Here is a 576,716-nt window from a genome sequence, read left to right as displayed (position 1 = left end):
GTTCCATTTACCACAACAACTTGCGTTACGACATGCAAGACATTTATAGAGGAGATGGTGTGCACTTCAATGATGAAGGGAACAGAGTCTTCCTCTTGAACCTTAGACTCTGCATCGGTACTTACTTGTAGGTACCAATAAAAAATCACTTCATAAACACAACGGCTCTTTTTAGAGCCCCCTAATATCTAAACTCTTAAATCTGAATTTTATTTCTCTTTTTATTTTTTTTTTCTACCGTACGCGTACGGTAAGCTTACCGTAAGCTTACCGTACGCGTACCCCGCGATTTTTTTTTAAAATCAATAAATGTTTTCTTTGAACTTTTCTGTCCTTCTTTGTCCCCCTTACAAATGTTAGGGGGTCTGTAACTCTCCTCCTTGCCCCCTTTTCAAGATATCACTCTTTTTTTTCAGAGTGAAACACACGAAATGGCGGCCGCCGCTTCCTGGTTTTGACCGATTCGAATGTTTACTAAGATCTAACAGCCAATCAGAATCGTGCTCGCGCACGCCACCGTACGCGTACGGTAAGCGCACCGTCAGCGCACGGTAAGCTGCCACAGATATATATATTGATTTAAAGGCTATTTTCTCAGATTCTACTGAACAGATTTACACCAAACCTACAAAAGGCACTTCCTTGACCTGAGGACTACCTCTCTGCCAAATTTCATTAAATTCTGTTCAGCCGTTCGGGCTGTAGCCCTGTCTAAAGGTCCTATGGAAAAATGCATGGGAAAAATGCGTTTTGGGACCCCCCTTTTATCTCAGCCCCCGCTTGACGAATCCCCCCGAGACTTTCAGGGTAGGAGCGGAGCGTAGCGCCCCACCTATTTTGAAAAATTCGCGAGGATTCGTCGACCGGCGCCAAAGTTATTCAAAATAGAATGTTGCGGATTTCCTATGGAAACGTGGTCCTAACTATAACTACCTACTGGCGACCGCCAGTAGGTAATATATATATATATATATATATATATATTCACTGAAAAAACCATAGGTTTCACACACGTTATAGTTAGGAATTAGCATTTAAAAAACCTTGCAAATTCACTGAAAAAACCATAGGTTTCACACATGTTATAGTTAGCGGAAATTTTACTGATAAAAAACCAATGAAATTCCCCCATTATAGTTAGTGCAGGCAACTATAACTCATGCGACCGCAATCTTCTGCTGATGCTAATACTGTATTTAGACACTTATTTGCCCATGTCTTCTTCCATACATTTTTAGCTATACATATATTACAAATATTTTTTTTTCATAAAGACACATATGTCATCAGCAGAAGATTGCGGTTGCGTGAGTTATAGTTGCCTGCACTAACTATAACGGGGGAGTTTCATTGGTTTTTTATCAGTAAAATTTCCGCTAACTATAACATGTGTGAAACCTATGGTTTTTTCAGTGAATTTGCAAGGTTTTTTAAATGCTAATTCCTAACTATAACGTGTGTGAAACCTATGGTTTTTTCAGTGAATTTGTACGGTTTTTTAAATGCTAAGTTACTTTACGCCATTCGTGGCGTGCGCGCCCACTTAACGCAGTTCGTTCCGTGCGCGCACCATGCGCGCACAGTGAGCACGCGGTGCGCTTTGCGCACCGCGCGCCCACTTTACGCAGTTAGTGCCGTGCACACCGCGCGCCCACGTTACGCTAGATGGGCCATGTACGCACGATGCGCTTCGCGCACCGTGCGCACATGGAGGACATATGATGCACTTCGTTTTGAAAGGTAATATTTTAATTTTTCGTATATTTTATAAGCCATGCACAAATGTTCGGGCACCATTTGCACACGGGGTGGAGAGAGTGTGGATAATTTTTTTTTTTCTTATTTTTTTTAAAATTTTTTTAGTTTATCTCTTGTATAATAAGCCATGCACAATTGGTGCCCTGCGGGCACCAATTGCACACGGGGTGGAGAGAGTGTGGATAATTTTTTTTTTTTTTTTACATTTTTTACCGTACGCGTACGGTAAGCGTAATCGGCGAAATTAACGAAAAAATAAAAATTCCGTTTTTGGCCTTGGGGGATCTTTGGGGACTCCCTCAACATGGCTATGTGTGTGGGAGCTGTCTAAACAGCCCCTTTACATGTTTTGGGGCTTTATATTTTAGAAATCACTCTCAGTGCGAGAGAGAAAATGGCGGCCGGCGCTTCCTGGTTTCGGCCGATTCGAATGTTTACTAAGATCTAAGAGCCAATCAGAATCGCGCTCACGCACGCCACCGTACGCGTACGGTAAGCGTACCGTAAGCGCACCGTAAGCTGGCTCAGATATATATATTGATTTAAAGGCTATTTTCTCAGAATCTACTGAACAGATTTACACCAAACCTACAAAAGGCACTTCCTTGACCTGAGGACTACCTCTCTGCCAAATTTCTAGTAATTCTGTTCAGCCGTTCGGGCTGTAGCCCTGTCTAAAGGTCCTATGGAAAAATGCATGGGAAAAACGCGTTTTGGGACCCCCCTTTTATCTCATCCCCCGCTTGACGAATCCCCCCGAGACATTCAGGGTAGGAGCGGAGCGTAGCGCCCCACCTATTTTGAAAAATTCGCGAGGATTCGTCGACCGGCGCCAAAGTTATTCAAAATAGAATGTTGCAGATTTCCTATGGAAACGTGGTCCTAACTATAACTACCTACTGGCGACCGCCAGTAGGTAATACACACATATATATATATATTTTTTTTTTACAGGGACGTTATAGATAGGTTTTGATTTCACTCATACGAAACCATATAAATTCACCAGTTATAGTTAGCTGAGCTAACTATAACTTGTGCCCCTGAAATGCACTGCTTCTGACCTCACATTTTACATCACTCATGACATGGTCAGTGACATCATTGATGACATCATCTGTGACTGAGTGTTTCATAAACATTTCTGAGACTTAAAGATATAGACACTCAGCTGGGGCATGTTACATTACTATACTTTCTGTGGTAGTAATTAGTCATACTATTTCTAACATATCTCATCTGAGTGGCTGTCTGACTGTATCAGTGTGAGTGGATGTCTGAGTGGATGTATGGGTGTGTGATAGGATGTGTGGGTAAATTGTATGGGTGAGTTAGTGGCTGCATAGATGTGTGAGTGGCTGTATGGGTGACTGAGTGGCTGTGTGAGTGGCTGTATGGGTGAGTGGATGTATAAGTTGCTGCATGGCTGAGTGGCTGTTTGAGTGAGAGTTTGGTTATTTTAGTGTCTGTGTGAGTGGCTGTATGGGTGACTGAGTCATCATCTATGTGCTTGCAGGGATGAGTGAATGGGTATGTAAGTAGTTGTGAGAGTGTGTGACTGTGTGCTTGAGTAGTTGTATGAGTGTATCAATAGGTCTGCCGAGATGGTGTATGGGTGAGTCACTTGCTGTTTGAGTGCTGGTATAATTGATTAAGTGGCACGTGAGAATCTGTATGGGTGATTGTACGGCTGTGTAAGTTGTTGTATGGGTGATTAAGTGGTTGTATGAGTGGCTGTATGAGTGAGTAAGCAGGCAGTTCTGTGAGTGGCTGTATTGGTGAGTAAGTGGGTATGTGAGTGTTTGCATGGATGAATTAGGGGTGTGTGACAAGTGGTATAGGTATGTGAAAGATGTGTGTGTGAGTGAGTGCATGTGAAAGAGACTGCATTGGGGTGTGACTGGGCGTGCGAGTGGTTCTGTGGATGATGTCATCAGTGATGTCTTTAAGGATCGGCAAGTACACATTATTATACAAAAAAGAAAGAGAGCAGAACAAACCAGGGTGGTGGGTTTCTTTTCTTGCACTAGATGCAAGGCGTGTAGAAACAGCAAAAAGATGAAGGAGTTTGAAGTCCCGGAAACTAAAGGGCGGAATCAAATTGCCAAGCTCTTAAATTGCAATAGGAACTTTGAGGTATGCTGGCTCATATGCCTGTGCGTCAAAAAATATGTGAGAAAATAAAGTCTACCTAGTGAAGAAAAGAGTATTGGAGCATGTCTGGGCCATCACTAAGAAGGATGAGTCATACCCAGTGGTGAGACACTTCGCAGTGGCGCATAAAAGTGATAGTAGACTCCTGCATTTCTTCTGTATAGACTAGGTACCACACAAATAAAGAGGAGGAGAAAGAGTTAAATCCCTGAGGCAACTTGAGTCACGATACTTTATTGAAAAGAGAACCCAAACCCCTTGGAGCCTAAACAGCGATGAAGAGTGGTGGACACACATAGGCTGAAACTATTGTAGGGGCATTTACGACAACCTTTTATTAGATTTTAACATTTTATACATCATGATTTAGATAGGGTTTATATAGTAGGGTTTTTGATTAGTACAGTTTTGCACAGAGCCAATAGTCACTTTATTGGATGGAGGCTTGGTCTGGAATATAAGCATATACACGGCTTGATATAAGGACCAGGCTTAGCTCATCTCCATACGACCACACAGCCCATTCAGGGCAATATAGTCAAATGAATATACATATTGGAGGCTGTCCTGTACAATTTGAACTTTAGACATTTGGTTTTTGTGATAAAATCAATTATGAAATGTATAATCTCCCCTTTTTAATTCGGTATGTGCAATAAGACAACCGGTTTCAAATTAATTTAGTGAGATAATTATCTCCCAGCCGGTCTAATTAATTGGCTTTTATATAGTCTGTGGTTTTATTGAATTATTTATGTGAATTTTTGTAAAGTTTCAAAGATATGAACATTTATATATATGTTATTAACCATATAAAAACAAGTGTATGGATTCAACGACAGATTGGCCGAAGCGGGCACCGGGTATTTTCCCGGTGAGCCACCAGGGTGGGAGCCGGTTTTCGGCCTCTAGGGGGCCGTTTTTGTTACCTGGGGGCCAGCAACATTTGCCCCCTGTGACAAAATCAGCCGAAACTGGCCCTAGCTAACAATTTGGCCGCACCCCCCCTGCCCCACAGGGGGGCCGGCCCAGCAGTTTGCCAGGGCCGGTTTCAATTCTCTGTCTGGCCCTGTATGGATTGTATCATTTGAGTAACTTAAAATATAATGCAGATATATGTGTTTTAAGATGGCTGCCCCAATAACACATGTTTTGTCTGGAGATGTTAGAAGCCCATCAACTAGGTCCATGCCACTTCAGCCGTCCAATAGTGATACACAAGATATAATACAGGAAAGAAATAATGGTCACTAACATTGGAACAGGCCAGGGGGCCGAAAAGCATCTGTCGGTTGGTTTTTTTGTCATGGTCCTATGCAAAAATAAAAAATACATGAAGAAATCACTCCTGAGTGTGCTGACTTCCTGTGGGGAGTGAAACGACTGAAGGGCGAGACAGTCCCCGCATGCCGCAGCTGCCACCATGCCGGACATCGCCTGCCTTGAAGCGAAGAAGCATATATATATATATATATATAAAGTTCCTCACATGCCCAGCAAAGGAATGGGGACGAACTCGACTACAAGCTTCAATCATGCTTTTAATTCTCCCAGTGCAAAAACAACAGTTGATGGACAGAATGCAGAACAATGTCATACATTCACCCCAGTACAGAGATCTGGCCCTAAATCCATCGTTTTTTTGCTCACCATGCCATTCCAGTTTGAACCCAGCCATATGCCAATCAGGCTTGACCCCGTGTCTCATGGGAACGGTCCAGCCCGAACTGCCAAGCCAGGTCCTCCCTGGACTGGAAACAAGCATCCTAGGACTGGTTTCGGGGTTTCACCCCTCTTCAGCCAGGATAGCTTGATTCCAGTGGCATGGAGAGCACGGGACCCACGTCTGAGCATACCCGTCCCACTCTGGGTGACTAATTCAAAAACAACAGTTGATGGACAGAATGCAGAACAATGTCATATATTCACCCCAGTACAGAGATCTGGCCCTAAATCCATTGTTTTTTTGCTCACCATGCCATTCCAGTTTGAACACAGCCATATGTCCATCAATTGTAAGTCTTTTGCTTTCTCGCCCTAAGTGCGCCAGGTATACCCAGACGTGGGTCCTGGGCTCACTGTACCACTGGAATCAAGCTATCCTGGCTGAAGAGGGGTGAAACCCCGAAATCGGTCCTAGGATGCTTGTTTCCGGTCCAGGGAGGACCTGGCTTGGCAGTTCGGGCTGGACTGTTCCCATGAGGCACAGGGTCAAGACTGATTTGCATATGGCCAGGTCTAAACTGGGGTGGCATGGTGAGCAAAAGAATGATGGATTTCACCCAGATCTCTTGACTGGGGGTGAATGTTTTGATTTGTTCTGCATTCCATCCATCAATTGTGTTTCTTTTGCTTTCTCGCCCTAAGTGCGCCAGGTATGCCCAGACGTGGGTCCTGGGCTCGCTGTGCCACTGGAATCAATCTATCCTGCTGCAGAGGGGTGAAACCCCAAAACCGGTCCTAGGAGGCTTGTTTCCAGTCCAGGGAGGACCTGGCTTGGCAGTTCGGGCTGGACTGTTCCCATGAGGCACAGGGTCAAGACTGATTTGCATATGGCTAGGTCTACACTGGGGTGGCATGGTGATCAAAAGAATGATGGATTTAACCCAGATCTCTTGACTGGGGGTGAATGTTTTGATTTGTTCTGCATTCCGTCCATCAATTGTGTGTCTTTTTCTTTCTCACCCTATGTGCGGCAGGTATGCCCAGACATGGGTCCTGTGCTCACTGTGCCACTGGAATCAAGCTAACCTGGATGAAAGGGGTGAAACTCCGAAACCGGTCCTAGGATGCTTGTTTCCGGTCCAGGGAGGACCTGGCTTGGTAGTTCGGGCTGGACTGTTCCCATGAGGCACAGGGTCAAGACTGATTTGCATATGGCCAGGTCTAAACTGGGGTGGCATGGTGATCAAAAGAATGATGGATTTACCCCAGATCTATTGACTGGGGGTGAATGTTTTGATTTGTTCTGCATTCCGTCCATCAATTGTGTGTCTTTTGCTTAAATTCTCCCAGAGCACTCGAACAACACGTGCCGCCCAACGCGTTTCGGTCCTTTTTCATGGGTTCAAACGGCAATCCCTCGCATCCTTCATCTGGGATCAACCAATTGGAATAATGCAGGTGCATTCTGGTCATAATAGTCCACCCCAACGGGTCTGCATTGCTTGTGTTCTGTTTAAATGTTTATTTATATTATTAACTTGTAGTCCCAGGAAAAGCCCATCATCCACGGTAGACCCGGGCCCTCTTACCATTTACGAGGTGGTGCAGTCCTTGTTACTGTATAATTAGTTTGGGTAACATGAAAACCAACCTGGCACTTGGGCACTTGACTCACAGATCACCTGTAACCTAAACAGTATTATGTCCATAGGGAAATGTATAACTACAGAACCTAGTGGGATGCAGACCGTCTCAGGGGGAGGGGAGAGAGAAATTTGCAAAGGAACAGTCTTCCTATCACTAAATCCAAAATCACTTCAAGCAATCCCACTCCACCATATAGTCACATAGGTTTAGAATTCTACTATTGTCACCCTATGCAAGGACAAACCAAGTATTTTTTTTAGACCCTAACCTACTCTGGAAGTGACTTGCTTCATCATCAGGTCTCATCCTGGTCCCCAAAAATGAGGGTGTGCACGACCATATTCCAGGGATCACTTATGATAGAAATTGCAACCGGGTTCTTGTAAGAATAAAAATACCTAGAACAACCAAGGTATCCCTTTTATTGGTGGTTGTTCAGCTATGATTGAAAGCCTATACATGAGGGTAAAAAATGGGATGTAATGATCCTATTACTCTAATATGCTGTTGACATGTTACAGCCAGTAGAAACTGGCCCCTATGAGTCCAGGGCTTTCATCAGGACAAAAGGGACCCAGAACCCATTAATCTGTAAAATAAACTACTTTAGAGGCACAGATAATAGTGAGACAACATCAATGTGGTGACAATGTGATTATGTCTCCTATAGGGTGAAAGAGAGGCTTCTATGTTTTGGGCATGGTTCAAAACACCAACAGCAAAACTATTACATTTTTAGAACATACACCCAACACATTTTATTTAATCAATGCAAAAGGAAGTTTCTAAAAGTAGTTACTAAGCATAAACTATTTTTTTAATGTTATCACTAATTAATTTCCAATCTTGATTGCTCTCGTACATATGAAACACATGCATCTCATAAACAAAAAGTAAAACATAAAATGGAAAACTTTCCTCTTTTCTATGCATACATTTTATCTCTTGAATAACTCTCAAGCAGTCAGAAGCCCAATTAAAAGAGCTAATGAACGGGGGCGTGGCTTGCGCCCAAGGGAGATGGCGGCGTTTCCCTGACTCGGCAGAGAACGGCGGAATGACGACGGGAATTTTCTGAGGCAACACGAGGCGTGCGCTCCTTAGTTTCAACGAGCGGACGTCGGAACTGTTGCTCTTTATGCAGAAATACTTTTCAGAGGTTTTTCAAGCTGCGTTCTGCTGATATATTAACCTCTCCTTCACGACCAAACGGGACCGCCGGCTACCATTTTGAGGCTACCCGCGACCTAAGGTATGCTCGATTATACTGCACAGCTTTTTTTGAAGACGGCTACATGCCTCTACACAGAAAGCAACATAGCTTAACAGCCATGAGGTGAAGAAATTTACTCAAGTGCCTCTGTTAAAAATTATTCTCTGTGTATCTTAGCCCAGCACTGTCTTTTGCTTGCAAATCTCCCGCCTCCCTCCTCACGTGACGTCACAGGTAATATTCATCATACAAGAGAGGCTTTGGAACTCACATTAACCTTCAGTAAATGAGTTCAAGCAACCTCACCTCATATCCATACACCTCCTGAAGATACTCAATTTACTATTTCAATGCCCTTTTTGGACATGGTTTAGCGAATGTTCCCTACGTTCTTTCTAATAGTTGCAAGCGCCATGTTGAAAATGATCTTCACCTTATAACCTATTTCACAGAATGGTTTCATTTTTTACTGTTTTCATGATACAAATTGTCGCGCATATCTGAGGTGGCTCATTTCATTTTTCTTCTATGCTGAATTCATTTTTTTATTATTATTATTGCAAACCTCACACAAGCCTTACTTATTTTCGCTCAATAATGTTTCACGTTACCTCACACACTCCCCAATTACATCCTATTTTTTGGCATTTCGCTACTTTTGTTTGCCTTAATCGTTTGAAGAGTTTCATACAATGTTCTGCCTCTTTGTTGATATACACTCATTCAGCTGCATAGTAAGAGAGTAACACGCTTCACATTACTATTTAACCACTTGTGTGCCTCTCAAATACATGCATTTCACTGTTATGTGTATTCCATGAACTCTTTAATATTTAGCTTATGTCTTTTCTGTCAAATGGAATCAGTATATAATTAACAGTTGTGTTATTGATCTCCAACATTTGTGGGAGTTTTGAATAAAATTAATCTTCTGCCAGTACCGTTCAAATCTCTGGTCCAATTCAGTCTCACGCTCAATTCTTCTAAATGGAAGTGCCTCTGATTTCATCACCCAAAATGGCGTCCTCACCCTCGGCTACTGTCTCTTCGGCAGCTACTAAAGTAACATCTAAAAGACTAAAAAAGGATCTCCCCTCATCGCCAAAGCAGACCTCATCGGTTTCCATGGATCTTGTTTTGGAAGAAATCTGAGCTTTGCGGCCATTTGTTGAAGAGACAAATACCAAAATACAATTTCTGACAGATAGCTAGGAGAAACTAGAAGAAAGAGTTATCAAAGTTGAACATAGAGTTGAGACGCTGAACTCATCATATGCTAAAACCGAGGCTCTTCACTCTCAAGTCATAGCTCTACAAAAACAGGTTGAAAACCTCGAAAATAGAAATAGGAGGAATAACCTTCATATCTATGGCATTTTAGAGGGCTCAGAAGGACCAGACCCCATCTCTTTCTTCCAAAGGATTCTGCCAACAATGCTTAAATTACCAGAGGGTACTACCCTTAACATTCAGCGCGCACATCGCCTTGGTTCGCTGCACTCAACCTCTTCCAGCACAAGAAAACCGAGAGGTTTCATACTGTACATTTTGGAACACACAGATCTCCTCAAAGTCTTAACAGCGGCTAGGCTTATGAAAAGAATCTCCTTCTCAGGGCATCACAAAAGCTGTGCAACAAGATTGCCATTCATTTCAAGGATAAAGTGGCTAAGATAGTCGATCTTTTTAAGGGCAACAAAGTAACCAGTCAGGATTTAGATAAGGAGGCGACCAGGGAGAGGCCAACCCGCCATTGCTCCCTGGCTTCTTTTCCCACTTTCACAGATCTTTCGTTTGATACAACAGCTCACAGTATTTCCTCCGGTTCCCCCTTGACCCCCTGCCTCAGAAGGCGTGGAAGACCTACGGCCGCCTGACCTTCCCCTGGCTGCGCCAGATTTGCAACCAGTCCCTGGAAGTGGGTCTGGTCCAAGAGGGTTGGAAACAGGCGATGGTCTCACCCCTCATCAAAAACCCTACCCTGGATCCTACCAACCCGGCTAACTTCCAACCTATCTCTCTCCTTCCTTTTCCTATTAAAATTCTAGAAAAGGTCGTGAGCAGGTCCCTCTCTGACTACTTAGAGGAATACCATCTGTTGGACAGGGACCAGTTTGGCTTCCGTCCCGGACACGGAACGGAGTCAGCTCTGGTCACCATGCTGGACAACATGCGAATGCGGGCTGACAACGGGAGCACAGCTGTTCTAGTGCTCCTGGATATGTCAGCCGCATTTGATACAGTGAGTCATTCAATCCTGCTGGAGCGCCTGGAGGAGTTTGGGGTGAAGGGCCGGGCACTACAGTGGATCCGCTCCTATCTGGCAGGAAGACACCAAGTGGTGACTCTGGGGCCTTTTTCCTCTGAAAAAACCCCCGTAGCCTTTGGAGTGCCGCAGGGCTCCAGCATCAGCCCCATACTGTTTAATATATATCTACAGCCGCTGTTTGCGATCATCAAGGCGTCAGGGGTGGAGTTAATCAACTACGCAGATGATACGCAGCTGGTTTTCTCACTGGAAGGAAAACAGTCAGTCCCCCTTGAACAATTTCAAAATTGCATGAGGATGACCATTGACTGGCTACAGAATAACTGCCTGCAGTTCAATGCAGATAAAACCGAGCTACTCTATTACTCACCTTTAAGACAGATCCAACATTTACCAGTGGACTTCAGGCTCGTTCCGGACGAGGCTCCACTGGCGCCAGCCAAAACAATATGGAATCTCTGTTTTTTGTTCGACACTAATCTCCAGCTGGACTCGCAGGCAAATAAGACGGCCAGCGTGTGCTTCGGGTTACTACGGCTTCTACGCCGTATCCTTCCACTTCTGCCCAAGGACGGTACTAAGCAGAATGGATTACTCCAACTCCTTGTATTTAGGAGCCCCTCAATACATTCTGCAGGGGCTACAGAGAGTCCAGTCAGCTGCTGCGAAACTGGCGTTAAATCGCAAGCATGACTCTTCTTCTACTCAGGCACTATATGAGCTCCATTGGTTGCCAGTTAGAGAAAGGGTTCTTTTTAAGTCCCTCTGTTTAATCTACAAAGCTACCCACGGGATGGGCCCAGCCCCTCTTCAGGAAAGATTTACCCGCTATTCCCCCACAAGACAGTTGCGTTCTTCTAACGCCAGTCTGTTGGTTCAACCTAGATTTAAACGATCAAGGATGGGCGGAAGGGCCTTCAGTGTGGTGGGTGCTCGGATGTGGAACGAGCTCCCTCAGGGGATTAAACAGATGAACTCGCTAATGGAATTCAGAAAGAGCCTTAAGACCTGGCTCTTTCCAGTAGCCTGATGGCCCCCTGATCGACCCCATTGGTGATTCCATTCTGTCAGAGCGCCTGGATACCCGTAGGGTCACAGCCTGCGCTTTATAAATTTCAATACAACACAATACAATACAATCAACTCTTCTTCTCACAAGATTACGCAAAATCCATAGCAGATCGACGTAGAGAGTTCCTTGCAATGAGACCAGTACTTCGCTCCATTGGAGCGCGATTTGGTTTGTTTCATCCATGCATTTTTAAATTTATTTTCAACAATAATACCACAGTGTATGAGGATCCGACCAAGTTAAGAAGTTTTCTCAATATTCATTCTTTAGACCGAATGGACACCACAAGCACGCACTTCAAATTAACCTTGGTATGTGGCTCAATCATATGTAACCTAACTCACTAATGTTTCTTCCTTATATAGATATACAGCTCATCCTACATAGAATTGCTTCGGTTTGCATGCTTATTTCATATTTTAGCTATCAGGTTATAATTTTGCAACATGTCCCTTGATACTGAGATACCTTGTAGTAAAAGTTGATAATGTTAATAATTTCTTCTTTTTACAGGCTACGCCTCGTTTTGTCCGATTTGTACATCTTGCATGTTGTTCCTTCCTGAAGTCTTACCTGCCTCACCTTGTGGAGTCTGGACGTCTCATTGTTCCATGTGGCCTCACCCCCCCCCCCCCACCCCACTCATTGTCTTGAATTTTGTGTAGGTATGGTCTCTTTGTTGTTATTTCTTCTTACTGCAATCACATCATTTTTACTTCTTTATCTTTATTTCCCCTAGACCTTATTCGACATAGTGTCTTTTTCCTTACTTATATCCTTCCATATTTCACTTCTATATCTGCTACTCTCTCACTCAACTCTCTCATATACATTAATCTTTTCTATACCTTGTTTTCTTTCTCTCTTTCTTTATATACTCTATCCATTCTTGTTTCTTCAATTGGTTTTCACTTTCAATATCTTCGTACTTAACATAAGCGTTCTTCCAATGCTCTATATTCTTATTGTTGCTGAATTTTTGGGAAAAAATATTGTTCACAATGTACAAAGTTTTATTGGTTCACTCATGTCTCTATTACTTCTAATTCACACATGTTCTTAAAAATTATCTCATGGAATGTCAGAGGCTTGAATTCCCCCATTAAAAGACAGAGAGTCTTATCCCACCTATCGAAGTTAGATGCTAATATTGCATTATTACAAGAAACTCATCTAACTGAAAGCGAAACACTAAAACTCAAAAGAAACTGGGTTGGTGACGTTTTTTTCTCGCCAGGAGACAGTAAAATGAATGGGGTTATAACCCTTTGCCATAAAGCACTGAAAGCCCAGCTCGTATCTCAAGAATCCGACACAGAAGGTAGATGGGTTTTCACAAATCTCTTGTTAGGGAAAACCTCCTTATCCTTGCTTAATATTTATGGCCCTACCAATGGCTACACTAGTTTCTGGTCACGCATCTCTCAATTGTTTCTCAAATATCCATCAGATAACTTCATCCTTGCAGGTGATTGCATCAAGTTATGGATCTGTTCATCGACAGAAACTCTAATTCCCACTTTAACTCAAATGCAGCGCACAAAGCTTTCATACACACCATTAAACAAAGAAATGTATTAGACTCATGGCGTCTTTGCAACCCATCCACAAGAGAATACTCTTTTTTCTCACATCTGTGGTAAATATTTTATTACCGGGACTGAATTTAATACGGAATCTAAATAAAACAGCTCAGTGAAATAAGAGGCAGAATCCGTGGTATAAGAGGTTTCTGAATGGGCTTTATTCAAAATGGCCGACTCGAGTCGCGGCCTTCATGTTCCGTCACCACGGGGGTTCAGGAAGTGAAGTACAATATTTTATTGATAGTCAATCGTTTTTATAGAATGTACATTACAATGAGACAAATGCAGAAGGCGTAACAATTGATAAGAAAAGTGACAATTTGCATGCGTAACCAAAAATGGGCGTAATGAGGAGTAAAAAGAAACATAATTGGTTATGAGGTTATATGATGTCATATATAGGTGGATCTATAAGATAATACTTGGCATAGATGCGCACGCAGCAGCATGACGTGTGATTGACGTGCAGCTAGGGGGTGACGGGGACTTGACATTTAGCTCTACATGCGGAGACAAGAAGTCTGGGGGGTCACGTCAACCTAATCCCAAATCATATCTAACATCCTATGTTTAAAGAACTATGTTATCCACAAAGGAAGGACTCTCGGACAGAATCTATTCTATACTGACTGTGTGTGCGTGTACAAGCGTCTAAGTGTCTATATGAGATGCAAGAGGCAGAAACTTTCCATGGTAACGGGGCTATGAATTACTTGCATGAGGACAGAGAGGCCGGGCCCTTTGCTCGGTAGCTGAAGGAAATGTTTACCTAAACTACTAGACAGGAATGCATCGGCTGAGGAGCGAAGTAGATAATTCGAAGGTAAAATACGGGTTCTTGGCAGGCAGGCGAAACCGGCCGAGGCAGGCACCGTTAGCCGCACAGGGAGTAGGACAAAGTTCATGGATACAGATGCGAGCTCAAGCTGAAGTTGTCAGAGGCAGAGAACAAGGAAAGGCTTGATGGCAGAATCAGGGCCTATTCGCCTGAACTGCAAAATGGAGTAACTGAGCCATATAAAGTCGGTGGCCTTTCATACTTAGGAATCGAATATCCAGCCCATTCATGGCGGATCTGACAGAGGACATGTTGGCGGTGGACGCACATGTGTTTGCGTCTTCATAACTGGAACTGGAGGGAACATACATGTACTTGTAACATGCACATAGAACCGTTGGGGTCCAAGATAGGGGACATAACTGATCATGAAAATCCATATTTCCACATTCCCTCCTTGTCCCCTACTTGCCCATCAAGAGACATCAATCTTCATTAATCCATCGATTAGTTCATGGAGCATCATTTCTTCTTCTTTCTTCTTCCGGGATCTTGAGTGAAAACCTTGATGTGGAATACACGATGTGGCACACAGGCCACAAATCGCTGGTCCACATTGCAGACATAAGCAGCAACTGAATAGTATAAGAAGGCCAATACCTAGGAATGATAGAACTCTCCATCCCCAGGCTGATATCACACTCCAAAACCACCCGGACCAAGTCCAAGTGCCTGGACTCTCGTGTATCTGGCTCACAATCTTATGAAGGCGGGTTATAGCTTTATATACAGATGGCGAATTTTCTGGTATGAATACGCAGCAGCTTGATCCGATGACCCTACAAGCTCCGCCCCTATCGGCCAGGATGACGTCAAGGACAAGACGATTTTGAAGAACAACAATCCTCATCGCATATTGCTCCTCTGTCAAGTTGCCTAGGGCGGCAATAGTTTCATTCACTACAGCTTCAAGGGTTCTAGTTAATCTACGTATCAGCTTACTATTAGTAACAGTACCTATATAGGGAAAGATGCCTTTATTAAAATCTACATACTTGTCCCATGCTGTCTCAGTGTAATCGACAATTGGGAGATCTCTCCGCTCTCTATTGTGTACTAAATGAATATTTCTGTAATAATCAGGAGGAGCTAGGAAAACAGGTGGCAAAAGGAATGCAATGTAGCAGGTACCATCCCAATCTAGAGGTAAACGCATATATGCAGTCTGACCACATACAAAGTAGGAATGGCGAGAAGCTCTAAATGAAGATTTGCCTTGATCACTGAATTCTACTATAGTAGTGCATTTACTATGGCCCATATGTATGGAACCACTTTTTCTTACACATAATTCACCCTTTACTGGGAATACTGACATGGTGGGCAAAATTAGTTCAACTTCGGATTCAACATTCAGAATCATGAGATTAGGTGTAAAATTACCTAATCCATATACTTCATTTTCTAGATCAGTTCCTGTTCTTTTGGGGCGACCCTCCTTGTCAGGGTAGCAGACCTTGAGTAAAACTAGGTTCAGGTTTCCCCATACCCAATGATCTTGGTAAACTGCTGTGTCTGAGTCTATGGAATTTATTAAACTAAACCATGCTCCACAGGAGCCATTATGTGTAAATGGATGTGGAAAGAAAGGCAAAACTCCCTTAAAATTCTGATAGGGAGGGAGTCGGCCACACACCCAACAATTAGTGGCATTACTAGTCTGATGGGAATGATGCAACATACTAATGAAAGTATTATTGCGCAGCGCAAGTCTATAGGACAATTCATGCGGGGGTAGGTCACTAAAAGAATGTTCATCAGTTATATTAAAAGCATGTTTAGAAATTGGATAATATATATGCAACAATATACTTGCAGTGATTATTATAAAACTCAAGAAAAACAAAATTAATAACGTCACTATACAGTGGCTACGCAGTAATTTACAATACGCATGTCGTTTCAACATTTTTCGCAATTTTCCATGATTCAGGTCTAAGGGATACATGTCGGAGACAGATTCAACCGCTTCACCTTGGAGAGGACTTAAACAATCAAATCGTCCGACGGTTTGGGCCTAAGTTTTAATTTGTAGAGTTCTTTACTGGTAGCCTCAGCCAAAGGTAGTTTTGAGTCAATAGGTGAGGACACACGAGGTGGGCTGTTTACATCTGAAGGAAGTCCATGAAATTTCTTGATATGACTTGAATGCACCCATCCTTTCCTGCCCTCGATCTTCACGGCTGTCCTTGTGGTCAGCAAGACCAACTTGGGTGTCTTCCACCTGGGCTCCAGCTGAGTTTTTCGGTCGAAATTTCTCACAAGCACAAGGTCCCCTGGAACTACGTCATGGGGTTTCACCTCAGTATGGTCGGGAAAGGCTGCAGCTACCTGTGAACGACAAGATTGTAGTGCAGACATCAAGGAAGCCAGGTAATCTGTCAGCATATTACAGTCAACGTCAGTTATTTTACGTGGTATAGGCGTCCCCCACATATTAGGTGGTCTTCCAAAGATCACCTCATAAGGGGATAGCCCTGTTCGAGAGTGTGCTACCATTCTCATGTAAAAGAGTGCAACTGGTAAGGCTACTACCCAATCAACCCCTTTTTCCCTACATATTTTGGACAATCTGATTTTCAGAGTTTGATTATGTCGTTCCACGAGACCTGCTGCCTCGGGGTGTCGGACACAATGAAACTTCCACTGATATCCTAGCAAGAGTGAAACATGTTTCATCAGTTCGGATGAGAAGGGCTGGCCGTTATCTGAATAGACAACACGTGGTAACCCGTACCGTGGGAAGAATTCTCGAACTAGCTGTTTGGCAGTAGTCGGGGCAGTGTAATCTGATACTGGGTATGCCTCCGTCCAACGGGACAGAGCGCAGACAACTACGAGAACATATTTGAATCCTCGACATCGTTCCATCTGGATGTAATCCATCTGGAGGACTTCAAAAGGGTGATCAGGAGGCTGAAATCCACCCTGTTCCACGGGAATGCTTTTTCCTGGGTTAAACTGACAACATATCATACAGGTACGGACTTTTTGCTTAGCTGCTGCTCGTAAATGTTTGTTGAACCAAATGTGTTGGATGCTGTCTAGCATAGCTTTCTCCCCTAAATGTGCCGGACTATGAATTGTAGTTATGATAGCCTGGACCATAGAATCAGGAAGGAACCATACAGATTTCTCCTTCGTCATCCATCCCTGGTCCGTTTGGATCCCTCCTAATTCCGTCCATTTCTTTATTTCGTCTGTGGTAGCATGTGTCTGTATGTCAATTATGTCGAGTGCGGGATCCTTAATCGTCATACAATGTGTTGGTGTCGGGACTATTGGCTTTGTCATGTCGGATGTGCGAGTCTGAGCAGTCTGTTTAGCTGTTCTGTCAGCTAAATCATTGCCTTGAGAAATGATATCAGTGACTTTCGTATGTGCTTTGCATTTCATAATCGATATAGCAGTGGGCAGATGGATTGCGTCTAACAGAGCATGAATGAGGGACCCGTGCTGAATGTGGGTGCCATGAGAAGTTAAATAACCTCTCTCTCGCCAAAGCACCCCGAAGTCATGTACAACTCCGAATGCATAACGTGAATCAGTGTATATGTTAACTTTCTTACTTGTGGCTTGAATACAGGCTTGTGTCAGAGCAATAAGTTCTGCTGCTTGAGCGGACAAAGTATCTATACAGTTTGTTTCGATGACTTCAGTATCTGTCGTGACTGCATACGCGGCCACTAAATCTCCTGTACCTGTCCTCATACATGATCCATCTACATACAACGTCAGGTCTGGATCTAACAATGGAACGTCTGTCAAGTCTTGTCTGGGTTTCGTTGTTATTGTAATAACTTCAACACAATCATGAGCCAGTGGGTCTGTTCCTATTACAGGTAAAAGTGTGGCAGGATTCAATGTATTACAACGTCGGATTTCTATATATGGCTGAAACAATGTCAGTTCATACCCTGTAAGTCTTGCTATGGTCAAGTGTTGTGTTTGCGTTCGGTTCACAAGAACCTCTACTGCGTGTGGTACTTGTACTGTCAACGGATGTCCTAACACTATGGCATCGCTTTGTCTGATTGCTAAAGCTGTTGCTGCCACTGATTTCAGGCATGCAGGCAAAGCCCGAGCTACGGGATCTAATGTACTAGAGAAATAAGCACATGGCTTGCGTGATCCTGCTTGTTCCTGAGTGAGCACTGACAAAGCAGTACCTTCGCGTTCTGTAACAAAGAGTGTAAAATGTTTATAGTAACATGGTGTCGCTAAAACAGGTGCTTGACATAGAGCTTTCTTCAAGCTTTCAAAAGCTAGTGTATGTTCCTGAGTCCAAGGGAGGACAGCCGATGTGGCCGCCTCCTGTGTTGTCAACTGAATGAGTGGTTTTGCTAGAAATGCATACTGAGGGATCCACTGCCTGCAATATGAAGTGAGGCCTATAAAAGCCCGCACCTCCTTTTGTGTCTGGGGTATTGGCATGTTAGCAATTAACTGAATGCGGTCGGGTGTGAGCTGCCTTCCCTCCTTGGACAGCGAGTGACCAAGATAAACAACTCGCTGTACACAGAATTGCAGCTTAGAAGGGGATACCTTGTGCCCCTTTTCGGCTAGAAATTGTAAAACCGTCAGTGATGCTTTTTCACATTCAGGTTCACTTCGGGCGGTGATCAGCAGATCATCGACATATTGCAGCAGTGCAGTGCAAGCTGGCATGTGTATACTGTCAAGTTCTCGTTTCAGTGCTTGGCTATAGATGCTGGGGCTTTCTGTGAATCCTTGAGGAGCGCGGGTGAATTTAAAGCTACGCCCATTTAAACTAAATCCGAACAAATATTGGCTTTCCGGATCTATTGGGACGCTAAAAAAGGCATTCTTGAGATCGATTACAGTAAAGAATGTCGCTTCGGAATCAATAGCTGTCAGTAATGACGAGATATCTGGGACCACAGGGAATTGTGGCACAATGCATTTGTTTAGTTCGCGCAGATCAATAACCAGTCGATATACTGGCGGGGCCTTCGGATCAGTTCGTTTAAGAATCGGAATTATCGGGGAATTACATACATTGGAGTCGGTTTCCACAACCACTCCTTGGGCAATGAGCTCATCAATGATTTTCAGTAAAGCCACTACAGCATCTGGTGGTAACTTGTATTGTCGCATTCGTGGTAATACCACTCCTGCCTTCAGTGTGACTCGATATGGTGTAATGTTCATGCAACCAACATCAGTAGGGCCTTGTGCCCATAAATGTGCGGGTAAAGTCTGTAATCGGTGATCCATGTCTCTGGATACATAGTGACCTTTAAAATCACGTAAAAACAATCTTACTCCTTCCGGAGAACAACATATAATAGCCCCTAGGGCTTTCAATGTCTTTATACCTAACAAGTTTTCTGGGCATGATTTGGTAAGCAATAAATCTGTAGTTCGTGTCAAGGGACCAATCGTAAGTGGAAGTGGCTGTGATACGTCATTAACAATAGGTTTTCCTGAAAAACCAAGGGAAACATTTTGAGAGCCTGAGAGGGGTGCCCCTGGAACTTCACTACGTTTTATTGTTGTTCGACTTGCCCCTGTATCAAGTAAGAATTTTCTGTCTTGACCTAATAATTCACTGTGCACATAAGGTCCTTCTTGATCTACTGGGATTTCAATAAGGGGTAAGTCAACTTCCCTCTCTAGGCTTTTTCATGCGTAACGCTGATACTCAGGATATTCATACTGTGCGGTCTGATACATTTGTCGTGTCGTTGTTTGTGTGGCAGCAACAGGCAACGGTGGTGCAGCTGGCACAAACTGTATTGGCTGTTGTGCGGCTGGCATGGCCTGTGCATGCTGCGGAGCTCCTTGTTCATTCTGATCTTGTCTGAGTGGCCGTGGTCTTTCTTTTGCAATACCTACAGCTATATTACGCTTCAGGACTGGACAATCGTGTACATAATGACCTAGTTGTTTGCAGTAATTGCATGTCCCTTTTATAGGAACTGCTGAATCTCCGGAATGTGTCACACCCTTTTTGTGACCATCCGCTGGTACTGTCTGGGAAACTAGCATTTTCATTTTAGTGTCCTTCATACGTCTTTGTTCGTGTTCTTGTTCATCTCTAATTCTATTGTGATGGTACTGTAACATTTGCAACATTTGTGACGGAGTGTTACCCTGCCATGTACTCTCGAATTTCAATACTCTATTCTTCACTTGAGGCAAGGAATTTTCCACTAATTTTGTCACGAATAAATGTGGATATGACTCACTATTTGCTTTTATCCCACTATTTATACCAAAACATTTTTCAAATCGGGCATAGAAATCACTAGTGTCTTCATCTTGTTTCTGTTTACAGGCTGAGATTGCACCCCAATCTTCCTTTTTCGTAGCTAATAAACGTGGCAGTACCTGTACTAGCAAACCTGGTAGTGCTTTAAATTTATCCCCAAGCCCTGAACCTGCAGTTCGGCCTCTTTCTTCGGTTTCTAATGCTGTCCAGTCTATCTTTTGGTCCCCCACTTCCCACTCTTTTTCCTTAAGTCTTTCATAAATGCCAGCAGGCATTAGCACCTTTAATATCGTCATAATGTCAGGATAGGTATACTCTCCCATCAGTAACATGTCTTTAATTTCTCGGTGGAAACCCGCTGGGTCCTTGTCGTGACTGGGTACCACCTTTTTCATTTCCAACAATTCCAATTTAGATATGGGTGTATATACGAATACACGGTGAAACTGATTATCCTCACCTTTTATTGGGTGCACTTCTCGTAAAGGATTCTGTCTATCCATGTAATACGGCGTTCTTTCCTTGTGAGGCAGCGAGAAAGGATCGGGGTTTACAAAAAGAATGTACTGTTTTCTGGATACGAGTATTTCTTTAATTAACTTATTACCTGAACCTTTCCATCTATTCGTGAGTAATTCAGTTAATATGTCAGGTAAAGGACCAGGATCGGAATGTTGGTTCTTATATAATATAAGAAGTTGCTGAATCATGTAAATTCCAGCTAAACGCTGTTCATCTGGACTGAGGTTCAAAAACGTGTGTGCTACTGTGTCATCACCATATTTTCCGGGACTATCAATCCAATGAACGGCTGACCTAGCTAATTCTTGCTCATCCATAGAATCGAGAAGGTGGTAACCCCTTCGTTCTCGCAGTATTTTGTCAGCAGCTTGAAACGAATGTTCGGGAGACTTCAGATTTATGATAGGTGTCGGATAAGTTCTGTCATTATCTGGACATATCGAATGAATCGGATCAGTAAAACATCTAGTATTATTGCAGGACCTTCCTCTACCTACATAGGCTATGGTATCTGACTGTCTTACGGGATCCCCTGATTCGGGCACCTCGTTTTGTTCAAACTCGTCTGTCTCCAATCTCTCTTCATGTATACGTTCTATTTCTTTCCTTATTTTTCGACACATGGCTACTATACTTCCTTGTTTATCATGTCTTCCGTCTGATATATTCTGACTCCATCTCGTAAGAGTCTGCATTATTTCCGGGTCCACCCCCGGTCGGTCTTGATTTCTGATCACACAATTTACGAGAAAACGTAGCAATTCCCCCTGTATCTCCACTTTCTGATATTCCATAGCTCTGTTAATGCATTCAGGATCTCTCCCTGTTTGGACAAAATGATATATGTTATCCAGGTGCATAGCCATTCCTGGTAACTTCCCCAAAAACCCTGCAGCTCTTCTGATACGTAATGATGCCATGACCATTTCATCCTCTTTGCCGGGCACCGGGTCATAGCTACAATCTACCAAAAGGTCCTTAAGCATGCGAGTATTTATAAGTTTGGGCGTACGTGTATGTACTGGTTCTTGAAAAGTATGTTTACTTATTCGGGGTGGCGTAGAATAAATGCTAGTAGCACCCCCGGTAGCCCCATCTGGGGTACTGGGCGCGAAAGGATTCGTTGAACGTGCTACAGCAACTACAGGTGTGGACACAACTGTAGAATCGGCTGCGGAGACAGATGCGGAAACAGATGTGCTTGCCGAAGCTTGTGTCGGAGTTTGTTGTTGCACAGAAACAGATACCTGATCTTGACGTTGAGCCCCCCCAGCAGACGGTCTATGTGGTGCGGGGTTAGCATACTCGGGAGCTGCGTCATCTAAATACGAGGAAAGAAAAACATCTTCTGCGGTTCTGGGATGTCCTTTAGGATGTACTTTTATTGGAAACAATGGGGGTGGCAAGTCTTTTGGTATCTCCGTAGTAGCCTTAGGTAATCCTTCGGCCAGAAGGGGATACATACCTTTCATAAGGGCATTTCTTTGCCTATCGGTTTGCTCTGCTTTTACTCGTGCACCCTCTTCAATCAATAAACTTTCTCGGACTTTATTTGCACTTTCTTTACTTCTCTCTTCCTGTCTTAGCGCTTTCTCGGTACGTCTATGCGATTCTTTACGCCATAACTCAACAGCGTCTTTCTGTGACTGTCTAGCTTTCCTCTTCCACAACTCTTCTTCTACTTTCATAATACATTCTGCATCCCAGGTCCCAGCTACGGGCCATCTCTGACTTTCTGGTAATTCTTTGGTGTAGTCCACCCATAAATCAAGGAATAATATGGCATCTAAGCCATGTTTGTGATACATGAAGTGCCCTGGAGTGTCCCTAGGAGGAATAGGAACTGCTTCTTCAAGTACCCCTTTTCTCGTAGTGATCTGTCTTAGCTTCGAAAAGAGCGGCATATTGACAACTGATCTGATACTTGAACTTGAACACACTTAGTACAAAAAGTACAACAATGAACAATCATTCATACCACAATATGCAAGACGTTTAACACTTTAAACATTAAACATTTAAACATTTTTCTTTAACCTTTAAAATGACCAACAATGATGATCGTCTGCATAACTAATCACCAAGCAGAAATCTTGACAATAACTAGATACTTCGGAATACTTGATATACTGCTAAACAGTACAGATACACTGCTAAAACAGTGCAGACCGGATTTGTGTACCCAAATCCGTCTTGACCGGCACAACCTAAGTGCACGTCAGAACGCCTCCCCAGCAATGGTACTCACCGGGTAGCTCGGAACGGAAGGCCTCGAAATGGGACTGGACTGGACTCGACACTGCGGACATCGAACTCTCCGGACGTCGGGACTTCGAAATCTGGTGGGCCTCTGTATACCTCGGATCTTGCTCTCTCTCTGCTAGGCTCTGGTCGGGATACTTCGCACTTCTCACCGCCTCGTCTGGGTTGATCGCAGCCTCAGTCGCCCCCGCTTGACCGGAGGGAGCTACAGGAAATCCTGCTGGTACGCGTTATGGTCCGTCCAGCTGTGGCAGGAGACCGGGCCTGCAACGCACCACCGGCGCGTGAGATGAGAAAGTGTCCCTATTCGGGCGCCAATCATGTGGTAAATATTTTATTACCGGGACTGAATTTAATACGGAATCTAAATAAAACAGCTCAGTGAAATAAGAGGCAGAATCCGTGGTATAAGAGGTTTCTGAATGGGCTTTATTCAAAATGGCCGACTCGAGTCGCGGCCTTCATGTTCCGTCACCACGGGGGTTCAGGAAGTGAAGTACAATATTTTATTGATAGTCAATCGTTTTTATAGAATGTACATTACAATGAGACAAATGCAGAAGGCGTAACAATTGATAAGAAAAGTGACAATTTGCATGCGTAACCAAAAATGGGCGTAATGAGGAGTAAAAAGAAACATAATTGGTTATGAGGTTATATGATGTCATATATAGGTGGATCTATAAGATAATACTTGGCATAGATGCGCACGCAGCAGCATGACGTGTGATTGACGTGCAGCTAGGGGGTGACGGGGACTTGACATTTAGCTCTACATGCGGAGACAAGAAGTCTGGGGGGTCACGTCAACCTAATCCCAAATCATATCTAACATCCTATGTTTAAAGAACTATGTTATCCACAAAGGAAGGACTCTCGGACAGAATCTATTCTATACTGACTGTGTGTGCGTGTACAAGCGTCTAAGTGTCTATATGAGATGCAAGAGGCAGAAACTTTCCATGGTAACGGGGCTATGAATTACTTGCATGAGGACAGAGAGGCCGGGCCCTTTGCTCGGTAGCTGAAGGAAATGTTTACCTAAACTACTAGACAGGAATGCATCGGCTGAGGAGCGAAGTAGATAATTCGAAGGTAAAATACGGGTTCTTGGCAGGCAGGCGAAACCGGCCGAGGCAGGCACCGTTAGCCGCACAGGGAGTAGGACAAAGTTCATGGATACAGATGCGAGCTCAAGCTGAAGTTGTCAGAGGCAGAGAACAAGGAAAGGCTTGATGGCAGAATCAGGGCCTATTCGCCTGAACTGCAAAATGGAGTAACTGAGCCATATAAAGTCGGTGGCCTTTCATACTTAGGAATCGAATATCCAGCCCATTCATGGCGGATCTGACAGAGGACATGTTGGCGGTGGACGCACATGTGTTTGCGTCTTCATAACTGGAACTGGAGGGAACATACATGTACTTGTAACATGCACATAGAACCGTTGGGGTCCAAGATAGGGGACATAACTGATCATGAAAATCCATATTTCCACACATCCACACCAAACACAACCCCAAATTGACCACATTTTTATTTCACAAAATGTTTCCCAATCCCTACGTTCTGCTGATATAGGCCCTATACTTATTTCAGATCATGCCCCTATTTCGGTTCAATTAGACCTTTTGAGCCATTCCACATCACCTAAAAAATGGCATTTCAATAACTCTTTACTTCTCGACCCTAAATTTAACTTTTGTCTCCTTTTCTCAAGAGTTTTTCTCTATTAACGAAAGATGTCTCCTTTCACTCAGTATGGGATGCCTTCAAAGCAACTACTAGAGACTTCATTATTAGATTTATGTCAAACAAACGTAAAGCTTTCCGCATAACACACAACACACTTCTTGATAAGATTAAAAAGCTTGAACACTCTTTTCATACCTCCAAATCAAAGGAATCTCTCAAAGATCTCATTATTGCAAAGATCGCCTTTAATGAATCGACTACTAACCAAGCCTCCTTATATTTACTCAAATCCTCAGCAAAGTACTATGGAGGCCAAAAGAAATCAGGCAAACTTCTAGCCAATTATTTGAAAATTAAACAACAAAAACTTCATATTGATTCCATTATAGATGATAATCAAATACGAAAACTCAAAAACCCTGAAATTCTCCAAGAATTTGTACACTTCTATAAGTCTCTTTACACACCAGAAAGTACACCTTCAGATACAAACCTTTCCCATTACTTTTCCACAATTCAAAAACACATTAATCCCCAATTAGATTTAACAACACTGGAATCTGATTTTACACAAGCAGAATTAATAAATGCTCTGAAAACCCTCAAAAAGGACAAAGCACCTGGCCCTGACGGCTTTACAGTGGAATTTTATCTACACTTTGCTCATTTATTACTCCTACACCTGCACACCCTTATTTCTTCATTCATCACCTCTAGTACGTCCATGGGCTCTTTTTCTGAAGCCTTGATCTGTCTAATACCAAAAGCCGCCAAGGACTTCCGTTTTTGTAAAAATTATAGACCCATCTCCTTAGTCAACATGGATTATAAAATCTTTTCCAAATCTTTAGCTCTAAGACTAGAACCGCATCTTCCCTTGTTATTTGGCAAGGAACAATCAGGTTTTGTCAAAGGTCGCAATATCACAGAAAACACACGTTTATTTTTTGATATTATATCCAAATCATCACACTGTTTGGATTCTCTAGCAGCAATTGAGTTAGACGCGGAAAAAGCCTTTGATCGGGTTTATTGGCCATTTATCTTCCACGCTCTCAAATGGTTCGGTTTTGGACCAAAAATCACGTCCTTAATTGCCCTACTTTACTCTGAACCCAAAGCTGCAATATCGACTAACAGTCTCATCTCTCCTTACTTCAATCTCAAACGAGGTGTTCGTCAAGGGTGCCCCTTATCACCTTTTCGTTTTGATTTAGCTTTAGAACCCTTCCTATCAAAAATTCGCCAAAATCCTTCCATCACAGGCATTGACTCGGACCCTCAACAAATTAAATCCCACACAGTCTTTTTAGGAGAAGTGGATAATTATGGTCTGGTGTCAGGCTATAAATTAAACGGCGGGAAATGCGAGATATTACCCTTAACCAAATACACCTTCAAGGATGATATTAGGATTTCTAATTTCACCTGGAACTCTAAACATATAAAATATCTTGGCATCTGGTTCTCTTCCTCCATAAAAACATCCATCCCTTTAAACATTGATAAATGTTCTGCCAAACTTAAATCACTAACTGCAAGATGGCATCCCCTTCATCTATCCTGGTGAGGTCGCTTGGACACTATTAAAATGATGCTGACACCTATAGTTCTGTATATCCTTTCTAAGATAACAACATCCATTCCATCTAACTACTTCCAAAAAATGTACTCCATTCTAACTTCCTTTTTATGGAATGCTAAAAAGTCAAGAATGGCATTACAGGAATTAACAAGACCAAAATACGAAGGAGGGGTTAACTTTCCCCACTTCTCCAATTATCATAAAGCCTTCCAACTAAGACAACTATCAAATTTGATCACTACTCAATCTGAAAATAGGCCTCTTTGGGTGGATCTCGAACTCTCTTTTTTAACCCCTTTCTCATTCCAGGAATATCTTTTCTTTACCCGGAAGCCACAAAAAACTCTCTACTCCCATAATTAAACAATCATGTAAACTATCATGTAAACTATCATCCACTGCACCTCATTTAGTTACACATGATTCAGAAACTTTTCTCAAATCCACGATCTGGCATAACAAACTGATCCTTTTTAAAGGAAAACCTATATATTGGAAGGTATGAAGAAACAAAGGTCTGCTTTGGGTTCACCGACTTTTTGACCAAGGCTCACCCATTCAATTTACACAAGTACAAAGTCTTTATCACTTACATCCTTCCTTCAAACTTACATTTTTGACTTTGCAGAACATAATAATTGAGGCATACCCCAAAGTTACAACTTCACCCCCCTCACAATACCAACACCTCTTCCCATGGCACAATCTCTTGCTCATAAATCCCAAAGCCTCCCATATGTATTCTCGTCTAATGGCACCTCTTGAAAACAGACACAAAACCAAAGTAGAACTCTCATGGGAATCTGATTTGGAAACAAACTGGCCCATTAGTCTATGGAATAGACTTTGGATGAAACTCAGGAAATCTTCTAGAGCGGCCAGCACAACACAAACACTTTTCTTTATAATTGGTTATTTTTTACCCCAGCTTACCTACATAAGATACATAACACAAACCCAAACACATGTTGGACATGTTCCCAAGGTGAAGCTGATTTCAAATACATGTAATTTACATGCACACATGTTTTTAAATTTTGGGAACAAGTTTGGCACCAAATTAACTTTATTTTTCATGCCACAACACCCCTATCCCTGACCAATATTTTCCTTGGTAGCTTAGCACCGGAATGGGGGAGAAATCAATCCCAACTAAGACTCATTGATCCGCTACTGGCTGTAGCATTTCAACAGATTAAAAAAATTGGAAAGACTCTTCTAAATTGTCCTATTTAGCATGGTGGTATGCTGTATGTCACAATCATCATTTAGATACAGCTCTCGTTCATCCTATCTCTTTAGCTACGAAAAGATTACACCTCTGGTCCCCCCTTACACACTTTCTAAATACAACAGCAAATAACACTTCTTCCCTCGCTCCTTCAATGCAAGAAGTTACCAAGCCTCCCTGATTTCCTACTGTTGTTTATTTTTATATAATTCTGCTCAACTTGTCATTCCATATTATACACTCTCACCTGTATATTTTTGACATGTATTTCTATTTGCAATATCTGTGAACCTTTGAACGTATTCATATCATTTCCTAAGCTACACTTTTATTACCTTGAAGATTTTTGTACACCAATAGTATTCTTAAGAATTCTTTTCTGTCTCTATGCATTAGTAAATGATTGTCTGTACGAAGTATTGTTTTCATAACCACTTTAATTTTTACAACAAACCTTTACTTGAACTTAAAAAAAGAGCAAATGAACATACATGAACCCAGACCTCAGTCATCAATCATCATGTCATATTTTGTAATGTTTCACAACAATTGCCTCTGTCAATCTCAATATCAACTTGACACTATATAAGTAACAGTTTAAGAATGAGTAAACTCTTAAAGCAATCTCTGCAGCCCTTAAATTATGTTTAATTGCACAGCAGGTATGTACATTTGCTAATGTTTTCATACTATACAAATCATTAAATGGTGACAGATGCATAAATTATTCTTTAAATGGATATTCATGTATAAGCTAAAACACCAACTGCTTTGCATTCACTGGCAAGCATAAACAAATGTGTGTTTGAGATACATCTACCTATATTGCATATATTTATTAACATGCATAATATACGTTGCAGTTTTTTTTTAAATCTCAGTATAACCTCTAAAGTACTACACTTTTCTTTAAAATAAATGCTCTTTTACAGCTGTGCATGAATTCATGTAACATTACTCCAGGTGATGTCATTGCTATGCTGATTTGTGCCCCCCCATTTCCTTGTTTAGGACCAGTGTCCTGAGAGGGAGGGACACAGAGTGTGACAGAGGAGTGGGTGAACAAGTGGAGGTTGAGAACAGAGAGGGAGGCAAGAAGAGAAAAGGGAGGAGAAAATATGTTATCACCATTTATATAGCATTTAATCTGCTCACCCCTTTATGTGGAATTGGGTGTCCCATTGCTCACCAGAGAATGTTGTTTGTTACTATTTTGTTGTATGAGTCTTTCTTATGTGGTAGGTATGCTATAGGACTTTTTCATATTTTATCTGAATAGAGTGGTGGCTTTCCATTGCTCATCCAGATTAGAGTGATTTGTATATGTGCATCACAAACTGGGTAGATAACTATGATACAATGTTGTGCATGTGAGGTAAAGATATGTCAATGGTTTGCAGTATGTTTATGGACTACCTCATAGTGAGGCCCAGCAGCACACAACTGTTGAAGCCTTTACCGCCCGGACCCATTGCAGACAATTGATAGATATATTGCGAGTACTGCATCCAGAGGTGTGCGAATAGCCTTTCTTCTCTCAAGTGCATCAACTTTATACTTGTATTGATATGTTTCTCTTTACACAAGGCTAGAACCTTAGGTGAAATGTGATGTATATTTAGGCCGCACCATAGAGTGTCACAGCATGCTTAAGGTCGTACTTGACTGGGCGAGTGTTGTGCCATCAGTGCTGACTTACAACGGAGACAATGTTAGATGCCTTGTATCGGGAAGTAGTGTGGAAAGGTATTACTTGTTATTTTCAAAAGAAGGAGGGTACGGCATCGGATGCATGTGTGGAATGGGATGCATTTGAAGTGATTTTAGGAGGTACGGAGCTCGATGGGTACTGTAGCATGAGCTCTCCACCACACAGTCTCTTATGCCCTCTTTGAAAAATACAGTGCCGTCTAATTATTCACGTGTTGAATGCTTGGCTAACTTGAGTAAGACGGGGTCTGATATGGCATCACAACTGCCAAATATGGTTTATAAGGAGTATGTAACCAGGAGATATGCAGGTGGTGGTAGGTCTGGCAGGCTGTTGGCTTTTTTGCTTCAGGCTGAGACTACAAGGTCACTGTTGTGTTTGATATGTGATGTGAATGGGGGGAAATATAATACACAGACTGTGATTAATTAGATATTTCTGAAGTACTATTCTCATCTATATCGAGATGTTCCAGTTGCACAGACACATCTGCTGCACATCTATTTGGGGGCATCCTGATTCTGTGGTTCAAGAGGGAGCAGTGTGAGTGATTGAATGACCCTTTGATGATGGCGGAGCTCAATAGATCGATGAATGAGTTGGCGATGGGGGTCTAGATTGTTTTTTGGTTTAATGGTAGGCATCCTTTATGGCACAGTAACCCCCAAAGTATTGCCACTCCTGAACTTGTATTTAAAGATACTGAGCAAGGCCTTGGAGAATTGGTTGCAGCCGCTGATGACAAATGTAGTGCTTTTGGTCCAAAATGGGTTAATTCCTGCTTATATCAGATTTTTCAATTGAGGAGTTTGTTCCACATTATGGATAAGGTCTTTAGTGATGACCCTCTTCATTTGGTAGCCTCTTTAAATATAGAGATGGCTTTTGAGATGTTGAGGTGATCTTTACTGTTAGTGGTGCTGGCAGGTTTGGGGGTGGGTCCTGTGTTTCAGAAGTGGGTCAAGTTGCTATAATCGGAGGCCTGGGTTAAAAAGGGAGTGGTTATTTCAACCCCTTAGAAGGTGGAGCATGGGGCTCGCCAAGATTGTCCCCTGTCTCTGACATTGTTTGCCTGGCCATCTTGCTTCTGGTGTCTGTACTGTTCCACAGTAGACCGGAGTGGGGGATTAGATTGAATAGATACTGGCATGCTGTTTCGCTATACACAATGTAGGAAACCTCAGGAGAATGGTGTGGAGATTCCACCTTTCTTATCTCCTCCTCCGTCATATCGATCCCAAACTGGAAAAGACAGAGCAAAAGACAGGAAACTAAGGAAGGAGAGAGTCATTGTCCCTCGCAGACAGAGAAAGGAGGTGTGACTGAAACGAAAGGCCAATTGGTATGCATGGAGGAAAAAAAAGTGGTCTGCCAATCATGGGTGAGAAGAACCGGAAGACCAGGATTGGGGGCTGGCCAGAACAATCATGAAGACGCGGAGATCGAGGAGCCGGTGTGGCTGGAGAATGCCGAGGAGTGGTTTCTTGTGGATGCTGGACCCGACGAGAGCCCAGAAGATTAGTGCAAGGAGTGGTGGTCACCCTCGGAGGAGATGCTCTAGCTGCAGCAAATCAGCAGAGTTGGGGCAGATGCAGTACGTGCATGGGTGAAGGGGAGATTCAAGGAGCAGTTCAGGAGGATTTTTAGGACTTACAGGGAGGTACGCAGAGGGAGCCTCTTGTATGTCTTTCTGTCGGTTTTACTTTCTTTTCTAAAATAGCAGCCAATGTAAGAGAAGATCCTCTTTAACTTTATTATGCATCTCTCCTGTCCTCTCCTCCGCTGTGACTGTTGAGGTGAAAAACCAGTTGGTTGCGTACCAACAGCCATAATGCTGGTGCTACCAAGACTGATCCATTACTTTGATGCACTGCTGATAATTATTAAAGTCAGATTCTTCAGGAAACTTCTGGGAATCCTATCAAATGTAATATGGGGGTCCGGCAGGAGGCAAGTGGACTTGCCAAGGCCTAGAGACATACATGTGTGGGAAGTCTTCAGGCACCCATATACTCTGTATATCATTTAGCTGGCCAGCTTCAGTGGGTAATGAGGTGGATCGAGGGAAATGCTCTGTGACTGAAAAAGAAGTCATATAAGTAGCACTCACTGAGGGCGATATCTAGTATGGTTCTTCGGGGCAGAATGAACACTTCCCTTGTGTATCTCTATTGTTGCGTGTATCCAGAGCATGCTTGATGAAATATCTGACAAAAATAGGTGACATGAAACCATATTTGCACAGGTTGCCACTGGGTCTCTCCTGCATTTAGTAACCCTGGGCATAGTGGGCGTAGCGGGGCTAAACAGAGGTTCACGGAGTCACAAACAAACTCCGTGGAACTCATGGAGCTCCGCTACGCCACCAGCCTTAACCCCCCGATTAACAAGTAAGTAAACATTAATTAAAAATACATTTAAAACCACTTACCTCTGTACTGCGGCATCCCCGGGCTGCAGTCCTCCTCTCCCTCGCCGTATCGGTAATCCGGATGAAAACTGCACATGCGCACACGCATATCTTGCGAGAAATGTGCATGTGCAGGCGCGCACACATGCGCAGTTTTCACAAGGAGAATTACCGATAAGGCGAGGAAGAGGAGGACTGCAGTCCAGTAATGCCGCTGTACAGAGGTAAGTGGTTTTAAATGTATTTTTATTTAATGTTTACTTACTTGTTAATAGTGGGTGTGTAGGTGGGGGCTGGCCAACTCCGCTCCGCTGCAGAGTGTGTAGAGATTTGCCTTCTCCGTGGAAGGCAAATCTCCGCACACTCCACGGGCAGAGCAGCGGTCTCCGCCCGGCATTAGCATTTAGTAGGGTTGTAGGGTTGTGGCAACATATAGCTGTACTCCCTCACATAGAAGCTGTAATAACAACTGTTTGGGGATTATACATTGATATGATTCTGTGTCCTTTCTCCGAATTACATGGATAGGTCCAAATTGGGGGAGGACAATTCTTAGCATAAAGAGTGCTTTTGGGGATGGTTAGGCTGAAGGTGAGGTTTAACAGGAAGGGACTTCTGCCCTTGCATTGCTACTTTTTCACTGGAACAGCAAGAAAGGCTTTAACCTCCTTCTACACATGCAATCATGCAATCATTGTGATTTAAGAGCAAAATGGGATGCCCAAATTGTGTATCCACTCTAAAATGTCCAATGGGTGCACACTTTGATATAGGTGCAAATTGTCTTAAGCAATCCATGTTTTAAATATGCAAATTTTTTCGTAAGCATCTCAGCAAAGTGTATGCTGAGCATCTTCTAAGTGTCCACCATGTGGCTCGGGGAATGCAGGTTTTTACAATATGCTTTGGACGTGTGTGCATCTGGGGTGCCTTTTTAGGTCTCGCCTGGGCATTGCAGCGCACATACGCAACTCGTCTGCGAGGCTTCTTGTAATTGATTTACTTTGAGAAGCGGAGTTTAGGCTCTGCCCCTTATTTCGATTGGTTTGCGTCATTCTTTTGGGTAAACGGTGTGTTTTCATTGTGACTTAGGCATTTTAGTCCCTCCTGGTTACCACCCAGTCCTCTTTTCGCCCCGCCCATCCGGACTGGATCTTTTACTGGCGGCGTCACACGGTCTGTTTTATAATTACTATGTCAGCACTTTTTTTTAACCATTACTGGCATGTGGGTTGTGCGTTTACTATTGTATTACATTTTACGTTTAACTAATAATTGTTTCGAGTTTATTGCGGCTTGTTTTTACTGGTGTGAACAGTCTTTTGTTCTCTTATCAGGGGTGCTTGGCTGCAGAACGGAGAGAGGCATAGGAAACGCTGCACCGAGCAGAGAAGCAGAAAATCATGTGCTTCAGAAACGCATGTCCCCTGTCACAATTGTTACCCTTCGAGACACCTCCTGTGTCACATTTTACTTTTTGGCTGCTACATCATAACAGAATCTTAGTGTCATAGCGCCTGGCATATGATTTTCTCGATTGTAGCTCTGCCGACCTTGTGAAGGCTCCAGAGGGTCCAGAAGTCTGCTGGTTTCCTAATGTCCTCCCGCATGTGGTTGTTTTCATGATTATTCACATTTTCACAATTGATTTTTTATAAATAGAAGTGTTTAGGGTGTCAGGATTGTTACTAAAATGGTCTTGTAAAATAAAAGCTTCTGTCATAATATCTTTGAAATGGCAGCTGTTGGAGCTATCAATGACGTCTCTCTTTTGGTCCGATGTTGTTGTCATACCTGTGTTCTTGAGAGGTTTGGAGGTTGTGGTGAGGTGATCTGCGCGTTATAAGCTTTTTAGATTTTCTGGCGGTGAACTGCAAGCGTTGGTGACGTCATTAAATGTGAGTATCTAAACTGGTGTCAACCTTGTGAACAACGATTGTTATCAGTGATACTCTAGTGAAATGATGTATTGGTGTTTGATTTTCAGCAACACCTGCTTAATTGGAGCTTTGGCTGTGCCACTAATGAAGCAGATCTCATTATACATGCAAATTTAAAATTTGGGTGATACCGCGCACGAAAACTCAAAATATTTTTGAAAACACATGTGAATTTAAAGCGTTTTGTCCCATGCCTATGAAGTAAAAGCTTTTCAGATGTGAATAGATTAGAAACTCTTGTGTTGTCACTCGATTGAACTCGTATCTTTCATGAAGTCACACGTGCATTCAAAGCTCTCGTGATCTCACACGTAAGTTAGACATTTGAGAGATATCACACATTTGAATTAGTAGATTTCTTGATGTCTTAAGTGATTTTGAAGCTTTTGCAATGTCACACATATTAGATTTGTTTTTCATGCCACATGTGAACTCACAACATTAGTGATGTTATGCTTGTGATTTAGATGAATTAGCTATGTGAGGCTTGCAAGTTAGATAATAAGTAAGGAGACAGCATGCCTGTGGCATGGAAGTTTGCAGACACACTAGTGAGACAGAGGCTCGGGTTAAGTCACAGCAGGTTTTGGAAGCGCCGGTGTGAGTTGCGTGTGAATTGGGATCTTATGTGGTGTTAATGCTGTGAATTCGAAGTCCTGATGGTGTGCCAGTTGTGAAAATGAACCCTTGTGGATAGAGTGCATGTGTGGTTAGAATCTTTAGTGATGCTGGAGTAGCTCTTCCTCGACCACTAAGAAGCGCTGCGTTCCCAAGCATAAAGACAGAAATTGACAGGCAGAGGCTACAACGCAATACACAGTTGTGAATTGGGAGCTTTGATGACTACACCCTTGTGAATAGGAAGCTGCGGTTATTATGTCGCAACTCTGAGTTGAGAGCTCTGTAGTTTGTGAACTAAAAAATACGGTGAAGTCCCACCCTAGAATTGGAAGCTCTGCTGATGTCACCAGTGGTGGTGGAACAATTTCCAGAGTGAAGGCGTCGCCTCAATCTTTATATTGCAGTTTATAGGGATGGTGAAAAATCCAAGGTCACTCAAAAAGCAAGTTTAGCAAAAGAACCATGCCCTTTCAGTAGGTGAGTGGTGAGGATGTGGTATGCTGCTTGTGGTGCATTTTGGAGCACACCGTTGCAAATATAGAACTAAAGCATGGTGTGGTAGCACTGTCATTTACAGAGAGCACAAGGTTATTTTCAAATTAGTTCTTTAAATCATAGATGGGTTTTTTGTGTATAAGGTCTCGGTTATTCCAGCACTTCTAAAGAATTGGTGACTGTTGTGTGGTGGTAAGTCACCATGAAGTCCTCAACAACACCACATGCATATTAGTGCCAATATCCGAGTAAAAGTATCAAACTAATAAACACGTTGCATCCTGATAATTGGTGCGCTGTGAAATGTACCTCCCCTATTAAAGCTAAACTAAGAAAAAAAACGTAGGATTGCCTTCTCCATAGAAGGGTGAACTATTTTGCAAGTCAGTTCACGGATCGTTCTCTGTAAAAAATATAATCATTTTTTCACATTATATAGGGTTATGTGCATATTTTGTAAGATCTTTGTGTTCTGTTTCTGTGCAATCATTTTACACTTGACACCGGCTTTGCTGCTCGCAATTCCAGTAGTATAAAGAACATATTCCATCTTGTCCTTGTGGTAAGAATGTGTTCCAACGTCACGCCTGGACATTCATCTTTCATTGGTTGCCACTCTGTGGTTCTTTGACTGACTGAATCTGTACACTGATGTATGCTAATGCTACTCCTTATTCGTGCTGCCCGTTTTCAGTTTCATCTTAAGTTGGAAAAAGAGGATTACACCATTTTTAGGTCTCACCTAGTGATGCAGCGCTTGTGCTGCTCGCCTTGGAGAGATCTATTATTGTCGATTTCTTTGCCAAAGGGGGACAGGAGATGTGCATGCGCACGGCGTCACGCGTCTCTTCTGCCTTGTTTTTCTTCTTCATTTGCCTTTGCGCGTGCGCGCGTATGTGTGTATGTGGGTGCAGGATGCCCCCCGTGCACGGTGATCTCCTTACCAGGGGGTACCATAATCCTCACAAACACCACCTCACTTAAAAGCAGCATATAGCAAAAGAACACGACTCACAAATGTGAACATCCTGACACGCTCCATTCACGGTGCCTACTCCCCATCACAAATGCAGAGCGCAACTCCTTCATCCATTAGAAAAAGCTTTCAAATCTGAACCTACCCTAATACCCCTTTTCCAATGGACTGGGTCTCCAAAGATGACATTTGCTGCTTCCCATGACTGCACCTCCCCATTCTTCTGTGCGCTGCATTCAGTCGTCAGTCTCCCGATCACTACTGGACTCTGAATGGCGATTACCATATACAACTCCTCCACAACCAACACAACACGCCCCAGCATCACAACCCCATCCTTTACTTCATGACAAGCAGACGGAGCACTGCGGGCGTGGGGGAGATAGCCCTATTCCCCTACACAGTACATTCATTTCTTATCACAGCAGCTTTGCCCTTTCAGTCACACCGACCATTGCAGGCAGGCAAAAACCTGAACAGTGTTTTTCCTATCTAAAACTGAGTGGAACACAACACCTGGGTAAGAATTCATGAAAAACTCATGCTCACTCCCCCAGTCCATCTCCCACAAACATACAGATATAGCAGCCTTCACACAGTAGGATCAACACCCATAAGGACGACATCATCTAAGCCTAAGACTGACCTGACACTATTTAAAAATATCACGGCAGGGGACATAGGATCACCGAAGACCGGGCCCGTTAAAGTGTCACCTCATGCTACAACATATCTCACCTAAGTTCCTTAGAGTGCTAGGGTGCCAGTTGAAGGTGTAGAACATCCTGATGGACATGGCCAGGACAGGTGAAATTGCTCATTGCACACATTATTCCACGTAAAAAAACTCTTTAAAGGTGATCCTGTTCCCAAGAACTTGCGCCTTGCAGCACCCGACACCTTTTTTGCAACACCTCCACCTGTTGCCATTTGAAAGAACAGTGCAAGAAAGGCGATGCAAGACTTAGATCCCCCACTCACTAAACACATTCCATAAGTAGTACATCCATCATAGAGCATGATGCTCCTGTCCTGTGGGCCAGGGAGAGGGCTCGATTTTGAAATTCTGGTGCTGCTCTGTGTCTGAATATTGTCTTTGTTGTGCACAGCGAGAATGGATCCACAGCAAATGCAGGAGAAAAGATAAATTACAAATAAAACTGAAGCAGGGCCTTCAATTTAACACTGTCATGCTAAAGTTCTGACTCTGGTGCTTATCAAGTTTCGATTTGGCTGTGTTCTCTTTTTTTTATAATATTTGCACCTGATTGTTACAATTTTCCCTGCTGGTCTTACGAATGATGTGGCAGGCTGTCCTCAGGTATCTTGTAGGTTGTTCAGCTACAATTTACAGCGAGACTTTGCTTACAAAATGGATTTCCAGGAGTATGTAGTGAAGTAATTGTGTGTGTGTGTAATATAAGGATAGTGCCTCGAAATCTAATTCTTCATACTTAAATTGTTTTTGACATTTAAAAAAGATTTGCTTTTTAGGGAGTTGTGGCCTACACTTGATTAATTTGGCAAGCAATGGGTTTTCAACACATCTAGCAACCAACATTTAGCCTGGCCTATTTTATTGAGTACTGCACTGGTGACGACACTATTAGAAATGTATGGTTACTGTTTTCTGAAATGTGGACGGATTGTGTTTAAGACAGTAATCCTTAATTTACATAAATTAACTTTGGACCTAGTAGAAAAAAAAGTAAATAAAAGAGGCGGTACACCAGGAGGTTCATGAGTCAAAGAAGTGGCTGCGAAAGGAAGGCAGGAGGTGGAGTATGTCAATGAAAAAACATAAAATGAGGGCCACAAACCAAGTATACTGCGTTGGGTTGAGTAATGGGTGAAAAAAAAGTTTTGTCATCAACGTAATTTTATGTTTTTTGAGTGGTATCATGATCTTTAAATGTAGAACAGTTTTTCCTTGCAGCTAGATAAAATAACATTCAATGATGCAGAGCCTACTTAAACTCCAAATACTGGAGACCCATGGCTCCTGATGTCTAGAGAGAAGGAATTTTATGTGCTGCGTGCTTGTCTCTCTTTAAAGGAGTGATCCCAAGATGACACGGTTCGCAGATCAAAACACACTCAGGCTATTCTGAGTGTTTCCATTGGACATACCAGTTGTGTTTTTCTTTCATTCGACCAGTGGTCCACACAAGGCCTCTGAGGGTGCTCTTTAAATTCATTTAGATGCTTGTTTTGAAAACATTTGAGATTACAGAATGTATGTGTGCATTGGGAACCTTTCAAGGAATTGTTGCTGTGCCTAAACAGCTGCATGTATTTCTGTGTCTGAAGTACAGTTATCAGCTCAGAGCTTTAGCTAAAAACTTTTCAGCAATTACATGTTGATATGAGGGCTTAGACCAAAGGGAGCGCTGGTCGTAAAAACCCTTGTGGCATCGGCCGAAACCTGCAACTGAGTGTTTATACCCTAACCAGCATACCTTAATTCTGCTACGCATATCCAAATGGTGTGAACTGGTAGCCAACAGAAGAATAGTCTTTTTAGTCACTGACCAGGCCCAGCATTCATCTCATCATTCTTGGCTAGAATTAGTTTGGAAAGTTTTGCTGTAACTGATAATAAAGCTGTTTGTTGCGGGTCGCTTACCTCTTAATCTACAGGATACTCTCAAACTTGGAATAAGGACTCCAATAGTTTATTTCAAAGTTTACAGGAGGGACAGTATTCATTCGGGTTGATGTATTCATTATTTTGGGAGTCCTTTGTAAAAAAATGGTTCAAGTAGTTATACATGACTTATGGTCTTATCTCTAATTTTGCTTTGACCTCTTATGTCGCAAGGTCAAGACCTTTTAACAGTAAAATCAACACGTATGTACACATTTTTCAACTTACCATTCTGAAATGTCCCAAAAATATATTTTATGCCAAACCTTTGCTAGCTTCTTTTCTTTGTCTACTTAGAGAATGTGTTCTTTAAAATGTCCTGTCTCTTTGTGTTTTTTAGATGCGTTCTGTAGCCCGGTCCTTCCTTCCAAATCTGCCCTGTTTTGGGCTTGTTTGAACTTGGTCGGTCACTACAACGATGGTAGTCCCCTAACTCTGATTGAAAAAATGATCCTAGAAATATAACATACGCATGGAGAGGTCTAAAGTGCAGTCGCTGGAGTGTTTGATTTCTCTTTAGCACAGGGTTTCCTACCTTGGCATCTGCATTCTTTTCTTAGAAAGCGGGTCTGTGACGCGTACTAAACAAAGGTGATCGACTTTTTGCACTTGCAATCCTTGCTTATGAGAAGCAAGGCTGGCAGTAAACGAGGCGCAGTTACTGCCAGCCTTGGTTCTCGTAAGCAACGACTATAAGTAGAAAAGTGCGTGTTTACGACCGCTTGGAAGTTTTTAAAACACATTCATAAAAGGTATTGTCATTTTCAATGCCAATTAGCTCAAACTATTGCAATGCAAATGCTTGTTTAAATTAGCTGGAACAATTTTGTATGACATTGCAAAGCTTCATGCTAATATCGAACATTTTACTAGTCTGAAGCGGTTTTATGAGTCAAAAATCTATGTTGATATTAAATTAGTTGGAGCTGTTTTAGTTGCGTAATATTCTTGTGTTTCCAGTGCATAACAATTGATAACTTACACAGCTACCAGCAACTAATTTGTGGAGCTCATGTGTCCCACTGACACACTGCAGATATCGCGTAGGCAAATGTCCAGTTTAGTTACCAAAAACTTTGTGACTGGCGTTGTTTACTGTATACTTTTCAGTGGGTTCATTTCCCTAAGAAACATACTCCTACATGGAGAGGGAGACTGACTTCAAATAAATCAAGCACACAAGATTGATTATTGTGCTTACCTTAACCATTCTTAATTGTGAGAAAGTACCTCCACGTTTGTCCAGAGCCCAAAATAGGAACTGGGTTATCTTCACTGTGATGGCACAGATGGCCAAGTTTTGCAATGGCTCGATGTGAATAACGTGATACCATGTACGTGAAGTAATGTTTTACAGCATTAGAAAAAAATAAATTTTTACGATTTGGAGGATTGTTCTAAGCACTTGTGTTCCAAGATAGTGATTTTATTTATTTATTTGCATTTTCTTTTCTGCATTAATGTGGTTGAAACACATTTGTGGTGTATCTAGACATGCGCCTTTCTGTATATTTTTTATTTACAAAGAGTTGTGCTTATGGTTGCATAATAAGGAGACCATAGGTTTTCAAATGTTACAAAGTATCTCACAAGCCTTTAGTGTGTAATTTGGTATGCAGAGGGCTGCCATGCAGATGCCGTTTGATTTTCACGTGATGCCATTTTGCTGCAGTCTTTAATTCTGGCTTTTGGTGATTTTGCTTGTGAATATCCCTCCTAGGGAGGAGCCGACACATTAGAGAACGCCCTGGAACAGGCAACCAGGCACCCACACGGCTATACACCGGATCTTGCACAGGTATTACCAATTGCCTGATAATCACCAGCCAATTAGTCACTTGGCGGTAGTATAAAAACCCGCTCCTCACTCACCATTATTCAAAGGCGGGGAGGCGAAGCGGACGACCATAGATGAGACGGCTGGAAGCGCTGATGATGACAGTAAGAGTATGAGTGTCTTGGATGATTGAGAAAGCGTAGTTTTACGCTTTTTGATGCACTTCCACCCCTCCCACGAGCAAGGCATCTTTTAAATGGAAATATGTGGGCATTTTTCTCCCAATCATGGATCTGATTTATCAGTAAAAGGCTATGATTCTATGTACCCCTCTCCTTTCAGAATGTCACAGTAGGCCCTTCCACCCTCGACCTCCCATGGAGCAAGTAGGATAGTGATCCAGGGTAAGCGGCGGACAACATGGTTTTTCGCTCATTGTTAGTGATGACACGTATGAATGTCACGTGTTTCACTTAGATACCAGCATGCATGCTGTAAGTGTGGTGATATATGTAAAGCAACTTTTGCAAGCATTAGTACTACACTATACGGGGAGTTTGATCCTCACAACCCCCGGTCCTTTAGTGGTTGATCTTTTATACACCGCGTGTAAAAAGGCGGAGCCCATTCAAACATTTTTTGGTCCTGACGAATGCTATGTACCCTCCGGGGACCCCAAAACAGAAACATGTTGACCATATCTAACACGGTGAAGGGATAATGAGTTCCCATATCACCGCCCACTTCTTTTAATACCATGCATTTGCTCCTTTAATTAAATTAGTTTGCTGACAAATGTAAAGGTTTTTAGATCACTTTTCACTAATTCACGGGCCACCACTTAGTTTTAGGAGTGCATCCCTGTCTCCAGGTGTATGCCCGCCCTCTATCAAACTGAGTTTTTAGAGGGCGAGGACGGCCTATGATGAAGCATGACACCAGGTGGTGTGTGAGGCCAGTCCTTCACTTTTTGTGAGATGCCCCCACTGGACATGCATCTCTAGAGACCCTGTAGGAATTTGTAGGAATCCCAACTAGGGACAGCCCCATTTGTGTATACATGTCGTATTGGAGGCTGGCTAGTCCCTAGGCCCTGTGCCTCTAGTTCCCATCCCTAGTTAAATACTGGGGCTAGTGTGTGTGACTAGTAAACTGCCCAGCCAATCCTAGCACTCTCCACACGCTTGCCCCGGGGTCAGGTGGTGGCATGCTTGGGTTTGGAGTTATGTTGAGGCATATTAGACCCCCTTTGGCCTCTCGTTGTTTTACAGCCAAAGGAGTTATGAACAATGGCCCCACTCACAAGCCAGCAAGTGAAGTGCTGAAACTACTGGCCCATTCCCACTCTCCACAAACAGCAGCAGCAGTGTGCCACCACTTCACTGTGATCATAAGCACAGCCAGTGATGTGCTGGCACTGCCTCAAGACCCTTGGCATGCATTGCCAGCACTGGACCCTACCTTGCAGAACCAGCATTAGATCATCATCATGGTGTGCCAGAATTTAACCCCTCTGCATGAAAGGTTAGAACAGTGCGGTCACCCTGCATTGGCAGTCCAGTACACTCAGTAGCTATTGTCCAATGCAGATCTTGCAGTAAGTAGTACCAGCACTGGACCTTCACAGTGCAGTACCAGCTATGGCACTCACACTGCACTGGTTCAGCTCTCTCCATACCATATTAGGCAACTAGGGATCAACATCGTGTTCAGACCAGGAGTCCCTGACCCCACAGTACATACACCCTGCAGTACCAGCCCAGGGCCCAGAGCATGCAGTGCCAGTTTTGGGTCTCATCCTCCAGTGCTAACCAGGGCCCTCACACTACACTGGTTTGTTAATTTATTTCAATACTGCATGAGACAGGGATCTACATTCAATGTAAGCCATTGAGTCCCAATGGCACATCGATATCTCAAGCCCCCTTAAAGCTGTGGCTCCACTCCTATTTATCTCATATCAGTGAATCTTACCAGTGCTCTTTCCCTGCAGACTGCCACCTGCAATTGTCTTCAGAAAGATATTATTAAAGAATCCACCCAACCTAACTTCATTGGGTCTTCATGTTCCTTGTTTAGTCTTAAATTGGACTAAGCGGCTTTTGCATTCTGCCTTGGATTTTAAAATTCCACTTCTTTTCTAATTTCCCTTCTTCTGTAGGTCTCTCAGTGGAACAATGAAGTCTTATAGCTGGGAATCCCGTTAGTAAGTAAGACCGTTAAGCAGAGGAAGTTAATACCAGGATGAATAGCTAATAGCTGATGAATAAATGAAAACACTGATATAGCGTGGCTCTATGAATTGCACTGCCTCACTACCTTCCTGTTGTGTTAAGTGTATTTGTAAAGTGCACTATCACCCACAAGATTATCCTGGCACTGAGGAGGTATGTGTGCCTAGTCGCGTGGTATGTTGGTGTATTGAAAGCCAGTGGAGGAGGCTCTGATCTGGAGAGGGAGCTCATTCCACGCTTTAGGAGTGATGTAATAGAATGCTTGTGCTTCTGATCTGGTTCTGTATATATGTGGGATACTAGCAAGTAGGTGTTTTGCGAAGCGGGGGTGTCAGGATGGCTGGTGGAAGGAGATGCAACTTTTCAGGTAGATGGGGCCTGAGTTGTCGAGAGCCTTGAATGTCTGTGAGGAGTTTGAAATGAGTGTTTGTGTATCGGAAGCCAGTGGAGCTCCCTGAGTATTGGTGTGATGTGAGTTCTGTGTAAGAGGTTGAGGATGAGTCTGGCTGCAGAGTTCTAGATGGTTTGTACTTTTCTAGTAAGTTGCTTGGTGATCCTGGAGCAGAAATGAAGATTTCGGCTTTTAGCTGAGGATGTGGATCTTAGCTTTGGTGAAAGCTTGGTGAAAGCTTGTGAACATTATTGCAAGGTAGTCATCTTTGCTTAATGCTAAGTGGCTTTACCGAATGGGGATTACCATTTATGTGTATTGTTTGCATTGTTGTGAGATGACTGTTCTTGCTTCAAGATTATTGGCTTGGCTATGAGGTGGTCAGATTTGTTGTAAAGTTGTTAGCATTGTAGAGACAGTGAAGAATTGCTTGCTTACGTCAGTTGTCTGAATTTAGCACGTTGCTACATGTGCTGTTACCACGAAGTAGGTTACAACGCAGTCATTATAACGACCGCGGTGTTCGCATGTGTGGCTTTACATCGCAAGTCATTTCTACGACTTGCGCTAGGTGGCGCGCTGGAATTAGGAATAGTATAAATTACTATTCCTACTCCAGTTAGCGCAACAGCAGGGAATGTATTGGATTTAAAATCCAACACATTCCCTGGTGTTGCACGCCACCTAGCGCAAGTCGTAGAAACGACTTGCGATGTAAAGCCACGCGTGGTAACAAAGCAATCGTTGTAACAACCACGTTGTTACCTACCTGTGTGGTAATAGCAGCGTTGTAAATGCTGTTTCCCCAGTTTGCTTGGTTACATGATGGTCGACTTTGCTGCATGATGGATGGCTTTGTTGGGAGGTGGACAGCTTTGCAGTGAAGTTGCTGGTGTTGTTAAAGATGTTACTTTAGAGAATATTCCCTATTAAAGGCTAATGAAATGCAAAAATATCAGCCATCTACTGTGGGTTAGTGGAATTTAGAGAAGGCTTTTGTCTGAGGAGGATACAATATACCTATGGTTTGGTGCTAAAATTTGGAGAGTGAGTTAACTTAGTGCCTCGTTATGATGGCGGTCAGACAAGCATCTAACTGCCATCTCAGTGGGCTTGAGACCACTCAACAAGTAGACGGCAGTCCCTTCCACCATATTTTGTTAAGACAGCGGTGTAAGTGTTCAGAAACTGCATTTTTCTACTGCAGCTTATGCTGCGGCCAGGAAATGGGCTGCAGCACAAGCCGCAGTAGAAAAAGTCATGTTTTCGGACATACATGCATTGATGTTTGGGGGGCACCACATGTGCAACCCTGGCCACTTAGCAGTGGCCCAAGGGGATGTGGCTCCTGGTTGGCACCCCAGAGGCCCCTTTCTGACAGCCTTTTTCATGGAGGTGGGACCGCCAAAAAGGCTGTGGGAAATGGACATCCTAATCCCTATGGTGGTGCCTGCGAAGCACAGCCTCCATTGTAGGGATTAGTGTCAGACTGCCACCTCGACAGGCTTCTTGATCCTGTCTGAAGTAGCAGTCTGTCCCCCAGACTGATGAAATGAGGCATTTATAAAGTGCTACATATACCTGGAGGTGTCTAGGCGCTACCTTCAGAGCGATGGAATTGTGTAAGGTTTAGCTTGGACTTACCCTCTAAAGAGCCAAGTCTTCAGACCTTTTCTGAATTTCAAAACATTGGTTTCCTTTTTTGGCATGGAATTCTAGAGTTTAGTCATGGTATGGGTTAAGCCCCCCCAAACACACACACATTTGACTCGATCGGGAGAGACAAGGTTCTGCAGTCCACTGACCTAAGTGGTCTAGCTGGGGGTATATGGCTTCAGATAGCGTGACATCTGTAATGGCCATAGTCCATGCAATGATTTGAATGCTATGCATAAGGCTTTAAATTGAAAACGCTTAGCAACTAGCAGCCAATGCAATTGAGTCAAGGCCTTGGCAATGGAGTGATATCTCAAAATGCCCAGAAGAATTCGAGCTGCTGCGTTTTGTACCATCTGGCGCTTATGGATACTTCGCTTCTTTGCACTGGTGAATAATGCATTACAGTAGTCTAGCCTAGATGCAATTAATGCAGTGACCACTGTTTTTCTCAAATGAAAAGGAATAAGAGGAAGTATTTGCAACAGAACTTTGAGAATAAAGAAGCAAGCATCAGTGGTGTGGCTGATTTGAGCTTCAAATGACAACTTGGTATCAAATAGTACACCAAGATTTTTTGACTTTATTTGACGGGGTTGGCAAAGGGCCCAGTTGGGAAGGCCACTAACTGACTGTCCAGATTGAAGAGCTATTCCTGAAAAGAAGAACTTCGGTCTTTGATGAATTAAGTTTTAGACAGTTGTCTAGCATCCAATTGCCTATATGACACATGCAGCCATGGAATCTGACTGGCTGTGAGGTTGATGGACTATTAACTGAAACAATTATCTGTGTGTCATCTGCATTGGAAATTGAGACCAAAGGCGTAGCTTTTGATTAATTTGGCCAGAGGGATGACATACAGATTAAATAATGTCCGGCTCAGGGAAGATCCCTGAGGTACTCCACAGGGAAATGAGAAGGAAGGGGAGACGTAGTCTCAAAGAGCCTCTGCTTGGGAGTGATCTGATAGGAAGGAGCTCAGCAGGGAGAGCGCTTTGTCTCTGATCCCGAGTGAGAGTAGGCCGTCGATTAGCAAATCATGGTTGACCATGTCAGAAGCCACTGATAGATCTAAGAAGATCAGGGCCGTGCTTCCCCCACCATTTTGTCTGAGTTCTTCATTGGCAGTGGTCATGGCTGGCTCTGTGCAATGATGGGCCCAAAATCCATGTTGAGGTGGATCCAGAATAGCATTATTGGAAATGAAGGTAGTTAAGTCCATTTTGATGGCTTTTTCTATTACCATTGAAGGGAATGGAAGTCTCAAAATTGGCCTATAGTTCAGGGTGTCATTAGTACCCAAATTGGATTTTTTTTAAAGTGGCACTATAGAAGCTTTTTTTGATTTGTGGGAAAACGCCCTGTTGTGAAATGTGATTAAAAATAGGCATGAAAGAAGTGTCTATGATCTCCGGTGACAAATGTTTAATTCTCGGAAGACAAGGGTCAGACGGACATCCTGATTTGACTCATGAGATCAGCTTTAGAATCTGGTCTAACTTTAAGGTGGTAAGCAACGAGAGCGTCGGCATTGCTGGGCCGCCTTGAGCGAGAGATGAAGAAGGTAGTTTGTTCAGATGAGACGGAGTCTGGGCCAAACGATTGTCCTGGAGCATAAAAGTGTTGTAAACAGATTTTCCCTTGTGCTGAAATGTCACGGCTAGCGAGTTGCAAAATTGCTAGCTAGCTCTAAGATTATGTGGATCTAGAAGTTTCGAAAGACTTTTAACCGTGGCGAATAAAACTTTTGAGCAGATGTTCGCTGCTTCAATTTTTTCCTTAAAGTAGGAAGACTTTTCTTTTCAGGATGAAGTTCTTATAGACTTGAATGGGCATTCTATATTCTAATTTTGTGTGAGGATTATCATCTAATCTCTATTTCCTTTCTAATCTTCGGCATTTGTTTTTGACCTCTAAGTGAGTCTTTGAACCAGGGTTCCGAAGGTTAAAGCCGGGGATGCCAACAGCTAACAGGAGGAGCCAGTTTCAAGGCTGCGTGGTCAATCCAGTAGTGATAATTCGCTACTGCGAGGTCTAGCTTGGGGTGTGTCACCTGCAGGGATTTTGTGAGCAGGGTTGTTAGTTGTTCTGCTTCTATCTTGTTCCATGGCCGGCTGATGATTGTCTTTCCCGGGTGTTTAGCAGACAATTTTTGTGGAAGTGAGATTTTAAATAAAATTTCCTTGTGGTCAGACCATGTTAGGGGAAGTGGACTAGTCCGTTCAAGGTTGGGATTGTCCGAAAGATCCCATCCAGACAATGCCCTACAATGTGTGTTGTTCCTTTGCAATTTGATTTAGTCCTGCGATTGCCATTTGATCAAGAAGTGCTTCTATTTCACAGTCAGAGATATTTTCCAATTGGAAGTTAAAATCTCATAGAATGGAGAATTTGGAGGAGTTGGCCTTGCCTTCTAAACGTTGCCCAATATTGTCAATAAAAGAGAATTTGGCTCTGGGTAGGCGGTAGAGAAGTATGCCATTAAAAGAATTTTGACTGTCTAATTTGATCTTGAAGGCCATGGCCCAACAATCTAGATTGTCATGAAGAGGCTTGACCCAAGACTTAAGACCGGTTCTAAAGTTTAGGGTTATTCCACCACCTCTTTTCCCTAATCTATTTACTCTTTGGATCTTAAATCCTCCAGGAAGGGCCTGAAGCAAGTCTGGATCTGAAGAACCATCGGCCCACGTTTCCGTGTGTTGAAGGCCAGTTCTATTTGATGAACTTCCATGAGTTTGCGGAATACAATGGCATTTTTTGCTAGGGATCTTGCGCTCACGAGAACACAGGGAATCTCTGTTCTTATTGCCGCATGAGATGCCGGGCAGGGTATGAGGCCTACAGTTATGCAAAGGGTGAAAGGTAAGTTCCCATAGAGGGCAGCGCAACAAGCCGTTCGCCAGCTGAGGATCATAGTGTTAACTGATCTAAGACTCAGCAACATTTCTCTGAAGTAGTGGAGTTTAGTTGTTTGCAGTGAATCTGGAATGAACCCGGCAGAGTGGCTGGCGCTGAGCTGCGGTCCAACTGTCCACATCGTAATGCAGTGGTTGAACCGATGGCCTGGAAGTCTGTGAGACCGCCACCTACGGCCTGTTGGTGGCAGTCGCTCTGACTTCAAAAGGAGGCCCTTAGTAATGATTTGAAAGTCGACTATTTCTCTTAGATGGCTTCATTGATGGAGGCATCTGAGAAGGCAGAAATAATGGTGGACCACTGAGGACATCTGGGTGTCAATGGTGATTTTGTAGTCAGCAATTACTTTTTTTTTAGGTCTCGCGAGCCAAAGGCTCGAAGAGACATTTTGAATATGGGCTTCAAAAAGTGCTACCAGGCCAGCCTAGAGCTACAGTGCATGTGCGCGGGCGCGCGCTTGCACTGCTTACTTTCACTTTCTCGGCCGCTTTGATCGCGATCACTTTCACTTTCGCGGCTTTGCTGCGCAGACCCAGCCTCCTCTGCCGGCACACCCACTGTTTTCAGTGATTCACCTTCAACGCCACTTGTTGCTTCTTACTTTCCTACCCTTTCTCCTCTACCTTCCTCTCCTTTTAATCTGCCTTCACCGTATATCCTTTGCTCTCCTCCCTTCCTTCTTTACAACCTTCCTTACTTTTTTCATCCTTCCTTCATCCGCTTTCTCGTCTATGCCTTCCATTCTTAAAATGTACGCGGAGTCTGCGCAGTGTCTGCGGGGCTCATGCGCTTCGTCCTCTCCAGCATCAGAGCGGTCTGCTTCAGACGGAGAACGGCTCTCACCCTCTTTGTCCACCTCCATTATTGTGCGTGGTTTTTGACATCCGCGTCACCACCCATTTGGCGATTCCTTCATATTTATCCTTGGATATCCCTTGTTTCCCTTTGTGTGTTTTTTTTTTTGGTCAGTCCCCCCAGGGCACAAGCAGGCATCCACTTCTGTCTTTTTTGCTCCGATCAGCTGTCCTGACAGAAGTGGATGCCTGCTTGTGCCCCGGGGGAACTGACACCAAAAACCGTATTTGGTCAACTTTTTGATGAGGAACGGGGAAGGGGCCTTTCATTGCTGTTATGATGTATGTTACTTTATATTCTCTGAGAAGATTCGACATTTATTTCAGGGAATGCAGAGATTTTTTCGAGGAGAAGTGAGCAATAACAGCGCTCCTTGTCAGTCTGTAACTGGGCGTTCATTATGAAAGAATTTAGATTATCCAGTCGCGATTCTATCTTCTTCACGTTCTTTGCCAGGGACTGTAATATTACAATCTGAGAGTCCATTTAGTCAGCATGCACCATTGCCACCTAGCCCATGGTTGTTAGTGTGGTGTCAATGACCGACCACCAGTTCTGTATCTGTAAGTTCATGACTGGTGTGTCAAAGGTGGACTTTTCGTTGTTAACCACTGAGCCAGGGTTATCCACCCTATCTTTCTGTACCAAAGGGGCTTTGTTGCACCTGAGAGATTCTGAGTCCAAGCGGGATCTAGGCTCCTTCTGAGACCCTCAAGTGGGTGAGTGATGAGATTGTTAATTTTTCCGTTTCCTTGTTTTTAATTTATAACGTTCATGACCACTATTACTTGACTGGAGGCCTAGTGGGTCCGTTACCGATAACAATTCTTCATCTCTTATGTACGGTTCCTCAGGTCTAATGAAACTAAAGTCTGTGCCATTGTGTTTTGATTAGGATTGCACGCGCACACACACACAACCACACACACACAACCACACACACACACAACCACACACACACACCCCACACACACACACACACACACAACCACAACACACAACCACACACACAGAGAACCACACACAAAACCACAAACACACACAAAACCACAAACACAACCACATACAACCACAACCACACACACAACCACACACACACACAATCACACACATACAACCACACACCCCACCACACAACCACACACACACAATAACACAAACACATAACCACACACACAATAACACAAACACAACCACACACAACCACAACACACAACCAACCACACACACAACCACACACACACACAACCACACACACACACACAACCACACACACACACAACCACACAACCACACACAACCACACAACCACACACACACACACACCACTCACACACACAACCACAACCACCCACAACCACAACCACTCACACACACAACCACAACCACCCACAACCACCCACAACCACACATAAACCCCACAACCACACACAACCACACACAAACCCCACAACCACACACACAAACCCCACAACCACACACCCACAAACACACACACAAAACCATACACACACACAAACCCCACCACACAACCACACACACAAAACCATACACACACACAAACCCCACCACACAACCACACACACAATAACACAAACACATAACCACACACACAATAACACAAACACACACACAACCACAACACACACAACCACAACCCCCCCCCACACCCACACACACAACCACAAGCACACACACACACAATAACACAAACACACAACCACACACAACCACAACTACACACACAACCACAACAGCACACAACCACACACACACACAGAACCACACACAAAACCACAAACACAACCACTTACAAACACACACAACCACACACACACACCACCACACACAAACCCCACAGCCACACACACAAAACCACACACACAATAACACACACATAATCACACAAACACACACCCAACCACAACACACACCCAACCACAACACACAACCAACCACAACCACACTCAACCACACACACACAACCACACAAAACCACACACACACACACACACCACCACACACACACACACACAACCACACACACACAACCACACACAACCACAAACACACACAACCACAATAACACAAACACACAACCACACACACACAATAACACAAACACACAACCACACACACAACCACAAAACCACAAACACAACCACAACCACACACAACCACACACGACCACAACCACACACACCCAACCACACCCACACACAACCACACACACAAACACAACCACACACAATAACACAAACACACAACCACAATAACACAGAACCACACACACAACCACACACAAGCACACACAATAACAGAAACACACATCCACACACACAACCACAACTACACACGCAACCACAACACACACACTACTACACACACAATCACAACACCCACACACAGCCACACACACAACCACAAACCGTTTTCTGGCTGTCAGCATAAATACGCTGTCACCAAACACGATGAACACCTTGGGAAAGTTTGTGAAGTCACCCCCAACTTTGAAACCCCTTGTTGTAGCGGAGTGTGTGCTGTACACATGGCAATACCTTGACACAGCGGACTGTTGCAAGGAATGCTTTGAGCCTCGGAGGCTGACAGACCTCAGTCTGTGCATTAGTTCACCCCGTCTTGGCACTGCATAAAAACAGGATGCCCACTGTCCAACATGAAGTGAGACATTGTGATCAGGGCTGGAGATGCTGTTTAGCAATCTGCTTAGAACATTGTGTTTCATTTAGGGCATTAAACATAAAGGAGCACTGGCAATGCTGATAAAATGGATTTCATTTTGAGTAGTGACTAAAACTTTTTTAAAAGCCTGCTGTACTGAAACAAGCATTTGCAATGCAATAGGTCTCGCATTTGCAAAAGTTTCAGCTATTGACATTGTTCATGACAATGCCTTTTTAATCTATTTTATAAAACAAACACATAAATAAATGGCATTATCATTTACAATGCCAATAGCTAGTGTTGCATTATTATTAACAATGCCAACTGCTCACACTTTTATAATGCGAGACCTATTGCATTGCAAATGCTTGTTTTACCTTGGTGTGGGGTGACTGACTGACAAAAGTTGAGTGTAGGAGCTTGAGTTGGTTGAAAAGACACTTTGCGTCCAATAACTTTCATAATAATAATAATTATCCACATTTGTAAAGCGCGAACAATCACCCGTAAGGGTCTCTAGGCGCTGATGGCCGTCGGGAAGATTAAGCAAGCTATTGCCCAGAGTCACATGGTGCTGGGCTAATCTGCCACCGGCGCCGGGGATCGAACTGTGATCCCCAGATTCCGGAATCAGTCGCCCTGGCCGCGGCGCCACACCTCTTCCTCTTCATGAAACTCCCAGCCAATCATAGGCCAGTGACAGTCAGGTACCTTTCCTAGGTATGTGATTTATTTTGCTTATTCATGAATTGGACATCATCAGCACTGAAGTGGGAGAGTGGCTCAGCAGGTAAACAAATAAGCTCCCTGGAAGGGGTGCATCTACAGACAGCAACCTGGGCCTTAACCCTCCTCCCTCAACTGCCACAAAGATGTAAGAGAAGGAAACTGGATGGAACCCTTACTTGAATGAGAGAAGCAGTCAATCTAAGGAGACTTCCATATCTGTCTCTGAACCTCCCTCTTCTCATGAAGTAAATGGTGAAAGACTGATCGTAGGCGCATGATGGGTTATATTTCGATTTGAGCTACCTACACACTGATGTGTTTAGGGGTGAATTGTTTCCACACTGAGCACGAGACCAGCTGGCCATCCTATCACTAGGACACGGGACACTATTGGTTTAATGAAAATATATTGTCTTCCGTTCCAGCGAATCACAGTCCAGGTTGTCCAGGGAAGTATTACCATGACTATTGGCTAGACCCGTGGATGCCGTGACTGCGGCTTTTTATTGTGTTATTTGCCCCATCTCTCTTTCCCGTAAAGAGGAAAAAAGTTCAGTCCTATTAAAAGACGATCCGCATATTCTGCGGCTTGTAGTTTTCAATAAACGGCCCTTAATGCTGTTGGGTACCACGGGATCCCGGGCCTACAGGCACAAGTGGTAGCGGCTAATTCGTATTCAGATGAAACAATAAGGATGGTGAATGTTCAGCGCTTTGTAGGAAGTGGAGCCATTCAAGCATGGCGCGCAGCTTTGATACCAAAATGAGCTGTCTCGAATGAAGAGGTTTGCCTTAACACAGTAAACAATGACCACCTGCTATTCTTCGCGCCGCAGGGCGAGGATAAGCAGCACTTTATTATTTTAACTAGCACAACAGCGTCACTCGCGAGGGCGAAGGGATATCTGTCAGCGCCATTTTACCCAGGTAATGATGCAAACGAGCGCAGAAGAATGCTCCGCTTTAATTCCCTGCAGCTAAAATATGAGGTCAACTTTTAGAGAATTGCAAAAGAACAACACGTTTTACTGTCCTAAGAAAATAATGACCGGCAGTGTGGCGGTGAATTTTAAGGTGGAACCATAAAACGCTAGTTTCGAATAGTGCTTGAGAGACATGACACACTGTGCCTTTTGTTTCTGCGTCTGTTCCACTATATAACCGGTTTGTTTCGTGAATAGTAAATCACCTTGGAGTTACGAGTTACAGATACCACTATCTTAAAACAGTTAGTAAGTACATTGGGCATCAAGTCCACCTATCAATGTTCCAATAACCTATTTATTGGGTGCCATGTCTGTTTTTTTTAAAGCACAGTCTGAAGAAATGCAGTTTCTAATGTCAGCTCTCTGCCAGCAGTAACATATAGGATAGGAATGTAAAGCACAGTGTTCATGCCTGTCTTTAACAGCCCTATGCACTATGGTTACCCTTACAACTGCCACAGCGGGCTATACAGCATTCCCACTCAATGCAAATCCTGCAAAATCTACAGTAGAGAAACAAACACTGACAGGCCTTGTGAACAACCCTTGTGTTCTTACAAAAGAGACGCGTTAGAATAATTAGACACGTTTCACTGAAGTAAAAGGTGTCTTTGAATATATTTATTCTGACAATAGCAAGTTATTTGCGTGAGAAAAGAAGGTGCTACAATGCAAACTGTTCATTAGGTACATTACAATTAAATACGAATAATAAATATACATGTGACTCAGTTAATGGGGGGCCTACTTACAGTGAATGGCTTCAAGCCTGTGTGCTGTTTCTCGTTGCGCTTGTTATAAATCTACGTGGCTCTGTGTGTCTTGGCACCCACACTACTACCGACATAATGTCACAGATAAAAATGCCTCAATACTAAATACTGTCCCAAAAAATATCGAAGACTAAAATATCAATATGACATACATTCTGTGTAAAGTACAAAAATATTGACTTCAAAAATATAGTGAACCCAAATATCACCATTGAATAGTTATGTATCTCAAACTGAAACTCAATAACATTGCTTTACCTTAAAAAATGCATTAAGTTTAAAAAAAAACTTTTTTTATAAAAACATTTTTATTGGCTTTTTAGCAAAAACAAAAAAATACAACCAGTTTGCTGGTCCAAAAGTAATAAATTAAAATATATATATATTTTTGACGAGGTTTGACCTACGATTCTCAGGTTAGCCGCACTGTTAGGACCTGGTTTTATATTTTTCAAACCCTCAGATAGATGATTCCTTATATTCCAGCTGAACTGCACCAGCCCACCATTATTTCACTAGTCACCTCCCGGCTTGACTACTGCCTAATACCTCAACATCAGCATGGCCTCCCTGAACAGGCTTCAGGTCGCCCAGAATGCGGCAGCCTTAACATCCCTAAGCATCAGTCAGCGAGGGAGGGGCTCCGCACTCCACATTGGCTCCCCATTAGGAAGCGCATCTCTTTTAAAGCCCTGAGTACGGTCTATAAGGTCTGGCACAGCAAATGCCCGCAGTAGCTGAAAACCATGTTTCAATGGTACATTCCTGAGAGGACCTTGAGATCCTCTTCCCAGAGGAAACTGTTCTCTCTGAAATTTCGCAAGGTCAGATGGAGCGGACGCTCCTTCTCTGTGGCGGCCCCAAAACTTTGGAATACCCTGCCCCCCTCTATCTCTCATGCGAAATCTTTTACGGTGTTCAGAAAGCTGCTGAAAACATGCCTTTTCTCAACATAGTCGGCAGCTCTGTGTTTTTTTTCTTCTCCTTGACCATCCAGCGCCTTGGCACCTACGGGTATTAGGGCGCTTTATAAATCCTCATCCTATCCTATTCTATATATATATAGAATAAAGATCATATGAAAATACATTTTAAATCATAAACACATAAAATACAAATATATATTTTACAATAAATGTAAAACAAATAATATGGAAATAACTAACATTATTAATCAAACAAGATTATTAAAGTAAACATGATTATACCTATAATAACTAAAATAGGGGATAGTAGACATTATTACAACTATAAGCATATGCAAAACATTTTTTAAAACAAAAAATATTACTTAAAAATAAACATAGGCAATGAAAACAATAAAACATAACCTAAAATAACCTAAAACGAAATTACAAAAAATTAAAGGATTTTTTTAATCAATAATTTGACTTTGAAATGCTCATATTCACCATTCCTACTCCAAATTGAGCAACAGTAGAGCAAATTGTGAACTTTGAAGGGGTCAGACTTACTATTTCCACTGCAAACTAAGCAACAGCAGGATAGTGTTGGAATTTTGAGGGGTCATATTTACTATTCCCACTCCAACCTGTGCAACAGTGACAAAACTGTGTAACTTTTTGAGGGGTCATATTTACTAGCAGCCCGATGATGAAGCATGACACCCGGCAGGGTGTGTGAGGGCACCAAAATCCAATATAATGGATTCCCAACTCTGAACCCCAGTGGTCAGGTTGGTTCATAATTCCTTGTGTTTCGTTCTCTCAAATCCATAGGAACAGCACAATCTTCTTGTTGAAACTACTGTCCTTGAGCCCTTGTGCTGGACCTGTCTAAAAGTCCACTGTCCCTTCATTGGTCATATTTACTATTCCCATGCCAACCTGAGCAACAGTAGAGAGAGTGCCTAACTATGGATAGGTTAGATTTACTGGTCTCAATACAGCATAACCAACAGTAAGGAAACTATTGTAGTTTGGAAGGGTGAGATTTACTATTTCCACACCCAAATACAAAAAAAACTAAATATAAATAAAAAATGAACATAAAATATATTTCACAAAAACATTAAAAACATATATTTTTCAACATTATACACTTTACACTGTACATAAATACTTTCGCCCCACCATCAACAGTTTTGTCATCAATGATGTAATTTCAGTTGTTGCAGTCATGTTATCAATAATGTCATAGAATATTGTCATGAGTGATGTAATATGTGAGGTAATTAGAAGTGCATGGCGAGGGTTGGTAATATAGTTACATTAGGGCAAGAGTCATAGTACTTTGGAAAACTATAACTGGTGAATTTCAGTGGTTTTGTGTGTTTAAACAGTATGTTTAAACTGTGATTTTCAAATAACTATGGTATCACATTAAGCATTGTTTTTTTCCTGAATTTTTAAGTTTTTAAAAAATTCTTAAGTGCGATATAACTAGAGTTTCTAACTGTAACATCGCTTTAACCTTTGTTTTTTTCCGTGAATTTCAATTTGTTTTTTAACGTAAAGTAACATGTACATAACTGTGTGCGGAGTGGGGTTTGGTGCAGGGCCTGGCCTGCTGTCAGGACCTGCATCCTAAACCCTTGCTGGCGCCCACCCTCCCGCAGTGCATGGCATGTTGTTGGGCTCAGGGCCTGGGCTCTCAACACTCCCAGGCTTGCACAGCTGACTGTCCGACTGTGCTATGTAAGACTATAAAGGGTGTTTTTTTCAGTTTGGCTTTGTCAAAGAGCCAGAAGGCCTTTTGGCTTTAAATATAAAAAAAAACAGTACATCTTTGCGTCTTTCATATAGCATTCTTCAGACCACAAACTACAGCCATAGAACTCACCACAAGAGGTCTCAGCACTCCAGCTGAAGAGCCTAGAGCTCAGCTAGGAGTGCTTTAAAAAATATGGTCTGCTGTCCAGCAGTCATGAATTCAATGACCCAGGAGACTTACTGTTTCTTCAATGTTGCTGGGGGAGCCAGTGCACTCCCAGCAGTTCCTCACGAGATTAAAAAAATGTTTGATGGTGCCCCTGCCCCTTCTAGGGACACTGGCAGCAAGAAAATATATAATTTATAAATGCCCTATAGCATTATGAGGTGCTCCTTACTGGAGCAGTGAATAATAAATGAGCGGCTTCTGAAGCTCAATTATTATTAATTATTTACATTTATTGTGGATTTTGTGATTGCCCTGTGCTCACCTGGGGCACCCACACTATTTTGTAAAGGTGGGGGCAATGGGGTAGCCCCAAGGGTCCATGACCGCTGCCAGTTCTCCAGTCTCCAGCTGAAGTGGGTGCAACAGTGGCCACCCCAGGCACCCACAACTCCATTTTTGTAGGGGGCATGGAGGGAGCCTCAGAGGCAGCTCCATTACTTTGTTCCTGCTGTGCGGGAGCCACATTTTTCACTGCTCCTACCTGGGCAGGAGCAAAGTTATGTTCACTGCCTGGGAGACAGTGGTGGCTGGCTTGTCCTGAGGGCAGTGAGCCGGGAGAAGAGGGTGTGGGGGCACAAAAAAACATTACATTCATTTCTCTTCTTGCAGTGCAATGTCCTCCTCCATCGGGTGTCTTCCAGGAAGCTCCTGTTGCAGGAAACTGCACTGCCCAATCCTTGCGCTGCTTTCACACCATAAAAGCAGGACCAGGATTGGATAGAGAGGGCTCGAACTGGAAGCCTGCACTTTCTATAACCCAACTGTCTAAGACAGCTGGGATAGTGAACTGCTGGGGTGAGAGCCGCATTTGTCACTGCTCCTGCCCGGGCAGGAGCAAAGTTATGTTCCCTGCCTGGAAGACAGCGGTGTCTGTCGTGTCCTGAGGGCGATGGGTGGGAGGCAGGGGTTTGGGGGCACAAAAAATAAATAATTTAATTCACTTACCTTCTTGCAGTTCAACGTCCTCATCCATCGGGTGCCTACCAGGAAGCTTCTGATGCAACAACTGCACTGCTCAATCTTTGTGCTGCTTTCACTCCATGAAAGCAGAACCTGGATCGGATAGAGAATGCTCTCCCAGTGCTCCTAAGAGCACAGGAGGCCTATGCTTTCTCTAACCCAGCTGTCTAAGACAGCTAGGTTAGAGAACTTTAAAATGCGCATGTCTGGCTGGCCAGCCCAAGATGGCTGGCCAAAGAGACATGCACATAGCTCCCTACTACTGCTACTCAGCAGCGCTAGCCCTGCCCTGTCCTGACACTTAGTTCAGGACGGGTTTCTGAAAATTAAATAGTAAACTTTATTACTGTTTTATTTTTCAGCTCTTGGGCTTGTGGGGAAACACTGCTCTGCTCAAATGGAGGAGCCGCCCCTGCTGAGAGAGTGCAGGCGGAGAATAGATTTTCCTGCCCCAAACACACTCCATCCCCCAAAAAATACTCTGTCCATGGGAGATGGGGTACCTAGGGCTGCTTTGAGGCTCTGGGAAAGGGGGTGCATGCCCTACTCCCCATATTATAGTGAAACAGCTACAAGGAATGGGGTGCCTAAGGCGTATTTGAAGCTTGGGGAATGGGGCCATGCATGTCTCTCTCCTTATAATGAAATGGCCCTAGGGGATAGGTTCCCCAGACCTCTATGTTTTTTTTGTGCATATTTATATAGAGCGAACTCGACCCAAAGGTATTGGAGCGCTTTACATGAGCACCGTATTTACATTACACATTCAGGCACGGGGAGATTACGTGATTTACCCAGAATCACAGGATGTGGACGCAACCTCGAGGCTCGAACCCTGGTTTCCTGCACCAAAGTCGTCAGTTTAAGCCGACGGACCACATCCTCTCCCCAATTATGTTTGAAGCGTGTTAAAGGGGCTGGGGCCCTCCTCCCACAGTCCTGAAAATGGCTCGAGCGAATGGGGTCCCCAGGGCCTCAAGAAGGCTCGGGAGGGGGTTGTGTGCCCCCTTCTGACATAGTAAGCCAAAATGCATCAGTCCTCCTATGCTTGCCGAATAGTACCACTAATGGATTAAAAATCTGCACATCAAATCAACTGCTCGAGTGCCGGCTTTCCTTTGGCAGGATCAGTTGGGCAGAATGAGCTCATGTTATATAATGTATACATCACAACACTTCTTGATCAAAGCACTGCTACAAACCCAAACAGGGAATTGTGCCCACAGACCTGGTGAGAGAAGACTGGAAATCGCTCAAAATGTGAACAGTACAAACATGGATGCACTCATGAAAGGAGCATATTCAGCAATGTAAACCAAGCGCAGAACACGATAACACCCAACACGTTTCGGCTTCTTGTCTTTGAAAGTGTGAACATAAATGGATGACGGTATAAGTACATTAAACATCCAGTAGGATGGGTTCCATATTTGCATGGTGCGTCTATACATCAAAAATCTTAGTAAAAAGTAGCATGGCTGTCACATTTAACATAAACAGTTGCATTTTCACAGAAAAATGAAAGAAATGCAAAATGAAACTATAACGCAAAGCAATCAATAATGCAAAAGCAATTTAGCAGTAAACATCAGAAATACTTTATTAGTGAATAATGTTCATAATCCTTCATGTCCCAAAGGGCTCACAGTGTCCTTCTAAAAATAAAAGAGAGTTTCCTCCTAAACAGAGGGCACATTCTGTCCAGCCTTGTTAATAGTTATAGCAGGTGTAATCCTTAGAAATCCTCTGAACGTGATATGCAGAGAGACTTTAGCCATATTAAGCTTATGTAAAAACAATCATACATTTAAAATTAAAATTTACAATATGAAACACAGGCAGAAAGGAAAACTGAGATAAAGATTTGGATGGCATTAAAACAAACTAAAATACACAATTCTCACTAATTTTATGATATGAGCAAAACTCTATATTTGCCCAAATGAACGGTTGAATTCTCATCCTGATTCAAATCTAGAGTCACCCTGCTTTCCAATCTGATGATATATCTTGATTTTCAACTCCTGCACCCTATTGCCACCTCCTATTCTTTCTTTGACTCTATCAACTTCAGTAAATTGGCGTTGCTGTTTTGCTTCACCTGAAAATTCTGTACCTCTGGATATGTGGAGTTGATATGTTTAATAGCTTGCATGTGTTCCAAGACCAATCCATCGTCAGGATCTGTTTCATTCTATACTATTCCTATTGTTGCTAGTTTGCGCACAGTCTTGAATCTCACTATTAAGCTGATGAGTCTCCAAATTATTTTCCTTCTCTTCTTGTTGTAACTTTCTTCTGGAACATGTCTCAGCCTGCCTACTTGCACTTGAGGCCTGGATGGCCTCACATTTTCCTAATTTGAATCCTTGCAAAACAGAATTTGTTTTCCTGTACCCTCAGTTTGTCATACTCTGCCTCTTGTTTATTTTCTAAACAGTTCTATTGCTTATTCTTCCTATATTGCTTACATCTTTCCAGCATCTGTAAAACATGTATTCCTTTTTCTTCACTGAAACTTTTCTGCAATTGCTGGTGTTTTCATATTTCATTTGTTGCTCCTATGTATATGTGGACCACCTCAATTTACATTACAATTCCTTTGAAGTCCAGTTGGAATGCTGCGTTCCTCTCTTTTTCTGTTTCCCTCATCCACTTCTACCTATATGCATCAGTTTCAGTGATTATCAATTCCTATCCAGTGTATATTTTGTTTCTTACGCATGGTATGTTATATTTATTTTGCCCCTCCTTACCTGTGCTTGATTTTTCCATATGCCCCTAATCACTAGTTTAGTTCTACCTGTTTATGTTTCTTGTCTATAACCTGACCTTCTTTGTTAGCCCATTTTCTCTTTTTTGAGCTACTGCTTCCTTGGTTACAGAGGAGAACTTCACTATTCTGTCAGATCATCCTTTACTCAAGGTTCTTTAAAAAGAAATTTGGACTATCTGTTATAAGAATAGCCTGACTGATACTGTAGTTCACTTTTCATGAAAATGTGTGTTTGTATGTTTGAAGCTCTCTGGGTAAACATATCCTGAGATATTAAAAGAAGAAATAAATGCTCTTTCTTTTCAACGTAAACCACATATTTCTTGATATTTTGAAGACCCTCATTAGCCTCTAATTTACAGAGTCAATATACTGGTCCGAAAGACATCAACTACAGCAATCATACGTTCATCTTCATCAAATGTACTATCAGAGTCACACATACGTAAATGCAACAAAGAGTTTGCACAGACATTTTTTCTCCAGATAAAAACTCAACATTACACAGGTACTCAAACAATGTTGATGCTGATCTGGACAACCAAGATGCAGAATATCAGAATATCATTCAATCCCACTGTTTAAATTGAACACCAACAGTCTGTAATCAGTTATTATGACAGTTCTCTCTGAACAGGCATAAATATATCAACAGGCCAAAAATATTGACTAACTAGTCAAATGATTTAAATGCTATAGTTGGTACAATTATGCCTTTACTCAGAACATAATTGCATTCTTTAGACCATTTGAAATTCCTATTCTTCTTCAACTGTTCTTTTAAATATTATGTTTTTGGTATAAACCCTTTGAAGAATTCTGAGTAGAATTAACAAAGTCCCAAGAATGAAGGCACATGTTCCTTACTTTTTTAGTGAGGAAGATTCAGTAGTGACCTTGATTTGCATGCAGCATAATTCCACTCCATTCCCTGGAGCCCCTATTCCAGATATTCAATATAAGATTGTCTGAATTCACACTTCTCGTTGCACATAGTGACTACCTTCTCCAGCAGAAAATTCAACAATGTATCTAATATTTTGTCTTTTTCCTCGAAACTCTTTAAAAAATAAATTAGGATGTCATTCTAGAAGGCATGGATTCCAGCAACTCTAAATATTGGAAACATTATACTTTGGAAAACAAAGGGTGCTAAGGCCATACTAAATGACAAGCAAGATCTCACAATGAAAACTACCTTGAAACACCAAACCGTAAAAGTTAATTATTGGTTTTTAACAAAAACTGACATCCTATCCAACCACTCAAGTGAGGCAATGTAGATCTACTCAAACCCTAACTTCCTCATATGTCTTTCATGCTTTGACTTCTGATAAAAGCCATAATGAGATTTCAATAAAGGTTTAATGACCCATCTCTAAATAAACTTTGAACATGATTTTAGCCAAATCTTCTCTCACATTAACCAGAACATCTCTTATTTTGTGAGTAATTGGCAATTAATTTTCATTGCTTTTTATCTTGTGCTTGAAACCCTTTATTCATCCTAACTCAGATCTGAAAACTTTCTTATATATCACAAAAATATCCTTGAGTTGAATTTTTCCACAATTGGTTGCTACCTCTTCTTTCATACCTGGTTTCACCACCATCTTGAATAAACCCTGATGATACCACCCTACGATGTCAGTACCTTTCTTTGTTTGTGACATGTATCTTCCCTTAGACAATATTCTGTTTCAATTCCAATATCCTAACAGGTCAATCTTATGTCCCCCATATGCCACTTTTTCTCTCTCTGATGGATGTATCATCTTGTCTTTCCTGATAGCATAAATCATCTCTTGTGAGGTCAACCTTATCATGGCTCCCAAATACATGGGTACATTTTATTCATGTGCATTGGTAGACACAAATGCAAAAGGATCTTTCAATTCAATCACCTCATCGCTTGCAACTAACACAATGATTTGCAGAGACTTCCCTATTACCCCTTCTTTGTCCTTCACTAAGTAAGCTTTAGTTTGTTGTCTACCACTCATGAAAAGTTCACTTAATTGCCTACATATCCACACCTTCTGCAAAAAGAAGTTTTAACTGGACAGCCTTTGCCAGATGAAATATGTTTAGAATAGCCACCTGTACCATATTTGTTTCATCTAAAAAAACTTTTGTTCACATCCTACTCTCATTGTCATCACCACATTTAGTTATTTTATTCCCAGTTCCTCTTTATCTTTGAATTCACTGTACTTGTTGCTATGTTGATTGTCTCATTCAATGTTGAAAACTAGCCTTTGTTGATTAATACCCCTGCATGTGGTACCTGATGAAGAGAGATTCAAAATTCTAAACCTAATGTGTACAGAGATGCAACAGCTTTCTCCCTTTCTTTTACATTTCTGAAAAAGTATACCACCTTCCGATTAAATTCGGCTGACATCAAATTAGATTTCTGATATCTTATTCACCTCATTCATCTACTTTCTTCCTCTCAGCTGCCTTGACTGCAGGCAAATATTTAAAAATGGCTGTCAAGTACCTCTCATTCAGATGCAGACAGCAGCAGTTGATTTCAGATGATTGATTCCAATGCCACCCACTAACTTGCAGTATTCTTGTAGTTGATGGTGCAGAAGAAAGAGTAATGGGAAGAGATACCTCAAAGGAGCCTCCATGGGGCCTTCTTTATTCTTTTCTTAATCTAATCGCCTACTGGTCTTCATCACCCTAAGGTAGAACCTCTTCTCCTTCTTGCTATAGGAATAAAATACTGTCTGCTAGTACATCAATAGTGTGTTACTTTGAAAAAGACTTGAGCACTTATTTTCTTTAGTCATTTATTACCATATTAATGTAGTGGCCTTAGAAAGAGGTTTTCTCCTCAGAATCTTATATCTTATATGCGGATCCACACCATTTATTTATTTATGTCTATATTTATTAAGACTGCTAAAGTCTTTTTAAATTTATATTTTTGTTTTTTCTTTGGAAATAAATTAGGTGAAAAAGTTTTGTTCTAATAAAAACCTTTTACAAGATCCTGAATAGCCATTGTACAAATAACCCATTTCATTATATTAAATTATGCCTTACTCATAACTAAATTCCTATGTACAAATATTTAATGTGTGCATGCCTTCAAACCTTTTTTACTGATGCCCAGGAGTTTCCTGTAATCTCTTTGTGGATGCTTGGCAAACTCACCCTGAGCCAACGTGCTAGTAGGTCTTCCACAAAGCTACCTCTGACATCCTTTAAAAACTGGCTTGAAGTTTCAGTGAAGCTTCCAAATGACTCTGAAGGCCTCCAATAGCCTGAATCAGACACTGTTGCTTATTCTCGGTCAAAACTCCTTTTATCCTGAAGTAAGCTCTATAAAATTGCTTTTCAAAATTCTACTGTTAGAATTTCCCTAACTCTGCTTTTTACCTCAACATGACCTTTGCCTTTGATTAATGCATTATTTTGCCCTAAAGCCAAAGCATAAGCCTAAAATCCGGAACCTTCTTGAATAGCAGTTGTTTTTGAAGTACAACATTTCAAGGCACTTCTTTCCAATCTGAAACATCTCTGACTCAATCTAGAATCCATCATGTAAATTGCAAACACTATATCACATACCCCGCAAACTATTGTGCCATGTCATTGACCAATTACTCACTGAGAGTGTCCAGGTCACTTTGGCACTATTAACATTAACTCATAACTTGTGTTTCCTGACACGGCACCACTAAATACAGTGGATATCAAAATGGATTTCTGATCTCTTGTTTAACTCATTCATCCACTACTTTTATCTGCTGCCTTTGCAAGTGTTAAAAAATTGCCTGGCCCTAAAAACCCAGTTTATGTATCAGCATAGTTTTATTTATTTCAACTAATTTTTAATTTTCCTCCAGATATGTTTAAAAACAGCTGAATAAGGGTGTCATTATCATGGAGAACAGCAGATAGCAAGCACAATATAGATTAGGAACCGGGTGGAAAGTATGCAGGATCGTGAGTTTGTAAAAATAATCCCAAATACTTAGGGGTCTATTAGGATGGCGGCGGGCCGGCGGCAGACATCCATTCGCTATCGCAACCTGGAAAACCGCCAGTCACATTCGCATTGCGGTGAGAAATTCTGCCCGCCACTTTTCCGCCGTTAGCAGTCCACACGCATGCCTGGCGGGCAGAGCTGGACCGCCAACATGGGGCCGGTGCAGGGCCAGGCTCCGCCGGCATGATTATGATGCCAGAGTTTCCGCTGCGGTGGCACCGCCATGGAAAGGCATGCGGAGAATGACTCTGGGGGCCCATTGCGGGCCCCCAATGGGTTGGGGGGTGTGGGTGCACTGGGCCCCTACATGTCCCTGTACCAGGTGGAAGGCACTGTGCAGTGCCTGCCACGTAGTGCAGGGATATGCAGTGCATGCTCCTTTTGACATTGCGGCGGTGCTGCTGGCAGCAGCAACCGCCGCAATGTTAAAGCCCGCAATCGTACCGCCGTGGTCGGATTTCGACTGCGGAGCATACTAATTGGACCGGCGGTTATGCCACAGTCCTGGCAGGAGGTCTTTTCCCGCTACCATCGGAAAATCACCCCGACCGCCATCCTAATAGACCCCTACGTTTCTGTTTAGCTCCTCAGTTAAGCTGATTATGATGAACACTTCCGGGTTGTGAAAAGTTGTGCCGTATAAAAGACCATTTTTACAAACAGCTGGTGCTGGGCAATGTGTTGCATAGTTGCCAAGGTTCTTTCATTTGAGGTTGCACGTGTTCATTACAGCACCACTGTTGTTTTCCTTTCTTCCATGCTACCCCTGGTTTAGTGCCTGAAGTCCTCCCTGTCCTTGGTTCTTGAGTTTCTTGTACTGTGTAGTACCTCTAACTGTGCTTTCTTCTCACTGGTTATCTTTGTTTGCTCTAGCATACACTGGTTTTTGCCTGATACCCGGCAAGGGATTAACATCACACAATCGCAAGAGAAAAAGATAAGCATTTTTTCATTACTCAAGGCTATATTTAATTTGCCTTTCTATTTAAAATTGATCCTAACTGCTGCTCTCCACTCCCCTTTAGATGGTTCCCCAATTCCTCTTGCCACACAAGGAATCCTGAGAAAAAGGGCTTACTCTCAATACCGAGATGAGTCCAGTCCAGGATTCCTCCTACCGTTTCCCTACTTCGCTTTCCCTGCTGTCATCCATTCTCTCTGTTGGCATTGTTGTATTCCTCATACTACTGTATTATTGAGAGTTGACAGGATAGAGAGTTCTCAGTGGATCTGTATTCTCAGAACCAGACACAGTCCTTCCACTAATGGGGGTATCCGCTGGCAATGCCAGTAATGAAGGTGGGGATTGTACACGTTGCATACTGAAGCCTCTGAAATGTGACACAAAGGTGTTTACCAAAAATATTAACAGCATCTGTTTGTGAAAAATTCTATAAAAAGAGCTGCATGCACTTTTCAAATGAATATCATTGTGATGTAGTTTCCTATCCATAAGTGTTTTGAAATTGTGAAATATTGGAAAAACACTCTTGAGGCACCTGTGTCACTGTTACCATCCAAATCTCTGTCTAAATTGTTTAACCATTAGTAATACCCACTTAAGGTGATTGTTTGATGTTGAACCTGGCAAAGTTGTATGTAAAAAGGTTAAACTATAAGCTTGACTCACAACTAAGGTCTGTGTGTCACCATCTGGCAATAGGGTAAAGATTAGACTGCCCTTAGAATACTTTGACAATTAACTAACAGTCATTTGTTGGGTGTATCACTGGTGAATGATGGCAAACAGTGGCAGTATCAACAAGTTGGTTTCTTGGTACTAAACAAGTAACTATATTGTCACTGCCTGAACTAAACATTGTGGTTCAATAACCTCTTTTGGCAAGATTTAGAAGCTGAAATTTGTAGTATAAAAAGTAGTACCAATTATGTACTACAACATGCTGTTCACAGACCTATAACAGGTGACCTCCACCTCTCTTATCTTTCTGTGTGAAGATTTCTGCACATGTAGGGCTAAGTTTTTTTTTTTAATAGTAAATGTGAAAGGGACAAGAGAGATTGCCTGGAAAATACTCATTTTTAAATGGGAGGTATTTGTGGAAATTTAAGAAGGGGTGTAGGTAGGGACATACTAATACAAACGTACACCCACAAAAGACTAAGATCATTGCCATTCACAAACTTCACTTCTAAAGCCAGTACAGCACTAAAGATGTCTTGGAGTGAGTCAATTACTTCACAGTGCCACTCACAGGTACTCCAACACACTCCCATAGATATCAATGAAGACAGAGAAATAAACTAATAACCTGTGGGAACTAATAAATTATTTTGATGTTTAAATTACATTTATGTATATCTTAGTGTTACAAATTTTATATAATTATTATTTTGAGAATGAAATAATGTAACATTTTAAAAAAAACTTCAATAACAAAATTTAAAGAATGTAAATTAATTAAACACTTAACTTAACAAAATGTACAACATATTAAATATAAAGAAGAATATTGATTTAATTAATATTTGTACAATCATTTAGTTTGATAAGTTAATGTAACATTTATGTATTTTAATTATTTTACATTTATATTATACATTAAAATATTGTATTTTTTAAGAATAAGAAACATTAACCATTTCCCTATAGTTTCCTACAGGGAAATATCTGCCTCTGTGGGGGAGATCTCCACCGATGTGTGCAAAGTTACTTGTAGTATGTGATGTCATTTGAGATGTCATCAGTGATGTCACTGACCGTGTCATGAGTGATGTAATATGTGAGGTCATAAGCAGTGTATTGCGGGGGTGCAATTTATAGTTAATAGGTTTCAAGGAAGGGGGGCCGAGTGCCCCCTCTCCCATGCCATTTTGGCCCTGGGTCCCCATCCCCCGAAGCCAGGCCATTTTGTATTTTTGTATCTTTTTTTCTTTTAAGGGAGGGGGGCTACACGCCCTCCCTCCCGGGCCATTTGCAGCCCCAGGGCATGGCCATCTCCTTGGGCACTGCGGGGGAAGCCTGAAGGCCCCCACGGTCCCAGCTGGCTCCTGCCTCCTGCGGTAGCCAGCATTGCTGTTTACCCCCAGGTAGCTGCTAAGATGCAGCTCCCTGGGTGTAAAAAACAAAGTGCTTCACTTCGAACAAGCAAGAGCAAAATGCTCTCGCTTGTTCAAAGCAGAGCACTTATTTGCTATGGGATGCCATCCCATAGCACACTGCAATCTCTCGGGGTAGCCCCCCACACATTATTTTTAAATATTGCCCTGGAGACGTGGCAGTACCTAGGGCTGTGTGGGGGGGCTTCAGTCCCGCATGCATTATTTCAAGTGTAGCTTCGGGGAAGTGGCAGTCTGCAGGGCTGTGGGGGCCGCATGGCCTCCCATTTTAGAAAATTAGCCACGGGGAGGGGGCGGTCCCTAGGGCTGTGTGGGGGGCTGGGGACCCCACACATTGTCTTCAATATAGACATGGGGAGGTGGCAGTCCCTGGGGCTGCAGGGGCCCACACAGACCCCAACATCTTTTTTTTAAAATTCCCCTTGGGACCAGGCCCACCTGGTTGCCTAAAGTAAACAAAGCATGGAAGTACACGCTTCATTTTTGAAAAATTCCCTAGTGGATTGCCGGATCCACTGCAAATCCGACCGAAAATGACAAAACTAAAATGCTTTTTTTGGGCACTGGGGTCCCTGTGGGACCCTCTGTATAAGCCTAGGGGGTCAGGGTATTTCTACACTTCCCCCTTTTTGTGTTTTTTAATGTTTTGTCTTGTGACTTGGTTGATACAAGACACAAGATGGCTGCCAACACTTACCTGTTTGAAGTGTTGGCAGCCAATCAGATCTCAGGCACACAATGAGGAGGGTTCGCCGATCCACCGCAGACACAGCTGTATATCTGAGAAATCTTTAGATTTCTCAGGAACTACTGAATGGATTTATAACATTTACCAAAAAGAGTGCTTTCTGACCCAAGACCTACCTTTTTACCAAATTTAGTATAATTCAATTAAGCAGTTCGGGCCGTAGCCCCGTCAAAAGTTTCCTATGGAAAATAACATGGAGAAAAAGCATTTTGGGAACCCCCCTTTTCTGTGCCCCAGCTTAACGGATCACTCTGAAATTTTCAGGACAGCAACTGACGTGACCGCCCCATTAGTTTAGAAATTTTAATGAAGATTTGTGAAACTGCGCCAAAGTTATTGGCAAATCAAAAAACGCTTATGGAAACTAGGTCCTAACTATAACTACCTACTGGTGACTGCCAGTAGGTTTTATATATATATATATTCACTTAAAAAACCATAGGTTTCACACATGTTATAGTTAGCTGGACATTTCACTCGTGAAAAACCAATGAAATTACCTCGTTATAGTTAGTGCAGGCAAATATAACTCACGCGACCGCAATCCTCTGCTGATGCTATTACTGTATTTAGACACTTATTTACCCATGTCTTCTTCCATAAATTTTTAGCTATATATATATTACAAATATTTTTTTTTCAGAAAGACACATATGTAATCAGTGATGTAATATCTGACGTCATCAGCAGAGGATTGCGGTCGCGTGAGTTATAGTTGCCTGCACTAACTATAACGGGGTAATTTCATTGGTTTTTCACGAGTGAAATGTCCAGCTAACTATAACATGTGTGAAACCTATGGTTTTTTAAGTGAATATATATCAAAAATATCAATTGTTTTTTTCTCTCTTGGGGGTCCTTAGATTTATATATTAAATGTGATTGTTAATTCTTTTTTTTTTTTTTCTTTTTTTTACCGTACGCGTACGGTAAGCTTACCCTACGCGCACCCCGCGATTTAAAAAAAAAAAAAATTAAATTCATTTTTCATACTTTTTGGTCCTTCGTGAACCCCCTGACGAACGCTAGGGGGTCTGCAACTCTCTTCATGGCCCCCTTTTCGTGTTATCAACCTTTTTTTCTCAGTGCGAGAGACAGAAAATGGCGGCCGCTACTTCCTGGTTTCGACCGATTCGAATGTTTACTTCGATCTAACAACCAATCAGAAACGCGCTCGTGCACGGCACCGTACGCGTACGGTAAGCTTACGGTAAGCGCACGGTAAGCTGCCACAGAGATATATATTGATTTAAATGCTATTTTCTCAAGAACTACTGAACAGATTTACACCAGACCTACAAAAGGCACTTCCTTGACCTTATGGCTACCTCTCTGCCAAATTTCAAGTAATTCTGTTCAGCCGTTCGGGCTGTAGCTGTGTCTAAAGGTCCTATGGAAAAATGCATGGGGAAAACGCGTTTTGGGACCCCCCTTTTTTCTCAGCCCCCGCTTGACGAATCACATCGAGACTTTCAGGGTAGGAGCGGAGCGTAGCGCCCCATTAGTTTTGAAAATTTTGCGAGGATTCGTCAACCGGTGCCAAAGTTATTCCAAATAGAATGTTGCGGATTTCCTATGGAAACAGGGTCCTAACTATAACTATCTACTGGCGACCGCCAGTAGGTAATATATATTCATAAACATATATATATACTTTCCACCGGAAAACAGGTCAGCAAAATAATCTTCTGCTTGGACCATATATTCCATTGGATGAGAAAAAGTCTCTTATGTCTGAATGAAACCAAAACTGAGATCCTGATGCCTGGTGGAACAGAAAATATGACTCAAACTTTCATATGTCTTTCCAGTCTAAGCCTCACCCCATATTTCACTGTCAGTAAGGAGTCTAAGAGCTATCTCAGTGTTGTGGTAAATGGTTTCAATTTGCAACTCTCCCTTCACTGAAGAATCCTCCTTCTCCTTCACCAGTAGCAGAGAGTGAAGTGGAGTTCTGGTGATGGCATGAATAGACTACTGAAACATAATTTACACCACAATTGCGTAGAATGCTTATTGTCAAGATACAAGGTCTCTAGAACCAACCTGCCAGACTCTGCTTGAACCTAAAGAGAATCTACCTTTTTAGGCTTGAAGGTGCTTCATTGAGTACCAGCAGATACCAGAGTCAATTTTTAGTGCTATGCAGACTCTACAAGACCTGCCGGGGTTAAAGATCAAGACAGCTTCAGAATTTCAATTGACAATTGAATGCCTCCACAGCTGTACTCCTAATTACCTAAAGAACACTAAATCAGAACAAACAAGGACCCCAACAATTCAGTGTCCTAAAATGTGGACCTTTTTCAATCTAAGGCTGAGGTCAGTCCCTAACTACATGCCTTTCAGAAAAACTCTCAACTCTTTTGGGTTATGTTTGGCGGACCTACCTGTACCCTGAGATTGCAATGGAGAATATTGAATTGTGACTTTCATCACCGATTGGCTCTAACTCTCCTTTTTACTCTATTCTCTGCCTCTCTGACACTGAGGTAACCAGAAGGCAGTGCACAGCTCTGTATATATTTCTTTACAAACAATATTTAAATAATTAATACAGTTACTGGTATCTATAGACTGAACATGTAAGACGGGCATAGCATAGCTGCTACTTGAACCTGAAAGGTTTATGTAAGTGAGTTGTAGCATTATTATATGAGTCTGCTCAATTATCTATTGCATATGGCTCTGAGGTATGGATAGTATTTCATTATTAACCTTTATTTCCAAGTTGAATCTCTGTCAAAACATATGACTGAGAATCTATTTTGCAGAGACAGGATATAAACATGATATGACAAAAGATATGATATAGCTATTGAAAACATATTAAACACATTATGTTGCAAAAGCAAATGTATTAAACTAGCTTCATATAGCTATTTAGCCAAAAGATCCCCAGAATTCACTTTTTCCACCCACCAATTTTTCAAAGGCGCTTGAGGGGGACAGTCTTCAACAACCACAAGGATTGCAAATTTGAATCAAATATCACAAAAGCATTTGTATAATTTATTGATATTCCCTCAAACTCTCATTTTAACCAATTTATTTGACAACTGTGCTGGCCTTATTTTTTCCAAATCTCCTTCTAATACAAGTCAGGTCAATTCACTCCACTCCCTCACTAAGTCAATGTTCATGCCGATATGTAAGCTCCATCACTTTAAAGGTTCACCAGCCACTACTGTAAATGCCAAGAAGGAATAAAGGGCACTGTTCAAATCCATCCAACTTTGCATTAACTCCCAACCTCTTCTTGCATGCCATATTTACAGCACAAATCTATTGGCATATATTAACACTGCATTCAAAAACACAACATAACTACAGGACAGAGATGCTTCCTTAACAAGCCAAATGATTTCCTCCTAAAGAAACCCAGGTTTGTTTCTGATTATTAAATTACCACTCCGTCAACCACTTCACTTCCTATGAAAAATTTGGTGCCATTTAGTTTGAAGAATAAATGTACTGGCAGCAGTTACTCCAAACCTGCTACCCTGGTTTCTGCCCACGATGAAGCAGTGAGATTGCAACCATGAGGTGGTGAATGATGCTCTTAAAATGACCAACAATAAGACCCCCCAGACTACTTGTTTTCCTTGATGTGTTGGTAGTAATATTCAAAATTACCTGAAATTATTAATTTAGACAGACAATAATATTTCCAAATGGATTTTTAAAGATGTACAGCGCTCCAAGTTTGCATGTATGCAAATGCTATTTCTATAGCTCAAACCTGGTCAAAAGCAATCTTAAAGTCAGCGAGTAATAGGAGAGAAAACTGAGTTGTGGTCAGTTAATGCATTATGATGTAGTGCTCTTTAAAGAAGTATGCTTTCTACTCTTTCTTAAATTAGAGCAGTGTTAGGTCAGTCCTGATGGATACAGGGATGTTATTCCAAATCCTGGATGCAAAAATGGAAACCCCTGCAGGGGTGTTTTTCTTTTTCTACACTTTTTAGTCTGCAGTCTGATGGTGTCCTGGCTGCAGGTGTTTCGGGGACCACCAGAGTAAGCAGGTGGTGCTGGTTGTGATAACTTTGTAAATGATGCATCAGCTTTTGAAGATGGTGCAGGCTGTCAAGAGGAGCCAATGGAATTCCATCATAATGTAGGTGGTGATCATATTTCTTCAGGCCCTGGAATGAGATGTGGTTCAGCATTTAGGGGGTGCCAGCATGGAGTCGGGAGGCCAGGGAGTAGGGCATTACCACCATCCAGATGCAAGAGCACAAAGGTTTAAACAACAGTCATGATGTTACTTTCTTGAAGAAACGGTTTGACTTTCTTTAGAAAATAGAGCTTTTACTAGTCTGTCTTTCTTTTTTTTGCAATGTATTCCTTGAGGGAGATGTTGGTGTCCAGGATAAATCCAAGTAATCTGTCTTCAGGAGAGAGTTGTGGTTCAAAGCAGTCAAGGTCCATGTCAATAAGCCAGGTTTGTACTGTATCTGTTTGTTGTTCTTGGCAGATAATAGCAATTCTGTGGTGGTTGGGTTGAGCTTTGCATAGGCTCTGAATATCCAGGTCTGGATGATGTGCAAGAAATGTTTAAGGCATTGGATGTCTGAAGCAGAAGAGAATTCAAGTGGAGTTGTGTATTAGCAGCATATGTGAGTCTTGATGCTGTTCTCTGTAAGTAGAGCACCAAGCGGTTCTATGTAAAGTTTGAAGATGACAGCAGACAGTATGGAACTCTGGGATACTCCACATATGATAGGGATCTTTTGTGACCTGGTGGTGCCATGCGAACAAACTAAGGTTGTTTAGAAAGGTAGGAGGAGAAACAGCAACTGACTTTGCCAGTGAATCCAATTCACGGCTTGAGAATGCATATGAAGATGGGATGGTCAACTGTGTCGAAGGCAGCTGAGAGATCCAGAAATATCAGTAGGCAGTTGTCCTCTTTATCTTTAGTCAAGAATGGCATCATCTATGACAGGCTTGGCCAACGAGTAGCTTGTGAGCTTCTGATAGCTCTTCAGCTACTTGAAAGTAGCTCTCCAGTGTGCAGCCAGCATAATAAATTTGAAACGTTTGTTGGGTTGAATTAATATATATATCCCAAAACTGACAGATGTGTTTTCATGATGGAAGTGTGTGTGTTTTCAAAACTCATACGCTGACATTTAGAGAAAAACATATTTCCAAAATGTATTTAAAGCATGCATTTGAGTGATAAATCATGTAATATTACTAATATCATCCTGGTGACTGGGGCATTGCAATTATTACTGCCCAGTCCTACCATGTAGAGGATATCCAAATTGAAAATAAACTTTTTATATTAGTGCTGCCAACTCTGCATGATGCACTGAGGTGATCACTGCCAGTAATCTTTCATGGGATGGCTACTATAGCCTTATCTAACGTGGTCCCTATCACAACACTAATAATCTTACTCAGAATCACTTTCATTCAACATAAGTAGCACTAGTTACAGAAAAGTTTGGAGACCGCTGAGCTACAATATGTAGTGTGGCATTCCCCATGCTTCAGTGTGATCTGAAGCCAGAATGTTAGTCATGCAGGACATGATGTGATCTTGGAGTTGAACATAGACAGCTTTTTCAATGATGTTGCCGATGAATGGCAGGTGAGTGATGGGCCAGTAGTTAGCGAGATAATCAGGTCTAGTGTAGGTTTCTTTAGGAATGGGCAGATCTCAACAGTATTGAGAGCTGCTTGAAGATCCCTTGAGTGATGTAAAATCATGACTCAATACATGCCCCTATACTATATACCCGGATCCACGGGATGTACTACTGTGCTCCTAAGAAGACAGATCTGTCCATTAATAAACAGATGGTGCTCTACTGTACCTATAGGTGCTGTCAACAGATACTCATTTGCTCCGAACTTACCTGGACACTGTCCAAACTTGGATGTCTGATATTAATCTTATAATCACCTCAATCCAAAAATATATATCCTTGATCATGACATCACACTTCCATGCCAAATCTAAGCAGGGCTCAAGAAGATGGGACTCAATTGGCTCTCTCCATCTCTTGCATCCAGTACCAGGTCGCCTAGTTTCTTCACTTACACTGATCTATCCTCCAAACACAATGTAAGTAAAAAGCAAACTGTTAGGCTCTTAATTAGTCTTATGTGTATGAATACACCCTTCCTCTCCTCTAGTATTTTATAAGCGTTTGGGACAAGCCTTTCTCTTGTGTCATAAAGACAGGCGAAGTGCACTGCTGACTCACCTTCCAAAGTTTTTTATCTTATTTGTGGTTTGTTAAAACACGCTTGAATTTTTGCATATACATGCTGCCATCGAATTACACCAATAGTGCTTTTAACTAAGGCCTTCCTATGCTTCAGGGTTGCTTTATAGAGAGCTCTACAATGTAGAATAGCCTCCTTGATAAGGGCCCTTCTGGTGATTGTCTCAGAAGATCTAAAGGCTGTTTCTAAAGGCTGCTCCCTACACCTGGTCTTAATGGACGTATCCAGGAGCAGTTTTACAAGAAAGTGACTCAGTGCGTTCCGCAAGCCATTTCGCTGCGCCGCACTGAGTAATTTTCAAAGCACAGGGATGCAACATATTTACAAGAATATGTCACATGCTGTGCTTTCCCCTGCACTGGCACACAAACCGCTGCCATGCGCCGGCGCAGGCTCCATGGCACCATGGTGCAAGGATGCCTGCGTCGTGGGGAGATTGTTTTTGTTCAGGAAGGATTCCCTTCCTGCACAAAAACAATCTCAAATGCCATTCTTCAACTTCTTTGTGTGCTGCATTAGCACACTTAGGGCCCGATTCTGATCTCGCTCGGAAGGGCTATAAACCACAACTGCCAAGAGCGAGTCCAGTTTGTAGCCCCTGTTTCTGAACGACTCATACCGCTGTACGAGCGACCAAGTTCAAAGCGTAGATAGCCTCGCGCTCCAACCGACTCGTACCCGTCAGCGTTGCCGTCTGGATGACTCTAACATGGCCGACTCGTGCTATGCAATGGGGTAGATTTCCGATCGAGCAAGTACAAAGAAGGCGTCTGTCAGCGAGACAGACTCGGTTCTGATGAGACATCGCGGTTGACGGAGAGAGACTTTGGTGGCCGATAGCGGCCCCCCCTTCACCTGTAGGCATACGAAACAGCCAAAGGGTCCCTCCTACACATGCATGTATGGTGCAGAGGGCACTGAGGCGTCCCCGCGACAGGGGTGCCCTTTTTTGCGCAACCTACCTTTTTTCTCTATGGGAGCCTATGTACTAGGGGTGGGCTGAATTTGCGTAATCGCGTTACGCAAAGCTTCGCGAATGCATGCTCGCGCCCATTCACGATAAGTATTTCCTGTTCTGGGACACGCATTACGTGTTTGCGATGCTTTCTGCATGGTCAGGGGAAAATATCGTGTGAACTTGCCCATGCAGTCGGAATGGGTGCGGCCATCTTGTTTTTCACTCTATTGCTATGGTTCTGGGGCCTGCTTTTCAATCCTCCCTCTATCTTTTCAATCCTTTGTTTCTGGAAACTATTTTTTGATCTTTTTTTATTTATCATCTCTTTCTCTATTTTCCTGAGTCTATATTTTATGTTTTTGTCTACTTTTTGTGTGTGTATTTTACCTACTTTTTCACTCTTTTTCTATTACCTGCTTTTTTCATTTCTTTTACTTACCTTTTAAATTTTTTCCTCTTCTTTTCTGCCCCCCGCCTACCCCAGAACCATGGCAAAGGGCCACAGTGCTCATCGCAGCCATAGCCACGACTGCCTTCCTTGCGGAAGGTGGCGCCCACAAGGGGTGCAGGCACGGGCCTTATTTGGGGAGGTGGAGTTGGCCGCACTGTTTTTTTTGTGCAGCGCCACCTCCCCTTAACCCTGGCAGCCGGCGGCAGGCCTGGGTCCGGGTACGGGCTTCTGGAGCGTCAGCAGCAGTGGGGAAAGGTGCGCCGGGCAGTGTTTTGCTGCTCTGGTGCCCGGCGCACCCAGAACCAATTGACGCACCGGTGGTCCGATATCCTGGACCGGGAGCAGGACCTGCTGGACCTGCTAGGAGTGGAGGTCCCGGGTATTGGTGAGTAGTTATCTAATTATTACTACTTTGTGTCTGTTCTTCTGCTCTGTGTTATATATTGCGAATATATTTTTTTCCGACCAGCTACAATGCTGCTGCTTACATTACAGGTAAATTACGTTTAAAAGTCTTCTGTGATTGTTATGACATAGGTGCTCTGCGCTACTAATCATACTTATTTGCAACTTTGCGTTTGCGCTCGTTTTGCGTGATTATATAAGAGTTTATTTTAGAGAACTTACGTTAGGTAATGCTAGAGTGACTCTAGTCCTTCCTTTGTCCTGTCACTAAGAGGTAGGGGTGGATTGATACTTAGGTTTAGTTACTTATCATGAGTTTGTAATTTTTTAGTGGTCTGCGTGACGCCCCCTCTGTTATGTCATGTGCTGCTGAGTGCTGATAGTGCTTACCCCAGTCCTTAGTAGAACCTTTTGTAGTTTGTTCAGTGAGTGGTAATAGGCTTAGCACTAGCAGAACATCAGCATCAACCAACCAACAATTTGGTGTATGCAAAAATGTAGGCAAGTGTCCTCCATTTATGCATTTTTGAGGACTAAAAGAAGTGGAAATGCTTACTTAATGTACAATTGGCACGCCTGGAATAGGTGGGCTAGGTCAGATGGTACGTACTACTTAGGCTTAGTTAGTATTCTGGAATCAGAATGGAACACTGGATTAGTGTTGATAAATAATAACTAGTCGGTCCGCGAATCCCCCGATACTACTTGTCGGCCAGATTAGATAGGTCAATTTTATTGCAATTGTTGTTTGCATACAGGTTTTTAGACCGTCTTTTAAAAATATTTTATTTGTTTCACACCCATCATCAATGTTTGCTCTTTCTTTCTTATATCTTTCATGATCAGCACCCAGGGGCAAGAAAACGGGGTCAGAGTCGGCGGGAGCAGTTGAACACCAGGGACAGGAGGACCAGGACGAGGGCTGCTGGCCCCAGTAAGTCTTCCTGTTTTTAATATTAATAATTCTTATTCACTAACTTTTACTGCACCGTATTTTTTCCGAACTATTGTTTCCGTTTCCTAATGCTATTTTTTACCAACAATTATCCTTCGATCTAGACTATCTGTTTCTGAATTCTTGTTATCCCTGCCTCTAACCGCCTCTGCTATGACTCTCTGTACTACTACTATTAGTCTGTCTGTAGCTAAGCTTGCCCAGTTCGCCACTCTTTATTTAAAAGGTTTTAAATAAAACTCAGATTCACCAGTAGCTCTAGCGATTGAGTCCAGTCCTTTGGGTTGTCCTCTTGTACTCCTTCTAGTCTTCTTAATCTTGAGGCTTTATTAATCTTGAGGCTTTTCAACAATTCCCACCAACAAAATGCCCAACCAGATTTTACTATTTTGATAGGATAGGACATACTACTACTGTTGTAGGGATTTTGCACATCCTGAACTTTGCACAAGAAAATAGGATGTTGGTGATGGACCTTCCTCACACCTCAATCAGAACCCACCACAATCCCCTGCCCGACTAGTTATAGTAGTGTCTCATAACTATTAGCTCTCCGAACCCCCCCCAAGATACCCAATGAGTAGACAACCCAGAACATAACACTCCCGACCTCTCAGTCGTGGAAGCAATGCACATGCACACCCTTCCTTTCGCTCGCTCACTCGTGTAAGTCCATCCACATCAAATACCACCGAGTCTATGTAAGTTCAAAAGTTTTATTTGCAACTGACAAGCTCTGTACATTGTTCTATAATGCAGCACCAACAACAAAATGCATAAGATTAAAACAATAAACATTGTTACACTTAGTTACACTTACAACAACTACAAGTCCATAGACTGAAGAAAATAAAATGCAAAATCATGATAACTGAACAGTGGTGGAAGCACCACCATCCCCTTGGTTGGAATGTAGTTTATATAAAATTATAAATGAAGATCTCTGAGTGAATTCTGGGGGCCCCTCATCTTAGAAGAACCTAGTACTGGTTACATCATAAGCTCTGCCAAGCTCTGGTTCGTAGAAGGGAATCTTCCGTCTGTTATGAGAAAAATGGTGCACGTTAGTATATTGCAAGCATTTCTCAGTCGTGCCAAAAAAGTGTAGCATTTTTATGGATAAGCAATATGGACTAACACCAGAACTCCATAACAAAGTGGCTTGCTTTATTTGACCTTGTACGCAGCGCTTAGACAGTAGCAGTATGAGCTCATTTGGGCTCAAAGGCGTCTTTATACAACAAGCTGAGAGGTAACGTGTGCAAAAATAAAAGACATAAAGGTAAAATGGTTGCATGGCTCGGGCTAACTAAGCAAAGACTAGAATGACCCTAGGGACCATATAACTACTAGTGTCTACTCTACTACTACCTGATTTGTACTAGTGATGTATGTTGTATATATATGTATTACTATTAACTCATTTTTCAATCTTGCTATGGAAAAATAGGGGGAGGTGAATATGACACCTAAAAAATGTGTAATGTTTTTTCAAGACGCACTACCAACCACCAGTGCCAGGGCCAGCGGCGAAGGCGATGCGGCTGGTGACGGAGGAGAGGATGCAGCAGTTGCAGGAGGAGCTGCAGGGGGTGAGCCAGCAGCAGTGGTGGGCGGTGGTAAGTTAGATTCCTAATCCTTACTTATTGACTTTACACTCACTGCAAGGGTGTACTGTATACTGTACTGTTGAGACTTACTAAGTAAGAAGTTGTTGTGAACGGTTGAAGACACCCTTTACTTAGCATTAGTAAAAGCATTAGTAGAATCATTAGTGGCGGGAGTGTTGAGTAACCAATGGCCTCTTCTATCTGATTTCAACTCAGCTGTGAAAGTTTTATGGAGAAGACTAAAAGTCAGATCAGATGACCTTGATGGATGGGTTGAACGAAAAGGGAAAGAAGGGTGGAAGGAAGAAGGATGGGCGAGATTTAATATTTATGACCGGCAGAGAAGGATACGTGGGATGCATGCATGCATAGGTGGCTGATAGGAATCAGATGCATGGTTGGTTAAATGCCTGAAACTCCCACAAATGTTAAAGGCCAAGAAAGTGGGAGGATAGATACATACTACAAATGTTATGTACTGTGCTTGCTAGTGCTACCGTGCCACTATGTGTAGAATTATTTTGTCTTACTGCTTTGCTAAGAGTATATTTTACAATAGTCTTTTTTCTTCTCGATATATCAATAGCTACTCCTTCCAAGGGGAAACCTGACAGGAAGGAGTTGGCAGCCAAGGCCCGGCGCTGGAAGCTGGAGGCGATACAGCGGGAATACCGTCGGCTGGTGGTTCTGGAAGAGGAGGAGGAGGAGGCGGCAGCAGCGGCAGCCTCCTCCAATGCCCCGGGCCCCAGCCACTGCCCTCCAGTGTTACGGCACCACAGTCTGGCAGCCGCCCACCGCCGCCCCTCCTTTAACATCACTGCTGCCCCCTCCCCCATGGATGCAACTGCCGCGCATTGAAGCGTCGTGTTGCCCACCTAGAGGAGCAAGTACTTGTCCTCCAGAGTTGAGCCAGCCAAGCATAGGACTCTGTCCTTTTTTATTTATTCTTTTGGTGGGTGGGAATTGGGCGTTGGGGTTGCTTTGGACAATTGGACATTAGGTTGAACATTTTCTTTACGGACATTGGTTGGGGTTAGGGAGAGTGGTGGGTCAGGGTTGTGGGATTTTTTTACATAGTTTATTTTTGTTAGGGGATTCAATTATGTATTTCTACTTTACATACGATGTTGTTAATGTTTTCTGGGTGGAGTTACTGTTTTACATCACACTGTTTCCTTGCTGGTGCAGGGCCGCCCACAGCCAGTGTTTGATTTAAATAATTGGCTGACTTTGTAAGACACAAACCGATATATGCAGCATCCCTCACTGAGTGACTTGTCCTACTAGTACTGTCAGTCTCTTCTAGTCTATGCATTCTGCAACTGGACTCAAAGGGGTGTGTGGAATTGAATTAATGAAAACATGTCCATTATTAATTATGCCTCCCCCAAACTTCTCTTACCTTTGCTTGATGTTTAACTTAGGCACAGCGATGGCTGCATGGTGATGATGGTTTTCTTTCCTAACATGCCATGGTTGTGGTGGTGGTAGTGGTAGTAGTAGACACTGGCAGCAGCATTTGCAAAAAAAGAAAATGAGACAGTCAGTAGTCTGAGAGAGACTCTTCGAGGAGTAGTAGAATGAAATACAGTACAGCACTTACTGCCAAACAATAATATGCAAAAATACAACAAAACATAATGGTGGTGTGGATAGCCTAGTACACAGAGTTACAAACTCTAGTTGTGTCGAGTCACTTGACTAGGCCTACAGTACACTGGACACAAGCGTAACTGTGCTGTGCAGGAGGATGACAACAAATCCATTAATCCAATCGATGCCAGCAATTAATGCTGATGTATTAGGTTCCTTTGGTAAAAGAATTACCTCACAAATATACTGCTCATGGGTGGGCAAGCAGAAGAAGATCCTCGCCCTGCCTTGAAATTGAAGTACTGTTGCTTTTGCCACATCTGCCCCAGCAAGCGTGTGATAAATTATTAGTGTACATTTAATTTAGTCACACCTCAATAAGTCACACAGCCCGGGGGAAGAGGGTTAGGGTTTGGTGAATGGTTGGGAAGGGGGGTTTGGGGAAAGGTTTGAGAAAGAAAAACAGTACGCATGGACAAACAATAAACAACAGAATCTTTGTAGACTACCATATCCATATCAATATGTTAAGGGAGAAAAAGGAAATGCATGCATGATGATGATAATGAGACCCGGATTACATACAGTTTGTGTTCAGTTGTACCGGGCTTACTTTTACAGATAGCAAAGAAAATGTTAAAATATCTGTAGGGATGAATTATAAACAGAGAGCAAACCTAATGATAATAATAACAACAAGGACACACTGTTGTAATGATTGTAGACAAAAAAATGAATCGAATTATTTAAAAGATGATGAAAGTTGATACTGTTACTGTGTTATCCTGGTCAAATGGGGAGTTGCATCTCGGCATTCCTCTTGGTCTTCACTTCCATGGATGCTCCGTCCATCAATCTTGGGTGACGCCACTGCCTGCCTGGCAGATGTAGATTCATTGGTAAGGTAAGTGTGCATTGTTTTCCCAAGTATAGCACAGGGTAAGGCCGGGCCTGTAATTGTAGATGGAAAAACAAAAGGGATATTGAGAAACCAAGTTGAAAAAAATGCACAAGTTATGGTGTAGTGCAACAAGAACACTTTCTGAGGCAGCATGGACGCATCATCTCTACTCTAGTCTGTTTCCAGCATTAACCTACAACACCAACAGGACAGAGCAGGCTCACGGTGACTGCACCCTTTGCACATCCTCCATTTAGCATACATTTTTTGAAAGAGTTGGACAAAGCACATATCCAGCAACATAGCATTTTACAATTTAAGTGACTAAATCAATGCACCGTAGTCATACCACCGCTACACTCTACTCCACCGCTACACAGACATTTAGGTCTGCTGTGGTTGTTGTTGACTTGTTTACATTTTATGCTACTCATGAAACGCCCTGACTTATTACATCAATCATCTCCGATCCTTGTACTGAGTGACTGTGAAGATACTATGTCACTGTGGTCATCATGATGGTGTTGTTCAACTCAGTCTGCAGTGTACCGAGTGAGTCCAGATTCCATATTCAAAAATGCTTTGGATCAGCCTGCAGTAGAAGTACAATTTTGTTATTAAACAAGAAGAGTGGAAATATTGACTTGAGTCACTGTTAGTGTGTAGAGTAAATACTAGTACACTTTGACTTCACTTCATGCACAACAAACAACAAAAACACAAACACCAATCACTCAGAGTCCGTGTCCAATGCATGCCATTCATTACCTGTTCCTTCTCATCTTAAGTGAAGGGGCTGCCTCTCTCGCCATCATCATCATGGTGTTGTCCTACTCAGTGTGCAGTGTACAGATTGAGTCCCTTTCCTATATTCAAAATGCAATGTATCGGCCTGCAGTAGAAGTACAAATTTGTTATTAAAAATACTAGAAGGGAAAAATTGTCTTGAGTTACTTTTAGTGTGTAGATTATTACATACAGTACACAATGAAGTAACTTCATGCACAACAAACAACAACAAAATCACTCAGTCAGCGTCCAATGCATGGCATCATTCATTACCTGTTCCTTCTCATCTTCTGTTAATGGGCAGTCTCTCTCGGATTAGAAAGGATGATAGCTAAAGTAGTCATCATCATGTTCCACTTCTTTTGGAGGGACTAGGAAAGATTTTCTTTTTTCTTCTATTTTGCATCATCCAATCATCATCTGTCTTGAGGGCAATGGATTTAGGGAGATTCAGGAGGCTGGAGGAGCAGGATTCGGAGGAGTGTAGTGTGAAATGCAGACAGCTGAAACTCGTATATGGCAATAAAAAGAGTAGAAGACGGTGGTGATGGATTTGTTGTGATTCGAAGTTTCTAACCAGAAAGACAGACACACAAATAAAAGAAAATAAGGGAGGAAGACAGTAAGAAGTGCAAGCCTAATTGTCAGGGAAGTATAGCTTGTCCTCAAACTCTGGGAGTTCAAACAGAAGTAGGTAATCATCATCTACCACACCACTTCCGTCACCTGAGCCGCTGTCCTCATCTTCCTCCCTTGATTCATGTATTGTGTAATTCGGTGGTAAAAAGTGCTGATTCATTTTGATCATGGTTAACCTCTCCACGTTTTTGGGCGAGAGACTGGTCCTTCTCACTGTTACAATGGAACCAGCAGCACTGAAAACACGTTCAGAAGAGACACTTGCGACAGGGCAAGCAGATAGTTTATCGCCAGCCTGCTGAGCAGTGGTCATTGGCCCATTTTCCCATACCAATACCGCAATGAGTTTTGATCAATGTACACCTCTGTTGGGTCATCCAGATAGGCCTGGACCATCCGCTTAATGTTCAGGGGTGCTAAACTTTTTTCGGGCTCTTTTCTCGTTGCATCAGCACTGGACTTACCAATGCCTTGCTGTAAATACCAATCATTTAACGATTTTACTGGGCCTAATGATCCAGTTCTTGCTGTTGTCGATAGTGTTGGTGAGTGTTCTGAGCCAAACACACTGCCCTCAGGCTCCGAAGTTGAACTTGACGTCGGATGCCCTGCTGCAGTACTTGTTGTGGGTTTATCTAGCTGGCTTTTAATTAGCAGCCGTTCATTTTCCAACTTACTCGCTGACTCAGCTATCCAAGTTTTGTACCGGGCAACATCCATTTCTGAAAAAGGAATTAATGTCTTCAGTGCCCATTTTGTCCGTGGATCTAGAATTGTGGCACAAATGTACTGTTCTTGTGACAAAATCTTATTTTGCACACTTGTATTGTCAGCTATGCAACGGACTAACTCATATGCTTCTTTTTTTTCCTCTACACCTTTGTATGCTTCAGACACCTCCTTCAGCTGATGCTCTAGCATTTGCAACAATGGGATAGCTTGGCCCATAGTACAGTCCTCCTTGCTGACTTCATGTGTGAAGACCTCAAAAGGAAGAAGCATCTCAGTCAGGCATTTAACTAGGCACCATTGGTCCATCTGAAGGGTCATGCCTTTCACAGTAGCATCCCCTCTTCGCATGACATATTCATTGATGTAATAAGTTGAGTTCCAACGTGTTTCCACCTCCTGGATGAGTGCTTTGACTGGCATTCTATAGTCACGTTGAATGATCCTCAGCTGCTTCCGAGCTTTAAAAGAAAGGCTGAAATGAGTGCATATTCTTCGGCAGGTGGTCAGTAAGTTGCTGACTATGGCTTCTTTTTTCAGAAAGTCTTGAACTATAATGTTAATGCAGTGCGCCAAACACGGAACCCTGAAATAGGAACTAAGCTCCATGGCCTTAAGTACATTACTGCCATTATCTGTGGAAACAAAACCAATCTTAAGCCCTCTTGGGCACAGCCATTCAAAAACCTCGCTGTGAAACTCTTCCAATATGTTTACAGCAGTATGAGATTTTTCCATGGTGAACATTGATACAGTTGCATGTTTCCGAGTAGCTTTAAAGATCTCAGCTGTGTCAACAGCACCTACTTGAGATAGCTTATCTCTAACCCCCACAAAAGAGACCCAGTGTGCAGTGATGCACATGTAATCAGTGGCTTGGCAACTGGTCCACATGTCTGTTGTCAGGTGGATATTGTGAACAGCACTCTGCTGCAAAGCTTGTCCAACCAATTCCAGCACATCATGATATAGTGCTGGTACAGCAACTCTTGCGAAATAAGACCGGCTGGGAACCTTCCATTTAGGGCAGATGGCTGACACAAATTCAAGGAAACCCACCCCTTCCACAAATGAAAAAGGGAGAGGGTCCAACGCTAACATTTTAGCCAGCTTCGCATTGTACAACCGTGCTGTTGGGTGGTTGCGTTGGTACTGCCCCTCCAACCTAAGCATGCTCTCAATGGTAGGCTGGATTATTTTCCTTTGTGGTGCAGTTGTTTACTTGAACCCAGTTAGGCTCAATGACGCACTTTGTTTCATTGCAGTACTACTCGGTCACCTTGGTGTCTCAGCCTGACTCTGACTCTTACTGTAGTGTCACTGAGATGTTACTGAGGATGTGGGCGGTACCACTACACTACTGGGGGCAGGGCTAGAAATGTCTCCCTCTTGTTCACCTTCCACCGTGATAATATCGTCCCCTGATTCTTCATGCCCAACAACAATGGGTTGAGTTTCACTTTGTTCTAAGCAAAGTAGGTGAGCCTCCCACACGATAGTGTGGTGTATTTTGAGATGACTGGTTTGGCCTCTGGTACCATAGTTTGTACCAAGCTTACCCCGCCTAACAGCATGTAGACAAATTGAGCATATAGCAATGTTCTCCTCCTTACTGCTAACCGAAAAGAAGTCCCAAACTGGGGAGGAGAACTTTCTGGTGCTGTTGGATGTGCCACTTTCAATACCAGATGAACTGGAGGGTGTGCTTGGAATGTGACTCTGTGCAGCTACACTGTGACTTCTACCACTACCTACTGAGGTGGTGGCTGAGCTGGATGTAGGTCCCTGCCGGGCCTTTGCAAATGCAAATATGGAAGCCAGAGGTCATGGTGGTGTTACCTGTGTTGGTGGTATCCATGCTACATCCCTTGCAGCCATTTTGGATAGGGTAATAATGTTAGTCTCCATCTCCTTTGGGCTGGGAGTGATGTCCGTGATGACTGGCTCGTCATCATCATCATCCCCCTCTTGTACATCTACCTCCATAACTCTTAGGCTTTCTGGAACCTTCCTTTTCACTAGCCTTGTTGTGTGGCGTGCATCAGACTGAGCTGTTGGCTTCCAAGTGGCATGTCGATCATCAGAAGCGGGTCTTGAAGAAGAAGATAATGGACTAACCCTCCTTTTCCTTGCTGGGTGTCTGGAAGACAATGGATCTTCTGAAACAGTGGTTTGCTCCACTTTGTCTGCAGGAAGCTTGATTTCCTGAAATGCCCCTACTTCAGGAGGAACAACTACTATTGTGGGCTGTTGTTGTGGCTGTTCTTGCAGCTGCTGCTGTTCTTGCGGCTGCACCTGCTGCTGCACACTTATCTGCTGAGTTTCCGCCTGCGTTGATTGTGTACTACTTTGCAATAATGACATTTCAACATCGCTGCTCATTAGTAGACTGGCTAACTCTGCGACACTCATGGGCTTGGGCCTAGGTTGGTGGGGTTTGCCCGCTGGTGCTGAGGTGCTGCTCCCAGCTTGGTTCCTGGACAACGCTGCTGCAGGCATAATTGTTTTGGTCCCAAAAACACATTGGCCGGCACACCAGTCGTGGTTAGTGCCACTTCCTTTTTCTGTTCCTTCTTCTTCTCACCAGCAACTTTCTTGGTACTGGAGGACCTGGTACCTTTCTTTGGGGCCATCTTCTTCAGATGTCAGGCAAGACGCAGGTGCACAAGTTGCAGAGATGTCTGTGGTCACACGTGGACGTGATGTGGTGCGTAGCAGGACTTCTGTCTGGCAGTACAACGGATGATGTTGATACCTCCTCTGTTTTAACTATTGTAAAATTTTCGCCCGGGCAAAATGTGTTTGATAAAGAATTATGTAATTAGATATTGTGTACTCGGATGCAATGGATACATATGAATAGGTTAGCTTAATTGACCCTCTTACTCTTTTTTGAGCTAGCAAATGTTAAATTGTTAGAATAACAAATGTTTTTTATTGTATCTTTTATGATGCTAATGCGTCGAAATAAAGTTTTAAATGAAATGATACCTCCTCTGTCTTTTTGTGCACCTAAAAGCAAATAAGCCAGGAGAAGAACATCAGTGAAATGTTGCATTTGTTACTGTGGTTCAATTACTACTAGTACAAACAAACAAATAAAAGATATAGTGTAGCCATTTGTGAGACTTTGGCAACAAGGGCTATGGTATACTACTTACTGTGTACAGAGTACACACTACACTATCAGGAAGGATAGGAAAGAATAAGAACAACAACCAAAATACAAATGTAATGGAAGATAGCTGCTGCTGGCAAAGGTGATGATGAAAGCAGTAAGCCAATAGTAAAACCATGCAGGCCTATATGGCAAAAGCAGCAGACTAATAACTCCCACCAGAAAAGGCCACCAGCCACATGGACACTCACAAACAAATCACAAGCAAGAGGCCTGGGAAACAATGAACTGACAAAAGGCCTATAAAAGCAAGGCAAAGGATGCATGCTAAACCACACTTCCTTGCCTTTTTAATGCAATAAAATGCAAAAACGAAAGTCCACAGGGCAAAACAAGGTCTGCAGGGTGCACTGCTCACCAACACATCAGGCACACACAACAAAAGCATTTCTTTAATACACACCCAAAAACATAAATACCCCCAAAAAACACATTTTACAACTCAATCCAATGCCATCCATGCCCTAAATGATGTTTAAATTCAACAGAACACATAGAAACACTTGTTTAAGGCACCTGTGGCTACCTGCTCTGAGCCTACTGGATGAAAGCAGGCCCGTGGGCAGACAAGGCCATACAAGTTTGCAGGCCTAGGCTTCAAAAGGGCCACCAGTCAAATGGCCAGGCCCACCCAACTACAAGAAACAGAAGACAGACAATGCAGGCCTATTGCAAAAAGCACACTGCCTGCCTTCAAAATGGCCACCAGCCTCATGGCCAGGCCCACAACAAGAAGGCTAGGCCACAAAGGAATACCATGCAGGCCTATATGGCAAAAGCAGCACACTAATAACTCCCACCAGAAAAGGTCACCAGCCACATGGACACTCACAAATCACAAGCAACAAGCAGGAGGCCTGGGAAACAATGAACTGACAAAAGGCCTATAAAAGAAGCCAGGCAAAGGATGCATGCTAAACCACACTGCTTTGCCTTTTTAATGCAATAAAATGCAAAAAAAGAAAATCCACAGGGCAAAACAAGGTATGCAGGGTGCACACCAACACACCAGACACACACAACAAAGGCATTTCTTTAAAACACACCCAAAAACAGAAATAACCCCCAAAAAACACCTTTTCCAACTCAATCCAATGCCATCCATGCCCTAAATGATGTTTGAAATACATTCAACACACACCAAAGGAACAGTTGCTTCATCATGCACCCACCCATGACTAGCTCTGGGCCTACTGGCTACCCACAACAATTTTTAAAAAAAGAACGATAAGTACCAAAATTGCAGTTGCAGCAACTGCAATGCCCCCAATCAAACAGACACAACACCAACTTAATTGTAAAATATCAAATTCAATAGTCCTCAAATCCAATGATAATGATGCAGCAGACACAAAGAGTGATCCTTCCAGCTCAAAATCCAAAGTCAAAATGAACAGGAGATGGACAAAGCACTGGGAGGAGCCTGCTGGACAGGAACAGGAAGTTGGAGACTCTGTGGCACTCAATCTACCTTACAGATGGAAGAGAATTGATTATGTTATCATTTGCTCTCAATGCTGGCAAAAGCTTCCAATTACTACCGTCAAGAGGAGATAGGTTTTCTTTATCTGGAAAATGTGATCAAAGTAGACACTCTTTCTCCTGGATCTCTATCTGGTCCAACCCCAAAGCTATGTTACACAAGAGGAATATTTAAGACAGCTTAGAGTATGAGAATTGGAAGAAAATTACCTGGTCGTCCTACCTAGAATCCACATTTGAGGACTTGGGAAGACCTTGTTTGTTTACCAATCAATTGTCAAACTAGACAAAATCTAGGCTAAGAAAATATTTTTGGAGTGTAGGTGCTTCGGCAGAGAATTGTGAGAGCTATTGAAATCCACAATAGGGAACTACGGCATAATGCAAATTTGCAGTGGCATAGAGCTGTGTTTGCTGTTTATTTGCAGTTCTGGGACCTTGGACCATCCGTCAACTTCTGTGCTTCCCTTTGGACTGATTTTGTACTGCAACTATCGGCTTGTGCCCATGTGGCGAGGCATCTACGCAATCGCTTTTACACTTTGTGTTTTTATAAACTTTTTACAAACAGTGCACAACAGTTTTTGTTGCCTGTGCTTAGGAAATATAAATGCTCTTAATGTTGACCAGCGATTTTTACGCATGCTGTTGGAGACAAATATTAGCTTCACCATTGGATCCTTTTCAAATCAGCTGTATGTGCATGCACCTCTATAATGTTTTAATATTTGTGTTTTATGTGTTGTATCTTTTCTGATTATATTCTATCTATCTATCTATCTATCTATCTATCTATCTATCTATCTGTCTGTCTGTCTGTCTGTCTGTCTGTCTGTCTATCTATCTATTATCTAACTATCTATCTAGCTATCACTTTTAATTATTTCCCAGCTATCCATGTCTATTGCTTCTGAAACCTTGATCAGTAGTGCTCGGTGCTTATCAGCAATATATGTTACCAACCGCCTTGGAAAATCAACCTGCAATTGGTTTACTTGCTTTGGTTTATTAATTTTCAAATTAAGCAAAGCTCTTAAGAGCAAATGATCGCTGCCTCTTGCTTAAGCCTCTCGAAAGTTAGTAAACAGCTCAAAGTGTCAAAATTGGGTAAAGATAGAATCAATTGGGCATTTTTGATTGCCTTGTATGAATGCTTGCTTGTTCAAGTTGTATGTATATGGTTCAGGGGAGTTTACAGGGGTAGGGCCCTTGGGACGTTGTTGAACACCCACAAGGTGATAACTAAGTAGGTATTCACAAACAAACACGGTTTTCCACACTCAATGTGTACACCTAACTTCATTGTTAAATTGTAGAATACGTTTGCAAATGGGGGTGAAGAGTTTCTCAAATATGCCCATATTTGCAGGTATGTAGACAAAGGCTTTTTTTTCACTTGGAACAATAAGTTTCATGTGGTGAAAAATACAGTCAAATCTGCAAATACATATTTCAGTAACAATTACTACTGCAGATTAGCTGGTCTGAGGACAATCCAGCCAAATTCAGTGTAGGGTAATACAAGTATGAATGGAAGTCTATGATTTGCAAAGATTTCTAGGTGTACCCCCGGAGATTTTTGTGAATCTCCAAAGTAATTTCAATTATGTACTAATCATTGGTAGCAGTCTGTGTTGAGGAGAGCGGGTCATTTTGATGAATCCGTACCTTAAAACTTACTTTCTGAAGTAGAACAGGTAAAGTAATGTACAATATCAAATTGCCCAGGTGCTCATTAAAATGGCATCTCCTAAAAGGTTATGGAAATCCAGTCAGCTAATCCCTTGATTCCCCTCCTCATTTGAAGGTAGAGGAGCCTCTTTGTTTCTGATGGGATGAGAAAAGGGGGGATTGATTCAATGAGGGTAGCAGAGGCCGGAATCAGTTATGTACTTATATAATTGTATGTTTGCCTCTGAACCCATAAATCAACACTATATTTGGTCTATCAGTCCTTTTTATTGACTGAGAGTAACAATCTTATTTTTCTTTTTTACATTTGTTTTAAACAGAGTAAACTCTTCATCAATAAACTACTTTGTATCTTACAATATTCACACATTTATCCTGTACATGATAATTACACTTTTTTACAAAAACATATACATAAAACAAATAATATGACGTTCGTGTAACTTAAATCTCCACTAATAGTTTTTGTACAGTGCTTTATGAAAATGTCCAATACTTTTCAACTTTGGGACCTTAAACGACTTTGTCCTCAAATTTGTTAACCTTTCTTGGTCCTAAGCAGGGTCAGAAACAATCGTTGCAATACTTATACGAGGGAACCTTATATTTGTTAAATTTCTTTTCCTGGGGAAGCAAAAACACTTTTTTAGCTGTCCCTGTTTGTTCTGGTTCTCTGCTTGTCTATTTTCGTAGCCTACGCGTTTCGACCTTTGTGTGTGGACCTACAAGTTCTTGGCAAGGTCTTCTTCAGGGCTTGTTATACTGGGGTGTGGACATCTTTCTCCATAAACTTTACTGTTCTCCATAAACTTTACTGTGCCGATGTGGCTTGGACCGGTAATGTTCTTTGTCCCGGCTGGGTTCCAAATTTTTGGGGAATGCCTGTCTGTTTCTTTACTGGTTTGCACTCCGGTTGTTTCAGTGATTTCCGCTGAAATCTCGAATTGCTTTTGCTTGTTCTTCGTAACCTCCGCGTCTTCGCCACTGTGGAGCTCCCGGGGCTCTTTGTTTCTGATGGCAGAGCCACAGATGTCAGAAAAATCCTTATTGGCTCTGTTTTGTTGCCTGACATGGTGTCAGAAGCCTCAAACTATCAAGAACTTTCAAGACACTACCATTTTTTGTGCATGGTACTGTCTTGGACAGGATGGGTGTCCCAGGAAGGAAAAGCCAATTAATGTCCCATACAAAGCAATCATAGCCAGGGGAGTAGCTTGGTCAGTAAGACCAGGGGGAGAGTGAGCTTCAGATTTTCCAACAATCACTCTAACATATATGGTAATAATTATATAAGAAGCAGCGCATGGGGGGGGTTTAAGGGCCAGTGGAGAGAGAAAGGATTGGGGATTGTGAGAGGTGTTTAAAACAGTATTTTTTATACTAACCATGTGACCTTCAAAACAGAGATGAGAGTGTATGTGTGTATGTTTTTGGCTGAGTATTTTGAAACCCCAGCTGAAATCTAATTTTACCCGACTAAAAGCTCCTGTACCCAACCATTTCTTTAAAAATTCATTTATTAGGGGGGGTGTAACACCCCAAATACCTCCCTGAAGCTATGCCCCTGATCATTCCTTGAATTTAAACTTCACATGACTGGGCAGCAACAATACCAGTGATCTAGAATTTTCTTTGGAAAGTTTTCAATTTGGTGCCTTTGAAAAATCATTTTATCTACTTCCAGCTCTAAAAGTCACACTGATCCTTCAAGACTGCATATGATGCAGTTATATTCTCAGGGTAGCAGATTTACTCTACCTATGTACCCAGGAGCTGCAACATCATCCCCGTATTCATAAGGAACTCCCCAACGGTGCTCCAATTTCGAAAAGAGTTGAAGCCACATCTCTTTAAAGAGTCTTACATCACACTAAAGTAACAATTAAATAACCAGTGACCTCACCTGCCACTCCTTGACTGTAGACAGCTTTTTTGTTTATATTTGCAGTTTAATGTAGCACAAATTCGGCCAAAGGGTATTGGAGCATTTTCATGAGCACCAGTTCTATTACACAAGGACACATGCATTTTTGTAGGCATGGGAAGATTAAGGGCCACATGTGTCAAGCTTTTTTGCAGTCGCAAACAAACGAGGTTGGCAGAATTGCCAAATTTGAGACCACAAAAAAGCATTTTGGTATGTATCAAACCAAACGTGAATCGGTAGCACGTTACCGAATCACATTTTTGGTTTGCAACCAAATACTCATTCTGTATTTAGGAGGAGCATGGCTTCCAAATACCAAATCGGAATTATAATTAACTGACTACAGAAGTGGAGTGGTCATGCATTTACAAATGGGACGGGGGTTCCTTTGGGACCACTTTCCACAAGTGAATGTAAAAAAAAAATTCTTTAAGAAAAGGCAGTGGTCCACGTGATCACTGCATCTTCTCAAACAAACAAAAGAAAAAAAGAAATCTTTTCTTTTTACACGCATCCCTTTTTTTCACGGAAAATGGGTTGCATTAAAAAAAATGTCTGCTTCATTTAAAAGAAATCACAGACATCCCTGTAATGGCATTGTTTCCTAATGGGTCACAAATTGTGACCTACATCATTAATATTCATGAAGTAGGTCGATTTGCATACCACTAGAAATCGGTAATGAGTGTCATACATTAGGAATAGCGATTTCCTAATTGCGATTCGTAGAAAATCGCATATAGATAATCACTATTCCTACTATTGATACATCTGGCCCTAAGTGATTTGCCTAGTTGAGCCAATGCCGAGATTCAGACCTGGTTCCCCAGGTGCAGGGGTCAGCAGCTCAGGGCTTTACACCACATCCATTCTCCTTGCCCTTGACTCTGAAAAGCGCTCCGGTGCCTTTTTGGCTAGGTTCGTGCTAGACATTCTGGATATAAATAGCTGAATGGAAATGGGCTCGATTTTATTGTGTAGCATTAACTACTTGTTAAGCCATTGAGCACCCTGTTGCTATATGGGTGTGGCTCCTAAACACACTGATGGCAAAGTTTCTTTCCAGTTAGTATCTTTTGCTCCCAGCGTGAAGTCTATTGATGGAGCAGGAATCATAACGATTTCTGCTTATTCAAGGGAAGAATGAATAATTTACTTAATGGCTTTGTTGTCAAGTTTTTGAATATGGATTTACATATGCAATTATTATGGCTCTATAATTCGACGTACCAGGTGATACCATTATGCATGGTCTGCAGAGCAGCATAAAAGATTATGTCAGCTAATAGTAATGCCCAACTGGGCACCAGCAGGAAAGATTAGGTTCTCTTGCTACATGCCCGATGCTGCCAGCAGCTTCATTTCAATGCCTAGGCCGGGCTATTGTTCTGAAACAGCATGACTATTGACCATAAATGATAATAACCTAGTAATGGCATCTAGAAACCTGCAATATTAAATTATTCAGCTGTCAGGGAAAGGGGTCAGAAGGAAAATGTAGTTTAATAATTCATACTTAGTTTCTGTTATGTGGATGCTTGACACTGGCAAGACGTTCTTCTGAACAATGTCTTAGTGAATTTGTAAAACAAGTGTGCTTGCTATAGTTATGTGTCCCTTTTGGTGCATGGCATACCTTAGTAATGCTACTCCTTGTCAGGGTTTTAAAAACAGCCACAAGAATTTTCATTAGCAAGGACAAAATATTTTGTGACAGATTTATCATTCTTTCACACAGCGCAACGCAGCAAGCCACCTTGCTGCGCTGCGTGAAAGGGCAGGAATAAGCTGTGTTTACCATCATATGGTGCAATGTGTCTTTTCCTAGCACTGGCACACTTTTGGCTGCCAAGTACCAATGCAGGAACCCTTGTGTCATGATGGCAAGGGTATCTTTTTTGTAGGCAGGATTGCGTTTGTACAGGAAGGGACACCTTCCTGCACAAAAACAATCCTGAGAGGCATTTTCCTCTTTCTATGTGTGATGCAGAATGCACCCCATGTAGAAAGAGGAACAAAAGAGGAGAAATAAAGATATTTGACCTTGTTACACCTCACCTGGGGAGGCATAACATTTTGACACATTCCTTGGTCTACCACAAACGGTAAATCTGGGAATGCGCCACAATCCATGGGTGGACTCGTGGGAACACCCACGCTCCACCCATGGAATGCCTCCCTGCCGCAGAGTAACACAAGACATTGATTTGCGCTGCCTTGCATTACACTGGATTTATCAAGCCATGCAGAATCATGCAAAGTGGCCTTGCTTGGCTTGATAAATCCCACTTGGGTTTTGCATCGCCCTTGTGCCTCTTCATGTCGCACCTGGGTGAAACAAAACCTTGATAAATATGGGCCTAAGTCACTGTATATCATATGAAAGGTATTACAGAAACGTAGAAAGAGAATGTTTCAGATTGAATTATAACAGAGGCACATTTATCAGAAGTGGCATATTTGCAAACTTTTGGACCAGGTCTGTAGCCTGGGCCTAATCGAGGTTAAATGGCCCCTCACACTGGTCCCCTGTGCCACTACATCTGTTGCACTATTGATCGCTATGTCCCTGCGACATTTGTTCAGAAATACACATTGAATCCTCAAAGTCACTGAATAGACATCCATTGGCTTTACAAATGAAAAGACCTAATTCACAGTAATCAAAATGGACACTGCTATTTGCGATTCACATTCTGATTTATTGCCTTGTGATCCCTGGCCAATCACAAGGGTCATGGAATGTTGAGAGGGTGTCCTCTTTTCCTCATGACTCATGTGAGCATTCATCAACATTTTGCAACTTCACATAGAGACAAAACATTGAAAGTTTACCTTCTGTTGGCATGTGGCACGCACTTGCAAAGTACAATCTGCCCTTAGCAAACAGTTTATACAATTTGTGTTAGAGGTTCCTGTGCCAGTGGGAGCAGACAGCACTTGTACTGTTGCCTTCTCCCCTCAATGTCTGTCTCACTTGGCACCACTTGGTGTGCCACTGTCTTTTAGGTACAGGAGTCTTCATGTGGACAAACAGCAAAACCAAGAGCAGACATTTAAGTCTTTTGCCCATTGCGGACCATCAAAATCCTTAATCATGAATATTTATGAGGCAAGCTCTATGCTCCTCAGTGTACACATCTATGAAGGATGAGTACAGGAAATACCCGAAATATGCAAGTAAGATTCATTACACACACCCTAGCCACAGACAACTACACCTACTAGAGCAACTGTCTGCCCTTTCAATACCCACATTTCATTTCTGGAATGGAATGTCCCCATAATATTCTATCAGTTCAAGATACCACACATCTTCCCCTTATGATAAATCATTTTTGAAAAGCAGCAGTTATAGCAAGAAAATTAAAGAATCTAAGATAAGTAAGCAGCAATAGCAAATAAATAATCAAAATTGCCTCAATGGAAAGATTTGATAGAAATTGGGAAAAAACCTAGACTTGTGACACAATTATCAATCATTATGAAGTAATGTGGTCTGGTAAATATGTAGGTCTTTAAGAAATCCTTTTTCTCTAAGCCTGGGACTCATTGATTGCAAAAATTGTTCCACCATCCCTTCTCCGCTTGATCCTAAAGAAACAGAAGAGGAAGAATGTTGATCATTTGCTCTGTTCTAATCCTGACCTTTTTGTCAGACTGAAACTCTTCTCAGATTCCAGATCTTACCATCTTCAGTTTTTACAGCATTCTTTACAGTTTTTGAAGTGGGCACGTAAATTTGGACCGACTTTAATCACCACCCTCTCTGTACTCTCTCACATGTAGTGCGTTGTGCATTTTTGAAATTTTATTGGTGCCAATTCTGTAAGTTAAATTCTATTTCTTTCTGTGCACCACAGGGAGAAACATCCATGCATCCCTTACTCCAGTCCATACATCCAACATGAATAGTTCATATGGTGTTCGTCCAGTAGATTGGTTTGGCGTTAAACTATCAGCACACACTCTACTCTGCTATTTTAATTTTCCAATCCAAACCATTTAATCTGGCCAGCTGTATGCATTCCTTTAGTGTACAATTGAAAGTCTTGACCAAACCATTACATTCTCAATGATAGACAGCAGTTTTCTTGTGAACAAGATCATTCTCTAGAGGAAAGGATTCAAATTGATTTAAAGTGAATGGAGTTCATAATCATGCTTGGAAATCTTTCTTTCTGACAGCCATCCTTTTTACTCACTGTTCCTTTGGCTACTTCAAGCACATGTTCGCCATTACTAATACTATTAATTAGACACCTCCACTGGCAATGGGGCTATTAAATGTAAAGCTACTTCTTCCCAGGGTATTTTTTCCAACTCACAATGAGTAAAGGTTTTCAATACCTTGACACTTTTAGAACACTCCTGATACTCCCTCACAGCTTTTCAACCTCCATATCCAAACCAGGCACCAGGAATCCAATCTTAGTCTCTCTTTTGTTTCCACAATTCCCAAGTGTCCTTGGTGGGCCATATAAATAATCTGTCCCTTAAAGAAATATGGGGTACCTGTGTAGTGCACCTGTACACCAACTCATCAACTATTGCTAAGTCATCTTTTACCTTTCAGTAGGATCTGATTTCAGACAACAATTTTTATATATATTTCCACCCATCTCCTATGTAGTCCATACCCTCCAGGAGGACTTCATCGATCAGAATTTCTGCTTAACCTTCTTACAGAAAAATCTCACCCCCTATAATAACACAGATAATCTCCTGAATGTACTCCTCATCTTCTAACTTCTTAGCAGGCTCATTTTCCTTGGTAACTAACCTAGACAAACAAACAATCTGCAGAGTAATTTCCTACTCCTGAAATATACTGAACCTCTAATGGGAATTCTTGTAACCCTATCACCCATTTCCTTGCTCAAGCTGAAACTTTTTCTAGTACTTTTTTCCACCGTGTTTTTCACAGGTTTGTGACATGTTCTAAACATTCAATGCTCACCCCCAAACAAACCTTTTCAATTTATGTATCGCCGAGTAATTGTACTTTGTACGTTTTAGAGATCGTGAAGCAAATGCTGTAGCCACCTCCATACCTTTATGTAATTGAGTCAAGACAGCGCTCATACTCTGATTCTTCCAACCTGAAAAATTATATATTGGTATATAATTTTCTTATCTGAAAAGATTTCTTAACTAAGCCATTGATGAACACACAACACAACTCAACCACACTCTTATTCTTCCTTATTTTTTGGTGATTCCATCCATATTTAAGTAGTCTCTCTTGAACTTTATTCCCTTTGCACTTACATTGTCTCCCCAAAAAATTGAGGCCAGATGTACAAAACTATTTTACGGCTGCAAAGGTCAAATGTGAGTCTTTTCAATGGCAAAATATTTTTTTAAATGTACAAAACCCAATTTGCAATCCCGTGAACATGATACAGAAATTTAATTTGTATTTCAGACAAAATACATACAGAAACTGTGTTAAAAAAGATTAAATTTTTTAAAAACAATTGAAGACATGATGGTTTGTAGACTCTTGAAGGGCACCATGCTAGTGACTCCATCCAATAGTACTGGGTTTCAATTTGCAACCTACCTCATTCATATTAACGAGGTAGGTCGAATTGCAACCCTCTATGAATCAGTATTTTTTTAACCATATGTTGGTTCACAAAATACCAATGCATTAAGTAGAAGCTGGTGCTCAAATTACACCCATTTCAACTGAATCCATTTTAGTAGATACCCAATATAAAATTGCAAAATGCAAATCATTATTTGATACAATTTATGATTCCTTATTAGGAATCTTTGTGCATCAGGCCATTATTTCTTCTGCCAAAGCAATGCATCCCTACAATAAGAGTGAGGCCAAATTTCTCACATTTTTTCCAAAACTTCAAGTACTCTCACCTTGTGCGCCTTCCAAGTTTAACCTAAAAGAAGACATCATCCTGATATTAAAGTATACCTTGTGTACTGACTAAAATGAATGGAATCACCATTTTGGAACACAGATGCCTCAGACACCAGGCTGAATGGCATCTGTACAAATATGAAATGCCCCTACAGGTGTGATGAAAAAAGTTAAGTCTTGGCCATCTTCCTAATCTGATGATGAGCTGAAGCCAAGTCAAGTGTTTACTAATAGATGGAAGGGGAAACATTTCAACCTCTTCAACTTTGTAAGGGCCCTGTGGCCTACAAATAAACAAATCTCTCATGGGTTTCTTTGTCTTGACAATCGTTGCAAGCTGTTCTGATGCCTCAACAAGTACAATTACCCCAGCCTGAGTTATTCACTATAATTCTTCTTTCACATCATTGAAAACTCCAAGGGCTGACCTATGCTCTTTACAGAAAACTAGACAAAGCATCACTTTTAATTTACATTTTTTGCCTCTCAGAAAACAGCCATAAATGAATTCTATAAGTAAGGACAACCCTCTTCTACCTAACATACAACGTTTCCAATGATTTAATTTTTTCAGGTGGATCAGCATTAGGATCCAAGCAAACACCAAGAACATTCTGATGTGGGAATCATAAAATGAACTCTGAGACAGACGTTTCCCTGGGTGAACCTATGTCATAGGCCCAATGCTGCTTCAAAAAGATAAAACATCTTAATTGCTTGACCCACATAGCTACATGAACGAATGTCCGCGTCAGAAAGTCTAAACAAATAATTTAAGTCACAATTTTAAATATCCTGCGATGATAGCAATGCAAAAGCAGTAATCAAACATCATTTTAACCATGTGTTCATCAATCTCACCTACTTCTAATGGATTACCCTTACACCTGCATATACACTATACAGCATCTTCATCTGTGACCTCTTGTACTAAACTTCTCTGTGTAACTACATCCACACTTCACGAAATGCACAGCACACTGCATTTAAAGTCACACATACATTGTTACTTGGCAAATGGTCAAGTATCCTACTTCTGAAACATCTACCTTTAAATTTCTTCTAGCTCATGCTTACCTCAGTCTTTGTTTCCACCTCCATGCTAGTGTTTTCTTTCATTACCATCAAAAGACTGTCTTTTGTGAAATTGTTAGAGTTGATCATAGCAACACGTTCCTTTGTGTGTCCCATTCTCTTTGGAATATTCACAATTTTACTTAAAGGAGGCTTATCCTTGAGCCATATTTCCCCTCTGTCACACTACCAATTCAAAAGAAACTGACCTCTAATACCTCTTCAATGACACACCTAAATTTCACATCACTGCCAATTTCTTTAGCACAGTTATAAAGTCCTTGACTGTTTCAATCTCACCATGCAAGTATTTACCAAATTAATAGCATTTAAAAATCGTATTTATACTCCAAATTAATTACTTCCTCTGGCCTCCTCTGTTTCTAGTTTTGGCAAATTATTGATGAAATTTCTAACCACCCAGGCCAGAGAGTGTAATAACAATGACCACTGGTGTTCTGCATCTAGTTTTGGGCCACACACTCAGACGTAATTTAGCAAAAAAATCAATTTGCTCCATTTTATTGATGGTTCTCAAGACTGACTTTAGAAAAAAGTGGGTGATGTCACATTTTGCATATTGTGCTCCATGTTTTAAAACTGAAGCCCCCACAAATAATTTAACTATACACACTGTCAGTTAGTTAGTTATAGCTGAAAATCTTTTGGGAATTTAACCTATGAAAATCCCCCAAAAATAATTAGAAATTGAATACATTGGGAAATAAATCAACACAGACATTACACAAATTGAACTTCCATAGAAATCTTGTAACCAATTTGCCCAGCAAAATCCTAAAGAGGTTGTAATTTTGACTATTGTTTAAAACAGAATGAAGTTACAGAATGTTATTATTGAGATCATTAAATGTTCCCAAATTATTGAAAGAATAAATATAAGGTCACAGGTGTTCATGCAACTGTTGATTATAAAGGACACAGTAAACAGGCTTCTCCTCGATACAAAGAACTCAGTTCCGATACTAGTAAGACGATTAGATTCTCCCAAGTTGAAATGATAAATACAAGATCACAAGTGTGCAGTTCATTGCACAATATTAGTACACGCGCAGTAGATAGGCTTCTCCCTGAATTACTGTGCTCAATTCCGATCACCTTCTCCTTACCAGATGATGTGCAATTTACTGCCAAGTTTTGATAATCTCTTAAGGCCACAGCATATATTGTCAATCCCATGTAAAGACAGAATTACAGTGAAGCTTACTAGCCTCTGCACTAAACTGGTGAGTCCCAATCATGCCTTGATTCTATTACATCAAACAGATTCTTTTCTAAGTCAAGCTGGGTAGCTATTTTTTTAAACCTAACTTCTATTATAGAAGACATAATCACATATGCTCATGTTGACTTATCTGTTTTTTCCCTAAAATTATCATAGACACAGAATGGGTAAAGCTGAACAAATTTTATGATGTTTTCTATCATCGACAAAACTCTAAAATAAGTGCAGTACATGAATTTATAAAAGATACAAAACGTTCATGTGGGCAGTATGTTTAATAGATGTAAATTTAATGACTTACTTTAAACTTAGTGAAGTATTCTTAAATTATCTGAGAGATCAAAGGTATAATTGTACAACATGCAAATCACATATTTAAATCTCTATGGTTGTGGTTTTTTAAAAAACTTTTTTTATTGAATTTTAGCACTTTAGATACACTGAATCATGGAAAATGGTTCCGATCTCAAGGTACATGCATTGGTAGATAGATATTTTTGGCATTCAGGTGTACATACGTAAATGTTGACTCTCATAGCTGTCATAATATATAAATACAATCCCAGCATTACACATAGGTTGAAGTTATCAGTGTGAGACTTATGGGTCCTTGGATATGGTTGCTAATCAAAATCTCTATGGTTGTGTTGGTTGATCAGTATAGTTCTGTGTGTGCTCTGCAGTTGATGATATTGTGTTCAAAAACTGTGTCACTGAGAATAAGACATAGGTGGAACTGGGTTCTCTTGTAATAGCCACAAACTGAAACTATTGTCCTATTAGACTGATATAAAGTATTAACGCTTTTGTAAACCATAGCTCCATACTATATCGGTGGCACTTTGGGAATCTGTTCTGCTCGATTTTCCCGGCCTTCTTGTGAGGAAAGGTGATTGAATGTGACTTCAGTCTCTTACCATTCAAGTCTAAGGGTTAGAGTAGTGAATGGAGCCTATTTACTAGGCACTTCGACATGATCCTGTGCTCTTCCCCATAGATCAGGGCTTGCACACATAGCCTAGGGGATAGATTTGTTAGTATTAGGGATAACCTGTCCTGTAGTGAGGGTATTTCATGGAGCCGTGCTGAATTCAGGCCTGGTAGGCCTCAAACGGGAGAGACTCCATCTTTCTTTCTGCTCCGGCAGCTTGGGATGCTTCTAGGTCAAATGTAATGTTTTAGTTATGAGGTGTTATTCGCTTGGAGAGAACCGGTTCAGGCCGGCCCTTATCGAAGGATTGTATTTTTCTTCATGCCGAAGACACTACATAAGGCCGGCCGGCTGGGAACGTGTCCTTGGTACGGGGAGGTACAAGAATTTGGTGGGCGGCAGGTTACGGGCCGGAATTTTCCATGAGGAAACGCACCTCTATATTAGTGAAAGTCTGAGGCAGTTACATGTTCAGTCCGTAGGCGGCATCTAGCCGTTAGCAGTAAAGCTACTACTTATTCCAGGGAAGACAGACGCCATCTTGGAGGCGGAGAAAAACTGAGAGACAGATACTCTCCTAGCAGAATAGCCAGAGAGGAGAGAGTAGCCGATAAGGAAGAGGTCCCAATGACTCGGAGAAGGGTGAAGGGAACAGCGCATAGTGGTGCAGACGTGTATCCGTGACTGCGGAGGTGTGACTTCCAGGCGAGCCGAGGCACAGACGAGAAGGGAACCTAGATGACCACTGAGTGCAGGCTACATACTACTAAGGTGATGTCGACCCTTTCTTATTAGAGTGCACAACTTAATCTTTCACTTTTCTTTGCAGGTTATGTGTTATATTGTAATGTTATGTGATTGCGTATATAATGAGTAATAAAGTACCCAGTTTGTAGTGAACCAACATGTGCTGCGTGTTCTTGTATGAGAGGGTAGCCTATTCTTCTAGTCAGCTGCGGCTACATGAACAGATGTTAACCCTGATCAGGTAAGTGGTAACTGAATAAGGGAGAGAGGAGCCCCTCGAACCGGAGAACAGGCTATGCTCGAACTGGCAGTCCTTGTGTGATCTGATGAATAGTGAGACTGATTCCCTTTTTGTATGTTATGGTGATCATAGGATGAACTGTCGTATGAACTGTCGTCTGGGTAGAGAGGTCTGGATTCGTATGGGATCGCGAGGCCGCCACTTGTGCTGAGACTGCCGTCTGGGTAGAGAGGTCTGGATTCGTATGGGATCGCGAGGCCGCCACTTGTGCTGAGACTGCCGTCTGGGTAGAGAGGTCTGGATTCGTATGGGATCGCGAGGCCGCCACTTGTGCTGAGACTGCCGTCTGGGTAGAGAGGTCTGGATTCGTATGGGATCGCGAGGCCGCCACTTGTGCTGAGACTGCCGTCTGGGTAGAGAGGTCTGGATTCGTATGGGATCGCGAGGCCGCCACTTGTGCTGAGACTGCCGTCTGGGTAGAGAGGTCTGGATTCGTATGGGATCGCGAGGCCGCCACTTGTGCTGAGACTGCCGTCTGGGTAGAGAGGTCTGGATTCGTATGGGATCGCGAGGCCGCCACTTGTGCTGAGACTGCCGTCTGGGTAGAGAGGTCTGGATTCGTATGGGATCGCGAGGCCGCCACTTGTGCTGAGACTGCCGTCTGGGTAGAGAGGTCTGGATCCGTATGGGATCGCGAGGCCGCCGATTATAAGAGGTCTTGGTATGTATAGTAGGAATTCCCTGTCCTTAGGTGATAGATATATGTGGTTACCTATTGTAAATAGGCCCTAGGGAGGGGGAGGGGGTAACGTTCTGGCTGGGTTAGTGAGGCTCTGATGAGCGGGTTCTATCTGATCCGAAAACCCAAGCAGAACATTTGGCGTCACGAACCGTTTACGAAACCTGTGTGCGTTGTGGTTGTATCGTGTTTGCTTTCGGCACGTGCGTGGTTTCGTTTGTATATTATTTGTATATAATTGTGTGTATAGTTTTTTTTTTCTTTCTCTTTCTTTTCCGAGATGTTTTCTAGAAAGTCGAAATCTACTTTTAAGTTGCCCGTTGATATTCCCGGCTGGGATTCAACGCCTTATGAAGCCTTAGCCCGTGAGTGGGCTGATTCTACTGGTTTGAGTGAGAATTGGAATTCTTTTTTGGAGCTGGCGGAGCCGGCTAATGTGATTACTTGTTTACAGAAGGCGCCGGTATCTAAGGGTGATGAGCTTCCCGTTTTGGGGCGCAGAGGTTGGATTGTTCTGTCTGCGTACAGGATTCTGCATGAGAGGTTGTTGAAGTTACAGAAATTGCATAAGGATGTGGAAGCGAACTTTGTTGAGATTCAGAATGCTCATACTTTGTTGCGGTGTCAAAATAAGTTGCTTGCTGACAAACTTGAGACGTACCAAACTATTGCCGAGAGGGCGGCTGTGCGAATTGCTCGTTATAAATACAAGAATCGGCGTGGTCGGGTTTCGACCCGAAAGGTGCGTCTGGTCGTGGCGAAAGCCGGACTGGATTGGAATCCTGATGAATGGGATGGTAATATCTGGAACTCGAGTGATTCTCGTTCCTCGGGTGAGGAGTCTGCCAAGCGCGAGTCCTCTCGCTCCGGCCGTGATTGTAAGTCTGCTTCTTGCGCCTCTGATGGTGCACCCCGTGATTGCGCTCGTTCTTCGAGTGGGGTCGATGCTTCTTACACTGATTGTTCCTCTACGTGTACTGATCGAGCTCCTTGTGATGCTCGTCCCGCGGTCTCGGTGCATCCAGTTTTTCGGCGGAAGTTGCAGCAGGCTCCCGGTGCTCCGAATGGTATTGCTTTAGACTCTTTGGAGGATTTTACTCAACAAGAAATTAGTGATATTTTGCAGCGATTTCGGCAGCGAGCTGGTGAGACCTTACTCACATGGATGGTGCGCCTTTATGAACTGGGCGCTGCTGGCATTATGTTGGATGCTGGCGATTGTTTGAAGTTTTGTTCCTTGAGTTCGGATTCTACTGTACAGGATCATTTTCGTAACTTTAATGGTGGTGGTCAAATTACTTTGCTTCAATTGGCGACTGAGGGTTATAATCAAAAATATCCTACTGAGTCTGACTGGCCTGTGAATGACAAACCGTGGTATACTTTGCGCGATGCTACACAACGTCTCAAAGAGGAGGTGATGAAAACGGCAATTTTTCTGAATACTGCTGACAGGTTGCTTGATGGTTTGTTGACATCTTCTGTGCGGAATCGTATTATTCGTTCTTCCCCTGTTGCTTATAAGCAGGTCATGATGACTTTATTGATTAATCAGACTGGTAACATGTTATCTATGGTGCTGGAATCGGTACGCCAACTCGGTGAGTTGGGTGAGTGGTTTAAACCTGAACGGCAGTCCCGGCCTGACACTCGTACTCCTGGTGACAATAAACTTACTAGACGTGATATGTTTTTTGGTCTTATGGCCGATGGTGTGCGGAAGGAGGACATTGACGGTGAGACTACTCCTCGTTTGTGGGAAATGTTTCGCAAACGTGGCTTGGATCGAAAGGAGGGTGCCCGGCGTGTTCGGACGACTGAGTGTGATCGTGGTTTTTCTGACGGTAGCGGTGATGACGACCGCCGTGGGCGCTCTGATCGTCTTGATGATCGACGTTATGTACGTGATTTGTCCCCCCGTCGTGAGAGAGACAGAGAGAGAGAGGGGGAAAGAGAAAGGGGGAGAGATGATTATGTTAACAGCAGACGTAGAGATGATAGGGATCAATCCACTGAGTTGAGAAGGAGAGAGGATCGACACAGATTGGCCGATCATAACCCGCAGTACAATGCAGAGGACAGGAATCCATTTCGTAATAGAGATGGATATGAACAGGAGGTATCGATACCTGAGAAACGTGAGAGTCTTTATCCTGATTTATCCTGGTACACAGAACGCAGTAAAAATGACTAGGAAATAGGTCAAGCTCCAGTACACAGATGGGCTCACAGAGATAATAGACCCTATGTAGATATTGATATTTATTGGAGACATCGTAATGTCCAAAGGGCCCGAGCATTGGTAGATACAGGAGCGGAGGCCACTCTTATTCATGGAAAATCAAAGAAGTTTAAAGGTCAGCCTTTTACAATTACCGGATTAGGTGGAAAGGAAACTCCCGCAGTTCAAACTTTACTTGAAATGAGAATAGGTAGAATTCCTAGAAAAGAATACTCTGTATTAGTGGTGCCACTCTTAGAATTCATAATTGGAATTGATATTTTGAAAGGAATGACTTTGCACTTAGATGATGGATGTTACCAATTTGGAACTAAACATTATATATCGTCCAGGCCTGTACGGGTTGGTCGTTTAAGAATGCCCCCCATAAAAGTTCCCCAGGCGACAAAAGTGGTTTATCAGAAGCAGTATCGTATTCCAGGTGGTCATGAAGAGATTAGTACCACTATTCAGGAGTTGGTGGATGCAGGAGTTATAACCCCAGTTACTTCTGCTTGGAATAATCCTGTTTGGCCTGTACGTAAGAGTGATAATTCTTGGCGCATGACTGTTGATTATCGAGAATTGAATAGACACACACCCTCTTTGACTGTTGCAGTACCGGATGTTATTACCCTAATTGAAAGAATCCAAAAACATCCAGGTACATGGTATGCGTCCATTGATATTGCTAACTCCATCTATCGGCGTCCCAGACCTGTACTGGTATTCTCCTTTATAGACCCCCTGGACCCATTGGATCCTTTTTTGAGGACCTACAGTCGGCCTTATCTGTACCTTGTATGCGTTCGGCGCACTGCTTGTTACTAGGCGACTTAAACTTGCATATGGACTGCCTTACGGATCCGGAGGCTATTAAACTCCGCGAGATTACAGAGATGTTAGGACTAGCCCCTTTTATCCACAGCCCCACTCACGAGAAAGGCCACACATTAGATGTGATCTTTGCCTCCAAACCTATTGAGGTGTCCCCTCCACTCCCGGTCCTTTGGTCAGATCATTATCTGATAAACTTTGGCTTGGTGCTTGATTCTAGGCTTAGTCAAAGGGCTCGAGAGGAAGGTCCCCGGCATTTCAGAGCCTACCATCTTGTGACAGCAGATATGCTATCCGATGCTCTCTGCCAATACCTGTGTCCGGTGACAGGGGTTCTGGAAACTGATCTCATCCTGGTCCAGAACTGGATGCAGGCAAGATTCGAGGAGTTGGCCCTTTGAGGCTTACTAGAACAGCACCTCATCTCAACTCTGCTCCTTGGTTCTCGTCCACTTTACGTACAATGCGACAAGACTGCAAAAAGTTGGAAAGGCAGTGGCGGCGCAAGTACGATCCTGTGGAGCGAATGAATTACCGAGGTGCGATAAAATCCTACTATAAACAGATTGCCGCAGCCAAAAAGAACTATCTGGAGCAGAGAATTGATAAAGCGGATAATACGAGCCGGGAACTCTTTAGGATTGTGAAGGAGTTTGTCAACCCGGTAGTAGGGACCCCGGTCTATTCTCATTCGGAAGAATGGATCAAACAGCTCACCGACTTTTTTGTGACTAAAATCACAAAGATTCAGGCCACTTTTCCAACGGTGGATTTCCAATCGGTTGACGTTGTGTTAGGGGACAAGATGACCTATTCAGCACCCTTGCAGGCTGAAACTGGGTCCTTATTATATGCTTTTCCCCAGTTGTCCTGTGAGACATCGCTTGAGCTGCTATCCAGGCTGCAATCTGGTTCGCCTTTGGATGTTTGTCCGGCGAAATGCTTGGGCAAGGTGGCTTCGGCGGTGAACAGTCTGCTGAACCCCCTGCTTAATCTCTCATTGAGCTCAGGGGTGGTTCCATGCCAATGGAAACACGCACTCATTCTGCCGCTGATTAAGAAGCCTCTGCTCGACCCCCTGCAATGCGCTAACTATAGACCAATCTCCCTCCTCCCTGCTCTGGCGAAGGTGTTGGAGAAACATGTTCAGCATACTCTGACCACCTTTATTGAGAACAACAAACTGCTGCATGACTCCCAGTCCGGCTTTCGTGCGAATTATAGCACGGAGACGGCTCTGGTTGAGGTCACCGACGCCATCAGGGAGACGCTCGATCATGGGGGTAAGGCTATGTTAGTTATGTTGGACCTATCGGCGGCTTTCGACACCGTCCCACACGCAGGCCTTCTCTCAAGACTTAGGGAGATTGGTCTGCGAGGGACGGTGTTGGATTGGTTTCAATCCTTTCTTGCCGACCGCCGACAGGTGATCTGGGCCCCGCCGTTCTCGGCCGGAATGCTTCCGCTGGAGGTGGGGGTGCCTCAGGGTTCTATCCTGAGCCCCACCATCTTTAACATATACATGGCCCCTCTTGCGGAGGTAGCGGAGGCGTTCGGGGCCCGGGTCATCTCATACGCTGATGACACCCAGCTCTTGTTCACTTGCAGGAAGGGAGAGGCCTTTAGCGGCGGCAGAATCAAGGACTGCCTGAGTGCAGTCTTTGCGTGGTTTCAACGGCACAGCCTGAAATGCAACTCAGATAAATCTGAGCTGCTCTTTTTCGGCTGTGCCCCTGATCCGGGCTGGAAGACATGGTGGCCCCAGGACATGTCCCCCCCAGAGAAGCCATCATCCCAGGTAAAAAATCTCGGAGTGGTGTTTGACGATGATCTATCCTTTCGTCCACACATCCTGGGATTAGCAGGGAAATGTTTCAGCATCCTTAAGATGCTTAGGAAATTTCTTCCCCTACTCTCACTGCAGTATCGTAGGAAGGTAGTCCAGGCGCTTGTGGGCTCCCGCCTGGACTATGCAAATGCTCTTTTTGCAGGCCTACCTAAGTATCTGTTATCTAGACTGCAGATTGTCCAGAATTCGGCGGCCAGAGCTATCTATGGGTTGCCCAGGAGAGCTAGTGCCTCTGCGCTTTTGGCTAGGCTGCACTGGCTCCCAATTTTGGGGAGAATTAGATTTAAGCTCCTCACTTTGGCATTTAAAGCCCTTCATACGATTGGCCCTTACTATCTGAGGAAGCGTATTGTCTTCTATGTGCCGCGGAGGCTGCTGAGGTCGGCGGACCTGGCTAAAACGGTGGTGCCTGTGGTCAAACGTGTTCGGATGGGAGGTCGCTCCTTCCAGTACGTGACAGCCTGCTTGTGGAATGAGCTCCCACTCTCCCTTCGGAAAGCGAATAATCTCCTGGCTTTCAGGAAGGAGTTGAAAACTCTGCTTTTTACTAAGTAACCTAGTGTGACGGTAGTAGGTTTTTGTGCCTTTGGTTTCGTGTTTCTTTGGGTCACTTTGCCAAAGCGCCGGGACACCCTTCTGGGGTAGCCGTGCGCTCAAAAAGTGCGGATTAACATTAACATTAATGCTTTCTTTTCGATTCCGATTGCCCCTGAGTGTCAGGAACAATTCAGTTTTACGTGGAACGGGCGTCAGATGACGTTAAGAAGTCTTCCCCAGGGCTATGTGCATAGTCCTACGATATGTCACCGGCTGGTGGCAGAGCATTTGGCTGAGGTACCGGTTCATCCGCAAATTCAGATATGTCACTATATTGATGATATTTTGATCCAAGGCGAAACACAAGAGGAAGTTCAGACCCAATTGGACAGAGTCATTGAGTGCCTGCGTGAGAAAGGTTGGGAAATCAACCCGGATAAATTACAAGGTCCGTCCCAGGCTGTGAAATTTTTGGGTATTAATTGGCATGAGGGGCACCGAGAAGTGATCCCTCAGGTTAAACAGAAAATTCTTGATTTTGCAGTTCCGAGGAATAGGAAAGAAGCCCAAAGCTTCATTGGTTTGTTTGGTTTTTGGCGCCAGCATATTCCTCATTTGAGTCAAATATTGGCCCCTTTGTACCATGTCACTCGTAAAAAGAATGCATTTGAATGGGATAAACCACAGCAAGATGCGTTCAGTCTGGCAAAAGAAGCAATTCAGCATGCTCTGGATTTATGGCCTGTATGTGATGGAGATGTGGATTTGAATGTGTCTGTACAAGGCCTTTATGCGAATTGGAGTTTGTGGCAGAAACAAGGCAAGAGTAGAGTACCGTTAGGTTTCTGGACCAAAAAGTTACCTGATGCTGGTGAGCGTTATACACCTTTTGAGAAACAGTTACTTGCATGTTATTGGGCTCTGGTGGATACCGAGCAATTGACTTTGGGACATGATATAGTTTTGCGACCTGAAATTCCTATCATGCAGTGGGTTATGAGTTCGCCGAAAACTCACCGAATTGGACACGCTCAAGAGGCGAGTGTGATTAAATGGAAATGGTATATACAAGACAGGGCACGTGTGGGACAAAAAGGAGTTGCATCTTTGCATGAGCAGGTGGCGCGGGCGCCATCGACTGAGACTGAGAGTGAATGTTCCGTACCTTTAGTACAGGAGTCTCCTGTTAAGTGGGGTAGACCTTTTGATGATTTGTCCGCGGAGGACAGAAACCATGTCTGGTTTACGGATGGTTCAGCAAGGTTCATAGGGATGAAACGGCATTGGAAGGCGGTGTCCTATAATCCGATCACACAAAAATTGCTGAGTACAACTGGTGAGGGTAAGAGCAGTCCATTTGCTGAACTCTATGCTGTTTATCAAGTTCTGAAACAAGAGTTACCTGGCACATGTCATATTTTCACCGATTCTTGGTCTACTGCCAATGGACTGGCAGTTTGGTTACCGACTTGGCATTCCCATAGTTGGAAATTGCACTCAAAAGAACTGTGGGGAAAAGAATTATGGCAGGAGATTTGGGAAATGCTCCCACAGAGTACTGTTACAATCTTCCATGTGGATGCTCATACCCCGATAGACTCTCTTGACAAATTCTTTCATAACATTGCAGATGAGAAATCTAAAATTGCTGAGGCAGTGGTGGACAGGCAAGATTCTGATATTGCGGGATTGGCGAAATGGGCCCACCAGAAAGCAGGACACTTTGGAGAGAAAGCCACTAGCAGGTGGGTTGCTGATCGAGGAATTTATATTCCCCTAGATTTAATCAAAAATGTTATTCTACATTGTCCCATTTGTCAGCATATCAGGCAGCGCAAAGTGCCCCAAATTGTTAAAGGTCATTTACATCGCGGGAAATTGCCCGCTCAAATTTGGCAGATTGATTACATCGGTCCACTTCCTATGAGTAGGAATTGTCAATATGTTTGCACTATTGTTGATACATACAGTGGCCTGCTGGTGGCCCTTCCCTGTAAGCAAGCTACCCAATTGAATACTATTAAAACATTGGAATTGATTATGATGTATTATGGTGTGCCATTCCAAATTCAATTTGATAATGCATCCCATTTTCGTGGAAGATTGGTACAGGAATTCTGTGTGGAAAACAATATTGAATGGGTGTTTCATATACCATATTATCCACAGGCCTCGGGTCTTGTGGAGAGGTTGAATGGCCTGCTGAAAGATCAGTTACGTAAATTAACAGATGACAAGTATAAGAATTGGCAAGACTTTTTGCCTCAAGCTCTATTGATTTTGAATAACCGTCCTTTTCTAAATGCTGAATCCCCACTTATGCGTTTGTTTCCTCCGAATGTTGATGCTAAGCCCAATGAAATCAGAGAGACTGTGATGTACTGGGAAATTACTCCCGGAGCTTTGGCTCCATGTAGAGCGACCCCAGGGTCGGCAGGTTTAGACTTGCATGCCATGGATGACACCGTTATAAAAAGTAAGAATCAAGTCATCATTGAAACTGGTGTTGGTGTTCATATACCAACTGGGAATTTTGGATTAATCGCCCCTAGATCGGGGCTGGCTGTAAAAGGCGTTCAGGTGCTTGGAGGAATCATTGACAGTGATTATCAGGGAGAGATTAAGGTGCTCCTGCTGAATAGCAGTGAGGTTGACTTACTGATACATCAAACTGACCGAGTGGCTCAATTGCTAATAATGCCTGTTTTCAGTGGTGAGATCACAAAAGGCACTGCCCCAACGTTGCTAACTGTACGAGGCCAGAAAGGTTTTGGCTCCACAGATAATCCTGGGGCCAGAGTTTGGGTGCAGTCGCCTAAGAATCCCCCTGAACAAGCAGAGGTCATTGCAACCGGTCAAGACAACACCATTTTAGTTATGAGACCAGGGAAAGATAGCTGGGAAGCAGTCCCGGCTGACAAATGTTACTTACGAGAATGAATAATGCCTGTATTTGATTCTCTTTCAGATCATTCTTTGGACTGTTGCTGCAGGATGTGTCGGCGTTGGACTCCTTTTGGGCTGGTACGACGAGAGAGGAGGGATCCCATCAACCCGGGCTGAGTTGAGAACCCGAGTGTCGCGTTCCTTCGCTGCGTGGGATTCGTCGTCGAACTTTTGGACTATGTTAGCCAAACGAGTGACTAAAGCCCCTCATTTCTGCTTGACACCGATGAGATCGGTGACTGACATTCTAGCGACTTGTTTAGTTGCTGTCCCTGCTTCATTGGAGACTTTGACTCATATTTTCAATATATCGAATGCTCGCCCCAATGTTCTTCTGGGCGATTTTGCTACCCATGAGTATTGCCCCTTGTGTACTGTACTGTCAGACCCGATACCCCCCATCCAGTCCCAAATAGTTACCTATAATATCACACAGGGTGATTTGTGTTTTTTCCTTACTTGTGATCCTAGTGCGATTTCTGAATGTATGCGTTTAAGATTGAAAGGTGCCACTTTATTCACCGCTCATGAACGAACTTTGTGCCTTCAAAGGACACCGAAAACATGTACTTCTGTTCAGAATAACATGACTTGCAAGAGTTTGGTGGTTACCCCCAGTCATTATCGCACGATGTTACTACCTGCCGGATGGCTTTTCTCATGTGGTAATACTTCCTGGCCATATATCCCCGCAAATATTTCTGGAGGCCCTTGTGCCATTACTAGACTGAGCTTGTTAATGTTTTCATCACATCCGAATGCCAACTCTCGTGTGATTCGAGATACAGTGAGGTTACAGGAGGATTGTGACTCATCTTTGCATTTATATTCCAAGTCTGAATACCTTAGCCTGGCTATTTCAATTGTTGGTGTTCCTGCTTTGTCAGTTTATAATGCCAAATCTATTGGGAAAATGGCCTGCTGGATGGTAAAATCCATTAATCATACTTCTACAGTCCTGTCTGACATGCTATTAGACGCCCAGGGTGAACGTAGGGCTATCTTGCAAAATCGAGCGGCCATTGATTATCTTTTGCTTAAACATGGACACGATTGTTCTGATTTTGAGGGTCTTTGTTGTTTTAACTTGTCTGATCATACAAAATCCATTCAAGCTCACATTGATAAACTACATGACTTGACAGAAGAAGTTAGAAAACACATTGACCAGGGCTGGTTTGACTGGCTCTTTAATTGGTTACCTGATTTGCATATGTTACGTCAGATATTAGGAGGTATTCTGGTTACTATCGGCATTTTGATTTCTATCTGTTGCTTTATTCAGTGTATTCCTTCACTACTTCAATTCTGCACACCTGGTACTAGACATAGATCAGTTAGTTTTGTTTCATATTATTCTTCCACAGATATTAGTTCTGTTTAATGAATGTATAATAGACTGAAGTCAAGGGTGAAATGTTCTGCTCGATTTTCCCGGCCTTCTTGTGAGGAAAGGTGATTGAATGTGACTTCAGTCTCTTACCATTCAAGTCTAAGGGTTAGAGTAGTGAATGGAGCCTATTTACTAGGCACTTCGACATGATCCTGTGCTCTTCCCCATAGATCAGGGCTTGCACACATAGCCTAGGGGATAGATTCGTTAGTATTAGGGATAACCTGTCCTGTAGTGAGGGTATTTCATGGAGCCGTGCTGAATTCAGGCCTGGTAGGCCTCAAACGGGAGAGACTCCATCTTTCTTTCTGCTCCGGCAGCTTGGGATGCTTCTAGGTCAAATGTAATGTTTTAGTTATGAGGTGTTATTCGCTTGGAGAGAACCGGTTCAGGCCGGCCCTTATCGAAGGATTGTATTTTTCTTCATGCCGAAGACACTACATCAGGCCGGCCGGCTGGGAACGTGTCCTTGGTACGGGGAGGTACAAGAATTTGGTGGGCGGCAGGTTACGGGCCGGAATTTTCCATGAGGAAACGCACCTCTATATTAGTGAAAGTCTGAGGCAGTTACATGTTCAGTCCGTAGGCGGCATCTAGCCGTTAGCAGTAAAGCTACTACTTATTCCAGGGAAGACAGACGCCATCTTGGAGGCGGAGAAAAACCGAGAGACAGATACTCTCCTAGCAGAATAGCCAGAGAGGAGAGAGTAGCCGATAAGGAAGAGGTCCCAATGACTCGGAGAAGGGTGAAGGGAGCAGCGCATAGTGGTGCAGACGTGTATCCGTGACTGCGGAGGTGTGACTTCCAGGCGAGCCGAGGCACAGACGAGAAGGGAACCTAGATGACCACTGAGTGCAGGCTACATACTACTAAGGTGATGTCGACCCTTTCTAATTAGAGTGCACAACTTAATCTTTCACTTTTCTTTGCAGGTTATGTGTTATATTGTAATGTTATGTGATTGCGTATATAATGAGTAATAAAGTACCCAGTTTGTAGTGAACCAACATGTGCTGCGTGTTCTTGTATGAGAGGGTAGCCTATTCTTCTAGTCAGCTGCGGCTACATGAACAGATGTTAACCCTGATCAGGTAAGTGGTAACTGAATAAGGGAGAGAGGAGCCCCTCGAACCGGAGAACAGGCTATGCTCGAACTGGCAGTCCTTGTGTGATCTGATGAATAGTGAGACTGATTCCCTTTTTGTATGTTATGGTGATCATAGGATGAACTGTCGTATGAACTGTCGTCTGGGTAGAGAGGTCTGGATTCGTATGGGATCGCGAGGCCGCCACTTGTGCTGAGACTGCCGTCTGGGTAGAGAGGTCTGGATTCGTATGGGATCGCGAGGCCGCCACTTGTGCTGAGACTGCCGTCTGGGTAGAGAGGTCTGGATTCGTATGGGATCGCGAGGCCGCCACTTGTGCTGAGACTGCCGTCTGGGTAGAGAGGTCTGGATTCGTATGGGATCGCGAGGCCGCCACTTGTGCTGAGACTGCCGTCTGGGTAGAGAGGTCTGGATTCGTATGGGATCGCGAGGCCGCCACTTGTGCTGAGACTGCCGTCTGGGTAGAGAGGTCTGGATTCGTATGGGATCGCGAGGCCGCCACTTGTGCTGAGACTGCCGTCTGGGTAGAGAGGTCTGGATTCGTATGGGATCGCGAGGCCGCCACTTGTGCTGAGACTGCCGTCTGGGTAGAGAGGTCTGGATTCGTATGGGATCGCGAGGCCGCCACTTGTGCTGAGACTGCCGTCTGGGTAGAGAGGTCTGGATTCGTATGGGATCGCGAGGCCACCACTTGTGCTGAGACTGCCGTCTGGGTAGAGAGGTCTGGATCCGTATGGGATCGCGAGGCCGCCGATTATAAGATGTCTTGGTATGTATAGTAGGAATTCCCTGTCCTTAGGTGGTAGATATATGTGGTTACCTATTGTAAATAGGCCCTAGGGAGGGGGAGGGGGTAACTTTCTGGCTGGGTTAGTGAGGCTCTGATGAGCGGGTTCTATCTGATCCGAAAACCCAAGCAGAACAGAATCCTAGTAGGCATGTACCGGGGCATTTTTCATGGTGGAATGTTCATATTCAGTGTATGGTTAGAGCTAAAAAACAAATGCTAGGACCCTAATATGACTGGGCCTAAAAGCTTCAACCTCTGTGCAAAAGCCTATGCGTGCAGCTGTCAGAATTAAGAGTTGTGTGGACGTCATCCTACCTATGTACTGGATGCACGCTTAACATGAGAAAAAGACCACATATTAATCAGAACAAGTAGATTTTGGTGTGGTAAGCACCAAAATATGCATTGTATTCCCCATTACTGGCGGAAAACACAAAATAGGTGCTATTTATTGCACCCATAAATTATGAACCTAGGGTATCCGATTTTTGGGGTGTGAAAGATTTCAAATACCCCTCCAGGGCACTCAAAATCATTGCATAAATAATACATTTTATGTAGCGAATGCCCTGTGACTTACTAAGTGAACCAGTACATAGTTTGTTACTCGTGCCAAGCATAGGTCTTCTTTTCAGTCTTTTTTTAAATAAGGTGATCCACGTCATGATCACAGCAGTGTTTATTCCACTTTCTATTCTTGATTCAGGGCTAGCCTATACTCTGGGGAACCTCCATACAGTTTTGCAACCCAATGCCAAATAAACTGTCTGCTGGATAAATTGAACAACATAACAATCATATTCCTAATACTCATGGTTCTTGATGAAGTTCAATGAAACTGTGGGTCTGATCATTCAAGACACTGTCAACAGCTCCATTTCTGAAACTTGTGAATTCTAAAGTCATTAAAAACAACACTTCTCAGAATCAGAACTGGATTTCACCTTAACAAGCCTCATCTGCTTTACTATCTTCCTTTTTGACAATGATGTCATTATCAAGCAGGACTCCAGATTATAGCTTAAAAGATTTGTTGACATTATCCATTCAAGACTATGTGTATCAATATAACTTAGCTACAGTAACAGCTGCTATGGGCTAGGTAAACGTCCAGCCAATGTAGACAGCTATTGAAAAATATGGGTTTCTAATTGAAGGACATTATCTTTAGCTTTAGTAATATGAGTGATATTTTTTTTCTTCTTTTGGGTTGAAGATTCAGATTTAGGCATTCAATCTAAATGGTCCATTGTGAATAGGGCCTGGGTTTTTTAAAATCCAATCATTTTGCAAACAATGTATCAGAATAGCTTGATATTCCTTTCTTTAGTTGTCCATTATTTTGTCTTCATACTCAACAAATTCTGTTGAAATTTGTTGAGAGAGTTTGACAATGTGACATTCTCAGTTGCTCGTATTGTACACAACAAGTTATCTAAGGCCCAAAGGAAAGTAAATTTGAAAAAACATAAAAGAGATTGTGAAAAAGGACATAGAAATACTAAGCAGAAACATTTGGTATGGCTTGCTTAATGGCCATGTCTCTCATACCATTCATCTCCAGTCTCGATTCACTGTACTCAGATGTGATAAAGACTTTTATCTACTTGCTCTGCTAGACAGTACTTTGTGCCTTCAATTTGCAGTTGGAAGTCGCTCCATGAATTTCTAAATATTTTGAAGAAAGGCTTCTTTCAGCTTCTCTCTCTCCTTTCTTATTATCAGCCACATTGCTAATCTAATCTGCTTTCAAGCTCACACGATCCTCTGGGTGAACGTGGGCATTTATTAACTCTTCTTGTTTCATCCCCCCTCACATCTGGAAGTCTGGGTCTCAATATACATTTTTCTTTGCCTTCTCTATGGGGCAGCACTGGCACTTGGTTCAATTTGGATGGCACTGCTGTGTCAGGTGCAAAGAATCAATATCGCTTTAGCATAATTAATTTAGATTCTACAGCTCACTTTTGTGTTAGACAAATTTTTATAGCTGGTAGTCATCAGATCAACTTCTGCCTGTATCACAAGCTGGTTCACAGTGCCTTTCCAGACACAGATGCACTTATTGTTTTTTCCTCTTCCTATAGTTGGTAGTGAACTGGCTAAGTGACAGGGTAATATATTCACTCTTCTAACTGGTCCTTCAGTTTGGGTCTATCCTGCATTGGTCTATCATCAGTAAGAGAGTCTGTGGGACTGGGTTTGTCTTCTGCTTTTAGTGTTGGTGGGAAACATTACCAAACCTTTGTCTGAAGCTGGCCACGGTTCTCTCTATTGCACAAGTAGATATCTGCGGTTCCAGTGTATAAACTGCAGCATCGTGGGCAAACATCCTGAAAATAACTAATAGATTCTGGCATATGGTAGGTAGTGTTTTGTTATGTTTTTGTAAATATATTGAAAGTAACTCTATATGGACATTAAGTGAGTAGAAGGAGGTAGTTTTATCTAGTAATTTGCTAAATACCCATCAATTCTGAATTCCATAGTCTGATCATGACGGTCACAGCAACATATAGGGCTTTGCCCCACAAAATATATTTTTTCTGCAATATTTACCTGGGTCTTGAAAACCCACATGAACTCTATTATCCAGGGTAAAATGCCATTTTTTCATTTCAGGTGTATCCATTTGTTTCCAAGTACTTTTAGTATATGCTTTGGTTTGAAGGCCAGTGATGAAGTCTTGCTCCCATGGGCTACTGCAGAACCAATCACCTTCTAAACATTTTAGTACAGAGCTTAGTCTTAATATTAACACCAGACTTAAAGAGTAGCATCTGCTTACCACCAGGGGTTGGGTTTTGAAAAAAGAAATTGTAATGCATGCCTACCAGAGAGAGTGTGGACAATCATCCTTCATCACCTCACATAAGTTAGTCATGAATATGCGTAACAGCAAATGAGCCATTCAATTACATGGTGGTGCAGTTCTAAGGAGATGCTTTACAATTGGGAATAGCCTGCCTAACCCTTATAGCCACTAACCATTCTCTCTCTCTCATTGCTATGTTACTGCAGTGTCTTCATCTTCAGTAGAGCCTTATATGTCTGTCTACTGTTTTAAAACCATTATAGGATCTCAAGGGGATCTTGAATTTCGGACCCTAGCTTGCTACATATATTACCAATACATTTCTGGTCTGCTCTATTTCTCCCCATAATCGCTAAGACATTGCCTATGACCCCCCCACATTCCTTGAATATTTGTTACTTATCCTTAAGTAGTTTTTGTCATTTTAGCATTCGAAACACTTTAATTTCAGCTTTAATAGTTATTAGGGTGAACCTGATCTTGTGTTCACTAGAGTTATTAATAAGTTACTTCAACAAGGATAGTGTCCATTTGCCACAAGCTCATCTTATCATGAGCCTCCTCCATTTCATGTGCTTTATAAATACATTGGTTGGGTGCCCAATAGCATCCATCAATGGTTTCCCAAAACACTGTAAAGCATCCTGACTGGGTACTAAAAGAACAGAAACAAAGGTTATATCTCTCAAGTTGGAAAAGGGCTTCCTAAAAATCAAGTTGAACGATGTCAGCTACCACTGTTCTTTAATCATTAAACTGATCAGATGTGCCCAGAAATCATGATAGGTTGAATCTGAGAAGAACAAGTGTGTAATATCAGCCTAACATTGTGCTTGTGGTATCAAAAAAGAAGAGTACCACATCGATCTAGTTTCTGAGCTCATGAGATGCCTACAACAACCACGGTTTCCAGTATTAGGAGGATATTTGTGTGGTCATCCAATTTCCAAACAATGGATTAGCAGTGTCATAGCAAAAATTTAAACACAGTAAAAATATGCAGAAGATTAGCAGCACATCCGTTACCACAACCTCATCTAAGAGTTCAGGGTACATTCTAGTATCATGCAGGTGGTGGACATAAATGGGGCGGCGGGTGCACATATGCAGAACGTACCACCAAATAAAAGTGCATAGACCATATTTGGACGATGGACTATTTCCTCACATGTCTGTTTTACTTTTCCATATGCATTACCAATGTGAGAAGAGAACAACTAGAACTGAGATTGTCTATGTTGTTGCAGTGGAGCCTGGAAAGCATGGACTATGAAATATTTTTTGGTTTATCTTTTACAGACCTTCATGTTGCCATCAGACAAGTCACATTAGGATGACATAGGGATATTCAGGAAAAACTGAATAACCTTCCAGCCTGGCTACACTCTACCAGCAAAACACAGAGAAATACATGTGTCTATTCCACCTACTTAGTAGCCTGACCACAGTCAACAAACACAAATAGACTATAAATACAACATTAATCTAATTGCATCATACTTAAAAGTGGGGTGATCACACTTCATCCATTAATTCATCAACTCTAGTGTATGATTAATATTGGTCCATATGATATCTAAATACTTTACTAGCCCTCATCTTGTCTGTCCTCAAAGCAATAGAACTAGGAGATATAATCACAGTAGATTTGTATTACGCTTAATGAATTCATGTTCATTCAGTGAATAAGATTATTTAGTTGATAACGTCTGGGAGGTACAACAAATATATGTTGGAAAAGCAGGGAAGCAAGCTTCTTTTTTTTGTGACTGTGCCATACTGTGTACATCACCCCTCTACCATGCAGAATATTCTCATAAATGATGTCAATTGACATGTTATGAGTCTTGTTATGAATGCTATAACTTAACATGCTGTAAGTGATGTAATATGAAAGGGTATAAGCAATGCATGGTAAAGGCGAGAGTTTTAGTTAATGTGGAGTGGCTAGAAAGTTGACAACAGTGTGTACGAGGAGTTCAAGTTATAGTAAGTTTTGGATGGGCACAAATTATAACTTTTTAACATGCTATAAGTGAGGTAATATAAAAGGGTATACGCAGTGCATAATGAAGGCGCAAGTTATCGTTAATGTAGTGTTGCTAGTGAGTTGACAACACTGTGTACAGAGGTGCGCAGGTTATAGTATGTTTTGGGTGGGGAATAAATTCTACATTTAAGTTATAACTATAACTTTTGAATTTCAAAGGTTGTGTAGTTTAAGTTGGTTATGTATAGAAATAATTAATTAAGTTTTCCTAACAATAACTTATCCTCAACCATAGGGTATTTTTAGTTGAATTTCAATGTTTATTTCTACAAATGTGTTTGAAATCATATAATGTTGTTTCTAATGATGTCAACTGTTTTAAACTTAGCTTTTAGTACTGTTGTACTTTTGCCAAAGTTCAAAGTTCATTATGATCGTCTGCATCACAGTTTCATCAGATTTACTATGGTACCCCGTAAAATTCTCAAATCATATTTAGACCAAAGATTTTATTTTTATTTCAAGTATGGATTCAAGGTTTCATGGTTTCATGGTTACTTGTGTGTTCTAATAATATATGTTTTAGTATTGTTACTGTAGGTTGTATTTGTGATGTATGTGGTTACTGCGATAGGATTAAGATAATATTGCGGTACTTTCGATTTTGTAAAATAAAGTTTCATTGGCTTAGAACTCTGTCAATTGTAGGAAACAGGGTGTGTATACCCCCGAACCCCATTCAATTTGATTTCTTTCAAGGAAAAGGTTGTCCTGTTTGGAAGATCGAATATCTTTTCTTCAAAACTCTTCCTGCAACTTTCAGAGACCTGCAATTGTTGAAGAAGTAGATCTTGTGATGTTGGAGCAGGAAGAACAAGAGGTGGAGCAGATGTAGAAACAAAATGAATCAATTATGTGGGATTTTTTCTCATTTCCACTTAGGTTAACTCAAAGCTGGTAACCTGCAACCTATGCAACAAAGTAAACTCCAGTTGAATGTGAAACAGTACAAATTTGGTTCCACAGGAATGAGAAAACACCTGCAGGCAATTCATTCTACCAGGTTGGCACGTGCGGAAAGAAGGTATCAGTAGGAGATAGAAGAAACTGAAGCAGAATGATCGGAGGTGACCACTTCTTCGGTGCTGTGGCCACTTCTTTGGCTACTGCAAAAAGTTCAACTTCTTCTACATCATCAGCACCTTCAATACCACCCACTGCAACTGTGCCTCCAGTAGGACCTTCTACTTCTTCTGCTCCATTAGGACCTCCACCACCATCAGATGCGTCTGTCCCTGCATCACTACTTGCTCCTGGTACCGTAATGCCAAAACATCTGTTGAGGCAGAGTAGAGAAATTGTAGAGCAGTATTGTACTACTGTGAAATACTGTCTCCTCTGCCCTTCTGTCATTGTTGTGGGAGAGCACGATATGAACATACATAGTGAGCTTGTCATTGCTCACCAGTGTTCTCCCCAACACCCTTAGTTATTTTTTTCCTTTGTTGTCCTCCTGTTTCGTGCGAAACCTTATTCTGTGGTTGGTCCTGTTGATCTTATAAAAAAATGTTTTTAAAAAAAATTAAAAAAACAAAAACAAAAAAAATATTTTGCATACTAACCAAATATCTCAAAAGATAAAGAGCTTGTACCAATATTAACCATATTTGTTCAGGTATTAGAAATACTAAGGGGTCAATCCCGAACCCGTAAGGAAGGCCTTCCCAGAGCCTTTCCGGAGCCGAAGCCTCCAACCGACTCATACTGGAAGGCAAGTCTTCCAAACATCAAAGTACGATGCGCAAAATCCCTTACTTACCAAACGACTTGGTCACTTCGAATCTGTCTCCATTTTCCCAATGAGAAGCCTCTGTAAACTCTGAATGGAGTCGTATGGAGGCATATTTCTAGCCCGATTACGACCGGCCAAGTGCGATGCATACTTCCCATGCGCCAAATCCTTTGCCAACACCCACACTTCAGAGCATCCGGAATGGGGGTATTTCAGCTCTGATTCGCAGCACAACATTATTCTTGCGAACGAGACGGTGTAGCCATGTATCCTATCACTCACGTCATACCTATACTCTACGCCTACGGCCAATACTACATTCCCAACTGACGCGTTTGTCACAGACGGTAAGTCGGACAGCAACCACACACACAAATGCCATTACCCTGCGAAAGGCAACATTACACACAGCTTGTGAGAAACCCCAGTCACCATTGTGGTGGGGGAATACTTGCAGCATTTTCTACCCTATAGGGGGGAGGATGGATAACTCTACTAGCAATCTAATGCCTATAGGGGGGTGAATGGCTAACACTACCAGTATTATCTACCCTATAGGATGGTGGATGGCTAACACTACCAGCAATCTAATGCCTACAGAGGGTGGATGGCTAACACTACCAGCAATCTAATGCCCATAGGGGGTGGATGGCTAACACTACCAGCATTGTCTACCCTATAGGGGGGTGAATGGCTAACACTACCAGCAATCTAATGCCCATAAGGGGGTGGATGGCTAACACTACCAGCATTGTCTACACCATTGGGGGTGGATGGCTAACACTACCAGCAATCTAATGCCCATGGGGGGATGTCTAACAGTACCAGCATTGTCTACCCTACGGGGGTGGATGGCTAACACTACCAGCAATCTAATGCCCATAGAGGGGTGGATGGCTAACACCACCAGCAATCTAATGCCTGTAGGGGGTGGATGGCTAACACTACCCACATTGTCTTCTCTATAGGGGTGAATAGTTAACACTCCCAGCAATGTGGATACAATATGGTGTTTGGGGGGGCTAACCCCCCAAGCAATGTGGAAACAATATGGTGTTTGGGAAGCTAACCCCCCCCGGCAATCTGGAGACAAAATGGGGTTTAGGGGGCTAACCTCCCCCAGCAATGTGGAGACAATATGGTGTTTGGGGGGCTAACCCCCCCCCGCACAATGTGGAGACACTATAGTGTTTGGGGGCTAACCCCTCAGCAATTGGAGACAAAATGGGGTTTGGGGGGGCCAACCCCCCAGCAATGTGGAGACAATATGGTGTTTGGGGGGGCTAGTCCCCCCCTCAATATGGAGACAAAATGGGGTTTTGAGGGGGTTAACCCCCCTGCAATGTATAGTCAAATGTGTGGGTTGTGGGTGTCAAATACACCCAGAATGGCATAATCATAAGGGCTGTGTGGGCCAAACTCCCATCTGCAAGTGAGATTATTTGTGTCTTGGGGCCAATTACCCACAGCAAGGTACAGGCAAGCATTGTTGTGGGGGGTTACATACACACAGCTATGTGTAGCCCAATCTGGTGTTTGCTGGTTAACACTCCCAGAAATGTGTAATTGGACAATGTATTTTTATACCATAAAAATGCATCAATACACACATTTGGAGTATAAGCTGCTGCAAAAACAAAATATTCTAATCAAATTTTCACTTTCAATGAAACCCAGTTCCACACTGTGGCATTAACGTTGACTGGCAAGCTTAAAGAATGGCCAGAGTGGAAATATCGGAGGCCCAGGGCCAGGAGAAAAAAAGAACAAAGGCCACGATCCACTCAATGCACCTAAAATGCAGGTGAAATACACGGGTGCTGATGCACAAAGACAACAGGGCAGCCACACACATCAGATCAATTTCAACATTTGTGTGTGTGTAAGCTGTGTCAGCCTGGTCTGACCCACACGACGGGGGTGCTGAACTACACTGAGTCATATGTGTGTTGAGTCCAATCAGGAAGTGGTCTGGATAGGCAATTGGATTGGCAATGTGGGCAATCTGGCATTGGTTGATAAGCGAGTGCACCAGGGTCACCTGCAGCCCAAGCTGTGGTCGGCCTCCAACAAGCACAACAAGAGACTGACTCACTTCCCAAGCCCACATCAGGCCACAGCACTGTGGTGCCAGTATCCAGTCAGCTGAGCTGCTGTTCTGCAAATTGAAGATGTGGGCCAGACTTCAGAGCAGACACTCTGTTGCGCCCTGTGTCACATGCCTTCAAAGTAGCAGTGTCTTCTCACACACCCAAACATGACTTTCAGGGCATGACTGGTACAGGTAGGTTGAATTGGAGGTAGGGGCCTTGCAGGGAGCTAAGTCACTATTGGACAGTCAAGTCCCCTACCCCCCACCCCTTGATCAGCAACATTGTGCCTCATTGCAAACAACATTGACAGGTGACATCGCAGAGGCCACCATGACAGTGAAGATCAGGGAATGTATGGCAAGAACTCCATGAGTGCCCTGGCATCATTGTGATTCTAATCTGACCATTGGTCCATAGCATGTTGAGTATGACCAATGAGGGAATGTCAGCATCAGGTACGTACACCCAGCATGCTTCATACTAGGAGAGCACACACATTTGACAGTGGAACAGGAAGTGCCAGACATGCACATATGTATGTGACACATAGTTCAAGCATCCGTCTACCACAACACACACTCAAACATCGCAGGTCAACCGGAGAGCTCAGGGTTGACCAGAGCCTGGGACTGGCTGTCCAGGTTTGTTGCTGAGGTGTTCATAGCTTGCCCTGTGGGTACATGAAAGACAGAATGATTGTTGTGACTGTCCACAGCCCCTCAGATCATTACCATGACATTGTCTACTGAAGCTAAGGATGACTTGATGTCCAGAGTTTGTTCTCTCCCATCAAGGTGGAGGAGTGTAGACAATGGCCACATCCCCCATCATGCCCTGTCCTCAACATACCTTCCTAGCCAGCACAGACAGTACACCTGGGACCAAGCTGTCCCTGAGACTGAATGGATATGCACTAGCAAGATGTCTGACACTGGGACCTGTTGTTTGCTTTTGCCTTCAATTCCCATCAAGGCCTTGTGATCCCAACACCAGTCCACAATGTCAGCCATCTTGACAGTACTTTTCCACTCACTGTGAGGTAAGCACAGTTCAAGGTGGGCTTGTCAGGCCATGTGGGAGGAGGAGTATTTACAGTGAATTCAACTCCCATCAGGCCCTGTCCCACACGCACTCCTCCCAGCCAGCCTAGACAGCACACCTGGGACCAAGCTGTCCCTGAGACTGAATGGACATGTACTTGCAAGATGTCTGACACTGGGCCTGTTGTTTGCTTCGGCCCACAACTCCCATCAAGGTCTTGTGCTCCCCACACCAGTCCCAGTGTCAGCCATCCTGCAAGTACATTTCCATTCAGTCTCAGGCACAGCATAGTGCCAGGTGTGCGGTTTCGGCTGGCTGGGAAGGTGTGTGGAGAACAGGGCATGATGGTAGATGTAGTCAGTGAAGACAGTCCTCCTCCCACCAAGCCCAATCAGGCCATCTGGGAGTTTGATGTCCTGACAATGCGTAAAGTGTACATTCAAGATGTCTGACAGTGTGACCTGTTTGCTTCTGCCCACAACTCCCATCAAGGCCGTGAACTCCCCACACCAGTCCCCAATGTCATCCATCGTGCAAGTACATTTCTATTCAGTCTCAGGGATAGCAGAGTCCCAGGTGTGCTCTTTGGGCTTGGTGGGAAGGTGTGTGGAGGACAGGGCATGATGGTAGATGTAGTCAGTGCAGACGGTCCTCCTTCCACCCAGACCAAATAGTCCACTATGAACCATGCTTCCTTGACAGTGAGTACAACTTTACATTCAAAATGTCTGACAGTGATGCCTAGTGTTAGTTTTGACTACAACTCCCATCAGGGCCTTGTATTCACCACACCAGCACTCAGTGTCAGCCATCTTGCCAGTACTTTCCACTCACTGTGAGTAAAGCATAGTTCCAGGAGGGGTTGTTGGGCTATCTGGGAGGAGGATTGTTTTCTGTGACTCCAACTCCCATGCGGTCTGTGTCCATACCCACCTTTCCAGGCATCCCAACCTTCCTTCCTGTGACTCAGCTTCACTCTGAGTGAGTGAAAGTGTGCTGGGAAGATGGCTGATGCTGGTCCCTGTTGTTTGGAGCACAAAGCCTTGCTGTGAGTTTGTTAGAAGTTTGTACATGTTATGACATATTAAAATTTACTCTGACATTGCAGGTATTTTGTTTGTCAAACTGGCATACACATCACATGCTCATTTGCTCCATATTATTATGGCTTTGCTAACAGTGATTTCTATCACCGTGTCCTTGACAGAGATGTGTGTGGAAGTGGAATTGATAACATCATTGGACAGTTGAGTATGTACTCACCAGGCTCTGATGCTCCTGGTATTCCATAGACACCCTCCGGCGGAAGGATGGCATGCACCTTCTCCTCCTAGGAAGTGAAGTGCACAGGTGGTGCACGAGGGCCACCGCCAGTCCGCTGACATAAGACGTGTTCTCTTCCAATCAGTTGCTTGACCCTCCTTCGCACTTCATAGTACCTGTTCCTGATATCGTCAATTGTGTGCAGGCAAGGTGCTTGAGCATTCACCTTGTCAAATATCCTCTCCCACAACCTATTTCTCAGGGACAGGGGGGTCTGTTGGACTTGGTTCCCAAATAACTGTGTCTCTACTCTGAGTATTTAATCTACAAGTACTTCCAACTCCTTATCTGTGAAACGTGCCTGCTTTGGGCGCATGGTGAGGGTGAATAAGATGAAGATGAGGGTGAGTGTGAATAAGTAAAAGAGTGTGTGTTTGAGAGTGTGTTTTTGCAAATATCAAAACGTGTGCAGGTTGTGTGGTGGTTGAAGTGTGAGTGTATGAGGTAGAAAGCAGTGAATCTGTGGCTATGTCTGTGTCCTCTCAACAGTTCTGTTGTTGCAAAGGATCATTGGTCATCTGTTTTGCCCTTTATATAGGTGGATTGGTGGGTGTGGCTAATGATTTTGAAAAAGGAATTTGGCGTGACCAATGCTTGTTTTCCTAAGATTTGACATTTCCCAGTTGCATTTTCTGTCACAAACTGACACGTTTCAAAGACTGCGTTGTACACATCATCATCTGTTTGCAGGTTGAACCGTGTCTGATTCATGACAGCACTGCTATGTTTCAGCGTTCCCACACCATTCTGTCGGATCGGGCTTATTTCTGGACTAAATGGTTGGACGAATCGAACTCCGAACTTGTCGGTTGGAGTTTGCATCCAATGCATCGTAGTCCGTCGTTCGGACAGCTCATGATCGACGCGTTTGGAAAGCATTCTGGAACAGAGTCGGTAGGAATGCTTTCCGTACAAGATCGGAAACGAGTCCTAAATTGTAATTGGTATATTTATCAATGACAAGTTACAAATCTGTCTTAAGCTGGCTTCATAGTACATGGTAAGTTAATAATAAACTATTCTAGTGATATTTGATAGTGTTTAATACACATAACACAAAGTCAATCCTTAATTGTTTTTCTCAAATGTGAATCTAGTCTTACCAGTTCTGCTGTTTGTCTATGGGCACCCTCCTTCTCTTTGTTTATTTTTTCCCCTCTTTCTGTAGTGCAATTTGCCTTTTTGCTTCTTCGGGTATTGATTTTTATGTTTTGTGTTCAGCGTGGGCTAAAATGTTTTGGAAAATGTCTTTGAAGAATAAAGCTCAAGTGCTTTCCAACAGTCAGGGGAGTCTCTATGGTTGTTTGTGGTATTTAGTAGGTATTGGGTTGTGTTCATAGCCCACTTTTTGTTATTAACCACTCTCTTCATGGCCCGAGTTTTTGCGCCGAGACACCAGAGTCTCTTCCCTTCTCCATGCAGGGACCATCCTCCTTTTTAGATAGAGTCCTAAAGTGGGCGCACCGGACACAGTTTGACTTTTCTGGACTTGTGCCTTGCCCGTTTTTTGTTTTCTGTGTTTTAACGGTATGGCTCATCTTTAACAATGAAGTTATTCTGCCCCTTATGCCACATCTTCTTTTACTGAAATCACATGTCATCAGGAAAATTACGAAAAATGTCATCCGGTACCCTCCTGGCTCTATGTAATAATGCCCGTCAAACATTAACTTCTGTATTACCGAATCTCTTTTTTATAACTTTTTATTATTAAAGTGTTTTCTTATTGTAAAGATTTTAATAAATAGAACAATAAAGTTTCTTATGTGATTATTAACCAATCACATAATGCTTTCATTCTTAATTGTATTTGTTATGTATTTTTCCATTTTTATGTTGTTATGTGACCATACTGTGTGTTTCAAATGACTTTGTAATGCTTGGTAAATGTCATTGCCGTACACTAGTTTATTTTCTTACCTCATTTTCAGTTTTGATACTATTGTTCCACTTTAGTAGCTCACATTGTATTTATACCAATAATTGTCACCCTTTCAAAATCAAGTTGTTGGTATTATGTCATTTTCTAATGGTCAATCATGCAACTCTTTATATATTTATTTGTCTGCCTCCATATTCCTTATTCTTGTATGTTAGTATATGTGCAAGATGGTTAGAGTTTGGTTTGTTGGGCACAGCTTCATGTTCTGAGCCAGATAGCATGCTAAGAAAGTAGTTGTTGATAATGATTAAGGTTTCAAAGGAGTTGAACTAACATGGAATGGTGAAAGAGGTTTGAATTGAATTCAGTTACTCCCTCTACTTTCCTCTGTTAGCACATGTGACCATTCCCATTTAATGGTTATCTACTGTGGTGTCAATGATATAGGACACTTAACTGCAGTTGAATTGGAAATGGAGATAAAGGAGACATTTTTCATCTTAATGTATATGTTTCCTACCTCACATTTTGGGCTTGATTCACAAAGAACCTCCTCAGTCATGACGGAGGCTTCACCCTCGTGGCAGAATCTCCGCGATGAGAAACTACAGTGCAGGAGTTCCGCCTGGGTGAAAAGACTCCACCACGACTGCCAAGGATCTTTGTGAATAGGGCCCTTTGTGGTCTCAAATATTTGTCAGAGACAAAAGTAGAAGTGGTCTACTCAAAATGCTACTAAGTTTGAAAAGACTCTAAGACATGTGAATAAGGCAATGCCAGCATTTCTTTGAGAGCATGACATATCTTCAATTTTTAATTGAAATATAAAAAACAACACTACAGCACTGTATTGTCCTGCTGGTGTACATTTTCCAACATATGGAAACCATATTTTCATTTCAAACCTAAAGACTTGACTTGACAAACATATATAAATATGTTTACTAAACAAAATAAAAGCTCCTTCAAGAATCACTGTATATTATGTCTAATTTTATTTTGTCATATATAATGTTTTTTTGTATATCAAGAAGTACTGCTGTACTTTCTAGATACTTTCAAGATAGTACTGCGGTACTCCATTAACTTAAAAAAATATATCTAAATAAATAAAACTATTTTTCCCTAACTGTACAAAGTTTATTAAAGTGCCTCATTTCTTCTTATACATTAAAAAAGAAAGTAATAAGCTATATTACTATGTTTCCCCCTCATTTATTTAAAATCAATGGAACAAATTCAGATAAAAAACAGCAAACATTGGCAAAGCCAATAGGTCTCAGCACTCCGAGAGCTTTTGGCTCTAATAATGTTATTTTCATTTAGCCATGGGTTATGGAGTGTAGAGGATGTATGTGATGTGGAGTTGAAATATGTGTAATGTAATTATGTGGCATTGTGCTGAGTGATTTTATGTGGAGTGTAATTATGTTCCCGGTGTAGAGAAGGGCAATTGGAGTTCAGAGGAGGAGATGCATTTTAGTCACGAGGCAGTACCTTGATGGTCACATTGTATTTATACCAATAATTGTCACCCTTTCAAAATCAAGTTGTTGGTATTATGTCATTTTCTAATGGTCAATCATGCAACTCTTTATATATTTATTTGTCTGCCTCCGTATTCCTTATTCTTGTATGTTAGTACCTTGATGGTCACAGAGAATAGACTACAAGTCAGAAAGACAGGTATTCTAGGTCAGAACGAGGGTGTTGTGGGTCAGAAAGAGGGTGAAAAAGATTGGTATATGTGGGTGAGAAAGACTGGTATATGTGGGTGAGAAAGAGGGGTGCATGTGGGTGAGACAGAGAGAAAGAGGGGAGCAAGTGGGTGAGAAGAGGAGCCTTTGTGGGTCAGAAAAACAGCACTGAGAGCATTTATGGGTCATAAAGCAGAGGTCATTGTAGCTCACAAAGAAGCCATTGCAGCTAAGAAAGAGGGTAATTTGTTTTTGGAGAGGAACTAGCAACAAGGAAATTCAAACATATTTAATTAGGGGCAAAGACTGGTATAAAAATTAAAATAATGAAACAAGTCTCTGAACCGGTCCTATGAGGACATTTACAGGGGATCTAGCAAAGCACAGCGAGCGTAACTACTCTACCTCTCTGTCAGCAGAGTGAGCGACGGACAGAGCACTCTACCTCTATCCTCTGCAGAGTGAGGGGTGTGCAGCATTCCAGGCATCGACAAGAAAGGAAGCCCAACCACCATTAGAAAGAGTCCAGAGAGAAATTCTGACTACTAATGAACATGGATAGTTCTCGAAGGGGGTTTTCCCAAGAAGTATTTACCGTGGGCATTCATATGCGTAGGGTCTGTATTCAGAGTGGGAGAAAGTGGCGAAAAACAGTAATCTTAAAATATAAAATATAATACTTGTGTGGGTGCGACTAATAGAAGGTTTTGAAGCGCTTTTAATAAATTTTTACAATAACATTTTTAACAATTCTCGGCACAAAGTAATAGCTGAGCTTGACAGTGGCCTCATGAAGCTTGTAGCAGAAGCAAAATGCATTCTTACTCTTATTTGGTTAGGTGATTTTAATTCTACAATATGCAGTCTGTCCTCCTCTAGGGCTTGTGGGGTACAAAACAATAGTGGCGAAAATACACCTCATTTCCCACATAACACCTATGGGGAGGCTATTATTAGTATAATGGCAACCTATGATTTAGAGCTGGGGAGGCCTGATGTAGAGGCTAGTGGTTATTTTATCCCTACATTTACTGGGAGGAACGCCAGTTCTAGTATTGATCATATTCTGGTTTCTTCTAGTCTAATGCCCCATTGTTCGATCATGATTAAGGATGTCTCCAGCATGAGTGATCACAATTGCATTACCATGCAAATTGAGTCATGGAAATGCAGAGACCAGAAAGCGCCAAGAACAATAGCTAATATTGAACCGCATAGAGCTAATGGAACTAGGCTTAGGTGGAAAGGGGAAAAATCTGCAGTAGTAGTGCCTATAATCATATCTAAAAGTCTGGAAGATATTAATACCATTCTAACACCAGGGTGTTCAGCAATCTCCGTTGTGACTAATTTTATTGATATTAATTTGATTATTAATAATATTTTTACGGGAAATAAGCCGGGTATGAGAGGTAAGGGTAAGGGCTGGTTTGATCATGCTTGTACAGCCCTTTCTTCCCAACTTAAAAAAGCTCTAGCCCATACCCCAAGGGACAAGAATCTAGTCACACTTTTACGATATGATTATAAAATGGCGCTTACTAGAAGGAAAAAAGAACTACAGCAGGAAGCCTGGGATAACCTAACTCAGGCGGCAGAAACCCTGGACAGCCGCTTATTCTGGTCTACTATTAATTCTCCCTTCCTACATGATGATACAATCCCCCAACTCTCTTCTCATGTGGGAAGTGAGGCCTGGGTGTTACATTTCTCATCTATTTTTCAAGATAGTGCCTCGATTGGTAATGAGCGAAGGCATTGGCCCATGCTTCCACTACACATCTCCCTCGGTGAGGAGGAATGCAGTATTAAGGCTAGCAAGGGGGGAAAGGCCCAGGGGCCTGATGGAGTCCCTATTGATGTTTATAAGGCCGAACCGCTGATTTGGGGACCAATACTTACTTTGGTCCTCAATGCAGCGGTAACCACTTTGATTCCGCCCACATGGGGAGATTCAATTATTGTCCCTATTTATAAAAAGGGGGATAAGGCTTTAGCGTGTAATTATCGACCGATTAGTCTGTTGGATTCATCGGTGAAGATTATGAGCAGGGTGTTGTTGTTTAGATTGGAAGCGTGGGCAGAGGAGAATGGGATTCTTGCCAACTCCCAATATGGTTTTAGAAAGGGTCGTGGGACCTTGGATCAGTGCCTCAACTTAGAATTATTAATCGGCAAGTATACCAAGGCTATGCGTGGCAATTTGTATCTTTGCTTTGCCGATTTAAGTAGCGCTTTTGACCTAGTTAATCATCCGCTCCTCTGGTCAGTCTTGTTAGAATTAGGTGCCCCCAATGAAATTATTTTCTTCCTTGCTAGATTATATAACAAGATGCAAGCAAGCGTCCGATATGGGGTCAATGGGGAGTGTACCCCCAATTTTAGTGTGAAACGGGGAATTAGACAGGGCTGTGTCCTTGCCCCTCTGTTGTTTATTTTATTTATTAATGGGGTGGAAACCATCCTGAAAACAGTTAAGGCTGATGCACCTCAGGTTACCGGGATAGGTGTGCCTGTTCTGCTTTACGCGGATGATGCTGTGCTCCTATCTCGGACACCTATTGGTTTGCAGCTCCTGATGGATCGGTTTTCCGAATTTATAGCGGAGAGGAAGCTATTAATAAATAAAAGTAAAACTCACATTATGATTTGCGGGCCTAAGCCCCGAAAGAACCACGCTTTTTTTATAGAAGGAGTGAAAGTGAAGCAAGTCAGAAATTTCTGTTATTTGGGTGTCACTTTCTCGGGCGATGGTAGCTGGGCCCAGGATTTAATAAACGTAAGAACTAAAATGGCCAAAAGTTCCTACGGCATATTCAAATTTGCCACAAAAATAGGGGACAGACGAATAAGAGACATGATGGAGATATACAAGGCCAAAAGTGTCTCCATCGCTCTATATGGGGCAGGGCTGTGGGGTTATTCTAACGTTGGTTGTCTTCAGAAGGAAGAAAATACCTTCCTCAAGAAACGTATGTGTCTTCCTGCTTCCGCTTCAACAGAGTTAATTCATAAAGAGGTCGGGGCTGCCTATTTGAGTGACCTTGTTTCCTTTAGACCCTTGTCACTTTACAAAGCAATCTGGCATAAGGAAGAGACTGAGTTCAACCAACTTGTTATTAAGGACTGTTTTAAATTAGATAACTGTATGAAAATCCCATGGCTTAAGTATGTTGTCGAGAGCTATCAGGCTATTTTTGGGTTGAATTTGTTATTAGATTGTTATTCCACACGAGTTCTAGTTAAACATGACATGAAAAAATCCTTTCTGTTGTCTAGAACTCAAAAACGTCTAGCTGAGTCTGGTCCCTCTATTACTGTTCAACTGTATAATAAATACACTGAAAATGAGGGTTTTCAGCAGTACCTGAACATGGTAACCCGCCCAGCCCATAGATTTGTCCTAACTAGATTAAGGCTAGGAATGGTGCATGTCTTGGTGGCCTTCCCCCAACAAAAAAGATACCCTGTTTGCCCTTGCCCGTGCGACGGACACTCCAAACAAAGCAGTATGCACTTTATGCTTATTTGCACTCTGTTCTTGAATGTAAGGATTACGTTTTTAAAACCCATGATTTTAAAATATGGTATTTTTAATACGGAAGATGCAATGAGGTTGCTTTTTAATATGAATTCCCCTGATATATGTTTTTATACTGCAAGTTTTATTTGTAAAGCTATTTATTATAGGAAAAGCATGATTTTTTAAAACGTGTTCCTTTATTAGTATATATCTTTGTATTTTTGTGTTTTGCTGTGCGCTTTTATGGTCATTATTGTTATGAACCGAATAAAGCTTCATGAATTGAATTGAATACTTATGTCATGCTTATTATTTAATGCCATCAATCTGAAAATCAAGTACATATTTGATTTAAAGTCAATGTTTGCGTGTTTGCTGTAGTGCAGAAAAGGTTTTTACAGCAGTTACAAGTGATTTAATTGTATTCTTTACTTGCTGGACGATCAATTAATGTGTAGTTGCTCTATTCTAAGAAGGTCCCCACATGAAAGGGGTGTACAAAGAAACGCGGCCTGTACAGAGAAAGTAGCAACAGGGATGGGGGATGGAAGGAGACAAAGTGTGTGAAACAAAACATCAGCACTCATGTGGATTGCTCAAAGACAAAGGAACAAAGAATACAAGAGTGATGTTGAGTGAACAAATGGTAAGCCTGTGGGCTGGCTGAAGCCCACTGAATTGTAAACAACATGTCTCTTCGAGACAGCACATGTGCTGTCTAGCCGAAACCTAAAAAGGACCCTTTCCACACCATAATCTATATTCCTGCTAAATTTCATGTAAATCTGTGCAACCATTTTGCCATTACATCTGTCTACAAAGTCTATGGAAAATGCATTGGTGGAAAAATTATTTTCACCCCCTTAACTAACCACAACAAAACTCATCATCATCCAATGTAGAAAAAGGAATAGGCCTGCAAAATTTAGTGGAGATTCCTCAAACGATGACAATGATTTTACCAATTCAAAGTCCTAGGGATTCATATCTTTGTACCCCATATGCTTACCCATCCCAAAACCTTAAAACACCTTTAAAAACCCTTCTACCCCATAGCCTTACCCTTCCTTGAATCCAAAGAAACCCCATAAAAGCATTTCTACCCTGTACCCTAAACTCATCCCTGAACTATATATCCCTTTAGAATCCTTACTACTACTAACCATACCCTTACCCAGCACTAAATCATAAAACCCCCTTTAAAACATTTAAACCCTTCACCCTTACTCACCCATGAAACCTAAAAACTGCTTTATAACTCATATCACTTTGAACCCTTACCCATCAGATAACCCTAACTCCCCTGTGATTTCAAAATGACATAATAATTCAGTCATTAATAACAATGGTTACCTGTGTGGTTAAAGTACCCCGTGGCAAAGTATTAAAAAAAGGGCTGCATATTTCTTACCTGCAAAGTAAAGGCAACATATCGCAGGATAAACATGACAGGGTTAAACCTGTATACCACTGTATCACATCAGCCTACTTATTTGTCAAAAGGATAACTATAAACAATATAATAGTCTCTCACATTGCTTCAATTGTTCCGCTGCCAGTTAGCCCAGAACAATTGATTGAGCCTAGCAGCTTCAATTCGCATTAAATGCTTTTCTGATCCCCAACTTTCTGTAACTACCAACAGTACATGTTCAAAGACTTTCCATGATAAATAATGTATTTACTGCTGCTAATACATCGGAATGATAGTTCCCCTTTCAGTTGAAGGGTCAATATTTACGAAGTGTGAACCCTGATGCCAAACATTCAGGACTTTCCTTTAATGGACTATTAGCTATCCCATCATAGTCTGGAGTTCACAAAGCCTTACTGCGCTCACATTTCTCTTTACACTACAGGTTGATATCCCTTATCATTTTCTTAACTACCATTCATGGTCATAAAGTTTATTTAGGAACTGCTCCCAGTGGGTTCCAGACATCAATGTGTCACCTGGAAATTATCCTCCCTTTTGCAACCAAATCACGAAAGCTATTATAAACGTTTTCAGACGTTATAGACATCACTTGTCCCCAATAGTCACTTGCAAAGTGTATTTTGTTTTTTTGCACCACAACATATTTCTGGACTTTATCCAAATACACTGAATATTTTCTGCTCAGGTTTACAGTTATGTCCTTTTTTTTAAAAACTTTTTTTTTCAATTTTTCACATATATAAACAATATGTATGCAATGGTACACCGTCGTATTTCATATCATATCACTAGGCAGCAGAATTTAACAGTTAAGTACAGCAAAGTGAACATATCCGTAGGTATGCAAATATCAACATTTTACATTCTCAAAATTATATTGCCCCCCCATGTGTCCCCACATCTTTTGTCAACCATGGTGCGAAGGTGTTTCCTTTCCTGGATCTGCGTGGCTTCTTATAGATACTAGCCATCAAAGGGTGTCACAGCATCTAGGAATTGATGACCTGTGTGGAACAGCAACATATCCGTGGGATATTTCCTCGTTAACCCACATGCTCCGGGACAATGCCATTTTCAAATTGTGAATTGGACGTCTGTCTCAATGTGGCAACATAAGTCCGATATAGTCCCGATATGTCTTTAGGGCGCGACGAGCTAGGCATGATGCTTGCATAAAGTTCACTATTCACATTGCAGTATGCTAAACTGCGCAACCATCCCTGCAGCGTGGAGGTAATCCTGCGTCCCAACAATAAAGCTATCTCCCTTTTGGCCAGTAATAATCCAAGAGATGCAAATCTCCTCACTTTTTAAGGAAAATTGACCGTGTAGCCCAGTAGGGCCACTTCCGGGATGGGAACCAGTGTTAGATTAATCATGATACCCAGTGTGGTATGTATCTGCTCCCAATGTGATTGTAATTTTGGGCAGGTCCATGTTAGGTGTGCAAAGTCTGCATGTGGTTAGGAGTAGGCCTGGGCGGTAAATTCCGTTCCGCTCGCGGAATTTGCGGAATTTCCGTAATTTCGCGTTCCGCGGAGAACACGAAATTGCCCAAAATTCTGCTTTCCGCGACTTCGCGAAATTTTTTCTTGTTCGCGTTCTCAAAATGCGTGTTCGCGAGATATTTGTCCCCGAGCACGCAAACAGCAACTGTGAACAGGAAAAAAGCATCGCGAACAAGCAATTCCGCGTGTTCGCGGAATTTCTGCATGTTCGCGGAGATTTTTTACCGTTTCGCGGAGATTTGCATAACGCGATTACGCAAATTCCGCCCACCCCTAGTTAGGAGCATTTCTGACAAGTGTTGGGTCTGGAAATATCTATTCTGTGTGCCATGGCGGGGGTGTAGTAAATACGGCGTAGGAATTTGACATGGAGCAGTTTATGCCTGCTATTAAGGGAGACTTCTCTTGTGACTGCGCATCATTTCGCCCATTGTTTCCCTGTGATAGTGTGGCCCAGATCCTGCTCCCATGCGTTGCCAATCTCTTCATCCCCAACCTGTCTGGCATCAGCACACACCTTGTATAGCTTGGAGATGAGGTGTGTACATGTCTCATTTTCAATGATCATTGTGAGTGGGGCGAAGGAATCGGGCTCGATAGGATAAGTAGTCAGTGTGGCGCGTAGAGCAGAGCCGAGTGACCTTAACACAAAGGCGTCCATAAAGGTGTGTGTATGAAAATGGGCATCTTCAGTAAGCGAGAAAATGTGTTCCGCCGGGTAGAGGTCCCCCATTTTCCCAATGCTGAATTTGTCTAATATGCGTTGCACCAATTTTTCCCTTGTGATTGGCAACCAAGTAGGGTTGGGGAGGGGTAGGGCTGAAGAGTATAATGTGGTGGCACCAACTAGCCTCCATAATTTATTCCATGCCCAACTGGTGGTGGAGACGGTCTGAATGTCATGTGGATCTCTCTGAACACCCTTTGGCAGTACGGTGGCCAGTTTGTCGGGCAAGACAAAATCTGCTTACGGCCACAGGAATGGGATTCTTGCGTCAGGGTGGAGCCATGCATGTGTGTAGCAGCATTGGGCTACCAAATAGTATAGTTGAAAATCTGGGACACCATAACTCCCCCTCTCGTAAGGCAGAGTTTGCTCCTGCCAGCGGACACGTGCCCTCTTCCCACCCCATACCAGTTTGATGAGGTGTGTACGTAATTTCAAAAAGAACCCATTTGTTAAGGGTATGGGGATATTATTAAAAAGAGACAAGAATTTGGGAAGCATCACCATTTTAAGTATCGCGACCCTGCCCGCTATTGATAGCGGCAGACGTAGCCAGCATTCCACTTGGGCTTCTGGGGCGCAAATTGCACGCCCATAGTTTAAACTAAGGATTTGCGCAGTGTCTAGGTGGATGTGTATGCCCAGATATTTTACCAAATCCGTGCACCATTCCAGGGGGAAGCCGCAATCCCATTGAACCATGCTAGGTGTTAATGGGAAAATCACTGACTTTTTCCAGTTCATGCCCAATCCAGAAAACCGTCCAAATCTGAATATTTCTCAGATGAGTGGTTCTAAGTTCACCTGAGGGTCCTGAACGTATAGGATCGTATCGTCTGCATATAATGAGACCAGTAAGGGGCCAGTGTTAAATTGCAAGCCTCTGTGTAAATGACGTTATTGAAAATGGCGGATAGGGGACAGCCCTGCGTGGTGCCACGGGACAGTAAGAAGGGTCAGGAAAGAGTGCCATTTAATCGAGTCTAGCCAGTGGTCTGCAGTTTAACATTGCTGTGGTGACTTTGAAGTCTACAATCATGCCCATTTGGCTCATGATAGAAGGAAGAAAGGCCATTCTAAAGAGTCGAAAGCTTTTTCCGCATCCAATAGGATAGCGGCAGCTGGTACTTTTGGGTCAATTCTATGTATCACAGCAAATAATGTTCAAAGATTTAAAGAAGTGGAGCGATGGGGGACAAAGCCCAATTGGGCTGGGGATATGATGAACTCCATTAATTGGGACAAACGACTAGTGATCATTTTAGCCAGTATTTTGTAATCTAAGTTCAGCAGGGAAAGGGGCCTGTATGAGCTACAAAGGGATGCGTCTTTGCCAGGTTTGGGAAGAAGAATAATGACTGCCTCTCTTAGGGTAGGGGGCAATACCTGTCTTTCAAGTGCTTCAGCATAGACCTCAATTAACTGTGGCGCTAGTAAGACTTTATAGGCCCTTATAGAAGTCTTCGGTAAAGCAGTCGAATCCGGGGGCCAAGAAGCCTTTGAGAGCATTAATCGCGGCAAGTACATCGGCCTCAGATATGGGTTCAGCTAAGAAATCTTGCATGCATTTTTCGAAAAATACCATCGCAATTTCTGACAAATAGTCTTCCTGACCTGTATGATCGCTCCCTAGTTTAGATGAGTAGAGGGCTGTGAAATCATCCAAGAACTCATTGCGAAATGTCGGGGTGGAAGATAGCGTCTGGTTCTTGGACGATTGGATTTCAGTAATGTAAGACCTGCTGTACGGGGGGCGGAGCATCTGTGCCGGCACCCGTCTGGGTCGCTCAGCTTCTCCATACCGTCTGGCAGACTGGTATTTACCCAAGTATAAAAGCTCCCTGTCTGCCGCCTCACGAAAATCAACAAGTAGAGACAACCGTTGGCCCTCTGAGTCCGGATCAGTGGCGCACAATGTCGCGGCGTCTAAGACCGCGAGTTCACATTCAATGCGTGCTAGTGTGTTACGCAAGTCTTTAAGTACCCCGGCATGCTTGCCAATGCAAACACCTATTCTGTATGCCTTGAAGCCCTCCCATAAGACCGCCCAAGAGTCTATGGAACCTGTGATAATGGAAAAGTAGTCTTCGAAGGCTTTGCGTATCTCTGCGTTAAAAAGATCGTCATAAAGGGCCCGGCTCGGAAATCGCCACTGTCGCTCGAAGCCTTCAGGCCGAGGAACATTCAAGTGAAGCTGTGCCGGGGCATGGTCCAAATATGTTTGTGGCAGAGCCACTTGTGATCGGAACCAACCGGCAACTCCCAGGGAGACTAGCCAGAAATCGAGCCTGGTCCAAGTGTTATGTTGGCCCAAGTAGTGGGTGTATTCTGTGAATGTAGGGTTGTGTTTGCGCCAGATGTCCAGCAATGAGAGCTGTTCACAGAGATCTAGCAGAGCATGGCGTGCACATGGCTTAGTGTCAGGGGAAGTGAAAGTGCTATCTAGGCTTGTGTTCAGTAGTAGGTTAAAGTCCCCTCCAACCAGAAGAAAGCTAGGTTCCAACTTAGCTAACTGTGTGTGTAGGGAATGAAAGAAGTCAGGGGAATCAGTGTTCGGGCCATATATGCAGATCAAGGCCGTGTAGTGTCCCATGAGCGTGCCTGTGACGATTATGAATCGACCCTCCGTATCTCCTACCACTGAGCTGAGGCTGAAGGGAACTCTCTTATGTAGAAGGATGGCCACGCCCCTGGCATAATTATTGTAATTCGCAAAGTATCTATGTGCTCCAAAACTTGCAGCAAAACGGGCTGTGTCCGATTTAGGCAAATGTGTTTCCTGTAAATGGGCGATGTCTACGTTGTGTCGCATCATATAGTTCACAACCTGTCGTCTTTTCTGTTTATCATTTAGCCCCCTTACATTCCAGTTCATTAAGGACAAGATAGAGGGACCTGCAGTGTTACCTAACTGTACCATAGAAAATACTCAACATGCTCAACATAAGGAAATATTGAAAAAAAACAGAAAAATAGTGACAGTAACCATTGCAGTGCATAACTGGAAATTGTTATACGATGTGGAATTCCCCCCCTTCCTGCCACCTAGCCTCACCCCAACCCAAGCGAGGCAATACCCCAACAGCATGCATTACTTAAATTACCAATCAACTTTACATTGGAATGTAGAACACCTATAAGGGCACGTTCGCAAAGACATGATCAAATCCAAGGTATACACCTTGAGGGGTGGCAACGCCACGTCAGTCAGCCAACAATCTGAAAAAATATAGAAGAATAATGTACATTATCCCAGGACCATTGTGCAATCTGGATGATGAGACAACACCACTATGTTAACCAGATCATTATATCTATTTTCCACAAACGTCATACAATAAAACTGGAATTTTTGTCACCAAGTAAGTTTCAATTTGCCATTGATCAAATGTCCTTTCGATTGAGAATTAGAGAAAAGTCTTGAAACAGGTCCTTCTGTGATCTTTATTTTCACTTCTCAAAACATGGAAAGCAACAGCAGCCGACGCACATTTCGCCTCCCCTGGGCTTCTTCATGGCTCAAATTTGATAAAACAGTGGATATTATTGGGATGGCTTCTCACCCGTGAATTGTTTGGAAATTATCAACAAGGAAGTCATCTTTTCAGAAACAGTGACACAAATATTTGGATAAAAATCAAATTCGAGCCTTGAAAAAGCCCAGGGGGGGGAAAGGTGCGTCGGCTGCTGTTGCTTTCCATGTTTTGAGAAGTGAAAATAAAGTTTACAGAAGGACCTGATTCAAGACTCTTCTCTAATTCTCAATTGAAAGGACATTTGATCAATGGCAAATTGAAATTTACTTGGTGACAAAAATTCCAGTTTTATTGTATGATGTTTGTGGATAATAGATATAATGATTTGGTGTGCTCTGGTGTTTTTTGGTCAAACATTGCTCTAGGCCTTTCAGTCCTAGTGTAAACATACCCTGGTGGGTGGGTAGTGCAACACCATAGGAGCACCCCGAAGAAATACTTCCGAATTAAAAGCTCTAGTCTAATCACTGTTACTGGATGTGCAGATCATTAAGCAAACCCACGATTTCTTGGAATGAATCAATCTTCAACCTGGCAGGGTACAACATACCATATTTTAAACCGAGATTCCTAAGGGTGGCCTTCCCCCCATTAAATTTACGGCAGGCATCTTGCACCATTACAGTGAAATCTGGATAGAAGGAAAGTTTAGGGCCCTGCCATATGGTGTCACCCCGTTCTCTAGCAAGGTGTAATACTAAATCCTGGTCTCGGAAGTTCATGACCCGGGCAATAAAGGGTCGTGGGGGACAGCTAGGGTTAGGCCGGGGCCCAAGGGATCGGTGAGCTCGCTCTATCACAAATCCCTGAGTGAAAGACTTGTTACAAATAAGTCCATCCGGCACGCAGTTGCAGTCTCAGGGAGCCCTAAAATATGAATGTTATTGCGCCTGCTGCGCACCTCAAGGTCCTCATTTTTTATAGCTACCTCCTTAGGGATGCATTTGGTACGCTCCAGGCATTTTAAAGACTGTACTGTGCCATCCTCAATGTCTGAAACTCGGGCTTCGGCAATGTCCAGGCGTCGGTCATGCACTTGGATCTTGGCCCCCATGTCCGCCAAGCTCTTATCTAACGTGTCAAGCAGCCCGTCTAATGCCCTGAAACCCGCCCTCATTTCCTGTAGCATCAACGCCGATACTGCAGGGAGGTCATCCATACGCTCCACTCCTTGTGTACTCTCCGCTATTGTAGAGGCTTCTTCAGCAGTCTTTTCCGTGAGCTTTTCGAAGGGCAGGGTCTTCTGTTTAGGGTCTTTGTGGCCCATGCCCCGGTGCCACGTCGTGGTGAAGTCAAAGTCTGGCCAATAGTAACCCTGGGCAGTAAAATCCGCTCCGCTCGCGGAATTTGCGGATTTTTGGCAATTCTGTGTTCTGCGGAGAACGCAGAATTACAGAAAATACCGCAATCTGCGGCGTAGTGGATTTATTTCCTTGTTTGCGCTTTAAAAATGCATTTTCACGTGCGCAATAGCGACTTACTGGGATCCCTGCATCCGCCAACGAGTTTTCCTATCCGTTCGCGTGCGCCACGAGATTTTGGTAGCCAGCCGCGCGATCCCGCGAGAGTGTGCGATCACGAACACATTATTCGCTGCACCAATGGACACCGCGAGAGTGTGCGATCGCGAATACATCATTAGGACGTACCATCGGACATCTGGCGGCAGTTTGGTGAACCTCGCGATGCCGAGCACGCAAAATTTGCATTCTGGAGAAGAATATTATCTTGAGCAGCATAAAAATTTCTCTAAAATGATGATTTGGATTAAAAAACTCCTCAGATTGACATTTGTCCTTTTTTGGTGTGTGTTAAATAAATGCCTTTGTTGTGTGTGGTGTGTTGTGTTGTGTACTTTGCACACCTCGTTTTTGCATTTTTGCATTAAAGCTATGTTTGTTTATGCATGACTCCTTTGCCTGGCTATTACAGGCCTGTTTCAGATCATTGTTTTTCAGGCCTCCTGCTTGTTGCTTGTGACTGTGAGTGTCCATGTGGCTGGTGGCCATTTTGTGGTGATAATTATAAGTGTGCTGCTTTTGCCATATAGGGCCTAGGCCTGCATGTGTTTCCTTTGTTCCCTTTTGGCCTAGGCTTTCTGTTGTTGTGGGCCTGGCCATGTGTCTGTCGGCCATTTTGAAGCCAGGCAGTCTGCTTTTGCCATAGGCCTGCATTGTCTGTCTTCGCTTTCTTGTATTTGTTGTGGGCCTGTCCATGTGGCTGGTGGCCATTTTGAAGCCAGGCAGTGTGCTTTTGCAATAGGGCTGCAAGCTTGTGGCCTAGTCTGCCAACAGGCCTTTCATCCAGTAGGTTCAGAGGTAGTCATGGGTGCATGAAACAACGGTTTCTGTGTGTTCTGTTGAATTTAAACATCATTTAGGGCATGGATGGCTTTGGATTAAATAGCAAAATGTGTTTTTGGGGTATTTCACTTTTTTGGTGTGTTAAATAAATGCCTTTGTTGTGTGTGGTGTGTTTGTTATGAACCTTGCACACCTTGTTTAGCCCTGTGGATTTTCGCTTTCGCATTTTATTGTATTAAAGCTGTCTTGTTTAGCATGCCTCCTTTGCCTGGCTATTATAGGCCTGTTTCAGTTCATTGTTTTCCAGGCCTCCTGCTTGTTGCTTGTGACTGTATGGCTAGTGGCCATTTTGTGGTGGTAGTTATTATAAGTGTGCTGCTTTCGCCATATAGGCCCTAGGCCTGCATGTGTTTCCTTTGTTCCTTTTTGGCCTCGGCTTCTTGTTGTTGTGGGCCTGGCCATGTGGCTGGTGGCCATTTTGAAACCAGGCAGTGTGCTTATGCCATAGGCCTGCATTGTCTGTCTTCGCTTTCTTGTTGTTGTTGTGGGCCTGGCCATGTGGCTGGTGGCCATTTTGAAGCCAGGCAGTGTGCTTTTGCCATAGGCCTGCAAGCTTGTGGCCTAGTCTGCCAACAGGCCTTTCATCCAGTAGGCTCAGAGGTAGTCATAGGTGCATGAAACAACTGTTTCCGTGTGTTCTGTTGAATTTAAACATCATTTAGGGCATGGATGGCATTGGATTGAATTGCAAAATGTGTTTTTGGGGGTATTTCACTTTTGTGTGTGTGTTAAATAAATGCCTTTGTTGTGTGTGGTGTGTTGTGTTGTGTACCTTGCACACCCTGTTTAGCTCTGTGGATTTTCGTCTGCATTTTTGCATTAAAGCTGTGTTTGTTTAGCATGCCTCCTTTGCATGTTTATTACAGGCCTGTTTCAGTTCATTGTTTTCCAGGCCTCCTGCTTGTTGCTTGTGACTGTGAGTGTCAATGTGGCTGGTGGCCATTTTGTGGTGGTAGTTATAAGTGTGCTGCTTTTGCCATATAGGGCCTAGGCCTGCATGTGTTTCCTTTGTTCCTTTTTGGCCTAGGCTTTCTTGCTGTTGTGGTCCTGTCCATGTGGCTGGTGGCCATTTTGAAGCCAGGCAGTATGCTTTTGCCATAGGCCTGCAAGCTTGTGGCCTAGTCTGCTAACAGGCCTTTCATCCAGTAGGCTCAGAGGTAGTCATGGGTGCATGAAACAACTGTTTCCTTGTGTTCTGTTGAATTATTTTAAACATCATTTAGGGCATGGATGGCTTTGGATTGAATTGCAAAATGTGGTTTTTTGGTGGGTATTTCACTTTTTGGGTGTGTGTTAAATAAATGCCTTTGTTGTGTGTGGTGTGTTTGTTGTGTAACTTGCACACCTTGTTTAGCCCTGAGGATTTTCATTTTTGCATTTTATTGCATTAAAGCTGTCTTGTTTAGCATGCCTCCTTTGCCTGGCTATTATATAGTTATGAAAAATAATGGGGTGACCCTGTGTCCCTCAGAACCTGGGTATTTGTATTATATGGCTACAATGGTTCTGTCGGGGAAATACAATTGCGTTGGGATGTTCACAATATAAATACATTACATGTAACATGTATCCATGATTCAGGAAGAGAAAAGAACAACACCCAAGCGAAAGTTTCAATCAATATTTTAAGAAGTAACAAATACATTGGGCTACAATGGTACAATTGAAAGAATTGTGAAAGAGGGCTGACATGTAGAAGTACATACAGACAATACACTTAGTACACTTAGTATAACAAATAAAGGAATAGTTGGGAAAGTGCGATTTTTGGTAAAGTCCATATGATTGATCGCATACGCCTCCTGTTCATATGTGAATAGGCTTTTGAACTGAGACGTTGCGTAGACTCTTAGTATGCGTCGACGTTTCGACCCTATGTAAGGAGCAAAAAATTTTCATAAGCATCACGGCGGGTCTTCTTCGGGACGGAGGAGTTTATGTAGCCCTGCGCAAGAGTCATTAATCACTGCGCGTGTATTATGCTTCTTTTTCCAAAAAACGGGGTCGATTTATGTTTGACCTCACAAGAGATCGCTTCGCACTGAGAGCTGGAGAGATGTCATTTTCAGCAGATCGTGTAAATCACCCGACTGACTGAAAGAATGAACTACTTGGCCTTTTGCCAAACCTCTTTGACTCGTGTCTCTTGTGAGGTCAAACATAAATCGACCCCGTTTTTTACTTCTACATGTCACCCCTCTTTCACAATTCTTTCAAATGTACCATTGTAGCCCAATTTATTTGTTACTTCTTAAAATATTGATTGAAACTTTCGCTTGGGTGTTGTTCTTTTCTCTTCCTGAATCATGGATACATGTTACATGTAATGTATTTATATTGTGAACATCCCAAAGCAATTGTATTTCCCCGACAGAACCATTGTAGTCATATAATGGCTATTATATAGGCCAGAAGTCCTGCTGTGCACAACGTCACGTGACGTGTGGCCACTGACATCTCTGCAACTTGTGCAACAGCGTCCTGCTGACATCTGAAGACGATGGCCCCATAGAAAGTTACCAGGTCCTCCAGTACCAAGAAAGTTGCCAGTAAGAAGAAGGAACAGAAGTAGGAAGTGGCACTTACCAAGACTGGTGTGCCGCCCATGATGTTGTTTGGGAAACAAAACATTACGCCTGCAGCAGCGGTGTCCGGGGACCAAGCTGGGAGCCGCACCTCTGCATCAGCGGGCCCACCCCACCAACCTAGGCCCGAGCCCATGAGTGTCGCAGAGGTAGCCAGACTACTAACGAGCAGTGATGTTGAAATGTTATTATCGCAAAGTAGTACCCAATCAACGCAGGCGGAAACTCAGCAGATAAGTGGGCACCAACAGCCGCCACAACAGCCGACACAACAGCCACCACAACAGCCGCCACAACAGCCGCAACAACAGCTGCAACAACAGCCCACAATAGTAGTTGTTCCTCCTGAAGTAGGGTCAGTTCAGGAAATTGAACTTCCTGCAGACGAAGAGGAGCAAGCCACTCTTTCGGAAGATCCATTGTCTCCCAGATCCCCAGCAAGGAAAAGGAGGGTTAGTCCATCAGCTTCTTCTTCAAGCCCCGCTTCTGATGATCTAGATGCCACTTGGAATCCACCAGCTCAGTCTGAGAGTGATGCACACCACAAGACAAGGCTAGTGAAAAGGAAGGCTCCAGAAAGCCTTAGAGTTATGGAGGTAGATGTAGAAGAGGGGGATGATGATGATGACGAGCAGTCATCATGAGCATCACTTCCGGCCCAGAGGAGATGGTGACCAACATTATTACCCTATCGAAAATCGCTGTGAGGGATGTAGCACGGATACCACCAAGACAGATAACACCAGCTCCAGCTTCCCATGTTTTCATTAGCTAAGGCCCGGCAGGGACCTACAACAAGCTCAACCACCACCTCAGTAGGTAGTGGCACTGTAAGTGCACAGAGTCAAATTCCATGCCCACCCTCCAGTTCATCTGGCATTGAAAGTGGCACCTCCAGCAGCACCGGAAAGTACACCTCCCAAGTTTGGGACTTCTTTTCGGTTAGCAGTACGGAGGAGAACATTGCTATATGCTCAATTTGTCGACACACTGTTAGGTGGGGTAAGCTTGGTACAAACTATGGTACCGGAGGTCAAACAAGTCATCTCAAAAAACACCACGGCATCAAGTGGGAGGATCACCTACTTCGCTTACAAAAAAGTAAAACTGCACCCATTGCTGTTGGTGGGGATGAAGAAGTAGAAGAAGATATGATCGCAGTGGAAGGTGAACAAGAGGGAGACGTTTCTAGCCCTGTCCCCAGCAGTGTAGTGGTACCGCCCACATCCTCAGCAACATCTTAGTGGCACCGTAGTAAGAGTAAGGCTGAGACACCAAGGAAAATGAAAGACTGCAACAACAAAAAAGTGCATTGTTGAGCCTAACTGGGTTCAAGAAGACAGCTGCACCACAAAGGAAAATATTCCAGTCTACCATTGACAGCATGCTTAGGTCGGAGGGGCAGTACGAACGCAACCACCCAATGGCACGTTTGTACAATGCGAAGCTGGCTAAAATTGTAGCGCTAGACCTTCTCCCTTTGTCTTTTGTGGAAGGGGGGGGGTTTCCTTGAATTTGTGTCAGCCATCTGCCCTAAATGGAAGGTTCCCAGCCGGTCCTATTTCGCCAGAGTTGCTGTTCCAGCACTATATCATGATGTGTTGGAATTGCTTGGACAAGCTTTGCAGCAGAGTGCTATTCACAATATCCACCTGACAACAGACATGTGGACCAGTTGCCAAGCCACTGATTACATGTGCATCACTGCACACTGGATCTCTTTTGTGGGGGTTAGAGAAAAGATATCTGAAGCAGGTCTTGATGACACTGCTGAGATTTTTAATGCTACTCGGAAACATGCAACTGTAGGCATGTTTGCCATGGAGAAATCTCATACTGCTGCAAACATTTTGGAAGAGTTTAACAGCAAGGTCTTTGAATGGCTGTGCCCAAGAGGGCTTAACATTGGTTTTGTTGCCAAGGATAATGGCAGTAATATACTTAAGGCCATGGAGGATGGTGCCTATTTCAGGGTCTTGTGTTTGGCGCATTGCATTAACATTATTGTTCAAGACTTTCTGAAAAAAGAAGCCTTAGTCAACAACCTACTGACCACCTGCCGAAGAATATGCACACATTTCAGCCATTCTTTTAAAGCCCGGAAGCAGCTGAGGATCATTCAATGTGAATATAGAATGCCAGTCAAAGCACTCATGCAGGAGGAGGAAACACGTTGGAACTCAACTTATTACATGCTTGACCGTCTGTTTGAGCAGTACAGACCAAACGATGAATATGTCATGCAAAGAGGGGATGCTACTGTGAAAGGCATGACCCTTCAGATGGACCAATGGTATCTAGTTAAATGCCTGACAAAGATGCTTCTTCCTTTCGCTTGACACGTGAAGTCAGCAAGGAGGACTGTACTATGGGCAAAGCTATCCCATTGTTGCTCATGCTACAGCAACAGCTGAAGGAGGTGTCTGAAGCGTACATAGGTGTGGAGGGAAAAAAGAAACATATGATTTGGTGGAGAGCTTATCCCGTCGCTTACCTCAAAATACAAGGGAGCAAACTAAGATTGTGTCAGTACAACATTACATTTGTGCCACAATTCTGGATCCACGGTACAAATCGGCACTGAACAGTAAGACATTATTTCATTTTTCAGAAGTGGACGTTGCCTGGTACAAAAGTTGGATAGCTGAGGTTGCCAGTCACTTTGAAAATGAACGGCTGGCAATTAAAGGCCCTCTACTCAAACCCACAACAAGTACTGCAACAGGGCATCCGGCGTCAAGTTCCACTTCAGAGCCTGAGGGCAGTGCGTTTGGCTCAGAGCGGTCACTAACACTATCTACAACAACAGCAAGAACCGGATCATCAGCCCCAGTAAAATCTGCACAGGATTGATATTTACAGCAAGGGCTTGCTAGGTCCAGTGCTGATGCAAAGACAAAAGAGGCCAAACAAACTGTAGCACCCCTGAACATTGAGCGGATGGTCCAGACCTATCTGGATGACCCAACAGAGGTCTACATTGATCAAAACCCATTGAGGTATTGGTATGGGAAAAGGAACCAATGGCCAGTGCTGAGCAGGCTGGCGATAAAATATCTGGCTTGCCCTGTCACAAGTGTCTCTTCTGAACGTGTTTTCAGTGCTGCTGGTGCCATGGTAACAGTGAAAAGGACCAGTATCTCGCACAAAAACGTGGAGAGGTTAACCATGATCAAAATGAATCAGCACTTTATACCACCGAATTACACAATACATGAATCAACATGGGAAGATGAGGACAGCAACTTAGGTGACGGAAGTAGTGTGTTAGATGATGATTACCTACTTCTGGTTGAACCCCCAGAGTTTCAGGACGAGCTATACTACACTGACAACTAGGCTTGAACTTCTTACTTTCTTCCTCCCTTATTTACTTTTATTTGTGTGTGTCTGTCTTTATGGTTAGAAACTTCGAATCACAACAAATCCATCTCCACCGTCTTCTAGTCTTTTTATTGCCGTATTGCAGTTGCAGCTTTCTGCATTTCACTGAAGTCAACTCCTCTGAGTCCTGCTCCTCCATCCTCCTGACTCGCCATAAATCCATTTCCCTCAAGACAGATGATGATTGGATGTAGAAAAGAAGAAAAAAAAAATGTTGCCTTGTTGAGTCCCTCCAAAATAACTAAGTGGAACGTGATGACTACGATAGCTATCCTTCTTTCCGAGCCGAGAGAGACTGCCCTTAACTTAAGATGAGAAGGAACAGGTAATGAATGATGGCATGCATTGGACGCTGACTGAGTGATTTGTGTTGTTGTTTGTTGTGCATGAAGTGAATTCATTGTGTACTATTGTTTAATCTACACACTAAAAGTAACTCAAGTCAATGTTTCCCTTCTTGTTTTTTATTAACAAAATTGTACTTCTACTGCAGGCTGATCCATTGCATTTTGAATATGGAATGTGGACTCACTCTGTACACTGCACACTGAGTTGGACAACACCATGATGATGACCACAGTGACATATATCTTTGCAGTCACTCAGTAGGATCGGAGAAGATTGATGGAATAAGTCCGGGCTTTTCATGAGTGGCATAAAAGGTAAACAAGTCAACAACAACCACACCAGACCTACATGTCTGTGTAGTGGTGGAGTCGAGTCGGGTGTAGTGGTATGACTGACAGCGGTGCATTGATTTAGTCACTTAATTTGTAAAATGCTATGTTGCTGTATAAGTGCTTTGTCTGCCTCTGTCAAAAAATGTACACTAAATGGAGGATGGGTCACGGGTGCCGTAGGCCTGCTCTGTCCTGTTGTAGTTGTTGTAGGTTAATGCTGGAAACAGAGTAGACATGATGTATCCAATCCATGCCGTTACTGAAAGTGTTCTTGTTGCACTCCACCGTAATTTATACATTTATTTTCTCCTTGATTTTTCAATATCCCTTTTGTTTTTCCATCTACAATTACAGGCCGGACCGTACCCTGTGCTGTACTGTGAAAAACAACTCCCACTTACCTTACCAATCCACATCCGCCAGGCAGGCAGTGGCGTCTCCCAAGATTGATGGACGGAGCGTCCATGGAAGGGAGGACCAAGAGGAATGCCGAGATGCAACTTCCCAATTCGACCAGGATAACAACATACAGTAACAGTATCAACATTCATCATCTTTTAAATAATTTGATTCATTTTTTATCATCAATCATTACGACTGTGTGTTGCTGTTATTATGTTTGCTCTCTGCTTATAATTCATCCCTACAACTATTTTTTTATTTTCTTTGCTATCTTTAAAAGTAAGCCCGGTACAACAGAACAGAAACTGTATGTAATTTGGGACTCTCTGAGGGAAGACAGGCAAGGCACATTGCATAATATACTACTGCCCTGTACTGTGTAATTGTCCGGTAGTAGTTAATAAGTACTACTTATCATTAACCATCAAGTTATCAATATCATCATCATGCATGCATTTCCTTTTTCTCCCTTAACAGATTTATGGATGTGGTGTGTATGTCCATACGTAGTGGTTTTCTTTGTCAAACCTTTCCCCAAACCAACCCTACCAAACAATTCATCAAACCATAAGCCATCTTCCCCCGGGCTGTGTGATTTATTGAGGTGTGACTAAATTAAATGTACACCAATAATTAAAGGTTACGCTTGTGTCGAGTGACTCGACACAACTACAGTTTGTAACTTGTTGTACTAGGCTATCCCGACCCATCATGTTTTATTTACTTCATTCTACTACTCCTCCCAGAGTCTCTCTCAGGCGACTGACTGTCTCATTTTCTTTTTTTGCAAATGCTACTGCCAGTGTCTACTACTACCACCACAACCATGGCATCTCCATTCTCTTGGGAAACCCTGAAACCATCATCTTCATGCAGCCAAACTTAAACATTAATCACAGGTAAGAAAAGAAGGTTGGGGAGGTAAAATAATGGACTAGGAGTTGAGACTGACAGTACTAGTAGGACAAGTCACTCAGTGAGGGGTACCGCATCTATCTATTTGTGTGTTACAAAATCGGCAGATTATTTAAATCAAACACTGGCTGCGGCCCTGCAGCAGCAAGGAAGGAAACCATGTGACGTAAAACAGTAACCCCCCCACAAAACATTAACAACGTATGCTGTGTTTAAGTATAAATATAATTCAATGCCCTAACAAAAATAAACTATGTAAAACAAAACACAACACCCGACCTACCCCTCTCCCTAACCCCAACCAATGTCCAAAACGAGAAAGTCCAACGGCAACCAATGTCCATAATAAAGTCCAATGCCCAATTCACACCCACCAGAAAAAGGATTAACAATCAAACAGTGTCTTTAAGTTAGCGGCGGGCTCTTCGGTTTTCCCTCTCCAGGACCTTGACCCTCTTCTTCAGCTCCTCTACCTGCTCCTCCAGTCGCGCATTTCGGAGGAGCATGCGACGCTCATATGCCCTGCAGTTGCATCCACGGGGGGGCAGCAGTGATGGATGTTGATGTGCGGCGGGCGGCTGCCTGACCGTGGCGCAGTACCGCTGGAGGGGCCTGGCCAGGGCCCAGGGCATTGGAGGAGGCTGCAGCTGCTGCCGCCTCCTCCTCCGCCCGAACCACCAGCCGCCGGTATTCGTTGCAGATAGCCTCCAGCTTTCTATGCCGCACCATGGCTGCCAACTCCTTCCTGGTTGGTTTTGCTTGGGAAGGAGGAGCTATATCAAGAAAGAAAAAAAGACTATTACCAATACTCTTAGCAAAACAGTAACACAAAATTAATTCAACACATAGTGGCACCGTAGCACTAGCAAGCACAGTACATAACATTTGTGGTATGTATCTGTCCTCCCACTTCCTCGGCCTCTAACATTTGTGGGAGTTTCAGGCATTATGCTAGCACTATGGACTCGAGTACACAGTACACCAGTCTTCCTCTTCTCTCTTGTTTAGCGAAATTACATAACCTTGTTGTAGCCAGCATACCAGCTCAGTCAGCTTGCGCCCAAGACAAACATACTTGAGTCATGACGCAGACTCACGTTAGTTTTATTTACTATTGTCTGCAGGTGGGGAAGCTCGTATTTTTCTATTACGGGTGGCACTGGCCATACTTTCTCTGTTTCATCAAGGGAATTTCCTGAATTTCACTTTCACCCTGACCTGACTACTACAAAAAGACAGATGATATCTGATCCAATGATCATTGCTTATATATGGGATGACATGAGGTACTTTGTTTTGATTGATTGTGTAACCAGCCGATAGGCCACCCATGGCAGGCTGGCTGGCACAGTCGAAAATAAATTAACATAGGTAGGGAGTGGTCCTCGAAGTCGGAGGAAGGCGCTTGATAACTACATGCATACACAATATATATATATATATATGCTGTGCTTGCAAACTATTGTGAGTCAAGGGAGTATTCTGAAAATACAACTTATATTCTCCTCTGCATTGCTACTCTGGCACGGTTTCTTTTACATTCTCTTCAAACTAAGACTCTTCATCCAGTGACAGTCTCCACCTTTGCTATCTATGATGAATACCATCCAGGCATCCAACCATTCAAAGTAAACGTCTATTATTCTTCTTAATCTATCAACAAACCTTAGTTTGTTTCACCAACAACAAACATTTATTCTTTTTTTTCAAACCACCACCCATGCGTCCGTCCTTGCTTGCCTTGGCTTTGAGTTTGACCCAAACACCACTGACGATTCTTGCTATTCACCCATACAGTTTCACCCACCAAGGCAGGCATCTTTTCTTTCACTTTCCACCCATCCTTCAACCACCCATGTATCTGATTCCTATCAGCCACCGATGCATGCTTCCTATGTATCCTTCTCTCCCAGTCATATTACATCTTGCCCGTCCTTCCTCCTTCCACCCTTCTTTCCCTTTTCGTTCAACACATCCATCAAGGTTATCTGATCTGACTTTCACAGCTGAGTTGAAGTCAGATAGAAGAGGCCATTGGTTACTCAACTTCCGCCGCTAATGCTATTGCTAATGCTAAGTAAAGGGTGTCTTCTTCAACCGTTGTTCACTACAACTTCATACTTACTAAGTCTCAACAGTACAGTGAGTGTACACCCTTGCCGCGCATGTAATGTCAATAAGTAAGGAATATAACTTACCACCGCCAGCCCCTGCCGCTGGCTCACCCCCTGTAGCTCCTCCAGGTGCCGCATCTCCTGCTCCCTCCGAAATGGCTTCGTCGCCGTCGCCGCTGGCCCCGGCACTGGTGGTCGGTAGTACGCCTAGAAAAAAATTACACAATTTTTAGATGCCATATACACCTCCCCCTATTTATTCTTTTTCACTAGCAAGATTGAAAAAAAAGTTAATACATACATATACAACATACATCACTCGTACAAATCGGGCACTAGAGTAGAGCAGACACCAGTAGTGTTATATGGTCCCTAGGGTCAATCTAGTCTACTCTTTGCTGAGTTAGATTGAGCCATGCAACCATTTTAGCTTCGTGTCTTTTGTGCACGTTACCTCGCAGCTTGTTGTGTAAGACGCCTTTGAGCCCACATGAGCTCATACTGCTACTGTCTGAGCGCTGCGTACAAGAGGTCAAAAAACAAGCCACTTTGTTATGGAGTTCTGGTCAGTCCGTATTGCTTAGCCATAACATGCAACACTTTTTGGCATGACTGAGAAATGCTTGTATTATACTGTCTGACGCACACCATTTTTCTCATAACAGGCATAATATTCCCTTATACGAACCAGAGCTTTGCAGAGCTTATGATGTAACTAGTACTTCTAGGTTCAAAGGTGAGGGGTCCCCCAGAATTCGCTCCGAGATCTTTTGTCCTCTATGGACTTGTAGTTGTAACAATGTTTATTGTTTTAATCTTATGCATTTTGCTGTTGGTGCTGGCTCATATACTGCATTATAGAACAACGTACAGAGCTTGTTAGTTGAAAATAAACCTTTTGAACTTAGATAGACTCTGTGGTATTTGGTGTGGACTTACGCGAGTGAGTGAGCGAAAGGGTGTGCTTTGCATCCGCGACTTTGAGAGGCCGGGAGTGTTATGTCCTGGGTTGTCTAATCTTTGGGTATCTTCAGGGGAGTTCGGGGAGCTAATGAGACACTATAGCTAGTCGGTCGGGGGATTGTGAGTTCTGACTGAGGTGCGAGGAAGGTCCAACCTCCCATCACCAACATCCTATTTTCTTGTGCCTAGTTCTGTATGTGCAGAATCCCTACAACAGTAGTAGTATGTATACTATGTACTATCCTATCAAAAATAGTAAAATATCTAGATGGGCATTTTGTTGGTGGGAATTGTCGAAAAGCCTCAAGATTAAGAAGACTAGAAGAGGACAACCCAAAGGACTGGGCACAGTGGCTAGAGATATTGGTGAATCTGAGTTTTATGTAAAACCTTTTAAATAAAGAGTGGCCAACTGGGCAAGCTTAGCTACAGACAGACTAATAGTAGTAGTACAGAGAGTCATAGCAGAGGCAGTTAGAGGCAGTTAGAGGCAGGGATAACAAGAATTTAGAAACAGATAGTCTAGATTGAAGAAGATTTTGTAAAAAATAGAATTAGGAAACCGAAATAATAATTCGGAAAAAATAAGGTGCACTAAAAGTTAGGGAAATATAATTATTAATATTAACCACTGGAGGACTTACTGGGGCCAGCAGCAGAGCCCTCGGTAGAGGAGCGGTACTGGCCCTGTGAGGCATCTTGTTCTTGTCCCGCTGACTCTGACCCCGTCTTCTTGCCCCTGGGTGCTGATCATGTAAGATATAATAAAGAAAGAGACAAACATTAATGATTGGTGTGAAACAACCAAATATTTTGAAAAACGCTCAAAAAACATTTTAGGAAACAACAATTGCAATAAAATTGACCTATCTAAGCTGATCGACTAGTAGTATTGCGGGATTCACGGACCGTCTACTTATTATTTATGAACACTAATCCAGTGTTCCATTCTGATTCCAGAATACTAACTAAGCCTAAATACCATCTGACCTAGGCCACCTATTCCAGACGGGTCAATTGTTCACTAAGTCTGCATTTCCATTTATTTTAGCCCTCAAAAATGCATAGATAGAGGACACATGCATACATTTTTGCATACACCAAATTGTTGGTTGGTTGCTGCTGATGTTCTGCTAGTGATAAGCCTATTACCACTCACTAATTAAACTACAAATGATTCTTCTAAGGACTGGGGTAAGCAGCACTCTGCAGCCCGTGACGTGACAGAGGATGCGTCACGCAAACCACTACAAAATTACCAACTAATACTAATAAGTAACTAAACCTATCAATCCACCACTATCACTTCTTAGTGGCAGGAGGACAAAGGAAGGACTAGAGTCTCTCTAGCATTACCTAACTTAAGTTCTCTAAAGTAAACTCTTACATAATCAGGCCAAGCCAGCACAAAGTTGCAAACAAGTAAGATTAGTAGCGCCGAGCACTTGTGTCATAACAAGATTTTTAAACGTAATTTACCTGCAATGTAAGCAGCAGCATTCTTGTTGTTTGGAAAAAAAGTATATTTGCAATATATAACAGAGAGCAGAAGAACACAAAGTAGTAATATTAAATAGCTACTCACCAAGCCCCGGACTTCCACGCCTAGCAGGTCCAGCAGGTCCTGCTCCCGGTCCAGGATATCGGATCACCGGTGCATCAGCTGGGTATCGGTGCGCCGGACACCAGACCAGCGAAACACTGCCCGGTGCACCTTTCCCCACCGCTGGCGACGCTCCCGGAGCCCATACCCGGACCCAGGCCACTGCCTGCTGCTAGGTTTAAGGGGAGGTGGCGGTGCACAAAAAAAACAAGTACGGCCACGTCCGCCTCACCAAATAAGGCCTGTGCCTGCACCCCTTGTGGGCGCCGGCGACTGCGGCTACGGGCAGCCTTTCCCGTGTTGCCCCTGCTCTCTCCCTTGGGCATGGTTCTAGGACTCAGGGGGGTGGAAAAGAAAAGGGAGGAATTAGAAAAGTAAGTAAAAGAAATGAAAAAAGCAAGTTATAGAAAAAGAGTGAAAAAGTAGTAGAAAAAGTCACAAAAAAGTAAAAAAAACTCAAAATATAGATTCAGGAAAATAGAGAGATAGATAATAAATAAAAAAGATTTTTAAAAAGTGTACAGAATCAAAGGATTGCAAAGATAGAGAGAGGATAGAAAACCAGGCCCAGAACCATAGCAATAGAGTGAAACACAAGATGGCCGCAGCCATTACGACCGCATGGGCATGTTAGCACGATATTTCCCCCCCAAGCATGCAAAAAGCGTCGCGAACACGTAATACGCATTCCCAAACAGGAAATACTCATCGCGAACGGGCGGGAGCATGCAATACGCAACCCGTAACAGGAAATAAGCATCGCAAGCGGGCGGGACAAGTGAAAAACAAGATGGCCGCGCCCATTAGCGACCGCATGCAAAAACACATTGCAAATGGGCGGGATATCTGCGTGTTCGCGAAATTTCCACGTGCTTGTGGAGATTTTTTACAATTTCGCGTGAATTTGCGTAACGCGACTACGCAAATTCCGCCCACCCTTAGCCAATAGTACTATGTCGAAGCCGCAACCTGAGGTAGGTCCCTAAAGCTTAGCCGATAGTCTGCAGCATATCTTAGGAAGTGATGACAGCAACGGAGCAAGGCACAGTTGGACCAGGGAATAATACCCTAAGGGAGGTCAGGCTTGATCTAGGCGATGACTGAGGCAGGCTCTGCAGTCGAGTCTGGCCAACCCCACCACGCCTCGAGCCACAGCTCAGTGACTGTGAGGAGCTCACCGTAAAGAAGGCCGCAACCTGATGGACTAGCGCTAGACGAGTAGGAAGATGGACTACATGATACTGCACATGCCAAAGCACCAAATCAGGACAAACACTCCTTGTGCTGTGTGCTTATGCCTGACAAGCAGAGGTAGCCGATGTCGATATGAGGGCCAGGTGTGTCTGTTGTGATGCGTGCCAGGAACAGCGAGGACGTGTCTTTGGCACTACTCGTGGCAAGGAACAGCAGCTGATGGAAGTAGACCTCCCACACCACAGGGATCCAAGCGATGGGGCAGGGCACCAGCGGCGGGGCAGCCCGGGAATGGGAGAGAAGGGACCACGTCACAGGGCAGTGGTCGCGATGCGCCCGGGGCTGGCAAGGAGACGTCCCCACACCATCCTCCACACTCCTACACTCTAAATGGATCGCCAGTAAAGCTCACAAAGGGGCCCTGCCCCCCGCGTAGCCCAGGAATCGGATGGGTATGTGCGCTTTTGAATGAGCGCTGTCCTCCATCACCGAGGCCTATCACAGACCTCCACGCAGCATGGGCGGTGAGTCACCACTGCCACCCCATGTCCTGCACCAGCGCTGCAGCAATGGGCCCCCACTCACCGCCTGCAATACCGGGCACTGTCGTGTCCCTTTACCCATCTGCAGCAACCGGGCCTCGGGCTACGTGTTCCGTCTCTCTGCACCTCGAGCCTTCAGTTGCTCTGTCTTGATGACAGCGGCTCCCTCAGGGATCGGAGTCTGTTTGTCTGAATCAGGATCGGGTCGCGAATGCAGCGCCGTTTAGTGTAGGCTCATAGTCAGAGGGAATATAGAGGATAATGCAGGATATAGTTGGCTGGCCGACGGAGCTTCAACAGCAAGCGGCCATCTTGGACGCTTGCGCGGCCACGCCCCTACAGTTATGTCCTTCAGTTATTTTCTAAATTATTGTCAAATTTCTATTTAATTGTTAACACACTGCTCATAAAACCAACCAAAATTAAAGTAACGTCAACATATTTGCTATTTATTCTTAGAATTATTTATTTCATTTATCCACAAATCAGTAGTAGCAGGACATGCATTTTATTTCCCCTCAGATGCTCAAATAGGTTTGCATTGACTTTTATAGGGTATACCTTAGCCATTTGCTCACAGCTTTAACCAGGCATGATTCCACTCCGTACCTAATCGAAACGGATAAAGTTAGTGCTGTGCGAAATTCATGTAGTTTGCTTTAGTGTAATTATCAGCCCTGGGCGTAGTGGGCGTAGTGAGGCTACGTGAAGCAATATGGAGTGGGGGCAAATCTGCGCCCACCCGCACACTTCGCGTAGCCCCACTACACGCCACCCGCCTCCCTCCCGCCCTCATTTTACAATTACTAGAAACATTAGATAAAGAAAAATTACTTACCTGAGCTGCCGTGTCCCGGGGCTCCATCTTGCTGTTTCCTGGATATCTTCTTCCTCGCGAATGCGCATGCGCGGGCGCCCGCGCATGTGCATTCGTGAGGAAGAAGCTATGCAGGAAGCAGCAAGATGGAGCCCCGGGACGTGGCAGCTCAGGTAAGTAATTTTTCTTTATCTAATGTCTCCAATAATTGTAAAATGAGGGCGGGAGGGAGGCGAGTGGCGGGCAACTCTGCTTCGCGCGGAGTGTGCGTAGTCTGCCCCTGCTACGCCTACTTTGCGCAGCGCGAAGTGGGCAGTACTACGCACACTTCGTGGGCGGAGCGGAGCACTGCGCCCACCCTTAGTAATTATGCAAAATTTTGTAAAGATTTTGTGAAATTACGCAAAAAGCAAATCTGTGACTAGTGCTACATTTTAATGCAAAATGCATCCTCACATCAATTTTTGATGTAAGAACGAATTTCACAGTAAAAATACTGCCTAAACCAAAAATGCAGCAAACTACCACCACTCATGTTCTGGTCCTTAATGTTGTTCCTGCACCCCAGCCTGAAATTATGCAAATTACACTGGATAACTTACATTTGGCTGGGCCTAATAATGAATACTGTCCACTTTCAAATATACCAAGATGCTGCTCAGAGCTACAAATGTCTCTGCATTTTTTACTCACTAATCTATTGTACTGCATTGCAATTTTTGTTGCATGTAAGAAGCACTGGATACAGCTAGAGTTCATTAGTGTAAAGGGATGGTTTACTACAATAATGAGTTTTTATAACAACCTGCAACAATATCAGCTGCAGAACATCAACAACCACTTTATTATCAAAGTAAACCTCCATAAGTATGTATAGATCTACTATTCTTGGATCCACATCTACTTACCTTGAAGTTACATCATCAAGATAAGTAGTTACGGACTTAAGAGTTGTACATCTACCCTCACCAATATACACATAGCTTGACGGTATAGTGGTGGACAATATTCAGCAGTCGATATTGTTGGAGTTTGATTCTAATTACCTTGATATCTAAGCATATTGCAGCAGATGGGTTGCCTGCTACGCTACACAGCAGTGTGAGCTTGCTTGGCAGAATGTTGAATGGGCAGTGCCGCCTCTGTGGGAAGTGATCTGGTGTCATGTGTGATGACCAAAGAGGTGCTTTTATAATGACATTGGTTGCTGAACTTAAACATTTAGAGGAGTGAAGAGAAGTGAGGGTCAGAATACATAAGCTTTATGGTAGTTATTGTTTTTATTTTGTTTGTTAATTTACTGTTGTGTCTGATTGCGTATTCTTTAAAAATGAGCCCTTCCTAGACACATATACATCTTGCAGGATAATCCTTATAGCATACAAAACTAATAATATGAGAATGTCAAACAGATGTCGGGAGTTTCATGGCCTTAGCATGTGGCACTCAAAGATAATAATCTCCTACATTATCATGATAATACAAAATGATAAAATAAACACAAGTCATGTGCTGCTGACAGCGAGCAATCAAGCCATGCTCTTCTACATATGACGTGGGCTTACTTTCCTAAGTTTGAAGAAATGAAACAGGGTCCAGCTGTGTTCACTGAGTATCTGCCATCTTTACTTGATAACATCTGTTGTCATGTATTGGTGTGATGGAAAGCTGAGAGAAATTCCACCTGAAATAACAAAAGTAGATGAACAGGTGACAGATACAGAAAGTGAGGGTGCAATGGTGTACATCTATGATAAAGTGCACCTTTATCTACATGACTAAATTGATTTTAAATCTGTTTTGCAGCATTTTGCGTGGTGAAGGAACTATTAGTAATTAACACTGTCACAACATATTTAACTTGTGTTTATAACCAATTCCATTGATGTACATAGCAACTCATATTTTTAAAAGGTGTATTTTTCAAAGATCATATTCATCATTTCGGCTTAATAGGGCCCTGTCAGTTTGTTTTGGAATGTGTGTCCAATCCTCGCCCTTGCTAGGTAGGCGTCCATGAATTTCTTCCTTCGGGTGAATGCGGCCGTTGCAGACTGAATTAAATATAAAAAGCTGAAGACAAGTTCAACAACTGTTGGGACATGTCTCATTTGGTACAGCTGATAAGAGCCAGCCACTACATAAAACCAGGAAGAAACATGGGAGTTAGTTAAAACAAACTAAATCTCCCAAATACTTAGCAAATAAGACATTGGAGGACAATTAAATACAGTACAGTACCTTTATGGAAATACCGATATACATTTTTTTAAATTATGAATTTACAACAGCAATTACAAGAAATTGTGATCCTGAAATACGTGTGAAATAGGTTGATGTAAAAAATATTCAGATAACAATCGTTAAATAATCTGTAAAGTTCTGATTAAACTAGCAAGTTTATAATGCACCAGCTCGCTGAAGGAAGGTGGACGAATGTTTGTTTTGTTTTCTCTGAGGTTCTCATTGCAGTCATGACCTCCGCACGAGGCCCGTTGCCTCGAGCTCTGCCTCAGGTGCCGGTGATCTATGATAGTTACAGTGCTGCTAACTACAGCCATCTGCAATACCCACAATCCCAGGCGGCAATCCATAGTGACGCACATTGCATTGCAAGGCCCTTTAAGCGAGACAGTTGGCACCTAGAGGCCCATCATTCTTAGGACTCCCTGCAGAAGCCGTCTGTCACTGCAACAACAGCAGCACACGTGAGGCCGGCTTGCCCAGGGCAACTGAGCTGGAATATGTGGTGTTGTATCTGAGAAACTTGCCATTACCTCGGAATTTCACACTACCATCATTTTAAATTTGTGCTGGACAAAGAAAGTCTGAAATGCTGCAAGGACATCAATTTGGGAATGTAAAAGATAGCAAATGCATCTTTGTGCATTGGCACTACTTTTAGAACCCCCTTTACCACGGGTCACAACTGCAGAAGAAGAAATTAAAGAGGATTTCAAAGTCCCCTTTCACTTCTATCGTTGTCCTAGTCAAACAGCAGCAAATTAAGGGCTATTAAGCAGACAAGGATGAGAAGACTCAAACCTGTGATGTAATTAAGGAGCAAAGTGTGTGTGATGTCACTTTGGTACCAGTGACTTATTGGTACATTGACTCCCATGAGAACTTCACAACAGTGGCTTAACAAAACTGAACTTGAAGGGGCCTCCCTGCAAGGGACGTGGAGGGCCACCTCTGGACTCAATCAGGAGCTCTCAGGCCAGGGTACTGTGCTGAGAGGGCCCCCTAAAGCTTGGCCCCCCTCGCACTTGGAGGGCTGCGTGGGGCCTATGTCACACCACCGCTTCACAAAAATCTTTTCTGGGGCACATTTAGAGCAAATAATAATGAGGAATACGTTGATACCTTAACTGTACAAAGTAAATCCTATTGAAGTACTGTTACCAGGTGTTATTAGATGTTCAAAATATTCAGTAGTTAAATTCGGTTTCTTATTTCTAACTTATTTACTAAGACTGATTCTGAAGAAAATCTGGGGATTTCCCCACATTTTAGGGATATAAATATAAACGTAAGGTAAATGAATAGGAAACAAGGGGTTAAAACTATTATTAGCATTGCTAAAGACAATAGGTTTGACATTCACACCCGAGCACTGAAAAAGGCAATAAAATGCCAACTGCATTGCAAAACAAAACAACATTATGACTACTAATAACTATGTAAGGCATGGGTGTGGTAAATATTACGTGTGACAAATGAATATACTTCTCAGATGTACAATATCCTTTCCATACATTCCAAAAAATCTGACAGATACGCTCAACCAGCCAAAAAAAAAGGGAGACTAAATGAATATCCTGTGTACTGTTCCAAGATATGGATGAAAATCTCCCACTCCACTAGCTGAAGGTTGCTGAGCTTAAAAGGCTAATGGCAGAAGGAGACTGAACCAATAACCTCTAGTGTATGTGTAGAATACAATATGTTCACCATGAATGGTGAAGGCGTCATAACAAGTCACAACAAAAAATGTTGTGTCTCTCTCTTGTATAAGCATGTTTGCTGTGTCTATTCAAATATCTATTTCAGGACCATATTGCTATTTCCAAGTTTTTATAACAGGCTGGTAAAATTCAAAATAAGAAACATGGCCAATGATGAGGTGCGATGTGATAGGTATTTTAAGATAGTCACAAATTATTCCTTATTAATGGTACACTAATATTGTATCTATTTAGGCTAAGGAAAGTATTCTCCATAGTATTATTCTGGATGTATATCAAATTTTATGCTTGTTTTATATATATAGAGTGAATTGATATGCTAAACAAATATAAAATTAAGTAGAAAAGAGAACTTAGACTTCATCTTCGGTGCTAATTTGTCTTTGAATGTCTTTTTACCTGAAGCGGGTTCTATTAACTCGGTAATATGGAACCTAGCCTTTTTTTTTCTGCACCTTACTCATTTAGCTACGGTTAAAAGGTGACAGTGACTTCTCACCTACCCTATTCCAATAAATTGTTTGCATGCCAGATGAAATGATTGTAGAGGGTCAGGAATGCAGAAGTCTCTCTGACCTTGCGTATCGAGTGTAGAGCTCAAACCAGAAGGAAACTCTCTTTGTGACAACTTCAAGCAAGGATGTTCTTCAGACTTAATTCTTGATGTTTAAATGTCTTATCAATCTTGCTCCTACTTATAGGGAAAAAGATCACCAGATATCAGCCTGTCAGAAGCCTGATAAGTGCTCGGTCAAAAGAAGACAATAGATGGAAGATCAGTTATGTATAACTGAAGAGTTTATTTCTAGTCATGGAGGCCACGCCCCATACAGGCGGTGTGTCCAGTTTTCTTTCCCAGCCTCAACTGAATCTATTCTGGAATCTGGGCACACACTGGAACACAACAAGAAGCAGGATAAACTGCTGATGTCCATTCCTGTGTCTACAAATAGAGGCGGGAGTGATGTTACAGTCCAAGGACCCTGCCATTTGAGGTAAGACATATAGGGACAAATGTACTGAGATTGGATTCACAAAACGTGTTCGCAAATTGCACGCCGACATTTTGCTTTTCCTGTCTGATTTTGCAAACGGGCCTGGGTACTGATAGGTGGGTTCACATAATAAAGAATCTCAAAGGGTCACAGAATGACCTTCCTAATTATATAATCATTAGACAGTTCGCAATTTATTACCCCAATCATAGAGATGTGTCCTACAGGAGACCACCATCCATGTGATTGCATTTCAAAATTGCTAACTTCTTTTTTAAAGCAACTCAATTTAAAGGAAAATGGACTACCTTTAAAAACGAATGTTTTCAATTTTGAAAACTTCCAGAAGAGTTGTCAGTGGTCCCCTGAACCACTGCTTGCTCTTCCTGAATTTGCCACCCTGATTCCCAAAGGAAAAGAGGTCAAAAGGGAACCACTTCAACTTTGCGAATAAAGTACCTCCCAAGTTGGCAACTGAACAATGGTTTGCAACTGGAATTGTGAGCACAAACCATTGATAAATTCCTTATTGACTCACTGTTTTGAAGGAACCCCTAAATAAGCCTCTCCCAAATTGAGATTCAGTTGAGGTTGGAGACCCCATTTTGCAATATGGAAACACGTTAATTGAGATTCAGTTGAGGTTGGAGACCCCATTTTGCAATATGGAAACACGTTTACAAATCACAAAATATGGTTAGCATATTAGTAAAATGCTATTTTTCAAACATAAAACTCGGCTCTTTGCATACCATGGAGGTTGCTACCTCAAAAGTCCTTAGCACATCTTAGCCCCTAGACTCCTAGATTTATATTTTTAAAAGTCATACATTTCACTTGGTTCAGGTGACTCAGATCACCTTCTGGAACGACTGACAGGTAGTATATGAAAATTAAATGTCAATGATTCACTCATTCACCCCAAATCTGTTAATAAAATTGTAATATTTCACCAAGTCATACATTTTTACATTCTATATTCCTGTTTTATTTCCAAAGGATTACTCGCAACATCTGTCCATGACTTCAACTTTTTTCAGAAATAAAATAAAGTGTTTCATTTTGATGTTATAGATAATAATGTGTTCTCAAGTCATTTTCAATCTTTTCTATGGCTCTCTGGCAGAGTCCTGCATCATAATAAATCAATGAGACTCGTATTAAACTAAATTGTTGCAAATGAAGGAAGTGGGAAGGAGACTTTTTATTCATGTGGTTATTACGGATTGGATCCATATTTTGTCATTATAGAAGCATATGATTTGCGCCTAAGGTTTTGAAATACCTGGCGAAATAAGATGAGATTGCTCTTCAGCTAAACAGCAGCAAGTGCTATTACTAGCAAGCCACTTCTGTTCCCTCCGAGCCAGGTTAGCAGGTGTGTCATGAAACATGAGGGTCCTTTTCTGCGAAGGACATAGACGATTCCTCTCAGACCCAGACAGACTTTCAAGGCGGTGGGGTGGGGTGCTAGAACGTGGCTAAGGGGAGGCCCTCTTGCAACGCAGTAGGTGGTATACCCCTGTAAATTAGCGCGTTCAGCTTGACGCAAAACAAATCAGTGAGCCAAAGCATTCAGGGAATAAATCTGTGACTTGTTTCCTTATCAAAAGGGGTTGGTGATGGACGGAGCATCAGAGCCAATCAAACACTCACACCCAGTCAACAGATCTGGGTTTGATCCATCACCGTTCTTTAGCCCACTCTGCCACCCCAGTTCAGATATGGCCATATGCAAATCAGTCTGACCCTGTGCCTCATGGGAACAGACCAGCCCGAACTGCCAAGCCATGCCTTCCCTGGACCGGAAACAAGCTTCCGAGGACCGGTTTCTGGCATTTCAGCCGTCTTCAGCCAGGCTTGCTTGAATCCAGTGGCAACGTGAGCAAGGGACTCACGTCTGAGCATACCCTGCCAACATATGGCGAAAAAAGTGGTACAAAAGGGGGTGGTGATGGACGGAGCATCAGAACCAATCAAACACTCACACCCAGTCAACAGATCTGGGTTTGATCCATCACCGTTCTTTAGCCCACTCTGCCACCCCAGTTCAGACATGGCCAGATGCAAATCAGTCTGACCCTGTGCCTCATGGGAACAGTCCAGCCCGAACTGCCAAGCCATGCCTTCATTGGACCGGAAACAAGCTTCCGAGGACCGGTTTCTGGCATTTCAGCCGTCTTCAGCCAGGCTTGCTTGAATCCAGTGGCAAAGTGAGCAAGGGACTCACGTCTGAGCAAACCCTGCCAACTTATGGCGAAAAAAGCGGTACAAAAGGGGGTGGTGATGGACGGAGCATCAGAACCAATCAAACACTCACACCCAGTCAACAAATCTGGGTTTGATCCATCACCGTTCTTTAGCCCACTCTGCCACCCCAGTTCAGACTTGGCCCTGTGCCTCATGGGAACAGTCCAGCCGGAACTGCCAAGCCATGCCTTCCCTGGACCGGAAACAAGCTTCCGAGGACCGGTTTCTGGCATTTCAGCCGTCTTCAGCCAGGCTTGCTTGAATCCAGTGGCAAAGTGAGCAAGGGACTCACGTCTGAGCATACCCTGCCAACTTATGGCGAAAAAAGCGGTACAAAAGGGGGTGGTGATGGACGGAGCATCAGAACCAATCAAACACTCACACCCAGTCAACAGATCTGGGTTTGATCCATCACCGTTCTTTAGCCCACTCTGCCACCCCAGTTCAGACATGGCCATATGCAAATCAGTCTGACCCTGTGCCTCATGGGAACAGTCCAGCCCGAACTGCCAAGCCATGCCTTCATTGGACCGGAAACAAGCTTCCGAGGACCGGTTTCTGGCATTTCAGCCGTCTTCAGCCAGGCTTGCTTGAATCCAGTGGCAAAGTGAGCAAGGGACTCACGTCTGAGCATACCCTGCCAACTTATGGCGAAAAAAGCGGTACAAAAGGGGGTGGTGATGGACGGAGCATCAGAACCAATCAAACACTCACACCCAGTCACCAGATCTGGGTTTGATCCATCACCGTTCTTTAGCCCACTCTGCCACCCCAGTTCAGACATATGCCATATGCAAATCAGTCTGACCCTGTGCCTCATGGGAACAGTCCAGCCTGAACTGCCAAGCCATGCCTTCCCTGGATCGGAAACAAGCTTCCGAGGACCGGTTTCTGGCATTTCAGCCGTCTTCAGCCAGGCTTGCTTGAATCCAGTGGCAAAGTGAGCAAGGGACTCACGTCTGAGCAAACCCTGCCAACTTATGGCGAAAAAAGCGGTACAAAAGGGGGTGGTGATGGACGGAGCATCAGAACCAATCAAACACTCACACCCAGTCAACAAATCTGGGTTTGATCCATCACCGTTCTTTAGCCCACTCTGCCACCCCAGTTCAGACGTGGCCCTGTGCCTCATGGGAACAGTCCAGCCCGAACTGCCAAGCCATGCCTTCCCTGGACCGGAAACAAGCTTCCGAGGACCGGTTTCTGGCATTTCAGCCGTCTTCAGCCAGGCTTGCTTGAATCCAGTGGCAAAGTGAGCAAGGGTCTCACGTCTGAGCATACCCTGCCAACTTATGGCGAAAAAAGCGGTACAAAAGGGGGTGGTGATGGACAGAGCATCAGAACCAATCAAACACTCACACCCAGTCAACAGATCTGGGTTTGATCCATCACCGTTCTTTAGCCCACTCTGCCACCCCAGTTCAGACATGGCCATATGCAAATCAGTCTGACCCTGAGCCTTATGGGAACAGTCCAGCCCGAACTGCCAAGCCATGCCTTCCCTGGACCGGAAACAAGCTTCCTAGCACCGGTTTCTGGCATTTCAGCCGTCTTCAGCCAGGCTTGCTTGAATCCAGTGGCAAAGTGAGCAAGGGACTCACGTCTGAGCATACCCTGCCAACTTACGGCGAAAAAAGCGGTAAAAAAGGTGGTGGTGATGGACGGAGCATCAGAACCAATCAAACACTCACACCCAGTCAACAGATCTGGGTTTGATCCATCACCGTTCTTTAGCCCACTCTGCCACCCCAGTATCAGCCAGGTTGTCACTAACAGGGTTCCTTTAGACTCACTGTTGCTACCATTCCTCTTCAACTTCTATGACTAGTGAGCTATCTCTCGATGGACCTGCAATTCAATGTTGCAATCAGAATCCCCGCTACCACAAACTCCTACTACAGAAGTTCTAACAGTTTCGGGTACAAAGCGAAGCAGTGATATCATGATCCCACGTGGGGTACAGGCTAGACAACACCAGCGTTATATCCTAAAAAAAAACCTCCCCCGCTTCACAGGACCCAAAACTTTAAACTGCACCACAGTTCACTGTGAAGCGGGACCCCCTAACTGGTAGCCAGTCACGCCCCAAGGACACTCCATTGACTTCCAGTTAAGCAAAGAGCCTTTCACATTCATCCACAGATCCAACACAAAGGGGCAGATTTACAAATAGTTTGTGCTTTGTTTGCGTCACAAAAATGATGCAAACCTCTACAATATTAATGAATGCATGACTTATTGCATGATTACTTGAAATCATTACAAGTTTGTGCAATTCAAGATAAAAACATATAGTAAAGTGCAAGCAAATATAAAAATCAACTCATACATGATGGCAATAAGCGACAATAATTTTTTCCATTTGAGAATCGGGGTGGTTCAGAGCATAAGCATTTCCACGTGCAGATTTAGTTAATGAGTTCAGTTTGCTTCCCCAATTTATTGGGAACAGAGTGACCAATATTAGGGGCCAAGTATATGGTAAAATGCAGGTGAGAGTGTTAAAATCAAGTATTTCATGCTGACAAAAGACAGTGCAACAAACTGGATGGCAGTGCATAGACGTTTACAGATTCAGGTCAGCAAGTGAGTTCAGAAAGTTCTCCTGGAGTAGCAGATGCTATGGGCTGAGACTAGGTTTATCGAATGGCCGGCTACTCCTTATTATTTGGGTCGAGCAATGGCTAGTAGTGGATCTATTTTCACCTGCAACTTGTCCTTTAGCAGAAAAAACACTGGGCACTGCCCCTGAGAAAATGGTAAAAAGAAAATACTCAAGCAAAAATGCACAACAATGCCACGTTCTGCACTTAGGGTCTCATTGCAAGTGCTGTGTAAATCCCACTATGCAAAAAGAACTATTGGTGGACAGAATGCAGAACAATGTCATACATTCACCCCAGTACAGAGATCTGGACCTAAATCCATCGTTTTTTTGCTCACCATGCCATTCCAGTTTGGACCCAGCCATATGCAAATCAGTCTTGACCCTGTGCCTCATGGGAACAGTCCAGCCCGAACTGCCAAGCCAGGTCCTCCCTGGACTGGAAACAAGCATCCTTGGACCGGTTAAATCCAGGTGGGCAAATAGAGCCAAATTTCGGGGGGGGGGGCTGAAAAAGATTTCGGGGGGGGCTAAGTCTTCCAGCCATAGGCAGAATGGCTGTAAGAAGGGGTGAAAACACAAGAAAAGCCTCATTAATGAGTAAATGGTCTTTTAAAGACCCGTGAAGTACTCTGGTGCGGCTGCAATTAGACGGACGCCAGCCCGCGAGGCTGTCTCAGCCGGGCTGACACACATGACGGGGGGGGGGCTGAAGCCCGGTGAGCCCAATGGGTGTTGTGCGCCTGGTTAAATCCCACTACGGACAGGAACGGGAGTTTGTACCGGAATTAGGAATCTGGCTTTTCTTATTACTAGAGCCCCCTGCATGTGTTTTTTCACCAGGGTAAAGCCTAGCGGAACTCGCGAAGATCAAACAGGTTTATCATATTTTCACTTTTTTTTTACTCGACCCGAAGCTATCAGTTTGCTTTACATCGGCACCAGTTGAGTTACAGACACATTTATTTTGTTAAGCACCAGGAGATTACGTGATTTGCCCAGAATCACAGGATGTTGAGCGCCCCTGCCGAAACTCGTACCCAGTTCCCCAGCTTCGAGGTCGACTGCTCCAGCCTTAGGCCTCATCCTCTCCCCTACATCATGGAACAGGATGAAAACATGTACCATTTGTTATCTGCCTCTCTGAGGCGCAGACCTCAGAAAGACATGGTAATACCACTCTGTTATTATTGCCTGCAGTATCGGGTTTTACCAAGTGCGGTATTACCACTGATAATTAAAGGCACAGATAATAAGCACCTTATATAACCCTGGGGATCCGACTAGCAGGGCGGTGGATACAAAACTCTGAGATTTTGACTTATCTGAGTTCATTTTATCAAAGTGCAATTAGCTGTACGGATCAAATGCAAGAAATTGTTTTTGAAATGAAATTCTCAGCCGCTCAATGTGAGGATGGTTTTCTTAATGACATCCTCCCAATCCAATATTCAGCTGCTTTATGCATTTATTATACTTTTTTATGAAGTTCAAAAACATGTCTGATGTACTGTAAGTGATGGCTGGAAAACAAGCTTTCCTCCCCATAAGAGTTCAAAAACAAAGTTAGCTTTGATGACTTGCTCATTATTTTATAATTAGCCACAGCATAGTTCAGGCGCTATCAATAATTTAAGAAATAATCACGACCATTGAAAATATAATGCATACATTTCTGGGCACCGAAGATAAGGAATCGGATGCACACTTTGGCATTAAGCCTCTCCTTCATGTAATTCAGCTTGTGGATCGCAATTTTCAGCTTTTAAGTATGTAGGGCACACGGCATGGTAAAAAATAAAATAAAAAAACGTTATGAGAATTGTAAACATTGTTTGTCTGACTGCAAAAGTCATGAACTGAAATATCTGATCCCATGCAAGAAATTTAAATTTGTACCTGCCATAAAACATTATTTTATAACAACTACCCACTTTTGCTCTGTAAAACTCCACGTTTTTAATGATATTTTGCTGTGTTGAACTATTATTTCACCTATTTCTTGAGAGTGTGTTCCAAACTCAACATCGGTCGATAGCTTTATTTCTGACTAATCCTTCCTGCGTGTTTGCAAGGTTGTTGACGTCAGCCCCACTAGCCGTACACCACTCCCTCTCCCTTCCCCTACACAGCAGTCTTAATTTCGCAGATTTTTTTATGTCTTCACTTCCTCTAAAGTTATCTTTACTATTGGTGGAAGAAGAGTCGGCTGCGTCTGCTATTTGCATGGACTCTTGACTCTGATACTCTGCTTGATGGACTACTTTTAATATAAATTGTCAGATGACAGTGACAACCCGATACACAGGTAATAAGTCATGTTATGGGAAATGTTCATTATTTTACCATGATATAAAGTAAAGGCACTATCCTGCACACATATGATAGTTGTCGGTAGGACGGAAGTTCATACCAATAAAGCAATCTAGCTCTAACCAGGCTCATTCTTGCTCTCCCTGGCCTCTACTATGCCATTGTTTGTTTGCTTTCTACCCATTCCATCTGTCTTACAGGAAGTGGTGTCCAGTGTACTTCGATCAATACTCCTCCCCAGGGTCCTAATGTCCGGGTTATTTATGCTTCTCAACACTACATCTTCCTCCCCACTTGAACAAGCATTGGCATAGCCAATAGGTCTCGCCTTTGGGACCTTATAAGTGTTTAGTCATGCAACAGTTGATGCTGTTGTACCAATGATATTGTGCTGCATAACTAAATACTTATAAGGTCCCAAAGGCGAGACCTATTGGCTATGCCAATGCTTGTTTATTAGTGTTTCAATTAAGAGCATACAGTACAGAGCGCATGCCAGTGACACAGGGCAGTGCAGAATACAACTTTGTGAAATAAGCAGTCATTTTTCCGAGAAGGAGTAAAGGGGATATGGCTTATCTTTACTATTGGTGGAAGAAGAGTCGGCTGCGTCTGCTATTTGCTTGGACTCTTGACTCTGATACTCTGCTTGATGGACTACTTTTAATATAAATTGTCAGATGACAGTGACAACCCGATACACAGGTAATAAGTCATGTTATGGGAAATGTTCATTATTTTACCATGATATAAAGTAAAGGCACTATCCTGCACACATATGATAGTTGTCGGTAGGATGGAAGTTCACACCAATAAAGCAATCTAGCTCTAACCAGGCTCATTCTTGCTCTCCCTGGCCTCTACTATGCCATTGTTTATTTACTTTCTACCCATTCCATCTGTCTTACAGGAAGTGGTGTCCAGTGTACTTCGATCAATACTCCTCCCCAGGGTCCTAATGTCCGGGTTATTTATGCTTCTCAACACTACATCTTCCTCCCCGCTTGAACAAGCATTGGCATAGCCAATAGGTCTCGCCTTTGGGACCTTATAAGTGTTTAGTCATGCAACAGTTGATGCTGTTGTACCAATGATATTGTGCTGCATAACTAAATACTTAGAAGGTCCCAAAGGCGAGACCTATTGGCTATGCCAAGGCTTGTTTATTAGTGTTTCAATTAAGAGCATACAGTACAGAGCGCATGCCAGTGACACAGGGCAGTGCAGAATACAACTTTGTGAGATAAGCAGTCATTTTTCCGAGAAGGAGTAAAGGGGATATGGCTTATCTTTACTATTGGTGGAAGAAGAGTCGGCTGCGTCTGCTATTTGCATGGACTCTTGACTCTGATACTCTGCTTGATGGACTACTTTTAATATAAATTGTCAGATGACAGTGACAACCCGATACACAGGTAATAAGTCATGTTATGGGAAATGTTCATTATTTTACCATGATATAAAGTAAAGGCACTATCCTGCACACATATGATAGTTGTCGGTAGGACGGAAGTTCACACCAATAAAGCAATCTAGCTCTAACCAGGCTCATTCTTGCTCTCCCTGGCCTCTACTATGCCATTGTTTGTTTGCTTTCTACCCATTCCATCTGTCTTACAGGAAGTGGTGTCCAGTGTACTTCGATCAATACTCCTCCCCAGGGTCCTAATGTCCGGGTTATTTATGCTTCTCAACACTACATCTTCCTCCCCGCTTGAACAAGCATTGGCATAGCCAATAGGTCTCGCCTTTGGGACCTTATAAGTGTTTAGTCATGCAACAGTTGATGCTGTTGTACCAATGATATTGTGCTGCATAACTAAATACTTATAAGGTCCCAAAGGCGAGACCTATTGGCTATGCCAATGCTTGTTTATTAGTGTTTCAATTAAGAGCATACAGTACAGAGCGCATGCCAGTGACACAGGGCAGTGCAGAATACAACTTTGTGAAATAAGCAGTCATTTTTCCGAGAAGGAGTAAAGGGGATATGGCTTATCTTTACTATTGGTGGAAGAAGAGTCGGCTGCGTCTGCTATTTGCTTGGGCTCTTGACTCTGATACTCTGCTTGATGGACTACTTTTAATATAAATTGTCAGATGACAGTGACAACCCGATACACAGGTAATAAGTCATGTTATGGGAAATGTTCATTATTTTACCATGATATAAAGTAAAGGCACTATCCTGCACACATATGATAGTTGTCGGTAGGATGGAAGTTCACACCAATAAAGCAATCTAGCTCTAACCAGGCTCATTCTTGCTCTCCCTGGCCTCTACTATGCCATTGTTTATTTACTTTCTACCCATTCCATCTGTCTTACAGGAAGTGGTGTCCAGTGTACTTCGATCAATACTCCTCCCCAGGGTCCTAATGTCCGGGTTATTTATGCTTCTCAACACTACATCTTCCTCCCCGCTTGAACAAGCATTGGCATAGCCAATAGGTCTCGCCTTTGGGACCTTATAAGTGTTTAGTCATGCAACAGTTGATGCTGTTGTACCAATGATATTGTGCTGCATAACTAAATACTTAGAAGGTCCCAAAGGCGAGACCTATTGGCTATGCCAATGCTTGTTTATTAGTGTTTCAATTAAGAGCATACAGTACAGAGCGCATGCCAGTGACACAGGGCAGTGCAGAATACAACTTTGTGAGATAAGCAGTCATTTTTCCGAGAAGGAGTAAAGGGGATATGGCTCAACAAACAGAAAGCAGATAATGACAATGTGTCTTCTCTTGTACGGCTTTAACCTAACACTGGCATCCAAACATGGGGACCAACTTGGGGAGAAAGAGGAGGGGAGGAGTCAATAGGAGGACGGAAGTTGAGAGGTATTGCAGGCCCAAGGAGTGAGTCACCAGCGGTTGCATATCTGGGAACAGCCCGTTCCAGGGGGATCAAAACAGGGCCTTACTGTACACAAAATATGGGTTCCCTGCCTCTGTGGTAAAAACAGAGGCCAAGCCCTCTTGGTGAGGGGAGGGATGTGTGCACGCCACCTGATGTTATGAGAAGGGGGGCTCTCCCGATCAGTGTCAAGAAATTGGACCGTAGCTGGTCCCACACAGGGGCCTCTGGGTGGCAACAAAGGCCCTGGGCATCTCTGTATGCAGAGCGATAGCATCAGCTTCCACCCAGTCCGTCATTGCGGTCCTCGAGGCTACACTAGTATGAGAAGCTGCGCTCTTTTATTGCAATATCACAGTGTGGGTTGCCTAGTCTTGGTCCAGATCTGTGAATCTACCTGACATTTTGAATTTCTTCTGGCATTTGTAGAATAGATGAAGTTGTCATCATGCATGTGTAGAGCTATGTTTCCCAATATAAGCAGATACAGTCATATAACGAGTTTTGTTTACACCACCTGATCAATGTATATCACAACTGACAATATCACAAATGCTGCTTCTATTCACACATATAGATGCATAAATAGAAGAGTTTGTGCCTGATACTAAAACTTAAAAAAAAATCAAACTTTGCCACAAGATAAATGTGCACATCAGACTATGTAACGTTTACTGTTTCTATGCACATATAGGTATTAATATAGAGGGGAGTTCTCCTGCCAATACAACATTATCAAGTGTCATGTGCATATGTGTATTTAAAAGTTTAATGTAATTTTTTTATATAAAATAAAATAAAACTCCTCCTTTCACCTTCTGTTCCATCCCTTCTCTCGCTAACTCATCCCAAACATTTTGACTACTATGAACCCCCAAACATTCTTCTTAAACACCTCTATTACAAAAACAACATGCTACTTCCGTTTTCAAATCCATTCCCATCATTCTATCCCTACTCTAAACTCAAAAAAAAAAACCACACAGGATCTGAAGAGCTCAAACCAAATGGAACTAATGCACAGATGCAGGAAAAAATACTAATCTACTAACTATTAACCTCTAATCTTGGGTTGCTTGGTAGCATACTACTCGCCGCAATGCCTCGTCAGGAGTTGTAAGCGATATATAAATACAATTTACAATTACAACATACTCCCCCCAGCAGGCTCCCGTAATCCTTTAGGTGATGCAGGAACCTCCAGTGCCCAATGGAAATGCAGTGAAGAAACCGAAAAACAAATGGATGAAACGTTTGAATTAATTTCAGCTGCTGGTAATTTCCCAGGGCTACCTTATTTTTCCCACCATGCTACATCAGACAGAAACCAGTCAAATGCTGGTCAGTTTTGGTCTGGATGGCCTAAGACAGCTGTATGAGACAAAAGGCCAAGTCCCATCGGGCAACTTGGACAAGGTGTGCACTACTATCAAACAGTATATTAGCAATTTGACAGTACTTCCAACAGTGATTATTGTACAATACATCACATTTATTTTAACCTGTGGTTCACAAATATTTTGGTTCACCTCCAATGTCGAACTTCCTCTTTATGGCTGGTCATGATCACTGAATGATTATCTTCAACTTAAATCTTCAAAGCATGACTCCACTACTAACACCATCTAAAGCTACATCTCTAAAAAGGACATGCAAGAACTTTAGACACTCCAGGCAGAACTCTCTGGGATGCTGCCACTTAACACATTGTTTCAGTAAACCAGTTCCACCACTGGCTTGGCAAGACGTTTGGCAAAGTGACTTTCTTGAAAACCTCCTAACACCAGTAACCACACGAACAGGCCGGCTGGCTTTATTGAGACATAAAAGTACAAAATGGAAAATTACAAGCCTTGGAAAACAGTGGAGAAAAATGCATATTCAGAAAGATGCATTGGCAAAAGCAATAGATCCTGGTTTAATGTGCTAAAGAGTCATCTAACAGTTGCTAACTGATGCCATTTCATGACTGTGACTTTAAGCCAGTCTTGGTTTTTGATACAAAGAACTGCACAGACCCATAACTATAATGCAAAAATAAAACCACCAGTTCCAGTATGTTTATTGCTGTTGACTTCAGGAGCATGGCTGGCTGAAAATCACCCTTATAGCATCGGGCCATTTCTTAGTGAAATGCGGGCAGACATTTTAATGGTTTAATTTCCAAACTATAAAATTAGTCCTTTTATGCAATATCGGACTTCTAATTTTAAGGCTGAAAATGTATACCTAAACACTTTTTGCATGTGCTCGATAGAGGCCCAACGTGCCATTTGTGCAGTTCAATTTGTATTTTTGTATTTCTTAGAGAAAATAATGTAAAAGAAAAGAGACCAAAAAGCAAATGGGCTAGAATTGCACTTAGGAAATTAGCTGTGATATGAAGCTAAAGTACTATAAATTCCACTGGCAATGAGCATCTGCATCTCCACTGCTTTACACAACATAAACGGGTAGACCTGCTGCATTGAATAATGCTCAATTGGTACTACTTGTGTAAAATGTGAATAACATTATATACAAGAAAAGACAAGGATATATGATTCCGAAAAAAAAGCCGTTTTCATATATATTCCAACGTAAGATGTGGTCTCAAGGCTATCCCTGCGGTTTCGTGGTCACCAATGAAGGCGGGTGTGAAACGGAAAGTGTGTCAGGTAGGTTAAAGGCTGTTGCCACTGCGCCGTTCATGGAAAATAAAAGGAGGGACTGGAGCAACTAAAGAGACCACAAGGAAAGAGGAAGAGGTGATACTCTGGAGCAATAGACAGTGGAGGAGAGACGAGGATAGAGCAAGAGGGTACAGCAGTGATCGCGATCAAAAATCAAAGTGGCCGCAAAAGTGAAAGTAATTGCGGCATGCGCGCCCGCGCACATGCACTGTAGCTCTAGGCTGGCCTGGTAGAACTTTTTGGAGCCCTCTCAAAAAGTCTCGCCAGACCAGCGCATGTGCTGGGTCAGGCGAGACCTAAAAACGTGTAAGATTTTCTAGTCTCCAGTATATATATTTGATGAAGAATTATATATCTTTTTAAACTTACGTGGAGTGTCTGAGTTGTGGGCTGACCAGTTTTATATGCCTGTCTTCTTGCTGCCCATTATCATTTTCAGCACTTCCTCTGATGGTATCTCCTTGGGTTTTCAGTGAAAGGGTTTGAAGTGAGATGTAGAGTAACTACCTTGTCTGTCACCTGCACAGATAGTGAACATTGTCTTCCCTTTCGGGTAGTCGCTCTTCAAGATTCCACTGCATATCAATGAACTGACTTCTTCTTGTGGGTCTTAAGTTACTTGATTAGTGTCAGAATGGTGTTTTATTTCTGTTATTGACACCATAGTGGAGTACAAACCCTTCTTCCAACCTTCTTCATCTAGAAGAAGTCCAACGAGGTCCAACAAGGAATTCCTGTGTGCATTTTTGAAACCCGACAAAAATATCAGTGGGCACCTGCCCTTGGTGCTGTGAGAAATATTCGTACATGGAGTAATCTTCCTGTGATTGAAATTTAGGTTGTCTACAAAAGTATTGAACACATTGCTGTCAAATGGAGTTCTATTATATGTCTTAATGATTTCAGGATTTCCCCAGCTGGAAACATATCATCAAGAGCAAAAATGACAGTTCCTTCACTTATCAGAACAGCTGATTACCTAGCAGGAATTTATCTTTTGCAACTATGATAAATTTCACAGAGAGTGGACCAAATAAGTCAGCTGCAATGTTGCATTACCTCCTTCAGGCCCTAGGGATATTTGCAATGTAGTGGCTTGTCTCCTTAACTGACTACCTGCATTTATAAATATTCCTGAGAATGTCCTCAATGAGTTGCTCTAGTAAGGGAAACCAGACAGTCTCAGAGGGCTAACTTTTTAGCCATTATTTCCATACAACCCTCGAGCACCATGTCTACCACTCTCTAGGTTAGCTTTTATAGAATGACAATTCCTCTGTCTCCCAACAGATGTCCACACGCGGCAACTGACAGTTCTCGAGGAAGATGTTTTTGGAGGTTGTGCTGCGTTTCATGAGAACGAGAGGGCAGGAGAGCACTATATTTACAGAAATATGAAACACTCTTCCCGTCTCCCTAGCATCGGTGCTCAATTAGGCAGCCGTGCTCCATGTGCATACCTTTGCACCACTGTGGAAGGGTGTCTGTGTGAACTCCTCCATAGGCTTTGTACTGGAAGGATACCATTCCAGTTCTAAATACTCGGCTTAGACTAACCTTAAAACTGTTCCTACTTTGTATGTATGCTGTACAGTGCAGCATGCATGCAAAGTCGAAAAGAAAGGAGAAATAAAAGCATTTATCTGTGATAGCACCTATTTGAAATGGATGCTATTTTTTGAAGCAAAATCCTATCTACTTTTTTTAGTAAATATGGTTTTGCACCAAAAACATTGTGTGGTTGCATAGGAATACCCATGCACCACCCATGGAACGCTCCCTTGGCAGAATGTATGTGTTACTTTCAAGGGGTTTTCCAGCTCCAAACAAGCTTTGCATTAGAAAGTAAATAGGGGAAAAAATTGCATCGATTTCCGTCACTTTTGTGACGCAAGCACAGCACAGAATCTTAGTAAATATACCGTGTAATTTGCTAGACTATGCTCCTTGTCCAGCTTGTGTAGTATATTGCATGTGCACTTTTGAGGATGAAGTCCCCATCTCCCAATCTAGGGGTGGTATATGAACCTGGGAAATTCCAAATATTGTCAACAAGAACTTCTGAAGTGTTGCTATTGTAAGTTGTTTGCCATAGAAGAATAAATAGAAGTGTTTTCACACTGATACAACAGCTATTTTGTCTTTCTATGGCGGTCTATGGACTTGCTAAATGTCTGTTAGACTTCAGCAGGCACATGCTACAATTTAATATAGGCAGTTCTTGAAAATGGAAGAGATGTCCGCTGATAGAACATCTCTAAATATGACACGCGGAGTTCCCTTGCCATGGTGGAAGTAATGTACTCCACTATGGCAACGGTAATTACCCTGTCCACCAATATATATATATCATCCCCTTTATTATCATGACAAAAAGTATGTCAGATCTATCTTCACTTTTTCAATCAATCAATCAATTAATTCTTTATTTCGATGGTTAAAAATCATCATAAAAAGTACATATTTTAAAACACAGAAACATACATGATTTTTTATCACATCAATATCAAAATTAACCATCTATCACCCTGTTAAAATACAAAAAAAAGAATCAATATATTATTCATGATAGGTTAGTCTCTGGTATTTCTTAGTCTTACTGCCGCTTTTAGAAAACCTATTACTGAACATAAGGTATGCATATCATTTGCTCTCTGTAAAAACAGGAGGGCTATTTTAGCATGCCGAAATTTTCCATTTTTTAAGATTTCAACCAGAAACATACGCCTTGGGAACAATAAAATGGACATAGTAATACAAAATGAAGGGTGTCCTGCGGAGACATGTTGTCGCAGCCGCAGGCACCCTTCTGCTCAATAGTTGCAGTAAAACCAGACGGATAAGCTAAAATATTTTGCAACAAATTGAGCCTAAAACGGCACATTAAAAACCTATCCTGGTGATTATACATCAGAAATAGGTACGGTTCCATACCCGGTGCCTCTTTAACTAAGGAGTGTGCTACCACTGACCGTTTTAGTGCAAAAGCTTTAGTTTCCCTAAGCCTCTCCAAATTGTCAAGCAACAGTCTTTTGATTTGTAATTTATTGTTCCTTGTGATTAATGCAGGGGTGCTAAAAAGGGTGTGCTGACCTACGGACTCTAAAGTTAGTTTAACATAATTCAGCCAAGGGATTGACATCCCTTTGTCCATTTGTATACAGTCAGAGAGGATTTCTTGGCTTAATACAGCCTCCGGGTTAGCCCAAATACTAAGCCAAGCCAAGACCGGTCTAATCTTGACCTGATCTACAATATACGGAATTCCGAGTTCGGAATGGGCAATTTCAGCTGGTATTGAGTGTGGGATCTTGAGGATTCTACGGATGAATTTGTCTTCCTCTAATTGTAACTGTTTGGCATCCCTAAAGCCCCAAACCTCGGCTCCATATACTGCTTTGGCTGTGCTTATTGAGCGATACAAGCTCATTATTTGCTCTGGGGACCAACGTCCCAGCCTCTGTGCAAAGTTCATAATTGCACCACATGAGGAAGCCAATTTAGTACAGTGTTCCTCTAGTAATTTGTCAAATTGCATCTTGCCATCAAGTAATAGACCTAAATATGGGAAGGTGGTTACAATGCCCATGGTATGAGTCCCGATTTTAAACACCGGTTTTTTGATGGGTTTTTTGCCTGCAATCAGTGCAAAGGACTTGGTCAAATTCACGGACAGATCTAATTTTTCCATGAAGACCACAAATCCATTGATCAGAGATTGGAGACTTCTCGGTGTCCGGGCGAGCAGGACCGCGTCATCTGCGTACAATAGTACCGGTATTTGACGCTTCCGTACCTTGGGGCAGTCCACCGCCCGGGCTATGAGGCATGACTCCAGGTCATTAATGTATAATGAGAAAAGGAAGGGGGCAAGAATGCATCCCTGCCTTACTCCGCTAGAGCATGGAAAGGAGTCAGTTTGCCCTCCCTCCATACTAAAGCGAACCCTGGCTGTGGTGTTCCAGTGTAATTCTCTTAGGATACTTATAAGTCCCTGGTCAATCCCCAAAGTGCTCATCCTTTCCCAAAGTTTACTTCTATTTACATTGTCAAAGGCCGCCGCCAGATCCATAAAACCCATATATATAGTACCATTGCTCGCTCTGGTGTATTTAGCGACCAAAAGGTATAAATTTAAACATTGGTCACTGGTCGACTTTCCTGCTCTAAAACCATACTGGGTATCCACTATTGTATGGTGCTCTTCTGTCCAGATCATTAAGCGGTTTAGGATCACCCGCCCCAGTATTTTGGCAGAAACGTCGATCAGTGATATGGGTCTGTAACACTGAGGATTGTCCCTATTTCCCTTCTTGAAAATAGGTACAATTAAGGCGGTGGACCACGACCTAGGGAGTCCTGTCTTGATAGCTGCATTTAACACCCTCGTTAAAATTGGGGCCCACAAGTCAATATTACTTCTATACAAATCTGGGGGGGTGCCATCAGGCCCGGGGGCTTTATTTGGAGTCAACCCTTTAATTGCCTGGATAATCTCGGAGAGTGTAAAATCCTGCACCCAGCTCCTATTACCATCCCATTCCCCTTTATGTTTAGGATCTTTAGACTGGTTATAAAGGCTCTCGAAGTGGGTCATCCATTGCTGCGGGAGGATATTTGTGCTAATAACTGGGGCATTTTGGTCGTGAAAACAGGGCCTATTTATGATTTTCCAGAATTCAATAAAATCCCTGTTTTCACCGGCCTCTCTTAAGTCAGCCCATAGTTCTGCTTTTAGGGAAGCCTTCCTTTCTTTGATCTTAATGTTATAAATTTTCCTACACTTTACCACTTCCACTGTGTCCCTTGGAATTACTTTAAGGCTTAATTTTAGATTTCTTAACGCTCGTGCACAACTTGCGTCAAACCATCTTGGGTGGGTCCCAGATTTTCTAGGACCTTTCGCCTCCAATAATTTTTCGGCCAATTTAGTTAGTTCGCTGAAGGCAGATACTAAATCAGCTCCTTCTATTTTAAAATCTAGACATTCTTCAACCCACTTTTTCCCCTTTACTATCAGTGCAATATAAAATTCTGAGGCATTGATTTTTGCCCATTTTAAGCGCCTTCCTTGATCTGAAGGCTGTAAGATAATATCTAGCTGTTTATTCATTTCAACATAACCCCTGCAGAGTATTTCTATAAATAAGGGATTGTGATCACTAAAGGGACTCCATTTAGTGCATACCATCCCCACCCATTGTTTGGCAAAGGCAGTTATCAGGATGTAGTCTATAATAGACGAACATCCTCTGCCTTTAAAAGTTGGTACCAAGGTAGCCTTTGGCCCTGGGATTACTACATCCATGGTATGTACTAATGAGTGACTACCTATTAATTTTGTAAGTGATGTACCCTCCGAGCTGTGCTCGAAGTGTGGCCCTTTACTAACTGGACAAAGATCCCAGTCCGTGGTTACTGAGGTTAAATATGGGCATAAATGGCAATTTAAATCTCCCATTAAGAGGACAAATGGATCTACACCGCCTTTCCTTGAATCGGCTTCCTGTTGTAATCTAGTGTCTAGTTCCTCTAGCACGGTTTTAGTGCCGCTTCCTGAGCCTGAGTTATAAATGTTAAATAGTTGTACCTTCATCCCATAGCCATGAAATATTATTGCTTGCAAATTTTTTGAGGTCCAGGATGGCACTATCCATCTCCCCTTTAAATTAATATCAGCATAAATTATTAGGCCTCCTTTAGCTCTGCCTGCCCTACTCTCTTGTGCAGGGACAAAAAATAGCTTGTAACCCTCCAAATGATAGAGGTCGGGCTCAACCGCCCAAGTCTCCTGTAGAGCTACTATATGGGATTCCCTTAATTGATTTCTAAAATCTGCATTAGCTATTTTTCCTGCCAAACCTGCTATATTCCAGGATGTGATTTTCACCTTTCCCCCCTGTTTCCCTATCAAGTTTGAATCACAAATATGGAGAGCGTCTGCCTCTCTCTCTTCAGGCCGGGTATCTTGTATCTCCCCATTCTGATTTTGCTGGGAGCCTTCCTGGGGGTTCGGTGTATATCTTCCTGTAGGAGTTAAGTCAATGTTATCCCTGGTCATTCTAGTTTCTTTCCCCACAGGTTGTATATCTGGGTTGGTTAGTCAGTCGTTTTCGTCCAGGTATTGAAGGGGACTGAATCTGTTTTTCCACTGCAGGCCATCCAGATCCAGTGATGAGAAGTGACTATATTCAGGTTTTCTTTTCCTATAATCGTCTATTCCTCCTTCCCTCCTTCCCTGATTTTGGGCCAAGGGATATGTGTTTCTATTTCTCAGATAGAAATAACCTAATGGCATAGCCTGTACAGTACTAGTTACATTTTTATTAAAGTTACCCAATATATATTCCACTAGACCCGGATTCCTAAAATTTACAATGACACAGTCCCCCTCAATATCCTTCTCTCTGGTCCCCAGCCATGATACTCTCCTCACGTGAATAATTTCTCCCCTTTCCTGCCCCCGGAGCGGTCTGTGTATATTAAGCCAATTAATAATCTTGTTTTTTAAATCTAAGTATGGCTCTTTTTGACCCATCCTCAGTTCAGGCACCCCAGCAAGTACCACAACATAGGGGCTTGTTTGGGGGGGTAAATTTACACGAGGGGGGGGGAGAGTTTCTCCTTTGCTCTCATAGTCTTTTTGTTGTTTATTTACCTGGCTGTGAGAAACGACCTGCCCTAACAACGTCTGCGCCCTACTTTGCGGAACCTGGGGTCTAGCGCTAGGTTCTTTCACATTTTCAATAAAGCCTCTGTTCTGCGAGTGGGCTATAGTTTTAGGCGGCACATGAACCTGGGCAATAGTACATGGCTCATTGCTTGCGCAGTTATTGTTCATGGGGAATATCCTTGAGGAGGGGGTTTCAATTGAAGTTGGGTTTCCAATAGAGATGGGATTTACATTTTCCTTCAGTCTCCCTAACTTTTGCAATTCATTAGTGATTTTATCAATTTTGCTAATTAAAGGTTTTATTTGTGAGATAATGAAGGTTTCTAAATGTTTTTGAAGGTCACTTATTACCGGTTGGAGCCATCCTGGCGGGATTAGTGGACCTTGCACATCTACTTCTATAATCTCATCTTCTAGTGTCTTCCCACCCATGTTAATTGATTTTAATTTCCTTGCATGCATATTCTTTGTGCGCCTTTTAGGTGGTCTATGTTTTGGTACAAATAGTCTTTTTGCTGACCTAGCAAGGGGGGGGTCAATCTCTGATACCAGTTGGCCGCATGGCACATTTTCAGATGAAATATCATTGGTATTGTCCTGTGAGCTGTCACAAAGATTTATATCTAACACCTGCGAGAGTGTACTCTGTATTTGTGAGTGGGGGTTGTTTGTAGGGGTCATCGAGAGGCGTCTCTCAGCGCGCTCAATCTCCCCATCCACTGCCCCAATGACCTTACGTAGCATGAGATCTATGGCAGTGGGGGGGGCTAAGTGTCCAACTACATTAGTGATATTCGATCCAGTTTGTTTGGCCACCGATGGGGTACTTGGTTTTCTCTTCGATGATCTTGTTTTAGGTTTGGAAGCCATGGTACCCTATCGGTCACAGTCCCCCTTCTCTCAGTGTATCCCACACAAAATGCGCAAATTACAGTCACAATTTAGTACTTCACTGCCCGAGTGGTCGGGGCACATCAAAAGAATAGATTAAGGTCCCCTGCTTATACTTCAAGGAATCAATGACCAGTATATAAGTGTTAAAAACTTTGTCCACCACTCAGCCTCACCAGTGGATCACGATTGTTTGGATAACCAATCGGATTACAGTACCTTGATTTTTATGGCAATAGATGTGGCCCAGCCCGGCCTCCTTGTGCCTCTGAGGGCCACAGAGGGCCCGCCCTTTGCCCGGGCTTAGCCCGCGCGCGGTCCCGCGTCGCGGGGGGCTGGATCGATTAAGTAGCGCCTCCGGGCGCGCAAGGTCCGTGGGGTTTCCTTCCGGTTCACGAAAGGTTGCAAGGGGACCTGAGTAGTGAAGTCCCGCCGGACGCTCTCCCCTCACAGCGGTCGCGGTGACAGGCGACGGCGGGGGAGAGAAGCGTGGGATGATAAGGAGCCGTTCCCCTCACGGCGAGTTTAAAAGATAAAGAGCAGAGCGTCCCGCGCTGCAGGAGGCTCTCGGAGCTTTTACGGGCTTCCAACGCCCTCAGGTGATGTCCGGTGCACTCCAGGCGCAAAGCCCCCTGGGAGTTGTGGTCCGGTATCGGCGAGGTTTCAGTGCCGTTCCCCTCACGGCTCAGAGTATGGCGATAGCAGAGTTCAGGCAAGCGTGGGATGATAAGGAGCCGTTCCCCTCACGGCGAGTTTAAAAGATGAAGAGCAGAGCGTCCCGCGCTGCAGGAGGCTCTCGGAGCTTTTACGGGCTTCCAACGCCCTCAGGTGATGTCCGGTGCACTCCAGGCGCAAAGCCCCCTGGGAGTTGTGGTCCGGTATCGGCGAGGTTTCAGTGCCGTTCCCCTCACGGCTCAGAGTATGGCGATAGCAGAGTTCAGGCAAGCGTGGGATGATAAGGAGCCGTTCCCCTCACGGCGAGTTTAAAAGATGAAGAGCAGAGCTCACTTTTTACTTTAAGTATGGTGCCATGTCATCAATGACCAAAGTGACAAAACATGTCAGTTTGGACAGTAGTCAGTCATGATAAATTCAGTATTCTTTGTGTACAATTAGGAATGTTACCTATTCTATTACTGATAACAGATCGAATGCAGGCCATTATGGTAGAAATAGGCTAAAACTAAAATGGAGACAATCATGGTGTTCACGACACAACCACCATAATATACCACATAACTACTGCAAAAAAAATAAACAACATTTTACTGAAACACACTTTCAATGATTTAGAAACATTGCTCTACTATCATGTGACCATACATCCACAGAAAAACAAAAAGAAAACTTGATTGCAACAATCATGAACAGATCCAACAAAGGTATCTGGTTCTGTGACTAATGTATGATATATAATATATATCTATATCTATTATCCCGTGGCAGTAGGTAGTTATAGTTAGGACCACTTTTCCAAAGGGAAAGCAGTTTTTGGTCTGCTTATAACTTTGGCGCTGTTTGACGAACCTTCACCAAACTTTCTTTAAAAAAGTCTCATTCACCTCAGATCCTTCCTGTAAAGTATTGGGGTGATCTGCGAAGTGGGGGCTGTGAAAAAGTAAGTTCCCATAACTTGTTTTCCCTATAATTTGTCCATGGGAAAACTGAACAGCAATACCGCAAAAACTGCTCAACGGAATTCCATAAAATTTGGCAGAAAGCTGGATCATGGTCCAGAAAGCATGCTTTTGTGAAAATGGTAAAAATAAGTTCAGTAGTTTATTGTGAATTTAAGGTTCAAACACTTTTGTATATTTCATGCCATGGAAAGTCCATGGAGCAGGCTGAGCTCTAGAAATGATCTGATTGGCTGCCACCACAGTAACAGAGATTTTAGGACTCACGGACCCAGTCCTCTGTCAGCTCTCCCTGGTCCGCTGCATCACCCATGCTTTTGCAAGTCCTTTTGCTTGTTCCCCTGTTTTCCATATTTTTTTCTGTTCTTGGCTCTATTTCATTCCTTCAGTTCTTAATTGCTTGTTGCCTTGTTTTACGTTGTTTTTCTGCTCATGCCTTTGTTTCTTTCCTCCATTTCTCAGCTACTTGTTCCCCCGTTTTCAATAATTTATTTAGCTCTTTCCTCTATTTTCCTCTGTTACTGCCACCTGTCGTCCATTTTCACGTCTCCCACCTAGTCAGGCCCACCACCTCCCAGAGCCCATCCCTCCTCCCAGGACCTACTTAATGGAGGCCACAGCACAGCTGTGCAGTGGGCATGATGCTGGCGTGCTGAAGGCAAGCCCGTCTGCACCTGTCTGTTCCTGGACTGCGCCCAGCGCCAGGACGCCTGGTCCTCAACCCACCCACAGATGCAACAAAATAATCCTCCACACCCTGAACACCAGATGGCCCAGAGAAACGTTTACTATGCCGATTCACGCTCTACAGTAGGACAATTCTCCTGCACTAGACGCAACTTCTCCTGCACCAGCGAGATAACTGTCACACCACAAAGCACTACACTGACTCCTCACCACACCACACCAGAAGCGACACACCAACTCCACTGCCTACTCTTCAATACACACTCTATGTGCAAATGCTCCATGGCACTATGGGGCCTCATCGCCACCCACGTACCCAACATCATCTTCCTCATTGAGACCTGGCTCAACCCCACATTGGCCCCAGTCATTGCCACAGCAATCCCCGACAGATCCAAAATCACTCACCAAAACCGCACCAAGTCAGGAGGATTAATAGTCACCATCCCCAAAGAGACCATACAGTGCACCACCACCACACCTATGGAACATCTCAACTTCAAGCCCCGCTCTGACGACAGGACAATCTTCAGAGACACCCTTGCATACTGGCCCCTGGGCCCAGGCACCAGCTTCTACAAAACTATGGTAGTGGCCCACACCTTAGACTCCAAGGATACATCTTCCTGGATGACCTAAATTTCCGCACTGACAACCCCAACGACAACACAACACACCTACTTGACAGTATGAGTGGCCCCAGATTCACCCAGATTGTCCATGACCCCACACACATCACAGGACGCACGCTGGACCCCATCTTCACCTTCAACAACTGCATTAGTTACAGCCACGTCACAGAACCCACATGGACTAATCACTCCATCGTCCACTTCAGCATCTCCAACCCCTGCACTGCCACCCGCAAGACGAACAGTGTCCTCCATCATAGTTGAAACACAATTTCAAAGACCATCTGGATGGACGCCCTAAACATCTCCAACCCACTACCACCACCAACTTTGAACAGGGAAGTAAGAACTTCAATGCCTGGATCGCTAACTGCGCCAATAGCATCTCCCCCATCAAGAGCAATAACCAGACAAACTCCTCCAAAAGGGCCAGTCGGTACTCCCAAGAACTCAGAACAGCAAATCATTTCAGCAAGCAGCTGGAGATGAAATGGCATGTCAGTAAAGATACCTCTGACAGGTCAGCCTTCAAGACCTCCCTCAACCTCTACCACCACCTGCTGAGGGACACAAAGCAGACGGCATTAGCCGCACACATTGAAACTAGCACCAACAACACCAAATAACTTTTCAACATTGAGAAGGAATCCTCCAACCCGGCTGCCAGTAAAAACAACACAAGAGCTGTGTGACAATTTTGCTGACTTCTTCCATGACAACATCGCAATCATATACAGAAACTTCCAACCCCAACCTACACCTATGCATTTCATCAACAGATTCACCACCGCTGCAATCAACACGAACCACAGACTGACCACCTAGAACCTTCTATGCACCCAGGAAACCACCACCATCATGAAATCCATCCGCTCTGGAGCTCTTACAGATCCAAGCCCGCAACCACATCTTCATTCTCAGAAACCAAATAATCAGCCACGAACTCAGTACCCTTATGAACACCTCAATCACCACTGCAGCATTTTTTGAAGCTTGGAAACACGCCAAAGTCAGACCTCCACTCAAAAAACCCTCCACCAACCCCAGAGAACTCAAAACTATCAGCCAATCTCCCTGCTCCCATACCCAGCTACGGTCCTGAAAAAGATCATCAACAAGCACCTCATGACTCACCTGGGACGGAATCAGTTACTCAACGCCTCCCAATCCGGATTCCACAGGAATCACAGAACTGAGACTGCCCTGATCGGAGTCACTGATGACATCCTAATCCTCCTCAACTGAGAAGAAACTGCAGCTCTGATTTTCCTCGACCTCTCAGCAGCCTTTGACACTGTATCCCCCCACAAGCTGATCAAAAGACTCCACTACATTAGCATCCAAGGGGACATTCTCAAATGGATCACCTCCTTTCTCACCAGTAGAACACAGAGGATTCACCTCCAACCCTTTACCTCTGAACCCAAGGAGATCACCTGCGGTGTCCCTCAGGGCTCACCGCTCAGCCCCACACTCTTCAACGCATATATGACCCCGCTGGCCACCATTTTCAGATCCCATGCTCAAAACATAATCTTCTACGCTGACGGCACCCAACTCATCCTCTCACTCACTGGCTACCCAACCCCCACCGGGACCAACTTCCACAGTTGCATGACTAGCATCGCTGACTGGATGAAGAACAACTGCCAGCAGTTGAGCACAGACAAGACAGAAGTACTGATCTTCGGCAACAAAAGAAACCCATGGGATGACTCCTGATGGCAATCAAACCTGGGACCTACACCCACACCCTCCAAACACGGCAGAAACCTCAGAATCATCATTGACAACAAACTCACCCTAAAATTACAGATCAATGCTGTCTCATCGACCTGCTTCCTCACTCTGCGCATGTAACATAAGATTTCCAAATGGCTACCAATGCACACTAGATGCACCGTGACACAGGCCCTCATTACCAGCCAACTCGACTACTGTAATGATCTCTACGTAGGGATCAAAGCACACCTCCAACAGAGACTTCAGACCATTCAGAGCACCACAGCCAGACTCATCCTCAACCTCCCCCAACAAACCTATATCACATCCCACCTAAGGCAACTCCACTGGCTCCTGGTACAGAAATGATGCCATTTCAAGTTGCTGACCCATGCTCACAAAGCTTTTATCCATGCTGCAGGTCCATGGAGGATCAGCCAATCAATGGTTACATGCTCTGCAGACTTGATAAAAAATTGAGGTCTCACACCTTCTTTAATATAAGTGCCTCGGGGGGCCAGGACCCAGGGGGTTACAGTACTTTTATTTTTAGGGGGGGGCATGTGGCCCTCATCACTAAGTCTCTATGAGGCTCAGTACCCCATCCCCAGGCTGCTTTTTAGACTTAGGGTAAGAAGGCCCGTGGCTCCCTCCTCAAGCTTCTAAAAAAGCACCGGGGACCCCTTCCCCCAGGGCTTGTTTTTTTTACAGATGAGAAAGGCATGGGGCCCTCTTCCCCGAGCCGCAGATCTGCCCCAGGAATTTATCCCCCACAACCAGATTCAAGCAGTGTCCTGGGGACCCATCCCCTGAGACACTGCTGTGTCCTGCCCAGCATAAGCACTCTCCCAGGCAAGAAACACAACAACCAGGAAAAATGCTGCTCCTGCCATGGTGGGAGCAAAGTAACAGAGTCCGCTCCTGTCCGCTCCTGCCAGCTCCACAATGGGTGCTAACTTGGGAATCGACAGGGGCCATGGGCCTTGGGCTCCCTCTGTGGCCCTCAAAATGTCGACAGATGTGGGTGCCCCAGATGGTCATCAGGGCACTTGTTTTAAAACATTATTTAAAATTCCCAGTTCCTGCCACAGTTGGATTCTGGGAAGCCAGCTAAGGTTACAGGGCCTTAGGGTTCTCCCCGCGGCTCCCAACTATTAACGTGCACCAGGTTGCCACTGGGGCACCCACAGTACAGGAAGGTGTGGGTGCCCTGGGTGGGCACTGAGCCACCCGAAAAAAGAAAAAGAATAAAAAAATATATCAAATGAATAATACATTGTCAGGAATCGCTCATTTATGATTCATTGCTCTAGACAAGGAGCACCCAATAATGCCCTGCAAGGGCTTTTTGTTTCTTTTTTCTGTCTGGATTCTGCCCCTGGAAGGCAAGGGCAATACCAAGCAAATTGTTACGGTTGTGGGGGTTGTCGCCCAGCAACATTAAAAAACACAGTTAGTCTCCTGGGTCATTAAATCCATGACCCCAGGAAAGCTTACCAATTTTTTTTAAAGCACTCAAAGCTGGAGCTGTATGCTCTCCAGCTGGAGTGTAGAGTCCCCTTGTGCTGGGTTCTATGGCTTTACTTTGTGGCCCTAAAAATGTTAAAAGTAAGACTCAATGACATGTTGATTTTTTTTATTTTTGAAATGTTATCACAATCGCTATTATTAAACATTGTAATGTGTGAGTTTATATAATATAGATAATAGGTCTGCTTTATATACGTTACTATGTTGACCCCCTTAATAAAACCTATAGGACCAGTTTTTAGATTTTGGTGTTCTGACCATTTGACAAATTCAGTAGGTCTGCCTTACTTAAAATTACACCCTTCATACAGTAACAATGACAGCTGTGCGTGCCCGCAGGAGTTTGGGCACAGGGCCTGGCTACCAGTGATGGACATTTTGCTTCACGTTAAAAGCAACTTAGAGATTCGTTGAAAAAAACAATAGTTAAAGGGATGTTATAGTTAGTTGAGAATGTCAGTTAAAACATACCATTTTAAACTAACAAAACCATTGAAATTAACTAGTTAGAGTCATCTCAAGTAACTATAACTCTATAACTTGTGCCCTTAAGTAACTAAAGTAACTATAACTCGTACCCTCGCATGCACTGCTAATGACCTCACATATTACATCACTCATGACATGTTCTCTGGCATCATTGATAACATGGCTGCAGCATCTGAAATTACACCATTGATGACAACACTGCATGGTAGGGAAGTGAGTTATAGTTACTTTAGGGCATGAGGTATAGTTACATGAGATAACTATAACTGGTGAATTTCTGGGGTTTTGTTTGGGTGTATGTGAAGGTTATCAGAGGTAGGAATTCCTCAGATTTTTGTCTCTTAATAACTTTGCACCCGTTTGATGAATCTTCACAAAACTTCACAGACCTATTGCACCTGTTACATTGACAAAGGATTGGAAGTATAGTGCCATTTGGTCAAGGGGGTGAAAAGAACAAGGGAGCAGCCCAACACTGACTTGCACTCCAATGCACTTACATACACGTTTGTATTTCACTTAGCAGCAAAACAGCTGAACGGATTGTAATGAAATTACACAGCAATGTACATTAGACTATGTAGATGGTTCATTTGACTATTGCAAGTGATGTTATGAAGTAGTTATGAAGTTATAAGGGCCTACAACTTGGTGATATCTGTGTAGCACAATACTACTAAAAGTAGCAAGGAAGCCCAAAAAATAAACTAGACTGCATATTTAAACTTCCGATTTACTACATGAACAACTAAAAGACCGTTTATGGTCACATGCTAATGGAAACCTACAAACAAATACATAGCAAATAGTACTAATAGAATACACTTATCTGAAGAAACTACAACTTGTGCCATTAAGTAATTTAAGGCAATGAGTCATAGTTTCTTAACATAAGTATAACTATAAGTATAACTATAACTGCTGAATTTCCATGGTTTTGTATGGGCAAAAAGTCAGGCTAACTATAATGACCCTGTAATCTTTGGTTTTATCAGGGAAAAAAAAATATATATGTATATATATATATATATATATATATATATATATATATATATATATATATATATATATATATGTATATATTATCTACTGGCGGTTGCCAGTAGATAGTTATAGTTAGGACCGTGTTTCCATAGGAAATCTCAAAATTCTATTTTGAATAACTTTGGCGCCGGTTGACGAATCCTTGCGAAATTTTCAAAACTAATAGGGCGCTCCGTTCAGCTCCTACCCTGAAAGTCTCAGGGTGATTCGTCAAGCGGGGGCCGAGAAAAAAGGGGGGGTCCCAAAACGCATTTTCCCCATGCATTTTTCCATAGGACCTTTAGACGCAGCTACAGCCCGAACGGCTGAACAGAATTACTTGAAATTTGGCAGAGAGGTAGCCATAAGGTCAAGGAAGTGCCTTTTGCAGGTCTGGTGTAAATCTGTTCAGTATTTCCTGAGAAAATACCATTTGAAAGCATATCAATATCTATACGCGCGCAGGGTGCACGCACCGTGCGATCACCGTGCGAGCACCCTAATGTGCGCGAGCGTAATTCTGATTGGTGGTTACATGTTAGTCAACGTTCGAATCGGTCGAAATCAGGAAGTGTTGGCCGCCATTTTGTTTGTTTTCAGTGCGAGAGTGAAAAATGAAGGTGGCGAATGTGAAAAGGGGGCAGGGTAGAGAGTTCCTGCCCCCTAGCCTTTGTCAGGGGGTCCCTGAAGGACCCCGAAGGCAGAATGTTTTTTTATTTTTTTTTTTAAATATATTTATATATATATTTTTTTTAAATCGCGGGGTGCGCGCACCGTGCGCGCACGGTGAAAACCCCCCAAAAAAACCGTACAAATTCACTGAAAAAACCATAGGTTTCACACACGTTTTAGTTAGGAATTAGCATTTAAAAAACCTTGCAAATTCACTTAAAAAACCATAGGTTTCACACATGTTATAGTTAGGTGGATATTTCACTCGTAAAAAACCAATGAAATTCCCCCGTTATAGTTAGTTCAGATAACTATAACTTGCGCGACCGCCACTCTATCACAAGGATGATGTCATCAGTGATGTCATGAGTGATGCCACTGACCATGTCATGAGTGATGTAATATGTGACGTCATGAGCAGTGGATTGCGGGCGCGCGAGTTATAGTTATCTGAACTAACTATAACGGGGGAATTTCATTGGTTTTTTACGAGTGAAATATCCACCTAACTATAACATGTGTGAAACCTATGGTTTTTTAAGTGAATATATATATATATATATATATATATATATATATATATAATATGCAAATAGTTTTGCGAGTCTCCTGCCTCTTGACAGCGGCAGGCTCACAGCATGGTCACGTACCTCCTTACATTTGTCCGTGGTGTTTAAATAAATAAAACCAGAGCTGAGCCCAATTCCTCTTGAAGTGAATGCTTATTTAATCGAAAACAGCAAAAAATGCCCGACGCGTTTCAGAGCAGCCGCTCCATGATCAGGGGTCAAAGTACATTTTTTACCACCATCAACATATATTGCATATTAGTAAGCATAAAAGTAGGACTGCAACATAATCCTCATTTCTCAACAGAAATGGCATCCATTTTGTAATGGTTTTTTTCAATATTAGGATTTCACTGCCTTCCATAATTTATCCCATAACTGCCTCTTAGATTGCAGTTCACCCACAGCACCGCCACGTGCCTTGTCACTTTCAAAAGTTTCCTTTGATATTGGTATAAATAGCAGCTCCGCTGCTTGCTGTCTCTTTGCCTCTCTATTCGCTGACATTATGCCCAAATACCGAGTGAAATTGATCAAAGTTCACTCCGCTCGCATCCTAGAGCCTGTTTTCACTCCGTCCTCGGCTGTTGCTTTTTGTCCCCAAATAATGATTTGTAAGGGAACTTGGCGTGACAATAAGCTTGTGGAATTGTCTATAAATGCATATACAGCCATTGTTAACTTTGCTCCACGAAGTATTCTAATATTGATAAAACCATTACAAAATGGATGCTATTTCTGTTGAAAAATGATGATTATGTTGTAGTCCTACTTCTATGTTTACTGTTGTGCACTATATGTTGATGGTGGTAAAAAATGTACTTTGGCCCATGATCAAGGAGTGGCTGCTCCGAAACGCGTCAGGCATGTTTCGCTGTTTTCGATTCAATAAGCATTCACTCAAAAAGGAATTGGGCTCAGCTCTGACTTATTTCTTTAAACACCACGGACGAATATATAGATTCACTGATACCAGTGTAGCAATAGTACAGTTTTGAACAAGATTTGGCTGTCAGTTTAAAAACAACATCTTAGTGTAGGTTTTTAAAACAGTAATTTGCAGGAAATAGAAAAAGGAAAAGAGTAAAAGTTCTGAATATTATTAAGTAAAAAACCCACATGGGATTACAATGTAAAGTGCAAATGCAAAATAGCGCAAAAGTACAATAAAGCAAGTATGGCAATAATTCATTCATAGATTAGCTGCCAATAGACAGCAAATTGCTCCGACTAACTAAAAAACTAAAAGCGATTACAAAATAGGGGATTTAAAAGATAAAAAGTTAATAGATGCAAATTAAAAATGGTCACAAACAGTTCTAGGGAGCATGCTTTATCACTTCTTTAGTGCATGGCGCCTGATGATCCACATTATCCCTAGAAATGTTGCCACTGCGCAGACCATTATTGGCCTGGAGTCTGTTCTTAAACTACGAAATGCTTTTTAATGGCACCGGGTTCGCATCAGCCTACAGACAGGCGCTAACCATTTAGATCTCGGGAAAATTTATAGTGGACACATGAAGAGGATGTGTTTAACCGTCTCAAGTGTCCCGGGGCAACCTGGACAATGCTGTGCAACCTCAGTAGATCGCTGCCATACCACTGTAAAAGATTTCACAGGGAGGAAGCTGAATCTAAATTGTATGTAAAGCTTCCTATCTTATGGTGTAGAAATGACTTCCATGTCCTGTTATTATACACCTACCACTTAAACTCCATGAACTCTAATGATAAGTGGCCAGCAGAAGATTGTGAAACAGTTGTCAGCGCCACCCAATTCCAATAGAGGGTCTTTACAACTTCTCTGCTGGGCAAAATGCTAAGGTCGGAGACATCCCACAAGGTTCCCAGACCTATAGCAGAAAGCAGTGCCTGGGCTTTAGTGAACCAAACTATTTTTTTTAAGAAATCAAGTTTAAAAACATCTTCAAAGGCTACAACATAGTAACTAAGCTCAGGTGTTTGTTTGAGTTGCAACCAGAAAAGAAGGGGTAAAGCCTTGCTTTGTCCACTATAGTTCTTCTACCCATATCCAATCTTAAAGGGATGAGCAAAGTACTCTGTGGAAGAGAGCATAAAGATATTAAGAACTTCTTTTCTGTGTGTAAAAGGCTCTCTTGTTTGTCAAAGCCCCAGATTTCAGCCCCATACAGGGCAGAGGCTACCACCTTCCGATCATATATCTGGCGTGGAGCTGCTATTGGTCTAGATTGGGAGGCCCTGTGCTCTTTAATCAGTGCCCCAGAGGTTTTCTTCTGCAGTAAAGTCCTCTTGGTAATGTGGTGCTTCCATGCCATTGTCTCCGAGAGGGTCACCTCCAGAAAGTCTAAAGTGGCCACTCTCTCCAAGGGAATCCCCCACATGTCAGTTTACCTTTAAACTATTTGTGGGGGTTCATCGTCAGAAACTTAGTTTTCGAAGTATTAACCTCCAGGCCTCTCTAATTACAGAAGGCTACAAAACGATCAAGAAGGAGTTGAAGACCACTGGGGGTCTTGGAAACTACTAATGTGTCGTCCGCAAATAATAAAGTTGTTACTTTTCCATCCCCCAGTGTAGCATCAGCGGTGCTTCCTCCAGATGTTTCACAACCCCGTTGAGGAAAAGTGAAAACAGGGTGGGAGCCAAGACACATCCTTGGCGGTGCAACCTAACAACTTCAGTATCCTCATGCAGCCGAACAACCAACGCAAGAAGCTCCGATGGTAGCCCCAATTTCTGCAATACCTGCCATAATTTTGACCTGGGAATGAGGTCAAAGGCTGACTTTAGATCAATAAAAGCAATATAAAGACTGGCTTGTTCGATATTAACTGTTTTCCAGGCCAATAAAGCAAATCTGAATACTTGGTCAATGGTGCTGACTTTCCTACTAAACCCAGCTTGGAATGGCGATAGGATGTTATTTTCCTCCATCCAATCTGTGATCTTCAACAGAAGAGCATGGGATAAGACCTTCTGAACTCCATCGATTAAGCTAATCAGCCTATAATTGGAGGGCAATGCATGGTCAGCCTTTTTAAAAACCAGGATTACTACTGCTCCCTTCCAAGAATTCGGTATTGGTGCCCCGGCGGCCGTTTGCAAGTGCCCAGATGTAATTGGTCCAATTGGCGCAATCATTGAGGAAGACATCTCTAGGTGCGCCGTCGGGACCAGAGGCTTTGTTTCTAGCTATGGAGATTACACTTTGGTTAATTTCTGTTATGGAAAATAATTCACTGGACCGAGTGCCAATATATTTATAAGCAGGACCTTCAGTGGCCGGCTTAGCTGATCCAGTATATACAGCAGCGAAATGGTCAACCCAGGCAGCTACGGAAATGTTATTGGTAGGTGGCCTAGGTCTTTCGGCCTCTCCCTTCATGACCAACAACCAGAATTGTTGCGAATCTTTAATCTGGCAAGTGTCACGGATTTGTCCCCATCGATTTTCAGTCCATTAGGTTTTTGCTTTCATCTGGGCAGTCTTGTAGGTCTTCCCAACCACTCTTATTTCGGTATAATTTTTAGGTCTCGCGCCTAGCGCTGCAGTGCGTAACACTGCTCATGCAGCACGAGACCTCACGTAGGGGGTTCAGAAAGCTGACCACACGCTCGTGCGTGTGGTCAGCTTTCGCCGGCTGCAGTTGGCTTTTGCGAGCTTTTTTAAAAAAAAGCCAGCACGCAATTGGGCTAAGGTGGGCGCATGTCCTGCCTTTGCTCCGCCCATTCCCACCGGTGTCTGTTACACGCATCAGCGTGGCACAGACAACAGGCTTCCTCGCCCCTGCTCCTCTGTGGTGCGCGCGCCCCACTAGTTTCGATTTCCGCCCTTGTGTACTTTCTTCATGCTTTTTTAGCAAGCTACTTACATAGATCCACTACTGGATTTTTTTTAATTCTTCAAACTCTGATACAATTCAGCAGGAGAGCCAGGAATTTTCCAGCCTACAAGCCCTGAAGTCACAACAAGCACGTTGCACTAGTCGGCTCATGCAAGCCTCCAAGAATGTTTCATAATCTACAGGGCACCGAGTCCAAGTTCGGAGGCGGAGGGTGTGAATTCCTCTCAGAGTCAACTTCCTGAGCTGGTAGCAGTTACTACAGCTTGGTGCACCCTGGGCATGTGCTCGTCCGTACATAATGCACGCGCATGTCTATGGCTCATCGAGAAGATTGCACAACTGCTGACAAAGGTAGAATGCTGGAAATGTAAAGCTGTACAGTACGGGATCATTCTAGTTCTGAGAAGGAGAGAAAGTCTCTGTCATTTCCAGAAAGGTCTGCACTCTCTCTAAATTTGAGCATTTCCAGTTCAGACCCCAGACTTAAGGAGCTCTTGTACTTACCAATCAAGAGACAGGCCAGTATTATTTTTGAGGAGTTTGACGGATAAAAAAGTTATATTTCGACACTGTTTGCAGATATTTCTATTTAAGTATTTAAGTATTGGCTCCTTCTAGCAATATTACCGACTGCAGTCTTTGCTTGTTGACCCATCAGGGGTGGGACTCAGAAGCTCCTAAATGTTTGAGCGTGTGTGCTTTTTCCCCTATACTACCCTCCCCTCACCTTTAGCTGTATTCCACTCTGACTTTCAGCTCACCTGCCTATTGCTTTGCAAATGCTTGTTTGATCTAACCGCGTCAGCCAGGGCTGCCCGTGACTTCTTACAATCTTGGTTAAGCCAAGAGGATTGTGGGCGGGCACTCGGCAACTTGCGTTGGCAATATGAAGAAGGAGGCTATCTGCTCAAAGACAGATGTATGTATGTCTTTAATCTTTAGGAGCTCTTCATGTTGCTCACGCAGATTATGAAGATTTCCAATATTATCAAGTAGTAATCGCTTCATTTCATCACACTTAGAGGTGTCCGTTGCTGCACGTGCCCAGTTCAGTCGCCTATTATCGTTCGTGGGACAGATCATCTTGGTTGATAGTTTGTTGCCGGAGGGGTTATTATATTTGGTCCAGGGTGATGCCATGGCAAGCTCAAGTGGGTTGTGGTCACTATCTGTAGTCGTCCCGACTATCATAGTCTTACATCTATCAACATGTAATTGATGCGGCTCGTGTTCACAGTTTTGTTGAAAGTGTTCACCCCTATCCTGACAGATTTAGTACGTCCATTCGCTGACCTTCACCCATACTCAAGGGTTAGAGCTTCGAGCTGCAGGACTGGTCGTGTCCATTTTTAAATTGGCAGTAGGTCAAGCAAGGGAACAGACCACATCTCATCTATCCGGTCAGTGCTGGTTAAGTCCTCAGAATCAAGTGGTTCAAAGGTGACATTAAAGTCTCCAGCTATTATTAGTGGAGATAGAGACTCTCTTTTCTCGAGACAATCTTCCAAAGCTTGACGTGTTGGGGAACTACAACCCGTCTTTGTGCCACGAGCATAGACGTTAAATAGGGCCACAGACATACCATTTCTGCCCTTAAGATATGCCGCTAAACAGGACTGTTAGTCTTGATCTCTTTCGTGGTACATTGTAGATCAATTCTGATCCATATCCGAAGCCCTCCAGCTGGACGACCTGGTCTGTTGCTGACTGCTGGGCAACAAAAGGTGATATATCCAGGAAAAAAACCAGGTGTGGTGGCCCAGGTTTCCTGTAAAATACAGATATCAAAGTATTTGATATATTGTAGCCAGTAAGGGAGTGCTACCTTAGTTCTTATCCCAGCCACATTCAAAGATAATATACGAAGTTCAGAGGTCGATCCTCCTAAGCCAAAGCTAGCAGGGTGATGTCCATCAATTGCGCCTCTCGTCTGTGAGTTTATGCAAATGGATTGCTGGCTAGAGCTTGCCCAGAGACTTGCGTTCGTATGCTGTGGGCAAACAAGGGCCCGGAGCTAGAAGACCCGACGTGCGGCTAGCAAAGGTTCTTCATGTAACCTATAGTTAGGGGCTGGATGTACAGTTGGCTCTATCTGGTTGAGTGATGTGCAAACTGAAGAAGCTGGGGATGCCAGTCAATCAATGTTAGCTAAACTTGAGTCTGAATCCAAAAAAGTGCCATGCCTTTTGTGGTCTTGGAGCAATGGTGTACCCGTGGGCTTGTATTTCATCTGGATTCCGGTGGGAGAGGGTGGTCATGTCCTTGCCTCAAGAGCTATTAGGTTGTGTGCCAAGTTCTCATCCCACAAGTGCAGTTCGATGGAATCCGTTTGGGAGGAGCAATGGATTATCCTTTTTGCCCATAGAATGTCTTCTCTGATAACAGATCTACACCTCCTAACCTTTGGGATCCAATGGATCGATTTGTTTATTAAGCAGTTTCTATCTTCATATTTAATAAGTGACTGAATTTTGGGCACATTTGTCATACAAATGCTCTTGGTGGGTCAATGGGCCAACTCACATCTGTTACTAGGGTAACGTTCAGTGTCTAGTGCAAATGTTTCATTTCTACCCATTTCTACCCAATTTCATTTCTACCCATATTGCTACCCACTAGTACCTGAGGGAAGCATGTAGGAATGGACATTAGAGGGACTATATTGTTTGTGGGCTTAGAGGAAACAATACTACCCTGATGTATGGTAGGGTTCATTGCAGAATCCACAGACTGATCAGGGATTTGCGTTTTTAATGAACCTCTATTCAGAAGAAGTTTGATCTGGTCTGTGAGTACGAGAATTAGTGGTTTAAGTGTAATGACTTCGGCCCTGAGCTCATTAGCAGTTGTTATCATGTTCAACTATGCTAGTGTGGACTGTGCTAGATTGCCCTCTACCCTTCCCTTAGTTGGATCTTGCTCCTCGCAAATAATAGCTAGATTTGGCAGAGGGGAGACCATCTCTGTTTCTACCACCCTTCCCAGGAGATTGGCTGATAGATCCTGTTATAGTAAGAATCTGTTGATCAGGGGATGTTAATATTGGTGGTATCATTGGTTTTATCGATGTCAACAGTATCCCCAACTATTAGGTTTAACTCTTCCTCTGTAGGAGGGGGATGGGAATTCCCTACCTCGTCAACATCGATAACAGCTACAGATTGCTTAGTGCTACTTATTCTTTGTGCTCCTAGCAGTGCGTTTAGTAAAAATAGAGGGTATTCATTTGCGGGTTATGGGATTTGAGCTAAGAGGGGGAGGAGCGGTCTTGACTGGAGTGAGCAAATTGTCTGAAGTAGGTATGTTAGAATCAGGAGCTAGAATTCCTTGGCATTCTATCAATAGATCATCAATTCGGTCTATGACGCAATTGTTAGTTGCAGATCTACAAGCTAGTTTGGTTTTCCTGGCTTTGGTAGCTTTCAAACGAGGCCCAACTGTCTTCCCACCCCCCTCACTAACAATGTTCTTATATTTTCCCATCCCGTCAACAGTGAAATAAGGTAGATGCTAAAACTCAGTGTAATTAACTTAAAAACAGTTACCAAATCTTGTAGTAAGCACTTGCTAAAAACAAAAGAGGTACACCACGTGCTAACTTCTGAGTGCGCAGTGTTCCTGTGAGGGGAGAAACGAAATATATATAGACTTTTTATCCTATTTAAAACTCAGAATCTTAGGTCGGATATTGTATCAATTACTGTTTGACAGGTCACATCTGTATTATACAGCCAATATGATTGTTATTCCTACGTGCAGGGAAACGCATATGGAAATCTAAAGTATGTCTTCTATGTCTGTCCACCATGTGATATGGATGTTAGCACTTTAAATAGTGTCACTCGCAAAGTCAGCTTCATGTGATCAAGGCCGTTTTCCGGCCGAAGCGCGTCATGGCAGACAGAAGGGAGTCACCAATACTATAAATAAATATGTATTGACCGACGAAGAGGAGTTTGTGCATTCATTTTCCAGTGAAAGTTGACGAATGCTTTAAGCTCATATTCGTATCGAAAGGAAGTGGGTCTGCTTCCTGTTACGAACCCCCTCCTCCAAAGCAGGCAGCCGTCATCAGCCAACGAGTTCGAGAAGCGGTCCGGGAGGACATCGAGCAACGGCAGCACCCTGTGTAACAGTGAAACATTTCCTCATCCAACCGACGAACCGAGCAGCAGACGGGTCGGAGGACGTGCCGGCAGCAGGTTTTGTCGGACATAAGTGGTGAGTAGGATTGAGCGTACACACAGGTGGGGAGGTGTCGGTTTACAATTCCCAGCGCTATTGCATTGTTTCAGCGCGGGACTCCCATAATATCTCAAGTATGTCAATGGACGCTTTGCGAGACCGCGAGGCAGCAGCTGATGCCCTTTTCAGCAATACACTGAGCACGGTGGTGCACAGTTCGACTACGTCATTAAATGAAACAAACTCTGATGTTACATCCTTGCTCAAACGTTTGGAGAAGTCTACTAAAAATGAGATTACAAAATGGTGGGAACACAAATCTCTACAGAAATACGAGGAAGCGGGAAGGGTACCTCGTGGCTTAAGAATTTTCGTAGCACCATCATATGAGAATCCTAACCCAGATATGTTAAAAGAATGGGCAGCAAACAATTTGGCAGCGTCGATGAACATGGTTATAATACTCATCAAATACGCCAAGATTGATCGGGAAAGTTTATTAATGGAAATTGAGAGCATTAATGAGCAACTTAACAAACTCGAGCAAACTGAATACATCATTAAAACTAAAAAAGAGATTGGCGAAAGAATGAAGAAACATGAGGATAGAATCAAAATACGAAAAGCGTTCAAGTATGCAAGAGACAAAACCGATTATGAACTGGGACAGATATTTACGTTCTCTAGTAAATATGATCATGCCAAGAAGAACATATCAGGGCGAACGACTCATAAGAATACAGTACCCAGCACAGAGATCATGGCAACCGGAACCCACAGGGGGGAATTGAGTTCAGAGACGGGCTCACTCACAAGTGAATACGAATCTGATGATGGCATGATTGGAGCACAGAGGATGGGCGAGCAGGCAAATATCCTTAGTCCGGCAGAGGAGCTAAATTTTTTAGCGGAAGACCGGCTGCAAACTCTGCGGCCACGAAACCGGAATGTGCCCCAAGCAGTAACAAACGAAAAAACCAACGGCTCCGAGAAAGGCGCAAATGCAGGAAGAGGCAAGCCAAGAAAGCAGTGGCGCAGAAGATAACAGCTGACAACAAAACTGTCATTAACTTGTCGCAACTCATCCTTACTAAAGCAGAAACTTAGATCTTAGCACTTGGATTATCCTATTGCCCGGAAAGCAGCTTTAATTATGGCAAAACGCGTATTGATATTTATAAATATATCAGGAAGCTGAAACTTCAAAAGTTCTTCACCATTAAAGAGGGCAATACAATCTCAACCCTGCCTGGTAACCCAAGTGCTTCGAATACTATAGATCTTCCTAATCTTCAAGCATCCGATGCATCCATCATGCTTACCATCAGTGAGCTAAATAATGAAAATCGTTTCGAAGAAACGACGGCTAACAGTCAAATTTCTACTCAGGAAAGGCTTTCATTGCACAACTTTACGGAACCAAGTGCTGGCTTAAGTCCTTTTAAAGCAAAATCTAAATTCTACCCTATGATGCCTAAGGATGCCATTGACATTTTCCACGAACGAGTAGTGGATGACATTAAGAAACTATATTACAGAACTAACCACAACAAAACGAGATTCAAATACCAGAACATACAATATGAAAATCTTATACGCAAATTGAGAGACAGAAAAGACATTGTGATAAATATGTCGGACAAAGGAGGTAATGTTGTCATCTGGCCACGGGAACAGTATACACAGGAGGCTCATAATCAATTGTCCAATGAAGACTGCTATGCTAAAGCCACGTTAATTGAATATCACAAAGCCAAAGACACTATTAAAAAAGATCTCATGAGCTGGAAAAGACAGGGTCTTATCTCCAATCAGGAGGTGAATTTCATGCTTAATGACTTTCCTATTATTCCAACCCTGTACCTAATTCCTAAAGTACATAAAGAGATCAATCCCCCACCTGGCAGACATATTATTTCGGCTATTGGCGGTATGAGCGAACATATTACTGAATATGTGGATTACTTTCTACAACCCATTGTGCAAGCATTGCCATCGTACATCAGAGACACAGGGGATTTTTTTAACAAAATTCAAAATGTGACATGGGAAGATGATTTTTTGCTAGTGGTAATGGACATAGAGTCTCTTTACACCAGCATTGACCATCATGCTGGATTGACTGCTGTAAAACATTACTTGGATAACAGACCTCTGGGCCTCTACAATCACATGATGCTCTTAGAAATGGTTAAATGGTGTCTTTTTAATAACTTCTTTATGTTTGACAACACCATGTACTGTCAGATACTGGGTGTGGCTATGGGGGCCTGCTTCTCTCCCAGCTACGCGTGTTTACACGTGGGCTGGTGGGAGGAGCAGACCCTCCATGGCACCCTGGCCAGAACTGTTGAGGAACATGTGCTGCACTGGCACAGATATATAGACGATGTGTTTTTTATTTGGAAGGGTGACCATGAGAGTGCTTTATTATTTATTAATTAACTTAATAATAACACCAGTAATCTTAAGTTCACTGCACAGATCAGTCCATCTAAGGTTCCCTTTCTTGACACCACCATCTATATCATGGAGAATAGTCTTGAATCTACGCTTTTCAGAAAACCAACAGCAGGGAATGCCACTCTCCATGCGACCAGTTCTCACCCCAGTCATCTCATCCGGAGTATCCCTTACGGAGAACTCCTCAGATTGAAACGCATCTGCAGTACCAATGAGGAATATACCAGATGTGCTGAGCAGTCACTGTCTAGATTCAGGGCAAGGGGATATAGTAACAACATTCTTCTGCAAGCCCAGGACAAGGCGGCTCTTAAACCTAGGGAAGACCTACTTATTTCCAACAGGGGCACTAAGATACCTGTATTGACTAACAGCCCTGAGAACACCAATGTACCCCGTCTTATTACTTCGTTCAATAAGCAACATAAACAACTCAGAACGATAGTGAATAACAATTGGCCAATACTTAAAACTGACGCAGTATTGGCACCTAGGTTACCATCTACACCTGCTATCACCTTTAGACGGGCGGTTTCAATGAGAAACCAATTGGTGGTTAAGAATCCAGAAATCACTACCAAAACGTCTTGGCTGCAGCCCATTAAAGGTTTCTTTAAATGTGCATCGTGCAGGACATGCAAATTTGGAGTAAACACCACTCACTACAACACTCCTTTCAGTCCCACACCAGTACGAATTGGGGGACATTACACATGCCGCACAGAATTTGCAGTTTACACCTTAACATGTACCTGCGGTCTCAAATACGTAGGTAGCACCAAACTTCAGGCACATGCTCGGATTTTACAGCACCTTAGGGCCATTGTTAATAACGATTCAACCTACCCCGTGGCACGTCATTTTAGAGCAGTACACAATAATGATTTAAACTGCCTCTCATGGAGGAGCCTAGCGCGCAACCAAGATGGCCGCGTAGGTGCGAGGTTCCCGAGGACCTCCGTGACCTCCTACATAAATCCTGAAAATATCCTGTCCTAGATGAGGGGACTGTGTTGGTGAGCCCGAGCTGAGGTGTCACCCGTTTTCCGTTTCCAAATTGGACCTCGGACACCGGCGGGAGCACCGATTGAGATTTGCGGCCTTCTCCACGCCGGCCCCCCGGATTGGAGTTGCGGGGTGATCCGGAGACAAAGTGATCAACAGCGGCGGGCAGGGCTGGGTGACTCGCGTACCCCGCACTTTCACTTTCGCTTTTGCACCCTCCTTGCTGCGTAGGCGAGGTTGGGTTGCGGGGCGGTGTGCGGTGGTATGGCCTCGTTGGGGTGCCCTGCTGCCCGCCGGCTGTGATCCGTCCTGCGGACCTGTGGTGGCCCCCCCCCGGAGCCCGTGAACTGGTTTGTCGGCCTTTTCCGAGGTGATCGGCACGATTTGGGGACTGAAACCATGTCCACAAAGCAAGATGGCGACCGGGCAAAGGTGAAATCGACCCGCCGTGGCGCAGCCCATCAGTCCAACAGCATGGACCGCTACACCCTCCAGAAGGGATCTCCCGAGGTGCCGCATAGGTCCCCTGAGGGCCCGACTGATGCTCCTGCGCTGCCCGCGGATCTGACCCTGCGAGATGTCATGGGCGCTATCGCCGAGATGAAGGCCTCGGTGGACCAGCGCTTTGACACACTGGCGCAAAAGATTGACTCGGTCCACGTGGATGTTGGCCTGGTGAGGGCCGATTTATCCAAGACCAATGACCGGGTCGATTCTTTGGCCCACACCACCTCGGGCCTTACAGCGGACGTGGCGGCCCTCCAAAAGGAGGTGCGCCGGCTTGGCCAGGCGAGCGCCCTGATGGATCGTCGACTGGAGGATTCCGAGGGTCGGGCCCGGAGGAACAATGTCCGCATTGTCGGGGTGCCGGAGGGACGTGAGGAGGCGGCGGCGGACCTGTTTGTGGAGGACCTGATTCTCACCCATCTCCAGCCCCGGGGGCTGAGTAAATTCTTTGCGGTGGAACGTGCCCACAGGGTTCCCGGAGGAAGACCTAAGGCCGGAGCCCCTCCGAGGCCTCTCATTGCCCGGATTTTCAACTTTCGGGACAGAGACGCTATTCTTCAGACTTCTAGGCAACAAGGACCGGTCAGACTTGACAATATGGATGTAAACTTCTATCCTGATTTCACCCCAGAGGTCCAGAAGCAGAGACTGAGCTTTCTCGGAGTCAAACGTCGTCTACGGGACCTGAACCTCAAGTATGCGATGCTTTTTCCAGCTAAGTTGCGGGTGGAGGTGGATGGCCACACGCACTTTTTTGATCGTCCCGAGGCAGCCGGGGACTGGTTGGACTCCTTGCCCGGGGATCGGGGCCGGGGGGGTGGGGGGGGCGCGGTTGGAGTCAGGACTGAGGGACTAATAGTAGGCCTCGCTCTGGACAACATTGTCGTCATTTTTGACTGTTCGTTAAGTCTCCCTCCTGTGGAGGTGGTACGGGGTCTCTTGGGGGCTCTCCCTCCTCCTCTGGGGGACTAGTTAGTTTAATCATCCATGGGGCGACAGGCACACTGCACTTTGGGGGGGCTGTTTGGGCTCATGCAGGGGTGCAGGGAGGGGGGAGTTCTGTTGGGATGGGTGGGTTGGGGTGGGGTGTTGTTTGTTTTTACCGCAAGGCAAACCCTTTATTGTATTGGTATTTTTAAGGTGCTCTCCGGGGGACGAATGATGGCTTCTGTATGTGATGGGGGGTAGGGACCTGACTTTATTGCCCTGGAACGTTAACGGACTGGGGGATAGGATTAAGCGAGGTGTGGTCCTGCAGTATTTGAAACGACTTTCGCCAGATGTGGTCTTTCTGCAGGAGACACACCTTATTGGTAATTCCTTTTGTGCCATGAATCGGCGTGGCTATCGCTTGGTGGCCCACTCGGGCTTCACGTCGGGCTCACGGGGGGTGGGCATCATGGTGAAGAACTCGCTCCCGTTGGAAATAGACGAGGTGCGCCATGATGAGAGGGGACGCTACACTGTCTTAGTGGGGAGAATGGAGGGTAAAGTAGTTGTCTTTGTCTCAGTGTACGTCCCACCGGGGTTACAGTCTACGACTTTTGCAGACCTAGGGCGCCTCCTCCTTGACCTTCCAGGGGGCTTCTGGTGGTTGGGGGGGACTTCAATGCGGTGGTTTCTGGGACCGTGGATCGTCACCCCCCTAGGGACCTCCCCCGGGCGCAGGCGTGGCTGTCCGGCTTCTTAGATACACTGGGATTGGTGGACTGCTGGCGCTTAAAACATCCCACGCAGCTGCAGTACACTTTCCACTCGGGTGCCCATGGTAGCCTCTCACGGCTTGATTATGTCCTTGTCCCTGCGGCCTATGTTGGGAGGGTAGGAGAGGTGCGCCATTTGGCGCGGGGTATTTCAGATCACTCCCCGCTCCTGTTGCAAATTGATGTCTTCCCGAGCGGGGAGGGCAGAGTAGCTCCAATCAATGCCTGGTACCTGCGCGACCCCACCATCCGCGCTGATTTGATTAAATCCTTGCAGCGGTATTTCGATGAGAATGCGGGGTCCGTCCCTTCGGCTATCTCCCTGTGGGAAGCCTTCAAAACAGTTCTTAGAGGGGAGGCCCTCTCCTTTATTTCCCATGCCCGGAGGTGCGAGCAGGAGGAGGTGACCCGGGTGGAGGCCGAAATCGCTGAATTGGAGGGTGATCTAGAGGGTGGGGTGACGGATGCTGCACTACATGTCCTACAACTTAAGCAGGCGGCCTACAGGGCCCTCGTCACGGAGGCGGCCAGGGGCCTCTATAGAGAGCAACAGGGGCGACTGTATGATGTGGGTGATAAGGCTGGTAAATTGCTTGCATGGTTGGATAAAAAGGAGAGAGCGAGTCGTGTGGTCCCGCTGATTGAGAGGATGGATGGTGTGCGTGTCACCGAGCCAGAAGACATTGTCTCTTGCTTCGCAGATTATTTCCGCGAGGTGTATTCCCCGGTTTCTCCCTGTTCGGAGGAGGATTCCCATGCCCTGCTTAGGGATATCGCGCTGCCTTCCCTTTCGGTGGAGGACAGGGTGTCGTTAGATGCCGCTCCTACCTCCGACGAAATTGCCCTCGCCATACGCTCGGTCGCATCCGGCAAGGCCATGGGCCCGAACGGCATCCCTATCGAGCTGTATAAGCTGCGACCGGATGTACTGGCACCCCACCTCCGTGCGATGTTCCTGGCGGCCCACTCGCTGGGCTCCCTCCCGCCGGACCAACGTCTGGCTACAATTGTGGTGATCCACAAGGAAGGGAGACCTCGAGACCGGGTTACATCCTACCGGCCTATCTCGCTCTTGAATGCGGAGCCCAAAATCCTCGCCAAGGTGCTAGCCAACCGGCTGGTCGGCGTGGTGGGCGATCTGGTCCACCAAGACCAGTCCGGCTTTATTCCCCATAGCAACACGGCCCTTAATCTGCGGCGCTTGCACGGGGTGCTCGCGCGTGTCCCGTTTGTGCGGGAGCCGGCCATATTGGCGTCCTTAGACGCCACCATGGCGTTTGACACGCTCGAGTGGCCATACATCTGGGCTATGCTGGCAAAGTTTGGATTTGGCCCGGGGTTCATTAGCTGGGTCAAATTGTTGTATTCGGGCCCATTGGCGCAGGTGGTGGTGAATGGAAGAGTATCGGTCCCATTCGAGCTGGGACGGGGCACGCGACAGGGCTGTCCCTTGTCGCCGCTCCTGTTCGCGCTGGCCTTGGAACCCCTGGCGGAGTGGCTGCGGTGGCACCCTTCCATCCGTGGTCTCCGTTGGACCCCCGAGTATGAGGACCGCGTGTCCCTATACGCTGACGATATCCTTTTGTACCTAGCCTCCCCGCGTAAATCACTGATTGTCCTGGTTGATGTTTTGCGCTCATTCGGCCGCAACTCAGGCCTTGTCATCAACTGGGCTAAATCATGTGTGTATGTGCTTTCCGGGGAGGCCCCCGTCCTCCCGCGGGGCTGTCCGATCCAGATTGCCTCACAGGGGTTTCGGTACCTGGGGGTTTACATTACTCTGGACCCGGAGGCCCGCTACGAGCGGAATTTGCTTCCCCCCCTCCAGCGCTTGAAGGAGGACGTCGCGCGCTGGCGGCGCCTGCCGCTTTCGCCGCTCGGCCGGGCGGCATTGTTTAAGATGATGTCATTGCCACGCTTCCTGTACGCTCTCCAGAACACTATGGATTTAGTCCCGGCGCGCTACTTCCGTGAGGTGGAGAGTCTACAGCGCCGCCTGTTCTGGGACGGGAGGCCGCGTATTGCCCTGGCGAAGTTGACGCTCCCATGGTACGACGGGGGGATTGCCCTCCCGGATATTAAACGGTATTACTGGGCCTCCCAGCTAGCTGCAATTAATCATGGCCTTTACAGGCCCGCCTTAAACCCGGCATTTGAAATGGACAAGATGCTCCTGCCTGGTGGCGACTATAATCGAGCGCTCTACTCTGGCGCGCCCGGCCCCCGCCTGACGGGACCTACGCGTGTCATGGTACGAGTATGGCACGCGGCTAACGCAGCTATGGGGTGGAAGGACCGTTTGACCCGGGCATCACCGTTGTACGCGTCTGAGAGATTGGGCTCCCTGTGGACCTCGAAGGGCTTCGAGAAGTGGGACACGATCGGCATCAGTAAAGTGGGGGACCTCTGGACGAGAGGAGGATTTAAAACATTCGAGACGCTGCAGACGGAGTTTCAGCTGCAGGGCAGTGAATACTTTCGGTACTTGCAGGTCCGTCACGCGCTGGGCTCAGTCTTCCCAGACGTCGCCTCCATCCCGGAGTCTTCCCCCCTGGAGGATAGAGTGCTGGATGGCCACGTTCCGGACAGCACGATCTCCCTTATTTACAAAAAATTGATTAATGACCGCTCGGGCCTGCTGACCGGCCTCCGCGAGGCTTGGGTTGCCGACGGGCTGGAGTTGGACGACGAAGACTGGATTTCCGCGGTGGCCTCTCCGAAGGAGGTGGCCATACCGGCTCGCCTTCGCTTCGTCCAGCTTAAGATACTCCATCGGGTTTACATGACGGGGCCAAGGCTTCTACGTATGGGCTATGCTGAGGATGGGTTGTGTAAGCGTGGGTGTGGTGCTTTGGCGACTTTTTTGCATATTTTGTGGGAATGCCCGAAGGTGGAGCGATACTGGCGTGGTGTGCATGAGGTCCTGCGAGTGGTTACGCATGTCGAGCTGCTGCCTGAAGCGAGGAGATGCCTGCTGAATGTGTGGGAACCAACTGACTACTCGGTTCCGCAGACGCGATGGGTGACTCTGGGATATATGATAGCTAAGCGTGACATTGCTCAACTGTGGGGATCCCAGAGGCCCCCGGCGGTGTCGGCCTGGAAAGAACACATGGATTGGTGCATGTTCCGAGAAAAGGTGGTGTATGTGGCGAGGGGTAAGCCTGGGGCATGGGTGAAAGTATGGGGCCCTTGGAACGCCTACCGCGGGGGTATCTGCGCGCCACCACTGCTGCCTGCGGCCTCACCAGCCCCGTCCCCTTAGTTGACTCCTTTCCCTAGCCCTGAGCACGGAATTCCCCCAGTCCTCGATCTGTTCCCCTTCCCCTCTTTAGACTCCTGTGGATGGCTGGGGTCCCCCATTCGGGGAGCACGTGCGGTTACTTCGATTGCAGGTTGCCTTGCGGGTGTGGTTTTTGTGTTGTTTGTATAAAATGAAACCGTATTGTGGGGTCAGAGTGATGTGGCCCACGACGCTGGTACCTCCTATTTTGCTCCTTTGCAACGCCAAGTGTTTTTGTACGTATGTCATATGCTCCTGTCATTCTAGCGGCCGGCCGAAAGGTTGTAGGCCCATACTTGTATATTCTTGAGATTGCAATAAACGGTTTCAAAAAAAAAATTAAAAAAAATAAAATAAACTGCCTCTCATATTTTGTGATAGATGCTATCCCTAAATTAAAACATGGTGGAAATAGAGAGCGTATGTTGAGACAACTGGAGACTCGGTTCATCATAGAGCTCGATAGTAAGGCACCACTCGGGCTCAATACTACGGAGGATTTGCACAATTTCTTATGATCTTTTTGAATTGATTCTGTCATAATGCTTTTACCTTGTTTGGTATTCGAATTATTTTATTGTATTGAATGTGCAAACACTGTGCCATATTTTCTTCTTATCTCCGATCTCCGCAGCATCACTCTCTTTGTCTCCATATGTATGTATTTCCATTTGGATGCATTTTTCGTTTTCTGAGTCTTTCTATTTTTACTCTGGCGTTATTTGACCTCGCTATTATTATTTATTATTCACAACACCCATATGACTATTTTAAATAATTCATCTATTTGGATATCGAATTTAATCATGGTGTCTTATTTAAATGTATGTATTTTGCAAACGCTACACATTTTGCACATTTATTGCTCAGTTGCACATTACTTGCACTGTTTGCACTTTACAACTAATTTTGCACTTTTACGCATATACACTTACAACTAAACATAAATATATAAAAGATAAAATAAAAATATCCACATTGATAGGAATCCACCAGGTACATCACTTTTAAATAGATTGACATGTAACTTTATTTACAGACTGATTCCCTGCACTTTGGCTTTTTATTGATGTTACATTGTTTTTCACAGTTCTTTAGATATATTTCTAGCAGTATTTGCACATTTGGTTTTAATTGTTTTTCGCTGGCCGGTGTGCACTAAATGATATTGCAATTTTGCAGTTATTCTGATCCGGTCGGCGCAATACCCATGTGTGAACTTACTATGATAAAGAATCTGTCTAATGTGTTCTGAGTTTGTTAAATCAACAGTATTTAGACTTTTTATCATGTTTAAAACTCAGAATCTTAGGTCGGATATTGTATCAATTACTGTTTGACATGTCACATCGGTATTATACAGCCAATATGATTGTTATTCCTATGTGCAGGGAAACGCATATGGAAATCTAAAGTATGTCTTCTATGTCTTTCCACCATGTGATATGGGTGTTAGCACTTTAAATACTGTCACTCGCAAAGTCAGCTTTGTAGGAGAGTAGGGTCTGCAATCCTATGATCACCCAGATTTTTTGCTTTTGCTTCATTGGTTTACGACTTTCTCCGGCTGTGGGCCTGCCAATCAGACCCACAGCCTAGCTGTTCTCTCTCGAAATTAACACACATGTACGTTAGGTGCATCCACTAATTGGAACTGGGCCACCTTGTCAGTCCCTGTCTCAGCATACCACAGGTATCCAGGGCATCGGTGTACAAAGGGCCTACCAGGGGCTGAAGCATGTATTATGCCACCCCTGGAATGGCCGCCCAAATCTGACACAACTGGCTGCACGACAGCTGGGGCCACGTGGTGTAATCACCCGTTGCTGTAGGTGTAGTATTCCTACACCTAAACCCTAAAAATGGACACATGGATTCCTATCAGTCACTCCTATAGCAGGCCTTATCAATCCTGAAGGCAGAGTGCAGGGAATCATGTGGGACGGTGCTCTGGCGCGAGCTGAGCCCGTCGACGGCTTGCGGAACCAAGCCCTAATAGCCGTTCCATGGTGACGCGGGCCAACTACTTTTAAGGCATTATAATCCTTGCGGTTATCTGCTAACTTTGGCATCGCATCACCTATACATGTCGAGTAAGGTGTCATACGAATGGGAATACGAACCCCTCGCCAGTCCTGGTGACGGGGTTAGCATTCCCCCCTTTTAGAGGGACACGACATGGAAGTAACCTTGAACCCCGGTTAAAGTTGACTCAAGCCTCAGCATCACAAAATGGATGCTGCCACCAGACACAAGTCTGACCTCCTGCTGCTGGGGGACCTTCCAGCAAGGGGAGCTTGGACAAAGGGTTTCCTGTCGAGGGCGGTGTTAGCACCGTCCCAGACAGGGTTTGTGTATCCCAGGTAGGCAGGGCTGAAAGGAAGGTGACTGCAAGTGGCACCCCGGTGCTCACTGTGCATAGCCCGGCTCAAACCAGTTTCGGGGGCACACCAGCCCCTGAGCTGGCGCGAAGCCGGACAAAGGATAGGGGTGTAACCACCCCCCTCCTGGCTCCACCCATAGGTAGAACCTAGTCACGGGCCAACCCCCTTTTCTTAGAATAAAGGTAGGAGCGAGTCCCCTTCCCAAATTGGATAATCAGATAATCGGATAACTCCGAATCACGAACTACTTTCCACGAAAGGAACTCTTGACTATTTCTGAAGACTCTCCCTTGTGGCTAAGGAGTAGCCACTCTGCACCAGCAGGCACCACCTAAGCGCTTGCGGTTTGCTGTAAGTCTCTCCTACGGATCAAGACTGCCCAGCTCGACGAGACCCGAGTCCCTGCCATCTCTGACCTTTTACCTGCCTCATCAGCCCAGCTGAGAGTCGTAGGTGTGACGAGACCTGCGGGACCGGCCATCTTCAGAACCTGCACGACGCTTATCTAGCACGCCCACCGAGGGACCCTCGAGTGAGTGCACCTAGGGTTTGAGAAGCCCTAACCCTGAGCAGCTCCAGCATCGAAGTCTGCCTCCCCAGCATCCCTGAGATCTGCGTGGGGGCCCTTCCGCTCCTTGCTGCTCACCGCGTTGTTCGACCACTGGCTGACCGGCTTGTGGCCCTCTTCACGACGCACCACGATTGTTCATCACTAGTCTGGTTGCTCCAGACTGGCTCTTGCTCCCCTCCAACAGAGGAGTACCACGGACTCTCCTAGTCCACTCCAGACGCCATCTTGACTCCACCACGTGGGCTTGCCCCTGCCAAGATCCGCTGCCCCTTCCTGGGCCCAGCATCATCGACAGCAGACATCTTCGTGGGACAGCTCGCCCTCCACCCTGGTCGCCACCGCGCCTCCTGGTCCGAGGAACAGCCGAGTCCGACGTCATCCACTCACCTGGTCGAGGTGACTTCAACCGGTACCCTCCTGGTACCCACACGATCGCTGGCTAGCGGTTGAGAACTGAGTCCCCTCTGCTTTCAGGTTTTCTTTATCACCGATCCAGGCTTGGATCTCGCTGAATATCGACACTGGTCGCCTGCCAGCAACTCTTCTTTCAGGCTCCTGAGACTACAACGAGGACTTCCGACATCTTGCCGAACCTTCTACAGCCGCAGCCTCTGGGCCAGGTACCACGAGCATTTCGGTGCTCCATCGCAGGTTCGCTCTACAAGTGTCCAGTCCCTTTTTCGTTTAAATCCCACTGATCGGATCACTCCGGAATCGGTAACTTTAGACTTTCTAACCTCTCCCCTTCCACTTGCAGTGTAATGGTTTCGTGCCCTCGGGCATTTGTGTAAATTGTGCAACCAGAAGTATTTTCCTAAGAGTTTTGTATTGTGCTTAGCTCCCTGACTCATAAAGAGCCAGGGTAGTCTTGTTATAAATAAATATCCTTTATTTTCATAACAACTTGTGTGGTGTCCTTTCGCTTGGTGTTCAAGGGGTATATGTGATGGTAAACAGCTGGCTTAACACGCCCTCTAGAGTTTAGCCTAAGACTGCTCGTATCCACGCTACTAGGATAGCTGGTCTAAAAGGTTGACTTACAACCAATCATCAATAAGGGTCGTTTGGAATGATACACAGTGATCACTAGAATAGTGAGCACTACATATCAGGCCAACTTCTCACATTGGTGGCAGCGGTGGGATTTGAGCTTGCTGTTGTTTTACCACACACGTATCCTAAGAATATCGCAGTGAAAGATCACATAAGTACCCAGGTACATATAACTTAACTTAGAATACTCCGAGTTCTACTGAACCGGCTGTTGTAGTGTAACAGGGCTTAGCACACCCTGACTACAACTCTTAGCAAGGGATCAGTAGGTAAACCCATAGTGTAGGTAGGTGCAACACTTACACCTCACTAAAAAAGCATGTCGGTCCACGGAGAGTCTGCAGGGACTCCCTTAGTGGTCAGTGACCCTCCACAGGTCGTGTCACGGTATGCAACTCTTAGCTTCAAGGAGATGAGACAACTGTGTGCCTCCAGGAAGCTAAACCAGGGTTCTAACCCTACCATCGCAATACTGATAGGTCTCTTAGAGGCGTACGATGCTAGGAGGTCCTCTAACCCAGGTCCCCCCAGTGCAGATGGGAACATGCCTCCCTTAGAGGGAACCCTCGGTGACCCAGACCTCGACCTCCACACAGAGGAGGAGGACGAGGACGAGTTATCGGGAGACGAGGCAGACAAAGGTCCAGTGGTAGTCGGCAGGCTTACAAGGACCAACTTAAGCAGGCATGAGAATGGAACTGGGGGAGCCCCGGGCCCACGCTCAAGCAGGCTTAACCTTGGGAACGGACGAGCTAGGTCTCTCTCCAGAGGCTCTGGCAGATCGGTTCATACACATGTCTCTCAGGCACCTTCTCAGAGAGGAATGACTTCCCCTCAGAGGAGGGAGCATGAAGCGAAGATGCGGGAGGTCAATCTGAGGATCGAGCGGGAAGAACTTGCCCTCGCCAAAGAAAGACTTGCCTTAGCCCGAGAGCAGAAATTAAGTGGGTTAGATCCCACTGGTGGCAGCATTCTCAATAGAGAGAAAGACAGGGGTATAGACACTAGACACCTGAGTAAAATAGTGCCCCCCTTTAAACAAGGGGACGACATCCACAAGTGGATAACTGCCTTGGAGAGGGCCTGCACTGTCCAGTGCGTCCCCCCAAGTCAGTGGGCAGCTATACTGTGGCTTTCCTTTGAAGGTAAAGGAAGGGACAAGCTCCTCACTACTAGAGCTGAGGATGCTAACAACTACCAAGTCCTGAAGAACACACTGATTGATGGGTTCGGCTTAACCACGGAACAGTACCGGGTGCTGTTCCGAGACACCCAGAAAATTCCGTCTCAGGATTGGGCTGACTTTGTCGATTGTGCCACTAAGGCTTTGGAAGGCTGGTTGCTGGGTAGCAAGGTTACTGATTACACAGGATTGTACAATCTTATCATGCGAGAACAGATTTTAAACAACTGTCAGAACCAATTGTTGCATCAGCACCTTGTCGACTCGGATCTGACCTCTCCCCAAGAATTGGGAAAGAAGGCAGACAGATGGGTCAGAACAAGGGTCAAGCAGAACCAGAATCAGAACCAGGGTGGTCAGAAGAAAGCAGACCAAAAGGGTAACAAGAACGAACAAAATGACCAGAAGTCTTCGACAGGTCCCCAACAAACCAAAGAGGGTGGGGGTCAGGCTTCACAGAAGAAGAAGACTCAAGAAGGCCAGTCAAAAAGGTGGTGCCAATACTGTAAAAGTAAGACTCACTGGTTTAGTGAGTGCACCAAGAAAGGAGGGCAAACTCCTACCACTGCAGCCCCTAAGGCACCTGCGCCCCCTAGTACAGTCAGCAGTGGTAGTGCGCCTCCCAAGGCATTAGTTGGGTTAACCTTGGGAACCGAGGGGAGTGACGACTTAGTCGGCACGCTCACTCAGGCCGTCCTTGTCTGTACAGGGGATATGGATATGTCCCCTGATGCCAGTCCCAATACTTTGGGCAAATACAGACAGACACCTTTGATAAATGGAAAAGTGGCTCAGGCCTACAGAGACACGTGTGCCAGTGTCACCATGGTGACGCCTAACTTCGTGGACCCTGGACAGATCATGCTAGGTACCAGTTACCTAGTGACCAATGCCAGCAACGTCACTACCAATCACAGTATGGCAGTTGTTGATTTCTCCTGGGGAGGGGTAAGTGGCCCGAAAAAGGTTGTGGTTAGTTCAGACCTCCCCGTAGAATGTCTGTTGGGCAATGATTTGGAAACGTCACAATGGTCAGAAGTGGAGCAGAGGACTCACATGGAAATGTTAGGTTTGCCAGCACATGTCCTTGCTGTGACCAGGTCACAGGCCAAAAGATGCCCCACTGAACAGGTGCTGGATCCTGGAAGAACGGACCAGACACCTTCCAAGAAAAGGAGCAGTAAGGGTAAGGCTTCGCCTTCCCCCTTGCCCCAGGTCGTGGATCAAGTCTCCGAGGAGGCTGACCTTAAAGAACTGAGGGAAACTGAGCCGCAAGAGCTTGAACCTGGTCAGGTTGAGTTTCTGGGCTCAGGGGGACCCTCCAGGGAAGACTTGGGGAAGGCACAGTTAGACTGCCCCTCACTTGAACCCCTCAGACAGCAGGCCGCTGCTGAGGCTGCAGGGAACGCCACAGGTACCCACAAAGTGTACTGGGACGATGGACTCCTGTACTCCGAGGCAAGAGACCCCAAACCTGGTGCGACCAGGAGGCTGGTCATCCCCTTGTCTCTGAGAGGTTTCCTTCTCACCTTGGCCCACGAGATTCCCCTTGCAGGTCACTTAGGCCAGAATAAGACTTGGGACAGAATTGTTCCACACTTTCACTGGCCCCACATGTCCGAAGATACGAAGGAGTTTTGCCACTCCTGTGTCACTTGCCAAGCCAGTGGTAAGTCAGGTGGCACGACAAAGGCCCCCCTCATACCACTACCAGTGGTGGGGGTACCCTTTGAACGAGTGGGGATCGACATTGTCGGACCAATGGAACCCCAGACAGCATCAGGGCACAAGTTTATACTGGTGGTGGTGGACCACGCCACCAGGTATCCTGAAGCTATTCCCCTTAGGACCACTACAGCACCTGTGGTGGCACGGGCCCTACTTGGAGTGTTCTCCAGAGTGGGCTTCCCTAAGGAGGTCGTCTCAGACAGAGGTGCAAACTTCATGTCGGGATATCTGACTGCTATGTGGAAGGAATGTGGTGTCAACTACAAGTTCACCACACCCTATCACCCACAATGCAATGGGCTGGTTGAGAGATTCAACCGGACCCTAAAAGGGATGATTCACGGACTACCTGAAAAGCTTCGGCGGAGATGGGATGTCCTGATACCCTGCCTCTTGTTCGCCTACAGAGAGGTCCCGCAGAAGGGGGTTGGCTACAGCCCTTTTGAGCTTCTGTTCGGACATCCTGTAAGGGGACCCCTTTGTTTGGTAAAGGAAGGATGGGAGAGACCTCTCAGAAAGCCGGCATCAAACATTGTGGACTATGTGCTCGGTCTCCGCTCGCGGATGGCGGAGTACATGGAAAAGGCGTCTAAAAACCTTGAGGCGAGCCAAGAATTACAGAAAGCTTGGCACGACCAAAAGGCTGTCCTAACTGTGTACCAGCCTGGACAGAAGGTGTGGGTGCTGGAGCCAGTGGCCCCAGCAGCACTCAAAGACAAATGGTCTGGGCCCCACACGATCATTGAGCAAAAGGGAGAGGTCACCTACCTGGTAGACCTGGGAACTCCCCGGAGCCCCCACAGGGTGCTCCATGTAAACAGGCTCAAGGCATATGTCGACAGGGAGGGCATGGGCTTACTCATGGCCACAGATGAGGGACAGGAGGAGGAGAGTGACCCTCTCCCGGACCTGCTCTCTCGGAACCCTGACGATGGATCAGTAGATGGTGTTGTCTTTTGCGGCAGCCTCTCTGGACATCAACAAGAGGATTGTAAACAGGTTCTTCAATCCTTTCGACATATGTTCTCTCTGACACCCAGTCAGACCAAGTGGTGTACCCACGAGGTCGACACTGGGGACAGTCTGCCCGTAAAGAGTAAAATCTATCGGCAACCTGATCATGTCAGAGACTGCATCAAGACAGAGGTGCAGAAAATGTTGGAGCTGGGAGTCATTGAACCCTCGGACAGCCCCTGGGCTAGTCCCGTAGTGCTCGTGCCGAAACCTCACACCCAGGGCGGTAAGAAAGAGATGAGGTTTTGCGTGGACTACAGAGGTCTCAATGCGGTCACTAAGACCGACGCCCACCCGATACCAAGAGCAGACGAACTTATCGACCGGTTGGCCTCGGCCAACTACTTAAGTACGTTTGACCTGACAGCTGGGTATTGGCAAATCAGGTTAGCTGAGGAGGCCAAGCCCAAAACAGCATTTTCTACCCCGGGTGGGCATTATCAGTTCGTGGTAATGCCCTTTGGTTTGAAAAATGCACCTGCCACCTTCCAAAGGCTGGTGAATCGAGTTCTCACTGGGTTGGACGACTTCTGTGCGGCGTATCTGGACGATATCGCTGTCTTTAGCTCCACCTGGGAGGATCACCTGGTCCACCTGAGGAAAGTGTTAGAGGCCCTGCAGAAGGCAGGCCTCACTATCAAGGCCACCAAGTGCCAGATAGGGCAGACACAGGTTGTATACCTGGGCCACCTTGTAGGTGGAGGCCAGGTTCAACCATTGGAGAGCAAAATACAGGCCATCCAGGACTGGGCTCCTCCAACCACCCAGACTCAGGTTCGAGCTTTCTTGGGCCTGACTGGTTATTACCGGAAATTTGTCAGAAATTATGGATCCATTGTGACCCCGCTAAACGACCTGACAAGTAAAAAGATGCCAAAAAAAGTTCAGTGGACAGCAAGCTGTCAGAAGGCATTCGATGACCTAAAGCAGGCCATGTGCACAGCACCTATCCTAAAGAGTCCAGACTACTCCAAACCATTCATTGTCCAAACAGACGCTTCGGAGCTGGGTGTGGGAGCTGTTCTATCGCAACTGAATTTTGATGGTCATGACCAGCCCATAGCTTTTATTAGCAGGAGGCTGACCCCAGAGAGAAGAATTGGTCAGCTATTGAGAGGGAGGCCTTTGCTGTGGTTTGGGCCCTGAAGAAGTTGAGGCCACACTTGTTTGGCACTCACTTCAAGATTCAGACCGACCATAAGCCCCTCTTGTGGCTAAATCAAATGAAGGGTGAAAACCCCAAACTACTTAGGTGGTCCATTTCCCTACAGGGGATGGACTTCACAGTGGAGCATAGACCTGGCACTGATCATGGCAATGCAGATGGGCTCTCCAGGTATTTCCACTTAGAGCAAGAAGACTCACCTGGTCAAGGTTAGCTTATTGTCCCAAAGTTTGGGGGGGGGGGTCATGTAGGAGAGTAGGGTCTGCAATCCTATGATCACCCAGATTTTTTGCTTTTGCTTCATTGGTTTACGACTTTCTCCGGCTGTGGGCCTGCCAATCAGACCCACAGCCTAGCTGTTCTCTCTCGAAATTAACACACATGTACGTTAGGTGCATCCACTAATTGGAACTGGGCCACCTTGTCAGTCCCTGTCTCAGCATACCACAGGTATCCAGGGCATCGGTGTACCCAGGGCCTACCAGGGGCTGAAGCATGTATTATGCCACCCCTGGAATGGCCGCCCAAATCTGACACAACTGGCTGCACGACAGCTGGGGCCACGTGGTGTAATCACCCGTTGCTGTAGGTGTAGTATTCCTACACCTAAACCCTAAAAATGGACACATGGATTCCTATCAGTCACTCCTATAGCAGGCCTTATCAATCCTGAAGGCAGAGTGCAGGGAATCATGTGGGACGGTGCTCTGGCGCGAGCTGAGCCCGTCGACGGCTTGCGGAACCAAGCCCTAATAGCCGTTCCATGGTGACGCGGGCCAACTACTTTTAAGGCATTATAATCCTTGCGGTTATCTGCTAACTTTGGCATCGCATCACCTATACATGTCGAGTAAGGTGTCATACGAATGGGAATACGAACCCCTCGCCAGTCCTGGTGACGGGGTTAGCATTCCCCCCTTTTAGAGGGACACGACATGGAAGTAACCTTGAACCCCGGTTAAAGTTGACTCAAGCCTCAGCATCACAAAATGGATGCTGCCACCAGACACAAGTCTGACCTCCTGCTGCTGGGGGACCTTCCAGCAAGGGGAGCTTGGACAAAGGGTTTCCTGTCCAGGGCGGTGTTAGCACCGTCCCAGACAGGGTTTGTGTATCCCAGGTAGGCAGGGCTGAAAGGAAGGTGACTGCAAGTGGCACCCCGGTGCTCACTGTGCATAGCCCGGCTCAAACCAGTTTCGGGGGCACACCAGCCCCTGAGCTGGCGCGAAGCCGGACAAAGGATAGGGGTGTAACCACCCCCCTCCTGGCTCCACCCATAGGTAGAACCTAGTCACGGGCCAACCCCCTTTTCTTAGAATAAAGGTAGGAGCGAGTCCCCTTCCCAAATTGGATAATCAGATAATCGGATAACTCCGAATCACGAACTACTTTCCACGAAAGGAACTCTTGACTATTTCTGAAGACTCTCCCTTGTGGCTAAGGAGTAGCCACCCTGCACCAGCAGGCACCACCTAAGCGCTTGCGGTTTGCTGTAAGTCTCTCCTACGGATCAAGACTGCCCAGCTCGACGAGACCCGAGTCCCTGCCATCTCTGACCTTTTACCTGCCTCATCAGCCCAGCTGAGAGTCGTAGGTGTGACGAGACCTGCGGGACCGGCCATCTTCAGAACCTGCACGACGCTTATCTAGCACGCCCACCGAGGGACCCTCGAGTGAGTGCACCTAGGGTTTGAGAAGCCCTAACCCTGAGCAGCTCCAGCATCGAAGTCTGCCTCCCCAGCATCCCCGAGATCTGCGTGGGGGCCCTTCCGCTCCTTGCTGCTCACCGCGTTGTTCGACCACTGGCTGACCGGCTTGTGGCCCTCTTCACGACGCACCACGATTGTTCATCACTAGTCTGGTTGCTCCAGACTGGCTCTTGCTCCCCTCCAACAGAGGAGTACCACGGACTCTCCTAGTCCACTCCAGACGCCATCTTGACTCCACCACGTGGGCTTGCCCCTGCCAAGATCCGCTGCCCCTTCCTGGGCCCAGCATCATCGACAGCAGACACCTTCGTGTGACAGCTCGCCCTCCACCCTGGTCGCCACCGCGCCTCCTGGTCCGAGGAACAGCCGAGTCCGACGTCATCCACTCACCTGGTCGAGGTGACTTCAACCGGTACCCTCCTGGTACCCACACGATCGCTGGCTAGCGGTTGAGAACTGAGTCCCCTCTGCTTTCAGGTTTTCTTTATCACCGATCCAGGCTTGGATCTCGCTGAATATCGACACTGGTCGCCTGCCAGCAACTCTTCTTTCAGGCTCCTGAGACTACAACGAGGACTTCCGACATCTTGCCGAACCTTCTACAGCCGCAGCCTCTGGGCCAGGTACCACGAGCATTTCGGTGCTCCATCGCAGGTTCGCTCTACAAGTGTCCAGTCCCTTTTTCGTTTAAATCCCACTGATCGGATCACTCCGGAATCGGTAACTTTAGACTTTCTAACCTCTCCCCTTCCACTTGCAGTGTAATGGTTTCGTGCCCTCGGGCATTTGTGTAAATTGTGCAACCAGAAGTATTTTCCTAAGAGTTTTGTATTGTGCTTAGCTCCCTGACTCATAAAGAGCCAGGGTAGTCTTGTTATAAATAAATATCCTTTATTTTCATAACAACTTGTGTGGTGTCCTTTCGCTTGGTGTTCAAGGGGTATATGTGATGGTAAACAGCTGGCTTAACACGCCCTCTAGAGTTTAGCCTAAGACTGCTCGTATCCACGCTACTAGGATAGCTGGTCTAAAAGGTTGACTTACAACCAATCATCAATAAGGGTCGTTTGGAATGATACACAGTGATCACTAGAATAGTGAGCACTACATATCAGGCCAACTTCTCACAAGCTTCATGTGATCAAGGCCGTTTTCCGGCCGAAACGCATCATGGCAGACAGAAGGGAGTGCCCAATACTATTAATAAATATGTATTGACCGACGAAGAGGAGTTTGTGCATTCATTTTCCAGTGAAAGTTGACGAATGCTTTAAGCTCATATATATATATATATATATATATCTATATGTACACACAAGGTTGCCCTCTCGGAGTTGCCACACAAGGAGGGTTACAGCACAAACCGCCACAGGTGGCACCGAAGACAGCATGCCCTTTGCTCTTCAATCAGCCATACGCGTTTCGAGCAATTTGGCTGCTCTTGTTCACTGGCAATCAAGACGGAAGAAGCAGGTAGTTTGGGAACGCACATTTATTCAATGTTAAGTCCCGCCCAAGTGGGCGTATGAAAACAGGCATTCTGGTCTTGGTAGTTCCTAAATATGCCTCAAGACTTGAAAGTTCGTAAAAACTTGTGCACTGCTGCCTCAGTCCTGTAATCAATATTCATCCCTGTTGGGTGAAAAGCTTCATTGACACTGCTGCCATAGCGCCAATATCTACCTGCGGCTTAGGCCCCTCCATTCCCGTGAGTGCCCGTGTCAACAAGCACTCGGGGTCCGCTCGAACATCGGCGGGGCAACTCCGCGGCCGCACCAGCCGCATCTTTATGTACACACAAGGTTGCCCTCTCGGAGTTGCCACACAAGGAGGGTTACAGCACAAACCGCCACAGGTGGCACCGAAGACAGCATGCCCTTTGCTCTTCAATCAGCCATACGCGTTTCCAGCAATTTGGCTGCTCTTGTTCACTGGCAATCAAGACGGAAGAAGCAGGTAGTTTGGGAACGCATATTTATTCAATGTTAAGTCCCGCCCAAGTGGGCGTATGAAAACAGGCATTCTGGTCTTGGTAGTTCCTAAATATGCCTCAAGACTTGAAAGTTCGTAAAAACTTGTGCGCTGCTGCCTCAGTCCTGTAATCAATATTCATCCCTGTTGGGTGAAAAGCTTCATTGACACCGCTGCCATAGCGCCAATATCTACCTGCTGCTTGGGCACCTCCATTCCCGTGAGTGCCCGTGTCAACAAGCACTCGGGCTCGAACATCGGCGGGGCAACTCCGCGGCCGAGGCTGAGGCAGCAGCGCACAAGTTTTTACGAACGTTCAAGTCTTGAGGCATATTTAGGAACTACCAAGACCAGAATGCCTGTTTTCATACGCCCACTTGGGCGGGACTTAACATTGAATAAATATGCGTTCCCAAACTACCTGCTTCTTCCGTCTTGATTGCCAGTGAACAAGAGCAGCCAAATTGCTCGAAACGCGTATGGCTGATTGAAGAGCAAAGGGCATGCTGTCTTCGGTGCCACCTGTGGCGGTTTGTGCTGTAACCCTCCTTGTGTGGCAACTCCGAGAGGGCAACCTTGTGTGTACATAAGAATGTGGCTGGTCCGGTCGCGGAGTTGCCCCGCCGACGTTCGAGCGGACCCCGAGTGCTTGTTGACACGGGCACTCACGGGAATGGAGGGGCCTAAGCCGCAGGTAGATATTGGCGCTATGGCAGCAGTGTCAATGAAGCTTTTCACCCAACATGGATGAATATTGATTACAGGACTGAGGCAGCAGCGCACAAGTTTTTACGAACTTTCAAGTCTTGAGGCATATTTAGGAACTACCAAGACCAGAATGCCTGTTTTCATACGCCCACTTGGGCGGGACTTAACATTGAATAAATATGCATTCCCAAACTACCTGCTTCTTCCGTCTTGATTGCCAGTGAACAAGAGCAGCCAAATTGCTCGAAACGCGTATGGCTGATTGAAGAGCAAAGGGCATGCTGTCTTCGGTGCCACCTGTGGCGGTTTGTGCTGTAACCCTCCTTGTGTGGCAACTCCGAGAGGGCAACCTTGTGTGTACATAAAGATGCGGCTGGTGCGGCCGCGGAGTTGCCCCGCCGATGTTCGAGCGGACCCCGAGTGCTTGTTGACACGGGCACTTACGGGAATGGAGGGGCCTAAGCCGCAGGTAGATATTGGCGCTATGGCAGCAGTGTCAATTAAGCTTTTCACCCAACAGGGATGAATATTGATTACAGGACTGAGGCAGCAGCGCACAAGTTTTTACGAATTTTCAAGTCTTGAGGCATATTTAGGAACTACCAAGACCAGAATGCCTGTTTTCATACGCCCACTTGGGCGGGACTTAACATTGAATAAATATGCGTTCCCAAACTACCTGCTTCTTCCGTCTTGATTGCCAGTGAACAAGAGCAGCCAAATTGCTCGAAACGCGTATGGCTGATTGAAGAGCAAAGGGCATGCTGTCTTCGGTGCCACCTGTGGCGGTTTGTGCTGTAACCCTCCTTGTGTGGCAACTCCGAGAGGGCAACCTTGTGTGTACATAAAGATGCGGCTGGTCCGGCCGCGGAGTTGCCCCGCCGATGTTCGAGCGGACCCCGAGTGCTTGTTGACACGGGCACTCACGGGAATGGAGGGGCCTAAGCCGCAGGTAGATATTGGCGCTATGGCAGCAGTGTCAATGAAGCTTTTCACCCAACAGGGATGAATATTGATTACAGGACTGAGGCAGCAGCGCACAAGTTTTTACGAACTTTCAAGTCTTGAGGCATATTTAGGAACTACCAAGACTAGAATGCCTGTTTTCATACGCCCACTTGGGCGGGACTTAACATTGAATAAATATGCGTTCCCAAACTACCTGCTTCTTCCGTCTTGATTGCCAGTGAACAAGAGCAGCCAAATTGCTCGAAACGCGTATGGCTGATTGAAGAGCAAAGGGCATGCTGTCTTCGGTGCCACCTGTGGCGGTTTGTGCTGTAACCCTCCTTGTGTGGCAACTCCGAGAGGGCAACCTTGTGTGTACATATATATATATATATATATATATATATATATATATATATATATATCGCCAAGCACTCTTCCAATCCGCACTTTTCCTTCAGCAACGGCAAAAGAGCACGGACCACGATTTTCTTAAAATGCCGATTGATTTATTTCATGTCGGTTCACATCAACAAAACGGCAGCCTTTACGCGTTTCATCCCTACAAGGGGACTTGATCACATATATATATATATATCTTACCTACTGGCAGTCGTCAGTAGGTAGTTATAGTTACGACCTATTTTCCATAGGAAATCCGCAACATTCTATTTGGAATAACGTTGGCGTCGATTGATGAATCTTGGCGAAATTTTCCAAACTTTTGGCCAGCTCTGGTCCGCTCCTATCCTGAAAATTTCACGGTGATTCGTCAAGCAGGGGCCGAGAAAAAAGGGGGATCCCAAAACGCGTTTTCCCCATTCATTTTCCCATAGGACCTGTTGACGCAGCTACAGCCCGAAGTGCTGAACAGAATTACACCAAATTTGGCAAAGACTCGTGACTTTTGCTTAAATGGTGTAAATCCGTTCAGTAGTTCCTGAGAAAATCAAAAGTAAAATCACATATATATCTGGGCAGAGCCTAACCACACATCTCATCGTGAGATCTGATTGGCTGTCAGCACTTCATCCAAGAAGTGTTGGCAGCCATCTTGGGACCAATATACATGATAGCACCTCATTAAAAAGCATTGCAGTTAATAGAAGGTTTTAAGACTTTAGTTACATTATAAATCATTTGTTGATGGCACGATACTCATTTTAGGAATTGTGGTGTGTTCTAAGGTGATTTTACCATGTGAAAAAGCCTTCTGCTGTGATATCATGAATCATGTTTGAGAGAAAACTATTTTCTCATGCTTTTCCCACAGAGGTTTGGAAGGTGATCTATAAGCTAAACTGAGAGCATATTTTCTGTAAATTCACATTATCTTTCTCAGTCATGTGAGAATGAAGTCTGACATTCTCAGTAAAACATGTACATCCAACAAGGGCAGAGACTGTCAGTTGATTCCTTTGTGTTCTACTGCAGCTTCCCAGAGTGTTCTAAAGAACAACTAGAGCGCTAACAGTCCTACTTATGACATGGCACACCTGAAGCCATCTTGGTTGGAATAAAGTGGTAACTCTTAAAACATTTAATTTAAAAGGAACAAAATGAGGGGGTTCATTTTGCCATAGAAAGTATGATTAGTGCTGCAGAAAGAAAAATTAGGGCACATTTTGAGTGACTTCTCAAATCCTCTTCTATTTCATTAAAACATTCTGACATGCAGACTGAAACATGCACTTTCAATACTAGCAGCAGACTTCCCTGGTGAGCAGTAGCTTTACTACAGTGATCTAATAAGCAACTAGAGTGCTAACATTCTGAATTTATGGCAAATGTGTGACACATCTGAATGCCTTCTTGATGGAATCAAAGTAAAAAACTGAAAGTATTTCCTACTGAGGAGACTGTAGTAAATTAGGAAACATCATAACAAATAAGTCTCCCAAAATGGCCACCAGAGACAAAAGAGCCCAAATGTAGCCCAAATATCACCCAGATGTAGCCCAAGTATAGCCCAATGACAGAATGTCCCAGAGTGTTCTAACGAACAACTAGAGCGCTAACAGTCTTACTTATGACAAAAGTATGGCACACCTGAAGCCATCTTGAAGGGAATAAAGTGGTAATACTTAAAACATTTAATTTACAAAGGATCAAAATGAGTGGGTTCATTTTGCCATAGAAATTATGATTAGTGCTGCAGAAAGAAAAATGAGGGCACATTTTGACTTCTCAAATCCTCTTCTATTTCATAAAAAAATTCTGACATGCAGACTGAAACATGCACTTTGAATACCAGCAGCAGACTTCCCTGGTGAGCAGTAGCTTTACTACAGTGATCTAATGAGCACCTAGAGTGCTAACATTCAGAATTTATGGCAAATGTGTGACACATCTGAATGCCTTCTTGATGGAACCAAAGTAAAAAACTGAAAGTATTTCCTACTGAGGAGACTGCAGTAAATGAGGAAATTAGGAAACTTCATAACAAATAAATCTCCCAAGATGGCCACCAGAGACAAAAGAGCCCAAATGTAGCCCAAATATCACCCAGATGTAGCCCAAGTATAGCCCAATGACAGAATGCCCCAGAGTGTTCTAACAAACAACTAGAGCACTAACAGTCTTACTTATGACAAAAGTATGGCACACCTGAAGCCATCTTGATTGGAATAAAGTGGTAACACTTAAAACGTTTAATTTACAAAGGAACAAAATGAGGGGGTTCATTTTGCCATAGAAATTATGATTAGTTCTGCAGAAAGAAAAATTAGGGCACATTTTGACTTCTCAAATCCTCTTCTATTTCATAAACAAATTCTGACATGCAGACTGAAACATGCACTTTGAATACCAGCAGCAGACTTCCCTGGTGAGCAGTAGTTTTACTACAGTGATCTAATGAGCAACTAGAGTGCTAACATTCAGAATTTATGGCAAATGTGTGACACATCTGAATGCCTTCTTGATGGAACCAAAATAAAAAATTGAAAGTATTCCCACTGAGGAGACTGCAGTAAATGAGGAAATTAGGAAACTTCATAACAAATTAATTTCCCAAGATGGCCATCAGAGACAAAAGAGCCCAAATGTAGCCCAAATATCACCCAGATGTAGCCCAAGTATAGCCCAATGACAGAATGACCCAGAGTGTTCTTAAGAACAACTAGAGCGCTTACTGTCTTACTTATGACAAAAGTATGGCACACCTGAAGCCATCTTGATTGGAATAAACTGGTAACACTTAAAACATTTAATTTAAAAAGGAGCACAATGAGGGGGTTCATTTTGCCATAGAAATTATGATTAGTGCTAAAGAAAGAAAAATTAGGGCACATTTTGAGTGACTTCTCAAATCCTCTTCTATTTCATTAAAAAATTCTGATATGCAGACTGAAACATGCACTTTTAATACCAGCAGCAGACTTCCGTGGTGAGCAGTAGCTTTACTACAGTGATCTAATGAGCAACTAGAGTGCTAACATTCAGAATTTATGGCAAATGTGTGACATATCGGACTACCTTCTTGATGGAATCAAAGTAAAAAACTGAAAGCATTTCCTACTGAGGAGATTGCAGTAAATGAGGAAATTAGGAAACTTCATAACAAATAAATCTCCCAAGATGGCCACCAGAGACAAAAGAGCCCAAATGCAGCACAAATATCACCCAGATGTAGCCCACATGTAGCCCAATGACAGAAGTGTGCAAAACACTTATTTTTTGTGTATTTTCAGTTTTAAATAGTGCAGACTTGTCAGGTATTGGAGTGCTTTACATGAGCATTGGTTACATCACACAAGATCAAATTCATTTTGGTTGTAGACATGGGGAGATTAAGTGATCTATTTTTGAATGTGTGTATCAAGGGTTATATTAGGGGGAGAGGAGGTCTGCCACTCTATCACAAGGATGATGTAATCAGTGATGTCATTTGAGATGTCATCAGTGATGTCATGAGTAATGTCACTGACCATGTCATGAGTGATGTAATATGTGACGTCATCAGCAGTGCATTGCGAGCGCGCGAGTTATAGTTAGCTGAACTAACTATGACGGGGGAATTTCAATGGTTTTGAACAAGTGAAAAGTCCAGCTAACTATAACGCCCCAGAAACCTATGGTTTCTTCAGTGAATTTCTAAGGTTTTTTAAATGCTAATTCCTAACTATAACGTGCCTGAAACCTATGTTTTTTTCAGTGAAAATATATATATATATATAGGTACATGGAAAGCATCTGTCTTGATTACTGTATGCAGATGACCTAGTTATTTTTGATCAAACAGAACTAGGACTGCAAAGAAAGTTAAATGCATTTGAGACATGTTGTTTATCCAAACACCTAACAGTAAATATGGAAAAAACAAAAATATTGTGTTTTGGAAAGAAAAATCATAAATATAGTTGGTTCCTGGGGCAGACAAAATTAGAAGTTGTTAATAAATACAAATACTTGGGAATATGGTTCGCTAGAGCTTTGAATTGGGGCATGCACATACAGACCCAGAAAACAAAAGGCCTAGCAGGAATTTGTGGGTTGAAATAATTTAACAGTAATTACGTAGCTATGTCGCACAGACCGGTGTTGAAGGCCTTTTAGGCTATGTTCCCCCCGCAGATTCAATATGGTGCAGAAATGTTGTGCTTGGGGGGAAATGTTCATGGGATAATGAGGAAGGGAAATGTTTAAAAACTCTTCTTTCTTTACCCAGCTATTCAATGATACAGGCCATTAGGTTAGAACTAGATTGGCCAGCATGGAACATGCAAGTCCAGGTAATTCTATGTAGATTTTGGAAACGGCTAGGATCAGGAGAGGAGGAGAAAGTGTCTTGTTGGTGTAGGAGGGAGATCCAACAGAGTGAACTGAATTGGGCAAAAGCTTCTAGAAAGAAACTCCACTCCATTTGTGATAATTTAAAGGTGAAAATTGACCCTGAGTCGTTATGTATTGAAGAACGGAAGAATGATCTAAAAACCTGTGGAAATGAAAAATCTAGACAAATTGATATGGATTACCTGAAACAAAAAGAGTCTGTGCATTTTATGTTAAATAGCTGGACAAATGATAACTGGTATCCGTATTTAGATACTGTACCGAATCACTGGTTAAGATTGGAATTGCTAAAGGTGAGATAGGCATTAATCCCGCATGTTCAAATGAGAAAATAAAAAGCATATTAATAGATGATGACGGTAAATGTACATGCGGGATAGGATTAAAATGTACCTGTGTCCATATTGTAATGGATTGCCAAAAATTGTTATCTGTACGGCAATTGATTTTAAGGCCAGTTTTTTAAAATATGGAATAAGGTCAAGGACGCAAGCAATCGAGCTCCTCATTGACATGCAGTTCTTTGACATTGCAATTGCTGTGGCGAAGTTTGTCCAAGTAGCCGAGAGATTTCTCATGGAATAAGGAAATGGAAAGAGTGGTCCATGGAGGGACAAACAGAGTCAAATTGGACAATTTCAATTATTTTATGTATTTTCTAAACATTGAACTTTTATGTATTTGGACCTGGTTCACAGTATGATATTATGGAAACAAGTTTTTATTTTTAGAAATAATGAACTTTTGGTTGTAGGTACTTTGACAAACCTTAATTATTGTAGTTTTAGCTGTTTTATGATGGTATATGTAGTTTAAAGACCAATTGGTCCTAACAAACTTATTTTTTGATTGATTGATATATATATATTTTGTTTCTCCTCTCACAGGACACCGCACACTCAGAAGCGATTCCTGGATACTCTTTATTGCATAAAAACCACAACAAAAAACTGACAGATGGGTTTCAGCCCCCTGACCTTTGTCAATGTCAGTGTCCTTTTCACATCCTCCACATTAAGCACACAGACAACATTATTGAACGGCAAGAGTGCTATTGAAACGAACAATGGGCCTCTGGTGTATTGAAGCAAAGCCTATGTTAACGAGTGGCCCTTTTAAGATGTATTGAAATATATGTTACACCATTACCTGTGGCCATGATAATTGCATTATCTATAGACTGGGATAGATGTTACAAATTTTAGGTTCATAGAATACATTTAAATATGCGTTTTCATAAGTAATTCATAACTATCACATTTAAAATATGTATTGAAAAACCATATTAAATAAACCCGATAAAAATTGTCACATTCATTCTTAACCAGCCATACTCTCATTAGTCCAAGTAAAACATGTTATAAAATGATGAACTTTGATAATCAATTCATTACCATATTCAATGGGTACCAGATATGCATTTTACAGTTAATTTTAGCCTGAACTCGATGTTACACTGCTGTTACAACACTGCCAGAAAAGATGGGCTATACAATTGCTTGAAGATATATGAATCAGTATCCTATTAGTATGTCCACTATGGGCTAAGATTATCGGCCTAAAGCCTCATTCGAAAGTGAACGTGCTTAACCTAAAGTGACTATTTGCTTTGTGCAAAACCCTGAGATAAAAATTCATGACCATCACATATCTGAATGTGTTTACAAAGTGACAGTGCTAATATGTAAAATAGTCTTAACATATATGTGCCCACAACTCTTCAGAGGGAAGGGTACAATTAACTGTAAAATGCATTTCTGGTACCCATTGAGTAGAGAAATTAATTGTTTATTGAGAAATCAGGAAAAAGGCAACAACAGAAAAAATGACTGGCCTTACAGTAATGAGCAACAGCGATCTTTCACTTGTGCTAACTTACTCCTAAGAAAGGCTGCAGAGTGTCACTGATGGAAAGGTGGAGGATCCCAAGCAACCGACCCTATCAAGCATATCCATCAGAATGAGATACATATGGTGGGAATAGTTCATAATATGGCAGCCTCAGTGGCAGAATGAAAAAACATGGGACTCAGTCTTGTGGTACCCCCCCTCTAATGAGAGTTGCAGAAGTGCCATGCTTTCAAAAGCTGAGCTGCCACTGGCTCCACAAGCAGAAACCTTGGACCGGCAACCCACCAGCCATTGGGCATTCACTCCATGAATATCCAACATACATTTTTCCTTTTCAGAATCACTGGGTAAAGACTGGAAAGGGCAAACAAGCAACAGAGAGATTACCTCACATCACTAGGAGAAATGTCTCTGGACAAAGGTGCCCATTCTTGTGTTTCAATAATAAAGTCCTTGAGGTTTGTTTTTCAAAAGCAAAAACTTTGCTCAGCGGACATCAATAAGCATTATATCTGCTCAGCACAAGCTTAAATGCCTTCAGAAGAGTCACAGAGGCTATTTTGAAATCACAGAGATCCCCATCTGCTTTATGAGGCTGTACAAGTGTGGAGGAAGGTCTTACACCAGGGGAGTGGAGGACATAACTCCACTTATATGGCCAGCCCGCGGACCTCCAGCCAAATTGTAAATAAGGCTCAGTGTCCACATATGCTTGCTTGTTTAGCTCCCTGTATTCTTCCCATAGTATTAGATAGCAATACGGACGTGCACAGTGCTGGAGGCCAGTTCCAATTATTTTCTTTATAACAATCAACTATCATGTCAGAATCAGAATTAACCTTATGCAGCTGAAAAAGATAGCCATAAAAGTACACAGTATACAAGTATAAAATCAGTCAGAAAAAGATCAGCATTATTTATAAAACTTTAATAAAATCCATAAAGTCATGAATAAAACACATAGTTTAAAACGTGAAATTTCACATATTCAATCAAAGTGCATAGTGCTCCTAGATCATTCTGCTGCCCAAAGAGACAAACTTACACAATGGCAAATTTCATTATCTGAAAGTTTTTGTAGAAAATGTAAGCCTAGAAATATTTTAATGGCCTGCTCCAACGTTAAAGGCCTGAGCTGAAGACGAGGGCCTTTATCAAGGGAGCAGGCCCTTAATAGCCAGTAGAGCCTTCTATGGAGGGCTCTAAGGCTATTAGAACATTCTGCCCCTAGAGCATAGAATGTTCGAATTTGCAAAAAAAAGGCATCGAGGAGCCCAAGGGGGTAGAAATCCTTTTGAAATCACTGGAATGTTGATGCTCTGGGCTTTCACCAGCCATTAGAAGCCAGGGGCTCTCCATTGCTTTCAATGGAGCACTCAACATTCCAATGTTCTAATTAACATTTTGGTATTAAACTTGCAATAATACCAGAAAAAGAGAAAGTGAACCATTGATTGTTTAGACAGATTATTGCATGGGCATATTCTAGAGTCAAGTTTATGCTAGTTCCCAAGGGGAAGCATAAAGAGCATTTCACTGTGCCAGCTCTAAATTGAAATAATAGGGAATGCTCGCTACTCCTGTTGATATTCCACAGGTAATTAATTATTTGAAGCGACCCCAAGATTAAGGTGTAAATAACTTCCAACATTTGTTTTCCAGAATTCCATATTTAGCCTCTCAGCTTGTAACTGCTCTATCAGTAAAACGTGTGCTCGCTTCCTTCCAGGGACAGCGCAAGGGGCTGTGTCAGAAAAAATATATTCATTATGCAAATTCCTTCCAATGAATTTTTTACATACGCCAACCAACGGATGGAGAGGCCTTTGTCACAATCGCCAATGATGCTCCTTGTGAGTGAGGATGCTATCACTTTAATAATTGAGGCCTAGCTCCGTTTGGCAAATAAAATGTGGGGTGGATACAGGAATTGTAAGGATTCTTCTGCAGCAGTGATTCTTTTCCCTTTGAAGTATCTTTGGGTCACTAATTCCCCATATTTACTCTCCATAAGTTGCAAGGTGTTCACACTGGGTGCAATATATTTATAACAAAGGTGTCAGTCACCTTCTGCCTGGGAAAAATGGTAAGCTTAGGGGTAAGCTCACTGTTCTAGACAGTTTTGCCCTACTCTGTGCAATTTGGGGAGCCCATGAACCAGTGGAACCAAAGATGGCCCTCAGATCAGAAAAAGTGCTGGTGCTCGGTAATATGTTTGGACTCACTCTGACAGGTAGGTGGAAATTGAATACTCTTTGGGCTGCATGACACTGTAAAAGATTTAGCAAAATGAGTTGACAAATCTAGGTTCACCATAAAGCACACAAACGAGTGAACCAGGAGACGCAGAGCTTTGGGGGTGAGGATGATTAACACAGAGTCATCCGCATAGAGTAGTGCAGGAAGGGGGCATTATTTATTCCAGGTATATCGGGGTGCACTTAGTGAGCTCTTTGTTAATAATATTTATGTACAAGTTAAATAGCAATGGTGCAAGCACGCACCCCTGGTCCTATGCTAAATTCATCTGCCACATCCCCATTTATGTCAAACCTAACCAGTCTTTTTGTACCTCGATGCAAGTATATTAAAGAGTGTAGAAGAGTTGCTCCATTCCCAATATAATAAGGAGTTGCCACAGCTTCGATCGGTTAATGCAGGTGAAGGCCATCGACAAGTCTGTGAAGGCTAGGTATATGGCAGACTTTTTCACCACAGTTTTCCCAATAATTGAATGTAAATTGAGACATTGTTCTACCGTTCCTATGCCACTATAAAAGCCGAACTGGCAGGCATTCAGTATATTGTTATCATTAACCCATTCCAATATTCTGTTATATAAAACAGCCAAACAGTTTGATGGGAATGTCAATCAATCAAAAAAAATGGCTGGCAGCATTTGTGTTCAGATCAACTCCCTTTCTTAAAAAATGAGACTATAGTCAAGGTAGCCCAGTAGGTTGGAATTGTGGAAAGACTCAGACTACTGTAGACATTTGTCAGCAATGGGGCCCAGAGTTTCACATTGAATTTAATCAGATTGATGGGGACACCGTCCGGATGGGTACTTCCCCCCATACTCTCCTGAAAAGCAGTTGTAACTTCCTGAAGAGAGACTGATAAGAAGGGGGTGGTGGATATCCATGAGTTATCTGTTCACAGCTGGGATTACTAACGGTCTTTTCAAAATATACCGCCCATTCCTCTCCTTTTATATAGCAACTAATATATGTGCCAACCTGATCTCGGAATCTCATATTTGATACTGCTCTCCAAAAAGTCTAACTATTCCAGTTCGGGCAGTACCTGTTTTATAGCCCACTGATGGGTGATAACTATCTTACTCTGCTTGACAAGGGTGCGTCTTGAGGGCCCTGCACAGAAGGTGGTTGGCCAAAGAGCAGTCATAGTTTAACCATTGTGGAGCCTGTTGCACTGCATTTTCATAATTCCCTGTTAAGCATCCTATCACTAGCCCCTCTTTCTCAGCTACCACTTTTCCTAGAAACTTCAAGGGCTCAGATAATATCCAATACAATCCGAGATTGTCCGTTGTTGGAAATATATTACTGAGACTAGGTATAGCTTTAGGCGGTTCCCAATGGGGCTTTTCCAAAGCTATCTCAATCGGGTTGTGGTCGCCAAAGTTGGTGCTAATGATAATGCCATATAGCAGACGATTCACCAGATTTTGAGAGATGAAATTATAATCAAGAAACTATTCTTTCCCCTGAAAGTAGGTAACCCCTGCATGCCTGGGTTCACTCCCTCTATCACATGACAGGAGGAAGGTAGATCCTACGATTCATTGCCTCCCAGGTCTGTTCTTGTGAGTATTATTGCTCCTTACTGGCTCTATTACTGGGAAATATGGCATTAAAATCACCACACAAACATAAATGCATTTGTTGACCCCGATGAGATTTGTGCTCCAAAACGGCTGCTATGTATTCAAATAGTCCTGGGAATCATTGATTAGGCACATAAAAAAAATCCTTAATTAAAAAATGTATGAGGTATGAAGTTCAAATTCCCCTTTAGAGGATGGCCGATTCCAATCCGGGTCGGAAAGCACTCCGACCGAGCCGGATCCGGAGTGTTTTCCAACCGAGCCGGAGTCCTGCAGTCCGACTGAGCGAGTACGATGCGGCCGTATGCTGTCAGACTCGGTTCGGTCGGACTCCCATAGAAGCCAATGGGAGCCGGTCGTACGACGCATACATGGGCTCCCATTGACTGAATGGGTACGTCTCGCACAAGAGCGCCCCCTACAGTGGGTACGCGTCGGTTTCATCCACACCATACATGCCTGTGTTGGGGGAACCCTTGGGTCTCCCCCTGTGTCCGAGTCGTAGGGCTGCGGGTGACAGGGGGTCCGACGCGGATCCCCATAGACAACCAACCGGACGTTTTGCGAACCGGACACTCCGGCTCACACAGGCTGTCCGACGTGTGCATAGTACTGGGTCTTTCGCAAATCACATCCATTGCGCGCCACGGTTAGCTTCCAACCGAGACGTACAGAGTGGTTCGGACCCGGGAACGACTCGGTCAGTGAATTTCACGTAGCTCGCATCGTTCTTGCTTGCTCGTACAGCTGTACGAGTCGGGTGGAAAACAAGCGTACGGCTCGTAGTTTTTCCGGCCGGATCGCGTTCGGTACCCTTCCGACCCGGGTCGGAATTGGCCCCTCTGTATGGTCTCCAAGCAATAAGTTGATCCAAATTGTCAGACCACCAGAATCACAACCTGCACAGGACAGTACAGCCGGGTCCCTGAAGCACATAAAGCCTTCAAAAGCTATAGGGTTAGTTTCCCAAGTGTCTTGCATTAGCAGGATATGGAATGAATTGATAAACAGTTGCCAGCCAGGAAGCAGTATCTTGGAGCGGAGGCCAGTGACATTCCAACTTAGTATTTTTATTTAAGAGTTTTTATTAGTTGAGGGCAATCGAATAGAGTCTGTCACAGGGCACTCCGGCATTAATATAGAATCAGTTGGCTGGGCATTTGGGCAGTGAGACTTAAGGTTTGTGCATGAATGATCAGGCTCATCTTGCACTGTAGTGGCTATTGATACAGTGTATGCCATATTCTGTGCCCCTGGGGTTGCAGTGCTTAGAGTATCCTTCACCATTGACCCAGCCTGTCAATCATGCTTGGTGTACTCTGCCAAAGCTGCACATCTGTTATTGCATGTAGGGCCCTGGTATTACTGGTGCCATAGATCATTCGGAGGTTGGGATTGTACTCTCTTAGGTGGCTTATAAAGATAGCCCAAGGGTAAAGTAACGATGTTGGTTTCCACTGCTCTCCCCAATAAACCCACGTCAAAAAGTTTCCTATCAAAAAGTGGCTCCTATACTTGACAACAATACAGTCCCCAGCTATATTTTTACCGGAGGGGCCAATCCAACCAACCCTCCGTATCATTACAATTTTACGACTTTCTATAGCACTGAACTTCCTATGCACTCCACACCAATGGGTAACCTTATTTTGTAACTCATCCCATGTCTCCACCTGATTGTGCTTCATCTGACATTACCAAGACATATGGGCAGTCCGTGGGGGGTTAAGTTTAGGATCATTGTACTGAAATTATTATCCATGTACCTACTATCCATATAAGTTATATCCGTTTGGTTCATGTATCCAGCTGTTGGTGGTATAGGGCTTTCACCAACAGCCCCTAAATTGAGACTCGTGACAGAATGGCATTGGCTGCCATTAGACATAGCATTTGGTGCAGCTAATCAAGTGGCACACCCAGTCTGGATAGTTTTCCGGTACTGGGCAGAATTTTCAATTGTATGCACCGGAGTCCTACTACAGAGGGGAGGTTCAGCTGTATCCATGGTTCGGTTGGACCCATTATTGGGTGTGGTGTGATTTTTTAACGCGGTTGCTATGTGAGTTTCTATTACATCAAGGCACCCTTTTAAGGGCCTTAGCTGTCCTTCCAGGATTGTTGAATATCTACTGTAGATCTCCTCAATATTAGCATCATTGCTGACACCTCCCATGGTAGATGAGCTAGAACCCCTACCAATTGCTATCTGGTCTGGTTTTGTCTGTGGGACACGGATACTTGCCCATTTTCGTTTGACTGCTAGTTATAAGGGTGAGTTAGGGCTTTTTGGTTTGACTCGACAACTGCCATCATTCAATATATCAATTGTGACTAAATCTGTGATGGTAAGTCCTTGGGGGGACGTTGTTTCCCCTGTGTACGTTCTCCCTTGGGCTGGCAGTTTGAATAGCGGCTCTGTCGTTGCCGTTTACCAAGCTGCAAAGCCTACCACCGTGCTCTATGGATAATCTATGTTCTGCAAGGGTGATTGCATTTACCACAACCTCTATTACCCGCTCCAGCATGGTGTGAATGCTTGTAGGTTTGTGTAAGGTCTGTGAGAGGGTGCGGAGCTCCCAACTGCCTTGTATTTGCCCATTCTGATATGAAGGTTATAAACATGTTGCTTCACCTGTGTCTTCGCTATGGATCCCCCACTTCAGAGGAGTGGCCCAGCCCAACCTAGCCACGGACGAGCGCAGACGGGCCCGCTCATGGCCAGGTCTTACCCCAGGCTCATGCCTGGGCAATCCCACGCTGCAGGAGTCCAAGGGTGGTTTAATAGCATCAGCAGCGTGCAGGTGGTGAGGCCCCTCCTTCAAGCAGGGTGAGTGCTGGTGGACTGAATCCCACCCCAGCAAGGGCCTTTCTGTTGCAGAAATGCAGCAAAGTTTATGCAAAGTCAGTGCAAGCAAGGAAAATCACCCCATTCAGCAACCCGCGCTGCAGGACTCCAAGGGCGCTTTAATAGCATCAGCAGCGCACAGGTGGTGGGGCCCCTCCTTCAAGCAGGGTGAGTGCTGGGGGACCGAGTTCCACCCCAGCACGGATCTTTAGGGCAGGAATAATATCCCCGATTTAGCATCCAACTGTCATGTCATTACTTACTCTGATCAGTAAGGCTTCTCAGCAAGAATGCCTGAGGTTTTCAATTGAATGCAAATGTGATATATGATGCTCTATGGGTGTTATGGCCATGATTTCATTTAATAGTCATTAGTAAATTTGGAGTCACTATAAATCACCAGTATCTTTAAGTTTGTAAAGGAGTAGATCCTTGACAGGTGTTTTCTACAGGAAGGGCATGTAGTCCAGTGGCTAGGTTCACACTTGCTTCACCAATTGACAAAAATGATGTAGTTGTAGACATTTAACTTTAAAATTGTGTGCCTTAGTTCTCCAATGTGTCAATATTGGGAAGATGTGCAAGTAAGTTATATATTGGCATGATGTTCTGCTTGTGACAAGGGAAGGGAACAGGAACAAGAGGGAGTCACATACTTACAGTCAATTCCAGCATTAGGCAAGACTAGGTCCTCCATGCCAACTCCTAAAAGAAAAAGAACAGCCCCATTTGAAAGAGGGAAAGGACAAATGGGGAAACAAGGTAAAAACACAGAGATAGAAAAAGAGCACGCATTCTTACCTGGGGAGAAACACAGAACAAGAAAGGACGGAAGTCAGGCAGCTGGAGGGAGCTAGAACAAGCATTTGCAATGCAATAGGTCTCGCAATTGCGGTACTATTAGGTACTGGCATTGTAATTGACAATGCCTTTTATTTGTATTTAAAAAACCTGCAATAATAAAAGACATTGTCATTTACAATACCAATAAATCAAAGTTTCAATAAAAGCAACTCCTATTGGATTGCAAATGCTTGTTGTTTACAAGGCCACATGCTGTCCTTTCATGTTAATAGAGGCCACGCCTCTTTCTTTAGACGATCCGTGTCTAAAGAAAGGTCCGCGACTGCTATTAAAGTGAAAGTGCAGTATGGAGGGCTTTTACCCAAAAAAGCATTTGTTTGTCAAGGTGACAAATTTGTTTGTCATGTTGACAGACAAATACTTTTTTTTTGTAAAAGCACCCCGTGAAAGTGCACATGGCGAGTTGCAGGAAAGCAAGTAGTGACTGCAGTAGGAGAAACCATTAAAGAAAATAGTGCTTACATAGTAAATAAGACGTACCCTGTAACAACCGAAGTAAAAGGGCCAGTCCTCATGGGAGGTTACAAATGAAGATAAGGCAGTACTAAGGAGGGATTAACAAGCCTATTAAGGAATCAGAAGCCAGCATTCACGCAGGACAATGACACAAGCCAATGACAAATATGGGAGGAGAGTGAGCGGGGTTTCAAGTCCATACTCCAATACAGTATGCCTCGCAGAGCAGCACATGCACGCTGCCTCTAGACTCGACCTATAAAGGAGTAGGATGGGACAGAGTGGAAAAATTTGAGAAATAGAGACCACAGAACAGGGAGTGCGGGAAAAGGCTGAGGAAAAGCTGCTGCGCAACCGAGGAGGAGCCAGGGGAAACAACGGAAGCTAGCAGGGAGAGAGCAGGATGCAGAGCAGTTGGAAACCACCCAATGAGAGAACAAAGGAGCCCAAGGCAAGCGACTCATCAGAGAAGGGATATGAGAGACCTGTGCTTAAGCGGCAGGGCCTCATAAGGGTGAGCAGGACTGCAGAGGTGCTCAACTATAGCCACGCTTACAGGGGAGTTTGGCTCAATCAGGTCATTGCACGTATATGGGAATGGAGGGGGCATTCATGGGGTAAGTTTGGAGGGAGGGGGAAACCATAAAAGTCAGGAAGAAGCTGACTCGTAAGGGGTATTAGTCCATTGCCTACTGGTAGTAAACACTTTTTGAATCCAGAAAGGAAAGTTTAAGTTGGGAATCATTTTTTTGTGTCATTTGGTTTACTTATTACTCGCTAGCCAAGCAAAGGGGAATCCGCTTGGTTTTACAGAACGCACAGAGAAAGAACATAAACGATTACAGGAAAAATAGAGAGGAAGGAAAAGACAAAAGGGAAGTAAACAGGAAATGGAGAAGAGAGTCCCTGGAAAAAGAACAGCAAATCTTTCAAGGGAAATCTAGAGAGGAATACATCGGAAGGAAACCAACATAAGATAAAGAAAATACTTTAAGTTCAAGACGTTGAACACTTAAATAAAGTGCCTTTAAACCCCAGTGTTCGAACTGAAATCTTTTGGAGGATCCTGTTCGACCACACTACTTAAAATGAAATCGTTGCAGAACTGTATTTTAACATGGTGTTGCATTGGCAAATATAAGTGTTCAGCAGATGAGAAGGGTAGCACTTTCATTACTATAGTAGTTGCTTTGTATTATCTCCTGCACAATGTTGCATTAAAGGGCACGTGTAGAGTTCCATTTCTAAAAAGCATGTTTAGTCTGGAACAATGCCATCGCATTCAGGCTTGTGGCTCCTTTGCAGAGTAACATTCATATTCCCATGAGTTTTTACATAATCTGTAATTATGCATAGATGTGAGCCTAGTAACCATGTTTGTGCAGATGTTGTGCTGATATGTGCTCAGGTTACCACCAGAGTCCATATATAGTATTTTCATGAAGGGCTATCTTATTGTAATGAGTTTGCATGGAGTGTAGAGGAAGGGTGGATTGCAGTGTTTAATGTTTAAACAGCTTATTTGTGAACTTCTTTCTGTCAAATGTTTTGCATTATTTACACATGAGCTGCTTCTTATATGGTAAGATTCTAGCTATTAAACGGAATTGAGTTTTTCTTCAACAACATGTTTTTAGTGCCCATCGGTTCTTGTATAGGATTGAAATGCTGTTGGCTTAACAATGAGTACAGCGCGTATACTGAATATATATTGAAAAACACATTTGGATAATACACCGCGATTTGTGATCTGTAAGAAATTCATGGCTTTCAGTGAGTTTCATAAGTTTGTGCTTATCGGTAAGAGGGCATAAGTGTACTCCAGCCTTGTGAAAGATGGGGAAAATGGGCACATTTAAGTTGGTTTTAGGGTAGGGTTTGCACTGTTATTTATTTATTGCTTGTCTTTTTATATCCACTAATTTCCCACAAGAGGGAGACTGGTTTTAGACACTTGTGGAAGGTTAGATAGCCAGGTAAAGAGCAAAGACAGTGAGAAAGAGTTACAGAGACAAGATCCAATCACTGTGGGGAAATGAATGCTAACTCAAGTCAACTTCAAGGATGGCATTTGGTGTGCGAGTTTACAAGCATTGTTTGTGTGGCTCTTGTGCAAGTTATTTATTGTGCTCCTAACCATGAATTGAGAATTTTAGTGTTTTTTCAGTTTCAATTAGTAACTATAACTGCACTTTAACTGCAGTTTCTTTGGTGAATTTCTCTGAATTTTTAAGGATAAGTTAAGGTGTTATAACCAACGCTAACCAAAATTTGACTTTAGCCTTTGTTTTTTTCTGTGGCTCTTTGGAGTTTTTTTGATCATATACAACATCCAGTAGATCCTGTATGCAACCCTCTGCAGGTGGCCTTCTCCTGTGCACACAAAGGGAGAAAAATCTCTCTTGTCCAATGGGTTTTTATGGTTTTTTTGCAACTAGAGTTGTGAATCCTTTGTGGATTCACAAATCCACATAAAATCAGCAGATTAATGGTCCTGATGTCTCCAAAATGTAACCTATATTTCCCCATCTGGAACACCCTTTTTTTAAATGCTAATTCTTTTAAAACTACCAAACCGATTTACACCAAAGCTACATAATGGCAATCCTTGAGTAAAGTTCTACTTTTGTGCCAAACTTGGTGTAATTCTGTTAAGTTGTTTTTTCTGTATTGAAGAGCAAAGAATCCTATGGGAAAGAAAATTGGAAATAGATCTTAGGAGACCCTCCATGTTTTCTTGGGCCTGCATTTGATGGCTCTGCATGAAACCTGCCAAGAAGAACCTTAAATGATCCACTTTGCTCCAGGAAAGGTGTATGTAGATTCGAACTGTGGCAAAGTTTTATATAGAAAACAAAAAAATGTATTTCATATAGAAACTCGGACCTAACCATAAATACATTGATGTTAACGTCTGTCTGTCTGTCTGAACACATATATATATTCACTGAAAAAACCAAAGGTTACAGGGACGTTATAGTTAGGCTCAGATTTCACTTGTACAAAACCAGTAAAAATCAGCAGTTACAGTTGGGTGAGCTAACTATAACTCACATCTCAGCAATGCACTGCTTATGACCTCACATATTACATCACTCATGACATGGCCAGTGACATAACTGATGACATCTCAAATGACATCACTGATGACAACTCAAATGACATCACTGATGACATCATTCACAGAAGTTCACCCACGTACACCCCATACAACATCTCATATACCCATTCCCATGCAACCACTGACATACTCACTCACAGACTCACACAAATAGTCACACACCTACTCCCTGAACCATGCAGCCACTGACACATCAACTCACCTATACAGACAGTAGCATAACTACTAACTCACATAAGCAGCCAAAAAAAAGTTTTGTGTTACCTTTTAGGCACATACCAGACTGCCCTATGTTCTATTTGCAGCCTACCTCACTTTTCACTTCTATTTATTAGAACATCAGTTTATGCCTGGTGTTGGAACATACATAGCTAAATAAATACCTCAGTTCCTCTATTGCAAATTACTAAACATATCTGTGACTGCTTTTTATACTGCTATAAATATATCCCTACTTTCTCAGTATGTTAGTGAATGTATAAGTGCTTCTGTTAATGTGCTTCTGTCAAGTGTTACTGTGATGGTGCTCCAACAAGTACTACATTTCAAAACAGGCAGCAAATTCACATGTTTTGGAGATGGCAGTAGCCATCTTGGATATCTGAGAATATCATCGGGCCTGCTTCACAAAAGTAATCTGAGACAAAATTCTAACTTTACGACTTTTGGTATTCATAAAGGGCATTTAGGAGTAGTAAAGTTAGGATTTTGTCTCAGTTAAACTTAAGTTACACTTAAGTTAAACTTAAGACCAAAACTTAAGTTTAACTGAGACAAAATCCATACTTTAATACTCCTAAATGCCCTTTGTGAATACTGAAAGTTGTGAAGTTAGGATTTTGTCTCAGATTACTTTTGTGAATCGGGCCCTTCCTTTGTATTCCACTTTGTTTTTGCTAAGCATTCACAATATAATGTTGGTGCTGTCAGCACTTTGCCAATGTGAAAATTCCTTTGCAAAGAAAAGTAGCTTTATTTGGAGTCTGAGGCTATCAAGAAGTGTTCTTAAAGTTGAGTTGTGTAATGAAAACAAGCTCTGAACTCTTATGAACATTTAGCTTGAACTTCTTAAAGACTGTAAAAATTGTTCCATGATTATGCGTAAGATATTTTGAGTTCTAGTAATTTATGTAAGAGTTGCTAAGGTAGTAATCACATAATATTAATGTTTGCTAATCACTTTGCTGTGGCACATATGTCAAGTAGAAACTATAACTCATCTTTGATAGAGAGTGCATAGTGATGAGTTTTGAAGTGGTTATTTTTATTTAAAGAGATAATCATTTATGAACATATATTTAAGATGCTTATCTCGTTATGTTTAGTTTCAGGAATAACAAGTTCCACATCAAGGAACACAGAGTTCATTACACAGAGATACAACTAAGGTATATGCACCCATTGCTATAGTTAGAAGCAGGACATTCTTTGCAGTTTACTAATATATCACTCACTTCTTTAAGGTATGCACTACTCCTTGCCTTCCTGCATTATGCGCTGCAGAAATCAGTGACCAGCAAATGTGGTGAGTCAGAGTGGAGTCCAGTGTCTCCCTTTACTGTCTTTATCCCATTTCCCTTCTTCCTTTTTACCAGTGGTCCTCATAATCTTGTGTATGTGGTCATTAGTGGAGATAGTGAGAGACAAAACAGTTCACTACTTGCTTTGAATCCAGAGTACAAGGTAAGTACTTTCTAACAGCTTACCAACTCATATTGTCATTCTGTCAGAGTGATGATTTCTGCCACTGCTCTAAGATATTAGAGGTTATAGTTAAAGTACAACAGGAGTTCAGTTTGGTTTTGTGAAGTGTGAAAATAAGGTTTATATTCAGCAGTAGTTGCAGTGAAACATGAGATATTGTTAAAATCAAAGAAAAATGTGCATTTGCCAACCGATTCCAAGAAAGGTGATTCATGGGCGTTACCATCTCCCTTTACCACAGACACCAAGTTTTTTTAACATCCTTGTTCTGTAATGACTCCAATCATACCTATAGCACCTTAAGAAAGGGTTTATAGTTCTAGTAGACAAGTTGGCATCGGGGACACAGAGAGGAATACAGTTGTCAAACTGCTTTTATGGTGGGCGTGTAGCCCCCCAGGTAGCCATTCCCCTAGAATAGGCTTCCAAGCTCCAAACACAGAGAGAAGGGTCCCTCCGTCTTAGGTATGGGCATCCTAGGACCACTAGATGCCACACATTGCAGGAAGTTGACATCAGGTGGGAGGGACCCATGTAGCCCTTTGGCTAGTGGCCACCACATACACGAGGGCACGTACTGGACATAATTATGGCACCCCTGGAAACTAAACTGAAGATCACATCTGGGCTGGAGAGAGGACTGCCCTGCTTGTTCCCTGGACATGGTAAAGAGAGGTTGCACCACAGATTGGACTGCACCTGCTAATCCTTGGGCTAGCAAAGAGAGAACTGTGTCTATGGTACCCGGATGGTAGAAAAGTCATCCGAGCCCCAGACAGAAGAGTTGACTTCAAAGGTCAGTTGGCTGACTTTCTGTTCTCAGCTACAGGACCAAATAAACTTAAGAAGCCTGACTTTGGATAGTCAGTCTCCTACGAGCAGCCTGGGAGACTGACTCCTAACATTCAAAAGTAGCACCCGGGTCTGCTGGATCCAGGAGAGTCATCAGGGTGCAGTTTGGTCACCCAAGAAGGACACTATAATCCACCAAAGGGAACTGCTTGTTTTGTTTTGACCGGAGATAAGTAGACCAGTGTCAACTGGTCTTTTGCTGGACCCTACCAAAGGTTTGAGGGGCATTGACCCCTGTTGTCAAAGTCACCCCACCCAGACCGTGGACCGAGGAGTAGTCCCAGGAAGCCCCCTATTGACTGCACAGCATCCTCAGCATCCTAAAGCATCTTCAGCATGCTGTATCCCTTGCATCAAGACCACTCTATTGACGTCTATGGTGTTTCAACCATAGAGTCTGGAACTAAACTGGCGACTGCTTTGGTGACAAGGTAACTGTTCTACAAATCTTCACTGTCTCCCTTTACTTGCTCCTTGCCGGAGTAGGTCACCTAAAGTGGTCCAGAATACCCAAACACAACTTTACAAGTGTTTTCCAAAGTTTCTGCTAACCACAGCATTTGCTAATGTTTGTTTGCATTTCTAGTGAAAACCTGGGATTTACATATCACATATATATTTACATGTATAGATTAAATATGTATATCTCCAGAATGCTGTGGTGGATTTTGTTCATTTTGGTGTCTTAAAATTCATAAACATTGGAGCTATGTTTATAAATTGTTGTGGGATTTCTTTCATGTTGTGCGACTTTTTTTTTTTGTTGTTTTGGTACTTCTAAATGGTTTGCACTGTGAAGCATTCCTCAATGAAGAATCAGGAAGCTGAAGTGTAGATTGAAGTAAGTTTATTCCATAGAGATCCCATCCATCCAGACTCTTGTCATCCAGCAACTCCCAGTTTACTTCTGAATCCCCAACCTAGAATCCAGTGACATCGCAGATGACACTACTAACATTCTAAAGCTTCCAACCAATACCCCGATGAGATATTGTAAGTGTATGCCATGCATATGACATACTACACACCTCCCTTCGTCACACATAATTCAGAATACAATCACTCAAAATAATAACATATAAACCTTAAGTAATTATTCTCTAAATATAGTCCAACAGATAAAATGTATTATACTCTAAACATAGTCCAACAGATAAGATGGCCTCTTACAAATCCTAGTTGAAGCACGAATCTTACCACTTTCAGATGTACTTGGATTAGCCACATCACGATGGCAGCCATCCACCCTTCTTTTTATCACCACAACCCTGTTCAAATTCCAAATTCTATGATCTTGTGTCTTCACGGCATTCTTAAAGATCTTAATAACCTTCATAGGTTCCATACATTTGGAAACAGCATTACCCAACAAACCTGGGCGTTTGATCATAACCAAATCGCCAACCATAACTTTAGTTACCTTTAAAGCTTTTTTTTCTTCAAAATAACGCTTCCTCCAATTGCTTTTTTCCTCCTCTCTTTTTTGAATCATTTCATTATCACACTTCTTTTCCTTACCCTTTCCCACTTCATATCTATTAACCCATGTAGGTTCTACATTAGTATTTGGAACTCTCCCACGGAACAACAGAAAAGGTGTTTTACCAGTAGTGGAATGAGGAGATAATCTATACTCTTCAACTTTCTTCAACACTTCATCTTTCCAATTCAAGGACATAGATTTAGATAGTGCAATTGTCTCTTTAATCACTCTATTAAATCTCTCCACCATCCCATTTGCCTCGGGATGGTAAAGAGAGCATGTTTTATGTGTAATGCCCTTGGATGCTAGAAAATTCTTCATCTCATTAGACACCAACTGCACCCCATTATCAGTTAGTATAGAACCAGGGATTCCCTCTTCCGAGAATAGATTTTTCAAACATTTAATAATGTGAGTTGAGCTAATGCTTGACAAAAAGAAAACCACAGGCCAACGAGAAAACATGTCAATTACCACCAATACGAATATCTGAGATCCATTCGAGTGAATCGGACCAAGGATATCCAAAGCAATGTTCTGCCAAGGATTCGAAGGACGCCTTCTTATCACAATAGGCGTGTTCTTGGACTTATCACTCAATGTACACGGCACACAATCTCGAATTACACGTTGCACTTCTATATCCATGCCCGGCCACCAATACAACATCCTCAAGCATTCTTTAGACTTGGTAATGCCTGCATGAGAAGAATGAACCAGATCTATAAGTTCTTTCCTAAGACTACAGGGAGGAATCAGTCTCATTCCTCGAAATAAAAGGTTATTTTCTACAGACAACTCATTACGTACCGCCCAGAATTTCTTTGTATCTAACGATCCTTGTTTGTTGCTGTTCCAACCCCTCCTAAGTAGAACCATTACTTCATTTAGAACAGTATTCATAACCATTTCATTGCCCCATCTCTCTTCACTAATCATATTCTGATCAATGACACAAACCAATTCTTCTGAATCTTCCCAATCTTCCTCTTCAGAAGATTTCATGGGCGGGAGGCGTGACAGTACATCTGCCACCTTATTCTCAACCCCTGGTATGTATTTCATTTCAAAATGATATTCTTGCAGACCTATTACCCATCTGGTAATTCTACTAGATATTGAAGCCAGGCCCTTCTTGCTAAATATTTCCACCAACGGCTTATGATCTGTCCTCACCTCAAAACTTACACCCCAAAGAAACTTCTTCAACTTCTTTATAGCCCAATACACTGCAAGAGATTCCCGTTCTACAACAGAATATCTCATCTCAGGATCTTTGAGGCTGCATGACAAGCACATAATAGTATAAATGCCATCTTTACCATGTTGTTGCAAGACAGCCCCCAAACCCTTTTGGCTTGCATCAGTGATGAGAATTGGTTTGATCATAGGATCAAAGCTAGCAAGGGAAGGGGCTGCTTTAAACTTATTCGTGATATCCTCAAATTCTTGCTCACAGCTTTCTGTCCACTGAAAGTCCACTCCTTTCCTTAGTAAATGCCTCATGTTTGCCGCACAATCGGCAAAATTCCTTACAAATTTTGAGTAATACTCAACAACCCCTAAGAACTTCATGAGTTCGCTTTTGTTAGAAGGCGAGCTCATTTCTTGAATTGTGTTGATTAAATCTTTTTTAGGTTTTACACCATCACAAGTTATGTTATGCCCTAAATAATCAATGGAGCTAGTTCCAAATCTACACTTTTCCGCCTTAATTGTTAAATTATGCTCAGAAAGTTTTCTTAAGACTGATCTCAAACGAACGTTGTGTTGATTAGTATCTTGCCCGAAAATTAAAATGTCGTCTTGGTAAACGTAGATCCCAGGTAAACCTTGAAGCATGTTTTCCATAACCCTTTGAAAGACAGAAGAGGCCGACACTAACTCAAAGGGCATACGAATAAATCTGAAAGTACCGAATGGTGTTATGAAAGAATTGCAGTCCCTACACGACTCTTCCAACTCTATTTGGTGATATGCTGAAGTTAAGTCAATCGTACTAAAGACTTTAGCTCCACCCAACAGAGACAGCAACTCATTTATGTTAGGCAGAGGGTACTTGTCAATCACTACACACTTATTCAACTGTCTCAAGTCAATGCAAAGTCTCAGGTCCCCATTAGGTATGCGTTCAGCTACAACTGGTGCCAACCACTCAGTTCCTTCAACCTCTTCTATGATGCCACCCTTTTTTAACTTTTCAATTTCTTTCTGCATGTCATCCCTCACTGAAATTGGAACATTTCTCACTTTGCAAAATACTGGAGTAGAATCCTTTTTAAGTAATATTTTATGTTTGTATCCTTTGAGACAACCTAGCTCTTTTCTGAACACACTTGGATAATCTATTTTGAGACTGTCAATTAGATTAACATTCCCAGCCTTCTCAATGGAGTTTACCTCGCTCCTCAATTGAATGGGAGGATCACCATTAGGATCAAGAAATACACCAAGATCTCCCTGATGAATCCAACTGATGATGCTATCACCCTTCCTAGATACATAAATCTTACCTGAGATTGATCTCCCTTTATACTCAATTACACCTATGAAGAACCCATGTAATTTGATGGGCTCCCCACCGTAAGCCAAAGGTTTTATATCAGGTTTTAAAAGCTCAACCCTGCTTTTCAAATTATTCATGTAGAATTTGCTTGAGACTATTGTGATTTTTGCCCCTGAATCAAATAGAACTCTGGTTTTTGCTCCTTCAACTAGAATATCATCTAATGGGGAATTTTTTTTCTTTTCCCCAGTCACAACCTGCACAACAATTTGACCACATTCATATTCATCAGAGTTAACTACATCATCACTATCATCATCAACTTGAACTTCTTTTACTTTAGATACATTTTTACCATTGCACATAGGAGCAAAGTGACCTTTCTTTTTACACTTGGGACACAATGAGCCTAGAGCTGGACACCTTGGATTATTGGCTAAGTGTCCCAACTTTCCACATCTGAAACACTTGCCATTAATCCATCTCTCACTTAACTTTCCTTTTGTCGACACAGATTCCATTTTAGACGTGTCTTTATTCTTAAAGTTCCCTTCGTCCTTACTCTTCACCTCTTGAACCTTGCATTCATTAGGAGCATCTTTCTTTAAGACAGCCACACATTTGATAGAATGCTCTATCCTCTTAGCTACGACAAGAACCTCATCTAGAGTGGGTTCATCGCGTAACCACAATTCCTCTCTAACTTTTTCTATATTACATCCAGACATGAACTGATCACGAATGCGTTCATCAGTTTGCCCATCAAATTTACACGAAGACGCAAGCTTTCTTAAAATGGTTATGTATCCCTCCACCGTTTCTTCATCTGCTTGCATCCTCTTAGCAAAAGTATACCTCTCAAGAATAGTACTTAATTTTGGTAAGTAATGCTTATCTAGTTTCTTAATGCAAATTTCATAGTCATTGAGCCCATTTGCCTCCTCGTGTGATAATTCTGGAAGATGGTCAAATACATCCTGCCCTTCTGACCCCAAACAGTGCAATAACAAAGCAGATCTCCTCTCCGCACTGAGTGAAGGGCCACATACTCTAGCATAATGCTCAAAAACTACTTTCCACTTTTTCCATTTTATATTAGGCTCACCAGGTTCAGATAAAAAAAATGGCGCCGCAGTGACATTTTGCATCTTCACAGAGATTGAGTACTGGTCTTGAAATATATATATAAGTTATATATATATAAGTTACAAGATAAAGTACTAATTAATGCCTTTATATGCCAACTAAATTAACACCAGTAGATAAATACACCAGTAGCACAGGTAACATATACTAAGAGAAGCGCTGTGTGTACCAGTGTGAAAGGGTTCTAACTATGCCCCAAAATCATCACACTAACAAAAAAACAATGTACGATGCAAACCGAGAGCCGTGTGCATCGGCAAAATATACTTGACTGCCTGAATGCCAGAGCCGTGCGTATCGGCGAATGTGAATTGTTGCCAGGATACGCAAACAAAAGTTTACCTAAGCCTCACTTGGTTGCCTGAATGCCAGAGCAGTGCGTATCGGCGAATGTATATTGTTGCTAGGATACGCAAACAAAAGTTTACCAAAGCCTCACTTGGTTGCCTGAATGCCAGAGCCGTGCGTATCGGCGAATGTATATCGTTGCCAGGATACGCAAACAAAAGTTAACCAAAGCCTCACTTGATTGCTTGTATACGAGAGCCGTGCGTATCGGCGAATGTACTCTGTTGCCAGGATACGCAACAAAGCCTCTGCGTGACTACGTAGAGACTTACGTTGTCACAAATGTAATGACTTCACACGTGTATCACGCTCTTATGCGGTAGCGTCTCCAACGAAGAGTAATATGGGGAAGAAGACGAGGATTCCTCTCCAGGCAATGCAGCTGGTCGCTCCTCGAGACACTCGTGACAACACAGCTCCTCTGGACTGGTAAAGTTCGTTGTTATGGCTTGTTATTACTTGAACGTCTTTGCCAAAGTGGAGCGAGCGTTAACGTTGTAAGAAAACCCTTCAGTTGTACAAACACAAAGTCAAACAAAGCAATCCACTCGTAATCAAGCGATGCAATTCACACGTTTCCTCCTCTTTTAAAAAAAAAAAACTTGCAAGAGTAGAGAGGAACACGAAATAAATCCACGTATGGCAGAGTTTTTGGTATTTATAAACTTCTCAAATTGCCTCGTTGGATCAGAGTTAAAGTATCAATGAATGATAAAGCTTTTGGTATCCAAATTTCCTTGCTCCATCCAGATTAGGGATATGATTGGAGAGAGATTAACACAAACTTCGCCAGAAGAAGTCAAATTAGCGCAATAACTTCTAAAAGTTCCAATCAGTCACACTAAATCTAGATTGTAATCCATGAGCAGTAAAGATAGCGGAATAATGTCCAAGAGTTTGTTTAAAGTTGATTAAATTCTCACCAAATATCCATGTCTTGTGTTGGGATCTCAAATGGGTATTCTCTGCCGACTACGCCAGTGAAGCATTCCTCAATAAAGAATCAGGAAGCTGAAGTGTAGATTGAAGTAAGTTTATTCCATAGAGATCCCATCCATCCAGACTCTTGTCATCCAGCAACTCCCAGTTAACTTCTGAATCCCCAACCTAGAATCCAGTGACATCGCAGATGACACTACTAACATTCTAAAGCTTCCAACCAATACCCAGATGAGATATTGTAAGTGTATGCCATGCATATGACATACTACACACTTGTTCCTTTGTTTGAGCCTGACTGCTCCAAACCACAGCTACCTAGGGTTGATGTTCGGTTTTGCACGGGCCCAAGACGGTATTGTGAGTATATTAGAGAGGATGTGGCTAGGGAGGTCGATCTCAAATCTGGGGAACTGGGTTCGAGTCTCGGCAAGGACGCTCAATATCCTGTGATTCTAGGCAAATCACATAATCTCCCTGTGCCTAACAAAAATGAATGTGTCCTTGTGCAACATAACTAGTGCTCATGTAAAATGCTCTGAAACCTTCGGGTCAAGTTCGTGCTATATAAAACTCTGGGAATATAGATATATATATTACAAAGTGAGGTCGCACATCAACATAATATATTATACCTCTTTTCTCACAATAATTGGTTGGACAAAGGATAAAATAGCATATTAATTCTATCAAGGAATGCAAACTGAATTGAAGGAATGTCTTGGTACATGTGGTTGATCCTCTTACTAAGTGTGATGAGATCATAGAGTTAGTGGTTCAGTGGGATAATCATGTATCTGAACATCATTCAGAAAACACTAAAGTAATATTTGTGTGACCAAAGTTGGAATAGAGAATAGAGAGAGAGAGAAATGTCTGAGCCCATGTAGTTAGGCAGAATAAGAGGGCCCAAATCTAAACAAGAAAGACACCAAAGTTGTGTGCATAGTGAAAGCTTGTATTGTGAAAGGTCCGAGAATTTTATAACAGATTGCAAAAGTAAACCTAAGACATTTAAAAGTCAAACATTGATAATGTTGCTCATTAAGAGGCCGCAGCCAGTGGAAAACAAGATTCATCAATAGTGAAAGCAGTTGCGTTTGTGGGTGAAACAATTAAGTCAGTTCCCGGATGGGTAGTGAATACTATGCAGTCAGCTGTGTTTCCTCTAATAGTTCCCAATAAAGTGATTTTGTCAGAAGGTCAGTAGAAGGTGGTTGCAGGACATTTAGATTCTGGATCTTCAGGGAATTATAAGTATATTGAGCAAACTCAAAACTCACTCTTTGCAAATACCTGTAATTTGTAATACTATTCCTGAGAAGGTTAAGAAGTGGATAAGTCAATTAGATCCTCAGGTTCAGTACAGTTTCACACTCACATGAGTTCTTTGGTTTGTTCTGAAAATCATCATGAAATGAGCTGCTTTAATTTTATGTATTCACCTCAGTACAAAGGAATGTTGGGAATGCCTTATACAATCCTTGTATTGATTGGGCCACAAAAACAAAACAAGTGAATTCTGGTTATTCTTAGGTTAGTTGTATGACTCCATTCTATTCTTTAGAGAATCACCTTTCTAATCCTATAACTAAAGAATATTTGAACAGCTATTTGCTGTGCAATTATCATGTACTCTCGTTATGAACAATTTGAAAAAAAAGAAAGTGTGTTAGCCTCCACACAGACGTTATGATTTTAAGATCATTAATAACCATGTAGCCAAGTGTTTTCACTGACTGAATCAGCAACAGGATATCTTAAACAATACTAAAATGAAAACCTAGCTAATTAATTAGTTAGTTCCTCACGACCTGTGCTTCTTCTTCTTATTTGTTGTTCTTTAAAAAAGGATGAAATGATAAAGTGTATAGACTATTTTCTATTAATATCTGTTCTGTTAGATCAATGCAAAAATAAGGAGAATGTTAAAGGAGGTTACCATCTAGTGAGAGTTTGAGAGGACGATGAATGGAAAATGGCCTTGCATGATAAGTTTTTGTTGTTCAAATACCATACTTTTTGGATTCCTCTATGCTCCTGCTACATTTAAGTATTTTATAAATGAAAAATTGAGCATAAATTTCAGGAAAATTACACAAATTTACGTAAAATGCAAACCCATCATTTAGCACCAAAACATAATTGATGCAAACATCAGCTGCTCGTGTTATGGTTTTTTGTGTTTTTCTCATGCTCATGCCCTCTCCTATTGCCATAAACGGGAACGTAAATATGCGATGTGGCATAATGGTGTAGTTTTAGAAATTTCACATAATAAGCTTAAGACATTCCCAATATTATGTAAATTCTGCTGTCGTAATTTAAATTTTGAGAATACGAATGAGGGGGTAACCTAGATAACTCTCTAGAGCCTAGGCTACATCAAACGCCGTATAAATAGAGAACTGGTTCTAGCAGGAATTTAATTGAGTGAGTTACAATAAAGATGACATATTTTTTGCTGTCTCAACATAGTATAAATCAAAATAGAGAATTAAATAATCATTGTCAAAAAAGAAAGATACACCGAATATCTATCAATGCATTGTTATCATGCAGTTAAGAAGGCAACTGGCAACATAAATATTGTACAAAATGTGTTTACTTATTAGCGTTTCAATCCTGAGCTTATAACAACCAACCTCATCCATATAAATGATATTGTGTAAATAACACACTGTTACAGAAACTGTAAATTAATACAAAGTCTAAGGATTTGATTTAATTGCTAGGTGAATGGTGTACCCACTAAGATGAAGAAAACATTGCAGAAACCAGTACAGAATGGATAAAGAGTTCCGTCACCAGGTAAAAGTGCCCAAATACAATGGACCTGCTAGTGTGATACGCATATTAATTGCAAATGGACAATTTTAGCAGTGCTCTGTAGTAAAAATTGACAATTTCCCTTACATTTATTGTATGGTACAGATCCAGGAAACGAGGGTCAATGCGTTTCGGCTTTGCACTTTCAAGCCTCTTCAGAAAATTGCGGAAAAGATAACAATAGCTTTAAGATAAAACAAGACATATCAATAAGTAAAACTATAACCACAACTCTTTGAGTTTCTGATGAAAAGGTGCACAAGCATGGGGGTGTGTGCTCTCTGCACATTCTGACCCCTGTCTCTCAGCCATATACTGTCATAGAGTGACTTAGCCAGGTGACACACTTTGTTGTTTCATGATATATATTAAATGAAAAAGTAAAACAACACAAAGACAAGCGCAAAGTAACTGGTGCAACCCCGTGACTTAGCACACCTAGGAAGGATGATGAGGTGAAGTGATTAGAAATCATATGTGGATGCCCATATGCATTGGAAACCCCAGGGCATGTTTACTCTAAACAAAGTGGCAGAGAGAAGTCTTCAGAAAGAAAAACTGGTGCATTAAATGCAAAGTGTGTCGGAAGCAAAACTGCACTTACCGTGTTTGTAATCCCACTAGTATAAAATGGGACTTGGTGTATGCTGGAAATAATAGAAGGTTCCACGTTGTAAAATCATGACATGTGTTACTGGTTCATGGGCTCAGATGAAGGGCGTGCTTTGTTGAGCTATGTAAAGGACTTACACGTAATGGTTGCTGTTTGGACGACCTATTGGTGGCAAAATGAGAGATGAGCAGGGTTGTGGACCCAACTCTGCGTTAGAATCCTATCCACTGTGCTGGAAGAATTGTCATGGGGGGCTCAAAGTTCTCCCCCCCCGACGCAGAAGTTTCAAGAGTGTGGCACCAAGGGCTGTCATTCCGAAAAAATGTACAATGTAAACTGGTGTTTGTCACGGAAACAAGTGCTTATGCAGCATTGTACTGTCTGAGTCAGTGGGTCTGCCACAGGGACTTCCAAAGGGGCTGGGCTTGCTAATTATTGTTCAGGAAGGGAACAAGCATCTCTAACTGAGTGTTATGGTAAGTCTGGAGGGAAGTGTTTGCTACTTGCTAGGGTATGTCTCTGTGGACAGACCACAGCTGGACCAACACTGCCACAAGTTGTCTGAGGCTATGTATAGCCATCTGAGTTGTATAGCCTAGGACAACTGATCTCAATTAATTTGGACAGGATATGTGTGCACCAGTTACACTGGGTAAATAAATCTGGTGATAAAAACAACAATTTTTTTCTATTTGCAATGTGGAAGGATACATAAAAAAATGCCAAGCATCTGGAGGTGTGGGCACATGTATTATACAACAAATGTATTTTGTATACAGCAAATCAAGCAGTAGTCAGGCCTGGGCGGAGCTTGCGGAGTTGCACTCCATTCAGTTGAATTCCACGGAGTTCCGCGTCCAGGTGGAGTATTGCTCGGCCACTGACATCCCCATAAGGTGGGCTCGGGCACTCTCATATGTGGTCAGAGAGAGGTTGCCCACATTGAAAAACAGAGCCAAGTCATCTGTAACACAGCCAGACGGTGGGCACAGTCCCAGGAGCCAGACACACAGACACACCAAATGAACTATGATTCCAGTAGGGTTAGCCGTCTCCTCTTACCGCAAATGCTGGCTGTACCTCCCAAGAACTGTCCACTGCGGGGGTGATAGATGAAGTCCTTCCAGCTAGAGGCAGGCTTCCTTCACCTGCTTTGAGGGGTCCCCTGACTTGGTATTATTTAAAAGTGGATGTGCAAGTGGAGCCTGACTGTGTTGGGGGCTGAGAGTTAGTGGAAAGAGTGCAGACTGCAGTTCCTGTTGGGAATCCAGGTGCTGTGCGAGTGGACGGAGGCTGTTCTGTGCACGGCTCCTCTCAATTGCAACTGCACAATAATGTTGGCTTCTTCCGCTGCAGTATGCATGACTGGAAAAAGAAGGCTGAACTGAACATGCGTCATGTGCAGTTGCAGCTGATGTAGCCCAGTTCGTGCACACAGCATTCTTTAGCTGGAGCGAGCCTCCTGTTTTCACTGTTTAGACTGGGGTTGGCGCCAGTAAAACTCATCATTGCGGCAGAGGATGAGTTTTGGCACCAAGTGGAGTGCGGAGTGGCAACAACTTTGCATACTCCCCCAACGGAACGGAGTTCTCAACCCACCCCAACCAATAGTTATTAATGGTCAAGACAGCCAGATGCAGAACATGTTGTAACACAATAGTGTGCACGTACATAAATATATACAAACATGGAGCCTTCTGTCTTTCGTCTGTAATTTGGTGCATGTTACTGGAAGGTTCACATATAGAATCATTGGAGTAATCTAAGGCAAGTAACTTACCCTTCGTACAAAAAAGTCTTGAGGAAGGGTGATATAGCAGTCTCTCTATGTTCTAATAAGTGACCATAATTCAGCTTGTTCCTTGAGCTCTTCTTCACGTATTTTGCAATGAGTCATTGCCAACAACTCCTCTAAGGAAATGTTCTGTGTAGCCAAGGATTGCATTTCTACTCTTTGTTGATCTTTCCCTGTCTGAATTTCTGTGTGAATTTGTTGTTCTCAAAGTGGGAGCACATATGTCTCTCTTTTTCTGACAACTCATATATTCACGCTCCTGAAGCCTCTTCCTTTCACACTCCTGCTAGTTCACTCAAATGCCCTTCAAAATTATCTCCTCTTTCCATCAATAACACTTTTGATAGCCTTCTTTCTATTCATTCTGGCTTCCTGTTCGATCCTTGCTCCACTTATATTCTTCAATATGATCCTGTCTGTCCTACCCTCAAACCACTCTGTAATCTCCCCAGATTCATAATCTGTTTACCCTCAGAATTGTACCTGGGAAAAATGACCATATATTTAGAAAATCTATTTACTATGTTGGAATTGCATTTTAGAACTCATTAAAATGCTGCTGAAATGCTTGTTTAAAAACAAAACGTGCAAATGAAAACGTCAATGCACTTTGTTAGAATATTAATAAGTAAACTGAAATATATTGCATTATAATTAATGTAGAAGTAGACGATGTCATTAGGAATTCTTCATTTATAAATACATGCTTTTTCAAAATTTTGCACCAATCAAATATACTTTAGCCTGTGCAGTGACTATGCCCAAAGATTTCCTTTCGACCTTTGCTCATAGTAAAGCAGTCCGTGCACATGTCTAACATTGGTCATCTTTAGAAATGTGCTAACTCTAGTATCATGTTCATTTAGTTCCTCACCCCATGTTAGATCATTTCACTAGAATACAATAGACTTATTGAAACTGTATAGAACAAATGGTGACATAGACTTTATAAGTGTTGCTTCCGAATAACTTGATATATGCTTTCACATTGCTGACTAGTCTTTGTCTATGCAATGCGCTCATAGTGAATCTTTTAGCTTAGATAAGAGGGTTCTCAAGAAAGCCTTCGCTCATGTAACAATTATGCTACAAAACTGTGTCAACCCGATGACAAGAGATTTATTGTATGACTGACATCAAGTAAAGACGCCTTCAGAAGTTGATACTTGTGTGAGAAAACTACAATAATGAGTGTTTCTAGCTAGTTAGATGACACACCTCTTTATTCCCTTTACCCATACAGTGGTCTTGCGTCTGTATGTTCCTTTGTCCGAGACTCTTCTTTTGAAGAGTTGATTTTTTAGTTATTCTTGATGTTATTTGCCTTTATTAACTTGTGATTGATGCTACTGCACAGATCGCTATTCTAATTTCAGTTGCTATTGTAGTTGTAGGAAACTTGGCTGAGTTTTCCAGAACTGCTGTTTATGAGAGGTTCATTCCTCATTGTCCGATATTTCCCAATTGAACTCCTTATGGGTTCCTATTTAGAATAGGTCTCTTAGTTAGTTTATTGGGTTTATTTATGCAACACCTGGCTTTAATGGTGATTTCCAACCTTTTCCTTTATTTCTGTAAATTACTAACATGAATAAAGATATTTAGATACTCTGACTTTGAGATAAAATAAAGGTTTTAAAACTATCCTAATCTTTCATCATTGACTCATCGCAATTTAAATGTCCATGATATTTTAATGACTTTTCTTTATGGAAGCTCTAATTCTCCAAATGGTGGAAAAGGTCCATTGACTTCCCTGGAGCCCCTAGGATTCTCCATGGTGACATATGTAAGTGGATGTATGTAAAAGGTCTGAACCATCTTGGAGAGTCCTTTTTGGTCTCTAGCAATTTCTGGTGGCAGATTGATGGTTATAAACCCATAACAGAGCTTCAATTTCTTACCCAAAGTATATTTTAATAGTCCCCAATTCCAGTTTCCAGCACACTAGTCTGGGTGGAGTGACAAGTAGTTACGGTCTTGGCAATTGCGGTTTGGAGAGAATAATCTTATGAATGTGAGAGTAGAGTGAAAGTGGTATAATTGGATGAATCAATATGTATGAGAATAGTATTAAAAGATTGTTATTGTGAAGAAGCTGATTTCAAGCTCCAAGAAGTCAAAAGATCCCGGTAAATTAATCTTGTTTTGTTAAGAAGATCAGTAGATGTGGAGTGTGAGGTACCATCATTTCCATCAGTAGCAGTAGGGACAAGTGTTGGCGGCTGATTAACTTTGTTAATGCTGGCGAAACCTTATTGCACACTAGGGTGAAGCTGTATTAATTGGTGTGAGTTTTTGCTGATTGAGAAGTCGCTTGCGATTGTGAAATCTTTCTGAGTGAATATGGATCTAAATATTTTCTGTTAGAAAGGAGTTAAGCGAACAAGATTGGTAAAAAAAATGTGTTTGAAATAACAGAGAACAATTGTGAAGGAGGGTGGACGCTGTGAGGACTGAGAGGTTAATGTCATAGTGAACATGCTGGGATTGGCTGGTTGGTTCAAGCTGGTATTGGTCAGTGGGTATTTCGTGTATCGCTATGTATTGGACATTGTGAGTTTGAGTCTGGATCACGGATTGGATAAAGGGCTACTAAAATTTAGAACTGTTATTTGATTGATCATTGTAAATTTGACATATATGGATTACAATCAAAACATTTGGTTTCACAAAAATGACTCGGTCGGATAAATCGCTAGAATTAAATGTTTAAAGGATTTTAAGAAATTTGGGGGGGAAATGTTACTATTCCTCTTCTATAAAGCGAAGAGTCGCCTCCTAAGTGTACTTCAGCTTACATAATAACTACCGCGCATGCATTAAATTATTGTTTTTGTGATTGAAATAATGGATGAGAATTGCTGAAGATGAGGGTGCATTGTGTTTCCCTAGGGATGGAATTTTTAACACCAGAATTTGTGATCATTTGAGGGGAAGATTGTACAAAATGAAGCTACCACCTCGAGCGAGAAGGAGAAGGAAAAATATCAAAGGAGAGCAGGTAGTATAATGAAGAATTATGCAATTGCCCAATGGGATGAAGAGCAGCGTAGATGGAAGAAGGGAATCACCGAGGGAATTAGGCTGTATACACTTCTTACATCAGAAGTTAAGGACCTGGATAAAGAAACATTTCAGCGAGAAAGGGAAGAAACAGATACTGATTCAGTAGATGAGATATTGGAAGAAATGGTGTCATCCTGACCACCTGCTGTGACCTACACTGATCCAGGAGAGATAAGCATCAGTGTGAGTCAGACTGTGCCTACTGCTCCAGTATAACCAGAGTTACCTTCGATTGAATGACCTTTACAGGCTCTACAAATTGCCTCATCAATAGTGAGGCGAATGACAATTGTGGTTCCCTTTGACTCTGACCCAGTTGTGACATATATATAATCCCTACTACACCATCCCAAATCGAATGAAGCCTAGAGGTTACAACAACCTCATTTGTTTAAGTAGTGACTGCACAGAAGACACAGCTAGTGTTGTGGAGACCTCAACAAAACTTACAATCCTTGATCAATGGAGGAGGAACTTTGGTCTTTACAACCCCTTTGGGCTCTAGCAGGTTACCAGGAAGTGGAAATGGTGGTTTACCAGCCTGGATTGAGGAACTGACTAGGGGAAGAAGGGCTGAAGCTACAGAGCCTCCGAAGACTTCAGAAAAAGAAAAAAGGATAAACCTTTAGGCATTCCAAAATAAAACATTGATTTGGATGAATTAATTAGGGGATGTTTGGATTTTTAACATTTAGATCAATATGAAAGGCCCAAATTTACCTTTTTGTGTAAAGAGATTACCGACAGAGCAGCTAGTACACACAGTCATTTAGCAGGAATAGTTAAGAAAGATGATGTGGATCTTACAATTAATGTGAATTTGCATCAAAATTATGCAGTTGAATTGAATAACCAAGCTATTGAGAATGTGTGGATTGCTGGGATGTGAATTCATATCATGGAATTGATAACATGCATCACTAGATGGAAGGATGTGGAGAAGCTAGAATTTAGGTGGGCAAGAAAGCATGAAGAGATCAAGAGAGAAATGGAAGGAAGACAAGATGAGATGGGAGAAGCAGCAGAATATCCCTTGAGGGAAGTAGTTGGGGGTACTTGTGGGCATGTTCCATGGAATAAAGGTGACTTTACTGCATTTACAAACAATTTCCTAAAGCTGAGAGAAAAGCCAGTACAGTGGTATGATTAGGTGGAACGGTTTATTAAAATGTTGAAGATGTTGTGGAAGAACCTGGATACATTCTTTGACATTGTGGTTCCAGCACATTTGTGGTCTGAGTGTATAATTTCTGTACAATGGCTGAAAACAGAGCCCTGGAGAGAAAAGGGAACAGGTGCCCCGTCACCTATAGTGATGGAGAAATATGAGACAATAATACATTTCCTGAAAGAGAAAATTACTCCTAAAGACGTTGACTAGTTGAAAATTAAAAGAAGGACCCAGGAACCAAAAGAAACTGTTCATGAATACTATGGAATGTTATTGCAGGTTTTCAAATGGCATAGTGGAAGTGAATATCCAGAAGAGAAGATATGTGGATTTTTGTATCCCAGTTTGTTCTGGGTTTGAAGCCTGAGATTAGTTCACACATCACACATAATTTCATCTGCTGGCAGTCAAAATCGCTGGATAAAATCCCGAGATATGCAAAATATTGCAGTGATGAATTGGACATGAAGCAGAGATAAATTAAGAAGAAATTCATGTTGGCTCAGACGAAGTTGGCTCAAAAAGGCTTTCAAGCTCCGTTGGTGGCTGGAGGTCAAATGATGCAAGAAACTGTTGCCCCCCCAAGCAGTATTTGCTATGAATCCACACGGAATGCAAATATCTCAGGGAAGAGGTAGATGTGTTCCTAAGGGTGTGGCATCTGGAACTGACATTTGCGCTTTAAAGAAAGTTACTACCTGTCACATTTGTGAAAGGGCGGGGCATTGGAAGCGAGAATGTTGATTTAATCCTGAAAATATTTCAGGGCAAGTCCAAAATTTACAGGGAATGGCAGGTCAGAGATGCAGATACGCCAGTTTAAAAATCAAATGCATGGCCAGAACTAAATGACACCTGTTGTTCTAGTACAAATGGGAAATCCCCCAATGAATATAAACCAGTTACCGAATTTAAACCCGAATCCAAATCAACATGTTATGTCACAAGTCAAAGTTTTGAATCAGGAAGTGTTAGTGAAATTTCCCTGGTTTGAAATGGATAAGTTTGGTTCTGAAAAATCACAATGATGGTGCCTGAGAGAGGAAGAGGACTATGTACTTGGCACAGTCATAGAGGTAGACCAAAGTGGCCCATATGTAGATACAAATGTCTATGGTTACGAAGTATAATTTTTGTTTGATACAGGAGCAACCTGATCCACAATTAGAACAGTTGAATTTCCAGACTTCCCACTCTTGGGAAGAACAATCCAAGTAGTTGTAGTTACAAATAAACAAATGTCCCATCCAATTTCAGAGAAAGTTCCAGGCAGAATTGGGATGTTTGGAGAAAACACAAATGTGTGGTTTTTGATTCCAGTCTAGTTAATTTATTAGTAAGGGATTTGTTGTGTAAATTAAACTATACACTTTTTGCACACCAGATGGTGTTGCATTTCAGACTCATGATGAGGATGTCGATTTCACATTAATCAAACAAAATACTGAGGCAGGAATGTTTACCTTGTTGACATTTACCGAATAGCCAGAGGAATTCTGAACTCCAGAAAATACGGAAGTCTGGGATTTTATAGGAAAACACATTGGACTCATAAAAGGTGTAGAACCAGTTCATGTCCATATAAAGCCAAATGCAATTTTTCCAAGAGCACCACCTTATCCAACATGTAATTGAGGCCATGCTTCAGAAAGGCATATTGAGAGAATTAATTGACAGTCCATGTAATTCTCCTACAATGATAATTTAACAAGCATTTACAATGCAATGGTCTCGGCATTGTCAAAGTTAGAGCTATTGGTATTGCTCATGACATTGCTTTTGTTTTTGCCTTAAAAAGATTGAAAGAAACAGCATTGTTATTCGCAATGTTAGTAGCTTAATCTGTCTGAAATGTGAGACCTATTGCATTTGGAAGCACTGGATATATGTATCCTGAACCAGATTTTTGAAAGGATAGGATAAACAGTATGCTGCAACTGGACCCAGAAAAGGATACATACTTCAAACATAAGGGTGCCCCTGAACGGTTGCATTTTTATAGCGCTTCATACATTTTCTAGCTTCTTGATGAGGTGCCAAAGGTTCCCAGGAGGTCCAGTAAGGGGGCTATTCTGTTTGTTGTCTATGGGTAATAAAGTATATAGATGTAAGACTGGTATATGCGGTAGCTGCATTCTTAGTTCCCTGGGGCAGGGGCGACACCTGATTGTGTGTTGGGCTGGGGGTGACCACAGGCTATCAGTCTAGATAATTCAATCCGCCAGGCTACTGCCCTCGCACACGGAAGCACATCTTACACAAATGAAAAGACAGGCAACTAAACATGCAAAAAGAGCCATGTTCCAGAAGGAACAAAAACAACGTGTCATTAATTGGATTTGTGCGCAAGAGGCCAAAAAACACCTCAAAGCGCTATACTGAAATACCAATAGTTGGAAGCGCTACACAAATCACTACATAAAGTGCTTGGCTCCACGCGAATATCTAATAGCGTTATACGACTGCCAATAATATATAAGCTGTTATACACAAAAACATAGTGGGTGCTTGAGTAAGTAACTCCTGCTATGCACTGATCCCTGCTACGAACGATGCGTTTCCAAAAATTACCCACACAGTCCCCATGCAGGTGTGTTGAAAACGTATGGGCTTGAAAAGAGACCCAAATAATCAAACAAAACATTTCACATTAAAACAAACTCCAACATTTTTTTAAAGGTGTGTGTGAACAAAAGGGGGCTGTCCCGTGCCTCCCACGGCTCAGATATGAAAATGCACTCAAGGAAAGATCGTTACGGCATGCAAATGAGCTCCGAGGGAGAGGCCGCGACACCAGGATAAAGGATGTTTGTGTAACGCGCTCATATGACAGCCAGGGAACAAAAAGAAAAAAACACCTGACATCAGCGTGGTCCTGAAAGAAGGGGGCTGAGCAGTGTGCAGACTGCTTGAACCTTGGCATTCCACTGACCCCAAAAGCCTCCAGTATTGCCGCCTCACGTGCTTGTGAAGCGCTTCAAGGCACCCCTTTCATGGGCGCGCCAGTCCTGAGGTTTCACTGACAAGAGCTCATACAGCACACATTATAGACTTCCGTGTACACTAATGGACTACGGTACAGATTTGAATGCTGTGCTGGAACAAACTTACAATTACAAGACGCACATCCTTTATCTAGCGCCGAGGTCGGACACAGGAGCACCGAGGGTGCCGAGCCCGCTGCTGCCGCTTGCATTGGTTAGGACCTTTATTTCGCTGTCATAAGCCTTCCAGTATCAATCCAATGCATTCTGAGAGTTGTAATCTTGGCTGAGTTCAACTAAAATAACTGAGTGAACAATAATTTACGAAAGGCAAGCCCTGGCCTGGAACTGGTGAACCTGCTGACATGGAGTCATCTGGCAACCTTCAACCCCACCCTCCAATGTGCCCCCACCCCCTTTGATTATATGCTCCCTACATTCTGCAGTACTCCAAAGCTCCGTAGCCAGGTGTGCTTTTCATGTCTCTCACATACATGTATACATACATATGTGCTTATCTAGTCATTTTTTACCGATTGGTGAAGTTCTCATCACTGGAGAATTTGACTAGGCAGAAAATAGTACATGAGCAAACTCGGCACTCCATGCAGGCGAAGTATTTGCTCCACAATATTTTGTTTTTCTTTGTGTCGTGTCCAATGCCTTCAGCCAGTCTTGACGTTTAATCAACAGCCCCTGGCATGCTGGGCTTTTTGAACCCATGCTTCCCACGTTAAATATCAAAACTACATGTCCTAGAATGAAACATGCAGTTGGCCGACAGGCCGGGCGTGGCTGTTGGTGTCACGCGTGACGCGGAAAACCTCGGCTCCTATTTGCAAGTAGTGTTTTCAGCTGCTGTCCATCTCCCATAGAGCGTGCCTGGTGTTAAATGGTTCCGAAGTTTGTAAACAGGTAGTGCGAGAGCGCAGAGGAGCTCAGAGAACAGGTACCTTCCAGCCACCGCCTCCGGCCCCAGGGGAAGGCGGCTTCTCGGCGGCCTCGCGTTACCGTTAGCTGCGCAATCAAGTACGGCTAAGGTCTTTCCTGGCAACTAAGACGTTCCAAGGCTAAAAAGCGCCCCGAAGCTGCGCCACATAAAAAGCCCCTTTACACGCGAAGAAGCCTCTTTCGACATAAACAGTGCGAGCGCGTGAGCGCTGTCTCATAAGACACACCGAGCAGGGACTGCCGCGAGCTCAGTGGAGGCCGCCGCCCCTTTCCATCCATCAGCAGTTCCTTCTGTCCCAAGTTATTTTTTCCATTCTGTAGTTTTAGTGCTGTTTATTCCTTTAAAAATCCACATTCCTGGCTTCAAAATGCAAAAAGAAACAAGACGCACATCCTTTATCTAGCGCCGAGGTCGGACACAGGAGCACCGAGGGAGCCGAGAGCAGGGGGAGACGACGAGCACCAGCCGGTGCCATGAACACCACCGCCTTTCTCCGAGGTCAAGCAGAAATGCCTCGGAGAAACGCAGCGGCATTTTCGGATTGGGGGGCATGTTTTTATTTCTCTCCTCTTCCCATTGGCTGGAATGTTTACATTCCAGAGGAGAGAAAGAAAGTAAAAAACACGCCCCCGAATCCGAAAAAGACGGGGCTTAAACGGACAGACGCCCTTCTCCTCCAATGGCTGGCCTCCGTTTAGGAAGCCAGCCAATGGAGAAGAGGGGCGTGTTCAAGCCCCGTACTAAAAAACGTTAAATCTGACGAGCGAGACTGCGCAAGCGCAGCCTTCGCTAGCCGAGACCTAAAAACCAAACGGAAAGTATAGAATTATACAGTGTTTGTGTAAAATGAATGAGAAAGTGGTACCTTGGTGTCCCGTTGTGCCGAATCCTGCTGCTGTGCTTTTCCAAAGTCCATGTACTGAAGAATGATTTACAGTCATTGATTTGTGTCAGGCTTTCTGCTCAGTGCCCCTGCATGAAGATAGAGAGTCGTTGTTTTCATTTGTGTTCCAACAGAGGACAATCATGAGGTGTCATGTCCCTCAAGGGTATACTGAGAGCCCTTCTATATTTAATCAGCTTCTAAAGGAAAATCTTGAGTATTTGCAAATGTCCTATAACTCTACACTTGTACAATGCATTGACAAATTATTGATAGCTTCAGAAACAGAAGAAGCTTGCAAAAATGACACCATTACATTATTGAATCACCTTGCAGAAAAGCAACACGAAGTGTCTACATGTAAACTGCAGTACTGTCAAAAATAGGTTCACTACCTAGGACACATTATTATGAAAGGAGTCAGAAAAATGTCACTAGAAAGCATGAAAGCCATCTTGCAGATGAATCCGCCACGAACACAGAGAGAGCTCAGGAGGTCCTTGGGTATGGTTGGCTACTGTCAACAATGGATACTAAAAAAAATGTTGACAGAAAAATCTCTACTAAGGTTTACACATCGAGATGTGTCTGATCCAATTCCTTGGGAAAAGTAGTGCACCAGAGCCTTCCAAGAGCTAAAACATTAACTGTGTTGTCCCTCAGCTCAAGGAATGCTGGACTATACAAAATAATGTACTTTATTTTGCAATGAAAGAGATGGATACGCACTTTCAGTGTTAACACAGATGAATGGAGGGGCCCGAAGACCTGTGGCCTACTTTTCAACCACCCTTGACCTTGTAGCATCAGGACTCGCCGCTACTTGAAGGGCGGTGAACAAGGTGAGTGTAAGTCTGGAAAAGAGCAAAAATATAGTGATGGGACATCCTCTATTGTTGATGGTTCCTCATTCTGTTGAGCTATTTCTTACCAGAATAAACACAAAAAAATCAGATGCATAATAGACTTAGTAAATATGAACAGAGACTGTTTGCACTAGATAATGTCACAATCAGGTGCTGTAATGTGTTAAATGTTTCTACTCTTTTGCCTGTGATTGAACCAGAAGGTCAAGTATGATGACTTTGATCTTGATTGCCTAATTGTCACTGATCTATACACAAAACCACTTCCAGACATTACTGATCAACCCATGATTGAGCCTAACTATGTCCTATGTTTGTTGATGGTTCATGCCTACAAAGTAAAGCACTGAGGGCAGCATATGCGGTGTGCACTATAAGTGATGTGGTTGAAGCCTCCTGGCTCCAATTTGTTTTCTCAACACAAATTGCTGAATTAATTGTCCTTACCCGAGACTGCAGTTTAACTGCATAACAGAGACTCACCATCTTTACAGATGGATTCGTTGTAGTTCACAACTTTGGGTAATTATGGATGCAAAGAGGGTTTTTAACTTCCACAGGATCACCTATTAGAAATGGACAAAATGTGAAGAATCTATTGGAAGCATTGCAACTGCCCAAGGAAATTGCAGTTGTCAAATGCCCAGGGCCTCAAACTGGCAGTGGATATGTTGCCATAGGCAATAGATATGCTGATTCAGTAGCTAGGTATTTTGCCATACTAGCATGCAAAATCAATGGACGTTTCACAAAAAATTAAGGTTTTACTTACAGAACTAATGAAGAATATGCTTTTGCAGTGATTATGGAAATAACTGACACATGGGAAGAATTGAAAAGAGTACAGGAAACTGTAACAGATATTGAACAAAATGGCTGGATCAAGGCACGTTGTACAAAAAATGCAAATGACACTTGGATGTCAGATGATGTGAGACCGGTGTTGCTAGACAGCTTGTGATTCCATGGGTACACACATTTGGGAAGAGGCAATGGTAAGGATTTTCAGACAAGGTTGATTTAATCCTAGGTTTAGAACAATGGCTGATGAAATATGCGGATGTGTCACATGCCAACAACGGAAAGTAGGGAAAGAGACGCCAGTCAGAAACACCCACCTAGTGAGATCAGGTGGTCCCTTTAACAGATTACAGATGGATTTTATCTAGATGCCTGTGCAAAGCGGGCTGAAATATATCCTTGTGATTATCTGTATATTCTCCTAGTGGGTGGAAGCCCACCCAATAAGGATAAATGGCAGCCTCACTGTAGCTAAACTGTTACTATGAGAAATCATCCCTATGTTTGGGAGGCGGTCCTCCTTGAGTCAGATAGAGGAACAAACTTTAACAATGAAGTGAAGAATATGCCATGTGCTGCATTACAGATTGAACAGAAATTGCACTGCAGCTACAGACCAGAAGCATCAGGCATTGTTGAGCAAATGAACAGACAATAAATTCCATATTGGCGAAAGTCTGTGCTTTAACATCATTGAAATGGCCAGATGCATTACTGTTGGTACTGATGAGTGTCCGATGTATTCCAGATAGGAAAACAGGTCTATCCACACACAAGATAGTCATGGGAAGGGCCATGAGGTTGCCTGCTGTTCAAACTAAGGCTTTGCTGAACATCACTGATGTTATGATTATGGACTACTGATGTGGTTTGTTCTATCTCTCATCAGGTTCCAACTGCCACACCAGATCCCCATCACGAACAGTGCCTCAACCTCAATCCTGGAGACTGGATCGTCATCAAGAAGCACATTTGGAAGACTTGTCTTATACCAAGATGAAAAAGCCCCTACCAAATTCTGCTTACAACGAACACTGCTGTTAAAGGTGCTAGAGTCTGAAATTGGATTCATGCCACGCACACAGGGAGAGTGAGCAATCCAGAAGAAAGATCACTGGTCTATGATCCTGAAAGAATAGCACGAGTGTTTGCACCACCAGTGTAAAGACTAGACTGACCTATGGCACTTGCATGAGAAAAAGCAGGAGAACAAGCAGCAGAACAAGCAGAAGTGTAAGGAGAAACAAGGGGTGAAGACGAAAGACAAGTACAAGTTCCCGAAATATCGCAAAGTCACATTGAAGTCTCCAGTGGAAAAAGTAGATACAGAATTGGGAGGGAAACAAAATGCTGTTGAAGGAAAGAGCTCTGGAACTAGGAAACAGTGTTGACAAGCTGAATAGATGAGGACTTTGAGTAAGAAAGAGATAAAAAGAAGTGTATCAATAGCTCATATTCCAGAAATAGTACCGGGAATAAGTGAGACAGAGAACGATACATCACATAACCCAAATCATCAGGTTGTGAGAAGAACCAAGAGAACTCGAATACCTTGCAGAAGATATTCAGCCCTGAATGGTCTTACTACATAAATTCAGCATTGAATGTGACACTAGAAGATTAATGTACCTTAAATCCTGAACTATTAGATCCTCCCTGAAAATAAATGTATTTTATTTTTTGGAAAAGAGAATCATTAGAATACAGAAGAATTTCAAAGGTCTACAAAAAAACGGAATTAGGTCTATTAGACAATTATTATTTTAGTTATTTGTATTACAGACGACTAACCTAGGCCCGGGAAGAAGGTTACAGAAGAATAGGAATAACATATTAGACGAACATGGAGTAGGGTTAAGGATTGTCTGACAGGGAACTGTTCAGAAAAAAAAGAAGAAAAGAAAAAAGAAAAAGAAAAAAAACATATATAAAAGTAAACAATTACTGACTCAAAAGGATGTGTTGGATTAGAAAGTTATTGTAAATGCATTATGTGTGTGGTTTCCATAGTAACAGTTATAATGATTTCCTAATAGGATTTTATTTGACACCCGATTCAGAAACCCCACGAGTTAACATCACTAATGTTTATGCATAGAATCTTAGAGCCAACACCTTTATTAAATATTTCACAAATTTTAAGATAGAGGATTACTCTATCAATGTCTACTCTAGTTTAGTGCAAAATACACAACTACTCTAGATGTTAAGGATTGTTATGTTTGTGCACATTTACCATCTTAAGTTTCAGAAGAAGTCACTAATATCACCTAACTCTATCTTATGCAATCTCATGTAGCATTTTGCTTTCACTAGTGTAAAGACGAGAACATTTTGAACATTTTTACTCCAATTTTGATTTAGTGCTATCACAAGTGCCTCTAAGGGAAGTATGAATTTGCAACCGCAAAGAAGAATAATGGACACAGCTTGGTATTATTTCTTCCCACATTTGCCAATAAACGCTGTAGAAGCTTACAAAAGAAATTTAACACGTCTAATACATCCCAAAGAAAAGGCCTACATTATGACCCTAGAAGAAAGATATATGTACATAACAAAGACTGTTGATCAAAAGAGGAACGTGTTAGCGAATGCATGGGAAAAGGAGGATAATTAATTTAGAAAGCAAATGATATATCCAAAACTCAGGAAAGCCAACTTAAAGGAAAGGTTTGATTTTATGAAAGACGAACACAGAAAGGAACACAACATGTAGGGTTTAGTGGTTGTGACCATACTTTCGAATTACTAGGGGGAACTTGGCAAATTTTACAGGGAGCTAAGAATGTAATTACTGGGATACACTACAAAATGCATACTTTTTATTGCCAGCCAATTAGGAAGGAACATGCTATTTAGGCTCTTCAGCTAAACAGATCTGCGGACCCCCTCAGCGCCTTGAGACCCTCACGGGTGAGTAGCACGCTTACAATTCCCTGATTGATTGATTGATTAGGTATACTAATTCCCAAAATGTATCTTGTCAATAGCACAGAAGCATTAACTCCAACACCACCACGCAGACATAAGCAAAATGCAGAGAGCGGAGCCTCATTAGCGGGGGATGTATTTGGAGCAGTGATACCACAAGTGGGGATAATATTAAATCATGAAAGGATCAGGAAACTACCCATGGTAGTGGATTAAATGGCAACTAGTACATCTGTAGCTTTATTGCTAACTAACACAGAATTAATTGATATAAGGTCAATGGTTTTACAAGACTGTATTGCACTAGACATCCTTCTGGCCGAGTAAGTGGGGGTCTGTCACATACTAAGGCTAACTCACTGCTTCTCATACATACCTGATAAGAATAGGAAAATGGAAGAATTTGCAGGAAATATATCAAATTTGAGACCCGAATTTCAGAATTGGAAACACCAAGTCTGTCTGAAAATTTCGGGAAGGTTTGAATACAATTGGCAACTGGGTCTCGACAACTGCGAAAGGAATAATAAAAGCTATATTAATGAGCATGCTAATGATCGGATTATGCTGAAGACTCCTATATTTAACCTGTAGATGCATTTTCTGCAAAAGATATGAGGCTTATCAACGAAAACATTTCCAGAAAGACACAGACTTAATGGGAATAATGGATCACAAGTACATGAAGTTACTGCAACACTCAAGGGCAATAAAAAGGAACAGACCGGATACACTAGAAGACTAAATGGCATTTTAGATTTAGTTTGAACGAGAAACGAAAAATTATTATGATGATATGCATCATCAAAAGGGAAGGAGTTTGGGAAAAATGACCATATATTTAGCAAAGCAACTTTTTTACTATGTTTGAATTGCAGTTTAGAACACGTTTAACTACTGTTGAAATGCTTGTTTTTAGCAAATAACTTACAAATGGAAAAGTGAATGCACTTTGCTAGAATAATAATAAGTAAACTGAAATATATTGCATTATAACTAATGTAGAAGTGGAAGATGTCATTAGAAATGCTTCATTTAACAATGTGTGTTTTTCAAAAATGTGCACCAAAAATGTCAGGATTCCTGCCACAGCTCTCCTCTCTTGACTCTCACAATATACCGGCATGACTCATATCATTCCTCCCAACACTTATAAATGGACAAATGTCTTGTGCCCTGACTTTTGACCATATTACATGTTGTTGGTAATAGCTAGTTACAGCTGGAGTTGCCCAGTTTGTTTGAAAAGGCTCAATAGCTTTTAAAAATGTTTTATCAATGATGTGCAAGGTCAGGTTTCAGGCACCATGGAAAGATTCAGAAACTCCACCAGAATAAGTGTCAAGCAACCGGCATGGATGACCTAAAAGTTAAGCTTCCGGAAGACATCCCTCATCAAATGAATCCCCTACACCCGTTCCTTGCAATAATCAATTAGAATGTGACCTTTATGAACAGTCTAAAAATCCTTCTAGAAGACAACCTCATCAAATTATTCATCACAATATCGGACCAAAGTAAGAACACAAATTCTGCGGCATCTGAATATCACAGTAATTCTATCCCTCCATTGGAGGCACATAATATCCATGCTTATTGACTCGGGGGCAACAGGCAATTTCTGTGATCTGACCCTAGCTGCCAAGCTCTTGCTCACAAACGTTCCCAAAGAAAAACCTGAGCCTGTGCAAGCAGTAGATGGTTCAGAGTTGTCTTCTGGACTAATTTGAATTCAAACAGATGCTTTTACCTTGGTGCACGATAATGAGCATACTGGATGACTTGTCTTTGATCTTGTAGACACTCCCACCTTTGGGGTAATTTTGGGAGTACCTTGACTAAAACACCATAATCCAAAAATCAATTAGGTACACCGCACCGTAATCTTGAATTCACCCTTCTGCACTACTACCTGCTACCAAGAGACGCCAGAGGTGGGAATACCTCGGCATTGCACCATGGTCCAGGGAACAGAAAACCTTAAACTACCCAAAGAATACTAGGACTTTCAAGATGTATTTGACCCTGTGAAATCCACTCAACTGCCTCCACACAGAGCCTTTAATTGCAGCATAGATCACCTTCCAGGAGCAATGGTGCACTGCAGTAGGGTTCACGCATTGACAGAGCCTGAAACTCAATATCTACACAAATATCGGGATGAACTACTTGATACAGGTTTTATATGCCACTCCACGTCGCCTCTGTTTCCCCCGCTCTTCTTTGTACCCAAGAAGAATAGAGAGTTGAGGGCTTGTGTGGATTATAGGGTGGTCAATAGGGTGACTATTAAGAACCACTATCCTCTCTTCTTAATTCCGGTACTACTTGATCAGGTCAGAAATTCCACCATCTACACAAAACTAGATACACTGGGAGCTTACCACTTAATCCATGTATGAAATGGAAATAAATTTAAAAAAAACCTTCAGGGCTAAGTACAAGCTGTTTGAGTATACTGTTATGCCCTTCAGGATATGAAAAGCTCCACCAGCATTTCAATATTTTCTTAACAAGGTCTTGAGGGAGATTTTGGATGTTTGTGCAAACAACTACATAGATGACATTCTAATTTACTCAAATTCAAAACAAGAACATGTACAGCACCATCTTGCAGCACCTTAGGGAAAACACTCTCTTTGCTCAATTAGACAAATGTTCCTTCCATGTGTAGTCAGAAGAGTTTCTGTGGTATCACTTATCTCCGATCACTATGGACCCAAAAAGGTAGAAGCATTATCAATTGGTCAACTCCAACAAATGTCAATGAATGTTAACAGATACTTAGCTTTGCCAATTTTTACTGTTGTTTCATCCTGCACTTTTCAGAGATAGTGGCGCCCAGCTGCTAAAAACGGACAATCAATTGAATTCAAATAACCTTTATTTGACAATACATTTCATAAAAGCATTGTTACATAAAATGTATTTAAGAGTATAAAACAGTTGATTTAAATATTTGAAAAACATCTACAAATAATCATATGAGAAGATCAATTCATCCTAATAAGTTGAAAAAGACAAATTCATGAGACCAAAGCAGTAACAGGGGTGATTACAAGTAGGACATTTAAGTCTTTAGGGAACACCAAAGCTCAGGAGTAGGGTACTGATATCACATCCACAGGTGGGCATAATTCCAAGTTAAATTTTTTTACGGTCTGTAGTTGTGTTCTTATAGACCACATCCATCTCAAGAACTTGGCTACTGAGATCGCATAATGGTGTGATGGGTCAGTACATAAAATTCTGAGGGTGACGCTACTTAGTCTGGCATCAAGTTCCTGCAAGTCAGCATCAGCCATACTTTACGGGGACCAGCATTGGTGGGGCAGACAAACAAAATGTGGGAGTAGGTTTCTTCTTGGTCGGTACAAGTACGGCATTTATTGTCGCCTGGTGTAGCCCATTTAAAATTAAAAGACTTTAATGGTAGGCAACCCACTCTGAATTGGAAATACAGTTTGCGATCAAAAGGTTTTAAAATTGCATCCCCGTAATGCTAAAAGCTTAACTAGGATTCAAAAGTTAAAAAGCTCCCCATTAGAGTTATACAGTCACTTTTTCTGATAGTATTTTGTTCAACCAGTTCCCAATATCGTTCCATAATTATATTTCTTGATGGGAACTGAGTACTAAATGGGGTTTCCCACAGGTTCGGCAGACCCATACTGACCAGGGCAACTCTGATTTCACTACCTTGCACTAAAAAAGGAAAATCTGAAGGAAAAATGGCAACCTATGATAATAGGAGAGAAAGAAGGAACATCAGACTTGAAGAAATGTTTGACCCATTAGGAACCAATACAACACGAGCAACGAATGTACTCAATACACAATCTGCAAAAAGTACTTTCCAAGCATTGGAAAAAGCAGTCAAAAAAGAAACATCTAAATGGTGGGAAGGAGCGTCACTCAAGAAATACCTAGAACATAACTTGATACCGAGAGGTCTGAGAATCCTGATATTTCCACCAATAAAAACCACATTACCTGAAAAATTACAACTCTGGGAAGACAATCTTAGAACGGCATCCAACAATATGCTGAGACAACTAATAGATATTGCCCAGGAAGAATATGATAAATACAAACTGGAAGTGGATACACTGTCCAAAACTATTGAAGAAGCCAACTGGGGTGACATCACAGTTAAAAATTATGCTATTCTGAACAAAGTCCTCGATGACTTCGAGGAAGACATTATTCAAAGGAAGAACCACAAATTCCGACGAGACATGACTGATTATCAACAAGGCAGAGTCTATACTTTTGCAAAAAAGTATGACAACATTACTCCTCCTACTACCACAACTCATGCAAGCAGCTCTTCTGAAATGATACCATCATCCGATGCAGAATCCATAGAACAACCAGAAGAGGTGAGAAATATGAGACCACATGTAAATTTTCACGAGGAAGTTCGCCGACATCGTCTAGGAAATGTACAAGACAACCGAACCCGACCACCAAATATACAAACTACAAAACCAAGTACATTGGGAGTGCAAACACGGGCACGAAGCAAAGAACTGACAAAGTCGGGACCGCCAGAACAGAAGTACCACCATGCAACCTAGTGGTCAATCTCTCAAATAAGACCCTGACCCCAATCCACCACCAAATATTAAATAAGGGCCTATCGTTTTGTCCCACATCTAGTTGGGACTTGGTACAGACCCAAGTGGATCTATACAAATTCACTCGGAGATTGAAACTACATTCCTTTTTCTCGGATGGAACTCAACAACAGAGACAAGCAGGTCACCCCAACATCACAAGTCATCTCTCAGCCAAAGACTTAGAAGACATCAACTTATTAACCCACTTGTCTACGGATGCTCCAACAGATGACTTGGAATCTCTTACCAGTACGGCAGAAGAATTGGATATAGACATTTTTTACTGCAAAAATACAACACTCAGGGGCAAATCAAAATTCACGCCAACCCTACCAGCTGGTAAATCAATAGACACCTTCTTCTCGGCAGTGAACAACGACCTGGTATCTGAACATCATAAATACTTGGCTAAACAAAAATATCTCACACATAACATAACACGGAAAGAAGAACATGCACTATTGGAACTCAAAAATGACCCATCACTAATAATTAAGGAAGCAGACAAAGGAGGCAACATTGTCATCCTCAACACATCTGATTATCTTCAAGAAGCCGAACGCCAATTGCAAGACCCCGTCTGCTACAGCAAACTCATCAATAATCCAACTAAAGAAATACAAAATAAACTGCTGTGCCTACTGAACAAATGGTATGACAAAGGCCTTCTCACATTAGCAGAAAAACAACTTCTCTTTATAGAGACCCCAGTAACTCCGACTCTATATCTGCTGCCCAAAGTCCACAAACCAGGTACACCTCCGAAAGGAAGACCTATTATTGCAGGTATCGACTCTATATGCTCCAGGATTGGGGCATATATCGATGAAGAACTACAGCCGTTCATGAGAGACCTTCCCTCATTCATCCGTGATACCAAGGATGTACTACAGAAGCTGAACAATATCACATGGCAACTGGACTATCTTCTCTCAACTATTGATGTCGTCAGTCTATATACGTCAATCCGACATCCTGATGGTATAGCGGCAGTAAGGAAATGCCTACTAGGAAGATCAGTACATTTCACCGCGAGAAATAACATGATTTTGGAATTCCTGGAATTTTGTCTATACAATAACTTTTTCCTATTCAATGGTACCTATTACCTACAGACTCAAGGTACGGCGATGGGGGCAAAATTTGCTCCTCCGTACGCCTGTATCTTCATGGGGGAAGTAGAGCGCCACTGGATTTGGAAGGACAACGAACCAAACTACTCTGAGAGCATAGTAATGTGGGGAAGATACATCGATGATATGCTGCTAATATGGCAAGGATCTGAAGAACACCTACTCAACTTCATCAGAACTCTGACACCAAATCAATGGGATATCAATGTCACCTGTACCATATCCAAAAACGAAATAGAGTTCTTGGACTTAAAAATATCTGTTGAAGACAATTTCTTACTAACACAGTTTCACCGCAAGTCCACAGCCGCTAACTCTATCTTACATGCGACCAGTAGTCATCCACAACATACCATCAAAAATATACCATCAGGAGAATTCCGTAGGGCCAGAATCAATTGTAGCTCAGACCAAGGATTTGAAACACACTCAAGGGACATCACATCAAGACTCGCCCAACGAGGATATAACATTTGCTCTCTTAGAAACATCCAACAACAAGTCTCCAACCTGGACAGAAACAATCTCCTCCAAAACAGGAAAAAGAAGGAGATGGAACCTATCATACGCTTTCTCACTCCTTTTCACAATGGTCATCACCACATACGCAAAGTGCTCAAAAAACATTGGAATCTACTAACATTTAACCCAACAGTCAGATCTGCAGTAAAAGACCAACCACAACTCAGCTTCAAGAGAAGCAAAAATCTAAGAGACTCACTATGCCCATCATTTTTTGAAGCCAAACAAAAAACGACATCTTTTTTACAGAGACCACATGGATTCTACACATGTTCCAACTGCTCGATATGTAAACTAGGCCAATCAAAACTACAACATACAACAATAAATGGACATACCATTGTTATCAATGATTTCATTAACTGTGAGAGCACCTATGTGATTTATCTTATCACATGTCCGTGTGGGCAACATTATATAGGGAGCACAACCCGCCCACTCAAAAAGCGAATACAGGAACACTATCGCAACATTCATAAAACAGACGATAGACAACCCCTAGTTGAACACTACAACCTGTACCATGAACACAATCGGAACTTTGTCTTCTGCGGTTTAGAAAAGATCCGACAACCCGACAGAGGAGGCAATTTGGAACAACGTTTGAGACAGAAGGAAAGTTCCTACATAATCCGTTGTGGGACTGTAGAGTCTGGTCTCAATAAAGATCACGAGTGGCATCATTGGTTGTAAGATACATCAATCTAAAGTCTGGGCACCAAACAGAAGAAGTACCCCGAAGGTCGAAGAGCACTACTATCCTACCTTGCCACATCACAGTGCTACTGAAAAGATAGAAATGGATGTTGAACTCTTCTCAGACATTATGATGATGATATCTAAAGTGTATATATACAATTCGGTTTACCCCTAAGAAGAACAATGCCTTGCTTTTTCCTTCCTATTAGCTTGTCCCTCGACCTGAAAGCTATAATTATTCTCGTTTTCCCTCCTGACTGGCCCTACAAATAATTCTGTGAACAAAATGAGCAATTAGCTCCATACATGAAAACTCTTTTAGAAGTTCCTTCTCACCAAAAAAACGTGAAAAATAAAATAATTACAACCTAAAAGGATACGTATGCAATAAAATTATAGGAGTAAAGTAAACCCTACGCACTCGCGGTCACTGTTCTTAATAAATATAGACCAGATGCCAATAACTTACTCAACTTTACACTGCTCCGTGGCCATTCCAAGATGGCGCCGGTGGCTCCAATAAACTACTAGTGTTAAGCAATAAGATTAACAATGAAATCTCGCAAGTCCGCCGCCTTATCCCCATAGTCAGAGGGTGAAAGGATTAATAAATAGACAGCAGTATAATTAATAAAATAATCTCCCTCTTTCTGTCGTTCGAAAAATCGAAACATGGATGATGTAAAATCAACTCAACTAAATGGAGCACCTGCAGCTCCTAACTCCTATGACCACATTAAAAGATGGCGCTGACCAACCAAGTAACTCCTCACAGCCGGTCGCGCAAATTTAAATAAAACTTTTCTAAAAAAACGAAGTAGGGAAAAGAGCAAGTAAAAACAGAACACAATAAGATGGAAATCTTCATCGCTTTGATGACAATATATAAACCAGATTTAAGATGTAGACACTTACGTAATAAATAAAACAACACTCTAAGTTGGCGCCGAAAACAACCTTGTTTAACGTAAGAAACACGTGACTGGCCGCATTAACCCCTTTAAGATGGCCGCGGACCAGAACGCGAAAACATCGCGCCGAAGAACACCAGAGACGGTAATCCCTCCGTGACCCTGATCTTCAAGCCCAACAGTAAGTAATCAGCTTCTAGGAGACGTTTCTTAAACAAAGCATAGTTTACGCTTGGGTCCCCTGATTGTTCTGCAAACCCCCCCCCCCCCCCCCCATGGGCCTATACGATGATATTTAAACGGGTTGCCTTACTCCCCATAACCGGAAAATAAATACACAAACTCCTTTTCCTTAAAATCCACTATTGGGCTCCCGGAACCTTTTTACTACTATAATAAACCTAAGAGGTGTGACCAACAATGTGAATAAGATCGTCACAATGTTAATGCATAGCTTAAATTCAGATCATTAAATACCGGACGGTCCTTTGTATGTATTGCTTTGTATTGAAAAACAATTTCTCCTCTCGATCCCTCCTCATTATGTTTACTCTGTTGCAATTTTGCTATTACACATACATATATTGTTTCGTGCAGAGGCTGGTATACCTGTATTGTACAAGTAACCTTTGAAAGAATGAAGAGATAATGAAGAAATAATGATAAATTTGAGATGGTACACACGGAAATTAATTTGAAGCATATTCCCAGGTAAAAACCTGACTATATTCATTTGCCTTAACAAAGGCTCTTTGGCATTGGACCCTATACCTCACTAATCTTAACTAACCTTCTCTGGCGCAGTATTTCTCTCTTTGCATAAGTTGCCATTTCACTCTATATGTGACTTTCTATCAGAACTACATATATTTAATGAAACTTGCTAAGTACTATCAAGCCCTAATACCCACTAAATCGATGAGTAATACTAAATAACACTAACCTGTTCACAATAACCTGAAAGAGACAAGTCACATTGACATTCACCTATGGATACGGGTTCCTACAACATCACATATTCAATCTTATTTTCTAAAATTCTCACAGGGTGCGGTCACATTAACCCCTTTCAGCTCACAAAATAATTTCCCCCAGGATTTATCCCTCTTTCTTTCTCTTCCCTTTTTTTCGTACAGCCTTCAGAAAGCCCCGGCCCAAACTGCGCCAAGGGGGCGAAACACGTGTTGGCTGTCCATGTTCACTTGATTATTCATGTTCATTCACATCACGAATAAAAAGAATTCTTTGGATTTACCAAGAGTCTGGATACGGTTTATTATAAGAGAGAGGGAAACTGACTCACTACTACAACAACTCTGATTTCACGTAGCTGTTGATTTGTGGAAATGATCCGTCTCTATAATGTCCCTAAAACCATTCGCAAAGGTGGCCAGTTCCAGGGTACACCAGATTCTGCATCAATATAGAATAGGACATAGCCTAGCTAGGTCTACCAGTGCTTTCCTGCCTAGGTCATTCAGCAAGGGTAGCACAGGAGTGCTTTGTGGTAGGCTGGTGATCATTCAGAGGGACCTATTTTCCACTATAGCTAGCTGTTTGAGTTTTGCAAATCCCCATAGTTCTGCCAAATATAAGACCAAGATCACTACTTTTGCATTATAAATCTGCTGCACCAGATTAACTGGCTTTGTCAAAGATGTTTTAAATTCATTGTTTAGTGCACCAGCTAATTGACAATGTTTCAATATCATAGTATCAATGTGTGGCCTCCATTTAATTTCCTTCTGCAGGGTAATGCCTAGGTAAGGAAATGTGTCTAGCTGTTCTGGAAGTGTCCCATCCAAAATTATTCTACCCCTGAATGTCCTGTGCTGTTTAAAAGTAATAAACTTAGTCTTTGCTGCATTGATTTGTATGCCTTGTAAAGAGCAAAAGTCTTCAAAACGTAACAATGCATGCAGTAGGCCACTAGGAGTTTTTGGAATGATAAGCGTGCCGTCAGCAAACATTAAAATTGGGATCTTTTTGCATGCTAAAACCGGTACGTCAGCGGGGATGGTGATTAAAAATTTAGCCGCTCCTTTGATAAAAAGGGAGAATAGTGTGGGTGCCATTGCGCACCCTAGGCGCACTCTCTTCTCTACAGGAAAAGGATCTTTTATGTTTCCCTGTGAGCCCCATTGTATTTGTGCAAAGTTTTTCTCTTGAGAGTGGGCAATGAGGGAGAGCAAATCCGTGGGCATCCCCAGCTCATGTAGCACCACCCACAGTTTGTTGCGTGAGACCCGGTCAAAAGGTGCCTTAAGGTCGACAAAGGCAGCATACATGCTGCCCTTGCCAAGGACTACGGTCCGCCAGTATATTAAAATAAATCGGAAGACCTGGTCTATGGTGCTGATTTTTGCCCAAAAGACCGGCTAGAGTGGGGTTAAGATATTGTTAGCATCTATCCACTCTGGAACCTTTGCCAGGACAAGGCGGGCCACCACCTTTTGAATAGAATCAATTAGGCTTATTGGCCTGTAGTTTCCTGGCAAAGACTTATCACCTTTGTTATATACTGGGATAATCTCCACCCCCCTCCAGAGGTCCAGGATGGGGGCACCATGGGCAATGGCGTTTGCCAACAGCATTACATACCTGCTCCCTTTGGCCTTGTCATGTAAAAAGATATCTGTTTGAATAAGGTCAATGCCTGGCGCTCTCCCCCCTACAATGGCACTAAGGGCAGCTTTTACGTCAGCCAAGTCAAAAACCTTGTCAGTTCAGTAAAAGTGGGTGGGGAAAGGCTCGCTAACCTCTTCCTCATCGTTGGCATATTGTATTGTGAAATGATTTACCTAGGAGTCTAGTGTATATGGTTTTGAGGGGGCAGTGAGACTCTACCCATAGACCATTTTACCAGGTTCCAGAAACATTCGAGATTGATCCTGGTGGATGATAGTTTAAGATCCTGACATCTATTTTTATCCCATGTTTTTTTAGCATTTTCCAGCGCGTTCTTGTAGATTTTCCTGGCATTCTGCACTCTACGAGAATCTACTGGTCCGATGGCCTCCCCTAGGATTCTCTAGGCTTGCTTTTCTTTATTAAACCAGTGGTGCTGGGGCTTAATACAGTTCTCCTTAGCCCTATGTGGTCTTTGAAAGTGTGAGCGCATTTTGGCAAACAGTGTGTTATGGATCATTGCTATTTCATTAATTGGCTGAAAATTAAGGAGGGAAGCCTCCATCTCTGCTAGAGTGTTCTCAACATCAGTGGCAATAGTGGACAGAGTATCTGGTTTTTCTAGGATCATGGACCATTTAAGTCGCCGGATATCATTGGTGGTTTGCAAGTCTCTGGTGTAGATAGATTAAGGGGTTGTATTGGTTCATGTAGATTCCTAAATACGGAGCATAATGGATTGTGATCACTATCCACATGGTTCAAAATGACCATGTCCTCAATGGCATGCCATAGTTTTAGGTTAATTAAAAGATAGTAAATACATCTTGAATGATAGCCGTTGTTGAACGTATTAGCCCCTTGCCTATCAGAGATGGTTCTACCATTGTCCCCCATTAAGCCTTTTTCTAGGCATATCGAATTAAGTTGGATCGCTGCTTCTGTCTATCTTTTAATTGGTGATATTTCAAGGCATGAAATACCCCACTGAGCTTCTTCCCCCCCCCCCCCCGCCAGGTCGTTTTCCTTGCTATCAAGAGGCTCAAAAGTCGAGTTAAAATCCCCCGCTATGACAACTGAAGCGGCCCAAGAAAGGTTGTCGAAGAGCTCATCTAGGGCCATTATAGTTTCAGACCTCCGCCCCCACTATGCCCTCTTGCATATACATTATAAATGTCAATGTTACCATAGGGGTCAGTCACCAACTGAATGGCAAGAATATAATTACTTTGAATCAGGAGTTCCTGTATCTTAAGGCCAATATCCTGGCGAACCCAGATTGTTAACCCCCGATCCTTTCTACCATGAGTTGCTGGGATGTAATAGTTTAAATACCCTGGGTGATAAAGTGGATCTACGGTCCAGGTTTCCTGAAATGCGCAAATGTCATACCATCCGACAAAGCTGTTCCTGTTAGGGGAGGCGCCCTTAGACCTCAACCCAGCAATATTCCATGACAAGAGCGCTATTCTGCGTGTTGTTAGGTGTAATTCTACTGTCATCCTATTCTCAGTATCTAGGGACCCTAGTGTACAACCTGTCTCAATCTTGGTATTAGTGGGGCAAGTGGACCATCAGCGGGTAGAAGAAAACTTCAATCTATCTCTCATAAGGGAGACGCACCACTGTGGGATGGTATAGGATGGACTGGATTCGTCTGTGATGCCGATTCCGGGGGGAATATATTTAAAACCGATATTCCTTTTGGTGAGGTGTTGGGTGCGGGTATCAAATGCCACCAGGTTCTTGACTAGATCTCGGTGTGAGAATGTGAGTGCAATGAAATCAAGGGCGGCTCCCGGAAGGGAGTATCTTTTGGCCCATGTGATGTTGTCCCTTATTACAGACCGGAACCCCCTGACATGTCTTGTCCATTGGGTGCACTTATTTATTAAGGATCCCTCATCTTCTTTAGATAGGCTGAGAGGAAGCTTTGGTACATTTGTCATATATACTATACTTCATGTATTTGGGGCCCTTACGGCATTTCGTGGAGCTTGAGTCATATGGGTGGACAGGGCCTAGTGAAGGGCCTGTGCCCACAGTAGAATTGACAGATTGCCGATGGCCTACCCTATTTAGATCTGCCCTGCTATGTTGTGTAGGGTCTGAGAGATCAGTATTATTACTAGAGTACTGTCTTACTTGGTCTGTGACCCCTTAGGCATTAGCTGTGTAAATTGTGTGAGTTCCCATTTGTGTTTTTACTTGTTGAACATCTAAAATTACCTTACTTAGGGAATCAGAGAGGCTGCTGACAGTTCCTTTGAGAGCTCTAGTTTCCCGCACCAGGTCTGGTATTTGCAGGGTGACCGGTCTTTGAGAGGATTTCTTGATGGACTTGTTGTTAGTATGGTTTGGTTGCCTATCACTATTATTTATATCTAGGCTATTTGGGTGTAAAACTGGGCACACTACTAATTGGACACCTCTTGTATTACATGTGCTAGCGTCTGTGCCCTCCCTATGCACCTGGCTCCCTGGACTGGGGTGCCTTGTGGATCTGCGTGGCCTGTGAGTGATGAAAATCTGGTGCTACAGGGAAAAACAGCCAGATCAGCCAAAGTCGCTTGCGCTGTAGTATCTCCGCTTGCAGGTCTCCTAGGTGGTACATTTGAGGCTTCTGGCACCTGATTCTGCTAGCTGCCCTTTTAAACATAGCTGGTATACTCTCAATGTGTATAGAGCTTCTGGGTGCCTGTGGGTTACTGTGATTAGGTGAGGTGTCGGTGGGAGTTGAATCAAGAAGTCCCACACATTCAGATAGTAAGTTATCTATACAATCCGATACACCAACCCCAGGAGCCGGGTTTAGAGTAAGGGCTTTCTTTTGCGCCTTCTTCTTGTGAGCTTTTCCCGATCCTCCCTTAGAAACTGTCTGCTTCCCCATTACAATTCAGGTTGACAAGAGGGAAAGGAGAAGAGACTCAACCAGCAGTAAGCCTACAGGGGGGCTCTGATAGTGATTTCAAGGAAGCGCTATCTGAACACCGTACCTTTTCCTTATAGTGGATGTTGTAGATGCCAAACATAGTACTCTGGAACAAGATGTCAGGGGGTTGGCCCAACCCAGCCTCTATCGGGTTATGACGGGCATGGCCTTGGCCTGGGCTCATCCAGCACACGTCCTGCCCATCGGTGCTATGCAGCCACCTATATGCGCCTCCAGGCACTGGAACGTGATGCAGGTGAAGTTGAGTAGCCTGGGAGCAGTGGTTCCTTGCCCCGTCTCGAAGGATTTGTGTCCCACTCAGTGGGGCCCTGCAACAGCCTATATGCACCTCCGGGCACTGGAAGGTGATGCTGGTGAAGTGGAGGGGTCTGTGATGTCTTGCCCCGGCTCGAAGGCTTTGCGTCCTGTGCAGGGGGTCCTGCAGCCACCTATATGCACCTCCGGGTGCTGGAAGGTGATGCGGGTGAAGTGGAGGAGCCTGGGGGCTGTGGTTTCTTCCCCGGCTTGAAGAATTTGCTTCCAGCGCAGCATGTCCTGCAGACACCTATTTGCAGCTCTGGGCACCGGAAGGTGATGCGGGTGAAGAGGAAGAGCCTGGGGCTGTGGTTTCCTCCCCTGGCTCGAAGGATTTGCATCAATTTGGGACAATCATTCGCATGGTCTCCATAAGTAAATCAGGTGTTGCAACTTTTAAAAACTGAGTTCACCAATCTATCTCTGCCTTTAACAATTGTTCTTTCCTCCATCTTTAATGTTTTTCTGTACTGAACAGCCATTAGAGGCCTATGTAAGATGTACTTGATTTGCAGTGTTTTGGGGCTGTTATGTTGTGCAACCTGGTCCGCTCCTGATGTATCCACTCCCATGCATTTGTTTGTGAACTTGTATGGACCTTCAATCTCTGTGGTATATAACTAATAAACAGATTTTTTTTTAAAATACATTCACTACTGCACCCATTCTTCAGCTTCTTCAGCATCCCAATGCAGACCATCCCTATTATATCGAACCCGATGCTTCACAGTAGCCGTAGGAGTACTTTTATCTCAAAGAGACCCACGAACTGGCATTATGCATCCCATAGCCTTTTATTCTAGCAAACGTCTACCAGAAGAACAAAACTATACAGTGGCTGAAAGAGAACTTCTGGCCATCAAACTGGTGTTCACTGAATGGAGGCATTACCTACAGGGGACTAAACATACAGTCAAAATATTCTCAGATCATAAAAATGTACAATTCTTTAGCTGTTAGGGCTCTTACCCCCGGCAAATGCAATGGCTGCATTTCTTTAGAGGGTTTGATTTCATCATCACCTATCACCCAGGGACCAAGCAGTTACAGTCTGATGTTCTTTCTAGACTGGGGAATTCTAACTCTTCCCATTCAACATCAGACCCCCTGCTATCATTCCACCGGAAAAGATAGTCACAGTCAGTGAGGGTGACACCTTTATGGCGGCCTTCTATGAAGAATAGAAGCAACTAAAGGCAGATGGATCAAAACACCTAACTCTACTATCACAGACAAGCTGTTCCTTCACGCTTAGAAACTGTACATCCCTATTATAGAATTAAGGCATCAGGTAATTTAATGGAATCATGACACAGCGTTGCAGGGCACCAAGGTATCACAAAAACCCTAAGGAATTGTCAAAAAACCTTCTGGTGGAACAACATACGGAAGGATATACAAGAATGCTGATACATATAAGATTATAACAAATGCGTATCTGGTTTCCCAACTTGTGCACAAAACAATAACAATCACACTGCATCTGTAGGCTTATTACAGCCGCTGCCTATACCCCCAGTTCCATGGCACACTAATAGCCAGGATTTTATTACTAACCTTCCAGCAAGCAATACCTTCACTACCATTTTATTAGTTGTTGGCATGTTATCAAAAATGGCACATTTCATCCCCCTCATAAAGATACCCACCGCTACCAGAATTTAGTCAAATATTAATTGATCATATCGTAAGACTGCATGGCCTACCGACTAAAATCATCTCAGATCACGGACACGGAGTTCAGTTCACATCTAAATTATGGAGAACAATCTGTGATAAGTTACGAATAGAAGTAGCCTTGTTATCTTCCTTCCACCCACACACCGATGGGCAAGCTAAACAGGTCAACCAATCCCTACAAATGACACTGAAATGCTTACTATCTACGTACCCAGGACAATGGGATCAGTCCTTACCTCCAGCTGAATTCACTTATAATAACAAACACCACTCAGCCACAAACTACAAGCCCTTCTTCTTCATGTCAGGACAACATCCCCGGGCCCTTTCCATTGATACATCAGGAGTTTCAACTATTCTACCATCAGTCACAGAAAGATTAGAACAACTGCATGAGATTCAAAAACGCTGTAGGACAAGTTAAGTAAAAGCCAAATTGGTCATGAAAGCACAAGCTGACAAGCACAGAACACCATCACCTATATATAGGAAGGAGACAGGATATGGTTATCACTACGACACCTACAACTAGAAGTCCCAAGGAAACTACAACCACAGTTTATAGGTCCTTATGACATTATCAAGATGATTAATCCAGTCACCATCAAGCAACGTCTTCCCCTTGAATACACTATCCACCCAGTGTTTCACGCTTCACTGATCAAGCCATACCACCCCACCACACAAAAAGATACCCCACACCCTCCCGTTCTGATTAATGGGTAACAAGGGTATGAAGTTCACCATTTCCTGCACTCTAAACAATCTCAGGCAAAACTATATTACCTTATATATCGGAAGGGTTATGACCCTTCAGAGCGTTCCTGGGAACCAGCCTCCTCGTTCATGCCCCCAGTCTGGTGACACAATTTCCTTCCCTCCACCCCACCAAACCATGACCTGTAAGACTGCCTTTGGGAAGGGCGACTGTCAGGATTCCTGCCACAGCTCACCTCTGTTGACTATCACAATATACCAGCATGACTCATATCATTCTTCGCATTGGCCATATTACATGCTGTTGGTAATAGCTAGTTGCAGCTGGTGTTCCCCTGTTGGTTTGACAAGGCTCAATAGCTTTACAAAAGTTTTAACATGCATATGCAAAGTTAGGTTTCAGGCGCCACTAAAACATTCAGGAAACACACCAGAAAAAGTATCAAGCAACCGCCATAGATGACCTTAACATGAAGCTTCCGGAAGACAGTCCTCATTAAATTAATCCCCTGCACCTGTTATTTGCAATAAGCAATTACAATCCAACCTTTGTGAACAGTCTAAAAAACTCTCTAAAATACAACCTCATCAAATTAATCATCACAATAGCAATTAGAAAGTGACCTTTGTGAACATTCTAATGCACCTTCTAGAAGGCAGCCTCATCAAGGTAATTATCTGCACCTGTTCCTTGTTACAGACAATTAGAATGTGACATTTATTAACATTCAAAAGCAGTCTTATTTAAAGACCAGCAACACTCCTCCCCTTCGCCTCTTTGCCTGCCACATAACTGTTTCCTGGCTTCCAGGACGGACTCTGTTTTGCCAGCTTTCTTTTACTCCCGCTTCGACCTCAACTCAAAGAATGTCCTGCATTAGTCTTGCACCTGGATGGAAAAAAAAGAAGAAGAAGAAAAGGAGAGACCCATTAACAGACTTGATTTTACTACACGCTGAGCTCAGTCGCAACATCGTGCTGCAAACAAAGGTAAGCAGTGTTTTTGTTCAACTTGTACATACTGTTGGCAGGGCTCTACCAGAGAGGACTTGGGTGAAGCGAACCCCATCCAAGTTTGCTTGCGGGTTTGATGCTGAAATCATACTCACTACAGTTCCAAAATTTGATGAAGGAGCCACTAGGGACAATCTAAATGAAAACAAAACAACAACAAAACTAAAGGTTGGTTGAGATCTGAAAAGATTTTGTGAGGTGATAACTTAAGAGACAGAGTTAATACTAGACTAAAGCCTTAATATTTGTTTGTTTATTTATAGGTACCATTCATCACACTGGTGTGAATGCCTGCAGCAGTGTTGCTGTTGATTTGACGAGCCACAGCATCTTTGACTCTGCATGCTATCTTCATCCTAACTCCCTTAACCCTGGGATTTGCCATCGGAGCTGCGTCTTCTTCTGTAATACAAGGGCAAGTCTTGGGAGGATTTGGGAACGAGCGTCGCCACCCCATTGAAATCATCTGGGATCCAGGTAAGTGGCTTCTGACAAAGCAACTATACTTTAGCCTGTGTAGTGACTAGATCCAAAGCTTTGCTTTTGACCTTTGCTCATGGTAAAGCATTCCATGCAACTGTCTCACATTTATGTAATTTTAAGAAATATGCTGACTCTAATATCATGTTCAACTAGTGCCTCAACCCATGTTAGATCCTTTCAGTAGAATATAATAGACTTATTGAAACTGTAAAGAATGATTGGTGGCATAGACTTTATAAATGTAGCTTCTGAATAGCTTGATATGTGCTTTCACATTTTTGACTAGTCTTTGTCTATGCAATGAGCTTACAGTGCACATTTTTGATTAGGTAAGAGGGTTCCCATGGGAACCTTCCTTTATGTAACAATTATGCTACAAAACTGTATCAACCCGGTGCAGGCTGTGGGAAGGGAAAGAAGATACATCATATGACTGACGACACTGTTCTCATTGGACATTGAGGGAAGATGCCTTTAGAGGTTGATACTTGTGTGAGAAAACTATAATAATGAGTGTTCAGAGCTAGTTAGGTGATACACTTCTTTATTTCCTTTACCCATCAGGTGGTCCTGCTGCTGGATTTTCCTTTGTCTGAGACTCTTCTTTATGGAAAGTCAATTCTTTAGATATTCTTCAGATGATTTGCCTATATTAACTTGTGATCAATGCTACTGCACAGATTGCTATTCTAATTTCAGTTATTATTGCAATTGTAGGAAACTAGGCTGGGTTTTCCAGAACTGCTCTTTATGAGTAGTTCATTCCTCATTATCGTCTCTTTTCCAATTGAACTCTGTGCGGGTTCTTATTTACAGTAGGTCCCTTAGCTAGTTTATTGGGTTTCTGACTTTGATGCTGATTTCTAACCTCTTCTTTTATTTCTGTAAATTACTAAACTGAATAACCATATTTAAATACTCTAACCTTAAGATAGAATAAAGGTTTTAAAATTATCCCAATCTCTTGTCATTGACTCATTGCAAATTCTAAATGTCCATGATGTTTTAATGACTTTTCTTTTGGGAAGTTCTAATTCGCTGAATGGTGGAAAAGGTCCATTGACGTCCCCGAAGGCCCTAGGATTCTTCACAGCAACATTTGTAAGTGGATTTATGTAAAATGCCTGTACTATCTTGGAGAGTCTTTTTTGGGCTCTAGCATTCCCCTTCTCAAAATGTCCTCTGCTGACCCTGCACTCAATAAGAATGTTTTAAACCAGTCTCTCTCTCATATTTATCTCTTTCTACCAGCGTCATTGAAAAGAGTTTAACTGCTTTCTGCCTTCCTATATAACTAACATCTTTTGACTCCATTGCATCTTTTTTTATTCGCTTCATGCCACTATATATGTTGGCAGTATTAGAGGTGCTTTATACCATCCTAGACAAATGAGAGATGGCAATAACCATTCTAAGATGGTTTTCAATGCATCAGCATACATGCTTGCTATCGTTGAATGTTTTTTGCATATGTTATCATTTCTGTTCCAAGATGCATTTCATACACAGCAGCGAGCTCATGCACACCCACCTACACACACACACACACCCCTTTAATCTTTGAATGTTTTTCCATGTTTTCATTACTTTACAGTTCCAAGAACGTGTTTGTAATCTTCCATTTCTAAACTAATAATAAATATTTAAAATAAAACAAGCATTTTTGTAAGGCCACAAACTTTGCAGCTGGCCGTTGAGAGTCATACATGTTGGCTATCCTCTGCTTGTTAGAAATCTGGAATCCTGAGACTGAGGTTTGATATTGGTTGGAGTCTGATTGTCTGCATTTCCTTTACTGTAAATGTATTACTTAGTTGCCTTCCGAAATCTTGATGTCTTGCACGTTAAAAGAGTTTTTGAGATGCGTTGTGCAGTGACATACGTTCAATGTAACATGACTGCGTTTGATTCTGTCTTTGTGGGTTTGGAGGGCTTGAGCTGCGCTGCCTTATCAAATGTGCAGGTAAATCTGCTACAAAACGCAGTCAGAGGGTGTCGTGAGTAGAAGAAGGTGAAAGGGTGCAATTTGAATCACATCTGTGAATATTTTAAATCTGCAAAGGGGTTTTTGAGGTTTGTCTGGTTCCATTTTGCGCAGTGGCATAGCCAGCCCCTTGGGCGCCCGTGGCGGTGCCTCCGTTTGCAGCCCAGCGGCGGCAGCATCGCGCAAGAACCACACTCCACGCTGTTACTTAAAGCGTAAAAGGCCATTTTATTAGGACATGGTTGCAATCATTTAGACTTTATTGTACAGTACATAAATGCAATAAATATACTTTCCCCATCCCATACCGACTCATTCTCCTTTCATCCATTCTCAAAACCATCTCACCTGTTAGACTCTTCCCCCATTCACTCGGTGACCTCCTTCCTCTCCCCATTCTCACCTTCACTTGCCCTCCAAGCATCCTCTGTGTAATTTCCTTCATTAGTCATTGCTTCCCACGCCCGCTATCAGTCACCTGTGTACCGCTCTCCCCCCCCCCCGAGGGGTGGATCCGCCGTATGTGACTACCCACCCCTCCAAAGTACCGCCAACCAGGGAAACCCCCGGAGGGCGGTTCCCTGCCCCACCCCCAGTTCTAGTGCACCTTTCGCCTCCATCCAGTCTACCTTGCGGCACCCTGTGGACGACCCTCCACCCCTAACCTGCGTCCCGTATAAAGTTCGCTATTGCCGGGACACCCCAGACTGCGAAAGGTGCACCTACTCTACGTAGGACTACCTGTCCCCCCAGGTTGCGTTCCTAATGCCTCCCCCACCCCTCAAGGCACCAGGTGGATGACCATCCACCCCTGAAAACCGTGTCCTGTGTCAATAAGCAGCATTTACCAAAAAACCCCGTCCGTGACAAAATTGTACCATCGCACACACCAAAGCATGGTTTTTGAACCCTGAAACTAAACTTTTTTCACTGTCGTCCTTCCCTCCGTCTTCTTAACCGCGGACCGTCCCCCTGCAATCCTGGTCCATCGCCCCCAAACTCCCTGCTTGGCAAGGCCCCATCGGTGGATGACCATCCACCCGTACAGCCAGTATCCGTTGTAATCCAGTAACCTTTCAGGCCAATCCCCCATCCCCGAAGAGCGTCCCAGCCCCAAACAAGACCACCTATGACTCTTCCAATAGTCCCATTACCTGCGGGCCATTCCCCTGTAAGCATGTTCAACAACCCCCAAAAATTCCCTCCTCTGCAAGGCACCATCGGTGGATGACCATCCACCCTTACTCCAGTGTCCCTTGTAAACAAAAAACATGTCCAGGACCATCCCCATCCATGAAAGTGCCCCATCCCCAACCAGGCCACCATTTTCCCCTCAAACCATCTCATTCACTGCAGATCAGTTCCTTGTAAGCATGCTAGACGTCCCCAGAGACCATTCATTGCAAGGCGCAGTGTTTCCCCATAACCCACTTCCTAAGTTCCTTGTCATTGAACCATATCCCTTGCCATGCCTCTTGGATTAAAACCAGACCTGCCATTTTCCTGAGTACCTTCTCTCCCACAGCTTTGCTTGTATTGGAGCCAGGTCCCATATCGTATGACACAGTCACTCTCACTGGCCGCAACGCTCACCCTGAGTCAATTCTACTGTTCCCCCCTCAATCATCAAACATCCCTAATGACTGAGTTCCCCACCTGATGACATCCGTACACCCGCTATGTCGGCTCTGTTGCTGCCCAACGTTCGGGAGAATGTCCGCCTGTCCATGCGACCACACTGGATGCCAGGCCACTCCCCCTACCTGCAGTAGAAAAAGAATGATTAGTCCCGTGAAGATTATGTCTCTTTCCCTGCTATCCCCAGTCTCTCCACAACCCCCGCCCAAACCCCTTCTTTTACCTATAACGGCACAACACACTCTACTATGCCGCCATCTCCCCAATCTCTGACTTCCCCCCACCCCCGAACAGCCTCATGATGTCACCTCTGTGCCAGCCCTCAGGTGTAAGAATCGTGCCTCTCCTTAAGGGAGCCACCTCCCGTCGGCCCAGCCCTTGAACAAAACCTAAATAGCCTGCAGCACCGCTAAACTACCTTCCGCATGTGGCAACCCCAATTCCCCAGCCATAGGCCTCCCTTCTCTTACCACCAATCACTGGTGCCTCATTCCCCTTCCTCGCTTTCCCCTCCACTACGCCTCAAGCGCCAACGCTGCCCTATTTCGAAAAACGTCGTGCCCCTGTTTCACCCAGACAAGCCAGGCACCAACCACCCGTCACCACAGCCACTGCACCCGTGTCTGCTGCCCCACCGGTACCTTATCATCGTGTCTCCTGTGTCCTGCACTACCATACTCCCAGATGCCCCTGACGAAATTGCCATATTGTCAGTGGTGTTACGACACGACCCCCGTGTGCTGGCTCCTTGCGCCCGACACGTAACACATCCCCCCGCCCCTATAACTAAAACTGCGTCCTTTGAGCCAGAATCCCTGTTGCCAAATTCCTGCCTGCTACAACCCCAGTGATCATCTCAACCCCAAATGCATCTTGCAGTTCCCGAAAGCCCCTAACCCTGTCTGGTTCCCCCAAGCAGCGGCCCAAGCCTTCTCCGTCTCGTCAGCTCCCCCTCCGGCGCACCCCCTCAGCCTCCTTAACTGCGATGCCTACCAAAAGGTGATTATCTTATCAAGTGGCCAACAAACTACCTCTACCAGTCCCACTCCCCAGGCAAGTCCAGAGACTAAGGCCCCAGAGCCCCGCATTTCTTCAAGACCTCAGCCCCCACCCAGTGTGCACCATCAGTCAGGCAATCCCGCTCCCTCTGCATATTTGCCCTGTCTAACAGCTGCCCTCGCACCCAGCGAAATCCCACCCCCCACCCGGATACCTCCCCTACTCCCAGTCCTCAAGTGCTCCCTGTGCAGATGGACTTTGCACCCAGGTCTCCTGTACAAAAAAGAGGGGGGGGGGCATCCGTGATGGCCGGCCACGACTCCCAGTGCTCCTGCTCGCCGCAGCCACTGCTTCCTCTTGTGAGTCAACGAGTGCCATGGACCCATTGCCTCCAACTGATCGAGAAGGACCTCCAGGCCCCTGCCTACCCCCAAGGGCTTCTCCCCCCGTCCACCGGTGCGGCCCAGCTCGCCCCGGGAATGACTCCGTCCCTCCCACGTCATTGTCCAACCAACACGGGAGCCCTCACCAGTCGCCTCCGTCCCCCCGGAACCTGTCCGTTAGAAAAAAGTCCCCCGAAAAACCCCCACCCCCACCCTCCAGGTCCACCCCTCGTCTGATTCCTGGCCCATCAACGTAAGTGCCGAGAAAATTCTCCTGCCTGCCGTCCCAGCTGTGGGTAGCGGCTGAATATTGCGTTGAAGAAAGACCACCCCAAGTTGAGCTACATTCGGGCTGACCTTAACCCTTCTCCCACCGTTCCAGCCCAGCACACACACCCTCCATCTTATAATACCCCCAGCTGTCCCCGGGCCTCACACCTCAATATGCTGCCCCATGTGTTTGAGACCGATATCCACAACTTGCGTCAATTGGCACCCCCAGCTCAAAAGTCACCCTCCAAGCATGGCAAATAGCCGCTAAACACGGCAAATAGGGACAAGCTACCCCTTGTTTGCCAGCCTTCCGTTTGCCTGATATCACCATCGGCCGTTCGAAACCCAAAACCCTCTCCTCGCGTTGCCCCAAGGTTCCCATCGTCTGACGTACGCCGCCTCCTTGCTTGTATCACCACAAACTCCCCAGCTGACCAGCTGTGCGTCATTTGGGCCCTGGGTTCCCCAGGCCCCCAGCATTGTCCCAACCTTACTGAAGGAAATGCCATTGGATACACTTTTAAATGAGCACCCGGTGACAACCAGGGCGTGAACACCTAATCTTCAAAGTACGACTCCCAGACTTTAACCCCCCCATTCATTTATCTGAGTGTCCGTCCGGGACCTCCTCTTCCAGACCAAAGCTGCCATCCCCCTCGGAGCTCCTTGCCCCCGCTCCATCTTAGGCCGCAGTCGCCTGAAACAAACAACAAAATGGACTGGTTACCGGAACTCCCCCCCCGCACCCCCTGGCAACACCCCACTCCAAGGCCCCATCGGACATCCTCCCATTGCACTGCATCCGGCACGCCAACTTCTCCTCCGTCGCACACTGTCACCTTCTTCCATCCTCACCCCAACACCATCCATACCACCCTTCACACAGCACATACTCAGAACTTGGCCGTATTCACAAGGTTGTATTGCTCAATGCGCAAATCCCTCGAAGGAGGGCAGGCCGCCGCGGACCCCCCTACTGCTTCTGGCCAACGTCTCAGGGCCGTTGTGCGCCCCGCTGGCATCACCCCTTATCTGCCGGCCTTCTTCGCCGGTCCTGGATCCCCCCCCACTCTGTGGAAATTTAGCTCGCAAACTGAACATTATCTGCGCCATCTTGCCCCTCCCCAGCACCACGCACAAGCGAACGCACGGCCGCCATTTTAGGCACCCCACTCTCTCCCCGCTCACTCTCGACCGCCAGCGCTTTCCCCTGGCGCTGCAAGCATCCCCCGCGCGCTGGCCACCCCCGCTCTCTCATACAGGCCATAAACCCTCTCCTTCTGCGCGACCCTGCTACGGAACCACTTCCGACCGACAACCCATACATGGTCATACCTCTCCTTTGATAACCCCCTTCCTCTGCGCCCCATTGTCTGAACTGGTCCCAGGCCATCACCTAGCCCTGCGGATGCAGTTTATTGCCCCTACTGTAAGGGAAACACCCCACATCAAAGGGATTACAGTAGATCAAAGCCCCTACCCCCTGAGACCCGGCCGGTTGCACACACCCCCGGGAATTAGCGGAATTTCCTGCTGCGCGATAGCCATCTCCCACTGCGGGTAGGGTGGGAACCTCTACTGTAACCATGTGTGAGATCGGACCTGAGCCGGGGCTTCAGGGGATATTTCCCCACACATCAAGGGGATCTCAAGAATGTACTATGTATAATAAAGCAATAAACCAGTGTATAAGAGATCAGGTCTCAGAGATGCAGTTAGAGCACCTCGTGACGATACCTTGCTGTCTGATCTGATGTGTTCTGCTCCGACGGAATAAAACTTTGTTTCCTGCCTTCCAGTCTCCGGCGCCTGCCTCTTTTATTGGTAAATTATCGAGTGGTATGAGAGGCGATTACCGCCGGGCAAATACTTGAAAGGTTATCGACTGAAACTGCCGCTACCATTTAACAATTGGCGTCCCAAACGTGGGGCCCATCAGCGACACGTGGATCCAGTGGGAGAGGTCCCGACGACAGAGTGAACGACTGCAACGATCGGGAGAGCTCCTGCCCAATAGACCCTCGTCTGGCAGCCGATCATCCGAACTTCACTGGTTCCGAGCAGACCTCTCTCGAGTGATCTACGGTCCTGACTGGGAACCATCAGGAGTGCCGCGGCAAATACGGAGAGTAGAGGACGATCGGGCGCTGGAGGCGGAAGACGAGAAACTGTCCACGCGGTCCGGGTAAGGTCGTGAAATACGACAAAAGTGCGAAATAATTGATTGATTGTTTGAATACTAGTATTGCTCATTGATTGTTCTCTTTGAGATATTCGCTGTCTACAAACGGGGAGGAGTAGAAATACTCTCTCTCTCTCCCTTTGCAGATAGTGAAGGGTAGGTAACGCAGACTTTTGTCCCCGTTGAAACCCGTCGTGCCTATCTTTATCTCCCCATTGATTGATTGTCCGAACATTGATTGTTTTGAAGAATAGTGCTTTTTGAGATATTCTCTGTTTGCAAATAACGTAGAATAGGAATATTCTGTCTAGTCTTTGCAAATAGTGAAGGGTAGGTAACGCAGACTTTTGTCCCCGTTGAAACCCGTCGTGCCTATCTTTATCTCCCCATTGATTGATTGATTGATTGTCCGAACACTAGTTGTTCGATATTGGTTCTTTGGAGGTATTCTCTGCTTACAAATAACTAAGAATAGAGATATTCTGTCTAGTCTTTGCAAGCAGTGAAAAGATAGGTAGTGCTGACTTTTGTCCCCGTTGAAACCCGTCATGCCTATCTTCTCCCCACTGATTGGTAGTTGGTTCTGCCCGGACCGCTTATTAGAGGTGAACCATCCGGCTCCACTGGAAGGCACCCCTAATAAGGACATGTTCACTAAATATGGACTAGTCGCCGTAGCTTATAGCAAGCTGTGGCATAAATATACCAAGAAGGACCCCGAAAGTCAGTGGCCACTGATGGGATCCTTCGACGACCGCAAGATAGAAGTGCTAGAAGTAGCTCTGCGTAGCAATAAGACGACGCCTACTATGCTTGACAGTATTGGCATGTGGCGCAAAGAAGCGACGCAACGGAAAAAGAGGGAAGAAGTAAAAGCAGAAAAGGAATTACGAAAGGCAGCTCACCTTGCCGCTAGAAAGTTAGAAGAAGACATAAAGGAGAGAAGGGAAACTAAACTAAGACAGGAGCCCGAAACCTCAGGCCAGTACGCTGTTAGGACCCCTTCTTTGCTCTACCCTGAGTTGTCCTCCAAGCAGCGAACGAATGACGAATTACTGTTAGGTCCCCCGATCATTTACATGCCCCCTCCGTATGCACCCTCCCAATCAGTAGTGCAACACCCACAACCCCCGAACACGAGCGAAAGCAGTACAGGGGCCTCGGCCCTCACGGCCTCCGCGCCGGCTGAGCCTCTTGTACTGAACCCAATGTCGACTACAACGCTAGATGACCATGAGATGGGAAAGAAAGAGTCCACCAGAATGAATCGATTAACTAAGGATGAACGAACAGGAATCGACAAGATAGTAAAGGCACTGGTAGGATCCTTTTTGACCTTACAAAAACTAAAATAACGCTAGGAGTTAGCCCTTTGTGGGACATATGAAACCAAGGGAAGGAGTCAAGCTCACGGTCGAGACGACCACGAGGTAGCCCGACTCCATTACTCTCGCTACCTAAACATGTCTGTCCTACTGCCCACCCCGCCCAATAAGCATGACAAAATCCCGCACAAACGGAAGCCTGCTGACACCCACCATCGACGTCACCAAACTAGGGCTAGATCGCGCACAATTGGGCTATGTTATTTTTCCGATTGCACAGTAACCTCCTTGTGCTCGTCATCAGACTACAAATATGTACAAACACTCCAACGAAGTAATGTAGTTATAACATTTTAATAACTTATAGGATATAACAAACACACCAACAGGGTAAACAGGTTAAAACACGTTTTAAAACAACTATTTACATGACAGTCTGCTGCAACCTCCATCCCAAAGCCTTAACGCCCACGTGACACCGTCCTCGCCTCTCCTTCCTCGAAATTGCAACATTGGCCTGTTTTGGGCGGTCCCTCTTAGTTGACTTTGGGCTATAAAAGCCATGCAAAAATCCATTGACATCAGTGGCGAACGATTGTGCGAATAGGCCGGAGGCTATACGAAGCGCCGAAGTTCTGGCAACACCAAGGCGGAGCCCGCCACGCTGTGCGGGCCTTTCCGCTTTCTCTTCTTCTTTCTTTAATGAGGGCTGGTGCCCTGGCGGGGGGAAGCGACGCGGACGGGCCTCCCCCACCTCCCCAGGTGGAGGCTCGCCGGGCACCCCAACCGTCTTTGACTCTCCGGCCAGCTAAGCTGCACCCAACCGTCTTTGACTCTCCGGCCAGCTTAGCTGCACCCAACCGTCTTTCACTCACCGGCCAGCTAAGCTGCACCCAGCCATCTTTTTCATCGGCCTGCTGAATTTCACCCTGGCACGCTGTGCGGATCTTCCCAGTCACTTCTTCCTTCAATAACGGAGGGTGCCCTGGCGGGGGGAGGCGACGCGGACGGGCCTCCCCCACCTCCCCAGGTGGAGGCTCGCCAGCAGATGAGGGCACCCCAAACCGCATCTTTCACACGTCAGCCAGCTGAGTTGCGCCTTGCCACTTCATTCGCCGTTCGGCTGAGCCGGCACCCCTGCACGCGGCCGCCAGGCAACCACCCAAGCACCGGGTTCACCAGGACTGCCGCTACCACCCGACGTGAGGAGTGGGCCCCCGCAGCAAGGTAATCGGGGACCCACCCCGGTGGTGATACCATCCAAACTGCTGTCGTCACTGCTACTGGAATCACCCCGGTGGCAGTACCATCCGAACTGCCGCTGTTACTGCTGCTGGCTCCTCTCCGGTGACTGTACCGAAGAGCTGCTGCTACTGCTGCCCTTGAACTCCGGCGGTTGACCCCTCCGGTTCCAGGCCTGGCCCACCGTGAGACTATTCTGGACTCGAAAGCTTGTTTGCTAGGGCATGGGCCCCACCCTTGACAGAACGCTCCCCTCAGCCTTGCAGAATTGGTTGGAGTCATTTGACGTTCGACTCCTGCGGACTTCCGGTAAGGACAAAACCACCACCATTGCTCTTTTTGCCCCCGGGCGGCAGCCACCTTGCCTCCGCTTGATACAGTGAGACAGTAAAGCGTCGGCGGAAGAACCCGCCTGCTGCCCCGCCCTAAGAACAAACCGTGGCATTGCTACAAGGTTGCAGTGACGCCATGCTGACGCCAAGTTGACGCTAACGAAAGTTCTCGAACTACCGAAAGGGATTCTGGTTCAACTGCTAATTCATGGGAAGACTTAGACTGTGCACTGGCGCGACCCCGCCCTAAGATGGCGCTGATGTAGGAGTGGCCTACAACTCCTTGTGGCGTTCCAGTCACGTGACATTCGTGTTAAAAAGAGATATATATACATGTATGCGATGCTTTCACACATGGCGGTGGGGGAGAGGGGGGAACCGATTTTTATGTTAATCTAGTGTTGCTCATGTTGCTCGACGCCTCTCGCACCGTGGCCGGCCTATAGCGGCTGTAGGCCCGTACTTCCATACTGACATTGTTTTAAATAAAGGGCTTCTTAAAAAGGAATTACGAAATCAGTGTCATGACTAATCATCTGGGTTGTTGAAAGTTTTTTTCTTTTAAATAAATGATTGTTACTCCTAAGCGAAAGCATACAGATAATACAGACACAATTTGCCTAAAAATCTTTTTGTTTAACGGAATTTGTACCCATCACGCCTGCCCTTTTTCCAAGAATTGTCAAATCAATAATGAACTATAACTTAAGGTATATGTCGCATGCAAGGTATGGTATCCTGCGCCATAATACACGACCAATTGAGAAATACATGCACGACCAGGGAACGCGAATTTAGGAGATGAATGAACTAGAGCATCTTTGCCTCGAACTAAAGAATAATGGGTCCGTGGTATTACCCAACCCTGCGGCTAGCCTGGTACATGGTAGGTAGAACCTTTCGTGTCTGCGCGCGCTGGGGTATTTTGAATACTGCACCTCCCCTCCCCTCTTATTTCCCCTCTATAGGTCACGACGAAGTTCCGACTGAAGAGTGGAGTGGACATGGACCGCACCAAGTTCAATATCAGGGAAAACATAGACAAACGTTGTGAGATAGTGCGTAAAATTACAGACCACCATTGGGAACACGAAAAACTGTATGATATGATTGTGCGTGTACTACGATTATACGATATGAATGTGTATGCATTTCATGATTCGGATCACTTGAAGAGAGCGTCATTGTATGTTTGAAGTGCGCGTCCACCGATCAAAGGGAGGAGAATAAAGGGTCAGACAACCCATAAGATGAACTACAAAATACTGAAGGTACGCAGCATACATAGGAATAGAGGACAGGAAAGGAGAGGTCCCCGTGCTCGACGCAGCCCTGAGTCTCCATCTTGATGCATGTACTGTCACCCCCTATCCGGCATTTGTGTGTACGTGATCACCGAATTTATGTCTTTTCCCCGCTTGTGTTTTCTTACATGGAACAGACCCATGCTACTCCATGTTGTGTGTGCACCAAGTGGCCTATTATCTTACCCATCTCTCTCTCTCTCGTTTTGTGTCGTATGTACGCCAGAATAGCCTACTTGATGCACACGTCTCTCTCTCTCTCTCTCTCTCTCTCTCTCTCTCTCTCTCTCTCTCTCTCTCTCTCTCTCTCTCTCTCTCTCTCTCTCTCCCTCTCCCTCTCTCTCACTCTCTCTCCCCCTCCCTCGAAAAAGGCTCTTTCTTGTCCTCTTTCTTCTTGAATAAATTAACGACATACACCTCTTTGGTAAGTGTATAATTGGCCCGAACACGGTGGTGTTCGAACAAAATTGACAGAAACAAAAACGACCATACTTTACCACGATTACTACCTCTCCTTTCTGCGAACGTTAAGCCTAATCGGCTGAGAAGGAAAGGACAGGTAAGACGACTGATGTCTCCCAATCTGACCCTCAACACGGGGACTATATGTCAGTGGTTTTTGTTCTTAAAGGACACCATCTCCACCACCCAGAATTACCCCTGACCAATTAGCCCGAAATAGAATGTCTAAAGCACCCTGTTCTCCCAGAGATAACTCCAGCCCTATACTAGCCGTCTCAGAGTATCCCGAACGAAACAGCTGATGGCCCTGTTTTAAACTAATAAAGGGTCACCTACTGTATGAAAAGGATGAACGCATGACAGTAGCACCTCGCACTTACGGGTACTACCAAACCTTGTATTATAAGGCGCAGAAACCGACACCTAGAAGGCCAGACGATGGACAGGGACACCCACAGAACCCTGCACCACAGCAGTAATTAATAGATTAGTAACACGCACATTAACATCAGAGTTAATAGGCACCAATCATGTAGTAACAGATAAGAGCATTTCCGCAACTACTCAGTGGTTGGGAGAGAGAATGAAGTATGTAAATGTCTTCCCTGCCAAGATCTCTAAGACTTTCGTTTCTTATAACCTATTCAAGGATAACCTGCAGCCATCGGAAGAGAGGGGTCGGACGTGACGCGCAGTCTGGCTGCGGATCATAAAACATCTATGACATCGACCAAGGGGGAAGCGACGAAGCAACAAGGGTGTGAGACGAGACACCGTTATCAGAACGATGAGCGCGAAGGGCTACATCGAGGCCCCTGCTCACTGACCAGCGTGCCTGAAGTCTCAACCCGTCGGGCCCGATTGATGGGCCCAGTGCTGAAAAGATTCTGCTCTCCTTGGTCCGCATTTTTGATCCGATCCCATGCCACCCCATTCTCTCTTCCTCTTTCATTTGGACTATGACTTTGACCTACTACCGAGGAACAAAAGGCCGGCACCCTGTCTCAAAAGTACCTGTGGTGAACTGTGTTAAGGAACAGGACTGGAATCAAAGAACAGTGAGTGGTCGCACCCTGCCACGTGAAGAAATCGGATTTGAGCCGGACCTTAGTTCCACCGCCGGTGCTCAACAGTGCCAACGAAAGAAGAACAAACAATGAGAGCTTACCAGTGATAGCTCTTTATGAAACAAGGACACTGGAAAGAAGAACCCATGTCAAAGTTGAAAATCCTCTCCCAACCACCTTATTATATTAACTATCTTCTTATCAAGTTTTCATGATGTTGCATCAATCACTTCCGACTGTACACTGAGAAGTTAAGAAAATGTAACTTTGTATAGTAACATTCATACAACACCAGCCATGTACACGACTATACTGCAACTTTGAATGTACCTCCTCCTCGCCTACTTTATCAAACTGTATGAGACAATGTACAAATGTGTCAGATTACTCCTGCCTACCCTAAACGACTCTGTATCTTTAAAATGTGTGACGAACATTGACGATACTGTAACTGAAAGGCTAACAAAGGCGAATATTGGCCGGACAAGCTGGCGAGATATGTTAAAAGGGAGGACTGTGGAAATTTAGCTCGCAAACTGAACATTATCTGCGCCATCTTGCCCCTCCCCAGCACCACGCACAAGCGAACGCACGGCCGCCATTTTAGGCACCCCACTCTCTCCCCGCTCACTCTCGACCGCCAGCGCTTTCCCCTGGCGCTGCAAGCATTCCCCGCGCGCTGGCCACCCCCGCTCTCTCATACAGGCCATAAACCCTCTCCTTCTGCGCGACCCTGCTACGGAACCACTTCCGACCGACAACCCATACATGGTCATACCTCTCCTTTGATAACCCCCTTCCTCTGCGCCCCATTGTCTGAACTGGTCCCAGGCCATCACCTAGCCCTGCGGATGCAGTTTATTGCCCCTACTGTAAGGGAAACACCCCACATCAAAGGGATTACAGTAGATCAAAGCCCCTACCCCCTGAGACCCGGCCGGTTGCACACACCCCCGGGAATTAGCGGAATTTCCTGCTGCGCGATAGCCATCTCCCACTGCGGGTAGGGTGGGAACCTCTACTGTAACCATGTGTGAGATCGGACCTGAGCCGGGGCTTCAGGGGATATTTCCCCGCACATCAAGGGGATCTCAAGAATGTACTATGTATAATAAAGCAATAAACCAATGTATAAGAGACCAGGTCTCAGAGATGCAGTTAGAGCACCTCGTGACGATACCTTGCTGTCTGATCTGATGTGTTCTGCTCCGATGGAATAAAACTTTGTTTCCTGCCTTCCAGTCTCCGGCGCCTGCCTCTTTTATTGGTAAATTATCGAGTGGTATGAGAGGCGATTACCGCCGGGCAAATACTTGAAAGGTTATCGACTGAAACTGCCGCTACCATTTAACAACTCGGTCACAAAACTAAGTGGGTCCCCCAGCACCACCGGGCCTCGTGCCGTGCTGGCAGTCCCTCACCCGGACTCTGATGACCCCAGCCACTACTGCCTGCCGCTCCCCACCTCTCCATAGGCCCGCCCCCTACAACTCCTTCCCTAGCAGCAGCACCTATGCCAAGCCCTGCCTCGCTCCTCCTACCCTGCCACCTGCTACAGCCCCCCCCGAAACCTATGCCGGCCCTTGCTTAGCCGAGGGTAAAGCCGCTGGGGTGGGCCCACTGTCCGCTACCATGAGCGGCTCCACAAATGCTGGGGTAAACCGTAATAAACTGCCAATGCCGCCCCCCACCCCAAACCACGTCCCTCTGAACCCACGTGGGCAATGTGCAGAGCCCGTTTTGCATATTTGTATAGCGCGACTCGACCCTAAGGTATTGGAGCCCTTTCCATCGCACCTTATCTGCAGTACACATTCCGGCACGGGGAGAGTAAGTGATTTGCCCAGAATCACCGGACATGCGCGCGACCACGAGGCACGAACCCTGAATTCCTGCACCAGAAGCGGCAGCGCAGCAGACCGTCGGAAAACCCAGCTCCCCCTTCGGGGAAGCAGAAAGAGGAGGGGTCACGCCTCTGTCCCCCAGACCCCGTTGTATACCCCACGTGAAGAAACCGGGGCGCTCCCACCATGCCAGGCGACACGCACATACCACGCCTTCCCCCGCCTCAGTCCCGCCCTGGGCCGCCTGACAAGATCGCGCCACTGTGAGTGCCGTCCCTGCGCCCGCCCTCCTCCCGCATGACCCATGACAGCACGCTCGCGCAAACGACAGACGCGCCCGCATTCAGAGCCCCCCCTGCCCCCGCGCATCCCGGACAACCGTGATATGGCAGCCCCCCGCCCCCTACCTGAAGCGGATGGTCGAATCTGCCATCCAGCGCACGGAATCCCCCTCCAGCGCACGCGAGGCCATCCCGGCCCACACGCCTGATGAGACTGCCCCAGGACGGAGGATATCCACCCGGCCGGCCCATCCAAGACCTCATGCCGCTCAAACGGCCGCCGCATCGATGACACCCTGCCTTCCAGCCCGCTGTGGCAACTTCCCTTTCCCTACTCTGACTACCAATGCCAGCCCCCCGCCGATCGACCAATCGGCAGCTGGCCTAACACTGTACGACCTATCAGCTACAAACTTTTTCCTCCCTCCCGGTGGTGCTCAGGTGTCAGGAAGAGGCAGGATACTCCTCTCCTGACACCTATATACCCTCCCAACTCCCGCCCCCCTCCTTCCTATAATCCCACCCCCATCATGTCCTTCCGGTCGTTGCGCGAATACCCCGGGGGAAGACTGTTCTGCGACCTGTACTTCCCCCGGGGCCTGCATTGAAGAGTGGGAGTGGGTGCTGTAAAGATTTGGCTGATTGGATTGCGGCCTCGCAACCACCGTTTTGAAGAGTGAGACGGGGTGAATTGCCATCCCGAGATAGTAGGTAAGAGCGGGAAAAGGCCGCCACCCCCAAAACTCGTGTCACCCGGGGCAGTACGCCCCCCCACCCCTCTTTCCACACCAGTAATTTTTGAGGGAGCCAGGGTTGCAGTAGAAGAAGCGAACACTATCAAAATAACTGGAAATATTTAATTTGATGAAGGCTTGTTGGAACACATCTGCAGAAACTGTCACTTTCCAAAACACAGTACATTTGAAATTTTAATTTTGCGTTTGTTAATATACAGTTTTAAAAACGGTATCTCCAGGAATGAGAGTGTTTTCCACTTCACAGTTCATTCTGTACCCTGGAGATGAATTGCTGATCTGTTACAATAATTGCTTGAAGACCGTTACCTCGTGCACGCTTTCAGATTTGCACATGAGCATTATTTTGTAAACATCGAACTGTGCAAGAGGCGTAGGCTCTCATTCTCAGGGCTACACAATCCCAGGTGTAAACTGCACACCATCTAAATACTGGTAAGCATACTATTTACTGCACCATTTCAGATTTTAGGTTTCGTAATAGGTATAGCTTACTAATTACTGAGATTTACCCCATTCCACGTTGAGCAAATTTGGATTTCAGGCAGTTTGCGGGCACAATTTGCACCAGGTCACACACGAGCGTGCATTTAGGTGCATGGTTAGAATCCTATCCCAGTGCAAACAAGATGTTGTACCTGATTTCGAATTTCCAAAGCCTATATGACAAGAGCCTTATTGTTAGGAATGTAAAAATTACACACGCACTCTAGAGTGACCGCATGCTTGAAATTATGATTTCTCAGTGTGTTAATTCAGTGATAAGTGTTCAAGTGTATGCACCATCTCTAGTGCTCTATGTTGAAAGCAGTATTGTTTTAGGATGTTTGAAAGGTGAGTAGAGGAAGTAACTCGTTCTCTCTCTCTCTCTCTCTCTCTCTCTCTCCCTCTCTCTCTCTCCCTCTCTCTCTAAATTGTCATCAGGTATTTTGTTAGATGCAGTTGAGCCACAAGCATGTGAATTGGTGTTGGCAATGCCGCATGCTGTCATGTCAGCAGGAGTGCCCGTGCCTCTCCACAAAGCTCTTTATTTATTGAGATAGTTGCATTGCCACTAAAACACTAATGGGGCACAACAAGAGGATTGATTCAAGGGGTAGGTTGTCACACCGAACAATAAAATTCCCCAAGATTGCCTGCCTGCCAGGAAGCATTGATGTTGCCTGGGGCAGGTTGTCACACAGAAATACAACATTCACCAAGATTGCCTGCCAAGAGGCATTGATGTTGCCAGGGGTAGGTTGTCACACAGAAATACAGAATTCAACAAGATTGCCTGCAAGGAAGAATTGATGTTGCCAACAGGGAGCAGCAACCATTGGCAAACTAGGTCTGCATGTGGCACTGCTTTTCATATGCCACTTTATGCAATTTCCTGCTTCCTAGCTCAAGCTACCTGCTGTTTACCTCTACAGATCCAAGAGCTAGTGGCTTCCTTTACTCCACACAATTTGACATTCAGTTCTGGTTCTGAATTTGTTTTGTTGTTAAACCTAAGCTACCTTTGACTTCCCCTGTGATTTACTATTAATGTCTCAGTGCATTTCCCCAAAGTAATGTTCTAATTTTCAGTCCAGTTTTTTTCCTTCCAGTGTCTCTAGAGTACCTACAGTACTTTGGTTATCACAGCATGGTGAGCACCTATTAACCACCTATTAACTCGTTTTCGTTTCTGACTCTTCCTACTGCGGTACCGGAGTGCCAGTTCTCCTTCACCTGTCTTCTGTGTTTTTAGACCTATTCCCCCCCCCCCCCACACATTTCTCTTAAGTTCTTTTTTAGCTCTGAGGTAAGCCAAGACCGTTTCATTTTATTACAATTATATATAATACATTATTTCTATGGACTTTCAGCCTACCATCTTCATCCATTGGTTTGCATATGCCTCATTCACGTCTCTCCAGCATACTACTGGATATAGCATGGGGCAATAGGTCAGCCCTATTCAGCCATTAGCTAACATCACTGCAAGTGATGGCAATATGCTTTTTCATAAGGAGCACACCTGCACAGAAAGCAGTTCCCTTTAATGACAGAGACTATAATGGCAATGTGTGTTTTTTGAACTAAAATATATCTTTGCTTTTAGTCAAATTTTAAATACATTGGTGAGGGCATGTCAGCTCTCCCTTCCATAAAGTTTTACAAAACAAACTGACAAAACAAAACAGACACTGGCAAAGATAAAAAAGCTGGCAAACAATGTCAGACCTGTAGGCTTTGTCAATGCTTGTTTTTATGGCTAACTAAAATGACTTCTGCTTTTAAGTTTCTTGCATTGTAGTTTTTGTGACACCATCTGTATATTTTTATCTTAAGTTCAGCTGTAGGACTTGGGCTGACAGAATTGCTTCCCTTAACTCTCTGCTACCCACAAATACTTTCTTTGTTAGTTTTACTTTTAATATTTGCATGATGATGTGTATAAGGTAGGTACAGGTACTAGCCATGTGCACTTTAGCATCAATGAGTTGCAGTGGAAGTGCCATAAAGTTATCACCGTGGAAGTGTATTGGCGTCACCAGCCGTTCTACAGCCAGTTGAACTTTACGCAACAATCACATTTGTAGTATTTTTTTAATTTAATTATTTTCAAGAATTTCAGCAAGGCCAAATAATCTCCAAGCACGTCCTTTTTAGGTCTCACCTTGGCATCGCTTGCGCTGTCTCTTCGAGACATGTTGTATCCAGGATATTGCCGTTAAGCAACACCCATCATTCTAATTAGCTCCTTTTACTGTCCTTTGTAAATGACTAATTTTCATTGGTTAATATGCTCAGTAGTCCCTCCTTTACTACTTTTGTAACCTCTCAGAAGGACTGCCTCTGTTACATGTGCAGTTACGCTTCAGGTTACTTACAAAACTATCAGAGCACTCTTTTTTTTGCTGGACTGCCTCTGCTTGTGTTAAATATTTTGTTTGGTTTACGTCCTGCCTGAAACGTCTGTGGCTGCTTTATTTTTCAGCTTCGCATGTGACTCACACTCCCAGTATTCTCACCCCTCCCACAACAGTGCTTACCTGCCCCCATCACCCTCCCGGGGTCGCTGCTCGTGTCCGTGTGAGTTCAGATCCCTCTTTCTGCTGAGTATTGATTTCCTCCCTCCCCATTTAAATGCTGTTTTTAGAGTTTCCCCTAAATAGCCATTTGCTGATCTGTTTAAGTGTTTTGTTTGCTTTACTTCCATCTCCCCGTGCTGTTCCTCATACCATCTCACCCCTCTGACAACAGTGCTTGTTTCTTTCACGAGTGATTTGGAAGGGACAGCAGACCGAGTTGAAGCAAACCGGCTTTGGTGAGTGGTTTCAGACAGGTAACAAGCCATTAGGAGAAGGCAGAGGTTAGAGGAGAAAGAGATCGCATCGGCCTTGGAAAGATGCGACAGTACAGGCTTGTGCGCATCCCAGACATTTCGCACAAGGGTGATGTCAAACAAGGAGCCACCCTGGCAGGTAAAGCTCCTGGTGCTCGGGTGGGCGGGAGCTCAGCTGTCTGATCAGCTGATGAAAACCAAGATCAATACAGGTACTGAGTTATTTATGTAGTCCGGCTATTCCCCTGCGCAGTATGGTACTTGTAGTTCTGTTTATGCCATTGTAACTTCAGGGCGCCAAGTGACAGGAAGTATAGCTAAAACCTGCTCTGTCAATTGTATGTGCAACAGAAGTAGCAGGCTTTAGAGTATGGCTCGTGCATTGCTCTGTAACAATCTCAGACTTCCTGCCAGTTAGAAGTGGCACTCTCACACATGACCTTTTCTAAGCTCAGTGTCCTCCTGCTGTACTTTTGTTTTCTTTTTCTATATTCAGGACCACACGTACTGGACTGCAAAGATAAAACAGAGGTGAGCTATAAAAGATGCTCTCAGTTTTCTACTGGTCTATTTACAATAAATACAGGCAGAAGACGATGTGTTCCCAGGGTCAGACTGGCCGTAGCGGGCGTCGGGAGTTTCCCCGGGAGGCTGGAACGTTGGGGGCCAATTTTGCTGTGGTGGGGACAGTTTTTTTGTTACTGGGGGCTGGGTTTGCAGCAGTGCTGCTATATCGGGCCCCAGTAACAAAAACAGCAGGGGGGCTGGTCGGTCTAAATTGCCAGGACTGCTTTGGGTTCCCAGTTCCTTCCATGTGTGTTACCTTGTTTGTATTTATTTTTATAAATTGACAAATACTAAAATGTATTTATTTAAGAGATTGTCTGTACAGTCAACCGTGACTGCCAAGCTCATATCTGTGCGGATTGAAAGAGCAGTGGTTTAAAATAATGGCATTTTCTAAAATAACCAACGAGATGCACATGTTCGGATTACAATGTTAGTCTTTGCAGAGGAATAGATTGTACTGCATTTAAAGCTGATTATGGTGCTGAAACCTGACACACATTCAATAGTGAGTTCACTTTTATTAGTTATATGTGAAAAAACACTAGGTAGATGAATGCACGTTCCTGGTTCAGGAGCGTGTCTCCCTTGTTGCACTCACAAGTGGAAATCAATCCTTTAACTTAAATAAGTAGGTAAACCGTAGCGTTGTTCCAAAATTGTTTCAATGTATTGAACGTTCAAAAGGTTCTCAAAACATCTATTTAACTTTTGTAAATTGCACATGTCAGCTTGAAATTACACATGTTGTCCAGGATTGCCTGGTTGCCCAATGCATTTCGGGCTGTCAGAGCCCTTCATCAGGGGCGAAACTGTGAAAGGAAACATGGAATCAGCCTGTTACTAATGATGGAAAGTATGTTGGTGTCCGACCACTTTCTGTGGTGTAACTGTGACTGTGATAACTGTCCTCCAGGGTGATTGCATACATCTATTGCGGTTAGTGAGAATCGTACCAGAGTGAGGATTTTACCGCTTAAACACTGTGTGTGAGACGAGAATAATTCATGTGCAAAAGACGTTCGTGAATGTAACTAAAGACGCAGTGCTGAAAACAACGTGTGTTTTGAACAGCAAGATACAAATCGATATATTTGTGAACTTGTGTGGTGGAGTACTCACATAATGGTGGTGCACAGGTGACTGGTATCTGTGAAAGATAACCGGAAACCTGGTAAATGAGTTGCTTGTAAATACTAATGGTCTGCAAGGTATAAAACTGAACAATAAAGTGAAAAGAAAAAGTGCAGGTTTAAACTTACAATTATAAAGTTGTCTTATCGGTGTGCACTGCATTCGAAGCGTTCGTGGTGTATCCGGAAGTGTAACAGCTAACCGGCGTGTGGCCGTATTTGCTGAAAAAAGCATGTGACTGTGTGACGAAACTTCAGAGTATCGAACTACAGTGAAGAAAGACTCATAGTTCTGTATCGCGGTAACGCGACCGAACAACGAAACAAATGTGATCAGTGCAAAAAATGTTCGTGAATGCAACGACATCAGAAAAATACTCAATGTCTTATAGTAAATACGTGGTGTTATGTGACCCCGGGGTGCATGGTGAGAGAACAGACGGTATGCTGTGTACGTGAACAGCAAGACACAAATCGATATATTCGTGAACTTGCCTGGTGGAGTACTCACATAATGGTGGTGCCCAGGTGACTGGTATCTGTGAAAGATAACCGGAAACCTGGTAAATGAGTTGCTTGTAAATGCTAATGGTCTACAAGGTATAAAACTGAACAATAAAGTGAAAAAAAAAAGAAAATGTGCAGGTTTAAACTTACAATTATGAAGTTCTCTTATCGGTGTGTACTGCATTCGAAGCGTTCGTGGTGTATCCGGAAGTGTAACAGCTAACCGGCGTGTGGCCGTATTTGCTGAAACCACTAACCGCAATAGATGTATGCGATCACCCCGGAGGACAGTTATCACAGTCACAGTTAGTCCACAGCAAGTGGTCGGACACCAACATACTTTCCATCGTTAGTAACAGGCTGATTCCGTGTTTCCTTTTGTTCACAGTTTCGCCCCTGATGAAGGGCTCTGACAGCCAGAAATGCATTGGGCAACCAGGCAATCCTGGACAACATGTGTAATTTCAAGCTGACATGTGCAATTTACAAAAGTGAAATAGATGTTTTGAGAACCTTTTGAACGTTCAATACATTGAAACAATTTTGGAACAACGCTACGGTTTACCTACTTATTTAAGTTAAAGGATTGATTTCTACTTGTGAGTGCAACAAGGGAGACACGCTCCTGAACCAGTAACGTGCATTCATCTATATTCACATCCCCACTCAGGGGGATCAACCCAATTGCACCTATGACCTGCTTAACCCCAACAACTAACATTGATTAAGCACGAGTGCGCTTACCCTGTTCTTTCTTGTCTAAAAAACACTAGGTGCAACTTCAATTTTTTCACAGAATGCAGCATAAACAAATATGAGGTGAACAACACAAATATAGATTACTAGATGAGGAAGGGTTTAAAAATAAACATTATAAACATGTGAGAATTAATTATAAAGTTTTAGACACACAGATTGTTTTTCTCAAATGTAACATTTGCTAGGCTTGTGATTCTGCCATCACACGGCCACACACTGACACCAGCCTGCAGCCTACCTTAAAGGCAGCTCTGTACCATCCTCCTTTACAAAGGGTACATGTGACATTAAGTCACATGGATGTCATGTCCCAGGGCTGAGTTTTCAGTCAACAGACTGTTGCTCTCTTAGTGGTAGCCTTTTTTTTTTTTGTAGAATTTTATATAGCGTGAACTTGAACCGAACCCAATCAGGTATCAGAGCGCTTTACATAGCACCAGTTACGTGACATGAGGACACACATTAATTTTTTTGTTAGGCGCAGGGAGATTAAGTGATTTGCCCAGAATCACAGGATGTTCAGCATCATTACCGAGACTCGAACCCCGTTCCCCAGGTCCAAGGTCGAGCGCCTTAGCCGTTAGGCCAACTCCTCTCCCCTTGTCACTAGTCCTCTACAAATGCAAAACACATCTGATTATAGAACTAAAATAACCCACCAAGTGCACAACTTGTCACTGAAGCTGTGTACAATGCTGTCCAGTGGTACAGATACTTTGGCCTAGCAATGGACACCTGTTCACCCCGTGGAAAAGAAATACATGGCCAGCTCCTGTGGCCCACATGCCTAAGTTCAGATGACACCACATCAGACCCTTACAGGATCCAACACACTGCATCAATCTCACTGAACTAATACAGCCCATCAACAAAACTCTACCGTCGCCACACGGATTTTCACACTGATTCCAGACCCCATAGCGATGATCCATGACTTTGGAAGTGCTATGAGGCGCTACAGTTGTCAGAAAGGCACTGCACATATAATGATAACATAACATGTAAATGCAACTTTGTATTTGAGTGACCTCGAACCATGCATTCATCTTTTAAGGGGCACTTTAGGGTGGTCTCGTGGGATTCTAGTACCATATAAAATACTTTTGACAGCCTGCCTATGAAGTAGGGGGCCTATAGTCTCCCCCCTCCACTGATATCGCTTCATAACCATTAAGAGCAAACATTGTTTTACATGTTAAAATAATATTTTGGCATTTTCGGAAGAAAATCTCACGTTCTACTTCTTATCCCTTCAATCTCGCTCTCTCTTTTCAATAGATTTGCGTTTTTTATTGGTGAAGTTGAAGAATAATAACAGGCTTGACAGCTATTCTGAGAGTTTAATATTCCAGAGAAATTAGGACATGTTTGCATACTTGCTAAAAAGGGTACCTATTACAAGATAACAGAGTGTAGGAATTAAAATCTTTGTGTTAAAAATAGGTGCATTGTAATAATTTGCCTGGATGGCTATGCTTTTTATGCTTGGTTATTTCCCACTGGGATGCATTGCAATGATTGCCTTCGTGGTAGTAGTTCCAAAAATATTGAAAACAATACATTTGATGCTCCAAAATGAAAAATGTATGCAGTTTGAGAGTCAAAATTGAAAATGTAGAACGTGGTTCCTCTTTCCCTCCCATCATATCTATGAGGCATTCGTTTTTAGGCCGAGCCTAGCAGCTCACATGCCCTGCTCTGCGAGGCATGCTGAAATCACGTCTACAGGCTTTGGCCATTCCCTCGCTGCTGATTGGTCAATGTGTGCGTCATTCACAAAAGCTTTATTCTCTATGGTTTCTTTATGTTTTTTGTCCCACCTTTTCGTGTGTTGCTCCTCCCCTGGAGTTTTAGCCTCTTACATGTCCCCCTACTCTTTTGTTTATTTCTGGTTTGTGGGCGCACTCTTTTTTTCTTTGTTTACCTGATCTTGTAGTTCATAAAGAGATTGTGCCTGGTGCTCCCATCCCTCACCCCCCCACCAACAGTACTTGTTTAATTTGATCCTTTAATATTCTGTTATTTTTACATTTGTTCGCAGCTCTGTAATCATGTGGAAAGTACTTCTCTCCGTCAATAAGGAGCACTCTGAAGGCATCGCGTGGGGAGCGCTTTGTCTGCCTCACCACTCCCACCACATTATTTGTATTGTTTAAGTGAATTTCTCAGCAGCTCTGTATGTTGTACCATATTTTGCAAGGCGTCAAGTGTGTGGAAAGCACTTCCATCCTTCAAGAAGGAGCACTCCAAAGGTGGCGCATGGTGCGCATTTTGTCTGCCTCACCCCTACCATCATGTTATTTGTTTTTCCTTTCCTATTTTGATATTGTTTACATTTGTTTCTCAGTAGCTCTGTATGTTGCACCACATTTTACAAGCAACTAGCGCGTGGCCAGCGCTTGATGTCCCTTATACTCAGCGTGTGTTGGACGCTTCAATTGTGGCACAGACGTGTGGAGTGGTTCCCCCCCACTTTGGCAGAGGCGTGCAGCATGTAGAAAGTTCTTCCCCCTTCAAGAAAGACCACTCCAAAGGCGGCGCGTGGTGGGCGCTTTCGCTGCTTCAGACCGGCCTGATACTGAAGCGTGGACTCCCTACTTTTTTAACAGATCAGCATATAAGATGGCTGGCATTCCTTTGGAACGCACAACTATTATGCGTTCCAAAACAGCGCCGGCCATCTTTTTTGCTTTGGGACCTGTTAGACCTGGCACCTTGGCGTGAGTTTCCCTTCCACTTTTTGCTGATGTGCCTCATGTGTTTTGTTGGGGTTAGCTGCTCAGGGCACTGTGCCACTGCTAATCAGTGCCACAGTGCAAGTGCTCCCTATGGTAAAATGTATACATTGATTGGTGTCCATGTTTGGCTTATTTGGTTTACTATCAGCCCCTAGTAAAGTGCACCAGGAGTGCCAGGGCTTGTAAATACAAATGCTGCTAGTGGGCTTGCAGCACTGGTTATGCCACCCACACAAGCGGCCTAGCAAAATGTGTCTAAGGTCTGCCACTGCAGAACCTGCGTGCAGTCTGGTACTGTCACGCTGATTGCGCAAGTGCACCTACTTGCCAGTTCCCAAACCTTCACTTAACTACATATTAGTCACCCCTCTGGTAGGCCCAAGGGCAGGGAGCATTGTAGGCATAAGGTAGGACATGCCCTGATGTGTGTGGCATGTCCTAATAGTGAATTACAGCCATTTTCGTTTTTCACTGTTGAAGGCTACCTGCTCTCCATAGGCCAGAATGGGCTGCTGGAATTACTACACGCTGTAATCCCAGCGGACTCAGAGAGCATGGTAGAAAGTCAAGTTTAGTATGCCTGAACTCAGAATAATAACATACTTCTTTTAGTAAAGTTTATTTTAATATCCTGTGTTTGTAAATACTACTTTTAGAAAGTTAGTATTTACTTGCTTAGCCATTTCAGTCCGCCTCTGCTTTGTGTGTGTGTGCTGCCTAGTTTCAGTGAGGGGCAGGGCTGGGGAATTCCAGGAGACAGGCTGGCTGCCAGGTGGTGGGTAGAGAGATTGCACCAGGATGGGTGGGTGGAGTACACCTGCTGGCTCCCCCCCTGTGGAGCGGCTGATGTCTCTGCCCTCTGTAATAAAAGAAGGAGCCCTGCTCCATAAGAAATCAGATCCTGTTTGCGCCAAGAAGAACCTCTGCCCGAAGAGAAGGACCTGGGAAAGCTGCATGGAGGAGTACAGTCTCTAAGCCTGAGAGACTGGCCTGTGGTGGGTGCCTTGCTGCTGAAGGAGAGGAGGAAAAGACTGAGGAAGACTTTGAAATTCAACTTGTGCTTTTAAAACAATCTCCAAGGGCTTGCTTGTGAACTTGCCCCCTGAACTGCGCCCCAGGAACAGTGGGCGCTACCCTCCCCTGGAAGAAGAGGAAGCTGCTGTGGGTGGATTTGCAACGCTGACCTCAGAGAACCTGTGTGCCCCCTCTCGCTGAGCAACGCGACTCCTGAATCGATTGTGCTGCTGTGAGCACCGTGAAGGCCTGCCCTGCCTGAGCAAAGTAAACAACTGCCCCCACGAGCCGGAGCTCGCAACGTAAGGAAGAGACTGCCTGTGCCCAAGCGCCGAGCCTCTGCGACCCCCTGGCCATAGAGACCACTGTGAGGACCGGCGGCGCACTGGTACGCAGATTTTGGACTAAGCCAACAGCGCACCGCGCTGAGAAATAACCCCTGAGCTGCCCCTCCTGCTTCTGACCCCCGAGATGTGCTGCGGCGTCCTGAAGCACCCCATGAAGCATCGTCGTCCACTGCCCAAGCGGGACTGCAACGCGACGTGGGGCGCCCCTCTACGGACTTCTGAGGCCGCCACGAACATTGCCCCCAAGAACTAAGGTACTGTGAGCCCAAGCGCCGTCGTACGAACCGTACTTTCCTGTGTACGGCCCGTACTGCGCTATCGTACCGCTACGCGACTCACGCGGGAAGCGTGAGACTTTGTGTGGTTCATCCCCAGCTCGTACGGTGCGTCCCAGCGCCTGTACGGTCCGTCCAGCGTTAAAGATATAGACGTTGCTCACGCGGGAAGCGTGAGGTGTGGTAAGAGGCGTACCGGACTCGTACGATGCGTACCTACGAAGGTACGGTCCGTACGGCTTGAGTCCTAGTACGCGTGCTCACGCGGGAAGCGTGAGAAACGGCACGACGCGTCCAAAAACTCGTACGAAGCGTACAGATGGCCCTACGAGGCGTACAGGCCCCCAGAAGGTGCAGATTGCACCAAAAGTGACCATTTTGAGAACTGTGGACTCCCTAAGAAAAATCACAAGTAATTGGAACCTCATTTTAAGTGAAGAACTGTATTTTTAAAGCCTGCTTAAAGAACTTTATATAAAGAACTTTATTTTTATAAATACAGCCTTGTGTCTCTGTGTGGTGGGTTGGTGGTTATTGTGGGATGCCTTGAATGCTTAGCCTAATGCCCTCTGGAATCTAGCCTGACTGCTCGCGCCACGTTACCTAGAGGGTGAGCAGGGGTTATTTTCTAAGAGTAATCCTTTGCCCTGACTTAGAGGAAAGGGTCCCTGCTTGTCGCAAGTGCATACCTGCACCAACCAGAGACCCCGGATTCTAACAGGACCTTTAAACTAAATGCTCACATTCATGCTGTGGACCGCACCACCTGCCATTCTAAGGAGGGTGGGAGGCTCAGCTTAAAAAGGTGCCACCGCGAAGAAGAGCTGAGTTGCAGATCCCTGCTAAAATCAGCAAACTTAGTATTCTTTGCCAGAAGATTCCAACCACTTGCCAAAACCTTACCTCTGGTGATGCCTGCAAACCAACACTGGCTCTCACACCACAACTGCAACATACTCAGACACACTCTCACCACCACATTCACTTCTTACAACAAACAACACATTCACTAAAAATTGCTTTGCCAGCACTTTTTTTTTTTGCTTCCAGCAATCTTTGGGAGTGCCTGTATTTTTTAGTCTTTCCTCGTCATCTCCTGCTTGCCCATTCACATCCCTACTCCATCCTGCTTTCCCTATGTTGCTCTTCGGACCAAATGTTTTTTTTTTTTTGTTTACATCCCAACACCCAGCTCCTCCATCACTCCTCCCTCTGAACCTACTCCCACTGCAACCCCCAAAAAAATAAGTGAAAAGAATTGTCATTTACAACGCCAATAGCTCTAACTTTCACAAATGAGTGACCAATTGCTTTGCAAATGCTTCTAATCAGATGTGGCACTGACCTTGAAAGGGAATAGGAGACAGGAATGCATTGCTTCAGAAACAGGCATCACCTAAGCTTTGTGTTGTACAGATGTGAATGAGCTGACTAGTACCAAACTCGTCCAGATTTATAGATTATGCGTTTCAACTTTCTGGCTTCTAGTGTGTTTAATATGCCCATTACAATTTGTACTTAGTAAACTGACAAGCATGTGAGAGGGAGATAGTGTACAGCTGTCACTTGCTGGTAAACAAATCTTTGTTTAAAAAAAAAAAAAAATGATTGGGGGCGTGGCTTGGACGCCGAGGGAAGATGGCGGATCTCCGTTAGCTCCGCTTGGACGCGGTGCTATGTAGCTGTGTGGAAGGCTTCCCAGCGAGCTGCAGTTGCTGTCTCCATAAGAATTCGCCAGCGGAACATGTCGTGATTCGGAATTGCCCTTCGTCGGCGGTTTTTATCACTCCTATCACCCGGAGACGTGGCGGTTTGATTTCCTGAGGTAATACTCGGCGGCCGCCATTTTGTGTCGCGGCGCCCGTATCTCATTCCTGCAGCACCGTGCACGCATCTCCTGGATTCAGTCATGCTTTGATGCTTTAATGCTTCATTTTTCTCCGAGAGGGAGTCTGTTCTAAGTTCTGCAGTTGCCACTATCCCCTGGCCATGCTTGTTCTGTACCGTTTTTCTCTCAGGAGAAGGTTTCATAATCTTTTTTTTTTCTTCAGAAGCCGTGATTAACCCCTATGTTCCGGTACTTTCAGAGTTATAGGCTGGATGCGGTACGGCTTTATTTATTTGTTCTAAGGTGATGCTGTAATGGCTATATGAGACTCTTCGTCAAATTTTACAACGTATGAGAGAATTCCGCATACTCTTTCCCGCCAAGAAGGTGTCAAGTCAAATTGCCAAGATGTCTAGTGACTCCCATCCTCCAAGTAAACCGTCTTTTTCTGGCGCAAAGCCTAAAAGGCAGAAGAATGACCCGCCTTCACCTATTCTTTCGTCACAAAGCCCAGTACTAGATAATATTCTAGAGGAAGTGCGTGGTCTTCAACCCTTTATGGTCGCCACAAATGAAAAGTTGCAGCAAATAGAGGAACGATGGATTGTCATGGAAGGTAGGGTGACTGAGTTAGAACAGCGCGTCAGTGACGCTCAAGATGTTGCCACAAAAATACCGTTATTGGAACAAGAGATTCACGAGCTAAAGCTTCATACTGAGGACTTGGAGAATCATAATCGAAGGAATAACCTCCGTCTTTTTGGCTTGCCAGAGAATATTGAGGGTCCTGATATGTTGCTTTTCCTCCGAAAATTCCTTCATGATCTCTTGGGCCTTCAGTCATCTTCACCCTTGAATATACAGAGAGCTCACCGCTTAGGTCGCCTTCAACCGAATTCCACCAAACCACGTGGTATTATCATGCTTTTTCTGGAGTTCACAGAACTTATGACTGTACTCAAAGCAGCTAAACTTAAACGCCACCTATCGTCGTCAGGCCACAATATCTTTATCTCACAAGATGTCTCTAATGCGACCAACGCTCGACGCAAAGAATTCCTTGCACTGCGTCCACAAATGAGACACTTGAACGTCCAGTATGGTATACTCCATCCCTCCATCTGCAAGATCACACACGACGGCCAGACAAGGTCCTTTGATGATCCGGGAAAATTGAAACTGTTTCTTAATAGCATCTCCTCTCGGAATATGGACACGAATCATTGAGTGCTTTTTCTTATTGCTGCTTTAGTGTGGTGTTCCCAACAGCTTTTTTCTGGTTACCTTAGATATTTCTTATATATAGTTTTCCGTATGCTCTATTGCTTATTGTATGTTTGTTAATCACGTTTCTTCTTCTGCGTTATTGGCTCTTACCTGTTCAATTCTTTCTTCTTTCCCTCATATCGTCTTTTTTTGCTCCTTTCTTACAATTACCAGGTTTATTCTTGCTTCCAATCTTATCCATGTGGTATATACCGCTGTCTTCTCTCCGGTCTCATCACGCTCCAGCTTCACTTTTTTATTGATGTCTTTCAGGTCTGGACTCTTTTCCTTGACCTGTTTTCCTTCTCTGCTTTCCTATACTCTCTACGTCTGCTTACCTTCTTCCCTTCCCCTGCTCTTTCTCACACTTTCTTACTTCAGTCTTTCTTTGGTTGGTGCGTCACTCTTTTCCTCTTTTGAGATCTCCCATGTTTCCTCTTTGTTTTTTTTTTCTCTCTTCATTTCTCCTTGGTTGTGGCGCTTTTAGACCTCTCTTTATTTATTCCATTGCCAAGGGCTTGTTGATTTTTCTTAGTAATGTGGTTTTATGTTTTGTTGTTTCCTTTTGTAACTTCTATGCGCATTTTGTTTTCCAGTGTCGTCTTGTGTTTGAAGTATTTCTACACCATGTGTATCTCATTCCCCTGACCCTCGCGTATGTGTAATTTTGTTACGTGGAACGTCCGTGGTCTTGGAAATCCTGTTAAAAGACAAAAGGTAATTTCTCATTTATCTAAACTCAACTCTCAAATTTCCTTTCTTCAAGAAACTCATTGTAATGATGTTGAGTCGCTGAAACTAAAAAGGCAGTGGGTAGGCCAAGTTGTTTTTTCTCCTGCTGTTAACAAAAAAGGGGGGGTTGCCATATTGTTCCACAAAACTTTGTCTGTGCAAATAATTTCTTCTCAAAATGATGATGCAGGTCGATGGGTAATGGCCAAGATTGTTTTATACAATAAAACGTTAGTTTTGTTAAATGTTTATGGCCCTGTGAAACCGGATCCAAAATTCTGGAATGATATCAAAATTCTCCTCTCCACTGCTGACTGTCCTAATATTATTGTAGCAGGCGACTTTAATCAGTGGTTGGATCCTTTTTCGGATCGCTTATCAAAGTACAAATTTCAACCGGATAAGACCCATAAATCCTTTCAATCGGCCATTGCCTCTCGCCCAATGTATGATGTCTGGAGAACTTGTAATCCTGATTTATTGGAATATACGTTCTTTTCTAATGTACACCAAACCCGATCCAGAATTGATTATATCTTGGTTAGCAAACCCCTTCTTCCATCTATCCAAAAATCTGAAATTGGCTCTATTTTTATCTCAGATCATGCCCCTGTCTATGCTGTTTTTGACCTTTCACTTACCTCCACCAAATTTAATCGCTGGAAGTTTAACACTCACCTGTTATCGGATACAGTTTATCTTACTGAAGCCACCTCCTTTATTAATGAATTTTTTACCTTTAACAACCCATCAGACACTTCCATTCCTAACAACTGGGATGCTTTTAAGGCGGCTCTCCGTGCTTTCACTATTTCTTTTGTGTCCCGGAAAAAGAAGGCCAATGTTAAAAAGTATGAGGACCAGTTACAACAGCTGAAAAAATTAGAGCATGACTATTTCTCCTCCAAAAATGCAGACGCACTAAAGAATTTAATTGCAGCTAAAACCAACCTTAACAAAATTGCGACTGTTGATGCCTGCAATGTTTTACTTAGAATAAAGTCTAAATTTCACGGAGGGCAAAATAAAGCAGGTAAAATGCTAGCAAATTACTTAAAAATTCGCTCTGAACGTAAGACCATTGGTCCGATCATGGATGAATCCACTAATAATCTGGTGTCCTCTGATGAAGAAATTGCAGCGGTCTTTCATGACTACTATCAATCTCTTTATTCAGATGATACATTTCCCTCCTCTCATAATCTTGATAATTTTTTTTCTGGACTCCCTGCTCCTCCGTCTCTGAATGCTGAGTTTTCCGCTTTAGAGGCGGATATTACTTTACAAGAGATACTTACTGCCCTACAAGCTTTAAAGAAGTCAAAAGCCCCTGGTCCGGACGGATTACCGGTGGAGTTCTATTGTACTTTCAAATCTTTGTTTGCCCCTAAATTATTGCAGTTGTTTAATTCCTTTATTACTGACGCGAAAGCATCTGGCTCCTTTATGGATGCCTTGATCGTCATTATTCCTAAGCCTGATAATGATAAGGACCACTCTTTTTGTAAAAATTTTCGCCCAATCTCCCTAATCAATTATGATTGCAAGATCTTCGCTAAGATTATTGCGTCACGGCTTGATACTATCATACTCCTTCTGATCAAGACTGACCAGGTGGGTTTTGTCAAAGGTAGATTGGCTTCCGATAATGCTCGAATGTTCATGAACATCCTGTCCCATGGTAAAAATTATAAAGATCCTCTGGCTGCTTTGTCTCTGGATGCTGAAAAAGCATTCGATCGTATAAATTGGCAGTTTATGTTTCATACACTTGTGGTAAATAAAATTCCTTTACCGGGACTGAATTTGATACAGAAACATTATAAAATAGCTCAGTAAAATGAGAGGCAGAATCCGTGATATTAGAGTTTCGGAATGGGCTTTATTCCAGTGATCGATTATAATCGGTTGCTCCAAGTTCCATCACCACGGGGGTTCAGGAAGTGAAGTACATACTTTATTGACAAGAAGTAACTTTTATAGTACATACATTACAATGAAGCGAATGCAGTAGGCGTAACAATTGATAAGGAAAATGACGATTTGTTCTGCGTAACCAGAAATGGGTGTAATAAGGCGTAAAAAGGAACATAATTGGTTATGATGTCATATATAGGTGGATCTATAAGATAATACTTGGCCTAGATGCGCGCGCAGCAGTATGACGTGTAATTGACGTGTAACTAGGGGGTGAAGGGGACTTGACATTTAGCTCTACATGTGGAGACAAAAAGTCTGGGGGTCAAGTCAACCTAATCCCAAATCATATCTAACATCCTATGTTTAAAGAACTATGTTATCCAAGAAAGAAAGACTCTCGGACAGAATCTATTCTATACTGACTGTGCGTGCGTGTACAAGCGTCTAAGTGTCTACACTGAATGCGAGGGGGTAGGAATATTCCATGGTGACAGGGCTATGAATTACTTGCATAAGGGCAGAGAAGCCGGGCCTTTTGCTCGGTAACTGGAAGAATGTTTACTTAAACTACTAGGCAGGAATGCATCGGCTGAGGGGGAAGCAGATAATTCGAAGGTGAAATACAGTTCTTGGCAGAGAATAGGCTGATGTCAGGCTTCGTGAGCCGCGCAGAGAATGAGACAAAGTTCATGGTCACAGATGCAGGCTCAGACTGGAGCTTTCAGAGGCAGAAAGCAAGAAGAGTTTTGATGACAGAATCAGGGCCTGCTTGCCTGGACTGTAAAATGGCATAAGTGAACCATATAAAGCTGGTGGCCTTTCATATTTAGGAATGGAATATCCGGCCTATTCATGGCGGATCTGACAGAGGACATGTTGACGTTGGACGCACAAGTATTTGCGTCTTCATAACTGGAACTGGAGGGAACATACATGTACTTGTGATATGTACATAGAACCGTTGGGGTCCAAGATAGGGGACATAACTGACCAGAAAAATCCATATTTCCACATTCCCTCCTTGTCCCCTACTTGCCCTTCAAGAGATATCAATCTTCATTAATCCATTGATCTGTTCATATAGCATCATTTGTTCTTCTTTCTTCTTCCGTGACGAATGAAATCTTGGTGGTGGAATACACGATGTGGCACACAGACCACAGATCGCTGGTCCACATTGTAGACATAGACAGCAACTGAATAGTATGAGAAGGCCAATACCTAGGAAGGATAAAACTCTCCATCCCCAGGCTGATATCACATTCCAAAACCAACTGGACCAAGTCCAAGTGCCTGGGTTCTGGTGTATCTGGCTTACAATCTTATGAAGGCGAGTGATGGCTTTATATACAGAAGGCGAATTTTCTGGTATGAATACGCAGCAGCTTGATCCGATGACCCTACAAGCTCCGCCCCTTTCAGCCAGGATGACGTCAAGGACAAGACGATTTTGAAGCACAACAATCCGCATAGCAGACTGCTCTTCTGTTAAATTGCCTAAGGCGGAAATAGTCTCATTCACTACTGCTTCAAGGGTTCTAGTTAATCTACGTATCAGCTTACTATTAGTAACGGTACCTATGTAGGGAAAGATGCCTTTATTAAAATCTACATACTTGTCCCATGCCGTCTCAGTGTAATCGACAATGGGGAGATCTCTCCGCTCCCTGTTGTGTACTAAATGAATATTTCTGTAATAATCAGGAGGAGCTAGGAAAACAGGTGGCAAAAGGAATGCAATGTAGCAGGTACCATCCCAATCTAGAGGTAAACGCATATATGCAGTCTGACCACATACAAAGTAGGAATGGCGAGAAGCTCTAAATAAAGATTTGCCTTGATCACTGAATTCTACTTTAGTGGTGCATTTACTATGGCCCATATGTATGGAACCAACTTTTCTTACACATAATTCACCCTTCGCTGGGAATACTGACATGGTGGGCAAGACTAGTTCAATTTCGGATACGACATTTAGAATCATGAGATTAGGTGTAAAATTACCTAATCCATATACTTCATTTTCTAGATCAGTTCCTGTTCTTTTGGGGCGACCCTCCTTGTCGCGGTAACAGACCTTGAGTAAAACTAGGTTCAGGTTTCCCCATACCCAATGATCTTGGTAAACTGCTGTGTCTGAGTCTATGGAATTGATTAAACTAAACCATGCTCCACAGGAGCCATTGTGTGTAAATGGGTGTGGAAAGAATGGCAGGACTCCTTCATAATTCTGATAGGGAGGGAGCCGACCACACACCCAACAATTAGTAGCATTACTAGTCTGATGGGAATGATGTAACATACTAATGAAAGTGTTATTGCGCAGCGCAAGTCTATAAGACAATTCATGTGGAGGTAAGTCACTAAAAGAATGTTCAGCAGCAATATTATAAACATGTCTAGAAATAGGGTAATATATGTGCAACAACATACTTGTAACAATTATTAAAAGACTTAATAAAAACAGAATTAATAATGTCACTATGCAGTGGCTACGCAGTGATTTACAATACGCCTGTCGTTTCAACATTTTCCGGGTATTTTCTCTACTCAGGTCCAAGGGATACATGTCAGAGACAATTCAACCGCTTCACCTTGGAGAGGACTTAAACAATCAAATTGCTCGACTTGTTGGGCCTAAGCTTTAGTTTGTAAAATTCGGTTTCAGTCTTTTCAACCAAAGGAAGTTTTGAATCAGTCTGTGAGGGAGTGCAGGGCACAATGTCTATATCCGAGGATAGTCCATGAAATTTCTTGATATGACTTGAATGAATCCAGCCCTTGCGGCCCTCGATCTTCACGGCTGTCCTTGTGGTCAGCAGGACCAACTTGGGTGCTTTCCACCTGGGCTCCAGCTGAGTCTTTCGGTCGAAATTCCTCACAAAGACCAGGTACCCCGGAACCACGTCATGGGGTTTCACCTCGGTGTTGTCGGGAAAGGCTGCAGCTACCTGTGAACGACAAGATTGTAGTGCAGACATCAAGGAAGCCAAGTAATCTGTCAGCATATTACAGTCAATATCAGTTATTTTGCGTGGTACGGGCGTCCCCCACATATTTGGTGGTCTACCGAAGATCACCTCATACGGGGATAGCCCTGTTCGAGAGTGTGCTACCATTCTCATGTAAAAGAGTGCAACTGGTAACGCTACTATCCAGTCGACACCTTTCTCTCTGCATATTTTGGACAATCTGATTTTCAGTATCTGATTATGTCTTTCTACGAGACCTGCTGCCTCGGGGTGTCGGACACAGTGGAATTTCCACTGATAACCTAACAGAAGTGAAACGTGTTTCATTAATTCGGATGAGAACGGCTGGCCGTTATCTGAGTGAACAACACGTGGTAAACCGTATCGTGGGAAGAATTCTCGATCCAACTGTTTGGCAGTAGTCGGGGCAGTGTAATCTGAAACCGGGTACGCCTCTGTCCAACGGGACAGAGCGCAGACAACTACGAGAACATATTTGAACCCTCGACATCGTTCCATCTGGATATAGTCCATCTGGAGTACTTCAAAAGGATTATTAGGAGGATGAAATCCACCCTGTTCTACGGGAACGCTTTTTCCTGGGTTAAACTGGCAACAGATCATACAGGTACGGACCTTTTGTTTGGCTGCTGCTCGTAAATGTTTATTGAACCAAATGTGTTGAATGCTGTCTAGCATAGCTTTTTCTCCTAGATGTGCTGGACTATGTATAGTGTTAATTATAACTTGGACCATTGAATCAGGAAGGAACCATACAGACTTTTCCTTCATCATCCATCCTTGGTCCGTTTGGATCCCTCCTAATTCAGTCCATTTCTTTATTTCGTCTGGTGTAGCATGTGTCTGTATGTCAATCACGTCAAGAGTAGGATCTTTAACTGTCATACAATGTGTCGGTGTCGGGACTATTGTCTTTGTCATGTCGGGGGTTTGAGTTTGAGCAGTCTGTTTAGCTGTTCTGTCGGCTAGATCATTGCCTTGGGAAATGATATCAGTAATCTTTGTATGAGCCTTACATTTCATAATAGATATTGCAGTGGGTAGATGTATCGCATCTAATAAGGCATGAATGAGGGGTCCGTGCTGAATGTGGGCACCGTGGGAAGTTAAATAACCTCTCTCTCGCCACAGCACGCCGAAGTCATGTACAACTCCGAATGCATAACGTGAATCAGTGTATATGTTGACTTTTTTATCTGTGGCTTGAATACAGGCTTGTGTCAGAGCGATGAGCTCTGCGGCTTGAGCTGACAAAGTATTTATACGATTAGTTTCAATGACTTCAGTATCTGTGGTGACTGCGTAAGCAGCCACTAACTCTCCTGTACTTGTTCTCATACATGAACCATCTACATACAACGTCAGGTCTGGATCGGACAATGGAACATCTGTCAGGTCTTGTCTGGGTTTTGTCGTTATAGTAATAACTTCAATACAGTCATGAGCTAGTGGGTCTGTTCCGGTTACTGGCAAAAGTGTGGCAGGATTCAATGTGTTACAGCGTCTGATTTCTATATGTGGCTGAAACAATGTAAGTTCGTACCCTGTAAGTCGCGCTATAGTCAAGTGTTGTGTTTGTGTTCTATTTACAAGAACCTCTACTGCGTGTGGTACTTGAACTGTCAATGGGTGTCCTAACACTATGGCATCGCTTTGTCTGATTGCTAAAGCTGTCGCTGCCACTGATTTCAGGCATGCAGGCAAAGCCTGAGCTACGGGATCTAATGTACTAGAAAAATAAGCACATGGTTTGTGTGCTCCTGCTTGATCCTGTGTGAGTACTGACAAGGCAGTACCTTCGCGTTCTGTAACAAAGAGTGTAAACTGTTTTCTGTAACATGGTGTTGCTAAAACAGGTGCTTGACATAAAGCTTTCTTTAGGCTTTCAAAAACTTGTGTATGTTCTTGAGTCCAAGGGAGAACAGTCGATGTGGCTGCCTCCTGTGTGGTTAACTGAATGAGTGGTTTTCCTAGAAATGCATACTGAGGGATCCACTGCCTACAATATGAAGTGAGGCCTATGAAAGCTCGTACCTCCTTTTGTGTCTTAGGTATAGGCATGTTAGCTATTAACTGAATGCGGTCGGGTGTAAGCTGCCTTCCCTCCTTGGACAGCGAGTGTCCAAGATAAACAACTCGCTGGACACAGAATTGCAGCTTAGAAGGGGACACCTTGTGCCCCTTTTCGGCTAGAAATTGTAAAACTGTCAGTGATGCTTTTTCACATTCCGGTTCGCTTCTTGCGGTGATCAGCAGATCATCGACGTATTGAAGCAGTGCAGTGTTAACTGGCATGTGGATACTGTCAAGTTCTCGTTTCAGTGCTTGGCTATAGATGCTGGGGCTTTCTGTAAATCCTTGAGGTGCGCGTGAGAATTTAAAGCTACGTCCATTTAAACTAAATCCGAACAAATATTGGCTTTCCGGATCTATTGGGACGCTGAAAAAGGCATTCTTGAGATCAATTACAGTAAAGAATGTTGCTTCGGAATCAATGGCTGTCAGTAATGACGAGATATCTGGGACCACAGGAAATTGTGGCACAATGCACTTGTTTAATTCGCGCAGATCAATAACCAATCGATATACTGGCGGGGCCTTTGGATCTGTTCGTTTAAGAATCGGAATTATCGGTGAATTACATACATTGGAGTCTGTTTCCACAACTACTCCTTGGGCAATGAGCTCGTCAATGATTTGTAGTAAAGCCACTACAGCATCTGGTGGTAACTTGTATTGTCGCATTCGTGGTAGCACCACTCCTGCCTTTAATGTGACTCGATATGGTGTAATATTCATGCAACCAACATCAGTAGGGCCTTGTGCCCATAGATGTGTAGGTAAAATCTGCAGTCGGGGATCCATGTCTCTAGACACATAGTGACCTTTAAAATCACGCAAAAACAACCTTACACCTTCCGGAGAACAACATATTATGGCTCCTAGAGCTTTCAGGGTTTTAATTCCTAACAGATTTTCTGGACATGATTTAGTAAGCAATAAATCTGTAGTTCGGGTCAGAGGTCCTATCGTAAGTGGCAGTGGTTGTGACACTTCATTAACAATAGGTTTTCCTGAAAAACCAAGGGAAATATTCTGAGAGCCTGAGAGGGGTGCCCCTGGAACTTCACTACGTTTTATAGTTGTTCGACTTGCCCCTGTATCGAGTAAAAACTTCCTATCTTGGCCTAATAATTCACTATGTACATAAGGTCCTTCTTGATCTACAGGAATCTCGATAAGGGGTAAATCAACTTCCCTCTCTAGGCTTGTTCATGCGTAACGCTGATACTCGGGATATTCATACTGTGCGGTCTGATACATTTGTCGTGTTGTTGTCTGTGTGGCAGTAACAGGCAACGGTGATGCAGCTGGCACAAACTGTATTGGCTGTTGTGCGGCTGGCATGGCCTGGGCATGCTGCATAGCTCCTTGTTCATTCTGATCTTGTCTGAGCGGCCGTGATCTTTCTTGTGTTTTACCTATGGCGATATTATGTTTTAAAACTGGACAATCGTGTACGTAATGACCTGGCTTTTTACAATAATTGCATGTCCCTTTTACAGGTCCTGCTGAATCGGAATGTGTCATACCCTTTTTATGTCCTTCCGCTGGAACTGTCTGGGAAACTAGCATTTTCATTTTCGTGTCTTTCATGCGTCTGTGTTCATGTTCTTGTTCCTCTCTAATTCTATTGTGATGGTACTGTAGCATTTGTAACATTTGTGATGGAGTGTTACCTTGCCAGGTACTCTCGAATTTTAATACTCTATTCCTTACTGGGGGCAGGGCATTTTCTACTAATTTTGTTACAAACAGATGCGGGTATGATTCGCTACTGGCTTTTATGCCACTATTTATACCAAAACATTTTTCAAATCGGGCATAGTAATCACTAGTGTCTTCATCTTGCTTCTGCTTACAGGCTGAAATCGTTCCCCAATCTTCCTTTTTCGTAGTTAATAAACGTGGCAGTACCTGTACTAGTAAACCTGGTAATGCTTTAGTTTTATCCCCAAGTCCTGCTCCTGCAGTTCGGGCCTTTTCTTCCGCTTCTAACACTGACCACTCTATCTTTTGGTCTCCTACCTCCCACTCTTTTTCCTTGAGTTTTTCATAAATGCCAGCAGGCATCAATACCTTTAATATTGTCATAATGTCGGGATAGGTATACTCTCCCATGAGTAACATGTCTTTAATTTCTCGGTGAAAACCCGCTGGATCTTTGTCATGACTGGGTACCACTTTCTTCATTTGTAACAATTCTATTTTTGATATGGGCGTATATACAAATACGCGCTTAAACTCGTTGTCCTCGCCTTTTATTGGGTGCACTTCTCGTAACGGATTCTGTCTATCCATGTGATACGTGGTTCTTTCCTTGACGGGCACTGAGACCTGCTCTGAGCATACAAAAAGAATATACTGCTTTCTTGATTCTAGAATTTCTTTAATTAATTTAGTACCTGGACCTCTCCATTTATTCATAAGCAATTCAGTCAGTATGTCAGGTAAGGGACCAGGGTCCGAATGCTGACTCCGATATAGTATAATGAGTTGTTGAATCATATAAATCCCAGCTAACCTCTGTTCATCTGGGGTGAGATTCAAAAATGTGCGTACTACTGTATCATCACTATATTTTCCGGGACTGTCCACCCAATGGACAGCTGCCCTGGCTAAATCTTGTTCGTCCATAGAATCGAGAAAATGATAACCCCTTCGTTCTCGTAGTAGTTTGTCGGCGGTTTGGAACGAACGCTCGTTAGACCTTATATTAATTATAGGTATTTGAAAATTCCTGTTATTATCTGGACATATCGGATGTATTGAGTCAGTATGACATCTAGTCTGATTCTTATTACAAGATCTTCCTCTACCTACATAGGCTATGGTGTCCGACTGTCCTGCGGGCAGTCCTGACCCTTCTTCCTCGCTTTGTTCGAACTCGTCTGCCTCTAATCTCTCTTTGTGTAGGCGTTCTATTTCTTTACGGATCTTTCGGCACATGGCTATTATACAATTTTGCTTGTCATGTCTCCCTTCTGATATATTCTGACTCCATCTGGTAAGAATTTGCATTGCTTCCGGGTCTACCCCCGGTCGGTCTACATTTCTGATCACACAGTTTATGAGGAAACGTAACAGTTCCCCCTGTATCTCTACTTTCTGGTACTCCATAGCTCTGTTAATACATTCTGGATCTCGTCCTGTTTGGACAAAATGATATATTTCGTCTAGATGCGCAGTCATTCCTGGTAACTTCGCTAAATACACTGCGGCTCGTCTGATACGCAATGAGGCCAGGGTCATTTCGTCCTCTATACCGGGCACCGGGTCATATCTACAATCTACGAGAAGTTCTTTAAGTGCACGAGCACTTACGAATTTGGGTGTACGTGAATGCGCTGACTCTTGAAAAGTAAGTTTATTTATTCTAGGTGGCGTAGAAAAGATATTGGTAGCACCTCCCGTGGCCCCGTCTGGGGCGTCGGGTGTGAAAGGATTCGTTGAACGTGACACAGCAACTATAGGTGTGGACACAGCTATAGAAGTAGCTGTAGGAACAGATACAGAAACAGATGTGCTTGCCGGAACTTGTGACTCGATTTGTTGCTGTAGGGATACGGGTACTGGATCTTGGCGTAGGACCTCCCTGATATGCGGTCTATGTGGGGCGGAATTAGCATACTCGGGAGCTGCGTCATCTAAATATGAGGAAAGAAAAACATCTTCTGCGGTTCTAGGATGCCCCTTAGGATGTACCTTGATTGGGAATAATGGGGGTGGCAAGTCTTTCGGTATCTCTGGAGTAGCCTTAGGTAATCCTTCGGCCAGAAGGGGATACATACCATTCATAAGGGCATTTCTTTGTCTGTCCGCTTGTTCTGATTTCACTCGGATACCTTCCTCAATTAATAGATTTCCTTGAACTTTATTTGAACTTTCTTTATTCCTTTCTTCCTGTCTACGTGCTTTTTCTGTACGTCTATGAGATTCTTTACGCCATAACTCAACGGCGTCCTTCTGTGACTGTCTGACTTTCCTTTTCCATAATTCTTCCTCGACTTTCATGATGCACTCTGCATCCCAGGTCCCCGCTGCGGGCCACCTCTGACTTTCTGGTAATCCCTTGGTATAGTCTACCCATAAATCAAGAAATAATATAGCGTCTAAGCCATGTTTGTGATACATGAAGTGCCCTGGAGTATCCCTAGGAGGAATAGGGACGGCTTCTTCGAGTACCCCTTTTCTAGTAGTGATCTGTCTTAATTTCGAAAAGAGCGGCATATTGACAACTGATCTGACACTTAATCTTGAACACACTTAATACAAAAGCACAATAATGAACAATCATTCATACCACAATATGCAGGACGTTGAACACATTAAACATTAAACATTAAACATTTTTTTAACTTTTAAAATAAACAACAATGATGATCGTCTGCATAACTAATCACCAAGCATAACTCTTGACACTAACTAGATACTTCGGAATACTTGATATACTGCTAAACAGTACAGATACACTGCTAAAACAGTGCAGACCGGATTTGTGTACCCAAACCCGTCTTGACCGGCACAACCTATGTGCACGTCAGAAATGCCTCCCCAGTAATGGTACTCACCGGGTAGCTTCGGAAACGGAAGGCCTCGGTAACTTGAACTTGAACCGGACTGGACTCGACTTGACTCGTCGGACACTGGGCTTGACTTCGAACTGGTGGGTCTCTGTATACCTCGGATCTTGCTCTCTCAGCTAGGCTCTGGTCGGGATACTTCGCACTTCTCACCGCCTCGTCTGGGTGTTGATCGCAGTCTCAGTCGCCCCCGCTTGACCGGAGGGAGATACAGGAAATCCTGCTGGTACGCGTTATTGTCCGTCCAGCTGTGGCAGGAGACCGGGCCTGCAACTCACCGCCGGCGCGTGAGATGAGAAAGTGTCCCTATTCGGGCGCCATCATGTGGTAAATAAAATTCCTTTACCGGGACTGAATTTGATACAGAAACATTATAAAATAGCTCAGTAAAATGAGAGGCAGAATCCGTGATATTAGAGTTTCGGAATGGGCTTTATTCCAGTGATCGATTATAATCGGTTGCTCCAAGTTCCATCACCACGGGGGTTCAGGAAGTGAAGTACATACTTTATTGACAAGAAGTAACTTTTATAGTACATACATTACAATGAAGCGAATGCAGTAGGCGTAACAATTGATAAGGAAAATGACGATTTGTTCTGCGTAACCAGAAATGGGTGTAATAAGGCGTAAAAAGGAACATAATTGGTTATGATGTCATATATAGGTGGATCTATAAGATAAGACTTGGCCTAGATGCGCGCGCAGCAGTATGACGTGTAATTGACGTGTAACTAGGGGGTGAAGGGGACTTGACATTTAGCTCTACATGTGGAGACAAAAAGTCTGGGGGTCAAGTCAACCTAATCCCAAATCATATCTAACATCCTATGTTTAAAGAACTATGTTATCCAAGAAAGAAAGACTCTCGGACAGAATCTATTCTATACTGACTGTGCGTGCGTGTACAAGCATCTAAGTGTCTACACTGAATGCGAGGGGGTAGGAATATTCCATGGTGACAGGGCTATGAATTACTTGCATAAGGGCAGAGAAGCCGGGCCTTTTGCTCGGTAACTGGAAGAATGTTTACTTAAACTACTAGGCAGGAATGCATCGGCTGAGGGGGAAGCAGATAATTCGAAGGTGAAATACAGTTCTTGGCAGAGAATAGGCTGATGTCAGGCTTCGTGAGCCGCGCAGAGAATGAGACAAAGTTCATGGTCACAGATGCAGGCTCAGACTGGAGCTTTCAGAGGCAGAAAGCAAGAAGAGTTTTGATGACAGAATCAGGGCCTGCTTGCCTGGACTGTAAAATGGCATAAGTGAACCATATAAAGCTGGTGGCCTTTCATATTTAGGAATGGAATATCCGGCCTATTCATGGCGGATCTGACAGAGGACATGTTGACGTTGGACGCACATGTATTTGCGTCTTCATAACTGGAACTGGAGGGAACATACATGTACTTGTGATATGTACATAGAACCGTTGGGGTCCAAGATAGGGGACATAACTGACCAGAAAATCCATATTTCCACACACTACAATGGTTTGGTTTTGGCCCTAATTTTATTTCTTTTATTAAACTGTTATACTCATGTCCGAGGGCTAGTATTTTTGTTAATAACCAATTTTCTCAATTTTTCCCCCTATCTAGAGGCACCAGACAAGGTTGTCCTCTCTCCCCATTACTCTATATCCTATGTTTGGAACCCTTCCTTGAGCGTATTAGAACCAATCCCAAAATTAAAGGTTTTGCCTCTGCTTCTGTTGAAACTAAAATATCTGCCTACGCGGATGATATATTGGTATACATGTCCAATCCAAGTGAATCCCTTCCCCCTTTTTTAGAGGAAGTCCGCCTTTATTCTTCCATTTCTGGGTACAAACTTAACCTATCCAAAACGGAGGTTCTTCCTTTAAATTCGATATGTTATCAATTTATGTTTGCGGATACTGCCTTTGCATGGTGTCCTTCCAAAATTAAATACCTTGGCATTTGGTTTGCCTCCAATATAGCGGATACTATTAAATTCACTTTTAACGCACTAATGAATAAATTGAAATCTCTTCTCCTCGTGTGGTCCCCCCTATTTTTATCATGGTGGGGTAGACTAGATACTATTAAGATGATGGTCACTCCTCATATCCTTTATACGGTTTCTATGCTCCCTGTCAAAATCCCTAACACATTTTTTTCCCAATTAAACTCTCTATGTATCAAATTTTTATGGAACAATAAACACTCCCGCATTGCTTTGAACAAACTTATTCGCCCCAAGGAAGAGGGGGGAGTGCGCTTTCCTAATTTTAAATTGTACCACTCTGCTTTCTTGATTAAACAATCTTTCTCATTGGCCTTCGATTTTGGGGATACGCCTATACCTCGATGGATTATCTTTGAGCGGTCGCTTTTAAAAGAGTTTCAGTTTCAGCATGTTACATTTATGTCCAACTGCACCTTTTTGTCTAAAAGCCCTGTATTAAAATACTCCCGTGAATTGCTGTGCAATACATTTCTTAAAGACCTATCCCCTATCCAATGTTTTTTAACTTCTACCCTATGGTATAACAAATTTCTTAAATATAAAGGTAGATCTTTTTACTACAAATACTGGAAGGAAAAGGAGATTTTTTTTGTGCATCAGTTTTTGAATGGGTTTTCTATCATCTCCTTCCAAGAACTACAGACACGATATCAGCTCCCTGACTCCTTTTACAAGGAATACATTATTATCTCTAATGCTATACAAACCCAATTAGCTACTTACTCTCTCCCATCAGTTTCACCCCCTTTAATACCCTCTTCACCATTATATTCTCTATTCCCGGCGCATAAACTTAAAGCTGCCACTGTTTATAAGTTATTGTTATCTAATGCCAATGTTCGTTCTAAATCCAACATTGAGAGTGCATGGGAAATGGACCTATCCATCTCTCTTTCTATTGATAGTTGGGACAAATTATGGTCGAAATTATTTAAAGTTTCGGCTGCAGCCAGGATAACCCAATCTCTGTTTTTTCTATATCATAGAGCCATTATTACTCCTGTTGCTATTTGTAAGTTTTCCCCTACATCCTCTCCTCTTTGCTGGTCCTGCTCTACCGAAACTGGTACATTAGTTCATCAGCTATATGAATGTGCATCTGTTCTATCTTTTTGGAATTCAATTTGGAATGTATGCATGTTAGTTTTCAATTTTAATGCTACCTTAACTTTTGTAAATATCTTTTTAGGTTCTTTAGCCCCGGATATGGAAACTACTTTACCTAGTTCTAGGTTATTTGATCTTTTTATTGCATTAGCATTTAAAGTGATCCTGTCTGCATGGAAAGACAATTCTAAACTGTCGTCAATTACTTGGTGGAATTTTATTTGTGACGAACATAGGATTGCTTCCGTTTCCTCCTCTTCTGTTTCCCAAAAAATCAAAGTTGATCTTCTTTGGCTCCCTTTTACTACTTATCTTTCCTCGCACCCTCCCATGTGATAATTCATTTTCTTTTCATTTTCTTTTCTCTCTGGCTTTCTCTTTTCTCTTTCTCTCTCTTCTCTTCGGTCTTTCCTCTTTTCCTCCCCCCTTTCCCTCCTATCCTATTTACCAGTGCCCTTTCCTTAATTACCCTATTATTGATCCTTTTTTTTTTTTGACTGCCCAGTTATTGTAAACCAATTTCGTTTATATATTATTTCTTTATGGCATTATATTGGAATATTTGTTTATTGTATCATTTGTTTTTTCTTTCTCTGAAAATTCAATAAAAACTTCTTAAACAAAAAAACAAAAAAAAATGATTTTCTTGTATTTGGGAAAAATGTAAAACATGGTTTACTTTGACAAGGTTTAAACCTCTGACCTATCCCTGACTGGCTTAACTGTTTCCTATGCCCTTGTGACTATATACATAAAAGACAGACTTGAGGAGGAAGTAGATGCAGAGAGTCAATATTGGGGTGCCTACTGTGAATGATGCGTTTAAGCAAAATATTCCCTTAAAAAAATGCCATACTTCCTAGTGGGAAATTGCCATGATCAGCATTGTTCTTACAACACCCCAAAAACAAGGTAACCTTGCTCTGCTGTACATGCCGTCCACACTAAGCTCATGAATACCCTGCCAGTAGGATTCAAGACACTATTAGGGCATGTATTTCAATAAAAACGATGTTCTGACCTACATAGCAAATAATGAATTACAATGCCCTAACATCAGCATAGGGCATTCCCTTAAAGTCTCAAAATAATCATCTCTAGATTAATTCCTTGACCTAAGTCAATTATTTTTAGCAATAAGACACCACTGGACAGTTCACAAAACTCACAACACTATTAGAAGTGAGTAATACCTCTCGAAAGAGTGGAAGAAAGACAATAGCACCTAACTTGGCTGGCTAGTTAAGGTGAAATAGCTACTGCTGCACTGCTAGTCTACAGGGATATTCCTTGTCTTTCTTTGGAAGGGTCCCTGGGCCCACCCGCATGGGACAATAAACTGGAACTTTCAGACTGGAGTAAGAGCAGCACCACAACCTTAGAAATAGCAGGGCAAATAAGTTGAACTAAATCTCGTCAGAAGCCAGTTTCAGAAAAGTATTTGAACACTGAAACACTCTTTTCAACAGAAAGCAATTAATGTTCTTACACACTCTGTCACAGAATAAAAAAAGACATACCATGTGATGAAAAACACCACAACCGAGCAAACTTTTAGTTGCTTTAGGAAGTTTCATTGATTCTACTCATTTAGCAGCATAGTGGGGCACACACACTTCCAACCAATTGTAAAATCCTTTAACCACACGAGTAGAAGATATCAGTCACTCTGAATCCCTTTTATAGGCAGTCTCCACATGTAGACTGACACCCCATGGGGTCATATTACCAGTTGTCACAGTAGTATAATGGGTGTTTGCGCTGGTTGGCAGACCACTAAGGCATGCAGAGGTGCCACACCATACCCCTATATTGTGTTTTTAATATCGACTTTCACAGATATTATTAGATGCGCCAACTACCAGCAGATCTTCAAGGTAAGTAGATGTGAGATTTAGAATAGCACGTCTATACCCCTCTGGATATACTTACCCTGAAGCAATATTGGTGGCCGATATCATGAACATGATTCTTTGCAAGCCGATATTAAAACCATAATATTGCGACATACATTCATAATACCTCATTCACATGGAGGTACTACCCCATACAAAAGAAGAGATTCCCTGTGCCAGAAACATTTTACAAATGTAAGTGCATGGGCTAAAGACCTGGGAAAGGGCCACTAAGAAGGTGTCACACAGAAAGTGCAATACTCCAGGACACCTGTTGGTAAGAGGTATAGAGAGTCTCCTTGAACTCTACCCTCCTCCTTATTGTCCCATGCGGGTGGGCCCAGGGACCCCTCCAAAGAAAGACAAGGAATATCCCTGTAGACTAGCAGTGCTACAGTAGCTGAGCTGTCAGTGTCTCTAAAGGGACACTATGCACTAAGCACTTAAAGGGAGTCCTCCATGAGGGTAAAACTAATTAGATTGGGAAGGGGCCACTGAGAAGGTGTCACACAGAAAGTGCAATACTCCGGACACCTGTTGGTAGGAGGTATAGAGAGTCTCCTAGAACTCTACCCTCCTCCTTATTGTCCCATCCTTGTGGACCCAGGGACCCTTCCGAAGAAAGACAAGGAATATCCCTGTAGACTAGCAGTGCAGAAGTAGTTAAGCTGTCAGTGTCTCTAAAGGGACACTAAGCACCTAAAGGGAGTCCTCCATGAGGGTAAAACTAATTAGTCATGGTGTCAAACGTAGGGGAGGACGTCAGGGCCCTCGTCAAAGATTGGGGAGGTGGGGGGTCATTTACACTGTTACGCTGAGTAGTGAATAAACAGCCACAACTTGTTTCCAAGCACATTTTTGCACCACACATACTAAGTCGTTACTTTAGCGCAAGAGCTTTAAACAGCACTTCTTTTAGTAAGTAGGTGCACACCAAAAGTCTGAGCTGGGTGCATCTAGTGCAACGGTGCAAACAAGGACTGCGTAACAAATTGATTTCTTGGTGGCACTCAGATGCCGCGTGCATAGGCTACAGGCTACACAGACATGTGCACTGACGCATTGCAGTTGGACCCCTATCCACCAGGCAAACCAGTATTAACCACCTTTCGGTACTGGATCCATGCAAACTCCTTAACAGTAGTAGGGAAAAGCAAACTCATTCCGATTTTACCCAACTTGCCAGGAAAACTGTTGTCCCAATGTTAAATGCTGTTGAGGAGATTTAACATCTTCTATTGAGAGGCCTATGGCTTATAATTAGGGCTCCCGGTTTTATGGTATTTATATTTTGGTCATTTCCGTCTCTATTTATCCATATATATTTTTTGCTAATTTTACCTTTATTTATCCATATTTATTTTAAGTTTTGTGAAAAAATAAAGCTGAAATGTGTATATTACTGAATTAATGTAACCAGTTAATGTGCACTCGTGCCTGAACCGCTGACAGGTTTCAATGATATATACACACTCAGATGGTAAAATATGCATTTGTAAGAAACTATGTAAATTTAGTATCAAGGTTGTGCAAATCTAATGCTGTTTAAGGCTCTTTACTAAAATCCCTATATTTTTTTAATCCCCTTGCCTGTCAATCCACACAGCTATTGGCCTGGCAATCATGACTGACAGCATTTAGAATCACTCGAAAACAACCCAATTTCCACTTTTATCCACATTTAAAAATAAATACAGACAGGAAAATAAATTGTTTTCTGTCTGTATTTATCTGTAAAAATCAGAGAAAACGGAAAACAGGGAGCCCTACTTATAATCATGATAATCACAACCAACTAGAGAAAATTATATCCATTTAGCTATTTAGACAGCAAAATTATTCCCCACGACTTTGCTGTTTAGATGAGGTTGAAGACAAGCTGAAGTCAGTGAAAGAGAGCTGAAGTTTAAGTCATTGAAAGAGGAACTGCAAATTGGTTTGAGACTAGAATACAAATGATTCTGGCACTCGAAATGTTGTGTTGCTGGATAAAATGAAAACATATCTTTACTCATGAGTGGGTAGCTGGTGGGTGATCCGCCCTGGGCATCATTCTTTTTGGGGAAGGCGGAGGTTGTGCCTTTCGACTACCACCTTCTCCCGACCCCGAGAACAAGTCATCCGTCAATACTACCCCCTGCTCATACCTGCACCAGGCGGCCAAGTTAGGGGCCACCCCGGGTGGCAGTAGGTCTAGCTATGCCACTGTTCTCATGTAAACACGTGGGCCTTGAAAGAACTGAGTAACCTATGAAGAAATAGTGGATAAGGAGTCCACTTTGAGTGTGGATAAGCAGATGTCCTGTCACCAATTAGTTAGGCTCCTACCCTGAGAAACCCAGAGGTCCCTTCCTCATTTAGGGCGAGCACTACTACATCTACAATGGTGGAGTGTCAGCTGACTCCACTATCACAAAGCTACAACCCAGCAAATCATGAAACACAGGGCAGCCGGCTCAGTGCGTCAGAAGCCTCACCCTATGGCAGGCCTTCCAACATATATTTTTAGGCCTGGGATCACTATACAAAATATTGTAGGGACAATGATCTTCATACACAGGGGGAAAACTCTGTGCATAAGAGACATTTGTTTTTTCAATTTCAGAACAAACTCCACTTTGAAGGATTGCTTCTGAATTAGAAAAGAAGAAAAAAATGATGACTGGTCACTATGAAATGGGGGCTGGTAGGCACTTCAGTTTTGCCAGCAACTGATCATTTATTTCCTTTCCTCACATGGTGGTCCTGGATTTGAAACTGTGTCAAAGGGACAACACTATAGATGGTGGGCCTTTCAATGTAATAACTTGGTGGTCCTGTGTTGAGTGCCACTGTCAAGCGACGTGGACACCCTCCAAATAATAACTCCCTTTATCTCCAAAGATCAAACAGCTTATCACACTAAATTAGATGTTGCAGAGCTGTGACAAAGAGGCTCATTACGATGGCGGGTGGACATCAGTCCGCCCGCCATCGTTGCGGTGCTGGGACCACCCGCCAGACATGTGCGGTGGTCCCACCGCACATATTAGGATGTGCTTGCCATACTGGCGGGCACATCCAGGGCTTTTAACATTGTGGACGGTGCTTCTGGCTGCAGGTCTGTACGCAATGTTAAAAGTGCTTGCAATGCATTTCCCTGCACTACGTGGCAGGCACCACGTGGTGCCTGCCACCTGGCGCATGGAAATGCAGGGGGGTACCATGGGTACCCCCCCATTGCACCCCCACACTCAAAGGGGGTCCGCAACGGGCCCCTGAATCCAGCCTCCACCTGTCTTTTTGCGGTGGGATGACCGCCGCGAAAAGACAGGCAGAAAGGGAACCCGTAATCCCTACTGCAAGGCACCGCCGCAATGCTGTCCTGGGATTCCCACCGCCATCCTAATTCGGTGGTGGTAATATTATGTGTGATGGCGCAAAGACCGCCACCACTGGCCTGGCAGTGGCGGTCCTTCCGCCATCCTAATGAACCCCAAAGTGTGGTTGATTTACCTTCTGTAAATGTATATACTACAAGATGTTTTAGGGAAACCTATAACTGTGGTGAGCTTAAAATGTCACCTCGTAAGAGGCCAATATCTCCATACTGCATGCTACAGAGATAAGAGGTTGTATTATTACCACACGAGTAGTAGGTGTAACTTTAATGAAATTGTGTATTATACAGATTGCACTCTTTCTGTTGTCTAGATGAAAACTAGAATCGAGGTGTGCCTTCAGGTATAAAAGATTGCCAATATATCTGCTCAATATATTGAGCAGTTACTTCAAACCTCTACTCTAGGCATGCACTTAGGTAAAAGAGTCACACGAGATACTGCCTCAATGTAATGGTTAGACCTCTGCATGACATTTTCTATTATCATCCAAAAATTACATAAAAATATAAGCATAACAAAATACAAAAAATGCAAAATACTTGATATTCAATAAACAGGGGATATGCAAATTTATGTCTGAATAAAGAACTGCTTGTACCGAATTCAGGCAAATACTAACAGATGGGCTGCCAATAAAGGTCCAGCACAGAAGGCATACAACCGGTTCTGCTACAATGAATCCTAGACAAAAAATATTCCTGGATCTATGTCAATCCAAGACCTCTGGCCTTTGCTCGGAGATTTTTATATTTTCTCCAACAAATGTATGAAATATTCACAACTAGGGAATACTATTTGATGCTTACTTCTCCTTTAGATCTTAGGTATGCAAAGTAGAACAATATGTAGTCTATCATTTTGTTACACTCTATCCCACTTAAGTTGAAACCTCAGTCTCCCTTCTTGTTGACAGGTTAAAGTGCCAATTTAATTACTATAACGCCATTTACAAAGGGCTCCCATTTGAGGCACTTTTGAACTTATAGAGGATGCAAAACAAATTAGCTATGGCTCATAATTTGCCTGGGTCATCTTGACCACATTACACTCTATCTGAAATCACTGCAGCTTCTGATAATCACATAAATATCAGACAAATACAATTCTTTAGCGCATAATTTGACATCACAAGCTAACCCTCTAAGGCTTCAAACTAAACAGGCCAAACTATAAAAAAAACAGAGGGCACCCCTTTTTCGTCCCTTCCATCGGCACATCCAGATACAGTTGTTGTGGGTAAAATTAGTTCACGTCTATGAAATTCCCTTCTGCAATAGACCAATCGCAATGGACCGCACTCCGCTAGCCCCTCCTCCGGGTCGCCCCTGGGGAAGCTGGTACATGGAGTTCTGGAGTGGTTCACCACAATGGGTGCAAGTAAGTACTTGTAGAACTGATGATCTCGGACATGGAGTTCTTGAGTGGTTCACCCCAGTGGGTGCAAGTAAGTACTTGTTGAATTGATGATCTCTAGACCCGATACATGTCCCGGGTTTTAAAATATCACCCGAGACATGGCTCGGGTTTCGGGATAACTTCCCTCCTCAGTAGAGAAAATAGTTAGGGGTGGAAAAGAGGGCCGCCAAACAACCGTCAAAGGCCTCGTTGCCCGCACAGGCACGCAGGTGCGTCGTCCAGGAGCTCGTCAGCTCAAAGCTCGAGGGAGCCATATTTGTAGACCAATCGCAATGGACCGCACTCCGCTAGCCCCTCCTCCGGGTCGCCCCTGGGGAAGCTGGTACATGGAGTTCTGGAGTGGTTCACCACAATGGGTGCAAGTAAGTACTTGTAGAACTGATGATCTCGGACATGGAGTTCTTGAGTGGTTCACCCCAGTGGGTGCAAGTAAGTACTTGTTGAATTGATGATCTCTAGACCCGATACATGTCCCGGGTTTTAAAATATCACCCGAGACATGGCTCGGGTTTCGGGATAACTTCCCTCCTCAGTAGAGAAAATAGTTAGGGGTGGAAAAGAGGGCCGCCAAACAACCGTCAAAGGCCTCGTTGCCCGCACAGGCACGCAGGTGCGTCGTCCAGGAGCTCGTCAGCTCAAAGCTCGAGGGAGCCATATTTGTAGACCAATCGCAATGGACCGCACTCCGCTAGCCCCTCCTCCGGGTCGCCCCTGGGGAAGCTGGTACATGGAGTTCTGGAGTGGTTCACCACAATGGGTGCAAGTAAGTACTTGTAGAACTGATGATCTCGGACATGGAGTTCTTGAGTGGTTCACCCCAGTGGGTGCAAGTAAGTACTTGTTGAATTGATGATCTCTAGACCCGATACATGTCCCGGGTTTTAAAATATCACCCGAGACATGGCTCGGGTTTCGGGATAACTTCCCTCCTCAGTAGAGAAAATAGTTAGGGGTGGAAAAGAGGGCCGCCAAACAACCGTCAAAGGCCTCGTTGCCCGCACAGGCACGCAGGTGCGTCGTCCAGGAGCTCGTCAGCTCAAAGCTCGAGGGAGCCATATTTGTAGACCAATCGCAATGGACCGCACTCCGCTAGCCCCTCCTCCGGGTCGCCCCTGGGGAAGCTGGTACATGGAGTTCTGGAGTGGTTCACCACAATGGGTGCAAGTAAGTACTTGTAGAACTGATGATCTCGGACATGGAGTTCTTGAGTGGTTCACCCCAGTGGGTGCAAGTAAGTACTTGTTGAATTGATGATCTCTAGACCCGATACATGTCCCGGGTTTTAAAATATCACCCGAGACATGGCTCGGGTTTCGGGATAACTTCCCTCCTCAGTAGAGAAAATAGTTAGGGGTGGAAAAGAGGGCCGCCAAACAATCGTCAAAGGCCTCGTTGCCCGCACAGGCACGCAGGTGCGTCGTCCAGGAGCTCGTCAGCTCAAAGCTCGAGGGAGCCATATTTGTAGACCAATCGCAATGGACCGCACTCCGCTAGCCCCTCCTCCGGGTCGCCCCTGGGGAAGCTGGTACATGGAGTTCTGGAGTGGTTCACCACAATGGGTGCAAGTAAGTACTTGTAGAACTGATGATCTCGGACATGGAGTTCTTGAGTGGTTCACCCCAGTGGGTGCAAGTAAGTACTTGTTGAATTGATGATCTCTAGACCCGATACATGTCCCGGGTTTTAAAATATCACCCGAGACATGGCTCGGGTTTCGGGATAACTTCCCTCCTCAGTAGAGAAAATAGTTAGGGGTGGAAAAGAGGGCCGCCAAACAACCGTCAAAGGCCTCGTTGCCCGCACAGGCACGCAGGTGCGTCGTCCAGGAGCTCGTCAGCTCAAAGCTCGAGGGAGCCATATTTGTAGACCAATCGCAATGGACCGCACTCCGCTAGCCCCTCCTCCGGGTCGCCCCTGGGGAAGCTGGTACATGGAGTTCTGGAGTGGTTCACCACAATGGGTGCAAGTAAGTACTTGTAGAACTGATGATCTCGGACATGGAGTTCTTGAGTGGTTCACCCCAGTGGGTGCAAGTAAGTACTTGTTGAATTGATGATCTCTAGACCCGATACATGTCCCGGGTTTTAAAATATCACCCGAGACATGGCTCGGGTTTCGGGATAACTTCCCTCCTCAGTAGAGAAAATAGTTAGGGGTGGAAAAGAGGGCCGCCAAACAACCGTCAAAGGCCTCGTTGCCCGCACAGGCACGCAGGTGCGTCGTCCAGGAGCTCGTCAGCTCAAAGCTCGAGGGAGCCATATTTGTAGACCAATCGCAATGGACCGCACTCCGCTAGCCCCTCCTCCGGGTCGCCCCTGGGGAAGCTGGTACATGGAGTTCTGGAGTGGTTCACCACAATGGGTGCAAGTAAGTACTTGTAGAGCTGATGATCTCGGACATGGAGTTCTTGAGTGGTTCACCCCAGTGGGTGCAAGTAAGTACTTGTTGAATTGATGATCTCTAGACCCGATACATGTCCCGGGTTTTAAAATATCACCCGAGACATGGCTCGGGTTTCGGGATAACTTCCCTCCTCAGTAGAGAAAATAGTTAGGGGTGGAAAAGAGGGCCGCCAAACAACCGTCAAAGGCCTCGTTGCCCGCACAGGCACGCAGGTGCGTCGTCCAGGAGCTCGTCAGCTCAAAGCTCGAGGGAGCCATATTTGTAGACCAATCGCAATGGACCGCACTCCGCTAGCCCCTCCTCCGGGTCGCCCCTGGGGAAGCTGGTACATGGAGTTCTGGAGTGGTTCACCACAATGGGTGCAAGTAAGTACTTGTAGAACCTGCTCCCTGCTGACGAGAGGCAATTACCTCGAAACACGTGTCCAGGGATGGCATTTTAACTTTTTACTCGTGGCATAGGTGTACCCGCCGCTGTCACTACATCCTCCAGAATCCTATGGAGCTATTTGCTAGTATGACGAGCGGTGTGCGACCCACCTTGCATTTTGTATTTAAGCACCCTGAGCCATGGGTTGACGAGCCCGGATCCCACACCCGCGCGCCGTGAGAGGTACTATACCTGATAATAATTTTTGGCAGTCTACTTGGCACCCCGCATACTTACCTGCTCCCTGCTGACGAGAGGCAATTACCTCGAAACACGTGTCCAGGGATGGCATTTTAACTTTTTACTCGTGGCATAGGTGTACCCGCCGCTGTCACTACATCCTCCAGTATCCTATGGGGCTATTTGCTAGTATGACGAGCGGTGTGCGACCCACCTTGCATTTTGTATTTAAGCTCCCTGAGCCATGGGTTGACGAGCCCGGATCCCGCACCCGCGCGCCGTGAGAGGTACTATACCTGATAATAATTTTTGGCAGTCTACTTGGCACCCCGCATACTTACCTGCTCCCTGCTGACGAGAGGCAATTACCTCGAAACACGTGTCCAGGGATGGCATTTTAACTTTTTACTCGTGGCATAGGTGTACCCGCCGCTGTCACTACATCCTCCAGAATCCTATGGGGCTATTTGCTAGTATGACGAGCGGTGTGCGACCCACCTTGCATTTTGTATTTAAGCTCCCTGAGCCATGGGTTGACGAGCCCGGATCCCGCACCCGCGCGCCGTGAGAGGTACTATACCTGATAATAATTTTTGGCAGTCTACTTGGCACCCCGCATACTTACCTGCTCACTGCTGACGAGAGGCAATTACCTCGAAACACGTGTCCAGGGATGGCATTTTAACTTTTTACTCGTGGCATAGGTGTACCCGCCGCTGTCACTACATCCTCCAGAATCCTATGGGGCTATTTGCTAGTATGACGAGCGGTGTGCGACCCACCTTGCATTTTGTATTTAAGCTCCCTGAGCCATGGGTTGACGAGCCCGGATCCCGCACCCGCGCGCCGTGAGAGGTACTATACCTGATAATAATTTTTGGCAGTCTACTTGGCACCCCGCATACTTACCTGCTCCCTGCTGACGAGAGGCGATTACCTCGAAACACGTGTCCAGGGATGGCATTTTAACTTTTTACTCGTGGCATAGGTGTACCCGCCGCTGTCACTACATCCTCCAGAATCCTATGGGGCTATTTGCTAGTATGACGAGCGGTGTGCGACCCACCTTGCATTTTGTATTTAAGCTCCCTGAGCCATGGGTTGACGAGCCCGGATCCCGCCCCCGCGCGCCGTGAGAGGTACTATACCTGATAATAATTTTTGGCAGTCTACTTGGCACCCCGCATACTTACCTGCTCCCTGCTGACGAGAGGCAATTACCTCGAAACACGTGTCCAGGGATGGCATTTTAACTTTTTACTCGTGGCATAGGTGTACCCGCTGCTGTCACTACATCCTCCAGAATCCTATGGGGCTATTTGCTAGTATGACGAGCGGTGTGCGACCCACCTTGCATTTTCCCTTCTGCAATACTTAAGACTTGAAATAGATTAATACCCGAGAAAAGCCATGGATTTATGCTTACAAGCCTTTTGTGCAAAGACCAAGGCAACGCTTTTTCTCTCTCTCGTCCTATGAACCTTCTAAAGCACCAGAAACAGCAGAAATGTGGCACAGGGCACAATACAAACTTAAATAAATAAACCCATATGCAAATAAATATGTTGTTTGGTGGGAATTGGTATAGAACACCCATTCTAAATATGAACCTAGCTGACAGGAGCAGTACAGGAGAAAAGACCTACTGAATGTCAATGAGGTGAGGTGACTGATAGAGGAGATATAGCTGGTGCAAGGGGTGAGAAGTCAGCCTATCTAAAGTAGTGTGCTGGAAGAGATGAGCTTTCAGTTTCTTCATGAATTGAAGGAGTGTTGGTACTGCTCTGATGTTGGGGGTACTGTTGTTCCAGATCCTGAGGTCATAGCCTGAGAAGGCTTGTGTTCTTCTTCTTGTAGCATTTAGTTTCTACTCTGGCTATGATAGAATTTCTTGTTTGGGTTTGACTTCTAGATATTGGTTGTTTGTTAGCTAGTTAAACAGGGGTCTGGTGTCAAGGCCTTGTGGAGAGGTGTGGCTCACTGGTTAGAGGCGGCAGATCCGCAAGCAGAGAATCGGCCAGGGACCAGGGTTCAATTCCCGACGCGGCAGGGTCGTGGACCAGGGTCAAAACGGACTCGATAATTCTCGCCTCGGTACCTACTCTAACCAGGAACACACTCAGCAACTCTGGGCATTAGCTTGCCTCATCTCCACAACGGCCCCCCACATTCGCCGGGGATGCCTGGTTTCACCTTGGAGATACCCAGGAGGGACCATCTCACAGGGATAGCCAGGACGGGTTCCCCAGCGGTCTACAGCGCCACGACGCCTCAGGGCAGCAGTGCGCTTTACAAGACACATACATACATACATACAAGGCCTTGTAAGTGATGTAGCTTATCTTGAAGATGGTCCAGCTCGCAGGGGGCAGTGTAGCATAGCTTGAGGGTGATATGGTTGGACTTCCTCAGTCCCTGATGAAGTGGGCAGCAGCATTAAGGGTGCCATTTAGGAGAGCAAGAGGAGTCTCTCTGATGCTTCTGAGCAGGGCATTGCCTCCAACTAGGAGGAAAAGGACTAGGGCTTGTATTGTCATTCTGAAGTCTTCTTCTAGGAGAAAGTTTTCACTTTCTTCAGGCGAGAGAGTTGGTACCTGGCTGTTTTGGACTTGTTGGTAATGGATTCTTTGAGTCAGAGAGTTGAGTCAAGTGAGTATCTGAGGGATTTTCCTGTTCTTTCAGTTGAGTTGTAAAGCCCGATAGCTTTAATCCAGTGAGCCATGACTGTATCACATCATTTTAAACACTGTGGGTAAACAGGGACATTTCTACCTATATATATATATATATATATATATATATATATATATATATATATATATATATATATATATATATATATATATATATATATATATATTCACTGAAAAAACCATAGGTTTCACACACGTTATAGTTAGGAAACAGCATTTAAAAAACCTTGCTAATTCACTGAAAAAACCATAGGTTTCACACATGTTATAGTTAGCTGGACATTTTACTGATAAAAAACCAATGAAATTCCCCCGTTATAGTTACTGTAGGCAACTATAACTCACGCGACCGCAATCCTCTGCTGATGCTAATACTGTATTTAGACACTTATTTGCCCATATCTTCTTCCATTAAATTTTAGCTATACATATATTACAAATATTTTTTTTTCATAAAGACACATATGTCATCAGCAGAGGATTACGGTCGCGTGAGTTATAGTTGCCTACAGTAACTATAACGGGGGAATTTCATTGGTTTTTTATCAGTAAAATGTCCAGCTAACTATAACATGTGTGAAACCTATGGTTTTTTCAGTGAATTAGCAAGGTTTTTTAAATGCTATTTCCTAACTATAACGTGTGTGAAACCTATGGTTTTTTCAGTGAATTTGTACGGTTTTTTAAATGCTAAGTTACTTTACGCCATTTGTGGCGTGCGCGCCCACTTAACGCAGTTCGTTCCGTGCACGGTTTTTATCAACTTTAATAAGCCCTGTACATTTGGTAGCCTTCGGCCACCAAAAGCACAGGGGGTGAGGTCAATGTGGATAGTGTTTTTTTTATTTCGATTTTATAATTTCATGTTGCCAAAATTACGTTTTTTTTCTCTATTAATAAGCCCTGCACATTTGGTGGCCTGCGGCCACCAAAAGCACAGGGGGTGGGGTAAGTGTGGATAGTGTTTTTTTTATTTTTATTTTTTTACCGTAAGCGTACGGTAAGCTTACGGTAAGCGTACGGTAAGCGTACGGTAAGCGTACCCCGCGAAATTGCCGAAAAAAAAATAAAACCGTTTTTGCTCTTGGGGGATGTTTGGGGACTCCCTCAACATGACTATGTGGGAGGGAGTTGTCAAAACAGCCCCGTAACATGTTTTTGGCCATCATGTTTGATAAACAACACTCAGTGCGAGAGACAAAATGGCGGACGCCGCTTCCTGGTTTCGGCCGATTCGAATGTTTACTAAGATCTAAGAGCCAATCAGAATCGCGCTCGCGCACGCCACCGTAAGCTTACGGTAAGCGTACGGTAAGCGTACGGTAAGCGTACCGTAAGCGGGCTCAGATATATATATTGATTTAAAGGCTATTTTCTCAGAATCTACTAAACAGATTTACACCAAACCTACAAAAGGCACTTCCTTGACCTAGGGACTACCTCTCTGCCAAATTTCTAGTAATTCTGTTCATCCGTTCGGGCTGTAGCTCGTTCTAAAGGTCCTATGGAAAAATGCATGGGAAAAACGCGTTTTGGGACCCCCCTTTTATCTCAGCCCCCGCTTGACGAATCCCCCCGAGACTTTCAGGGTAGGAGCGGAGCGTAGCGCCCCACCTATTTTGAGAAATTCGCGAGGATTCGTCGACCGGCGCCAAAGTTATTCAAAATAGAATGTTGAGGTTTTCCTATGGAAACGTGGTCCTAACTATAACTACCTACTGGCGACCGCCAGTAGGTAATATATAAACACACACACATATATATATATATATATATATTCAGTGAAAAAACCATAGGTTTCACACACGTTATAGTTAGGAATTAGCATTTAAAAAACCTTAGAAATTCAGTGAAAAAACCATAGGTTTCACACATGTTATAGTTAGCTGGACATTTTACTCGTAAAAAACCAATGAAATTGCCCCGTTATAGTTAGTTCAGCTAACTATAACTCGCGCGCCCGCAATGCACTGCTGATGACGTCACATATTACATCACTCATGACATGGTCAGTGACATCACTCATGACATCACTGATGACATCTCAAATGACATCACTGATGACATCATCCAGTGAATGTGTATTTTTCTGAAAATTAAATATGTTTTATATATGTATATCTCAAGGACGATGGAAGAATAAATGGGTATATAAGTGTCTAAATGGATGATTTGTTTTTGAAAAATTGATTGTATAACTGACTGATTAAGTGTATCTTAGTGAATACATGGCTTAGTGAGTAATGTTTAAATATGTAAATATCTGTATCAGTCTCTCACTTTGTGTATAAGTGGCTGCATGGGTTGGTGAGTAGCTACATGGGTGTCTATATAGGTTATTAGTTGGTTTTTTGAGTATCAGTCTGAGTGTCTGCATGGTTCGGTGGGGGGTATTACGTAGTGCATAGGTGCATGAATGAGTGACTCACTGTTTGTATGTGTTGAACAGAGCATGTGTGCAGGACTGCATGGGTGGATGAGTGTGTGTATGGGTGTGTTAGTGAGTGAATGACTGTCTCAATAGTGTCTTTATGAGTAACTACATATGTTTAAAACTAGTATATGTGACTATTGGTGTATATATGTGAGTATATGTGAGAGATTGAAAGAGTTCCTGTATGAATAAGTATGTGTTTCTATAAGTGATTGTTGTAGTTACTCATAAAGACACTATTGAGACAGTCATTCACTCACTAACACACCCATACACACACTCATCCACCCATGCAGTCCTGCACACATGCTCTGTTCAACACATACAAACAGTGAGTCACTCATTCATGCACCTATGCACTACGTAATACCCCCCACCGAACCATGCAGACACTCAGACTGATACTCAAAAAACCAACTAATAACCTATATAGACACCCATGTAGCTACTCACCAACCCATGCAGCCACTTATACACAAAGTGAGAGACTGATACAGATATTTACATATTTAAACATTACTCACTAAGCCATGTATTCACTAAGATACACTTAATCAGTCAGTTATACAATCAATTTTTCAAAAACAAATCATCCATTTAGACACTTATATACCCATTTATTCTTCCATCGTCCTTGAGATATACATATATAAAACATATTTAATTTTCAGAAAAATACACATTCACTGGATGATGTCATCAGTGATGTCATTTGAGATGTCATCAGTGATGTCATGAGTGATGTCACTGACCATGTCATGAGTGATGTAATATGTGACGTCATCAGCAGTGCATTGCGGGCGCGCGAGTTATAGTTAGCTGAACTAACTATAACGGGGCAATTTCATTGGTTTTTTACGAGTAAAATGTCCAGCTAACTATAACATGTGTGAAACCTATGGTTTTTTCACTGAATTTCTAAGGTTTTTTAAATGCTAATTCCTAACTATAACGTGTGTGAAACCTATGGTTTTTTCACTGAATTTCTAAGGTTTTTTAAATGCTAATTCCTAACTATAACGTGTGTGAAACCCATGGTTTTTTCAGTGAATTTGCAAGGTTTTTTAAATGCTAATTCCTAACTATAACGTGTGTGAAACCTATGGTTTTTTCAGTTTATTTTTTTCGTTTTTTTAAATGCTAAGTTACTTTACGCCATTCGTGGCGTGCGCGCCCACTTAACGCCACCAAAAGCACAGGGGGTGGGGTCAATGTGGATAGTGGTTTTTTATTTCGATTTTATATTTTTATTATAATTTAATGCAATTTTTTTTTATTTCATTTTTTGTAAGCCTTTTTTTAATAATTTATGTACTATATCCTGCATTATCGAAAGGTTTTTTTTTATGCATTTTATTCCGTGCGCGTACGGTAAGCTGACGCTACGCGCTTGTAAAATACGCGTACGGTAAGCTGACGCTACGCGCTCTGGACGTAATTAGTGCAGCGCGCCTACGTGATACGTGCGTGCCGTACGCGTATACCCGGAAGCAACGTCGCGGTTACGCAGGGGCGTGTAATGCGCATGCGCGATACGTGATACGTGCGTGCCGTACGCGTACACCCGGAAGCAACGTCGCGGTTACGCAGGGGCGTGTAATGCGCATGCGCGAAAGTGACGTAAGCGCTGCGTAAGCGCACCGTAAGCGTCACGTGCGCGCACGGTAGGTCATGTGACTTACAAAGAACACTTTTTATTGGTTGAAATTACTTTCACTTCCAGAAACTTCCCACACCACAACCATTCCCCTCTTTACTGCTTGAAAGAACACTTTTCATTGGTTGATACTACTTTCAGTTCCAGATTCTTCCCACACCACACCCATTCCCCTCATTTCTGCTTGTGATTCTCTAGGAGCAGGAGCTGGATTGACATTGGGATACAATGGCAGAACAGCAGGGCTCTTCTGAGAGTGAGGCCAGCAGCACCACCATGATCCAGAGAAGGAGGAAACAAAAGACTTCTTTTGTATGGGAGTATTTCACTTTTCCAGAGGGGGAGAAAAAGGTCAATGCTCCAAAGGTCACTTGCATACTTTGTGATCGTGTTTTATCAAGAGGAAATCCAAGTAGGAAATATTCCTTTGGAAATCACTCTATGATGAGACACCTTCAGGACAAACACCCAAGGACCTTTGCTCGACATACTGGAGAAAACTCTTCAGTAAGTCACCAGAGCCCAGCCTCAGATGCTCAGCTGAGTACATCATCGGCAGCTCAGCTGAGCCCTTCCTCTGTTGTTGGAGCATCACCTTCTTCTTTTCCTTTGGACATCAACCCTCGATTTGCGAGTGTTGAAATGAGGTGTACAAAATGTGGTGGTCTTATTGGTTTTGGGGAGGTCAGTCTTCCCCTTATTAACAATAAGATAGACCAGCATGTTTGTAGACGCTCATAATACTCCCATTCTTTCTTTCCTCCATCCCTGTATGAACCCAACGGCTCTTATAAGAGCCAACCTTACCTCACAATTTTTTTTATTTTTTTTTAAGCTTCCCTTTTCGCAAAATTTTTTTTTCCGTGCGCGCACGGTACGCGTAATTCCGCAGGTCGCCGTGCGCGTACGCTACGCGCATACGGCGATTTTTCGAAAAATATATTTTTTTTATTTTTGCCCCTGAGGGTCCTTCTGGGACCCCCTGACCAAGGCTAGGGGGTCAGGAACTGTCGAGCCTGCCCCCTTTTCACATTATCCACCTTTTTTATTCACCCCCTGACAGTTCGAGAGAGAAAATGGCGGCCGCCGCTTCCTGGTTTCGACCGATTCGAATGTTTACTAAGATCTAACAGCCAATCAGAATCGCGCTCGCGCTCGCGCACGCCACCGTACGCGTACCGTAAGCTTACCGTAAGCTTACCGTAAGCGCACGGTAAGCGCACCGTAAGCTTCCACAGATATATATATTGATTTAAAGGCTATTTTCTCATGATCTACTGAACAGATTTACACCAAACCTACAAAAGGCACTTCCTTGACCTGAGGACTACCTCTCTGCCAAATTTCTAGTAATTCTGTTCAGCCGTTCGGGCTGTAGCTCGTTCTAAAGGTCCTATGGAAAAATGCATGGGAAAAACGCGTTTTGGGGCCCCCCTTTTATCTCAGCCCCCGCTTGACGAATCCCCCCGAGACTTTCAGGGTAGGAGCGGAGCGTAGCGCCCCACCTATTTTGAGAAATTCGCGAGGATTCGTCGACCGGCGCCAAAGTTATTCAAAATAGAATGTTGAGGTTTTCCTATGGAAAAGGGGTCCTAACTATAACTACCTACTGGCGACCGCCAGTAGGTAATATATATATATATATATATATATATATATATATATATATATATATATATATATATATATATATATATATTGCCAAACACCACGTCTCTGGAAAAAAACGTACGGTGCACTCAGGCTCAATCAGAAGAAATTTGCTTTATTCGTTCTTCTCCGTGAAGACTAACACACGCGTTCCGGCACCCTGGCCTTCGTCAGTATATATATATATCATCCAAAGTTCGCCTAAAATTGAAGATGCACACAGGAGCAGGTTGAATCCTGCTGTTTCCAGCAGGCTCCTTTATTCAGCTCAAACCGGCAAACATCCCCAGATACATGCGTAGCCCTACGCGTTTCGGATTGCTCCTTGTTCACGGGCTGTCCATGTTAATCGGCAGTCAACGGGCAAGGCACGTGATTCATTATTTATAGCTCCCTCCAATGGGTTATCGCCAATTGCCTCTTGGGACTTGTAGTCCATACCCTTATTTAGCCCATAATTAGTTCTGCCTTGATACATCACATTTGATAAATTTCAAACCCCCAGTGGGCCTCCGGGGATACTGCCAGTGATATTTAGTCCCAAACCTGCTCCTCTGCCATAACGAAGTCAGTGAATCTGAAGTCGGCAGTCTGCATTCATACCACAGCGGTGCTATCCTCCCGACCTGGACAGGCCGGTATACATCATCCAAAGTTCGCCCAAAATTGAAGATGCACACAGGAGCAGGTTGAATCCTGCTGTTTCCAGCAGGCTCCTTTATTCAGCTCAAACCGACAAACATCCCCAGATACATGCGTAGCCCTACGCGTTTCGGATTGCTCCTTGTTCACGGGCTGTCCATGTTAATCGGCAGTCAACGGGCAAGGCACGTGATTCATTATTTATAGCTCCCTCCAATGGGTTATCGCCAATTGCCTCTTGGGACTTGTAGTCCATACCCTTATTTAGTCCATAATTAGTTCTGCCTTGATACATCACATTTGATAAATTTCAAACCCCCAGTGGGCCTCCGGGGATACTGCCAGTGATATTTAGTCCCAAACCTGCTCCTCTGCCATAACGAAGTCAGTGAATCTGAAGTCGGCAGTCTGCATTCATACCACAGCGGTGCTATCCTCCCGACCTGGACAGGCCGGTATACATCATCCAAAGTTCGCCCAAAATTGAAGATGCACACAGGAGCAGGTTGAGTCCTGCTGTTTCCAGCAGGCTCCTTTATTCAGCTCAAACCGGCAAACATCCCCAGATACATGCGTAGCCCTACGCGTTTCGGATTGCTCCTTGTTCACGGGCTGTCCATGTTAATCGGCAGTCAACGGGCAAGGCACGTGATTCATTATTTATAGCTCCCTCCAATGGGTTATCGCCAATTGCCTCTTGGGACTTGTAGTCCATACCCTTATTTAGTCCATAATTAGTTCTGCCTTGATACATCACATTTGATAAATATATATATCTGCAGCATTAGGTCTTAGCCCTAGATCAGGTGACACGCACAGTGCACCTATCTCAACTGCTGAACCTCCAAGATTAATTATGACGTACAGTCGCCAACATCGCACTTTACGTAAGATCTTTAATATAAACGGGGTCGTAGTTTGCAATGACCCCGTGATTCTCAAATTTTTGACAAAGGTTCCAAAAATCACTTTTCGAAAAGCACGCTCAATGAGTGATATGCTTGTAAAAAGTAGTCCAGAGGTAGTGACCATCAGCACATGGTTACAGACTACCAAAGGATTCATCAGATGTTCAGCGTGTAAGGCATGCAAGCTAGGAAGGAGCAAAACATCTTACAAAACTCCTTTTCATGATGTGCCCTCAGTAATATCTAAGAGGTTGACATGCAAAACTGGTTTTGCTGTGTATGTGCTGGAGTGTATGTGTGGCCTGCAATATGTGGGTAGCACCAAGTTGCAGGTTCACAAGCGTATACTCCAGCATATGAGTACAATCAGCAATAATGACGCATCTTATCCAGTAGCCAGGCATTTTAAGGAGGTCCATGGCAGCTGCCTGGATCACCTTAGTTATTTTGTGGTGGACATGGTTCCGCCACTCAGACGTGGTGGTGATCGAGAGGCCTTGTTGAGGAAATTGGAAACAAGGTACATCCTCGAGTTGGACACAAAGACACCCAATGGGCTAAACTCGAGTGAGGATTTTTTCACCTGCCCAGCTCATTATCAGATTCATTAACTCCAGCACATTTTAACAAACAGAAATCCGTATGCCTGACCTCTTTACATGTAACTTCAGTTATTTTAACATTTTTAATCAGCACATTTATTAGCACGAGCACTTTGTTTATGGCAGAATAGCCATCAGGCCCACTGGGGCCCTACGCATTTTTATTTATGGCTTAATGAAATTCAGTTGATTGTTTATAAAATCACACACTAAACTTGATTTTAGATATTTATGATGTAATAAATATTTATTAAGGTTTTAGTACTTTGTCTATAGAACTTTTTAAAGATTTCTATGAAAAGATCAAATAATTTGCACACTAAACTTTATTTTAGATATTTATGATGTAATAAATATGTATTAAGGTTTTAGCATCTTAGGTATCCTGGCAACTTTTTTTTAATTATTCAATAAGCTGAGTTTGTTTGATACCTAGTTGTATTTATGGGTTTGTGGTTGGTGTAACTCCCCACGCTGGATTTAACCGCAGACTAGTTTAAATGTAAAAGTGTTTGATTTCATTTGAAATGCCATCATTGCTCTAAATATTTTTTGCAGTATCATATTGTTAACATTATTACTAGTGTTAACATATCACATAGCAGTAGGTGCGGACCCAGTAGGGTGATATCCTTGGCATTCTATGCATTTATGTAACATACAATGGGAAGGCCTCCAAGTAAGAAAAACAGGAGATTTCTCTGCTCAGCTCAGTGGGATTTCGCCGTATTTTAAATTGAATATATTTAGGATTCATAAATACTGGCTTATTTGCATGTTATTATGCAGCACTGAAAGCTTATTTGCGCAAGTTATTTACTGCCTATGAGGCCACCCATTGTATTAAAATGTGTGGCAATATACAATTTTTCCGCAATTTTGAATCATTTTAATAAGGTTCAGTAACATTTGCGTATTTGCACATTTTCATTTAGCACAGTCTGCTTATTTGCACAACTGTTTGGATATTTATAATTGTTTGGTTCTGCAATGTTTATGACAAGCATATGATTAGAAGTGATATTTCTTTTATGTCTATCTGCATCTTTTTCACGTGGTATTGTACTGTCAATTTAAATTTGTGGGTCACTCCTCATGGCGTCATGTGATCAAGGCCTCTTGAAGGCCGAAACACGTCCTGGTGGTGGTGCTGGGTGTATTTAGACACTTATATACCCATTTATTCTTCCATCGACCTTGAGGTATACATATATAAAACATATGTAATTTTCAGAAAAACACACATTCACTGGATGATGTCATCAGTGATGTCATCAGTGATGTCACTGACCATGTCATGAGTGATATAATATGTGACGTCATCAGCAGTGCATCGTGGGCGCGCAAGTTATAGTTAGCTGAACTAACTATAACGGGGGAATTTCAATGGTTTTGTACGAGTGAAAACTCCAGCTAACTATAACGCCCCTGAAACCTATGGTTTTTTCAGTGAATTTAAAAGGTTTTTTAAATGCTAATTTCTAACTATGCCTACAGAGATAGGACATGATAAGAAAGAAGAAAAAACGCACAGAAAGAAAAAAAAGAAATGCAGAAAGAAGCAACAGAATTTCTCAAAGACGAAGAAAAGTGCAGGAAGAAGGATAACGTGCAGAAAGAACAAACAGAAGAGCAGAAAGAAGCCTTGTTGCAAAATCATCCTGTACCCTCAACTTTTTCAGACGGATACTGGTGGTAACTGAGTCTGACTAACCAGTCCTAGAGCCAGTGCTATGTTAAAAGACACTCAGAATACAGTGAAAACACCTACATACACTAGGGAACACTATGCGTTGGGGTCCCCCTGTGATTAGCATGATCTCCTCTGTAAGCCTCTAGTATATAATAGGGCAGGGGATTAAAACTACCTCTTAAAACGCGCCACAGGGCGTGTTTGCACACGTCACCTCAGGCCCCGTCCCCTCCCTTCCCCACTGTGTAAACACGCCCTGTGGCCATTTTAAGTTGGGAGATAAAGTCCCCTTGAATCCTGAGGGTCCCTAGTGTCCAACTAGACCACTAGGTACCTCCAGTAAGCGCCACAGAGCTGCGTTGCAGAGAGATGTAAAAAGGGGCACGGCCTAGACCACCTCTCTGCAACGCAGTGCAGTGGCGCTTACTGGAAGCACCTGGTGGGCTAGTTGGCCCCCAGGGTCCCTCAGGATTCAAGGGGAATTATTTCCCCAACTTAAAACACACCACATGGCTTGTTTGCACATGTTAACTCAGGCCCCGTCCCCTCCCTTCACCACTGTGTAAACACGCCCTGTGGCCGTTTTTAGTTGGGAGATTAAGTTCATTTGAATCCTGAGGGTCCCTAGGGTCCAACTAGCCCACTAGGTACCTCCAGTAAGCGCCACAGAGCTGCGTTGCAGAGAGGTGTAAAAAGTGGCACGGCCTGGACCACCTCTCTGCAACGCAGAGCAGTGGCACTTACTGGAAGAACCTGGTGGGCTAGTTGGCCCCCAGGGTCCCTCAGGGTTGAAAGGGAATTATTTCCCTAACTTAAAACGCACCACAGGGCGTGTTTGCACATGTCACCTCTGGCGCATACTGGAGATACCTGTTGGGCTAGTTGGCCCTCAGGGACCCTCAGTATTGAAGGGAAATTAATTCCCCAACTTACAACTGGCCAGGGGGCGCGTTTGCAGAGTGCTGTCGGTCTTTTATTTATTTAAGAAGGAGGGCTGTGTGGCCCCCCTTCTTTTTCTAATTTATTGGCTCTGGGGACCCCATCCCCCAGGGCCTGCACCCTAATTTTTTTTGTTGAAAAAAATTAATTTGGCCCTCCCAAGGCCTTAATCGGCCCCCGGGACCCCAACCCCGGGTCATGGCCTTTTTTTTTTTTTAATTCTTTAGGAGGGGGGCTGCGTTGCCCCCCTCCTCCGGCCACTTATGGCCCCGGGGACCCCATCCCCCGGGGCCAGCCTTTGTTTTTTATTATTTTTAAAAAATTTATATTTATAGAAACACCTAGGACATGCTGGACAAACCGTATGTACCTATCACCATGACGATTTGCCTGATATTCATTAAAAGGCGACTATGCATACAATGAATCCACGTGGAATGTAGTTACACCGCTAGTGAAGCTCTGACGTGTCTGATGCCCGACCGTGCCTAATCCCAGCGCCCCCGCCAGTGGGTACTCTCCAAGTAGTCACCCTTGTCGTTTATTTATACAAACATGGGTAGCTATTGACGGGCACATTTAATACATACGCACACCAAGCCATTCAAAGGGGATTCGACAAAAATTCGACCAAACTATGCAAGAAACCCCACTCACAGTTAATAAAACACACATCCAATGCCGGATGTGTAATACTTTTTATTTTAGTCTCTGGAAAGGAGACGAACCTCACTTGAGAGTCACAGCGTGCTCCTGGCTGAGCCCAATGCTGTGTTACACCCACCAGTGCGCTCCGAGTGCCACACACCTCTGTGTTGTATTCCACCAGCTAGTGCGTATGCTATGACACTCTCTAGCCCATGTGCACTGTAACACCACCCCGTGAATATGTCATGCCACACTTGCCTTCGCACGGGTTATATTGCCCCATCTAACGTGCCTTCCTCGATGCCTATGTTATAACGCACAGCGCTATGCCATACATATTACAATCTGGGATCCATATCCTTGTCCCAGTGCATATGCAACATTACACTCCCCAGCACATATTTTATATTACAACTTAAGAGACTAGTTAGGTTACACAACACTGCCCTGTGCATATTACACTCCAAGGCGCATATCGCATAGCACGTGCTAGTGCCTGTGCTATCTCGCACTCTCCAATGAATCTGTAATTGCGCACAATGTATTGCATATTATATTTCACATCCTGGTTTATCTTATATCACACTTTTTGGTGCATAGTTTATACCATACACTATAACAAGTTTTCATTTTCAATCGTGCTCTCAGGACTATGTTCTATATAACAGTGCGTCCACCTACCCTTTTCATGGGCATTACATTTTGCGATGGGGGTGGAGGGTCAGGGGGTGTTTCTGCCAAGTGAGCCCGCCACAAACATCTTCCTGAATAAAAGTGAGATTATGCTGCATACTTGTTCACATTTTAAGTAGTTCGCACAGACACACATTTTAAAAACAATAAAGTTCCTAATACCCACCTTCTCTGAACAGTTAGCTTGCTGCCCCATCCACCTCCTCCCTATCCTCTGTTGTCTGAATCCATGGACTAGCCTCCTCCCTGCTGCCATGCATGGTCTGATGTGCTGCCACTGCCCTCCATTTAGCATGATGTACCAGTCCACTCCTCCTGCCCTCCATTGCCCATTTCTATGGCCCATCATTGACCTCCTGATTAGCCTCTGTGCTTAGCTTGCTGCCCCTATTCTCCTTCCCCTTGCCCTCCGATGTCTTTGTGCATGCCCCTGCTCCATCCTTTTTGCCCACCATGTTCCATGGACCTGCCACTCCTATCTACTCTGAGTGTTCTGTTGAGCTGCCACTCCCCTCCCACCTGCCTAGCATTGTCAGATGATTGTAACCTGTCCCTGCCACCTTCACCCTGCCTGTCCACATGCCATGCCCCTATCCCCTTCCTCCTGTCCCCAATGGTCTATTTTACTGCCTCACCCTTCTGCCCTCCCTGGTCTGTTGTGCTGCAACTGCTCCTCCTGCCTGCCCCGCGCGGTCTGTTGTGAGGCCACTTCCCCTGAACTCTCTTGTCTGTGCCCAGGTCCTGACCCTCCCTTCTATCCTCCATGGTCCTTTGTGCATGCCCCTGCACCCTCCTTCTTGCCCATCATAGCCATTGTGCTGCCACTAAACCTCCCGCTTGCCATGCATGGTCTTCTGTGCTGCCATGGCCCCTCCCACCTTCACTGTGTGGTCAGCTAGCTGCCCCTGACCCCCTCCCACCTTCCCTCCATGACTATGATGAGTCTCATTTTTGCTCTCCATGGTGTGTCTTGTTTCTAGTGCTCATCCTGCCTGACCTCCATGTTCATCTTGCTGCTCCTGCCCCCAGCCCTCTGTTTCCATGTGCAGAACCCTATCCCCTCCCTCCTGGCTTGTCTGTTCCATTGTAATGCCCCTGATCCGTCCCTCCTGCCCTTTATGGTCTGTTATGCTGCAGCTTTCTCTCCTGTCTGTCCATTAGGGTCAGCTAGCTACCATTGCCTCTTTCCCCTCTGTTCGCTGTTGTCCATGTGCATGGTCCTGTCCCCTCCCTATTGCTTTCTGTGGATTGTTGTGCTGCACTCCCATCCCGCATGCCCTGTGTGGTGTATTGTGCTGCTGCAAACCCTGATGCCTGCCCTGTAGCGTCAGTTTGGTGCACCTCTCCATGTACCTCCTGTCCTCTGTTATCCGACTCCATGTCCCTACCCCAATTCCTCCTGCCTACCATGATCCAATGTACCATACTTGCGAACATTTTGAACTTGGTAAGAGGGAAATTTTGAAAAAAACCTGGGGTATTGATTTTCCCCTTTGAGTTATATTAAAAAAGAGGAGATTGTAGACAGGAGACAGATCAAATAAAGCCCATTTGAGCTTAAAAACATTGGACGTTTCCTGGCTGAAACGGGTCTGTTGGCATGTATGGTTGTACTACCACTGCCTCTTCCTTCTGCCCTCAGTGGTCTATTATATTGCCACAGCCTCTCTTACCAGTCCTGTATTGTCGGTTTGTTGCCCCTGCCCCCCTTTCCACTGCCCTCCATAGTCTGTTGTGCTGCCACTGCCCTTCCTGCCTGCCCAGTGGGGTCAAATTGATGCCTCTGCACTCTCCTACCTGCCTTAAATTTTCAGAGTCCGTGCCCCTGGCCTCTGCCTCACAACAGTATCCCAATGAACAACTAGAATGCTAACATTCTATATTTATTACAAAAGTGTGTAACGCCTGACGTCATCTTGATGTAATCAAAACTGTAATACATAGAGCATTTCCTTTAGAAATTACATATATGAGAGGGTCTTATTTGCATCAAAATTATGGTTAGTGCTCTAAAAAACTAAAATGAGGACATATTTTCTGAGTTTTCAAATAGCGACAAAGAACTTTTAAATTATTTGTAATCTTTATGTTTTTTTATCCAGTTGACCACTTGATTAAATGTTGCACCTAGGGGAGAGGATGTGGTGTTACTTCCAGAGCTGCAGACTTTGCAACTGGGGAACCAGGTTGGAGTTTCTGCTTCAGCTCAACATTCTGTGATTCTGGTCAAATCATTTAATCTCCCCATGTCTACAACCAAAATGAATTTGATTGGTGTGATGTAACCAATGCTCATGTAAAGCACTCCAATACCTGACAAGTCTGCACTATATAAAACTGCAAATACACAACAAATAAGTGTTTTGCACACTTCTGTCATTGGGCTACATGTGGGCTATGTCTGGGTGATATTTGTGCTGCATTTGGGCTCTTTTGTCTCTGATGGCCATCTTGGGAGATTTATTTGTTATGAAGTTTCCTAATTTCTTCATTTACTGCAGTCTCCTCAGTAGGAAATGCTTTCAGTTTTTTACTTTGATTCCATCAAGAAGGTATTCAGATATGTCACACATTTGCCATAAATTCTGAATGTTAGCACTCTAGTTGCTCATTAGATCACTATAGTAAAGCTACTGCTCACCACGGAAGTCTGCTACTGGTATTGAAAGTGCATGTTTCAGTCTGCATATCGGAATTTTTAAATGAAGTAGAAGAGGATTTGAGAAGTCACTCAAAATATGCCCTAATTTTTCTTTCTTCAGCACTAATCATAATTTCTATGGCAAAATGAACCCCCTCATTGTGTTCCTTTTTAAATTAAATGTTTTAAGTGTTACCAGCTTATTCCAATCAAGATGGCTTCAGGTGTGCCATACTTTTGTCATAAGTAAGACAGTAAGCGCTCTAGTTGTTCTTAAGAACACTCTGCGACAATCTGTCATTGGGCTACATCTGGGTGATATTTGGGCTACATTTGGGCTCTTTTGACTCTGGTGGCCATCTTGGGAGATTTATTTGTTATGAAGTTTCCTAATTTCCTCATTTACTGCAGTCTCCTCTGTAGGAAATACTTTCAGTTTTTTACTTTGGTTCCATCAAGAAGGCATTCAGATGTGTCACACATTTGCCATGAATTCAGAATGTTAGCACTCTAGTTGCTTATTAGATCACTGTAGTAAAGCTACTGCTCACCAGGAAAGTCTGCTGCTGGTATTGAAAGTGCATGTTTCAGTCTGCAGGTCAGAATTTTTTAATGAAATAGAAGAGGATTTGAGAAGTCACTCAAAATGTGCCCTAATGTTTCTTTCTGCAGCACTAATCATACTTTCTATGGCAAAATGAACCCCCTCATTTTGTTCCTTTTTAAATTAAATGTTTTAAGAGTTACCACTTTATTCCAATCAAGATGGCTTCAGGTGTGCAATACGTTTGTCATAAGTAGGACTGATAGCGCTCTAGTTGTTCTTTAGAACACTCTGGGAAGCTGCAGTAGAACACAAAGGAATCAACTGACAGTCTCTGCCCTTGTTGGATGTACATGTTTTACTGAGAATGTCAGACTTCATTCTCATGACTGAGAAAGATAATGTGAATTTACAGAAAATATGCTCTCAGTTTAGCTTATAGATCACCTTCCAAACCTCTGTGGGAAAAGCATGAGAAAATAGTTTTCTCTCAAACATGATTCATGATATCACAGCAGAAGGCTTTTTCACATGGTAAAATCACCTTATAACACACCACAATTCCTAAAATGAGTATGGTACCATCAACAAATGATTTATAATGTAACTAATGTCTTAAAACCTTCTATTAACTGCAATGCTTTTTAATGAGGTGCTATGTTATGTTAATGGGTGACTTATATGGCGCACGGCTACTCCAAGGAGTGTCACGGTGCTTTCTGACCCATTACTGAGAAAAAGAGAAAAGACAACAGAAACATAACAGAAGTACTGATTAAAAAGCCAGGTTTTCAAGGCCTTTCTAAAGGCAAACAGGTTGGGAATGCGGCGGAGATCCACAGGAAGGGAGTTGCATAGTTTGGGGGCGAGATATTTAAAGGAACGTCCACCTATTCTGACTTTCCTAATGGGAGGCACCATTGCCAGGCCAAGATTTTCCGACCAGAGAGATCTGGTGGGTTTGTAGAAAGAAAGCCGTTTCTGAATGTAGGAGGCCCCCACCAAATGGAGTGCCTTATGGGCCAGTGTAAGAGCTTTGAATGTGATTCGCTTCTTGATCGGAAGCCAGTGAAGGGAGGAAAGCAACTCAGATGATCTGGCTTGCCGGGGTAGGCCGAAGATGGCTCTTGCCGCAGAATTATGTACAACCTGGAGTTTGTGCAAGAGATAATCCGGCAAACCCAGGTAGAGGACATTGGAATAATCAAGCCGGGAACAAATCAGAGCTTGTACTGTCAGCTTCCTGTGGGCTAAAGGAAGAAAAGGAAGGAATTTACGCATCATTTTTAGCAGACCAAAACAGGTACCCGTGAGACCTGTGATCTGTGTTTTCAAAGCCAGGGTGTTATCGATTTTGACCCCAAGGTTTTTAGCGACCAAAGAGGAAGAGGAAGGGGGGACATGCAAACCGGCCACCATTCCTGCCAGGGCGGTTCTGCCTGACAGCCGAAGAAGAGCACCTCGGATTTATCAGGGTTGCACTTGAGGCTGCTCCGCTGAAACCAGTTGAAGACAGCCCCAAGGCAACCACGGATGCTCTCCCCGTCGAACTCCATGCCCTTCTTGCAGGTGAAGAGGAGCTGGGTGTCGTCAGCGTATGATATGATCTGGGCACCCATCGACTCCGCCAGTACCGCCAATGGAGTCATGAAGATGTTAAAAAGGGTCGGGCTCAGCACCGACCCTTGTGGGACTCCGACATCCATAGGCGGCACCTCGGCGGAGTACGGGGGGGCCCAGACCACTTGTCGACGACCCGCTAGGTAAGATCTCAGCCAGCTCAACACCATCCCTCTGAGACCGATCTCGTGAAGTCTTCTCAAGAGGGCCTCATGCGGGACGGTGTCGAAGGCCGCCGACAGATCCAACATCACCAGCATTGCTCTTCCGCCAGTGTCAAGAACTTCCTTAATGGCTTCATTAACTTCCAAAAGAGCGGTCTCAGTACTCAAGTTGGAGCGGAAGCCAGATTGGGTGGAGTGGAGTAACCCATGGTCTTCAAGGAAGCAAGAAAGCACAGAGTGGACGTGCTTCTCGACGATCTTAGCCAAACTGGGCAGGAGAGAAATGGGCCTATAGTTAGCATGTATCTCTGGGTCAAGGCCTGGTTTTTTTAGAAGGGGAACGACCATTGCCTTCTTCCAGGCTGGCGGAACAATGCCGCAGGACAAAGATAGGTTCAAAACAGGAGAAATTAAGGAATTAAGAATCTTGGCAGTCCTGGCTAAAAAGCTCGCTGGGCACGGGTCCAGCGGAGAGCCAGATTTAATCCTGAGTAAAAGATCCAGAGAATTAGATTCCAATAAAGGAGGAAACTCCGATAGAATGGGGCAGGAATCAGGAGGTAAAGTCGTCAGATTGGAGTCATGCAATGATGCATTTGGGGCAGCTGGTGGAAAAGATTCTTGAATCAATTTGATTTTCGTATTAAAGAAGATGGCCAGCTCCTTTACCCAAGATTCGGAGAACTTATGCTGGACTATGCTAGATTTGGGAGAGATAAACTCTTTGACAATGGTAAAAATTTCTTTACTGGAATTTGACGCAGACTCAATTCTATTTGCAAAATAGTTCTTTTTGGCCTCAAGAATGTCAGAGTGGTAAGATTTAATAGATAGTTTATAGGCAGACTTAGCTTCTTGGTCATATTGCTTCCGCCAGAGTCTTTCGGCTAACTTACAGTTACGCCGTGCCAGAGCAAGTGACTTAGAGAACCAAGGAGCCGAACTGCGCTTGACAGATGAAGAGGGGGTAGAAAGAGGAGCAAGATCATCAAGCCTTTCAACTAACCATTCCTGGAAAGTTTCAAGGTCCCTCTCCAGATGGCCGGATAGGATACAGGGATATTCGTGAAGCGCTTGAGCAAGATTCTCAGGGGTAATTTTATGCAAAGGTCTTCTGGGGTGCCTAAGGTGGTCTGAGTTAATATAAGATGTTTTACTTCTGCCCTGAATTAAAAAACTAATCAAAGAATGGTCAGACCAGAGAACAGGGGTGGGATGGGACATAATAAGGGGAAAGGTGGAGAACACTTGGTCAAGCGTGTGACCCTTATCATGAGTCGCACTTGAGATGTAAGGAGTTAGACCAAGAGGAACAGTGATGTCCTTGATTTTGACCGCTTCACTGTCCAACTCAACGTCCATATGGATGTTAAAGTCCCCTAACATTATGCAGTTTTCCACCTTCAAGCAAAGAGCAGTGATAGCAGATTGAAGGTCATCGAAGAAGGAACCCCGCAGACCCGGAGGTCTGTAGACAAGAAGCCCAGAAAAAGATTGATGCGGGGAGAGTGCAGTGGAAAAGGCGAGGGATTCGCAGCCAGAAATAGGCAGAGATGGAATAATTGTGCAGGCAAAAGATCTTAGAACTGCAAGTGCAACACCACCACCTTTACCCACTGTCCTATCCTGTCTGTAAACAATATAATCTGGCGGAAAGGCTGCCGCGATGTCAGGATTAGACGACTCGCAGAGCCATGTTTCTGTGAGCAAGAGACAGAGTGGATTCTCAGAGGTAAGTAGCTCAAAGATGTCCAAAGCGTGCCTATGTAATGAACGGGTGTTAAGCAATAAGCACTTAAACTGTTTAGGAGGGAGTGGACGGGAACCCTCAGAAGCCCGGTATATGTTGGGATACCATCCACAACCTGGACAGCAGCATTTACCTTTGAATCGGCCAGGAAAGACATACCGACAGGTAGCGGTATTAAGGTTAAATGAGAGTAGATCCGCTGCAGAGTAAGTAAGCCTATGGCCAGAGCCTGCCGCCTCGCCGTCCGCTGCCGTGTCGCGGACGGGCGCAGATGGGCAGGACTCTGGCACGACTCCGGCGCAGATCCGGCGCGCCCGCTGATCGCGTCCACTGCGCGGAGTCATCCCTGCCCATTTTTATAGTGCTATCAATGGCGTCCCCAACCCAGCCCGACCCAAGATGGCCGCCAAAACCGGCGCCAAAACCGGCGCCCGGTGCTCTCAGGTGCTATCATGTATATTGGTCCCAAGATGGCTGCCAACACTTCTTGGATGAAGTACTGACAGCCAATCAGATCTCACGATGAGATGTGTGGTTAGGCTCCGCCCAGATATATCTATCTTTTTAACTCTAATTTTCTCAGGAACTACAGAACGGATTTACACCATTTAAGCAAAAGGCACGAGTCCGAACTGAGACTACCTCTTTGCCAAATTTGGTGTAATTCCGTTCAGCAGTTGGGGCTGTAGCAGCGTCAACAGGTCCTATAGGAAAATGCATGGGGAAAATGTGTTTTGGGACCCCCCTTTTTTCTCGGCCCCCGCTTGACGACTTACCGTGAAGTTTTCAGGATAGGAACAGACCGGAGCTGGCCAAAAGTTTGGAAAATTTTGCGAAGATTCGTCAATCGGCGCCAACGTTATTCCAAATAGAATGTTGCGGATTTCCTATGGAAAATAGGTCCTAGCTATAACTACCTACTGGCGAGTGCCAGTAGGTAATATACATATATATATACATATGGAGAAGATTGCGGCACATGTAAAAGCTGGAACATGTGAGGTTGTTTGCCCTGCATGTCCTGTAATTAAAAGGAAGACAACACGACCGTGTGTGGCGCCTTCACTGTTAGGAGCACTTTCATTTGGATGTATCAGTGGCCTGCTCTGGTCGCAACCTTACTTGCTTTTAGCAACCCACTGTGGTATGTTATTTTTAAATTATGGAGAAGATTGCGGCACCCACTGGGTAACAAATTGATTAAAGAACTTCCACAACCACGATGCAATGCGTGCATACGCCCACAAGGGCGGGACTTTAAAACCCATCGCGAGTGCAATGCGAATCATTGCTGCCTCACCTCCTGACAAGCTGAAACCAGTGACCAAGGGCGAGGTAACGCCCGAAACGCGTTTGGAATATTTGGCACATGTAAAAGCTGGAATACGTGATGTTGTTTGCTCTGCATGTCCTGTAATTTAAAGGAAGACAACAGGACCGTGTGTGACGCCTTCACTGTTAGGAGCACTTTCATGTGGATGTAGTAGCGGCCTGCTCTGGTCGTGAGGGCTCCCCGCCGCTTACAGTGCGGATCCAGCACCTTGACTACCTTGGCGCACTGGGAACAGCTATATATATATATAGAGAGAGAGAGAGAGAGAGAGAGAGAATACATGAGGATAAGAAGACCTGCTTCATATGTCCCTTGTAATGACAGCAAATGGCTAACAGATCATCACTTAAGAGTGCTAGTAGCCGAAGTGACCATGATAAATGCCTATGTCCATAAATAATTCCGTTTTCATTGATCAAGCTACATTTGCTGACTCAGTCTATGTCCATAATTTTCACCCAAAAGGAAGTTCCGAGTGCAGTTAAATTAAAAGTAAAAAGTTCTTCTAGATTAAGAAACAAGAGTACAGCAAAAATACAGCCAGTTTGAATCCAATCCTGGCAACATCAGTATTTGAGATTGGCTTTACAGTAGGATCAACTAGTCAGGCAATACTGCAGACATGAACAACACCTATGGTCAACTTGGGTAGTCATTTGCTATGGTGTGCCCTTTAGGACAATGTCCACTAATCTGGCTCTTGCTGGTTTCAGGTAGGTAGGCATGTCAGAATTTTGTTGGGGTCTGGGTCCGCAAACACATGGCATCTGATGCCATCTACTGGTTTTACACTTGCTAACTGCCTGATCGTTTATGAATAGAACAGGTTTGTTTTAAAATTATAAATAAAAGTTGTAGATTTAGCGTGGGACCTCGAAACAGCAGGGATCAGGGGCATAGAAAACACTCTGCCTCACTGATTTGACATGCTTGGTCTCAGGCCTCCTACAGGTGGTGGCAGATACTAGGTGTTATTCTCCCCTCTGAATTGCCATTGTTTTCGCTCTAGGCCCTGCCCTTCAGTAGCAAATATGGGGCTATTGAGAGGGTCTAAGGATGGAACAAGGAGTCAAACCTGTTATGTAATGGCAGATCAAAGGGTTAGTGATGGCGCAATCAATGTCCATGATGGTAGAAGAAAAGGAGTGGTTTAAAAGATGCTCTTTAGGGAACACATCACTTCTTGTGCCCCTGTATTTTCTCTCACCTTGTATGCCACATTAATGGTATTGCTTAATTCCCGGTAGCTTGCAGTTTTGAGTGTGGTTTCTCTCAAAATATAAGAGGGTGAAGATCCATACCCAGGAAAGTACTCGCTTATTCATGGAGCTGAGTGAGCAAAAGCAATCCTTGCTATGCTTTTCAGAGTGATTGTTTAGTAATGCATAATTATTGCCACCCCACATTTAGCGACCTCTCGCCCTTTGTCCTTGTAGAGTCTGTTATTTTGCAATAAAGCTCCTAATTTGTGCTAGAATGGCAACCTGTTTCACGAGTTTGAGATTTTGTATGTATAGCATTTTCCATTTGTTGTCTATTTGCTAGGTGAGTGGAGTGCAAAAACCAGTGTCTTTTGACTATATTCTTGCATCTTTCCTCTAGCAGTTGTGGACATATGGAGGATTTGCTGGGAATTCCTATTTTTGAGGTCTTTCTGATTCATAATTTGAGCATGGAGTGTGGCACATTATCGGGGCAGTCCTTTTCATAATTCAGAGTAGAAAGGCAGTGTCCATCTACTACAAGGTCTTTCATTTAATGAAGAAGAAAAGCTTGGGTTTTGATAAAGATATAATATACTGTAGGTGAACCCATAAGGGTGTGTATATTTGATCCAATCCCAACATTTGTAACAAATCTGCAGAGACAGATGTCAAACCCCATTCATGTTTAAATCCTGGGGCGAGTGCCGCAGTGTGATTAAGCTGAATTTGTTTCAACATATACCACACACCGTGGTGAATTACTGTATCTCTACTCAGTGTCAATGTGTGTACCGGAAATAGTTGGATAGTATTTTCCTAATGAGCGTCTCTCTGCCTTGCTGGTTGTCAGTGACATGACCACTGCAGTGGCTGCAATTCCTCCAACAGTTGTTGGCTGTCCATCATAGTCATTGTGAGCTGATGCACTTGGACATCTGGTGCCATTGCTGGCATACTTCAACATAAGTTCAACATGTTGGCATAGTAATTGAGCTTTAATTAACTGCATACCTTCTAAGACTCTTTCTGTACAGAAGGAACTTCAGGATAGCTCCCCCTGCCCCGATCACAGCCCCAGCACAGGAAGCCAAATGCTCTTAGCCATACGATCAGCCACTCTCATATGAATGATATCTCATCGAAATAAATTAACAAAAGTGAAAATATCTATCCATGCAAAATCTATTCTTAAAGTTCTCATGAAAAAAATCTAATAGTATGAGAAATTCAGTCTGTGTTTTTTGAGAGAACGCTGAGACAAAAAGGTGAGCTCAAGGCTTAATACACCTTGTTGTGCATCTTTTAATAAAGTGTATTGTCCAATAATATGCCCCAGTATTAAAAAATGTGTTTGTTAAGAAACCACAGCAGACGCCCCCTTAATTTTGGCACATATCCTGCAAAAATGAGTGCTCCTTTGAAAACATGTTTTGAAATCAATTTCAGTGTATTGGCCCCAGGCCATTTAAAGCTGTTATTGACTCGTACATCACGCGAATGTTTGTCCAGGCAAATCAGCTAATTGCTTGGAAATAATATACACAATGGAAAAACATTTCCTTAATCAGAAATCCTAAGTACTTTGATACTTCAATAGAAAACAGGATTATTCTATTTCTTTAGCATTTGGTTGGCTGTTTTTGTCAGTGGAGGTGGTGAGGATGCAAGCAGCCTTTGTGATCAGCGTTGTGGTAATTACGTGAACGTATCTCGAAGGGGAACATCGCCTCTTTCTACTGCTGAGGCGAAGTGAATAGCTTTTGTCACCTTTTTCCCGAGACGAGATGTCAATCATCTCGAAGTTGCGTTTTTTTCATACATTTACACCATCTTCTCACGTAAGTAGGAGCTGGTTGACTTGTGCAAAGGTGTAAATGTAAAGCAAATCTCCACAGAGTATATTAGAAGGAACAATAGCTTTTAGGAGTCTATTTAAAGGCACACATTTACATAATGGTATATTTTTAAACATGTCATACCATGCAGCTTGTACAGTTTAAAAACAACTCAGTACGTTCAAAGTTCCACAATACTTCTCTCACCGCTTCCAGGAATGGAAAACTCCATCACTATCGAACATTGCTCCAGGAGGGTTAGGGGCCATAACAGATTTTCGGGATATCACCATCAGATAAATGTATGCGCATTTAATCTGAATGGGAATTTTGTGCATAGTTATGGTTTGGCCTGAAATTCTAGCACGGACAGGGCACTCTTGAGCCAAATGTTGGTACCCACAGTTTACACAGATAATAAAACTGGTAACTAATTGGTATTTTTATTTTATTTGGCACTTTGAAGTATTGTAAGCATGGTTTTGTATCCTTGTGGCCGCGCGCATCCTATGCTTTCAGCAGGTGAGCGTGTCAGATGGATTTATTTCTGCAAGATGTTTAAATCCACCGGGATTCGTCAGCTTACTTGTCACCTGCTAGAGGTAACGCAACTTATTTTTAGAGGAGCATTCTCAATTGCCTGACACTGGCACTGAAATGCTTTCCTATTGCTTAGAATCAGATTTGGTTCATATTGAATAAAGCTGGTGAACAGCATGACACATACACACGAACACACGCACTCATCATGGCTAACTTGCCAAAATAAACCTATTATGAAAACAACTGCTCCAGAGCATGCACCCAGCACCTCTATGTCGAATTGTGAGAGAGAGCAAGCAACCCAGAGATGCAGAGCAGTGGTTTCACTCAATGAGTTTACACTACTGAACTTAAAAGGGTGGTGTGGTGGACCCCAGCCCCCTCTTAAATACACGCAAGGCTTCTAAAATGATGTGCATTATCTGAAGAAAGGCTCTCAGGCAAACCACATCCAGCGTCCTCCTTGGGTAAGTCACCTCTGCACCCTGTTTTTAAATTTCACCTCTCCAGCTCCTCTGCCACAAAAATGTTGCAATGAACTGGCCACCTTATTTTTATTCAAGCTGAAAGGAACCCCTTAATGTATCAGAGACATGGCTTCACCTTGAGGAACCTCTCCTCTTCTCCCCCCACCTCCTCTGGTTCCAAAACATGGTTTGATCCTCTCTGGGAGATCTTTCATCTCATCCCTATGGAAATATTGTAGCCTGTAATGAAAATTGGAACTCTGTCTCCTCGGAAGATCTCTACCCAATGACAGTCTTAAATACCCTAATACTGTGCATCACTAGCCATGTGACGTGACAGATCAAAGCCAGTCTAAGGTCATCAGTTCTAGATCCCTTCAAGTAGTTGCCAAAGTACATAGAAAACATATTCTCGGTTCATGGCAGAAGGGTTTTCATCCCTACCTGAAATGTAGCCTAGTCTTGTCCTTGCCATGGGTTATATTAGAACCATACTTGAAAGCAATGCATGGAGAGAGACACTGTGGGAACTCTTCACTGAGTTTGATATGGTGGAGTCTTGATCCAGCGATTAGGTGAGACTGCCTTTGGTAGCATTGTCCACCCAATGAGTTAGTAACTGATATTGGTAATCATTTCAAGTCTCACCAAATGTCACAATTAATTAAGAACTTAGGCATCGGGGAGGAGGAGCCTAGCGCGCAACCAAGATGGCCGCGTAGGTGCGAGGCTCCCGAGGACCTCCGCAACCTCCTACGATTATCCTGAAATTATCCTGCCCTGGATGAGGGGACTATGTTGGTGAACCTGAGCTGAGGTGGCACCCGTTTCCCGCTTCCGAATCGGACCTCGGACACCGGAGTGAGCACCGATTGAGGTTTGCGGCCTTCCCCTCGCCGGACCCCGGATTTGCGCTGTGGGGTGATCCAGTGACAAAGTGAACAACAGCGGCAGGCAGGGCCTGGCGACTCGCGTACCCCGCACTTTCGCTTTCGCTTTCACACCCCCTTGCCGTCTCTGCGAGGTTGGGTCGCGGAGCCCCTGGTGTTGGTGTGGCCTTGCTGGGAGACCCTGCCTGCCTGCAGGCTGTGATCCACCCCGCAGCTCTGAGGTGGCCCCCCCCGGAGCTCGTGGTCCTGCTTTCCTGCCCTACACGACGTGGCTGGTGCGACTGGGAGACTGGTGGCCATGGCCACGAAACAAGATGGAGACCGGGCAAAGACCAAATCGACCCGGCGTGGCGCCGTCCATCAGGCCAACAGTATGGACCGCTATACCCTCCAGAAGGGATCTCCCGATGGACCGCGCAAGTCCCCTGAGAGCCCTCCTGATGCCCCAGACCTGCCCGCAGATCTGACTCTGCGAGATGTCATGGGCGCCATTGCCGAGATGAAGGCCTCGGTGGGCCAGCGGTTCGATACACTGGCGCAGAAGATCGACTCGGTCCTCGTGGATGTTGGCCTGGTGAGGGCCGATCTTTCCAAAACCAACGACCGAGTAGATTCTTTGGCCCACACCGCATCGGGCCTAACGACAGATGTGGCAGCCTTACAAACAGAGGTGCGCCGGCTTAGCCAGGCGAGTGCGCTTATGGATCGACGCCTGGAGGACTCCGAGAGTCGGGCACGGAGGAACAACATCCGTATCATCGGGGTGCCCGAGGGACGCGAGGAGGCGGCGGCGGATCTCTTTGTGGAGGACCTGATTGCTACCCATCTCCAGCCACGGGGGCTGAGTAAACTCTTCGCTGTGGAGAGGGCCCACAGGGTTCCTGGGGGTAGGCCGAAGGTCGGAGCCCCTCCGAGACCTCTCATTGCCCGGATTTTCAATTTTCGGGACAGAGACGCTATCCTGCAAACCTCCAGACTGCATGGACCGGTCAAGTTTGACAATATGGAGGTAAATTTTTACCCTGATTTCACCCCAGCGGTCCAGAAGCAGAGACTGAGCTTCCTAGGCGTCAAACGCCGTCTTCGGGACCTAAACCTCAAATACGCCATGCTCTTCCCAGCCAAGCTGCGAGTGGAGGTGGATGGTCGCACGCACTTCTTCGATCGTCCCGAAGCGGCCGGGGACTGGCTGGATACTCTGTCCGGGGATCGGGATCGGGGGGGCGGGGGGGGGCGGCGGGGGGAGACGGCACGCTGGATCGGGACTGAGGGTTTAATATTGGGCCTCACTCTGGACGAAAATGATGCCACTTTCAATTCTGCGTCAGTCTTCGTAAGTTCCCCTCCTATGGAGGTTGTGTTGGGTCTATTGGGGATTCTCCCTCCTCCTCTAGGGGGTCTAGTTAGTTTAACTATATATGGGGCGACAGGCACACTGCACGTTGGGGGGGCTGTTCGGGCTCATGCAGGGGTGCAGGGAGGGGGGAGTTCTGTTGGGGTGGGTGGGTAGGGATGGGGTGTTGTTCATTTTTATCACAAGGCAAACGTATTTTTGTGTTAGTTCTAAAGTGCTCTCCGGGGGACGAATGATGGCTTCTGTATATGATGGGGGGTAGGGAATTAACTTTGTTGTCTTGGAATGTGAATGGACTGGGGGACAGGATAAAACGAGGTGTGGTCCTGCAGTTTTTGAAGCGAATCTCGCCCGATGTAGTCTTTCTGCAGGAGACACACCTCATTGGCAACTCCTTTTGCGCCATGAATCGGCGTGGCTATCGCCTAGTGGCTCACTCGGGCTTCACGTCTGGCTCAAGGGGTGTGGGCATCATGGTGAAGAACTCGCTCCCGTTGGAGATTGATGAGGTGCTCCACGATGACAGGGGACATTACACGGTCTTGGTGGGAAGACTGGAGGGCAAAGTGGTTGTCTTTGTGTCAGTATACATCCGACCGGGGCTGCAGTCGACCACCTTTGCAGACCTGGGGCGCCTTCTCCTTGGCCTTCCGGGGGGCTTTTAGTTGTGGGGGGGGATTTCAATGCGGTGGTATCTGGGACTGTGGATCGTCACCCCCCTAGGGACCTCCCCCGGGCACAGGCGTGGCTACCCGGCCTCTTGGATACATTTGGATTAGTGGACTGCTGGCGTTTAAAACACCCCACGCAGCTGCAGTACACTTTCCACTCGGGAGCCCATGGTAGTCTCTCACGACTAGACTATGTCCTTGTCCCGGCGGCCTATGTTGGGAGGGTGGGAGAGGTGCGCCATTTGCCACGGGGTATTTCGGACCACTCCCCGCTCCTACTGCACTTTGATGTCTTTCCGAGGGGTGAGGGTAGGGTGGTCCCAATCAATCCTTGGTACCTGCGCGACCCCACCATTCGCGCTGAATTGATTAAATCCCTTCAGCGATATTTTGATGAGAATGTGGGGTCCGTGCCTTCGGCTGTACCACTGTGGGAGGCCTTCAAGACAGTACTCCGAGGGGAGGCCCTATCCCTTATTTCCCACGCCCGGAGGCGCGAGCGGGAGGAGGTGACCCGGATGGAGGCTGAAATAGCCGAGTTGGAGGGTAGTCCAGAAGGTGGGGTGATGGATGCCGCATTACATGTCCTCCAACTCAAGCAAGCGGCCTATAGGGCCCTCGTCACGGAGGCGGCCAGGGGCCTCAGTAGAGAGCAACAGGGGCGACTGTATGATGTGGGTGATAAGGCTGGTAAACTGATAGTGTGGTTGGACAAAAAAGAGAGAGCGAATCGTGTGGTCCCGCTGATTGAGAAAACGGATGGTGTGTGTGTAACTGAGCCAGAAGAAATCGTCTCCTGTTTCGCGGATTACTTCCGTGGGGTGTATTCCCCGGTGTCTCCCTGCTCGGAAGAGGATTCCCGTGCCCTGCTCAGGGATATCGCGCTGCCGTCCCTTTCCGGGGATGACAGGGTGTCGCTGGACGCCGCTCCCACCTCCGACGAAATCGCCCTCGCCATACGCTCGGTCGCTTCCGGCAAGGCCATGGGTCCGAATGGTCTCCCTATCGAGTTGTACAAGTTGCGACCGGATACGCTGGCACCCCACCTCCGGGCTATGTTCCTAGCGGCACACTCGGTGGGCTCCCTCCCGCTGGACCAGCGTCTGGCTACAATCGTGGTCATCCACAAGGAGGGGAGACCTCGGGTCCGGGTTACATCCTATCGGCCCATTTCGCTACTGAATGCGGAGCCCAAGATTCTCGCCAAGGTACTGGCCAATCGGCTGGTCGGCGTGGTGGGCGATTTGGTTCATCAGGACCAGTCCGGCTTTATTCCCCATCGCAACACAGCCCTTAATCTGCGGCGTTTGCACGGTGTGCTCGCACGTGTCCCGTTCTTACGGGAGCCGGCCATTTTGGCGTCCTTAGACGCCACCATGGCGTTTGACACGCTTGAATGGCCATACATCTGGGCGATGCTTGCGAAGTTTGGATTTGGCCCAGGGTTCATCAGTTGGGTCAAATTGCTGTATTCGGGCCCATTGGCGCAGGTGGTGGTGAACGGAAGAGTATCGGCTCCGTTCGAGCTGGGCCGGGGCACACGGCAGGGCTGCCCCTTATCGCCGCTCCTCTTTGCACTTGCCTTGGAGCCCCTGGCGGAGTGGCTGCGGTGGGAGCCTTCCATCCGTGGTCTCCGCTGGACCCCCGAGTATGAGGACCGCGTATCCCTATACGCTGATGACATCCTCTTGTACCTAGCTTCCCCACGTAAATCACTCATAGTACTGGTTGATGTTTTGCATTCATTCGGTCGTAACTCCGGTCTTGTCATCAACTGGGCTAAATCGTGTGTGTATGTTCTCTTCGGGGAGGCTCCTATCCTCCCGTGGGGCTGTCCGATCCAGGTCGCCCCGCAGGGATTTAGGTACCTGGGTGTCTTCATTACTCTGGACCCGGAGGCTCGGTATGATCGGAACTTGCTTCCCCCCTCCAGCGTCTGAAAGAGGATGTCGCGCGCTGGCGGCGTTTGCCGCTTTCGCCGCTTGGCCGGGCGGCATTGTTTAAAATGATGTTGCTGCCGCGTTTCCTGTACGCGTTGCAGAACACTATGGACCTCGTCCCAGCGCGCTACTTCCGCGAAGTGGAGAGTTTGCAGCGCCGCCTGTTCTGGGACGGGAGGCCACGTATTGCCCTGGCGAAGCTGACGCTCCCATTGTATGACGGGGGGATTGCCCTCCCGGATATCAAACGGTACTATTGGGCCTCCCAGCTAGCTGCGATTAATCAGGGCCTATATGGGCCCGCCTTAAACCCGGCATTTGAAATGGATAGGATGCTACTTCCAGGTGGTGACCATAATCGAGCGCTCTACTCTAGCGCGCCCGACGCTCGCCTAACGGGCCCCACGCGTGTCATGGTGCGAGTGTGGCACGCGGCCAATGCAGCTATGGGGTGGAAGGACCGTTTGACCCGGGCGTCACCACTATACGCGTCTGAGCGGTTGGGCTCCTTGTGGACCTCGAAGGGCTTTGAGAAGTGGGACATAATAGGCATTAGCAAAGTGGGGGATCTCTGGACGAGGGGAGGATTTAAAACGTTCGAGATGCTGCAGACGGAATTTCAGTTGCAGGGCAGCGAGTACTTTCGGTATTTGCAGGTCCGTCATGTGCTGGGCTCCGTCTTTCCGGACGTTGCCTCCATCCCGGAGTGTTCCCCCCTGGAGGATAGAGTGCTGGATGGACACGTCCCTGACAGCACGATCTCACTGATCTACAAAAAACTGATCAACGACCGCTCAGACTTGTTGACTGCCCTTCGTGAGGCTTGGGTAGCCGATGGGCTGGAGCTGGACGACGAGGACTGGATCTCCGCGGTGGCCTCCCCGAAAGAGGTGGCCATACCGGCTCGCCTTCGTTTCGTCCAGCTCAAGATACTCCACAGGGTCTACATGACGGGGCCAAAGCTCCTGCGTATGGGCTATGCTGAGGACGGTTTGTGTAAGCGTGGGTGTGGTGCGTTGGGGACTTTTCTGCATATCTTGTGGGAGTGCCCGGAGGTGGAGGGGTTCTGGCGTGGTGTGCATGAGGTGCTGCGAGTGGTTACGCATGTGGCGCTGTTGCCCGAAGCGAGGAGATGCCTGTTGAATGTGTGGGAGCCTACCGATTACTCGGTGCCGCAGACGTGGTGGGTGACTCTGGGGTATATGGTTGCCAAGCGCGATATTGCCCAACTGTGGGGATCCCAGAGGCCCCCGACTGTCTCGGCCTGGAAGGAACATATGGATTGGTGCATGTTTCGGGAAAAGGTGGTGTATGTGGCGAGAGGTAAGCCTGGGACATGGGTGAAAGTATGGGGCCCCTGGAACGCCTACCGCGGGGGAATCTGTGCTCCACCGTTATTGCCTGATCCGTCGCCGGCCCCGTCCCCTTAGCCAACTTATCCCCCCGGTACCTGGGCATTGGGTTTACCCAGTCCTAGTTCTGATCTCTCCCCCCTCTTGAGATTCCTATGGATGGCTAGGATCCCCCCTCTAGGGGAGCACGTGTTGCTATTTCCGATTGAGGATTGCCTTGTGGGTTTGTTTGTACTTGTTGTTCTTTAAGTTTAAAATGGAACCGTATAGTGGGGTCTGGATGGTGTGGCTCGCAACGATGTTAACTCCGGTGCATGCTCAGCCGCAGCACCAGGTGTTTTATAAATGTATATCGTATGCTCCTTTCATTGCTAGCGACCGGCCGGAAGGTTGTAGGCCCATATTTGTAAATTTTTTGAGTCTTGTAATAAACGGTTTCAAAAAAAAAGAAAAAAAAAAAAAAAAGAACTTAGGCATCAAACATCTGCAGGGGGCGTTGTACTCCCCAACTTCCAAGGGACTGGTAGAACATGTCAACACATTTTTGAAGGAAGGGGTACTAACAGCTTTATCATCTGGCTGCAGGTTGAGAAATTTCTTAGGGAGAAAGTATGGCATTACCCCACCACACCACACAGATGTATCTCCTTTAAAAATACTACGTAACAGACAACCTAATTGCAAATTGTGTCCTGATTGGGTCAAGGTGTTTTCCCAAGATACTGAGGTAAAGGCAGATTGTGAGAAAATTAGAAGCAGTGTCTGAGAAACAGAAAGCAATTACAAAATACTTTACTGACAAACACAATACCAAAGTGATTGAGCATTGGGTGGGAGACTGGGTTATTATTATAAAACTTAATAGGGTCAGCATGGGAGTGTCTAAGTTTACACTACCTGTCAAGATGGTCAACGTCTCTAAAGGTGCCCTTCTTTTGGAGGGGAAAGGGTGGTGGAGCAAGGGGGAGTCTAGTAAACGTTCCTCAGTAACAAGCTTAAAAAATTACAACTGCTAAAAACAAGTGCATTGTTTCTGCAAAGAAATATGTGGGGAGATCCTGGTGGAATGTTTCTCAGCAAGAAGGTGCTCATCATCCAGCACTTGGAACTTCCTGTGATTTTGGTGGTACCAGTTCTTCCAGTGATGCGCCTCAATCTTCTGATGGTACTTTTTCTGACGTTTCTTCCAATGATGAAGGTTTTTCCTCTGTTTCTAGTGTGAAAAGCTTGACCACATCCACAAGAGAATCAAATTCATCATCGTCAAGGATTCCTCACAGAGATACTCGAAATGTTTCATTTCCTCCTAAATTCTAAGATTATTGTTTGCAGGGATTTTGTTATGGATTTATATCATAGGCTTTTACTCAGTTTATTGTTATTCTTTTGTACAATGTGTTTTACTTTTAGTTTTTGTAAGGGGAAAGATGATGTTGTGTTAAACAAGTTGTCCTTCCTCAATGTTAAGGACAACTTGTTAATGTACCATGCTCTTTCATGCAACACTGCATGTATTTGTTTAATGCTTGACTCGCATTCTGCTTCCTCTGTTCTGTTGAACAGAAACACCAGCAACGTGAGAGGAACAGTTGTGGGCATTTATACTTCTTCGATCTCCACAAATAAATTGCGCAGCTTTACCTTACCTGCATAATGTTGTTCCTCCTTCTTCTACCAACAGTCCTGAACTGATTTGGGCAGTTTCTTCCCTGCAGATCCAAACCATCTTGTGAGGTGCTACAAGGCTCCTCTCTCTAACCTATGTTTTTAATACATATCTCTGTCCTCTGCTTCATATGACCAGGGGCCATATGTATCAAGGCTTTTTTCCCATTTGCAAGCGGGCAGATTCTCAGAATCGGCCCGTTGGCGAATTGGAAAAAGCCTTTTGGGATGTATCATCCCAAAAGGCCATCGCAAAATAGAGAATTGCAAAATTTGCGATTCTCTATTTTGAGAATGCAATTAAGGAATTGCAAATTGTGATTCCTTAAATGCAATTCTGGAAACACCAGAAATTTGCTATTTGGCCTTAAGGAATTGCAAATTACCACCAACTTCAAGTTGGTGGTAATTTGCGATTTTCCTTAAAAAAAAACTTTCTTGATTTTTAAAAGTGCCATATGTCACACATACATGCCCTTAGGGCATGTATGTGCGCAAAATGTGCACACATGCATATTTCAGGGGTGCAACAGGTTGTCCTTTTGGCACCCTTGCAACCTTGAAATTGCACTCTAAAATTGCGATTCTCTCCTAGTAATCGCAAATTGAGAATGATTTCCCATTCATTCCTATGGGCCTCCTAACCCATAGGAATGAATAGGAAGGTATTCCATATTTGCGAATCTCAATTTGCGATTCGCAAATTAAGAATATGCAGGATTTGCTAATTTTTTTGCAAATCCTACATACATTGCATTTTGCAATTCTCTAATCGCTAAAAAACGCAATTTGAGAATTAGAAAACTCTTTTTTGATACATATGGCCCCAGGTCTTTTGGGAGCAGGATCATGTCTTTTGCTGACAATACCAAACTTCTTATTGTCAAGCTGGATAAACAAACTCCAGTACGGGACTTGAATTTAAGAAACTGTCTGGAAACAATCTATCAAATAAATGAAATAAATTAAATGGATTGGGCACAACTATTTAAAGTTAAATGCTAGTAAGAAGGAACTACTTATTTTGTAACCCGGAGACTCATGCTGGAACAGCATCTTGTTACCACGAGGTATGAGGCTGCCCTACACCTGACAGCAAAGAGAAGTCTGTAGGGATGGCACTTGCTTGGGATCAACCCTACAGAGTACCAACACAGAAAGTGCAAGAAGACATTTTTACTGGTCTGTTAATTTCATCCTCCTTAGATGAGAACTGCATAAACAAAATAGAAACAAACAGGCTGTACTTCTTATCTTGGCTATGATGGTTGGTTTGAGCAATACTGATGCACAAATCTATTTATATTAGGACACAGGGCCTTCATACACATTCCCTTTCATGCTTCATCACTGGGCCATTCATTACCATGCTGAAGATCCGTAATTATACGGGGTGGGCTCAGATGTTCTATGGAACTCTTAAGGGAGGGAAGCATTTCTGAATCCGGTTTCCATCTCTGAAGTACACCAGAAGTGGGTGTAAGGTAGTATCATTAGTCTAAATATTACTCTGACTCCTCTAAATCAAACTTGTCTATGATTCACTTAACATATGTTTAATCTTGTCACCCTATGATAACATCCACAAACCTGAACAAAAGGGTGTGTTACAAACCTTTATGTAGCTGCTTGTCAACCTAAATAACCTAGCAAGGGCAGTGGCATTTAATCAGGTTGGGAGGTGCTAAGTTACACTTGTCTAGTCTACTCCCCTGGCATGGTGTCTGGTTGTGTGTAAATGTGTAAATGTGTAAGTACAGTGAATTGGTTTAAAATGATGCGGTACATATCTCGACATCTTGTGAGTGAGATCAGATATCTTGGGTTTTCTGCAAACTTGTGCCCAACCTGGTATAATATATTGTTAGGGTCCTATGGGAGGACTGCCTCTATCCCTGCTCCTGGTACTGTAGACATTGTGGAAGCAGGTTCTGGGTGTACAACATGGCTGCACCACACCACTCCTCTGCTTTTTATCACTTAATATATACAAATCAAAACCATGACTATCACATGTTTTTACACCTTCTGACTATTGAGATCTCTTACATTTCCAGAAGAAACACACATACCTCCATGGTTGGTATCTGCATAGTATCACAAATTAACTATTGTAATCATTTCTATCTAGGGCTGTGGGCACATCTGTTAGCAGTACTTTAGTGACCACAAAGATTGAGCATCTGAAAATGTGATCATGTGTAGGAAACAAGGAGTGTTCTCTAATGGCTGGCAGTGAAACAGTGTGCCAGTCCATACCCCACATAATTTTCTACAGCTTCAAGAAGTCAGAACTAGTCAATTTTCAGCAAGTCTAGTTCCCAGCCTAATTGATGCACTCAGAAAATCAGTGCCAAATAAGTGTTACCTATAGCTGAACAGAGTGCACCTCCATACCTGGCTCTCAAAATGAGAGAGATGGAAAACTATTTGCACTCACGCCAGTCTTCGAAGACATTCTTCTTTTGCACTAGATTCTACTTATATTTGTTGTGCCACATTTCCTGTTGTCTGGCAAATTTTCTTGGTGCAAAGAAACCTTTTAGGTATTTGCATGGTTTACAAATAAATACTAGAAAGAAAAAAACCTGCATTTTGAGAGATTATTCTCTGCTGTGCTTTTTTTCACAGTGAAATTTTGTTTAAGGGCAAAGTGGGCTTATTATTTGAATGGAGCAAACTACCATGTAATGAGGGAACACTTCTAGAATTTCATGTTTACGAATTTTGCACTTGTGAGCAGTTTTACAGAAAGAGCTTTGCATGAATCTCCTACTATAAATCCATAAGCCTAGTGATTTGCATGCGGTTTAGGTACTACAGGGCCAAATGCATGATTAGCCAGGGTGAACGCACAGCATTTGTGATGCAAACTGGCTTGATTCATCATGCTGTTCGTATGTATCACAACAAGTACCGTGCAAAGAGGCTGGTTGCAAGAATGTACAGATATCTTATCTCATAAATATTCATGAAGCAGAATTCTTTCTGTGAATCATTGTGTTCAGCTGTGAATGTGATCCAGAGGTGGACTGTCATGATCAGCAGAGCGCCATGTCTGAACCTCCTTTCATAATCTCTTTTCCTAAAAGCCTACTGGTTGTAATGTCAAAAAAGTGACACTTTGTGAAATGTAGATCAGGGGATGGATGCAGCAACTCATGTCACTGCTGTCTGCCCCCTTAAAGTACACTGATTATTGCCTCTCACAGACAGCTTTCATTGTGCTACTGGTTATACGCTCACAAGGTTTTGCGGCTGTGGAAACTGTATCATTATCATAAATGCTTATTAACAAGAACCATTTGCAATTAAAGCAAAAATGCTGTGATGTACAGAACTATGTTTCCTGGCCTGTGCTAAACTTGGCCTCCACTAGGCCTCGACTCCACCTTTTATTATAGAGCATCCATATTAATCGTGTTTTTATATTTGTAATTGATGACACACACAACAAAATGTACACTCTGGAGGTAACCTTTACTTATTTTTTTAAGGCTTTTCCACTTTGCTCACTGTAAACCGCCCCAGGCGCGGCGGGCACAGGTAACAGCGGTAGGGCAGGGGTGGGACGGGGTAGTCAACAGAGGACTGGATAGGGAAAGTAAAATAAAATAAAAGCACTTACCTTGCACTCACCGCATCACTCAGGCAGCAATGCGGCAACGGCAAGGTAAGTGTTTTTTTTTATTTTTTCTATTTTACTTTCCCTATCCTGTTGTCCAACTTCCCCGCCACACCACAGCACTGCTGTTACCTGTGTCAGCCGCTCCTGGACAACCCATCTATCAATCTTTGCATTGTTTTATAACTAAGTTTGTGCTAAACGCATTCAATGGCATTAGGTCTAAAGAGACTAATTATTGTGTAGTTTGGAGCATAGTGCTAGGATGGTGATATTATATAACGTTTAAAGTGCTATATTATGATATGCCAATGTGTTGATACATTTGCTCCCCTGAGGCTGACAGTGCGATTTCCATTGCTTTGTATGGTGAAATGTCTTATACAAGGACATGTATGTTGGGGGTGAGCCATGACTATTTTATGAACCTCTTGGGTTGCTGCCTGATTTCTTGCCGATTTGCTGCATATATTGGACATAGTCTATTTTTTCACATCCTGCCTATTTCTGCATGTATTTGATTGTTATGAGCCTTATGCCTTTTAACTGATCTATTGAACCTGATTATGTTTTTACCTTCTGTATTGCACATTTATTTTTTAATACACATTCATGGTTTTTCTAATTTACTGATCTCGAATTACCCTTTTGAGCCAGTCTTTATTTATTGACTGTTATGTGCAACGCTGTTTGGAATTTTATCTTTAGAAACACATTTCCTTATCCATTCCTGAGGACAACACCCATTCCCACTCTGCATAGGCCCTGTTGACTATCTTGTAGATTATCAGTGAGAGATCGCGTGGACACGGCTGCTGGAGAAGTTGTCAATCATTGAATTGCAAGGAGGTGAGACTGTGAATTCCTCTTTTCTTTGTGATTGGCAAGGTATTCCAATATTGATACCGTGAGTCACAGACATGAGGTCAGTTAGGTACTTTTAAGAGTTTGTTGAGAACCCTCTCAAATCCTGTCCTTGTGTTCATTGCTGATTTTCTGAGATCTTTTCACATATCATGAACTTCATCCTTCGGATTCGTAAAGGTTTTTACAGATTTTTCAGGCAGGTTTAAAAAGGGGTAGTCAATATGCAGTGCTCTCAGCAATTAATTTAAGTTTGCAGCAACGCTTCATTTTTCCTTCCAATAATATCCCTTTACTTTTCATTTCTTGAACAATTCATTCATTTAATGTTTTTCCAAGGATAAGAATAAAGTGTATCTTTTGTTTCAGTAGTGAAAGGTAAACACTGTATTGCATTCCCTTAGAACACTAACGCCCCTATTTTCACTAAATGTAATCCTCGACGGCCTGCTCACAATGTAATATGCCAACATATGCCTGAAGGTTTTCACTTTCACATGGGCATAGCTTTATGCCTTTTCTGGAGGGTGGCAGTCGTAACTTTCAAGACAAAATCATTGGCATTGACATTCTCCCAATAATTCTATGGAGTATACAATTATGCTTTGTCTCCTTTGTTAAATAGCTCTTTTTAAAAAATCGTTCCCCACAGGGAGAAACCTACACACCATAAAGGATGTTTGTGGTGTTCCCTTCCCACTTTAGATAGAGATTTGCTCTTTCCCTAACACGAGCAAATCACCTGGCTATTTCCAGGGTGAGACTACTTTGGGAATATCCTGATACTCACATATTTGTAGGTGTCCACAAATGTTCAGAGTTCTTGAAACACTCCCGCCCGCCCTCAAGAGTAGAGGACCTTTACTACAGCAGCTCATTGTGTGTTGTATTGTTCCTTTTCCTGTTTTGTTTGCATGGCTCCCACCCTTATGGAATTTGGAATTGTGGAACGAGTGGATTTTGGGAAAATAGGGCCAAGTGCTCAATTTTGTTTTGCTCCAAACTGCCTGATATATCTCTTCTATCTTAAGAAATACTTTCAGTCTACTTAATTTCACCTCATACAGATGCATGATTCACTGTAATTCATTTTTAGGTCTCGCCTAGCTATTGCCGCCATGCAATCCGTTTGGGGAAGCGCTTCAGCCCACTGGCGCGTGCATGTGTAGCCACAGCCTCGGCATCATACTTCAAAGGGTCCGCTCCCCCATCTGGAATGCGCTTCCCCGCCACAGCCTGCCAAGAGATTGTTTCCTCATGGCGCCTCTCACAACTGTCCCTCCCCCACCACAGGGCTGGTCTCACGGACGCATTGCCTTCCATCGATTTCACTTTCATGCCCGTGTTCTCTTTGGCTTTCAGCACACAGCCCGCCCTCCCCCCTCCGTGTTTTCTTGCAGCTTTGCCCAGATCTGAGTCTCAAACAACCAAAATAATAAGTTTGCCCTGCACGCTTTCTGCGCTTACAAAGTTAACATATGCCGCGCTCATTCCCTTTTCATCCTTCTAAGGTCGATAACATTAGCTCCATTAATTCTGCATCTGAGGATTTAAATAACCATATGTTTTCTTGCAACTTTAAGCACTTCACACACACAGCCCCACTGCTCACACACACAGGCATCAAGGCAGCAACAGAATGCTCTGAGCCCCACCAGTGTTTAAATTCAAAACGGGGTACGGAGTTCCTCAGATACAGGAAAAATACAAGAGAAGGAGATGGGAACCAAGAGGGGGACCAGGGTTAGTCACCAATTGGTTGAAGAAAAATAAATAAAATAAAGGGGAGGGCCAGGGGAGTGCCCTTGGCGGAACTAGAGCTCTCACACACCCAGCGAGCTAGGTGTCATGCTTCATCATATGAGCACTGCCCCTCGTCAAGTCGGTGCTGCAATTCTTGACGGGCTCCCGTAACCGGGGCTCTTTGTCGGGGATCTTTTGTTCCTGCCGATATGTGCTTGGGGGTGAGGGGCCTAGTGTGATGAATGTAGCAGGAAATGAAGGTTTTAAAAAAGGTTAGTCAGTCCTAATCATGTTTTTTATTCTGAAGGTAGACTACCCTATTAAAAAGTGGTGTAGAGTGGCTAAGTCATAGAGTTAAGGTATCTAGACGTGAAGCCCTACTCTAAAGGATCAACATGTTTCTTGCCAAAATTGTCTGGAGGATCAGGGCAATTCATCAGGATCAAAGGCTGTCTACATAAAAGTGGTAATGTGGACTCTACATATCACGTCCTAGGTTGCTACCCTGTAGAAAGAAGGTGACAACATGAGAAAATAAGAACCATCGTCTCTTTATCTAGTACATAATGTATCAAAAAATGGCGTATTAAAAATTGCCGTGCAAAGGGGGTGTTGAATAGCATAATAATAAGTGTGCGATTACAGGGAGAAAGTGAGGGGAATGGTGGTGATGATCTATAGCTAATACTAAGCTAGTGAGACTCTCAAGGACAAGCAGGGGTTCACTCACCTAGTATAGTGACTAGATAAGCTAACAACGGTGCTGGCGGAAATGAAGGACACCGATTGGGTCCTGCAATAAAAAGTTACAAGAGAGAACATGTCAGATTAACCCACGTAGTCTATTGTGGTGTCGATTAAACATACTGACTAATAAGGTGTCTATTATCACAGAAGTATAAGGTGTCCATCAAGGACAGGCTATGTTCTGGCAGTGTTAAGATCCGGAGGGACCCAGGATCGAAGGTGTGTCAAGCGTAGTACACAACCGGGGTGCCAAGAGCAAAGTGGCTAACAGAGAATTAAGCAGCATCGTGGTTAGTAGTATCCAGCAAAAAGACACAGCGGGATAGTCAGGTAAAAGAAAATAGCAGCCAAGTAAGGGATCGCACTTACCAACGTCAAGGAACGTTAAATCCCGTAGACCTACCCGAACAGCCAGGAACCGGGGTGGTAAAGTACGTCTGCCGCCTTGTATAAATATAGTGTGGAGAAAAGAAATCGTGACATGCTAATTGGGCGCTGTTACGCAGCGTTGTGACGTACGAAGTTGCTAGGTAGTCGCCAGGGACGTCAGGATGTTAGGACCGTCGTGATTCGACGGAATCTTAAGTGTCCCTCAATAGGGCCATTGTCCGTTGCTAAGTAACGTGAATGCCTGTTTCACGCTATACCAAGGTAAAGGGGAGCGAAGATACTCTTACAGAACCCAGATCTAATGCCAGGAAGTAACGCAATCATGTGCGTCAAGTAAACGTGATATACACATGCCGCAATCATTAAGGTGTTGGCAATGTATATACAAATGGGTCACTAACATTTAAGCCAAGGTATGCGTATAGGGGCTGGCCGCAGTGTCACATAATGGGTTCAATACTGCTGTGAACGTGAACCATTGGACGGCAAAATGAAATTAAAATTAAAATTAAAAATGAAATAAAGGGCATCGAACTGGTGCATTCTCGTGATGTAATAAACAAATACCACTACAAAACGTGTGGACTCATGGTTAAGTAGGAAGTGCCAGTTCCATTGTATCAAAAGGGGAAGACAGTGGGTTAAGGCTATTAATTCAATACCGGAATCATTGATCATAGTATCGCAGTATTAAAAATGTGTAAGGATAACTCAACTGCCCTGGGTGTGGATAATCAATTATAGCATGGTACTCCACGGGATGTCATCGTTAAGGCCTATAGTGTCACATGAAAGTCTATGCACCCATCGTTGTTCAATCCTGAATAGAGAGGTTTTGGAAATCTGCGTGTGAGATTCTAGTATGACCCAATGTAATGATTCGGGGGAGTGATGTAGCTCCAAGAAGTGTCTGTAGAGTTTGGTCGTAGTGCGTTGGCAACGTATGTTGCTTCTATGCTCTATTATGCGGGTTTTGACTGGCCGCATAGTCATGCCAATGTATTGTAGCCCACATGGGCATGTAATCAAATAAACACATTGTTTAGTATTGCAATTAGTGTGTTTCTTGATATTCCATTTGAAGTTGGCCTGTAGTGTGATTTCCTTGGTAATAGTAGTGGAGTTGCAAGCAGTACAGGTACCGCAAGGAAAATGGCCTCTAACTGGTGGGAGGCCCCAAAGTGTGGTCTGTGGAGGGGTAACAATTCTCTTTGGTCTGGTGTGTATCAACATATCCCGTAGGTTACGAGTCCTTTTGTAGGCGAATCTGGGTCTTGGTATCTGTAGTTCTCCTGTATTGAGGATACCCCAATGTTTGAGGATGATTTTTTTGGTCAGAGCTGAGTTGGGTGTGAAGGAGGTCACACATGTCAAGGTATCTTCAGGTGGTTTATGGTGTACCTCTAAAAGAGACTCTCTCGGGTTATTGAGGGCCCTTTTCATGGAGTCTTTAATCACCTTGTGTGGGTATCCCCTAGTCTTAAGGTTAGTAGCTAGAGAGTTGGCTTCTACTTTATAATCTTTAGTTGAAGTGCAGTTGCGTCTTATACGCAAGAACTGGCCCACGGGAAGATTAGCTCGAAGGGCCTTGGGGTGGTAACTTTGATATAGCAGAAGGCTGTTACGATCTGTTGGTTTTTTATATAAGTTTGTCGAAAGTTGTCCCTCCGATAACTTAATGTTTAGATCCAAGAATGCAACATTTGTGTCTGAAATCGTGTGGGAGAACTTAAGGAAAGGGTTTTGCTGGTTAATCCACTGTACAAAGATGTTGCAAGTGTCAGTGGTATCCCGCCAAAAGATAAGGATATCATCAATAAATCGTTTCCAGAGGATTAGATGTTGATGAAACGGATTGTTATCAGTGTTAATGATCTGGTCCTCAAAGGCTGCCATATAGAGGCAGGCCAGGCTAGGAGCAAATGTGCTCCCCATTGAAGTGCCTTGGCATTGATGGTATAGTTGCCCCTGATATTCAAAAAAGTTTTCAGTCAGTGCTATGGAAGCAACGTCCATTATAAACGTGACTGGAGTAGGGGAAGACCAATCCAATGAGTTTAAGGCCGTCTCTACTACTGACAGGGTGTCACCCTGAGGGATGTTTGTGTAGAGGGCCTCTACGTCAAGGGTTATCAGAAGATCGATGTAAGTGGTGTCTTCTATTGAATCAATTATTTTGAGAATGTCTGTCGTGTCTCTGATGAAGGATGGAATATTCCTCACCAATGGTTGGAGGAAATGGTCGACAAATTGGGATAGTGGCTCCAGTATAGAGCCAATACCTGAGACTATGGGTCTCCCTGGGACCGGACTAGTACCTTTATGTATTTTAGGCAAGGTATTGAAGTACGGGGTCCTAGGTTCTGTAGCATTCAAGAATGCTGCTACTTTCTTGTTAATCCAACCATTGGTAAGTCCCTCGTGTACCAATATTGAAATGGTGTTAGAGAGGCGTAATGTAGGATCAATGGAGATAGGGGCATAGTACCTATCATTGTTCAATTGTCGCTTGCATTCTACATCATAATCATCTCTGGACTGGATCACTGTTGCCCCACCCTTATCCGCCTGTTTAATGATGATGGATTCGTCATTAGCGAGGGTTGTGGCTGTTTGCATCTCATCCTTAGATAAATTATAGAATGGGATAGGAGAAGGACTAAGGGCTAAATCCTTTAGCACCGCCTTCTCAAAAGTTAAGATCTCGATGGGGACCATGGCATTATGTGGTGTGAAGGTGGAAGGGTTACTCAATCCTGAGTCAACCACCTGATCAATTGGTTTATCCAAGAAGTAAGAGCGTAGTCTGATTTTGCGGAACAATTTCTGAACCTCGCATGTATCTCTAAACTTATCAGTTTTGGGGGTGGGTACAAAGCCTAACCCCTTTTGTAATAGAGATGTTTCCATGTCTGTCAGGCCACGTTGCGATAAATTGACCACTAGTTCTTTTTGGTCTGAGTTTTGCTCCTTGTATCCATCCCTCCCATTGGAGTGTCCTGCCAGTGAACCTGTTTCTGTGGCCTTCTTCTGTTGCGACCTCTTCCTCTGCCCCAACCTCTATCTAAAAAAGGGGGTCCGTTGTTAAAAAATTGGGGAGGTCCTTGTTGAAATGGTTGGTATTGCCAAAAGGGGGGTGGGGGAGGACCTGGGAATACAGGAGGTCCCTGAAAGGTGGGAGCATTATAGTGGTAATTGGCGCGTTGATTACGACGGCCAATGTTCGTGCCCCAACTGCCCGTGCTGGAATTGCTATCAGAGGAACTTCTCCTATCCGAGTTATCATCAGAAGAATAACTGTTCTTGACTGACGTGTAGTCCGGCCTAAGGTATGGGTACACTTTTTCTTTGTCGCACTTCTGGATATCCTTTTGCAATTTAGCTATTTTTTGTTTCATGAGGTAATCCTTGTTTTCAGATATTTCAGCATTGATCTCAGCAAGTTTGTTTTTGTATAAAGAGATCTGTATGGTAGTTTTAAGCGCCCCTTCCGCAATTTGTATTCTCACCAGGAGAGCATCTGCCAGGCGTCTCGCTGTATTGATAATGAGAACTAGGAGGTCCCTGGTGCATTTCCATGCAATCAGGGACCATTCCCTTTTGAAGGTGGCATCATCAAGGAAGAGTCTGGGGAAGTTATTGACAATCAACCCTGTCGGTGCGATGTTGGCACGTAAATACTCAGTCATGAGAGCGCCATGTAGGGTTATTTTCAGCCACTCTCTTTTCAGTGTTGTTAATGAGTTCCAGTCATCCGACTGGGACCCAGATGCAGCGCTCCCATCTGCTCCAAGGAGAGAAGGAGTTCTGTCAAGTATGTCGGAGACTGCTTCATCTCCGAAGCTGAGGCCTTGGTTGTCCATAGAGAGGAGGGGGGGGGGGGTTGGGCTAAAGGAGGAGGGAAACAAGTAAATGGTCCAAGGTGGCTAGAGTTGCTAGACCACTTGTAACCTCTTTAATGTCCCACGGGGGTCACCCGCGCAAGTTCAATAATCCAAAGGGAGGGACGAGGGGCTATATTTAAGGAGGTCCAGCGTACAAGCCCCAGATACCTAAATTCAAAACGGGGTACAGAGTTCCTCAGATACAGGAAAAATACAAGAGAAGGAGATGGGAACCAAGAGGGGGACCAGGGTTAGTCACCAATTGGTTGAAGAAAAATAAATAAAATAAAGGGGAGGGCCAGGGGAGTGCCCTTGGCGGAACTAGAGCTCTCACACACCCAGCGAGCTAGGTGTCATGCTTCATCATATGAGCACTGCCCCTCGTCAAGTCGGTGCTGCAATTCTTGACGGGCTCCCGTAACCGGGGCTCTTTGTCGGGGATCTTTTGTTCCTGCCGATATGTGCTTGGGGGTGAGGGGCCTAGTGTGATGAATGTAGCAGGAAATGAAGGTTTTAAAAAAGGTTAGTCAGTCCTAATCATGTTTTTTATTCTGAAGGTAGACTACCCTATTAAAAAGTGGTGTAGAGTGGCTAAGTCATAGAGTTAAGGTATCTAGACGTGAAGCCCTACTCTAAAGGATCAACATGTTTCTTGCCAAAATTGTCTGGAGGATCAGGGCAATTCATCAGGATCAAAGGCTGTCTACATAAAAGTGGTAATGTGGACTCTACATATCACGTCCTAGGTTGCTACCCTGTAGAAAGAAGGTGACAACATGAGAAAATAAGAACCATCGTCTCTTTATCTAGTACATAATGTATCAAAAAATGGCGTATTAAAAATTGCCGTGCAAAGGGGGTGTTGAATAGCATAATAATAAGTGTGCGATTACAGGGAGAAAGTGAGGGGAATGGTGGTGATGATCTATAGCTAATACTAAGCTAGTGAGACTCTCAAGGACAAGCAGGGGTTCACTCACCTAGTATAGTGACTAGATAAGCTAACAACGGTGCTGGCGGAAATGAAGGACACCGATTGGGTCCTGCAATAAAAAGTTACAAGAGAGAACATGTCAGATTAACCCACGTAGTCTATTGTGGTGTCGATTAAACATACTGACTAATAAGGTGTCTATTATCACAGAAGTATAAGGTGTCCATCAAGGACAGGCTATGTTCTGGCAGTGTTAAGATCCGGAGGGACCCAGGATCGAAGGTGTGTCAAGCGTAGTACACAACCGGGGTGCCAAGAGCAAAGTGGCTAACAGAGAATTAAGCAGCATCGTGGTTAGTAGTATCCAGCAAAAAGACACAGCGGGATAGTCAGGTAAAAGAAAATAGCAGCCAAGTAAGGGATCGCACTTACCAACGTCAAGGAACGTTAAATCCCGTAGACCTACCCGAACAGCCAGGAACCGGGGTGGTAAAGTACGTCTGCCGCCTTGTATAAATATAGTGTGGAGAAAAGAAATCGTGACATGCTAATTGGGCGCTGTTACGCAGCGTTGTGACGTACGAAGTTGCTAGGTAGTCGCCAGGGACGTCAGGATGTTAGGACCGTCGTGATTCGACGGAATCTTAAGTGTCACTCAATAGGGCCATTGTCCGTTGCTAAGTAACGTGAATGCCTGTTTCACGCTATACCAAGGTAAAGGGGAGCGAAGATACTCTTACAGAACCCAGATCTAATGCCAGGAAGTAACGCAATCATGTGCGTCAAGTAAACGTGATATACACATGCCGCAATCATTAAGGTGTTGGCAATGTATATACAAATGGGTCACTAACATTTAAGCCAAGGTATGCGTATAGGGGCTGGCCGCAGTGTCACATAATGGGTTCAATACTGCTGTGAACGTGAACCATTGGACGGCAAAATGAAATTAAAATTAAAATTAAAAATGAAATAAAGGGCATCGAACTGGTGCATTCTCGTGATGTAATAAACAAATACCACTACAAAACGTGTGGACTCATGGTTAAGTAGGAAGTGCCAGTTCCATTGTATCAAAAGGGGAAGACAGTGGGTTAAGGCTATTAATTCAATACCGGAATCATTGATCATAGTATCGCAGTATTAAAAATGTGTAAGGATAACTCAACTGCCCTGGGGGTGGATAATCAATTATAGCATGGTACTCCACGGGATGTCATCGTTAAGGCCTATAGTGTCACATGAAAGTCTATGCACCCATCGTTGTTCAATCCTGAATAGAGAGGTTTTGGAAATCTGCGTGTGAGATTCTAGTATGACCCAATGTAATGATTCGGGGGAGTGATGTAGCTCCAAGAAGTGTCTGTAGAATTTGGTCGTAGTGCGTTGGCAACGTATGTTGCTTCTATGCTCTATTATGCGGGTTTTGACTGGCCGCATAGTCATGCCAATGTATTGTAGCCCACATGGGCATGTAATCAAATAAACACATTGTTTAGTATTGCAATTAGTGTGTTTCTTGATATTCCATTTGAAGTTGGCCTGTAGTGTGATTTCCTTGGTAATAGTAGTGGAGTTGCAAGCAGTACAGGTACCGCAAGGAAAATGGCCTCTAACTGGTGGGAGGCCCCAAAGTGTGGTCTGTGGAGGGGTAACAATTCTCTTTGGTCTGGTGTGTATCAACATATCCCGTAGGTTACGAGTCCTTTTGTAGGCGAATCTGGGTCTTGGTATCTGTAGTTCTCCTGTATTGAGGATACCCCAATGTTTGAGGATGATTTTTTTGGTCAGAGCTGAGTTGGGTGTGAAGGAGGTCACACATGTCAAGGTATCTTCAGGTGGTTTATGGTGTACCTCTAAAAGAGACTCTCTCGGGTTATTGAGGGCCCTTTTCATGGAGTCTTTAATCACCTTGTGTGGGTATCCCCTAGTCTTAAGGTTAGTAGCTAGAGAGTTGGCTTCTACTTTATAATCTTTAGTTGAAGTGCAGTTGCGTCTTATACGCAAGAACTGGCCCACGGGAAGATTAGCTCGAAGGGCCTTGGGGTGGTAACTTTGATATAGCAGAAGGCTGTTACGATCTGTTGGTTTTTTATATAAGTTTGTCGAAAGTTGTCCCTCCGATAACTTAATGTTTAGATCCAAGAATGCAACATTTGTGTCTGAAATCGTGTGGGAGAACTTAAGGAAAGGGTTTTGCTGGTTAATCCACTGTACAAAGATGTTGCAAGTGTCAGTGGTATCCCGCCAAAAGATAAGGATATCATCAATAAATCGTTTCCAGAGGATTAGATGTTGATGAAACGGATTGTTATCAGTGTTAATGATCTGGTCCTCAAAGGCTGCCATATAGAGGCAGGCCAGGCTAGGAGCAAATGTGCTCCCCATTGAAGTGCCTTGGCATTGATGGTATAGTTGCCCCTGATATTCAAAAAAGTTTTCAGTCAGTGCTATGGAAGCAACGTCCATTATAAACGTGACTGGAGTAGGGGAAGACCAATCCAATGAGTTTAAGGCCGTCTCTACTACTGACAGGGTGTCACCCTGAGGGATGTTTGTGTAGAGGGCCTCTACGTCAAGGGTTATCAGAAGATCGATGTAAGTGGTGTCTTCTATTGAATCAATTATTTTGAGAATGTCTGTCGTGTCTCTGATGAAGGATGGAATATTCCTCACCAATGGTTGGAGGAAATGGTCGACAAATTGGGATAGTGGCTCCAGTATAGAGCCAATACCTGAGACTATGGGTCTCCCTGGGACCGGACTAGTACCTTTATGTATTTTAGGCAAGGTATTGAAGTACGGGGTCCTAGGTTCTGTAGCATTCAAGAATGCTGCTACTTTCTTGTTAATCCAACCATTGGTAAGTCCCTCGTGTACCAATATTGAAATGGTGTTAGAGAGGCGTAATGTAGGATCAATGGAGATAGGGGCATAGTACCTATCATTGTTCAATTGTCGCTTGCATTCTACATCATAATCATCTCTGGACTGGATCACTGTTGCCCCACCCTTATCCGCCTGTTTAATGATGATGGATTCGTCATTAGCGAGGGTTGTGGCTGTTTGCATCTCATCCTTAGATAAATTATAGAATGGGATAGGAGAAGGACTAAGGGCTAAATCCTTTAGCACCGCCTTCTCAAAAGTTAAGATCTCGATGGGGACCATGGCATTATGTGGTGTGAAGGTGGAAGGGTTACTCAATCCTGAGTCAACCACCTGATCAATTGGTTTATCCAAGAAGTAAGAGCGTAGTCTGATTTTGCGGAACAATTTCTGAACCTCGCATGTATCTCTAAACTTATCAGTTTTGGGGGTGGGTACAAAGCCTAACCCCTTTTGTAATAGAGATGTTTCCATGTCTGTCAGGCCACGTTGCGATAAATTGACCACTAGTTCTTTTTGGTCTGAGTTTTGCTCCTTGTATCCATCCCTCCCATTGGAGTGTCCTGCCAGTGAACCTGTTTCTGTGGCCTTCTTCTGTTGCGACCTCTTCCTCTGCCCCAACCTCTATCTAAAAAAGGGGGTCCGTTGTTAAAAAATTGGGGAGGTCCTTGTTGAAATGGTTGGTATTGCCAAAAGGGGGGTGGGGGAGGACCTGGGAATACAGGAGGTCCCTGAAAGGTGGGAGCATTATAGTGGTAATTGGCGCGTTGATTACGACGGCCAATGTTCGTGCCCCAACTGCCCGTGCTGGAATTGCTATCAGAGGAACTTCTCCTATCCGAGTTATCATCAGAAGAATAACTGTTCTTGACTGACGTGTAGTCCGGCCTAAGGTATGGGTACACTTTTTCTTTGTCGCACTTCTGGATATCCTTTTGCAATTTAGCTATTTTTTGTTTCATGAGGTAATCCTTGTTTTCAGATATTTCAGCATTGATCTCAGCAAGTTTGTTTTTGTATAAAGAGATCTGTATGGTAGTTTTAAGCGCCCCTTCCGCAATTTGTATTCTCACCAGGAGAGCATCTGCCAGGCGTCTCGCTGTATTGATATTGAGAACTAGGAGGTCCCTGGTGCATTTCCATGCAATCAGGGACCATTCCCTTTTGAAGGTGGCATCATCAAGGAAGAGTCTGGGGAAGTTATTGACAATCAACCCTGTCGGTGCGATGTTGGCACGTAAATACTCAGTCATGAGAGCGCCATGTAGGGTTATTTTCAGCCACTCTCTTTTCAGTGTTGTTAATGAGTTCCAGTCATCCGACTGGGACCCAGATGCAGCGCTCCCATCTGCTCCAAGGAGAGAAGGAGTTCTGTCAAGTATGTCGGAGACTGCTTCATCTCCGAAGCTGAGGCCTTGGTTGTCCATAGAGAGGAGGGGGGGGGGGGTTGGGCTAAAGGAGGAGGGAAACAAGTAAATGGTCCAAGGTGGCTAGAGTTGCTAGACCACTTGTAACCTCTTTAATGTCCCACGGGGGTCACCCGCGCAAGTTCAATAATCCAAAGGGAGGGACGAGGGGCTATATTTAAGGAGGTCCAGCGTACAAGCCCCAGATACCTAAATTCAAAACGGGGTACAGAGTTCCTCAGATACAGGAAAAATACAAGAGAAGGAGATGGGAACCAAGAGGGGGACCAGGGTTAGTCACCAATTGGTTGAAGAAAAATAAATAAAATAAAGGGGAGGGCCAGGGGAGTGCCCTTGGCGGAACTAGAGCTCTCACACACCCAGCGAGCTAGGTGTCATGCTTCATCATATGAGCACTGCCCCTCGTCAAGTCGGCGCTGCAATCCTTGACGGGCTCCCGTAACCGGGGCTCTTTGTCGGGGATCTTTTGTTCCTGCCGATATGTGCTTGGGGGTGAGGGGCCTAGTGTGATGAATGTAGCAGGAAATGAAGGTTTTAAAAAAGGTTAGTCAGTCCTAATCATGTTTTTTATTCTGAATGTAGACTACCCTATTAAAAAGTGGTGTAGAGTGGCTAAGTCATAGAGTTAAGGTATCTAGACGTGAAGCCCTACTCTAAAGGATCAACATGTTTCTTGCCAAAATTGTCTGGAGGATCAGGGCAATTCATCAGGATCAAAGGCTGTCTACATAAAAGTGGTAATGTGGACTCTACATATCACGTCCTAGGTTGCTGCCCTGTAGAAAGAAAGTGACAACATGAGAAAATAAGAACCATCATCTCTTTATCTAGTACATAATGTATCAAAAAATGGCGTATTAAAAATCGCCGTGCAAAGGGGGTGTTGAATAGCATAATAATAAGTGTGCGATTACAGGGAAAAAGTGAGGGGAATGGTGGTGATGATCTATAGCTAATACTAAGCTAGTGAGACTCTCAAGGACAAGCAGGGGTTCACTCACCTAGTATAGTGACTAGATAAGCTAGCAACGGTGCTGGCGGAAATGAAGGACACCGATTGGGTCCTGCAATAAAAAGTTACAAGAGAGAACATGTCAGATTAACCCACGTAGTCTATTGTGGTGTCGATTAAACATACTGACTAATAAGGTGTCTATTATCACAGAAGTATAAGGTGTCCATCAAGGACAGGCTATGTTCTGGCAGTGTTAAGATCCAGAGGGACCCAGGATCGAAGGTGTGTCAAGCGTAGTACACAACCGGGGTGCCAAGAGCAAAGTGGCTAACAGAGAATTAAGCAGCATCGTGGTTAGTAGTATCCAGCAAAAAGACACAGCGGGATAGTCAGGTAAAAGAAAATAGCAGCCAAGTAAGGGATCGCACTTACCAACGTCAAGGAACGTTAAATCCCGTAGACCTACCCGAACAGCCAGGAACCGGGGTGGTAAAGTACGTCTGCCGCCTTGTATAAATATAGTGTGGAGAAAAGAAATCGTGACATGCTAATTGGGCGCTGTTACGCAGCGTTGTGACGTACGAAGTTGCTAGGTAGTCGCCAGGGACGTCAGGATGTTAGGACCGTCGTGATTCGACGGAATCTTAAGTGTCACTCAATAGGGCCATTGTCCGTTGCTAAGTAACGTGAATGCCTGTTTCACGCTATACCAAGGTAAAGGGGAGCGAAGATACTCTTACAGAACCCAGATCTAATGCCAGGAAGTAACGCAAACATGTGCGTCAAGTAAACGTGATATACACATGCCGCAATCATTAAGGTGTTGGCAATGTATATACAAATGGGTCACTAACATTTAAGCCAAGGTATGCGTATAGGGGCTGGCCGCAGTGTCACATAACGGGTTCAATACTGCTGTGAACGTGAACCATTGGACGGCAAAATGAAATTAAAATGAAAAATGAAATAAAGGGCATCGAACTGGTGCATTCTCGTGATGTAATAAACAAATACCACTACAAAACGTGTGGACTCATGGTTAAGTAGGAAGTGCCAGTTCCATTGTATCAAAAGGGGAAGACAGTGGGTTAAGGCTATTAATTCAATACCGGAATCATTGATCATAGTATCGCAGTATTGAAAATGTGTAAGGATAACTCAACTGCCCTGGGGGTGGATAATCAATTATACCATGGTACTCCACGGGATGTCATCATTAAGGCCTATAGTGTCACATGAAAGTCTATGCACCCATCGTTGTTCAATCCTGAATAGAGAGGTTTTGGAAATCTGCGTGTGAGATTCTAGTATGACCAAATGTAATGATTCGGGGGAGTGATGTAGCTCCAAGAAGTGTCTGTAGAGTTTGGTCGTAGTGCGTTGGCAACGTATGTTGCTTCTATGCTCTATTATGCGGGTTTTGACTGGCCGCATAGTCATGCCAATGTATTGTAGCTAAGGGTGGGCATAGTGGGCGTAGTGGGGCTACGTGAAGCAGCACGTAGTGTGCCCAAATCTACGCACACTACGCGCTTCGCGTAGCCCCACTACGTGCCACCCACCTCCCGCCCGCCCTCCTTTTAAATAATATCAGCAATGTAAAATAAATTAAAGTAAAGCGACTTACCGTAAGCGCGGCGTCTCCGGGGCTCCCTCTTCTTCGTTTCTAATTTCTTCTGACAAATGCGCATGCGTGGACGCCTGCGCATGCGCATTTCTCGCAAGAAATGCGCATGCGCGGGTGTCCGCGCATGCGCATTTGCCAGAAGAAATTAGAAACAGAAAGAGGGAGCCCCGGAGACGCCGCGCTTACGGTAAGTCGCTTTACTTTAATTTATTTTTCATTGCTGATATTATTAAAAGGAGGGCAGGCGGGAGGTGGGTGGCGGGTGGCAAGCAGCTACGCTTCGCCCTCGGCGTGTGCGTAGCACTGCCCTGCTTCGCCTACTTCGGAAAGTGCGAAGCAGGCAGCGCTACGTACACTACGTGGGCGAAGCGTAGTGCTACGCCCGGGGTTAATTGTAGCCCACATGGGCATGTAATCAAATAAACACATTGTTTAGTATTGCAATGAGTTTGTTTCTTGATATTCCATTTGAAGTTGGCCTGTAGTGTGATTTCCTTGGTAATGGTAGTGGAGTTGCAAGCAGTACAGGTACCGCAAGGAAAATGGCCTCTAACTGGTGGGAGGCCCCAAAGTGTGGTCTGTGGAGGGGTAACAATTCTCTTTGGTCTGGTGTGTATCAACATATCCCGTAGGTTACGAGTCCTTTTGTAGGCGAATCTGGGTCTTGGTATCTGTAGTTCTCCTGTATTGAGGATACCCCAATGTTTGAGGATGATTTTTTTGGTCAGAGCTGAGTTGGGTGTGAAGGAGGTCACACATGTCAAGGTATCTTCAGGTGGTTTATGGTGTACCTCTAAAAGAGACTCTCTCGGGTTATTGAGGGCCCTTTTCATGGAGTCTTTAATCACCTTGTGTGGGTATCCCCTAGTCTTAAGGTTAGTAGCTAGAGAGTTGGCTTCTACTTTATAATCTTTAGTTGAAGTGCAGTTGTGTCTTATACGCAAGAACTGGCCCACGGGAAAATTATCTCGAAGGGCCTTGGGGTGGTAACTTTGATATAGCAGAAGGCTGTTACGATCTGTTGGTTTTTTATATAAGTTTGTCGAAAGTTGTCCCTCCGATAACTTAATGTTTAGATCCAAGAATGCAACATTTGTGTCTGAAATCGTGTGGGAGAACTTAAGGAAAGGGTTTTGCTGGTTAATCCACTGTACAAAGATGTTGCAAGTGTCAGTGGTACCCCGCCAAAAGATGAGGATATCATCAATAAATCGTTTCCAGTGGATTAGATGTTGATGAAACGGATTGTTATCAGTGTTAATGATCTGGTCCTCAAAGGCTGCCATATAGAGGCAGGCCAAGCTAGGAGCAAATGTGCTCCCCATTGAAGTGCCTTGGCATTGATGGTATAGTTGCCCCTGATATTCAAAAAAGTTTTCAGTCAGTGCTATGGAAGCAAGGTCCATTATAAACGTGACTGGAGTAGGGGAAGACCAATCCAATGAGTTTAAGGCCGTCTCTACTACTGACAGGGTGTCACCCTGAGGGATGTTTGTGTAGAGGGCCTCTATGTCAAGGGTTATCAGAAGATCGATGTAAGTGGTGTCTTCTATTGAATCAATTATTTTGAGAATGTCTGTCGTGTCTCTGATGAAGGATGGAATATTCCTCACCAATGGTTGGAGGAAATGGTCGACAAATTGGGATAGTGGCTCCAGTATAGAGCCAATACCTGAGACTATGGGTCTCCCTGGGACCGGACTAGTACCTTTATGTATTTTAGGCAAGGTATAGAAGTACGGGGTCCTAGGTTCTGTAGCATTCAAGAATGCTGCTTCTTTCTTGTTAATCCAACCATTGGTAAGTCCCTCGTGTACCAATATTGAAATGGTGTTAGAGAGACGTAATGTAGGATCAATGGAGATAGGGGCATAGTACCTATTATTGTTCAATTGTCGCTTGCATTCTACATCATAATCATCTCTGGACTGGATCACTGTTGCCCCACCCTTATCCGCTTGTTTAATGATGATGGATTCGTCATTAGCGAGGGTTGTGGCTGTTTGCATCTCATCCTTAGATAAATTATAGAATGGGATAGGGGAAGGACTAAGGGCTAAGGGCTAAATCCTTTAGCACCGCCTTCTCAAAAGTTAAGATCTCGATGGGGACCATGGCATTATGTGGTGTGAAGGTGGAAGGGTTACTCAATCCTGAGTCAACCACCTGATCAATTGGTTTATCCAAGAAGTAAGAGCGTAGTCTGATTTCGCGGAACAATTTCTGAACCTCGCATGTATCTCTAAACTTATCAGTTTTGGGGGTGGGTACAAAGCCTAACCCCTTTTGTAATAGAGATGTTTCCATGTCTGTCAGGCCACGTTGCGATAAATTGACCACTAGTTCTTTTTGGTCTGAGTTTTGCTCCTTGTATCCATCCCTCCCATTGGAGTGTCCTGCCAGTGAACCTGTTTCTGTGGCCTTCTTCTGTTGCGACCTCTTCCTCTGCCCCAACCTCTGTCTAAAAAAGGGGGTCCGTTGTTAAAAAATTGGGGAGGTCCTTGTTGAAATGGTTGGTATTGCCAATAGGGGGGTGGGGGAGGACCTGGGAATACAGGAGGTCCCTGAAAGGTGGGAGCATTATAGTGGTAATTGGCGCGTTGATTACGACGGCCAATGTTCGTGCCCCAACTGCCCGTGCTGGAATTGCTATCAGAGGAACTTCTCCTATCCGAGTTATCATCAGAAGAATAACTGTTCTTGACTGACGTGTAGTCCGGCCTAAGGTATGGGTACACTTTTTCTTTGTCGAACTTCTGGATATCCTTTTGCAATTTAGCTATTTTTTGTTTCATGAGGTAATCCTTGTTTTCAGATATTTCAGCATTGATCTCAGCAAGTTTGTTTTTGTATAAAGAGATCTGTATGGTAGTTTTAAGCGCCCCTTCCGCAATTTGTATTCTCACCAGGAGAGCATCTGCCAGGCATCTCGCTGTATTGATAATGAGAACTAGGAGGTCCCTGGTGCATTTCCATGCAATCAGGGACCATTCCCTTTTGAAGGTGGCATCATCAAGGAAGAGTCTGGGGAAGTTATTGACAATCAACCCTGTCGGTGCGATGTTGGCACGTAAATACTCAGTCATGAGAGCGCCATGTAGGGTTATTTTCAGCTACTCTCTTTTCAGTGTTGTCAATGAGTTCCAGTCATCCGACTGGGACCCAGATGCAGCGCTCCCATCTGCTCCAAGGAGAGAAGGAGTTCTGTCAAGTATGTCGGAGACTGCTTCATCTCCGAAGCTGAGGCCTTGGTTGTCCATAGAGAGGAGGGGGGGGGGTTGGGCTAAAGGAGGAGGGAAACAAGTAAATGGTCCAAGGTGGCTAGAGTTGCTAGACCACTGGTAACCTCTTTAATGTCCCACGGGGGTCACCCGCGCAAGTTCAATAATCCAAAGGGAGGGACGAGGGGCTATATTTAAGGAGGTCCAGCGTACAAGCCCCAGATGCCTAAATTCAAAACGGGGTACGGAGTTCCTCAGATACAGGAAAAATACAAGAGAAGGAGATGGGAACCAAGAGGGGGACCAGGGTTAGTCACCAATTGGTTGAAGAAAAATAAATAAAATAAAGGGGAGGGGACCTCTGTCTAAAAAAGGTGGTCCGTTGTTAAAAAATTGGGGAGGTCCTTGTTGAAATGGTTGGTATTGCCAATAGGGGGGTGGGGGAGGACCTGGGAATACAGGAGGTCCTAACATCCTGACGTCCCTGGCGACTACCTAGCAACTTCGTACGTCACAACGCTGCGTAACAGCGCCCAATTAGCATGTCACGATTTCTTTTCTCCACACTATATTTATCCAAGGCGGCAGACGTACTTTACCACCCCGGTTCCTGGCGGTTCGGGTAGGTCTACGGGATTTAACGTTCCTTGACGTTGGTAAGTGCGATCCCTTACTTGGCTGCTATTTTCTTTTACCTGACTATCCCGCTGTGTCTTTTTGCTGGATACTACTAACCACGATGCTGCTTAATTCTCTGTTAGCCACTTTGCTCTTGGCACCCCGGTTGTGTACTACGCTTGACACACCTTCGATCCTGGGTCCCTCCGGATCTTAACACTGCCAGAACATAGCCTGTCCTTGATTGACACCTTATACTTCTGTGATAATAGACACCTTATTAGTCAGTATGTTTAATCGACACCACAATAGACTACGTGGGTTAATCTGACATGTTCTCTCTTGTAACTTTTTATTGCAGGACCCAATCGGTGTCCTTCATTTCCGCCAGCACCGTTGCTAGCTTATCTAGTCACTATACTAGGTGAGTGAACCCCTGCTTGTCCTTGAGAGTCTCACTAGCTTAGTATTAGCTATAGATCATCACCACCATTCCCCTCACTTTTTCCCTGTAATCGCACACTTATTATTATGCTATTCAACACCCCCTTTGCACGGCGATTTTTAATACGCCATTTTTTGATACATTATGTACTAGATAAAGAGATGATGGTTCTTATTTTCTCATGTTGTCACTTTCTTTCTACAGGGCAGTAACCTAGGACGTGATATGTAGAGTCCACATTACCACTTTTATGTAGACAGCCTTTGATCCTAATGAATTACCCTGATCCTCCAGACAATTTTGGCAAGAAACATGTTGATCCTTTAGAGTAGGGCTTCACGTCTAGATACCTTAACTCTATGACTTAGCCACTCTACACCACTTTTTAATAGGGTAGTCTACCTTCAGAATAAAAAACATGATTAGGACTGACTAACCTTTTTTAAAACCTTCATTTCCTGCTACATTCATCACACTAGGCCCCTCACCCCCAAGCACATATCGGCAGGAACAAAAGATCCCCGACAAAGAGCCCCGGTTACGGGAGCCTGTCAAGGATTGCAGCGCCGACTTGACGAGGGGCAGTGCTCATATGATGAAGCATGACACCTAGCTCGCTGGGTGTGTGAGAGCTCTAGTTCCGCCAAGGGCACTCCCCTGGCCCTCCCCTTTATTTTATTTATTTTTCTTCAACCAATTGGTGACTAACCCTGGTCCCCCTCTTGGTTCCCATCTCCTTCTCTTGTATTTTTCCTGTATTTGAGGAACTCCGTACCCCGTTTTGAATTTAGGTATCTGGGGCTTGTACGCTGGACCTCCTTAAATATAGCCCCTCGTCCCTCCCTTTGGATTATTAACCCCACCAGTGTTTGCCACAAACACATGCCTCTCGCATCTCGTGTTTTCTTCCAGCTTTGGCCCGTGTTCTCTTTGCCTTTCAGCACTCAGCTTCCCCGTAACCACCATTTAACTAACATCCTGCCACACTCATTCCATTTTCATCCTCGCTTTCACTTTCATGCCCGTGTTCTCTTTGCCTTTCAGCACACAGCTTCTCCATAGCCACCATTTAACGACCATCCTGCCACACTCATTCCATTTTCATCCTCGCTTTCACTTTCATGCCCGTGTTCTCTTTGCCTTTCAGCACACAGCTTCTCCGTAGCCACCATTTAACGACCATCCTGCCGTAAACACCATTTAACTACCATCCTTTTAGTTAAAATAAAAGAATTGCCTCTAAGGGTTTTATTCTCAATGCCACATGCACTCCAAATAACACTCAGTGCCAATTAATTACAATGCAAACAATGCAAGATACACTCAAAATAACACTCAATGTCACATAATTACACGCCACTAAAATCAACATACACTCCACACAAAACCACTCAGTGCCACATAATTATATTCTACATAATTACACCCTATCTATCTATCGCCCTCTCTATCTATCTATCTATCTATCTATCTATCTATCTATCTATCTATCTATCTATCTATCTATCTATCTATCTATCTATCTATCTATCTATCTATCTATCTATCTATCTATCTATCTATCTATCTATCTATCTATCTATCTTATCTATCTATCTTATCTATCTATCTATCGGACTATTGCACTCTATCTATCTATCGCATCACCACAGCATCACTTAGCACCACCACAGCATCACTCAAGAGCACCACTACATCACTATGCGCTACCACAGCATCAATTAACGCCACAGCATCACTCGACACCACCAAAACATCACTCACCGCCACCACAGTATCAATCTGTACAACCATTCAACAACAACTGGCTCTAATATGTTCTCTCATTATTTAGGCTTTATTACAAATGGCACAAAAAAATGATATTTAACTTCTGTTCTTGGATTTTAGGCGCAATTAAATACACTAAACATAATCTTCACAAGAGTTATTAACAAAAGTTTAAACGATGGCCATTATAATTTACATTAACTTTTATTTAAGTATTAATTATTTGCAAAAATTAAAAGCCATTGTTATTTGTAATATCAATACATTTAAGTCACGTAAATACAACACATATTGCATTACAAATGCTATAGGTGTCACATTTGCAACAGTTAAAACTATTGACATTGTACATGAGAAAGCTAGTAATGTCAATATATTCAATACCAACACATAAATAAAAAATTATTCAATTTACAATACAAAAAGCTCAAACTTTCCTAATGTGAGACCTATTGCATTGCAAATGCTTGTTTTCCATGCTGTTATATCGCTCTTTTCTTCAGTATCTTTACGCTCTTCAGTATGGTACCAGAACATTCAGTTTTTAACTATTTATTGACATGCACAGATATGTTTGAGGTAAGTACATATGGATAAGTATAGGTTTGCCACTTCAAATACACACACACACACACGCACACACACACACACACACGAAACGCCTGTGAATGTGGAACATTGCTTATGTAGATCGGGTGCTCACCGGCAGTCAGGCACTATCCAATATTATACTCAATTTCTCTTTCCCATAGAGAAGAGACGCACTCCGCTCTTTGTTGATTGACTGCATTTGTTTCACTGATACACTAACCTGTCTTGACCCGAACTCAGGTCCTTTTCGAAATATCAGTTTGTCAAGACAAATATAAATACCCTAATGAACATAGAAAAAATACCCAAATGTGCAAAAACATGTTCACATAAATACATAAAAGGAAACAAAATTACACTACATTTCCATAGACACAGTACATTTAAGCATTTCTCCTCATGTTGCGGCCAGCCACTCAGGTTGCCAATGTTTTGGGAACAATATTATTGCATGTCAATATTTTGGGACTTGATATTCTGAAATTCAAGCCTCTCTTCTAAATTTCTCTAATCATACCCCTCTATCAAGCTATCCTAATGGCTACATTATTGTCCCTCCCTCATTATCTTCCACCTGCTTTCTCTTTTTTCGCTCCTGCAGTTTGGAAATGTGATCAGTAGTACATTTCAGATTGGTTTGAATAGTATTCTAGAATTTCAAAGCTGTAACATTGTTCCTGGAATGGTAAAATGCCTTTTGATATCTTGTCTTTGTGTGGATAGCACTTGCTAAAAGACATTGACAAATATAATATTAGGCTTTGTCACTTTTCTAGCTTGGCATGAATGGCACTGTGCTTTTTTATGCTTAAAAATTCAGCTAGAAAAAGTTGAGCTGATTTAGAGTGTCCTTGGTGTGTCCTTGGTGTTGAAGAGTGCTGCATATAAGGAAGCTCCCCTCCACATAACACTTGAAAGCTACCAAGGGTTAACTATTTCTCATTTGCACACCGATTCACTATATCTATATATATATATATATATATATATATATATATATATATATATATATATTATCTACTGGCGGTCGCCAGTAGATAGTTATAGTTAGGTCCGAGTTTCCATAGGAAATCTCAAAATTCTATTTTGAATAACTTTGGCGCCGGTTGATGAATCCTCGCGAAATTTTCAAAACTAATGGGGCGCTCCGCTCAGCTTCCACCCTGAAAGTCTCGGGGTGATTCGTCAAGTGGGGGCCGAGAAAAAAGGGGGGGTCCCAAAACGCGTTTTCTCCATGCATTTTCCCATAGGACCTTTAGTCGAAGGTACAGCCCGAACGGCTGAACAGAATTACTTGAAATTTGGCAGAGAGGTAGTCCTCAGGTCAGGCATGTGCCTTTGCATATATGGAGTCAATCTGTACAGTAGTTCCTGAGAAAATTGCAGTTAAATGTACATAAATATCTATAAGTGCGCACCGTGCGCGCACCCTTACGTGCGCAAGCGTAATTCTGATTGGTGGTTACATGTCAGTCAACGTTCGAATCGGTCGAAATCAGGAAGTGTCGGCCGCCATTTTGTTTGTTTTGGGTGCGACACTGAAAAAGAGAGGTGGCGAACGTGAAAAGGGGGCAGGGTAGAGAGTTCCTGACCCCCTAGCCTTTGTCAGGGGGTCCCTGAAGGACCCCGAAGGGTGAAAAAAACATTTATTTTATATTTTTTTTAAATCGCGGGGTGCGCGCACGGTGAAAAACCTTAAAAGAAATATATAATAATACATACATAACTTAGCATTTAAAAAACAGTACAAATTCACTTAAAAAACCATAGGTTTTCACACACGTTATAGTTAGGAATTAGCATTTAAAAAACCTTGCAAATTCACTTAAAAAAACATAGGTTTCACACATGTTATAGTTAGGTGGACATTTCACTCGTAAAAAACCAATGAAATTCCCCCGTTATAGTTAGTTCAGATAACTATAACTCGCGCGACCGCCACTCTATCACAAGGATGATGTCATCAGTGATGTCATGAGTGATGCCACTGACCATGTCATGAGTGATGTAACGTCATGAGCAGTGGATTGCGGGTGCGCGAGTTATAGTTATCTGAACTAACTATAACGGGGGAATTTCATTGGTTTTTTACGAGTGAAATGTCCACCTAACTATAACATGTGTGAAACCTATGGTTTTTTAAGTGAATATATATATATATATTCACTGAAAAAACCATAGGTTTCACACATGTTATAGTTAGCTGGACATTTTACTGATAAAAAACCAATGAAATTCCCCCGTTATAGTTAGTGCAGGCAACTATAACTCACGCGACCGCAATCCTCTGCTGATGCTCATACTGTATTTAGACACTTATTTGCCCATGTCTTCTTCCATTAAATTTTAGCTATACATATATTACAAATATTTTTTTTTCATAAAGACACATATGTCATCAGCAGAGGATTGCGGTCGCGTGAGTTATAGTTGCCTGCACTAACTATAACGGGGGAATTTCATTGGTTTTTTATCAGTAAAATGTCCAGCTAACTATAACATGTGTGAAACCTATGGTTTTTTCAGTGAATTTGCAAGGTTTTTTAAATGCTAATTCCTAACTATAACGTGTGTGAAACCTATGGTTTTTTCAGTGAATTTGTACGGTTTTTTAAATGCTAAGTTACTTTACGCCATTCGTGGCATGCGCGCCCACTTAACGCAGTTCGTTCCGTGCGCGCACGGTGCGCTTCGCGCACCGTGCGTGCCCACTTTACGCAGTTAGTGCCGTGCACGCACGGTGGGCATGCGGTGCGCTACGCGCACCGCGTGCCCACGTTACGCTGGATGGGCCATGTACGCACGATGCGCTTCGCGCACCGTGCGCACTTGGAGGACATATTATGCGCTTCGTTGTGAAAGGTAATCTTTTTAATTTTCAAACATGTTACATGGGGAGAGTGTGGATAATTTTTTTTTTTTAAATAATTTTTACCGTACGCGTACGGTAAGCGTAATCGGCGATTTTTAAAAAAAAAAAAAAATTGAATTTTTGGCCTTGGGGGTTCTTTGGGGACACTTTAATCAAGGGTAGGTGGTTACGACCTGTCTAAACAGCCCCTTTACATGATTTTTGCCTCGGTTTTTTCCAGTCACGAGGTTCACAGTACACAATGCCACTGAAGAAAGACTCTATTACATCCCATTGGTTTTGTTTGAAGTACAACTAATGCAACAAGTATTCTGTGCTTGACCATTTGCACCTATTTTATAACATGAATTCATTTTGTTACATATCACAAATTCTAAAATTAATTTACAATTGACTTCAAACTAATTCAAGTAATTAACCACAATGGCCTATGTTCTAACATGATTGTTCATTTTTTTCAAAAAACATAATTCATGGTGAGCAGTAATACAGACTATAATGTCAATCAATTCCTTAATTCCCTCAATCCTTTACATATTATCAGAGGCACCAAATTTAAAGACTCTGATGTGTTCATATGAACTAATCTATATGGGCACAAATGCCTGGTACACTTTCTGTGCACTTCAACCACAAATTCCTGGTTTCCAAAGGATAGGGTGACCATCATTTTATGCTGGTGCTCTGGACATCCTGCCCCTTTGGGCTTAAGATGTCATATCTATTTCACAAATGTATTCACTGTAATTCAGTTGTTGCCCCCGACCAATTTGCTGCCACCAACCATTACTAAGCACATTTATCTCATTGTACCCACTTGTACGGCTACTTGTATGAAATGGCTACTTGTACGGCTACTTGTATGAAATGGCTAGTGACCCCTCTTTAAACACTTATTGTGCCTCTTTTCTTGCTTGTTTTTACTGCTTGTTACCACAACTCTTGTTTTATGCAAGTGACCCACTCTCTTCCCACTACATTAAAACCATCTAAAATACTGAGAGTTGCAACCTTGATGGATTACACTCCTAAGTGCACAGAAAGATCCTCGTTGGAGTTAAGTCTGAACGGGATTTTGGTGTTAAAAAGGATTATATACCTGGATTCCAGTTGGCGTAGCCTTCTCTCACGATTCCCACCTCTCCTACTCTTTGGTATCTGGTCAATGACAAAATAAGTTAGATCCTGAATATTACCATTGTGTGTCTAATTGATGTGCCTTGCCACTGGGTAGTTCTTGTCATTATTAGTCACAGCCCCCATATGCTGCAAAATTCTGACATACACCGTATGAATGGTGCTGCCCACATAGTATTTCTGGCAAGTACATTGGAGCATATAGATTGCAAAGTCACTTCTGCAGGTTAGATGGTTTCGGATTGTCCAAGGGCTCTTAAGAAATGGGGACTTAACTTGCTTGGTGCTCTGTCCTATAGTGCAGGCCTTACCAAATAGCAATGTCTATTCAGGCAGTCTCTCAGCCTGCTCTGACAGGCATTGTAATCATCCTTATTTCATCTTTGTTTTTACTTGTCTTCCTCTCTTTTGCCATTTCATTTGGGTATAGAAGGTTAGATCTGGCTATTGTATTTACTTTGCTTAGTGCGTTGAATCCTTGCCGCAAGCTAGGATGATGCGCTGACATGTGTGCAGGACAAAGCGACAAACTTCTCCACGCTAAGCCGGCGATGCGTTGAAATCCTTGCAGTGAAGGAAGGATGATGCGCCAAGCCTTTTGCGTGTGCGATCTTGTTGCGATGAAAAGAAATGGCGCTCCGTGAGGCAGCAACGATCCTGATGCGATGCGATGAAAATGGCGGACGCTCGGCGCCCATGCTGCGATGTCATGAATCGATGAACTCGATGCGATGATCTTTGGTTAGAGAGCACTTGGAGGCCCGCAAACATGTGATGCGATAATCTTCGGGTTAGCGAGCGTTTGGCAGCCCGCAAACGTGTGATGCGATGATCTCCGGTAGCGAGCACTCAGCGGCAGCAGCGCGATGATTTTCCTTACGCTCTTCAGCTGCGGCGGCTCGCTAACGGGTGTTAGCAAAGATTTTCAGCACTCTCTTCTCTACAGTAGAACTAGAGGCCCTGGAACTCACAGGAGCCATAGTACCCGATTGTTGTCCCATTGCTCTACATACTGCGTTCTGAGCACCTGCTCCTCCCACCAGCCCATATGCAAATTCGCATAGCTGGGGGTGAAGCAGGTGCCCATCGCAGTTCCTCGCGTCTGCTTATACGTGTCTGTTCCATACATGAAGATGTTATTCTCAAGACATTGTCTGCCCATTTCTAACAGCATTAGTGTGTGCTGATGCAGGGTGATATATCTCTTGCTGAGATAATGGGTCATTGCTCTCAAACCATCTTCATAATGGATACTTGTGCACAATGATGACACATCAAGTGTCATCAACAGAAATGTTTCCTTCCATCTGATGTTTTCCACTTTTCTAAGAAAATCGCGGGTATCTTGAATATAGGCTGGCAGTGCCTTCACATGTTCTTGTAAGAAAAAGTCCAAATACCCTGAAATTGGTTCATATAGGCTACCTATTGCTGATATGATCGGTCTACCTGGGGGGACGTTGATGTTTTTATGTACCTTAGGAACAAGATACATGATTGGGGTGACTGGATCATCAACCCGCAGGAATTTATACTCATCCTGCGAGATGAGACCCAGCCCCCTCCACCTTGCTAAGTCTTTGTGCAGCTTTATTTTGGTCTCTAAGAGGTTACTGTTTGGTACCTTATGATAGCATCTGCTATCCTTCAATTGAGACATTGTCTCATCATTGTACATTTTGAGAGGCCATAAAACAACATTCCCTCCCTTGTCCGATTGTCGGACCACAACATCTTTTCTCATCTTGATTTTCTTTACAATCATATCATATTTTCTCTCTTGTTGCTTATTGCCTTTCAAGAAACCCTCAGTGAATTCAATGGACAGAGATTGTAAATCGTCTATAACAGCATTTGTGAATACATCAATTGAGTCCTTGGGGGTCATGGGGAGAAATTTCGATTTTGGTTTGAACGGGGTCTTACTACTACTATATGTGTCAATACCCATAGTTTCAACTGTTTCCTCCACAGTCCCTGGGTGTGTTAATCCCTCATATTCTTTTTCCAATTCATGAAGTTGGTGCAATACATTCAAATCTTCTATTTCCAACAATGCTCTTGTATTCTCTTGTTGCCCCTCTGTTGGTTTATTCCCTTGCTGTTTGTGGTGAAAGAATTTCTTCAATTTTAAATTCCTTGCGAATTTGAAAAAGTGTATACGCTCTGGGCGTAGTTGAAATTGGTTTTAGTGCAAAATGACAGCCCCAGCGAGAGTATATTCTTCTCTTCCTCTGTGAGTCTTAAATCAGTCAGATTGATAACCGTTGTCAATGCATTGTCTACTTCTTTTGATTCTTGTTCTTTGTTCTTGCCCCTGAACACAATTCCATGCCCTCCCCTTCGCTTTTTTCCTATCCCTTGCCACTTTTGTCCTCTCCACTGTGGCCTTGATTGTGTGCTTTGTGTCCGCTCCATGTGTAAAAAACGCAGCTCGTCCACTACTGTTGGCGGGTTCTGGGCATCTCTGTTTCTTTCCGCTGTTGTGGGGATGTTGTCTGATTCCGTTTCAGCCACTGAGCTCGGATTGGAACTTGCCTATGAACTTAAATCAGTGACTGATGCCTGTTCACTAGGTGCTTTATCTTGGTTCAAGCTGCCTGACAATCTTTGGCGTAGTAAGTTATCGAAGCACCTGGCGAATGTATAAATCTGGCCTCTCCGTTCTCTGATGACTTGTTCATGCTTCTTCAGTTTTTCATTGATTTCTTTGTCCATTGCCAGGAGCTCTTCCAGTTTCATCAGTTTACTGATTTCCTTGCTCAAAATTTCAATTTCATTCAAAATCTTATCTCTATCGCGAACTGCGTACTTCACCAGTATTTTCATCATATTATTAGATGATTCCGCATTATTTGCTGCCCATATATATATATATTCACTGAAAAACACAAATGTTAAAGGAGGATTTTAGCTAGGTGAAAATGCCAGTTAAAAAACTCAGCTTTAACAAACAAAACCACTGAAATTCCCCAGTTATAGTTATCTCAATGAACTGTAACTTGTGCCCTAAAGTAAAAAATAACTTGTGCCCCCTCCATCCACAATGCTGTCATCAATTAAGCAATTTCAAATGTAACAGTGATATTTCAATGATGTCACAGACCATGTCATGAGTGGTGTAAGATGAGAGGTAATTACCAGTGCATGGCAAAGGCGCAAGTTATGTTATTTTAGGGCACGAGTTGTAGTTGAAGTTCCTTTAACCTTTGTTTTTTCAATGAATTTCTAAGGTTTTTTTACTCAATGTAAGATGCCCAATGCTATACTCTGTGGGCATCCAACCCTCCCCCTGCTGCGCACAGCCTTTGGCCATATGCTGAATGGCGTTGGCTGCAGGGCCTGTCCTGCGGCCAGCCGCCATATGGGCACCAAACCCACCCACTGTGCACAGTCTTTAGGGCATTTGCAACATGGGATTGGGTGAAGGACCCATCACCCCGCAGGACTGAATGGAGTCATTCCAAGTATGGCAGACCTACTGGCTTTGTCAAAGAGTCAAACACAAAAATATAATAAGCATTGGATTTGTCAAGCTGTCAGCAGATCAACATATATGAGCAGACCTATTGACTTTGCAAAAATACTCCACTAACTATAATCAGATGCACATTTTATAAATTCACACATTGTAATGCATAATAATAGTGAGTGCCACAACAGGATTTCAATAAAGCAATTTAAAAAAAACGTTACACATGTTTTTGAGTCTTTCTTTCACTTTTTTCAGGCCATTAGAGTACAGCTATAGAAACAACCACAAGAGAGCTCTGTATTCTAGCTGAAGAATCTACAACTTCAGCTCAGGGTTCTTTAAAAAGTATGATAAGCTCTCCTGGGGTCATGGCTTCAATGACCCAGGATACTTACTGCTTTTTTCATGTTGCTGTGGGGCTCCTGCACTCCTTACAGCACTCCAGAAGATTAAACAATGCTTGGTGGTGCCTGCTGCTTTTATTATTCTTTTTTGTTGTTGTAAACTTTGTGAGTGCCGATCCAGGGCAACAACACTTTCTTTTTATATTTTTATATGTTGAGGTCCCCACAACCCCCTCACCCCCTGCTTGCTCCCCAGCCAGTACACATACCAGGTGTCTGTGGGAGCAAGTGATTTTTTGAAAGTGGGTGCCTCGGTGCCCACACAGGGCTTCCATAGGTGGCAGAATCATTGGTGTCCGTGGTGGGGATGCCAAGGCTCCGTAGCTCCTGCCGGCTCCCATGTTTTGGTGCGATGAGAGTCTGCTCAGTCACTTTGATCCCACCCGGGCAGGAGCAGCCTTTTTCTCTGCTTCCACACGGTGGACGCACAGGTGTATTATCTGCCTGGGAGAGTACGGGCAGGGAATGCCCGCACTCGCCCAGCAAGAGAACTGCAGTTTCCTGGGGATACGGTCCACAGGACACTGGTCATGTCAGGCCACAGGTGTTGGTGTCACTAGAGCAGGTGCATGGCTCAGTGAAGTGGGGTTTGGAAGAGGGGCCAGTTGCCCCTTCCCCATTAATTGAGAAATTGGCTGTAGTCCCAGGGCCTTTTCAAGTCTCACAAGTACCCAAAATGTTCAATTTACCAGAGCGGGTGGGGTCCCCAGAGGCTCTCCCAGGGTTAGAGTAGTTGTTACACGGGGATGGAGTTCCCGGGGCTAGTGCATGACCCTGACCCACCCCAGGGGGCTAATTTTTAAAAGGGAAAAAGCTTGCCACTTCTTTATTGCCACTACAGATCTGCATATCCTCTGCGAATCCACAGCAAAGATTCAAAAACTACCATTTTGACACCAGTGAGTCCCTCTATGACCCCCCCTGTGGGTATAGTGGGGCAGGGTATCCCTACAATTCCCCACTATATGCTTTTGTAAAATTTTATATAGGATAGGGAATGATTGCCATAAACTTTTTGCTGATATGGTGTCAGCCAATCAGATCTTTTCTTGAGATCTGCCGGCTCCACTGATCCTCTACAATGTGAAAAATACCTAATTGTTTAACCTTAAATCCTCAAACACTACTGAAGGGGTTTACACGATATCACAAAAAAGCACACTTTCTGGACCAAGATCTAGCTTTCTGCCAGCTTTGATGAAATTCCATTCAGCTGTTTTTGCTGTATCACTATTCATTTTTCCATTGAAAATGTCAAGGGTAAAAGGAATTTTGGGACACCACTCTTCCTCAGCCCCCTCTTGACGGATGATCTCAAAACTTTCTAGGGAGGAATGGCAGTGGATGAACTTTGGAATGTTTTGTGAAGATTCATCAAACGGCGCCACAGTTATACGCAAAACTAAAAATGATTTTCCTGCAAAAAAGCGGTTCTAGCAATATGTATATATTGAGAGAGAACAAATTCAGTGTAAGATAGCGCACACCAAAGCTTAAAAATTGGTTATTGTGTTTACTTGCAAATAAACTATTGAAGCGTGCAACTCAGATGCGAGATAGCCCACCTCGTGACTGAACGCAAGACTGCTGGTGTGCTAACACCAGTATACTGAGTGCACTGCTGGGTGTGTGTGGGACACAATTACAACATATTAACTATTGTGACTTCACAAACTAAACGGAGCAATAATTAACTTCGTTGCACCAATAATCTGGTAATCCATTAAATCATAGAAGCATATCGTGAAAAAACTGTATTTATAAGTCAATCTCACGAAGACAATAAAGTTTGTACAAGACATCAATTGAAAAATGACTTGAAAAGAAACACTTTGATAAAATCAAACAACTGCGCTCAGGCAGTGAACTTGGTCATCAGTTCTTGTAAGGTAGCCCAATGCATTTCGGGATGTATTTCATCCCTTCTTCAGGGGCGAACTGTTGAAAAAACGAATAACATTCAAGCCTGTATCTCAAGGAAGCTTATAATGTACAAAAAATGTCCTTCATTGGTCATTCCTTTTTTGCAGAGCTTTCAGAGCTTTCTTGAACAAACTTTATTGTCTTCGTGAGATTGACTTATAAATACAGTTTTGTCACGATATGCTTCTATGATTTAATGGATTACCAGATTATTGGTGCAACGAAGTTCATTATTGCTCCGTTTAGTTTGTGAAGTCACAATATGTTGTAATTGTGTCCCACACACACCCAGCAGTGCACTCAGTATACTGGTGTTAGCACACCAGCAGTCTTGCGTATATTGAGAGAGAGACAGAGACTATAACATGGTCAATTATTACCACTGAGGGGTTCTGGTGATATATCTGGTTACATAAACCATGAGGCCAAAGGTCTCATACCTTAGACAGGAAAGCTTCTGAATTTCACGATGCATTTGACTTAGGTAAATTTTTCAACATCAGTATTCCCATATTGATGGATGTCTCTGTGCAAAGTGCAATTAATTCCCACAACGAAGGGCAAATGGGTGCAAATGTCACCTGTCTTCACACAATTGGGCCATGACGCCAAGTATGCATGGTAGGAGAACTAACAGAGAGGGCCAGCATATGGTGGTGGAATCTTAGTCACAAGACAAAGGCAAATCTTGTTCACCATCGAAAGTCTGTGCTGCCACAAGAACGGGTTTGATTGAAGACCCACCCCTTGAGGCATGCTCACTTAGTGACAACATTTGAAGTATATGCCATACATTTAAATCTTCTCTTTGCTTAGTTCAAACAATAGGGAGGGTAATACATCTTGATCAATTTACTTACACATTTGTAGCTTAATGTCATAACAGCAGACACGTTTTGCTGATTATCACACACCTACCCTGGATGATCACTTCACACTGAGATACCTTGAGTTATTTGAGAATGCAACATTATCTCCTAAACTCCTTCAACAAGACCTCATTAATTACATATCCCTCCCCCATGATATCACAATGAAGGTGCCCAATGGCATCCTACAAGGCCAGTTGAACACCCCCCACCCAGAATTTGGCCTGCAACCTAAAGTAGATTTGTGTGTAATAGACCCAAACACTATCGCTTAGTTGGATTTTCTACTTCTCACATGCATTACCACCCAGACAAGTGACTGATAAACCTCTGCAAATTTTAACAAATAATACCAATGGTTTTACCAATGGTCTTCAATCTGTGGGGCGCAACCAACAGGGGGTCCATGGAGGCATGGGAAGGGGTTCGCGCATTCCCCAGCTTCATTTGTAACACCCTAGATTCTAGGCTGTTATAAATGCTCAATAAATACATTGGCTTACGGTTTTTATAGCCGATTAAAGTTTACGTTAATTGATTGATAGATAAATCTCTGATCTGCCCATCTGTAAAGTTCTCCCAGTATGCACAGAGGTCATCTGGCCTCCCACTTCCTGTACGTGGCGCGTGCCCACCTGTGGTACCCACATAGATCACACGCACATGTACACAGAAACAAACGGGCACCCACACAGGGAGACCAACATCCACACATGCATAGACACAGCCAAACCCTTGCACATTAACCAGCATACATACAGACACCAGTGCACACAGGACAATGGGCATTTAGGCAAACACCTGCACAGTTAAATAAGCGACCAAAATGAATGTAGGCACCCAGAGAAATAAACACAGAAAGACCCATATACAGAGTCAACATACAGACAACCATGACAGACCAGCACATACACAGACTCCATGCACACAGATCAGTAGGAATACAGAAACCCTTGCACTCACACTACCACACACACCCTTGAACATAGGCCTAGAGACACACACATTCCAATGCACACTCACTAACAGATAGACACTGATGCACACGGATCGTGGTTACCCAAAGGCCTCCCAGCGCTAGAACAGTCTATAATATCAACATTTCACCTGTTACACATACAGTCACCAAGCAGAAAGAACAATAGACATACAAACTGCAATCCACGCAGACCATCACACAGGTATCCAAGTACAGAGAACAATACACACAGGCTTCAATGCACACAGACTAACACACAGGCATCCATGCACAGAGAACAATAGACATAGAGACACCACAGCACGCAGACTAACACACAGGCATCCAAGCACAGAGAACAATAGACTTAGAGACACCAATGCACACAGACTAACACACAGGAATCAAAGCACATAGAACAATAGGCATACAGACACTGATGCACACAGTCATCCAAGCACAGAGAACAATAGACATACAGACACCGACCCACACAGACTAACGCACAGGCATCCAAGCACTGAGAACAATAGACACACAGGCTTCAAATTCCCAGTAGCAAAATGAAAGCAATAAAACAAACTGGCAAAACAAAGAGGGCCCGGCGGCCGCATAGGGCGTGGTCCCACGTTACAGGCTAAACTCGTAGATAAATGTGCATTTTATGCACCAACTCAAAGGAAAAGGACAGGAATGCACCATATTTCATAAATATGGTGCATTCCGGCCCTTTCACATTGGCGTAGGCCAGCACAACAAGAAGACTTGCGGCGTTGCCCTCTGCCCATTCCTCATAAATGAGGCCCTTTTTTTAGCTTCACCTTTGAAAACGCTTCCACACTCACTGACCTTTGGTCTGCTAAACACGGTTTAATATTATTTCCCCACCGTAAAAATTATTTGCTGTGGGAATTGGGGGCGTTTATGGTTGTCGATAGTTGTCTATGTGGAGGAGGCCCAGGTTCTAGAACTTTTTGTCAGAAAGGGGTCCTTACGCCTAAAAACGTTTTACAAGGGGGTCTCGGCATCAAAAGGTTTGAAGACCTCTCATCTAAGTTGATTAAGTGCAGTAAGATTTTTAACCATAACAGGGAAGACATAGCCCTATATCAATAAAATCCCTTTACCACCAAGGGAGATAGACAAAACAAAAAACATATATGAGTAGGTAGAATAATTGTCAACAAACACCCTCTGAGAACATCCCTCAAATCCATTTAGTAAATGTGTTGTAGCAATATTGATATGGAAGTCACTACCACACCCTTGGCTCTCAACGCGGCTACCCAGAAAGCAGATTTACATTTACAAAACTCCAAACAGCAGGACTTATATTCACTCGAGGTTCCATATATGCACTTAATGGTAACAAGACCAAACCATAGCAAAATTACCAAGACCCTTAGCCAAGTTCAGTGGAACTCATTCAATGCTGGGATGGGGCTGCAACCTAGCCCCCAATCCAATCTTTGAACCTACCAAAACAATTAATAAATGCAATGAACATGACAAAGAGGTATTGAAAGACTTGATGTTCGACCATAATCTTATGACATATGGAAAATTATCTATCCGTTGGAGAAAAAATCTTCATGACATATCATTAATTATCTATCCCTTGGAGGAAGACTGCACCTACCTTTCCTCAGTCCATGGGATTATGTTCAAAATCCAATAATAATTAATCTCACACTGAGACATGTCACAACCCGAGATAATACTGGTGTACGAAAGCATCCAAATGCAAACTACCAAAGGACAAATGCCTCCTCAACAGCCATGCCAGATATTACAAACTTAGAAAACGGCTACCTGGTGACCTAAGCCCAAACCCTCTGGGCAGTGAGAAAAGTGACTTGGAGGGGATTATTCATTCATGATTTGCCCATAGCCAAGAAAAAGCAGACAAATGAAAGATGCTGATGAGAAAACAGTATTGTCTCACCGATGACAGCAAATGAGACCACTTCTCCAATTAGACAACATATTGCAGCCTAAAACATTGCCCTACGTAGTCTGTATACCACCAGTGCAGAGAAACAGCTAGTTAGACTCAAGCAGTGCCACTACAAGTGGGGTGGGAAGGCCAGCAGAATATTTTTGTTCCAACTACAACAAGAGGAAGCTGAGCTAGCCATCCCAGTGATATGGAATCCTCAAGGTAATGTTGACATTATAGAGACCTTTACTTCATTTTATGAAGCCCTTTATACTTTTGAACAGAATGACATGGTTCTTTTGCAAGATAGATTCATGAGAGCCTTGGACTGCTTTCACTGAACGAAGCTGGACTCTCAGGACTCATCAAAGTCCGATGAGACAGGGTTATCTGCTATCCCTATTTTTACTGGCTCTCAAACCCTTGGCTATTTCGACTCGATCTTTGGACTCGATCAAAGGAATATCGTCATGAGCAGGCCCATTAAAATTATTCCTTTATGCTGATGCTATTCTTATGTCGTCCTCCAAATCACAGACATAGCTACCAGCACTGATATCCTGATAGACTCCTTTTTTTTATTTTCAGCCTATAAAATTAGCTGGAGAAAATGAGAAGCAATGCCTATGTCCTACCGTACTACCAGAGCTAGTATATTGTATCTTCCAATAAAGTGGGAACATGAGGACATGCATTACATGGACATTTTTTCATGTTTCTAAGGTCTTGAAGGCATAGTGAAGGATACCATCATACCACTATAAGAGAAAACACAAAAAGGCTACAAGAAACAGCCTCAACTTCATCTATCTATATGGAACAGAGTGCAAGCGATCAAAATGGTGGGTTCTGCAAAGTTTAACTATGTCCTGGGAATGATTTCCTTGATATCACAATGTGGCAGATGCCCTGTCCACCATATTAGACACATTATAGCTTATGACACTTGTAATAAGGTGGCTGGGATATCCATTGTATTTTGTCAGAGTATCCCATCCACCAAACTGTAAATAAAGACTTTAGATGACCAATACAGGCCACCTGGTAGTAGGCAGACAATTCAATAGCAATTAGTATGTTGAAAATCTGAAATTCAGCACATGAAACATTGCAAATCGACACCTGGCACCATGCCTCAGTACGTCTATGATACAACAATGGTAGAATAGGAGGATAAGTCTGTCCTCTGCCCGGAATGGAAACCATCAACAGATTAGATCACGTTATAGACAATGAAGCTATCACAGACCATTCACGCCCTACATTCCCACCTGACTTTCAGCCAGACACAGTTTTTGAAGTCACCAACTTGTACATTAAGTCCACAACAGACTTGGCAGAAATGTTATACACATCTCAGCCTTTCCTATCAGTAACTAGTTAGAGAAATTAAGACACCTCAAAAGTATCATATCGGGCTTCTATGAACTGCTTTTAGACCATCATTATTGTCTGCCAATATTATTAACATTCAAATCTTTTTGGCAGGATAATCTGCATCATTAATACTCTCTTGAAGTACACAAAAAAGGTATTACGAGAATCCAAACTGAAATTCTCCTATTACAAGATACCACACACTAGGTACTGGCCTCCTGTACATTTGCATAAAGCTAATCTGTTTTCTCACTCCGAATTCTAGGGATCCAAACAGCAAGACTGTGACCCGATTCACATCCTGTAGAACTGTCAATGTGTCAGACCTTTCTGGGATCGGATTTGGACAAATGTATCCTCAAATCATTGAATGACTGTTATCCCCTTGAACTGCCTGGTAATTTCACATGACATGTCACCAGTGCCTAATTTGTAGAAGAATAGGTGGTGGGGCTAAGTGTTTTACTCGGAAGCACACAGATGGTGCTATTGAATGTCAGCATGGCACAAAACTAAGGCTGCATCATCTTGAATTTACCCTGTGCCCCTTCAATCAACCACCAGACACTCACTGCCCATTTATCTCACTCTTGCAGGATTCTGCTTTCTCCCTCACTCTCAGTTCTTACGTATTTCTCTTCCTCCTTCTTCCCCATATGTGTCTTTTTCTCTTTCGTGTTCTGTGTCATAGTCTAATGAGTAAACATAAGTGCATTCCCCCAAAATAAGTACCGGTGGGCCCTACCTGCTACCAATCTCTCAAATTAAGCACTGAATGTCAAACATTATAATACCAGCTAATCACAGACACCGATGGGCAGCAAAATTAATTGCCAGTGCAAAAATCTGTATACTTTGTGAGAGAAAACTCACAGTCCCAACCCATGAAGAATGGTGCACTGAAATGGGCAGGATTGCAGGCTGTGAAAGGGTCACCTATAAACCTAATGATCATGTGCCCATGTTAGAACTAATTTGGGAACCCTTTTTAAGACACTCTTCAAGTGTACCATGTCATGTGCCATGTTATAAACATGTTCTGTATTAAGATGTACATAAGAAGACACCAGGCGGATCATGAATTTTCTATAGGACATCAAATGTTTGACGGAGATCTTGCATGGGTAGAGGGAACATTGAGGTTATGTTAATAATTAAGAGTGTACCTATCAAAGGACAGGCATTTTTCATCGCTTGGAAATGGAGTAGGTGTATCAGTTCTTAAATTTTGACTTTTCTAAACCTCTTCAGTGATCTATTTAATGGTTTGAGCATGGGTAGGCGGATTAGTTCCATTGTAGATAATAGGAGTGTGAAGATCGCTGCTGCACACCTACTTCAACCTTCTTTACCACACTATCACATGATTTTCTAACTTTTTGTTTTTACATTGCTGTGCCTTTCCCTTATTAAAGTATGACTCCAGCATTGACCGCATCATAACACTTTAAAATAAAAAAACTTTGAGCCATAATACAAAGCAGCTGCGTTGCTGTACAATGCGGTTACAAAAAATTGACAAAGCCAATAGATCTTGCATAGGCGAGACCTATTGGCTTTTTCAATGCTTGTTATTATTGTCCTCTGGTGAGTGGAATATTTCTGTAACCCAGTATCAATTTACGTATTCCAATGTTTGATAAATGTTTCTTTACTAACATCATATAAATGAGCTAAAATAACTTGGTTTCAGAACCAAACTATCAATTTATTCATATACAGTTTAACATTCTATACCCACAAGCAACGACAAACCTCAAGCTGAGAAGAGAACACAATACTTTGGAACACTGAGAAAGAAAAGAAAGAGAAAACGCTGTGGTAGGAGGCCATTGAGGTCACAACTGTAACAAATAACACTTTAGAAAATAGATAGAAAATTAAGACATGGTGAGAAACCTGTTATAATCTGCATTCTGTGCACACCTCCATTGTTCCCTGCTCTGCTCAGCACTGTGTGATGTCTTGAAATGTTGGTGAGTGACAGGAGGCTACTTGGCAGTTAGAGATAGTGGGCTGAGCAGAGAGGATGCTGCTCCTGGTGGGGTACTTTACTATGTAACTGGTAACCTGTAACCTAACCATAACTTCTTAGATAAACCACAGCTTGTTATTCTACATGAACTGGCTACCTGACTCCTGCTTGCGAAGAGAGTATCTTTAATTCCAACAAAACCATAGAAGAAAGATAACCACAAAAGCCTAATCTTACAATATGCAGGATCTAGACATTAAAAACTCACTCTGTATTGTGTAATGAATTATAGTAACCTTAATATACCTGATCAGAAGAAGTGAAACATCACTGGCATATCAGAGACTATAGATATACCTAGAGTACCGGTATGGGACACCCGGATCCGCCTCAGAGCTTCGAAGCAAGGTGGCCATCCTGCAGGGATGTAAGCCACAGCCATGGTGAAGAAGGGTTTTCGCCATGGAGAAAACACCTTTGCTCTGAAAACAGCAGGAAAGGAGACAAATTCTTGCATGAAGAAATGTGCACCTGTTACATTTCTGCATGTAGAAATATTTACACATTTAAGTACTCCTGGAAACCTGTGACAATCCATGATTTCCAGGAGTACTTTTGGAATTCCTTCAAATGTTTTTTTTTTTTTTAAACTAGGAATTTACTCCAAATGTACATGTAACCTTAATATGACTCCTTCCCTTTTGTCAAAACTCCAGTGACCTTTCAGCTTTTGCACACAAGAAATCGCCATAAGCATTCTGCAAAATGGCGCCTTCTCTTCCTCACACAACCATATCTCACCGAACCAAAAGAGAGCTTCATTTAAATTATGCCATTCCAGCATGCATACAACACGGCGCCAAATCTATAAACGTGACAAAACCATATGCCACAAAAGCACAGAAACTTCAAGAAAGGAAATGGAGAACCGTTCGGAATACAAAATACACTACAACAGTCCCTTGCAGCATAGGGCACATCGTATTCACACGAACTAACGGAGAAGGGCCACCATTGAACAGTATATTTAATAGTTTAATCCTCGCCCAACACACCCAGTGGCACCATGTCACCACAGCTCCCGATGATGATGAGGAAAGATGGTCGACACTTTGAAAGCTTTACAGAGCAAAACAAAAGCATAAAGTGCACTATGCAAATGCTGGTAACATGAACAATAAATAGCATAAGGCAATATGAACAGCCAAGATAGAATTGGTCTTTTGTGTGTGCTACTGACTTGTTTAACTCATTCTCACATAACGCAACACACCATAACTTCAGCTTGTGAACATTGAAACATGGCGTTCATAGAACTGTGAGTGGATTTATGATTACTGCCTAAACTTCCTTAAGTGTGCACAATATACTGTTATTCGGTTCTCGACGTTGCATTATGCATCATTCACAAATAAAAGCAACACACCATCTGATTGGTGCATGAGATATGTGCCTCCTGTTTAGGGAAGCTTGTGTTTGCCTTTGAATATGATAAACATTAATGGAGACAATGAAAGGGGAATAAGGTGTTTCACATATAATGAATTTAGAAATCAATAGTGTATGCTATTATATATTTATTAGGTTATGCAGCTGTCAGTTTAGAAGTAAATGGGGCTCTGGGACACATCACAGTGAACATAACAGGAAACATTAGAGCATACCAGTAAATGCCGGCGTTTATTTGGAGACTGTCCGTCAACTCCACACTTAGCAGTGGGTTCACATGCCTTGAGGAGGACGACAATCTGGCACTTGTGCAATCTCTGTGGGAAGGGTAGGTCGCAAGTGAAAACTAAAATAGGACAGATGGCAGACTGATGTCATTAGGGTCCCTCTCTCGAGATTTGAGGATATGAGAAGACAGGAAATATCAGAGTGCACTGGAAACAGATATCAGTAAAGTCAATAAGCATATCAGAGGCACATAGGTTTCTGTTGAGTAATCAGTGATAAGTAAGAAAACTAGAGAGTTAGTATGCAAGCCTAGGCTGAAGGCGATGTCTCCTACCATGAGCTTAGTATGCAATGAGTTTCCAGAGCCAAGAGTGCTTGTCCTGTATGCACAGCATTGTGTATTGATAGGTGGGGGCTGGGTCACCAACCATGGCCGGAATCCCGACCTGCTGAAATATGGAATCAACACCCAACTCCTACTAATTTAATCCACCATGAAGACTCAAGAATAAATGCATGGAAAGGTCTGTTTAAGAGCACAATAAACAACATGAAGCAACAAGAACCACTGATAAACAATAAAAAATTAATCAAACGAATTAACCCTATAAACTAAATTAATAAAATGAATTAATAAAATACATTAATCAATCCTAATTAATTAATCCTACTAAACAACAAGAATCACTGGATTAACCACGAACCATGGGTTCAGGAGTGGCGCCAATTTCTCGTCAGGGGCAGTAAGCACTATATAAATACAATTGCATTACAATATCGACTACCCCAATATGGTGAGGTAAGTAGATGTGGAGTTAAAATATTCCCACGTCTCCTTTCACAACTGCACTGGAAACGAATAAGGTAAAGAATACAATGTAAGACCCCATGCATTGCTGACCATTCCCTTCATGTACAGGCCCCAGCATCCATGAGCAATAGACAAAAGATACACACCACTAAAAACTTTGAGTTTCAGTTTAGCAAACCTGCTGGCTGTTCCCAGATTAATAAAATAAGACAGGGTGACCATAGTTTTCAGTTTGATCTGCTAAACTCTGGAATTCTCCGCCTAGTGAACTTTGTCCCACAACTCTGCTTAGTAACTTCATGTGCATGCTAAGACCTGGCTCTTTGCTAAAGCCATGTATTTGTTAAATTACCTCCAATTTGTTGTCATACTCAGTGTTCAGTAACCATTAGTGACCGTGTGCTCTATACGGATTATTAACATAACATCAATAAATTGCACATGATTTCATACCATGTAAATAGCACACAACCCTTTCCCAACTTTATTGCCTCATCCGCTGATTTATAAAAAACCTTCAGTTTATACCCTTGAATAGGAAAGACATGAAAAATCATTTGGCACTTTCTTAGCTGGTACTATCCCATGTTCAGTACATACGAACTGACCCACTTGCTTCCTCCATGTTTGATAAATAAGAAATAAAAAAAACTTCAAAAATCATCGCTTCAATATAACTCTTATTGAAACCAGCACGCAATGCCAAGTAAACATAAGAATTCTCCACAACGCCGAATTCAAATTTAGGATGTAAGCCTTTTATAGTAGCATGAACAAAATTTATGTTTTTGTCTCAAAAGTATATCTAAATAACTTTAAACATTATATGAGAGCACGCGAAAATCTAAATTATTTTAAACATTTATGTATTTCTAACTGTAATAAACTTATATTATGATAAATATATTTTGTCAAAATCGCGTCAGGTGCGGCCTCCTTGCGCGCTCGGTGCGCGATTGCCATGTGACCTTAAAAAAAAGCATTTGATTGGTTCATAACATTTCCCATTGTAACAGTTGTACGACCCCAACCATTTTTCTCATTCTCTCTACAGTGTTTAATGAGAGACACCTCTTCTGCTTAGAAAGCTTTTTTGAAAAGTGTTTTCCTGCATACACATATCTTATACTACACACAACATGCAATGATCATCTTGATCAATATTTATGCTCTGTACATTAGCCTTCCAGGTGTGATTGCCATGCATCTCAAACGTTCCGTCAAAAAACAAATATGTGTTACACGATGCCCCTGGTGTGTGTGTCTGCACATTTTTGTGCTGCTTTTCGGCCTGAGTATCGCAGGCTCTAAGGAGCATCATCAGCCACTGGCAGACTGCACATCCTAGATCACATGCCATCTCATTAACGATAGTTTCTGCCTCCCGACACATGCTTCACTAATCTAAATTGCACACTCTGCGAGGTCAAAACTACAAAAGAAACACACATAAGTACACTTCCTAGCCAGGCAGGAACTGAACAACACCCAAGTCCCCGGAATAATTATTCACACCCCTACGCTGGCCTGGCGTACGCAAGCCCAGCCCACGTTGCGTACGTATAAATAGGATAACCACGACGCCACACGTCCCTCTTCTTCCACACTACCTCAAATGATTTGCCGCATCCACCTCGCATATCACAATACACAATAAAAAAAAGAAATGGAAATTGTGAGCCCTACTGCCCGTCGTCTATGAAAGGGATCCATGAGGTGTACACGCTCCTGCAATCAACACTCCATCTGAATTGTGAGCACTGCTGCCCGTAGTGTTTGTTCACACAACAATGACAGCAGGTAAGCAGAGCGGCCTGGGTGCACAGGGCCTCCAATTGAGCATGCTGCGGCGAGAGGGGTGGGGTGCTTCAGCATAGCTGCTCAAGTCCGAACAAACAATATTGCCATGTGTTAGTATGTGATCTTTGACCTCATTCAGTCACATCTCTGTCTCATTTTAAAGACCTGCTGGACTGTACTGTAGGCCTGAGCCAGCGGGCAGCGCTGCCCTACAGACACCTCTTCAGCGCGGTGCTGCGGGAGAGATGGGATGCATCAGCCAGACTGCGCACGTGCGAATAAGCGATATTGCCATGTGTTATCATGTGATCTTTGACCTCATTCAGTCACATCCCTGTCTTATTTTAAAGACCTGCTATACCATAAGGTAGGCCTGAACCTGCGGGCAGCCCTGCGCTACAGACACCTCTTGAGGGCGGTTCTGCGGGAGGGGTGGGGTGCATCACCCTGAGTGCGCACATGCAAAAAAGCGATGTTGCCGTGCGTAATGATGTGATCTCTGACCTCATTCAGTGACATCGGTCTAATTTTAAGGACCTGCTGGACCGTACTGTAGGCCTGAGCCAGCGGGCAGCACTGCCCTACAGACACCTCTTCAGCGCGGTGCTGCGGGAGGGATGGGATGCATCAGCCAGACTGCGCACGTGCGAATAATCGATATTGCCATGTGCTATCTTGTGATCTTTGACCTCATTCAGTCACATCCCTGTCTTATTTTACAGACCTGCTATACCATAAGGTAGGCCTGGACCTATGGGCAGCACTGCCCTACAGACACCTGTAGAAGGGCGGTTCTGCGGGAGGGGTGGGGTGCATCACCCTGAGTGCATACGTGCAAAAAAGCGATGTTGCTGTGCGTAATGATGTGATCTCTGACCTCATTCAGTGACATCGGTCTAATTTTAAGGACCTGCTGGACCGTACTGTAGGCCTGAGCCAGCGGGCAGCGCTGCCCTACAGACATGTGGCGTTGGCTTTTAGGACACGGTAGTGAGCTCCCTACTAAGTGTACATGCACACAGGCTCCCGCCACTGCATTACACACGCACATTATGCTTCTAGCATGCGCTCTGTTCCTTTGTATGTGAAAGTTGGCATAACATATTTTTATTTAACCTTGTGTATTCTCGTGCACTCCAACTCCTCTTTGAACCACGATTACCACTAACAGTTGGTAGATCGTACTTTAAAAATGAAGGATGCACTCAACTCCTCTTTTCTATCAAGCTTGAAATAAACCTTAATTTACCTCCAGACGTTTCCACCATTAAATTATTTCTCCCTTCTCAGACATTCCATTGATTGCCACAAGAAGGGCAAAGCGGGAGCTGACCCCGCAATGATGCCCTGGCATTCTGACACCTTCCATCGTGGTATCAAGACACCGTCCCCGACCGGAGACCTGGTCTATCGTAAAAACATACGCCGGACTAGGAGCTTGCACCAACACGTCGTGGGACACACCAGTGGTGGCAGGTGAGCAGTGATGCCTCGGTGTGCAAGACCTACAATTAAGCACAGTGCGGGGGAAGGGTTTGGGGTGCAGCACCCTGGGTGCACAGGTGCATGCAAGCAATTTTCCCATAGCTAATAATGTAGGACTAACAAGCAGCAATAACATTATCCCCACTTTAGCGACAGGAAACTGCCGCTAAAGCGACGATAATGGGTTGATCATATGCCCTTGTAAATTCCCATAGAAGCCCAGGTTCACACCAGAACCTGGGCTTCTAAGGGAATTCACAAGGGCATATTATCAACCCCTTATCGCCGCAGTTTTCTGCCGCTAAAGTGGCGATAATGTTATCGCCCTTCCTTCATAATATGGCCCATAATCTCTGGCCTCATGTATTTGATTTTAAGAACTTGCTGAACCACACTCTTTCTCGCAGACCCCAGCGTCCTAGACAAACAGGTGACGGAGGGTAAACACTAAGGGCTGGGTGCAATAGGCCAAGGCTCTGTCTCCTCCTCCCTCTCTTCTTTTGACTCTCCCTCCTCTTCTCCCTTCCATCCACTCTCCCTCCCTTCCATTCTCACTATGGTCCTTTCATTCGGACTACCTTTCTTTACCTCTTCCACATAGCACACATACTTATGTTTCATTTTTGTCTTGCAGGTTTCCTACGCTGCTTCCACTGGAGTCCAACCCACATTTTTTTTATTATGCTGTTCTATTAAAGTTACATTTCTATTTGTTTCTGTTTTAATAAAAGTTACTTATTTTTTCAAATAAATAACCGAGTGTATAGGTCTTCTTTTTCTGACAACACTTGTCTATTGTTTATTGTGAAAATCATCTGTTTATAGGAGATTTTAAGGACAACATTATTTGATATTAGAGTGCACCTACCAATCATATTCTAACTGAGTATTAGACAAATGAAGCCTGGGTAATTGTACAACTGCAAGAGTTCTATGAGTGTGTCACTTTATAACACCATAAGTACTGCCTGTGTGATTACAGAACAAATAAGGCACTGCCTAGGACCACCGAGGCTTCATGGACTGCCGAGGCCCACCCTGCATATTTAAATAAAGACCCGGAGTGTGGCGATCCCCGGACTACAGTTGGCCTCGAAACCCCCAAACAATTAGTAAACAACACCCGGGAAGGTGGCGCTCCCCTAGGCTGCAAAACATCTCTGTGCCCTTCCGTGCCTAATTTACATGTGACATTAAGATCCCCAGTCCTACAGAGACCCCGCAATATAATAATTGGATTGACCACGGAACATTACCCACCCACCAGGGGCCTCATTTAAAAGAACGGGTGAGACCCCGCTTTTTTTTTTGTTCTTTTCTCTCCATTTTTACCATCCTCATCCCCTCTATTACAGAGATATGAGGTTTTCCTCCTCTCTCTTCAAGTAGTTGAACAAGTATTTGCTATCACAGGGTGGAAGCCATGCACCACCCTCTAATAGCAAACACAAATGTCCAGCGAATGCACACCCCGGGACATTGCATGAGCTGCACCTGAGAGGTCACCCTCCCTACTACCATGATGCATTTGTTCGTATAAACGCATCCTAACACTACTTACACACGTGTAGTTCAGCAACCAGAATGTAGTGAAGAAGCCGAGGAAGCGCAAAATCTAAAAATATAAATCCTACCAGAAGTCGGATGACATAGTTCAATGAGCCGAAGACCCTGGCATGAGTAGAAACAGCTACACAAACAAAACGGGTCTTCAGCACAACGCAAGCAATTTTCAAATATTGCTGAGTGGTGCCTTCTTTTTGCCTTCTCCCACTCGTCGCCAAATTTATGTAGTGAAGAGGCAGACAGCACTGAATCCAATAAGTTGATTTATTTCATGAAAACAAGACACCTGAAACAACCACCAACAGGAGCAGACAGCCAAGCAACCGTCTAAACCAGCACCGTGTACAAACTCCGCAAGGTTCCCCTCATGACAGCCCTACATTCTAACATTACATACTGAGGGCCATATTATCAAGGAACGGCATTAAAATTATCACCGCTTTAGCAGCAGGAAACTGAAGCTAAAACAGCGATAATGGGCTTGATAATATGCCGTAGAGAATTCCAATAGAAGCCCATGTTCTCGTGTTAACATGGGCTTCTATTGGAATTCTCTACGGCATATTATCATGCCCATTATCGCCGCCGTTCCTTGATAATATGCCCCTTAGATTCTAGTAGAATTACATACTAACATTCTACTATGACTTACAATGGAATACCACACAGAGCACATGACTTTACAGCAATGAGCTCATTGCTTCATCCACGAGTCTTGACACCGGTAGGGTGAAGACTTTCGCTTCCCACTCTCTATATTGTATAAACATAAACTAACACTTCTTCCACAAGTATGCTACAGCGCCCAGAGCACATCACTTTACAGCAATGAGCTCACAATTTAGGCTCACGGTTTAATCCCCAAGTCTTCACACCAGTAGGGATGAGTGGATCGCTTCCCACTCCCTATATACTATAAACACATACTAACTCTACTTACACACTTATACTAGAGCGGCTAGTATCCTACACTGCCCAGAGCCCATCACTTTACAGCAATCAGCTCAGTTTCATCCCCAAGTCTTCACACCGGTAGGCATAACTACTTCGCTTCTTGCTTCCAGTATACTATCAACACAGTAGCAGTCAGTAGTTCGCTTCCCACTCCCTGTATGGTATAAACGCCTACTAACACTACTTGCACACGTATGCTACAAACACCAGACCACATCACTTTACAGCAATGACCTCACGGCTTAGACTCTCGGTTTCATACCTGAGTGTAGCACCATATCATATCACCACCATGCCACTCTGAGCAACACCGCACTTTCAGACCGTTAACAGTGCACGTGCAGGTTAAAAGTTCACGATTGTTTTAAGTTCGAGCAGTGCCTTCCAAATGCAAGTAGCAAGTGTGGTTGAGTAGAGGAAATTTTATCCTATAATATGTACTATAATATGTATGTGCAAACTGCTTTTTCTTAACCAATCACAAACATACTTTTCCACAAAACGAATGTGCACCTTACTTTTAAAAAACAATGCTTTTCATCTCCCAATCAGGTACCGTTTTGTATGCGAAAATAAACTAGTTCCCTCTTATTGTATGAAGGAACTGCATGAGCTACAGACATCTTTCCATACCTTCCAGCCATACCTTCAAAATGCTAGTATGGATCGTAGGACATAGCTATGTTTTCTGGTGCAAGAGGTATGCAGAACAGAGACGTATTGACTTAGACCTAGGTTTACAAAATGTGGACATTAAATGGTTTGGAAAGAGAGGATTGAAGTGGCACCAATTGCTCCCTTTGGTTAAAACCTGTTTGCATCTCCAACACCCTGACCTCATGATTGTGCACTGTGGTGGAAACGACATAGGCACATTGACTGGGGTAGATTTGGAAATGCTTATGAAGGACACCTTTGGACAATTGATGTTACTTTTGCCTCAAACTGTCTTTGTATGTTCCAATATATGCCAAAGACAGAAGTGGAAATGGCCCAAATAATTTTGTCTTCAGATTGAAAAATCTCGGAAAAAAGTCAACAAAGCTGTCTCTGCATACCTCACAGACCACAAAATGGGGTCCATATACAACAACAACATATGTTTTGAGATGGCGGATATATACAGAAGTGATGGAGTACACTTCACAGATCAGGGAAACTGAGTTTTCCTGAATAACTTGAAGCTGTGCATCCGCACTTATATGTAGCTCCAACTAATGAACACAAGGGCCCTTTTTAGAGCCACCCTATATCTTACAACTTAGGCCCCTTTTTTAGGGCCATATAATGCCAACTCCCACACCCTCGCCAAAATGTATTCTCCATACAGCTGTGGCACAGCGGTCAGACCATCTCACTTTGCAGCACAGACCTCTCGCTTTGATCCCCAGCTTTACTCACCCATAGGGGTGAGTAGTTTACGCTCTACAAATACCATATTGATTTACCTTCGCACTCCCTATATAACACCACCTAAACACCATACACAAGCTACAATGTTCTAAATAAAAGTTCATCCAAGTACCTATAACTATATGGTGACACTACTTGCACAGATGTGGCACAGTGGCCAGAGCACATGACTTCACAGCATATGACACACAGTTTGGGCTCACGCTTTAATCCCCAAATCCGGCAGCAGCTCAGCTTAGCAACATGAGACTCTAGACAATACCTCACATATATTCCATACCCCAGGACTTTCATACCAGTACGGGTCAGTAGTTCATCCTAGTAGTTATAAACACATCTGGACACTACTTCCACAACTGTAGTGCAGCGGCCATGGCACATGACTTCACAGCATAAGGCACACAATTTGGGCTCACGCTTTAATCCCCGAGTCCCGCACCAGCTCACCTTACCCGCATCAAACTCTACCCAATACCTCACTTAATTTCCATAGTCCACCACTTACACACCAGTAGGGGTAAATACTTCACTTCGCACCCCCTCTATAGCACACCCTAAACACCCCACAGAGGTTACAGTGCTCCTACCCTCCTATTTCCCACTTTTCCCCCCCTTTTTCCCCCTTTTTTCACCTTACTCACTTCAACGGAATCACAAAATAGCGGCCAACACTTCCTAGTTGCAACCGCTCGCTCCGCTCGCAGCCAATCAGCAACAAGCTCGTGCTCGTAACGCCTCAGCCAATCAGATGGCAGAATTCCCAAATATCGGTATCTGTAAATTTCGATATATCTCAAAAACTACTGAACGAATTTACACCAAGTAAACAAAAGCGTGCTTTCTAGACCAAGACCCTTCTCCCTGCCAAATCTGGGATAATTCCGTTCACCCGTTCGACCTGTAGCCTTGTCTAAAGTTTCCTATGGAAATGAACATGGAGAAAACATGTTTTGGGACCGCCCTTTTTTCTCGGCCCCCCCTTGACGAATCACCCCTAAACTTTCAACATAGGAGCTGATCTCAACAAAGAATTAGTTTCAAAACTTTCGCAAAGATTCGTCAATGGGCGCCAAAGTTATTGCGAATAGAATGTTGCCATTTTCCAATAGTGACTAGGTCCTAACTATAACTACCTACTGGCGACCGCCAGTAGGTAATACATTATTTTCAGCAACTGTACTAGTAAACACACTTTCACATGTTTATCACTGCAGTCCAAAGATCAGATTTGAGTTTATTACCTCAATGCTGCAAAATGTACACAGGAAAAACACTTTCTTTTTACGACCCCACAGCCTGCCTGTAATGATTACTTTCTACATGGAAACAACTCTCCTAATAGTCAAGAGGTCTTTTCAATGAGATTTTACCCTACTTCACAAATTTAACCCCTTGCATCCTGGTTTTGGTTAAATACCTTTTATTCCAACAAATGCACATGAACATGTGCCATGGCATAAACCATGTATGCAGATGGCCCTTTCTCACTATCAACAATAGCAATAAATAGCATATTACACTCTGCGCACTTGCGTATATGTACGTGTGTGTAAATGTCCTTTCAAGGCACAACATACAATGGGATCAAAAGCCATATTTAACAGGGAACCATTTCCCTGTGAGATACAGATGAAATACAGATGTGACCAACACAATGGTCATAATGAGAGCCCCAACTTTGCAGAGCTTTACTATTGTCAGGGCTAGTAGGAATATTTTCATCCATTTCAGCTAGAAACACTTTTGTGAAAACTGAAAATGATGTGGCAAATGCAGAAAATCCATATTTATCTGGTACCACAAATCCACTCACTCTCTCCATTGTTCATTGCTTTATCAATGAGTTACTCATGAGAGTTAAGCAAAAACTAAATATTCTAATTCCAACCAGTTTTCATTGTTAGTTGCACTTTGACACTCCTCAGCTAAGTACCACAAAATAAAAATGTAAAAAAAATATGTATTGGGTGACATGTCATATAGTCATATAGTCCTATATTGCAATCCCGGATTCTGGGGACATTTACAAAAAAAATGCTTGTTTTTTGGCCTCCTGATTTATTATGTATGCAGACGGCCTTGATGCAATATTAGACCATATTACAAATACAAGGTTAGCCACTGCATATCATTTATTCATATATGTATATATAATATGGTTGGGTGTTTTTATTGCACAAATGCTGTGGTATGGATAACGCTCATATTTTAATTCACCCATGAAATAGTATGAAACATATTAAATGGATCTATATAAATATAGGTTTCATCAACATAGGGCCAACCCTCAAATTATCCTGCAGATGTCAAGGCCCCAAACATTGCACAGCAAAGGAGGACCAAATCTTGCAGCCGGGCTATCTAAATACTAGGCTGGAAGGGCAAATTAAGCAGCACTGTGTGTCAGTATAAGTTTGATCTTTTGGAGCTGGAATCCACTTTTTGTTTAATCAGCAAATTATGTGGCCAGTATGGTACATTCATAATTATGCAGTAAGCACAGTAGTCATTCATCGCATAACTCCACTCGCCATGACCTTTGTCCATTGTTCTATGAATAATCTTCATAAAAGGTAAATAAATTCTAAGCATTCAAATTCTAGCCAATTCTTACTGTTAGCTGCACCATGAAGAGAACAGCTTTCAAAAAAACAAACAGTCCCTTCTATAGCTAGAAAAAGTATTTGTTAACAACAAAAAGGGAGTTTTTCTCAAACTATATTTTATTAACCCCTTCCGCGCTCATGACGGAACCACGCCGTCATGAGTCACGGGTGGCGTGTGCTCATGACGGCGTGGTTCCGTCATGCTGCGGCCGCTCCGCCTACGCGGCACTAATTCCCCGCCTGTGCAGGCGAAGTACTGAGTGGGCGGAGTCGTGACGGAACCACGCCATCATGAGCACAGCTCGCCCGTGACTCATGACGGCGTGGTTCCATCACGAGCATGGCGGCGCCGCGCTCACCCCAAACCCCCCCAGCGCCGCGGTGGAATTCGCGCCGCAGCGAAGGGGTTAAGTACAAATTTAGTATTGGTCTCTTTTTACTATAGACAACCAAACAGTTTAGTCAAGTATTTCACTTACTATTTTCAGTAAACATTGCTATGTTTGAAAAAACACCTAAGAAATGCATAATTCCTATCTTGGAGTTCAGGGGTCATTTTACGAACTGGCCTTCAGATATGGGTCTATGCAGATCCTCTATACCTTATTTATTCTATTCAAATATTCAACACAGTAATGAGGCAGACTTAGAACATGTATTTGCCACATGCCCCCATTTATATTTGTTGAAGAAGGATATTGGAAATTTTATAAAGACTGTACTAGGAATAAATTCTTTTTCATTAACCCCCGCAATAATTCTATTAGGCATAAATGAGGAGGAAGGAGAGATGCAGTTAGGGGGGGAATTCTTGTTTGTAGCGGTAGCAGTTCTTAGATTGTGCCTAGCCTCTGCATGGCTAGATCCTCTCCCGCCTACATTTCATCAGTGGCTTGCTAAATTGCTTTCGATGTATCATCTGGAGAAAGAGATATATGCTAGGAAAGGCAAAAACGGGAGGAAAATGGGCAGGGTAATCTGGGATCCCATCACTCGATGGAAGGAAGGGAATTTCTAAATTATTTTAACGAACTGAATGGGTCTGGTAATGCATGTTCATATATGCTTTCTGCTGACTAGAATTTGTGATTATTTGGTGTATAGTCTATTAAAGGTTCCTTATGGGTAGGCAGATAGTGCTTCGAAAGGGAGGGGGATATTGATCATGGTAATTAATGATTTTTATGGTCTCGCTTGTTTATCTCTTTTTTGTGTTATGTATTCTTGTTCCTACGTTAAATTTTCTGGCCCTTGTCGCTCTTATTGTAGATGGAATATCTCACTGCTGTCACGCTACTTTTTGGAATAGTGCACTGTGCCTTGTACATAAATGTAAAAATGCTCAATAAAAAGATTTAAAAAACAAACAAAAAAAAACAAATATTCAACACAGCAAGATTTTTAATTTTGGGAGCATGTTTCCATCGCCTTAAAGTGCAAAATAATAGCTACTGGATTGTATTTTCCCGTGATTTACTTTTATTTTATTGTTGATTTTGAGCAGTTTCTTTTAGCCATTCTTTTAGCCATTTCTCAGAAAGTGGAAAGCAAATATGGTTACATTTTTCAAAAGTGCCTCTAATATGCCGCCCCTTGTTGCAAACATGTAGTAACTAAATGACCACATTAGGGTAGAAGCAATTATTCTCTCAACATAATAAACTCCGCTTAAAACATGTTCTGCTGTGCAAAGAGGCTGCAGCTTTGCCCTCAGCTGCCATAATCCCTCTTCTCGCATGCAAAGCCACCACTCTCTATCAGTGCAGGCGCTTGGCTCCCAGCGGGTGTGCTCCATTTGAGGTTGAGTGCATACAATGAGGCGTTTGTAGTATAGTCATTGGAGAGCCTCTATTTAGGACTAATTTGTGAAAAGTGGCTCTGTGATTTGTTTATGTGACAAATAACCAGGTTTCATTTGTATTGCTAACTGTTTGTTCCACTGATTAATAGGGAACCTAATAAGCTTACAAAGTGCATTTAAAAATGTTTGCATCAAATAAAAAAGCATGAACAAAGTAGAGAATGCTAAATTAACAAACAGCTCTAGGAATATATCTACCGTTGTGTGTGTGTTTCTATCTATCTATCTAACAGTCTATCTATCTATCTATCTATCTATCTATCTATCTATCTATCTATCTATCTATCTATCTATCTATCTATCTATCTATCTATCTATCTATCTATCTATCTATCTATCTATCTATCTATCTATCTATCTATCTATCTATCTATCTATCTATCTAGCTCTTTAGATAGATAGATATTCCGATAGGTGAGAGTAGGAAAGAGAAAAAGAGAGACAAAAGAAGGGTACATTGTTCGTAAGCTGATGAGAATCAATGGGCAAATACATGCATGAAGTGACTGCAAATAAGTGAACCTTCTCTAGACTCTGAGCATTAATATTTAAGGCTTAGATTAAATGAGGTGGTCTGAACTACAACAAAGATTTTGAAGACATCCATAGGGATCTATAGACAAGGTGAAGGGACTGGTTTGGTTATGCCCAGCACATGCCCTCCGGATTCCTGTACCAGCACAGCAGTCACAAACGTCTACATACTGCCACAGCACTGTGCCTCCTGCTCTCCTGCACTTGGGAGATGGTGTCCCTCCAGCAAAGACCCTTCTCAACTGCTGATGTGCCCATTTCTGCCACTGTCCAGAAGGATGTGCCGAATTATGCCTTGTCATTAGGTTATCACATGGCATGCACAATCACGAAAAAACTCACCATACACCCAAAGGGAATCAAGTGGCTGAATCTCACTGCTCCTGGGCCCTGACAGTGGTGCTCATGTTGTAATGGCTACGTGCCACGCTACTGATAAAAATGCGTATTACTAGTAATTTGTTTTAAAAATCAAACAAAAACACTGTCATTTAATTATTGTACAAGTGCAAATATTAGGCTCAAATTCAGCAGCATTTAAAAACAAATCGATAGACAATCCTTGCCCTCTATCTTTTATGCTCGTCAACTGTAGATTGGCAGCCAAGACCAAGACCATGGGTCAAATTCCTTCCTCCACAATCTTGTGGGCACAAATAGAACTCATGTAATTACTGACTCATGCAGACCTTGTGTGCAATACACCACCATTCAGACTATACAACCTACTAAAGACAATCCCTCCCCTCTATCTTGCATGCTAGATCGGCAGCCCAACACGCTACAGAAATCGCTGAAACCTTACTCCGTGAGGGAATTGATATTGCTTTCCTCACGGAATCTTAGCTCAATGACCACTCCACCGCCGTACCTTACCTGCTTACTCCTCCTGGTTACTCCATCATTAGACATAGCAGACTTGAAAGAACTGGTGGAGGTCTAGCCATAATCCACAAAGCCGAAATTCATCTTTCCATATTAAATAACACTGAATACTTGACTTTCGAATACCTCTGCATCGAACTACAAGGTAAAGGTACCCCTCCTATCAAACTTCACACCATCTACCACCCTCCTGGTGATCGTGCCCTCTTCGCTGAAGAGTTATCTGACCAACTAACTCAGTTCTCCTTAACTGACATGAGAGATCTGTTTTTGGGAGACTTTAACATACACTGGAAAAATGCAGAAGACTCCACAGTCAGGCGCCTCATGAACCTTCTGGAAATTAACTACGTAAAACAACTCTGCAACAAACCAACACACATCAAAGGCGCTATGCTTGACGCGATTATCACCAATAATGAATTGGTTTCCCTCAATGCCATCTTACCTATCGACTGGTCAGACCACCATCTCATACTGTTGAATATCGATACCTTTGTTACACCACTCTTAGACTTAACAACCAAAAGCTTCAAATAAGTCCCAATTACGGATCTAGAAGCCAAGATCTGTGAACAACTGCAACATCACCATCCCTCCCATACTGTAAATGACCTCACTGCCCACTTCAACATTGCTACAACATAAGTTCTCGACCAAGTCGCACCGCTCAAATTAAAACAACTAAGATCAATCTAATCAACATAATGGTTTAACTCTGATCTCAATAACGAAAGACATCATCTCAGACAATCTGAAAGGACTTGGAGACAAAACCCATCGTCATTACATCCAACTCTACTCAGAACTGCAAAGATGGCATACAAGAAACACATCTTTAGAGAAAAAGCCACCTTCTTCCGCATCCAACTTGACCATGCAAAGAACAGGCACAGAGAACACTTTAACATTGTCAAACGACAAACCACTTCTTCCCCCCACATAGAATAGTAGCCTCTAATGAACGATGTGAATAAATTGCCAGCTTCTTCACGGACAAAATAACTAAAATTGAGCAATCTCCCATTCAAGCCACAACCCCACCCCCATACCAACAATCCTCTCTGACACTCCCCCCTCTACCACAGACACACCTCCTGATCTCTCCAATGATCAAATGGCCCCAAGTGGGACGAACGGCAAACTTGTCAACATCCAATTGAAAAATAACGCCAATTGGTCAGTCTTCAAACCCATGACAGAACTTGTTGCGAAATTAAAGCCCACTTCTCATACCAAAAAACTCCTCCCTGCTAAAATATTACATAACCTAAACCAGATCATCGCCCTGTGTTGGACAAAAATCATCAATACTTCTCTCGCTTCAGGTTGTGCACTGGATTCCCTCCAACTAGGTCAAATCATACCCATTCCCAAAAATTCCAGGGCTGACCCAAATGATCTCAATAACCTCAGACCTATCTCCAACCTCCCGTTCCTAATCAAAACTATGGAAAAATGTGTCTTACAACTCAACCGGCATATAGAGGATTCCACCCTACTTGATTCCTTCCAATCAGGTTTCAGGAAAGGCTGTAGCACAGAAACTGCCATGATCAATATCGCAGATGACATCCGTAGATCCCTAGACGAAGGTGATACATGCATACTTATCCTACTTGACTTATCAGTGGCCTTTGACACTGAATCACCCAGCCTTACTGGAATCACTGAAAATCCATTCCGGTATCAATGGCACAGTTTAAAATGGTTCACTTCTGACCTTCAACACTGAACACAACAAATCAGAATCAAGTCTTGCCTCTCGAAACCCACACCTGTCTCTCTTGGTGTCCCCCAGGGGTCAATCCCCTCACCTTCACTTTTCAACCTCTACATGGAACCCCTTACTATCATCCTGAAGCAAGCAGGGATCAAATTTCAGCTCTATGCTGACAACACTCAACTCTACTACAAAATCAAATCACCCAGTGACATCCTTCATCTCAACGTCACACTGAGTAATATACAATCTTGGTTTAACTCCAACCATCAAAAATTAAACCCCAGATTAAACGGTATGAACACATCAATCCTGCACTTAAGATCCTCAACTGGCTTCCCATCGAAGGAAGATGCAATTACAAGACTGCCTATATCACCCACAAAACCTTTCACTCACACACCCCTGACTGTTTAGATAACAAACTCACAAAAGCAAATCACTGAGACACACTTCTTCTCATTCCTCCCAAACTAAAAAAGAAATCAACCTAGGCTTGCTCTTTTTCGGGTAACGCTCCCAGCATATGGAACTCTCTCTCAAGTGCCAAACAATGCAACCCCTCCTTCACTGGCTTCAAAAGAGACCTGAAATCCCATCTCCTCAACAAATACTGGAACACATGAGCAATTCTTGAACTCGGTTCTATTAGTCTCTCTCCCTCTCTCTGTGTTCTGACCCCATTGAACAGTTGGCTGCTTTCTTTCTTTGCCTCTTTTGCCTAGAAGGTCTTTTTCTCTCTGACAGGGCCAAACTTCTGTCTGTGTACATATTGTTTTTTTTGTATTCCACCCTTATTGCCTAATGTGTATTTTTTCTTGTATATATATTGTTGTTTTTACTTGAACCTAGATTGCTGTGCATCATATACTCTGTGACTGCATTATTGCCTTGCTTTCGATTCTGTAAAGTGCTCTGATACCTTCGGGTCTAGCTAGCACTATATGAAACCTATCAATAAATAAATGATGTTCTTACAACAGATGAACAAAAGAGAGACAATGTGGACAATGTAGTTAAAGAGAAAAGAGCTGATGGTAAGAAAACTAAAAAGTTTCTTAAAATAGTATGTGTAAAACTGCAAAGAGAGCAAAACAAAGCAAATAAAAAGGGAGGTTTCAAATCAGCTAAGAAAGGACTAAATGTAAGCGACATTAAGAGTAAGAAATCATATAAGAAAGCAAATAGTTTAACAAGAAGAGCATTTTAAAGAAATTAGAATCAGAATATTTAAAGTAGGGTAATTCAGTATCTCGTATGAACTATGAAGCAGTGTAAAAGGAGAAGAGAAGCAGTGGAAAAAAAGAAAGTGTTGAGGCAGTAGTTGATAAGGCATTTACCCTGAAGAAGAAGCTGTTTATTTTGATTCTGAGCAGAATGAGAACATTGGATGGAACAGTATTATCTATGAGGAGAAGAAGCCAAATAAAATGATTTGTAAATAGAAGTAATCTTTGTGCAATTTTCAGTTGCAAATGGAAGTATACTTCCTGTACAGAGCCTTTCTTTAATGAAGAAAGCTATTTCTAGGAGAACACATTGCATGCAGTTGGAACAACTGGTCGATGTTATGACGTGAAGGATGGTACTCCCATTGCAAAAGAGGAGATGATGGTTCCTAGGAATGTTGAATAAGGGATAGGTGAAGAGGTACAAGGAAGGTGTAAACAGGCCCCTGTATACAAATGGAACTGTAGCAGTATTTGCAGTGTTCAGCAGGAATCAATTGGTATATTGTGATCTTCCTACATATGTTTCCAAGCAGTAGTTTAAACAGAAAATAGGGATTTTGCAAGGATTTGTTTCATGCAAAGTAAGGAAGTACACAAAAATACAGGGGCAATTACTAGAATGTCTATCAAAGAAAGTGTGCAAAAGTGGCTTTCATCACTTTAGATTGTGAGCTGTTCATTACTTTGAAATGTGGAATTTAGTTAGGAGGTTTTACTATGTCAAAGCTTCTGCCCTATATTTAGGAGAAAAGAATAGCGCTCTTTTGCATGGTGCAGTAGCATAGGTAGAAAAAGTTTGTGAAGATGTTAAGTTTAGTTTCTTGGGTCCTGAACGGAGTCACGGGAAAATGAGGAGCAGGTATATACAGATGTAGAGGAACAGGACACAGGTATTAATGTTGATAACTTTACGGAAGAGATTAGGAATTTAACACAGTATCTTCTGAGAAACCAAACTGTGTATGCATTTGGTGTCGATACACTCACTACAAAAGCCAAAATCACAATGTAGTTGTATTCTCAGAAACTTAACAGGAGAACAGAGTTAAGCGGCACAAATGTGCTGTTTATTTATTTATAAAGTGGTTCACACAGCAAATTATATGTAAGTACTGCTATGTTAATTTAGGGAAACACAAAATGGCAGCCAAAGTAGTACATAACAAGTTAGAATTAGAAACAGTTTCAGAAGACCACTGAGAATTGAATGTTTAGGAATCAATTCTTGAACAATATGTACAACCGATTTCAGGCTATCATTCGTATGGAGCCAAAGACATGGAAGTTGCCATCAACTGAGCTTCAGAAAGGCCTTAAAGGAAGATCTGCCTACTTACCTGTAGATTTTAAATGGAATATTGAAACTGTTGGTGTATACAGAGATGCTGGTGAACCACTTATTATTCTCGTAAATGGTGTTCTTACCAAGAGCAAAAAAATATGAAATTAGTTAGTGGATGTGAATAATGTAGAAAAAAGAAACATTATACCTGGTACAAAAAATATGTATTATATAAGTGTTAATATTGTTCAAAATATAACATTTATGGAGGATCAAACATTACCATCCAGCAGACAGTTTAAAAAAGTGGGTCAATCGAGATCATAAGAAATTTATGAACACCACAGCATTCATCCCCTGCATTCTAAAGAAGTTATCGGTGATGCTATTGATCTCTTTCAAATGAAACAAGCAAAAGGAGCTCCCATGAGTGTGCGCGAGAAAGGTTTAGAAGCTCTCTGCTTTCCACAACTGCTTCCCACTGGAGCAGGTTGCCGTTATGATGACCGCCATGTACAGATACCAGCAGCTGAATACCAGTCATCCAGATTATATTCAAAGGATCCAAGATTTCGCCAGTGCATTGCTTTACATCTTCCATCTTCTGTTTGAGAGTGGCTTGTCTGGACTTTCATATGCTATAAACCACATAGAAAAGACAGAAGTTAATCTTCAAAATCTCTCTGCTAAGGAATTTGTTGAAAAGTTCATGGAGAGGATGAAAAGTTAGAATACAACTTGATTAATTTGATGGCGTGCCAATGTGGCACCAACGAGTTTTGGTATCGTCGTCATGGAAAACTGAAATGTATGTTGAGAAACCTAGTAGACCTACTTGGTTTCTGATACACAGTTAGATTGGATACATGTGGGATGACCTGCTTGAATTTTTTAGAGATTTCTAACATTAAGGATATCAATGTGAAGACAGCAGGAGAACTTTACTTGTTGGATCCTGCAAGGTCACTGATTTATTTTAGCGTAAAGAGTACCAAGCAAGAGGTGCTCCTCATATTCACATGCTGTTATGAATAAAAGATGCACCGAATTTTGGAACAGACAGTGATGAATCTGTACTGTCTTTCATAGAACAGTATGTGATATAACATCCCGAAAGACAGTAGTGAAAAAGCCCTGAGACAACAAGTTCTGCGGTTTCAAACACACAGATGTGGGAAGAACTTCATCAAAAATACAGATTTTTAAAAAAAAATTATTTAATGCAATTTCACATAGCGCGAACATTACCCGAAGGTGTCAGAGCGCTTCACGAAAGAACCAGTTGCGTTACATAAGGACTTTGGATTACATGAGTTACATAAGAGATACAGATGCAAAGGAAACTTTTACACAAGATGTCGGTTTGGATTTCCATGGCCTGTCATTATCCAAGAAAGAGTGAACAACTTTTTGTCTGATATAAACTGACACGGAAATCATTGAAAAACATATACAACCTGAGAACAACAGAGGCCTCCAAGTATACTAATGACTATAACCCTATTCTTCTCAAAATGTGGAAGGCAAATATGGATATGCAATTTGTTGCAGACAACTCCATCACTGTTGCTCGCTATGTCACTTCATATATTACAAAATCAGACCATTGAAATTCCCCCATTATAGTTAGTTCAGATAACTATAACTCGCGCGACCGCCACTCTATCACAAGGATGATGTCATCAGTGATGTCATGAGTGATGCCACTGACCATGTAATGAGTGATGTAATATGTGACGTCATGAGCAGTGGATTGCGGGCGCGCGAGTTATAGTTATCTGAACTAACTATAACGGGGGAATTTCAATGGTTTTTTACGAGTGAAATGTCCAGCTAACTATAACATGTGTCAAACCTATAGTTTTTTAAGTGAATTTGCAAGGTTTTTTAAATGCTAATTCCTAACTATAACGTGTGTGAAACCTATGGTTTTTTAAGTGAATATATATATATATATCACTGAAAAAACCATAGGTTTTACAGACGTTATAGTTAGAAATTAGCATTTAAAAAACCTTAGAAATTCACAAAAAAAAACATAGGTTTCAGGGATGTTATAGTTAGCTGGACATTTCACTCTTACAAAACCATAGAAATTCCACCGTTATAGTTAGTTCAGCTAACTATAACTCACACACCCCCCAATGCACTGCTCATAACTTCAGATATTACATTATTCATGACATGGTCAGTGACATCACTGATGACATCACTGATGACATCTCAAATGACATCACTGATGACATCACTGATGACATCATCTCATGACTGTGTGTTACTATCATTTTTAAATATGTTTTATATATATTCCTGGGTGTATTGAAGAATGAGTGGGTGTATAAGTGTCTGGATGGACGATTTACTAGGTGGGTGACTAAATGTATCTTACTGAATGCATCGGTTAGTGACTAAACTATGTGAATGTCTGTATCACTCTGTCTGCTGTTGTGCAAGCTGCTGCATGGGTTGGTTAGTAGCTATATGAGTGTCTATATAGGTTATGGATTGATTGGTTGGGAGACTGAGTGTGTGTGGGGGTGGGTGGGAGGTGTGTGACTCTGTGCATAGATGTGTGAGTGGTTGATTCACTGGGTGTATGGGTTCAACAGTGCATGTGGAAACACCTGTATGGGTGTGTGAGTGTGTGTATCGGTATGTTGATGAGTGAATGGTTGTCTCAGTGGTACATGTCCAAGTAACTACATATGTAAAAGGCAGTGTATGTCATAAACGCAGGGGGTCGCAAGGCACTGGCGGAGCTGGATAGGGGTTGCAATTGTAAGCCCCGCTTTTTATCAGAGATCTCGACTATCTCCTGTGCACAGGGTTCCCTCCTGGCCCCCTTCATGAGCTGGCTCTTCCTTCCCCCCCCCTCTGGGGGGATTTGCCTCCCTGTCCCCTCTTCTGCCTTCCCTCTATGTGTCCTTTCACCTCCCCCCCTTTTTCTTCCCCCCCGCCCCTGCCTCTCTCCCTTCCTCCCCCCCCTCTTTTCCCCTTCCTCCTCCTCCTCGGTACAGACCCCCCCAGTTGGGGGCATCAGAGCTTGGTGAGCACCTGCCGCAGCTACATCGGCGGGGGTGGTTCACCCGTGCAGCGGCACCAATGTTCTTAGTTAGTTTGGGGTTGGGGGGAGGGGGGTGGTTGTGGGGTAGGGCTGAATTGAGTATTATACTGATCTGCTCTCTGTAAGTGCAGTACATACCACTCGGGGTACTGGTTGTTTGTCTCGTTCGCTTATAAACATTGACAATGTTGGAAATGTTGTAACTCATCGATGGAAAGGCGGATCTTTGTAAACCAGATCTTAGACTATTTTCAGAAAAATGCACAGATGACACATGGATGCAGGATGTAAATGTAATTTTGCTGTCTGATGCTCAATAAAGATATTTTTTTAAAAAAGGCAGTGTATGTGAGAGTTGAAGTATATAAAGGACTCTACACGGTAGTTGGTGATTTTGAGACTGGCTGTATAGATGAGTGTGTACTTGTATCACTGATTATATAATAGAGTAAGTATGCATTAGTATCTCTATAAATAAGTGAGGTGGGGTGTGTATAACTGTATGGGTGAGTCAATGGGACTGTGATAGATTCTTTGCATGACTAAGTAGGTGTGTGAGTAACTGCATGGATGATTGGCGGTGTGTGATTGTCTGTATAGGTGTATGAGTGCATATGATAGTGTTGTATTTATGAGTGACTGCATTTATGAGTGATTGTATGGATGAATGAGTAGATGTGTGTGTAGACCTAGCAATCAGTGAGTGCGTATGTAGTAACTGGTATTGGTGTGTTAACGATTTTGAAAATGGTTCTCTGTATTTTACAGTGGGTGTATTAAAGGTTATATTAGAGTGTGAGGAGGTGCATCAGTTTTTCACGTGGATGATGTCATCAGTGATGTCATCAGTGATATCATTTGAGATGGCATCAGTGATGTCACTGACCATGTCATAAATGATGTGACGTCATGAGCAGTGCATTGCGAGTGCGCGAGTTATAGTTAGCTGAACTAACTATAACGGTGGAATTTTCATGGTTTTGTAAGAGTGAAATGCCCAGTTAACTATAACGTCCCTGAAACCTATGGTTTTTTCAGTGAATTTCAAAGGTTTTATAAATGCTAATTTCTAACTACAATGTCCTTGAAACCTATATTGTTTTAAAGTACATTTTAAAAAGACGTGCATACTTTTTGTAGTGAAAAACTAACTGTAACAGTAGTCTGTTATAAGTTATAATTTAACAATATTTGTAGCGTAATTAGCAGTAATTAACATATAAGTATAAAAAAAGTGTGACGCAGCAGCTATGATACCTGACTTCGAACAACAGCGTTCACAGTTCGATTCCCAGCTCCAGCGGCACGTTAGCACACCACTATGTCACTGTGGGCAACACCTTGCTTAATTGCGACGCCCCCGAGCGCCGACACACCTTTCCAGGGGTAGCTCTACGCTTTACAAATGCTCGCATTTTTTTATTTTAAAACCATACTGATGAGAAATATGAGCACTTTTTTTTTCTTCTATTTTGAAAGATATTTTTCTTATGTCTTCTATTTAGAATTACGGCAATTAATAGATGTATTTAGTCATGAGAATGGAAATGACACAATTTGCCGTGTATCAGTTTTAAAGCTGTCCAACGTATGTACATATAAAGGACCTTATACTTGTTAGGATCGAAATCGAAACCTTTACCGCTTCACATTTTGTAACTTTTCCCAACACGTGCACAAGTTAAAGTTAAAACGTGAGCACATGTCAACTGTAAAACGTGACATCGAAATGGGCGGAGCCGTATCTTCCTTCCATAGACTACTCAATAACCAAAAAGTATATAAACCACATCCGTTGATAGATTAGTTTCATTTTTGCGAGTTATTTACGCTTGTCCATTCAGTGATGCAGGTGCTCTTTTCTAGAGTCGGATTCTTCTTTTGCGGCCACAAAACATAATCCAGAGTTGCAAGTTGTTTGATTATGGCATAGTAGATATTTATAATACATAGCTATATGTCAATATTTAAACACTTGTATTTAGAAAATAGTGTTATTGATTGTTTTTGCCATTTATATGTAACGTCAGCAGCTTGTTTTGAGAAACAGACAGAATACAGCAAACAGTTTTCCTTTTCTACCTCCTTTGAACTCATACAGTGTGACTTTGTATATTATAATAGTGACACTGAACTTGACGTCAGAGGTGTTGGTGACCCGCCGGCGTGAAAACAAAGATTCATATGTAACGTCAGCAGCTTCTGTTTCTTCCTGTGTTTCCCCCTTGGGATCATATACTGTGAATATGTATATTATAATATTCACAGTCATTAAGATCTCAGAAGAGTTTATGACCCGTCGACGCGAAGACTAATAATTTATATGTAATGTCAGCAGCCTCTTCGTCTTAGTCTGTTTCCCCCTTGGGATTATATAGTGTGAGTATGTATATTATAATAACCACACATTATGATCTCAGAGGGGTTTATGACCCATCGGCGCGAAGATAAAACATTTAAAAGTCCCGGAAAAAAGAAGCTCTGAACATATTCATCGCTGAAAAGTATTTCGTTATTGATCTTCTTTTGTATTCATGAGTTTATGCTCCTTTTCCTTTTTTGTGTGACATCAGTGACACTCTGTATATTGTAATAGAGTGTCATATTTCCACACAACAGGAAATGGAGATTTGTCGCCGCCAGGAGGAACCCATCTAAAATACAGTTTACTAACCTTTATAACTTACTTGATCAGATATTTTCACAGTGAGAATATTTTTCAAAATTACAGTTTAAATAAAGTTAGTTTGGATACTTTCTTAGTGAATATCTTTGATAAACCCTACATTTTTTGAGGGTATTTCTATTTTTCTCTGTTGCGGTTCCTATTCACCTTCTCCCTATAGAATATATAGGACCAGTAGTGTATATTATTATACTACCATCCTATATATTCTGAAAAGAGTATGTGATTTGTTAGCGGAGCAGTGAGCGACCTCTAAGCACTATGACAGAACTTTCCCGAATTCTACAGAATAGAATTTTTTTTAAATGATAAAGCGTACATTTGTATGTAATATAAAGTCATTTGTGTTTAACTGTTTTTACTTGTTCTTCTGACCTCAGATGATGTAGTGCGGGAGTGTTTCTTGTAGCACTTCTTTTCTACTTTATCTAAAAGTAACTCATGCCCTCTTATATTATCAAGAATATGGGCAACGCTTTTACAAACTATAGCAGAAAAAAAGGGAGGGTGTTGCCATGCTTAAGGGATATTTTATGAATTGCGTTTTTTTTTGTCACCCCTTTGATATATACAGCTTCAGTTTCTGAAGGAAGTATATTTGTAATTGCTTAATAAAAACTGATTCAAACCTAGACTAAAATGTTTGCTGCGCAACCGAAGTGCGGGAGTGTTTCTTGTAACACTTCTTTTTGTCAGGTACCCCACAAGACTTACCTTAGCTTGTGAAGTAATTCCGCAGAGACGACAAGAGCGCCCGTCCGTGTACCAACCTGACCCCCCTTGGATAGGAAACTCAACAGGGATGAGATGGACACAAGGATGGGAGCCGATTAAGGACGTAGGGCGGTGGTATGGGAATGGAGCGTGCAGGGTATCCCGGGGCAGCTGGAAAACAAACAATAACAGGATTGGTAACCTAACCCCAGGCTATTCCAGACTATCCCTAAAACACACACAACTGTTCTCTTGCCGGGACTCACCAGTGCTTCTGTTTCCGGAATCCAGCGAGACTCTCCTACTAAAGGTGATTCAGCAGAAGCCCTAACTGTAACCAAATAATAGCGCTCCTGCGCGGCTCCCCCAAAGTAAACAAGTAAAGCGCTCCTGCGCGGCTCCCCCAAAGTAAACAAGTAAAGCGCTCCTGCGCGGCTCCCCCAAAGTAAACAAGTAAAGCGCTCCTGCGCGGTAGTCCCAAAATAAACAAACAAAGCGCTCCTGCGCGGTATATCAAAACAAACAAACAAAGCGCTCCTGCGCGGTGTATCAAATAGCACGTAAAGCGCTCCTGCGCGGTATATCAAAACAAACAAACAAAGCGCTCCTGCGCGGTGTATCAAATAGCACGTAAAGCGCTCCTGCGCCGCTCTCCGAATACACAGTCAAGAACTCCTGCGCTGCTAACAAAACAAGAAATGTGAGTAAGGCGCTCCTGCGCTGCTCACCCACAGAAACAAGTTCAACAACGCTGCTGCGCTGCTTCTTTGCCGATCGAAATGCTACAGCTGTAGCACTTCAGCAATGGTGCCAGAACGAGAGCGCTCCTGCGCGGGAACCCCCAACACCGTAAGTACCTTCGTGTTGGTAGCGGACAGAAACACTCCTCCGTCGCTGAAGCCTCGGAACTGGAATTCAAAGCACAGAGCCGGCGGGAAACGCGGAGATAAGGCGTTTACCCCGGAAGTGCTTCCAGGACCAGCCTGTGGCAGGAGAAGAACTAGACCGGGGCTCAGCTTCCAGCCGGAAGTGAGGATCCCGGCAATGTTGTGCGTGCTTCGTGGGATGTCGGGAAACGGCAATCGCCGAGAACCCGACACTTTTCTACTTTAGCTAAAAGTAACTCATGCCCTCTTATATTATCAAGAATATGGGGCAACACTTTTACAAATTATAGCAGAAAAGAAAGGGAGGGTGTGGCCACGCTTAAGGGATATTTTATGAATTGTGTTTTCATTTGTCACCCGTTTGATATATACAGCTTCAGTTTCCGAAGGAAGTATTATTGTAATTGCTTAATAAAAACTGTTTCAAACCTAGGCTGAAATTTTTGCTGCGCAACCACAGCTCCCTGACAGAAAAGTAAACACCACATTATAAGTAAATAGTGCTCCTGGGAAGTATCCCAACTGCTAACTCAATAAAAAGAAGACCGCAACACACTCTGTTATATTGAGTTAATAGTGTTCCTACCCTCCCCGCTACTACTTTCAATGGTTTACAGCCAATGATCATTAAGCTTGGGAATGTTCTCCTTGGAAAACGTTACCCAATCAGATGTCCCTGTTACTCCGCGGAGGGGGATTGAATGGCTGGCAACACTTCTACTTTCAATGGTTTACAGCCAATCAACATTAAGCTTGGGAAGGTCCTGCTTGGAACACGTCAGCCAATCAGATGTCCCTGCTACTCCGCGGAAGGGAGGAAATGGCTGGCAACACTTCTACTTGCAATGGTTCTCAGCCAATGAACATGAAGCTTGGGAAGGTCCTGCTTAAAACATGTCAGCCAATCAGATGTCCCTGCTACTCCGCAGACAGGGAGGAAATGGCTGGCAACACTTCTACTTTCAATGGTTCGCAGCCAATGAACATGAAGCTTGGGAAGTTCCTGATTAGAACATTTCAGCCAATTAGATGTCCCTGCCACTCCGTGGACGGGGAGGAAATGGCTGGCAACACTTCTACTTTCAATGGTTCACAGCCTATGAACATTGAGCTCGTTGTTGGAACACCTCAGCCAATTAAACGTTAATTTTGTTCCGGGCACAGGAACAGAACACGCCCTCCCACATAATATTAAATTTCGTATAAGAAAGTGACACTGTCCGTGATAAAAGTGAACACCGCAATATAAGCAAAGGGCTCTTTGCTGGAACCCATAGCAAACTATATAGACTATTTCCGTATCCCATATGTAGCAGAACTAAGCTCGTATATTAAGGACACAATTGACATCTTGAGAATTTTACAGACAACACCATGGCAAAGCACTTCCCAACCGATTACGATGGATGTAATAGCCCTCTATGCTAACATTGATAACATCATGGGTTTAAATGCTTGTAACTACTTCCTTCAAGAAAGAAACATACACTACAAAGACCACAATGACATCCTGCAGTAAATGATTTCACTCTGTTTGACAAGTAATATCTTTCTATTTGGCGATGAGGTATACCGCCAGTGCAACGGAACTGCTATGGGTTTTTCTTTCAGCCCGAGCTACGCCTGCCTAGTAATGGGTTGGTGGGAGAAGGAGGTTGCATGGAATGGTAAAAATGACAAATACACAAGCAGGATAGTAAGCTGGACACGGTTTATAGATGACCTGTTGATCATCTGGAATGGGGGTGTGGGAGATTTTTAGGAGTATTTTGAAATACTAAATACTGCAACTACCAACTTAACATTCACGTATGAGATAAGCAAAGTCAGGGTAATGTTCCTGGACACGGAAATCTTTGTGAAAAACAACCGAATCGAAACCCCACTCCACCATAAAAATCACAACAACTGATGCAACCTTGGAGGCAGCAAGCTTTCATCAAACCTCCCTAATATCAAGCATACCGTATGGGGAATTTCTTTGTTTACGAAGAATATGCAGTGAAGAAGAAGAATGGGTGAAACATAGTGCACAAAGAACGGAAAGATTCAAAAACAGGCAATACAATAAAGGTATATTAAACAGGTGTTGGAACAGAGCCAATGCAAAAACAAGGGAGGAATGCTTAATACCCAAGGGTGATACAGAGCCACCAGAAAGGGAACCCATACGACTGATTATGGACTTCACCCAGGAATCCAAACAAATTGCTGGCATATTAAGAAAATACTGGAAGATCTTGCAGTTAGATGTGACTATGGGCAAATTAATTGGATCACATCTTAAAGATCGACTGGTACATAGTCACTTTAAAACAAAAAAGAAAAAGGATTTTTGATTAAAAACAAAGGGCTTCATAAAATGCCACAGTTGCAAAGTGTGTCAAAATGAAAAGCCAGTCACCGAAATTCTGATGGCCAACAACAAAAACTGGAAAATAAGGGAGCTAATCACTTGTAAAAGCCAATATATAGTGTACGTTATTGAGTGTCCTTGTATGCTAAAATATGTCGGCAGTACCATCTGCGAGCTAAAAAAGAGAATATTAGAGCACGTGAGAGCCACAGTCAACAAGGATAGGACCAACGCAGTAGCGAAACATATGGAGAAACATCACAATGGAGATTGGAAAACCTAGAAATTCTATGGAATAGAAACTGGACCATCAAGCTAATGAGGAGGCAACAGGGAGAAAGTACTCAGACAAAAGGAATCACGCCACATCCTGAATCTCTGAAGCATGACACCGTTTGGCCTTACTCAATCAGAGGAATTGTACATACACCTGTGATCAAAGAATAACCTCCCTCAAAGTGCAAAGAAAAGAACAAAAGATAATACATGTACACCAAGAGACTATCAACACAGGTCTTTAACCAGTAATGAAATTGAGTCCCACTGGAGGGTTTAAAAGAAAAGAAGGAAAATAAAGTAATATTTGGACATAGAATCCAAAACGTCCCACCAAGGGCCATGTTTGGAGATCTTCACTGGTAAAGACAATAAGAACTATTAAGGTGCACCGCATGATAAGCCACACTGGAGTGGTTGGAAATATGGTATACCAGTGTTTGATTATGTTTTCTTTTGTAACACATGTATTAATTGTTTTAATTCACTGCACCCAGAATGAATCTCAATTTGCACGTTTTGTATTACATGTAAATATATAGGGGACTAAAAAACTCCCAGAAAACTGTGGAGGAAACCCCTTGCCAAACAGGAAAGGATGCAAGGCGCTTTTGAATTGTTTTTTAAAACAATTAATATTGGGCTGACAGTTAACCGTGAGCAAGGTATTACGAAATACTGAAACGCGTTGGTGTTGTCTGTGTTCCTGGGTAATGGATTCAAAATAAATTAATTTGCTGAAAACCACGCTGCAAGAGTGCGACCCATCTCGCTTCAGAAATTATGCGTTCTGCTTGTTATATATATATATATATATATATATATATATATATATATATATATATATATATAAATGCCACAAACGATCCAGACCGAAGAAAGAATCAGAGGGACACAGCGGGGATCCAGGTAGGTGATTTATTCTCAAAATAGCATCGGCATGACGCGTTTCGTCTACAATGACTTTTTCAAATGCCTGCTAACAAACAGAGTTTCCCGCCAGTGCTCTGCAAATACTCCCATTCGTTCTACCATTGGTGGTTGTCCTGGTAGGGTGGATCAGAGTCACACAAAATGCTGTAGTTGCGTCGGCAAACTACAGATCCCAGCATGCACCTCTCACAGCATGCCGGGTGGAGTTCTCCTCTCGTTTTCCCTGTGTCAAATTGTTGGGTCCAGGACGTCATTAAGAACGTGGTGCTGGAGCAGTGGCAAACTCGGCTGTAGATTCAAAACCACCCGCTGGGTCCCCAAGACGCCTCAACCGCAAGTATCCACAATGGGGCAGTCCTGGCACCTCGGAGACATTGACCCTTGGTTCCTCCATGTAAGTACATGATCTGCTGTCTGCAGCGACGCTGTTCCCAATGCAGGTGCGGTGGGACAGAGTACTCCCAGCACCCTGGAAACACACAGTTGCAAAGCTGCCCTAGTTGTCTCTGTCCACTCTGCAAGGCGGGTCCCTCTAGCGCGTCACGGGCCGGCGCGCATAATATGCCACAAACGATCCAGACCGAAGAAAGAATCAGAGGGACACAGCGGGGATCCAGGTAGGTGATTTATTCTCAAAATAGCATCGGCATGACGCGTTTCGTCTACAATGACTTTTTCAAATGCCTGCTAACAAACAGAGTTTCCCGCCAATGCTCTGCAAATACTCCCATTCGTTCTACCATTGGTGGTTGTCCTGGTAGGGTGGATCAGAGTCACACAAAATGCTGTAGTTGCGTCGGCAAACTACAGATCCCAGCATGCACCTCTCACAGCATGCCGGGTGGAGTTCTCCTCTCGTTTTCCCTGTGTCAAATTGTTGGGTCCAGGACGTCATTAAGAACGTGGTGCTGGAGCAGTGACAAACTCGGCTGTAGATTCAAAACCACCCGCTGGGTCCCCAAGACGCCTCAACCGCAAGTATCCACATTGGGGCAGTCCTGGCACCTCGGAGACATTGACCCTTGGTTCCTCCATGTAAGTACATGATCTGCTGTCTGCAGCGACGCTGTTCCCAATGCAGGTGCGGTGGGACAGAGTACTCCCAGCACCCTGGAAACACACAGTTGCAAAGCTGCCCTAGTTGTCTCTGTCCACTCTGCAAGGCGGGTCCCTCTAGCGCGTCACGGGCCGGCGCGCATAATATGCCACAAACGATCCAGACCGAAGAAAGAATCAGAGGGACACAGCGGGGATCCAGGTAGGTGATTTATTCTCAAAATAGCATCGGCATGACGCGTTTCGTCTACAATGACTTTTTCAAATGCCTGCTAACAAACAGAGTTTCCCGCCAATGCTCTGCAAATACTCCCATTCGTTCTACCATTGGTGGTTGTCCTGGTAGGGTGGATCAGAGTCACACAAAATGCTGTAGTTGCGTCGGCAAACTACAGATCTCAGCATGCACCTCTCACAGCATGCCGGGTGGAGTTCTCCTCTCGTTTTCCCTGTGTCAAATTGTTGGGTCCAAGACGTCATTAAGAACGTGGTGCTGGAGCAGTGGCAAACTCGGCTGTAGATTCAAAACCACCCGCTGGGTCCCCAAGACGCCTCAGTCGCAAGTATCCACATTGGGGCAGTCCTGGCACCTCGGAGACAGTGAACCTTGGTTCTTCCATGTAAGTACATGAACTGCTGTCTGCAGCGACGCTGTTCCCAATGCAGGTGCGGTAGGACAGAGTACTTCCAGTACCCTGGAAACACACAGTTGCAAAGCTGCCCTAGTTGTCTCTGTCCACTCTGCAAGGCGGGTCCCTCTAGCACGTCACGGGCCGGCGCGCATAATATGCCACAAACGATCCAGACCGAAGAAAGAATCAGAGGGACACAGCGGGGATCCAGGTAGGTGATTTATTCTCAAAATAGCATTGGCATGACGCGTTTCGTCTACAATTACTTTTTCAAATGCCTGCTAACAAACAGAGTTTCCCGCCAATGCTCTGCAAATACTCCCATTCGATCTACCATTGGTGGTTGTCCTGGTAGGGTGGATCAGAGTCACACAAAATGCTGTAGTTGCGTCGGCAAACTACAGATCTCAGCATGCACCACTCACAGCATGCCGGGTGGAGTTCTCCTCTCGTTTTCCCTGTGTCAAATTGTTGGGTCCAGGACGTCATTAAGAACGTGGTGATGGAGCAGTGGCAAACTTGGCTGTAGATTCAAAACCACCCGCTGGGTCCCCAAGACGCCTCAACCGCAAGTATCCACATTGGGGCAGTCCTGGCACCTCGGAGACAGTGACCCTTGGTTCCTCCATGTAAGTACATGAACTGCTGTCTGCAGCGACGCTGTTCCCAATGCAGGTGCGGTGGGACAGAGTACTCCCAGTACCCTGGAAACACACAGTTGCAAAACTGCCCTAGTTGTCCTATATATATATGCGAAGAGAATTCCTGCAGTTCCAACAGGAAAGACGAGCCACTCCGGTTTTGTAGTTAAAGTATTACGGGTTTATTTGCAGCAGAAAAACGACGCGTTTCGATCTCAGCCGAGATCTTGGTCACATGACCTTTGATAAGTTCCACACATATTTAAAGGTGCAGTTCAAATGCACGACGCAGCGTGCATGGTGACATAGAAAAAATACTATGGAAAATCAATTCATTTTGTTCAATTTGTTTTTAAACAAAGAAAAATAATACAAATGTTAATGTCACAATGTGTTTAAAATTATTCCACTATTTACGTTATAATGGACATTTTAAATTGAGTATATGTATAGTACATATTACCTACATACAGAGTGAGTGGCGCTTGCTTATGTGTCTATAAATTATATTCTATATCAGGTGCCCATGCCTTGTGATATCTAAGGTGTAGGTATACATATATATATAAAATTTCACAAGAATTCATCAAACAAATCCAAAGTTATTGCCAAATCAAGAACGCTCTTCCTATGGAAAGTATATCCTAGCACTAACTACCAACTGGTGACTGTAGTTGGGGTATGAAGTCCTCTTGGCTCTTGAGGTTCCTTGAGGGCCAACTACCCATCCTGTTACCTCAGACTCATACAGCTGGATTGCTGAAGTCTTTAGCGGCCACACCACTTTCTCCACCACTCTGCAAACACGCCTCCTGATGCACTACTGGTTGGGGGGTGAAGTACACTTTACTCCTGAGGGACCTTGGGGGTCAAGAATCCCTCCTGTAAGTCCTACACAGCGGGATTGTTAAGAGCTCGTGAGAGGCCCAGACCCCTTTCTCCACCACTCTGCAAACGCAACTACTACTTAGAAAACTATAGAAATTCACTAAAAAAACACAAAGGTTACAGGGATGTTATAGTTAGGATATGGAATTTTAAAAATGTAGAAATTCACTGGAAAAAAACAGAGGTTATGGGGACGTTATAGTTAGACCCAGGTTTCACTCATACAAAACCAGCAAAATTCAGAAGTTAAAGCTAGCTGAGCTAACTATAACTCGCGCCCCCACAATGCACTGCTTATGACCTCACATATTTCATCACTCATGACATGGTCAGTGACATCACTGATGACATCTCAAATGGCATCACTCATGACATCATCCAGAAAACAAATAACTCACCCACTCACACCTACGTAGAAACTTTCATATACCCACTCCCACACAACCATTCACAAACCCATTCACCAACCCATACCAGTACTTGCACACCAACTCACTGATTTATAGCTCAACACACACATCCTCTCATGCACCTAAACAGTCACTTATACACCCACTCATTTACTGATACAGCCACTGACATATCCACTCATATACCCAAACAGCCACTCACACACTGAGTCAGTCACCCACAGAGTTACTCACACACCTACTCACTCACCCAGTCAATCACACAGCCACCTACTCATCCATAAAGTTACACACACCCCACTTACTTACTCATAAAGATACTAACACAGACTCACTCACCTATACAGTTACTGACACAAGCACACAAAGTGACTATATATGTATAGTCACTGAAAAAACAAAGGTTACAGGGACGTTATAGTTAGGATGAAATTTGACTCATACAAAACCAGAGAAATTCTGCAGTATGATTAGCTAACTTTGACTTACGGCCCGCAATGCACTGCTTATGACCTCACATATTACATCACTCATGACATGGTCAGTGACATCACTAATAATATCACTGATGACATCTCAAATGGCATAACTGTGATTACATCTCACTGACATCACTGATGACATCACCCAGTGATTGTCAGTGTTTTTTTAACAGTAATGAGTGTTAAACATACACTAAGGTAAGTGGTTGTAGGAGTTTCTATATGGGTAAGTCAGTGGGTGTGTATGTGGTGTATTCAAGAGTGAGTGGGTATGTGAGAGACTGGGTGAGTCAGTGGGTGTATGAGGAAATGAGTGGCTATGTGAGTATCTGTATTGGTGAGTGAGTCAGTTGGTGTGTAAGTGGGGGTAATGGTGAATAAGAGAATAAATGAATGGATGTATGGGTGAGTGTGCAGGTGCAGGTGTGTCAGTGGCAATAATGGCGAATGAGAGAGTGCATGAGTAGCTGGATGGGTGACTGAGAAGGGACACAAATGTAAGTATGGGGGAGTGACAGGTAAAAAAGTGACTGTACGGGTGCATGAATGGATATGTAAGTGGGCATATGGGTGAGTGAGTGGGTGTGTGAGTAGCTGTCTGGGTGAGTGAATGGGTGTGTGAGTGGCTGTATTGATGAGTAACTGAGTGTGACAGAGGTTGTATGAGACAGTATGTACTTATCTTAGTGACTGTATAGATGAGTGAGGAGACATGTTAATATATCTTCGAGTAAGTGAGTGAATGTTTGAGTAACTGTATGAGTGAGTGAGTGGATATCTGAGTAACTGTATGGGTGTTTGAGTAGATATGTGAGTATTTGTATAGGTGACTGAGTATGAGAATGGCTGTATGGGTGTATGAGTGGGTGTGTAAGTATCTGTATATCTGTATGACTGTATTGCTTAGTGGGTAGGTGCATGAGTAGCTGCATACAGGAGTTAGTGGTTGTGTTAGTGGCTGTATGGGTGAGTTGATGTGTGAGTGTCTCTATGAATCAGTGAGTTGGTGTGTGAGTGTGGATAATGTCATCTGTGATGTCGTCAGTGATGTCATTGAGATGTCATTAGTGATGTCATCATTGATGTCATTTGAAATGTCATCAATGATATCATGAGTGATGTCAGTGACCATTTCATGAGTGATGTAATATGTGAGGTCATAAGCAGTGCATTGCAGGGGCGCAAGTTAATGTTAACTCAGCTAATAAGTGCCGAACTTCTCTGGTTTTCTATAAGTCAAATGTCAACTAAACTATAAGGCCCTGTAACCTTTGCTTTTTTCAGTGACTTTTTAAACAGTATTTCCTAACTATAACATCCTTGTAACCCTTGTTTTTTTCAGTGAATTTCTATGTTTTTTTAACTGGTAGTCGCATTTATAGTGGTGAAGAAAAGCGGTGGGGTCTTCAACCAGCTCTCACGAATCCTGCTGTATCACACTTACTAGGGATAATAGGAGGGCTTCTTATCACCTAAGTACAGTCATCTTCCAAGAGGAGATCATCTCCCAGCCAGTAGTGTGCCAGGATTCGCATTTGCAGAGAGGTGGAGAAAGGGGGTGTGGCCTCCATACACCTTTCAGAAGTCCAGCTATGTAGGATTTACTGGAGATAACAGGAGGGGTTTCTGGCCCCCAAGGACCCTCAGGAGGCAAGGGGACTTCATCCCCCAACCAACAGTGCGCCAGGAGGTGCATTTGCAGAGTGGTAGAGAAAGGAGGCGTGGCCTCCAAAGACCTCTCAGGAATCCCGCTGTATGGGACTTACTGGAGGTAACAGGAGGTCTTGTTGGCCCCAAGGACCCTTTGTAGCCAAGGGTACTTCACTCCCCAACCAGCAGTGTGCCAGGAGGCCATTTGCAGAGTGGTGAAGAAAGGAACATGGCCTCCAAAGACCTCTCAACAAGCCTGCTGTCTGGGACTTACAGGAAGTAACAGAAGAGGTTCCTGGTGCCCAAGGACCCTCAGCATCCAAGGGGACTTTACCCCCCACCCAGCAGCCCACCCGGAGGTGCGTTTACAGAGTGGTAGAAAAAAAGGGCTTGGCCTCTGACCACCTCTCAGCAATCCCGCTGTGTGGGACTTACTGGAGGTAACAGGAGGGGTTTTTGTCTCCCCAGGACCCTCAGGAGGCAAGGGGACTGTATTACCCCAACCAGTAGTGTGCCAGGAGATGCATTTGCAGAGTGGTGGAGAAAGGGGGCATGGCCTCCAAAGACCTCTCAGGAATCCGGTTGTGTGGGACTTACTGGAGGTAACAGGAGGTATTGTTGGCCCCAAGGACCCTCTGGAGCCAAGGGGACTGCATTCCCCAACCAGCAGTGCCCCAGGAGGCCATTTTCAGAGTGGTGGAAAAAGGGATGTGGCCTCCAAAGACCTCTTAGCAATCCCGCTGTCTAGGACTTACTGGAAGTAACAGAAGGGTTTCCTGGCACCTAAGGACCCTCAGCATCCAAGGGGACTTCACCCCCCCACCCAGCAGTCTACCAGGAGGTGCGTTTGCAGAGTAGTGGAAAAAGGGACGAGCATCTGGTGACTTGTCAGTCCCGCTTTTTTCTTTTTTATGGGAGGGGGCTGCGTGGCCCCCTTTCCCCGGGCCAATTTGGGCCCCAGGGACCCCATCCCCTGGGGCTTGGCCTTTTCTTTTTTAATTATGTTATACCTTAAAGGAGGGCCCTCTTCCAGGGCCGATTTCAACCCCGGGGATCCCATCCCCCTGGCCCCAGCCATTTTATCATTCATTTTTAGGTCGAGCCTAGGGCAGCGCGCATGTGCTGCCCCAGGAAAACGACCTCTTGGAATTACTCTGGACTTTTCACACGCTCCTACATGTGTTTCTTTTTTAGCATTTTTTCTATTGGGCTTTGCGTGCGTCTTTCTAAAAAGAGAGCACGCAATTGGGCAAAGGCGGGTGCATGTCCCACCTTTCCCAGGAAATGTATCTGCCCACGGCCAACGGTTTGCGGTTACGAGCAGGGACGCCATCTGTTTGGGGTCATGTCACCATCTGCTTTTAATTAGCGTGTTCGCTGCGCTGCCTTGCTCACTCGCTCCCTCTTCTCTCTCGCGCCATTCTTTTTAACCAACCCTCCCTTCACATGCCGCACGCACAGCCCTGCCAGTGCTCTGTTTGCAATGAGAAACGTGTGCATTCGCTGTCATGTTAGGCCCATTGCTGTTGACTTGTAGAAGGAGGAAGGCAGCAGAATCATGTTTGACAGTGGCGGCAGAGGAAGCGAGGCCTCTGCTTACACACATGGCTCTTGATTTTCTCTACTGTGCTCGCTTTCTGATTTGGTACTGGCATAATATAATGCAATCTTAACTTTAAGGCAAGCACCCTATTAATCATATGTTTGACCTCACAACCGCAGGCTCAAACCCCAGCTCGTCTACTCAGCCTTTCATCCTACTAGAGGCCGACGGACTAATTAACATTCATTTGGTTGGCAATAAACATCTGTTTCTCGGCACCAAGATGTAGCATACTCCAGCCCCGCCTTCACTTACACACTGGGATAGCTCACGTTTGCCTCCTTTCAGTTTGGCTCCTGATTTTCTATACTGTGCTCGCTTTCTGATTTGGCACTGATTTGGTACTGGCATTATATAATAAGAGCCAGCAGCGGCGGGGTGCAGGCTGCCATCTGTTTTGGGTCAGGTTTCATTTCCAGACTATTCCGCTTTCATTAGAAGGTGCGTCCCCTCCACCCCACCTCCACAAGAATGCGCTTTCATTTTCTCTAAAACACAAAGGATCAGAAACTAAATCAATTACGGTGACATTTTACTTTTCATCGGAATCGTCAGTACCGTCTAATGAGCCGGCCTTGGCCAACAAGCCTACCCTGGAAGACAACAAGCTGCTACTACAGTAGTTAAAGCTCCTTAAAGACTACTCATATCTTGGGGAGGAAGGGAACGATCCTCGTGGGGTTTCAGTAAATAGCTACATTGTGATGCTTAACCATTTGTTGACCAGAGGATCATGCTTCTGGTTAAACAAAACAGAAGAACGTTAGAAATCAGCATTTTACCCTAACTGTTGTGGAGAAAAAGCAAACATCTACAGCAGGTAGGCACAGCGTAACTATACAGAGTGCCTCTTTTCGCTCCCCCACCTCCGAAATCTGCAAGCACCTATCCTTCCATTCCTTTTTATTTTTTGCATTATGTAGCGCGAATGAAGGTATCCAAGCACTTTACATAAGTACTAGTTCCATTACAGAAATCCGCCCGGTGGGTGATAATGTACTGCATGGCTAAACCCTTATAAGGTCCCAAAGGCGAGACCTATTGGCTATGCCAATGCTTGTTAAAATAATGGGAGGGCCGCCATAGGGCCTTCCTTCCGAGTTAATTTTTGACCGGGGGACCATATCCCTGGGGCCCGGCCTCAATTATGGGTGCCCCGGTCCCACCCAGGGCACCCACTGCCACTGATGGGGACTGCGTTGGAGCCTGAAGGGCCCCGCGTTCCCTGCCAGCACCCCACTCCCTGCAGGAGCCAGCGTTGCTTTTACAAATGGGGAGGTACCCACATGCTGCTTCCTGCATGCAAAAGCAAGTGGGCTCCAATTTGAGCAAGCGAGTAGGTAATAAATATATATTTATATATATATACACACACACACACACACACACACACACCCTACATCTATCCTCACACGCTTACATATATATGTATGTGTGTGTGTACATATATATATATATATATTCACTGAAAAAACCATAGGTTTCACACACGTTATAGTTAGGAATTAGCATTTAAAAAACCTTGCAAATTCACTTGAAAAACCATAGGTTTCACACATGTTATAGTTAGCTGGACATTTCACTCGTGAAAAACCATTGAAATTCCCTAGTTATAGTTAGTGCAGGCAACTATAACTCACGCGACCGCAATCCTCTGCTGATGACGTCAGATATTACATCACTGTATTTAGACACCTATTTACCCATGTCTTCTTCCATTCATTTTTAGCTATACATATATTACAAATATTATTTTTTCAGAAAGACACATATGTCATCAGTGATGTAATATCTGACGTCATCAGCAGAGGATTGTGGTCGCGTGAGTTATAGTTGCCTGCACTAACTATAACGGGGGAATTTCAATGGTTTTTCACGAGTGAAATGTCCAGCTAACTATAACATGTGTGAAACCTATGGTTTTTTAAGTGAATTTGCAAGGTTTTTTAAATGCTAATTCCTAACTATAACGTGTGTGAAACCTATGGTTTTTTCAGTGAATTTGTACGGTTTTTTAAATGCTAAGTTCTGTATTTATTTTTTTTTTTTTAAGGTTTTTCACCGTGCGCGTACCGTACGTGCACGGTGCGCTTCGTGCACCGCGCGCCCACGTTACGCATTTCGCAGAATTTTTCCGTTTCTACCGTGCGCCCACGCTACGCGCACTCCGCGACATTTTGGCCCTTGGGGGTCCTTCTGGGACCCCCTGACCAAGGCTAGGGGGTCAGGAACTGTCCACCCTGCCCCCTTTTCACGTTCTCCATCTTTGTTTTTCACCCACCCAGACTGCGAGAGACAAAATGGCGGCCGACACTTCCTGGTTTCGACCGATTCGAATGTTTACTGAGATCTAACAACCAATCAGAATCGCGCTCGCGCACGGCAGCGTGCGCGTATGCTACATTTTACCGTACGCGCACGGAGCGCACCTATAGATATATATATTGATTTAAATGCTATTTTCTCAGGAAATACTGAACCGATTTACACCAGACCTGCAAAAGGCACATCCCTGACCTGAGGACTACCTCTCTGCCAAATTTCAAGTAATTCTGTTCAGCCGTTCGGGCTGTAGCTTGGACTAAAGGTCCTATGGGAAAATGCATGGGGAAAACGTGTTTTGGAACCCCCCCTTTTTCTCAGCCCCCGCTTGACGAATCCCTCCGAGACTTTCAGGGAAGGAGCGGAGCGCCCCACCTATTTTGAAAATTTCGTGAGGATTCGTCAATCGGCGCCAAAGTTATTCCAAATAGAATGTTGCGGATTTCCTATGGAAACACGGTCCTAACTATAACTATCTACTGGCGACCGCCAGTAGATAATATATATATATATATATATATATATATATATATATATATCTCAATCCTGTGGTGCCCTCAGTCTGAACGTCGGCGCTCGTGTGGCGCGGTGCAAACTTTCTCCGGTAGGACAGCCGGTAATATTCTTTATTAAAACCACATTAAACGCATTTCGGGTGATACTCAGCCTTGTTTACTGATCTATATATGTATTTATTTATGATACCCTTACCTGTGAAATACTTACATTATTGTTGCAAAGGCATGCATGGTAAAGGCACATGCCTTGTAATGGGTGTGTGGTAATGACCACGTTGTAAATGCTTTTTCCCACTGCAACCATTTGAAGGGTATCCCTGCCTCCCTCTACAGTGAGAATCTTTTTTGGTTTCCCTGAATTATTAGATATGGCTGAATTACTGCAAATAATGTCTGATGACATCCCCTGTGTAATTCCTTTATCTTCATCATGGTAGTGTCTACTAAATGTCATCCACTCAGTCAGGGGCTACAAGCCATTTTTTGAGCGGATAATGCCTCACTATGGTACCATCATGATAATTATGTTGGATCCTGGCACATATATCGAGGTTACTGGTACTTATTCAATCTCACTCTTATTGTATTGGTGTCCTCAGCAGTCGTAGTTTGTGGGAACACCACTATATTGGACACGTCTTCCTTTATCCATGCCATCTATCGTTGATGTCGTGGGAGGCCTTCAGATGAGTGTGAGGCATAGCCAAGTTGGTGGATGCCTTTAATAACACTTGCCTTTGATCCTTGAAATGTACCTGATGCACTGCACTGTGCCCGATCAATAAAAATGGCTTGCAGACTGCAGGTGTACGCCCAATGGGTCTCTTATCTGCTGATGTGGATCCAAGATCACATGCACAGTGGGACGTTGCAGAAGCATTGGCTTCCCCTCTGCGTGTTCAATATCATCATATTTATTTTTATTGTATTAACTGGGGCCCACCAAAGTGGACAACAGAATGCCTCACAAATGTATAAAACTAACATATAGATGCAGATACAATTTTTGCAGGAAAGCACCATCACGCTAAAGCTATGCGGAAAATATATTCTAAATTATTTTGATTTCTAAAGTCTTGCTTGACTATTCCAATGAGCATTAAATCACCCACCGCCTAGAATCCTGGCTCTTTTACCTGGAAATAATACTAATAATTTTGATTGGCAGAGTGAAAAAACTAAACGCACATGCAAGGATTAAAATGTTTGTATTGTTTTATATTGGAATTTCTAAGCGCCTATTATTGCAGTGCAAACACCGCAACAGGCTCTTACAAGAATTTGATCTTTGCAATTCAGAAATAATGAACGTGCATGTTTCATCCCTCCAGAGAAAGCAATGTAAAATTCTAAATTAGTTGCATGTTGTTTGTGTTTAGTCACATAAAACAAATAGCTGCACTGTGAGATTAATAATCTGTGTCTACCCTCAATGACTATAATTTGTATTAGCCTTAATTAATACAGCACTGCAACTAGGCGATCTTTGAATATTGCCGTGTTAACACGAGGGAATTCCAACAGATGCAGGGGGAGGAGCTTCCTTTAATCCTTTTACAGTCGGACTCAGACTCCGTGTTTTTGTCTTTAAAGAAACGCCTAACGCAGGCTAGCAACAGAGAGTGGGGGTCGAATTGAAATGGGAGTACAAAACATTCGCAAATGAGTCACACTGGTAGATTAAATACCACATGCACCTATTGTTTGCATCGTTTATACATGCGGCGATATAAAGTGCTATACTCATACACTTAAAGTTTGACGTGTGCAGTTCCTGTGAGTCAGAGAGGCACGCTCGCCGCCGTGCTTTGTGCGGTGTTTATACAGCACCCTTTATCGCTGTGTATCTGTGCTCGGCTGATAAGGTCTGGATTGATGGCTGCGGCGGCCGCGTTACTGGCTGGGCCTGTGAACCGCAGGTTACCGGGTTGTGTCACGCGGGATGCCTTTTAAGCTGCAGAGCCACGGTTTCCTTTCAGCCACCCAGCTGCTCCTAATCCTTAGACATAAACACGAAGCAGGGCGAGCACACACGGATTGTCACGCCATGCTCATTAAGGACTAACAAGGCTCAGGCATGTAGGGGTAGACACAACCAAGGGCTTTATTTGTGCGAGGGAGGCAGAGAAAGCACGCACTCTGTGGCAGCAAGCCTTGCAAAGCGCTTGCAAAATAAACCAAAGTCAGAACAATGTAACATGTTCATATGAATGCGACGCAGAGAGGCGTTGCTGTAAATTGCAAGATTTGTTTTCCCCTTTGAAATAGATAAGTAAGAAATTAGTTATTCTGAAGGGACAAATCCAACGCACAGTGGGTCCTCGCGTTTCGGGACAGTAGTACTTTCCAGGGGTGGGCTTATGTCTGATGCAAATACTGCCAACTGTGAACAAATGGGAACAGTGGCTTCCGTTGTGACACGACCCTAGTTAGCTTAGAGCACATAATGTTTATTTCATTACAGTTTTTTTTTTATTGTAAAAGTGAAATGATGCATAGTTTTTTTTATCCTGCTAATGAATGATTCTAACTAAGGATACACCTGGCATTTTTGAAAAAGAAATATAAGTACATTCTTGTCCGCCTCGACAATAATTGCATTAACATTCACCAATGGAAATTCCAATTGATGAGTTACAAATATTTGCTGCTGGATCTAGTTGTGGCCTACGGGTTTTTTACAGTGGCCTAAAATATGCCCTCTGAAAACCCAAAACACAGGGGCTTGTTATTGGTTAAACAGACTCTATTAGACGTCAATGCAAAGTTTCAAGATATAACTGGAATCAACTTATTTAGATCGTTCCCTTAGGATTTCGGTTGAAGACGAAAATCCAGGACTGGCAGAACGCCACTGACCTGGCCTACTGAATCCTGGATAGTACAGAGTAGCAAAGACAACCTTAACCCCTTCGCCGCGGGGGTAATTTCCCCGCGGCGCGGGGGGGTGGCTGCGGCGGCGCTGTTCTCGTGACGAGCCCAGCTCGTCATGAGGCACAGTGGAGCTGTGCTCATGACGAGCTGGGCTCGTCATGACTCCGCCCACTTATTGATTCTCCCGCACAGGCAGGGAATCAATTGCACGTGGGAGTGCCGCAACTGTTATGACGAGCCCAGCTCGTCATGAGGACAGCTCCACTGTGCCTCATGACGAGCTGGGCTCGTCATAAGCAGGCAAGCAGTTAAATCTATTGAGAGTCAAAAAAACACACCAACAAAGTGAGCAAGATGATAAACCACATGGGGGATATTCTCAAGAACTTGCGATAATCATCGCCAAAATAGGTTAATGCAATTTTTCATATCGCAGTCTATCATGGGAAAATAACTCCGTGTTAACGTCGTATTCACAACAATGCGGTAACATGCAATAGTTTCCCGATAACGCATCAAATGTCCACGATAAAATTACCGGGACGGCAATAAAAATCCAAAGCCGAACGTGAGAACGTTGCGATGGGCCCAACCGTGCTAAAAAAATCAGCGATAAACTGCACCAGGCCTGCAATTCACACACGTCAGGCGGTAAAAATCACTATAAAAGCAGAACAAAACCACAAACAAAACCAAAACACCTGCGAAGCACAATGGAGGTAGCCGGATCAAGTACAGAGGGCAACCAGAACCCCACAAGCCCCACGGAGGACCAGCCTGGGACCTCTGGGTCAGGGAAGGGCAAGGAGAAGAAGAAGAGGAAGACATAGTTCAGTCCGCAGGAAAACAGGATCCTGATAACGGAGGTGATAGAACACCATCAACTACTGTTCGTCACCTCTACTGTGTCATTGGCAACAACAAATGGAATATGGCAGTCCATCGTGGACAAGGTGAATGCAGTCGGAGTGCTGAGGAGGACAATGGAAGCGGTCAAGAGGCGCTGGAAAGATGTGAAGCGCAAAACCAAGCAGACACTTGGCAACAACCAGAAGGCAGCAATGCAGACTGGAGGTGGGAGTCCAGCGCCATAGGAGGAGCTGGATGAGATGGAGGAAATGGTGTCCACAGTCATCAGTGTGGAGACGGTGGCAGGAGTTGGGAGACCGGACACTGCTCAACACGACCTGACACAACAGCAACAGGGTGAGTAACGACCAGGGACTGGGGGGACGGGGGGAGATGGTCACAATGGCACACACGCACAATAAAGTATAGCACAGTGCACACCCACAATGACTCTGGATCATGTCCCTGATCCCCTTGACACCAGGGGCGTAACACAGGCCCCCGCAGGCCCCGCGGTGCGGGGGGCCCCACGCTCCAGTGGCCCCCTCACTCTCAGCGAGGGAGACGGCTGCGCCTGCAAGCAAGCCTCTTCAGTCTTCGCAAGTTAAATAGTGCTCCTGTGCGCACTGTGGACACGCCACGGTGACGGCCTCTAGGCCTCCGAGTCTTCCCTCTCTCTCCGTCTCGCTCCTCAGCTAGTGAAAACCGAGACTTCAAGAAATGGGTATTACCCTCTCTTTCCTCCTTTCGTTTATTTGCTCCCCTGTGAAATGGATCCCAAAAAAGTGCAGCCTCAGAGTGGAGAGAAATAAAACATTCCAATTGTGAAAAATAAATAACTAATTAAAGCAAGACAGAGTGGTTGCAAGGTGGCCAGATTGATTTATTTACACCTAAACACATTAGCGCCACTTTACAGTGTTTGCCAGTGAAGTGATACTTTTGTTTTCTCCTCTCTCTTTGAACAACATTGTTTTCCCTGTGTGAGAAAGTGCACCTTGCCTAGAGGTACTGAAATACCTGCTTGATGGGTGAATTGGAAAACAAAGGGGCTTATTAGCAACGCTTTGCGATAAAAATCGCAAAGCGCGCTTAGCGTCAATTTGTTTACCGCTGGCTAGCGCTGGTTTTTATCACGGAGATAGCGCGTTATTGGCAACATGCATCTCCATGGCGATAAAAAACCAGCAATAGCGGTGAACTGACTGATCATCGCTGGACATCCAGTGATGAAATTCCTGCGATAGTGAAATCCTTGGTAATAAGCTAAGGTGGTCTCAGCCTGACAATCCACCTCCCATTGAAAAGATGTCTAAGTCAGGTTTCAATCGGGCATTAGGAACCAGCGATAATCGCGGTTAGCGCGACTTTTATAGCAACGTGGGTATTGATAATAGGGGGAAGTTGTGATTACGACTGTTTACATTTAGTTTTAGTGAGGAGCACCTACTTTGCATGTTATTAGCGATAAATATCGCTGACATGCAAAGTGGCAAAAAAAACGGACGCTATTGCCAGTAAACTGTCGCTAACAGCTGTTAGCGACAGCTTGCTAATAGGGCGATAAAAATATCACCGCTTTAGCAGCAAAAAGTGCCGCTAAAGCGGCGATCTTGCCCTTGATAATATGCCCCAAAATGTGTACAGCGACTGTGTGTTACCAAATGTGGTCTTTTTAAACCATACTGCTTATGTTTTGAAAAGATATAAGCAATGGGCACTGAAACAGGTCCCTTCCGGGCCCTGTAGTCATGGCCTTACCTTTTCATGCAAAAGCACTCACTAATTCCAGAATAATGAGTGTAAAAGGAACAAGCATTTGCAATGCAATAGGTCTCGCATTTGCAAAGTTTAAAGTTATTGGTATTGTAAATGGCAATGTCTTTTATGTATTGGTTTTTAAAACCAACAAATAAATAAAAGGTTTGTTATTTATAATGTCAGTAGGTGCTAGGTGAACGCAAAATGCTGCTAAAGGAGTAGCTCTTGCGGACTGCTCTGGTTTTTAAAGGGCAGTGTATTTGTTGTTTAAATAATTTTATATATTTTGTAACTTAATACAACAATGTTTTCACTAAAAAAAAATGTTTACGTGCAAAATACACACCAAAATATATGCTGTTTAATTAAATCAGGGTGGGAGGAGTTCGAAATTGTGCTTTACGGTAGTAGCAGAGTTTACGATGTTAAATAGAAACACCCTGTCACTCCTTCCACCTTACACAGAGATGTTACCAGCCTCGTCGCCTATTTCTTTGCAGCAGGGCTTCCTTTGTTGTTATTCTATGATGTAAACAGATACTGCTTTGATGTATGCAACAACAAAATATATGCTGTTTAATTAAAGCACCATGGGAGGAGGCCCGTATTGTGCTGTCTCGTGTTAGGAGAGTCTCCCATAGTGAAAATGAACAGGCACTTCACACACATGGTATGTATATAAACCGACTTAAGGGTGCCAGGCCCACCTGTGCAGTCCATGACTCTTTCAGATTAACCAAATAACTCTACTGTTACCCCCTACAAGAAACCTCACCCACTCACAAATTGAATAAGATCACATGTTATACCACTAAAGGTCCCACCAGGTGGCAGATAAATTGTGTCTTTTTCGAGCCTAGTCATGTCCATGCTAAAAATGAATCACATTTATTTTCCCTAGTTGTTTTTGTACGCATGCTAACAAAAATAGTGAAAAAGCTATTGTTCTGTGTTTCGTCATGGTGCAAAGATCGTTTTCCTATTTCGTCTTACATAAGCATAAAAAATGTTGGAAATAGAGTCTCTCTTTCATTGCATCAGTGCACAATTTCATATGAGCCGTGGTACGTGAACCCTGTATGTGCCCACCCTCGGCAGAGGTCTTTTAAGAAAGCCGGGCAGGCGACCGACAGAGTGGCAGGCCTACTGGTCGTTTAGAGGTAGCCGTCTATTCGCATACCTCTTCGTTCTGATGTGCGTCTGACACGGACCCAGCCCATTGGCATTTAAAAAACACCGACCTGTGTACTGTCAAAAAAATGACCATTTCTCAAGAGCCTTAGGTTCTTCAGGGGCTAGTAAAGATCTTGCCTGACATGGCGCTCACCCATCCGCACCAGGATTATGAGGCACCGACCTATCGGGATATATTAACATGACATATAAGGCTGACTCTCTCCCAGTCCCACTGCCCTGTCAGAAAACCTCCGTGCTCCATCGGTCCTGTTTTGAAATGCGTCCTGCACCCGGCCTGGCCTTTTATCCTGTGAGGTGGACTGGAGCTCTGGAGGCCTCAGACCAAGTTTGTAAGCCCGGGGCTACTGCTGGTACCTCTAGCAGCTCTTTCCGCAGCTCACAGAGATTAGTAGCAGCAGGCACACGGAGCTTCAAGAAACAGAGAGGGAACGGGGAGAGAGATCGAGATCAGAAAGGGAGGAAGAGGCGCGAAGGAGAGAGAGAATGATGGATGGAGAGGCAAGAAAGCGGGGCTGGCTACAGCATGTTTGTCAGCTGCTTTCGGTTTCACAGTCTGGCCCGTGGATTCACTGAAAGGGGCTGCGCCACTCACAGAGCACTGGATTCGATTCTTAAGTGTCTTGTTACTGTGAAGTGCACAGTGCTGTCTGCCAAGAGAGAAAGAAATGCTCCACAGACTAGAGGCCAAAACTCCTCCGAACAATGATTAGACAAGAATCTCCACAAGACTAACTTAGTCTGTCATTGCACCACGCTAAAACAAGCAACACTGGTTAATGGGAAAAAACATGTGTTTTTGGACGGAACACGAGCGCTGAGACTTTGCTGCAGAACGACCAGAAAGATCGCCGTTTTTGGGTACAAAACAGAGAGCCGACGAGGTGACCCGCAGGGGAGAAATGGTGTGTTGGTGGAGTGCGAGGTGTGTCGTGGTGAGAGGCGGCGCCAGTCTCTTCGTGAACTTTGTGCGCAACCAGGCATGCAGCTACTCCAAACACAAGCAGTTGTGTTCCGTCCCAAAGCTCATGTTAACAAGAAGGGCTGGGCGAGAAGGGAGGGGGGAATGGCAGCAACAGAGGAGCCCGCGAAAGTGAAAGTGATCGTGATTACGATCGCTACGGAGGAAAGACACATGGCGCTGCGCGCGTGCACGTTCACGTGCACTGTAGCTTTAGGCCACGGCAGCACTTTGAAAAGCCCAGATATAAAATGTCTCTTCGAGCCTTTGGCTCGCGAGACCTAAAAAGGTAACCATGTTGTTCCTGCTTACATTTGACATGCTTTACTCAATCTTGCATTCCCTATGAGTGTTTGCTTTTTCTAGGATGTAAATTTTTTTTTAGGCAGCATATTGCTCTTGTCTAGTGCGTAATTAGAATTGAGTCACATCCAGGTGTTTATAGCGGGTCAGTGCAGTGCAAGTTTCTCTAAGTGGGGCAGTATGGTGTTCAGTGGGGGAGAGGATGTGGCGCTATGGTCGAAGCTGCTGAAGTGGAACTGGTGAACCAGGTTCAGCCTTAATGACCTGGCTCCCAGGCCACTCTCCTGAGGGAGCACATTCCTGTGCTACACCTTAGAAGGCGCCGCAAGATCTTAAATGCCCTGGTGTCTTAGCATCAGCAGGTGGACCCTAGCGGTGCCAAGTGTGGATTACCTTGAAGGCCTGTCCACCACTATCCATAAAGTTCACCTCCAGTCTTGGGGACAGACCTATGAAGCAGCACACCACAGAGTGGCGGTGACTCTGTCACTGAGGTCACAGGACCCTTGAGCAGGGTGGCTCTAGGGCAGTGCAACCGCACCGGGCACTAACTTCAGGTGGGGGCGTCATGTTTGTAAGTATAATATGGTTTTAAAAGCACTTGCTGCCTCCTTCCTGGCCTCCAACATTTTTGTGTGAAACAATAAAAATGTCTTGATAATTCCAGTAATTAATGTTCTTAGTAGAGAGAGATGGTGTTTTGTCTAGTGGAAGGTTTGACTCATGAAAAGGAATGGCAGAGTTGTAAAGTGCATGCTGCTAAGAACATGTGCCATGCAGATCACAAAGTGCACATAATGTGAATAGGTCAGTGGGTTACTGCTTTTGTCAGAGAGACCCTATTGTTACTTGCAGTTAATATGTTAAAATCCTAACATAGAACAGTGAGCTATTAACTGTCATTTAAGAGCTGCATGCAAACTCCAAGGTATAAATTAGAGCGTTATGTTTTTTTCCCCAGTCTTCGATTATCCTAATGTTGCAAAAAAGGGTTCATTTGGGTAGAAATCAATTCTGATTATTAAAGAGAACCCCGACCATGGTATTATGTTTTTAATTCTGAGTTTGTGTTTCTGCAGACCAATCACTATTAAACTATGCTGCCTACTAGTATGGTTGTCATGGGACTCCTACACCTTGTAGTCCTTTGTCTTATGTAACATTTCCTACACAGTGATTTACACACATATGAATGATTGTCTCTATGTAATATGTGTGATGTAAAGTGCTCTGACACCCTACACTGGTATTAGTGGTGCTGTAAATTTTCTGATACTTTGTTATTTTGAAATTTGTACACATGCTAACAGTCTCTGCAAAGATTTTTCCTTATTAGTAGTAGTGGAACAAACAACTGCAGCAATGAGAAAAGTGACCAGTCAACCTTTGCAAAGGGCCCTCCACTTCACAGCAGCACAAGTCAAATTTTTTAGTAACAATTGATGTGTTTGAGCTATAGACAATTTATTAGTTAAAATCGTCAGATTATGCAGCAGATGATGTATTATGTGGCAAATATGGCAAAGCCATAGTTATGTGGAAAACATTAGCAAACTAGGATATTTTGCCATTCATGTTTGAACTGCTCTTGTGGAAAAAGCGATGAGAAGTGCTGATGACAGAAACTCCATGGCTGGGAGACAAATGGCTTGCGATGTCACTTTTAAGGATATTTGGCACATTCTGTGATTAGAAAGGTATCCCACTCTGTGAATGTATTTTAATGTCAATAACACATATTTAACCTTAAAGACATGTGTATCTATTGGTTAAATTAAATAATGTAATAAGCTGTAACCGGTTAGTGAAATGGGAAACGAATACAAAAAATTGGGATATTTTGCTCTTTCTGCCACACCTCTCACTCTGCCCACGGACCCAATCCATTGGTTATTCCCGCCCTCTGATTCTCCTCCCACAGTTTCCCTACTTTTTTCCCCCACTTCGACCACTGCCTGGCACTAACATGCATTAGAGACAACTGTGGGCTTTTACCACTGGGTCTCTTAGAGAATTACACCTCAGGTCCATACACGGGGGCTACACACAGCACGTTTCTGGGTTCTCCGCACAAGGTGTTTGCTATTTGACTCCAGACTTCTGCAGCTTGTGTTGAGGAAATTAAACATCCCCTTGTGCTTGTATAACAATATATATAGCTGTATAACTAATATACTTAGCTGCCAAATGGCATTGGCACCATGTCGTGTCCATTCGTAGCTTTTATCCAACAACACTTTGCATGCTGGAATGTTTAACCCCTTACTTAGATGGTCACAGCACAACTCCCAGAAGGCAAGGCGCTGTTGGCTTAAAATCCAGGCCTGGCTGGCGGTGTCACACGTGACGATAGAGCCATTTGGAGGCAATGGTGAATATGTAATTTAGCAGGCGTGTCTATACTCTTAGTAAATTGTAAATACCGCCAGTGTTGACACACTGAGGTCTGAGGCCTCTGTTTGTTATGAAGTAAGGCCCAGTCTGGTGGTTCAGGTCAGTCCTTGTGAGGGAAGCTGCTGGACATGTTTTTACCATGCACTTTGAAAGTATTTTCACCTTGATGCAAGAAGAAAGTTGGATTGTTTTACAAAACATGCTTGATTTTTGTATATTGCTGGACTGGTGATTGCTTTATTTTGCATTTTGAAAGTATTTTCACTTTTTCTTTTGCTTTGCCAACTACAGTTTGAATAGATTATCATTAGGTACTTGCTGATATGGTTTGTTTTTATTCTACATGCAGTGTTATTTATGGTGTTGCTTGCACTTGTCTGTAATACGTGTACCTTAAATCTTGTATTTAGCATTGTTTACACTACAGAAATGCTAAATTAAAACAGACAAACATCTGCATCAATGTTCTGAAGCATCCAAACAGTTTTCTTCCTCAGCCTTGTTTGCCCGCCTGTTTTGCAGTGCTTACTAATGAAGACATTATGATTGAAATTGCTTCCTCTGTTCACGTTATTATCATGCACAACCCTTGACAGTCGCTAGTGCAGGGGTCTCCAACGAGTAGCTCGAAAGCTACTGGTAGCTCGCCAGTACCTTCAAAGGAGCTCTCTGAGGTGAAGTCAAGCCCAGTATCAAATTCAGGAAGTAGGTGCCTATTAAAGAAGGCAGCACTGATCATCTAAAGACCCTTAGAGAGTCAGCCAGCCAAACGTATGACAGTTACTCATACTAACACTCAAACACACGTGTCAGATTATTGGACCTGCTACATGACAGTCTGTATCCAATCTCAATATAATTAAACCACAAGGAGATTGACCAGGTTGTAGTCCCTCCTTTATCAGTTACAACATGAATGTGAACAGTGCACCATCAAAAAAGTATGGCAGCAGTAGACTGAGCTGTAATCAGTGCTTACCCACCAAAGTGCGGGACTGCAGGAGTCAGAGTGAAAAGGGGTATGATCCAGACCAGAGAAAATTAAGAGATTTATCGTCTTTGTGTGTGTCCATAATAAACACTATTGCTTCCTGAAACTATGCCTGGTGCCAAGAACTACCAAATATATATGCTAGCCCCCATCATAAGATTGTTATCTTTGGCATAATTGTGTCCATTCCTGGCATAATGCCAATGGCATAATAATGGTCACCCTTGACTATTTTAGTATTTTTAGTCTGGTTATGCTATACTGGCAGCCATCATAGACCTACTAAGAGCATGACTGCCCTATATGTACCTATTCCTGGCATATTAATGGTCATGACTGATATATGGTATTATCCCTGATCCTTATGGTTTCCATCCATGGCACAACTGTGGCCGTAGTATAATGGTGGTCATTACTGACATAATCCAGGCATCTATGGTGCTATGGTGAGCATCCATGGCATATGACTGCAATACTTGGGAATTCAAAGTAGTCTGTCCATATGAGGCATTTGTACATGGGAGTACATGATGAAAATGACAAGCTGATGTTTTGAGACTGCATTTCTCAAAAACGGATATTTTAAAGGCAGTTTTAGTTTTCACAAATGGGGTTTCTTCTGGAAAATTGAGTATATTTGCCCACAGTGGAAAGTGGTATTAGAAAAATGTGCATTTTCAGAAGCAGGTGAATGATAATTCAAGCTGAGCTGGCGAGCCGTACTGCTGTGCTTATGTCCTTTGTGCCACTGGGAATGTCAAGATTTGAATGTTACTTCATAAGTCAAGGGGAGGCATTTAATATTGATGAACCTTTCCCCAGCATTTCTGCTGGTAACCGCACTTGGTACACTTGGGTGGTAACTACTGAAAATCTTGCTTTGGGTGGTCATAGTGTTGTCACTATTTTACAGTTATAAAATGTGCTAGTAGCTCGGGAAGACTTTCCTTGAACAGAAGTAGCTCTCACTACAGAAAAGGTTGGAGACCCCTGCGCTAGTGTGTGGCATGCAGATAATTCACCAGTCTATTTCTCCTGACATTCGCAGGATACTGAGTTATAGCTTGTGTACTTCTCATGTATATTGTCAGTCGAGTTTTTATGGAATTGCAGGTTTGGGTTGGTCTTTCAAAGTTTCAAGGTATTGTCGATTCTATTTCAGACCCTTCATAGTTGTTCTTTGTTCTTCAGCCATTGGCAGTTCCTGAGACAATAGGACTGCTCCTTGGCATTGTTCTGATTGCTGCCTCAGTTAAATAATCTGTTTTTGACAGCATTGTTCCAAATGGCATAGCTTGTATGTTAAGAGTGTTTCCCACTTTCTCATTAGAACTTAGAGAAAGACAATATAGAGGCATTTCATTTAAATGTTGGACGTTTCAAATCAAAATATGCTAGATTTCTGGGTGGTAGGGCAAAGTGGTAGATGGTGGGCCATGCCGCCGGGGGAGGGGGCCCCCCTCCATGTGCTTTGCAGGGGGCCCCCCTCAAGTTTCGTTACGCCACTGCTTGGCACACTGCAGCACACCTAGAAACAGCAAGTGGCCCCCGTCGATTATATGCCCAGAGGGGACCCTTCCCACACATCACCAATTTCACAACCAACCCATGCAATTGTGCCAAACCCAGCAAAGAGGCATGTCTGTGAGCCACACTGACAATGCAAGTGGCACTGCATAACGAATAGCATGGCTGCAGTCAACATATCATGACATGTTGCACGCCACAACACTGAGGTGGCTGAGTGTGGACCACATCCGTAAATGAGCAGGTCACACTCTCACACATCCACATGCACAAACAACCCCTGATGTCAACAACACATCTGCGGACAAACCATGCCCCAGAGTCCCAACTCCCACCAAGAGCCCAATTTACCCATGTATGCAACATCTCAGCACTGTATAAGCACAGAAGTCAAAGGCACACCGCCTGAAAGTGATGAGGGGCAGCAAAATCAGAGCTGCAGGGCAGACTCCCAAAATGCAGCACACACACATAACATTCAGAGCACATCAACATTGAAAACAATGTGGTACAAACTGCAACACGTTCACAACAGAACAGAGGACACAACTGGTGCCGCTTGTGTGTAGAAACCGGCCAATCACATTTGGCATAGCAGGGAAATGTGAGATGATAATGAACAAGTACAAACACACATCCGTGATGTTGTCGTAATGTCCACTGTCCCGCATCAAATAGGCAGCTCCTCCCAAACAGTCACAATTTACATTGGCATGCAGTCTGTATGTAAACTTGTACAATGCGTCAACATACATGTGAACGCAATATTAAACTACATCTCCCCTTCACATTACAGAGGGAAAATCACCACCTCCTGCAGAGCAGACCGAACATCTCTTCACTGATGATGAAGAGGACCTCCACACTGACGCCCTCCAATAGCTCATGGACAGCTTTGGCACCCCACCTCCAGGAGCAGGGCAGCCCAGCTGCATTGAGGAGACCTCACCCCCTGCACATACCACACAGCAGGAAGCACCCACCACCATGTCTCCCAGGACCCCCACGAACAACACATGGCCTTCCAACGCCGTGTGTTGGGGTGCCAGGAGAAGATGGCTGATCAGGTGCGGGTGGGGTTCTACCTCATGGCAGCCAAACTAGATGCCATACGTGAGTCACATCAGGGACCACCTACAGTCCCTAACGGACACCCACAGTCCGCTATATGCTCTCCAACGATCCATGGTTGACATCGCTGGAGTCCTGACTCTGAGACAACAACAACTGTCTAGTCAGAGCGGCTCCAGCGATGTCAGCCAGGAGTTGGGACACATGTGGAGGATCATGGAGAACATGGAGTGGAGGCATGCGGAAAGAATGGCTGCCACGGCTGCACACCAGCGAGAGGTAGCTGAGCCCTTCCATGCCCTGCAAACCCTCATCATGGCATTGCTGCCACAAGGCCTGGCGCGGATGAATGCTGCTGCTACTACTCCATCCATATATCCGCCTTCAAAGTGTCAGTGACACACAGTGCTGCAGACAATCCACCTCCGGCCACTGATGTGTCACTGCCACATAGCGATGCAGACAAAATAACACCACCCACATGTGAGGCACATGAAACATCAGAGGACGAAGATGCAGATGATTCTGCCTTAGTGGTTAGAAGGAAGTAGTAGCATTCATCTCCGCCATATGGCCTGTTTCTGCTTGGTACTGCCCTCTACATCATCACCTCCCACTGTCCCCCAATACACTCTGTGACACTCATTCATATTCTGTTTGGTTACCAATGACACAGCAATCAGACTGCGGACTGAACTCATCCTCTTCCGATGAATTTGTCATTCCCGAAAGGACTCTGGCTGGCCCTCCACAGGGCAACAATGTAAAGTGGGGTTTGCATGGCCCTGTACTGCTCCAGCTTCAACACTCCACTGAATGTGAATAAAACATTCAAATTCACACAGATGTGTCATGTCTATGACCAATCAAGTATGAAAGTATGGATGTATGTAGGGTCAGTGATTCCCCCTTACGTCCATGTTGCTCATGTTGTGGGACTTGAGTCACAGGGTGCAACATTGTCGATTGTGGTCCGGGTGGCGCCGACACTACAACAGAGATACACGCATTAGTTACTTTCTTGTCCAGCCCAGAACTGAACCACATCCAGAGCCCCGGGCTCATTGTTCACACCTCTACGCTGGACTGGCATACGCCAGCCCACTCCGCTCGCACTTACATGGGGGGGATGACAAAGCTACATGCCCCAGGTCTTCCCTGTAGTGATCTGCTGATCACTGGTCTAGTTGTCAGCATGCTACAGCCACTCCCTGAGGGCTTGTTTACACCCACACCCATCCAGCACAGGCATCACAGGACATGTGACCCTGCCAATAAAAGGGGCCTACCACATCACATTCCCCACTGTCGAAGGTGACATGATAGCGTCTGCACCACAAGACTCAATCATAAAGGGTCCATGATCTGTGGCGCGCTGGGTTGGTGGCACCCGATGCACTGCGGCTGGCACGGGCCTACCGCCACGGGACAGTGACTTGCGGTGCACTGAGGTAGGGACACCTGAAGAGCTGAGTGGGTGTGCAGGTTGCGATGATGTGTAGGCCTCGATACGCCGTTCTGCCAATCAAGATTTGATTTGAATTGAAAGCCCTGCTGGACCGCTGTATACGCCATAGGCAGCGGTCAGCACACACATGACTCCGCGGTGCGATGCCACAGGCTGCGCTGGGGGCCTGTGGTGCGGAATCCAGCGATTGGCTGAGGAGGTTGCACCGGCACATGGTGCGCCTTTTTGGAGACACGCCGGTGGCGACAGGTGAGCATTGAGGTCTGGGTGCGCAGGGACGGCCAGTCATCGCTGGGCGGCGGACGGGTCTAGGGACCAGGGCTGTGGTGCAGCAGGCACACAGGATTGTGCAGGCACCACCGGTCATGGCGGTGGCCTCGTGGCTGGGTGGGGGCGGCCCCCTGGCAGACACGACCCTGCATGTGATGACGAGCTGTGTGCGGGTTGGCTTGGGACGTAGCCACCTCGTCTCCAGTGTAAATCTGGCCATTGAAGGTGGTCGGCCACGTGTGTTTAGGCCTATGGACAGGATATGGCAGACACAGATACACATGCAGTAGTTACCTTGGTGGCCATCCCGGAACTGAACCACGCCCAGAGCCCCGGGCTATTTATTCACGACATACGCCAGCCAAGGCCACTCCACTGACGCTTACGGGGGGGGGGACAAAGCTACATGTCCAAGGTCTTCCACACTGCCTGAGGTGACCTGTTTGCGTCCACTGTCCACAATCCTACAAACACCAGCAGTATATGTCCACCTGGACATGTCTGTGCCCTGCATACTAGAGCCTGTCCAGCACATCACCGCCACACTTGACAATGTGTACATTCTCATTGATGGGTCACTTGCCTCCTTCGCACATACTTGGTTCCCACCTCTCCCCACATTCTGCAATTGTGTGGCAGAGGTGCCATGCCGTGGATGGTTTGTCTACATGGCTGGCCACGGTTACCACAGTAACTTGTGTTGTCGTGTCTGGTAGTTGGGCATGTTGATTGGCATGTTGTATGTGATGTTGTAACGTGTACATTCCCACAGTTGTTAGTTGTATGATTATGTAGTTGAGGTGTGTGGTGTGTTCAGTTGGTGCTTACTGACGAGCAGTGCATTCCATAGGTGCCATCCTCAAAGCACTGGTTGGTGATGGACTGGCGGAAGATGTAGGAATCATGCACACTGCCTGGGAAGTTTGCGACGACATTGATGAACAGGCCCCGGTGGTCCAGTTTTGCCTGCACATTGATGGAATGATGGAATGCGTGTGGTTTCTGTTGCGGTGATTGTGTGCAGTGTCGGCAGGGGACACAAGTAGTACATGTGTGCAGTCAATTGCCCCCAACACGTGCGGGAAGCCAGCTATGGTGTAGTTCCCTTGCTTGGTCTCCAGCTGTTCCTGAGCAGTGTGGGGGCAGTAAAGGTGCAGGGATATCAAGCTTATACAAACCGTGATGCTTACAGGTATGATAAATCCTGCATAATAAGAGCGTAACAGAAGTTTGTGTGGTCGTAGCCTTCCTTTTCTTTCCTACGAAGGTTACGACCACACAAACTTCTGTTACGGTTTTTTTATGCCGGATTTATCATACCTTTAAGCATTCCAGTTTGTCCAAGTGCAATACACGGTACCAGATTACGTTTGTGACTATACGGACGCTTGGCCATTGTCACCATTTATACAACAGGTTTCTGAATACTGACTTTCGGAATATGGAATTGTATTAGGGAGTTCCCGCAGCATATGCAGTTAATTGAATCTACACTTTGCCCTGATGAAGTTCACGGTTGGGAATGGAACGAGTTGGCTGAGCTTTTCGTATTGTTGATTTATGCATTTGTAATGAAGAACTGTTTTTACACTACTGTTGACTACTGGACTTCATGACCTGGCGCACCCCCATTTCAGTAACTACAATCTTGGATCTGAAGCACAGAGGCGTCAAGCAACGGCTGGCGTTAGGGTTGGTTGCGCAGGAACACTCCGAATTTGAACTAGGGTGTTGTGCAGATACAGGGGCCCGCCGTTGCTTTGTGGACATGCATCCAAGACATGTGTGAGGAAGTTTGGCAGGGCTGGCTGTGAGACTCCTCCGACTCTGGCAGTTTTTGGTTGGAAGGTACCAGAGGCCAACAGGTGCAGCACAGCCAGCAGCTTTGTCTGCGGAGGGATGTTCGTTCTCTGCTGTGTTGGTACCGTCAGCCTGTGGGCGATGTGGGTCAGGATTCGGAGGATGGTTGTCCTTTTGAGCCTGTAGTGGGCAATGGCATCCTCTGGCGTTGAGTCTCTGAGGCTGGTGCGTTTTAGGAACGTCCGCTGTCTTGTTCTGCGCTGCCTAGGTGGTAGTCCGGAAGGGGTTCTCCGGGGGAGGCCTGGGGGTGGTGGCGGTGGGTGTTGTGGCCCTCATGGGTCTCCGAGCTGCATGCTCAGTAGCTCCATGACATGTGTTGGTCTTCAGATGTGGCTCTGGGCTGGGCTCCATTTCATACTGCATGCTGTCGTCCTGCTTAACACCAGTAAAACGGTACAAAAGGGGGTGGTGATGGACGGAGCATCAGAACCAATCAAACACTCACACCCAATCAACAGATCCGGGTTTGATCCATCACCGTTCTTTAGCCCACTCTGCCACCCCAGTTCAGACATGGCCATATGCAAATCAGTCTGACCCTGTGCCTCATGGGAACAGTCCAGTCCGAACTGCCAAGCCATGCCTTCCCTGGACCGAAAACAAGCTTCCTAGGACCGGTTTCTGGCATTTCAGCCGTCTTCAGCCAGGCTTGCTTGAATCCGGTGGCAAAGTGAGCAAGGGACTCACGTCTGAGCATACCCTGCCAACTTATGGCGAACAAAGCGGTACAAAAGGGGGTGGTGATGGACGGAGCATCAGAACCAATCAAACACTCACACCCAATCAACAGATCCGGGTTTGATCCATCACCGTTCTTTAGCCCACTCTGCCACCCCAGTTCAGACATGGCCATATGCAAATCAGTCTGACCCTGTGCCTCATGGGAACAGTCCAGTCCGAACTGCCAAGCCATGCCTTCCCTGGACCGAAAACAAGCTTCCTAGGACCGGTTTCTGGCATTTCAGCCGTCTTCAGCCAGGCTTGCTTGAATCCGGTGGCAAAGTGAGCAAGGGACTCACGTCTGAGCATACCCTGCCAACTTATGGCGAACAAAGCGGTACAAAAGGGGGTGGTGATGGACGGAGCATCAGAACCAATCAAACACTCACACCCAATCAACAGATCCGGGTTTGATCCATCACCGTTCTTTAGCCCACTCTGCCACCCCAGTTCAGACATGGCCATATGCAAATCAGTCTGACCCTGTGCCTCATGGGAACAGTCCAGTCCGAACTGCCAAGCCATGCCTTCCCTGGACCGAAAACAAGCTTCCTAGGACCGGTTTCTGGCATTTCAGCCGTCTTCAGCCAGGCTTGCTTGAATCCGGTGGCAAAGTGAGCAAGGGACTCACGTCTGAGCATACCCTGCCAACTTATGGCGAACAAAGCGGTACAAAAGGGGGTGGTGATGGACGGAGCATCAGAACCAATCAAACACTCACACCCAATCAACAGATCCGGGTTTGATCCATCACCGTTCTTTAGCCCACTCTGCCACCCCAGTTCAGACATGGCCATATGCAAATCAGTCTGACCCTGTGCCTCATGGGAACAGTCCAGTCCGAACTGCCAAGCCATGCCTTCCCTGGACCGAAAACAAGCTTCCTAGGACCGGTTTCTGGCATTTCAGCCGTCTTCAGCCAGGCTTGCTTGAATCCGGTGGCAAAGTGAGCAAGGGACTCACGTCTGAGCATACCCTGCCAACTTATGGCGAACAAAGCGGTACAAAAGGGGGTGGTGATGGACGGAGCATCAGAACCAATCAAACACTCACACCCAATCAACAGATCCGGGTTTGATCCATCACCGTTCTTTAGCCCACTCTGCCACCCCAGTTCAGACATGGCCATATGCAAATCAGTCTGACCCTGTGCCTCATGGGAACAGTCCAGTCCGAACTGCCAAGCCATGCCTTCCCTGGACCGAAAACAAGCTTCCTAGGACCGGTTTCTGGCATTTCAGCCGTCTTCAGCCAGGCTTGCTTGAATCCGGTGGCAAAGTGAGCAAGGGACTCACGTCTGAGCATACCCTGCCAACTTATGGCGAACAAAGCGGTACAAAAGGGGGTGGTGATGGACGGAGCATCAGAACCAATCAAACACTCACACCCAGTCAACAGATCTGGGTTTGATCCATCACCGTTCTTTAGCCCACTCTGCCACCCCAGTTCAGACATGGCCATATGCGAATCAGTCTGACCCTGTGCCTCATGGGAACAGTCCAGTCCGAACTGCCAAGCCATGCCTTCCCTGGACCGAAAACAAGCTTCCTAGGACCGGTTTCTGGCATTTCAGCCGTCTTCAGCCAGGCTTGCTTGAATCCGGTGGCAAAGTGAGCAAGGGACTCACGTCTGAGCATACCCTGCCAACTTATGGCGAACAAAGCGGTACAAAAGGGGGTGGTGATGGACGGAGCATCAGAACCAATCAAACACTCACACCCAATCAACAGATCCGGGTTTGATCCATCACCGTTCTTTAGCCCACTCTGCCACCCCAGTTCAGACATGGCCATATGCAAATCAGTCTGACCCTGTGCCTCATGGGAACAGTCCAGTCCGAACTGCCAAGCCATGCCTTCCCTGGACCGAAAACAAGCTTCCTAGGACCGGTTTCTGGCATTTCAGCCGTCTTCAGCCAGGCTTGCTTGAATCCGGTGGCAAAGTGAGCAAGGGACTCACGTCTGAGCATACCCTGCCAACTTATGGCGAACAAAGCGGTACAAAAGGGGGTGGTGATGGACGGAGCATCAGAACCAATCAAACACTCACACCCAATCAACAGATCCGGGTTTGATCCATCACCGTTCTTTAGCCCACTCTGCCACCCCAGTTCAGACATGGCCATATGCAAATCAGTCTGACCCTGTGCCTCATGGGAACAGTCCAGTCCGAACTGCCAAGCCATGCCTTCCCTGGACCGAAAACAAGCTTCCTAGGACCGGTTTCTGGCATTTCAGCCGTCTTCAGCCAGGCTTGCTTGAATCCGGTGGCAAAGTGAGCAAGGGACTCACGTCTGAGCATACCCTGCCAACTTATGGCGAACAAAGCGGTACAAAAGGGGGTGGTGATGGACGGAGCATCAGAACCAATCAAACACTCACACCCAATCAACAGATCCGGGTTTGATCCATCACCGTTCTTTAGCCCACTCTGCCACCCCAGTTCAGACATGGCCATATGATTGGTTCTGATGCTCCGTCCATAACCACCCCCTTTTGTACCACTTTGTAACACCAGTAAAAGGCAGGTATTAAATCCCTGCTGCTAACGCGCCTTATCGCCTGTTTTTGGATCACATCACAGATCTGGCTGGTCGTTGAGAATGTCGCGAAGTGGTGTTTTTGTGTGGTTTTGCACGGGAACGCCTACTCTGCATATCATTAGCGTTAGTTGTCACTCTCATCCGTGGCGATGTTTTTTGTGGCAGCTGTTGCTGGAAAACAGGCGATATTGGCAGTTTTCACCAGCTTGAGAATAGGGCGATAAATCTATCGCCACTTTTGCGGCGCTAAAGTGCCGATAAATCGGCGACAGGTACTTGAGAATATGTCCCATAGAAGCTTTCAAAGTCGTAGCTGGCACAGTTGTGAATAGAGTTTTCTTAGATGTCAGCAATCATAGGAGATAGTTGAATTTGAGGAACTCCTGGTTTTTGGGCTTCTACTCCACTGCTTTACTATTTGCAAAGCCTGGTACATCAGATGTTACAGAAAGCATTCTTATAGAACTCACCATGCATTCATCATTTCCCTTCTCCCTGCTTCTGGTGCTCAGCTCTATTTCAGGAGAGCGATGACAACAGTTCTAATAGCATTTTCTATTGTCAATATCCAAAAGCCCAGACTGGTCAAGAAATGTTTTGTAACATTCAAAGAAAGAATATCAGTATTTGGATAAAACATGTGCAAAGTGTGATTTTGGCACAGCCAAGCTCTTATTTCACGTTGGTACTAAAGCTTTCCCCTTCGTTCTTGGATTTGCATGGTTACTCTGCTGTATACATCTTCTCGGCAGATTCCTAATCTTATGAATATACCTCCTGGTGCCAGGCTGATCTGGAAAATGTTTGCCTAGAATATAATAACATCAGAATATATGAGGTACTAACCAGCATGGTGGCATCAGTCCATGTTTTTCCACACCTTATTGACGTGGGTCCGAGCTCTCTCATTGGTTCACCAATGTAATTCCTATGCATACTGACAGCGACTAGGTCACATGTCTCCTCTAGAAGTTTCAGGTTGTATGCCATGACGCAGATACAGCAAGAATATTACCTTGTCAAATCTATGTGAAAGCTGCATATGTTGTCTGTGCTCAGATGAGGCTACAGCTGCCTATTGATGTACCTGGCACCCATTCGGGAGCAGGAAGCCAAGTTGTTTTTGTCTGGGCTCACAGGGGTACATCAAAGCTTTCCCTTCAGGTAAGTCTTCTGTTGGAGAATGATTTCCCAAATGTTCTTTTCATAAACAACACAAAGTACTATAGGAAGGAGAAATCCTATTCTTCTTTGCGGAACGGGTCCTACTCCTGGGACATTTCAGAGTCTCAACACTGTTCCTGGAGGCTTGACTTTTCCTCCTCATCAGATAAAATCTGGGCCTTTAAGAAGATGAAGCCAGAGTCCCTGGATCCATCCTCCAACCATGTGGAAGTCGAGGCCTTCCAACTAGCTAAGCTGGATTTATTTAGGACTGCTCTGGTGCCTTCTCAACCATTCTTAACTATTCTCCAAGGTTAAGCTCGATCCTGAAAGTTGGACAACTCTGTTAGATCCACTCAACTTCAACACTGCCCCTGCCTCACAACCTATGAAGAAGTTAAAGCCTGCCAAGGAGCCGTCATCCATTTGGCCGCAAACTCCGACGTTGACACAGACACTGATGTCAGAGCTTTCTTAAGTTCTACCTTGAAGTCACAAGAAAAGGCAGTTTTTGACAGAACTCTTACAACCTTCTTCAACAATTGTGGAGCCCTTACTCGCCTTCTATCAGGTTGTCCAGGAACCTTGTATTGCTGTCTGCAAGAAAACGTTTTCCACAGTCCACAAACAGATAGGCAGACAACATAAACGTGTCTCAGATGACCCAGAATTTCTATCATCATGTCCTACAGCCAAAAGTCTAGCTGCCCAAGTTTCCTTTTCAAAACTCAAACCAAATGCCATTCACACCGTGCTTCCTGAGTTGGGAGAAAACACAGTTGGACTCTTTGGGCACAAAAAATAATTGCCATTAACAGCATTGCCATTCAAAGTTGAACACCACTTTTCTCTTGGGTCACTATGTCCACGTACTTTGGGAGACTGGCAAAACTTACAGACATCAACTTTTGGACAACATGAAAAAGCCATTTTTAGATTTGGTCAATTATGGCGTGAACACTTCCTAATAGATCCTGAAGAGCAGCCTGAATTCATTTTGTGAGCACCTTGGCTTGGTCCATGGGCACAGCCATCATGCGGTAGCGTGCCCCTCTGCTGGCATGTGTTCAACTGACTTCTGATGAGATGCCCAGGGAAACCTCATAAACATACCCTTTGATGGTGAGTGGTTGTTGGGAAACAAGATCAACACCTCCCTGTGATGCTTTAAAAACAGCTGAGCTATGGCTCTGGACCTAACATCTCCCATGAGGCAGGTCCACCATGATGTACCCCCTTTACATCAAGGGCTCTACATCCGGGTTGTTACTTCAAAGGCCCTACAGCTGGAGTAACTGCATCACATGGGACATTAGTTTTTTATAATCACTGTCTGAAGACAACAGGGAAACTAGGCTGGCCTTTTAAGATATCACATTATTTACAGATACCCCCAATGTATGAGGAATGAGTGGTTTGGCTTATGTGGGGGTAGAATATCGCCAGGGATGAGTATGTTTCATTAAATAATGTATATACATGGAAATAGTTCCTTGTGTCTCAAAGAGTGAGGAGAAGGTCTTTGTATATTAAATGAAATGGATTGGTATTTATTGTATTATACTGTATAATATTGCACATATTATTGTATAGCACGGTACATATTGTATTCACCTCTTGTTTTTCAATCAAAGTATAATATACAATGGTAAATAAAAATAAAGATGACAGAAATTCACAGTAATGATAAAAAGAAATACATTCAAAATGTTACAAGGAAATAATGGTGTAGTTGCTTAGATGTTTTTAAACCATGGCCAGCTTTGGGAGCTAACTCAGGCCCCACAGGATGCAACACAGGTCTTTGCAACTCTCGTTGTTCTTTCCTCCTTGTCCCCGATCTCATAAAAAGTTCTTTAGGGGGCACCTTCCTTTATGAATACAACTAAAGGGGTCACCGCCATGTAAAGGATGTCGGAAATGCAGGTCATAATCTGGACAGTGGTGCCTTACTCGTCACCGCCTTCATTCACAGACGCTTTCCCCATGGTCGTCCCGTCGGGTTCCATGATCCTGGTGGGGGGTGGCAGTACAGTAGGCGGACTGGTGTCAATGCGACTGCCATGCTCTGAATACAGTGATCAAACTGAGGGACTGGGAAATGAGCAATAGTTTAATGGGTGGAACCGAGCTGGCAGTAGACTGACCACCAGGGTCCTAATCAGGCTCTTAGACATGCAGACTTATGCCTGATTTCGTGTTTTGGTGGTGCAGGAGCGGGCGGCACCCACCGCCAAGCTCCTGCACCACTAAAAGTTGCTGCCACACGCCCGCCAGGTTACAAGTATTTTTGTGGTATGATGGGCAGGTAGCGTGGTGGTTCCACGGCAGTGCAGTTTAAAGGCTCCGAGTGAGCCTTAAACTGCACCAGCGCAGGTCCGACAGTTCACATTCCTGCACGGGAAGGAATGCACCATGTTGTGCAAAACTTTAGGAAGTTTTCAAGTCTAAGGTGTTCAGGGAGAACTTTTCAAAGCTAAGAACGACTGGTGTGAAAAACTCCTTTCAAGTTGTTATTGAGGGTTCATCCTGTCCAATCACAAGCATTTAAATGGCTGGTGTAACCACAACATCTTGTACAAGTGGCCTGCAGATCTATGCATGACTCTATGTCACGTCTAGTTACACGGTTCATGGTATTTTGCATTGTACAGTAGTTTATTTGTGCTTCTTAGATGTACTGGGTCATCATGGTCCACCGAGGGCTCATTATAGTTTTTTGCTGTTCACAAAGCTGTAACAGTGACCCACTGATGTGCTGCATATTCCCATGAATGGTGATACAATCTCCTGAGGCCCAGGCCTCTTTGCCCTCATCGCCTAGCCAATATCTAAAACACTGTCATGATGATGATTAGTACAGAAATCATGATGAATGCTTCTAGAATTATTAATACCTTAAATTGGTATACTGCTAAAATATATACGAAATATCATCGAAATATTGTTTTTAAGCCTGCCTGACTTTCACGGGACAGATTCCATAACTTTTCCTCTCACAAATGCAAGGAATATGCATGAATTTATCTGAATTTTGGGGTTTGAAAGGAATTCTGATTAAGAAAACATTGTGAATTCCACTACGTCCTCCCACCCTGGACTCTAGTGCGTGTCTAGCTTTTAGATATGTGTTGGTTTGGTGGGTTTCTCCGATTGAAGTCCGAGCCTGGGCTCAAATATTACAGCCACACTTTGCCAAAAGAGGTCACTTTTCATGCAAAAATATGATTTCACCTTTCATTTTTATGTCTATTGTATTTTGGGAACTAGGCCCAGCCAGACAACTGAGGTACTGTTTTTATTGGCAGAAGTGTGAAAATGCGGAGTAGTAGGAATTTTGTGGATCCCCACAATTTCCGTAAATCACAGAAAGCGTAATTGCTGAAATGTGAGTGTAATGCAAGATTCAAGACAAAGTTTGAGGTTTGAAGGGCATTCTGGATAAGAGAGAGTACTGGGAAATCTGCAAGTCACACCACCCTGAGCCATCCTGGGTGTCTTATTTTAAAAAATGCCTGAATTTAGCAAATTCCTCCGGGTAGCGTCCGACCCTGGGCCCAAACACCACTGCTACCCACATTACCTAAATAAGTCATCTTCTCCTTCGTATGATATCACATAGGTAAAAGTGAAAACTGTTTTTCCAGACATTTCTGCTGTATTCTTAGAATGCAATAGATTTTTTACAATACTAAGCCATTTCATGCATTGCTTGGGTCTTTTAGCCACAGTGTTCAACAGACAACAAATTCATGAGCTTCACTTTTTAGGGCAGAATTTGCTACATTTCACCAAATCCTCCTACTTTAAGTATGTAGCAGCAACCAATGGCAACTGCTAGTGTCCACTGAATTAACTGAGCAAGGGAAAACATGATTTAGAAAACATGGTTCGAAATGTGCAAAGGTATGACATCACACACCTCAGGCAAGTGACCACATTGCCCGCTGAGAGTTGTGTAGCCTGGAGTTGAGAATACTTCATGAAAGAGGCCATGTAACAAAAAAATACAACTTTAGTTTAATATAATATTACATATAATTGATGATTATTCAATGCTTCAAATGATTACAAAGATGACTAGACCATCAACACCTGTCAGAAATATTTAGCAGTTACCATCTAGTATAATTTAAACACAGGAATTCAAATATGATAAAGTGTGAAGTTTGCATGTTTTTGGAATGGTGACTGGAGTATATTTAACATTTGTTACACGGGAAGCATAGAGAGCACATTCATGACAACATCTGGCAACTGAGAAGAGTGAAATGTATTACAAATATTTCCTCTTTAACTTGCATTGAAGGGGATGACCCTTGAAGTGTCAGAAAGGTAAAATAATATATTTTGAGCTACAAAAAGTAGGGGTGTGTCCCAGAATGCAGGTATTTATGAGACCTTAAAAATCGCCCTCCATGTTGCTTCAAAAGGTTGAGAGGCAGGAATGTGTTGAAGGGCACCTTCTAGCTATTTAAAGGATACATTGACTGTGGAGAGTTTGTCAAAGCTTGTATGTAGTTAATGTCAGATCCATTCGTTTGTAGTAACATACATGCATATACATGCATATACATGCATGTATGATTGAGCAGTGTTCAAGGTACACATTAAAAGAGGCCAAAAGGAAGGTATGCCTTCAATTTCTCAATAGTATAATAACGATCATTGCAATACAGCATGGAACCGGTTCATATCTGTGAAAGACACTACAGCCAACATTTCTATGACAAAATTAAAAGAGACAAACCTGTTCGAGAGAAGCAGCATGGCCACGTCCCACCATCTGTGAGATTCAGAACATCATTTCAGATGCCAAAAATGTTCTTCACTTTGGCATGCATTGCTTCGTTTTGTGAAAGCGAATTGGATATTAGAGACAAGCATAGGTTACTAGTGTCCTTCGTAAAGTTAATAACCAGGCAATACAATGTATTATTTCCTATGATTCCGGAGATCAAATAACTGTAGTTGAAATCGTCAGACATTGTAACAGAAGCACACTTCCAGATCAGCTGCCACTGACCCTCAGTCTGTCCCACTGAGGATGCAGGCAACCTGGCTATGTACTGAATCACAGGTGTTGTCGCTGGATATTTTCTTTTCAATAAGAGATAAAACTATGACCGAATACCTAGGAATATGAAAACATTTTGAGTAGCCACCGCTCATGGAGAGGATGCTGCAAGCAAGGATGCTTAGCCACTTGTAGTCATCAAGCAATCGAATCCGAGGTATCAAAGCATTCAAACAAAGTCTTGGTTTTCTGAAGTGACAGTTCTTATTACAGATCTGAAAACAATGAAATTAACAAATATAGGGGCATATCAGCAACGAGGCGATATAAAATTATCGCCGCTTTTGCGTCTGTTTTCGGGCGAAAAGCGGCGATAATTTTATTGCCTAATCAGCAAGGTTACGCTATCGCCTGAAACCTTGCAATAGCGCCCGGATTCTTAACGCCCAGCTTTACATCTCTAATGAGATGGAAAGTGGGCGTTCCTGACCTGACATGTCTGGAGAAATGTCGCTAAGCGACATTTCTCCTATCATCAAGCCCCACGCTATGAAGCATAGCGGCAGGAAAAGTAGCGATAACCCCTGTTATCGCTACTTTCCTTACGCCTGCTTCAGGACTGACTTAGCCATGATATCCTATGGAGGGTGGATATCATGGCTAAGTATGTGAGGCCCTATCATCAAGCTAACGCCAAAGTTCGTGAGACTATCGCTGGGTTTCCAGTGATAATCTCACGTTTGGCAGTTAGCGCTAGGATTTTTATCGCTTTTGAGATAAACGTTGCTAATAGCACGCTATCTCAGCGATAAAAATCCACGTTAGCTGGCGATAATTATCCTAGCGCTAAGTGCGCTTAGCGATAATTATCGCCGGTTTTTGCTGTTATGCCCCTAAATTGCAAAATGTTTTGGGGTGTTTTTGTTAATATTTTTGGGTATCGGTTTTTAGTATATTGGTGATTAATAAACATATCTTGCGTTGTGGCACTTCCTTTTTAACCTGGCTTCCTACAGAGCTGGAGGATGGGATAAGGAAAAATACAAGGGAAGGGTGAATGTTACTAACCTGTGAGCTTCAACACACTCTATAATCAACCATAAGAGCTAACGATATTGATATTGTAAATTGATCACTTAATGTAATAGAAAAATAAAGGCAGCAAAAAGGGCTGAGCACACAATTTAAAGCTGGCATGTCATTTTTGTCAGGCGGTCCATACGACAGCTGGGCAGAAAGGTCCTCCCAAGTTGATGGATTAGTGTTTTCATCTTGGGAAGTAACTTCTAAAGGTCCCTTCCCCAAGGGATGTTGGGTTAGCAGTGGAAACCTCATAGATTCCCTGGACTTGTGGGAGGTTACACATTGCACATTAGCTTATTCCACAAAATGGTTATTTTGTTCTGGACAATGCTTTTACTTGCACCGGCAAAAGTCTAGTAACAAAAGTTCTTACACTTCCGTCAGTCAGGCCTCCTTTGCATGGGCACGCAACCATACAAGTGAGTTTGTCTGGACACATAAAAACAGTATGGTCGCCTTGTGGTATTTAACTGCCGGTATGCCCTCAGCTGGTTACCACTGGTCCTTGCATAATGAGAAGTAGTATACTGCTGATCAGTAGGACCAATCATTACTTAGCTGTAGGCTACTGTCTATAATGTTAAGGATGCCTCAACATTTTTTCAACAGCATCATTTTTTAGAAACCTATTTGCATCAGGCAATTTTCTTACTTGGCTCTTCTTGTACTCTTCTGTTCAGCAATTATATTTTTGAGACTGTACCACTTGCATTGTCTATACTACATTGAGGTGTAATGAAGCACATTTATATGATATTTCGGAATTGCTCTAACATATCAGGTACTCCAGTAATTAGTGCCAAATACTAGGGTAAATGATGACAATCTTGTTACGCTGCAAAACTTATTTTCTCCATCATTTGTGCTGGTTATCATAGGGTTCCTTTCCAAGTGCCATGGTACAGTGGAAGACAGTGGGATCGTCACGCAAATCCATGATCTGAACTACTTCATCTTCTAGGCTGGCAATCCTTTTGGCATATGTGAGAGTTCCCTGTTGTTTTGCCATCTTAGATGAGGGTACAGAGCCACCTGCAGCTGCTATTTTTATACTGACACACTCCTGATTGGGAAAGACAATGTGGCACCTGAATGTCATTGCCAGAATATCATCTGACATAAATATAATGTCCTAAAAATCATCAACCTAAATATCGTCCCATCGCAGATAATAAAAGAAAATCTACACCCAACAGGGGATATTTTTTAAACAATGTTTAGGACATGATACTTAAGTCAGACAATATTTCTTTGTAAGATTTTTTTAGATACAACTTGAAGTACTAGACAACTGAGAGGAGTCTTCATGACAAGTTATCTCCAGTACCTCACCACAACACTCAACTCCCTAAGACCTGTTCCCAGATGGGCATAACTTGGCCTGATAACACCTCCAATCCCAGGGAAGTTATCAGTATCAGGGGAGAACAGAAATACTGTCTATACTAAGGGGCTGATTACAATGGCGGTGAGACCGCCACTGACAGCTTGTCGGTGGCGGTCCCACTGCATCGTAGACAGGTTCACCGCCTGCCATATTACAAGGACGGGCAGTGTGATGGCGGTCAGAAACCCCGACCACCACGCATCCGACGGGCTCCTTGAGCCCGCCGGTGCGGTGGAGGGCCTCATTTTCCCTACAATGGTGGTGGTATCTACCAGGCACCACCGTAGGGATTACGATGCCCCTTTCCGCCCACCTGTTCATGGCGGTTAACCTGCCATGAACAGACAGACAGAAAGGGACATTGGGGGGGCCGTAGCGGGACCCCCTTCCTTCCTGGCCCTAAGCTGTGGGCACTGGAAGGCACCCATGGTGCCCCCCTACATATCCCTGCACCATCCATGTAGAGCAGGGATTTGTAAAGTGTCCCTATTTTGCATTGCAGCGGGTATTGCATCCAGCAGCACCCGCCACAATGCAAAATATAAGCATTGTGACCACCGTGGTGGCGGTCGCATCGTAATGCCTGCTATGGGACCACCGACAGCCTGTTGGGGGGGGGATCCCGATTCCTGATAGGGTGGCTGGCGGATGCAAGTCCACCCGCCATCGTAATCAGCCCCAAAGATTTTAGGGAATAACATACTGGAATCTGTATCGATTCCTCTATGTGCATATACGCATTGTAAATTGTGTTTCATAAATAAATACTCTTACTAATTCTCTCACCTCTTGTCAAAAAAGGTTTTCTAATTCTCTTCCTCGCAATGACTGGATGGCTAATCTAAGCTTCTCACTGATTCTTCAACTGAATAGAACATTTTCCACTTATTCATTATTGTTTTGCTATCTCCTCTATTATTCTTTTTGGCTCTGTGCAAGCCACATGTTTATGTATTTGTACTCAATAAACATGCATATAGTCCCTATCATCTTTTTATTAAATAAAGATTGGTGCCTTTTTCAACCTTTTACCCAACGATTTTCTTTAATTCAGACTTTAAAACGAATTGCACTTACTACAGCACTTCCCTTTTTCTGGACTTTTTTCTTTGCTCCATTTTTTCTTCAGTATCTTCTCAACTCTGTCATCCTTAGATATCAGCATCTATTTTACTTATGTAGTTATTAGACTTATCAACTCTCTTCTGTTTTTTTGTTTTAGCTTTGGCTATTTAGGTAGTGTTCTCAAATGCATTCAAGTGATTCCAGACCCCTAACATTCTTTTTCTTTCCACGTATTCTGGGCCCAGCTCTCAAAACAAAGTAATTTGTTCTACCTGCAGGTTTTTCCTAACTTTGGAGTACATTTTCAACCATTGTGGAATTCGTGATATGTTTCACAATTCTTTCTGTGAATGTGCAACACTCACAAATTCCAATGAGTAGCAGTGGAATTTATTTGTGAATTCCATGTTACTCGCATACATTGACACATGAATAAATGCACATGGTGTATGCACATTAACACACATTCATAAATGTGATTCTGTAGTGCATTTGAACGTTAAAATTTTATTTTTTCTCTTGAAAAATATTTTTGCACGTGGTAAAGCCGCTTCACCCACATTGATATGACGGTGTTTTTCCAACTTACCTACTCTGAATACACATATACTTCTCTTATTGACAGAAGGAAATGTAAGAGCTTGTTTACAATGGGGAACAGGCGGCATATATTTTTGAATAGCCTCACACGTGCAAGCTGTGGGGTGTTCATCTACACATCCAGGTGTTCCCACCAAAAACGACCACTCTATGAGGGTACTCACTCCCACACTTACTTCAACATCAGTTTATACCTTAGTGGTGCCCTTTTCTGAGATTAAATCAGTTTACAACTACCGGTTCACACATTTTGAATGGCAAACTTTAAATTTACACTCAGAAACCAAGCCACGTGTCCACCCAAGCTGAAGGTGTACCTGCTGATTGGCTCTCGTGTTCTCTGTGCTGCTTTTGCCGCTCCATCTCACTTTATCTTTCATTACTTTCTCTCTTTGCAACTTTCTTCCTTTAGGAATCTGAATTAATGTACTCCCCTTTATGTAAACTGTGTAAAGGACTTTGGTATTATGTTTCAATATTAAGGGCCATATGTAGGAAGCCAAATATCGGTCGGTAACGGACGAAATTCAGTAAATATCCCGTTACCGACCGGTATTGAGGCACTTGGGATGTAGGTGGCTGATTTCTGGATTCGGTATTTACCGAATCGGAATTTTAAGAAATCGGTAAAATACCGATTCGGTAAATACCGAATCCAGAAATGCTATGTAGGGGCACTCAAGTGAGTGCATAATTGGTGTCTGGATTCGTTATTTACCACCAACTACAAGTTGATGGTAAGTGACGAATACCTTTAAAAAAGCATTTTTGTGCAATTTGTGAAGTGCCATGTGGCAGACATACATGCCCTTAGGGCATGTATGTGCGCCACATGTGCACACATGCACGAATCAGGGGTGCAACAGGGTGTCAATGTGACACCCTGCCACCCATGATAATGCCTCCCCTATTACCGATTCGGTATTTACCAAATCGGTAATAGTAACTGGCTTCCCATTCATTCCTATGGGCCTCCAGGCCCATAGGAATCAATGGGAAGGGATGCATTATTACCGATTCGGTAAATACCGATTCATAAATACCGATATTTACCGAATCGGTAATGATTACCGATTAATTACCTACATACTATTTACCGATTCATAAATTCCGAATCGGTAAAATTCGGTATTTATGAATCGGTAAATGTTATGCTACCTACATATGGCCCATAGAGAGTAATAAATATGTAAACACATAAGACGATATGAGGGTTGGAAATAAATAAACCTAGTTGGCCATGGGCCATGGGCGAAACTGTATTTCTGGGTCTGAACAAAGGACTCTCCTTAGTGGTTCGTGTAGGCTTTTGGGAATATTTTTGTTTGAGTAAGATATTAACTGATTATTTGCAGAAAATGTTATGTTTCGGATCAGTGCCAAAACCAATTCTATCAATATCACAGGCCACCACAGGATCGAACACATTAAAGGATGTGGCGATCGTACAACATCGCAAATAACACCCACTGTATTGTGTAGATGAAACCACTCCCTGTGATAATCTACACACTGCACTCCCACCTTCACATCAACACGGCAAGGCAGTCACAGAGTCAAGTTTCCCAGTTCCATGCATGACTACAGGATTTCTCATTGCATTCTGGGACAAGTGGTCCTGTTGATCCCATTATCAAAGTCTGGACTAGCTGGGCTACTTACGCATTAACCTGGGAAACACGAGAGCTCTGCAGTCACATAATCTCTGGGAATCAAGGTTTTAACTTGAAGATCTAATTTTTATTTTTTATTTTAACGAATACAAGTAACCATTCACTTTTAGATAAACTGAAACAATTTACACAATTTCCCCGGATAATTAACTGAGCTAATGGCATCTGGGCCTTTAAATGATACCTTGAAATTTGTGCCAACAAAAGTAATTTTGACAATATCATGTTTGTGGTATTTTATTTTGAATCATCAGTTCATTCGAGTCCTGGAATACATACCATATTGATATTGGTAACAAGGTTTTGAAGGAAGGATCAATACATGTATGTCATTATTCTTTATATTGCAAAAAGAAGTTCAGAAAGTGCAAAATGAGACACTTGAGTTTTTAGTAAATGTAGGCATGCACTACATTTGTTCTGCCCTACGTAAAGTGTAGGCAAGCTGTGACTTTGACCCTATTGATGAACATGCTCTAATTTTGACTCATTCAACACCAATTCAACTGTCAAATAATAGCGTATAGTCAGAAAGTTTGTCACACTGATTTACACTTACAGAACAACGTTAAAGTGAGTAGACGAGATATAATGAGAATAGTGCTGCTGAGTGACAATTTTGCAAACTGTTTTTGAGGTGTGCATCAGTGGCTCATGACACGAGTGTTTTATGATCTTCTGCCAAAACCCTCGTGTGTGCAGGGGTCAAACCCTATGTGATGCAGAATTTACACACACGTTATTTATCTGGCGCAATAAAGTCCCCTTCCCCTGATAAATTTCAGCTGGTTAAATTTACCAAAACATACTGAGAAAAAATGGTCCGATTATGTTTATGGATTTAGAAAGCGCGTGGCTGCCCTTAGGCTTCCCAGCGCTAGGAGAAACGTAACAACGATGGTCTAAGTCAGAATGTCTGAGATCGGGAGGTTTTAAGGAAATAGTCGTGTTTTGAGTTTTTTTCTGAATGCTAATGACCGGGACATGCAGCTTTTGGCAAGGAAAGCACCTAATCAGATGTCTTAGAGCAAACCTCAGAATAGGCGCTATTTACAGCACCCCGCAAACTGAACCACGGGTATTGGACACCCTGTGAGGACTGATAGCCCTAATGGGGCCTGTGCCCCTTTTTTAAGGTCTCACAACACCGCACCGGAGCACGTATGTGCTGAAGAAGCGTATTTCTGAATTTATCACTGCGAACTACACTTCCACTCATGTTGTGTGCTAACTCCAGGTCCATGAATAATGTATATAGATGAGGGCTGTAAGTACACCATGAGTAATGATCGAGATAAGAGGAGGTCACGGACACCGGCTCCAAGGAATGAAGGAAGAGGCACGTGTGAACGTAGATTTATCTTTGAGAGGACACATAAATGTACCTCATGACGTTCCGATCATTAAAAAATAATAAATAGAGAAGGCCTAAGCCTCGCTTAGCGGGTTTGGCCTCACCCATTGGATATGCTCAAAGACGGACTGATGGAACCTCAGACGCGATGGAGTCCCTGTCTCCATTTAACAAATGGGGCATATTTCTGTAATTGATTTTAAAGTACACACGTATAAATGTATCTTTTATACTGAGTAGTTTCTTTCATCTTCTGGCAGTGGCTTCAGCAGACTACTTACTGACCGAATGTAAGGTATGTAATGGTCATCAGTAGAGAAAACCATTTGATAAGGGTGAGAAATCAAAATATTTCAAAAGCAAGCCCCAAGGACAAGAAAGTAGAGATGAAGTCACAATATCTGTGGTGCATTTGCCCATCACGCCAGGGTCTCAGGGTTTTAAACAGAGCTCTGTCTCCATGTAAAATATGTAAGATGCCTTAAAGAACCCTCAAAAATGTAATTCATAGTAATCTGTAAAATGCTTTACATGTATATTCTGAATAACAACTAAGGGCGCGTGGGGTCTTTGAAAATCTCAGCTTGGAGCATACGCCAACCACTGAGGTTAGTTTTTACATTTATCGCAATGCACTGTCCACTGAAAAAAAAATGCTACTTAAGAGTTTGATTTGAGCTCTCCATTTCTGTTTCTGTGTAATACTGTCTCCGGTATTATGCATTCCACCATGGCTTCACCCATAGCATGAGTATTGGGATATTGAGATGCGCATAATGGGCACGGCTGCTGGTGCCCGACTAGAGCTTTAATGTATTAGTGGCGCATCAGCCATAGATTGATATTTAATGTTTAAATGCGGTTACAATACATTGAAAATGTTATCTAAAATGACATTATGTATTTGGTATAGGTGGTAAAAACATTACCAATGTCCCATATCTGCACTCCGTACAGGTACCCGGGGGGTCTGCAGAAAGACAGTCGATTTACCATAGTGACAGGTATGGCCATTTGTAAATATAGCGATTCAGTTGAACAGAACAAATGTGTCTAAAACTTGCTTAGCAAACACCACAGAAGTCTAAAACAGTAAATGACATTATGTATTTGGTGTAGTTGGTAAAAACATTACCAATTTCCCATATCTGCACTCTGGACAGGTACTGGGGGCACTCCACAAAGGCAGTCGATTTACCATGGTGACAGGTTTGGCAATTTGGAAATATAGCAATTCAGTTGAACAGAACAAATGTGTCTAAACCTTGCTGAGCAAACACCACAGATGTCTAAAACATTAAATGCATAGATAGAAAAATAAGAAGAATACAGCAAAAAGGTGCATTTTCCTATAGATATGCATTCCTAACTTGGATGCAGTAGAGCAGAGTCATAGGGTCAAACTTGATAGTGCAAGTAAATTCCGCATGGGGACATATGTCACTAACAGCATTCACAAACACACACAGACACACAAACACACAAAAAAAATCTAAATTCATGCTTTGTTGCTGGCAGCCTAAACTCATGGTCTCGCAGTCACTGCCTTATGGCCAGCATGACTGCCACTCTCTGCATTATGTACAAGATCCAAATTAAACCCACAAACTATTACACACAACTACTTATCTGTGCAACTAATTTCTTCAATGTTGCTGGCACACCATCAGTCCAAGACCAATTTGACTGTAACATCATCTGGCACCTTGCAAATGGCTAATGCATTTTTACGTACGCAGATCAGACTCCGAGTCCATGGGCTTATGACTGATCTAAGGACAGTCACACTGTCTATATTTTGTATTGAGGCGGGTGCAGCACACGTTGCAGTTAAAAAAATAGACATTACACATATCCCTGCAATACGTGGCAGGCACCATGCGGTGCCTGCCACATGGTCCAGGGATATGTAAGGGGGCACCATAGATGCCCCCCAGAGCTCATGTCAGAGGCCCAGGGGAAAGGGGGACCCACTATGGGCCCCCAATGTCCCTTCCCACCTGCCTTTTAATGGCAGGTTCACTGTCATTAAAGGGCTGGCAGAAACGAACATTGTAATACCTGTGGCGGTGCCTGGCAGAAACCGCCACCATTGTAGGTATAACTTCACCTCCAACGGATAGATCCATGGCGCTCGGTCTCTCCGACCACCAAAGAACCGCCTGCCATCATAATGTGGCGGGCGGTAAAGCAGTCACCTAAGGAGGTGGGACCGCCAAACACGGGGTGACGATGGCAGTCCCACCGTCATCATAATCAGGCCCTAAGGTCTATTCGATTCACTAGTTTTGTAGAGCCTACGGCTACCCGACACCGGACTTCCCAGCGCTGTCAGTTCTAGATGAAGTGAGGGTGATACACACAAGGTTAGGGGAAAAGATAAGTTTTAGTTTCTTTCTGAAGCTCATAAAATTGTCCTCCATTCTCAGGCTGATAGGTAAGGAGTTCCAAAGTTTTGGAACTAGATATGTGAGGGAGTGACCTCCACTTCTATCTCTCCTGAAAAGATCAAGATTGTTGGACCTGAGGGCTCTATTGGTCCAATGAGAGATGACTAGCTGATGGAAGACATGTGGGCCCTCTTTGTGTTTTGCCCAATGTATCATACATATTGCCTTGAATTGTATTCTACGACCTATGGGCAGCCAGTGGAGAGTTTTAAGCGCTTTATGTCCGGACTGATTTTTTGGAAAGCCTTACAGAACTCGAGCTGCATTGTTCTGAATGATCTGAAGTTATATAATGACAGCGGATAGGCTGCCGAGATAAAGTGAGTTGCCATAGTTAAGGTGGGAAAGGATCAGTCCTTGAATCACGATCCTTTGTAAATCCAACGGGAAACATTTCAGAGTCTTCCTTAAGGCTATTAGGAGGCTGAAGCATCTACCTGCCACCTTCTAAGTAACACATCATAACAGGTCAATTTAATTATGGAAGGTGTTTCATCCTTTCCAATTGCACACTGTTCATGGTTGATTCAGAAGAACTGATACACCTATAAACAGTTGACATTTGCTTGAGCAAGATTTGGATCCAATTTGGTTGCCAGGGAGTTGATCCTGTTCAGTGTAGACTTGCTTACTCTTTTCACAATCAAGGATACGTTTCTCAAAGTTGCAGTGTTGTCAAACACAAGACAGTCCCACTAGGGATCACCAACATCAAAAGATAAGCATCTTCACAAGCAACTTTTCCTAAGTCATTCAAATGAATCCTGTGGGTTTCCTAGGTCAAATCAAAAATCTAATAGGGCGTCTATGTGAGGCTTTCTATATGACAAGGGGCAGGTTGCTTAGTGCGTTTGTATGGTTGATAAACAATCATGCTCTCTTATTGTTGTTGGAAAATGCCATACAAATTTCCTATAGGTACATGTTCAAGTATCATTTATATAATTCCAACAGACTTTATCTACTGTTTACCTTGGGATTTCCTTCCTTTAGGAAAGCTGCAGAATTCCACCAGTGATCCTATAATATTCATAAGAAGAGAACTAAACAGTAAGCAGACATATATATTCATACCAAGTCCTGTGTCTAAAATTGCAATATTCTTACACCACCCAGTTGGTGTGCAGCTGCAGTGGTATTCAATACATCTTGATTCCATACTTATTTTGAATTGTAGATAGAAATAAGCTATTAAACTGTGAGATCATTGTAAAATATTGTATTGTAAAATATTTAGGTTTCTATGATCCAAATATGAAACCTATCTGTGTCTGATACCATGTCCAGCAATCTGTACAGTGTTCCTCTATCTTTTGATTATGTTGATGCGTTTTATGCCATGATATGGGATATGGTACCAAAAACCTATTATTTTCTACCTGTGTAAGGCTTTTTTTTTAATGATAAATGTAATAGTTGTACACAGTTGCTTTGGGCATATTTTATTAACATTTTGCTTCGGATGTTCAGAGAATCTATATGTTAATGCAGATAAATACCCTACAATGTATGTACGTGATTGCACTTGTTGACCACTGACTTCCTGGGTGTAGTTTGATTGCAGCCAAAGGCCATTAACGTCTGAAGAACATTGGGAATATTAGAAATACACGCTATTGACAGCTCAGCGTACGCTTTTAAAGTTTGTTTAAAGGTATAGCATTACATAAAGTACGTATGAAGATATTTCTTAATGCAGCTTTCAAATATCCTATTTAGTTTTATCCTGAATTTCCTTTAGCAAACAAGCCAGTTCAATTTATTTCTGCTTTTTCCCTTTAAGGTGAATGAGCTGGCATGGTAAACATGTTTGAGTCACCGAAATCAAATTGCCTCTTATACTGCAATTTCTTGTTCTGCTCTAGGGAATATTAAGTACTACTTTATGAGGTGCCAGAAGGTGAGCCATTTCTCGGATCGCTTTGCTTACAGCGGCCATTCCCTCTGTGGGAAAAACAACGTGGAGCGCAAGCCTGCTACCCCAGGCTGGTGAAACTTCATTTTCATCAATTTCCAAAATCCAGAACATTATTTTCCCTAAAAAATTAAATTGAGGATATTCAACAAAAGTACAAGAAAGGGAGCAGAAAGATGTTGGGATAAATAGAGAAGGTGGTTGAATGTACTATAGTATATATGAATGGGTAGAGGTGTTGGGATATGCAAAGGAGGGGAAGCACTATGGAATAGATGGTGTAAAGGTACCAAGGGGTAGTTAGAGGTGGAGAAATTAGATTATATGTTTAGATGAAAATACTATGTTGTAAACAGGTAATAATGTCTAGAGTCTGGCTTTTGGTAGTAAGGTGTAGGCAGGGTATGGGTAGGGGTACACAATCTGAGACATAGGTACTAGGGTATAGTCAGGGGTAGAGGTCCTGGGCATAAGTAGTAGAAGTACTAGGATTTGGCTAAAGGCATTGGAGTATAGATATGGATAGAGTAGTAAGATATAAGCTGAGGCATGCGGGAGATTCTAGAGTATAGGCAGCGGTGTATGGGTAGAAGCCCTAGAATATAGGAAATACCTGGTTTATTAGGCGGTCAGTGAGAAATGGTGATGATTATTAAAAACCATTACACTCAAAATCAATTTCCCAAAAATTCATACAATACAGAATGTAAAGCACAATTGTTAATCACAAGGTGTTAAGTCACTAACCATCTATTTTGTATCACATTTAAATGTTAATATGAATAAAATGCAATTGTCACAACACTGGCCTCAAATGCCTTAATCTTGTGCACACCTCCTACAGGCTTGCTGTTTACACCTCCAAAAACTTGAAGCAGGAAGACGTTTTGATCACCTGTCCACTAAGCACAAAGACGACTGCATCTTTACACCTTCATATTCAATGTTCCTGAAATACTGGCCGGACCAAAACCTTCCCTCAGCCTTGATTTCTGTTTATATGAAAGTTATATGTATCAAGTTTTCTTTTTTAAATACTGAATAGGCAGCAATTCCATCACATTTAGTCTTGGAGCGATGGAATTTAAAATCTGGGAGTGAAAGGAACCATAATCTCACATATTTCTGCCTAATTTCTCTTTGTGTATCTTCCTTCAGATATGTATTTAGGCTTCTCGCACACGAAACATTCCAATTCATCCTCACATAACAGAGTAGACAGTTTAGTTCTTCACCAAAGTTTGGAAGACTTTAGAATCCTTTGGATTTAAAATGAGTGTATAAATTTAATTACGCAAAATTATTGAAATTGGTCTAGGCTTCTGGTCGAATATGACACGTTATTTCGCATGCCATTACTTCGCATGCCATTACTACGCGGTTATTACTTAGCAATATCCGTTACTACGCAAATTTTTACTTCGCATACCATTAAATTGAAAGTGTTAATGTATACGAAGTAAAAACTTGCCTAGTAATAAAAATGGTATGCGGAATAACGTGTCATATTAAAAAAAGACTTTTATCCCCTTTTTTTAAATGTTTAAAACACAACAGTACCTTAAATAATAAATAGAAATACACTACCCTACACATCTAAATATGGAAAACACTACTAAAACACTCAAGCACTACACTACCCTACACTACTAAAACACCACTACACTACCCTTAACCCTAAATCACTACCCCCTGCATAAACATATGCATTCCCCCACTCCGGTCCCTTCCCTCATTCACTACCCATCACCACCCCCCAACACTACACTAACCACTAAAACAGTAACCTACACTACACTAACACCACAACACTACCCTAAACCCTAAAACACTACCCCCAGCACAACCCTGCCCCTACTCCCAGTCCTGTCCCTACTCCCAAACACTACCCTTCACAACCCCCAACACTACTCTAAACCACTTTCCTACACTACACAACACCACAACACTATCCTAAAACCTAAGACATTACCCCCTGCACAACCCTCCCCTGCCCCCCAGTCCTGTCCCTACACCGAAACACTACCCTGCACGACACCCCGACACTACCCTAAACCCTAATACACTACCCTACACTACACAAACATCACACCACTACCCTAAACCCTAAAACACTACCCCCTGCACGACCCTTACCCTTCCCCCAGTCCACACCCTACACTACAACAACAACCTACACGACACCCCAACACTACCCTAAACCCTAATACACTACCCTACACTACACAAACATCACACCACTACCCTAAACCCTAAAACACTACCCCCTGCACGATCCTCCTATGACCCCAGTCCTGTCCCTACACTCAAACACTACCCTGCACGACCCCCCGACACTACCCTAAACCCTAATACACTACCCTACACTACACAAACATCACACCACTACCCTAAACCCTAAAACACTACCCCCTGCACGACCCTTACCCTTCCCCCAGTCCACACCCTACACTACAACAACAACCTACATGACACCCCAACACTACCCTAAACCCTAATACACTACCCTACACTACACAAACATCACACCACTACCCTAAACCCTAAAACACTACCCCCTGCACGATCCTCCTATGACCCCAGTCCTGTCCCTACACTCAAACACTACCCTGCACGACCCCCCGACACTACCCTAAACCCTAATACACTACCCTACACTACACAAACATCACACCACTACCCTAAATCCTAAAACACTACCCCCTGCACGACCCTCACCCTTCCCCCAGTCCACTCTCTACACTACAACAACACCCTGCACGACACCCCAACACTACCCTAAACCCTAATACACTACCCTACATTATATAAACACCATAACACTACACTAAACCCTAAAACACTACCCCAGCACAACCCTCCCCCTACCTCCAGTCCTGTCCCTACACCCAAACACTCCTCTGCATGACCCCCCCGACACTACCCAAACCCCAAAACACTACCCTACACTACACTAACACCACAACACTACCCTAAATACCAAAACACTACTCCTCAAACACAACACTGCCCTTAATCCTAAAAGACTACCCCCTGCACGACCCTCCCCCTCCCCTAAACCCTCAAAAACAGACCTTCTTACTTGTCTCTCTTCGTGTCCTCTGTTCTCCTTCCTACCTGCATCGTCAGATGGGCGGTGATCGTTGCACATCGTTGTGAGGAAACGTCTCAGTTTCCTCACAACGATATGGTTCGCATTACAACGCATGCGTTGTAATAACATGCGTAGAAATGGCTCCGCGTTATTACAGCGCATGCATTGTAACGCTTGCGTAGTAATGGTATGCCGTGTAATGACCGCGTACAAATGGATGTTTACCGTCCGGTCAAGTCCAAGCAATCCTTTCCAAAGAAACAACTGAACAGATCCTTGGCTAACACTTTGGAGCCTGTGCCAAATAGATATGTATTGATGCTTAGCAACCAAAGATTGCTAAAGGTTAAACTCCAGGTGAATGTGAACCTGAAAATTCGATTGAGACAAATGAAATCATGTTTGAAAAGTATAGAACTGTCATCTGAGAAGTTTGCAGGATCAGCAAGTCTGGCATCATGTTGGTCCAAATCATGGAAAGTATTGGTATGGTGGTGGGGGCTGCAAGCATGGTATACAGACATCATAGCACATAACTTGGTGGACTAGCATTGGTCTTTATGCCATTTTGAAAACACTGATGGCTACCCCTTTCCACTAGCCATACTCTGCTAGTAGTTATAAGTTGTAGCCTGCTCAATAGCCATGCTCCCCACTACCGCATTTCTGGTCTAAACAATAAGTGAATAGTTCCATATTTTCAACATACATCAGTTGACAAATTGTAAGTGACAGTGCTATAGTGTTATCAATTGTATCACAATTTGACCTAAATCTGGTTGGTGCATTGAAATGTCTCTCAGACCAGTTTCCTAGATCTTTTAATATAACCAAGTCTTAATTTTGGCTTTCACATCTCATAAGGCAGTGAGTCAATGATTTGATCCACTGCTCACAAACCCATCCTTAAATTTAAAGAAAGTATAGATCTTCGCAAAGCAAAGGACTTGTGATTATAATGCACAAATATACAGCAGAAATAACCAATTGTAGCAGTATTCTGCATATATCTTAAATGTGTCCACCAGAAAACCATTTGAGACACCCTTATTAACTGGACTATCATCTTCTAAGAAAGCAGTTCTGATGTTAATTCACAATGGGAAACCTTCCTTCCAGCTGTCTCGCAAACATATAATGTTGTTATGTGCTCTGTCCAAACTTCGTCATCTATATTGTTGCCATAATAATGGGCTGAATCCTCTTCCTTACAATAAAGGACCAAAGACCAACATGTTTTGAAGAATACATTGCTTATTGTTAGAAATGAGGGTCTCTAATTGGCAGAGGTAGGTACATTTGTCTAAATAGGGACCCTTGCTTCTAGTCAGGGTAAGGGGCTAACACTTCTAAAATAACCCCTGCTCATCCCCTTGGTAGCTTGGCACGAGCAGACAGGCTTATCTCAGAGGCAGTGTGTAAAGCATTTGTGAACACAAACAGTAATAAAGTGAAAACACTACAAATGGACACCACACCAGTTTAGAAAAATAAGCAATCTTTATCTAAACCAAAACAAGAACAAACGACAAAAATTCACAATACAGTTATCAAGGTATCCCTAAAAAATAGATGATTCACTCAAATAAAGTTTGCAGCAACAAATAACTCCACTTGGAGTTATTATGACGTTATGACAGATAAAAATCCCAAAGTACGGCGCCGTCTGCGAGGTGCGCGGCGTCGGGTGTGGAGTCAAGCAGACCCACAAAGAACAATACCTTGGAAACGATAAAAAGAAGGACGGTGCACTGCGTCGGGGAGGTGATGCTTCATTGGCGCCAGGCGATGTTGGTTCCTTATGACCCTAGGGGAGGTAAAGCCTTGGTTCCTTACTGCGGTGCAGGGGAGGTGAGACGTAGGCTCCTTACTGTGTCAGGGAGGTGACGTCACGCTGGCGGTGAGGTGGCGGTTCCTAACGAAGGTGCGGTGTCGATGGATTCAGGAGTCACCCACGTCGAGTATCGGCTCCGTGTTGATGAAGCACCGGCGTCGGTGAAGTCGGGGCTGCGGTGTGAGTAGGGACAGTGCATTGTGGACATCATGAGCGGTGTCCTCGGTTCCGGTGCAGGCAGAGTCCTCGGTGACGGCTTCACAGTCGATGCGGCACGGCAGCAGCAGGCGTCGGGCCTACGGTGCAAGTCAGGGCGGTGCGTCGTGCTCTTCACGAGCGGTGCACACGGCTTTGGTGCAGGTTACGGTGTCGCTCACCGGTGTCAGTGTTGCGATTTCCTTCTGTGGCAGCTGAAACAGCAGTTCCAGATGCAGGAAGACACAAGGGGTGAAGTATTTGTGTCCCTGAGACTTTAGAACAGGAGGCAAGCTCAGTTTCAAGCCCTTGGAGATCTTCTTCAAGCAGGGGACACAGCAAACAGTGAAGTCCTTTCTGTTTTCCTTGGCAGCAAGCAGCCACTGCAGGCCAACCCCAGACAGCAAACAGCAGAGGGCCAGTATTCCTCCTCAGCCTCTCCGGCTCTTCTCCTTGGCAAAGGTTCCTCTTGATTCCCAGAAATGATCTAAAGGTCAGGGCCCCAATATTTATATCACAAAATCCTTTGTTCTCTGGTGGGAGAGAAGCCCTGTGCTCAGTCAAAACTGGTTCTGTCCTCTCTGGTGCAGGGTCCTGGCAGGAGGTGGAGACAGCATTGTCCTCGGCAGACCAGGCCCATTCAGGTGAAAGGAAGTCTCCTCCCCCTACTCTAAATGCAGCCCAGGTCTATTCAGCCCAGCCCTGAATCATCAGGCTCTCTGGCGCCACTGCCCCTCTGCCAGCCCGTCATCCAAAATCCTGACATGCAATACACAAACCTAGCAGAGGCCCACTGGATGGCTAAGCAAGAAAATACCTTCTTTCTAAAAGTGATATTTTCAAACACAGAATGTAAAAATCACCCTCACTAAAAGATGCATTTTAACATTCTAAGTTCAGGCATATTAAAAACTTTATTTTCCTACCTTGTTCCCAGGGGTAGTTATGTTTATAAGATGTTATAAGCAAACTCCCCATTCTGCAAGGTAGCCTTGCAATAGTGAAAAACATAATTGGCAGTAACTCACTATCAGGACATGCCACACACATCAGGACATGTCCTACCTTTCACATACATTGCACCCTGCCCACAGGGGTACCTTGGGCCTACCTTAGGGGTGACTGACTTGTAAGAAAAGGGATGGTTTGGGCCTGGCAAGTGGGTGCACTTGCCAAATTGATACAGCAGTATCAGACTGCACACAGGCTCTGCAATGGCAGGCCAGAGTTACATTTACAGGCTGCTTCTGTGGGTGGCACAATCAGTGCTGCAAGCCCACTAGCAGCATTTGAATTACAGGCCCTGGGCACACACGGTGCACTGTACTTGGGAATGACTAGTAAATCAAATAGCCAATCATGGAAACACCAATCCCTAACAACAATTTGCAGGGAGAGCACATGCACTTTAGCACTGATCAGCAGTGGTAAAGTGCCCAGAGTCATAAAACCAACAGAAACAGGTGGCCAAAAAGCAAAAAGTCTGGGGATAAACCCACTGAAAAAGCCAGGTCTAACACTTATGTTACCCACGAACCACTACCTGACCTCTAAATTCCTACTCCCACGGCTGAATTATACTGGCCTGTCTACTGGTCTGTCTACCTTTATGGCATTTGAGTACCTCTCTCCCATCCCCTGGGTACTGAATTTCCAGGAATGTCTAGTGCAGACATTGAACTCTCTTTGCAGTGCTCCTTTGGACTGTCTCTAATCCGTCCATCTCTTTCAGCAGCAAAGTCTTGGGGGACATAACACTACAGTTCAGACCTAGGTAGTATGATGTCCAGGGGTCACTCAGCTTCTCTTGTCTTGCTGATCATCAGTCTCCCTATGCACCTGAGCATTACCCTGACTTAGTCGACTTCACTGAAACACTTTAGGAAACACTGAGGATATTAGGCGAGATATTCTCATACTCCCGATCCAAATTGCCGACCTTCAAAATCATTTTACCAAGTTTGAATGTCTTGCCAATGTGTTTCACTAAAAATGCATAAGTTTTCACATGGCAAAATGATACATCTGCCTGATGTTAAGGTTGTTGTTTTCACCTTATTTGTCGGCCCACAGCGGTGTATGTGCCTTTGGGACGGGCACACCATACACTTAATATGGAATTTGAAACCCGCACAAGTAGGTACAGCAAAGAAACGTTGGTGACATTTCTCCTTAATTGTGATTTAAAGGTATGCATTCATTTACAACACATGAGTGTCCATAATATGTTATAAAGGACACTTTTTAATGAGGAATCCTTTTGAAAATTGTGATAACGACTGCACTGTCATTGCTGTGTATCCTTTTTAGCTTTGAATTATGATTAGTGCCTTAAAATCTACTTGAGTGATATATGAGCATTTCATTTTTAGTAGTGAAACAGTTCGATCCTGGTGAATCCACAAAAGAGGAAGCAGAGAAACATGTAAACATTTGGAAAGTAATACATTTTTACCCACAAACATAGTGCTATATGAAAGTGTGCAGATATGGCAACAATAAAGTTGGTTTGGGCATGTTCATCTGAGTATACACAATGAAAAAGGAAGGGGGAGAAGGAAGAACCCTACCTCATCCTCCTCAAAAAACTTGTAGAACCACAAAAGGAGGTAGAGCTTATAACAGTCTGCTCGACGAACATAAAAGATCATGGAGAGCACACTACCTTTGTAAAAACTGCCCTCACCCACAACAAGTTGTGGCATGCTTCATCATAGGGCTGCTACTAACGCTTCTGCGCAGACCAACGCTAGAGGCGGAGCAATAGGGAGGGGTAAACAATACAACAGTGATAAAGACAAACGGAAAAGACAGGATCCTATAAAAGTGCAGATCAATTGTGGGTTCAAACTGGTTATAGGATATCCATATAATAATTGTATTTCTAGATTCCCTAGTCAGAGCTAAAAAAGGTATAATAGATATACCAACGGATGGTGGTGGTATGAGTAAGTTAGGTGCTCACCACCTCCCCGTTCTGCATAGAGGTCGACATGTTTCTGCCGGTTACAGATTCTTTATCCAGCATTCATCAGGACAAAACTGGATCCCTCTGCTGCTTTTCCAAAAACCCCTTTAAATGCCCACTCTACTGGGATATGCTCCACCTGTGAGTCTGGAGTAGTACGTAACTTTACTCTGCCACTTGGAACGAGTTTATTATGTAAATTGCTAAAAATGGCACTGAAGTAGGAGGCGACCCTCTGTAGTCACACATTCGTCAAGAGTGGTGCGCCGCCACTTTAATCAGTCTCTCTCGGTGCTGTGCGCTCATGTTCATCTGAGACCAGTTTTTCGCTTTATATAGATTGTAGCTCTATAGAACAGGCCCTAGTGTGCACCTCACCTAGTATAGTGATGAGGGCGGCATAGGGTATTGAAGTACAAGGCAGCAACAAAACCCCACTCTGGTTAGGCAGGGAATGATATAGGATTTTAGGTTAGGGGCTAGGAAAGCTACACTGTAGGGTAGAGCGAGTATACTGTGCTTGCTTTTTGCCTACTCCTTCCCTACCTCTTTCCACTACAGGCCCGGAGTGGGCCTATGTAGAAGTGAACACTAATGATAAAAAGCTGGTTAGTTGTCTTGGTGATCGAACCCGCTTTGTGCTCATCCAGGGAGAAGATCACCTAATACTTAACAATTGGTGATCGAACCAGTTTCGTGCTCATCCAGGGAGAAGATCACCTAATACTCAACAATTTTATGAGCAGCTGTGGCACACACTCACTAAACCATATACGGCTTCCTTTCCACCTTCAAATTAGGAGATTATACTAAGGATAGAGCACTTTTTGTTACTACCTTTGAGCCCTATCAGTAGATGAGGTTTCCTTAGGGTCTACTGTACCTATGAAGAGATATTTCTTGACTTACTCTGAGCTTTAGTTGTCAAAACGTTATTGAGGCGTGCCCCCGCCTCTCCTTTGAACTGCCATTAGTTACAAGGTGGGAGATTTTCCCAAACTCTCTAACTTAATTTCACAGTGTCAGTGAATTTACTCTCCCTTTGATCTTTAATGACATCACGAAGAAGAACCTAAAAGTAGCCCTTCAGCCACTATTCCTTTTTGTTATTGATGAGTTAGGAAAAATAAACAGGACTTCTAGAGCCCTCATTGCTGTCTCCTCCTTCTCCTGTCTTCGTGATCCCTTTGATCAGCAGGGGCAATGGCAGTGCCAATGGTAACACTGGCTATGCCGGGGTAGTAAAGGCTTCATCTGATTGTTGTTCATAATGCTTGTATAGTGTTTAGTGTCTTTTAGTCATTTAAGTGTGTAAATGCTGAACTGCAATTTCATTTTGCAGACTCACTTTGGCAAAATGGGGCCTTTTCACAGCGCCATGATACCCTCACAGATGATTAGCTGCGCTCTACAAATCCACATAACACAACATAACATTCACAAAAGTATTCATGAGTACGGAAAGTAGTACAAACATTTTCTTTAATGTCGTTAATCAGCCCTGAACCGCCCAACTTCCATTTAATACAATTGCAATGATGACACAGTTATTTCTTTTTGTACTAATCATATGTCAATGCTACCAGTGTATTCCAAATGTAGACGTTTTGGGGCCGGAAAAGCATATAAGAGTACATAAAGGAGTATTACAGAAGTGCTACTTTACAAATTTCAAAATGCCTTCATGAATAGGGTCCCAGTGGGCACTTGTTTGTTTTACACAGTAATCGTGTGATTTTTATAGCTCTGCTGACCGTTCCTGAAAATATAATTTGCTGCCTTTTGTTGCTTTGCTGTGTTTACAGTAGCGGTCCGTGGAGGGAGTGACGGTGGGCAGTGAGGCGGGGCGGGGGAGGGGCAGGGTGGTGAAATGTAAACACCGGATTATGGATGACCGGAGGTAAGTACACATTTAAATAAGTAAAACGAATTCCTTTGCGCGCGCTGCATCGCATTTTGCGATGCAGCGCGCACAACGAAATTCGTTTTACTTATTTAAATGTGTACTTACCTCCGGTCATCCATAATCCGGTGTTTACATTTCACCACCCTGCCCCTCCCCGCCTCACTGCCCCACCGTCACTCCCTCCAGGACCGCTACTGTATTCTGTATATAGTTTTAGTGCGTTTTTAAATTATAAAGCGCGCATTGCACTTGTGCACAGATCCAAACTGAAATTTACTAAAATTTCACGCAACGCGGCAAAGGAGAGAGCAGAAATGCACCATATTTACTCCTTGCGCTAACCCTCTTGTGGCAGCCTGAGCGCCAATGCAACCACACTTGTTCATGCTGCAAGATGCCTGCTTTGTGGTCAGCATAGTTTGCGGGTGAAAAGAGACACAAGGCCATGCAGACATCCATTTGCGTGGCTTTGTAAATGTCACTTAAGCCTTTGCATTGCCTGTCATCTACTTGCTTGACAAAGGGACAATGCAAGTGCTTAGTAAATCTTGCTCTGAACTCTTTGTACTCTAATGTGTTTAAAAGCAGGAAAAAGACTGAGACTGCAATTATGAAGAGAAAGAAAAGAATTACTCAAAAACGGAATAGGGGCAATGGAGGTGTGATTGTCACGAGTCATCTTCTTGTTAAAGGAACCTCGACTTTGGAACAACATGTAGTCGCCAATCCACTGAGCGTCTACCAGAGTATTTTAGAAAATCTTAACAGGATGAACAAAAAAAGAAAAATGGAAAGAATTAAAGAAATTGTTGAAGCAGAAAGAAGTCCGCGGGGGAAGCAGAATTGCCAGAGGAAGGAAGCAACGGAAACTAAATTATTAATGATAGAAGGAGAACAGCCATGTTCTCGCATTAAACAATTAATCATCAGAAGCACAAGTGTCAACAATTCTCCAGCCTGAACAAAAGCAAGCTCCAATGGTCAAAATCCCAAACTATAGTTTGTCTAATGTTCAGTTAGCATAAACATAGCATAAAAATACATTACATACGGTTGTTAAATTATTGATTCCAGTGTCTCCCTTGTTCTGACAAGAGATAGTCCAAATGTATATAGTACATGAGACAAAACAATTGTACCATAATAAAGATGCTACAGATTTCATCCCAAAGGCCAGCCATCAAATACACACAAAGGCACTTTCAGCTGGAAAACTGACAAGTGAGTGTCAGAAACATAAACTTCCAAACCACAATGGCTTCTAGACAAACGAGAGGTACTTTCACCGGAATAGGTCCGAATCCGGAATCAAATAATGGAAAGTTCAGATAGGAGCATAAGAACATTGGAATGACATCAAGCTTTAGGAAAGACACACCAACAGCCAAGAAAGTTAAAAGTTATCTTCAACTTAGATTTCTCCACCGCCCCTCAGATCAAAGACTTAAGATCTGATTCTGAGTTTGACAGATGGGGTTCTTACTCACAAATGGGATAGATATCCCATCTGTCATTACAAATGCCATAGGATATATGCACTTTTAATAGTGCAGACGGGATATCATTCTTGTTTGTGATGGGATTTTCCATCTACCAAACTCTAAATCAGGCCCATAGTCAGGGACACTAATTTCCAAGTCAAGAGTCTCAGAGAAGCACTATCTTTCCTTCAAATTTGCCACCAGGTGGAAATCACTAGAGCCATAGTAATATTCCACTGCATTATTGCAATGGTGTCCAGGAAGGGGCTCAAAGAGGTAATTCAAAGACTACAGAGGAATCAAAGCCATGTCTGCTTTTATGAAATCTGGGAATAACTGTTAAAGAAGCCGCTGTTGATCTAAGCGGTCTTGCAGGTAAATAGGGCTGAACAAGACTTTCCAGTGCTAACATACCCCTAAGGCATGAGATAAACACATGCAGTGGTGGCTCCTCGAGGGAGTGCTGTGGGGCGGTGAGGCGGGGGCTGGGGAGGGGAATGGTGGGGTTAGTAAACTCCGGCATACGGCCGACCAGAGTTAAGTAAATAGATAAATAAATGAAACAAATTGCATTGCGCGCTCTGCATTGCATCGCTGCATTGCATTGCGCTCAATGTAATTCGTTTTATTTATTTACTTACCTCAGGTCGGCCGTATGCTGTGGTTTACTACCCCCCCACCCTGACCCTCCCCCATCCCACCCACCGCCCCGCAGCACTCCCTCGAGGAGCCGCCACCGTACACATGCTCTTGGTCAGATGGCATAACTTGTTTGTCTTGTCGTCAGAGATATATTGCTGTTCAAATGGACATAGTCCCTTGACTTCTTTATATGTTTCTGACACTCCATTTCTGGAAGGTTTACAGAGGAACCACCTCTGGTTGATATGGGCAGGGAAGATGATAGGGATATCTGCTTCTAGAAAAGCCGAGACAGAGGTGGGTTTGGCTTTCTGAACATGCAGTTGCATTATAGAGAGGTGCACCTACGCGCATCCTAAATCAGTGGCCTTAGAGGGAGTCAGATAAGAAATTGACACATATCGATCAAGTAATGGTGGGCAGATTTCTATGAGATGCTCTCTGACTTCTGAGTAAGAATAGACCTCCTAATGTTTAATGCACTCATACTGGGTATTTGGGATGCTCCATAGGTTGAGTGGTATTGTACTTTCTTCCCAGAACCCCTATTCCCAATTCATTGTAGACCTCTGTTTTTGCCAATGAGGAAGGAGTACACATAGGATAGCAAAAGGAAAGGTGACTGTAGGGTCATTGCAAATATGTCTTTTGAAGACTGAAAGGGGAATTTTAACCTATAGGAGGAATATAGATTCCTGTACCAGAAATGAGCGCACTGGGCTGAGTTACTGTGGATGCTCCAGGTTGTGAGTAGGAAGACACAGGCTTAACAGACACCCTAGCTTACCCTTCGATAGGGGGGTCTTGATTCCCAAAGCTGAATAGGCCCCTTAGCTAATGTGTGAATCTATGATTTCACTGTTCAGCATCATGCCTAGAGAAATGAAAAACAAAGTTAGTTTCTCCTTCGGTTGGGGGGTGATAGAAGCGAGGTTTATAGAGTAGGTAGGGCCCTTTGAAGACGGATCATTTTATGCCAGCCTGAAGTGATTCTTTCAAGGAGTCAGGATCTGTCTGTTTCCTCTGCCAACATGGTATCTGCCTTGAGAGAAGAAAAACAAGGCTAGAAGACTCAAGTGCCAAACAATTTGAAACAGTAGAAAATCAGAAGGCAGTTTACAAAGGTGCAATGATTCTTTATGAAAAGACACTCCTACTCTCTTCTTGAAAGTTTTTGGACGGTGAGCCATCAATCCAGTCTATAAATGTTCAGTAAAAAGCAGCAGAAGTTTGGTCCTGGGCTTGATTCTGATGATCTGAGGTCCGTCAGGCCCATAAGGGCAGCAGCATGAACACTTTGGAACTTCCAGCTCAAAAGTAGCAACTAGCTATTGAATTCAATATTGTAATAGTGTTAAGAGGTAGGATGTTGTCCACAGCAGCTGTACTTGAGCCAGGGGCATAGCTACCATCAGTGCAGGAGGTTCTTGTAGCACCACTGGGCCCACTTACTTTGTCTACTTTATCTCCGAACACCACGCCTCAGGTTAATTTTCTTGGTCCTTAAATGGATCTTGAACCGTGCCGAGAGGGGTCGGACACAGGGGATCCAATCCAGCTATGCAGTGAGGACCAGGAATTTGATAACTGACTTATAAGCTAGTAATTAGATTCATGCAAATGACTCTCAATACTACACTATACATGTACAGAATTATTACTGCTAAACCAAATCTCCTATAGAAATTTAGACGAGTTACGATTATACAAACAAGTTACTCAGTTAAAGCTATACAAAATAGTAACATTAGACTCTGCTGTCCTGAGATCCAAGGAGTCTGTGAATAGTGCACACTGCGTATGTATCAGCCAAAGAAAAGTCCACAATTAAATAAATGATGTCTCTCAGTCTGCAAAAGAGCAAGAGGTAGTCCACTGTCTCTCCATCACACATCCTATATTATAATCTTCAAGTCCTGGGGTGACACCTCCTAGGTCACCTCATCTGGTCAGACCACTCAGTCCATCGGTCAGTTCATATAGGATAATTGTCATGCAGCATAAAGAAGACACATCTTGTAGAATCTTAGGCAGTGAAAAATATGCCACCCAGTAGGTATTACTCTTAAACAAAAATCCTTTAGAAAAAGGCACATGAGCGAAGTAGAAAGGACAGTTTCTCAAGCAGATGTTCTTACAGTAACAAAAATGATGTCAAACTAGGGTGACCAGACGTCCCCGTTTTCCCAGGACGGTCCCCGTTTTTGGGGAAGTGTCCCCGTGTCCCGACACTTTTCTCCAAGTGACTCAAATGTCCCTGTTTTCAAACAGTGTCCCCGTTAAACACAGAAATGTCCCTGTTTTTCATTGTTCCGGTTGAGCATGCGCGCGCATGCTCTCTTTGCACTATTTACGGCATGTGTCGTCACTGAGGTGAGCGCTGTAGCAAGAAGGGAAATCCTTTGAAGAGAGACATTTTACACGCAGCGCCACCTACGTCATCGTGCCAGCCAAAGTTTCTACTTTGGATAAAACAATATTTCTTCATCCTGTAGCTTGTATTCATAGCCATACAAACTTTTCAGTAGCCTTATGCATACCGTGCAAGGATTAATGCATTGCTCATTGCATGTTTTATTCATAACCAATTGATGCATGCTTTGTGTTCTCCATATCAAAGCTATGACTTGACCTTTTGACTGACCTTTCAGATCACGGCAAACTGTTTAGCTGGAAAGGACTTAAAGGAGTAGGGTTAACGCCTGTGGGAGAGGCGAGCAGCGCTGCTCGAGCTTTTTGCTCAGGTCTTCACACTATTGCACTATGAGATGATACCAATGGCTAGAGTGCACTATACATACCCCAGTAAGGTAACATGACATCCCAGCAGTGACAACGCAAATGTGGGAGGACTGTGTGGTCGGCCAGCCTTTGCCACCCTCAAGACCCTAAGGCAGTAATACCTGGAGAGAAGTTTTTTTTTGTACATTGGTCCATGGCTGCCATTTGGCAATTTAGCATTCTGCAGTTTACCTCCCATGCTTTTCTGTCATGAGCAACTAAGCAACATTGGTGAGTTGTACTTTATGTGGTGCTGACGCGCAGCTCTAGAAACGAGCATTGATAAAGCTAGTAAATCTGGCGTTTGCTAGCCTGTGATGTTTTATTGAATTCTGGCAAATATATGCTATAGTCCTTAAAAGTGTAAATGTAATAAAAAGTACTAATGCTGCTGTGTGAAGGAGAGGGGTGCCAATAAAAGACCGTGGATTTGTTGTCTGTAATGCTTCATCTCGGTCTGTGGAGGGAGCTGTAATGGTAGTCCTTTTTCTAGGTCTATGACAGCTGTCAAATAGTCCCACTTTTATGTCGATGGTTACTGCAAACCGTAGTCCTACTTCTATGTCTATGACCTGTCCCCGTTTTTTGTTTTGAGAATCTGGTCACCCTATGTCAAACTGTCCTCATGTACGAGTGGGAACGCTCGGTAAAATCTGAGACTTGTCCCACGAGAACGAAGTCGGGCCACAGGGAAAACGTGCATGCAAGCAGGCAGGCCTTCACTGAATTTAGGCTAATATAAGCAAAGTATAAAGTTATTGAAATATACATTTCCATTCGGAAATATGACATTCAAATTATACCTTCAGCTTAATTTCTCTTGAAAGCAGGTTAATTTCATCGTAAATTGCAAGAGTAATTAAGGCATATTGCATATTACTACATTTTCAAAGTATCATATATAAAATGACCTCACACCATGTATTATGAACTTCGTTCTCGAAATTCTCATTAGTACATACATGAAGATTATTCTCTGGAAATTTCAGGACAGTTAGAATGTGTAGCACCTGTTTCTCTTGTTCTCACTTCGTGCACACTTTTCAGTATTCAAAACATGGAGTGTTAAACCAAGACTTCTAAAATACATGGGATGTTACCTATTTTGCATTAGTCTCATTAAATCTCTCACACATTATTATTTCTTAATAGAGGAAAGGTTAATAAACCTTAATAGCACGTGAGTCATAACCTTCACTTTTCTATTCAACTTAAAACAAACATACCTTTGCACTAACATTTGTATCTACCCTACACTTCTACATGCTTTTACGATGCAGTAACTAGATTTTTCAATATTGTTTCAACATTTTGTCAACATATAGTTAGCACAAATTGCACACTTTTACAATTTATTTTTCTCAAAGGTGTCAAAAATCGGTTATATATGTTGACTAAGGGAACCAGCAGTTTTTCTGCTTCATCACTGTGCAGTGGTAAATACGGCTGATTTTCACTACTGGACGCACTAGGGTGGACAGATGGAGCCCAGGGACATAACACAGGCCAACTTAGCCCCTGAGGCACTAGGAGGCTCCCAACCCTTTTTTCTGAGCCCCAATTCAGCCCGAAGCCAATGAAAATATGGGAGATAGTGGAGCCTCAGGCCCGCATCACATTTTGCAGGGGGGGGGGATCATTCTGTGTTACGCCACTGAGAAGAGAACACTGTTCCAAATGTTTATAACCACCTCTGTGAGTACTGAGACCTGGTGTCAACCTTATACAAGCTGCTCACAACCCCAGGCTCTGAGACAAAATGCAAGTATATTTAGAAATGAGTATTTGATATGATCATCCGACTGTACAAATCATTGGTGTTGTGGGCGCACATGGGGAAGAAATGCTTGGCCATTCAGCACGGGAAAAATAGAGGAGGAGAGAAACACATTGCAAACTTGGTGAGAGGGTTACAAACTACATACTTTTTGCAAAGAACTGTTGACTGAAATAGGGCAAAGATAGGTTACTGTAATCTTAAAAACTGATTGTAATGGGTCTCAAAATTGTGCCATTGGGTGTGATGGATCGATCTAGCTTTACATACCACTTACTGCTCTCTGTTCTGTTGGTATTAGCACTTTCAGCAAAGGAATGGGAAGCTCCACTCTGGGAGTTTTTGCAGTGAGAATAAATGAGGTTATGGTCATGCAACATCTATCATGCAGCCTGTACATTGGAAGGAATGTGTTCCTCTCGATTTGGCTACCATTACTTGATCATTTGGCCAGATACTGCAGAGGGATCAACTGCCCTCTAAGAATGGAGGCTCTGGCTCTTGCTGATTTTGATTTATTGTATGTAGACAGTACTCCTGATTCAAAACTGCCTCCACCACTGACTTGCTGAGTTTCTGCTTTCTCTTCTTCCCACTCTTGATGTTTCCTTATTGCTGCTTTGTGTATCCACTTGGGCTCCCAATATGAATTTTCTTGAATGCCATTTTAAAATTATGTTTCCTTCATATTTCTCTCTCTCATTCCTATTATGTCAGGGGTTGTGAACCCAATAATCCTTGTTCAGTTCTGCAGTAGTCCATACATTGGAGGATGGATATTGGGTTGGGTTGCAGTCTGTCAACTACAATTGAGATAATGCATTTAGGTTTCACCTCAGTCTTTTTGGCTGTTGACTGTGTACAGAAAAAGCATTTATTCCCCAATCAACTTTAGAATAATCAGACCTTGCCTTAACTCTGGAGAAAGCCGATCACATAATAGCAACTATGAAACAGCTCTGTTGGCTGAGTTGAATCACTCACCTTGATCAGTCCATCAGATCCATCCCCTGTTGCAACCCTCACCCACATCCTCCACTCAAAAGATCACTTCAGTCCATCTACCCACTATAATGCATTGATTGGGGGCAACTGTGTCACTGCAAAATTAAGCAGGAACATACAGAAATCATTGTAATTTCCTGGGACGGAACCAACACAAGGCAGTGTTTGAGTGGAGTATACACAACACCTAAAGACATTTAATACATGGTGCTTTTAAAACATGGCAAAAGACAATGTTTGTATGAGCTCATAAAATAACCAAACACGAGGATTGAAGAAAAGAGCTCAAGGAAGCCACTTTAGAAAAGGGCTTAAGAAACCCACTTTAGAAGGGATACAGGAAATATATTTTGAGACAGTTCTAGTAGGAATTTTAGCAGTTTGCTCCATGAAGAGGGACTACAGAAGTAAATCTATTCCTTAGGTGGTGGCACAAATAGGAGTACATTTCACAGCTACGGTAATCTATATTAATTGTGCACCTCAGGTGTGAATATATATATTGCCAGCTGTCCAGTTGTGCAGTGAGTCCTTAGATAATGTTCAGGCAGACCCACCCTTTGGTCGGTGGGAGGCAGTAGCCAGAGGGAGTTTCAAGGCAACCTATTTCCTAGACATGGAGTGTTTGGGCTCTGTAAATTGCATTTTGAACTACCCCTGTAAATAAGACCATTTAATGTCATACATTGAAATAGATCATATGCATGGGTAAAGCTCTAGACAAATGAGCTCCAATGCCAGTAAGAACACAGCTGCTATTTCTAGGAAAACCCCTCTTTTTGCACGGTCACCCCCATTTTTTGTTGACTGCTGCTGCTGTTTTTCTGACTCTGTGCTCTGCTAACCAGGCCCCTGTACAATTGCTCTGATGCACAAAACATGCGGAAATTCGTTATAATCCTAATTGGCATATTTAATTTAACTTTAAATCCCCAAATAGGGTGCAAAGGTTTACCAATGGCCTGTAAGTTAAATGTTACTAGCTGACTGCACCACCTATTGTGCCATCCACTACATTGACACTGTAAACATGGCTTCACGTCTACCTTGGTAGCCTGACTGTCACAGTTTAAAAAAATGCAATTCGACCTGTCAAACTAAACACTTTTGACAGGTCTAAACCTTCCTTTGAAATAATAATGAGTCACGTCTATGTAGGCCTTACTGTCCAATAGGCAGGGTGCATGGTATTTAAAAGTAGGACTTGTAGAAATTTCATGTTACAAATGTTCTTACAGTGAAAATGACCCAAAAGCTATATTCACAGTAGAAAAGCTGGCTGTTCCATAGGAAAACACTAGGATGCAATATGAACGAATGAATTAATTAATTTATATTTGTATAGCACATAGCTACCCTGAGGCCTCCCAGAGCTGAGGACTGACGCAGATGGATACAGGGCAGAGAGTTTAAAGCAGGTCCTTGAAAAGGCAGGTTTTCAGGAGTTTTCAAAACGCTAACAGGTTCGGCTCCTTCCGAAGATTTAAAGGAAGGGTGTTCCAAAGTTTAGAGGTGTTAAAAGAGAAAGAGCGTCCGACCCATCTTGTTCTTCGTGTTTTTGCCGAAACGGCAAGATATGAGGAGCTAGAGCAGAGTTTTCTGGGCGGATGATAAGGGGTAATGAAGGAATGGGTAATGACCAGGTCCTTCCTCCAGAAGGCCTTATGAGCCAAGCACATGGCCTTAAATTGTATCCTTGCCGTAATAGGAAGCCACTGAAGGCTCCTCAATGCAGGTTTGGCAGATTGCCTGCGAGGAATCTGGAGGTGCAAGCAAGCAGAACAGTTCTGTATCGTCTGAAGCTTATGAATAGTAAAATGAGGGGATCCCAGGTAGAGGGCGTTCCCATAATCCAGGCGAGAGAGGATAAGAGCTTGAACCATGATCCTTCTCGCCTGGAAGGGTAGGAGGGGGAGGATCTTACGCAACATCCTCATCAAGCCGTAGCAGGTAGCTGACAGCTTGGTGGCCTGATAGTTAAAGCTACGAGAACAATCAAGCCACATACCAAGGCTCTTGATCTGGACTTTTGGGTCTGGAGCAGGGCCAAGACAGTCCGGCCAGAGGAGGGCAGGGTTGAAGGAGGGTGAGTTGCCAAGGAGCATAAGCTCGGTCTTATTCCCATTGAGCTTGAGGCATGAGAGTTCCATCCACTGGGCCACCACCTCTAGGCAAGGACCTAGGGAGCTACATGACCTCTTGGGGTGGTTTAATGCCACCACAAGCTGAGTGTCATCTGCATAGGTGATGATCTTTATGCCGAAGGGATGGACAATCTCCGCCAAGAGTCTCATATAGATATTAAATAGCGTGGGGCTCAGAGACGAGCCCTGGGGGAACCCACAGCTAAGCGGCAACCGATAGGACACAACATCTCCTTCAAACACCTGAAAAAAGCGATCGCTGAGAAAGGACTGGAGCCAGGTTAAAGCCATGCCAGTCACTCCAAGATTTTAAGGTTGACATGTCAAGATGTTATGATTGACAGTGTCGAATGCGGCACTAAGATCAAGGAGGATGATTGCTGCTGTACCTCCCTGGTCCAGTATCCTCCTCACCTCCTCAGTTACTGCCAGAAGGGCAGTCTCCACCCCTAGCTGAGGGCGAAAGCCTGTTTAGGAGTAGTGGAGAAGCGTGTTAGACTCCAGGTACTCTACCAGCGTGGTATTAACGTGTTTCTCAAGCAGCTTAGCCAGGGAAGGAGGGAGATGGGACGATAATTAGTTAAGTTGGACTGATCAAGGTTGGGTTTCCTTAGGAGGGCCTTCACCAGAGCACATTTCCAGGCAAGAGGGACCGAACCAGAGGAAATGGATGAGTTTAAGATGTCCAGAATTACTGGACGAGTGGTGTTGGCAACCAGAGTAAGAGGCTGTGGGGGAGCAGGATCAGTTGGAGAGCCCAAGATTGCCTTGGGCATAATCAGATCAAGTGAATCTGAGTCCAAGAGAGGGAATTGCCCTAGCGAGAACTGAGATTCAGGGTGCAGTTCAGCAGTCTGGAAAGCACCAGGATCATTCTGAGAAGCTGAGAAGGATGAATAAATATTTAGAATTTTTTGAAGGAAAAATTCCACTAGGTTGTTACAACAAATAGGTGCCCCCTCTGAGATTGGTGGTTTCTGGGGCAAGGTGGAAAGAGTTTTGGCAATTCGAAAGATCTCTTTAGGTGAATTTGTGGCTACATTAATTTTCTCCTCATAGAAGGCAGCTTGGGCAGTTTTAATTCCTAACTTATATAGCCTGATTGCCTCTCTATAATCTGATTTCCTAGATTCTGAGTAGTTCTGCCTCCACCTTCTCTCAAACCTGCTGCATGCTTGTTTTAAATCCCTTACAAGGCTATCTACAACTAGGAAACACTTCAAAATTTTATTTTTGGATTCTCTGTAGCAATATAAAAAGCCCAATTCACTGGGGAAGTCAGATTTGTAATTAATATTGTAGAAATTGTACTTTTAGAAAGTTACCTCTTCCATGCCTCCTTCTGAGAGCTTAGCCCTGAATGAGGTGTGAAAACTGTTTCCAGGCCAGGAAGCAAAGGCATGGGTGTGGGGAGGGGTTTTTGTTCCCCTGGCATGATGATCATTTGGGCAGTGGCCAGGATCTTGATGAACGTCAAAGCTGCCCCTCCTGTTACGGGCAAATGGAAGCAGACTCCTGGGCGAACCCTTCCTTTTTTCCCCCAGTCAGGCAGGCTCCAATCATAGTGGGGAGGAAGCTGCCCCAGAACTGGTCTGAGTGACAGAGGAGTGGTTGCTTATTTCCCTGTCCAGCCTCTAGGGGAGCAACACACTCTGTGCACAAAAAGGGACAACATGGGATTATTTGCAGTAGTACACAGGAAATTATTAAGTGGGTAAGGTTATGTCTGGGAATCTTTTCCTTATTGGTTAAGGAGGGACCCCCTACTTACAGGCTAGTGCTATGCATTAATGTGGCACCTCTGGGCACCCACTCTTGATAACACTCTGGGCCTGTGGAAGAACAGAAGTAGAGATGCACCTGCTGTGAGAAGACCTGAAGGGCTGCACCTCCTCCCACTTGTACCTAGGACAAAGAAGTGGACTCCAAGGGTACAAATTACCAGTAGTCACAATCACAAAAACATTTTATACTCCACATAATTCTTAATTTGCAGTTTAGAGTTTAAGATGTAGGTGTCGACGACGTTTCGATCCTCAACATTGATTGTGACTATTGGTAATTTGTATTCTCACTAAAGAGTCACTTTTAAGTCACCTGCCTGTGGTAAGGAAATCAGCTGATTTCCCAATACCCTGTGACGTCCTGATCACTAATTGTTTATGTATTGTCTTGATCTATTTGTGTGTTAATACATTTCTAAAATTGTCCATTCAGACACGAATAGACCCAATCTTGATTGAAATATTGTGGCTATTTATATTGACTCACCTTGTAAGGGACCATTGTCTCTTAATAATAACATTTATCCTGTGGCATATTTGGGCCATGAGGTTAATGGCCATGGCTTAGGCTGGAGATTGAAATTCATTGCTATATGAATCATATTAGGCTTGGCACAAGTACTGTTAATAGAAAGCAGATGGGTGCTTCAAAATGAAGGTTGGATGTGTAAGGTGCTCAGAAAAACTCAAAATATCCCTACTACTCTTAATAAGACATCATTCATTATAGCACCATGAATGATAATACCACCTTTGTGTACTCCCAGGTTATTGAAATTTAGGACATTTTCTAATTCTTCTCTTTTGAGTCATATTTGACATCCTTCAATTCTATTTGACATAACCATATATCCAAACATAACCCTTTTGAGATTCTATAGGTTCTTTTTACTGCAATAAAGTTGTGTTTGTATCAATCACACCTAGAAATGCAACTTATCGCAGGGTACTCTGTCACAATTATAAAAGATATTGTGTCCACTCTATTTCAAGTGCATTATATTCTAATGCACTTGCAAAAATGTGAGCGTGATATCCAACCAGTTTTTGAGTACCCATTGACCAAACTCTAAATCTAGCCCTAAGTAACTTAAGTTGACTTATCCTGTAACAGGGCAAAAGGATATAATAGTGTAACAACCTCTGGCCATTTTCAAACCATCAGAACATCCTTTTTTATTCATTATGTCTGGATTAGGGATTTGCAAAATTGAGAATTTTTCACGAAAGATCTGAAAAATTCTGCAAAATCATGAGAAATAACCATGTTAAAAAGTCACACGATATAGGAGCAAGGGAGCTTGCTTGAGTAACAATTGTCCCCAAGTGAGTCATTTTGTGCCAAATTGATCTACCAATGGGAATATTCTATTTTTACCAGTCCTCAGTGCCTCACAAATTGAGAAATTTCATACCTAAGAATTTTGCAAAATTGTGCACACCTCAAAAATATAGCATGGTGCTAGTTTGCACATTGCTGAATCAGCACACACCAAGAATCTGCCAGTCCCGCTCTCAATGGACACATTCTTCACAGAGGTAAAAGAGACAGGCTAGCCATTCAACTAATAGAACATATATCTAAATAACTGCATTAAAACCTCCAGGGATGTACCGTACTATTTTAGGGTGGCAACACACGCTTCATTGATATGACTAAAAGCAAAAAATAGTTATAGAAATGAAGAGTCCATGTCACCTTGTGAGCTGCATCAGCACCCTCCACAATCATCCTTAATAAGAAATGGCTGGCTCACAGAGGCACATAAAGAAGTGAATAAGGCATGACCTGACTTTCCTTCATATATGGTCTGCAACCCTATCCTGCTCAGATGGTGGGACCTATTGTGCTGATGCAACATAAGAATCTCCTCATCACTGTCCTCTTTGCACTAGACCAGTTCTGATTTGTGGAAAAGCAAAAGAAACTGGTTGTTGCCATTCTCGCTGGTTTTGCAGCCACTTAGATTGTGCAAGATTCTCTTTGAGAACAATTGTCATCATCATTGTAACTTTATCTGCTTTTTACAAACCTTTTAAGTGCACATGGTATAATAAAACAGTACAATAAAACAAATACAATTGATCAGAAAGACAGTGAACAATCATAAGTGGATCACTCATCAAGGGGGAAAGGTCATGTTATAGTCTGACCATGCGTAGAGATCCGCACAAGGCCTTTCTGGTTCACCAAGATGGCATCCAATGTGGAAGGAGCCTTCTGAGAACAATCTCATGGGACCCCACAAGAGGTTTGCTCCCAACGGAATCCTTCAAGACTTTGAGCAAGATTGCACTGAACAGTACGATTTTAGTCCCCATTAAAGGGAGAGGTCAGCCCTCTTTCATGCTAGTCATTCTGACACATAGAAAAGAAAAGCGACCCAAGGAATGTTTCCATTCTTTAGAGGAACAGAGCTCCTACATTCCAGAAAGTAAAGATTCAGCTGTTCACACTCGAGCTGGCACAATCAGTACAGCCACTCCAAAGCATGAAGGTCAGGTACCTTAGTTATTATCCCTTTCCTCCTCTCAGCCTAGTCCTTCAAAGACCAATATGGACAGCTAGGTTTGGATTCCAGAGCTTGGCTTGACATCCACTGATGTGTAAGTTCATTAAAAAAAACTTGAGACCTATGACATTCAACAAGTACCACTTGATTAAAGTAGGGCATGTTCCTGAGTGAAGGAACTTGATCTTCTCAGCACGCTTATCTTATAAAATGCCTTGCCTAATGGTTGAACTCCCATAGGCAAACAGGCTCGTATCACACAGTTATAAATAGCCAATCCTTAGTTAAAGACTTAAATTAAACAAACGGAGCAGTGCCTGTATGTCATGAATGACCACTCACTGACCATGTTTCGACGTTGGCAACAGGTTGCACCTGAGACATATGAAACTGACCCAACGTCATTAGTTTCCTGTAAAAACCCACCCCAGACCCGTGCACCAGCACGTCCTAATGTGCGAATGAAAGTATAGGTATCTGAACTAAGATCGGACTGGGAGTGGGAGTGTATGAGGTAGGGATGGGTTCTTGGATATTTGTTTTATGTAATTGCAAGCTCTGATTGTACATATACTGTTTTTCAATATCTTTTACTGCACGCATTTCAAAGCGATGTCACTGGTTTTCAATATCTTTTGCTGCACGCATATCAAAGTGATGTCATCTATTTCAGCGCGTTAGTCGAAATGCGCTAGCAAGAGTGTCCCAGTACGCGCACCACCCAGTTACGTGATGGAGCACGTGTAAACACCGGGTGCGGTTTCCTATTTAAACCGCACCCAGTGTTCTGGAAGGCGCTTTGCCTTCCATTTGTCTAGCGCATCGGATCACGCCAGAAAGCCTCCGCTTGAACTTTTGAAACCTTACCTGATTTTGAAGCGGAATCCAAGTCATCGATCTCCGGAGCTGAAGGTTCTCTTCTCCACGACAGCAGGTCCTCGTGAGAAAGACAAAGGAAAGGAGATAAGTACAATTTCTTTTTAAGGCGCCCAACGAAAGAAACTCTTGTTAAAAGAGGACATAAATAATTTTTGGAAAGCTTTTATTGCATAAAGGCTACAGGAACTTTATGGACATTGCAAGAAAAAGGGGTCAAGTGAGTAACTAAAGAGGGATAGCTTACAAAGAAAAGTTCAAAAGGGAGAAAGGAATCAGTTTAATTGTTTGTTTGTTTTCAGATTACAGAAAAACTAAGATCCTGACGCTTTTACAGAGAAAGCTCAAGTTCTCCATGACCTTCATCAACTCACCTTGCCAGTCATCCCTCTTCATACATCACAAGAAAATACTCGGACGTAGGCCCGACAAGAGTTGTACGCAGGTAGGCATGTTTCACACAAAGATGACATTGTAATAGACAAGAAATCCAATTATTATTTGACAGGTCGACAACTGAATCCAACATCACGTCCAGTATCCGGCCCTCCTCCTAGATTTCTAACTTATATCTTGTAGTGGAAATTACAAATTTTACAGGTATTAAATTAGATATTTGGGAAGTTGGTCCCTTGCGTCCCTGCGAAATCCAACTACGTTGAGAAAACACCGTAAGGTAAGAGACGACGTAGTACCTTGACACTGTATCAGTTACTGAACTGACTACTGCATTTTATCATTGCAGGCTGCTCCTGTAATCCATGTGTCCTCCCCAGCCCCCACACTACTACAATAATTTATCTTCTGACCTTCTCTGAGAGATTTCTGTTAGCAGCTGCTCTCCGCTCAGATCAGTTTGCAATTTCATAGAGTCCAAGAAGAAAAAGCATTGGCAAAGCTAATCTGTGTGTCATTGAAGGCCTGCCTTTTAGCTTTGTCAATGCTTGTTTTGTCAAGTTTTGACATAACTTTATTCAATTAAAAAAAATTGATAAAAGCAAGAATATGGTTTTGTTTAAAAACAAGTATGCATTCCTATACTCGTCCCTCACACTTAATGGAACTACTTTGTGTGTGGAAGCTCTCCTTGCAAATGGACAAAATGCCAGCACTTTCAATTAAGTTGTCTATTGACTGAAATGGGCTGACCTATTGCCCTATGGTGTATGCTTTAGTGGGTGAAAGAAAAAGACACACAATTGATGGACAGAATGCAGAACAAATCAAAACATTCAGCCCAAGTCAAGAGATCTGGGTTAAATCCATCCTTCTTTTGCTCACCATGCCACCCCAGTTTAGACCTGGCCATATGCAAATCAGTCTTGACCCTGTGCCTCATGGGAACAGTCCAGCCCGAACTGCCAAGCCAGGTCCTCCCTGGACCGGAAACAAGCATCCTTGGAAAGGTTTCGGGGTTTCACCCCTCATCAGCCAGGATAGCTTGATTCCAGTGGCACAGTGTGTCCAGGACCCACGTCTGGGCAAACCTGGTGAACTTCGGGCGAGAAACGAAAAGACACACAATTGATGGACAGAATGCAGAACAAATCAAAACATTCACCCCCAGTCAAGAGATCTGGGTTAAATCCATCATTCTTTTTCTCACCATGCCACCCCAGGTTAGACCTGGCCATATGCAAATCAGTCTTGACCCTGTGCCTCATGGGAACAGTCCAGCCCGATCTGCCAAGCCAGGTCCTCCCTGGACCGGAAACAAGCATCCTAGGACTGGTTTCGGGGTTTCACCTCTCATCAGCCAGGATAGCTTGATTCCAGTGGCACAGTGAGCCCAGAACCCACGTCTGGGCATACCTGGCACACTTCGGGCGAGAAAGCAAAAGACACACAATTGATGTTTCTTTTGTTTCTTTTGCATTTGGTGGGTGTACGGAACATGTGACTCACACAATAACTGACCAATGGACGAATAGGGTCGCTGAAAGCCCTTATAAGTTAGCATTTTATGCATAATCATTTTTGTAAATTCAAAAGATCGTGGCCATCGCGATACATAAAAACAAGTAATTTGTGCTTGTTGTTGCAACCACTAGAATCCACTCCCTTGGTATCTGGGAACCGCAGTACCTTGTGAGATTCTGCAGTTACTGGGTCTTAGGAACCACTGCATGAAGACCACATGTGCAGGCTGTGCTTTCCGATCACCTCGGGCTGCCTTCACTCGTGTTGATGGGCTGCAAGCTGCTGCTCTTTGCTGCTCCACCTCCTAAATTGCAATCACCTTGCAGCTGCCTTCCAAAGCTACTCCGCAGCTAGTGTGGTTTAGGTACTCCTTCCTATTTCTTTCCCTTTTCCATCATAGGTCTTTCTTCCATGATTCATTTCTGGTTTTCCCAATCCTTTGTGTTTCCAGTTGTGTGATGTTTGATGGCATTTTCTTTTTCCTGTTCTTTTTCTCTATTGAGGCTTCAGTCTGGTTGGAGGGTGTGTCACAATATATGTGTGTTCCTTTGCTTATTTCCTTGCTCCCTCCATCTACTGACCCTCTCTACATGTTCCAGAAGAATTCCACTTTCCGATTCTGGCTTACTGTTTTTCTTCAATTCTTTGAAGTCCGTTTCCAGCAAGAAGGTCTTTTTGTACACCTTTGGCATATTCCACCTGAGAAAGTGGTAGCTTCTCAAGGGCCCTTGCCTACCACACATTCCAGTGTGTGGTGACATTGCGCTTCCAGATACATCGGCCAGCGGAAGAATCAGACCCGTATTACAGGTAAGTGTCCAGACCAGGGCAAGACTGAGAACAGCAAGCAGCCAACGCAGGTTGCTGCTCGACCAGCCCTGGGAGGGGTGTGGGGGTTGTCAGCTAGAAACAATCCTCCTGCTTTACTTACAGGGAGCCAATATTGCAACACTGCTGCCAAACCGGCCCCCCTGTAAGAAAAGAGCCCCCACGGCCTCTATACCGGCCCCCACCCCTCTGGCCCACTGGGGAAAATGCCCAGTGCCCGCTACGGCCAGTCCGGCCCTGGTCCAGACCTGAACATTTGTGCTTTCATGACCTTTTCTGGGCAGGTTCCACTTGGTGCCACAGACCACCTCTGAGCTCCAGATACCTCCTACAATCTCTGTTGTCTGCTTCTCTCCCTCACCTGCCTGGCCAGATCTTCCTCTGAAAACGTGCCTTCTCTATTCATCTATTCATTATGTCTTACTGTGTCCAAGTGCAGTGATGGGTGTTAAATCTGTGAAGACTATGAACGCACCCCATGAGAAGCAGCACACCAGAACGAGAAACCCAGAAAGGAGCATTTACATATAATCCACCAAATGGCCCAATAGAATGGAAACCTATTTTTCGACTGTGGCAGTGTAATCCGGACCAACCCTGCTGACAGTCATGATCCACTAGGCCTTAGCATGCCTGCCCTCCATGTGTGACATATATACATAATAATTGGGTTATTAGCATATTGTATGTCACTTTCTCCCTCATTGTCATTCATGATCTTTCAACATGGAAAGCCGTATTGGCGCAGAATGCAAATCACACCCCAAATAATTTCCCAAAGCAAATACTTTTGTCTGAAAAGATCATTTTCATAACACCACTCTCCCTCTGTTCAAATTAAATCTAATTGATGTTTTTTTTAACTAGGGAGCTGAAGTGGGGCTGATGTCTCTGAAACATTTCTCTGTGGCGTTTTCAATCAGTTTATAAACCTTTTTATCTACAAATATAAAAGTAAATTAAATCTAAATTTTGATCGCAGTTGATGCGAAGAAATGGTACTGGCCTATATTTAGATGACTGATTCCTGTTTGGGGAGACATGATAAATGGTCCTTGCATCTCAACGAAAGGATGATAGATTTAATGATCATTCCCTAACTGGGGGAATGCTATTTTGGAATAATTAAATGTTCCATAATTTGCAAGTCTAAATAGTTCACGTCTATTTCACTTTTCTGCTGACAGATATGTTATAGGAAATATATATCATTACTTATATATGAAACTGACTTATTGAGAAGCGTTAGCATTTTAGGGTGGAAGACATACTTACAGCCTTCAAGGCAATAAGAGTGCCTTAACTTGTTTTTGTTTTTTTTAAACAAATTATTGCTCTCACAGATGTGCTATTATCTTCTTATAGGTCTTTGGCAAAACGTATTTTACTTTTCCATCCGACAGACATAACTGCGCTTTTGTACTACAGGAGAGTTATAACTGTAAATTGAGTCTTCCAGCACCTTGATCTATAAAATGGGGCATTTATTATTAGCTCTATTTCACATATTCCACATATTTATTGGACCTTGGTGAAGAAGGCGTGTATTACCCCTTGTTAAATCGCCGAGATTATCATCAGAAATGTCTGGGACAAGTTCCCACTCTCCTCTCATGCATGCATGGTTTAGGCTTCCACAAGTTAATTTATTTAAATCGGATCCATTTGAATTACTAGACTTGGTTCATAGTGCAAATTGTTTTTTTCAGCTTCACGTTTAATCACCCAGTCATTTCCTGATTCTCCATGTTTATCATAATTGTTTAAATGCCTAATATTTCCATTTCGTATATTGCACCCTATATGTTCATCATTTTATAAAAATGCCAGCCTTAGGGTAAGTGACATCACTAAAATGTCTGGCTCAGGTTTACAAGGTCTAGCCACGAGTAACTTATCCAGTCCAGAATATTTTTTGCACTTGGGACCCGTAGTCCTTTTTATTCAGTTATACAAACAGGACCACAAGTAACATATTTCACAGCATAGTAGGCATTGGCAAAGTCAAAAGTTTTGGCTTGAATTTTGAGTCCTGACTAAAACAGTTATAAAAAACTTTTGAGTCCTGGAAAACAAAACAAAAAAAACAACAGATATCTGTACATAGAATTGAAAGAGTGACAATTGTATGTACTTTTGAGATGTAAAATAGCCCCTCATGCAATCCAATAGAAGCCCTTCCTGGAAAGGGGAATGATTCACCAAACAGTCAATAGCATGAGATGAGAGAGAAATATTCCTATGGGAAGAGACAAAGACCAATCAATGTACATTTTAAAGAATTAGGAATTGTAGGTTATAGAGAGAGCTTCACTATCAAAGCCAAACTTAAAAAACATAAAACTGGATTAGATACTTCCACATTGAACCTGAAATCTTGAGAGTTCTGTAAATCCCCATGATATCACAGAGGTAATGCCTTTTCCTGCTCAAATACTCTCAACCCCCTCTGAATGACTAATAAGGGATTGAGGGAAAGCAACGTGTGTAAGTGGCAGAAAGTCAACTGGGTACATAGATCCAAGCATGCTTTCTGCTCCAGTTTCTGCTTTTATGACCCCTGAAAGTAGGGGTAGCAAGGGCAGTTCCAGGGGCATCGAACTGCAACCAAGAGTTGCAAGAATTACTTCTGGCTACTCCTAAATCACATCTATCACATCTACGACCGAGGGATGCGCAACGCACTTCTCACTAGAGACACAAAGTGGGAGAGATCTTGTAAAGCATCTCTTAGCATTTTATACAAATCAATGTGTACAGTGCTGGCCCCAAAAACAAAGAATATGGGTTGTACAATATGAAGAAAGGAAATATGTGTGCCATGTTCTATTACTGATTGGTTGCACCACCACAACCGACATTGTACTAAGTAGATGTGTTGCTTTCTATGTGGATTCATCCATGTGAATCAGCCAATTTTCCTTCAATCCTCCTTAGATAGCTAGAGCTTTGTTGTTGGAGTGTATGTTCTGGGTCACTTCTTTTATGTAGAAATATCCACTGTTTGTTAGTGCACAGTACCCTTATTCTTGTGAATAGTTGCATTGTTTTATATTTGTATGTTTGCAAGAATGTGTCCATAATTAAATGTATGTATATCTATGTATGTATTGTTGTTTCTGTTACCTTTTGGACCTGCTACTAAATTTCCCACATATGCACTGAATATATACTAGATCTGAAAAATAAATAATCTGGGGATTTCGCATTCCAAAAGGAGAGCTGAAAATCAAACAAATTTAAGCATGAGAGCATGCATGCACGAGCACACACAGAATAGTCTTAGAGGCTTAATATGCATATCATTAGACCTACTTTTATATCTCATAGATTGACCTTTGACTATGAGTAAACACCATGAATGTCATCAGAGCCCAAGCAGGGTGTAACATTTGCGAAACGCATGGACAAGTGTAGACCTCACTATTCCCAACTGGTCTGACACAGAAGTGAACAGCTTTCAAAACCAAATTCTGAGAATTCTTGTGCCAGTTTATATTGACTCAATGTTTTTTTTCTATATCATTGCTCTGGAGATCAATTTAAGAGCCTTCCCTTATGCCCTTTCTGCAACCTAAATCTTGACAGTCCTTCTTCACTGGTCTTTCTGTGCACAAACCACTGTCATGTTTTTGTTTGTGCTCATCTTTCCCTCAGGAACGAATTAGAGGCAGGGTATACCTAGAGACATTTTTAGGTCTCGCTGAGCCAAAGGCTCGAAGAGACATTTTGTATGTGGGATTTTCAAAGTGCTACCCACAGTCTTTTGGCTGGCCTAAACCTTGAGTGCACGATCACATGCACAGCTGCTCCCACTCCCCCTCCCTTCTCTATAGCTTTCTTTCACTTTAGCCGCTTTGACCCTTGCATTCCCCCCTCCCTTCTCACCCAGCCCTTTGATGCTCTGCTCGATTACTTTCACCGCTTTGATGTTTGATTTTTATTGCCTTTGTTTATGTGACGGAGATCCATTGCATTTGGCAGAACATTTCTGGGGCCGTATTGCATGAAATACACCAGGTGGCGCTAACGTGTTTTACAGAGCACCATACAGCATTTTGTTCTGCGTTAAAAAAAAGACGCTTTAGGAGCGGAAAGGAGCTATCCCTTTTACTTGTATTAAAATGTATTTTTAAAGGTGTCTCAAAGGATCCTGAACATAGTTTATACTAGCATGCTCCAATACTGTCCGTATTTCACTCCTGATTGCACTGGCCTTCCAGGTCCTAAGACTCAGACTCATGATTTTACTGTTATTTCAAAACCAATCTAACATTTGTTTTGTTTTAGGTATTACCTTAGTAAAGCATACCTATGTGATCTTACTCTCCTTGGTCAGTGTTTTATTATGGATGACAAGATGTTTTCTCATTAGGACTCGCACCATAAGCCTCTTTCATTCCAAACATCTGGAAACGCATTTGTCTCTGTAACTATATAGTAATGGCTTTCAGTTACAGCTGGCGGAAATTATGCTACACACCTATTTATTGCCTTCACCAAACAATTCTGCTTTCACTGGTGTGACCATAACTTGCCAAAATATTTTATTGATGCTTTCGGCAGTGTCTCCACTTCTGTCTGATCACTCCTCAAATGACACCTTCCTTAATCCCACCCACAAGCAAGGTAAGCCACTCAATGTTATGCTAATTTCAAACACTTTATCCAGATCTAAACCCATCATCGCTCCATCTGACATCACACATTTCACATGCAAATCAGTTCGCCTCCTTGTAGATCGCTCTCTCATGTACCCATCTGCTGTAGAAAACAGGACCCCACTGCTCTCACTGCTTTCCACGTGATCTTCATAAAGACCTCACTTCAGTCTTGCACTACAGCTCATACAACTGCTTCATTATCCACCTTGTACCAAAGATAGGCCTCAGCCATGAATTACACTTGAAATAAGAGCACATTACAGTAAATGAGGGCAGCAGTACATAAATGGAGAAAGCACATATTCACTGCTAACTTCTTGGTTAATAAGCAAGCCCTTCATACACTGCATAATGATCTAGGAGGTGTCAAATCTATCTATTTCCAGGACCTCATTACCTCACCATCCACAAGCGCTCTGTGCAAACCTTCAGCTCTTTACTCTCTCCATCATCTTCAATTATCAGTATTCTATTGTTCATCCTTACCTGCTCATGACTTCACCCTGCTACATCTGCTCCAAGATTAACACTATAATTAGTCCACAGTGCTCAAGTCCTCACTCGCCTCAACCCTGCGCAGTTACATTATTACGATTTGACACAACATCCTCCTAACAAACGTTTCCTCTTATGAAAGTAGCTAACACACCCTGTGCCCCCCCTTGTAACCATTTCGTCCTCCCTTCATCAAATCTTTGCCTCTTTCATCCAACAGTTTCCCCTGCGTTTCCCTTCGCACTGACTGCCTGTCCTGTAACCGACTACTCAACCCTCTCCTGTGTTCGGGACCCTTCATTCCACTATCCTATCCTCTCCTCTGTTCTTGTCTATGCTCATACTCTTAGATCGTTCTGCCTCTCCTTTGATATTGCTGGTCACCCCCCACTTTTCTCAATGAGCGCACGGGGCATTAGCTGGGTACCAGCCCGTATGCTCCTCAATAAGCAGCAGCAATCGTTGCAGTTTCACCAAGGTGAGTTTAGTAAAAGTTTATATTACTACTTTCGATAACTGGTGCCTTTCGCAAACAGAAAAGGTAATGACAATGTATGGCACATTACAAGATGGCATGTTTTAATACTAGAGCTTCTGATTATATGCATAACGTTTGATCTAGCAGACATGATTGAACATATGGTGAGACCCTTAAATGAAGGCTTAGGGCTCAAATCACAAAGGGACTAATATGCAATAAAGTTACGTGTCTCTTCACTCATGGCAGAATCTCCGCACTGCACTCACTGCAGTGCGCTGGACAGAGAGGCTGCCCAGAGTGCAGAGACTCCACACTTGTACCTTTACTACACGTAAGTCCCTTTGCAAATCAGACCCTTAACCTCTACTTCTTTGTGATTTTTAAAATAAAGAGAGGGAAGCATTTATAGTAAAAATGGAAAACTCGTGTCTCTATTTACAATGCAGTTATTGGTTGTTTTTAACTTTCAAGAAAATAACACATTTGTTCTTAAACGACATCCATATCTTAAATCACACATTTTATGATTTTGACATTTGGAATTTCATGTCATACCCTTCACTTGTGCCCATTCCCGACTTCTTATACCCTTGTTATCTAGCAGTGCTTTCAACACCACAGGCCATCAAATTCTGGACAGAACGGCCCTAAACGGTTTCGCCCATACCTCTATAATCACACTCAAATGCTAACAAGCATTGGCATAGCCAATAGGTCTCGCCTTTGGGACCGTTTAAGTGTTTAGTTATCCAGCACAATATCCTTGGTGCAGTAACATTAACTGTTGCATGGCTAAACACTTATAAGGTCCCAAAGGCGAGACCTATTGGCTATGCCAATGCTTGTTTATGCTGTTGCTGGGTGTGTAAACGATGTAATCTCTAGCTCTTCTGTGCAACGTCTCCATAAGAATTTCTGTTTTCAAAGTGAATTAATGTATAGAAAATCTATGCCCTGTATCGAAACAAATATTACAATTTTAGAGGTGACAAGTCACTGAAGTCCCAAGCCAGATACCGGTCTATCTTTCAGCTCAGGGTTCCCTTGGACCATCAAGTTCAAAACGAGCACACATTTCTTGTGACTTTTGCCTGCCACCTATGCTCTAACCTCGCGTGGCAATCATTTAAGACGAAGACCTAACCTAGTATGTAAAAAAACACAGGATAGAGAAATAACCATCTATTGACTGAATAGCACAATGTGAAACCAGAAAACCTGGGATCAATCCCGGCTTCCATGCTTGATCATATTGTGTGATGTTAGGCAAATATCTATCTTGTGTTTGACCTACTACAGTATACTGTTGCTTCATGCATAATAAGACTAAAGGCCACATATCGGCTCACATGACAACTGATTTGCCTCTTAGTTCACTAACAAAATTGCCATCAGGGCAGGCATGAGTGTTTCAGAGCTCAAACTATCACTTTCAATAATTAACCCTCCACACAGTGATATAATCTTGTGTCCTAAGGTGAAACACTCCTGTATGTTGAAGAAATACACTTTTTAAATTTTTGAAGAGACTTTGGGTCTGATTTAGGCTTTACTGGGCAGAGCGCTCTGTTGGAGCTGCTTCGAAATAACTTGTCTGCTAAACCCTAGGTGCACTCGCCTCATTTGACAGAATACTTCCAGCTATGACCAGACAGAGTAGGGGTTGTCAGAGGAAGGACATTTCACTACCCACCCTATTAAGGTTCACAGCCAGGACAAATCTGACAGTGAGGAGCAGGAAAAGAATAAATAGTGACCCTCACACCCTAGGAGAAAACTTTTTTTTTTCAAAAACAAACTCACACTTTGAGTGTACTTTACCCACTAAACTCATTTATATGATGATTAAAGCAGGAATTACATGCCAAACATTTTCATGGCTCGGCTCTTGCAGGCACTATTAGAGCCATGCACTTGGCTCAGCTTTTGTTCAGATCCTTCTGCTAATTTGTTGGCTCACTCTCGTCTATCAAATTTAAACAAGATAAGAATTGTATGAAAAAACACATAAATGCAGACACCCACATACTCAAATACACTCCATTGTTCCTCTCTTGATGCACATTTCAAACAAATTATGAATTTATTACTTCACAATTTTGAACAACCTGTGAAATATCCGAAGTGGTTCTGAAAATGAGTGACAGGTACTAGACAACATAAAGGTACCCATGTGCACATCGGATAATGCAAAAGAAAAATACTACTCAACAGTATATTCATCGTGTTCGCTAAGTGCTGTGTAGCAATACACACCACTAATAAACCAGAAACCAGATTCCCAGACCTGAGGCGGAAGCCGGGTTCTGGAGGTACGCTATTCTGTTTTAAAATTGTGTAAATTGCTTTAATTTGTTGAACAAAGAACTTTTAAAAGCTTACCTGACCACTCTATTTCACCCTCACACCACGCAGCCGATTGAACGCTGCTGCGGTGATTGATTGTTTGCTGTCTTTCAGCGGCCGCCATCGCAGGCGTGCTCGCTAGCCATGCCCCCTTGAGGCCACGCCCCCTACCCTGTTATAAGGCGCCGTTTTCAAAGCCTCAACAGAAACCAGATTCCCAGACCTGAGGCGGAAGCCGGGTTCTGGAGGTACGCTATTCTGTTTTAAAATTGTGTAAATTGCTTTAATTTGTTGAACAAAGAACTTTTAAAAGCTTACCTGACCACTCAATTTCGCCCTCACACCACGCAGCCGATTGAACGCTGCTGCGGTGATTGATTGTTTGCTGTCTTTCAGCGGCCGCCATCGCAGGCGTGCTCGCTAGCCACGCCCCCGTGAGGCCACGCCCCCTACCCTGTTATAAGGCGCCGTTTTCAAAGCCTCAACAGAAACCAGATTCCCAGACCTGAGGCGGAAGCCGGGTTCTGGAGGTACGCTATTCTGTTTTAAAATTGTGTAAATTGCTTTAATTTGTTGAACAAAGAACTTTTAAAAGCTTACCTGACCACTCTATTTCGCCCTCACACCACGCAGCCGATTGAACGCTGCTGCGGTGATTGATTGTTTGCTGTCTTTCAGCGGCCGCCATCGCAGGCGTGCTCGCTAGCCACACCCCCGTGAGGCCACGCCCCCTTCTTCCCCTTTATCATGTGCCTTGGCAGGAAGCGCAGCGGACGTGCGCAGCGGGAGCGCCGTTTGCACGCCGAAGGCGCGCCTAAGGCGAGCCCGTCTGCGCCCGTCCGCGCCTGCACGGGCCCAGGGACCAGGCAGAATGAAGAACTCATTAGGTATTCCTCTCTCGATTTGCATTCTCTTCATAATCCCGCTTTCCAACCCCTCGACCCGTCTACACACGCTCGCCTAAAGGCAAGCAATATTCTTTCTCACCATTACATTCAAGAATCGACCCCTATCTTATCCCATGGATCTAAATCTAATAAACCCCCCCCCCAAACCCAATCTCCGGACCCTCCGATGTCTCTATCTTAACACCAGATCTCTGGTTAAACATCAACTAGATATATTTATGCTTCTGAAGTCGGACAGTCCTGACATTCTATTTGTCACGGAGACTTGGTTCACTACAGACTCCCTGCCAGATATACTCACGGCCTTACCTTCAGATTATTACATCTTGTCAGCAAATAGGAAATCAGGAAAAGCTGGGGGAGGGGTTGCCGCCATCATTCATAAGAACCATACGTTTACCATCTTACCTCCCCTAGACTTACCAGATACGGAAAACGTAGTCTTCAAATCTGACAACGATACAGGCACCATGGCGCTAGTATTGATCTACCGACCACCTACATCTATGCCCTCCTTCCCAGCTTCCTTGTCTGAGCAAATAGCAGGTCTAGTCGTCGACTACGACAAGGTCATGGTCATAGGGGATTTCAACTACTGGTACAATAACTCGGAAGCTGGATCTCACGCCACAGAACTTTTCGAGCTTCTCTCTAATTTAAACCTCCACCAATACGTCTCGATCCCCACTCATGAAAAGGGACACATCTTAGACCACATCTGGTCTCACAACATCTCTATCTCCTGTCCCACGGCCTCACCATGCATATGGTCTGACCACTATCTATTGCAATTCTCTATCACCACTCAGGGTCACCCTAAAAATCAAGCGCCCCTGGGGGGGTTAGCCAGGAAATGGAGATCCCTAAATCTCCAAGAGTTCCTCTCCACCCTGACCAATTCCATCCCCACCCAGAGACCAGACATCAATCTGATGGACAAAGCACACTCCGAGTGGCTCCGCTCTGCATGTAACGAACACGCTCCCCTCACCATGTTCTCTCGCGCCCGTCGTATGGACGCCCACAGATGGTTTTCCTCTGACTTAAAAAAGCAGAAACTTGAACTTCGCCAATTAGAGAGAAAGTGGAGACATGGCTACCACGCCATAGACAGAGCATCATATAAGACAGCCCGAAAAAATTATAAAGACTCCATCCTATCTGCTAAAGCAACCTTCTTCTCAGACAAAATCTCCAACGCTAAAAACAAATCACGGGAAATCTTTAGAGCCGTAAACGATCTATGCAATAACTCTAGAACCTCTCCCTCTCAACCTGCATCACAAATGATGTGCAATCGACTCAACGATTTCTTCAAGGAGAAGATAGATATCATAAAAAACAGCATCCAAACCGACCATGCTGTGGCAGACTACCCGGACATTAGTAGAACTTCTAATACCCTTCAGGATATCCCCCCCATTGATTCACCCAAATTACTGGAATTAATGAACCAAGTAAAATCGGGCTCACCTAATGATCCCTGCCCCCGTATATACTGAAAGAAGTCTATGCCGCACTCCCTCAGGGCATACTCCCCATTTTGAACACCTCCCTGTCACAAGGAATAGTACCCGATTCTTTCAAAAATGCCACCCTGGTCCCTCTAATCAAGAAACCAGGTGCCGATCCCTCTAACCTTTCAAACTACCGCCCCATTTCCCTTCTCCCCTACGGCGCAAAGCTGCTGGAAGCCTATGTAACCAGCTGTTTATCCAATTTCATCGAAACAACAGATTACCTGGAATCCAACCAAGCGGGATTCCTCCAGGCTCACTCCACCGAAGCTGTGATCCTCGCCGTGCAGAACACTCTAAGGACCAACGCCGACAATGGAATTCACCAAGCCCTCGTACTTCTTGACCTATCGGCCGCGTTCGACACGGTGGACCATACTATTCTATTACACCGTGTCGAACAAGCCGGACTTAGTGGCGCGGCTCTCGCTTGGATTAAGTCCTTTTTGACGGACAGATCCCAGGCTGTAAAGCTGGAGAACTTCACGGCCCCCACACTCCCAATCACCTGCGGTGTCCCACAGGGTTCTTCACTGTCCCCCCTCCTTTTTAATTTATATCTTAAACCCCTACTGCACTCCCTGAAAAATAGAAAAGTCATTATCTACAACTACGCAGATGATCTGCAGCTGGTATTCCCCCTCAATTCCCCAGATTCCGTCGAGGAATTTCAAAAGACCATGCTGCACATTCAGAGCTGGATGGATCGGAACCATCTTAAGCTGAACCCAGGAAAGACTGAGTTGGTACTTCCTAGCAACAGCACCCTCAGTTGGGGTCCCCATTTCTGGCCATCCTCAATGGGCACTCCCCCATCTCCCTCCCAGTCAGCCAAAAGCCTAGGGGTCACTCTCAGCGCCGACCTTTCACTGAAAACCCAGGCCGGAACAGTGATCTCCTCCTGCTTTTTCCAGCTCAGAAAGATTTAAAAAATAGCTCATCTGCTGACCCGTTCTGCTCTTATCCAGGTAGTACTCGCACTGGTTCTCTCGCGATTAGATTTCTCCAACTCTATCTACCTGGGCCTTCCCCTCACCATCGTTAAACGCCTGCAGATTGTTCAAAATCAAGCGGCCAGATTAATATTCAAGAGCAATCGCAGGAAGTCAGCCAAACCGTTGTTGGCCTCCCTCCATTGGCTCCCTATAACCCATCGGATCATTTTCAAGACAGGCTGCATAATTTTCAAGGCTCTCCACGGTAAAAGCCCTAGGTTCATCAATCAACTCATAAAGAAACATGAACCGACCCGCGACCTCCGCTCTGCCCATTTGTCCCTCCTCACGGTGCCGACATTTAAAAAGAAACGACTTGGTGGATCCTGCTTTGCATACCTTGCCCCTAAAACCTGGAACTCTCTGCCCTTGTCTATCCGGAATTGCACCAAGCTTACAGAGTTCAGGAGAGCGTTGAAGACCTGGCTATTCAAACAAGCGCACGGTTAGAGCATTACTCCATCTGCCTTCTTACTTATCATCTACCATCGGTTTCTTCAGCGCCATGAAACCTCTGGGTGTCCGTGCGCTTAACAAATTCCGTATAAGATAAGACTAATAACTCAATGCTCTGTTTAAAAATTAAGTGCAAGGTTTGAAATTCGTGGACAGCGGCGGCCGGTGCAAGTAAGAGTGGTAAGGCCAGGTTGGGGGGATTTGAAAGACAACCATGAGGGAAAATTAACTAAATAATTAATTTTCCCTCGTCTTGCAAAATCAACCCCCCACCCAGCCCCCCACCCGCTCTTACCTGCATGGACCGCAGCTGTTCGTGGGCAAAAATAAATTAGTGATAGCATGACGTCAGGTTTGGGTGCCAAGTTAGGAAGACTGCCTTGCTTTTTTGCCGACCTGCCACCTGTCATCTTTCTTCATTCCTGAGCCCTGGTGGGACTGGAGTCCCAGGGCACACGCACCTCAGTACCGCCAGCGCCCCGAAGCATCCATCAACCTGGCAGTGGACTACTAGTCCCAGTGTGCCTTGCTGCCATCACAAGTGCTGCCAGTGAGGGGGTGGCGCTAATCCATCAGTGCGCATAAAGCGCTGCCTCTCCCCCCGTGGCGCGGGCCTCGCCCGGGTAAAGCCCGGGCCAACGGCGGGCCCGTCCTTGCCCGTCATTGACAGGAAGTGGCCTGGTAGGGGAACAGACGCTGGGACTGACCAGAGACTAATGGTATGAACTTAAAGGTACTGTTTTCTTGCGTGACCCCTACTTAGATTGTTAAATATTGACGGACTGCCTGTTTGGACTTCTTGGATTCATTTGACCCTAAATGTTTCATCATTTCCCCTTTCATTGTTACATTCAGTTAGGTGCCCGTAAGTTAAATTACACCCTGAGGCTAAGCGAGGTCCTAGCATTTGCGCTGGTAGGACCAGTACACAAAAGGGGCCTTGCTGTTTAACCTAGGACTATGGGGAAAAGAAAGATACCGGAAGGAAGCGGGGAAGGGGTTGAGGTTGGAGGGACTGGAACAAGTCGGAGTAATAGGGGAAAAGAGGCTAGGAAGCCTAAAAAAATGGCAGGTAGCAACTAGTAATGGATCGTATTGATACCCTAATCAGTGAGTGTGAGGGTATTTTAGAATCTTCACCCATGACACTACCTAGCCGTAATAAAACCCCCCCTAGGCCGAGTCAACCCCCTTACCCTGCTATCACTGCAATGTTTCGCAAAATAAATAACAATAGACCAATAGACCGGCCACTAACAATGACGATGAGGAACGCGACATTACGGGAGCACTCCATTCAAACACCTGCCCGACCAAGCCTATGTTTAACACCGAACATATAGACCCTACCATCATCTGTACTAATAGATTTCTGCCCTTGCTAGATCAAGCTAATAATGAAGAAGGTGGGGGTGAAAGGTCCATGAGGGCTCAGACATCACCGACACCAGCTATACAAAGGCAAGACGTAGTCCCAGGAACTTATATGGAATGGCAGAACATGATTCAATTAGTCACTATGTTAAGGCAAGAAGTGGGGTCCATGAAAGTTATGATAGAGGACCTAACCTCACTGGTTATTAACATCAGATCGAATCCGAAGAGGGAGTGCAAATGTAACGGAAAGTAGCCACCTAGTTCATCCACAAGGTGCAACTTCTGTTACTACACTGGCTGCATCGGCTACTTCTACCACAGTCATTAACGCCACATCCAGTAGGTTATCACTTCCTCTTGAAAAGGCAATGTCAAATACAAAAAAGACACCACCACCGATCACCAAGCACTTACCACACTATGTAGTAAGTAACCCTATCAACCCCTATAAGGCAGCAGTAATGAGGGACCAGTCATCATCTAGTAGAAATACTTTTTCTCACGCCGGCCAACCAAAGATAGGTTTCCTGCCTGGGTATCGAGAACAGTACTCTTCTAATTTACCTAGCACCCAAAGAATTTTTATGGTAAATGTACCTAAGTTTGATGCAAGCAGAGGTATAGAGAACAGGGACTCCCTAACAAATAAAGCTATTCACTGGATACGGCATGTTAGGGGATGTCGTTCAGTGATAAGGGAAGACATAGTAAAAGCCCGGGTTAACTTCTCCAGATCACCATCAAGACTGTATCAAGCTTATCATGAAAAGAGCAGATCTAGTAGAAAACCTTTTTGCACTGGAGTTTTGTACTACTCCACCAGGGCATTCATCAATTCAGTTTAGACGTTCCCCCCGAGTAGTAGGAGTGACCACTCGCCTAGACACAGGTTATCCAGTATGCAGGGTAGTTCTACTCTTGAAAATAATAATTGACTGTGGAAAGAATCGCCCCCAAAGCAACAAGAACGCATAATAGCTAGTCCCATCATTATGGACAGCTTCGCGAGCCCTAAGCATTCTACTGTAGGGAAGGCTCAATCCACAAAGACTACTCCGGATTCTTCTACCCAGATAGGTGGCGTGCTGGAGGTGGGCAGTCTACCTCCTTTTACACTTAGCAGGCCACTGTCATCATGTACAATCCCGATTAAGGATTCCTTGCTGTCCTGGAACATCGCAGGATTGAGCGCGAAGATGGGTTCTCCCGAGTGGCACGCTTTCATAGAGGGATATGACATCTGTCTTTTTCAAGAAACTTGGGCAGAGGTTCCTCTTTTTTGTGTAGGTTACTTAAACTATTAAATTCCGGCTATTAAAGGTGCTAAAGGGAGGCCATCCGGTGGCTTGAAAATTTGGGTGCGGCAAGATCTAGGGTTAAATATACAGGTGCTTCCAACCCAGAGTTACGATATCCAGGCACTTTGATTGGCCATGGGTTCACATTGGAACATAGACATCTATAATGTCTATGTGAGAGGTACTAGAGGAAAGAAGTTGGGGGTTTTGGCGGCTCTCGAGGATCTCCTTGACTCATACCTGGACGTTTTGAATATCATAGTTGCGGGCGACTTTAACTCGACATTTGAGTACCTTACAAATGAGGACGGTCACCTTACAGAAGAGGAAGATATTAAGTGGGGCATCCCAAAGTTGGAGCTTGACCCCACAATAAAGTGGACTGATGTGGCTATCCAAATTAATTCCATTTGCATGGAGAAGGGTTTGCGGGCCGTAAATGGTCGTACACCTTCAGATAGATCTGGGTCTACCACTTTTAATAATGGGTATAGTGCTAGCAGGATAGATTATGTACTGATCAGTCTGGCACTATGGCATGCCCTTAGAGATATGTTGGTTAGAAATAGGTTAGAAAGTGACCATAACCCTTTGTGTGTGACTTTGGAACCAAGTAAGCGCAAGGTACCTACCCAATAAGGAAACAAATATTCCCCATGTGATGTTATTCCATCTAATGATATGAGACGCCTTAAATAGGCAAAATATTAGAGATGCCCAAATTGCTAGATAGCATTAATAAGGGTATGGATAGCGCTATAAGCGATCTTGAGGACAGTGTAGCAAATTCCTCGGCCCTAGAGCAATCAACTTGCATCCACAACAATTTTCTTTTTGCTCACCTGCGTACTCATTTGTTCAAGCAGGGCAGATCTAAAAAGGCCTCAAATCAGAAAGCTGGGCACTGATTCAACAAGGAGTGTAGGGGTGGGCGGAATTTGCGTAGTCGCGCTACGCAAAGCTCTGCGAAATGGTGAAAAATCTCTGCGAGCGCGCAAAAATTCCGCGAACACGCAGAATTGCTTGTTCGCGATGCTTTTTACCTGTTCGCAAATGCTGTTTGCATGCTCGGGGGGAAATATCTTGCGAATGAGCATTTTGAAAGCGCGAACAAGCAAAAAATTCCGCGAAGCCGTGGATCGCGGAATTACATGATAAACAATACACCTTCCGGAGACGTGCTGGTACTCTCTCATTATAAACATTGCACCCTGCTGAGAAGAGCCAATATCCCTGCTTGTAAGTACCGCTACTTTCCCATTATAAACATTGCCTCCATGCTGAAAAGTGCCAATACTCTCCCATTATAAACATTGCACCTTGCTGAGCAGTGCCAGTATGCCTACTTGTAAGTACCGCTACTTTCCCATGATAAACATTACCTCCCTGCTGAGAAGTGCCGGTACTCTCCTATTGTTAACATTGCACCCTGCTGAGACGTGCCAGTACTCTCTCATTATAAACATTGTGTACATGCTAAGAAGTGAGGTACTCTCACATTCTAAACACTGCACCCTACTGAGAAGTGCAGGCATTCTCTGATTATAAGCATTGACCCTGCTGAGAAATGCCAGTACTCTCTCGTTATAAATATTGCACCCTGCTGAGAAGTGCCAATACTCTCCCATTATAAACATTGCACCTTGCTGAGAAGTGCCAGTATCCCTGCTCATAATTGCAGCTACTCTCCCATTATAAATGTTACCTCCCTGCTGAGAAGTGCTGGTACTCTCCTATTGTTAATTAGGCCTGGGCGTAGTTCGCGAAGTAGCACTTCGCGAAGCTACGCAAAGTGAAGTTCGCACTACGCGAGCTACGCGTAGCACTTCGCGAACTGCGTAGTACCTTATTCGCACTGTGCCAGATGTCGTTTTCAATGATTGCACAGTGCGGACAAGCAACCGGCACTGTGCAATCATTGAAAACGGCATCTTGCACAGTGCGAGCTGCAGTTTTCTGCTGCTCGAGTAGATTTTTACTCGAGCTTCAGCTTTCTCAACGCGAACTGGTAGTTTCTCATCGCGAGCGGTCGCGAGCATACGCGACCACTCGCAATGAGAAACCTGACCTCCTCGCGTTGGGAATCTCGCCGGGAGGTTTATTTTCCATGCTTGCGATCGCCAACTTGAAGTTGCTGATCGCGAACAAGGAAAAAGTCTTGCCGGGATGTCATTTTGCTTGCTCGCGGTCGCCAACTTGACGTTGAGGACCGCGAGCAAGCAAAAAATGACCGCAGCACTACGCAACACTACGCTACGCGTGTTCGCACTGTGCTACGTGCAGTTCGCGTAGTGCGAAGTAGCGCGAACTTCGCAAACTACGCGAGCGTAGCGTAGTGCTTTGCCCAGGCTTAGTTAACATCCCACCCTGCTGAGAAGTGCCAGTGCTCTCCCATTATAAACATTGCACCCTGCTGGAGCAGTGACAACACAAGACAAATGCGATTCAGTTGTTTTCTGTAGATAACTTGTAATTACTTTAATTAAGAAACTTTTTCCTGTTCCAGCTTGTCCACTCACATACATTCGGATAGGTTGAAATGATGTGCATGAGCACTCCTTCTTTTCATGAAGTAATCCATGGTCAATCTGTTGTCTCACTTGCTGATATATTTGTTTCTGTTCAACATTTAGTTGTTTTTCCAAGTATGCTAAGTCCATTACATCTTCTTGAGCTTGATGCATTGCTGTTTCCACTTTATTCATGGCGATTGCTGCTTCATTTTCAACAATTGGTTGTCCTAGTGGATCTTGACTCAGCGCAGCAGAACTTTGACTGTCTTGAGAACTGTCTCTAGCAATCTCAGCTGCAATTGTAGCTTCTTGATCAATTTCATCATTCAACATTTTCACATAATTTGCAAAAGCACTGCATTGTATGCTATCTTTACAAGCATTAAAGGAATCTTCATAGCTCTGAAAATCTCCAAGTAATTCCAGTTCTGAACGCCACGGTTTGAACAGTTGCAAAAGGGCTAAATAGTAAAATTCCCTTTTATCAGCAGTGTCGCAACTTAGCTTCCTGTGATTAATCAAATTTCCTTTCGTTTGTTTCACCAAACATCCTTTGTAACCAATGACTTCATATTTTCCATCATTGATGTTCTCTGTAGTATTCCGTTTAAAAGTGTAGTTTTGCAGCACTTCATAGAGACACAGGTTCTCAAGATGATGACTTCTGTTTGGGTAATATGTGTCCAACATATTCATTTTCAAAATATCTGTACTTTCTGGTTCTTTTTCTGCTAAATATTACATTTCGTGAACAGATTTCAGTACCCGATTTCGCATTGTTGCAAGACCTAGACTCACCCAAATGATTCTTCTAGATTTGGAGTATAGATTTGCAGATGATAACTGATCTGAGCATTCATATGCTCCAATTTCTCGATACGATAACATCTTCAAACTGAAACTGTATAATTTCTTGCTTAGAGTCTTCTCGTGAGAAATCTCTTCCCACATTTCTTTCAATTCCGTCTTTTCTGATTTAGTAATGTAGGACTTTACATATCGAGCAACGGCAATGGAATTGTCCGCAACGTACTGAATATCCATGTTAGCATTCCACATGGATAAAATAACTGGATTGTAGTCATTTATGTATGTTGACTCTTCGCTTCTTCTTAAGTTGTAGGTATTTTTCAGAGACTTTCTTGAGATGGTATGTCACATAGCTGACATAAAACTGTTCACTCTTCCTCTGGATAATACAGGACGTGGAAATGCAAATCGACATTTGGTATAGAACTTATCCTTAGACTTGTACTTTCGTTGACAGTATTTTCCACATCAATGGCTTTAGAATCGTAAGACTTGTTGTTTTAAGTTTTTATCTTCTGTGCTTCTGGGTACAGCACATGTGGCATATTCTTCAATAAAAGACAAAACAGTATCATCTGAATCTGTTCCAAATTTGGGGGCGTCCTTGATCCATAACAGCATATGTATATGAGGGAGCACCTCTTGCTTGATACTCCTTTCTCCAATAGAAATCCACAACTTCTCCAAGAGGAGGATTTTTTTTATTGCAGATAAAAGACATCATAGCTTCAAATCTATGATTGAAATATCTGCATACATTAACAGGATCCAAAGAGCACAATTCTCCATGTGTCTTGTATTCAATATGTTTTATATTGGAATTTGCCTCTCGAAGAAATTCAAGTAAATCATCCCAAGCGTACTCAACACAGCTTAGGGTAAGGAACCATGTAGGAGTTCCTAAGTTCCGTAGCATACATTTCAGTTCTCCATGACGACGGTACCAATATTCATTAGTCCCACGCTGACATGCCATCATATTAATCAACTGAGATTCTAAATGATCATCTCTCTGATGCACTTTATCCATGAAATCCTTTGCAGATACATTTGCAGATGCACTCCGGTTTTTAAAATGTGATTTACTGCATATGAAAGTCCAGACAAGTCACTTTCAAACAAAAGATGAAACATATAAGGGATACATTGTCGAAATCTTGGATCTTCTGCATATAATCTTGTTGTCCGATATTCAGATGCAGGATGCTGCACAGGACGTTCATCATATCGTCCACCTTTTCCTGTTGGAAACAACTGCGGGAAACAACGAGCTTCCAAGCTCTCTTCCCGTACACTCATGGGACTTCCTTATGCTTTTTTCATTTGGAACAACTCAATAGTGTTCCCCATCACTTCTTTTGAATGAAGTGTAATGTTCATAGACTTCTTCACATCTTGACATATCCACTTTTTCAATTTGTCCACTTGATATTTCAGTATCTTCTGGTAAAAGTATTTCATCTTCTCCCATAGAAATATTTTTATAGTACTTATTGTTTTTTATCAAATACAAACTTGCCTTCTGTACTTTCCTAACATCCACTAACTCCTGACAGATTTTCTTACTCTTAGTAGGCACACCATTAACTAGAATAACTAGTGGTTCACTTTCTACACGGTCTACACCAATAGTTTCAATGTTTTTCTTTAAATCTAACGGTAAATACACAACTCTTCCTTTTAATCCTCTTTGTAAATCTGATGGAGGCAATTTACCTGTTTTAGGCTCCATACGAACAATAGCCTGAAACCGGTGCACACATTGAATGAGAATAGACTCATAGGTATTTAAATCTATCAGTTCTGGAGGAATACCAACCAACTCTAAATTATTATGGACAGTTCTAGTGGGGATTTTATACTCATCTAATTTGTTATAACAATATTTACAAATACGCTGGTCAGAACCCAAATCAAAACAATTTTCTACCAACAAATAAGATGCCACTTCCTTTCACTTTTTAAATACAGATTGACACTCCTAGTCTGATTTTTATAGTGAGTTTGCCGACAGTAATAGTGGGTTCTACATTGTCTTCAACATTTTGTTCTATTAATGTGTCAGTTTCTGCACTCTCTTGTTGAGGACCAAAGTAACAAAACTCAATATCATCACAAACCTTCTTCACATCTGATACTGACCCACGCAAAAGAGCACTGTTCAACTCATTTAACTTTAGTGCTGGACTTTTTGCATAATACAATCTTCTCACTAACTTCCGCATTTGAGTATGATGTACTGCCAACATCCTGAAATGGTGAAAAACACTTTGACAAACTTTCCTAGAAAGACAAGCCAGAGAATGACCTTGCAAACCAGTATTTTTTCTCACTCTGCAAGGGTCTACTCCTTGCAACACCTTAATCTTTTGTTTAACACTTTTTTTACTATATGCTCGTAAGAACTCGCATAATTTATCAATAGATTCTTGTCATACACTACAAATACTACTGCAATTCCAAGTGTACTCTGGGGCTTTAGGATGTCTCCCTAGAACTTCATCAGCTATCACTTCTTCTGCATTTCTGGGAACCATTTTCTCTTTATCAATTGGACAACCATTTCTAACCTCATAAGCTCGACCACTGGTGTCAACTGCATGCAACAAATCATTGGTTTGAAAATAACTCTCTTCATTAAAAAAAAGGCTCAGAACTTGAACTATGTTTCCATTCCCCTAAAAAAAAATCACAAAAATTACTTCTGTTAATTACTCTTTTCCTTTTCCTTTTGGCCTTCATTAAATGGATTGGTTTATCTAGTGATCGAATTCTGTTTAATACTAAAATGAATAGTTTCCTTTTTACTTCAAAAGCCTTTTCAACAATGGTTTCAATATGCTTCTTCTTTTTATAAAATAGTGCTCTCTTTTTATATTTCTTCGTATCTTTCAGCAAATGATGTACTACTTTGTTGTAAAATAATTTTTTGCGTATTTCTTTATACTGATTTTGTCTTCTTTTACCATACTTCGTGTCCTTTGACTGTCCATTTGCTTTTTTTCCTATCCTAATATTTTGAGTATTTTTTCTAGTTGAAGCACTCTCAGTGGTTTCAGAATTCTGTACATTCTGTCTGGCCCTTCAAACATTTTTAATAAATTGCTTTGTGATCTTACCAGAAGATTTTGTCTTTTTAGCCACATCATGTTGTTTATCCAATACTTGTGGTTGATTTTTCTTCAAGTAACTGTCCTTTTTCTGCTCTTTTCTTTTTCTTACTTTGTCCGGCATGATAACTTTATTTTAATGGTGATAAACAGTATCTGTAAAAAATAATCATAAATAAATGTATATTAAAAACTTTAAAAATTATACTTTTCTATCACTATATAAACACATTTTATATAAATACTGACTAAGAAATTATAGGCCTGAAGCACAAGTGTGAAGGTGGTTAGACCACTACATGCATAGTGCATAGCAGTTTGAAGCACTCCATGTCCTCAAGCCTGGCTCACTGCATGAGTACATGCATACTGACTGTATGATTACAGTACTATAAGGAGAAACATTGGGTGAATTCATAATAGGTTGAGTTTTATTTATTGAATGGATTACTACATGGTACAGAAAGAGTCACTATGGGTGTGCAACAGCAGTCATAGTGTGTTTGCTGGAGTGTATGGATAGTGATTGGGGAATTGGAGGCCTGAAGCACAAGTGTGAAGGTGGTTAGAGCACTACATGCATAGTGCATAGCCGTTTGAAGCACTTCATGCCCTAAAGCCTGCCTCACTGCATGAGTACATGCTTACTGAATAATTACAGTACTATAAGGAGAGACACTGGGTGAATTCATAATTGGTTGAGTTTTACTTTAGTGAATGGATTACTACATGGTACAGAAAAAGTCACTATGGGTTTGCAACAGCAGTCAGTGTGTTTGCTGGAGTGTATGGATAGTGACTGGGGAATTGGAGGCCTGAAGCACAAGTGTGAAGGTGGTTAGACCACTACATGCATAGTGCATAGCCGTTTGAAGCACTTCATGCCATAAAGCGTGCCTCACTGCATGAGTACATACTTACTGACTGAATAATTACAGTACTATAAGGAGAGACACTGGGTGAATTCATAATTGGTTGAGTTTGCCTTTAGTGAATGGATTATTACATAGTACAGAAAGAGTCACTATGGGTTTGCAACAGCAGTCACAGTGTGTTTGCTGGAGTGTATGGATAGTGACTGGGGAATTGGAGGCCTGAAGCACAAGTATGATGGTGGTTAGACCACTACATGCATAGTGCATAGCTGTTTGAAGCACTCCATGCCCTAAACTGGCTCACTGCATGAGTACATGCATACTCACTGAATGATTACAGTATTTTTTTTTTAACAAACTTTATTAAGCTTTTCCATGTGATGGTACATCGTATTACACCGTGCAATGAACACATTAATTATGTATATGGCATAGGATACAATTCAGGCATTGAGCGCAATCTTTACACAATGTAAGACGGTCTGTGATGCATTCCGATTTTGTCCCAAGACCGCTAGGAAGGTCACTAGTCAAGCACATTGTTATGTACTACATTCCCAGCCTACAAGCTATTGTGTTCGAAGGGAGCGGCGTCCGTTCAACTATCCCACAACTCCCAATCCCACCCTGAACCCACCCTGCGTACCCAACCATGCCACAAAGGAATAATTCTTAGTCTGGGGGCCATAGAGCATACTCCTTGAGGGGGGGGGGGAGGAGGAAAAAAAAAAAAAGGGTGGGGGGAAACCGGAGGAGAGGACAACCCCACCCCAAGCTTGCAGCAGGGGAAGTGAGGAGGTCGATCAGTGCAGTAAGAGAGGAAGAACTAAATGGATAAACAAGAACCCCCCATGAAGTGTGGGGGGGGGCCGAGCCCGCACCACAGCGACCGCCACCCGCCAGGAGGCAGTCCCGACCACCCGAAACACTACACCACTCAGAACCAGGGGACAGCTTCTCACTCTCAGCTATTGCAACCCGAATCCGTCAACATGCACTACAGCTTATGCGGGGGAGCTCCGGGGGCTGGACACCACAGCCCTCCCTCCTCCCCCACCTCGGTCTTAAACAGTTCAGACAGGTGTGCCCATTCCAGGGATATAGGACATTTGCGCAGCCCCCGACTTTCCTCACGATACAGCGCCTCACGCTCCGCCACCGACCATCTCAACACCTCTTCTCCCCAGGCCTCTACACGTGGCAGTGTGCGGGACTTCCAACGCTGTGTTATCAGGCGTTTTGCCAGCATTAATGCCAGGTTGGCGAAACGGCGCAGCCGTTTCGCTTTAAGGGGTAGCGGTAAAAGACCCAATAAACAAACCTCTGCTGTGTCCCAGGAGGGGCGTTCGGCGATCACGCTTAAGACGTGTGTTATCCTACCCCAGTATCCCCGCAGTGTCGGGCAGAGCCACAGCATGTGTAACAGGTCGGCGTCCGGTGCCAGGCAGCGAGGACAGGTCGCAACCGCTGTAGTGTACATCTTACTCAGTGTATAGGGAGTAAGGTACGCCCTGTGGAGGACAAACAATTGAATAGTTTTCAATCTGCAATTGCGGGATACTTTTTTGGGGTACTCCAATATATAGGCCCACTCTTTATCACTAAATGTCCGGGATAAATCCGTTTCCCACCGTGTCCTGAGGGCAGCCACTGAGACCTGTATGTGCTCCCGGCAACATTACCATCTTGGATATTGCTACCCGCCCCGCTATGGTGAGGGGCAATGTGTTCCAGAAGGCAATTTGGGAGCGTATAGAAGAGATGGTGCACACCAGGTTGCCTGCAATGACATCCGGCACGGAGCGAAAGATATTGATCCCCAAGTACCTAAAAGTGACTGGCGCCACCCTGAAGGACAAGGGCCCGAAACTGAGCTCCGTAGCTGCGAGCGTGCCACTGAAAGAATAGGCTACAGATTTGGAAGCATCGAGGTGCAATCCGGAGATTTCCCCGAAGCGGAGAAAAAGATTTGCCACCTCCCCCATGTCGGCCTGGAGGTCACGAAAGTACAACAGCATATCGTCTGCGTAAAGCGAGACTGACTGCAAGACGCCCTCCAACAGGAGGCCATGGGGAACCATAGCTCGCCTGAGATTCTGGGCTAGCGGTTCCAGCGCCAAGACGAACAATATAGGTGATAGTGGGCAACCCTGGCGTGTACCCCGAAAGATGGGGTAGGCTGAGGAGATTATCGAGCCTGTCTTTGCCCTGGCCGTGGGGGCAGTGTAGAGCAGCTGAATCCAGGCACATAGTTCTGGGGGAGCGCCCATTTTTCTCAATACTTCCAACATATAAGACCAGCTAAGCGTATCAAAGGCCTGCGATATATCCAAGGATAAACACCCTGCGCCCTCCGGGCGAAGCCCTGAGGCGTGCAAGATGGCATGAAAGCACCTAAGATTCAGCGAGGTACTCCGTCGTGGGACAAAACCACATTGGTCTGTGTGGATCAGTCGCGAAAGGAGTGGAAGAAGGCGGTTAGCAAGGAGTTTACTAAGTATTTTATATTCTCTGTTAAGGAGCGATAGAGGCCTATAGGATGTCATATCTAAGGGATCCTTATCTGGCTTTAGGAGGGAAGTGACGATCGCCTCCCGCCTGGTTGGGGGCAGCCTCCCTTCTGCGAGTGATGTCGTATAGAGTTGGTGTAGTTTAGGGATCAATAGGGAGGAGAAAGCAGAGTAAAATTCGATGGGCAACCCATCAGAACTGTCAGGAACCTGGTGAGTGCCCTTACCATAGGGCAGTGTTATCCCAAAAGACATAGAGTAGTAATTAAACCGGCTACTGTAAATTATTGGTTTAATGTTAACCCGGTGAAAAAGACCCTTTCAAGATGGCCGCCGCGTTGCCCGCGAAGCATCAGAGGCTCCGAAAGAGACGTTCTAGTCTTGAAGGCTTTTCGGAATGATGCGGCTCGCGAGCGCGCTCAACTGCGCACTTCAATTTGAACCTGAGGTAGAGAAGTTCGAATTCGAAGCGCGCTTCCTTTTAAGCAATTAGTGGAAGCGGCGCTTATTCAAAGACATAATTTCACAGAGGGAATTATTTCCCATTCAAGTGTTCAGTATTCGAGTGTCCAATTCATATTTGGGACATTATTAATTCGCATTGTGAGAGGCCAGTTGTTGAAGCCTTCCAGGAGTTTCGAGAGTACTAAGCTGGTGAGCCCGAGAACCTTCACAGACAAGTAAGCCAAGAATTTATCCTGCTACAGCGTTAAGGAGACTGCAACTTTGGAGAAGCGCGTTAGCACTGTACCCTTCCTTCCCAGCGTTCTTCCCTTTCCTTTCCTTCCACTCTATCCTTCCTTGATCCTTCTTGCGCGTACCTCCCTGAAGCCATTTACCTTCACTAATTCAACGAGAACTGTTCCAGACTTCAGGAAGAGAGACTTCATGTGAGACTTCATTCAATTAGACAAATATCCCGAACCTTTTATGAGAAACCTAAGAGATAGGTCAAGCTACCAGTTAGGTAGGAGACGTCCATTTCCCAGTTAATAGAAGAATGGTAGAAAGTAGTGTTGTGATTCTAATGTAGTGTCTTCCATGTGTGCTAGGAAGCTACAGTTCCAGGCCAGTAGGAACTGAGAGACCTCATTACAGAAGAGGAGCCTATACTCCAGCCATACCTGGTAGGACAGATAAGAAGTGTTTAGATAAGTAATGAGCAGAACTGTTATGTGTATTTGAATGCTTCTTTCCCCTTATGTGCATTAGAATCCCAGAAGACAGGAAAACAGAAGACAAGGGAATTCAGGTCCAGCTCGAGTGTCTTTCTCTTCTCTGTCCACTCCCCTTTCCCCCTGCTTAGAGCAGCTGCTTAACGCAGTGTGTTCTGAGAGGAAGGAATTGGGAATAAGCATCTTCTGCCTCTGTGGAGAATCGACGGCCTTGACAGATTGAAGTGCCCACGACTTCACTCCACCCAGGCAGAATGGCAGAGGGTTTTAGTTTGAAGGCGTTAGGGGACATGTTAGAGAGAATTCAGCGGGATGTAGGACATCTTAGCGCTGAGAATAAGAGTCTTAAACAAGAAATGGTAGCTTCACGACAGGAAACAATGATGCTATCCCAAAGAGTTAGTGAGATGATGTCCTCAGACTCTCCTCCTTCCGTAGCAGATTTAAAGGGTTCCTTGCCAGAAACTAACCCCCGAACAGTGGCCCAAGTTGTTCATTCGGTTTCCCCCCTTATTCCTTTAGCACCACCCGAAAGGTTTAGCGGGGATCCTCAAAAGGCCCAATTGTTCCTCACACAATGTTCCCTTCATTTCATGTGTCGCTCAACCCTATTTCCAGATGCTCAATCCCGGGTGGCTTTCATTTTGTCTTATCTTAGTGGGGATGCCGCCAATTGGGCTATGCCTCTGGTTTCCCGAGATGATCCTTTTTTATATGATTTTGAACGCTTCAAGACAGAGTTTCTTCGTATTTTTGACAGGAGAAGAATTTCCCAGGCCACTGACAATGAACTTTTGGAACTGCGTCAAGGATCCAAAGATCTCCTCACGTACTTAACGCAATTTAACAAACTGTTAATGGAAACTAATTGGCCACCAGAGAAGAGGGCTGCACTGTTTTATAGAGGCTTACGGGATGAGATAAAGGACACGCTTGCACAGATTCCAAACCGACCTACTGATTTTACAGAATTAGTAGATTTAGTGTTAGAAATCGACTTTCGCTGTACGGAGAGAAAAGGAGAAAAGAAGTCTAGAGATTTTAAATGGAATTTTTCACGTTTTGACAGACCTAGAGTTGAAGGGAGTAAAACTAATGGATCCACATCAGAGAGTGAACCAATGCAGATAGGAACAGTGAGGGGTCCCTTAAGTAAAGAGGAAAAGGAGTCGAGGAGAGCAAAGAAGTTATGTATGTACTGTGGAGCAGCAGGACATTTTGTGAAAGAGTGCCCAAAGAGACCTAAACCTGTTGTGTCGGGAAACTCTCAAAACCATCTGTAGGAGGAGCCGCTCAGATGGCGAAATGTGAAAAGAAGGTTCCAGAATCCCATTGCATAATGAACACCCTTCAAACTCAAGCACCACATTTGATCCTACAGATGACGTTGAAGTTCCGTGAACAAGAAATCACAGGAGTAGCCATCATGATTGACTCCGGAGCTACGGGGAACTTCTGTGACATCAAGTACGCGAAGAGGATGGGAATCCAAGCGAGGTTAAAGGAAAAGAAGGAGTTGGTTCGAGCTGTAGATGGGACCAATCTTTCATCGGGTCCCATCACCCATCACACTGAGTTGTTAGAATTGGTCCAATCAAATGGACATCGAGAATATCTTCAGTTTAACTTGATTGATGCCCCACAGTTTCAGATCATTCTGGGTATTCCGTGGCTCACCACACACAATCCGACTATTGACTGGGAGAATCGGACTGTTGAGATGACTTCTTTGTTTTGTTCTGAACATTGTTTCTCCTCAGACGAGAAGAATCTAGAACCTTCCACAGCCACCTTGTTGTCTTACGGGGGAGATTCCATTGGGGTTGTCGAGTCTATACTTGTTCCGGATGAATACAAGGAATTTGGAGATGTGTTCAGTGAATGTGAAGCGGAACGATTGCCCCCCCATCGCTCTTACGATTGCGCCATTGACCTTGAACCAGGGGCCGTTTTGCCCTGCAGTCGGATTTATGCATTAACGGAGGCCGAGAACCTGTATTTGAAGGATTATTTGGATCGTTACTTAGCTAACGGGTTCATTAGACCATCCCAGTCTCCGGTCTCCTCACCATTGTTTTTCATTCCAAAGAAAGAAGGGTCTTTGAGGACTTGCATCGATTATCGAGCAATCAACAGAGCAACGATTAAAAACCGCTATCCGTTACCTTTGATTTCCGTCCTTTTGGATCAGATCAAAGAGGCTCAGATATTCACGAAATTAGATCTTCGGGGAGCTTACCATCTTATCCGAATGAAGGAGGGTCATGAGTGGAAGACGGCCTTCAGAACCAAGTACGGGCTCTTCGAATATCAGGTGATGCCCTTCGGGCTGTGCAATGCTCCCGCAGCCTTTCAACATTTTATTAATGATGCCATGGGAGATTTGTTGGATAAGGTAGCGGTGATCTATTTGGACGACATTTTGATTTTTTCTAAGAACCCACAAGAACATGTGAGGCATGTGAAGTTGGTCCTCGAAAGACTTCGACAACATCAGCTCTATGTGAAATTAGAGAAGTGTGCGTTCAGTGTTCGCACTGTTGAGTTTTTGGGGTTTGTACTGTCACCAGACGGAATTACCATGGACACCAGGAAGGTGCAGGCTGTGGTCGAATGGCCATCTCCCACAGATGTCAAGGAGGTACAGCGATTTTTGGGGTTTGCCAATTTCTATCGTCGATTCATTCAAGGTTTTTCTCAAAAGATTCTCCCCATCACAAGATTGTTAAAAAAAGGGGAAAAATTTCAATGGACAGTAGAGGCTGAACAGGCCTTTGTCTATCTCAAGACCAGTTTTACATCGGCCCCAATTCTCCTTCATGCAGAATCTTCTGAACCTTTCTTTGTAGAAGCGGATGCCTCAGACCAAGCCATAGGTGGAATCCTGTCTCAGCGACACCGATCTACGGGACAACTACATCCAGTAGCTTTCAGGTCTAGAAAGTTAAATGCAGCAGAGCAGAATTACACTATTGCGGAGAAAGAGCTGCTGGCAGTAAAGGATGCTTTTGTGGAATGGAGGCATTATTTATTAGGAGCCCAGCATACGGTCACAGTTTTCACGGACCATAAAAACCTTCAGTTTTTGAAATCAGCCAGAACCTTGACTCCTCGTCAACTACGCTGGTCCCTTTACTTTGCCGACTTTGATTTCGTGATTACTTATCGCCCAGGCAGTAAGAATGGCAAAGCGGACGCTCTGTCCCGAATTCAAACCGAGGCCTCAGAACATCCAGTGGAATCACGCCCAATTATTCCTGAATCCAAGATTGTATGCACTCTTAGTTTCACGAACTATAAGGAAGAAATTGGAAGACAAATGACTATTGAGGAAATGTCAGAATGGGCAAATCAAGAAACAGACCGAGAGATTGTCAACTCCTTGCCTTACCATCGAGGTGCGTTATATTTGCCAACCAGAGCAATCCAAGAACAAGCTTTGAAAGACTGTCATGATCAACCATTAGCAGGGCATAAAGGCATGGCCAAGACTCTTGACTTAGTCCAACGATACTTCTGGTGGCCGGATATGAAAGCTCATGTAAAACGTTATGTGGAATCTTGTCACATCTGTGCTCGAGGGAAAACCAGTAGGCAAGCGCCCCAAGGATTTTTACAACCCCTACCTACTCCCACAGAACCCTGGCACACAGTCACATTAGATTTAATCGTAGACCTTCCAGTAAGCAGGGGGTATGATACCGTTTTAGTTGTAGTGGACACCTTTACTAAAATGAGTCACTTCATTCCTATAAAAGGGGTTCCCACAGCTAGAGAAATAGCCAAACTTTTCAGTGAACACATAGTTAAGATTCATGGGGTGCCTAAGATCTTGATTTCTGACAGGGGTCCTCAGTTTGTCTCTCGATTCTGGAAGGCCTTCATGCTGGGATTAGGGGTAGAAGTCAGGCATTCTACCAGTTATCATCCCGAGACAGATGGTCAAACGGAACGAGTAAATCAAGAGTTGGAACGATACCTTCGCCTGTTCCTTTTGGCTCGGGATGGTGAGTGGTCAGACCTGCTGTGGATGGCAGAATTCGCTCATAACAATGCGAAGAATGTCTCCACTGGGTTCACTCCATTTTACCTCAATTTTGGAAGACATCCGAATCCCTTCAGTTGTGGAGAAGAGTTTGGGGTTCCGGCAGCTGATCAGTATTTGAAAGAACTATCCCGAGCTCACAAATCTGCAGAGTCCAATATTCTAAAGGCTAAGGAGAGTTATAAGCGACAAGCAGATAAACACAGAAAGAAGGCCCCTCAGTATCAGGTGGGAGATTCAGTGTGGTTATCCTCTCGTCACCTGCGATTGAAGGGGAATAGAAAATTTCAACCACGGTATATTGGTCCCTTCCCAATAGAACAGGTGTTAGGGCCAGTGACAGTTAAGCTAAAATTGCCTTCACAATTAAAGATTCACCGTGTATTCCATGTATCCCTCCTTAAGCCAGCAGTCTCCCATCTTCGCAAGGGTACCCCTCCCCCTCCAGTGAGAATCAAAGGACAAACAGAATATGAAGTCAAAGAAATCTTAGATTCAAGAAGGATTCGAGGGAAACTATATTATTTGGTGGACTGGAAGGGGTATGGACCTGAAGAGAGATCTTGGGAACCGGCCTTAAACGTGCATGCTTCCCAATTAATTAAACGCTTTCATTTGCAAAATCCTCTCAAACCTAGACCGATAAATCGGTCATTGAGAGGGGGTACTGTCAGGAACCTGGTGAGTGCCCTTACCATAGGGCAGTGTTATCCCAAAAGACATAGAGTAGTAATTAAACCGGCTACTGTAAATTATTGGTTTAATGTTAACCCGGTGAAAAAGACCCTTTCAAGATGGCCGCCGCGTTGCCCGCGAAGCATCAGAGGCTCCGAAAGAGACGTTCTAGTCTTGAAGGCTTTTCGGAATGATGCGGCTCGCGAGCGCGCTCAACTGCGCACTTCAATTTGAACCTGAGGTAGAGAAGTTTGAATTCGAAGCGCGCTTCCTTTTAAGCAATTAGTGGAAGCGGCGCTTATTCAAAGACATAATTTCACAGAGGGAATTATTTCCCATTCAAGTGTTCAGTATTCGAGTGTCCAATTCATATTTGGGACATTATTAATTCGCATTGTGAGAGGCCAGTTGTTGAAGCCTTCCAGGAGTTTCGAGAGTACTAAGCTGGTGAGCCCGAGAACCTTCACAGACAAGTAAGCCAAGAATTTATCCTGCTACAGCGTTAAGGAGACTGCAACTTTGGAGAAGCGCGTTAGCACTGTACCCTTCCTTCCCAGCGTTCTTCCCTTTCCTTTCCTTCCACTCTATCCTTCCTTGATCCTTCTTGCGCGTACCTCCCTGAAGCCATTTACCTTCACTAATTCAACGAGAACTGTTCCAGACTTCAGGAAGAGAGACTTCATGTGAGACTTCATTCAATTAGACAAATATCCCGAACCTTTTATGAGAAACCTAAGAGATAGGTCAAGCTACCAGTTAGGTAGGAGACGTCCATTTCCCAGTTAATAGAAGAATGGTAGAAAGTAGTGTTGTGATTCTAATGTAGTGTCTTCCATGTGTGCTAGGAAGCTACAGTTCCAGGCCAGTAGGAACTGAGAGACCTCATTACAGAAGAGGAGCCTATACTCCAGCCATACCTGGTAGGACAGATAAGAAGTGTTTAGATAAGTAATGAGCAGAACTGTTATGTGTATTTGAATGCTTCTTTCCCCTTATGTGCATTAGAATCCCAGAAGACAGGAAAACAGAAGACAAGGGAATTCAGGTCCAGCTCGAGTGTCTTTCTCTTCTCTGTCCACTCCCCTTTCCCCCTGCTTAGAGCAGCTGCTTAACGCAGTGTGTTCTGAGAGGAAGGAATTGGGAATAAGCATCTTCTGCCTCTGTGGAGAATCGACGGCCTTGACAAGAACCAGGGGTCTTCCCCCGGGCTAGGGACTTGAGAGCTACTCTAATCTCGGCCAGAGTAATTGGTGCTTCTAAGTCGTGGATCTCTGCCGCGAAGAGCACTGGTAAGCTCGCCTGCGACAGAAACTCAGTTATAGCATCTGCGCCTGGCGCTGGTTGTGCCCCATAGAGTGTTTCATAATGGGTCCGGAACGCCAAGTTTATCCCCAATTGGGTTTGGACCTGTCCGCGTTGTCCGGTATTAATGGCCATAATGGGAGTCGGGCAGGTCGGGGGGGGCAATCAGTCGTGCCAGTAATGTGCCCGCCCTATCTGCCTCCGAATGTGTGCGCTGAGTATACGCCCCGTAGTCTAATAAACGAAGACGCTCTAGAGCCTCCGCATATTTTACTCTGGCCGCCTGTAAGGATTCCTCAGCCTGTTCGTCCCGTTGGGCCTCTACTTCCTGTTCCTGGAACGCAGCCTCTAAGTCTGTCAGATCCCGGACCACCTCCCTACGGGCCCCCACCAGGGAACCCAGGGACACCCCCGTATCGACACCTTAAAGGCTTCCTATTCTATGGAGCGTGTCGAGGCGGTGCCTTCATTAACTGTGAAGTATGTGGTGATCGCCCTTTGCAAGGTGTCCCGGAAGACCTGGTCCTCTAACTGAAGGGGCTGCATCCTCCAAGTCGGTATCGGCACTGGGGTCCGGCCCCACCCAAGGCCCAGTTCGATGGGGTTGTGATCGGATAGGGTTTTGCCCAAGTAAGTGCAATGGGAAATCGCAAAGGACAACGTCGGTGAGCCAAAGAAGTAATCCAGACAGGTATGCAATTGATGAGGATAAGAATAAAAGGAATACTCCCTAGCCCCCGGGTGTTGCGATCTCCAAAGATCTAGCAGATTCCAACCCCGTGCCCATTGACCCAGGGCCGCAGCCCGGGCCCGTGCAGCAGTACCAGCCAAGGGAGGGTGAGATCGATCCAACTGAACATCAAAGACAGCATTCAAATCTCCACCAAGCAACCATGGGCAATCACTCCAGTCAGATAAGGCTACGGAGACCCGGGAAAGAAATTGTGCATGGTCCACATTGGGGGCGTACAAGGAGCCCAGCACCACAGGCGAGCCAGCAGACCCCGCAACAACACATATCTGCCCTGATCGTCCACCCGGCTTTCTAACAAGGAAAAGGGGACCCCTGCACGGAGCCACACCGCAGCCCCTCTTGAAAAAGCGGAGTATGAGGTGGCATAGAATTGACCCCTTCATCGTTTTTGCAATTTCAGGGATTCGGTATGTAACAGGTGGGTTTCTTGAAAGCATACTATCTGAGCCTTGCGACGGTGCAACTGGGCTACTATTTTGTGGCGTTTTTTAATTGAGCCCATGCCCCTCACATTCCAGGATATGAAAACATATGATCTAGGGGCCGTCATCGTAGCGGAAGACAACCCTCCCCCTCCCAAACCCCCACCACCCCCCACCCCACCCCCACCCCCTCGCCTCTCCCCCCAACCCCCCAGACCATGTGGCAACCCTGTAAACAAAAACCTTGTTATCCAATACTGGGTCCAACGCCCCAACCGCGTCCGACCAAACTGTAAACAGAACATAACTACAGAACCTAAACCAGTGCTATCGCCTAATGGGGGAATAGGTCAATGACACACTGAGGTATCAGTAATGTATGCTAATCGTGGAAGCGCCCAAGACAGGGCGGGCCGGGGAACTAACCATACATGACCAGATTACCCAATATAATCCAATATCCCACTAAGGTGGGCAAAGTGCATAGGAGATGCCATCGATGAGCAATGAAGGGGTGTACACTCCCAAGTGCACCTCCGGAGAGCACGCCTCACAATAAGAAACAAAAGCCAGAATATCAGCCCGGGTGGCTCTCAAGAGGGTCCTTGCTAAGGTGAGTGGAATCCGAAGGGAACAGCGTTACACTTCCCTCCGTGTCAGAGTCCATGGAGTTTCCTGGGGATGGGCTAATACTAATCTCAGGCCGGGTGGAGTGAAAGGAGGAGGCCGAGCACAGCGCCTCACGCTGGCCCTCCCGGATTTGTCGCTGCGGCGGAACGCTGGAGCATGTGCTCTGTGTTAGCATAGTCTTTTTCCGCCGTCGTGGGGGTCTCTGCGATCGCGGCACCGTAGAATCCAGCCTCCTAGCCGGGAGAGCCTCCGGGAAGTTGCTATCTAGCCAGTCCCATGCTCTGTCCGGTGTGTCGAAAAAGAGAGACCTCTGTTGATGGATCACTTTCAATTTGGCCGGGAAAGCAGCGCAAAGGCGAGGCCCGCCGCACGGATCCGCGCTTTCACTTCAATAAAGGAGAAGCGCTTCCGCTGCACCGCTTGTGTGTAGTCCGGGAAGATGAGGACGGTGGTATTATCTACCCGCAGCGGGCCACTATCCTGGGCAGCGCGCAGGAGGTGGTCATGATCCCTATAATTGAGGATACGCGCAAGTATAGGGCGGGGGGGGCTCCCGGCGGAGGCCTCCCCGCCGGGACCCGATGCGCCCTTTCCACAGTGAAGTGGGGGGAGAGACCAGTGGGAGCCACCACCGTTTTCAGCCAGTTTTCAATATGGATCGTGGGGTTCGGGCCCTCCCCGCCCTCCGGGTATCCCACTATCCGGAGGTTGTTGCGGCGCGCGCGTCCTTCCGCATCATCCGCACGCGCCTGCAGGGCATCGATCTCCTAGCGCATACGGGTGAGCTGTTCAGAGTGAGTTGCCACCTGGGACACCAGGGGCTCCACCGTCTGGTCCGTGCGTCGCACCTTGTCTGCCAGCTTTCGATGGTCATCTTTCAGGAGGTTCAGGTCGACATATATCGCTCCCAATTGTCCTTCCAGCGCCGAACGAGTGTCCCTGATCTCTTTGAGGATCATATGTATCCAGTTTGTCCGGTGGGGTAGCTGGCAATTCCCCACTTGATGATCGGTCCGGGCGATCGTCAGAACAGACCGGGGGACGTGACATAGTGCACCCACTGGACGGACGCACAGGTGCCCTGGGCCTGATCCTGCCCATAACGTTGCCCTAGCAGAAGGGAGGCAGAAAACCGGGATGTCCGAGCGCGCCCCCACTAATTCCCGCTCCAGGAGCTATGTCCTGCGGTTGGCATAGGGGAGGGCAGCAATCCAAGCCCCCAAGCGCACCTCTACGGCCACCCTCGGATCAGACGCCAGTCCCCACCAGGCGGGCAGGGCAGCATGCAAGTCCAATGATCTAGGATTGAGGGCGATGCGAGGAAAGAGCCCCCCGACAGGATGGTAGGCTATCTGGGGCCTCCAAAGTCTTCCCAATTTTGGGGCTTCTCTGTGGTACCCCCACTACTGTTCTCTCACTGGCAGGAGTTCAGGCGCCAAGTTCAATCCAACGCCGCTACAAGCAGTCCCCCAAGAGTGGTCCGTCAGCCCGCCGCTGCGCCGGTTCGTCATCGATATGCGGCATGACGAGGGCCGCCGACATGGGACTCCCCGGCTCAGTACCCCCCGCAGTAGTACCACACCAACCGTCAGGCCAGCCAAATCGTCCTGGTGGGTATCTACTTACGGGCTCCTGGGTCACCTCGGCAGCCTCCGTCAATAGTTGTCTCCACTCAGCAGGTGGCTCCTCATGGACCCCCACAGCACCACCAGGGGGCCATCAGCAGTTGCGCCCATCCACGGGCAATCAGCGGTGTCCACAGGGAGTCCCCCACCGTCGCCCCGGCACCGCAGGTCCCCAGGAGTATATCACAAGCACTGCCGGACCTCCGGACTGCCACACACGAGCCCTGGCGCAAAGGAAACCTGGGGCCAGCACTCCTGCAGAGTCACCTCATGTCGCAGGATACGCAGCGTGGATCGATGTGCCCCCGTCTGGGGAGGGGGCCCAGTCCGGCCGAACGACGCTCCTCCACAATTCAGGGCCCCAGTGCGAGTGCAGGCACGCCGGGCACCCCGGCCATCCCTCAGGGAAGCCCTCTCATGTAGTATTCGATGAACGCAGGTGGGCACTGCGTAGTCTGCTCACCATCCGCTCCGTAACCAGGCCGCAGACCGGGGGTCCAGTGCCGGCCAGCGCCGCACGCCGCACCACGTACACAGGCCTGGTCCACACCACAGCTCTGAGGTCGCTGCCCGCCTCCACCGCACCAGGCCCGGAACTGTGCACCGCCAGCAGCAGTGTCTCAGGCGGCGGCGGCGAGTCTAACAGCAGCCTCAGGGACACCGGGCAGCTCCCCAGCCTCCAGCGGTAGAGCCCGGGAGTCGGATGCTGTCGCAGCGGCTAGAAATGTATGCAGTTACAGGATTTTGCAGTCCCCGGCCCGGAGCTCGTCTTCTAGACGTCCGCCATCTCCGGCTGCTAGCCACGCCCCACTGAATGATTACAGTATTATAATGAGATACACTGGGTGAATTCATAATTGGTTTAGTTTTAGTTTAGTGAATGAATTAGTACATGGTATTGAAAGAGTCTCTCTGGAATAGCAAGAGCAGTCACAGTGTGTTTGCTGGAGTGTATGGATAGTGACTGGGAAATTGTAGGCCTGAAGCACAAGTGTGACGGTGGTTAGACTACTACATGCATAGTGCATAGCAGTTTGAAGCACTCCATGCCCTAAATCCTAGCTCACTGCATGAGTACATGCTCACTAACTGAATGATTACAGTATTATAAAGAGAGACACTGGGTGAATTCATAATTGGTTGAGTTTTACTTTAGTGAATGGATTACTACATGGTACTGAAAGAGTCACTATGGGATTGCAACAGCAGTCACAGTGTGTGTGCAGGAGTGTATGGATAGTGACTGGGGAATTGTAGGCCTGAAGCACAAGTGTGAAGGTGGTTAGACCATTACATGCATAGTGCATAGCCGTTTGAAGCACTCCATGCCCTAAAGCCTGGCTCACTGCATGAGTACATGCATACTGACTGAATGATTGCAGTACTAGAAGGAGACACACTAGGTGAATTCATAATTGGTTGAGTTTTACTTTAGTGAATGGATTACTACATGGTACAGAAAGATTAACTATGGGTTTGCAACAGCAGTCACAGAGTGTTTGATGGAGTGTATGGATAGTGACTGGGGAATTGTAGGCCTGAAGCACAAGTGTGAGGGTGGTTAGACCACTACATGCATAGTGCATACCAGTTTGAAGCACTTCATGCCCTAAAGCCTGGGTCACTGCATGAGTACATGCTTACTGACTGAGTGATTACAGTACTATAAGGAGAGACACTAGATGAATTCATAGTTGGTTGAGTTTTACTTTAGTGAATGTATTACTACATGTTACAGAAAGAGTCACTATAAGATTGCAACAGCAGTCACAGTGTGTTTGCTGGAGTGAATGGATAGTGACTATGGAATTATAGGCCTGAAGCACAAGTGTGAAGGTGGTTAGACCACTACATGCATAGTGCATAGCTGTTTGAAGTACTCCATGCCCTAAAGCCTGACTCACTGCATGAGTACATGCATACTGACTGAATGATTACAGTACTATAAGGTGAGACACTGGGTGAATTCATAATTGGTTGAGTTTTACTTTAGTGAATGGATTACTGTATGGTACAGAAAGATTAACGATGGGTTTGCAACAGCAGTCACAGTGTGTTTGCTGGAGTGTATGCATAGTGACTGGGGAATTGTAGGCCTCAAGCACAAGTGTGAAGGTGGTTAGACCACTACATGCATAGTGCATAGCTGTTTGAAGTACTCCATGCCCTAAAGCCTGGCTCAGTGCATGCATACTGACTGAATGATTACAGTACTATAAGGAGAGACACTGGGTGAATTCATAATTGGTTGAGTTTTACTTTAGTGAATGGATTACTACATGGTACTGAAAGAGTCACTATGGGATTGCAACAGCAGTCACAGTGTGTTTACTGGAGTGTATGCATAGTGACTGGGGAATTGGAGGCCTGAAGCACAAGTTTGAAGGTGGTTACACCACTACATGCATAGTGCATAGCCGTTTGAAACACTTCATGTCCTAAAGCCTGGGTCACTGCATGAGTACATGCTTACTGACTGAATGATTACAGTACTATAAGGAGAGACACTGGTTGACTTCATAATTGGTTGAGTTTTACTTTAGTGAATGCATTACTACATGGTACTGAAAGAGTCACTATGGGTTTGCAACAGCAGTCAAATACCAAAATGCTTCTCTCAGAATCATTCCTAAATACACTCAGACTCACAGTGTGATTCTAGACAACAAACACAGCACCTTGGATAATACCAAAACACATTTAATATACAGGAAGGGATAGTCCATATTAGTGTAGGAGCCTGACTCATTTTGCAAATATATAAACAATGACTGGTTTCTAATCCAACCAAAATGTGAAAACAGAATAGGTTTTTAATCAGTTATATGTCTGCAAACACATGAAATATCAAAATGCTTCTCTCCGAATGATTCCTAAATGCACAGAGACTCACAGTGTGATACTAGACAAGCAACACTACCCCTTACATTTTACCAAAACACATTTAGTACTCTACAAGACGTAAGGTGACTACACACATTCCTCAAAATTTTCTACTACATATTACTATAAAATGCATCTCAGAATAATTCCTTAATGCACACAGACTCACTGTGTGATTCTAGACAAGCTACACTATCCCTTACATTTTACAAAAATACATTTACTAGTCTACAAGACGTAAGGTGACTGCACACATTCTACAACATTTTCTACTACACATTAGTACCCAAATGCTTCTCATAAAATTACTGCTAAATGCACACAGACTCACTGTGTGATTCTAGACAAGCAACACTATCCCTTGCATTTTACCAAAACATATTTACTAGTCTACAAGACGTAAGGTGACTGCACACGTTCCACAAAATTTTCTACTACACATTTGTATAGAGTGCTTCTGCCAGAATGATTCCTAAATGCACACAGACTCACTGTGTGATTCTAGACAAACAACACTATCCCTTGCATTTTACAAAAATACATTTACTAGTCTACAAGATGTAAGGTGACTGCACACATTGAACAAACTTTTCTACTACACATTAGTACCAAAATGTTTCTCTCAAAATGATTCCTAAATGCACACAGACTCACTGTGTGGTTCTAGACAAGCAACACTATCCCTTACATTTTGCCAAAACACATTTAGTAGTCTACAAGACGTAAGAGGACTGCACACATTCCACAAAATGTTCTACTACACATTAGTATAGAGTGCTTCTCTCAGAATGATTCCTAAATGCACACAGACTCACTGTGTGATTCTAGACTAGCAACACTATCCCTTGCATGTTACCAAAACACATTTACTAGTCTACAAGACGTAAGGTGACTGCACACATTCCACAACATTTTCTACTACACATTTGTATAGAGTGCTTCTGTCAGAATGATTCCTAAATGCACACAGTCTCACTGTGTGATTCTAGACAAACAACACTGTCCCTTGCATTTTATAAAAATACATTTACTAGTCTACAAGATGTAAGGTGACTGCAAGCATTGCACAAAATGTTCCACTACACATTAGTACCAAAATGTTTCTCTCAAAATGATTCCTAAATGCACACAGACTCACTGTGTGATTCTAGACAAGCAACACTATCCCTTACCTTTTACTAAAACACATTTAGTAGTCTACAAGACGTAAGATGACTGCACACATTCCACACAATTTTCTACTACACATTAGTATAGAGTGCTTCTCTCAGAATGATTCCTAAATGCACACAGACTCACTGTGTGATTCTAGACAAACAACACTATCCCTTGCATTTTACCAAAACACATTTCATAGTCTAGAAGGAGTAATGCATTTTATTGTAGAAACTTGAATCATTCTGCAAATACATAAACAATGACTGGTTTCTAATTCTACCAAAACATGAAAACAGCACAGTTATCTGTCTGCAAACACATGAAAAACACAAATGCTTATCTCAGAATGGTTTCTAAATGCATACACACTCACAATAAGATTCTAGACAAAAAAAGTACTCCCTGCACTTTAGCAGGAGAAACACATTAGTCTGATTACCTTTCAAATTGTTTTTTAGATTAAGAAGTATGTCAGTCACACACTAGATTTTCTTATACAGAACCTCTGCACTGTGCACCTGTCAGCAAAACCAAAGAATGGCAAAGTTTCCCTCTCATTTTGCACACATATACATGTAAACATCAAATCACATTGCTTCCCACATTATTTCAAAAGCAAACACACATTTCTATTGGTTACACATTTCAACCCTTTCGAAATGACATAAATTTGAACCCTACCCCCAATCTGCCTTCTGCCTGTTTCCATAGAAACAGTTCATGGAACACTTAACTGAGCACACAGGTCACAAGTTCAGCACACAATGTTGCTCATCAAAACAGCAAGTGTGCTTGACTTTTCAACATATCAGCTTATCCTATGTAATGTTCCTTTCAATCAGTTTTTGTTAACCAATAAGAATCATGCTTTTAAAACACAGAAACATGCACCCTAGTTTTCAGTGTAGAATGTTGTCAAACAACCAATATTTTCTTTTCTTTTTTCAAAACTGCATCTTATCCACCATTTTAGAAAAATCTTACTTTTCAAACTGCCATTTCATTTACAGAGACCATCTAAGTGCATCCGGACCTCACTTCAAGATGCTTAGAGTGTGGATTGTGGGACACAGCTATATTTTCTGGAGCCAAAGGTATGCAGAAAACAAAGGCATTCACAAAGACCTAGGTTTGCCAAATGTAGACATTAAATGAATTGGACAGAGAGGGTTAAAGTGGCACCAATTGATGCCATTGGTGAAATCCTTTTTGCATCTCCAACACCCTGACCTCATAATTGTGCACTGTGGTGGCAACAACCTAGGCACTTTGACTGGGGTAGGTCTGGAAATGCTTGTGAAGGACACCTTTGGAGAATTGATGTCACTTTTCCCCCAAACTGCCTTTGTCTATTCTAACATATGCCAAAGGCAGAAATGGAACTGGTCCAATCAATTTTGTCCACAGATTGAGAAAGCTAGGAAACATGTGAATAAATCTGTTTCTGCTTTTCTCCGAGACTATAGAATGGGGTCCATTTACCACAACAATCTGCATTTCAAAATGGATGGCATCTATAGGAGAGATGGTGTACATTTTACAGATGAGGGAAACAGAGTCTTCCTCATAAACTTTAGGTTCTGCATCGGTACTTACTTGTAGGAACCAAAACTCTGTCAATAAACACACTAGGCTTTTTTTGCTTGGAGTCTCGCACCCAACGAGTTGGAATCGTGCATCTGACGTGTAGAAGTCGTGCACCAAACGCGCTGGAGTCGCGCACCCTACAGGTTATTAGTAGTGCATCCAACGCGTGCACACCAGGGGCTGCGCTGAGAGCAGCGCTGGATGTGCGACTCCTAATTTTACCGTAAAAAAAAAATAGCCCCTATCACAAATTTTTATTATCCCCGGGGATCCCATCCCCCGGGGCTTATAAAAAACATTGGGGACTGTGGGGGGAGCCCCAACGCCCCAACGCCCCCACAGTCCCAGCCGGCTCCCCGCTCCCTTCGGGAGCCGACATTGCTTTTCCACATGGGGAGCTGCTGACATGCAGCTCCACGTGTGGAAAGGAAAAATGGTTTGGATTTTGAAAGAGAGCAGGTTTCCCTGCTCTCTCTTTCAAAATCCAAACCAAGTTTGCTATGGGAGGGTGGGAGACTCCCGCCCTCTCATAGCAAACAACAGTGCCCTGGGGGTGGGCACCCCAGGACACTGCAGGAGCCGGCCCTGGGGGGTGGCGGTTCCCAGAGCCCTCGAGGGCTCCAGGAAGGGGGCTACGTAGCCCCCCTCCCTCAATACATAAAGCCCTGGGGGTGGTGGTCGTTGAGCCCCCCCACAAATTTTTCTGGGAGGGGCTTTCGAGCCCCTCCCAATTTATTTTGTAGGCCCGGGGGTGGTGGGCCCCAGGGCTGGGGAGCCCCCCTGGGCCCCCTTTAAATTTAATAATTTTGCCCCTGGGATTTGGCCCCCCCGGGGGCTAAATATAAAAAAAACTCAATTTTATTTATTTATTTTTTTACGGCAGGATCCGCGCACCCTGCTCGCACTTTGCGGTTTAAAAAAAATGATAATAATAATCTGTGGGGCCCTGGGAGTCCTTCTGGGTCCCCCTAAGCAGTTCTAGAGGGTCAGGGTATATCTACCCTGCCCCCTTTATACGTTTTGCACATTTATTCCACAGACTTCTTCAGCCTCTCTTCTACCGAGGCACAAAATGGCTGCCAACAGTTCCTGGTTTCGAATGTTGACAACCACTTGACAGCCAATTAGAATTCAGCGCGTGATCGGGAGGGTGCCCTCATGGTGCGCTCATGGTGCGCGGATCCAGCGCGGCCATAGATATATATGTACTTTTAACTGTAATTTTCTCAGGAACTACTGAACAGATTGACACCATGTAAGCAAAAGGCACGAGTCTGAACTGAGGACTACCTCTTTGCCACATTTGGTGTAATTCCGTTCAGCAGTTCAGGCTGTAGCTGCGGCTAAAGGTCCTATGGGAAATTGCATGGGGAAAACACGTTTTAGGACTCCCCTTTTATCTCGGCCCCCGCTACACGAATCATCCCAAGACTTTCAGGATAGGAATGGACTAGAGCTGGCCAAAAGTTTTGAAAATTTCGCGAAGATTCGTCACTTGGCGCCAAAGTTATTGGGAATAGAATGTTGCGGATTTCCTATGGAAAATAGGTCCTAACTATAACTACCTACTGGTGACCGCCAGTAGATAATATATATATATATATATATATAAATATATAAACACCAGAACTTCTCTCCCAGGTAGGAAAAAAGCGACAACTCTGCTCCGGGGATTGGAAGGCAAAATCAGCTGTTTATTATTTTAGCACAGGAAAGCAGGAGCCATGAAACGCTGGGGCAGACGCGTTTCGCATAATAGCTTCTTCAGTGCCGGTTTCGATGGCTGCTTCTTCTTACCGGGGGGCCAAACGAGCAGGTCTAAACACCGTTGGTCACTCCCCATCAGGTGATCTCTCGCCCCTCCTCTCACCACGATGTTAGTGTGTCCTGTGCTACACCCAACCAGGCAGATGCATGCTGGGGCTAGGAGTCCTCAGAGGTAGCCCATACAGTGACGGGGCATATCCTGACCATAAGTAGGGTCCCAACGAGTTGGCAAAGGGTCCCAGCTCCGCCACAGGTACCCAGAATGGTGAAGCCTTCCTGTGTCCCCTTTTCAGGCAACCCGTGTTGCCTCCTCTCTCCCAAGGTTGGGGGGCGTTGCGAATGCAGTTTAATGCAATACCAAAGTTCACAGGCTTTAGCGCAAAGCACCAGACCGAGAGGGCAGTTGTCACAGTCAGCGCCTGTTGCTGACGTTAAATACAAACACCAGAACTTCTCTCCCAGGTAGGAAAAAAGCGACAACTCTGCTCCGGGGATTGGAAGGCAAAATCAGCTGTTTATTATTTTAGCACAGGAATCATCCCAAGACTTTCAGGATAGGAATGGACTAGAGCTGGCCAAAAGTTTTGAAAATTTCGCGAAGATTCGTCACTTGGCGCCAAAGTTATTGGGAATAGAATGTTGCGGATTTCCTATGGAAAATAGGTCCTAACTATAACTACCTACTGGTGACCGCCAGTAGATAATATATATATATATATATATAAATATATATATATATATATTCACTGAAAAAACCATAGGTTTCACACATGTTATAGTTAGCTGGACATTTTACTGATAAAAAACCAATGAAATTCCACCGTTATAGTTACTGCAGGCAACTATAACTCACGCGACCGCAATCCTCTACTGATGCTAATACTGTATTTAGACACTTATTTGCCCATGTCTTCTTCCATTAAATTTTAGCTATACATATATTACAATTATTTTTTTTTCATAAAGACACATATGTCATCAGCAGAGGATTGCGGTCGCGTGAGTCAAAGTTGCCTGCAGTAACTATAACGGTGGAATTTCATTGGTTTTTTATCAGTAAAATGTCCAGCTAACTATAACATGTGTGAAACCTATGGTTTTTTCAGTGAATTTGCAAGGTTTTTTAAATGCTAATTCCTAACTATAACGTGTGTGAAACCTATGGTTTTTTCAGTGAATTTGTACGTTTTTTTAAATGCTAAGTTACTTTACGCCATTCGTGGCGTGCGCGCCCACTTAACGCAGTTCGTTCCGTGCGTGTCAGAGTGCGAGAGAGAAAATGGCGGCCGACGCTTCCTGGTTTCGACCGATTCGAATGTTTACTAAGATCTAACAGCCAATCAGAATCGCGCTCGCGCACGTCACCTTACGCGCACGGTAAGCGCACCGTAAGCTGGCTCAGATATATATATTGATTTAAAGGCTATTTTCTCAGAATCTACTGAACAGATTTACACCAAACCTACAAAAGGCACTTCCTTGACCTGTAGACTACCTCTCTGCCAAATTTCAAGGAACTCTGTTCAGCCGTTCGGGCTGTAGCTGTGTCTAAAGGTCCTATGGAAAAATGCATGGGAAAAACGCGTTTTGGGACCCCCCTTTTATCTCAGCCCCCGCTTGACGAATCCCCCCGAGACTTTCAGGGTAGGAGCGGAGCGTAGCGCCCCACCTATTTTGAAAATTTCGCGAGGATTCGTCGACTGGCGCCAAAGTTATTCCAAATAGAATGTTGCGGATTTCCTATGGAAACGTGGTCCTAACTATAACTATCTACTGGCGACCGCCAGTAGATAATATATATATATATATATATATATATATATATATATATATATATATATATTAATATATTACTGCTCCAACACTCCGGTCAGGTGCACTCTCAGGGGGATACTCCTTACCAAATTGGTGGGGTGACTACTTGAGGCATGTAGGACGGAATTCCCTGCTGTCTCCTTTCGAAAAAGTTTGGTTTTGAGCTGCCCCCTATCTACACAGATGTATAGACAGACCTCAGGGACTACCATGGGTACCTGCTTCACCCCCAGCTATGCGAACTTGTTCATAGGCTGGTGGGAGGAGCAGGTAGCCTGGGGTGTCTCCAACACACACTGGACAAATCAGGTAGTCAGGTGGTACCGTTTCATTGATGACTTGTTCATCGTGTGGAACGGTTCACTTGACACTGCCAGAGAGTACATAAAGGTCCTTAATAACAACAGGGTGAATCTTGAATTCACTGGGGAAGTGGATGCAGTATCTGTGAATTACTTAGATGTCAACATCTATGTAGATAGGGGGCAGCTCAAAACCAAACTTTTTCGAAAGGAGACAGCAGGGAATTCCGTCCTACATGCCTCAAGTAGTCACCCCACCAATTTGGTAAGGAGTATCCCCTATGGGGAATTGCTCCGGATCAAGAGGAATAGTTCTGATGAGAATGAGTTTCAGCAGGCAGCAATTAATAGCATCAGACGTTTTGAAGCAAGGGGCTACAGTAGGGGAGTTCTAGATGAGGCCTTTGGGAGAGTGAATGCCACCAAAAGATCGGATTTGCTAATGAACAAACTAATACAGGATAAGGATGATGAAACTAGTGGAGGTAAATTCAGGCTTACTACGACTTTTTCTAGGAATGCGAGGGACCTAAAAAGAATTATGCGAAAAAACTGGCACATTCTACAGACTGACAGCATAATAGGGGGAGATCTTCCATTTAACCCCCTGATCACATTCAGGAAAGCTAGATCTATCAAAAATGACCTAGTGTGTAGTTATTTGAGTGATGCCCCGAGAACACCTTTTGGAGCTTTACAAGGGTTCTTCCCGTGTGGGAAATGTAAAGCCTGCAAAGGGAGCAAGAGAGTGTTGAGTTATGATATCCCTAGCATGAGAATCAGCAGGAATATCAGGAAGTTTTTGACGTGCACTTCACCCTATACAGTTTATTGTCTTATGTGTCCATGCGGCCTACGTTATGTGGGCAGCACGATTCATCCTACAAAGATCAGAATCCTTGAACATATGCGAGCGATACGCAAAGGTGATGAGACATATCCTGTAGCACGACATTTCGATAAAGAGCATAATCGTAAGAGGGATGAGCTGAGCTTCTTTTGTCTGGACCATGTACCGATGAATCCTAGAGGGGGTGATAGGATACTGAGACTCCGGAGATTGGAGTCACGGTACATTATTGACCTTCAGACTAAGACACCATGGGGTCTTAATAGTAGCGAAGAGTTGGCTGTCCACTTAGGAGAGTAGAGCATTTGTTACCTTATTCTTCTGAAGCCTGATGAATTCCCTATGATAGTTATACTAGGCACAGAGATTTGTATATATGTATATATGTATAGATGGAATTATGAAGTATCTGCTCTTTTGTATTGGTTCTCTGAACTTCTTTTGATTGATCTCCTAATTTTACTGATTAATGAATTTTTTATATAAGGTATTGAGGAAGCGAGTGCTTACCTACTCTGACATTTGTTTGGGAATTAATGATCATAATGCACTTGGTAGCCGTAGCCATAATTCTTAATTTGTAATGCGCTTTTTCTCAGAGCTTCTGCCCATCCAGGGCTTTATAGCGTGTAAATATGTATAGAACGTAATTGATGTATGAGCATATCTATGTTTAAACATGTTACCATCTTGCTATGCTGGGATATTAGACATTCCAAGATGGCGCTGATATTAGGAGGAAATGTCGGGGACAACGTGATTTACGTTTGTCCCTTATCGCTGTTTATGGATTGCACGAACGTTTAAAAATCATGGCGAGTTGGCGCCTCGGTAAACATGGATGAAGGTTGTTACCGAAACGCGTCTGTTTTGTGATCGTGCTAGTTTCCAGTGAATAAACTTTGGGAACTGCCCCCCGTGAGTGCTGTCTTTCTCCGAAAATTGGATGTGAGAAGGGGAGTTGCAGCGGTAATATATATATATATATATATATATATATATATATATATATATATATATATATATATATATATTCACTGAAAAATTGATAGGTTTCAGGGACGTTATAGTTAGCTTGACTCTTACAAAACCATAGAAATTCCACCATTATAGTTAGTTCAGCTAACTATAACTCGCGCATCCACAATGCACTGCTCATGACGTCACATATTACATCATTCATGACATGGTCAGTGACATCACTGATGACATCACTGATGACATCTCAAATGACATCACTGATGGCATCACTGATGACATCATCCAGTGACTGTGTGTTTCTGTAAAGTTTAAATATGTTTTATATATATTCCAAGGTGTACTGAAGAATGAGTGGGTGTAAAAGTGTCTGGATGGAGGATTTAGTAGGTGCGTGACTGACTGTACAAGTGAGTGATTAAATGTGTCTTACTGAAATCATGAGTTAGTGACTAAAATGTGTGAATGTCTGTATCAGTCTGTTTGTTGTTGTGTAAGCTGCTGCATGGGTTGGTCAGTAGCTACAAGAGTATCTATATGGGTTATTGATTGGTTGTCTGAGTATTTGTATAGGAGACTGAGTGTGTGTGTGGGTGGGAGATGTGTGAGTGGTTGATTCACTGGGTGTATGGGTTCAAGAGTGCATGTGGAAACAGCTGTATGGGTGGGTGAGTGTGTGTATGGGTGTGTTGGTGAGTAAATGGATGTCTCAGTGGTACATGTCCAAGTAACTACATATGTAAAAGGCAGTGTATGTGAGAGTTGAAGTATATAAATACCTATACATCAGAGTCAGTGATTGTGAGACTGGCTTTATGGATGAGTGTGTGCTTGTATCAGTGATTATTTAAGAGAGTAAGGGGTATATCCACAAGAACATGTGATAACTACCACAAGAGTAGCGTAATGCAACTTTCAATATCGCGGCCCATCACGGGAAAATAACCCTGTGACAACGTGGGATTCACAACAAGGCGGTAGCATGCGATATTCTGCCGAAACCGCAGACAATGTCTGCGATAAAACCACTTTGATGGAGATAAAAACACAACACCAAAAAACCCGCGATGGGCCAAAGCGCGATGAGGAAATCAGCGGTAAGCAGCGCCAGGCCTGCAACACACACCTGGCAGGAGGGAAAAATCTCCATAAAAGCAGAAAAAACACCAACACACAAACTGACCTACACCCAAGCACCATGGAGGCAGCCGGAGCAGGTGCAGAGGACGAGTGCAACCCCACAAGCACCCCGGACGACCAGCCTGGGACCTCGAGGACAGGGAAGGGCAAGGACAAGAAGATGAGGAAGACGAAGTTCAGTCCGCAGGCGAACAGGATCATAGTCACGGAGGTGATGGAACACCATAAACAACTCTTCGTCACCTTCAACGTGTCACTGGGCACCAAACTGCAATATGGCGGGACATTATCGACAAGGTGAATGCCATCGGAGAGCACAAGAGGACAATGTACGAGGTCAAGAGGCGATGGAATGGCATCAAGCAGAAGACAAAGGAGAAACTCTCCACCAACCAGAAGGCAGCAACGCAGACTGGAGGTGGGGGCCCAGCACCACAGCTGGAGCTGGATGACATGGAGGAGCTGGTGTCTACAGTCATCAGCGTGGAGACTGTGGCCGGAGTTGGGGGACTGGACACAGCTCGACAGGACACAACACAACTGCAACAGGGTGAGTGACCACCAGGTACTGGGGGGACGGGTGGAGAGGGGCATAATGGCACACATGCACAATCAAGCAGAGCACAGTGCACACCCACAATGACTCTGGGTCATCGCCCAGATCTACAGACAGTCACAAAGTACAATGCCATGCTGTCTGAATGTCAACCTGTGCCATGCGTCTACACACATGTGGACACATTGTAATACACCACCTCCCCTTCACATCGCAGGGGCACCGTCAACACCTCCTGCAGAGCAGTCCCAGCCACTCTTCAAGGATGACGAGGAGGACAACACCATCCAAGACATCATTGACCTCATCCGCCACTCATCTCCAGGCTAAGGGGAGCCCAGCTACATCAATGAGACCGCACCCAGCACCCAAACCACACAGCAGGAGGCACCCACAGCCCCAGCACCTTCCCAAGACCTCCAAGAACAACACATGGCCTTCCAACTCCGTGTGCTGGTGTGCCAGATGGAGATGGCTGAGCAGGTGCGGGTGGGCTTTGGCATCATGGCTGCCATCCTTGGGTGTCTATGTCCGCCCCATGGTCTCCAAAGAGCCCAGACTGACATCGTTGGAGTCATGACACGGAGAGTAGAACACCTGTCCGCTCAGAGTGGCTCCAGCGATGCCAGCTGTGAGGCACACATACGGAGGCTCAAGGAGTACATGGTGCGGATAGAGGCAGAAAGGATGGCAGCCACCACTGCACATCATCGAAATGTAGCTGGGATCTATCATGCCCTACAGACCTCCACCATGGGATTGCCGCCACAAGGAGTGGTGCTGATGAATGCCTCTGTGCCCACACCATCCACATCCCCGCCCCCTGGTATGTCAGGGCCTCCCAGTGCTGCAGCCAGATCCACTCAGGCCCCTGATTTGTCAGTGGCACCCTGTGCGGCAGCCGGATCCACTCAGGCCCCTGATGTGTCAGTGGCACCCAGTGCAGCAACCGAATCCACTCAGACCCCTGATGTGTCAGTGGCACACAGTGTGGCAGCCAGATCCACTCAGGCCCCTGATGTGTCAGCGGCACACAGTGCGACAGCCGGCTCTGCAACACCCACAGGTGGGGCAGGGCACACACCCAGGGATGAGGGCGTGGATGGGACTGTGGTCAGAAGGACCAGGCACTAGCATTCATTACCGCCACCTGGCCTGTGTCTGCTTGGTCCCGCACATGGCCTCATGACCTTCCACTGACCCACGATACACTCCAATGCACTCACCTTGGAAAGCGACATGGACTGCCACTGCCGGATTGATGCCCAATGAAACGGCGACCAGGCTGCGGACTATAACCTTCCATTCAGCAGGACTTGTCATCCCTGTGTGGACTCTGGCTGGCCCTCCACAGGCCCATATTGTGTAGTGTGCTGGCCATTGCCCTGAACCGCTCCAGCTGCATAACTGAACTGGATGTGCAATAAACATCCATTGACGCACTGCTGTGTCAGTCTATCATCAGTCATGTATGCATATGTGGATGAATGTAGGGACAGTGATTTCCCTTGCCTCAGCATCCAGTGGGATGCCAGTCAGAGGGTGCTACATTGCATTTTGTGTACTGGGTCCCGTGGACACTACAACTGAGACACACGCATCACTCACTTCCTTGTCCGGACATTGACTGAACCACACCCAGAGCCCACGTGTCATTGTTGCAAGCCCTGCACTGGTCTGGCATTTGGCAACCCAGACCACCCCACTTACGCTCCGAGGGGGGCCTCATTGCTACCCATCGCAGGCGTACTTGCTGGTGGTGTGCAAGTCACTGGTCTAGTTGTCAGCATGTCACAGCCACTCCCTGAGGGAAGGTTTGCACCCACACCACACCCATCCGGCATAGGTGCCACAGGCCATGTGACTGCGCCAACATAAGGGGCCGACGACGTCACATTCTCCTCTGCCTGTGGTGACTGGATGACGGATGCCACGGTTCCCAATCATAAAGGGCACAAGAGTTTTGTTGCCCACAGGGTTAGTGGGATCCCAGGCCTGCGTACGGCACGGGCCGACCACCACATGGCGCTGACTGGGGTTGCACAGGGTTAGTGGCAACCCAGGCCTGCGTACGGCACGGGCCGACCACCATGTGGCACTGAGTGGGGTTGCATAGGGTTAGTCGCACCCTGCGCATTGCGGCAGACACAGGCACCCCGCCACGGGATGGTGACTTTGGGTGCACTGAGTCAGTGGCACCTTAAGCTGCTGAGCGGGTGGGCACCCTGCGATGATGCCCCGTCCTGGCGGTCCCGGCAACTCAGGTTTTGTGTACCCTGCTGGACCACAATGTAGGCCAGAGCCAGCGGGCAGCGGGGGCCTACCGCCACGTGGCCTCGCTTCCGGGTCACAGACTTAGTGCCACCCATTGGGCTGATCGGGTGTGCAAAAGACACACAATTGATGTACGTAATGCTGAACAAAGCAAAACTGAGCGGGTGTGCAGCCTGCGATGTTGCCTGGTGCACTGGTATGTCCTCAGCCATGGAGTATTCAAGACCCAGCAACACACGTGTGACCTGGTGGTCTGTGGAGCGTGGCTGCATGGTGTGTAGGGTGCCATGTCCCCAGGCCCTGGGCTTGTGGCTTGCAGCAGCATGTGGTGGGACATCTATTCTACATGCCGGTGGTGGAAGGTGAGCAGTGAGGCCTGGGTCTGCATGGGCGGGCATGTCCCATGGGCGGCGGGTGTCTTTCTGATGCCTCTGCCTGGGTGTGCATGGGTGGGCAGGCACTGTTGTCTTGTGCGAGTGTGTGTACTGTGCCAGTCATGTATCTGGACTCTGTTTCAGATGACGGCTCTGACTCAGATGTGTGACCTAATGGACTGCACTACAGGCCGGCAAGTGGTTGGAAACACACCAGTGGCAGCAGGTGAGCTGTGTGGCCTGGGTGTGCAGGGACGGCTCTCTCTCTTCTTCTCTTTCTCTCCCCCTCTCTTCTTCTCTCTCTCTCTCTCTCTCCCCCTCTCTTCTTCTCTCTCTCTCTCTCTCCCTCTCTCCTTCTCTCTCTCTCTCTCTCCCTCTCTCCTTCGATAGCTCCTTGTGTATATGGCCCTAAGTATGCGTTAGTTTCTGTATGAATAAGTGAGGTGGTGTGTGTATAATTGTATAGGTGAGTAAATGGGAGTGTGATTGATTCTTTGTATGACTGACTAGGTGTGTGAATAACTGCATGGATGAGTGGCGGTGTGTGAGTGTCTGTGTGAGTGTCTGTATAGGTGTATGAGTGCATATGATAGTGTTGTATTCATGAGTAACTACATGTATGAGTGAATCTATGGGTGAATGAGTGGATGTGTGTGTAGACCTAGGAATCAGTGAATGCATATGTAGTAACTGGTATTGGTGTGTCGATGATTTAGAAAATCGTAATCTGTATTTTACAGTGGGTGTATCAAAGGTTATATTAGAGTGTGAGGAGGCGCATCAGATTTTCACATGGATGATATCAGTGATGT

The sequence above is a fragment of the Triturus cristatus genome, chromosome 10 (assembly GCF_964204655.1).
Source record: "Triturus cristatus chromosome 10, aTriCri1.1, whole genome shotgun sequence".
In the NCBI taxonomy this organism is placed as follows: Eukaryota; Metazoa; Chordata; class Amphibia; order Caudata; family Salamandridae; genus Triturus; species Triturus cristatus.
Note: the sequence above shows the minus strand (reverse complement) of the source record.